Consider the following 576,716-nt stretch of genomic DNA (forward strand, 5'->3'; position numbering starts at 1 on the left):
TTAGGTCACACACTTATAAACTCACTTTTTATGGAAGATGCACCTGCCTTTTATTTCACTGCATCCCCCACAACAGCTTGATGTAAAAATTTAAGAACTATTAAATTTCCTGCTTGAAGAAGCAGTGAGTGTATTAATAACTATGTTTAAAATACTTAGGAGTGTAGCAGACAAGGAAAGTATTTGTACTAGTGTGAGAGGTTTGGGGGTTTTGTGTTGTGGTTGTTTTCTTAGGAGAAAACGTAAGGCAAACTAAACTACAACCATTTTGTTTCTAGGCAAGATTAGAAATTTTCAAAATTCACACACGAGACTGGACCCTGAAGCCATCAGACAACTTACTTGAAGACTTGGCTGAGAAATGTATTGGTGAGTTTGGAAGGAGTGTGGGTCCTTTTCCCCTGGGCAGTGTTCAACCACTCTGCCCTCAGCCTGTAGTGCTGCATGGGAAGCCTGTGACTGAAGTTCGGGAGCTGGCACCTCGCTTTCTTGAACCTCATACCCATTGATCCAGCCTGTCCAGATCCAGTCCTGAAGAGCCTTCTTACTCTCCAGCAGATCAACACTCCCAGCCAATGCAGAGTTGTCCACAATCTTACTGAGGATATACTCAATACCCTCATCCACGCCATTGATAAAGATATTACAAAGGATTGAACTCAGTTCTGAGCCTTGGGGAACACCACTAGTGAATCCTCTGCCAACTGGATGTAGCATCGTTCACCAACACTCTTGGCTCGGCCATACAGACAGTTTTTATATATGTTGATGTAACATTTGGTTCTTGTTTTGTTTGTCAGGATTCTGTGGTGCTGATATTAAAGCCTTATGTGCTGATGCTGGGCTCTGTGCTTTGCGCCGCCGCTATCCGCAGATACATGAGAGTGACAAAAGACTGAAGATAGATGCCAGATCAATTAAAGTAACAGCAAAGGATTTTGCCATGGCCATGCAGAAGATTGTTCCAGCATCACAGAGAGCTGGGGCTTCATCTGGGAGAGCACTACCACCTATTTCAAAGCCGCTGTTAGAAAACACCTTGGAAAGAATTTTACAAGCCTTGCAGAGAACATTCCCCCATGCAAAGCTTGCACTGAAGAAGAACGAAGGTATTACAATAACATCTATTTGTTTAAAATCCTGCCAAAGCAAAACCTTCTGATTTCTGCAGCCAACATACACAAACTTCTCAGCTCTAATGACGGTGCTATTTTATACTTTGCACGTGCAGAGTGGGAGCTGTGCATGACTCACAACATGGGAGTGGAGAACTCTGGGTTCTCTACGGGAGCCCCCTGTTATTTTGACAGCAGCTCACATTCTGTTAATCATTTCAGAGATGGATCTAAGATTTCACATATAAGGCACTTCTTTCCAAACTGTAGAATCATAGAATGATTTGCATTGGAAGGGACCTTCAAGGTGATCTAATTCCAACCCCATTGCCTTGGACAGGGACACCTTCCACTAGAGCTCCATCCAGCCTGGCTTTGAACACTTCCAAGAATTGGGAATCTACGACTTCTCTGGGCAACCTGTTTCAATGTTTCACCACTCTCCTAGTAAAGAATTTTTTTCCTGATATACAATCTCAACTTACTCTCTTTCAGTCTGAACCCGTTCCCCCTGTGCTCCTATTACATGCTCTTGTAAGGAGTCCCTCTCCATCTTTCCCGTAGATTTTCTTCAGGTTCTGGAAAGCCAAAAGTAGGTCATGCTGAAGCCTTTTCTTTTCCAGGCTAAACAAACCAAATTTTCCCAGCCTTTCCTCATAGCAGAGGCGCTCCCATCCCTCTCATCATCTTGGTGGCCCTTCTGTGGACTTGCTCCAACAGGTCAATGTCCTTCCAGTGCTGGGACCCCAGAACTGGATTCAGCACTGCAGGTGGGGTCTCACCAGAGCAGAGCAGAGGGGCAGAATCTCCTCCTTTGGCCTGCTACCCACGCTGCTTTGGATGCCGCCCCAGATACAATTGAGGTACTTTCTCAGTTGCAAGAGCACTCAGAAATTGCTGGGTCATGTCCAGCCTCTCATCCACCAGCAACCCTAAGTCATTCTTGTCAGGGCTTCTCTTGATCTTTTCATTCCCAGCTTGTGTTGATACTGGGGGTTGCCCCGACCCAGATGCAGCACCTTGAACTTGGACCTGTTGAACCTCATGAGATTACCATTGTCCCAGTTACTGACCTTGTCCAGGTCCCTCTGGATGGCATCCCATCCTTTAGGTGTGTCAACTGGACTGCTCAGCTTGGTGTCATCAGCAAATTTACTGAGGTTTCACTCAATTCCTTCATATATGTCAGTGATGAAGATATTAAATAACACTTGTCCCAGTAAGGACCCATGAGAGTTAATACCTGATGCAAATCGTAAGACATAGGACAGCTTTGTATAGACTCATGCAATCTCTGACCTGTGGTAGGGTGTACTCTTCAGATAATAGCATTCACATAACAAAATGCAAGAGAAATGGTTTCCAGCACTGATTTCAAAAGCATATTAAAGCAAGAGTGAGAGATGAACTACTCAGTAAAGATAACAAATGTTTCTTCTCTTTAAATCCTATTTTAGGGAATGATGGGATTGACAGTGATGATGACTCACCATCAATCTCTGAAAAGAGGCCTTACAGCAAAAGGGCAGAATTCCACACTTTTAGTAGGTATGTTTGTTCTCTTTATGGTTGCATTTTTGAAATGGCTGCATCTGTAAAATGTTATGTAAATATGTGAAGGCTGCTAGATGAAGAGGTTGAGCATGTGTTACCTGGACACGCAAAGCAATCACACGTAGACGAGAAATTTCGCAGGGCAGAGAGGTTCCTCTGTCCCAGCTCAAGGCTGAGTCAGGGCTGAGAGAGCCTCCTTGTTTATTTCTTACTTCTTATACATTTGTGGGTCTGGCTAAAGATTGGCTTCTGGGGTTAAACACCCCTCAGCTTCAGTGGCTAGACCAACTGTTAGTTACAATTGTTTTCAGGTTAGAAATATGCAAACAAAGGACAGAGAATGAAAAACAAAGGATTTGTTTAGGTTACATCTGTGAGAAAACGGTAGAAACTGCTTCTAATATTGTACAGTAGCTAAAAGGTCTGACTCCATTTTATGAAAATTCAAAAGGCTTTAAAAAACTCAGAAAAACCAGGGTAACAAGCGTGCATATGGGGGTGATCAATATTTGCAAGAATTCAGCTGTGAAGGTCCAACTACATACTAGATCTAACTGTTCTGACTACATTGCCCCCTAACCCGTCAAACTGATTGGCCCAGCCTTCTTTTACTAAGTCAGACGGGTTCACAGACCATTAAAACATGTTGGTTTAATCCACAGTATTCCTTCAAAGACTCAAGACCCAAAAAATGCTCATTGTGTCCTTTTAGCTTAGAAAACCTCTATGGATTTATGTAGCCATCTTTTACCATTCTACATTCCTAGATGGCTGAACCAGTAGCAAGTTATGTATCAGAAACAAAATCAAGAAGTGGTTTGTTAAATCATTGTGAGAAAAATTTAAATGTCTGCATTTTTTTCCTTTACCCTACTGTTTTTTTTGTTATCTTTTGACATTTTAATTATGGAAGTCACGTAGTCCAATAATTTTAAAAATAGATGATTGTCAGATATTTTTCTCCCTTCCTATGGCTGTGCTGCCTAGAATACATGACTCGCTGAGCTTGGTTACGTCTCTAGGATCTTTGACTTCAGCAAGTAAAGGCACAATAGTAAAGTGGTGGGAAAATTCACAAACCTCTTCACAAGTGTATTTCATGTATGTAAATCAAGCTGACTAGGAAATTAATGCACAAGTCAAAAATGAAACCACCAGAATGAATGAATAAAATAAATATAAATCCTATACATAATTAGTATAGTGCTGTAATTTAAGCAGTCTGGTCATGTTCTTCTTCAGATACACTAATGTGTTTCAGTATGTACATTACCTTTTTTCCTAGAAATATGGGCTTGCCCCTTTCTTCCCAACATCTCCAGGAACTGTGTCCAAATTTTAGCTAAATTTGATACGTGTAGAGATCTCACTTAAAACCAAGACAAGCTGAAATTGATTGTTTATGAAGAGACCCAGACTGGTTTGTGCTGTGAGAGTTGTTATTCTGCTCCGTATCAGGTGTATTTGTGTGTATTTGCCTGGACAGTCCCCCTGTGAGATTTAAGAACTGTTACATAACCCAGCCAAAGAAATAGCAGACGTACTGCAGACTGACAGGATATTTAGCAGAGGAGTGATACCAGTTTTTGAGAAAATAAATTTCAATAAATAGACTGGTCTTCTTGATCACAGAATCATAGAACAGCTTATTATTTAGTAGAACATGGAGCATATTTAGGAAAAAAAAAAAAAGTATGGGAAAAAGATTTAACATCTGTGTACCTCTTCATCACTCTTTTTTAAACTTGTTTTCTTCTTATTGTAGAAATCTTTCTTGCCAGCCAACGTCTTTCAGGCCACGGTTCTTACTAGTTGGAGAGCCAGGATGTGGGCCGGCTTTTGATTTGGCACCTGCCATATTACACGCCCTGGAAAAGTTTCCAGCCTATACACTAGATTTAACAAACTTGTTTGTTAGCACCACATCACAGGAAGGAACATGTTCACAGGTATCTATTTTTTTGTTGATCTCACAGGATTCTTGAACTGTATATAAACAAGTGAAATGAGCACAACTCACTGATAATGGAGTTGTCCTGGTTTGAATTTGCTGTTATGTTTACTTTTGTCTGAAATTTCACTTTTCTTGTAGATGGAATGATGCTGAATAAGGACATTTGTACATAGCTATGTTTCATTTCTATTTGAAATGAAAGAGGCAGGATGTTGCTAGCAGCTCGGGATGATGGGAGGTGCTGCTACTAAGCCCCTCTTTGTGTCAAGGAATCCTGCTGGTCTTGATGGGATCCAGGAAGTTGTTTTTGTTTCTTCTTAAATCTCTGTGCTCCCAGTAGCTGGCTCTGCATCAGCCTGATGGCATCAATGCACTTTTTGTAATATTTTTATTGTATTTGTAGGAAGCTAAAATTTTTGTGCAAATAATTTTTATATATAGATATAGATATACAGTTTGTTCTGCTGCAATGAAATGCAATGAAAGAGTTGCAATTCATGGAATGCTGAAATGTGTAAATGGATGCATGTTCCTTAACCAGAAAAATAAATATAAGTAGATTACTGCAGTTTTGATTTTCTACCTTTAGGCAGAAAACAAATTTCATTACTTGGTATTACTGTATTAAAATCTTTTGAACTTTATTAGCAGCATTTTAGAGCTGTACAAGTAAGACACATCATGTGACTGGATACTTGTTTGCCACACAGGAGGAACAATTTTCTTTTTGCTATGTCATGGCTGCTCCTATGACTATATAAATACCCTGTCTACTGCATGGATATACCACACATTTTCTATCTTGTGGCGGGATCTCCCTGCACATTGTAACTCTGAAATGGTGCATGGAGAAATTTGCCACAGGACAGGACTGTTGCCATTTCTCTGATGCAGTAGATTCATGTTCTCTTCTGTGATTGAAGGGCCATCTGTAGGCCGTGGTTTGTGGTCTTTCAAAGCACATAATCTGGTGAGATGGATACTTTGATAATGAAAGGAATGAGAGGCTCTGAGTGATTTAGCTCTTGAGGCAGGCTAAGGACTGGTCACCTCTTATAAAATGTGCTTGAAATTATGATTTGTGACCAGGCTTCTTTTACTCTGGTAGCCCTCATCTTTTCTCATAGGCCTTTGTTCAGTCTGTGCTCCAGTCTAGTGTGGGTATGGGCCCACACTGAAGTGGAAATGGTGCAGTCACAGTTGTGTAGCAATTTCTTCAGGCTAGCATGCTTAGCTGAAGGGTTAGTCGATTTTTCAGGCACATCATCACATCATCTGAGTTTTGAGGCTCTTTAGGAGTTACCTTACCCCTAAGTAGCTTTGAAATCCAATTCAGTTCTGTTTCTGTCTGTATAGCAATGTTTATGTTTGAGTCAAAGTGAAAATGCTACCTTATTTTTGAGGAGTTGTTCATTTATTTGTTTGTCTAGATGTCTTGGCTTTATGCACTCTTATTTCACGAGATAGTCTGACTGATATGTAGTTACTTAGCAGCCTGTTCTACATGATGTAGTTTTCTTATCCAAGCTTTCATTTCACCAGTTGATACAAGAAGCTCAAAGAACAGCACCAAGTATCATTTATATCCCACAAATCCCTTCGTGGTGGGAAGCTGCTGGACCTACACTGAAAGCTGGTTTTACAGGACTACTGAATAGCATTCCATATTTTGCTCCAGTTTTGCTCCTTGCAACATCTGATGTGCCACATGAAGATCTCCCTGAAGAGGTATTTCTGTCAATACTTTTCTTTGTTACTCAGTTTCTTGTTGATTTACAACTCCTTGAAACGTTGGAGTACATGCTGCTCTTAAGAGATTTATGTTGTTATTACTCAGGCACCAGAACCCTGTCTCTTAAAATTTGTTTAGACAAAACAATGCTGAAAGCACTTGTCGAAAGTGTTTTCTGAGTAAAGAGATTGACTTTGACCCAGCTTTTTCTCCCTTCTCTCACACTTGTGCTTACTAGACAGACACATAGATACACTTCAGACAACTAGTTCCATAGCTTCAAGATGGTTTGTGATGTGTGCTTAGTGAAGAATACACAGTGCTTGGAAGGTAGCTGGGAAAAAGACTGCTTTTCTGAAAACATTTTTACTGAAAAAGTACTGTGGTCACACTTGGTGATAAAGTGTAATTTCTACATTAAACTATTTCACAAAAAAATCAATTTCTTTCTTCATCCAGGTGGAAACTTGACAAATTAAAAAGCTAGGGACTAACTTCTGTTTAAGCAACTTGGAAATCAATTTTTAGTTGTATTTCTTAACAAAATTAATTAAGAACACTTCTTGAATCTGAGGACATTCATTAAAGGAAGGTGTTTAAAATATTAATATGCTGCTCTGATTATTTCGTCTAAGTAACAGAAGTTTTTATAAAATTAGTAAGTGCCTTCTAAAATTAAAAACAAAAAAACCCAAACCAAACCAAACAAAAAAAAACACACACAAAAAAAAACCAAAAACAAAACAAAACAAAAAAAAAAAAAAAAAAAAAAACCAAAACCCAAAAAAACCCACAAAAAACCAGCAACTCACATTATCAAAAAGTTGGCACTTGTCTGCTGAGCCCTGCCTCTTCCCTCTATAGCTGTCATAAATATTCAAGCTAAAGGACATCAAGCTGGATAAATGTACAATAAGCAGTATTTGGGGTGGTGAATGTCAGCCCATTCTGATTGCTTTATCATACTTTTTTTCATGGATTAAACCCTAGAAGGTTAATTAGAGAAAATATTTCAGTCTGCAGTGCTATGAAAATCTGAGGCCAAGAAGTTAACTTTTAATAGTTTATCTAGATGACTATTCAGTGCAATTTAGAAATGCATTCATCTGTTTGGAATAGAAAATAAAAATTTTTGTGGCCTTATATCTGAAATTGCTTTTCTTCTCATGGTCTAGATAAAAGCATTGTTTAATACCAATCATGGAGAAGTTTTCAATATCCCGCGGCCTACCTGTGCTGAAAGAAAAGCGTTTTATGAGAACTTGATTATGAAGCAAGCTGCTGAACCTCCTGCATCAAAAAACAATATTGGTAAGGATATTCTGCATATACAACTTTGTTACTGTAAGTTAACAGCTAATACAGTGCTTGCTTTGGTGATAATTTTCTGTCAATCATTTTTCATGTACTTGCATTTGAGCACCATGAATTGACTCAATTTTTTCTCTGTTATTGTACAGAAATATTAAAAAATTATTATCCTATTTTAGGTACAGGATACTTTGCAGACACTCTATTCCACATTACGAGAAATCCTGACTTAAATTTGTGTCATTCCAGGTTCACAGGTACACCTTCCTGCAAGATGTTCTCAGGTGGATGTGCAACCACAAGTATGGGACAAGAAAGCAATCAAAATTCAAAAACGAGGAGTATTTGTGGATTACTCTGAGCTCAGAGTAAGTTTTAACTTCAATTTTGGTAATACTGAAGTAGGACATTTTCTTTACGATTGTAAATTAAGTCGATTGTTAACCAATGCCAATTCAAACCATTTATGAGAGGGATATATGGCTTGTGAAATAATTCAGCATGTAAGGGACTTTGACAGTTGTTTCTGCAGCTGGTGTTGCTGTATTTTAGAAGACAGAGTTCTCTTCCTAATTTTTAATGTAAAAAGCCTTGTTAAATTTTAAAGTAGCCCAATGAAAACCTTCTAGTAGTGTTAGTTGTTAATGCAGTTTTTATGATGGATTGGGGTAGGGTTGTTTTGTTTTTCCATTTGCATATTTTCATTTATTAGGAACCAGAAAAGGACCTAGATTTTTAGCAGTTATGGCCTTAAGCCTGAAATTAGCAGGTTGACCTAAAACACATCCTGGATAAAATGCTAATACCTGCTTTTCCAAAATTATTTCAAAATCCAGTCTTAGAATTTTACATTCATACAGTTACAGTGTTACAAGGTTTTCCTAGTCCCCTGTAGGAGAGAAGCTGTTATCCTAGGCTATAGCTGGGGAAAGGGTCAAAAGAGGGCCTAGCTGCAGGGGGTAAAAGAGGTTCCTTTGCTTGAACTGGAGAGGGCATAAAAGAAGGACCTGACTTTCAGGGAATATTGCTTGGACGAAAATTCGGGAAATTGCTAGTTGAGGTCCTGGAGTTTGGTCAAAGCAGAAGAGGCCGCTGTTTATCTGTATGAGAAAGGGAGTATTATTTGGTGTTTCTTCTGCATGGGGAGAGTATGACCAGACTGGAATCCCCTCTGATGAAAGGGCTTGTCCACCCAATTTCTATCACATTTTTAAGCTATGACATAATTTGTAGAAGTGAAGCTAGCTTTCTAAGGCTGGTGTCCTAAGGAAGCAAATTTTAGGGGGTTTTGTTGTTCACATCTGCCTGCATATGGAGAGAAACCACACAGGTTTTTCTAGAGTCAGAGTACTAATAGCATGTCCTCCAAAGTTATTTCCAGCTGGAGAAGTGGTATGGTGGAATCCTTATAGATGTTTTCGCTCATATGTATTTTTCCAGCTATGAGGAGAAAGTTACAGTCATGAAACATGTCTTTTTAGAAAACTTGTTTCCTTAACATGAGTGTCTCTGGAACCTGACACTTCTATCAGAGAACCTATTTGGAACTTTCCTGAAGTCAATAAGATGGGTGAGCCTCCGAAATATATCTGTTTGGTTTTGGATGGGATAGGTTTTTTAAATTATTTGTTTGGGTTTGTTAAGTTGGTTTGATTAGTGGCAGTTTCTCTTTGTTTATTTGCTTGGTAAGAGGCACAGAACTTGATGAACAGATAGAAAAGTGTGCAGACACTTATGTGGTAACAATTAGAAGTAGTTTCACTGGGGATGTTGGCCATGTACCTCTGTCATGTCCTATGTGTTGTGTTTGCAGCAGCTCTAAGAACTCTGTAGTTGCACGTTGGGTAGAAGGAAGTTCAGGAGAATACTCCAACCTTGTACTAACTGACCTGAGCAAGGCTGAGTTAATGGCAAGCAGCTGTGAAGAAGTAATATTTTCATTTGGTGTAGCTGCTTTTGTAAGCTATATCTTCACGACCTCACACAACACAGTTACTGAACAGCAGTGGTGCCACTAGATTGTCAGTGTTGCATTTCCACAGATTATCACATCTCCACAACAGAAGGGACTGTGTGACATATTGGTAGTTTGCTACAGGTGGTCATTCTGCTAATTCATCCACTCCTGTGTTGAAAGGTAGGAGCTAACTGGCACATCCAGCTAATGGGTAAAGGTGAGCACCTAAGGAGCTTCTGTTTCCAGCTGGCACAGCTGTATCTGGGAGATCTGTAGACTGGCTTCCAAAGACATATTTTTCAGGCCCCTGTATTGCATTTTTAATGAAACACAACTGTGGCTTTTCGTGGCAGCTACTCTATAATGAAATGGATTGTGTCATTCCCTGCTGTTCTGGAGATAGTTGATTGGCAGTTATGATCACTGGTGTCATAGATTGATGAGTAAGAAAATATTGTATGAACTTTAAACCTTCCTTTTTTCTGAAGTGTGAGAAATTAAATTGTTTTCTCCAGTTAAATCTTGTGAGATATTTAATCAGATCTCCAAAGTGCCACTTTTATTTAAAAATATATGAAAGTAGGACATGCCTTGTCCTATTCTGAATTGCAGTTTCTACTTGTTTTTTTCTTCAGAAAGTGCTGGATGATGTTGTTAGAGCCACTGAGAACGTCAGTATATCGAGCATGGCAAAACTATATTCTGTTCTTAGCATGTGCATTTACCAACAGCGGGAAAATCCAGACAAAACCATATTAGTGGAGGTAAATTTTTTTGTCTTATAACACTTTTTGTCACCTGGTATTATTATTATGTGTGTATGTGTGTGTGTGTGTGTACATTATGCATATGTATATGCTCACAAATATTTATCATTCTTTACTGCCTAGTTGTCTGTGTTACAAGACATTCATTTCAGGCTAGAAGACATCTAGCATCATATTGCAAACCCATTGTTGAATTTGACATAATTGTTGGCAATTTCAGCAGAAAAAGACAATGGGTCCACCTACACAGGCCTCTCAAACCAGTTAATCTATCTGTCACTAGTCCTTCTCCAGAACTTTTCCAGGGTGGAGGGCTGTGAAAGGAGAGCACTTTTCTCAGTCTGCCACTTCCTCTTTCGCCCCTTGAAGGCAGGCACACATAATAACACTTGGATAGCACTCATTCCATTCTTGAAAAGAAAATAAATATGAAATATTACAAGAATTTCAGGCTTTTCTGTAGGTTCACTAGATTTTTTTTTAACTTGGCATGGCACAAGCATCTTTAATATGACATGTGGGGAGCTTTCTGCCTACGATGGTTTGACACTACTGAGTCCAACTCTCTAATCTCTTGCTCTGAGAGAGGATTTCTGAGTTGTTAGAACTCAGGAGAAATCTTCCACAGGCACCCATGGTCCCAGGAAGGCATTCCCAGTATAGAGTTGTTTTAGATATTTTACATATTCAGTCTTCAGCTTCAAGATCCTTGAATCCATTTGTCTTTCAGATGTTTATGCATGAAAACTACATAAAATTCTTTATGCTTCTAAGTCTGCCTTCAAAAAAAGAGGAAGCCTCTTCTCTTTAGCCAAGGAGGCCATTCCTGAAAAATGCACCTTTCTCTCATCTAGCAAAATGATCTATTTTAGCATGAGGAGGGATTTGTTTGTGTTACATCAGGGCTTGAGGGCTCTTGTGACTGGACTTGATTTTTTTGTTCATTTTCTAGGTCTACTTTTAGCTTTAGTTCCAGCTTTCAGTAGTGGCTCTTCAGGAACTGTCTTTTTTTTACTGTTGAAAGCACCTTGATAGAGATCCATTGTTCCTAGAGATAGATCTCTGCAGTTTCTTGGCCTACTCTCTATTTTGGGTGCCTAAGGATGCATTTGAAGCTAGTGGGGCTAGAAAGATGTTGTGATGGTGGTAGCACATATATTGGCTAAATATTACTAACACTGGTATGTATGTACAGATTCTTGATTCTTTTGATGAAGAAGTTATCAGGATTCTCAGGTTTATATTCACATTGACTCCTAATTTGTCTCTTTTTTTTTTATTATTATTTTTCTTATTATTAGGAAATGAAGAAAGAAATTGCAGCCCTCAGCTGGCTGTGATATTTGACTTCAGTATACTTGACATACTCTAATGTTCGTGTATGGCTCCCAAATAGATAAATTACATTTAACTAATTGTAGCAGCTATAGAAAAAAATACTAGAAGAAAGAAGCTAAGTATATAACTGAAACCAAACATAACACTTGGTGAAATGACTAATATAATGCCAGATTATGAGGAACAAAACAAGGCAAATTTATTAAACTAGGCAGTTCCAGTAGTAGATCATGCCCGCTGGGTCAAGAAAGGATCTGTCTGAAGAAGGGAAAGCATCAGCTGAAGAAAAGTGGGCACCAGCTTGAAAGAAGATTAAGCTTGTGGGCTAATTAGCATATGAAGCAAGAGAATCATTCAACCAAGAGAAGATTGAATATTAATTAATAGGAAGACTATGTAATTGGGAGCCAATCAACATTAGTGTCTGCAAAGTTTTGATAGTCAGTATGCTGGCTTTGTGGATTTACCACCTACCACCCTTTTCTACACAGAACTGCAAATAAATCAAATACCTCTACTTTGTGTGGATTGGCCTTTTGCAAACTGGGTGAAAGAACACGTTTCGGGACAACAGTGTTTTCTTTTCAAGAGAAAAGCGTGGAATTCTTCTAAAGTGTATTGATTTGATTCCTGCTGTTGTCTCAAACCTTCCAAACATTTTTTTAATATATAACTGCATCACCTCATGGTTTGCTGGTTTGTTTTATTCTTCCCCTTCCCTGTTTATTTTTCCTGAAATTTATCTTATGAAGATTAATTTAGACACTGCTTTGGTTTTATTTTAATAATAGTCACACAGAGGGTGCTCATATTTTGATGATGAAAAGGCATCAGGACCAACACTCAACACAAAATATACATAACCTCTGAGTGCATTTCAGCTGGCCTGAAGTGCCTGTGGAATACTCTTTAGGGAAATGATTATATGTTCTACTTTAGATACTTTAAAAACAAAACTCTGTTTAGAAATTGGGATACATTTGTGGTTAATTAGAAGTTATAATCTAAACTGGTGAAAATGTTACTTAAACTTTTTATAATCTTGGTCTACCCCAGTAAAGGAGAGACAACTTACATAACTGTAAAAGATGTCAAGTTCCTGTGCTTTCTGCAACTCATTCAACTTGCAGGAGTTCAGTGTTTTTAACACAGCTTTCAAAAGCTGAAATTCTTCTCTACTTTCCAAGTCAGACTCTTCTTCCCAGACTGTCTTGCATTTCCGTGGGAAACACTGACCAAATCCAACTCAGAAATGGTCTGCTCTGCTTTGGAGTGAGACTTGTCATGGACTCTGTTTCCTTCCCGTGGAACACTTTCAGGAGTTTCCGTTGCATGGGTTGGTGGTGTGGTTGTTGGGGTTTGTTGTTGTTGTTGTTGTTGTTTGTGTGGTTTTTTTGTTTTGTTGTTTTGTTTTGTTTTGTTTTTTGGTTTTGATTTGTTGTTTTTTTTTTTTTTTTTAAATCCATCAGTTTCAAAACTAGTGAACTAAGAAAGAAGAAATCCTCGGGGTGGTGGATTGGTGTTTTTTGTTTTCTTTTTTCCTTGCAAAGGATTGTGGAATCTGTTTTAAAATTCCTACTTTGCTTTTGCAGTTTAAGCCATGAGCAGGCAGTGACAGTTTCTTTTGGAGAATGCCATGACACACAGTATCAAAGATTTTACTAACATCCAAGTAGAAAACATCCACAGCCTTCCCCTCATCCACCAAGCAGGAGCACCATGTTGTAAAAGGAGATCAAGTTGATCAAGCAGCACCTGCCTTACATAAACCCATGCTGGCTGAGCCTGAGCCCATGGTTGTCTTGTGTGTTCTGTGTGATGGCACTCAAGATGATCTGGACCATGACCCTCCCTAGCACCGAGGTCAGACTGACAGGCCTGTAGCTTCTGGGATGCTCCTTCCAACCCTTCTTGTAGATGGATGTTACACTTGTCAACTTCCAGTAAACTGAGACCTCTCCAGTTAATGTGGACTGCTGGGAAATAATTGAAAGTGGCTTGGCAAGTTCTTCTGCCAGCTCCCTCAGTACCCTTTGGTGGATCCCATTAGAGCCCATAGATTTATGGGTGTTTTAATGGTGTAGCAGATCACTAACCACTTCCTCCTGGATTATATGAGCTGTATTCTACTTACAGACCCTGTCTTCCAGGTTAGGGGTGAGTACCCTGAGGTCTGCTGTCTCTATGTTTCCTTTTGTGTCAAGATGGAGATTCTCCATAGTTCTCCTTTTGTTGCTGATACATTTGTAAAAACATTTTATCTTACCTTTTATGGCCCTAGTGAGAATAAGTTGTACTTGAACTCTGGCCTTTTAATTATCTCCCTCCTCACATTTTTTTAGTCCTTGTGTACATCTTCACACTTCTGTCATCTCCACCATTGACTTATGTCTTGGTAGCATTACCATGGAGAAGTAGAAGAATCTAGTCTGGTTTCTGCTGCTTTCAGCTTGAGATTTATTTTGGTGTACTTGTTGTGAAACTTTGGATTCTAAACTGAACAAGCCCCATCCCATGGCCATCAGAGCTTTCCTCACATAGTAAATGTGAATAATATCATCCTCCTCGCAGAAACACTGATATGAACGAGATCAACAGCCATGAAAAAGTCTAACTTTTTGGGTTTCTGTGAGTAAATACCATCCTTCTGAAAGAAATCTTTTAATGTCCCTCTCAATGCTGCTATAAATGGAAGAGAGACAGGAGGAAACCCCTCCTAATTAGACTTCATTCCCAGGACAGGGTGTTTTTCTGCTGCATTAAGGGTATAGACGTTTGGCAGAACACAAACACCCTTGCATCCCAGCTGGTCCTCAGAGGGGCTGGGTACAGTTGGACATATATTCTGATTAGAGTCAATACACATTGTTCACATAAATATGTTCTTGCTCATTTTCCTAGGAATTTTTTCTGACAACATTGAATGTTTCAGTGAACACTGGCTAAGATCAATGACAAAACATGGCATCCGATTTAGACTCTAGCTTTGACAAAAGCATGGAAATCCTAGGGGAATTCAGTTGATGTTTTATGCAGTATTCTGTTTCTAGGTGTTCAGTTTCTGTTCAATTTATGCAATGAAAAGAGAAAGCATGCACAATAAGTCATGTCCTGTCAAATCTGTAGCTAAAAGTCCACAGGGGAATATAAGTATATTAATGTCAGTACCAGTGTCTTAAAACCAAAATTACTCTTCTTAATAAAAGACTTTTTGGATAAACCCCATTGTGGTGGTGCGAGAGTTGTTTTATCAAGTTCTTAAGTATTTTATGTAAGCAGTTTGTATTTTTATAAGAAGTTCTATGTAATGGTTTGTTCCGTGTACCCCCTGTTTTCCCCAATGCTGGTTATATAAGTATTCTGTTATCTGTCAATCACCCTACCCTCCACCTGTTTCTATCAATCCTCTCTCTCTCCCCTTGGGCGCCCTGTCTGTCATCCCAGGGCCCTTCCCTGGATTCTGGAAAGCTCCAGGGAGGGCATCGAGTGATAGGCTGGTGCCTGGGAAATCCCCTATTCCTCATCTGTGACTGGTTCTCCTGTTTCATGGTTACACCTCCGGTTCCACCCCATGTTATTCTGATTGGCTGTTGTAAAGTTAACACCCCTTGGTCCTCCCCCACTTATAAGCTCATATTCAAGCTTTGTTTGGGGCTCTCCTGAGCAGCAGCCATCAGGCGCGGAGCTCCCGTCAGGTCTCACCTATAATAAAAGCCGTTTACCCTGCTCAGAGAGTCCTCCTTCTTACCGTCGCCGTGGTTGCCAAGAACATCTCATCCTACGCTGGGTGTGGGGAGCCAAGTACCCACGGGGAGGAGGTGGCTAGTGAGACTAGCTGCCCCGACCCAGAGCACGTGAGCCCTGGTGTAGACACTGAGCTAGCCTGTGGGCCAATGCTCCAAGCACACGCAGGACACCGCGACACCCCATGTATTTCTGCACAGGTCCTTTGAGATCTCCTCTCCTCTTTGGTTACTTGAGATACTAGTTGCCCCATGGAGCATCAAGATTATGGTTAGGAAATGTCTGTCTTTGAGAACTGTGTGTATGGTGCACAGCTGACTCAGAGTCTGGGTGTTCCTTGGGGCCCACAGGCTTTTCTTTGCATGATGTCTAGCACCAGATTATAAACCTGATGAACTTTCCCAGTCTTGGGGTAGTGTGCAATGCAATGCAATATAAGATTTGCGTACTTCTAATTCAGAAATCCTTTTTTCCTTTCCTCTGTCCTCTTTCTTAATGTAGCCAGTTGACAAAACCAGAATTGTGTCCAAGAAAGGAAAACTATAAAGAAGGTAAGTATTAGTAATCCCTTAGGTGTCCTTTTTAGCCTGGTTTCTGAGGATTGCATTTGGTTGCTTTGTCTATTTAACTTGGCCCCAAAAACTTCTGAGCTCATCAGTCAAATTCAGCTGAAGTTGTGAGAATAGATACCACAAACATAATGAGTTTCCTTGCAGTTTTATGAAAAGATGTTTGTGCAAATAGGAGGAGATGCTATTGATTCCTTTAATGGTTGGGAATAATGCAGTGTGAATTCCTGCCTGCTCTTAGGCGCTAGAGAATCTGTTCTTTAGCTCAGGTTTCTTTGTGACATGGATTTTTTGGTCTGCAGGACAAAGATTAATTGTAAATCATTCTTGAAGAAGGAGGAAATACTCCAGAATTGTAACACATGTAAAAATTAATTTGGTGATAAGATGCACAAACTCACTGATGTGGAGAGGTTGAACATACTACCCTGGAACCAAATTGCTGTGCTGAGTACACAAGCAGGCTTGGTGCCTTGAGTCTGCTTGCTGGAAGCTCGGAAAATCCAGTAGCTCCAGGCAGCATCCTGCCGATCATGGGCTGAATGTGCAAAGGGGCCTGAAATGCCCTTTGTGTGTGGAAACTCAAGTTCTATTTGTGCAATATAAATTGCTATCTACTGAGCTCACTGTAGTGGTTCTTCAGAGAGAACAGGCATCCGTTGATGGCAAAAGGAAAGAGTCTACTGAGCTCACTGTAGTGGTTCTTCAGAGAGAACAGGCATCCGTTGATGGCAAAAGGAAAGAGTCTGCTCTTTTTCCGGGGCTGGATCAGGGCTTTATTTGTGTCCTGCATCTCCAGCTCTGTCCCCATTACCCAGTCCTCGTCCTGCTGCAAAAGAGACCTCCTCCGCCTCCTCCCAGGGCTTTTATCCAGGGGGAAGGGGCTAGAGGCAGGGACAAGCCATACCCAATTAGGGACAAGGTGGGAGTGGAACAGAGTTGGGTTACATTCCAGTGTGGGAGGATGGGTGGGGAGAAAGAGCAGGGACAAACCACGTGATACAGTTTCCAGGGAAACAGGTGATACAGAAGAAACATTACAAAACCCAATATAAAAATGAAATACAATATAAACCAAATTAACGCACTACAACAGGTGGGATGATGAGGTAAAGCCTAGCTGCTCTTAAACTAACAGCGTGATGTATCTATTACTTCGTTGTTTCCACTTTTCCAAGAGAGAAGGAACTGTAATAAATTTGATCCTACATGGAAGTTTGGTGTTGTCATCAGATCAGCTTTCCAGCCTATTAAAAATTTGCTGGACAAATCAGGCTTTTAAATAGGTACTTTACGCTTAAATACTTTAAGTTGAATGCTATGGTTATGACAATGACTTTCAATTCAGTATTTAAAGAAAAAACTCCATCCACTGTAGATATTTTTACATTTTGCTAGGGCAACAGTCAAATAAAGGGAATAACATACTTTCTGTCTCAAAGACTTTATAGAGCATTATACTTTAGCCACCCAAACACTGAAGACCAGAGCTATCAAAAAAGCTACAGGAAAAAATGTATTCAAGAAACAGGAGAATAACTTATTTCTCCCATTTCTCTTTAGTCTCTTTTTGCAACAAGTAAGTTGCAGACTTTGACATACTTTCCAACAGAAATTTCTGTTGAAGACATTTCTGTTATGTTTAGACCTTTCCGTTACACAGCACACTTTGACAGCTCTATTTTTTTTCCTCTGAATTGTCTAATAATTTTAATTTGTGGTCTTGAGCTCATCCTAAGAGGGGAAAAAAAAATATGGCTTTTTTTTTTTTTTTGAATTGTCTTTCAGAAACTGCTGAGGGAAAAACACAAATCTGCCAAAACATGAGTTTTGGCATTTCAGTCTTTCCTCATCTGCAGTTTATCCTTGTTGCAGTCAGTGGTTGGACTAGTTCCGCAGAATTGCTGCAGCAAGTACAAGCAAAATATCAAAAAGTCACCCAAATGTGAAAACATTCAGGATATTGAACTATTGTCTTCAGCTTTGTCTCCAGCATAAGAACTTTTCAAATTTGCTGTCAGAAATGGCATCCTCTGTGTGTTCATTGACATGCCTGCTATCTTATACTTGCTGCTTGATGAAGTTTGTTTTTCCACTAGTAGAACAGCCTTGGTATGTGTTCTGATGTCTAAAAATGCATTTCTAAAAGTATTTTCTCTCTGAATTTGTCTCCCTTACCTTTCTGGATTGATTCTGCTTTTTTCTCTATATTCTGTTACTGAATTTCTGTTCACCATATATATTTTATTAGACTGACCAAGATATTTCAAAACCTGCCCTGGTCACAGGGGGAAGTTTTCACTAAAATTGAGGGATTTTAAAGTGTGCTTAATGTGATCTTTTCTTCATTTTCTCTTAAATGACACCTGTCAGCATTCTCTGAGGACACTAAAACTGGACTTAATATCTGAAATGCAATTATACAAAATAAGTAATGCAGATTTCTTGTATGGTGAAATGGGAAATTTTTATTTGGACCACATAAATTCTATTCCAAGTTAGGTCACAGTGTCACTCTAATGAGTTATTTTCAGCCACTTGTTTGCCAAGGCTTCTAGCACCTGTTCCAAAGCAGTAATTCCCAGGAGACTTCTATGTCTTGGAGACATGACTTGCATTTCTTGTTTTGGATGGGTAATAAAATAGTTCGTATTTCATTGTTTGAATCCAGATTATTCAATGTGCCTCATTGCTGCTGGTATCAGGTTCATAACCCTCACTGGGACCTCACTGAAGTGCATCCAGCCATTGATCATATCACAGTATTACTTCTAAAATATTGATCATATAGTGCAGACATGAGAGACAGTTTTTGGAAAGGTATTTCAGCGTTGTATGGAGATGCCTGAAAAAGTTTTAAACTACCTGCCCCCATGATTTCTGAATGGCCAATGTGCCATTTAGCCATCTTCCCCTGAAAGCCACACGAACCAGCACTTCAGGTGGTGTCAGCAGCAGCCCTTGAAGGCAAGGGTGTATCAGATCACAGTTCCTTTTGTGTCTGGTCTAGTGGATGCATCTCCCTTCACCCATGGTTAACAAAACAGTCTTTGATTAAATGCTGAAAGTTTGTCATCAGAAAAGTCCTTTAACGACTAGGTGAGGGTAGAAAAGACAGTCACTTTGAAGGTGTACTGGGAGCAGGGAAGCCTCCCTTCCTCTCTGGTATCTCTCTTTACTAGTAGGAAAGACCACTGATTTATGTATTTTTCTTGCAGCATTTAGCTGTGCTTTAGTCTAAGTGCTCTAGACAGTGATCTAGAAAAATGTATATATATCCTTAAAGCTAATGAATTTACTTAATATACAGGCAAAAGACAGCATTACTACTTCTCCAACTTCCCCATACCTTCCAGCCACTTCAGCTGAAATCTGGGTGGGTACTGGTACTTGCATCTTCTGTATCAGTGACTTTAAGGGCCAGGCAGCATTCATCTGCACCAAGATGGTAGTGGGGTTCTCTGAGAGGGGTTTTCCTGGCATCAGTGAAAGGGTCAGGTAAACCACTACCATCACCGTGGCTGATCCCATCCCCTGTGCATTTATTATAAGAAATGTAATTTTCCTGTTTGTGCTATAACATCAGCTGAGGTGCTCTAACAAGCTGACAAATGAAAGGTTAATTCTTTCAGAGCCAGAAGCCAGATTCAAGATGGAGTAAGGTGAACTGTATACTGTATATGGTGAATTATATACTGTATTATGAACTTTATACTACCAGTACAAAACAGAGATCAGTGATCTGGCAGAGGAACAGGCAGAAATAAACCTGCAGGTAGCTGCAGAGTGCTGCTGATCAGTGAATAGCTGTGTGAGATGATCTGAAGCACATGAAAATTGAGAAACTGGGAGATGGGCAGGAAAGCAGCATTCATCTTGGTCTGCTGAATTTCAATACAGCTTAAGAAATCTTCCTCAAATAAAAAGTACTAATTTCAGTTTGCAAATCCAACTTTAAATTAAAGTAGTACTTTAAAGAGGCTTGCTGCAATCCCAGTGAAACCAATGGCTCCCATTAATATAGCAGGGTTTCATTTCTCTGATGGCTTGAATCATATGTAAGATTGTTTGAACTTTCATTTCACATAAATGTTAATGCATTTAAGAACACCCTGCCTACATTTTAACTCCTTGAAAATCTTTGAGGATATTTTTCTTAAGTTTCCCAAACAGTCTTATTAAATTTATTAAAACGCATCTGTTAGAGCATTTTCACATGTTAAAAAGAAGCACTTGTCCCTTTACATTCCATTGATCCAAATGACATTGTTTAAAATTAATCTATTAGCTGTACTTTTTAACACCAAAACTGATCCCTTGAAAATTTTCCTTAATGTAATTTTTTGAGACTTTTCAACTTTTTTCCTCTTACTGTACTTGCATGTAACATGTTTCCAGTTAGTTTCTCTTTCTTTGTGCACTGTAACCCCTCAGTAACTGGTGCAGTATTTAGTAGTCTGCCACTGTTCTTGGACACTCTCATGCTATGAGTAGCTGCAGTAGCTGCAGTAGCTGCAGTAGCTGCAGCTGCTCTTCTGGGTAAATAATGGGAGTTTTCAAGCATCCTGCATGTGTTCCCAGAACAAAGTGCCTGTGTGACAACGTAGGAGTCTCAGGACAAACTGAAAGTCTGTATTAAAAGACACCAATCAATACAACTAGGAAGTGGGAATAAGTCCTTTTTTTTTTCTCCCATGGCCTCCTTACTGTGTCAACAGCCTGAGTTGGAATTGGAGGAGCAGCTTTATCTGAGTTTTCCTTTTTCCCAGAATTTGGTGTTCTTTCAGTCCCTTGAGTGTCCATTGCAGGTGCATCACACTGCTAAAGGAGCTGACACTTCTGCCATACAGGGCGCAACCTCTGGTAAAAATAGATGAATGCACTAGTTTTGCATCATCCACTCCCTGTGTCTGCATACAGGGTATTTTGGAGAAGAGAGTGGAACAGGAAGCTTTGGCATGGCTCTGATGACCCTATACATGCTTGTAGGTCAGTCCTAAGGCATCTGCCCTGGGTGTCTCTGACACAGGAGATCTCCTTTTACAGTGGCTGAGCCTGCAGACTGTACCTGCTTTCATCCAGAAACACTTGGAAAGGCTGGTTCCTAGCCTTTGTTCTAGTCTCCATCACTGTCACCCTTGAAAATGTGATGCTGTCCTGTAAAAGGGGCCAGGCTTGGCTTCGTATTGCTGGTAACCGACGCCTCCAACAGGAATCAATTTTTCTAGGGAGTGGAGGAAATGGAGAAAGGACCTCTCCAAGACATTGGGTGAGATGGCTGGTGAGATGGTAAAATATATGCAATTTTGGCCTTTCCACTTGACAAGAGTTTAGTTTTTTAGTTAAGGAGAAATGTGTTTTTCCCTTCTAGGACCTTGGAGTTGCTGAGGGGGGGGGGGCGTGGGGGGGGGGAGGACAGGGATTTATCAGAAAGCTAGCCAAGATATTGGCAGCTTGTTTAGCCACTGAAGATGACGAATGCAAATTTGGGAAGTACCCATTTAAAACCCTCATCCCTGGCAGGTTAGCCTATTCCATCTAGAATAGCCTTCAGGTGACATCGTGGGCAGCAGGGAGTGCCCGGCTCAGGCCCCGCTGCCCTCTGGGTGCCTGGGCCAGGCCCGGCCAGGCCTCCAACAGCCACTGCCCACACGGGGAGCGGCCCGGGCCGGCAGAGCCCCTTTTCCCCCGGCTGCAGCGGGAGAGAAAAGAGAACAGCTCAGCAATGTGGCGTGCCCGAGGCCGCATCAGAGGGAGCCAAGCTATGGCCTAGCTCAAGAACGGCTGGCGGCAGAGAAAGAAAGCCTGCAGCTTTGTAACCACTGCAAGCTAAGCCACCCTCAAGAAAACCGAGAGGTCATCTACCAGCCTCCCCCATCAGCACGGCTTTGCCTTTCTACAGCCCTGTAGCATGGGGCAGGGATCACATGGCCGCTGCAGACCTGGGCAGATTTAACACTTCCTCGGCAACATGGAGCTTCTAAATCACAACCCTTCCCTGAGAGAGAGAAAAAAAGAAAACAGAGGGTATGTAAAAAAAGGCACCTCATGAAGTCAGTGGATTAGAAATGAACGAACTGATAATATTATTGGAATGGGATTGAAGGAGTGTACATATTTAACTGGACTTTTGTAGAGTAAACTATGGAGAAATAGACAGTTCTTTGTAGCATCTTAATGTTGTCGGGGGAATGCTGATTCTAATCAAAATTAGGGACTGATGTGATTGAGATTTAATTGAGAACTTTAAAGTCCTTGCTCCTGGGTTAAAAGGAGGTCTCAGCCTTTGAGACAAAGATGATTTTAGACTAAAGGAAACATTCCTAAATGGCACCCCAGATATACTGAGAGGCCCATAAGTAGCTAAAGGAAAGGCTGCTAATGGATGGAACAGCACAATCTGCAAAAACTCCAGGTGGTTGCAGATTTGTGACATTAAGAGCCACTGGACTATTTTGTCCTGTAGTGAGTGTCTCCATGAGACTCTAGAGAGACTCTTCTCCCAAAGTAATGAAAGATTAAGTTTAAATAGTGAAACTGACTGAAAATCACAAGTTGTGTCTTTCTATGTTGTTTTGTAAGAAAGTTAACTGTTTATAGAGGGAAGGAAGAATGCTTTAAAGTTTCATTCTGTTTTGGTTTAGGTTTTCTTTTTCCCATTTTTCTCTCTTTTTTTTCCATTATTTTAATGTGTATTAATAAATCTATTTGCTTATTTTTAAGTTTAAGCCTGCTTTGCTTTTTTCTCCTAATCTTTCTCCCAAAAAAGAGAATAAACACTGAGATAGTGCAGCTGGAGTAAAGGTTAAACAGTGAAAATTGTGTTGAGGGCCTGTCACAACCCAAAAGCAGCAGGGTTGTTCATGATAAATTCTTGTCAGCTGAACAAAGACACCAACGTCCGTATCAGGGAACTCGTATGCCTTATAACTGTCTTAATTCTGGCATATAGCCCACTATTTAGTCTCAGAAGTGTTGATTTACCTGTGGCTCAGCTACAGGCTTCTGCTTGGATTAGTCCAGACTCAACTTCCACTGCTACTAAAATATATTTTTTACCTTCAGATTTGTTAAAAGGACTAGTATAATGTACCATATTTCCCAAAACCCTCTCTTGTTCTTCAGGTCAAATCGTGGATCATGCAAGCGATAGTGGTCCAGGCACAAGTGACTCTGATGGCACTCTGAAATGGTTGTGGTACAGAGTTCTGGGCTCACTGGCCAACCCCTGCTTTGTGCTTCCCTGAACAAATCTACAAATCTTTTGTTCCAGGGTGCCTTGCTTCATATGGAACTACTCCAGTAGTGTCTCCCACTTATCTCCTGGTTCTGTTAACAAGGGGAGACTATTCTCTCTGTCCTTGTCTGGGGTAATTGCCACTGCAAGAAAAGTAAGAGAATCAACTTGATTATTGAGGATTAGACTGGGTTATGCCCATTTTGATATGCAGCCACCCACCCCACATATTTGGTCTTTTTTCAAGCAGTCTGCAAGATTTCCTCTAACTTATCTTTGCCATGTTAGAAGTCAATTCACTTCCCATTCCATTGTGCTCCTAGAAAGGGAGCCATTCATTGCATCCCTTAAACGCTACATGTAAATCAATATAGAGATACTGGGGGGTGTGTGTGTGTGTGTGTGTGTGTCAATGTTTTTGGTTTCATTCCTTATAGAGCTCCACGCTGCTATAGATTGGCCTAGCTATGTAGTCCCTTCCCACTCTGTGGTTATCCTATCTCTGTAGACAACATGCAGAGCAACTGCTCAATATTTCCATATTTTCTCTTTTGGAGGAGCCATCAGTAAACCATATGTTTTTCATCTGGGAGCTAAGTAGGGGAGCTGTTTCTATGGGGGAACTTTTACTGAGCCCATCAGGGTCAGTTTAGTACTCCCTGTATTGAAAGGTCACTTTCTGACAGTTTCACATTAGGCCACCCCTGAAGTGGATGGAGTAGCTGCTGTCACTGCTTTTAACATCTGAAAAGGGGCTTCTTAACACCATGGGCTGGCATTCAATTATTTTGCTTGCCTCCTGTAAAGCTGTGCTTACTACAGATAGTGAATATAGGTGAATATAGTTTTTCTCCACCTTTGAAGCTTTTGGAATAGAATTCAATATATTGTCCAGGCCTTTGGGGTCCTTGAAAGCCCACGGATGCCGAAATCCTGATCAATATGCAAGGGGTCTGTGGGATGTTTGGGCCTTAGACCTTGGTATATCCCAGCTTCAAATACAAGCAGTTTAAAAGCCTCCTCACGGACATGTCCAATCTCAAACAGCCCTTCTCTTTGTCAGATCATATAGAGAAAAATTCTATGAATTATGGAAAAGTCAGAAATATGTCTTCTCCAAAATAGTAATAGCTATATGGCATATTGCAACTCCTTCTTATTTCCATCCCAATCTGATCCAGAGTGGTTAATGTCTCAGGGGGAATGCCTGTTGTCTGGCCTTTATACCAGATGCCTAAGAATTTTACCTCACAGGAAGGGAGGTGAACCTTCTCTGTCAGGATATGGAGTCCCAAAATGTCCAAATGAGCAATTATCTTTGTCTCAGTCTGGTCCACTGCCTCCACCTCTGGGCAACCAATTAGTACATCATCAATATGTTGGTAAATCTTGACCTGCTCATCCAGGCCAATTTGGGCCAGTTCTTGAGCTGGAGCATAAAGGGCAAGAGTGGCTGAATGACGGTATCCCTGGGGAAACTGAGTAAAGGTATTCTTTTTCTTGGAAAATATTTACCTGTCCTGGTCAATACAATGCATTGTGTTGTATTGTGCACTAGTACAATAATATTTTTTCGTGAAGAGTTTTATACTTATAAAACATTTTTCATTGCATATTAAATGTGTCTCACAAACTTAAATGTAATTATTTTCTGTCGCTAGTGGACACGAGTAAATACTCACAGATTTGACTCCACAAAATGAAGGCTGAAGAAGAAAGACTTTATTTTTACAAAGACATTGCTTTTATAGGTTTTGAAGAATGACCAGGAATTGGAGAACAAGGCTACCACCTCTCCATCCCACTGGCCAGGCTAGAAGTCCATCAGTTGACTATCATCAGAAAGGAATGTGGGAAACAAGATGTTTACATCAGGAAGCTGTGGGAAAATTCAATCAGAGCTCTAAACATCTTACAGAAGCTCACATAATATAGCAACAATTTTCAATCATATGCTTTGCACTATTTTTTGTAAAATTTTATTTATTCATACCAATATTTAGACCTGTTGTTTTTCACTAATATAAATCAGAACTAAGATTGTTTGCATTCATACTTGAATTTATGCTAGAAATACTTTTCTAGTAATTTCTTTACTGCACTGTGAATTGGAATAAAACCAGTAAGGACAAGGCAGAAAAATAAATTTTATACTGTGAGTAAGACAAAAGAAAACCAATTGTAAAGTCTGATTACTGGAAATAAACCTGATACATTACTCTCTCTTTTCTTTAGTTCTGAATGGAAACATTTCTTTTTAAATCATGAGTTCATGGACCTTATTAAATGCGATATAAACTCTTGGGAAAGAGTTGATGGAAAAATATTTGAACACTTAAAAATGTGAGACCTGCTTACTCCTGTTTAATCTCTAAAGGTTTTCAGCATCTCCTGTGCATGTAGCACACTGAATCAGCCAATGCAGGGGATCAGGATCCCCTGATCTGTCCAGCTGCTTGCAGGACTCACAATGTATGAGCTAACCTGATCAATCCCAGTGGTTAACTGCTAGCGATACACTTTCTTTTAAGGGTTCTCCTTTTTGAAGATGCAAATAAGCAAATGATGTTAGATGAATATTTTTAAAATATGTAAAATGTTAGGGATAAGTCATTGTCAATTGGAACAAATTTTTACTGCAACTGTGCAAGCTCTATGTCCATTAATCAGGGATTTTTTTTAAAACCAGTATCAAAAATATAGACATCTAATAAAGCTGAATACTCATTAAGGTAGTCAGCTTTTCTGCACCGTTGACTCAAGAAACAGATCAGCAAGTATTGTACATCAGAGTAGAAATGAAGTAATTCATTCAGACTCACAGCCTTGTTGGCTGGGAGAGCCTTAGGCAATCATTGAGTCCTATCTGCTGTTCAGTGTGGGACCAACACTAGACCAAAGTCAGCTGTGTCAATGTCTAGGCATAAATCTCAAAAGCTTTCAAGTATGCAGATTTCACAGGAATTTTTTTTTTGAAAGATGCACTATATCCCCAGTAAAATTTTTTTTCTAATGTCCAACCTCAGTCCCACTTGCTAGTGTTTGGCCTCTTGTATCATTTGCCAGTGCTGAGGACCTGTGGGCTTTGTCACCTTTGCAACTGCCCTTCAAAAAGCTGCTGGTTGCTCTTACAGTCTCCTCTTCACCCAGCTCCCGCAGACCCTTCTTGTGGTGCTCTTGGCCCCTCGGCAGCTCTCCCGTGCCCCACTGCTTTCTTGGCACTCTTAAGCTGGAGAGTCCCAAAGTAAACCCCAAAATAGAGCACAGCAAGTTTCTTGGGTGCACTGGCCACAGACTAGTCCAGAATGCAATTTGCTTTACATATGAGAGGAATAATAAAATGGAAAAAAAAAACCAAAAAAACACCCACCTTATTTTAAAGTGTTGGAAAATTATGGGATATGAGCAGGCTTCAGAAAGTGATCTTGGGGTTAAAGCAAGTCCTGTTTATGAAATACCATCTCTGAGACTAGTAGCAGTAATGTAGTGAAGCAAATACCATGCCAGAGGAATGATCAGAAAAGGAACAGAAAACAGAGCACAGCACCATGCCCTTTTGCAAGTTAAAACTAGTTTGTACAGTTTCAGTCCTCTTTCAGAAAGACTTAGTAAAAGCAGAAAAGATGAAAGGATTGCAAAGGTAAACAAAGACTGACTCTTTGCTCTCATAGGTACAATAAGTAATTCAGAATTCATCAGCCTGATGATCAATCAACTGAGTGAAAGCAAAAAGAGGTTTGTGAAATTGTGAATAGCAAGGATGAAAGAGGATTTTTCAAGACAACTGCTAGTAGACATCACATTAAAAATTGGCAGCAAAAGCAACAATGAAAGTATTTTTAAGAAAATGTTAATCTGGAATTTCTTTCTTACCACTGGATGTTTTGAATGCTGGAATTCTACCATGAATCAAACCCAAAACCTGGACAAATAAAGAAAAATCCATTGTGGATTATTAGAAGTTGTACCTCTAGCTTGGTAAGTGCTACTACTATAGATTGCTGGAGTTGAGAAAGTACCCTGAAAACATATTCACCCCACACTTACTGTCCTATCTATCTTTTTATTAAGCATTTTCCATTGGCCAGTGTTGGAGGTAAGACACTGGGAGCTGGAAAATTTCTTGTTAATCCCATGCAGCTGCTTGATATGTATGTTTTTCTATTGTTCTGAAAATAATACATTTTTTTTTCTCCTGAATTTAAATAAAAAAGACCATGATACATAGATTTTTAAATCCTCCACAGAAAGAGCATTTCTGTCCTGTTAATGCCAGTCCAGGTTTCCATTCCAGGTGTGAATGGAAAGATGTGAGCTGACTTTATTATAAAGTCCAGTGGGAATATGATAACTGAGAAGCAGGCAATTTGGAAAGTGAATTCACTACCCTGTGAAATACTTGTTATATCTTAATCCCTCTGACAGCTCTCCTGCAGGGAAGTAAAATAATAAAAAACCTCTCTAGCCTTTTTGTTATTTTATGTGTATTGTTCTCAATTAGCAAGAGTTTCCCCTTCCTTGTATAGATATCTAGCTTATGAGCTTTAAAGGCTTCAAAATATCTGGTGACAGCTTTTTCTAGGGCTGGAAAAGATTTTTTTGGGGACACTGTTTCTAATACTGAAAATGAAAACGTTCTTCCTAAGGTTCGTACATACTTTGGTTTTTCATACCTGCTATTGTCCTCTTCAAAACTATAAGAGTGATTTCTTTTGTGCTATCAATACAATAGTGAGGCATTTCCCCCCCTTGCTTTTCAGTGAAACCTAAATAAAAGTAGCAGAGACAATTTAAAAAAGCCACTTGAAGACATTTTGTAAACACTGTGCTTCAAATTAACTTCGGTGTATGTACCCGTACTCTTAAAACATATTAAACAAAAGCTGAATCAGTATCTAGGGACTCCCAGTGCTTTTTCCTCTCTGCAGCCAGGATCAAAAGCCATTGAAGTTCTTGAGGAACTTTCTATTTGACATCAAAGGGTTTTGTATCCAAACTAATTGTGAGATGTGGTTAATCCCTGTAGCAGCTCTGATACGGACTTTTAGCCAATTTTCCAGTTTCAGTTAGTGTGTGGCAGTGTTTAGGGCTCTTGTACTTCTACAGGCATAGTTGTCTTGCAGACGGTTTAACCTTTTAGGTATTGTGAACATCTTAATTTCGTATACTTGGCTTCCAGTGCAGGCAGGAACTACCATGAGCTTCTGCCTTCCCTGGCTGGCCAGACCCATCCAAATGCAGCAGTGGATATGACTGGGACAACCTGCACTGAGAATCATGGCTGAGATCCTGGGCTGCCAGGTCCATGGTGAAATCCAGGCTGCCACCACTCTGGTGCTGGCATGGAGCATCACATCACAGCTGATGGTGCTGTTGCATGGGGAGGGTCTGTCCAGAGAGAGTGGCATGGCCCTGCTTTTGCTTCTGTCCCTACCCTGACAGGCTGTAGTTACAGCCATCTCTTAGGTGTTCAGGGTGTTTGTGCAGATGGGCCAGTTATCCCTGTATGGCCTTTGGTCTACCATCCACAAGCAGTGCAGGCTATTCCCTCCCCACTGACCATGCCAGGACCTGTGCCTGCTCAGTGCTGCTACCACGCAATACAGGCTTTGGAACAGGGATGGAATTTAAAGAAAATAAGAGGTAACAGCCTATCCATAACTACTTCAGGAACAGAAAACTTTTTTTAAAAGTGTAACCCCAGGCTCTTATAACTATCACTTAAAAATAAATAAAATAAAAAACAACAACAAAAAACCCACAAACAAACAACAAACAAACAAAACAATGAAAAGCAAAGCTGAACCTATCATATAGAAGGTCTGTAGTGTGGTAATAGTACTATATATTATTAGTATAGTATATATTGCTCTGTGTGCTTAAATATTGTTCATGTCTGCACAATCAACATCACTTTTTAAAGCTTTCCTTTAACACTTTGGATTGGAAGGAAGAAAGAAAATAAATTCCAGCTTTTTACACCTCTCTGGCAAAGGCTATAAAACACTTTTTCTTTGGGGACAAATAGGTAATCTCCTATATAATCTCTGACCTTAATAAGGAGACAGAACAACCAAAAGCAATTTCTCCCATTATAAAACTGTGCATACATAAACATTTTAGAGAACCTGGTGACTCCTGATAGGAGTATCTGAAGAAAAGCAGAATTCTCAGAGAGACAATGAATTTCTATTACTAGGCACAAGAGAAAACTGCTTTGAGTGTTTTCAGAGATAAATTAGTAGAAATGTGGGATTTGTATATTTGGAGTCCTGTGCATTTCCCTACCAATTACTGATTTCCTAAGAAGAAAAAAAAATTCTATATCATACAGATGGCAAATTTATGGTAGCCCATACCTTATTTCTGTCTAGGATGCCTCCTTCAAATAAGAAATGGAAGAAGAGAATGTTTCTAAAGCTGGCCATGAATTAAAGGACCTGAGGAATGGTAAATACAGAGCCCTGAGTTCAAAATAAGCACAAAAACTCTTTGTATGTCAGCTCCACCCTGCTCCTGTGAAATGTGCATTAATAAACTGTGTGGCACAGTGCCGGTGATGACAAAGAAGGAAATAATAATTGTATAATTGATAATGCCTTTTTTTTCCCCATGGAAATGGTAACTTTGAGCTTTGGTATATTTTGGAGTTTAATTCCATATTGCTGTGGTCCATGTTCAAAATGCAGAGCTTCAGTAATTCAGAGTAGATAATGGACACATGCCTTGAATTTTTTAATAATTTTACTCTTAAAATTTCCTCCTTGGCTTTCTCTACTGGTAGTGAATTCCCAAGTCTGAGGCTTGAATAGAATACCTTTTGGTATTCTTTACTTAACACAAAGACTCCATCAGTAAAACAGATTTGCCACATGATGACAGAATATTCTGAATGGGAAGGAACCCAGAAGGATCATCAAATTCAGCTCTTAAGTGAATGACCCATACAAGGATCAAACCCACCACCTTGGTGTTACTAGCACTGTGCTCTACGTAATCATGCCCTGTGAAACCTCTTCAGAAACATCTTCAAATAGGGATTCATTAAATTTGTTTAATCACTCATGTCAGTACAATTGAAACAGGATTCATCTAAATTTAAGCAAGAGGAAAAGCTGGCCAACATTGGCCGTTAAAAAACCATGGATCACGGTGCTCAGCAGGCTTTCAACTTCAAAGCAGGCTTTCTCCCCAAAGCCAGCCTGCAGTTTTGTTGTGACACAGACAAAATTAAAGTCCTGCACCAACATGATGGTGTTGGTGGCTGTGCTGGCTTGAAGGCAAAACCAGCAAGAGACTCCAAGTCAGAAAAAAATAATTTAATAGGAGAGAAAAAAAAAAGTAAGATAAAATAAAATAAACACATGCAATAGTACAAAAGATCACTGACAGAGTCAGACTACAACCTCACACTGTGGTGATAGCAGTCCAGATGAAGTGGTCTTGTTCAAGCAATGTTCCCACAGAAAGGTCTGGTAGCTCTTGTCCTCTGGGAATCCAGTGGGTAAGGCTGCCTGTGCTGTCCCAAATGCCAGATTATATCCAGGTGGGAATGCTTGGCTCCTCCCCCTGGGTAGAGCATCTCACAATGGGCTGATATCATTCTATGAGTCTTGCAATGGGTCCTTGATTGCCCATTAAACAGAGATAGCTCCTGGAGGGAGTTATATATGAGTCATGCAGCAGGGCATTGATGTGCCATTAACAGAAGATAGTCCAGAGGGAGCGGGCAAGGGAAACACTGCCCAACCTAGTTTCAGCAGGTCATGTAGATGGTGATAGAATGCATACTTTTGGCACATCTTACATTGTAACCTAGGACAGTGGCCTTGTCCTTCACCTCTACAGACTGCACCATTCAGGATGGGGAGCAGATGGTGTGTCCCAGGAGGGATTACATGAAAGAAGACAGGGTGGTAAGGGGAGGTTTTAAGGGGCAGTATGTTACAGCCAGAGAGTGGCAGACCATGGGGATGTGCTGGGGTCACAGAGCTCTGGGGAGGAGGGAGGTAGGGAGGTCTGTGTGTCTCCACTCACTCATATGTGCTACCTTCTCTGCAGGTGTGCTCTTCCAGCCCAGCATGCAGGTCATTCTCCCTGCTGGAGGTGAGGATAGGGCTGGAAGCTTCCCTCCTTCTTTTCCCAAACCATGCACTGCCCCCAGGGTGAGGAGTAGCAGAGGTTTTTCAAGCAGCAGTGACCCTTCTGTCCTCAGGTTTTTGAATGTCCTCAGGTTTTTTGAATGTCCTTAACAGCCACCTACTCTGTCTACTTCTTTTGCAATTATAAAGATTTTCTGCTCCCAAATTGTCTATTTCATACCTGAGTGGTTCTAATCTTTTTTACAAGAATAACTGTAATTGCAATGCTTTTCTTGGTTTCATCTACAGTATCACTATACAGAGCAAAATATTGGATTCAGCAACCATAAGTGTTAAAAAGACTGAGGGTTTGGGATGGAATTCTGTGAAAATGTGAATATGATGTAAGCAAGGGATTATTTGATTTTATTTTCATGGGTTTGGTTAGATTCTTATTTCATTTTTAATTACGCCAACTCCTGGACTCCAGATATTTCACGTTTGTAAGTCAAGGAAGGTTTTCTCCATAGGATGACATGTTGGAATGCATTAATTTGGTTTATACTGTGTTGTATTGGATTTGTAATGTTTCCCCTCTTCCCCTTGGAAACTGCATCATGTGGTTTGTCCCTGCTCAGCAGTGCCCATCCCCCACATTGGAATGTAACTCAACTCTGTTCCACTCCCACCTTATCCCTGATTGTGTAGTGGCTTGTCCCTGCCTCTGGGCCCGGACCCCCTGGGAAAAAGCCCCGGGTCAGGTGGGGCCGGAGTGACTCTGGCACTGGCGAGGATGGGAAAAGGGCTAAAGCTAGCTCTGGACCAAATAAAGCCCTGATTCCCCCCGGACAAAGAGCAGGCTCTTTTGCCATCGGCAGTCATCTGGTCTCTCTAAAGAGCTACAACAATGACACCTAGAAAAAATGCATCTGGAAAAAATAGATACATTTGGTCTGTTAGAATTCTAATAGAAAGAATAAAAGATTTGGTAAATCCAGCCTCAAACTTCAGACTAAATGAAAGGCGATTATATTAATTGTTTTACATGGCAAGAAATCAAAGATACTGTGTTTATAACAATACATTAATCTAATCCCAAAAATTTGCTTAATAATACTTAAACCTGTTAAAGTAAGGCCTCCAAGGTTTCAGCTAAAGATGATAAAGCTAAAGATGGTGGCCATAATTTAAATATCCAACATATGTTTACATTTCGTTATTCATAACAGATAAATGCAGTTTTGTATCATGTATTTGAATTATTCTTCTGGATAACTCATATTATCAGATGGTGATATCTGAACGTGACAGGTGTTTTAAAGCACTCAGTGTAGGAAGAATATATTTATTATACATATTGCAGTCTGAAAGATCATGGGAGTGATCAAAGCAACAATGAGAAGGGAAGGAGAGGTTATTTTAATTTTTTCTTTTGACTGTGGTAGTCTCTCTTTTAACAGCTCTCAGCATGAAATTCATGTGAAACATAGTATAGGCAAACATCACTCAGATCCTCCAGATGAAGCTCCTGGCTGGTATCTTAGACAAACCCCCAGCTTTGGTCTTTCAAGTCTTATGCTGCATTGAAAAAATATCCTGTATCTTTTCCAAAGCTTTTTGCCAGGGTTTTGCAGATGCCAGTCTGTCATGCCAAGAAAGCTCTTGGCTTGTTCTTATCTGAGTTGGCTCTCCAAGGGAATAGTGATTGTGTCAGACACAAAAACTGGTCCTTGGTTTGTGCAATGGTGTGGCTTGCCTTCAGTGTTTACAGACATTGCTATCATATTTTTTGACATTTCACAAAGGCTCACATCATCCAGATCAATGCTGAGCTGCCACAACAGCCAGAAATATCTGTAATTAGAAACATGGTCAGGTATTGAAATTGATCGTACTCTTCTCAACATGTCAGCTTTAATATTAGCAACTTTGTTTGCATGCTTGGCAAGACTGAAAGGGTTCTTTTGGCCAGTAGCCACTTTGTCAATACGTGGCTTAATTTTAAATCTTTTACTTACATTTGATGTAAATCCAGAATACTTCAGTTCCCATTCTCTACTGCTGTTGTCACTGTGGTCTGAGATTGATGCTACATTCCAACCAAACTGTGGATGTATTTCACTAGAAAATAATGTGACTTAAAATGAGTAAACAGAGTTTATTAAAGTGGTTCGGGATCATTCATGATAAAAGTGCTGTGCTTCAAGTGTATATTTGCTGGCCTGGATAAACACTATTCCAGATAGATAAGCTAAATTGACTAGAGCTTATATGGAACAGACTAGATCTCTGGAGATTTCCCAAACAGATATGAGACCAGATACTTAATTTTAAATTTTTCATCACCTTAAATTAAAAAAGGAAGGAGAATAATTAAAATTCCTATCTGGACACAAGTGTAGAAGCTCATATTCATCCTACTCTTCAGTTTATTCAACAGTTCTTCAGACTAATGTGGCCTTTTCAGTATTCTTAAAAGACAGAAAGTTCATATTTTATTGCTTCAGCTTGAATTCTCATGTTTGAAGAGATTGATAACATAAGGCAAACAGTCAGTGCTACTCTGCAATTTAGAATGGCCTTTTCCATTTGCCAAAATGCTGATTAAGAGAGTTCTGACCTATATTTTTTTTACAACAGTGACCTTTCACATACACAAAAAAAAAGGAAGTGCTGGTAATTAACCTCAATGAAATGTGACTTAAGGAGATTTTTATAAGTTTCTAAGTGAAATATTCTTTTCTGCTTAAAATACCTGTGGCTGATTCTGTGTGTGGCATTGTAATTCCAAAGGCTCAGGCTACAGGCTAAACTTAAAGATGCAATTTTCAGAGACAAAGCAGGCAACTGTAAATATTTTACTGAGGAGCTCCAGATTTGTGTTTAAAAAACAAGTGCTTCAAGACACTTCCAACAAAACAATTCTATGATACTATGATTCTAAGTCCATGAGTTTCACCTTTCTTGCATCATTAGTATGTAAGTGCTACAGAAGTGGTCAAATTAAGTCAATACAACTAATTACTTACAGGCTTGGGTGAGCCTGGAGTTTAACCCTAGAACCCGATTTGCAAATCATCTTTTGTTATTTAAAAAAAAAAAAAAAAAAAAAAAAATCTGCACCTGAATCCTATGAAATTTGAAAATTCATTTATGTAGTATGGGTCAAACAGCCAATATTTATGCTGGCTGGTGAAATCACCAGCTGTGAACAATCAAAACCAAATAATAAATACCTGTTTTCTCTATTTTGTTTTTTTTTCCTGGGGGAAAAAAACCTAGCTTTTGCAGCTGGCTTTTTGTGAGTTTACATGAAATTGTTGTGGGGAATGAATTAATCAGTTTGTAGAGTTGGCTCTTGCCGAAAAAAGATACTCACCGAAAAGTATGTTATTATAAAAAAACTTGTCAATTTTTTTTGTCTGTTGGATAGAAAAAAAATATTCTAAAATTGACTTGGAGTTGAACTGATGATTTTGGATGTGTCAAAGTGACAGAAGAGATTAAGACCATTAATATTATGACCATTATCACAGTTATGACTGTGCTGAAGTCTGCAATTCAAAAAAGATCAACATTTGTAGCTAGATATGAATTCATATCCAACATCTGTGAAAAAACAGCCTAATCCAGGAAGAAATATTTTTTTTCTGTCTAGTTGATATGTCAAGTGTAAACTGTTAACTACATTTATGCAAAAGTCAAGGTATTTCTTTGTATATTGAAAATAGAAATTTGAAATACTGTTAGGAGGTTCTGAGTGAAGTTTATAAAAAATATAGAGAGGATGGCTACCTTTTGGGGTGTTCTCCTTCCATATTTAATTTTTTTTTTTTTTTTTAATCTTTCCAGCAGCAGTCCTTTTCCACTTGAAAAACAGACTGAAAAGTTTTATTGCATTACATGGAGACCCCACGAACAATTTCAGTGAAGCAAAATAACTGAGCTACCAGAGATCAATGAGAAGCAAGTGTAGCATGACAGGTACAGGTTAATCATTATCTTTTGGGGTTTTTTTTTATTTTATTTCTGTTCAGTGTCAGAGCCAGGTTTTTTCCTGGGTCTCCATAGTGAACACATTTTACTGAAACTAAATTCAGATTGTGATGATTTTAGAATCTCTGCAGAGTATTAATTTTTAACTATTTTTGTATGTTTATTACTTGCATCAGATGCTGTTTCTTGGTAAGTCCTAAGAAAATTATTTCATAACGCATAATGTTATTGTCTATGAAGTTTTGTATAGTAGTACCTACAGTTTCTTGTAGCTGAGGGATTGTTTCACTTGAAGCCAGCAGTTCTTTACTCTTTGTGATTGTAGCTGCTGCCATCCAATTTCATTGAAGTTGAATAAGATTTAATTATGGTGAATTGTCTGTCTATATCTGTTGGCCCCTGTGCATAGCAATCTACATAAATATGACAGTTTTGCATGTGAGAGAAATGCCTCATACACATCATTTCCCTTTGTAGAAGGACATCTGCTACCCTCCAGTGCATGGTTTCAAAACCCAGATGGGCCAAAGAGGTTTCAGCTCTGATGCATGTCAGCACAATTCGCACTGCTCGGTACATCATTACTCTGTTGTTATAGGTGATTTTTCTGAGGTTTACTTCTTTGGGTACTACTGCAGTATCAAAAACTAAGTCAAACAAATATGTTCCATTTGCTCTCATAGTTTTTTTTTTTATTAATATTATTTCAAAGAGGAGGTGATGGTACTACTTCTACAAATCTGAGGACTTCTGAACAACTTTCAGAAGGAGATACATATCTTAAACAAGGAAAATACCTTGATTCTCCTTTCCTTACTTCCCTGGAAAAGGTCTGAGTTGTGCTGGATATTTCTGCACATAAAAAATAAGAATAGGAACAGAATGTGGATTCACATCTTCCAAGAAAGGTAGCCCTCTGCTCCACTTATTACTGACAATGAGCTCTGAGCTCACCAAGCAGAATCTACCTTAAACAGATTTGGGAAAGAGAATCTGATTCATATCCAACAACATTTCATAATCCCATTATTAAGACATGTTGTTTGATCACTATCTACTACTGCTGATGCTGAAAGCAGAATGTTGTTATTTTTGCCTGTGAGTTTTGTTTGACTGGTCTTTAATCCAACACTTGATTTTATCCATTCCCAGACACAGTGATGTGTTGCATAGCTTCATCTTCCAAATCAGTCTTACTATGCAGTAAAGTTTGAAAGTCAAGCAACTTCTCTAAATAGTGACATTAACAACCAATAGAACTTTCTTTAAGCAGCCTCTTGACAATGTACTAGCATGTTTCACATGGTCACAAATAGTCACAAGCTGTTGTCAGAAAAACACAGCTGTGTTCATCTAATCTTACTTGGATAACATGAATTACAATATGGACAATTATCTGGAATAATTCATACAAAGTACAAATCCATCCAGAGTATGAATTATTGCTGAAATTAGGGAAATTATTACATTGTTATTATAAAAACTACACCTCAGTAATCAGTTTGGCACTGTATTTTCCAGTTATGTAGCCAGAAATTCTTTCATGCCTCATCCCAATGTGATGAGCAAAGTTTGCTGACAGAAACAGCATAGGACAATTAACAAGCCTGTTAGACACTTTCTGAACTAATCTGAACTATGGAACAGGACAAAATTAGCAGAGTCTGAACAGTGAAGACAGGAGAATTGAGGCATCCAGCTCAGAGGTGAGCAAGCTTTTATGAGGGTTTGTCTTTTGGTTTTCTTATACAAGGCCCAATGAAACACCTAAGTGAAAAGGAAATTATAAAGAAAAAAAAAAGAAAACATTTCAAAAAAATGATCCAGGTGGAACAGGAGGAGACTGGAAGGGGATGAACTTCTATCATAGGTAAGAGAAGGAAATGCTTGAAATTCTGTGAACAAAACTTTTTCTGCATTGAGAGAAGATGTGTTGACAGATAAAGATCTTTTAGGGCTAAGAGGACACCAGTACATGGATGAAGTAATGTTATATCCACCTCATTGACTTTTTGAGCCAAACTTGAAAGGTCATTAAACTTCGAAGATTAGTTCTACCAGATTAGTTGCACCAACAAAAATAGATGACACAGAAATAAAGCTGAGGAATTAAAATAAACTTTTATCAGGTTTCCTCATTTCCCTAAGTCGAAATCAATATGTTCTTAAATAAATGCACTTTGAGTTAACCACTTAGTTTTAAATTAGACAAAGAACTGTGCTCTCATGATCCACAGAATTCATTAAACTCCAAAACGCAGAATTCGTTTACTTGCTACCCAGTTAAAATACCAATTAAACACTTCACCTTGTTAATCTTTAATCAAGAAAATGAATGCTACTTTTAAACTCTTATTCAAGTGTTGTATCATAGCATAACAGCAATTCCTCTCATTTATGAGGACTTTGATGTTGCACCCAGCTGTGCTGATAATGTAACAGCCATGCAGTAGTTCCTGGTTATTTGCATTCTTGTTTATGGAATTTATATGGTAGTAGAGATGACTGAAATATTGTGCCTAAATTATTAAAATAATTTAGTACATTTTGTCACCTATTTGAGATAAGCACCTAGCATTTTCCACCACTTTTCTGCGTAAGATTTTTTTTTTGCTACATGTGCGTCAAGCTTCTCTTGCTAATGGATCCTGAGAGGGTTTTTGTTTTTTTCTTAGTTTGTCTTGTTTTGTATTATTTTGTCCTTTTCTGAGCAGTGACTGACTCAACCAGATAAACTACTGCCACATGTGCCTATCATACCCCTTCGTCTATGGTGGTATTTTCTTCACCCATAACTTTTACATGGCACATGTCCCTGGGCCAGTGTGAGGTATGTGCTGGGAGGCCTTATTTGTAAAGGTGGTAAGTGATAAGCACCTCCAGAGAGCCAGAGCCAAGGACCTGCAGGATTAAATCAAGGTCTCTCCCAAACACAGACCAGATATTTGGCTAAGTCTAAATATGTGCCTTGAAGATGCTTGTTGGTGTTTGATGTGGAGGTGGAGTCACATGGTGACAACCATTTAGGGATTGGCTCTTAAGAATTTTCCAAAGCTTTGTCTCAGTTTTAAGACTTTAAACAGTAAGTTTCCACCTAAGTTGTACCCATACCACATGTGTGACATGAGCTTTAAGTCTTCTCTTGATCTCATTACTCACACCCTGCCACAGGAAGTTTTAGCTTTGAGGCCAGGACTTAAAGGACCTGGGAATGGTTTGCATGAACAGAGTAGTAACACACTAGTGGCTATGGGCAAAATAGACTAAATAATAATTGGATTTTCTCTGGTGGAAATAATTTACAAATAGAAAAATTCATTTAAGCTATGCTCTACACTAAAAAGCTAATGTATCCAGGGATATAGTTTTCTTCATCTAGATGTCACAGCTGTGAATATAATTTTACACTGAAAAAGTGGTCTGCAAGAAGTGTGATATATTCTTAGTGATCAAGGTTTTGTTACCATGCTATTCTGAGCCTGTAAATTAGGAAGGATCTGAAATGAGGAGTAATTTCTTTTACCAAGCTGATAAAATGGCTTAGTTAAGCTTTTGGAAATAGGAGCCGTCTTTCAGGTATACATTTTGCCTTCACCTTTTAGAATGAGAATGGCTTTCCTGTGAAAGTACAAAATGATATCTTTCTGCTGAAAGTCGTTTTCACTGAGAGTCGAATTTACTTTGGTAGGATAAAATGAATGTTCTTTTCTAAAATTTGCTTCTGATATAATAGTTTCTTTGTTTTTATTATTTTCAGATTTCTCAGTGGGGGAGCAAAGATGAAACAGCTGGCAGAAAATCATATCGGGAACAGCCTTAATAAGTTGGAGTTGCGAGGTTTTTTTGAAGTGTTACTTTTTTAAATGATTTTTTTTTTTTCATTTTAGCACTTTATATTAGAGTTCTTCACTCATATCCAGTCTTCTGAAAACTTCATTAAGGATGCTGTGTTTTATGACGCCCTCTTGCTCTTTTAAATTGAAAGTGCATTATTCTCATTTGTTGCTATAAACTACAAAAAGTGTCTGTCAAAAAAATTTACCAGCTACATCATTACTTCTTGTTTTGCATTATCTAAATAGCTCTGTAGAATATTTGCCATTAATTAATGAAACATTCACTGAACTGCATGAAGTTGACTAACAAACATACAATGAAAATATGCTATGGCATTTGTTCTAGGAGTTTTCTTCTGATACCATAGGTGATCTGGAATCTGGCAAGAGATCTTGCATTTTAAAGTAGTTTGCTTCCTCTCATTTATATTTCCATCTCTGACAAAGCTAGCACTATTCTCATTCCCATGTTATTAATAAACACTGAAGAAAATTTCTATTCATTATCTCTGACTAATGCTATTTTACAGCTTTCAAAGATCCTCTACAACCTGTCAAATTGGTGCATGAGAGAATGGTGGTTTTATATTATCAGACTTCACTCCTAGCTAGCCAGGCATTCATGGCTGAGAAGTTTACCATATCAATTGATAGAGAAAAGATAACGAAGTGTAATCAGCTTTTGCAATAAATGCAAACTTCCCAATCACTGACAGGGTCTGTGTTTAGTACTGTTATACTTTTCATGAACTCAGTTTGCAAAAATTTCATGCAGCCTTTGCTTCTAATCCTGCCCTGTGTGCAATATTCTTGCAGGCCAAGTTCAGCCCTCTGGGCTTGCATGCTCTCAGCCTTAGCTGACCTCTTCAGAATTTTAACTTCATTTACTCCTTGGTAAAAAAAAAAAACTTCATATGCACTTTAGGGCACTCCTGTTTGTCTCCTCTTCTTCTGAAACTTGATTTTATCTTTGCCATTTAAGGACTCATTGTGCCAAAATTGACTTTTTGTTTCAAGAATATTCAAAAAACTCAGAAAAACATTTGGCTTTATAAGGGAAACAGGATTCCTCATAAGAAAAATAATGGGATTTTTCAGACTGTCTGGAAGAAATTTCAGATTTTCCTCTCCCATATTTTAACTCTAGTGAAGTCCCTTTTTTGGTTTAGATAAGATTCTTGTATTTGCAGTCAGAGCTGTCAGAAAAAGCTGATCCCAGTGGCAGTGGACCAGGAAACAGTGTGCCAGACATGAATCCTATTTGTGTGCAGCTCATCAATGTGTCCAGTAAGAGCTTTGTCACAAGTACACCAAGTCCCTGGAGTCTCCCTGGCTCTTCTGACAATAATAAATGGCAAACTTCCCAATATTACAATAAGGTCGTTTGGATGGCCTATATGCAAGGGAACATACTGGCCCAATCCTGATTCGGAATCAAGGCCAGACCCTGGCTGAGCATCAGACCCTGTTCTTGTGCTGTCCTGTGCCAGAGACAGAAGCCTCATTGCCAAGAACACGGAGAACATGTGCATTAGCTGATGCTGTATGGTTTCACAAACGGGAAAGGCATCGGAATGAATGTACTGCTCTGGTTTAGGATAGATGATAAGAGTAGGAGACAAGACTTATAAAATTACCTAATTACAAGAACACTTTTGGCACCCAAATTTTGATTAGGCATTCATTGGGATTCAGCTCTAACTTTAGGTACATTTTCTACTTTATTTTCTTGGATGCAGGAGGATTCTTTGGACAAATATCCTTTCATGAATGGAAAAAATATATCCAGTACATAATTTACTGCGGTAGAGATGATTTTATTAACTCAGGGTTTCCTTTGAGCCTACAAACCACTGAATAACTTCTCAACTGTATTAACTGTAAACATGTAAATATGCCTCTAAAGCAAAAATATAATCTTTCATTCTCTTAATTTCCCACATATTTTTACTGAAATTTACTGTTAAATTTTTAAAAGCATTGATAATCTGATATTAGCTAAGCATATTGTAAACCATGTGATAATGACTAGTGTCTGTTTATTATAAATCAGAGTATAGATATTTAATAATTAATAAAAGTTTCACACTTTTAACAAAACCTTGTAGTTTTGTAAACGCCAGTAATTAATGAGGCAACACTGACTTCTCTTTGTCCAGGATTTTGCCCCACATGTCTGTTTTACTCTGTTTCTCAAGTAAACATAGATTAAATATTTTTGTGAATAAACCAGATTAGAATCTAGGCCTGAGGCATTATGCTACTAATTTTCAACAAAATAAGACTTCTCCAGAAAGCTTTAGCTACTGCTGAGTGAGAGGAATACTGAAGTATCAGTGTTTCTTTACAAAGAGGTCATCTTGGGGCAAAATGTTTGTCTCACTAGCTTGTATTCCATGAATTTATTTTATTATATTCTGTTATAAATAACACAAGTTTGTGTTTAAATTAAACAGAAGAATTAAACAACTGATAGACACTTTTGACACTAATTACTAAAATTAAGTTCTGTTGAAAAGAAAGGCTTATAAATACTCAAAAGCAAACTTCACTATGACTTTCACAATGAAAACTAGTCCATTCTTTCAGAGATAATTCTTCTTGGTCTCCTTCCAACAAGATTTTAATTGTCATGGCTCCAACTGAATGCTTCAGTATCTGTAATATGAAATACTGAAACAAGACTTTTTTTGGTTTAATACAGCAGTTTTTATGTTATTGTTTTCACTCAAAGTTTCATGGAAGCTATTTAATTATTCACAACAGTATCCCCCAAGTCTTTTGGCTTAGTTCCTCTCATGTCATCCCATGCAACATGAACAGCTAAGCAGGACTTTCCATGCTTGGTGCCTATGTGAAGGCCATAATTAAATCCAAACAAAAGCATCCCATTTTCTACTCTGTGGTGCACTTTTCAACCAAGGAGATGACTGCAGAGCAGGTGTATAAAAGGTGAAAAACAGATTACCCAGTTTTCTGCTTAGAGTTGCTCATGTCATAGGAATTAGTGTGGTTAGGAGAAGCTTTATAAAGAAAGAAAAATATATTTCTAATTTTCATGCTGAGTTCTCTGTACTATTCCTCACACAGGGTTGCACAGTGTGCATGAGGCTGACCACTGATGAGGCTGCACAGACCCTGAGGGGAGCAGAGCTCACCCAGTGTATGGCTGTGAGTTTGAGCTAGTGTCTCTAGAAATGTGCTACTCCTGGCACAGGAGAGGGAAGGTCTCTCTCTCTTTCATCCTTGTTCAGAGCCAACAACTGATAAGAGCTTCTACAGAACAAGACTTACCTACAGAAAAATAGATCTGCACACTCTGACGTCAACACAGGAGAATACTTCACTGCCTGCTAGTCACTGGCCATGTCTTCAGCTTGGAGATCTCATAAAGTCACAGAATCACAGAATGGTTTGGGTTGGAAAGGGACTTTAAAAGATCATTTGCTTCCAAACCGATTGCCAAGGGCAGCAACAGCTTTCACTAGACCAGGTTGCTCAAAGCCCCATTCAGCCTGGCCTTAAACACTTTCTGGGATGGGGCACCCACAACTTCTCTGGGCTGCCAGTTCCAAGTGCTTGGACTTTCCTGTTATAGAGTAAGCATTTTGATGTATTTTAAGAATTTTATCTGGGGATCACTTTTGTATTCAGTACAAAGAAGAACTTTGTCCTTGCTAGGTGCAGACTGTTCATGTGTGTTTGTGTGATTTGAGTTGTCCATTTCTTTATCACTTTATGGATCATTAAGATGTGGTGATAAAATTGAAAATAGTAAGAGCTGATCTTTTAAAATAGATATCAGTGGCCTCAGATTTCTTACTGACCCTTTGTGCTAACACTGAGGTGATAACTTAGAGAACAAAGCAATAAGCTAAGAACTGTGACAATTTAGCTGTATTTAATCTCAATGATGCAGCACACTCATCTTGAGAGGAAAATGAATCTCTCAATTTACAAGTTCTTCATATTCTTCAGAACTTGAAAACATTTTACAACCTGTTTTAAAGTGTATTTCAAAATAATGCTTTCACTATCCTTAAAGAGTAAATAGCCTTGGCAAAAATGTTCAGGAAACCTCAAGCACTGACATTTTGAAATGACAGATTAAATTATTTCAATGAAGGCTGAGGACACTACAGTTTTGGGTCAGTTTTATAGTGAAACTATTCTGCATCATTGCCAACTGCCATCCAGTTAGTTGGCCTAAACCAGTTGTGTAATATCTTGAAATTGGACATGGGTTATTTATCAAAATATCATACGAAAATATTTCCAAAGCACCACAAGATTTTTTGTGGTATTTTTTAAACATTTCTATAAGGCATATTATATTTGTTGTCATAGTGATATGTAAAGCTAGTGCTTTTTGCCCAGTGTGCCTTGAAACAGTCAAACCAGAAATGTTCCTTGTAGTTAAGAGACATATTGAGGATATTTGTAACTGGCAGTTGTTTTAATGAAGAGCTCTATATAGAGTTCTAGTTTGCTTTTTAGAAAGCAAATCATTATACTTGGCAACTTTGACAAACAGAAGCTTGCTATTTGAAATACAAGAGATATTAATAAATTCTGTCATATTTACCACCTCATTGAACTCAATTTATTGTTATTTAAAATTTTACTGGTAGGATTCTGCACTGACTAAGATGATGTGAGAAGTGCTATGTGAAATTGTCACAGAAATAATCTTCCAAAGGGAATAATTTTTAGTGCACAATATATTCTCCATTTGGAAACATACTACATGCTAAAGAACAAGAATGAGCACTGGGTTTTGTTTGTGTGTTAAAACATTTCTCAAATTTGGAAACAGAAGTTATATAGCCTGGCTTAGATGATAGACATGTCTTTCATAGACGTGCAGAACAAATAGATGCTAACAAAACAGTATGTCATTTGTAGAAGCTATTTGACAAATACTCATGATTGTATAATATGTACAATCAAGGCTTGTTTATGACTGATGTGTACAGAAAGGAAAGTCTGCCAGTGTATTAATAGTGTATTAATAGCACCTGTTGTGCTCTATAATTCTTGTTTTACAATTTCTTGTAAACTGCAGTCAAGTGTGGCACACAGTTTGCTGAAAATACTGCTGACCACTGGATCTTGGAAGAATATGTCACCCAGCCTAATAAAGCATAAAATAACTTTTTCATCTATTGTTGTGTACAGAAAAACATTATGTAGAAAGATAAAAAAAAGAAATATGTAAATCCAAACCCCAAGCAAAAAATTTTTGTTCTCTTGTTGTATGTGGAAAAGAATTTATAAGAAATGTAAGAACCCAAACCTTAACAAACTTTTTAACAGTTATTATAAACTATTGCAAAACTAAAAGACAAGTTTCAGAGAAAGTTAGAAAAACTTCTGACAATCTGTAAAGTACAAAAGAACAAAGACATCTGCATAAGCACATACTTCCATCAATATTAAGTATACATATAGTTCTAAATTAATAAATACATTTTTAACTTTTTTGTGGGAATCATGGCATGACTGTGTTCCTTCAGAATATCCAAATCTCCTTCAGCTTTTTTCTAATGAGCACAGAAAATGTTCAGTACATTATAGATGCAGATCTTCAAAGTTTAGATTGCACCAAATTATTGAATAAAGCAGGAACCTCTGTGACATTTTCCCAGAGAAATTGCAGCGTGTCTTTGAATGCTTGTAAATTTAAGAGCTACATTCCCTAACTGAGTTATGCAACACTCCATTAGTTTCCTTTTATCAATTATATCAGACCATATACGTAGTTTTATCTAGTGCAGAACAGAATTTTTTGGTACGCACAGTGTGACATGGTGTTGTGCAAAGTAGCAGACAACCTCACAGTATCAGTGAACTTGGCAAATAGAATTAGGCAGTATTTAGTTAAAATTTCAAACAATTTGACTCTATCTGTCTCTTCCTCTCATCTTCTCTTTCCTAATGGTCCCTGTTTCATTTTGCAATATTGACAACATTCTACAGAAAGTGTCAACTCCATGTTCATAAATTCAAGAAGAAATGTTTTCTGCAGTCCTGTTCCTATAAACATGTGCCTTGTGAACATACTTAGGGGAACAAAGCTTGTTTTAATAAATATGTTGCAACATTTGTGAGTAGTGTGGCATCACAGGTTTGACATCAAAGGTGAAAACTGACATACTCATTTGAAGGAAGAATATTGTCTCTATAAATAAGAATGTGTCCTGGTAAATATCTAAATATCTTGGGTGAGTCATCACCAGTAATATTTATTTATTTATTTATTTATTTATTTATTTATTTATTTATTTATTTCCCCTGTGTGTTAAATGCTTTGACAAAGTGCTGAAATTCAGGTCCCTTTTTCTTGCCAGGGTAGAAGAACAAATTAGCAGCTGTGTCAAACCTTATGTCCAGTTAGCCCAGGTAATTGCTACTCTGAATGCTATAAAGATTTGCTTATTCTCAAGGAAAGTAGAGATGAAGTCCCTGCCACTCAGAGTCTTCTGAAAGAGCTTTTCTTGATTGCATTAGAATGTGGAACAAAAATGCTTTTTACCCCCACAATACTTCTGTTTTTTTACATGACTAATATTCATGAAACTTGAAATGCAGCTTAAAGGGAAGGGCAAGGCACATCATTTACTGTCTGGATTGTTTGCACAACGCAAAATGCTGTAGACAGAGGGCTGTGAGCTCAAATTTTAGAGTTTAGCCAGAAGATTCTGTTCACTTCTAATATAATTTCCTAAATGTTACTTTTAATAGTCTGATCAAATTTACGGAATTTTCTCTATATTATATGTGTTCCATATGTGACACAATTCAGTATTGAGTCACCACAACATCCTTAAGAGAGTACAAAGTGTAAGTGAATCTGTGTAACTATCCACTTAAAAGTTTCTCCAATAATTCATTATCTTCCTCAGAAATAAATACTGTGGTCTATAGCTGGCTGAATAATGCAAGAAGTTATTAATGGGCAATTATTCTATAAGAAATGGTCAAATTTACAACATGTTTTATTCACAATAGATAATTTGACCAGTTTCACTGTTGTGAATCAAATTTTCTAGCCAGACAGGCTATCTCCTGTGTGAAATACACAACCCAATGCTATTAAACAAAATTAAGTATTTCTGCAATATTATTCATGGTTCACTGTAGCCAAAGAAATACCTTATACTCTGCAGAGGTTTTTATGGTGATATAAAATACTTCAAATACCTTTAAAACTATCAGAGTATTGTCTTGGGGTTGTCTGCAGTTAAATACCTTGTTTTCTACATCACCATTTCTGTGTCATTTCATTATTTGTAGTTTACAATGCCTGCATGCTGGCAGTCAATACATTGGGCTTCATGAATAAATCATTTATTTGCAGACTGCTCTCTGCAGTCTACAGATTAAATACCTGTGAAATCCAAGGGTTTCATTTGACTTCAGTAGTGTATAGTATATTTTATTATTATTTACTTATATCTTCTAACATACAGTAGGAAAAATACTGTGATGATCAGAAAGAGAGATTGTAGCTGATAAAACATGTGGTTTTTGGTTGTGTTTTTTTTTTTTTTTAAAGGGCAGGTAAGCAACCTGAAAAGTGTCAGGGCTTGCCTGAACTGCAAAAAAGCTGCCCTGTGCCCCCAGTGAGCTCATTGAGAAGTCTGAGGAAGGGTGTGGTAACTTTTGTAAACAAAGGCAGAAACTGCATATTTTAAAGAAAATTAAATTGATTCTATCTTCTGACGTGGAATGATTCCTTGAACTGCAGCTTAGGATGAAAGACGAAAGACTACTCTCCAAACTTTCTTATCCTTAACTCCTTACTTATCATTACAACTTTAAAGCCAATGAAAGTCATTACATAATTTTTCCCAGCTTGAAGGAAAATATATGATGCTATGGCTGAATAGGTTTTTACCTGATATCTATAGGGAAAAAACATGCATTCAAAATACTAATTGCAAAAAACACCTATGTATCAACCAAGAGGAAAGTTAGTGTTACTCTAAGTTGGAAAGAGTTTATATCAAATAAAAACAAACCCCTGAAAATCCAAGAAACCCAAATCTCTGTTCCTTCTTTTAAATTGTCTTTGATTTCCAGTTTCATAATCATAGTTTTTGTGTAAATGAGAACATTGGCTTCATTTCTCTCATTGACTATATTTTGATTTTCAGTCTTGGACTTCATCACAGAGCAATCTTTAGTTAGTCCTTATTGGTGCTCTATTGTACTTAGGAATTACTATGTTTCCAATGTTTAAAATAAAATTCCTTCTTTTAGTTTCTGTCTTTGTAAAGGCCAAGGTAGTAAATTTCCCAGATCACTGGTGATTCCTTACTTGTCCTTTACTTTCCATAACTGGCATAATTTCCTGAAGCATCAGAACTTTGAAGGTATAAACCAGAAAATATTACGTATGCACTTTTCCCTTTCAACAACAAAAGACATGCCTTATCTGTTTAATATGGATATAAGACAGACAATTTCTATGTGCAATATCTTAAAATAGATGCATGGCAATATTTTGGTATTTGGTTTTAGGTGGTGGTTTTTTTTTTTTTTTTTTTTTTTTTTTTTTTTTTTTTTTTTTTTTTTTTTTTTTGTGTGTGAAATGTCTTTGCTGGCTCACTGCACTTATCAGGACTGTGGTTTAGCAGAAGTTTCAGAACACTATGGTGAAACCCTCACACCTTATAGCTGAATAATTAACACCATTCTTGTGGGCTGCAGGAAAAAATGGGCCAAGAGCCTCCAGCTGGTGCCTTACTGAATTTGTTGTCTGTCCTCTGCACTCAAGCCAACCTGAGTTTTAAACCCCATCTCCTAAAATTGTAGAGCTCATGAATTCAGGCACTTTCCTGAGTGTCAAGGGCCTTGGTCTGTGTCCTCAAGGAGAAGAACAGGTCTTCTGTGAAACAATTAGGTGGGAAATCAACCACAGTATGTTTAGAGCAAAAACATGGGTTTGTTTTTCTGTGTGCTGACTGGGACCCACTTGCCCCTGAAATCTCTTTTTTTTTTCTGCCTCTACATTGCTTTCTTAAATTCCTGAAATGGAAACTGCAGAGACTGTCAATGACTACTAAAATATCAGTTCAGAATTACTGTGATTACAGGCAGAAATATTGTCCTTCCTCCAAATCCTGCTTCATGTTTACCGTAGTTTTGAAATGTTTTCTTTTGGATCTTCTGGAAAGTAAAAAAGGAAACTACCTCAATAATTTCACAAATTCTAATTTTGTCTAAAGGTAAAAATAAGCAGGTTGAAGTGTAGCACCTTATTTCTTTCATCTTGTGAAGGAAAGCTTACTCCTTACACATGCAGCAGTGATTTTTATGGATGTCCACTAATGATAAAAACAGATGTGAAAATGTAGCTTGATGAAGTCAAATTTTTTAGCTATTCTCAGAGAAGGTTTTCAGTCCAGTTTCAGGAAAGAAGGAAAAACCCCTGCTTGTTATTGTAGGAAATTAAGCGCCATTGTTATATGGGCTGTTATTTTCTTGTTTTAGACATTTATGTATGTTTAGTTCTTTTGACTGAATTACTCAGTGCTGGTTAAAAATATTTGAAAGTGAAAAGGAGAAAATTACCTGGAGTATAATAGGAAACTAAATACTTATTGCTGCTGTTTTCCAAAACTCATTGGGATGTAAAAATATAAGAAGCAGAAATGGAGTCAGATGCATCTGGAAGTGGATTTTTACTGTCCCAAAAGTTGTCTTATGATTATGAAGGTACCAAGTGAGAAAAAAAGTAGAACAAATGGGTGTCTTCATTTCATTGATGATCAGCACAGGTCAATTCATAGTGGAGGGTGACTTATTTGTCCTATATCTCGTTCTCAATGCAATCTACTTCATTCCAGGGAAAATACAATATAAAAGATCTGGGAGAACACGAGAGTGAAGCATGTGGATGTGCTTCATAGGGAGATCTGCCATTTTAAACTTTTTTTATGGGACCATTCGGTGAAAGTAACAAGTATCACTGTGAGTGGAGTCATACACAGACAGTCACTACAGTTCTCTTCTGTAAACCTGGTCCTTCCTCTTATCTGTGTAATTTATGAACAAAATGAGAAACTCAGAAACCTCAAAAACCCCTCCAGGCCATGGAAATGATGTTTTATGATTGTATTATATGGCTTTTAATGACTGAACAGCCACTCAGGCACAACAGCTAATCCACAGAACAGAATTTATGTTTGATATTTTAGACCATTCACTGAAGAACTGTGTTAAGCAGCATCTTAAAAACTCCTCAAATGATCCAGAAGCCCATTTGTGGATATTTGACTGAAGAGTGTAAGTTGTAGCTAAGTTTCATTTGCACCCTCCCTGAAGCATTGCTGAAAAAAATACTCCATTAATGTTACTGTGTCTCGTAATGCCTCTGGATGCAGCTGGACAACTTTTTTCTGGCATGTTGATCATGCTTCCAAATAAATGGCTATTTAAACCATGCTCTGAAAGGCTAAAGGAGGTAACTGAGAAAAATAATGTTTTCTCTGATTTATGACAAGCTGGAGGGAGAAAGCTCAAAGGATGTGGGAGAGGCATGAGGGTTTCAGACAACGGCTGTGATTTGCAATGGAACAAGCAAGCACAAAGAGAACCATTTTCCTCTTCACCAGATTGCATTACTGAAAGTTGTATTTTGGCCTGTAGTATCTGACTTCACTAACTCTTCTGTTCATGCTGGCAAGAGAGATGGGTCTTGGATTTCCTGTATGTTTTACAGTTTCTTGCAGGGTGGGAAATGTAGGTAAACTGAAGTGTGTGTGTTGTAGCCTGGCTTAATTCTCTCCCTTTTAGGGCATTTTCTAGAGAAATTATGATTCTCTGAGTAAAACTACTTGTAGATGAGCTAAATTACGCACAGACTTTCTGCAGTAGTATCACACTGACTCATTCCTGGAAGCCACCTGGTCTTCTTAATATGTAGTAAAGCACTTTATGAAAATGGTAACACACTCAGTATTCACATACAAAGCATGTTTTAAAATTAAACTCTCAGATCTTTAATGTAGAAATGTGTGCAGTCCTGGTAAATTATGGGACAGATCTCAGGGAATAAATTCTTCTGAATTAGACAAGCATACACTGTATTGAAAATGTCATTATAATATATATAATTTCAACAAAATTATAGCTATTCATAGTGAAGTGTTGGGGAGGGTTGTTCACTTTCTTCAGTTATTGGAATAATTGTCAGGGATTTCAATTGTCATCTTTGTGTCTGCTGTGTTTCATATTATTCATGCCATGATCTGTGAGTTGGAAGTGAAATTTCTTTACAAATGTGGTGACAACTCCTGCTGAGATAAAAGATAAAGGTAGCAATATTGACACTAAAGGGATCAGGTTTGCTGTCAAAACAATACCACAGAGAAAGAGATAAAGACACTTAAATATGACTGTTTTGAATGTGAGTTGGGAAAAGAAGTTATATGGTTTTGATCTTCTAAAGACCAAAAAAGCAGAATTTGGAAAGGTTAAATCAGCATTTGAAATCTAGTTTTTTTAAGTAGCTGTTTTGCTCTGATTTGCTCATGAATTTTGAATGTTCATGAACCTTATCAGAAAGTGTCTCACAAAGTTTCTTAGTGAAAGATGTAAAAACTGGAAGAGGATTTACTAAGCAGGACCTTAGTTTTTCAAAATTCTCGCATACATATGCAAGCATATGTATACATATTCAGCCTGACATCCCTGATGTCAAAGTGACTACTCAGGATAATGGTGTTCACCTTAGAGTTTAGCTCTGGAGAAATGTGTTTTGGGGTTGTGGGCCATTGGTCTGGGGCACAGGAGCATTTTATATTGAATACATATAATTAATATTTATATACTAAGCAGAACAATGTATAATTATGAATATTTTGCTGACTAATGAGTGTTCTTAATCTACTTCAAATAAACCAAGCAAGTGTAATATTTTCTGTCAAAACTGATGTTAAGATTTCTATCTTCATATTATGCTGAAGAAAATGGGATTACTTTAAGTTAGCAGACATTTTCAAAACATGTGTTTTTATACTTTTTCATAAAAAGTAATAGTAGTTTTCAAGTAAACCCCAAGGTAAGAGAACACAGGTAATACAACACTGATTTATTTCTTATCTCTCCTGTAACAATCCTTCTCTTCAAGCCATGTTAGAGATTTAGCACTGGAAAAAGAAAAAATTATTAAAAAGAACCAGTTTTCAGAATTATGGAGGTGGTGACATATAGCATAAACCTAGAACATAAAAATATGAGAAAAATAGATGCATTCATGTCTTGTCTAAAGTAACTCTGGCTACTTTCCTCTCAGCTTTACTGGCTTAATGATCCATAAATTTTGCTGCTTCTCCTAGCATAGTAGAAATATGAGTATTGCCTTAAAAACTAATTGGAAGTCTTGCTAGGTAAAGTCTGATATAATCCTATTTTAAATCTCTCAGCCACCATTAAGATTGTGGAGGGTTTATAGAAAGAAGAATTATAATAGAAAGTTTTGGGTTTTTTTTTTTTTTTTTTTCTCCTTTAAAGTGTACTATGCAGGGAAGCCTGTATCACCATGTCTCTTTTTAGTTAAATGTGGGAGTCAGTGTCACTTGAAAAGAGTGCTTTATGAATCAGGACCTTTGTTTCTTGATAAAGCAGAAAATTTCATGTCAGGATATGCAAAAACCTAAGCCAGAAGCCTTTCACTTACATACAATCTAAATATTATGATCAGTAATTTCAACTGGTGTAAATCAACATACATCTTGATCCCAGAGATTCCAGGTTGGTCTGTATCTGGTGGGGATGGTCTGGTTGCATTCCCTGCTTTTGGGTCTATATACATGTATTAAAGAACAATAGTAAAATTTACTGACCTACTGTTTGAATCACAGCTAAAATGCCATAAAATTCAAGAGTGTCTATCAACCTGTCATACTGTCCAAGAAGGAAAAGAACATAATTTATTCCTTATGTTTTCAGTGTCACAAGTACCTCTAACATTTAAAACAGACAGGAAGAAGACATCTCTCTGAATGGGCATATGCTACTGATCTTTATTTTATCCTAGAAGAAAACTTAAAATGCTTGAGGTATTTAGTCTTCATAGGAGAAAATAATGGACTGCAGTTACTTCACTTCAATAGTTTAAGTTATTGTGTAATAATTGTTAATTCCAGTAACTTATATTATTGCAGATCTTAGCAGGAACTCACCAAAAGAATGAGAATTGCAGCAGAGAAGTTATGTTTCAAAGCATGAACCAGCCACTGGCAGGTGAGACTTCAGGTAGACTGTCTCCATGAGGAATTTATTCCAGCAGGAACTACCCTGAAGCAGTCTGAGGTTGTCTTGGAACACTGAAGTGACCACTCTAAGGGTGCCTTTCTTCCTAAAAATACATCTCTTTTGCTGCCTTTGCGGAAGAAGCATCAGTTTGTCACAAGATGTATTTCTGCTACAGGTGAAAAGATATTTCACAGTGGCAAATACACACAGTTTAGTTTCTCCACCAGAATCTAAAAATTAGAAACATGGACTGTGAGGTGTGATTCACCCCAAAACAGAGAAAAAAATACTTTCTACCATGCTAGATTTCAGAGATGCCCAGCACAGACTCCCACAGTAGGGCATCAGCTCATTAGCTTTTCCTCTCTCTGCAGGCACAGCTGGGTGGCATTCCAGCTCCAAAAAGCAGGTTCTACACAACTGATGCTCTCTCTTTCTCTGCGAAGTTAGACTTACGCTGCAGAATTTCAACTGCATTTCTTTCTACTCATCTTCTGTGTCCTTCACAGCTGGAAGAGCATTCTGTTTCATAGATTATTAAAGAGAAGGAGAAATTATTGTAGACCACAGATTTTAGGTGCACAGATAAGTCAGCTAGTCTGACTTCCCATCTGCACAAGCCAGGTGTTCTATTCACATTGCACGTATATGTTCCTAGGGGCTGCAGTCCAGACTGAAAAATAAAATGACAACATAAAAAGAACTCTGTCACTTCATGCCTTCCTTCTCTTAATTGCAACAAGCAGAACAGTTCTAGCCAAGAAATGAGCAGCCCTTCTCTGAAGAATGACAGTTGAGGCATTGATAGAGCCTTCAACAGGCTCTGCTGGAGCAGGAGACACCCTGAGGGTGGGAAGGCAATGGTGGAGCAGCAGGAGGGCACCCATCCAGCAGGGTGTAAGTCTGTGACTACTGGTGGTGAGGACTCTGTTTCAACCTGCAGCTATTTAATCTTAAATATACTCCAGTGCCCTGGCAGCAGAGGAGAATCAAGTCCTGTTGGGGAAGGATCAGATATCTCAGATATCAGATATTCTGTTGAGTCAGATATCTCAGCTTTTACAATTAGGATCAGTGCTACAAAGAGATAAGTTCAAGTGGAAGAGGTGGCATGAAAAAGGAGCACTGGCATGGATGAAACAGGCCATTCAGTATTGACACAAGGGCAGAAAAGGGAGGAATAATTGCAACTTCTGTTGAGGAGACCTTTGAATGTTGAAAAATTACAGAAAGAAACAAGAGTCCAGAGTGAGATGGGACATATTTTGATGTGGTGTGGTGGAGGTCAGTAACAGATTGCGTGGGCAGCGAAGGAGGTGTACGGCCCATAAATAGCTATATCGTCCTCATGGATGATCTTTCATACATCTGGAGGGAGGTCACCATAGCACTGAGCAAACCAGGAAGCTGAAATATTCAAAGTGCTCTTTTGTGTCAGTTCTTACAGACGAAGCCCTTTTCTGGGACCACTGCTTCTATCAATGTGATTGGGAAAGAGAGAAGTGAATAACTTTTGAGGAGCAAAAGCTTCAGGGGACTAATTAGAGCAGCTGGGTGTCCAGATCTGTGGGACTGAATGGGATACATTGTGGAGGTACACTGAAGAAGTTTGCTGAAATGATGGTGAGACTAATCTAAGAAAATTCACTTTGATCAGAGGAGATTCCTGCTGACTGGAAAAAAGGGAACATTGCATTCTTCTTTGAGACAGGCGAGGAGGAGCTAGAGAATTGCAACATTCGCACTGTAAAATCAGTGGAGTCCAGGCTGGATAAATGACAAATTTTCAACTCAGATTACTTTTTTGCCAAAATGGGATGTTGAGAAACATGTAGAATCACCCATTTCTGGTTGCTTGGAAGACTCAGCTGTGGCTATAGTTCATCTGATGTAATTGTGGGAATAGCCTTGCTTGGAGCAGAATGATGTACTAGACAACTTTCAGAAGCCCCTCCCTCCAACATTTCTAAGGGTATATGACCACCACCATAGAAAGAAAAAAATTGGTAATGCAATTTTGCATGGACTAGAAGAACAGCTTACACTCATGTTTTCTAAAACCTTCTGCCATGTAGGTTTGCTATCTGACTTAATGTATGGATTCCATTGTCTTTTTTGCATAGAGACTATTTCCACCAAGGACATCCACGCCTAATAAATAGCACTTGAAACTATCTTACTGCTAATGCCTTGGAGTCTGTTGGATGAAACCAACATTGTGGTTTGCTGGAGTCCAGGGCATTCCTTTGGTTGCCCTGGAGGGTCAGGGACCTGGGCAGGGGGGTCTGGGACCCCAGCCCAGAGCTCAGAGAGACACTGGCTTTGATTTCTGTCCATGGGAAAAACTTCCTACACTGAGAGAAGATTTACAGGCCATGAGAATGTGAAAAAATAGTAGTTTAGCTTATCACAGGGTGAGAAAATAGTAGTTTTAGGTTCTTAGCATTGAAGTGAATGGGGACAAGATGGAGAATCTGGGGCGTTGTCTCCTTCTTCTTCTCCTTCTTCTTCCCTCACTCCATTGCTGCATTGATGTGGCACAAAGTAGTTAGTGAGGATTGGATTCAAGTAAAGATGACCTCTTTAGTAATAGTGATAGACATTGGTAAGAAATAGTAAGCAAGAAATACGTAGTAATTAGTATAAAAGATAAGGACAGCCCAGCTCGGGGGGAGACGTGAGGAATCCCTGCAGCTGCGAACATCTTGTCGGACTCCGAGAAAATTGTAAGATAAGAAAAAATAAACAAAGTATGCAACATTGAAAAATCTAAACCTGAGAACTCCGTCTCTTCCTTCGGCTTGGCTCAGAGCTGTGCAGGGGAGCCAAGGACCCTGAAACCACCTGAATGTTGGGGAAAGCCCCCGACAGTGGTTAACTCTAATATAACAGAAGATAGTGGGTTCTAAGAAATGTCCATTGATATAACCAGCTACACTGGAGATCATTAGCTAATATTAATTGTAAGATAAGTTGTCTGGCTATGATCGTTCTGTTTGGTTTATGCAGTCTTATACACCTGGAAGACTGGCTTTAAATTTATCTTTCAGACTGAGAAAAATATTTTACCTTTTAATATTCCTGGGGAACAAAATAACTTTACTTCATAAAAGACCATATTTGGTGTTATAACAATAACTTTTTTATTCTTCCAGATCTGAATTATGGGTATGTCTGTAGCCTATGACAGTAAATTCAGTCAGTCCTTCAGATAACAACGTTGACTACAGAGGAAAACTATAAATATCCCAAATATTCCCTTTATAAAAGCAGGCTCTGCAGTATAATTAGGTCAGCAACAGCAAAATGTTGATTATACTTACTAGAAGAGGAGCAATAGGCTTTTAAAATTATTTGTTGTAAAGTTCCTGGAGTCATATGTATAGTTAAAGAAATAGACTTTAGGGAAATTGAAACGTTTCTCTAACTCAGAGAACTTCTGTAATTTTAGTATGTAACCACATGTTTAAATCAAATTTTAGGCAACAAATCATGAATCAAATAACTGCTTTTGCAAGATCAACCATTATGGTTGAATTGTAGTTCTAATTTTACCCTCTTTATTTTATATTTAATTTAGAAAAAGATAGGTATAATGTTATACAGCACCAAATGATATTTTTATAGGAAAAGAATTTGGAGTAGGGTCAACACTGTCCTTCAAATATACCTTTCCAGGAATGGGCATGTTGCCATGCAGCAACTTTTGCTATGTTCTTTCCTTTCTCAGGTGGGTAATAAGAAATGAAATTTAGATTCTACAAACGTGTGTAGATAGAAATTTGGTGGTGGTGGAGGATGAACACATATGATTAACCTTGCCAAGGTCAGAACAATCCCTTCCCTTCACTGTCTCTGGGACCCAGAATCTATCCCCAAAAGATCATGAGTCAAAGAAAAGCAACTCCTTTATTTCAGATTGATTTAAACATTTTTACTTTTTTCAAAGTGTATCTGCAGTGTGATTTGGCACTCCACTCAAATCCCTCAAAGACAAAGTAAAATATCAGTGTTATAGTGGAGGTTTATCTTCAACCACTGTCTCTTTCTTCCTGTGAGATCTGTAGGGATAGTGTAAAGCAATAAAAGAACTAATATATCTAAGGGTCTGGCTCAACACCAAGACTGAAAATAAGTGCAACAAAAATCTCCCTGAAGCAACGTCATGGATCAAAATGAATTTCTAGAGAAAATGTCTCCCTATTAGAGGGCCAGCTGTGTTCCAGGATGCATCAGGCACAGCACCACCAGCCAGTCCAAGGAGGGAGTTGTCCAGTTCTGCTCTGCACTGATGTGGCCTCATCTTGAGCCCTGCGTGCAGTTTTGGGTACCACAATATGAGAAAGACATTAAATTATTAAACAGTGTCCATGGGGGACTGTGAGGATGAAAGGACAGGAGCTGAAGCCATATGAGGAGCAGCTGAGGTCACTTGGTCCATTCAGCTTGGAGGAGACTGAGGGGAGATCTCACTGCAGTCTGCACCTGAGGGAAAGAAGAGGGGTAGACACTGATCTCTTCACACTTGTGACCAGTGGCGGTTCTCAAGGAAATGGCATGAAGCTGAGTTGGGAAGTTTCAAGTTTTTTCACCCAGAGTGTGGTTGGGCACTGGAACAAGCTCCCCAGGGAAGAGCTTACAGCACCAAGCCTGACAGAGTTCAAGTGTTTGGACAATGCTCTCAGGCACATAGTACATTTGATTTTGGGGGTGATTTGATTTTTGGGGTATCCTGTGCAGGGCCAGGAGTTGGACTTGGTGATCCTAAGGAATCCCTTCCTACTCAGCAATATTCTGTGATTCTATGATTCTTGTTGTTTAAAATACGTGTCAGGGCCACCAACATGCCAGCCAAATTTGGAAGCATTTTTCTGCAGTGCACTGCACAGTGCAAATCTGATGCGGATGCAAGCGATTTCTGAAATGGCATGAGATCTTGGTATGAGATCTGCACACACATTTTGCAGACTGAAGACTGTATTGCAAAACACAGTAGAGTGCAAACTGCCCAAGGTGGCACCACTGTTGTATTTCACTAACTGTGTCAGTGCTGCAACATCTCTGCCAACCCAGCCCTTGGCTCTTCTATCAAAGGAAAGATGAACTCTGAAATTCTCTGGGTGTATAATGAGACAAAAGAATAGGATGAAAATCAATCAGACTTTACTTCCAAAATCTATCAAACCCCAGTAATCTTACCCACCACCCACATTAACCTATTTTTTTTTCCCTTTTATTTTTTTTTCCTCTCATTCAAGTCATAAATTGCAGCAAAGTTACATAATTTTCACTCTATGCTGTATCCCTCATACAAAGAAATTTGGGGTACATAGGTCTTAAGACAAGATTATTTTTTAAGGATGTGGAATTTATCTCAGAGAAAATCAACTGCTATGAGCAAATATTTTAAAATAAGTAAACTAATATCTGTACTTTATCCTGTCCTGTATATTCCTCTATCTGGCAAGAATACACTCCTGATAAGCCAAAGATTTTAGTAAGAAAGCTTCATTGTTTCAAAAGAAGCAAAACTGAAGGAAGCAAAATGCAGTACAAGCAAAATTTTTTTTAGATGAAGGTGAGTGTCTTGTGAAGGTCAAGAGGTACTAATTTGTCAACAAGATAGCTAGTTTTAAAATACAACTAAATACCTATATTTCTATTACTATTCACACTTCGTGTTTTGTCTTCATCATGATGTAATTTTTCAAAATCTTATACATAGTAGGAGACTATTGAAAAGATCTGATTGCTTTATACTGTGATATGGCATGGTTTTGCAAGAGAAAGATACTTTCTGTAGCTCTTCATAGCTTAAAATGCTTCACTGTTTACAACTTCTTAAAGCAAACTGAAAATATTCCTAGGTGTATTTCTCAGCAGGGTGTGGCACTGTCAGAAACTGGCTGATTTCAGGTACATCACTGAATATCACTTACTGTCCACTTTTTACCTATAGTCACTATAGAACCTTTGCAAAGTCTAACAGTTGATCCTCAGATGTAATGTGCTCACCAACTTCCCCAGCCCCAGATTTTCTACAGACCCTCAAGAATAGTCTTCTGTGTGAAGGGCTATTCAAAGATCTTGTTAAACCTGCACAGGTAGCTTGCTCAGTCTCAGCAGAGATACCTCTGCCTGGGCAAAAGAAGAAGTTGAAGCCACAAGCAGCTTTTCTGGAATATCCAGCACTGACCACTCTTAGAAACTAGATGCTAAATGAGAAGGCTGCTGGTGAGCCTTAGTACAGTAACCTGAATTTGCAGATCCATCTTTGCAACCACCAGTGAAGATTCAGCATTGCCTCGTTTTGAACCCTTTGCTCCACCTGCATAGAGCATGCCAGCTGATGTAACACACTCGGAAAAATTAACTTTAAATGGACTGATAAATAATGAAAGAAAAAAAATTGCTTTCTCCAGCATAAAACCAGATTCACACATTTAATTTAATCAGCTAAGCTCTAGGAGTATTTTTCTGTCTTTTCAAGGCTGGTCAAAATCCTGGTAGCAGAGATAACAGTCAGGTATAAGTACACTATGTGCCAGTCAGTCCCAATCTTTTGATTTTTGTGGTTGAAGTTCAACTTCTGTACCCTCTGAAGGAATAACACAGCAATGGACCCTGAAGTTTATGTCTGACTGGAAGCTCAAGATTAGTTGGTTCATGCAGCCAACTGACTGAGAAACTCCTTTATTTATAATCTGAGAAGCAACCTCTCCTGTGGCCTCTGGGGAATGCCTAAGAAGTAAAAAAAACCTGGTAATTGAAGCAAGGCCACTGAACCTTAAAGATCTGTACTAATGTATACGAGCAGAGGACTTTACACTGGTACAATTACAACTGATCTACATGTCTGAGGATTGGCTCGCAGGTGAGCTGTGTAACTCAATAAAAAGCAGTCAGTACCTAACTTTTTAGGTACCGAAGCTGCTAAACTGATTTTGGGAAACTGCAACATTTTACAGTGTATTAATTGGTCAAAATATTACAGTGAAACTTCATTAAAACGTCAAAATAAAGTCTCAAACTCTAAAGATTAAAGGAGCTGCAGATGTCTCTCCCCTGAGAAAACTGTCTCCACTTAGCAGATGTTCTCATGCACAGACTGATAAGAAACAATTCAAGTTTGTGCCACCTCCAAGACAACCCTTAGGAAATAAAGACTATTCTGTATTTTCAGATACTATTTCAGATGGTGCAGTTGTAAAGCTGCTTAAATTTGATTTAGATCCAGAGAGAAAACCAGTGAACATCTCTTCCTATTATTTGGCATAATTGGCATAGCCTAATTCAGTTTTCTTACTCCTGAAAGCACACAAGCCCTCTGAATCTCATTTGCAGTTCTTGTCTTAGACATATTTTCCCATTTCACAAAAGCTGAAAAATTAAAAGTTTAAAAATATCACTATGGCATGATTTTCCTTCCTTTTACTGTGGTGTGAATTTTGTCTATCACTTATATTTGATTTTTTTCTTTCTCCTTTTTTTTCCTTTAAATGAATTGGGAAAGGTACTTTTGTAACTTTTCACACTTTCTCAGGTCTGAAGAACAAGAACACATTCACATATACAGAGAAAAATGCATGAAAAAACATCATGGTTATCAGGTTAGATATCTATCTTTTGTAGAATTGGAATTTACTACTAAATGCTACAGGGAAAGAAGGAACAGCAGCAAAGTACCACAGAAGAGCAGAAATTATGTTATAAATATAAATCCAACATAGTTATAATATTATGTGTGTAACAATAACATTTTCTTCTCTTATAGTTCAGAAGGCAATGTAACCACATTTTTGGTGCTGGATAGTGTGTGGGTCACAAAGAGTTCTGCAAAAAATATGCAGCAAATGCAAATATCAATTTACTGACTTCAGAGAATATTGAAATATTTCTAGGTTTAATTCAGATGCATGTGCTGAAAGAGAAGAATAAAGAATAAAGAATAATAAAGGAGCACTTCAATGTATTATTTTGCCTGGAACCATAGCTTTGACTTTATGCTACTTTCTCCTTGGGAAACTCATTTCACCCTTCTTTGTGGAATTAGTAATTAAAAACCCCTGGAAAGAGCAGTGATCTATTATTCTGATAACAACAAGAAGAAACACACAAGAAGGGAAGAAGAAAAACCTACCTACATTGTCTTTGCTTCCTTGTGTTATTACAAGCTGAAGAGACAATGTCTTCAGTTCCACCAATTCACACGTGCATGTATTATACTGGCTAGGGAATAAAATCTGATGTTTTTACTTGCAATCTGTGTTCATATCAATGCATAAAATAATGATACATTCACAGCTCCAGTGTCTCTTCAAATCCTGTGTCCATTTCTAAGCCTCTCTATTCAGGAGGGACGTTGAGGTGCTAAAGCATGTCTAAAGATAAAGAGGCTGATGAAGGGTCTGGAGCACAAGTCCTGTGAGGGGCAGCTGAAGGAACTGGGGCTGTTTAACCTTAGAAAAGGAGGCTCAAGGGAGATCTTACTGCTCTGTACAACTCCCTGAAAAGAAGGTGTTGCTAGATGGGGGTTGGTCTCTTCTCTCAGGCAATCAGCAAAAGGACAAGAGGACATAGTCTTATGGGCAGATACACCAGGGCAGATTTAGGTTAGACATTAGGAGGAAATACTTCACAGAAAGGGTGATTAGATATTGGAATGGACTGCCCAGGGTGGTGGTGGCATCAGCATCCCTGGAGGTGTTTAAGGAAAGACTGACTGTGGCACTCAGTAATATGGTCTAGTTGACATGATGGTGTTTGGTCATGGGTTGTACTCAATGATCTCAGAGGTCTTTTACAACCTGACTGATTCTGTGACTACGTGAGTACAGTGGAATGATCCCTGCCCTAGCACATCTGCCACACTATTGCTGCCACAGGCCAGGATGCTATTGGCTTTCTGGTTACTTTTCTGGCTTATGGTCACCTGCCTTTGACTAGAACTCCGAGGTCCTTTTCCATTGAGGAGCTTTCCAGTTGCTCTGCCCCAGCCTGTGGTGCTGCCTGGGGTTTTTGTGACCTGAGTGCAGGACCTGGCATTTGGCTTTATTGAACCTCACGCAACCGGCCTTGGCCCATTGATCCAGCCTGTCCAGAACCCTCTGCAGAGCCCTCCTGCTCTCTAGCAGATCAACACTCCTACCCAAACTGGTGTCATCTGCAAAATGCCTGAGGGGGACTCAATTCCCTCATCCAGATCATTGGTAAAGACATTAAACAGGAGTTGCCCCAATACTCAGCCCTGGGAAACACCAGTTGTGACTTACATGTAATCTATATGTATAAATTCTTAGAAAACCCAGTAATTCTGCTGCTCTCTCTAAATATAATTTTAATAATTTAGAAATTCTCCTCTGGGATTATCAGGCTTGTTTATGGAAGCTGTCAGATCCTTGAAAGCAGCAGAAGCTAACAATGCAGAAAACCTACCTGGGGGTAAAACATGACCTCTGAGTTTTCAAGTATATGCAATGTTATGTTGAGGACAGAGGGGAAAGGAATATATTTTACTTTATAGCACCTTTGAGAAGCAGACTTTGCTGCCTGCTTTTTCCAAGTGAAGTCAACACTTCCCAGCAAAACAGCTATCATAAAGTAGATAAGATTTGTTAAGATATATATTGACATGATATTATTAAGATAAATTAGCTGTATCTTGAGGACTGCATATCAGCAGTAAAAGCAGAATAGTTGTAAATATGACTCTCCCTATGACTGAATAAATATTCTTAGCACTACTTCAGTGCGGGGATTTAGGCAATGCTTTTTCCATATAGGTCTAAGTGCACAATCAGGGGTCTCAATGTGTTTTTCCCTTCAGTGCACCAGGGGAAAAAGAGAAGTAGTATTGTGTCTGTGCTTTATGCTACAAATTACATATTTCAAAGACAGCTTCAGACTTTAAATTGCAAACTGAATATGAAGTTGAAAGGATACTGCACATAGAAAAGTGACTGAAAGGAGAAATGCAAATATTTTAGAAAATTATTGCACATAACTACTTCTCAGTATTTCATGCTTCCATTCAAATAGTTTCACTTTGGTCTAAACAGACTGTAATTTTCAAAGGCATGATATTGAACTTCTATTCGCTATAAGTCTTTGCTTAGATAAAAAAGATTTTTTATATGGGAAAGAAATAATTGTTCTGCTTTCCCAGTTATAAACACAACAGATATTTTGGTGATTTCTTTCCAAAGAAAGTGATGCTTATAAATGCCATTTAATAGTGTGTTTATATCTGGTGTATTGAAAGACTGTCAATTTTACCATAATGGAAAATATGCAAAATCAAAAAGAATTAAAAAGAGTGAGAGAAAATGAAAAATCAAGCTGTTGATAAACAACATTCAGTCCCCAGAAATGCCTCGCAAATAAATACCAGAGTCAATATTAAGGCAATTGTGATGATTGCATCAGTTTTTTTTGTTTGTTTATTAAATCGAGAAGACATTGAACTCATTTTAGCAAGTAAATAGGTGTCTGAGAGGAAAGTTTGATTGTTTTTTTAAGAGTAGCCCAAATATGCCTCAGACCTGATAGTTTTCTAAAGGGAGCTAAAAGAATTGATGCTCATCTGATCCAATATGTCAGGAAGACTCAAACTTTTCTGGTCTTCTCCGAAAATCTGAGCTTGAAGAGTTGCAGTCAGAGGTGAAAGACATGTGATTTCCTTCAAGTGATATTTTGTTTATGGAAGTATTAGATTTTAGTATACTGAATTATAAATAGCAAGAAAGGACAGGACCTGGGAAGATTCAGGTTTAAAAATCAGGTGTATCTCCCTAACTGGAGGCATGGTCTTATAATCAGAATTCATCCAAAAGGCCTCAAATCCACTTTTATATACATTTTTTGAATATTAAAATTTTGTAAACAGTCAGTACTCTGGCAAAACTGCTTTCACACTCAAGTATGAAAATGCAAGCCTATCAACACTAAACAGAAGGGGTGTATATGCAAAGCACGTAATTGAAATTGCAGATAAAGAATATGAACACAGTTTATAAAAAAATCACTTGGCTGTTGGGTCCTTGGTGGCATCATCTTCATAGTAAGCCCAGGAAAACCTTAACCTCTGGTCTATGCAGTTTTGCACTGTTAATTATTGAATAATTGTTTGCATCTAATTGAGGTAACCTATTTGAATTAAATTTGAAAGGAAATAAAAATCTCTGGCGGATCATCTTCACCTGATGCCAGATCAGAAAAATTCCAAAGGACCTTTTCTGCTCTTCTTCCCTTTCCTGGCCTCACATTCCTGCCTTCATTTGTGTCATCTGTTGTGACTGTGCACCTGATCTGGGAGCAAGCTGGAAGTCTGACCTTGCAAAAACCCCAAACAATGTCATGCTCATGCTCTCCCAAATTTAGAAGACTTTTTCCATTAACTCAGTTAAGATCAAATGTGGTGGATGCAAAGCACTGAACAACGCTGCTGCTGCCTGGGATAGTCCTCAGCTGGGGAACTTCCTCTCACTTGCAGGTATCAAATTGATCTAGTTTGAGTTAATGGGTTTTATTTTACTCTGAAAAAAACCCCTAGAGGACTGAAACTTGACACTAACAGTCCTAGATGTAAGTCTTATCCCTTCCTATACTCCTCACTAGGTGATGGTCACCAGATTAAGTCAACTGCCTTAAACAAATATATCATGTAGCCTCAGTGTTGTGGTTCAACAGGGTTCTCTTAAGTATAATATGTTTGAAGACTTCCTTTGGACAGAAACCTTCACTTGTATTGAATTGGTGACATACAGTCCTCAAACCCAAACACGAAACAACACAGAGAAGAAATCTAGCTGGAATGTCTCAGGTTCCCTTCCTTTGACAGGGCTTGTGAATGCAGGGCTTGCCAATGGACAGATAATTTGGAACAGAGCAAAGGTCTGATACATTGCCTCTCCTTTAAAGTTTCATCACTAAATAAATGCAACACATGAAGTGATTAACACCTTCTCTTGAAACTTCTCAGAAAAGTAACTTTTAGTTCAGAATAAGCACAGTAATTCCGCTTACGATTTAGTGCATTCTTTATACATAACAATAGGATGAATCATTGCAAAACTGAGTGCAAAAGTATGCAGTTTCAACCAGGAAACTCATTTTCATGCTGATAATAAGAGCTATATCATATTATTCCTAATCACAGCAGGCCAGAAGCCTCCAGTGTGCCTAGTCTAATAACAATATACAGAACAGCTAGGAATTATCACCAGATTAATTGTAAGTATAAGAAACCAGACTGTAGTGCTGTGGTATGAGTAACAGTCTTTTAGCTAAGTATTTTGAGATACTCTTGTGCCTTTTTTGTCTTCCAAAGAAGCAGGAAATGCTGGTGTAGTTTCACCTCCTGACTTACCAGCAGTGTACTTGTATTTCTCGGAAGCATGGGAAGTTCAATGTAAGATGAAACACAATAGCATTCTCTCACTTATGCTGGGAAGGAGTCATTACAGAAAAATTTTGCTCAATAACACTAAAAATATACAGTTGTAATATGTCTAGGTCTCCTTCGTGTCTTTTAAGTTTCAACTTGCCTCTGTTAAGTCCTATTATAGTCTCTGATCATTTTGCACTTCAAGGGTGAAGAGAGGTGTTCAAAATCCCCAGGTTAATATTAATTGAATAACCAGTTTCCACATTCCCTTTGTGCTGTCACTGTTTAGTTTATGCAATGGAGGAAAAAAAAAAAAAAGTGTATGCCTTTCTTAAAAAGAGAACTCTTGCTGTTCAAATACTCTTGAAGTTTTCATTATCCACAGAATGGCTAATACCTTTCTGAATGTTATTCCAGCTCTTGGTTTTTTGTTACCTAACTCACAGAGAAACAACCAACTTTATAATTCAGGGAAGGTAGTTTGGATACTGTAGTTCTAACCCTCAGTTTTAGACAAGAAGGACTCAGTGAAATCGAGAGCTGAGGAATAGCTTTTAAGGAAATGTAAAGCTTCTGCATTTCTGCATTTGTATTTTTGTTTTTTACTCAAATTATATAGCTGGATGTGGTTCAAAATCTGTTATATCCTTCTCAAAACTGGTTTCCCTAATGATGTTTTAGCTGATGGTGGTCTCAACAGAAACTTTTTGCAGTAGATATATGAGTATATAAGCGCGAATATACACCGCAACAAAAAGTTTGACATGGCAATATACAAACCAAGAATGCTACCAGCTGTTAATTACCAATGTAGCACTCATATAAGGGTAGGTAGGTCTTACGAAAACAAAAGGCCAGTATCTTAGAGAAAACCTTGTACCTCTCTCCTACCTGCTCCTTTTCATACTCTTCCACATGGATGTCCCTGTGACAACCAGAGAAAGATCCAGAGTACTACTTCACAACAGAAAGAATGCACAAGATCTCTATATATTAAAAAAAGAAACTCATTAGATTTCATGCACAACAAGTTTGTATGAAACCATAGTTATTTCCTTTGCTTTATTTTGCTGCTATTAAAACAGAAGGACTAATGTGTTTGTAAAGATGCCATGGCCCTCGTGGTAGGAATTGCCCCTGGGACTCAGCCCCCTCCTCCCTGAAAATGACTGTGTTGACCAGGGCTGAGTGCTTTTCAGCCAGGTTTGCAGCTGGGTTGCAGGGCTGCTTCGGTGTAACTACCGAGAAAATGTCTCTAACTCTGAACCAGAGGTGAACCTGTAATTCAAAGGGATTAAAAAAAAAAAAAAAAAAAAAAAAGTCTACAGCACTTTTATGTTCATTTCACAGTTCATGGTGAGAAATTATTCTTATTTTTCAAGTTCCTACAGTGCTAAGCTGAGAAAATGGGCTTTCAGTAGTTTTCTTTTAATTGGAAGCCCAGCAGTACAAAGTCGGCACAGGCTGGGGTATATTTTGAAATCACCTGCTGCACCTTGCACTGTGGCAATAATTGAGACTTGGTGTGACTAAAGTATAGTTCATCTAATGGTAGTAATAGATGCCACAGTCTGCTGATAAAAAGATAATTTAGCACATGCTACATCTAATTCTTTTTTTCAGTCGGTAACATGAGATCAGGTATTCAGTTCCGACTTAACTATTATAACACTTACCAATAACTTTGATGTATTTTTGGTGCCAACTTACTTTTTCATAAGCTTTGTCCAACCTAGTTTCCAGTTTTCCATGAGTTTTGGAAACTGTTGTTGACATGAATCCGAATTACGCAGCACAGATTCTAGTTTGAAAATTAATTTAAGACTTTCCTTTGCCTACCTTGGCCCTTTTTTGCTGGCATCTCCCCAGTGTTATCCTATCAAAACACCACAGTTAAAATTGGAAGTCTCATTCAGTGAAATAAACATCTATAAATATTGAAATCGTTCAAAAAACTTACATCCTTCTCAAAACTGAAGTTTTGAGTGTCTGAGTAAGTCCTGAGTAACTGAAACATCCTCCTGAAACTGGCGGGTATGGTCAGGATTATATGAGCCTTATTTCTTTGTGGAGAATCTAAAGGAGGATCTAAAATGGCACTAGGCATCTGTGTTTAGTAACCTAAATTGCTTCCTTGGTGTCTCTGTTTTGGGATCATAAGGAAGGCTTCCTGAGGGTTTGAGTGTGTGGTATTGTCATTGACTCCAGTCAGTAGGACTTGTGATCTCTCAGTATTTCTCTAAGCCATGAAGACCACAACCACTGGAAAACTGTATACAGATGTCAGTTCAATCTCGCAGTCCTTGGAGCCTGCCCTCAGCTGTTGTCCTGCTCATATTGCTTTGATTTAGGAAGCAAGAAGATGCTCAGTGTGGGCTAAGTTGCCCTAGAGTTAATAACTCTGTGTGCCCTGGTCACACAGCTCATGCCAGCACTCCACCCCTATGCACGCAGGTACTGTCCCCACCTCATACTTGGTATGATTATCTCATTTATGTATTTAGGTAGTCTACTTTGGAACCTGCACAAAACCTATATTTTTGTCCAGTGGCATTTTGGCAACAAGATGCCAAACAACTCACTCTGCCTTTCAAAAGCTCTACTGTCCTTCCTGAGACACTTCTTTATTGTGTTCCTTGGGCCAAACACTGGTTCCTTGGCAATGTCTTGTCGGTCTCTCCCTCTGGGTCTTCCCTTTGATCCTCTTTCTGCAGTGCCCTTCAGTCACTACCATTTGCTGTTTTCTTCCCTGAAGCAATGTATGGCCTGTCCTCTTGGGATTCATCTGACAATGGGTCTAAGGAATATGTATCTTCTGTGGGAAGACCTGGGATCAGTGCTTACCCAATCCCACCCTTCTTGTAGCTCTTTATCCAGAAGCTCCTTACATAGCACAAGTAGTTCAGAGATGGAATAGACCAGACCAGCTCCCCTTACTGCCTCAGAGACTTTGAGTCTACAACTACAGACTCCCTGATGCAGGGCTGCAGAATTTTCTGAGATAGCCCTTGATTATCCTTTCCAGCTGAAACTGTTTGTCTTTGTGTGAACTAAGTGCTCAGTGGCTATGAATGAATGTTCATCCTGAATAGGATGAGAGAAGGCAAGCTGAGCATGACCTCAGAAACTGTAAGACTCTACTGGGATAAAAGGTTCCTGCTTCAAAAAGTGATCACAATGAGAATATTTTAAATGTAGACAAGATATTCTTGTGATGGAGAATATACCTAAGATGGGTATTATGGGCTGATACTGGTATGCTCCTTATGCACCTTCAGCATTTTTTTAGTGTTGACTTCATGTAAGTCACTTTACAATCACATGGAAACACAGCATCACAGAATTTCTGAGGTAGAAAGGGACCTTTGGAGAGCCTCCTGTCCAGCCGTGTCATGAGCAACTGGGGTACATCTGCACCAGTAGATGCAGAGAAAGTCTTGGCCCTACTTGGAATTGTGGATACTGAAAAACCTGGGCTGGCAGCATATGTGCTTGTGTAGGCCAACACTAAGTTTGGTGGGAGTGTTGATCTGCTGGAGGGCAGGAAGGTGCTACAGAGATTTTTAGAGACTGGATCAATGTTCAGAGGACACTTGCATGCGGTTCAATAAAGAAAAGTGTTGGGCCACAACAGCTCCCTGCACTCTTACAGGAAGGGGGAAAAGTAGCTGGGAAGCTGCTCAGTAGAAAGGGACCTGGGCCTGCTGGTCAACAGCAGCTGAACACGAGCCAGCATGTACCCAGGTGACCGAGAAGGCTGATGGCATTCTGGCCTGTGTCAAAAATAGTGGCCAGCAGGACCAGGCCAGTGATTGTCCTGCTACACTTGGCACTGGTGAGATCCCATCTCAAGTGCTGTGTCCAGTTCTGAGCCCATCACTTCCAAAAGGACATTGAAGTGCTGGAGCATGCCCAGAGAAGGGCAACAGAGTTGGTGAAAAGTTCTGTAAGGATTAATGGAGGGAACTGGTGTTGTTTAGTTTAAAGAAGAGGAGACTCAGGGTGGCACCTCATTGCTCCCTACAACCACCTGAAGGGAGATTGTAGTGGGGTAGGGGTTGGACTGTTCTGCCATATCACAAGTGAAAGGACAAGAGGAGAGGGCCTTGAAGTGCACCAGGGGAGGTTCAGATTAGATATCAGGAGGAAAAAAAAAAAAGAAAAAAACACTGGAAGAGTGGTCTGGCTTTGCTATAATTTGCCCAGGGAGACGGTGTGGTCTCAACTTAAAGTGTTCAAGAGGCACCTGGATGTGGCACGTGGGAATACGGGGCTAAATATGATGGTGCTGTGTTGACACTGGACAGATGGTCTTTCTAACCTTGTTGATTCTCTAATTCCATCGGTTTCAGTTTTAGATTAATTGACCCAGATCTTTACTAGCTCATGTGTCACCCTCATACTCTCTGGTATTTTGTGTAAATGTGCTTAATCATTCAGCCAGCTGATTTGGAGATTTTTATGCATTAAAGCATAATGTTTCCTAAATTAAAAGAGAAAGTATACTAAAATTAATAGTTCAGTAATTTTTATATTTTTTAAATGAAAAATACCTGCAAAGAATATGGAAGTTGAAATATTTTTCCTGAGAGTCAATATGCTACAGTAGCATGATTCTTGCTTTATTATAGTGATTCGTGGTAAGTAAACCCTATATTTTTCAATCGCTAATGTGAGCATAACTTTCTCAGCATCCCTGAAAACCAATCCTCAGTGGGGCACATTCTTAATTTTATGAATTTCTGTATTTGCTGCTGAATGTTTTTCTAAATTTTCCCCTGCATTGCTTTGGAGACCACTCAAATCTGATTATCATTGCTGAAGGCACCACCTTAGCTTGAAGAGATTAAATAATTTTGCTTTTGCACAATATTTGCTCCAAAACCTGGTTAACACTGTCAACTTAGAACCACCCCTTCTGGGGAATTTGCTGGAAAGGAAACTGTGATTTATGATTTAAACTCCATTAATATGCTGATTATTCACAGCAGTGAAAATTTATACCCAACTTGAGGTGAAATATTTAGTTTAAGAATTTTGTCCATAAGGAAATACAAAGATATGATAGACTGTAACACCAGTGTCTTTCAATTTGTAATGCTTTTATTAGGCCAGGGTCCTATGTCATCCTCTGAGCCTCTTACTGTTACCAACAGGAGAAATCTGTGAGACAGCTAAATGACCTCTCCATGTCCTACATCACTTCTCTGTAGCTAGGAAATGATTCAAACTTCTTCTTCTGTGACTACTTGAGGTTTGCAGACGAGAACAGTCTCTAAAACCATATTTAAAGAGGAGCTGGTAAAGTCTCAGAGTTTTAGTCCTCTGAACTCAGCCTCTCGCAACTTCAGCCCTCAAGGAGTTTGCCCTGAACGTGGAGATGGGATCTCCTCCATTTGCGGGTCCATGGGTTGTGTGTCTGTAGGTGTGCACATGGCCATTCCGTCACGCTCTTCATCCCTGGGAGGAGACCACTTAACTGCTTCTGTCCTCTCTGAAAAAACTCGTCATTTAACATATGAACAAAACACCCACAAAAGGGGGGTTAAAGTGTTGGGAAAAGTGTTTGAACTTGTCCCCTGTAAAGACACCTTTGAAAAATGCTATCTGAGGAAGCTGCTGGAAATCTGACATTTTGCTTGGATTATTCACTCCCTTGAGTAAGCAGGAGCAGCAGATGTGTTCCCTTTGTAGGTCTGCATGAAGTTTCACAGACTTGAACCTAAATTTTACATCTGGTAGAAAATTCAGCAATGTCATTTGTCTACATTGATGCCCATATGCAATTCCTTGGGCACTGATTTTTGCTATTTTTCTTGTTACTAATTGCTTCTATTATGTTATCTTGTGACATGACTTGACTCATCCAAATCCAGTGTGGAACAAATTGATCAGAATGAGACCCAAGTAAGCTGGTAGCACTCCTGGATTACTTTTCTGCCATTTAGTTAACTTACAAAAGAAACAACTCAGAACTTACAATTTGTTTACAAATGATCCTCATGTAATTGCAGAAGTGTCCAAATTTCAAAGGTCGCTCATCCTTGAAATCAGTACAATTGATTTTTTTTTATAGCTTGGTGTCAAAAAATATATTTATGTTTCTGAGGCAGGACCTGATAAATGTTCTCTCTGAAGCTGGCTGCCTTAAATAATAGTGCTCAATGAATAGATTTGCAAAACACAATTTCATACACTGATATTTTGATTACAGGTAATGCAATGTGACATCACAAACACTGTAAAACTCCTGACGTGTCACTGAAAGTTGTCTTGTGTAAAACTAAGAAGTGTTTCGATGTTGATTCATTTGATGCCACATATTACACAAAAATATATCCTCTTTTTAACGTAGATTACTGATGGAGACCAGAATGTAAAATACTGTCTGGTAAAAAAAAAAAAAAAAAAAAAAAAAATCGAGGTATTAGGAAGAAGTTCTCTAATATGAGAATGGTGAATCACACTGGGACAGGTTTCACAGAGAACTTATGGATGTCTCATCTCTGAAAGTTTTCGAGGTCAGCTTGGATGGGCTCATGAAAAGTGTCTCCAGGACAGGGAGCTTGGACCTGGGTGATGATTATAGTCTCTTCCAACCAAAACCATTCTATGGTTCTATGATCTATAGTTTTTCTATCAATGGAAGCATACATTTACACTTAATGTGACCACTCAAGTAAACAGATTTTTATGAAACCCCTCCCTTGCCTTGTGGATTGAACACCAAGGCCAAAATCATGAAGAACGGGTAAATGTTTAATGTAATTAGCTGCTTACTGTTAAATGTTGAATTCTCACTAAGTTTGCCCCCTTGAAAGAATCATCAAAATCACAGCATGCTGACAGACATGGAAATAAATAAGTATACAGAGGAAGTTTCTTCTAAGGTAAAATGAGTACAAGTAAAAACATTCCCTTTCAATAATTTCGTGTCATTCTGAGGTAAATTCCTTTTGATGTTCATTCAGATCTCAGCACCAAATTCAAGCTGCAGCCCAGCCATGCTGTATATCCTCTGTTCCTCCACCATGTTCCACTGTCCTGCTGCAGCAGCAATATTTTCAGCAGCAATATAATTTCTTCTTACTTTAAATATTTTTTTAAATGCTGCTGTAACTACTCATACAATGAACACTGACCACAGTTTCTGCTTAAGAATCCAGTTGGAGTAGACACTGAAGGTTCATTTAATGACTATCAACAGGGAAGAGTTTGATTCTTATTTTACACAACTTTAGTTGTCTTTAGTTATAATTATTTAAAGCACAAACAATGGAAGGTTATTTTTTCCACACATGCATAGTTACATACCATAGATATATTCTCATATAGTAATACACCAGTAGGGTAGTTATGCACAATTTTCTCTCCATTACCTTAGGCTGCTAAATCATGTAGCCAGGACAGTATCAAAAAGATTTAAATGTAACCTTTAGAAATATTTTTGCTTGGTTAGTGGGATTTATGTGGGAGGGATGCTCTGCAAACTAGTTTTCTGTTAAAATAAAGTGTGATACTTGCAGATTAATTCTGTTTGCACAAATGTAGAACAGCAATCTTTCTTTGAGGAGTTAATCAGAAAAAAAGTACTTATTATAGCAGCCACAAAACTCCAAGTACTTTTTGTCTCAAATGATTTATTATGCCACCATCCAAAACCCAACAACTATGTATTCCCTGTAGCATTCTGTGTTTTTTCCTAAGCAGTCTCTCAGAGGATTTTCTTACCAGTTTTACAGAGCTGTTTCTTGTAAGGGCATGGATTATAAACACAGGGCTGTAACAGCTGTACACAAGCGCCTTTATTTTCTCTTTCTCTTTCATTCTCATGGCCAGAACATATCATTGCTGAGAAATGCTCAGAGTAACAGCACTAACTTGTCAAGTTGTCTGGCCTTACCATAGATTTCAAAATAGTCGTGCTTCCCAACAATACCAGTATAATTTTAAATTATTCTCATAGATTTTGTGGACTAATTTTCTTTAGGTTGCCTGCATAGCAAGGCCTTGTGAATGGAATAGGGAACTATGAATGAAAAATGAATTTGGATACTGAGCAGAAAATGATAACTGTGGTGGGGCAAGAATTGTTTTATTGAGTTATTAAGTTACTTTTGTATGTTTCATAAGTTTTTTATAATGGTTCATTCCACTGTGCCCTCCCCCCCCCACCCCCCCGCCCCATTTTCTGTAATGGTTTCCCCCCTATGAGTTGGTTATATAACCAGACGTTTTAAGCCAATCATTCCTCCCCTGCCCCTATCCCTGTCAATCGCCCGTCTCTTCCTCTTGGTCGCCCTGTCTGTCACTTTGGAACCCTTCCCTGGATTCTGGAAAGATCCAGGAGAGGCGTCGAGTGATAGGCTGGTGCCTGGGGAATCCCCTCCTCCCTTCTCGTGATTCGTTCTTTGTTCAGAAGTTGACACCCCTGTTACCACCCCTGTGTTCCCTGGTTGGCTGACCCGTTGTCACCACCCCTGGATCCTCCCCCGTTTATAAGTGTCTGTCAAGCTTTGATCTCTGCTCTCTCTGGGCAGCAGCGGTCTGAGGCGGAGCTCTTTGCCGGACTCCCCTTAATAAACTACCTTCTACCCTGCTCAAGAGAGTCGACCCTTTTTCCGTCGCCACAGTCGTTACGCCATCAGATCCACTCGCTGGTGTGGGGAACCAAGAACCCACTGGGAGGAGGTTACTCGCCCTGCCTGTAACCCCGACTGATCCTCGCTGTGGCAGTGCAGAACTGAGCTAGCTTGTGGTCAGCCCCTGCTAGGCATGAGGGACCCTGCGACAGATAACTATTTTTGGAATGGTTCCATAAATTATGTACATAATGCTTTTGTGATGCATGAAACTTAGAAGCTTCCAAGATTAAGAAAATGCATTTCTTAAATTCAATTAAATATCCCTACTGTACCTCCCTCTTTCTCTTTCTCATTCCACTGAAGAATTCCCTCTTTTCAGGAAACTGGTCACATTTCTTGTAGGTAATTTTTTATTACAGTACTGGTGCTTAAATTTCTCAAACTATTAAAATTATAACATTTCTGTCCATTTTACTAAAATTAGGCGCTTAATATTATGAATTCTTGCTTCTGTTTGTTATGCTTTGAAAAGTTATGAAGGATGGTTGTATTGCAGATCTTTATATGCCATTTTTCCATGACAGAAATACTTTTTTCCTGGAAAGTGTCTTAGAATAACATTTTAAGAGAAGAAATTGAAAAACTGAAATAGTGCATAAATCAGAGAAAATATTTATTTACAGACATGTAAAAATTATGTTACAACATTTTAAAGAAAACTGTAATGAGCCATCAATCTGCTCTAATGGGCAAATTCTGAATGCTTCAATTTTAAATTGCAGTGGCACCAATTTAAAATAGGACCGCCAACAAGATTATAGTTACCTACATAGTTTAAGTACAGTGATTTTTCAGAACTAAAAATGGATCTACAGAGAAAACCTATAGGATCTGCAACAATATGTAATACAAGAGTTTACAAAAGTAAAAATATTTTTTCTTGATTCAAACTTTAAAGCTTTTTAGTAAATATTTTCCATTCATGCAGCTGCCCATGTTTGAAACAAATATCTGAAATACACAGAGTATATAGATCTGTGTAGAAAATGAATTGATTTGATTCTAGACTGTCTGTAAAAGATTTTATGACTGTTGACTATCCAAACTGATTGACAAGACCTTTTATGTTTCCTATTTTTCTATATTACAAGGGATAAGCAATGTTGAAGAATCTCACAATTGACAAAACTTAGGTCAAACAAGTAACAGGTGATGGCAAACAACACTGAGCATACTGCATACATGGACAGCAGAGAACTATTGAGCTCTGTTGACGCTACCAGCATCCTCTGGAGTGATTTTAAGCAAACATGCCATTGAGAAACTTTACCAGTAATAGACTGCATAGGGTAACAATCTTCTGGCTTACAAATGAAATAGTGCCTTACGGTATTATTAGAAGTGACTTTTGTGTTCAAAATATATTCAGGAATTAAACTGTGGTATGAAACGGTGTTGACATTATGAATGGGCAATCATCCCCGTGAGTGTATAATCTAAGGTTAAGGATTTTAAAGAATGTATAAAAATCTCAGAGTGCTTTCTGTGAGTGTTAGCTCATTTGGAATGGTGGTGGTGAAGAGACAATGTACCTAGATGTTTCTCATATCTAGTTTATTAACACCAGTATCAGATCTTCTTGGATAATATTCTGCATCATTTAAGTCAGCCAACAGTTTATGTGATTCAATTGGGACAAATGCCCCTTGAGCTGCTGAGGTTTGGAGTTCTTTTTTTTTAACTGTCAGCTAATGATGGAAATCCCAAAATGGCAATTCTTTTTGCATTTTTACAGTTAAAAATGTTCATAACCTATATTAAGAGATAGAAAGTGGAGAAGTATTTCACCCTCTGACTTGACCTAACATTTCACTTACACAGCAGTAATATTTTTTCGCTGCGCTTTTCTCAGAGTCAGCCCTGATAAATTCTGAAACTGCAATTCCTTATGCTCAGGTGTAACCACTTATACTAGTCCTTCCTTATTTAAGGATCTAGGTACTACTCAGCACTTGTGTAAACCATGTAACTCCACACACAATAGACAAGCTAAATATAAAGTACATAAACGTAACTGAGAATAGAGTGTCACATAGCTGCCTAGTGAAAAAAATTCTCACTCAGTAGTAGATAATTGAATTCAAATGTATGTTTTTCTTCCAAATTTTTGAAGAATATCAGTCCTTCTTTGATGATGGTCCCCATGCCAGAAACCTGACCAGAGACCTTGAGCTCCCACCCACTTACACCTGCACTACTTGAGGTGAACCTGGCATCTCAGAAACTGCTTTTTCAAACAGAAATTTAAAGTTAGATATTTTAAAAATTCTCTCTGGTACGTTTTGTTTTCTCTTGTTTTCAGCCTACAGAGAATGTTTGAAAGGGCAGGGCAAGAGTTCGTCTTTGTAGTGCTGGGTGATCCGAAATAGCAAGTACCCTGGTCATGGAGCTCAGTGGTCAGGGCTCAATGCTGCAGACTGACACACAGCTGGGTCTGTGCTCCATTTGACTGTGTAAGATACTTCCTAAATTAATGCCTCTCTCTCTTGGGAGGCTGTAGCTAATAAATAATTTATTTACCCTGCAATCACTTTAAAGACATGTCTCTTTCTATGTGAGTAACACTAGCACAAAGATGTAGATGAATGAATACATATTCCTTGTTTCATGTCATCTGCAATGCTAAAGAAGTCTGACTTTGGGATGGTGAACAAGTTGGTACTTTTATAGGGGAAGAAGTCCTTGCGCCCTTATGCTTTGATACCTTTAATGTCTCAGTAACACAAGAGAAATGATGCATCCATTCTGTTTGAAAGGAAATATGATTTATTAAGAAATTCTATACTGAGAATCCCCCTATGACATCTGTAATAATTAATTATTCCAACTTCAAGCTTTTAGGAGGGCCCTAGGAGTTTGTACGTGGAAAGACTACTGCCAGAAAATAATCCAAAGAGTAATAAGTAGGCTAACTCAGGCTGTCGGATATTGGCAGGCTATAAGTAATTTTCCTGGGTAGACAGGAGGCTGACTGACTTTCCATATGGTAGCAACAAACTGCCTTTAGAGATTTGCAAGAGCAGCTGTAACAACTGTCTGGTGAATGACATCACAGAGAGGGCTTATCTGAAGAAAGAGATTTACAAGAGGATCCAATTTACAGTTTATCAAGGATTACTCTCATATTTTGACATTTTCACTTTTAGAAGCTATTCTATTACCAAATGTAATTATTTCCAATGACAAATAAGTTGAATAAAATAATGGGAAATACCATACAATGTATTTAATTGTGGCACTGATCAAAATAGTCTTGTTTGAATTAAGCAGTAAACAAAGAAGTGCAATATCACCTGACTCTAAATATGGTAAAACAGTAAAATGTGCTAATCATAAAAATAGCTTTTAGAAATATACATTTGTATACAGTGTTTTCCACACCTGTTAAATATGTCCTTCATATTATTATGATACAGTACATTGGCCTTTAAGACATCAAAATTAAAAAAATAATACGAATAATTAGCCAGAGAAAACCACATTTACAATTTAAACCATAAAAATCTGACAATTATACAGCTTAGAACATATAAGAAATGGAGTTCCTAATATTTGAACAATAATGTCCATTTTAATAAGTAAATTGAGTTTCATACAAATTGAATCAAAGGTGTTGTCAGCCAGTAAGAAACTGCAGTTCACAATTTTCTGTGGGGAAGTCAGAGATTCTCTTCTCAGCCTTCAGGGGATTCAAACATGGCATCTCATCACTTGATCTGTAGAAACTGAGAAATGAAATGTTTGCTTTAGTATAAAAGCATAGAATTTCTTCCAGGAGAACCTCAAAAAGAGGCCAAGACAGCTGGGGAAAAGAGCCAAGAGGATTATGACTTGACTTTTTCACAAATCAACCAAATGTCTATTATGCTTTCCCACCTTAAACCATCGGAGGTGAAAAGAATAGTGATTTTGCAGCAGTGGACAATCAGGACTGTGCAACAGTCTTGAGTTGACTGTGTGGCCTGAAATAACAACAGTAAATCAAGCAAGAGCTGTTGAAGCTGAAGTATACCTCCCCCCAGTAATGCTATGCAAACAACTGCTGAATAATTTCTATTTTGGCAGCAGGAAATAGAATAATGTGTCTTGGTTGCTTTGCAATGAAATGCTTTATTTGCATAACAGCATTCAATCTAAATAAATTGCATGTAGAATTCTTTGCTTCAGTCCCATCACACTATTTATATCTTACACCATTTCCATTGGCTCTGTGCTTTCAGCAATGCCTATGGTTACCAGATTGATGGATTTTTCCTCAGTTGCTTCCCTTTTGCTGTTGGCTATTTTGCTATTGTTTGTGTGTACCTGCGTTAGGTTATAACTGTATATCCTTTGATTTCTTTTGTTGCTTTATCAGCGACACGGTGGAAACACAAATATCCAGTGTTAGTCAACACTTTTGAGGTTCCTTCTTCCAGCAGAGGCTGGAGGCAGCTTGCATCTAAATATCTGAATCCTGCTATGTGACCCATTAATGCTACCAACTTCAAGTAGGCACGGAGGGATGCTGCAGGGGAGCATAAGGCATACCAGCTCCACCTGCTGCAGAGAAACTGACAACACTTTCATAATCACATCTGTTTGGAAAACTAACAGTAGAAAATGTTAACAGAAGTAGATGGTTTCTTTTTTTAAAGTGAAATGTTCATCCTATAATTTTTTAAAAAATTTGGACTGGAAAAATATCTTTCAGCCAGTATTTTCTGCACACTTTTTTTTTTTTTTGGGTGGGGGGTGGTGGGGTGGGGGGTGTGAGTGGAGTCTACCTTCCTGTATAACTGGAAAAGGAAACATCTGACAAAACCTAGTGCACTTCTGATCAAAGGCTGAAAATTTTTGAGATGTTCTTTTCAGCCAATTTAAACGTCCTTCAATGAAAATAAAGAAAAAAGAAGAAGAAAGAAAAAAAGTCTGTTAAAATTTCCATTTACTGAAAACCTGGTTTTCCAGAAACATCCAAGTCACTTCAGAACTGGGGTTCTGACCTTTGAAGAAGTCAGGCATCAGATTGCCCCCTCATTGCAAAGGGAGCATAAGGTCTCTGTTTGTGGTCTTCACAGGTAACCAGGATTAGGGAGAAAAGCTCATGTGAGAAATCCAAGAACTTTCTTCTTTCAGTTAAATCATCCTGAAACTATTATTCTCTACTTGCACCGAGAAAAACCTTCATCTCTCCTGTTTTAGGTCTGATCCCTACAGATACTAACTGTAATAAAAAAGACCTGTAAATTCTCCCCTAAAGTCAGAGAAAAAGGGGCTTAATGGTTTTTAACTAGCTATTCATTTTAGAAGAAGTAAAAAAAAAACCAACAAAAAACACCAAAAAACCCCAAAACCCTCTGTACATCCCAGCTCCAGAGAGAGCTCCTCTTTTCTAGCCTTTTTTTCAACTATGCTTTGCTGTTCCATTATGCCATTATAAAAAGCAATAATTATGAAAGCAATAGGAGGCAGATTTTCAAATCATTTATTGAAACTTTTTTCCCTTGCCATAAACCTTTCAAGCATTTACCTGTCACCAGCACTAAAGAGCTTCATTAGGTTACTATTGTGAAACATTAACATTGCTAACCATCCGACTCATCAATGCAGCTTTGATGCTGGTTGGAAACAGCGATAAACATTTAGCAACCCCACCAGTCCAAAATATTCCTGTGTTCTTCCTTCAGTACATGGACTTCTTACTTCCCTCTACAATAATGGTAAAATCTGAGAGGGAGCATTAAAATCTGAAAGAACCAAGCTTTTATTTTCCCTAGAATGACAGGAATCCAGGGCTATGATTAATCTAGAGTAATTCAATGCTAATTTCTGTCTATTTCTTTCTTCTGAATAGTGTGCGGTTTATCATCTGCCTTTATGGCAGTGCTGATGATATTAAAAAACCCTCATGATGACTAGTGGGTTTTTTAAAATTTTTTCATTTCTTTCCCCTTATATATAAAAAACATCTCCTGACAAAACAAGGATGAACTGAATTACATTTAAGCCAGCAATAAGGCTTTCATTTGATGTAGTTCTAACAGAAAACCACTTTAGGAACTGTGATTTGAACATAATGCATTTTAAGAATTGAATAACTCAACTGAGCATATAGACTTGGCATCCGTAGACAATATCAAAGAAACTCTATATACTGTCCTAATTGCCATCATAATCTCTGAAAACAAGATGGAGAGAGTTTATGGAATATTTATTGGTTCATTTTCTACCTGAAATTATTTCTGTTGCTTTTTTCACTATCTGGATGGCTTTTTGAGCATGAGGTATTGGAAATACTCTTAGGCATAACACTGTATTTCAGTCTTCCAAAAATTCTATTGCTACTGTTATTGTAGTTCTAGTATAATCCTTCTGGCATTTTTGCCAAATTCAAATACTACTAGATTTAATTGAATAAATAAATAAATAAATAAATGTAATCTACTAGATTAAATTAATTTTACTAGATTGAATTAATTTATACACTATTATATTGTATATAACATTAGAAAGCCAACATTAAATATTAAAAAACCTCCTAATTGATAGTGCAGTTATGGACCCTACACTATAATAATTACAAATGATGGAGTAAATCAGATACAAGTCAGTAAAAATGTGGAGTTTTCCATCTTGCTTTGTAGAAGTTTAATTATTTTATAACTAACCTGCCCTCAAAGCCTAGCTAATTTCTGTCTTTATATCTGTAGACCATTCAGAATACTCTGCAATGAAAAGAACATTTTCTTGTGGGAGAGCCTAGCCACCTAGAGCTCATCTGCCAGGGGGCCTCTTCTTCCAAGCTCTGTGTTTTGTAATCACGAGGCATGACCGAGTATGAATAGCTTGTGCTCTGTATTGCTCCTAAGATCCTTTTATGAGAAGACAAATCCAATATATGGTAGAGAGCTGCAGTTACCGTCCTTCTAGAATGGGATTTGCCATCCCTGTTTCCCAGGCCTCCCTAAGGACCTGGAAGCTGTAATGGTGACCCTTCTGTGGTGGGACAGCTACTGATTTTTCTAAACTCATTAAGATGGGCTTTGTTTGTCTGCAGGAGATGGGTTTTGTTCTCTGCTAGCTGGATCCAAAGAGAACAGCCTCTTTCCTGCTCTGAATTGTTTGTATTTCCTTACAGTTCTAAAAAAGGGAAAAGAACAGAGATATGCTCCTTCATCCCAATAAATACCTTGTCTGCCTCTCACAGGGTTTATGGGAAGAGCATTCTGGACTTTACCATGCTTATCTTCCAGACCTAAATGTATAGAAATAAATCTTACTACAGGAGAGTGTAAATTCAGCTTATGTTTTTGGGAAGGTGTATTAGGAACCTGCTATGACTAAATCACGCAAAGGCTGCACATGATTAACATCTTACCTTGTAGTATATTTAGAAAATGTTTAAAGGAAAGTCCCACAGAATATAGTTACACACTTTATCATATGGTTTACCCCCCAGTTTACCCCACAATAATTATAAGCAATAAGAGCATCCAAAGTATATGAAAGACATTCATCTGACAAAATGCATCTGTGTTTAAAAAAGCCTTTGTTCTGAATTACTTTTATGGTAGTATTAATCTTAAAAACTCTCAGAAAATGCAGGTAAAAAGAGGATGGATAGATGATGTTTCACATATACTCATGAACTTGAAACCCAAAGCCTCGAGTATCCTTCCTCATACTCTCCATACTGTCTCTTTTTCCTTGCCAGACAAACCCATTCTCAGGACTGGAATTCTCAGTTTAATAACTGTAATGGAGGCATCTGAAGCTACTGACCGCTGCTTGGTAAAATTGCACATTTACATCTATTGCAGGCTCCTCTTGAGTAGGAGACGATGCTTGACACCTTTCTAGGTTTCTGCTGGTGTCTGACTATGCTTCGAAAGTAGGTTGTGTGACTGCCCTACATCACTTTCAGTAAGCCTCATTAAAGTAAAGCAGGTACACTGTCCTTTCACTCCCAACACTGGCCCTCATACTTGTGCTACCTCAAACTGCAATTGTACCACAACTGTTTTCATTGAATCTGATTTTCACTCTTAATGCTGTTATCTGTACAAGTGAGAATTCTGAATCCAGGTCTAAAGATGCTGCTCTTATGTCCTCAAGGATAGTGTACTCTATTTCATCTCTAATAATTTCTTTTGATTATGAAATGCACTTTCTGGACAGCCAAAGAGATGAAAAATGGAATCTGTGTGCAGAGCAGGCATTTAAAAAAAAGCAAAACAAACACAACAAAAAAGCCAAAACTTAGCAATTATTGATCTAGATATTTATGTAAAATGAGAAAAATCACAATGCATTACCACAGAAAGTAGTAATGCAAATTGCCATTCTGTTTATTTGCTATGTCTTACTCAACATTTGCTATGTCTGACTCAATCTTCCTTTTCTCTTAAGCAGGCAGTCATACTGAGTGCAAAAAACCATCATTCATATTTGCAAGGTACCATGGTGACATGCACTTTTGTTGGCTTTTACACAGCATTCTTCATCATCAGTGGAAAACCACAAGGAACAAGCAGAGCTTACCAAGGAGCACTGAATTTGTATTAGCTATCACACTGATTTCACAGCTGCCTTCATTTGAGGTACACCTTGCACTTTGTCCCTTGATTAAAAGCATCAAATCTCTAATTCAGTAACAGTCATACTGGTGGTTTAGTTTAATGTCCGCATATGAAATGTAAATGCACAGTTCAGGAGGTGTGAGCAGGGGAATGTGAATGTGTATCACACTTTTGCTGCTGTCAGTTGTAACCCTTGTAAAACATGAAAAACAAAATTATGGCACTAATGCAAAATTTTAAATAATGAACTAGTGATAAAATATTCACTGCATTTAACAAAGAGAAGGATTATACAGTTAGATAAATATTAATAAAAGATAATTAAAAGAACAAGTTGCCACTTCTTTAAGCCTTTCTTCAAATGATGAAACCTAATCATCATGTTTTGAACTCTGCCAATCATACTTTAATTGCTAAAAACATTACAGAATTGTTTTTTCTGTTCAGTGAACAGCTTAATTGCTTTGAAGTGCTAGTACTTATGTGAGTACATGTGAGAATGATTGTTTTAGTCACCAGTGAAAACAAACTTCTATCTTTGTATTAAAATGCTCAGTTTCACTTGTTTGTCCAATAAAAATCAGCAGGAAGAATAAGATAGCCCTATCAGATACTGATTTTTCTCCATATCTTTTCTTTCTCCGAGTCCAGGCAGAATTGTGATAAATGCTTTTGGGTGTAGTGGTAGAGACAGGATCCAATATGCGGAGAGTGCTAGCAAGGACACACTTGCAGTTGAGATGATGGAGTGACTTTGGGAATAGAGTCACCATGGTGACTCATTTGAGAGCTTGAGTGGGGCCATGGAGCAAAGAAGCGGATCTATCCACTTTAATTTAGACTGTGTTTTTCTCCTGCTAAACTGCTTTTGTAGCAAAATCTTCCTCTGCAGGGTCAATAGGAGAAGACTTAGGGACAGTGGGAGGTATCTATAGCTGGAGGCACTGGGCCTTCTGCAGAGTGTGGGGTAGGCCAGGATCTCCAAGCAGATGTGGAAGAGGTCTGGGGAGGCAGTGCTTTTGCAGAACTCACTGCCCTGAAGCATTTATCAGAATGCACCCACATTGCTACCCCATGGTGAAACTGTGTTCCTAACAGACTCCCTTTCCTGTTCTCTCGTGGCTGATAAAGCCAATCCAAATGCTGTCCACAGAGTTTCCTCAGCCCATACCAACGTACCTGGAGAGATGCTCAACACCTACCTTCTTGGGATCCAGTGCCAAATAAACCAGAGAAAAAAATGTTCCACCTTCGTTTATCTCCACATATGAGTGGATAGTCATAGCAAATTCTCAGGGGTATGGGTCTCATTGGAGATCCCTGGGTATTATCTGCTTCTTGGGATGGCGCCTGCTCCATGAGAAAGAAGTCCAACTAAGTCCTATCATGCTTCACAGTAAGTACGGTACTTTACCATCCTGAATACTACAGAGGAGATGCTTATAAGTTACAAGGTGGTGTAAAGAAGTGGTAGGCTAAAATTCCTACTGGATTAATCTCTGCTTAATGTGAGGAGTAGGAATTCTCTAGTGTGTGGTGGTGGTCCAAGTAGTATTAATGCTCAAGGCAAAAGTTCCTGTCCTACTAGTGCTCAGGGTGCAGATTTGAACACACAGTTTAATGCATAAAGGAACTATGTAAACTTGTACCCTGAGGCCATTTAATATATCTACATTTTAAAAGTGTATTTTTAAAATAAAAGTAGGAGCTTACAAGAATTGCCTTAAAGTAATTATGCAGAAATCACCTAATAAACTTTCTCCCTATTGCCAAATTAGAGTTTTGATAGGTATCAAAAACCAAAGGGCTCCCATTCCAGGCAAAATAATTGTAGGCAATGATGTATTGAGATGAGGAGTGTGTCTGTCTAATCAATTGAAGATTTTTCAGGTACTTGGAGGTAGAAGTTTTACTCAACTGAACAACCAGCTGGAGTCATGTAAAAAAAAAAAAAGAGAAGGAGAGAGTGCTGGAAGAAGATGTTGGAAGCATATAGCATGAGACAGAGATACTGGAAAAGCCCAGAGTAAACCATAGGAAGCAGCAGTGGAATGAGACAAACAATGCAAAATTAACATTTAAATGGTAACGGTATAATAAATTAAAACACTCAGTTGAACTCTACATACAGGATGTAGCGTTATCTGCTTGAAACTGTCATCTGTGAAAGGCTTGCTGTGGGAATGGGATCCAGGTGGAAATGGTAATAAAAGATGGTTCTATTAAAAGCAGCTTTTTATTTGTATTTTCCTGCCTAATACTTATTTGAATGAGCAGTGCACAGTAGTGCATAAAATTTTGGTTTTATGAGAATTTCAAGAGACATTAATTTTAAAATAAAAGTTACAAACCAAAATGTTGGTCTTGGGGTCAAATTGTAGTCTGCAAATGGTGCAGAATCTCATAATAGCTGAGAAAGGATTATTATGACCCTGCAAAGAGGAAGCAGAGAAGAATTTAGCCTTTTCATTCTTTATTTGCTTGGTCTGGAAAACAGTTTGCTGATTTTGAAAGACTACAGAACTGTAGTGTAATTTTAGAAATCAATTTGGAGACTTCAGACACACATAGCAGCATGACAAGCTGGGTAAGCTGGTATTTGATTAACTTCCAAATCTTCATTTTGGCAGACTGAGCTTGTTTTATTCTCACTGATTGCTTTTTTTTTTGTTGAAATGGCAATTACAGTTCTATCACCTTCTAAATAACTTCCCTTTTCTGAGGTGTGTTAATGCCTATGTATGAATAAATTCAATCTGCCTTTCATGTTTTGATATTAATCATGCAGAAAATCTTCTTAGTAACACATATATATTTTCTAAAAATATTGAGACCTTTTGGAATAATTGTGTCACTAGCTGTAGTGGCTCTGAAATTTGTATTGAAAAGAATAAAAACGTTTACAATTTCTGCCTTTTAGTATGGAAAAATAACAATCTTTTGGCTTTTCAATGTTTGAACCTCTTTACTTGAGAGAAGAATTTCAACAGAATACTGTTTTCTTTGAGGGTTTCCATTCAGCATTTTTTATGCTCAAGGTTACTGATAAAGCCTGTGAAATGAGTGTTTTCTAGGGGAGCTAAAGCTATTTATTTTCAAAGACTGACCCACAAGGGAAAATGTGTGATGCATGACAATTGCTCAGTTTCAGTCAAATCTTAGAATTTGATGATTAAGCCGATAGACTCAAATCCATAGCACAGACCCAATGGCTGGCCTGAGTTTTTCCAGAGGATTTCTGTTTCCCAGTGAATGCCTAGAAAACACAAGTGTCCCCTTCCCACCCACCATTTTCCCAACATATCTCATACTTTGTATCTATACTAGGTTACTGTGCCAGTGCTTATTTCCCCTATGCACAGATGGGGACTGTTGGTTGTAAATGGTGGGTGAACAAAACCCAGTGTAGCACCTTCCAACAAGTCACCCAAATTGTAGTGGAGTCAGCTGAAGTACAGAGAAGTAAAAGAAGGGCTGCTCCACCAGAATTAGTTAAAATTACATTGGCAAAAAAATCCATGGGTGGAAACTAAAATCAGTCTTCTTATTTAAAGTGTTGAGTTACTTCAATTAATTTCTGATGTTTCTTTTTCAGCCATAAGGTACAGCAAAAAAGCTAGTGATATCTTTTAGAAGTCACCATTGTCCTCACTTGAAATGGGATTCAGGTTTGCTTCTAAGTGGCAGGTATTTGGCTGTCCTTGTTTCAGCACTTCAGTCAGAGGTTGACTTTATGCTCATAAATTTTGGCCCCGCAAAATCTGTGTAGCTGATTTTGATCTACTTAAATGAAATAAAAATATTGATGCTACTAATACTGAATATTAAGGTCAACTATGTTATATCAGAGAAAAGTTAATCTCATTTAGGCAAGTACTTTGTTTACGTGTCTAAGAGAATTTTTGGCCTGATCTGGCAGCATTGTTTACCTCTGATTAAATTCACTGATGTGTGGGTTTGTGTTGGTGTTTTTGTTTTGTTTTGGTTTGGTTGGTTTGTTTGTTTGTTTTTTAATTGGAGGCCAAACAGTTGTTTTTGCTAGAACCTGAGTAATTAAAATTAAATATTTGCTGCCTCAAAATTATCAAACACCATGACAATCTTATTAAATGATGACCAAGACTTCAGGCATGTCAAGACAGATGGCAGGGTGCAATGAAAAATTAAATCAGATTTATGGAAGAATATATTGGCTGCTGTTCCACAAACTTTTTTCTTTACTGGAAAGTATATAATTTTTTTATAAGTTTAAATAATTGGGAATGCTCCTTTCTTACATGTAAAAAAAGGGCACCTGTTGGTCTGACCTCAGAAAGAGATGCTAGTTCTGCCTGCACATTCAGTCTTCTGAGACACATTGCCTACTACATGGGCTTAGTGTCAAAGCAGAGAACAGGACCCAAAATTCCTGATCCCACATACTTTGCTTAAAAATGAGATAAACAGAAGAGAAAACCCATTATTTTCAAGCTCTTTTTCATAAAATCTGTAATATCTTAATGTCTGTAAATTAATTATGGTATTTACATTAAAATGTTTTAAAAGTTTTATGATTTTAATTTTTGAGAAATTTTTAACTGGGAATTAAATAATATAGAGCAGATTCAGAGGAATAGATCTGAATTCAGTAAAATGAGTTTGCTTACTTGTTTTACGAATAAACAATTACAGGCAGGAAAATCTAGTACACAAAATGCATGATAGCATTGCCTGCATTTTTTGCAGGTTCCCGTGTGCTATGTATGGGACAGGATTTAAATAATAACTAGAAAAAGCATTATGTAGTCAGTTGTAAACCAGTAACCTGGTTAAAACACTGAATACCACTTAGGAAACCTTCCTCTGATAAATTGACTGCCAGGAAAAATGGGGAGGAGGGGCAGGTGGCAAGGTCCTTCCAATGACTCATGTAACAGTGGGTGAACAGCAAACACATCTACTGTGCTACTGCATATATTAAATATAACAAAAGGGCATGTCAGGAGGTTCCTTACAATTTTTGATTTCATGGCATGCTTTTATTACTTTCTCCATTTTTTCAGTCACAGGTTATTAGATTTACTGCAGCTTTGGAAGGTACAAGGAATTAGTATCTGTCGGGTATGGTGCCCCTAATGACTTTCTTAGGTTGCTCAAGTACAAACATCTAGCACTGATATCTATCAAATGATCACAATATTTTACCCATTTGTTTGCCTTAGGAATGAAGAACATCATGTTCCCCAGACACTGAATGCAAGATTTCAATGAATGGTAAGCGCAGTAGAGAAGAAAATTTGCGTGATCTTGGTGATTTTTATAGTAAGCTGAACAAGATTTCTGGCACAACATTACTTCAGCCATTGCCATTAATCAGAAGTTTTGTCCTTTATTTTCTAAGTAGTATCCTCTACAAGTAACACTCAGAAAGCTGCAAGTTGTCAGAATAGCTACTGATCTTTTTGAGAAGCCTAATCAGCCTAATTTGGCTGATAATAGAAGAGTCAGTCTTGCCTGCCTCACTGTTATGGACTGAAAAAACCATGCATCTAAATGGACAATGAAAAATCTAGTTTAATTACAATGATAAATGAAGTACTATCAACACTATAACACAGTCACCATTGGATTAATCTTGCTATTTGAAATATGCAAAAATGGGTTTAAACTAGATGAAATTCATCAGACAAATTTTAGTCCTTTTTCTGCTGAGTATTTTCATTGTTGAATTTGGTGCAAAATAATTAAAGCAAAGAAAGTTTCAAAGTTTCATACAGATTGGCTATTAAATTAATTTCTCTTTAGGAATTTATAGGAGGGGTGTGATGCATACAATCAACCCCTTGACCAAACTAGTGGTAATTTGGTTCAGACTCTGAAGGAGGTAAAGGCCTGAGCCATAACTCAGACAGCCAAGAAATCTGTTGCAATCTGTTCTCTGAAGACCCACAAGGACAAGGAGTGGCACAGGGAGCATTGATGTGAGTGATGTTGGAACACTCATCACACAATTAACACATGAACAGCAAGTAGCTTTTCGAAGTGTCATTTATCAAGGAACAAAGAAAGTTGTGGGTACAAGGAGTCTCGTGCATACCTTTCCCATTGCATGTAATGTGGCTACAATCCAGCCACTTAATTCCACAGATCTGACCTAAGTGAGCTTTCTTTGAGCTCTCCCAGCCGAGCAGCCTGGATGCTTGGTACCTTAATCTGGGACGCCTCTCAAGGTTACTTCCTGAAACAGAGAGACCGCTTACCAGTGGCAGATGTTTGGGAAGTGACTGATATTACTCAAAACCTTTTAGTATGATTTGTGCCTTGGTAACTGTTTTTTGCCTTCGTGGTTTTGAATCATTGTTCAAATGATTGTGCCATACAGTACTACAGTGAACCTTGCCACTGAACTTTGGCTAAGTTACTCTTCTACAACATCATATTAAACCCACTTTTGCTAATACCTTTGATTATGTACCTGTCAGCAATCTAAATCACCCATTTGTGGGAAGAGGGAAATGTTTTTGATGAGCTTTGGCCACAGTGCTAGTTGGTTCCATTGATTTAAATGGTAATTGCACCATTTCCTACAAAAAATATAGCTATTATTATATCATAATGGTTTTACTTTTGCATAATGAAAATCAGTGCAGCAAGAGGATTATCCTGAGTTTTATGTCTGTGGCAGTTTCTGGTATTAATATTTGAAACATTATTCTCTATCGGATGTTAAAAACTAATTTGATAGACTGAAAACATGCAATGTAGAGGTGGAGAAAAATACAAGAGTAAAAAATCAAATACCCTTGAGAGGCAAATACAAATGAAATATACTTAATAGAAAGGGAACTATAATTGTTGAAATAACTGCTGTAAATCTTGTTACATTGTAGCCAGAACTGGGCCTTTTATAGTCTCTGTGTGTTTAGTTCTAAAATAATTTAATAAAAATGCCTCTTAAGACATCCCATTAAAGTTGACTCATTATTGTGGAACTCCCATCTAATAATGCTTGTCTGGCTTCATTACTTTTAGTACAGCTACACCAGCATAAAAACAATGCTGTGATTGTGAATATATCCTTCAAATTCCAACCAAGCACTAACCAGTGTCTGATCTGAGTTATGACACCATAAATCTACTGTATTTGCATCACATACTCTACCAGAAAACAGTTTGCTCTACTGCTGAACCACTACCATGCTATTACTCTTATAGTTATTTACTATGAAAGGTTGACAGTTTGATGGGAACTATTATTCTCAGGCAATGTAATGCAGATATGAGTGCTTGTGTATAATTCATTACAGTTAATTATTTTGTTGGTATTTTATTAACCATGGGCTATTTTTTTTCCCCCACCAAATCTATAATACTTCAGGCTTTCAGTGAAGTTAACTTGTAGCTACCTGTTTTATTTACAAGGGGATTGCAATGACTTGATCAGTGCTTCCTCAATGATCTATTAACACCCTTTAAAACAAGTTCAGAGAAGATATATGAAGTGTCCTGGGTCTGCACTGGGTTGTCCATATCCTAAATCAGCAGAATTAGGGAACCACCAGGCACGTAATTCAGAAATGTTCTTCCTTCAATCTTTCAGCCAGGCTGAAAGATTAATGCTATTTCTAGTAAGAAGGAACTTGTTATAGAGGGACTGAGGACAAGTTGCTTCTCAAATATCATAACGTGTTGGACTGTGTTCAAAGGTCACTTTTCTGTTCTCCCCTGTGCAGCCACAGGAGTAAGAAAAGGTTGTTTTCCTTCCCGCTACTTACAATTTAAAGCCATTGCAGGAACACAAAACCTGCTTGATATCACTGGAGATTTGTGTTTGGGTAATTTGTGGCCTGTTTGTGAATTTGGTGTGAACTTAATTTAGTAAAAATTAAGATCTTTCTTCATGGGAGCCCATTTTCCATAAGATGGGATGAATGCTGCAAGGGTATGTTGCTTTCTTCACGACACTGTTGAGGAACAGTTTAAATTAAAAAGAATGCACTAGGAAGGAACAGAAATTTCAAGTTCACTGCTACAAGAAACAGCTCAGTGTTACGAGTGGAATGAAAACTCGGATGAATGGTCCAGTAAAATCTGGGATAACCAACTACTTGTTTTTTTTCCCCTAAAAGGAGCAAAGGAAATAGACCTAAAGTTTTCAACCCCTCTCACAATCTCTGATTGGTCAGTTAACGGACATGATTTGTAAAGTAAGCTCAGGAGTTACATGATAAACCGGTGCCTATTATAGGTATATAAAACTACAATATGTGTATGCCCTTGTACAAGCAGGAGTGAGAGGCCGTGTGAGAGCGTGTGGATGAAATCTTATGGCACACTTCACTGAGAAAGTTGAAGCCAGCTCCTTAACATATTCATACATAGATAGATCATGTTTCTGAGATCACTTTTTAAAGAATTCTTTAGTATAAGAATGCAGCAAAATTCTTTAGGAATTTTTCTGAGGTCCTTTAAGCTGGAGTGTCTGGAACACTGGAGATACTTGCTGAGAGACACTTTTGGGCAAATAGTACAAAAGAGACTCTCAAGAGGTGATGTTTGATGACTGCAGAAGTAGCTTCAAATGCATCATGTCTGAAATTGGAGTTCAGATGGGCAATCAACTTATTGCTGCGTAAAACCTTTTCACACTTTAGCTCAGCCATAATGACTGTTTGTGGGCATGACTTTAGTCATAGAAAATTACAGTGCAAGGTTGGACAACATCCTGATCTTGATGGTGGATGAAGAAGGTGTACAGCTGTTAAGTATGTTGTTTTCTGTGTGCTGCCAGTCAGACAACTGAAGAGGCTGAAGGGTTCTTAAATCCGTGTCTGACTTAACTCAGGCTGTGTCTTTCTTTACAGCTGATCTAGGCTGAAAGCAAGCATGAAGACAGCTGTCATCACTCATTTAATGTGCAGTAACCTGTTCCTCCAAGAAGACAGTGCATGAATTTAAAAAACTAATCCTACCACCTAAACCCACAACATACATCCTGCATAGTTGCTTCCTCTGCAAGCTAAAACTAGAAATAAAGAAAGAAATGTATTTTTGGGACTTATACTGCAAAGGTGGAGTGTGGTGGCTTCCAAGGTGATCCACAGAGATTATTTCTCTTCCCTAAAAACTGCATAGCCTTTAAGCAGGTTCGTGTTATAGTCTTTACCCCCTGGGAAGTCTCCCTAAGGCTTATCTTCAAGTCATGGTGAGCAAAGTGTGTTAAATCCATGAGCCTTTGCAACCTTATGTTAATTTGTTACTTCTCATAGGTTAGTTCCTCAGTTTCTCATTTTTGCCCCCATTGATTGGTTATTTTTGGATCCTCTCCCTGATTGGCTCTTTTCCCAATTCCTTTCCCTATTGGCCAAGTTGTAAAACCCCACTCCCTAGCTGTCCTATATAACACCTGTCCCGCAGAACCACTTGGCTCTTGTGATTCTTCCCCCTTGGACTTCACCAAACAGAGGAGACTGAAGAACACCGTAGTGCCTCTTTACTCCTGCTTCACCCAGGATGGCAACGGCAGCCCTGCTGCCAAGGCAGCATTCACAAGAGAGCTGATCACTCTGAGCGCCTGTGTCTGCGCCATACAGAGTGTCTTTTTAAAGATGCTTCTGGTGAGAAAGGTCACAGCACCTTTCCACCACCCACATATATGGATTCAGAGGCTCCATTGTGGCAGCACCTGGACTCTGGCAGTGTGTATGACCTTGTTGAACACCTCCCTTTATTGACAACCTTAGGAAAACAGAATTCTGTTGAGCAAAACTGCAGCAGGTTTTAGCAAATGACCTGGAAGATGATTTACAGATAAATCTTTAGGAAGAACTTCCTAAAGTTCAAGATCTAAATTTAAGTAACCTTCCTCTTTTGCTCTATTAATATTTTTCATACTAGTGGACTCACAATTAAATTTTCCTGCTGAAATTACTTCAGGGCATTAGCTTTGCCCATTTAAATATTTTTCCCTTTCCTCTGCTGGTGGTGAAAGAAAATATTTTCTTAATCATTGTCTTAAATTTCTTTAGCTCTATATTTGAAAAACATTATAGATTTCATTTTAAAAGCCTTTTAAAGGTTTGTTTTGATTCCAAGTCTAATGCTACTATGTCACACAAAATAGTAACATTTTTCTTAGGTGGAAAGTTTTTGTTACTGTTGTCACATTTAACATGTTTAATTCTTAACCTTTCTCTTTTTTTTTTCCTCAAAAGGTTTGTAACTGGCTCCATTCAAAAATTACGTATTTGCTCTTAGTCAGCTTTCTTTCCTAAATAATTTAGCTTTTATGAAACAGAATAACAACATCTGTTAGGTCATGCTTTATAATAAACGTATATTTACTTTACTTTTCAAAAGACAGAGGGCAATTTCAGATAAGAGGACATAGAATAGGTAGAAGCAGACTGAATTCCCAAGTATTTCTACAGGGTTATTCACTATATATTTGGTAGTATTGTTACTGTCCTTCCCTTTACAGAGCTATCAATGATTGGAGTAGAAACTAAAGCTTATAGGAATTGGCCATTATAGCTACATAAATATATGTCAGTATAAAACCGTCTAAATCAGAATATGCATCGAAAACTACCATCTTATCATAAGTACAGGCCGCTACTGCTGACTGTTTGGGTAAAAACTATAGAGGAAAGACACATAATTCAATTTATAATTGCCTTTCTGTGGAAAACACCCATACCCTGAGATTTCTTTGAAGCAATCCTTTGCTGAGCATTCCTTTATCCAATTGCAGTTTTGCATTTAGTAATCTCCCTAGGCTTTGCAAAAGGAAGAAAGTGTTATTATCACATCACAGCTGGCAGGAAAGCTAAAGTTAAGTAGCCTCTTCCAAAACTTGATGGAATTGGCAAGGGAGAATAAAAAGGACAGGGATTTTACATCAGTGACAATCTTAGTTGTAAGCTTTAAAGTCCACAATATTGCCAGCTTCTGAGCTAGAGGGTCCCAGCCTTTGGGAAGGTGGAAGGCATGAGTCTGACTGGCCCCATTACCCAGGCGTTGCACCAGGCTGCACCTGACTGAGATGATGCACAGAAGTCCTCTTCCTTGGCCTTTCCTTGCAGCCATCATGTTGGGATGGGAGGGATGCCACCCATGCCAGGATGCAATGCAGAGGACACCACTCTCCACATGCGGTGAGCCACCTCCTCCCAGCACTTATGCACTTACTGATGACATGCAGAGAAACTGGAGCTGGTTCCCCACCATGCCTTAGATGTTTATGTCAGACCTCTGAGCTGTCTTTGGAGCTGTGTCTGCAATGCACTGCACTTCAACTAATTCCATAACATGAACCTTGGAAAGGCCTTTTAACTTGGGAGCAGTGGTGTGCAAATGTGGCTGCACCAATTCCAGACTTTCAGTGATAATGAATTCTTCCTGTGCTGCCTGCTTTATAGAGCCTCTCCTGCTGAGGCCTTTGATAGATGAAAAAATACTTTCTACCTTTTGTGTCATATAGTGTGGATATATTCTTAGTATGTCAAATCCACAGGGTAAAATGACAGCATTGAGTGATCAGAGTCTGATGCACTGTATGTTAACATCCCCACTTAGTTGTCTGTAATGTGGAATATGGTGCCTAATTAGTGCAAACCCTTCTGTTCTTGTTAAACTGTGGTCACCCCTATTGCTAAAATCACTTCAGCTGGTCAGGTATTAGCCATGGTGAGAGATTATATTTACAACTATTAATTAATTACAAAATTTCAACTCCCTACAAATTCAGTGACAACTTCTTACGGAAATCCTGCATATCTGAAGAGGAGAACCTGTCTTTTGGGAAAAAAGGATAATGTCATCTGTTCTACATTGCATGTAAAAGGATGAGGGAATTCAGGTTTTAGTAGCCTCTTCTGGGAATAATGCTATTCAGGATATAGAAATTCAAGAGAGTTTTGGGCTGGCTAATGGGACAACAACCTGAAAATTACAAATAGATTTAAACTGCATTTGCAGTAAGCAATACAACCCACTGGTTATTCACATGCCCCATTGCTCCAGTTGATTCTGCTGGCTTCCTTGCTAACTGACTCCTGCTGCTTCGCTAAGAGATTTTTTACTGTACGTACATGATTAAGTATTTTTAAAATGCAGGCTCTGACAATGCGCAACAAAAGTTATTTCACCTCAAAGCAGAATAAGAAAACCAGGAAGGGAGGGAGAATATTATAGAGGCTAAACCACTGTGACTGTTCCATTCTTGTTAGGAATGCATAGAAAGGTATAAATCTGATTTTTTAAATATTTTTTAATGTTGCCCTAGAAGAACTTAGGAGTTTAGCACCATAATGGGTGTTTCATGAAAGATGCAACCTCAGGCTGAAAACCCAAACATTTCTTGTCCAAACATTTCTTAAGGAAAAATATTCCCTTCAAAACAGTCTGTAACTGCCAATATAGCCTGCAGAGTATACACATGGAAGATAGACTGTGGAAAGCATGTATTTAATAATGAAAACGTTACCATTTTAGAGTCTTATTTAATTTTGAAAAGCAGCAGTGTAAAATGGAAAAGAAAAAAATAGCACACTGCATTTTTACATATGTAAAATAATAAATGTAAGCCAACTTAATCTACATTTTATTTCCTTTCTAAAATTACCAAATGTAGTAAAATATATTTTTCTTATTTCTCCTCAGAGGTTCCTATGCTTAATTGATATTACAGTGTATGAAGAATATAGGTCTAGGCACTAGTTACAGAACATCACAGTGCTGCTGTGAGTTTATCTTGTTAATCCAGACTGTTGGTTCTCTGTGGTTAATTGTGGGAACCATATAGACAGACGTCATGATTATTCCTTACCAGCTCATTGCTGCCATCCTCATCAAAATCCTCCTCTATCCCATCAGTCATATCTTCTCCATCCCCATCTGCATCTGGCCCTCCTTCAATTGGCTCTTCCGTAGAGTTATCTGCATTCTCTGATATGCATTCCTCTTGAATCAAATCAGCATTATCTTCCATTTGTTTCTTTTGGGCTTCTGTAAGGAAAACATACTCTATAGAGATTCAGTAACCTTTCCTATTGGTGGCAAAGGAAAGTGCTCTGTAGAAGAAACCTAAGCTTCTATCTCCAGATGTGCTAGCTTTGTAAAATTTTTTGTAAAATTCTGTGTGATAATGTCTGGTAGGCAAATATGATTGAAAACTTTTCTTCCAAAAATTAGTGCATAAATAAATCACAATATCTATATGGCCATCTACCCCATCTATGCCATGCAGTAGATGAAGGTTTGATTTACCAATAGATGCAGCTTTTTGGTTTTCTGTACTTGACTTTGCCTTGGAATCTAATTGGCATAGTGACCAGGTGTTTATTCATGTGCAGCCAATGAGAAGTATGTAAATATCTATGCTCTGAGAAGCAGAAGGCTGTTAATTGCCAATACATGAACAAGAATTTGTGTGAATATACTGTGAATATATCTTAACAACTATACGGGTAACCAACAAACCCTTTTAGACAGGTAAGCATGTTTTTATGGAGTAAAGTATCCATTACTCCTCATTGGTATAACATGCTGAAGTAACTGGAGAATGCCCCCCTCCAATCAACCAAATATTGGCTTATATTTTCTGAAAAGTGGTGAAAAGAAAGACCATTTCCATGGAGGCCTGAAGAATCTGTTTTGGTTGACTCCATGAGGGTAGCTGCATTGTTATGACTAGGTATTGTGCAACTCCTGGATGTGCTGAGGAACTTCATCCAAACAGCAGAAATCCAGAGGAAGACTGATGGAAGAATGACAGAGAGACTGACTAGAAGAATGTTTGGAGGGATCGCAGTCTTATTCCTATGCATGACAGGAACTTACATAAAATCTTTATGTACTCAAAGTGAATCAGGCCAGAGAATTTGTTGCATGCAGCTAGAAAAATAATGTCTTTTCAGTCTGAGGGTGATCAATGACAGAATTTCTGGAACAAAATATTTCCTCCTTTGTAAGGAACTAGTAGTTCATTACCTATCTTGTTGGACAACCAATGAATCAAGTATTACCTTGAAGCTCTATATTTTTGAAGATCTATGAGCACATTTTTTTTTACCATAAATTATTTCCAGCTATACATACTATTCAAATCTGATTGTGTGTTTCTGTTCCATAGTCTTAAACCAAGAAATTTGTTTTACCTTTTGACTTTGCACATTTATTTTGCCACTTATATTCATCTCTTTAGTCTTCATTAGTCTTTAGTCCCTCATTTTCAATTTTGCTAACTGAAGAAACACAAAAATTAAGCTTTCCTCCCTCAGTCACCTAGCGTCTTTGGAAAGATTCTTAGATTTAAAGAATACAAAGTCATCTTAGACAACTGCTTCAACAGTACTGTAGTCTTTTATGTTTGGCCCTACCACCACTTCCTGTCTCAAGCCACTTCTGAGATCACTCAGCTCTGGCAATGACAACTGACTCAGTTTTGGTTTAGGCTTTTGAAAATAAGGTTGCTGAATTGACAGACAATACATTTAAATGGGAAATCTTCTAAGATACAGCTGCTAAAAATTAGGTCACTTAATTGTTTTAATGAGAACATAGACTGGATTCTTCAGAGGAGGCTAAAATTCCATCTCAGTAGACATCTCTTTTGGGCTCTTCTGAGAAGCTAAACTAAGTTCCTAACCTTCAGCCTAGTTAGAGCCTAATCTCTAATATTACCGGAAGAATATTCTCTAACAATTTTTTTTTTTTTTTTTTTTTTTTTTTTTTTTTTTTTTTTTTTTTTTTTTTTTTTTACATCAGAACATCTTATTCCTGGCTTCCCAGTTCAGATTTTTGAAAACACAGGAGCTATTTCTGCAGTTTTCCTATGTACAGTAAATCCTATTTCTGATAATCCCCACTATTGGAAAGGTTAGGGGTTGATAATAGAAAAAGCCAGAACACCAACTGTTACTGTAAGGAGAGTTTTCATGCAGCAGTAGAGCAGTTACCATTGATACTGAGCTTGTCCAGCCTGTAACATCACATTTCTCCAAATGTAAAAACTTGTAGGATTAAAAACTAAATATTCTTCAGGAGAACAAGTCAAACTTAGAAAACCAAAAGAGCAAGATGATGGCTTGATTTTTGTTCTATGTAAATGTGACACAGATCCTCTATCTGATCCCAGTCTTGGTGAGGCCATACCTTCTGACTAAGGAAATTAAGAAAGAACATTGCCAAACCATAGAGAAAGAAGAAAATCATCTCACATCATCTCCCATCTGACACTCTAAATGAAATAGTTCAGCTACTGATGTAGCTTACGCAAATCTTTTTGGATCTACAGACTAATCACCCAGGCTGCATAACCTTCCTCATCAGCTCAGGAAACTTAAAGAGGGTTCCATGCTTACTGGACTATTTGAGGTGTCTTCTCCTCACACCTTCCAATAGGAGGCAAAGAATATGAGGGATGGGTTCTGCATCTGATGTTTTAAAATATCAATATTTTGAAAAAGTTTTTTAATATCTGAGGATATTCATTGCTTGTCTTCAGAAGGCATAAGAATATGATGCAATACAAATCAACACTTCCTCTTTGACCTCTCATTTCTATTTAAATGAGATCACTATGGTTTTTTAGCAATACTGAAAATTGGATATCAAAGTACAATGATCTGTAGATTGTTTTGCATAGTAATGGACAGTAAAGGTAGGGATGCACAGAGTATTTCAGTGCACAAGTGATTCAATGGAGTACGTTGCAATTGCATCTTCACCAATTATACCAACTTTTATCTAACTTGCATAAAGAACTAAATAGACTCTAATGAATACATATTGTACACAATTCTCTTGAAAGAGATAATCACACTCTCTGCTAATGGTTTACCTTAGACTTGAAAAAAACCTCTCAACTTTGTGAGATAAACTGCAACAGCTGCAGAACTTTCAACTTAGAAAATACTTGTAAAGAAAAGACGGGTTACTTTTCAAAGTTTTTTTTTTTTTTTTTAAGTTACATGGAAACAGGAGGGATCCAGATCTAAATTTCTGTTTTGACTGTGTCAGGTTTGTAACCCTCAACAACTTATTCCCAGTAATGTTTTAGACACTCCTAACAGAATTTTCTTTATGTGTCCTGGTGGGTTTTTGGTTTCATGTAACTGAAGACACACAGGTCGTTGTGGATTCCGAGGCAGAATTTCTTTCACACATTTCACACAAAATTCATAAAAATGTTTTATCACAGAATGGAGGGGTGGAAATAATAATTGAGTTTTTCATGAGATAAGGCTTTCATTTTCTTGCTGACTCTCAGAAAAATCAACTCACTAGTATAAAACTCCTGTAAAAATATATATGTGATCTCTAAGGAGATAGCAAAGAAAATACCATAGACAGGCATAAAAACTGAGATTGTTTTTATATATATATCATAGACAAAATACAACCTTATAACTCTCAGGATGACTTTAGAGTGCTGCCAGGTAATGGTCATTCATCTAACAAAAAATGACCACTGCAATGACTTGATTAAATTATAGTGTTGGATTTTTTTTCATTCCCAAGGTGTGCCTAAAACCAAAGCTTTATAACCCAGAAAAAAGCTAAACTGGAAGTGTAACCACTTTTGCAAAGAAGCCAGAGCTTCACTCAATAACTGAGATTGGAAAGTATCTCTAGACTCTCCAAGTCAAATTCCCCTTCAAATCAGGGATAAACTCTAATTTTGGCCCAGGTTCATGGGTCCTGACCCCAAAGAGTTTTGAATGTTTCCAAGGAGCCACTATGGTCTCTCTGATCAACTCACTATACTGCTTAGTTGCATCTCTTTTCCTTATATCAAATAGAATTGTTTTCCTTGCTTCAACTTATGACTATTGCCTATTGTCCAGGTAAAAATTCTTGATATACACCATCTATTAATTCTTATATGTGCCTAGCACAAGCATCCCAATGGTCAAAAACTACTAGATTAATTCTGTTCAGTCAGTTTTTTAGTGTTTTTTTGTTTCCAGAACCACTAGAAAGATTATTTTTCCTACTACACCACAAAAACCCAATTCTTAAATGATGATGCATGTTCTATGAAGAATATTAACCTATAGTCCCACTAGTTCTAACTGAGAGTTAATTTGCTTTGCTTCAGGCCTCCATTATTCAGAATTTCAAAATTTCAGAAAACTTGTGTTCTCTTTGGTCTGCTTGACTGGTAACGAGGTTCTAATTTAATTAATTTCACTGAAATTGGCTTTTACCTACCTGCTTCAGCTTTTTGCTGCTTTTCAATCTTTTCCAGTCTCCCTAGCAAGGAGTCAACTTTTGTTTTGATTTGAGTTAATTCTTTCTTGATTGTTTGCAACTCATCTGATTTCACTGTGGAAAGAGACCAAAATGCAAAACATGAGATAAATTATATTTGTGGTAACATTCTCCTCCCAAGAAAAACATGTTCTTTCTTCTTTTCTGTCTAGAAGAAATTCTATTCCCTCATTTTTTCAATATTTTCAGAGATTTAGCTTTTAAAATTAACATTATTAAAATTAAAATTATTTTAAAATGCTGCATCCTAGAAAATCACAGGATTCTAAGCCTTAATGCCAAGAGTCCATGTAAGGTGTGTTGCTCAGTGATAATAATTTCAGGAAAAATAGCTCAAAAGCATCTTCATAGATCCAAGTAACTATAATTAAAAACAGCCTATAGTGAAAGAATAATTCAGATATGATAGACACATAGTAGTCATGCACCCCCCACTCCCGAGTGAACATTTTTGTATAAGGAAAAGGTTTCAGTTTACCTGAAACATAGAAGGAAACCAAACCAGAAAGGTCTGTGTCTTTCTCTTTGGCATTGGCTCAATGCCAAGAGAGGAGCACCTGTTGGACTTTGTCACTGTCCTTGAAAGTCTGTGCCTTTCCTTATTGGCAATTTGCCAGTTGAACCCACCTAAACTATTAAGTACTAAAGGGAATGCACAAAAGAACCAAAGAGCTTTTCAGGACTGCTGTCACAGTGTCAGAATGGTCTCTGCACTGTGTTCGACCTACATTTTCTTTATCTGTTTATGTTAATTATTTTTCTTTTTATTAAACCTTTTATTTTACAAAGCATGTCCAGGGAAGTTGTCTTGCTACATGATTTAGGCCATTTACCTGAACAGGGCTGGAACCCTGGGAAGTACTGAGAATATCAGAAAACTATAATACATCACAGTCTTGCAATGTTATTTTGCTGGATTGTTTTGTAATAATACTGACAACAATAAAAAGATCCCTTTAAAAAAGATCCCAGTAACACTATATATTCCTCAGCAAGAGTGAATGGTAATATAAGTGCTACGGCAACCAGGAATGCAAGATTATGTTCCAGTCAAAAATTCATTGCAAGAGGTGTCACATTTTGTTTCTTCAAAAGCTTTCAGTTTCAGTTGGCAATTTCTTGTACTATTTCCAGCTGTGGATAATACATGAAAATATTTAAATTTATGACCACATCCAAGGACATGGAGGCGTCACCTATAAATTATTAGCTGAAGTTTCCAAATCTTTTTTGCACTGCTTTACTCTTCATTTTTGTTTATTATTGCACTCCCATTGTCTAACCCAAGAAGGAGGAAGAAGCCAACACTAGTAAGAAGGTGTTTTTGAAGCCAAAACTCTACCTGCTTTGGAGCTGTTCTGCCTTCAAAAGAACCAGTGCTGCAGCTCTCATAAATTGCCTTATTATTTTGGCATTATCAGAACATGTATTTTATGCTCAGAAGGTAGTCTCATCAAATTTACTTGACCTGTTTGTGCTAGGATATCGTGTGGAAAAAGTCAAGAGGAGAAAATGGCAACACCATGCTAGCATGGGAGAATAAAGCCATCTATAAAGAGCCAGAGTAGGCAACAGAGCTGTCACTCTTAGTGCTCTTATAGGGAGAAATGGACTATTACCACGAAGGATTGGCAGTGGAAGAGCACTGAGCTCTTCTGAGCTGTGTTACTCCTACACCACTGCTGTAGAAGGATGTTTATTGACTTTGGTGTGGGTATTGAGAGCATGGATGCACACAACAGGATGGTCCTTATTGAGCTTGGGAAAAGGGATGTTCTGCTGTGAAGAAGAACACGTGGCCTTTCTGTCAAAAGGGTCTTCTGGTTGCATCTTGCTATGTCAATCCTGTTCATTGATCCTTGGCCATGTCTGTTATCATGGTGTCTCGGGTAATTTGTACTAGGCAGTGAATCTGATGATGAGGTGTGAAGACAAACTATTGCCTACTTCAGAGATAGTTGATGAGTATGTGTTTGCTTCAAATTAGCCTTATTCCAAACTTGTAGCTTATTCACTGAAGTTGAAACCAAAGATTTTTATCTTAGGGTTCTGGCTATGTGCATTATAGTATAACATGCCAGCTAAAGGTTAGCTATAGTAGGTTGCTGTATGTGGTAATGCACTGGTTTAATCGTGCTCATATTGAGAAATTGCATTACCTCACAGTACAGGCTGAAACCTCACACTGAATGAACAGAAGGACTTAAAGAAAAAAGCATTAAACTAACCTTTGTGCTATGCTCTACAGTATTTGTTGGAATTATTTTGTGAATTTATAGACTGAGGATTTAAAATGTTCCTAGGGAAATAATGGGTCATTCTCCAATCCCACAGATCTGAAACAAAATGTTAAGATTCTGACAACTATATATTTAGAAAGTTATGGATTCTCCAGGCGGAGTGGCTGGTCCATGTTGGAGTAGCAAGGTACCTCAGAATCCAGAGGGAAATGGTGTGAACTGCTCCGATGGGGAGTGCTAAGTGCTGGCAGAAATCCACTATGAAGCCTGTTGGCAACACATTCTGTGCAGCCAAGCTGTTGTGCCAGGGACGCTCCCTTGACTGGCAAACTGCAGGCTGGCCAAGCCCAAAAACGTCAGACTCAGAAGTGACACTGCAAGGACCTAATGACATTTGTTTCTAGTCTACTAAGCAAAGTAGAAAACTTTTCCACATCTGAGTTTGACAAGGAAATAGGAGCATGCAGCGCACTGCTGTTCAGCTTAGGTGTGCTGCACAGGGGGCCTCCATGTAGTGTCTCTGGAACAACTAGGCTGGGAAGAACATGGCACCAGAAGGAAGACAACAATGAGGATTCAAGGACCAGTGGAAAAGGACAAGGGAGTGCTGGGCAACAGATGACTGAACATGAGCCAGTGTGTGCCTAGGTGACCAGGAAGACCGATGACATCCTGGCCTGTATCAGCAATAATGTGGCCAGCAGGACCAGGGCAGGGGTTGTCCCTCTGTACTTGGCACTGGTGAAAACACCTTGAGTGATGTGTCCAGTTCTAAGCTGAACTGAAGAAAGACTGAGGGCGTGGAGAGTGTCCAGAGAAGGGCAATGAAGGCAATGAGGCTGGTGAAAGGTCTAGGAGGTAATTCAAATGAGAAGTGTTTGAGAGAGTCAGAGTTATTCAGCGTTGAGAAAAGGAGGCTCAGGAGAGACGTTATCACTCTCTACAACAAACTGAAAGGAGGTTTTAGATAGATGGGAGGTGACTCCTTCTCCCAGATAACTAGGGCAAGAGGACAGAGCCTCAAGTTGCACCTGAGGAGGTTCAGGTTGAATGTTAGAAGTAATTTCTTTATTAAGGTTATTAAAGATTGGAAATGACTGCCTAGGGAGCCACCATCCATCCCTGGAGGTATTAAAGAAACCACTGTCTGATATTTAGTGCTATGGCCTAGTTGACAAGGTGGTGACCAGTTAAAGACTGAACTGGATGATATGGAGTCTTTTCCAATTGAAATGATTCTATGATTCCATGATCATAGAGTAATTTTCTTGAAGATAGCACTAAAAAGTACTAAAAACAAACAAACAAAACAAAACAAAACAAAAACAAAACAACAACAAAAAAAACCCACAACAAAACAAAACAAATCAACAACAAAAAAACCCAAACAAAAAAACCCACTCAACCAGTCTGCGCAAGTTCCAAACTTTCACTTTTTCCAACATTGTGATGGTGCAACTATTTGATTTGCTTATTTTTTTACCTTGCAGAGGATTGTACAAGTCTTCAAAATTATTCTAGAGAAATTCCACTCTCACTTATAGTGTAGTGAGTATTTCTGTAGTAAGCAGCAACTACCTAATACAAATTATGAAGAACCCTGATGGAAAATAAGTTGAGCATGAGCCAGATCTTTTCCTTGTCGCAGGTTAACTGCATCCAGCACCTAATTACCACACAGTTGCTCATTTCCCTCCAACACCCAGAAGGATGGGGGAAGAAAATAAGGAGGGTAAAAGTGAGAAAACCCATAGGTTGAGATAAGAACAGTTTATTAATTGAAATACAATGTCATAATGATGATGACGATGATGATGATGATGATAATAATGAAAAAGAAAACAAAAGAGAAAGAAATGAAGTCCAAGAAATAAAAGCAATGCAAATGAAAACACCAACTGACAGGTGCCCTGAACAAGCCCTTGCCAACCTTCCCCTTAATTTATTTTTGAAGATGATACTATGGTTTGGAACATCTCTTTGGCCATCTGGGGTCACCTGTCCTAGATGTGTCCCCTCCCAGTTCCTTGTGCACCCCCATCCTGCTCATTGGTGGTGTGGGGTGAAGCAGAGAAGGACTTAGTGTAAGCTCAGCAGTAACTGAAACATCCCAGTGTCATCATCACAATTTCCAGCAGAAATTCACAACACAGACCCACAGTAGCTACTGAGAAGGCAACTGACTCTCCCCCAGGCAAACCCAGCACACCACTCTATGTAGGGCTTGTGAGACCACATCTGGAGCACTGTGTCCACCTCTGGGCTCCCCAGTACAACAGGGAATGAAGAAGACAAAGCCTCTTCTCAGCAGACCCTACTGACACACCAAAGGCCTTTGGAATAAATTAAAGCATGTGAAATTTCATCTAAACACAAGATTTTTATTTTTTCTTCCCATGGGTGTGGTCAGACTCAGTCCTGGGAAATTTGTTTTGCAGGGCACTTGCACCAGAGGAGCTCTAGAGGTCCAAACTCAGCCATTCTGTGAGTCTGTGATAGCATTTGGGAAGAACTTTGGGTTTTTAAAGCAGTGTTATGACAAAGATAAATTGTAAAGATTATAAATTCTGTGCTCCAGGTGTCCGGCTTTGAGTAGATAAATTCTCCTTTAAATTTTTTTTTTTTATTATTATTATTATTATTTTTTTTTTTTTTTTTTTTTTTTTTTTAATTCATCTCAGGCAAGAAATAAAACCATGAGATGCATGTATCCAAAATATCTGTTCATCGCTTTTAGAGTAGGAAAGTAAAGTAACTTACTTTTTGGGATTTTTTTCCCAATTAACAGATAAATAAAGGACATCAGGTAACAGAAATGCACATATTGAAAGGGAGAATAATTACTAATGAAATTAGTAATGGCTAAATATCTTAAACAACTTTGATGCAAAAATAAATAAATAAAATAAATAAAGAGGTGAAATTTGCTAATGACATAGAATTGAAAGCTATCACCTATTAAAAGTAAACTGGAATGGAAGAAGAGGTCAGGTGATTTTAAGGAATAATATGTTGGAAAAAATGATGAGATTTCACTGAAAAACCCCCTACACTTAACAGCAGTCCTACTCTTAGCATCAAGGCCCATCGGCAGAAGACGACAGTGACAGAATTATCCTTGATAATAGACTATCAGTATAAGCAACCATGAGAAGGAAAATGCAGTGCTAGGGTGTGTCAAATGATGTGTTGCTAAAGATGGAGAAGTGTATTGTCTTTGTATGAGGACCTGGTGAGTACAAGTTGAACCCCTGAATTCTAGCAGGCACATGAGGAGAACAGCTGTGAAGATGACCATAAAAATGGAAAGCTTTCAGTGTGACAGAAGTGTTTTCCTTCTTTGCTGAAGACAAAAAAATGTAAAAATAAATAACACTTTTATGCTAAGACAGTGTTGGAACAAAAAAAGAATATGAACAAATAAGAAACAAACAAAGCTGGAAATTACAAGAAACAGAAGAAAACCAAACCCTAATTACTTTTAAGATGTATCTTAAAGGATTAGATGATGCCGCTACTTGCAAGTGTAATGAATTTGATTCGGTGACCATTTCTAGCCCTTTCTGGCCTTCTAGAATGCATCTTCCATCGAAGCATCTAACACCAAAGGAGACAACCACATCCAGCGCATAATAAGAGTATAAAATTAAGGTCAATCGCATTTTTAAAAATGAAAGTGCTACTCTTTTATTTTACAGCTATATGTGTGAAATTGCAGCTGTATTTGTGAAAAATTTGTTGCTGTAACTGCAAATTGATTCATCCACGAAGCATGATTCAGATTTCTTTGGGAGGAAATGCCATTTATTTTTATCTAAGCCCTTCATGTTTAATATAAAATATTTTATCATATTTTATTACTTTAGATATCACTGAAAAATGGATCAGCTGATGAAGCTAAATATACTCTATGAGTCAGAATTAATTCATTTTAAAGACATAATTCAATACATATTTTAGTATCTTAAGTGTCTATGCCTGAATTTCAAACACACTGAGTATAAAACATTTGATTAATTTTTTCCTCCTGATTTCAGATGTGTAAAATGAAAGTGCATACTATGAGAGCTTCAGTTTCTACATTGCAATAAAAAGTGAGCTCTTCCTAGTTCTAAATAGCAATTTGAATGTACTGCTTTATACCATTAACATGAAGAACTACTATGTGTGATTTACCCACTAACATGTTTAATTTGGTGAGTTACTTCTGGTAATTTGGAAATGCTGATTTATGTTTTTCTGGTCTTTGGAGTTGAAAAGAAAAAAAAAAAATTGATAACTGTTCCTGGAAAAATTATGGATTTAAGAAAGAAATAAAATCTTACTAATGTATTTTATGGGTGTTTTTATTTTTATTTGATTTTGTATTATTTTATTTTATATTATTTTATATCATTTATTTTATTTTAAATATGAAATTTATGTTTTGGAAGCAAATTTAAAACACAAATTTAAAAACAAAAAAAAATTTGTTGAAACAAGAGTTTACTGTGCTGGCAGATATTTTTGCAGATGTGCCCATAATGAGCAAAGCATTTTTGATGCTACATTTCTTGTAATATCTTTGCACAAAAATAAGCACCTGCCTTTGGATTTCTGTTTTTCAGAAGTGAGTCCCTTTTGATTCCGGTGATTTCACTTAGGGGTCTCCTGTGTTCTGACCATTAATATGACATGTATGGGTTCATTTTCTGGATCCAGTCTGGGTGTGAACAGTTATATATATAATTATATATATATACTATAATTATAGTGTGTGTGTGTGTATATATATATATTTTATATATATAGTATATATTATATATACACAATATATAGAGAGTATATATATATAAAATATATATTATATATATAGTATAATTATAGAATTCTACTTACAGCTGAAAGGTCTCTTAGGGAAAGTGATCTCATGAGAGTTTTGATAGGGGGGTGAAATCTTCCAAGCATAGTCAGTACCATTTTGACATTGTTAATTCTAAACTTGCAATTAAGGTGTTTTATGGTCTCACATTTCATTAAGACTCAAAATAAATTCCTTCCCATGATCTCTGTTTCTCCTTATTGAAGAAATCCTTTATTTACCTAACAATAAATTAACATTAGAATCGACAGTGTATTAATTCAAAGATTAGCAGTGTAGAGTAGGGGGCTACAAAATATAAAATTGCATCCTCCCACAATTCAATATAATCAACTTTTCCAAGAAAATGGCAAAGGAAGTCGCAAAACATACCTTCTCTACTTTCCAAATTGAAGTTCTAAGGGAAATAGCTCAGCTATTTCTCCGATAAAGGTCTTACCATAAGCTGATTACATACCTGTCCAAGTCAACAAAATCATGCTTCTACATTTATGATGGGTTGACTGGAACGGATTAAAACTGAAGTAATTCTATGGGAAAACTGGGTATAAAAATCTGTATCCTGTGTGTCTGACTCCTTTTAAAGATGTGCAGCATGCAGAAAAAAATATTTTGTGCAATTTATTTAATCACAATAAAAAGTCTTTGCATTGTTTTCCAATTGTCATTACAATGAATTGAGGATAGAAACCTAACAAAGGTCCAAATGTCAGCCCATGTTTTCAGTGATGCATCTTGCAGCTCTCCCTTCAGTTAAAGAGTTGGATCCAAGGATGATCTTGTCACCTACGGTTCTAAGACTGACACTTCTAGAATTCAGATCATACCTGAATTAATTGAAGGATACCTCCACTAGGGCATAACACTGTCTCTGTGGATCTGGACACCCTTGATTGCACTTCCATGAAATAATTTACAGCTTCTGCAATACTTGCCATAATTTGGAGTCAGTGTTTTAGAAATCTTATAGCAAGTGCCTATGGATGCTCAGACTAGGGTTGAATCCAATAATCTATGCTGCACATTATTTAAATTCCTGACACGGTCTAAAAAGCATTTTTTTAAATGCAGAAGAAATAAAGCAAATTTTGCAGTAGTTCTAAGGAACAAATATCTGTATGTTAATGTAATATTCTCAGTCTCATTCATTACAATAGAAAATCAGATTTCTGGGCGAGAGATTTTCTTGGTATCTGTTGGGATACAAACACTAAGATCCTAATCTCTCTAGAAGAAATTTATAGATATTCTTGTTCTGGACAATGAGAAAAATATATAAAAAACTTATCTGAATATAAACTCTCTTTTCATGGCAAAGTGAGTGAAAAAAGCCAATTCTTATTAATACATACTTTAGGACAATTAGTCATTTGAATGCACTGACACTACTAAGTATTCATTAGATAAGAAAGAGTAACTGATGAAATGAGATCTAACTAAAGCTTTGATTCACTGTATGAAAAACCAAAGATCCAAGGACTGAAAAGGACTAACAAAGGAATTTAATTTGTAAGTTTCCTAAGTGAAGATCTTGAGCTCCATCCTTTTTTTTTTTTTTTTTTTTTTTTTTTTTTTTTTAAGATAACAGAAGAAAACATAATTTATCACTTAAAGTATTGAGGAAAGGGTTACTTCAAGGTGAGTATGAAAATATCTAGACTCGTGTTCATCCTCCAGAAAACAAAGGAAATGTTGCTACTCCCAGACATCCTCTTAGGGTCTGAATGAGCTTCATAATATGACACCTAAATTTACATGTCTTCCTGTGTGTAAGGCACCAAAGCTCTTGTTAGTGGTAGTGGGCATCCAGTCCTTTCATTCCCTGGAGACTTGGAAGTGATTTAACTATACATGCAACAGAGCCTCTCTGTCTGAACATCACCCTTTCCAAGGAACGTCTTGAGCTCCTTGTTCCTGAGTGTCCAACCTTATCTTTAGCTGTGTTTACCACATGTCCATTTTTTTCAGCTACATGCATTTACTTGTTTATTACATATTTTCCTTCAAGGTCTCTGATGTCATCAGATTGTACAATAGGATCAAGAATGGATCCTAATGGGCTCATGAGGTCCATCTTCTTTGTCTGATACTAGCATGTAAGATTTGAATATGTTATTCACACAGAATATAGGACTGGGTCCTGTTGATGTTGTTAACTCTTCTGGAAGGAAGATGTATTGTTGATGGGTTCACTTATTTCATGGTAAGACAGCGTGATATTTTTCTGGCCACTCTAGTACTGCAAAAGACTTATGGAAGTTCCTTCATTCTTTCTAATGTCTGATCCCTACCTGATCTTTCTCTTCCTCTTCCAGTGACGCTTCCAAGGACAGTATCACTCCACATAAGGGGCAGGGGAAGACGGGTGGGTGCTGAAAGATGCACGAAGAGGAAGATGAAGTTCCCAGGACATATAAGGGAGTGGGGAGCTTGGTGAGTTTGGAGGAAGGGATGCCTACTGTTCATCAGTTCTTCTAGGGCAAACTCACTAAAGAAGGGTTAAATAAGCCCAATGCTGTTTTGAACTTCCTTTAAAACAGACACTTTGCCTCTTTCTACACTCAAAAGGATCCAGTTAAAAAAAGTACACACAATCCAACCTCCCCTGCCCCTCCCCAGTCCACCCCCGCCAGCTTACATACAACCCTTGAGTCTCCACAGAAATCAGTGTGCCTCTGTCTGTCTATCACAAGATTATTGCATTTTTTTTTTATTACCAGCAGTTCACGAGATGTCATGATGCATGAGCTGTCAGGTTGAGAGGAGATTTTAAAAAGGCTTTTTCTGAGGTCAAGGGAGCAGGTCAAATGTTGAAAGAATTTCCATCAAAAATGTCATCAATGTGCTCCTTGACTTGCAGGAAAGGCCTGGAAGCTTTGGTGATCAAACCAGATCTTCAAGCTAGAGATTTATGTAGGAAATGAATGCGATAGGGCGATACAGTGGAAGCTGTCTGTTTGCAGAAATTTCTAGGATCATTGTTTCAATAATATTCAACCAATATGAGCAACTCACATTTGGATCCTGAGGAAGAAGCCCCACTCGAAGTGGATCTTGATGTTCCCTTCATGGAGAAAACCCCTTTGCCTCTACGAGTTGTTGTCACAGCAACACGAGGGCGTTTGAGTGGAATCACTGCACGGGGCGGTGGGGGGACACGGCCATGGTAATCAAACAACCTAGAAAAGATTAAGTCAACTGGACTCCATAAAACTCTCTGTGATTTCATGTCATTGGAGCTCTGTCAACTAAATTTACATGTTATCTTTGAGAAAATTACTCTTTGAAACTGTAATCACTTTATATCAAGTCAAATGAGATTTCAAGGGCCTATGCACATTAACTGCCTTATTCAGATTTCAGTCACACACTGGTGCACAGACCAGCTCAGATATTTTGTGTGTCATTTAAATGAAGGATGTATTATGGGACTCTGCTATTTGCTGTATAGAAAATCCATAACTTGCTTTCCACAGGTCCACATAATTTCATTGTTCACAGCCAACAGCCGTACATTTTGTTGTGACATTTCAGCTCCTTTATTACATGCATGACTTAAATTCTAGTTTTCTATCTGCTATTCTTAAAGATGTAAAAGTAAAGTACAAAAGAGAACTTTCCTGAAGATAGCCATCACTATAAAGAAATATCCTGCAGTTTGTGAAATAACAAGTCTTTGCATATGTTCTCTTTATTGAAGAATGAATTGGTGTAGAAATATTAAAATATCCAAGCATGCTTAATTTTAAAAAAAAAATAAAAAAAATTGTTCAAACCAAAACCACTTTAGCAGGCAAATACTGAAACTTTTAGCACTACAGTCAATAAAAGATACTTTATGACAAAAACAAACTTTTGTTCCCTAACGGAGTAGCTTAATCCCAAAAATACAGTTATCAATAGCAGGTAACTAACCTGTGTAGAGGGAAATTAAGGCAGTAAGAAAAGGTAACCAAAGATACAGATATATTTGGAACCTAAAAAAATATGTGTCCTGGATATGATAGGTGAGGAGAAGAAAGTTCAGAAAATGGAGATTTGCAGTTCAGAGTCTGAAGCAGAGGGATAAGCAACATCCTCACAAAATATTCCCAAATTTACTTGCAACTAGTAATTGTGGAAATTTATAACTGCATGTTTAATTTTCACAGTTGTGAGTACTGTCACCCATCTCGAAAGAGAGATGGACATTTGAAAACAGACACACAAGAAACAGTAATTCACTCACCACAGCATCTAACAGCTGAACAGGAAGCAGAGTAAAACTTAAATCTTCTAACCCATTTTCTGGCAAGTACATACCTAGTGCTTAAATCAAACCACACTTCTGTCTGTACTGTAAACCTACAGACAGTGTAACCAGCTCCCTCCTTTTCCATAGTTGTCTACAAAATGTGACACAGATCCTGTCAAACTCACTGCCTGAAATCCATGACTTCAAATATTCCCACAAATGAACAGCTTCTAGCCAATGTTAGCATAGCTAAAGAATTGTGTGTGAAGATGAACACTAAACTATTTTTTTACATTTTAACAAAAATATTAGTGTTTATTATCACTCATCATTTATCATATTAAATGATCTACAGGTTTGTCCCAAACTCATTTTTTATGTTATTGGGAAAAATTATTTCTGAAGCGCAATAAGCTGTCATGCAAAAGTTCATAATGTGATTATTAGTCCAAAGGTGATTTTTTTATTTAGCTTCCAATAGTTTGTGTTAAGATAATTGAGTGAAATGGAAAGCTATGCTTCCTTATCCTGAAATAGACAAAAGAATGGTTATCCAAGTAGCTGTCATCTATTCCTACTTTTGTTTGTGAAATTATGCAAAACTTTTTGGCTTGGTATTTTGTTTTTTCTCATTCTATATATTCCAAAAATATACTTTCTTTTAAAAACAATGCTTCCATTTATGGTTTGTGTGTTTTTCTTGTTCTTGTAATATGAAAAATGATAAAGAGAAAAGCTCAGTTCAGAAGAAATTCTTTGCCCCATGTCTTGGAGTGGCTTTATGGTGCTTTTATCCTGAATCGCCTGTTCTGCTTATGCTGGAGATTAAGTTCTGCACCCTTAAGACTGGTTCTGAGAGCAAAGAGGGAGAAAAAGAGATACACAATTTGTTTTCAGAAACTGCACTTGACCCCCCTCATCCTTCACGCAGACTCTGTTGTCTGCAGCATGGACAGTGGGAGAGGGTTCTCTGCTTTTAGTTAGATTTTTTTTTTGCTAGCTGAGACAGAGAAGTTCCCCAGACTGTGTCTTTACTGTTTCTTGTGACTGTTCAAACCTGCTCTGGACTGCAAAATCCAGAAAAACACTGGGAGCTCACACCTGTGGCCCACCAGGGCCTGGACCTTGGCATTTTCAGGTGCTGGAGGAGCTGATAAGAGACTGAGCCAGCCGAGCTACACCACACAACAAGGACTTTCTGAATTTGCCATCTCTCTTCAGAACAGCGAGAGGTTTTATTGTTTAATATCATTCATTTTTTTTAATGCTTGTGAATGTCTTGCTTGTTGAATAAACAGTTTTCCCCACTTTTCTAGAAGGAAATATTTTCCTGGACTAGGTGGGGGAGGGGCCACTTAAATATTTCTTTTTAGAGGGACACTGTTTGGAGGTTTCTTCCAAAATTTGCCCTAAACCAGGACACCCTGGTAATCACTGCTGTGCACACCACGATGCCTTTTCTTTCAGTCACCCTTCTAAATTTACAGTTCTGATCTTGCCAATCTGTCTTCGTAGAGGTTTTACTTTAAAGAACTATCCATCCTTTTTTGACTCCATCCCTGCTTTAATCAAGGTAAGAAAGACATATTCTCCCTTCAGGGAGGAAAGGTAATAATATTAATTTGTTGAAATAATAGAAAACAGGATCTGTGGTTTGGGATAAAACATAGAAATTCAGAAAGTTCAGAAGTTCAAAAATTCAGAGAATCATTACTATATTTCTTAATTGATATTTCCTATAAATAGTTTATGTGAAAAATTCTCAATGAGATTTTCTTTTCCATGACTATTATATTGAAATTTTCATCTTTCACTTCCATCAGTTTTTATCTAAAAGAGACCCTTCACCTAGTACAATTTTTATTTTCAGAAAATCAGCATGTCCAGCCTTATCAGACCAACCTCATATTCAGGTTTTCTACCATAAAAATTCTGCTGCCTTAATTCTGAAAGACTTCTAAATTAAAAAAAATTGAATATTGTTGAACAGATCTATGGGTACGTTTCACTCTCAGTGGTTTTCCATAACAACACAATTATCAAGTGAGACACCAAGTTCCACAGAAACAACCCTTGATGTCCAATAATTGTGGGTTGGGGTTTTTTTTTGCAAAAATGTAACCGTTACATTTAATAATTTCTGCTACCCCTAACATACAAAATCAAGGAAAAAAATAGACATATAACTTTAATATTCGTGTGGCATAGATGAAAAACACTGTTCTGTTTAAAAACATACAGTTCTACAGATGAAATTCAGAGCCGTAACCTTGGAAAAAAAGAAATAAAAGCCTATGGATCTTACATTTTTCACAGGACATATGCTACTCTTTCTACAATGGCTGGACTGAGCAGGATTAAAGTGTTTTGATAGTTTTTCCTTCATATGTTTATATCTCACAATTTTTAACTTAGTCGAAAGGGGGCAGGGTGATTTACATGCAAAACCAAAACTAGTGTCCCAAATTGCACCCACATCAGGGGAAAACAAACATGAAAATATTGTTTCCACATTTTTCCTACTGTGCTCCTAAGCAGAAAGGTATATAGCACTTGATAACTTCTGTGTGTAAACTTTTTTTCCCTGCTTTACATAAAAGAGATATCAGATCAGAACAGGTTGGTGGAGCAATGTTATGTTCCTCTCTGACTCACTTGTCCTGTGCCAAACCAAGCTGCTGTAGTGCAAAGACGCAGCACTGCTGGATAACAAGTTGGTTATCTGTGATCATTCATGCTACTCCTGTGTTGTGGGGATTCTGCTGCATCTGAATAAATACATTTTCACAGTGCAGAGAGAGGCTGTGTGTAACTGCTCAAGGCAGAATCTCCAAATGCTCAGACATCCAAATTCTTTTTGTCCTGTAGGAACACACTGCTCAGCTTGCGCTTCTGCCTCTCTCAAGGTTCTTCCAGACTTCTAAATGTTCTCAGAACATTCTTGAGGAATCATTGTATCTTTTCGTACACATGGATGAAAAGACAAAGCCAGGAATATCATACTGAAGAATTTCACAGCCACTACACATCGCAGTGAAAGTAAGCCTGGAGGAACTCTATTTAACTACCATTAACTGTTCAGCACAGGAAATACCCCAAAAAGCTCTTAGGCTAAAATCAAGGCTAAAAGCACAAGACGGCTAAAATCAAAAGAACTGTTTAGTAAGCATGCATTTGGTGGTGGTAATCTTCTCTGCGAGATATTAAAAATAGTCATCTGATACATGACAGAAATAGTGCCATGAATAATAGATAAAACCAGAACTGGCCTGTTTAACCAAATGTTGGGATTATATTATTAACAAACATTAGAAATTAGGTAGGATGTACAAGAGTATAGGCACACATACCGATTGTAGAAATCATCTCTGTAGTAATCATAATCAAAGACATAACCACTGTGGAAAAACACAGAAAAAAGAGAATGAACTGGTTTATAGGAAAATACACACTGATTAAAGTTTCTGTGGTAATGGCTTACTCTCAAATTTCTGTCCCTTCTTCAAAGTCCTTCCACTTTTTTTTGTACAATGTACATTACCTTTGTCAATGCTGTTGTCAGCTATCACCATATATTTGGAAATATGAAGTCTTGGGCATGCAGAACTGTGTAAACAGTTGAGAGCACATACAGAAAGGATTTAACACAGTGAGACAGCTCTGTAATCAGAGGATCATTAGAGTGTAATTCTCTGAGTGATCAAATTAAGTTAGCATTCCAAAACTGACACCCTCTTCTTTTTGGTCTAACATAGCATCATCAGTGAAGTAGGAAAACAGTTAAATACATGAAAGAGTGAGAAATGAGTGAGACGTTAAGCTAAGAAAGTTACTTTGATTTAGAGAAACATGAAAAGGATTGGACATTTTGCTGGTCCTTGAGTCCGCCAAATTATTTTCATCAAAAAGAGAAAAAAAAAAAGTTAAAAAAAAGGAATGCTAAATAAGTGTTACAGGGATGCATTTCCTCTCAGGTTCAGGAAGGAATATACATACCAATCTGGGAAAAGACAGGCACCATCAAGGGAAACAAATACATGTGAAATTGCACAACTCCACGAAAAAACTATTTTTGAGCTGTCAATAACAAAGTCAATCCCAGATTGATCTTCCTGGTTTTACATTCCATTAGCAACTTTCTACTTTTGTGGTGAAGAAATAGCAAAGAAGTATTATCTATCTCATACACCCAAACCCCGCCCCCCCCCCCACCAACCAACAAACCATTGAGCAAATAAAGGCTCTGCATGAAAAAAACACAAGGGTTTATTACTCTGCCTAGTACATGCTCTAAGTTTTTCACTGTCCTGAGAACGACAGTTATGAATAGTGGGGGTAAGAAACATGAAGAAAGTATCACAAAAGAAGGTGAAGCTTTAAGTGAGAAAGCAAAAAAGTAGAGAAAAAAGAGGTAGAAAGGACAAAGCACAGAAGAAAACTTTCCCTGAAAATAAAGGGACATTATAGAATGGTAGCGTGATATAAGTTGGAAAAGACCTTAAAGATCAGCTACGTATTTAAGAAGCTTTTCTTTGCAGGGAATGAACTTGTGGATAATTTCTGCTGTTGAGCATTGAGCAAAGTGGGGATTTTAGCGCATAATTTGAAGAAAATGTCAAGAATTCCACCAAAGCAGGTCAGGGCACAATTTCCATCTCTGCCACATCTCCTTCACATGCAAGTGTCCAATTGCAAATAACAGAATAAGTTGTACTCTCTGCCTGCACAATATTGCAGTTAAAGATCATGGGAGCTGCAGATGGCCATGGCCCTTTTTGGAAACTATTTGAGAAAAGAAATCCTAAGATGCATGTCATGTGAAACACTCACTAAATTAAACAGCTCTGAGAGACTAGAACCCAGCAGCAGGTAAGTTGTGTGTAGCAGAGGATGGAAAATATAATTAAATAAAAGTAGGCTGCGTATAGTGATCATGTTTCTGTATCTTAATGCAAAACTAGAAATTTTTTTTCTAAACTATATGACAGCTCTTATTTTGTCTTTCACTCCAGTCTGAATGGAACCAAGAAGCAGCAGGTATCAAAGCTATTATTTTATTTACAGCTATTCACAGCTTCCTAGTGGTTTTATTTGGCTGAATGATTAATAGCTTCAGTAAGCCCATACTTAATATTCAATGTGTGTGGGTTTTTTAAGCAGAAGATAACAGACAATTTGAAGGGAAAATATTAAATTTAAAACCCCTGCCTTGTGAAACCTTTTGCCTGGAGTTGACATTTATTTAATTTGCATAAAGATGGGACAAATTCACTTTTTCAAGGTTAAAGACCATGAAGCTGGTGAAGAATAATTCACTGGTACCAGTTAGAGTAAGGCTGAAGGACAACTATGTTTTTTCTGTAGTAACTCAGCTCTGGCTCACAGGACAGAATAAGGACAGCTGACTCCTCAATGGGTATGAAAATTTTAAGCTGAATGATGATGTTTCATCTGTAATAATATGTTGAAGATATACATTATAGCGAAAGCAACCAGCACATGTCTCCGTCTACAGCCATAATTGTTCCTACTTCTGCACGTCAAGGGACAGGCATAAGATTTGGTCAGTGCTGCAGTATAACACCAAAGAGAAAATTAGCACAGATAATCACTGGCACTGAGATCAAGGTGACTGCAAGACTCTTAACCTCTTGAGAGTTATTCCTTAGCAACCCAACAGCCTGTGTAATGGAGGTGGTAGGTAATCACTCGTATGGTGTCGAATACCAAATACTCAGCAGGTCAGAAGCAGAGAAAGGTTTAAAGGAGCCTGTGAACTGGTGGAGTCAGCAGTTATCTAATGGCATTGTAAACAGGCAGATTACTTACCCACAAACATATGCCGTCTCTAGAATATTAACAGTGAACTGTGTGCATGATGCTGATATTAATGCAGTAGACAGTAAAAGACACTGCTTTATGTGTCTCACAATGAGACAAAGAAAACACACAAAAAAAGGTGCTTCTACTAAACAAAAGTCATGGTTCCTTTTCCTAACTTAGTATCACCAAGACAATCTTGTACAAGCTGTCTTTTTTGGTTCACGCTTTGCATATCTTTAAAACTGAGTATGCCTGAAGAATAAATGGTTCCCCCATGACCATATTTTGGAACGATGATGCTGTATGTATTCAAAGTTCCTGTGCACGTCAGCAGTTGCACATGTGCCAAGTGGGCAAAAAGTGTTATGCTTCTGCATCCTTGAAATAAACTTGTGGATGTTATTATGTCTTTATATACCTGATGTTGAAAACATATTACTATATTACTACAAAAGTATAATATTTTTTTCCATTCTCTATGCTATGCCCTCAAAAAATGTTTATAAATTAATGATCACATAAGGTTTTAACTTAGCTTCAAACATTAGTGATATAACTGACTTTTCAGGAATTGTTCTAACTTTAGGAGAGCTACTGCAGAATATAGCAGAAATACCTTTTGTTCTTTTCCTGTCAACAAGATTTTTGTGTTCCACGTAGATCAGCCTTAGCTAATGTTGCTTTTTCTTTCCACAGGTATGGATATATATTTAAATCATAAATGTTGACAAACTAGGCATAATGTATCTTAATTTAATTGACAGTACTATTGCCATTTATACTGTCAGTTGCTTCTCTGTTGTCAGGCCTGAATAAAAATATTTAATATAAAAGCAATAATCCTTCAATCAAACTCCTTTTGGGAAGCACATATCAACCTAATGGTTGAAACCAGTATTCCAGTTATTTGTGAAATCATTTCTCCTGTCGAGTGAGAAGAGTCTTGGAAATTGTTCCTGTTGAGTGCAAAAGAGAATCCATCTAGACTGATATGATGTTAAAAAGGAGGTCAGTGAGGGTAAATAGATGATTTAGAGAAGAAGTATTGAGAGATGGAAACTTTCCCTGCTAGAAAATCAATCAGATGAAAGTTACTTTCATAAGCTGTTGAAAAAGCAGTGGAGATTTCAGGCCACTTTTCAGTGGATGGTTACCTACACTCTCAGAATGAATCAAATTGGTGGGCTGAATCCCACCTTTACTTTAAATAAAATTCAATTTTAGGTAAGGATGAGAATGCTGATAGAAGTGGACGGACACTGTTGTTTTGCAGTTCAGGCTGTATATTCTGCAGAGAAAGAGAACATTCTCCAGAGCCTGCCTTTTTACTGTCAAAAGACAATTTTTTTTTCAGTGATTCCTTCAACTAATATATTAGACATTTACAGGAAAAAAGAAGGGGATGGAAGATGAAAAGTAATTACAAAGAAGTATTTTACATTCATTTTCATAATGAAGTTATGAGGGGAAATAGGTATAGTTAAAAAGATCAGCTTAACACCAAAATCCCCAATCACTTGTCCCAAAATGCCAAACGATTGAACATAACCTACTATTTCTATATTTCAATTAAGGATTAAATTACATTGTTATTTTGTAAGCATAAGTTAATAAAGATATTTTTTTCCTAATTCTGCACATTTATTCAATTAATAAGAGCAAGATATAGTTTTTCCTGAGTGGGGAAAATGTAAGGAGTTATGTTTCAAATAATCCAGCATGGAATGTAATACTGTAAATGGATATTTCTGTCTGCAAAACTGAATTTTTTTTACAATTCTAATCTGAAGAGGTGCATTTTGTCCAAGGAGGACATGTATACATAGATAAGCTGACATACAGTACTCCAGTTTCCATTAAATTATCTTTCTGTGGGCACTAGGCAGAATTTATTTTCAATATGATTAGGCTGTATCTTTTCTGTCTCTAGATATTTTCCTTCTCTCCTCTCATCCTCTCTTCCAAGAACTCTTATCCCAGTGAAATGTATTTTGGGAAAGCTGTTGAACTTACAGTGCAACCTGAATTTTGGGCAAGCCTTGGGCAAATATTCAAAGTTGCATATACACATTCAGGTAATTAAAACACTAAGACATTTTCCTGTAAAGGATTAGGCAAAACTTGTGAAGCAGACAAGAACAAAGACATTGAGATCAATATTCAGCTGGATCAGCTAGTTTCAGACCTGTTTATGCAAGCAAGACAGGCAATAGTGATGCAAGCAAAACTTAACGCAAACAATTTTCTGTGTAGCTAAGCGTTAGAAGTCCTCCTTATTTAAACTACTTACTGTGGCTGCAGGCACAGCCCATGCTTAAAAATGTTATCCTGATGCTCTTTAGAAATAAAATAGTAGCTTTTTAATATAAAGATACCTGTGTAAATCTACTTAATATCTCCCTGACCTCCTCCTTCTGTTGCAAAACTATTTTCTGTCATCTAAAGTAATGTCCAATTATTTATGTTTCCCATGGGGACATTTCATAGTAAGGGAAATAAAAAGATTTTCAGTGGCCTAACCATTTCCCAAGGTGTCCTTTAATTGTACAGTCTGACTGGGGAGTTTGTAATATCTATATGGTATTTTTTCTTCCCTGATGCAAGAGAGATGGGTCCTGCCTCTTAAAAATCCATTTTAAATTGTGTGTTTAAGGAACTACTGTCAAACCATACACATGTGATTGATTATCCAATTTGTTAATAATATTGTATACATTGAAGGAGTGTCATTTACTTGGTTTGAAAACTACAGGAGACTCTTATTGACAGTTTTAGGATTAAGTGTTGGGTTTAGTGTTTCCACAGCATTTCATTGAACAGCAGATTAAATTAAAATCATAGTAGTAGCACTGGAGTTGAAAGACTAACTATTTAAGATTCCAAAAACAGAACTCTGAAACTTGATTTACTTTCCAGAGAAGCTGTCTTAGAAGCACTGAATGAAACACAAAAGCACGGTTCACAAAAAATCAATCAAGTGAAATGTGACAATGTCAGAGTTCCTGTAAATGAAAAAAAAAAAAAAAAAAAACCACCCAGAAAATTTCATCACATGCTTTCCTGTTGCTGTGTTATTTGGTTTCATATTGTATTTCATTTTTATATTGGGTTCTATTGGGTTTGTTCTGTACTCCCCTGGTCTCCTGGAAAATGTTATATCCTGAGGTTTGTCCCTGCACTTTTCCCTGCCCATCCTCCCGCATTCCTCCCAATCCCCTCCTGCGAGCCCTGTCTGTCATTCAGCTGGTCCACCCAGGTTCTGGAGGGTTCGAGTAAAAGACATGGAATTGAGAGGAATTAAAATTCCAAGGTGCAACATTTATAAGTTATCAATTATTTAAGTTACCTGTTGTTAGTTATCAGTTGCTTGTATCCTTTGTTCTATGTATCAATATTATCTGTTTTCTGTACCCCGAGCCCCAGTTCTTTACAAAGTGTTGTACTTCCCCAGTTCCTTCCCAGTTCTCTAGGCCCCAAACCCCTTACCTTATCCCAAGTTAAGCCTCCGCTGCTCCCCTGATAGTCTAAGCCACCAGCGCCTCGTCTGCCGCTCTCCATATGTCCATCATAACATCGATGCCGCCTGCTTTTCATCAGCTCCTCCCTGCCTGCCCATCAACCCGGAGGCCCTGCCCACTCCTCGTCTGCTCCTGGCCCAACACCGCCCATTATGGAAATCAGGCAACTCCCAGGATGCCTTGCTCAGGCGGAAGTGTGGTAGACATCAACAGCCCCTAAGAACAGTGAGCCAACATGAATTTTGAGAGAATGAAAGGCAGTGCCGGGTGAGGAGAGCCCAGGCATCTACCAACAACTTCCAGCCATTTTCTAGGATCTCGCCCTGACCTAAGAGATCCTCACTGAGAGACACCCCCTAGACCTAAGGAGCCTAGAATGAGACCTAGGGGACTCCCGCGAGGCAAGGCTCCCAACTCTGCGGCGCACGCGGCAAAGTCATCGTGGACCTCCTCCTCAGCGGTGCCCATTGGGAGCAGCAGCGGCGTAGGCACCCCCGAGCCTTCCCTCCAAAAAGAGCTGAGAAATAAAGGCATTAAAAAGAGTTAAACAGATCTCCTGCTCTTTCATTTCTAACAGAATGATAGGGCGAGGGTCATGAAGATCCCTCCCTTTATGTTCCCCATTGGTTTCCTTGAATGTCCCTCCAATCCTGTTCCACTCCCACCTTACCCCTCATTGGGTATTGTCTTGTCCCCTCGTTTAGCCCCTTCCCTGGATATAAGCCCAGGTGATACGAGGTCAGATCTCTTTACTCAGGCAGTTGGACTGGGTCGAGGTCTGGGCAGGACTTAACAAAGACTGAATAAAGCCTTGGTTTTGCCCCCAGATCAAGCCCCAACTCCTTCCTTTGCTGCCGATGGGGTCTTGCTATCTTGTGCCAAGGGAAAGGTTCTCGGCCGCCTCCTGGGTTTTTAGGACCCTGAGAAGCTCGTTTTGTCTGCTGCTTTTCTCAGGCTAGCCTGGGCAAAAACGGAGCTGGGGAGCTCTCGGAGAGACAAGTGATGCTTTCCTTTCCATTTTTCAAACTGTCAGAAGGCTTAAGTTAAATTTGTGTTCTCATTTACATTAAGTTTACTGGTGTAATTTAATTATTTTGGGTTGAGCAACTCAAGATTTAGAGCAGCAAAATGGAGACATGAAGGAGACAGAACCTTCACTGTCCTGAGTACAGCTTATGAAGTGAAGCCATACTGATTGTTTTTCCGAGACTATGCTTTGCAAGTGCAGTTACAATTTAAATTAAGATAGTAGATTCTGTGAATCTGCAAAAGCATTCTTTTACTCCTGACCCACTGTGTAATAGTTTCCATGGCAAGTGCATCTGATAAGGAGACTCTTCTATAACTGAGCACAGATCTGGATTCAATCTGGTCAGAGATGAGTGGAAAGGGCAGTTGTGCATCACACAGTCAGCTGTGTATCCTCTAGACCGGAGCAAGGCTGACTACACTTTCCTTGATCTCTGGAAAATATTCCTTTGCTTTGGGAGACCTTGTGTTCATTCACTTTCTGCATACACTGTGAAGAAAACAAGATTTGTGTAAGGGAACGAAAAGACACAAACCAAGGGAACTCCGAGAATTTTGATTTACAGAAGGATATTCAAGTGTCATCACTCCAAATTACCTCAATATAAATCCAGAATAAATCTGTTGAAATCAAGGGATCATATTTTTTTTGTCTTATACATGTCTGGATATTTTTTATTATATTTATTCTCATAAGCAAAAATATTTTTGTCCCAGATGACTCACCTCAGTGTAGCATGTGGCAAAAGGGTCTGGTGGCTTGTCATGACACTGGTATTGGCAGTTTCCTTATACACTGCTGGACTGTATGGAAGAGCTGCTGATTTCTTGTCATGCAGGTATGAGACAATTATGAATCATCTAGCTGAAAATTTTCTATACATCTTTTCTAATTTACAAGAAGCATTGTTTCACACAGACTAAGAGGCTTTTTTCCCCCTTAGGAATGCTCATACTGGTTTCTTTTACCTACTTTTCTTATGTCTCAAACAACTTAAGAACTGAAGTTCTGTCTCTTTTGAGTAATGTCATTTGATTAGTATGGGATCTTTCTCATGTTTCCTCATTAATTTGTGCTCCTAACTTCCATAGCATGGAAGACTGCATCTTGATACTCTCCTGCTTTATTCTGTCTGGCATATTTCTTTATGGTTGCCTCCAAATTCTAAGGGCATCCAACAATATGGGGTATTAATCATTAAACTCTCTTCCACATTGATGATTTTTGAGGAGCATATTCAATGTAGAGTTAATCAGGTTACATTCTTGGCTTCAGGTTTTACCTGATTTTTCCATGTCTAAGTTCTTTAAAAATACAAAAGTCACATTTTTTAAATCACATGATATGACAAATACATGATTTGACTCTGTCAAATATTTTGGTAATAGAATAGATTGTAAACTGATGTTCCACTCTGGCTGCTATACCTTAAACAAAAACAAAAACAAAAACAACCAAATAAACAAGAGCCAACTCACAATAAATTTGGGGAATTCAGTTTGTATTTTATGTGATCTTCCCTTCACCTTCTCCCTTACACTTGCTGAATGTTACAGTACTTCTCCTGGAGACTCCTTCATATTTCTGTTTTAATATCTAAGGAACAGTTGTACAGTTTGAAATTTTGACAACTTGTTTGCAGCAGATGGGCAAATTTCATTGGCTGATTGTCATTGTCTGTTAAGAACATAATACTTGAGCAACCTGGTCTAGTGGAAGTTGCCCCTGTCTGTGGCAGCGGGGATTGGAACTAGATGGATCTTTAAGGCCCCTATCAAGCCAAACCAATCTGTGATTCTATGATTTGCACAAAAGAGGGCTCGTGGAACTTTATGCTTCCATTATTGCCATTTTCTGTAACATTTTTCCCTGGATTATGTGGTCACAGTCCCTGACAGATGAGGGCTCTGCTTGCACTTTTATGAACCATGTCTAGTAAACATTTAAAGAAAGTTTCATTTCAAGTGGTTTACCAGTGTGGGAACTGCATATTAGAATTTAACAATACAGGCACACCTTAAACTAAATTTCATTTTATATAGTCTATTTAATTAATCTACTAAAACAATTTAGTACTGAGAATTGCTTCCAGCATCTCTTCCCAAAGCACAAGATTCTGCGAAGGAATGAACGCTGCTGAGTTCTCTCTTTCTGACTCCTCCTTCCCACTCTGTTACCTTCTTGCTGAACTCCTCTTGCAAGATTTTTGCCTTCTCCCAAAAAAACCACATTACCATTACTCATCCTTATACAGTTACATGGCTGGAATTTTACTTTTCTGTGAATGCTCTACACAGCAAGACAGTTTTAGCTTTATAGCCTATAAAAAGTCACCCAGAACATGAAATACACTTAACTACTGGCACCTAGACAGGGTCGGCTTGAAACCAAATCATACTTGATTCCAGATTTAATGTATAATCATGATTAATATGTGTGTGTGTGTATAAGTGAAGAGATTCATTTTGCCAGGAAACAAAGCCTTATTCAATACCTCTCAGGGCTCTCCATCTCTTCTAAAGAAGTGGGAACACTTTGACACAATACTGCTATATAAACCACAAAAACAAGCTCCAGTTTTGTTTCAATAACTTCACTGTCTCAGAAGATGTAGCTTCCATTTCCATCCCATATCCATTTATATAACAAAAAAGGATAGATCTGCAGTATGAATTAGATTATTTGAGAAATGCTTCAGTTTTCCTCCTTCGTATACTGATCCTAATTTCTGTGAAAGTGTTAGCTACTTTTAAATAGTTCAGAACAAACAGTTCATGTGAAAAATGCAGTCTGAAAGTTGGTAACTTTTCATTTTGACTATTTATTGTTCATAGTTTGCCTGGAAAACTCTCTTTACTTTCTGTCCCTTGATTTAGATGGCAAGAAAATAAGCAAGGCCATATCTTGTAGTTACTTTCTGCTGAATAACTGCTTCTGGCAAAAGGCACTGAGAGTGTTGGTTGAAAAGAAACTGTGTACTCAGAGACCACAACACAAATTTTATTCTGGGCTTCATCAAAAGGAACATGGACCAGCAGGTGTGGGAGTTGATTCTCTCCTCTATTCTGCTCTCATGAGACCTCATGTGGAGCACTGCATCCAGCTCTGTTGTTCCAAACATAAGAAGCATGTGGACCTGTTGGAGCAGGTCCAGAGGAGTGCCATGAAATGATTACAGGGCTGGAACACCTCTCCCATGAAGACAGGATGAGAGTGTTGGGGCTGTTGAACCTGAAGAAAAAAAGACTCTGGGGAGACTTTATAGCAGATTTCCAGGGCCTAAAGGTGCCAACAAGAAGGCTGGAGAAGGACTTTTTACCAAGGCATGTTACTATATGATAGGACAAGAGGAAATGGCTTTAAACTGAAAGAGGGTAGAGTCAAATTATTATTAAATAATTCAAACTTAAATATTCCTAAATTATTACGAATAAATTTGCTGTGAGGATGGTGAGACACTGGAATTGGTTGCTCAGAGAAGTTGTGGGCACTTCATCTCTGCAGGTGTTCAAGGCCAGATTGGATGGGGCTTTGAGCAACCTGGTCTAGCGGGTACTAGTTGTATATAGATGATCTTTAAGGTCCATTCCAATCCAAACCTTTCTGTCACCCTATGAAAATTTATAATTGTTGGGACTTACAAGTATTTTCTGATGCCTATCTCTGTAGTTATCAAGATGTTTGATAAAAGTAGATGGCTACAGGATGGCAGCTGATTCAACCTTCCATCCTTATTCTTGAGAATAAAACCTACAGGATTCAAGTGTGAAGAGCTCAGAATGTTTGTTCCATTTTGGATTTTTTTTTTTTTTTAAATAGAGGATTAGAGGCAACTGAAAAGAAAAAAAAAACCCAACAAAATCTCTATATCTGCTGGAAAACAGTTTATACCTTTCAAATTAAACAAATGCTTTGGCATTGCCAACAGAGTCACTACCACAGCAATGTCAACATAGTTCCTGGTCATGCATGACAGATTCACTCTGTTATTTCTGCTTCACATTTAAGGTTTGTACTTTTAATTATCCTTTAATATGTATGTATTTAATTTTTATTGAACAAAACTGATCCTTAAATTATTTCAGAACCAAAGCTGAAGACTTTAGAAATGAAAGAATTCTAAGGACAGTAATTAAACTGCTAGCAATAAAACTCTTATCCTACTATTAATAAAGCAGAATATGACCTAATTCCCTTTTCTTTGAGCTACATTGGCATTGAAGTTGTTATAACCTGTTACACCTGTGCTTACACATAGAGTGGAAAAAGTTGAACTTTGGCTTGAAAAATGGTGAGAATTATAAGAATATGGTCTGAACTTGAGATTAAAAAAAATCCCTGAACTCAGTGGATAACTACATAGTGCTTTTGAACTGCAGTTCATAATTAAAACTAAGCAAAAATTTACCCCAAAGAAACTGAAATTAAAACAGCCAAAATCAAAGCTCTTGAAATCCACAGCAATTTGGGCCAAACAGAGATTATTGAATACAATCATAAATACCCCTGAAACAATCATGCTTCTTTTCAAATTATGGTGTGTAAGGCATTATACCAAGGTAGTCGGAAAGTAGTTTATAAACAAGGTCAAATCTCAGACCAAGATAAATTTATAGAAAAAATCTACGATCTAATTCATTTTATTAATTGAAAGTTTGCCTAATATCAAGACATATTGCGATTTTATTTCAAATTAGAGTTATACCACAGTACGCGAATGCACAGCTGAATGATCAAGTAAAACGAGATGTGAATAGTTTTTCCTTGGTCTCACAAAAAAGACAGAGAAACACTAAAGACAACAACTCGTAGCCTGAAGCTCTTTATCTTTTAAAAAATCTTTAACAAACATGAGAGAGGCACAGGAAAGTTCCAATTTGCCCTGCATAAGCAATATTTCTCTCTGATATGCCTCTTTCTGCACTGTCACCTCTCTTGCTCCTGACTTTCCTGTTTAGAAACCCAATGAATACACAGAGTGGTGTGGAGCAATAACTTTTGAAGCAAGTCCACTGACTGATTGCTATGATCACAGGTGGTTGACCTCCGAAGAAGAAATCTCTTTATCAAAGAGCTGCCAGTTATATTACAACAGAAGGGTGGGAAGTGGACTGTAAATAAAAGTTCACATAGCAGCACCAGCTGCCTTTCTGGTGTTTACTCTTTTGAGCATATCTTTCTCTTGTAGTTAAAGTGAAGTATGATGTTAGGTTAGATGGATCAAATTTCAGTTCCTGGTGAAAAAGATCAAACTGACTTCAAGCATAGAATCAGAGGGACCAGCCATCAGATCCCCTCCAAATATTTTTTTAAGGCCTAGCATGCTAAGACCTTAATATTATGAAGTGTTTCAATTCAATTGTTATTATTGTACAAAAGTAATTAGAGAAACACAGGCAGAAGAGCAAGGGGTAGACACAGGCTGATTGATTTTTACAGCATTATAAGGAATTCAAAACTCAAAATATAAAACTTCAGAATTCTTAATTAGAGAAACACAGGCAGAAGAGCAAGGGGTAGACACAGGCTGATTGATTTTTACAGCATTATAAGGAATTCAAAACTCAAAATACAAAACTTCAGAATTCTATCTTTTGATATATCTATCAAGGGGAAGAAATTGAAACAAAACTTCTTTGTAACAATCTAGAAATTTGTGAGAATAAATGAAGTCTTTCATATGCAACAACCATAAGAAGGATGAAAAACTGCCTCAATTTTCAGATGTGTTTTGAGTAGGGAGCCAGGTCTCATGATATTTCTGCACATGACTGCCACAGTAAGCTTATTCATAATGAATACTCACAGAAGCCCATATAGATTACTGTGGCAAGATGCTATGTTGATACCTCCTAAACATGAAATAGGAATACTGCTAACACAGACCTTTTCAAACACTACTTTCTATTAGTCATGTGTCAGTCACTGCTGTTTGGGGGGAAAAAAAATAAATTAGATGTAAATTGTTTTGTTCCAAAGTGAGGGTGCATGCCCAGCAAATATTGTTCTTCCTCCTCCCTCCATCTTCCATTGTAAGACATCTCCCTTTTTTTTCTTTGTGTTGTCCTTCTCTCTTGACTTTCGTCTCTATTATGTACCCAGATTTCATTCCTATACTCCCTGAATATTTCAGCCTCCTGAACTTCCTTCAAAAGCATTCATTTGTGCATAATTTTCCCTCCTCTAGAAAACCTCCTGACTATCTGTTTACAGAGGTGAGAGTATAAATATTCAGTGTTTAGGAATTGTTTATCGTTAAACTAACATATAAATTATATGGATGTGTATAATTTTTCTAGAATTGCTAGGGAAAGGGAAGTCTTGGAAGACAGAAATAGTAGATAGTAAAAAAGAGAGAAAGGGAAATAAAATAACCAGAAGAGGAGCGATCTCATGCTCTTGTCTTTCCCAATTATGAAGAACATTGCAACTGATATTATTAAGGTCAGAGAAGGTAAAAAGAATTTATTAAGATGAATATCTCTTGAGTTTATTGCAAAAGAAAGTTAATTTAGGAATTATGAATTAGGAAAATAACATTATTTTGGCTAAATTAATTAGTCTTTTTTTAATGTAATATATATATTGGTCTATGTGTAAAAGTGGAAATGATGTAGAAAGAAAAAATCAGGCAAATAGGGAAACTATAAAATAATTAGAGTTAGATTGCAGATCAGTAGAAAAAGTGCTTAATCTAGGATCTTTAAACATTGAGTAATGCCACCAAACCATGAAAAATTCAGTCACAGCAATGGACCAACATTATTATTACTGTAGCTTTGTAACTGCTTATTGTGAGAGAGCTTAAAGCAAACAAATAAACACCAACCAAAACCCCACAAACAAACAAACAAAAAACCCCATAAAAACAAAAACAAAACAAACCCCCCAAAAAACCCCCAACCCCCCTCCCCCCGCAAATTTATAAAATAGCTGTATTTATACCTGTCTCAGAGTCTTAAAATAATGGTAAGTAGGAAGTTACAGAAAAGCTTAAGCCTTGTGAGTTTTGGAAAGTTGGAAGAGAAGAGTGTCAGTACTACTACCTGAAATTAAATGATAAATATTCTCAGTGTCTTCCACAGGTATCCATATGTGCTGTCAAATCCCAGATCCCTGCTGCCTCTCTGTGATAGCCCTGAAAGCCCCACCCAGTAAAGAGCCTTTGCAAAACCCTGACATGTGCCTCTGGCCTCCAAGCTAAACCTCACACATAATCAAAGAGTTGGTTGTTTTAAAGGGTATTCTCTGCAAAAGCAGAAGGTCTGCTACTGCCTGCCTAAGTCAGAAAGCCCAAGTGGTTTCAAGCACAAGAAATTACTGCCTGGGTCTAAACAATGAGTTTAAATAATAGTCAAGTGTGTTCAGTCCTCCTGTGATTTTCATGAAAACAGCTCCTGAATACCTGTCCTGATTATGAATGAGAGTTACAAGATTATATTCTGGTTGGTAGCTTTGTTGGTGTCATAATAACAGAACAAAATGAGTCTAATATCTCCTATTTTTGTGTATTTCCTCTGCTGAAGGAAAATAATTTTCTTAGCTCTTTCTCTTCAGAAGTTGGGTAGGAACAGTTGGAGCAGTGTTTGCTTGTTCCACTGGTGCTACCTGATAACCAGGATGAGGAACAAGAGTCACGGAATTTGTTACAGAGGATGCTCCATGGCTGCATTCTATTTTGTGCCTTACAACCTACTGTCCACTAAAAAATCCACAACAAGCCAACCCCCCCAAAAAACTGACTGTGAAATGAAAAAAAAAAACTTGTATATTTTGGAGATGGACTGAGTATTATCCTAACAGACCCTGCAAAGGCTAGGCTTTTATTTAAACTATCTCACTTCTGCAGAATGGGATCCCTCAAACCAATGTGTAGGAGGAGAATTTCCTACAGACCTACAAAATGGCCTTGCAAGAAAGAAAATGCTACTACTGAGCAAGAGGAAGAAATGTGAGTGACAAATTCAAGTTATTTGATGCATCTTAGAACTATTCTTCTGGAAGAAAATTAATTAAATTTACTTTTTGTGGTTTTGAAGCTTTTCCAAGTTCTTAGAATCTGAGCCCACCAAAACTACTCTGTCTCTTATAGAAGTAAGTATCTATTTTTGAAAGTTGCTGTGATTAAGACATTAGTTGGAAAAAGCATGGCTTTTCAGTATTCTCATTGTCAAATACTTTCTAGAAAGAGGACCTTGGTGAGGAAAGTAGTAGTTTATACAGACCTCTAGTGTTTTCATTAATGTAAAAAAATGCATTAACTAATGCTAATTTTACTTGTATGTCTCTTTCTTCCATGAGAGACAACTATTCATCATTAAATAAACACATACATACAATGCATTAATTTTCACTTATGTTTCTCTCTGGGTTTTCCAAGTAAAATTATACTGTCTATAGAAAAAAAAAAAAAAAAAAAAAAAAAGAAGAAGAGAGGATACATCTCAACGGAGAGCTATTGCATGCTTATTCAGAAATAATCCCATTCTCTGCAGCTGGCAGTAATTGAATCTCTTTTCACAAGACTCATGAAAAGTCAGTTGTTTCTCTTCTTCTCTCTCTGTCTCTTCTGAATTCAACAGTATGGGACATATTATTAAATGACATCTAACTAAGAAGACAAATATTTTTACATGTTTGACAAAATTATTAGTTGCTCTGATGGAATTTTCTGCCTCTACATGTGTTGAAGTTATATTGATCACATGTTATTATGGAAGTTACATACAGTTCTAGTTAGAAACCAATAGTAATTAATTCAAAAAATTTACTGTGCAGCACAGTTACAAACTAATTATGGCCTCTATTGACCATATAATACTATCACAGGCCTTAAATGATGCTGCATTGGCTGTGTCTTAAAACATAAGATTTAATTTTAAGGCTCAGACCAGTGACCAGTTACAAATCTGCTTGCAGTATTAGCTGAAATTTATCAAGTGCTAAACTCTTACATGCAGATAGCTATGATAAATCAGCTGCCAAGAAATAGCTAGTGATTAATAACTGGATAATCAATCTAATTATCTAGAAAGAATGATAACAGTTTTGTTGAGGTGATAATTATGCATCATTACTATAGAGAAATTTCCAAAAATGGAGAGCTGATGTGGATGATTAAAAGATGTTGTCATTTTAAATATATATTGCTTTTAAAATACAATACATCCTTTGCAAAAAGCAGGATGAACTTAATATGAGCTGGCACTTAGTAGTTTTTTTTGCAGTGTCCATGTCTTTTTTATCAAGAGTCTTGACTTGCCTTGTCTTTTTAAGACTGAAATTTTCAAACTTTTCTGCATGAAGTTAATTTGATGAATTTTCAGTGGTGGATTATTACCAAAACTTTTACTTCTGATATTAAAGTCTTCCAGGCACTCTGAGCATTTGCATGACTTCTTTTTTTATACTAAACCTACATGAATATGAATGCTATATAACCTGAAAAGAAAAGGAAGTCCAGACACCTCTTGGTCTTGCTTATGTTGAATATGAACACAAACCCCCAAAAGTGTGGAAATAACATTCTGGAAAGAAGTATCCTGTGCCCTTATAGGCTGTCACTCAGCATTCTGCACTAACATATATCTCAGCCTTCCCTAAGGATTATATCGACACCTCTAAGAGGCAAAGGAAGACAACACAAATATCAAATTCAACTGTGAATTTTAGCACCAAATAATAATATTGCATTCAGATACTCTTATCTGAATAGACTGTATACTTGATGAATTTTTACTCCTGAATGCTACCTTTAAGGACTTTCATTAAAAGTGATACTATGGGTTTAGCAAGGGCCGAATTACACCCTTGCCTTGCCCGTGGAGTAAAGGAGAGTGGGTTTTTCTTCTTTGCTTTGCATAGAAAGAATGATAAATTGAATTGTCTTTACTGAGGGAGTACAGGAGATGTTTTCTCTCTGCATTTGAGACACAAATTACAACAGCAAGAGCTGGAGTCTGTTTCTCTCTGGCTGCTTTCTGAGGGTGGGGAAAAATTGCAACATTTTATCAACAAATTTTCTTTGTGGGATTTCTTATGGGGAAATTACAGCCCTGCACACACAGCTCAAAAACCTTGAGACAGTCTCGAGGTCTTAGGTTTCCACACTTCATGTTCCTTTCCCCTGCCAAAACAATTAGCCATGGAAAAGCACCAAGAAGTCATATGCTTAGACGCAGCAAAATGAAAAAGCTTAATTAGGTCCTGCAGGCAGCGTAATGAAAATGTGGAAACAAATCTCTGTTACAGAAGATAGATGAATGGGAGGCTGGTGTGCAGAATCAAGCCATCTGTAGGCAGCCAAAAGTAATTTAGATTGGTGTTTTTGACTAAGTCTGGCTGCAAGAGCCATTAAGGGCACCCATGTGCTTGTTTAATTGTGGTTAAGTCAGCATTTCTTCTGCAAACATTACTGTATTTTAAAAGCCTGGTGGTTGCAGTTGTTTGGACTAAAACTTTGAGTACAGATCCGGCACAAGAATTCATTCTCCATAAAAAAGAACTTCCCAGTTTCTGTGGGACTAGAAGGAGCATCTCTTTTATGTAGTACCAAGGAGGTGGATGTGTGCTTGGGCCCCTCCTTAGAACTTGACGTCTAACCCTCTGATGGCCTCCTTGGAGGTGGAGGAAATACAGAAGTAAAAGGCAAAAGTAGCACATGGGAAATAATTTTGGGAGGTTTAATCTATCTTCATTATTATGAACTTGCATAAAATAATTCATGCACATTACAGGCAAACTTTTGAAAGGTTCTGGAAAAAAGCTAAGTCTATTTGCACAGATTAAAATTCCCAAGAGGAATCAATTTTAGAGACAAAGTCACATGCAATAACTATATGGATATAATGTAGATTTACATAGTGGCCACCAATCTGCTCATATGGAAACAAGTCCAAAGCCAAAACACAATACTTTCTTCTAGGAAAATAAGCTAAGATTGCCAGTATGGTTCTTAAGATAATGATAAGAAATAGGATTTACTGTTTTGTGGCAAATAATATAACTGTTAACATTGTATTTTTATTTGTTTCCTGGATTTTTGTACTTAGAACTTTGCTCCTCAACCACAATGGCATGCAACTTATTTTTTTAATCTTACAGTTGATATGTCAGATGATCGCTTCATTATGAGAGTGGAGGCCCCAAAAAGCCAACTCAATAGGATAAGTAACAAAGTTATTAAGAGAAAGGGGTGAATTTGATAATAAATTTGGACATTTCAAAGCATGCAAAATAAGAGCAGTGTAACCTCTAGACCCCCTCCACATATTTTCCAAAAATTTTCAGTTGGTAGAAAGTAGAAACAGTAAGCAATTAATCCAAATGTAGTCAAACAAACCAGAGTTACTTCATGCTACAGAAACCAAGACGTATCTCAGTCCTGTTTATGCTAAAATTTGTTGAGTTCTTTTGATCATAATTTACACACTTTCTTGCTTGTTAACTTTATTTCGCACTTCAGAATTTGAAGTTGACTTCTAGTTCTGCAGTTAGTACAACAATCTGCAAGTTACTGATAATTGCATGGTGAATAGATATTTTGTATGGGATCTTTTGTCTGCAGTTTATATTCTTGATAGCACAAATTATGTTGTGAACAAGGGAAAATGAGAGTAAAGACAGATAAGAAAAGATACAGTTCTGCAGGAAAACAGGGAGGGAGAATGTGAGGACACTGAAAAGTTTTAAAGAAAGAAGGGAGGGAAATGTGTGAAAAGTAAAATTTAGACTGGGAGGTAAAATACAGATAATTACTGCTAATACATATATTAGCCCACCACATTTTATAAAAGAACAGTACTTTTTTAGAACATGACACATTTAAAAATTTTTTAGCATGATGATTTACCATTTTAATATAGAGAATGTATAACTGTTTAAGTGGCTGACACTATGAAGGCTATGGCTGAAATATGCAAATTAGTCCAGTGATTTATAATTAGGCTAAAATGTAGAATTTTTTTCTAGTCCATAAATTTGATTTTATTTCTGTTATTGATGTATCACAATTTTTGGTGATTAAAAAATTTATCAGGACATTATCAATTATTTTTTTGTGGTTTAGACAAGTGGTATCGATAATATTTAGAATAGTTTCTAAAATTGTCAGTGAACATAAATTAATAAACCAGCTACTTTTTAATGACACATTTAACTCCTACATGTATTTTAGTGTAAATTTTGTTTAGTCAATAAAGGCAAAATACACTTAGTTTCTTTTTGAGAAGGAAAATATCCCAGACTGCTGACTTTATTGACGAAAACTTGCATTTTATAAGCTTAAGTATAGTAAATAACCATAACATTGAAACAGTATATTTATCCTCAACATTATCTCATAAATTATACTCTATGGTTGTTGAATATATAAATATCCATGAAAATATACATATTCTTACTTACCCAACGGACAGGAAAGGCTCCTTTGATTCAAGTCTGTCAAGTAAATAACAAAAATTTTAAATATAAGTATTTATTGTGTTTAAGAACAATAATACAATGAATTTAAAACAGCTGTTCTCAATGTCAAGTTTATTTAGAAGACCCTGATTCATTTTAGTAGGTGCTTAACTCTGAAAAAAATCCCATTTACCTAATAGAACTTTGGTCTAGAAACCAAATATTTACAAAGTAGCACATCTAAGCCCTTTGAATTTCCCAGATTCAGATGATTTGTATAGATATTTGTATGGAATGGATAGAGAGAACAAGAAATACTTTGTTCTTTATGTCACTATTTTGTTGGTGGTGGTGGTGGTGGTGGTGGTGTCCAGCATCCTAAGCTCATATGACATGACCACTCACTTCATCATTATGAGCATTTCTGTTCCATTTGCTAGAATTGGCCTTGTGCTGGACCTGTTTGTCACTGTTTTGGTAGATCCAGAATCATGCCCTGTTCTAAACCCAGTGTTTAAAAGTGCTCTCCCCCTCCCTGCTGTGGCTGCTGTTGCTGTGAGGAGATGTGCCACCTGCACAAAGGCAGGTGTTGCATTCATTCAGCAAAGGTTTTGTGCAAAAAAGCTCACAATCCAATAGATCAGTTTAGTTATTATCATCATCTAAAATCCAAAACCTACTGAAAACACAGTTCCTTTTCTGTTGTCCTAATGACTACAGCTCACTGTTCCATTTCTTCTGGGGTTGAAATCCACATGGAACTAGAAGAACAGAAGAGGAAACACTGGTAACTTTGCATATACCTGGAAGCACAGTAGAAGCCCAAAGCTGCACATCCTTGTGTCAGGGCAGTCCCAAGAGAATCTGAGCTTGGCATTCTCTGTGCTCAGGCAGAGCTGCCAGAGAGTGATAAAATGACAGGACCCTTCATGGAGGGGTTTCATCCTTCTCCTGCAGGTTCTGTGCACTAGTGTCATGTTTTTGTTTCCTCTTTTTCTGCTTAATGAAATGAGTCAGTCAGTGGAAGTACTCAGTGTTTAACTCTAAGCAAGATGATCAAAGAATGAAAGCCCTAGAACAGTTGCATACTTCATAATACAGAAATCTTGTAACGAAGAGACAGCTAGCACTATCCTGATGAAGGACATTCTGGTAGAATTTACTTGAAAACAGAGAGTACGTGATAGAATGCCCTGTGGACAAAATATGCGATTAAAAATCTATTTGAAGTCCATTCTCAAGCTGGAATTCAATTTAATTTAAATAGTGCTGCTCTAGGTTTGATCTCTCTCTACATTTGACTAAATGGTTTTAGATAATTTGCTGCACTGCTTTTAATTAGTTCAAGTGTTCCTCATAGTAAAGAAATCTGTTGGCCTTTTATTTGGTAATTATGGCAAATTAATATAAAGGTTTAAAACTGCAACACAATATGAAATAACATTCTATATCATCTTTACTGGTGACATTTTTCAATACAAAATGATTTTTACCTTTCTTTTCAACCTAATGTACACTGAATTTTCCAGAGTTTTGAGGAATTATTGAAAAATTAAATATGATATTGCAAAAAGACTAATCCTGATAAGTTCAGAGATGGACTGCCATGGACCTCCAGGAAAAAATCTTAAAGCAGAAACTGTCTTCTTTGCAAAAGTATATTTTTGTGTCCAAGAAATACTAAGCTAGACAGTAAACAAAGGGAATCATGTTTAAATTATGTGGGAATGGTAGTGAAGCAGGAGAGATTGAGATTTTTCCTTTATTCAGATGGTTTTCCCATCAGAAAGCGATCAGTTTGTCAATATGCAGAGGCAATTTATCAGTTTGACTAGGAGGGAGGGAGGCTAATCAGTAGCATGACTGGAATCAGTAGCATGACAGTGGCAGACTGAGGTAGTGTTTGGCTTTGATTCTCAGCTAAGACTTTTTTGAACTAAGATTTTTCTTATCTACATATAATAGATAGGTTTTGCAGGAGGAAAAAGAATTTTTACACTATGTAAGTTACTCATTTAAACCAGTCACTGTAAACTGAACAGGCATAGGCAATTAATTACTACCCATTGATATGCTGCAGTACTGTCACACTGTGTTTAAAATAAGGACCCTACAAATTACCCATTTAGTGTTGTTCCCCTTACAACCTGACTTGGAGAGATTTTTACAAGGTCTGATAAACGCAGTTGTGCATTTTATTATTTTCTTTGCTGCTAAGATTTCTTATATAAATGGCAATTACCTAAATTCCATCTTTGACATGGACTGAACATCCTGATGGACAAATTTTCAAGGTTTGCAGACTAACATACAGGGAAATGGCTTAGTGACTAGACTAAGGGTATGTGAAATTCTTCTTTGACTTGTAAGCAAATCATGGAATGACAACAAGATTCCAAAGTAAATTCCACTTTTTTTTTTTTTGCATAATTGTCCTATTAAGATTACGGGCAAGACTTTTTCTGCATTTGAGGCCTGACCCAAGACACATAAATCTATAGAATTGCTTATTAAAGAATCCTCTCCTCTTCTTCCCAAAATTGTGTGCAGGACAAAGTGAATAACATTTCTAACAATATCAATGCTGTACACAAGCAAATGGATTTTGGCCAAGGATTCTCCAAGGTAATTAATTATGAATCAATATGTTCTTCCTCATGGTGGTCACATAATTTCATTTTTAAGCACTTAGTAGGCAAAACCATGTGGAATTTAATGAATTTGATAGGATTCTTATTCTGAAGTGTTGAGAAAACAAAACCATCTGCCCCGAATCAGAGAAAGGGGTCAGGAACCAACAGTTTTTTAGATGAGTCATCATTTTAGGTTACAACCTTCATATCAGAATTCCTGAAGAGGATTAGCTGAGTGTGTTGCTGACATCACACATTTTCTGTTTGACTATAAAATGCATGAATAGTAACCGGAGTTTTCAAGGGGATTGGAAACATTTTTATTCAAGCAGGATAGGAAAGTGAAAACTGGAAAGCACTTTGGACTTCAGTATAATGCAAATGCATATTTAGAGTGACTGATGTGGCTGACTTATTTACCTGTCAAGCATGTCTATTTTGCACTGTGCAGCTTTAGGAGCCAAAGAATTAGCAAGAACAAAGTTTTAGCGGAAATATGTGTAGTGAAAGAATACTAAGATTTATGGCTTACCCTATTTATCAATGCATTAAATTTTAAAACGACAAGAACTACTGAAAGGGACCTTCCTAAAGAAACTTATGTTTCCATTCACAGTAATCAAACATGGATGCATTTTTCTCTTAATGCTGAGTTTGTGGTTTGAAGTGATAAAAAAAAAATCTTTCTTCAGAACTTTTCAAGCAGTGTTGTACATTGTAATCTAATTTATTTTTAAAGCATGAACATTGTATCTTTTGCTACCTCCCAATATTTCTGTTCAGTGCAAGCAAACCTAATGTCTTAATTTACAGAAGAAATATAATTTATATAACTAACGCTGTCTATTGATTATGAAAGAACTGTTGCTGCTGTATGCTAGATAATCATTTCTTTCTGATTTCTGTGACTTTATTTCAATCCAAGAACATTTTCCTGGACTTTGCCAGTAACCATGGTCAAATAGAATAGGCTAAGAAGTTCATTTTGTCTTCTGAAGCTTCCATAAATATCTCTATAAATGTTGACAAGTTTTATCAAGAAACTCTGTCATATTCTGGAACAAATAAATGGTAGAATGACTGTATAGAAGATCTAATCTATCAGAAGTGTTTCAGAAGCAGAGGAAATGGAAGAATAATTCACAGGTTTATGTCAACTTTTACAATTGTCCCTAACAAATTTAATAACTTCTGCTCCCGTCTGCTGTTTGACATTGCAATTGATAGCTGTTTAGAAAAACAACAGCAACCAACTGTTGTTTTCATGAATATTGCATAATGTCAAACACTATGTATTGGTTTTCACAGTGAGAAGTTGTCCTCCACAGACCTAAGTGCTTCTGTTATTTATTGAAAAATAAATATTCTAGCCCCCAATAAAATACATCACTCAAGCCTTGCATGGAAACTAACTTACTGCGAGCTCAAAGTGTCATTTCCCAGTGCAAACTTAGTTCTTTGATGTGATAACTGACTTGGTGGATAAATGATAAAACAGATAATAGGTAAGACTTAGTCTTATTTTTAAAGATCTTGATATTGCATGATATAAGAGTCTCATAATCAAGCTGAGAAAAAAAAAAATCTAACCCCAACATGACCATAAACAAAGAATTATGTCAATGGGAAAGAGAGCTACATTAAATAACAGGAACACTCAGTGGTATGCTTTATTTAACTTTTGCATAAAATATTTTAACAAAAGTGTAACTGCATGTGATGTAGATACCAAAAAGCTGTGTTTTAATCATCCAGTGAAGAGAGTTTTTATATATATATATATATATATATATATATATATATATATAAAATTGAAGAACTAGTCTGAATTCAGTGTAATTGATTTTAAAATAAAAGAAAAGCACAGTGAGAATTTGAGAAGAAGAACTATTTTATACATGTATGAAATGAAGAACAACTGGCTGGGTATTACAAAAAAAAAAACTTTTCAAGAGAGGAAGAACTGAGTAACTGAGACTGCTAGTTATGGGGGCATATTAAACATCCTTCCTCAGAGCTGATTGAGAAGTGTCCTTTAATCAGCACATGCTTACTCTCTTCTAGTCTTAGATCATAGCGAATCAAAGTTCCCAACTGAAATATTCAAGTGTTTTAAAACTAAATTTTACTAATTACTGAAGGATTTATTCAATAAGAAAGCTACTACACTAGTAAGTACTCTAGGGATAAACAGATTATTAAACAAGATTATCCCTTTGGCTACCAGATATCTATGCAGATCTCTACAAAATCCTTGATAGATGTATAATACATATTTAGTCCCTTATGAAAGTATCACAACACATTACACATTCTGACTGATTAAAAAAGATACATTTTTTTCTAATTTTTTTTACTTTTGACTAGGTTAATTATTTAAGATTGAGAATAACTTAGATCACTTCTTGAAGCATCAGCTTTTCCCCAAGTCCATGTGGAAAAAGTTATACCCAGAAGAAGTTAACTTCCCAAGAGAACTGTAGGTGATATGGATCTTACACAACATAATTTCTTGTGATAGAGACAACTGAAATTATTGTTGGTCTGCATGAGACAGCTTGATTATCTGTCTAGGAATGCTTCTGCTCAGCCTTGAGTTTGGTTTGCATTTATGCACTTACTCAGCATTTAATATACTGGAAGATGGAGGTGACTTTAGTCTTTTCAGTGTTTTGAAGTGAAAGAAATGGAATATTTGAAATATGTATATGTGCATATTCCATATGTGTATGGAATGGCATACGTATGTGTGTGTGTGTATATATACATAACATTATTTTTAAGCATTTTATATATCTGGACAACAGAAGATAAATGCAAGGTTTTCTTAATTAATTAAATTAAATTGAATTCTATTTTATTCCATTTTTAAAAAACCCTGCAAAAAATCACTGACTATTAATACAGTGCATTCTATGTAGCTTGTTGTACTTAGCACCTAGCCCCATTACAAGGTAGTGCCACAGCACTATCTGCGGGAAAAGATCTTGGGGGAACACTTAACACAGGATGCTGTCAACAATACCTGATGTCAGTCTGTACTGATGTGCAGCATATGTACCAGATGTATCAGATGTACAAAGCATGTGACCAAATTTAGCTAGTTTCCTAGAAAAATCTGAATCTTACATCATTTATAAACACGAAATTCTTGTCATAATACAAATTTCAGGAGCCTCTAGGATTTTTTTATCCCATGGGTAGTTAGGATAGATAACCTCCTCACCATTAACTAGTAGAATGTAATTATTAATATGTTTGGAGTTATCTTTGAAGTTTGGCAGTTGTAAAACTGAATAAAAGGTATCTTTACATACAGGGAGGAAGTGCTTTAAAGAGAATGCCTCTTCCCTGTACTAACTTTCACAGCAGCAAGAGGCTAGGATGAGACATAAACCACTATGTGAAGAAGCTGGTTTTGATATGGCAATAAAATATATACTGTCATATTGGATACTGAATGCATTACTCTTATAACATGGGATGAAGGGCAGGGAAGGGTGGCATGCAGAACTAATGGGAACTAAAGGAAAAAAGGAAGTAGTTTCCAATAGTACTCAAATGGGTGACCTAAATTTTAGGCAGCAAGAAGAGAAGGAAACCTAAAAGTTCTAAGTCATTTAAAAGCTGTATCCTATCGGATTTTACAGGTTAGATTTTGCTGCATCTTCTTTTCTGAATCCAAAACTTGCAAAAGATAACATAAAGAGTGGCATGGATTCTCATAGGTGGATAAATCCTTGTAGTATGTCTGAGGAAAACTAAACTGTGACTTGAGTGAAATTGATTCTTAGAAATCCTTGAAAACCTTCTTAGATTGCAATGGGTTCCAGTTTCCTCCCATGGCACCTAAGAGAAATCTTCTGCTGCAAAACAGAGTGATAAATTAAACTGTGTTTAACCCACACATCACATCTATATGATATTTCCACTCATGAAGCAATTCACTCAGATTCATAGTGAGATTCTTGCAAATTTCCCAAACTCAAAATATGCTCAGTTTGGTACCTTTGTTCAAGAAAGCAGAGGAACAAAACTTGAAGAATAACTCCATGCCACTGTCAGTCTTTATTTATTTTTTCCTGTGATTTTTACTAGTTGCTGAATATTTCAAAAAAATATGCTCCAACAAAAGATGGAATTTTGAGAAAAATATAGTGATCTAAGTAGTACGTGTGCCTTAGAGTTCTCTTCCTCACAGGTTTAATCATTCTTTGCATGAAGTTGATTTCACCTGACCCTCTTCCGCTCTTAAGCAGAGTAAGAACACTCAGGTCAACATGTACTGATCTAAATACATCTAGAATGGGCTCTTCAGGGCGGGTTGAACAAAACAGTGTTGACTGATCTAATGCACACAATCAATACTACTTTTCTGCATGGCTATTTGCAGTCACAAACAGATGAAGGTTAATGCAGGTATTGTCTTTGAGGATCCCAAGGCCAGAGGCTTAATATCCTTTTGCCCTCAATGACACTATTAACACTTTAAAGCAGTTAAAGGAGGGTCACTTCTCTAACAATGTAAGAATCATGTTTGTCATGCTGTTTCCTAGAATAATCTCACTCATCAAAACTGAAAAATGCAACATACATTTTTATTACAATAAATATTAGAAAATGCTCATTTCTTAGGACTCAAATCGCATATGATTACAACACATTTTTTTACTCTTCTTTAAAATAGCGAATGCTTTTTCCAGAAGTTTTGGGAAACATTGGCATGAAATACCGAAAAAGCATGCAATTTGTAACCTATGCTTTAAAAAATAAAATTACATTTGACATTATGCATCAACAGCACTAAGTATCAGTTCTGGCAGGGTGGATAACATATTTTCAGACAGTATGCTCCAAGACTAACAGAATTCAACATGAAATAAAGCTGCATAATAATTTTATTTCTATAATTCACTGCATAATATTATGTTCCCATTGTCCCTCTGTGTTGTACATAGCCTTCCATGCTATTTGTAATCTTACTTAACAATCCATTTTCTTTCAAATTAAGTATACTTTAAATTTCTTCTTCTAGTGTCATTAATAAGACTTTAAAATATGTTAAAGTCTCTCATTTATCCAACCTTTCTTATTTATTCACAGAGCACTAAATTTATAACCCAGCATCATATTTCTGTTGCTCTCTGTAAACCACTTAAAAATGGTGCCCTTGCAGTACATCAGCAGCTCCCAGACAAAATTACAGCCTTCTATATAATTAGAGGTGTTACATTATGTGAGAACCAATGCCTAATTGCAAGTCCACTAAGTGGTTCTCTGAAGCACAGAGTTCTGCATCTCTGATTGCTACAGCAATTAAGGGTTTACTAAATTCCTGAAAATGAAGAATTCCTCTGTTCGTTTGCAATGCTGGCAGCAGCCCTTCTCTACTCTTTGTCATGAACCCTATGTCCTTACTTTTAAGTCTTAATCAAACAGTTTTTGAACAGCAGTGTATGCAAATCTTAATACTGTTTCCATGGTGCCTTCTTCACTACAACTCAAATGCAGAAGGAATACCATGCGGTCAGTTTCTGATTTTTTTTAACGTGTTGGAGGCATTAGTCTTTTTAGCCTAAATGAAACACAGCAGAATACCTACAGAAGACATAATCTTCATATGGAAGACAACATCTCAAGTCCAAACTGTTTTGTTTCTTAAATTAAATGCAAGAATCCATAAATAAATAATAAAGGCAACAAAGGGTAGAAATCTCACATGTAATAAGGGATAGGAATAGGGCTCAGGCTGGTAAGATTTAAAGCAAATGCATGACTAAAACTACTATTCCTGTTTGCCTGCAGGCAAACCCATCAATATGCTGGATCTTTTAGGAATTTACTCTTTGATTTATAACCTGAAGTTTTTCATGTGTATTACCAGTCAAAATTTTTAGATAAGAAAGGAGTTGTAATAATTTCAATTGGATAAGAAAGGAGTCATAATACTTTCATTGTGATCAGAAATTGTGGATATACTTTCTGTTCTACTGTGGTATATATAGTAATTAAAAACCATAAAAAATGTTTATAGTTAGATACTTTATCTGTAGTATATTGCTTCAGGTTTCATAGCAGAAGGAAAAAGTAAGAAAGAAAATTAAACACTGGAAAAAAACCCAACAATAATAACTGAACAGACTATTCTCCAATTTCGCTACTCTCTGAGCATGAATGTGGTTATGATGTCTGGGCTGCTGTGGAACAAGAAAACATAATTTGTGTGATACCATATATCACCTTATTCAAGAGGAAGAGTACTGAGATAGGAAGAGGGATGCAGTTCCTGTGCAGATGCATATAAGTTGGAGTCACTCCTCTTAACAAAGGGGAAAAAAAAAAACCCTGAGGAAATTCTGTATATGTCTAAGGAATAAAAAGTGTTAGTCTTCACATAGGACCTACTTCTGAATAGATCTGTGTCAAAGCCATAGTTTAAAAACCGATGGTGACTAAAAGCAAACAAACTCAAGAAAAATGTAAGATTTACCATATAGTGATGATCTGAGAGGCAAAGCCTGCCCTTGTTCCCTTTTTTTAAGGGGAGTTAGCAGTATTTTTAAAATAATGAATAGGAAGATTAAAAAAAAAAAAAAAAAGAGTTTTGTTGTCCTAGTTGACACATGGATCAGGAATAGCATGACTGAATGAAGAAATCAAGATGCCAGTTCCATTTTGTCTTTTGATATATTTCTTTATCTGTGATTTATTTCAAAATAAAGAGAAAATATTTTCCCGGATTGGTTGCGAAGGACCTGAGATATCTTTCTCTTCCCTGTTTTGCCCCTCTCTAAAGCTATCAAGTGTTGCACATTCATACCCTGGATCATGTGAAAGAACAAACTTGAATTTTTGTCTGCCTGTCCCAGCCCCTCTGAGCACAAGTATTGTTTTAAAAATCTATGGGACTAAATTGATTGCAATTACACCACCATAATTCAGAAATTAAGACCTGGATGTGGTGCCTTGCCTCAGCAGATTTTTTTATTATTATTCCTATGACATTGGTTATTTGACATGGGGGTTTTTCTTAAAGGAAAATAAGTAAACAAACAAACAAACAAACAAAAGGTGATTCAAATCGAATTGAACCACTGGATCTGCTGTAGCTTTTTATTTGTAGTTTTAAAGATTGGTAATGTAATTGAGAATACTGTTTAAATTCTCAACAAAAGCAAAATTTATACTGTTGAAATAAGAATTTGAAATTAATTCTATTTTTCTGCACAGTAACGACTGTTTCAAATGTGACCACTGGCAACATTCTTTGATGAAATGAATGGAAATAGTATCCTACTGGACTTAAACTTATCTCTATTTACGCATACCTAGAAATGTGAGGATTTTTTAATGGAAGCTAAATGTTTTTCAGGAGAAGAGCTGCAGAGCAACATTTATCTTAGATCCATTCCAATGCACCAAAATACAATAGCTTTTTTTCATGAAGAAAGGTGATCAAAACCATCAGGGGGATATATTACTGTAGAAAAAAAATCACTTTGATTCAAAAGAAATATCACACTATATAATTTTAATATGATAAAGTCATAAGAAATTATGTTTCATAAGCTTTTTTTTTTTGCCTTTTTTTTTTTTTTCATTCAGTGTATTGAATAAAGTAGGAGTTGTAACCACAATTTGGTGCAAAAGTAAATTTCAGAAAATACTTGATAAGGTTTGTTTTCTGTTTTCTGGACTGTGTCTTGATTGCCTTGTAGGTCAGTAGTAATGATGGACACACAAGTTCATTAAGAAAAAGAAAGTATAAAGAAAAAAGTTTTTGGAAATCTGGGATGGTATTCAATTAAGAATGATACTTATAACTGCAGTTATTTTTATTATATGCCAGGTTTAAAAAGATTGTTAATACAATAACAGTGACACACTATTACAGTAATTATGCAAAAAAATGCAGTATTCTAATAGAATAGTAATGCTTGTTTGGCACAGAACTTGCTGAGTTTATGTTAACTCTTTCAAGTGAAAACAATCTCAAGAATATTCCTATACTAGAAGACAAAATCAAGTTTCCCATCAGTGTCCTTTTCATACTTTCTCCTGAAATGAAGGGTGCTCAGGAGTGCTCAGAAAAGCAACTCAAATAATGGCCAGCTCTGAGGCAAACCAAACCACACCAAGCTCTATAAATGATATTTACAATAAATGTAAGAAACAGACAACAAATAGAGAACGACTGCAAGCAATTCTTTCAGCCTCTGCTATAAGACTGAAAAACCAAAGGAAATGCAAGATGTGCAATATAATTCGATCAGTTTTGTGACAGAGATTATAAAAATAAAATGTACTGAAGAAATTGATAAAATACTTGTGTAAAAAACCCCAAAACATTGACATAAAAAATAGTCATACCATGTAAATAAAGAAATATCCCTTTCCAGTATACTAATATTAGACATTTAAATAAAATAATTTGTTCCAGAGGCCATGAGAGTTATGAAATCGTAAAGTAAAGGTTGTTTAATGTAGATAATTAGTAGCATGTTAAATCAAGCATGTTGAATACGCATTTTAATTGCATTATGTGGAGAAGTGATTGGTAATGGGAGATCACTGTGCTATCTACTATCACTAAGAGAGTGCTCAACTGTACACCTGAAAGTTCAGAGAACAGCTGGGAAAAAACTTGTCCTGGAGGGAAGCCTTTGCAGGGTCACCCTACACTACATCTGGCCACTGCTGTGGGAACTCAACACCTGTGGGTGGTTCTGGTTCCAGCCAAGCCAACACAGTGAGAGGCTATTTCACAGTTTTTCCTGGCTTTCTTAATCTATTAATTAAATCCATCCTGTTAATTGTCTCACTCCAGAAGGTACCTCAATAAGATGGCCAGGAAGCTTCATGCCCAGGCAGCAACAGGAATACTGGAGAACTGGGGATTTAATAACTCCTCACTGAGTCTTCAAGATGTGACACTGAGGTCAGCCAGTTTTACTTGTGGCCCTCCAAAGAAGCTTGGAGTTTGGCAAGGGTGAAAATAATCCACCTGGGTATTATTTTTCTTAGATAAAACAGTCTTGAAAAGGTTTATGGGTCAACTACAACATGAAACTGTATGGGGCAAAGAGATTGCGTAGATACCCTGGCAGTATGCAGTAAGTTGCCTTCCCATCTTTCTTCCAAGTCCTAGTTTCCTGCTTTCCCACATTCTACGAATATAACTTTGACCCTGGGGTATTTTCTTTGGTCAGGTAGCTAGTATTCTCAGAAAGCAGACTTAGTTGTGATCTGGGAGGCTGTTCTCTCAGTTATACCAGTACCTGTACACTGCTTTTGATGCCCCGTGCCCCATGTGGTCTCCAGCAGCCAGCTCCCCACCACCACCTCATGCAGTAGAGCCTGCAGTAATTGTGCTCATTTTCATGGCAATACAAATGGCATCACTATGCCAGTCTGTAGCACACTGATCTTGTTTTTTCAAAAGACTCAAAGAAGGTAGCCTTGTCACCCCTCCCAAACCATCTCAGCCTTGTTGCTACCAGGGGGTTGCCAGAGAATACTTTTAGCCAGCTCCCAAGCTGACAGCCATAGAGAAAGGACATGCTTCACGTCCTGGGGGAAGACCAGCCACAGGCAGCCTGTGCATGGTGGCTCTGCTCCAGCTGTCCAGGGGCTTGGGTTCCCTCCTTGAGCAACAGGGAATGGCTGCAAACCATCAACAGCCTCCAGAGTCAGCAATTCCTAGAGCCTCATCATTTTAATAACTGAAACAAAGTCGTCTGAAACGGAGTAAAAGCTTTCAGGCATGCATTTAATATACCATATAACATGGTAGTGGGGTGAAATGAACAACAAATAATTAAAACATTTTATGATGTAGAAAAGCAGAATAACAGTCCATCAGAGTACTTATGGTTGATTTTTCTTTGGTATGTTGGAGAATAAACACGGGAAAAAAAACCAGTAAATGGGCTTTCATATGGTGACACAGAGCTGCTTCAGTAAAATACTGATCAAAACACCACTAAATTAAAAAGGCAAAGTGTGATGCTTTATTTTACCAAAACATTGCTTCCAAAGAGTGCTTTAACAGATTTGTGTTAGCACATTTATTCTTCAACTTGTGTTTCAAGGATACTAAGATGTGCCAGTACAACTAATATCTGCAGGAGGCTAGACCAATACAAGATGCAAAACAATTTTAAGATGTAGGTTTTTTAAATGTAATTTTCTGCAGAAATGGTGTACTAAAAAGAAAATTCAGAACAATTTTGAATCTTCTGGGATTTAGGTCCCCCACTCACATACTGAACAGCATTATAAATTAGGATGATCCTGATGGAGTTTATAGCTATATTAGAATTTAACTGATTCCTGAGCACTGCTCTACAATTTAATATATTCAATGAACATGCTTAAAATTAATGTGTTCAACAGCTTTCTGAAACAAAGACTAAATGTTCTCAAAATGTTTTTAAGGCCTAAAGAAAAAATGGAAGTCCTTTTATTATTTACTTCTCTGTCTTGCACCTAAAAGAAGTTATGTGTCTCACATTTTGGCTCATGCTAAATTTCACCTAAGTTAGATTAAATTAAAATCTTATTTTCACACAGATAATAAAACTAGAAAAGCTGAAATAAAGAAATGTAGATCCTGAACTGAGATATTAAAGAGTATTATACTATTACCATTATACAATTAGGAAAAAATGAATCGAATTACTTGGACACACAAGCAAATTATGAGGATATAACACATCATAAACATCAGTTGCTCTGTATTAACGACTTATGTGTATATCCACCTATAAATGTGATACAAACTTATTTCCAGAGATACAAAGTTCTTTGAACACTTTTGAAGCCTCAAGTATTTCACAGTAAATAAAATCCTGCAAGCCTGTGCAACAGTCCTGCTTGCTTACCTTAAAATTGTTCTTTATGTTGTCTCATATATGAAAAATACCATTTAAAAATCTGTAACAAAGGAAACTGAACAATTAACAGTTGTTATCCTTACTCCTTTGCTGTACACAGTCACTGTTTTTCCATTGGATGTCTACCTTAAGACAGTTTCTTCTAGACAACTTTCCGGATCATGCTTATGAAAACTGAAAATAAGTGTCAAAGATTTTATAAATGACTGTCCTAGTTTTGTGCAGAACAGAGTTATTTTTTTACAGCAGCCAGGTGTGATGGTCTGTGCCTGTGGTCCCAGCTACCAAGACACTGAGCCCACTGGATTGGATTGCTTGAGCCCAGGAGTTGTGGGCTGCTGTGTACTTTGCTGAACAGGCCTGGCCATGACCCTGGTATTGTTGAATATCATTTTACATCATTGCCAGGGGCAGGGGAAAGGACTTTTTCTCTGGTTTCTGGAAGGAAAGGCATTCCTTTTCCATTTGGAAAGTGTGGTGTGGTGTGGAAACGCTGGTTGGTATTGGTCATGGGCTTTCCATGTAAATAGTCTTTTTGTCTTATACCTTTTGTTATTAATATTTTCGTTGTTACTGTTTCCCCCTTTTTTAAATCTCATTGCTGTTTCCAGCAAATTGTTCTTGTCTTAAATTGCAATTTTCATCCGTTTGTGTCTCCAATTCTCAACTCTATTCCTGGAAGGGGTAGGAAAGGGATGGGAGTGAGCAAGCGAAATCTCCTTTGGGAGAGTCTCAGAGGGCACTAAATTAAGGGTGTCATTGCTAAACCATGGCAATGACCATATACAATATTTCTTTCTATGCTAAATTTGCTGTCTTGTCAAAGAAGGAAATTATATTGTTTCAGCATAATATACTCCTGATTTTTTAACCAATTTAATAACTTCTTGGTCTTGATAAATTGATGTCTAATAATGTGTTCTAGTACATTTCTTAGAATCAAAGCTAGTCTGACCCAATAATTTTTTTGATTTCTTCTTCTTAAAAATAGGTATAACACCTTCCCATACCCACTGTTTCTTTACCTTAAAAGACCTCCGTAAGTTTTTGGAAAGAAACACTAATAGTCCACACACAGATTCACCTAGTCCTTTGAACACACTATAGTGAATGTTATTAGATAATTTCCATCAAATTCACTTAGTCAAACTCAGCTTAGCCAATTTTTAATTGCAAACCCTCTAGCAAAAAATTGATTTTCTTTAATAGCAGGTCAGCTAACCACTTTTGATAAAATAAAAGAAGCCTTTTCTGTATGATCTATCTGCTCTTTTTCCCTCCTAACTAAAAATCAGAGGATGTTACTCTAATGGCAATCTTTTTTGTTACCTTTTATACTGTTATGTGCTTTTAGCCTTTCTGACATCCTGTAGGATGACTCTGCTCTTCTATTCTACTTCCAGTCATGGGGTTTTGATTCCACATTTCGTACAATTCCTTTTCAATTTTTAGAATGTTAGAGAAAGTTGATTCTGTCATATTATTCCTTTGTTTGATTTTTCTGCTTCAGGAGAATTTTATGTTCCACCTTAAGCACAGTCAGTGCAAGATTTTCTGCACTTCTTTTGTCCCTCAAATTTCTTTCCAAGAATCTTTCTACTTGCCAGATCTCTGAGCTCATTTAATTCTGTCCTTTCTGAAATCTATTATCCCCTTTCTACTTACAGTCCTTCTTTTTAACAGTGAGTATTTTGTGACAACTAAAATTTTAGCCAATGACTCTTAGTGCAAATCAAATCTAATGCAATCACTTCCCTCTTAAGTGTCTCAGTCTTGTGGTTGGATCCTGTCCAGCAGCTAAGCACCCACACAGTCACTGTCTCACTCCCCTACCATTGTCCCCTAGCAGAATGAAGGAGAGATCAAAAGCTAAAAAGCCTCGTGGATTGAGATATTTACAATGTAATAGGGGGAGGGAGAAGGGCAAAGATTCCAGGTGATGCAAAGGCAATTACTTTCCACCTCTGTAGTGATTTCACATTCACCAAATTCTGGTTGCCAAGTTTAGTGTAGTGCTCTTAGAGTTTATTCTTTTTCTGTGGAAGAGAGATAGGAGAAGAGCAAAGCAGGCTCAAGCTTAAAAATAAACAAATAGTTTTACTAACACACACTAAAAGAATGGAAAAAGAAAGTTGGGGAAAAACTGAACCAAAACAGAATGAAACTCTAAAAATGCTCCTCCCTCCTCCTACAAACTGTTAATTTCCTACAAAACAACATAAAGAGACAAAAAATGTTATTTTCAGTCAGTTTTACCACTTGAAAAAAGCCTTTCACTAGTCTTTAGGAGAGGAGTCTGTCTTAGAGTCATGGATCCCACTGACAACTGAGAACAGTTCTCTTGTGGGTTTTTTACCTGTCACAAAACCAGCTGCCCAGGGAAACCTGCTTTTGTGACCCCTCCCATTAGCAGATTCCCAAGCTGCTTATGAGTCATGGGTCCCAGACCTTTGCATATTGGGATGTCAGCTTTTAAAGATTAGTAATTCCAAAGGCAAAGGATTCTTCATCTCAAGGCACAGAGATATCTTCTCACTTCTTCATTGGTGCAGAGGACTTCTCATGTCTATCTCTGTTCAAGCATCTTATGGGATTAATATCACTTAGTCCATCACAAACACCTTTACTCAAATCCACACACAAATCTTAACAATCATCTCCCCAAATGCATATCTTTCCCATGATTTAAAGGGATAATCTCCATATAAAGTTCATTTCCATGGCTCAATAAGGATGGAATGGCAAACTCCCTAACCCCCTTGTGATATATGTCCTAAAGTTAATTCGTGTTAAATGTTATAATATGTAATTCATTCTCTGTAAGATGTAAGTTCATTTCTAATCGTGTATACCATGTGTATACCAACTGAGACTGAGACAGCACGGAGGGGGACACGAGGAATTCCTTTGCTAGAGATTGCAAGGGAGGGACATGAAAAAAGTATGCCAAGAATTACATGAAAAGGGACACGAGAAAACCTCTGCCGGGAATCGTTAAAAAGAGAACAAAGATGAAGGAAAAGAGAGATGGAGAACCCGGAGAACTGAATGATTACATCAGGTCGATATCTCATCCGTCCCCTCCTGACATTAACATCTCTACACAGCACCTGGACACAGCCATCAAGGACATTGTTTTCCAGAGCAAACCCATTCAACCACACCAGAACCCGAACGTGAATATCTAATGAGGCTGCCTCGGAAGAGGGAATCTCGGGGTCCCGATTTTCTCTCAGTGATCCAGTGTATAAAAAGAGACAGCTTCAGACCAGAAATGTGAACTTGGGGGGTGACATACTGACAGAGTGTGTTACCGTGTTCACCCAGTGCCGAAACCCCGGGGTTCGATGCTGACCTTTTAATTGTGGCTATCGGAGACTGTTATTTTGTCTCAAAATAAATTCTAAAATTTGATTTATTGAATTTGGTCTATCATATTTATTACAATTCTGGTGACCCCGATGTGATGGTGTGATACTGGGACCTTTGGACCCCCTGTCTCTGACCAGGAGGCACCCTGCTGGTTTCAGCGGCCTGGCAGAGCTGGGAGACCATGTGGAACCGATCAGCCACACGACGAACTGAAGCAAAAACCCACACTTAAAAGGGGTTTAGGCAAGGTCAGAGCTCTTGGGGAACTCAGGGAGGTCTAGGGTACAGGACCTCTGGAGCCGCGGCGAAGACAACTCGTAAAAATCTACGTGCATGAAGAATCGACACTGGAAAAGGATCGTAAGTATTGCGTGGTTGAGTAGGAGTGACTGAGCGTGTGAGTGAGACGTGATTTTATCACAAAGCAAGCGGGGACCCCAAAACCGCAGTTCCACTTCCCCGCGAGGGGTGTGGTCGGTTGCGGGGGAAGCAAAAGTTTCGGGGATACCACACACCTTACACGTCAAGCCCAGAAACTTGGGGAGTTTCAGAAGGGGGATCGGTCACAGGAAGGCTGAAAGGGAAGGGTACGTCCTTAAAAAGAGTTCTGGGACTGGTAAACCTTTCAGCCTAGGACCAATAGCGGTCCAGGGGAGAGAGTAAACAGGAGAAAAAGAGCTCACAATCACTAGGAAAACCCCAAGAGGGATCGATCACCCTTAAAGGGCCAGTAACTGGTGGAACTACACTATGGGACACCCTGTTCCAACAGTCTTTTCACTCTCGCTCCACTGACTTTGTGATGTTTCTTCTCTATGTTCACTCTGTCCCTTTTCTTTTCTCTCCCAGGGAAGGGTTAGGCCTTGGAAGTTTCATGTTGCCAGGAAAGGGTTAAATCTGCCCAGTCTTTTTCTCTCTTGCTGCAGCTCATGGTGTTAGATGTTCAAGGCTGTGCTGGTGAGGGAGGGAAGAACTCACACAGAAAGATCCGAGGTCAGAGGACCTGGGCAGTCTGGAACGAAAACAAACCCAGGCAGGATCATAAATGCCTTTTTTGACCACCGGTCAGTTTAAATCGGGGCAGGCCCCGGCCCAGCCAGGCCCGTAGCTGGTATCAGGGGTCCTGCCGGGCCGCCCTCGCCAGCAGCAGCTGGGCCCGGAGGCACAGCCCGGCCAGGGCCGCTCCTCTGGGCCCGGCCCAGCCCAGCCCCGGCCCCCGGACAGGGCAGCGGGGCCCGGCCGGCCCCCGGCTGCCACACAGTGTTACCTTTCTCTCGCTGGCCAAAGGGGAAAGGGTGACCTGCAGGAAATCAAGAAGGTTTATATGTATACTTCCCAAAGTCACAACTGACATTTTTAGTGGTCAAAATAGACGGCAATATTCTAACTAACCCTCTGATAGGTCCCTGTCTTTTCTAAAGCAATTCCCAGGTCCTGACCCAGAAAATCCTTCCACATTCCTCTATGACTGAAAATCTAAACTGTGCTAACCCATGACAACCTCCCATAAGCAGCCCTGGAAATATCCAAGCAGCAGCTTCTTTGGAAGAAAAACCTTCCCAATTTTTACTTCTGATTATATGTGAGAATATTTCTCTGGCCAGGTTGGGTCAGCTGTCTCAGATATATTTCTTCATAATGTCTTGCCCACACCAAGCCTATTAATTACAAAGGCAGAAGAGGAAAATTAGAAAAACCATGAGGCTGTGGAAACACTGTTCAGCAACAGCCAAAACATTGGTGTGTTTTAGTAATAAATCCAAAACACATACAGGATCCTATGAAGAAAATTAACTCCATTCCAGTCAGATCCAGTTACAGTGTTCTGAAATAAGTAAATGTTCTCAGTGTTGCCAAAACTTTAAGCCATTGATCTTACATATTAGGTTAAATGATACTGAGATAATAAAATTTCCTTTTTATCATACAATCATGGAATGGTTTGGGTTGGAAGGGACCATACCATAGAATGATAGAGTGGGTTGGAAGGAACCTTAAAGGTCATCTAGTTACAACCACTGCACCATGGGCAGGGATGCCATCCACCAGATAAGATTGTCCAGGACCCTACCCAACCTGGCCCTGAATATTTACAATGGGACACCCACAACTACCCTAGGCAATCTGTTCCAGTGCCTCACTATCCTCTGAGTATAGGATTTCTTCCTAAGATCTAATCTAAATCCCTCTTTTTTCCATTGAAAATTGTTCCCCTTTATCCTATCACTATCTGCCCATGTAAAAAGGTGCTCTATTTTATAAGCCCCCTGTAAGTCCTTTCTTGTGCTTAGCACTCCAGAGCAGGACACAGTACTCCAGGTGGGGTCTTACAAGGTCAGAGCAGAGAGGGAGAATTAAGGGGGAAACAGAAGGATTCTCTTAGTTGCTCAAAAAAGCCTCATGATCTTCTAGAGAAATAGTTTCCACTACATCTATGAAAGAACACAATCTAAGATATTTTTCCTCTTTAAAATTCCTTTAGAAATTTCTACAGGTCCCTCTTATCCCTATCTTTTCTATAGAACAAGTATTTATGAGAAAGCCTTCAAAAGCTCAGAAGCAGAAATGTATATAAATGCTAGAAATCACAGAACATCTTTCAAAATCTTTTGAAATCCTGGCACAGGGACAGAGTAGACCAAGGTTACCACGAACACCTACAGAGCTTACTTGCTTGCAGTTGAGAGTAATAATGAAACAGGGATTCTCTTCTCCAAAAATAACTTTTCTAACACTTCAGCTAAGGACAGCTACATGATTAAACTTTGAATGTCTTCTTTGTAGCATGGAGGCTCAGACCTGAAATGCTTCTGGTTGTCTTATTCTGAGATCCCACCCTCGAATTTCCATCTGAAGCTTTCAGACCAGACAAGGCATGAAAAAGTACTGCTCAAGTGTGTCTGATTTCCCTCCTGAGGTGTTGCTTTCAGAGCCAGTCTACCTGCATTTAAGCTACGGTAGAAATCAGTCCTAATCCCTTCCATAGTTCTGGAGCATAAATTCTGTAGTACTTTTATGAGAAGTGAGGTTTATTGAGCAGAAATACATGTGGGTAGCCTTAACAATCTGTAATGTTTCACTAAACATAATTGATTTTGAAAAAAATCTGGATGTTTTCTCAAGTTTGTAAAAGCTCTGTGACAAAAGGCACCTGGGAATAGGAGAAAGACACTATCAATGCCCTCCTGAACAGCTGAGGAAATCCAGTTTCCTCAGAACTTGGTTCTCACCCCTGACAGAAAAATTCATGAGAAACTAATTTTGTTGCTCTGAAATTGTTAGTTATTTCAATTATCACTGCAAATTAAAAAGTCACAAAAAAATGAGGCCATAGCCAAGCACTGAATCATAAGGATTAAATGTTGAAATAGCGCTCAATTAAGAAAAAAAAAATATTGATAGTATTACAAGGAGTGGGAGCATTAATAAGTACTTAGATTTCATTATAATTTTGGTAAACATTACGCAGTGCCATTGGTAGATACATTTTAGGTTCTCATAATTTTTTCAGATAAAAATTGTATTGGGGTAAGTTAAAGTGAAAACTCACTTACCTGTAAAGTGCTGAAAGTGGCCGCTTGTTCCCAGGTTTTGGTCTGTATGGTTTTGGTTCTCCTGCCATGTTGATATCTGAAAGCAAATATTTGATTACAGTATGTCAAACATCTGGAAATTTGCAAAGGCACCTTCAAGTAACTGAAAATGAGTAACAGACAGTGAAAATGGACAGCATACCTAAACCACCTGTTTAGTTTTTACTTCTTCTGAATTGATGAGGCAAAATTTTCCAGAAATTTTGTACTGTAATGCATGAGGATTTTAGGCAAAATATCAGTTACTGTTAACAGAGAGAAATGATATTTTTTAAACACACAAGTTCCTACTTGGTGAAGCCAATAATGTATTTCTGATACAGAAGATTTGGATGGTAACTTATATAGTGAAATAAACTGTGATCTCAAGTCAAATTCTGTTCAGGAAGACTGAAATTGTTCTGAAGAGTTCCCCTTTAGGATCTAAAGAAATGCACACCGATCTTTAACTGCGACTTCATCACCCACTCAGAAAGTAGCTCTTAAAATCAAACAAGAATCTATTTCCCATCCCAAATGCATCACTTCTTGGAGAATGAGAAAATCTGGGTTTGTAAATATTTTCTTTCAAATAGATACTTATGCTTCTCAACAAGATCAGAAATCTTTGGAACACTTTGAAGCTTCACTTATATTCTACCTGTAAATTTATGCTTGAAATATAAAAGGTCAAGCTTATATAGGTATAAGCTTGATATAGATTTATCAATATAGATATATAGCTATATAGCTTCTATAGACATTATTCTTTTTCTCAAATTTGTCTCTTCATTTGAATCATACTCAAAGACATACCAGGAGATAGATAACTCTCATTATGATTACTAGAACAGTTATACATGGACAAAGAGGCACAGACCTTTCTGCGAAGAATACTGTCTAGATCTTAGGAAGCTGTCTGTATACAAAAAAATCTATATTAAAAAGCTCCTCCATTCTGATTCAATGTTGCAAAGTCAACATTACAATGAACCACATGGATAAAGTGTGTTTAAGAAACAAATTTCATGCAATTTGAGAGATGCTGCAGCTAATTCTCTTCTCCACTTCAATACTATATTAAAAAGAAAAAAAAAAAAGAGTTACAGTCAGCAAAATAGTCAGAATTATTTCAGTGTAATTCTGCTGTGACAGAATATCATATGCCATTAAAGTAGAATCACGTGGTGGCTGAGATTTTCAAGGAAACACATGTTCTCAGTAAAGTCTAATTTAACCTGAAATTGAGTGTAGTGGAGGGAGAAGCAGAAAGATAAGGTGTAGGAGTAGGAATAAACACTGCCCAGTGCAGTGATGCTAAAAGGTCAAACATTTTTATTGGTTATTCTTGACCTCAAAATATGCAGTAAAAGCCCGAGACTTATTGACTAGTTACTTTCATTTCACAAAAAATTAATAAAAAACTCCAAATCTGACCTTTTTTAACAATCAGAATTATTGAAAATGTTTGTCCCTTAGACTTATTTTTGACAGAAAATATTTTGGCAATTGAAATTTCATACTTCAACTATTTAAAGAATTTAAAAGAATGTTACTCTTATTTTTGATATTTTGAGCTCAGTCAATGTTTATTTAAAATTATACAAGAACCTGATATAAAAAACTTTTATGCAGAACTGTATAACATAAAATACCTAAGTAACATTTTCCTTATATAAAGTATTTTGGTATTAAATCTGACTGCAGTTTCTTCTGTAGGATTTTTATTTATTTATTTATTTATTTATTTATTTATTTATTTATTTATTTATCAAATCATAATTTTTCATAAAATAATAATTTTCTTGTTTCATCTAACACCTGAAATTGGAGGAACGTTTGTAGAGTTTGTCACTGAAATGCTTTCCTTCCCTTTATTTTAGCAAGTGATTTATTAAATATATATATTATTTTTGCCTTCCATTTTTGTTGTAAGTTCAGCTATGATGCCCTTATTTAAAGATATATAAATTCTACAATGTTGAATCAACAAAGTAAACACCAAATATTTCTGAAAGCCACTGAAGAATCTTGATAGCTCTGTTGCATTTCCATTGGCTCCTGGAAACAATAGAATTGGAACAAAATTTTAGTCCTGTGACCTTTGTGATAATTAGACTTTTTCATACTATTTTTATATGTCAATTTAAGGTTTTTGACTGTGTTGGCTTTCACCATCTCCTACCAAAGTTGGACAGATTTAAAGGAAGAAAAAAAATAGAATTATAATCTGCTCTTGGGAAACACCTGAGGCTTTGGTATCCTCCTCACAATACCATAATCTTCACATATATTTTGTCTCTCACCTGCTACTATTTCAGAGTTGCATCTTAAACGTTCTTCTCCTTAAACCCTTAGTTACAGGCTTCAAAACTTTTTCATATCCTCCTGGGACAGATCAATACTATCTTGATGATTGTTCTTATAGACATACATTTGCAGCTCTACAAGACTCACTTCTAAAAAAGGTGAATAATGTAGAAAGCTAAGGGCTGTTAGCTATGTGTTCTTTTTATTTCAATAAAAAATGTCAGAAAAGTGGCACTGTAAGAGGCACAGTGGCAAAGCTGTTCAGATTCAGTTAAGATTCTCTCCCATTTAAATAAATCTCTAAACAGTGAACTATTTTATATGAATAGTAATAGCCCCAAATTCTCTTTAGCACAGGAAATAGTTCATAGAAAACCAGTGCACATGGGGATTTTCTGTTAATATGAAAGTGATTGAATAGCTCTGCAACTCCCTAAGCACTTTGTAGGAAGTTAAGAATGGATGTAAGAAATGCTTTGAAAAGTTAGAACAGATTTTCACCCCATTATTTTTTCAGCACTATCTCTTCCAGCCTCAATTTTCTAACTAAGATTAGAAGAGAACTTGTCAACATTTTGCAAGATAGATTATTTCTATCCCAACTGGAAATCTTGTGAGATAAGCTGTTCTCTTCCTTCATCCATCATTGGTTTCACAGCAGACATTTACGTCTACTAGATCATAAAGTCTGTGTCAAATAAATTTCCTGTCAGCAGCACAGAAATTTACCTGTGCTAATGATTCCACCCCAAGGAATGCAGAAACATATCACTCCTTATGCTGTCAAATTAGCTACTGCACTTGTACATGAATATGTACCAGACAACTTCACAAGGGACACAGACATTCACGTTGCTTCTGGGAAGGCAAGGATTTGATGAATTGGCACATGATGGATAAAGAAATGGCTCATGGTCACACTCAGAAATGTGTTAAATGGGTAGATTTTCTAGTGAAGACTAGTGAGGAGTGGTATTCCTTGGGGATCAGTACTGGGACTGGTGCAGTTTAACATCTTTCTCGGCAACACAGTGGCATTGAGTGCACCTTCAGCAGGTTTGCCAATGAGACCAAGCTGTGTGGACACTGTAGGCAAGGGATGCCATCTAAAGAGCCCTTAATAGACATGAGAAGTGGACCCATGGAAATATTATGGAGTTCAGCAAGATCAAGTTCAAGGTCCTGGACCTGGGTCTGGGCAATCCCAAGCACTAACACAGGCTGAGCAGAAAATAGATTGAGAACAGGATTTGAGGGTGAAGATGAGAAGCTTGATGTGACCTGGTAATATGTGTTTGCAGCCCAGAAAGCTGACTGTAACCTGGGCTGCATCAAAAGCAGTGTGTCCACCAGGGCAAGGGAGGGGATTTTGCCTCTGCGCTCTGCTCTCAGAGTACTGTGTCCAGCTCTGGGGTTCCCAGCATAAGGATGTGGGCCTTTTAAAGCAAGTCTTTTGGGGAGGGCTACCAAAATAATCAGAGGGATGGAGCACGTCCCCTATGAGGACAGGGGAGAGTTGGGGTTGTTCAGCCTGGAGAAGTCTTCAGGAGAGACCTTTCAGAAGCCTGCAGGGAGCCTACAGGAGAACTGAAGAGAGACTTTTTACAAGGGCCTGAATGATGGGACAAGCTATAGTGGCTTAAAACTGAGAGAAAGTTTAGATTAGTCATTAGAAAATTCTTTGCTGTGAGGATGGTGAAACACTGCAACAGGTAGCCCAGGGAATATATGGATGACTCATCTCTTCAAGTGTTCAAGGTCAGGTAGGAAGGGGCTCTGAGGAACCTGGTCTGGTGCAAGGTGTCCCTGACCATGACAGGGAGGTTTGAACTAGATGGTTTTTAAGGTCCATTCCAACCCAAACCATTCTATGATCCTATGATTCTATGATCCTATGTGGGAATGGAGCAGCCCAGGGACTCACATTATTTTCTCTGTTCGTATACTAGAAATGTTCACTTAGATATCAATACCAAGATCAATTCATCACTGAAATTCAAAATAATATGGGGAGATTATGAATATAAGCTGGCAGCCCGTGGCTTGGACAGGAGCACTCTGTGCTGGGCTAGGAACTGGCTGGATGGCCAGGCCCAGAGAGTGGTGGTGATTGGTGCTGCACCCAGCTGATAGCCAGGCACCAGTGGTGTCCCTCAGGGGTCTGTGCTGGGGCCAGTTCTGTTCAATGTTTTTATTGATTACATGGATTAGGGTATTGAATCTTTGATTATATATGCGGATGACACTAAGCTGGGAGTGTGTGTTGATGTGTTGGAAGGTAAGAGGGCTCTGCAGAGAGATCTGGAACAGTTGGATGGATGGACAGAGTCCAATAGGATGAAGTTTAATAAGTCCAAGTGCTGAGTCCTGCACTTTGGCCACAATAATCCCCTGCAGCGTTATAGGCTGGGGAAGGTGTGGCTGGACAGTGCCCAGGAGGAAAGGGACTTTGGGGTACTGGTGACAGCAGCTGAACATGAGCCAGCAGTGTGCCCAGGTGGCCAAGAGGGCCAATGGCATCCTGGCCTGTATCAGGAATGGTGTGGCCAGCAGGAGCAGGGAGGTCAATCTTCCCCTGTACTCGGCACTGGTGAGGCCACACCTCGAGTGCTGTGTCCAGTTCTGGGCCCCTCAGTTTAGGAAGGACGTTGAGATGCTTGAGTGCATCCAGAGGAGGCAACGAGGCTGGTGAGGAGCTTGGAACACAAACCCTGCGAGGAATGAATGAGGGAACTGGGGGTGTTTAGCCTGGAGAAAAGGAGACTCAGAGGTGACCTTATCACTCTCTACAACTTCCTGAAGGGTGGCTGGGGACAGCTGGGGGTTGGTCTCTTTCTCCAGGCAGCAACTGACAGAACGAGAGGACACAGTCTCAGGCTGCGACAAGGGAAATATAGGTTGGACATTAGGAAAAAGTTTTTCACGGAAAGAGTGATAAGGTACTGGCATAATCTGCCTGGGGAAGTGATGGAGTCACCATCCCTGGACATGTTTAAAAGAAGACTGGATGCGGCATTCGATGCCATGATCTAGTTGAGATGTCAGGGCATGGGTTGGACTCGATGATCTTGAAGGTCTCTTCCAACCTACACATTTTGTGATTCTGTGATAAAAGTGAATATGCAGTAAGCAACACATTGTAATGCAGCATCCTGGTCTTATGTGCTTTAAGAATCAAATGAATTACTTTCTTTATTAAAAGAAATCCATTTTTAATTCTATACTTTCCTGTTATCATGGCAAAGCTTAGTCAAAGAATGAGATTTAGATTTCATTCAAGGTTTGTGTCATCAGCAGAATAGATTTGATTTTGAGCACGGTATTTTTATTTGTAATTATACTGAAAACGCTTAGTGATTAATGACAAAACATGAAAATAATTAAAGAAAGAGAGTTATTACCATTTTAGAAGGGCACTCATTGTATTTAGTGACTACATAAAATTGGCTGAAAAGGCAACTCAACACAGCATGATCCACAGTTCTCCTATCACCATTTCCTACCATTGACTGCCTACCTCCAGACGTGAACACCTCATTTTTGGAGAGGCAGTACCTGCTAGTCCTTGTGCTTTGCTCACAAATTTCCCTGGTAATCTGAGAATCTGGTCCTGAAGACAGGACAGAACAACAGACTTTAAACAGGCTTTGTAAGTGCAAGCAACGATACCTAAAGAGTGTTCATTCCCTAGAAGTATTTCAGTATTTCTTAGTATCCCTGTCCATCAGATTCTTTAAAAAGTGTTATTTAAAAGAAAAAAACAAAATCAAAATCATTTTGGTTCAAGAAAACAAATGCCATAAACAAGAAGCTTCAACAGGCACTAACTCAATTCATGAAAAGTGGGATTTTGAGTCTTTCTGTAGCCAACCCAGAGCCTATGTCTCAGGCTACATCTAACCTATAAAATTAAATGGAGCCTTTTCAAGGCACTGGTACTCTTTTATCTGTTGTATTAAATTGTTAAATTGTTTCTTTGAACGACTTTTAGCCACAGTTTACAAGTACTGTCCCATGCAGTTTCTAGATATAAGTAGAGAATGGACATGACCTAGAGACCGCTGCAGGCATTTTGCCCAGTGAAAGAGAACAGATCCACATACCCATGATTAGTATCTATAATTTAATATTAAGGATGTGACCTCTGAGTGTGGGCTCCATGTCAGAAAGAACAGAAAGCAAAACCTGGAGCTAGATATTACCACGTACCTTTAAAACTCAAAAGCTGATTTTCTAAGACATGTTTCATCAACCATTCTTGTGAATGGTTACAGAAATGGAGGCATTCCTTGAAAAAATTTTCACTTACTTGACTTAAATTTTGGATAAAAAAAGTGTATTATTGTGTCATTCCAGACCAGCTATGCTTTAGACCAACATTTAATGGAAGTGATAGTAATTTAAATTAGGATATAGGAAGGAATTCACATAGTGAATGTACAATCGATATACAGAGGGAGATACTGATAGAGAGAGATTAGGATGCATTTTCTCCTCTTTCAGATGACAAAAGGTATATGGGATAGAAGAGAAAGACCAAGAGGTAGGTGCAATTTAGAGAAAGCCTGTGGCTATATGGTTTATAGCATGACTGTACACCAGTAAAGCTAAAGCAAATCTATCTTTCTTTCATATTCTTCCATCTACTAGTCTTATAAATTTCCCTGGTGCCTGCCAAAGAAATTTTAACAGTCATATTACATTTTTTTTATTTCATAAACTTACCTTTTTCTTTATATATTCCATTGATTATATGTCATCTCCTCCCTTTCCCCCATCTCTAGCATGTGAAAAAAGCAGAGAGGAAAGGACATATCACTGTTCTCTTCCATTATGTGCCCAAATTGCACAGCTGTAAGGACAAACCTTTCTAGAAAATTAAACACAAGCTCAAATTAATTCTCAAGGCTAGTAAAATATTAAATGGAGTTCTGGGTCACACCTTTTCCTTTTCCATAATAGTATTAAAAATTCTTGTGGGGCTCTCAGTATTTGGATTTTCTTTTAGCATTGAAGTAATTGGAAGCCTTTTTTTGTATAAAGATGACAGCTATTGTTAATGCTTTGTACAGAAAAAGCTGCTTGTTGAATAGTATATGAAATTGCTTTGTTCAACCATTTCTTCTTTCATTAAATACTGCTAAAATGAAATGAGGCTATAGGATTATATAAACTATCATTCTTAAAACCATTCAGTAGCAAAAGTGTCAGGAGTTGTCTTGCAGGAATTTTTTTCTGTTCCCCAGGGAACTGGGTTGGTGTGAGGACAGGCAACAGCTAAAAGGGGAAATCCTGTCCTGTCTGTATGCCCATAACACATCATTCCTTCAGAGCCCTGGAGACAGCAGTCTCTCAGCTCCAGAAAGTATGCCAATGTACTTCACAGCTGAGGTGGAGTATTGGTCTGCCTTGGTTTTTGTCTGTTTGCTGCCATCCCTGCACTTCCCACCCCAAGTAACACCACAATCTGGGCCAAACTTCCTGGCCCTATTGGTTGTGCCATCAGAAGCAATCCACGTCCATGCCCAAGGAGAGGGGGAGAATGCTTATTTGTGACCTTGAACTGACTGTCCCTGGACTCCACTGTGATTGAAGAATCTGTGGCCAAGACCCTACAAACTGCTTCTCTTCTGGTGCTCGAATCTCTGCAGAGGAATTACTGTGATGTGGCAGGGGTCACCCTGGGGGTACTGGGATGCAGGGGAAGGAACACCACATGGAATATGACATGCCTTGTGAAGGGATTCCTATGAGAAGGAGAGCAGCCCTGTTGCTGTCAATCCTGTCCACTCCTCCCCCTCAGCAAAGGGCTTGTGCATTCCTCTGCAGGAAGTTCCATGCTTGCAGATGCAAGAGAATCAGATTCAGCTTTAAAAGGACTACGTGGCTGTGGCCATAGCCACTTACCTGCAGACCAGCTCTCTGGGAGAGGAGCTGTGGGGTTTTGGGTGTTCACTGTGGAAACACAGCCTGGTTTGTGCCATGGCAGCCATGAAGCTGACTGTCACATGTGTGTTTCACTCATCACAGCCAAACTAGATGCAGGCAAGTATAGTCTTCTTGTAAGAAGATCCTTTTAATTTAATCGGGCTTGCAGCTCCTGTTTCTCACCCAGAGAACAAGATTTCTACTTAGGTACTTGTTTAACACATGGACTGGTAAATTATGGAAACTGGAAGATTAATGTTGCCATGAGGGTAAAAGAAAGAAACGGAAAAGTACATCAGGAACTTTCTGCTATCTTCAGGAAAAAAGAAACAGTTTTAATGTAAGCTTAGCCAGCAAGAAAACAAACCAACAAAAAGAGTTCAGGCAGGGACTCTCAATATGATTGCAATCCCTGCTTGCACTTCTACCTTCTCACTGATATTGTTAATGGGAAACAGAACTGGTCCTTGATTTACAGTTTTTTTTTTCCAGACAGTGAGGAGGGCAAAGATTACCTTTGCTTTCTCTTGATCACAGTAAAGACGCTGTTTACAAATAAAAAAAATGGAGCATCTGTCTTCTTTCAGATCAAGCACAATCATTACAAGGCAACAGCCAACAAATTCTCTGCTGCTTTTCTCTGATAACAAAAGATAGTTATTACCATGAGACTCAGACAAAACTTCGTGTTGACTAGATGTCTGAGTTCCTCAGCACTGCAACTAGCCCCAAGCAGAAACATTAAACAGTGTAGTGGGGATAGAGTATGAAAGTCCCCCATCTACTTTCAGATTTCAATATGATTTATTCTAGGGAACATGCCCTGAATCTTGGTAATTTTCAGCTTGTCCTCAGACTACATTTTTTCTCTCTCTCTCTCCTAATACTTGGCTACCTTCTCTGCCCCATGGCCTTTCATCTGATTCTCTTACTGATGTTAACTTCAGGCTCCTAGCAATAGTTTGTCATGACAATTGAAATCTGTAGTGTACAAAAGAGTTCAAAATCCCCGTTGCCCCAGTCCTTTTGTCTTACTCACTATTTCTCCTGCAGATGGTCAGCTTTATTAACTCAAACATGAAGTTTTTTTCCTAAAATAGCCATCACAATAACAACATTTTGCAAAAAAATTAACATTACCTGTACTTGTTAATCATATTTCTTGAACATTAAACCAAAATTTGCTTACATGTAGAGTGCATTTTCTCATAATCTTGCAAAGTGAATGTAGCCAAGGCTCTCTGGGAGTCACACGCAGAGTGGCTCCCAGAGAAATATTTTGCAATGAACGTGTCATTCTGCTTGTTGCAGCCTGGAGCCTTTCCTGGTTTGGGCAGGAGGTTTCAGCAACCCCAGAGAGCAGAGGCAGTAGGTGATGGTTTGGGGCAGAAAACATTGATGGGCATCTTCAAAGTGATGCTAGGTGTGAGGGCAGTGTGTCTGAAAGGCTGGCTGGGATTGGCATTACAGCCATCACTGAGGGGTAGGTATATTTGACACCTTGGACTTTGCTGTCAAAATCTTCAAGTTGAGGTCTGACCTTGAGGGTATTCCCACAGGCTAGAGGCTTTCATCCAAGCTCACCACAGATCAGAGAGGAATCATGCTGTGGATTTCACTGAGCATTGAACAATGGTGTTCACTGATTAGGGAAGCTGGTGGGAGAGACAGAAATGGACTTCTGCAGCCCCAAATGCACTTCCACCACTTTCCAATAATATTCCTCTTCAAAACTTGTCTGTTTTTACCCTCATTCTCTAACCTGAAATCTTTCCTCTAATTTTCAGCCTCTTGGCTTCTCAGATGATCTAAGATCCAGGCTTTCTTGTTGATCCCACATCACTTGGAAAAACTCATCGCCCCAAAACAATTTCAGCTGTTCAATTCTCCTTTCCATAGACTCTCTTTCTGCTCATGACTCTTACGTTCCAGATTTTGTGGATTGAGAGGTCTATGGAGGAGGATATTTTCAAGCTCCAAGTTTACTTCAGAATTGCATAGCATATCTTCTAGCATTTTCTTTGAGACACTATTTTTTTCAGGGTCAGCTTTATGAAAACTTGTGCCCCATATTATAGACTCATAGAATTATAGAATAATGTGTGTTAGAAGGGAGCTTTAAGCATCAAATAGTCCAGCTCTTCTGCCATGGGAAAGGACATCTTTCACTAGATCCAGTTGCTCAAAATATTGTCCAAGCTGGCCTTGAACACTTCCAGTAGTGGGACATCCACAGCCTTGCTGGGCTACCTGTGCAGTGCTTTACCATCATCACTGAGAAAAAAAAACATTCCTCATATTCAATGTATCACATAATACAGTCCTGAAAAGTTTTGTCTTTGTAACACAAACATTGTAAATCATATGATGGACAGCTACAGAAATAGCTCATACTTTGTCATGAAAAATCTATAGATATTACCTTAATGCTATTATAGTTTTAGTATTATAAAATAATATAGCCGTGACATGAAGAAAAATGGTCTCACTAACTCACTAATGTAAAGCCTACCATTTTTATTAAAAGGCCATGGCTGTGTTGAATGAAATAACATCAGAAGTGGAGATAAATCCATTGAAATTTGGCATATGGAATGAAATTTTATAGTGAAGGTGATATACAAAAAAAGCCATGCCAAATCGAATATTTCCTTTCATCAATGCTTAGATTCTAACCATATTCTAACTCTCATTGGCAGCTTTTGAAGTTGCCCTGTGGATTCCATTTGGCAACCAGACTCCAAACCCATAAAAATTTATTGCAAAAGCAAGGCATTTAAAAATTGGAAATACCAAAATCTTTTGAAATTAATTACATACACTGTTGTTTTATTTGTATCTCTGTGCCATTCCTGCAAGAAAAATAGAAGAGTTGATAGGAATAGAGAAAATGCTATATTTTGTCAGCTTGATAGTTGATATACTGCCATTTTCTTCCATCAGCAGCTCCAGATGATTTGGAAGGAGACACAAGAACCACGACCTAGATAGAAATAAGTTTATTTTCCCTCCATTCTCTTATCATCTCAGCATGATTCTCCTCCTAAAATTCTTAGCAGTTTAGGATTACTTAAAATCCTAAAGCATGATGTTTTGTCTTTCTTCCCGTACTGATTTTGTCAGTGCCTGTTAGGAGCTGAAACTGGAAAACACTACAATTTCAAATAGCCTTGCTGACTACATAAATGTCCTATTACTCTGTTCTTGCTGATATAACATATTGGTACATTTTTTAATGAAAAACTGTTTCTCAACAAAGAGTGAGTTTTGTTTTGGCCTTATAATTTCCCTACACTTCACTGCCTCAAACCCTTTTTCAAACCCTATTTCAAACACTATTTCCTTCATCATAAAAGTCATGTCAGAAACCCTTTCTTGAAACATAATACATCATCTCTCTCCATGCATTTTATTGGACTTCTGATGGTTACTTTTGTATTTCTACATTTGTGTTTGCATGCATATATACTTTACCTGCTGCTTCAGAGGTTCTCTCAGAAATGGTTTAAGGTACTACATATTATCAATGACATAAATTTACATATATAAAGAATCAATAACAGGAAAAATGTAAAAGGTTATTAAAAATCCCATTATGAAATAAAATAATTATTTTGAACATCATTAAATGTCTCAGTATCAAAAGTACTGCCAAAAGGACTGCATGGCACATTTCAGTTGAATTTGGAAGAAGAAAAGATATAATTACCATGCATATTAGTACACAATGCTAGTGAAGTTCTCATTGAACATTTATTACCTTTTATGTTAATTGGGCTCATGTTCTTCTGTGCTTCCTAGTAAGATTTTCTATCTAAGCCAGCTTTGCCATAAAAGTGTCTATTTTTATTACCCACAAAGCAAATATATAATTTGGCTCAGAAATCGTAAGAACCAAGAACTCTTTCACCCTGAGTTAATATTTCTCCCCAGAAATCTGTGGGATCATGAAACTTCCAATTTTTTTTTTTTTCTCAGAATGTGATCATTTTGAGCAAGCTGCACAAAAATACACATCACAAATGTTTGTAAAAGGGCTTTGGAAACTAATCTTTACTGCAGTTAGGATAAGAAATACATAAAGCTAGACAAGACAGTGAACACCAGTTGGACATTCACTTCCTCAAAGGTATTTTGGACTTATATCATATTCCTGTAAGGAGTTCAGAATCCTTATTTTTGCATTGGGTCTCATTGGCACCCATAGCATTTCTTCTGCCACTTCATTATGAAGTAAAAACATGCACAAGCCTCACCTCCAATCAAATTTTCACCCACGTTGCAAACCCCTGCCCAAAGTTTCTGCATTTTCCTTTTCCTTTATATATTTGTATGTATATACTTGTATGTGAAAACATTTGAAATAGAAGCATGTATTTTTTCACCTGGAAAAATTTTTGTCAAGTTTTGCATATCACCTTTATCACAGAGTTTCTGAAAATTGACGATTACAAAGGAACACTAAGGAATATTGAGTTCCTGAATATAGCGTTAAATTATTGTGTTGAAGTGGATGCTGGAACCAATTGCTTTTATATAGAAAAGAAAACACTCCTCAGTCTCAGAAATACCAAATCTAAAATTCTTATCTAGCATTATTGTTAAAGGAAGGTACCAAGGATCTATCTTAAATCTCAGTACCTGCAGCTTTTAGATGGTTCGATTGTTTCTTTTTTGTTGGTGTTTTGTTTTTTCTTCTGTATGCAATAAGAAATTCTGGTGGCTGTTCAAATGAAACAGCTCTCTAAGATCACCTGGAAACATTAATCTCCTGGACATACTGCATAAACCACTAATCTCATGCTTGTCATTTAAAACGAGGAAGGGACTACAAGGAGACATGAAAGATGCAGGCATATTTTTAAAGCTTTAGCATTGCTATTTTAATGCATTTTAAGAGCAAATAAGATCCCTAAATCTTTCATTGCAATGAACAGAATGGCCAGATGAAAACAATGGGCTGAATTATCCCTCTGAATAAAAATCAACATGATTCAACATAACACTTCAGCATACTGTCTACTAATCTCTTGCTTCCTTATGTTCAACTCCTTATCAGATACTGCTATTAACATCATGGGGTTTTTTTGTTTGTTTGTTTGTTTTTGTTTTGTTTTTTGTTTTTTGTTTTTTTGTTTTTTGGTTTTTGGTTTGTTTTTTTTTTTTTTAATATTATTTGCAAACAGAGCCGAAGATACAACTAAACCTTTAAAAATATTTATGCTGGTCTGATATATATTGCATAGAACTGCCTACAACCAGCTGTGCTAACCCATGCTCTGCTGTAATCTCAACCTTACAAGTGTTGCTGTTGTAACAACAAAAGTTGCCAGATGCTACTTATGAATCTTAAATGAATTTAGAATTCCATACTTAAAAATATTTTTACCTATTTTCCAAGTAATTATGTCAGAATGGAAAAGCAGTGCTGATGTAAGAGGCTATAACTTTGGATGAAAGCTTAAGCTGTTGGTGTTAATATAATTTTCCCCTCGAGTCTGCAATAAAATTATGTTTAGATCAGTGTTCTTGTTTTTCACTATTCAATCACATATTTTATAATAATCTGACCATTAAGTCTTTTTCATTTTTTGTTTGTTTTTGTTTTTAACTTACTGACCTGGAGTTGGTAAACTTCAGTAAGAAGGAAGAAGGTTTTCACCTTTTACATTTGTGTCTTGCTCATTTATGTGATGGCTGTCAACCCAAGGTGCTTTATTTTAGAGAAAAGGAAAATGTGCATCCAGGAATTCAGGATACTATGGCCTGTAACAGACATGTTCCAAAAGTGGCAATGGGAAATTCTATTTGATTGTGTGATATTTGCACCTGTATCTATGGCAAATGTGTTATACAAAGCATATATGGGCTGTGCTTGAGCACATGTGTAGTGCATGATGTAACCTAGAAATGTGTATTCTATTTCATCTGTTGAAGGCTGGTTTTTTGGGAGGTGTTTTGTCCTCCTCTTCATCCTCCAGGGGGGAAAGAGGAGGATGCTTCCTGATAATGACCCAGCCATTAAATCCACGTGGGGCAGTGTTTCTTATCTCTTTCACCACCCCTCCATCCTCCAGGGGGACATCTTCTGATAATGGGCCATTAGGGCCCACCAATGACATGACACGTTCCATCATCCCATTGTGAGATGCTCCACACAGTGGGGGAGGAGCCAGTTGCTCCAAGCTAGATAAAACCCTGGACTGAAGGACACAAGGTATCCTGTTTTTCCACTGGATTCCCAGAGGAAGACCAGACCCATCTCGACACCACTGGACTTTCTACAGGACCATCTCTACTCCACAGAACCACACTTGTTACTCCAGGAGAACTTATTTGGACTGCTTCCAACACCCTGACCAACAGAGTGCCAGGTTGTGTCCCTGACTCTGTCAGGGCTTTTTCCAGGATCCTTGTTTGCTTCCTTGCTTGTATTTTTTGTACTACTACATTTGTATTTTCCTTTTTAATATTCCTAGTAAAGAAGTGTTACTCTTATTTCCCATATCTTTGCCTGAAAGCGCCTAATTGCAAAATTATAATAATTGGAGGGAAGGGGGTTTACATTCTCCATTCCAAGGGAGGCTCTAGTTTCCTCTGGCAGACAACTGTCTTTCAAAACCAAGACAACATGGCATTGTGTTTTCTGTACAGTGCAGTCAGCCTGGTCCATGCAGGACTGCATTGCTGTCCTAGCAACAGCTGCCTCCCATCCTCAACTCGTCTTATACAGTGATCCACAAAGACATAAAATAACATTGGGAAACAATAAATTAGAGGACATTTCTTCATTAATTTCTTCAGTTTATGCCATTCACTAGAGTACTGAATCACTACCATAAAGGCTCCAGGATCAATGGAAAATTAACCCTTTAATGACAACTAACAATTTTTTGATGCAAATTATGCTCTTTATTTTGGTTTTATTCCTCAAGAGCATTTTTATTTTTTTTTTTCCCCACACTTTAAAGAGTTGAAAAGGCTGAGCTTATTAGAAAAAAAAAAAAGTCACAAACCAAAACATGGAAATGCTTCTTAGCTTCAGCTCATACAAGAGGATTGGACCAAGATCAAGTATCAGTAACCCACCAGAAACCTAGTGCTCATTTCAAGGTATCCCCAAGTTCTGATGTGTGCAGGATGCAATACAGTTTGGAGTCCATTCATGTTTTCTTACAGTTTTTCATTTAAGTTGGTCTGGAAATAGAGTCTGTTCTAACTCTTGTTCTGTTTGCAGTAAGTAACAGACAAAGGTCCGTATTTGCTTTACTTACATTCAAATAATTAGTTCAATATTTGACACCTCTCCTAAAGTAAAACAGTGCCCAAACCTACTTCATTTAAGAGATAACAGGTCCTCAAATCCTGTTCAGATATTGAAAGTTTGTAAATCCCTCAGTCCAAGATGTGCAAAATAAACATAGCAACAGAATAATTACGATCCGGCTGCACTTTCTAAATTAAAATCTCTGGTTTTGTTTCTCTGATATGAAGAGAATGCAAAGTATCTCTGATACTCTGATGCAAAGTTTGGGAGGGCGAGTGACACAGCTGCGTTATGAAGGTCTATCCCCAAAGGAAGGCAAAACCCATTTGAAGATAACAGTGGTTCAGTTTTAGGTTCAGCAGGTTTTTTCAGGATATGCTACCCCTGGTGACACATGCTCACAAAGACGGTAATGACGGATGGTGCACAGCACATTTCTGTCTGCTAGGATGCCAGCCAGAAGTGAAATGGTATTGCTGCCATGTCAGAACAATGAGTGAGGGCAGGCATGGCAGGGATTAGTAGTCACTGACACAGGCTTCAGCTGTCAGACAGGGATACAGCCTGTTGCTGAGTAGATGAGGAACAGGAGGGCAAGTGAAATAAGAGCATCCCATTAGGAATATGAATATTGCACTCAGGTCTGATAATGTTCATAAACAGGGTATTTCTGCCTCTCTGATACCTCTGGGTGCTTCTCAGGCAGCTCACATACTAGCCTGTGAAAAAAATTCTGGCATGTGTGACAGAGTATCACAGCAGCGTGGATGCAGAAATTATCTAGCCTGGCACAGGCATCCCCTAGGACTCTGAGGACAAAACTGAGGTCTTGATTTTCACAGAGCAGTATAACAAAGTTTTATGGTGCGTGCATGCAATCTTGCATTTGCAAATACCTGAAAGTATTTTTCATGTATTATCAAGAGAGCTCACTGCTAGAGCATTTGCATATGGAAAGCCTCCCACTTATGCAGACTGCCAGGTTCCAAGTTTTTCTAATCAAGGAAAGGTTCTAGCTATCACAAAGAATTAAATTCAATTATTTTTAAAACTAAAGAAATAGTAAAAAAGGAATTGGGATACAAAAAGCAGAAGGCACTGGAAAAGCTACCATGTTAGAGGTGTAAATATGCTTAATGTACCAATATAGCTTAAACATTGTTATTTTAAATGTTATATCTGCATTTGGCAAAATTTTGCAGTTTTACAGAATGCAGTTTCTGCAGAATAGTGTGGGAAATTTTACTAGTGTTTGCATTTGCTGGTCTACTAAAAGCATGAACCTCTATTCTGATACAGGATGGTATTGGGGAGGGAGGTGAATCACAGATTTTTTGCTCATGAAGTCACTTCAATCACTGACATCACAGCAATGAAAATAATCTGTTCAGAGGTCAGATACAATTTCCATTTACATATCTTAAGTATTTTTCAGACTTAAGATATGTAAGTCTTAAGCACCTCCTCAGCACCAATTTTTAAATCTTAATATTAGTCAAGTATACAGTTTCTTAATAAAAATAATATTTTCTACTTTTTACCAGGTATATTTATATTTGCTTCGATAAATTACCAATAAATTATTTCAGTGTTTCACACACACACATACAAAAAAACCCCAACAATCCACACAAGGAACTTTCAGTGTTAAATTCCTGTACTGTCAACAGAGGTAGGGAGTTAAAGATCCATGTCATCTTTGTCAAACATGCAATGGGGAAGACATAGCCCTGCTAACTAGTGGGTAGCATAGCCCAAAGACAGAGTTTTTAGAAAAAAATTCTTTCAGTCATTAATCTGGGCATCAATTTATATGCCAGAATTAAGCAAACAAACAAACAAACAAAACAAAACCAAACCAAAAACAAAAACAAAAACAAACCCACAGGAAAAACCATAACTACAGAATTACTTGCATTTTCAGAAGAGCTCAGTTTTTATTTACCTTCAAAATTCATCTCTTTCTCCCCTTCTCTCTCCTACAGACATACCTTCAATCATCAGCACCCTTGACTTCCTTTTTTATTCCCAAGTACAGGATTCATGTATGCAATCACTCCTGAAAAATTGGTCTTTTCACTTAGTGAGCCACACAAAAACTAAGCTTTTATGGAGGCAATCCATGTTGTGAAGACCGAACTTTTTTGACAGGCTGCCCTGGAAATAGCTACATCCACAACTATCAGAAATAAGGTCATACTGGGCCATGAGATTACATATTTATTGTGCTACTTTGAAGCACATGGTGCCTCCTTGTCATGCTGGAGACTACACCTTTCATGCCCCACACCCCTTTGGCATGCAGACACTGGAATCACATGGACCCCTGGCAGCCCCATCCAGGAGTCATCCATCCCTTGGGCTCCCAGGCACTGCCTTGGCTGGTGTCTGTTTCATCCAGCAGGAACACGTGTTGGCACAGTGGCAGTGGCACACTGGGGAAGCGTCAGTGTGTCCACAAAGCCAAGAACATTTCATACAGGTGTCTCCAATGTTAATTGAAATATTGATTTATTCACATTGTCACTGCATGGCAGGGTTCAGTTTAAAACGCAGCAAATAGACAACAGCAGCAGTTTCCTTTTACTGACATGGCCATACCTGAGTTACAATCCAAAACCAAGAGATGAAGCAATAAGCTGTTTTAAAATATAATGCCAGAGCTATCTCTCTAAAACTAGGTTGTAGCTTTGTCAAAACTACAAATACTTTTACCAGTGCAATAGTTTCTATTTGCCCCAGTGGCTTCACCTGCTGAGCAATGAAAAACAGATATATGGCTTAGTTTATCAGGTATGCATGTTTCTATGCTGACTACTCCAAAAGACAAATTGCTAACCCATTAAAAAGCAATCAGGTCCCCTATAAAGCTCCCCACCCCATTCCATATTTTTCTTTACTCTATCACTCCACATGAAACTGAAAAAGAATAATTGACAAAAATTTGAATATTACAAATAAAATTGATTTTTGTACCCATTGCTATATGATAGCACAGATATAGTCAACAGCAGTTTGTGAAAGATTCAAGGTGACTTTCGTCCCTAGGTGTATCTGCAGTGAACTTGCACTGTCATGTGGGGGTTGGATGATCAAATTCTGGGTAAGGAAAGAGATGACTAACCAAAGATGCAGTATTAGTACAACTTGCAATCTGCAGCTGGAGTAAGAAGGAAATACATGGAGTTGCTCCTGCTGTCCATTTTGGAACCTCACGGCACTACCCTTCCGATTTCTGGGATATGTGAAAGGTATCATATGGCTTCATTCCTAAAAAAAAATGTCCAAGCACTTGACTGTATTCATATATTTAGTACTTTTGGATTTAGGTTCTCTCACAGTAATTGAGAGAAAGAGACCAGCTTTTCTTTCTTTCAGCTTTAACTAACTCCAGTGAGATGAAATGGATTATTGCTGCTATTTGAATTTGATTTTTTTAAAAATTATGGTTCAACCAAGAATATATTTTAGGAAAAAGTCAAATCTGTAAACACTTTGGAAGGAAAATGGCCATTGGGATAATGGCTTTAATAATTAACATTAAGGTGTTTCTCTTTTTACACAGTCTTTTAAAATTTTCCATATAGATATAATTTCTTGAAACTGCATTTTGCACTCTCTGACATTTTAACTAGGACATAAAGTAAGGGTTTTAAAACTTTTTTTCTGTGAAAGTACCGAAAAAATGCTCACTGCCATTCAGGAATCTTAACCTACAACATACATATAAGTCTTCCTGACATTTTGAAAGAGATCAGAAAGAAGATAATAAAATAAAGGCCTTGTGAACAGGAGATTAAAAAGGAGAAGTAGGGAACCACGAGCTTACTATTTCCTTTCTAATCATGAGCCTGTTGCTGACAGAGGTTTTTTCCTCATCTTAACACCACTAAATTCCCTACTGAACATACCTTTACTTCATCTGTAACCTTAGATAATATTTGTTAGCATGGTGACCAAAGAAAAGGACAGGGTCTTCTGAAATGGCACCCTGAAAGCAATAAAAATACCAAATTATAGGTGAGCATTTGAGAAATCACAGATATAAAAACTGTAAAAGGTGAAGAGAAAATCCATTTGGCATAGGAAGCGTGGGCAGTGGAGTATGTCATTTAGTTATACTAAAAACAGAATTAGTTCAAAAGAAGAGAACTGGTTCTTCATTTATTCCTGATATCTAAAATGCTTGTACCTGTGAAATTGAAATTTAGCTAAGAGAGTTTTGCTTTTCCTTGCTTTTATCAAGTTTAGCGTTTAAGTCTTGTGTTAATACTTCTGCTTAAAGAAACAGTAATCAACTAAAGGATGACTATGTGTAAGGTTGTAAAACTGGCATAGAATTTAGAATATTATTACTTTAACTAGCAAGAAACAGGGAAAACACCCAGAATTTTGTCAGCAGTTTAAAGGCTGTGATGGTGTGGGAAGAGATGGAGACACTCAAGAGAATGGCATTTCAAATGCAAACTGATCCACCCTATTGTATATGAAAGTTAATAAATTTGACAAAAATTTCCTTATCTTGCCTGATCTAAAATATCATGTTTCATGAACACAAAAATATCCCTTATGTACTTTGTATATCTGTGGTCTTACCAAAAAAACAAATTTGTGAGTACTGTGCTAAAGCAAGAGTAATTACACTCGTACACTCCAGTGATTACCTCTTTCTGCCATCTCAGCAGCGAAGTAGTGCATCAAGAAGAAAGAAAAATAGAATGAGTTATCATATATGCTCTAAATGAACTCCATAAAGGCAAACAAGAAGGTGCTGTTAGTGATCACAGATAATGAGAAGTTCCACAGGAACAAAGACAGGAATAAAAAATATATATTTTTATTATTGAACTATATCCAACTGCTCTAGTAAAGGAGCTGTGAATAGTCAACACAACATCATGCTGTGATAAATTGCCTCAGCAATATAGATACACAAAAAAAGTTTTAATTTGTCATGTGTTAAAGCATGGATTTTGCAGCTTAGTGATCTATAATACACTGCATTTGACTTGTGTCACTTTTTTTCTAAATGTTGCCTTTTCACACTCTGACTCTGCACCCAGTCCTGTCAGTCCCACTCACATCATGCTTAGGCTGAGCTCTGGGCATGTTCCTCCTGACTGCATGGGTGCCCCTTGTGCTATGACTTAGCATGTTTACCAGTTGATCTTCTTTTAGCATCCTGCAAGATAAAGCCACTGACATGAAAAAACAAACATGACTTATAAATTCTCATAAGACAAATGTCAGGGATTATGAATTTCCCTGTAAATTTCTGACAACAAATTAATAATTATAGCAATCCTTAACATGTTTCTGCTGAAAGTACTAGGATTTCCAAATAGTTGCATACATACATTCAAAAATTACCCATTTTACTTTGCGCATAACAACAATGGTGTTTAAGTCATTATCTAGACCTTGTTTATATTTTTCTAATTTTGTTCTAAAAATGTTTACATGTGAATTAATTTTCTCATGCCTAGCAGCTGCTATTGTGCATATGAGTGCAGCAGCATTATATCCATCTCTGATTCTTATTCAATATAAATAAAATTGATGTAGGAAGAGAATGTCTCTTGTCTCTCTAAAAGCAGTTGTATCAGGGTGAACACCTACCTTCATCTATCACAAATAAAATCATCAACAAATTACCTAAATTTGGAATAACTTAGTGCTCTGATGATTTTTGCGGGAAATTATTATGAATAATTTTGAGCATATTGCTCAAAAAAGCATTTCTTGGGAAAGAAGAAGCCAACAGACTTGGACTGTTGAGACTATCTGTATAAAAGTCACCAGTGAGTTCTCTTTTGTAATTATTGCTTGCATATTTAAGTGCTCCCCATTAACAGCATCAATTAATGACAGAGTATAAATATAATATTTGAAGGATCCAATCTGTCATTTGTTGCTATAACATTAAAAAACGTAATAACTATGTATCCAGGGTAATCCAAAACTAGCTATAGAAATGGCAGAAGTTGTAACATATAGTATTCATAAGGCAGAATTCAGCCTTTTAGCCATTGTATTGAACAAAGCTCTTGTTGCTACTGTAGTTCAATTGCATCAGTTCACAAAAGGTAAAAATTGAAAGAATTTTTAATAAATAATATAAACTTGTTATGTTTATATATTAAAAATATACTGCAAACCTTTAAGAGTCACAGCATACTTCTGGTCCAGTACCCTTCTTCAATAATTCCATTTGCAAAGAATATCTTAAAAGTAAATTTCAGTAATTTTTATTGTTCTGATACAATGTTAAAACAGGAAATAACACATGGTAAGAATTCATCATAGTTGCAAAATAATCTTCCTGAGAAAAAGAAGAATCAATCTACTGGATGAAATGTTGACTGGGAGAAATTTCTCCCAGCATGTGAAAGTATTCTATTGATAGATTCTGCCCTCAGGAAAACTTGATTTTGTAATGTTATTGTAACCGGAAAGTATGGCAAAAAAATGACAGTACAGCAGCACTCTCTTTTAAAGAAAATAACTTGAAGAAATCCACATCACAGTTAATTTTTTAGTCAAGCCTGTTTATATCTGATTTCAAATTTCTAGCATGGTAATTAATTAAAAATGTTGCACTTTTTATCTCTCAACACCAGTTGTTATGATAAATGAGATATGTGCTTTCTGATCACAGAAATAACAATTGTACAGCACAGACAGGAAAAAGCCTTTGCATAGTTCAATTCCCATGCTGGTGTCAACTCGTATGACTAATGTAATTATGGTGTTATTTCTAAGCAATTTGGATCTGTTGGTAGGATTAAGTAAGCCAGAGGGACCTTCTGAGGCCATCAACACTGCATTGACTAAAGACAGAGCTCCCTGGAAAAGAAAAGCTGTGATGTGTGGGATACATGTGAGCGTCTGCCAGCTCCCACCTGGGAACTGAGAGCAACACTTCCCTCTCTCCCACCTGAGTTATGGAGTGATGCATAGGTCTTACTTTCTCATCTTCTTCCTCTTGCACATTTCTAATACTTACTTCCTAATAGTGCAATGAGATTCCCAAAGGAGGAATCAAAGTCTTCCAAACCCAAGGGCAGATGCATAGAAAATTCCTTGCCTCTGCTGCTACACCATCTCTGATTAAATTCACAGCTGACCCAGATCACCTGTCAGTAAACACTGGAGAACTAGTAAACACTTTTCTCCTGACATGGAGGCTCCTTTACCTCAAGTGAACTCCCCATAGAAGCTGTCAGCTTGCCCCAGAAAAACTTCTGTTCTCAGAGTTACAGTAGAACTCCAGACGAGGAGAATATTTGTTCAGAAGGAGCAACTGAGCTTATCTGCTTGGAGCTCCGATAGAGGAGTTTTTTTCCTTCTCTATGGGGTGTGTTTATCACAGGTCGCTATGGGAAAAATTGCATTAGCCTGGAAGCACATGGCCCACAAGAAACACCTTCTGTGGGGATTCTGGTGATAAATAGTGGCAGCACATATCTGCTACAATGGGACTATCTTCTTAAGCCTCAGCTAGCAATCAGCTTAGTTCTGATACAGAGGGATTAATACATTCACAGGATTTTGTACCAGCCAATGTGATGAGAAATGGCACAAACTAGAAAAGAAATCAGACATGAAGCATGGAGATATATAGCTATATGCAGCTTTACTCATTTAAAGATGTATAAAACAAAAAGAACATTTCTGATCTTATTTTGAATTACTAAACCTCATGCATTTTGCTTTCAAAATGGTCTAAAATTGAATGCAAGTCTCTGGAAGTATGGGGAAAAAATAGTAATCTACTGTGGTTTTTCTCAAACTTCATTTGCATATAACCTCTGAGGTGCCAGTTTGTTGAGCAGCCTTGGTGCTGACCAATTTAGCACTCTTGCATCCCAAGAATATTGGGATTCTTCAGCTGAAAAAATAGATGGCTTAGGGGTGATCTAATTGTGGCCTTCTGGTATCTGAAGGGATCTGCAAGAAAGCTAGAGAGAGATTTTTTAAAAGGGCCTGCAGTGATGGGACAAGGTATAATGGCTTCAAATTGAAAGAGAGTAGATTTAGATTAGTAGGTTTAGATATTATAAAGAAATTCTTTACTGTGAGGATGGTGAGGCACTGGAAAAATGTGTCCAGAAAAGTTGTGGATGCCTCATCTCTGCGGGTGTTCAAGGCCAGGTAGGATGGAGCTCTAAGCAACCTGGTCTAGTGGAAGCTGTCCCTGCCCATGGCAGGGGTTGGGAAGTAGACCATCTTTAATGTCTCCTCTAACCCAAACCATTCTATGATTCTGAGATTTCAGGGTACACCCACAATAAGCTGTGGAGATTTCATGCTTAATAATTTTAAAAGGAATGTAAAAAATTTGAACAAACATATTTCTTCAGTGCACATGAGCATAAGTGGGATTTATATACATTGATCTAGAACATTGCATTTAGTTTTGAGTAAAACATGTACAAGCTAATTTTCACAGAGGAACATCTCAAGATTATTGTCTTCTACTCTTTGTTTTCCTCACTAGAATGAATCAATGATCAAATTAACCATATCAGTGACAAATTTCTATAGCTGTGGAAATTAAACAATTGTGAATGGCATATATTCTTGGCTGGTCTTTTTTCATGGAACTACAGTCTTATTTTTTATTTAAGGACTTTGCCAGTAGTTCTACATTACAAGATAAGGCAAGAATTCGTGTGTCAAAGAAAAATAAAAAAAAACTTGTTATGTACCAAACCTGAACAATATTGTTGCACTCATAAAGAAAGAAATGTGCCAGAAGGAGTAGCCCATGTATGTTGGTGAAATCAAGGAGCATTAATTAGACACACATTATTTAAAACTATGTAGCAGCTTAACATGCCATAAAATTAAGGGCATGACAAATAGCAGGTTGATTGCACATCAGGAAAAAAACTGATGAAGCTATGGTCCATAATTAACAAATACCTTCAGAGTACAGCTTTCCTAGGCCTTACAAGTATCACCTGGATTACTGATGTAGCTTTCAAACTGTCCCACTGGGGAAATTAATTAAATTTTATGAAAGACATATAGGAGATATAACTATCTTTAGTATTTCTGGGTTCATTGGAACCTGCTGAGTTTCCAGCTGCTTGAGCTATGTCGATTTATAATCTTTCATTAAGTCAGTTTGTGCTGTTCCAATTTTGTGATTTTCTTTTTCTTTTTTTTTTTTTTTTTTTCCTACAAGAAGAGAAAAAGAGCACTCTGTGTAGATTAATCTCAAATCCTCTCAGGGAGGGCATTGATAGAGCTTCAAGTGTGTGATCTTCTTCCAAGGAAAAACGGGATGCTGATTCTTTTTCCAGGACTGAATTCAGCTTCTTTTTTACAGAGTCAAGAAGGGAACTGTTACTTCTCCAGAATGCAATCTTCTGGCCACAATATCACAATGCTTTCTGTACACTGTGGAACTGAGCTTCATTTTCTCACTTTTTCACCACTCTCTCCTTTTCCTCACACACGCTTGCTTATTTCAAGAGACAGATTATGAAATGTAAATTAATGCGAAAAAGTTCAAATGACATTTAATTATGCAGGAGAGTTTTAAAGAAATAAGTGACAAACTGTTGCTTTCAAGTGACAAATGGTTAGTCTCTAGTATAAATAGGAACAGGTCATTACTAAGAGAGTAAAATAAAAGCATATTTGGAATATGTGCTCTATACCTTACTAGTGTTATAGAAAACTTGTGAATGATTTAATTAAAAGGGCGGGATCTGAGATTCTGAGTTTGGTCTTTAATCAACTCATTCTACCATGAACTTTTATCATTAAGAATTTATATTCAAACTCAGAGATCACAGCATCAGACAATATTTTATTTATATAGCCTACAACCGTGTGCCTCTCTATAGACCCTTTAAGTGAGCTTTATTATTACTGTTAGTGTTATTTTTAACTCGTTAGTAAGGACAGCACAAAAATTTCTCTAGCTTCTACAACTTCTGTTCCTCATAGGTCAAATCTTTCAATCACACACTCTGTCATGACAGCATTAAATGGAAAGATCACTCTCCAGTGATCCAAAGATTTAGCTCTCCATCAAAAGGCCACTAAATGTTATTTCTTAATTTTTTTACCTTGATTGGATGGTATTAAGTCCTTTGAACTTCAGTTACAGACACAAACTCTGTCATAAACCATTTTTTTCTTATCTTTCTCTAGAGCCCAGAGCATCATGTTAATGACTGTCATTAACAAGTGTTAAATTACATTAATGTCCTAATATTTCTGAGTAATTTATGTTTAGAAAATTTATAATATAACAGTGAGCAATGTGAGTGTATTCCAATGCATTATAGCTTCTCTTAAAAAACCCTGCTTATGGCAGGGTTTATAAATTGGCTGCTTAGTTTGCATTTGCTTCAAACAGAGACAAATATGTCATTATTAAAAGCAAACCCCAAAATTTCTTTATGTTTTACTAAATGTATTTTTAAACTGCTTCAGCTGGTGGTTATTCAGAAATGAGAGACTGAAAATACATAGACAAGTTTTTTCTGCTGTTTTTCAATGCCTGTGTGACACAAGACATACAAAGCTGTCTGCAATTTCTTTTGCTTCTACTTGGTGAAGAGAGACCAAACTGGCAGACAAACCTCTGAAGATACAGTTAGTTAATGCCCAATAACAACCTATGCCTGTTAAAAAGCATCAATCTCACGTAGAGTCCATTCTTAAGGCCTGACTAAATAATTTTCAACGGATTGCCTAATATATTGTGTCTCAATATACTAATTCAATAATTCTCTTTTGTAATTAATGTTGATGGCAAACTTTGTAAGTGCGACTTGTCTTTTGCTGCTGTGGATGACAAGTTACATGGCCTAAATTAAAGGATCCAGGTGTGCTTTTGAGCACAAGACATATTTACTTTCTTGCCAATATCCCAAACCCTTGATTGAAAGAACTCCAGTGACATCCTCACTTGCATTAGTAAACGCCGCTCTCCACAGAGGAGGACTTGAGTATGGAGTTGGGTGAGATGATGATGTACTTAGCTAACCTAGAGTCTGTGGAGAAATTCCTTCAGAAATGAGTTTAAATTCTGGCTCAATGTGTATTTATACGTACATATATATGAACAATAAGAAGCTGGAAGATTGTTTACATACAATCTTTTGTATGTGTTTACCTGCACTTAAAAAAGTCACGGGTAGGAAAATGTGATTCTTTGCAAGACCAAAGTACATTTTGATGGTGCAACATTTATTTTTCTAATAACTCCAAACTTTAATGGCTTTGTGTTTGTATTATCTTTTCTCACCCAAAAACTACAGAAAATTGTGGTAGATTGGACACTAATGGCAGTGTCCACAGATGCTCCAACAAAGTAGCAGAAGAAACAGAATAAAAAGACATTCACTTGTAAGTCATTCTTCAAATCCAAGTTAAATCCCAGAGGAAATGCTCCTAGGGCGCTTTTTATGGCTGTTTTCTGTGACTGCAGTATGAAGGACAACATAATTGTCACTCTTTTCTAAGCAATAAAGCCTTGATTCAATGCTATGTCAGTCAATGTGAAGGCTGCCATTGATTTCAGTATTGCATGACAAAACTTTCTTAATCAATAAAACTAAAAGAATGCTCGGAGAAGATGCTCAGAGGCAAAAAATGTTGCTAAAAGCCCAATTGCTAAATAGACTCCTAACAGGGGTTAGTTGGAAAATATTCATTGAACATTTCTCTCTTCTAGTCCCTGACAAATGTCCCAAGTTATGCACACAGCCAAGTATTTTAATGCATATCACTTACATGTAACCTGACTAGTCATAGAATAACTTTTTTTTTTTTTCATTAAATAAGGGTAAATCATATGTATGCTTTTTTCTCCCCCCTCCCCCAGCCATAGGTCTGCATTTCTGTTTGCATACATACAACTTCTTTAGCAAGCAAATTTTTTTTTTACTAGATGCTTTACATGCTTCAGGATGCCTGTTTGAGCTAATGGGATCTGTGGAGAGTTAGCAAAATATAGATAAATCTGTATCAGATCTCTTTTGTTTGAAGATGTACAGTACATTCTGTGGAAGCAGGTTTTAAGTTTAAATTTAAACATGTTCTCCAGCATAATTATTAGCACATTTTACGTAGTGCATTCAAATATTTTGAAACAGAATTATAATAAGCAGTCTTAGTAAATGTAAAAATGTGTATATATATTCAGGAAAAGGTAAAAAATAAAATGTAAATGTACATGCGCATGTATTTTTAGGAAGAGGAAGAATGAAATCAGATTTCACAGTGACTGCACAAACATTTGCAGTAGGGAAATTCAAGTAGCATTTATGGTCAAATCCATTTAATGATCCTGCATTTCATGAGATATTGTCCTTCTAATGTTTCTTGATATATCCTACTTAAAACACATCTAATAAAAAGGAATTTCAAAAGATTTGGTGTTTACTTTCAAAATGTTCCTAGCATTGCTACAGCAATACCAATCTGTACAAAATGAGTTTTCAATTAATCACAGAAGGAATTGTTGTCACATATAGGACGTACTTCATAAACACATATATATTAATACTTTGAAAACTAGAAATAATTAATTTTCCACTTGTTTGAGGTTGTTTCATAAGCATAAGCAAAATATGTGTGAATAGCAGCAAAATATTTTATTTTTGACAGGCATAAAAAGAACCCTAAGAGGTACATTTTGAACAGGAGTGTTAAGACCAGCTTTTGTGTGACCCTCAAGATTTGCTAAATGTTCACTCTAAATATCTCTGACATATACAATAATTCCTGCAAAGATGCTCAGAAATGTTTTTATCTGAGATTATTAAAAAAAAATTAAATCATTGCATGATTGCTCTCAAACTGTTAGAAAAGGCACTGGTAGCTGTATGTTACCTACTCATTGCCTGCCTCTGGCTACTCACTAATGAACCTAGTTCAGAAAAATGCTTTATTTCCTGCTTGTGGAAAACCTATTGGCTTTTCACTTCCAAGTGCAATGCAGCATGTGCGGCACATCCCAAACTACTTATATATATTACAATATACATTACTGGGGACTGGTACTGTAGAAGCTTCCTTCTAAAATGCTGATCTTGGAGTACCGAGGACAATGCTAACGTTGGACAGATTTTCTGCTCTCATGAAAGTGATTTGTAGGCAAACATATCTTAATGATTGAAAAAATTTAGTTTTATCAAGTATTGGAGTTAGGAAAAATGTGCTAAAACTAGATCCCTACCAGCATGATTCCATCTTTATAAGGCTTAATCCTTAACAAATATCTTAAATTCAAAATATAAAATTATACCCAATGAATACTCAAATCAAGTATCTGAAATTAAATCATAACATATATTTCTATTTCTCAGGACAGACACCCTATTTTACAAGTGACCAGTACTAAGCCACTGACATTTTCCTTGGCTTTTAGTTCAGCCACGGAGGGCAAGCAGGATGGTACCCTCCTTACCCTACCACTCTCTATCCAATTTTTTTTTTTTTTTTTTTTTTTTTTTTTTTTTTTTTTTTTTTTAAGTTATAGGCTGCATGTTTAAAAGGAACATTTTCCCATCAAGAAAGATGATTCAAGGCCAGGTTGGATGGGGTTCTGAGCAGCCTGGTCTAGTGGAAGGTGTCCCTGCCTGTGGGGTAGGGCAGGCCTGGAACCAGATGATCTTAAAGGTACTGTCCACCCAAATCTTTCTATGACTCCATGAAAATTGAAAATTGAAAATTTTTTATTAGTGCTGATTTTTGAGACTCTCTGGCATGAGTTTTCAGCTCTGTGCTGATAGCACATGTTGCCCTGCAGTTGCACAACGGAAATATAGCAAAATCAAAGTGTCGTAAATAGCTGTGCTAAACCTTCAGTAAATCCTAAGTAAATAATACCTAAATGCCCACAGTAAAACAGGGCTAGAGGGTCACTCTTAGATCCAGCTTTATGACAGACCTGGAGGTAAACCATAATCAGCAATAGAATTGTCTTCAGACACTATTAATAAAACAGATACCAGCAATTTGGAGAACAATGGGCTGTTGTATTTGAAGAATTACACTTGGATGAATTTCTAAGGCAGTTTCTAACTCACCAGGGTCAAAAGAAGGCTTAAAATACAATATGTATTCCTTATTTCTTTATTTATTTAGTATGAGAAGTACCTCTTGGCAAATTTTATTTTGTGGGAAATTAAAACAGACTCTAGAGATAGCTGCTGTCTTCTGGAAAAGACAACATGGAAGAGATGCTATCTTAGTTACAGACAGGGACAGAAAAATCTATAACCATAATCTATGATACAAACTGACAACGCAGCCTATTTTTCAGTAAGCTTATTAATTGAAAAATTAAAAAGAAGAAATTTGCTGGAACAGAGAAAAATAGAAATTTTTGGCCAAAAATATAACCTTTTCAAAAGTAAAAATGCAACACAGAATGCTTAGATAGGAGCTAGAGGCTAAATATTGGTATTTTGTGCTCATAGTCTTCATTGTAATATCATCAATTAATGTATCTGAGATCTCTGTCCCTTTGGGGAAGTGCATGGAGGAAGGAGAAGGAATGTTTCAAAAGCAACCTCCAGAAATGTATTTGGATTTTACTGTCAAAGGATCTCAAAGTTATAACTGCTAAAAAATGAAAGACTTTATCATCATTTAGGTCTTGGCTGATACTTCACATCCAGTAAACATACCTTTAATGAATTACCACATTTTGGGTAATATTTTGAGGTACTTGAAAGACGTTTATTAAAACTTTATGTCTTTTTTTTCCTTCTGCAGGTGTCACCAGACACGTACTGTGCTTGGTCTTATGACTGGTAAAACTGGAGATATGTGTCTGAAATACAAAGTTCTGTCTTTCTCATTTTTCATATTTAATTTGTACTAAAACTTTCAGTCTTTTACGGAAAAAAGGTTGAATCTCTAAGAAAGATTGGGATTTTCATCCTGCCAATAGTTTTGATTATGAAAAGAGGCAGAGACACAGGTTTTGTCTGATATTAAGACCTGTACTGGAGGAGAGGTGGAGGTTTTCTTTCCTATGCTCCTCCTACAGATGAAGTAAATTAAATGCAATATGAAAAAATTGGGTCAGCTATGAGAACAACAACAAAAAAGATTTGTTCTTAAAATCAGGATTTCTACTGCTTGCTCACAGAAGCAGTCATGAAAGTATTTTTTGTAAAAAAAATTCAGAGCTTTATATGAAAATAAACAACAGCAGATTTTCCCTTACAAGAACAGATTCTCTATGTTCTGAACCTCTCAAGGATTCTTCCCCTTTTTCTGAGTAGACAGGTAGGTGAAATGCTACAGCAGTCTATGGAGTTCTTAACAGAGGAAGGCTGTAGTTCCTTCGAGATTTCCAGAGTTTTATAGGATTTAGATGTTTTATGACAATAATACTCTTTTCAACTTGCATACAAACTCTAGAATTTGAATAAGTACTTTGCAATCAACTTGATAGTACTTCTTTAAAAAAGACTTTAGAAAATAGATGAGCAATCTATATTCAAAATGTAAGGGATGAAGAGGAGAAATTGCAAATTCGTTTAGTATTTTATGACGGATTACACTCAGAAAAGTTTTATCATAAATCAGCCTGCAGTAATATAAATTTTGGGTTCTAACAACCAGTCTTCTGTTTGCTCAAGTTAACAACCAGAACTGTCTTTCAATATAGATTACTTCAGACTATGATTATCTTCAACCTAATGACTCTTATTTTAATACAACTCAATTTTAAAAACTTTTTATTGGTTTTCAAAGATGTCTGGTCTTTACTCAAGTGCAGTCATAGAGATTTTAAAATTTGATTCCCTATAGACACACAGTAATTTCAGTAATGAGAAATTGTGTCACTTATGAACATAGCAGCATTTGGTTCCAGCCTGTGCAGGCTGGAATTTTATGTGTGCTTGAAAACCAGTAGTACACTTGTATTTCTGATGACTTCTTAGTTTTCAATAACCTTTCAAATATAAACATTCAATGGTGTGGGTCATTCATTGCTAATTCCCCGAATGCACTTCAAATCACACAATTCAAATCATATTACATTATTTGCATATGTTCATACTTTCTAATAATCATATTTTTATGACCTTTAATAATAACAGATACATTTCTGTGAGATGTCCCTAGCTTTTCAATTTTTACTTTTTGTTGAATTGTTATACATTGTCCACTATTCTACTAAATTACACAAATGAAAGAAACCCCTCCAAACATTTAAAGCACAATATTTTAATGAAGTCAAAACTATTATTAAGCTCTTTTGCTGCCCCAGATTCCTCCTCCATAAAACTGAAGTGTCTGACCGATTTCCTTTGTTATCTGCTCCACTTGCATTTCAGGCAAGTCAGAAGTTCTGACTTCTGCTCTCAGACAATTATTTTAAAGTCACTTCTGAATCTGTACCTACACTGTTTATTCCTTTCCCCTTTTCAAGACAGATTGTAAGCTTTTGATTTGCCAAGGTTTTCTCCACACTTTCACCATTTCCTCTACAGGTTCAAAAATTCTACTCTTCTTCCTGAGGCAGACTCCTGCCAAGCAGTTGGAAGCATCATGTAAGTTTGTGTGTGTTGAGTTCAGTCAGACTACTAATCTCTCAAAAGATGCATTCTGAAACAGTTCTCTTTCAATATTTTTGTTTTATTTGTACTGTCTAGAACCAAAAAACCACATATCTGCTTTAGAAGTCTACACAGATACTTGAAAAAGTGTCAAAAAGAAAATTGTAGCTCATTTACACAACATGCTTCACTCAGGGACATATGTCTTCAGTTTTATTGCTTAGTAACATTGAAATAATGAGCATGAATAATTTGAAATAAGCCAACCCTCTCAGCCCACCATGAGCTTCCTTCAAAGCTGCAAGAAGAATTATTCTAACCCTGAAGCCCCTGGCTTATTGAGTCACAATTGTATTTTCTATTTGTATAAAGATTTTTATACATGTGATGTTAATATTCAAAGATATTTGCATTCCCACAGATCGTGTGTTTCTTCTTGCTCAGCCATATTACAGATACACTTAATTGCATTGAACTCTACTTCCTCAAAAGGTATGCAGCAGCAGGAATATCCTGGGGCTATTCCAGGATAGCTTTACATGAAGAAAGCTGTCTCTATACCATGCTGGAGAGATATTCCCTTGTTGTCTAGGTCTCTGATGTTTTAAGGAAAGAGGCAGAGTTTTCTTATATGTATCTGGGTCAGTAACTACATTTGTTTTCCCCAATGAGATTTGGTTTTTCCAGTCACTTTACCTCTTAGTACACACTACATTAAAGGCTGCTGTTTTCTTTGAGCAGCAACAGCCTCAGTCCTGAGGCCTCTTTATTGCCTTAAGGGGCAAAAAGGAGATGGAAGTAATCATGGGCTGATCAAACTGTAATATGAAATGACTCAACAGATGCCAACTCAGTTCTTTAAGCCTGAAAATGATTATTCTATCTGTAAGGGGGGACAATGAAGATAAAACCTGTCCATTATAAAAAGATTTGAAAGAGGGACCTTATCAATAAAAGAAAATATATCAAGCAATGCAATAGACCAAAGATTTCAGATAGGACAAAATACTCCTTAAAACTGGAATTTCACAGAATTTCTCATCTTTATTAGTATACACAAAATTCTTTCTTCAGCAAGAAAAGGATTCTTCAAAAACATATATCAGGTAGCACAGCAAGAAAAGGATTCTTCAAAAACATATATCAGGTAGCACCTGTGGGCATTACATGGTCATCAAGCCATGGCAAAAGTCATTAATACATTCAGAGTGCAATTTCAGGGACATTTGATGTTGACAGGATTCTTCATATTGTCATGGACAATTTTGGGAATTCAGCTTGGAAAGTTAACACCTTGCAAAGGGACAGTATATGCGGCTGCATTTACAATAGCTGTTGACTTTATCAATGGTTCCCAATATTCAAAAGTATCTGATCTTTGTCTCGGCTGCCATTGTGCTCTGACTGTCATTGCTGACATGTGAGAGGGCTCATGATACACCAAAAACAAGAAGCTGAAGAAATCAAGAGCTAAGTTCTATTTTTTCTCCTTAATTTTTCCATCCTTGCTTTACCTTTCCAATCCCCAGTTCAGCACTCTGGCAGCACTGGCATCACTCTGCCACCTCCCTCTGGGTGCTGCTGTACACCTTCCCCAAAACACATCTGCCTGCCACACTAGCCACTACTCTTTTTTCACCTGTTTTCTTCTGAATCAAATTTACAGTGTTAGACCAAAGAAATATTAAGGATCGTCTTTTCATACAGAGCCTTTCACAAGGTTGTGGCGATTTATCTTGTGAAGCTACACAAGCCTCCAATAAATAAGAATAATGAGAATTTCTTAAAGTTGCTTTAGAGGTATGTAAGTTTTTTCCAATATTATTTTCTTCAAGGATACTAGCCTTCCTTGATTCCTGTAATAGCTTTCCTGGGAAAGCTACAAGAAAGATTGTAGTGAAAAATGGAACATCTGCTCCTCATTTTGTGAGAGGAAGCCTGGAGGCATGGCATCTCCAGGTGTGACTGTGGATGGCTGCATCTCTGCGCAGAAAGCCCACACGTGCACTTCAGCCTACTGCAATACTTTTCTTGACCATCCTCCACAGCAGCCCCAAAGCAGGATGGTGCAAGATTCCAACGTTTTATTTCGGAAAAGCCGTACCACCACACATTTACCAGTGCCCAGTACCAAGACTGCGTTGGTTACGATGGACTACCCTCACTTAGTCATTATGTCTGTGCAATGAAATGAGAAACCAGCCTGTGACCTAGATAACATCCTGAATAAAGCATCCTATCATCTGGTTGTTCAGGGAATGTATGCATAAAGACTGTGTATGTGTCTGTAGGTAGGTGCACACAATCATACAGAAATAGCCATAATCTGAATTTTGTTTATTTAGTGAGGCGAGTTTTAAAATTAGATGTGATAGTTAATTTTAATTTTCATAAGTAACAATGTTTATGGAATAAATAAAAAATGCTAAGTATTTAATATAGGGGCCATTTTACTACAATCTAAATCAAAGTAACAATGAAAGAAAACCACTAAGATTAGCTTAGAACTTAGAAGATTTAGGTATGGGGTTGTAGATGAAAATATGTATAGGAAACCTTCACCCCATTCTTACAGACAGGCAAGTAAACACATATTTTTTGCATGTATTCCTCTAGCAACAGTTTTGTACCTGAGACAGAAATTGGATATGGAGATTATTTCTATTTTGCATTAGAAAAATGTCATCCTGTTTTCTATTCGCCTCTCTAATCTGCCATGCTTTTGAATTAAGTACGGAATGCATTTATACCTTTTTTAAAACGTTAAAAACAAAGGAGGTTGGGAAGCAATGGTTATAATGCTCTGAGGAGTGTTTGAAATCCAGAAGCAGAATTTCAGTGAATGGGAAAAAGCCACAAAGTTCACTTTCGTTTTATGCCACAAGTTCAAATGTGGTAGTGAGAGGCAGTGAGGAGATATAGATCCCAAGGTTTACCCCACATATATTGGAAATTATATACTCAACATATTTTCTTATTAAGGGGAACCAGAAATGCACAGAAAATATAGTACCTGCCTACTGTTTAAAGCAGCTGCTAAAATAATCCCTTATATTTCAGAATGAAAATGGCTTAGATGAAATCTATCCTTCAAAAAGCCTTTGAATGATACAAACAGGAGCATTCTCAAAATTATTCATATTTTTTTGTTTGTTAGGGTTTTAGTAGTTACTAATTAGTTAAGGTATTAATGAAGCATCCATGTATAGAGTACTGGTACCTATATATGTATAATATATATGCCTATATATGTAATTTATATCATATGTATGTAATATTGGGATGTTTTCTGGATTTGGATCTTAAAATCAAAGACAGTTTTAGACCAGAAAACATGGCAACATCCACCCTTATAATTACAGTGTGAATTCTGATCATGTTTCATTTTCTGGGGTTTTTTGCCTCTGGAAAAATCACATATTTTCCTTGGGGTCATCAGGGGTGAAAACCAGATTCTCTTCAAAAAAGCCTTCTTAGAAGCATTCAGTGTCATTTTAATGAATTACTGTATCCTTGCAACAAAAAAAACCCTCGTAACTCATCTACCCCAGCATATTTTTTTTATTGTACACTATAACCAGGCTTGGACAGGAGAGATTACAAGAATGCAGCTGGTTGTAGAAAGAGCTCCTGGTTTACATAATAATGGTGACAGTAATTAATACATTTAAAAGAGCTAGATTAATCATAATTTTCCTGTATATAAATAATTTTCTTTCATTGCTGCTATGGGAACAAAATTTATGATAATTTATTTTGTTGAATATGATGCAGATGATTGATTTCTGTTGCAGAGATTTTAGAGAGATGTGTCCTGCCAAACTTTCTACATTCAGCACATCCATTTCTTTTGAGCAAGACAAACTGTAAGGGCATTTATACTGATTTATCTACAAGGACCAGAAACTGAGGTCAGTGATATAGCTGTATATATCCCTCTGAACCCTAACAATCCTCCTGTCCAAATGAAGTCCAAACTTATCCGGTTTTGAATTGATATTCCTCCTCTCCTGCTCTCTCCCCCAAAAACACAGCGTGTATATGGCATTTTTCTTAGAGAAATGTCTTTTTTTCACAGCTTCTCCATTCATAACTTGACCTTTTACTGGATTTTCTTAGAGAAACAAATACTTCATGACCTGACTCACAGCACATTTTCACTTGCCTCAGTCACCTGTTCTTTCCAGAGGAGGCAATATTGATACTGAAACTCCCCCATCTGATACCATAGCAATTTAAAAAGTCCAAGAGATGTTTGACAGGAAAGTCATGCATTTAGAAGCAGTGGATTTTCAGGGCTGGAGTGTTGTAAATGCACAGCAGAGACACATGCAAGCTTCTCTCCCCCTCCTGCTAGCAAACTAGTTAATTCTGAAAGTTGTGATGTAGGAAAATAAAATAAATGCCCTTAAAGTTCTGCTATCACTTGCTTCTTAACACAAACCACACAAAAAAGTCCGCCAGGGAAAATCATGTCAGCCTCATCAAATCAGGGGTTACACCTAGCCACTCATTAAGCCCTGAATAAAGGATGCTCTTCTGAACTAAACTTATATTTGATCTTTGTTTCTTTGTTGATACCATCAAGCAATCACTTTCTGAGGGTTTCCATAGTAACAAGTGAGCTTTTTTTTTTTTTTTTTTTTTTTTTTTTTTTTTTCCCTTCCCATTTTAAAGCTCTTTCATGCACCTAATACAGAGAAACAGTGGGATGATTGGCATGGAATACTGTTCCTGGTTTCCTGGTATAATTCAAGCAAAGCAGGGTAAAGTAAAACATGGTTTTCTATGAAACTGGGGACTTATTTTCCCTCCTCTGTAAGAATATTAAAAAAACTATAATTTACTTACATCTGTGGTTTCTGCGTTTGCTCTTGTACATAGTCATTGTGAAGAAAATCCACTTTCTAAGAAATAATTGCCTTGATCACAGACAAAAGAGATTGTGCTCCTGCTTTGCAGTGAGACAGTTGCTCACTGGCAGAAGGTAACCAGCAATCTCTCGGAGAAAGGCAGGGTAATACCATTCTCCTAAAATCCAGGGGAGATGCTGCTGGCTCTAACTATTTTCTCTATTACAAAGCTCAGAGACAAAACATATTTATTTTCATACTTTTTTTGAAGTGTGTTTGATACCAGCTAATAAAATCCAGATCACAGATAGAATCATGTAATCAGACAAAGTGGGGTAATATGCCAAGCAATGGTCTGAAATCAGGATTCCTTAAAAAGCCCTGACATAACCAAAATTGTAGAAATGAGCTCATAAACGAACAAAAACTAACTTTCCATTAGAAAAGCCTTAGAATTATGCATATGAGTATGTTAAAATATTTTGGGTTACATTTTCAAATTTCAGTTACATTTTTTAATTGCTATTAAAAGAAAATCAACAGATGTTGATCAATTAAATCCTGACCAGATGTCTGAGGTCATGAATAGATTGTTCAGGAAATGTATAAAATGAAATTAATTTTTTTCATGCCTATGTTTACTTCTGCATCACCTTTCAATGATTTAATTTGGGGAAAGCTATTTAAATAACATCTTGCTGATGGCTCATTTTTATAGCTACTTCACCGCTCTCTAGTCTTTTGAATCCCAAGGTCATGGGGATAAAGTGACAGCATTTTATGATCATCAAAATACCACCATTTCAAAGAAGCCAAATATCTTCCTAAAGGGAACAGGGGGAGGGGGAGGAAATTTTTGCCATGTTGGGGAGATGGGAGTTAGTATTTGCCATATTGGGTAGATGACAATCAAGAAGATGCTGGTGGCAATAACAAGGTTGAAAAGAAGTAGAAATTCCAGTTCATTCAGCAATAAATATGTATTTAATAAAATTACATGATTTTTAAAAAAAAGTTTTAAGAAATTCATATTTTGAGCTGTCTGCCGTCTTGATCCCAGATTCCACAAACATAGAAGTGCCAAAGGAAAAAAATAAGTATATTGACTGAAACGTCTTGAAAACTGGTAGTAGTACCTTTGTTCCTGCTTAAAATTCATATTTAAACAGCAACTCTCTAAACTACTCCAAGAAAAAAATAGTATCTTTGGCTTATACAAAAAACAACACCACCTGGTGTTCATGGATCATTCATGTTTCAGTCAAAGAGGAACAATTTGGTAGCACTCATGCAAAACATTGACTTACAGTTACTTTCCTAATGAAAAACAATTTAAAGAAATAAAAAAAAAAAAGAAATGAAAATAAATTAATTAAATTATATTAAAAGAAATTAAAAGAAATGTCCCTCTTAGTCTGCCTACCCTAAATTTATATTTTTCCCATCATTTATTCACCTCTCAGATATATGTGATACATTTTTCGTATGTCCAGTATAACCATGTTTAGCTTTGTAACCATTTAATTCTCTCAGTTGTTCAGTAGTCACAAATCCTCATATTGACACCTCTAATTACTGAAGTGAAATCTTTACTTTATACTACTCTATTATTCTAATTTCCTCATTCTGTCAAAAACTGACCACATACCTTTTAATTTGTTTTGGATTTGTATCAGCAAAGCTGAGGATAAAGTGTAGCCTGAAGAAGGTGAAAGCGATGGATAATTTTTTTTCAGATTTCTTTAGTACTTCATTTACAATTGTCTCAAAATACCACACTTGAGATTACACCATATCTATTGCTGAGGTCAGCAGGAAGGTGGGAGATTACAAAACAAATCAAAAGTGACAAGAAGGAAAAAGTAGGATAATTGCTAAGCATAGCAGCAGACAAAATATCTGTACCATGTAGAAAGACCCTGGAGACCTTATATTCAAATAGCATTGTGTAGTTAATATCCATTGGAGTCAATATTTTTGCACCAATTTATATGAACTGAGGATAATTCCACAGTTGCCCTGCTCTGTTTTCCCTCTGAGTTAATTTGCAGCCGAATCAGGCCTGTGATCACTTAAACTACAGAGACCTATGTTCTCCCCATAAATTTACTACTTCATGTAGCAAACTTTTCTTTTCCTGCTCTCGTCCTTCTACCTGAAGGCTCTCAATGATATTATTTAGTTCAAATTTTCCTTATTTCATTGATTTGGCAAGATGCCTTCAATTTTTTTCCTCAGCCCACATCATATTGTAACTAAAAAGCTCAGTTCTCTTCCATGTCATTATTGTCTATTTTTTCCCCCCATTTTTTATCCTGTATTTAGCCTAGTCACATACTACTAGTTCTCCATGTTGTATTATGTACAGCACCTACAACAAGATTTATATTTTTTCCATTGGTCTTCAGTGCATTATTCTATTACAACATGTATTTATATGGAAATATCTTGGCAATGATATAATATAAAAAAATTTAAATAAATGGAAATTTCATGGGCTAGGGATTAATTTATTTTAAATAAACGATCCCTGAAAGCACAGCCTTTATTGTTTTTTCTTTGTGTTAATTGGAGCTCTGATTCTTTAGTACAGTGAAAGGCATTTGCTAAAAATAACATAAATATAATTTGTCTGGCAAATCACTGTCTCTTCATTAAAAAAAAAAAAAAATCCCACACCTTGAAAGTGCTGGCTAGCTTTGAGTAGGCACAACGTCCTCTTGTTTTTCTGTATTACTGTTTTCTTTGAGGAGAGGTTAAAATTCACTTTCACAGTGTTACAGCTTGAAAAAAGTCAGAATCTGGCGTATGGCCGGTTAAACGTAACCAGCGAAGTGAGGTGGGAAGAAATGACTGGAACATATGAGCAATAAAAAATCACCTGATCACATTAAGCTTATTGCTTTTCTACAAGGATGCATCTGACACAACTGAAATAGTTTAAAATGCTATTTAAACAGTATGTTGGAATGATTTTTTTCAGTCATTGTTGCTTGTGGTAAAAGATTTAATAATGTCCACATCTGCACGTCCCATAACCCCTCTTGCCTTTCTCTCCTTCCCACCCTAGAGTTCCCAATAAGGAGCTTTTCTTTGAATACTACAATAAATTTCTCAAACTCTCTTAAGAAGAAACAAAATGCAGATATTTTAAAAATATAACTGCTGACATGAATTTCACATATTACTCATCAATAAAAACTTTGCCTGGGTGGTATGCTCAATTTTATTTTTAATGAGCAGATCTTAGGCAGAAAAGGAAGGTAGAGGAAGCTTAAAGTCTGTTGCACCCAAAGAGTCTTCTCAGATAATAATCTTTTATAGCTTCCACTGCAGTTCTTTTTATGATGTCATCTAAGAAAATATTACATCTATGAATATGATTAATTTTTTCTTTGAATAAAGGATATATGTAAGCATCAATGTTTAACCTCCTCCAAGTAATAACCCCTCCTTGATAAAATTATTGATGCATTAAAATCATGTATGTGCACCTTTTACTGGTAAATATTTATACAGATATCCTACAATATTGCTTTTTAACATGTTGGAATATTAGATAAATAAAATTCACTTTAGCAAGAAATGTCACTTAGCTAATAAGGCAGATTTATGATAAGATATTCTTTTTATGACATAATGAGGACAGAGTTTAAAATATTGGCCAAACCAACCCTGCCTAAAACTGATAAAATACTGCCCAAAATGTGGCAAGTTGAATGAGAAAGAGTAAAATTCGTACATCTCATGCCTACAATCGTAAGTTAGAATCAAGAAGTTACAAAAAATGTTTTTCAGGACACAACAAACCTATCTAACATTCCTGAAACATATCAAAAATAAAGACCATTGACAGTATCAAAGAAGGGAAAGGTTTATTAATAGGTTATCTGTAGATTAAAGGGCTCAATTCCACTGCCTAAACATTCATGTCTAGCACTGCTTTGATGATTTATGGCATTTGAGACATTCACACAGTGCCAGAAAATATGGCACAGCACCTGTTAGAAACTTACAACCTTCTGGAGCACCCTGCTGAAGCCAAGACTGTCTTATGTGGCTCTAGGCAAATATCTAGGTGAGTCAACCCTGCCCAAAGAGTTTATGTTCAAACCTCTCTCTGATGACTGACATTATTCTCTAGCATTTTTATATTTAAGGTCTTTGTTTCTAAGTGTTCCAAACTTTAACTCTTGGGTCTTGACCCTGCAAGACTGTGATTGGAATTATATGGAGAGAGAAAAAGATGTATGACTGAGTTTGTAAATATGCTCAAAGAGGCCACTATTTGTTAGTACATAATCACAGCTGTGTGTATTAAGAAATTGTCAGGATAAAATAGAAATAATGTATCATAATACTTTAAAATCAGCAATCCTTCTCTTTACTAAAGACAAAATGCAGTTAAAGTGTTTTATAAGTCTTCCTTATTTCTGTTGGATTTTACTCTGCTCAAGTGTTTCTATCCAGAAGAATATACAGCTTGCAAGATTTAATGAAGACCTCATGTATTTACCAAATGCTGCATTAGGATAAAATTTGCTGCATTCACAGAATTTGCTTCATCCAATAATCCAGAAATTTTTTTTTTTTTTTTCCTGGAGCTGTTTGATTTTAAGAAAATTATTTGGCTGCTTCCTTTCTCTATTATTTTCTATGTTTTTGCTGACCTGTTTTACTTTTCTTCAGCAGTATCAGACAGTAATGACACTCCACCACAAAAGATTCTTTTTTATATAGCAGGAGAAAGCCCCTATGGTACTGGTCCTACTTTCACCATGGGTAATTTTTTCTTATTCAATGAAGCTTTTTCACTAGAATTTCATTTGTCTCATTGTTATAGCAGCATTTATCTTTAGTTTTTAAGGAATTCACTGTCAAGCTTCCCTCATTAGATTGTGCTCTTTTTATCAGATGTCACTGTAAGAATTTAACAATATGATCAGAGGTATTAAACAAAGCCTGACACCTTCTTTCTCAGGTATGAGCCCAAACTGGCTGTTTCTCATGGCCCTTGCCCAGTTCCCAGCATGTTCTCATTCCTCCAACAAGAACACTAGAAATACATTTGGATATTTTTATGTGACTAATAACTTCCCAAGGTTTAATGTGTCACTTCCTATAAATATAACATTCCAGTGAAAATGTGCTTGTCTAAAAGTAAAATTGTTATCTATTATTAAAGAGAGGTGTTTCAAAATATGAAAAATGTTTAAAGGAAAAACACTTAAACCAACCAGCAGAGTTACTTTATCACTGTCCTTGAACATGTGAAAATCTGTTGGAAAAAAAAAAAAAAAGCCACGAATAAGCCATTTTCTCTGTCTCAATGTTAATAGAGTCATGGACATACAGTGTAATAACAGCGATTTAAATCAGTCTCTTGGAAACCAAGTTTCTTAGTGGTAAGCATGAGAAGGCTTGTTAAAGGACTTACAACAGGTTAGGTATCTCAGAGGAGCCTTCCTAGGAGATGGATAAGATGACAACTTGTAGTTTTTTTCCAAGCCTTATTTGTGATCACATATGTCCAGATTAACTATCAATTGTCATAAGATTCAGCACAGGCCAAGATTTGGGCCATGTTAGTCCTTCAGCCTCCCTAAGATTAACAGAATATTTCAGGCAGGTGGAGACTAGTCATGGGGTACTTAACACCAGCAAGTGTGAAGCATGTAGTGTCCTGTACCTACTTCTAAGGAATCCTGAAAAATGAACCTCTACTCTTAACACTGGAGCAGCTTTTTCAACAGGGAATGAATTAAATCCCCAGTGCTCTGTACCTTTTGAGCTACAGACTCTGGTCCAATAACTCAGGCACCCACAGATGCACATTAGGAACATCTTTCAGAATTACACTGTGTCCTCAATTACGTTTGAGTAACTTCCACAAATTCAGAGCATCTACAATACATGTATATGCTGTAAGCCTGAACCTTCACTTTACAATTCAGAATTATGGTTTTGTACCAAGAGTTTCACAGCATTCTCACCAGTTCTAAAGACTGACAGGGGCTCTAGAACTTGATACATTCACAGCTTTAACTCCTTCCTTATTGTCTTCACTGTCTTATATAACCTTTAAGTGAAACTTGGCCAATTCTTTTATTTCCTCTATTCCAAAAACAAGTAATGCAGTTATGAACTCCTGATAGTTCTTCCTTTTTTTTTTCTAAAAAGTACTGTACACAGTAAGTTCAAGTCCCTTTAGACTGGCAGAGCTAACATGAAGCTTTCTGATCCTTCATCTGAGGAATATTTAGCTGTTATTTTAAACCAGGTACAATAAGATATTCCTCTTCGAAATGCCTGAAAAAAATAATTTAAACTTTAGGTTCAGAGTTAGATATTCTATAAGGTAGTTTCTACAGTGGAAAAACATTTTCCCTTCTGCTTTGGCAAGTGGAAAAGATAGTAAATCAATCTCAGATGAATTATATTCTTACCCGTTTCACGTACTTTATGCATTCCTTAGATCCAAGTGTGTTCCTCCCGTCTCAGATTAGTTTTTTTCCCAATCCATCTCAGTTCTTGACAGGTTTGTTCTTGGTCACTTTCCTTTGGTGTTGAGAAATTTCAATGTCTTGTTTTTCCAAAGTCCAAGCTTCTTTCCATCTTAGCTCTAATTTTATTTTATCCAGGTTATTTTTATTTTATCCATCTTAACTAGCCCTGACGAGTTTTAATTTGTTCTTCTAAACGCTTTCCTTGCTTGTTTGGCTGGGACTTTCATCATCTTGCATTTGCTCTTGATGAGGTTTTCACTGTCCAGTAACAACACTTAGTTACCTCCATGGTATTTCTAAACCTCTGTTTAACAATTGAGACAGTCTTAGGAGGCGGTCTGCTTCAAATTTCACAGATTATGGACTAAGCACACCTCCTTTCCATTAAAAAGAGTTAGGTGTGTGTTCCAAATATAAACCAATTCACACAAACCCTTATTTTCTTTAGAATGTAGTACGTTATTATAGTAAAGAATGCAAATGATATATAAAAAGGTGATGTCAATTTTTATGATCATTAAACTATTTTGGCAATTGAATTTATGAGCATAATACTATTGAACATTCCTTATATTTTACCTCACAGTAATCCTTTAAATGATCATTATCTTTAATATATTGCACAACATGCTAAAGTTAGAGTACACAGAACTTCCTTAGTAGAAGACAAACACAGCCCTGTAGTTGGAACCATATTCATTAAACATCAAATTTTAGAAAAATGTCTATATGAAAAATGGATATACAAAAATGGATTATTTTTTTTTAGAAAAATGGATATAAGAGACCATTTTTTTATCAATTATCAATTGACAATTAAAAATTTTATCAATTTAATTACAAGCACACTAAGAATTTAAGTAGGTCTTTGAAACAGTCCTAATGTTTCTAGAATTTACATTTAAAAATATAATACTTTTTATTCACTTGGTAGTTTTTTAATTATTGTGGAGAACTGTCAGAAAGGCACAAAGCATTAGCAGTTTTTCTTCCTTGTTGTTAAATCTGAAACAAGTCATGGTGCCTCTAACAGGCACTGGTTTCTATCATCTCATGGCTGATAAATCGTCAGGGTACTGCAACTATAGAACAGTAGACAAATACCAGATGAGGGACCAAAGCAGCTGTACTGAATTAAAATAAAATAAAATAAAATAAAATAAAATAAAATAAAATAAAATAAAATAAAATAAAATAAAATAAAATATATTAAAAAATAGGCTTCTACCAAGTGCGTACCTCTGTATCAAGTGCTTAATTGTGGATTTAATACAAAACTTTCATACACATAATTTCCAGAGAAATAAAGTGCTGAATATTATTGAGTTTTCATGAGAAATTTAAGAAAGTTCTGACTGTCAATCCATCTTGATTCTGTTTAAATTACAAAATCATTTCACCTCAATATAGAAAGCAGTTTTTAATGGGAATTACACCTACAATGTCATGTTTTCCAAATAGATGATGTCTGTTTCAATTTGATTGGAGTGCCATGCAATGAAATGCTGCCCTGTTTTCCTTTTCACACTTCTTTTATCACACTGATGAAACCCTTGACCATGCTGAATTCAATGGGACAGATGATCAGAACAGAATCCACTCTTGCACAACCCATGAATATTTCAAACATACATCTCAAATTCATGTACCTTGATTCTGTTCAAGCACTAAGTACTTGAATACTTCAAACAAATTTCTCAGGCATAACCATTTGAAGAATGGTGAATTTGCTGTCATCATCATTGCACTATGACTTCCTGTTTTTAAAGTTTTTGTATGTTTATTGAAACAGATTTAACTCACATTCAAAATGCGTTTTCAGTTCCTCAGTGTGGTGAATGTTGTCTCTCTCTGTGTCCAAAACAGAACAGGGAGAGCTTGAGAAAGAGCCTCTTGTGAATAAACTAGGCCCTTAAAATGTCAATTTAGGGCTCACAGCAATGCAAGCTGATGATGTCTTATGGCATAGCCAATGAACGGTTGCTGCTTCAACCTTTCATTTCAGACTAATGAGTTTTTTACAGCAATCAAGACAAAGATGAAAATGTTCTGCTTTCTTTTCTCATTGTATGGCATCTTTCTCAGTGTGGGAGACTCAGGACAATTTTAGTTGTAATCAATCAGTACAGTCGCTGGCTTGAGAGGGTGAAAAGACTTTTAAAAGAGAAGAAAAGCAGAAGAATATTGATTATTGGAGTGATGGAAAAAGCTGTGTTGTAGCAATTCACCGCCAGACCATGCTAAAGGATGGACTATTGGCACACATATGACAACATCCTTTGAATTACAGGGGATTGCAAAATACTAGAATGACTACAACTTCCCAACTACTCAAACATTTTGTTATGTGTTTTTTAAGGGTTCATGTGCATGCTTCTGTGTAGGGTAGCAATGTGGGGAAAAGGCTAACAGGGAGTTGCTAAATTAAAATTATCAATGCATCTGATTTAATGTCTTTATTAGATTGCTGGATGGCAAGGGAGGAGACATTTTCCATAGTCGATATTAGACTGCATGTCTTCGGTGAGATTATCTATGTATTTTGAGAGTGCTGAATTAATAGATTCAGATTTTAGAATATTCCAGCTATATGGCAACTTCTCTAAAAATTATAACTAATTGAAAGACAATTGAGACAATTGAATCCTATATGGAAACATGATTTTCCCACTATGCTTATAACAAGCAAAATTTCTGGGTTTTGTTTTAAGCTCAGATCAAGCTTGGCATAATAATACAATAGTGCTATATAGCATTTAACATTTTTTGCTGAAATGCTTTAAACATGTTCACCTGTTTTTGGTAAGGATATCAAACATTTGAAACATTTTGCATTATGGCTAAATACCTACTAAATACCTGGCTAACACTACAATACCTACTAAATTTTACAGATTTTTTTTTTTTTTTTAATCATGATTAGTCATTGGTTAGCATCAGAATATGCCTTTGCACATAACGATAAGGTACTGCCAGCTGAAACACATTGTCTAATAAGGAGTGTTTTCAAATCAAAATAAGAGGAAATTGGAGAGGCTACTACTTCTCACCTTGAGGTTTTACTACTAAATATCACATAATATTTTGAATTAACTGCAAATGCACATAGCACTCTGTTCAACATTCAAACCCACAAAACGGAATTGTGTTCCCAGTGACCTGAAAACTAATTAAAAAGAGATGTCTGTACAGTAGAGGAGATAAAGAATGCTTTTATACCCTTGTGGATTTAGTGGGAAAAATGCATTCTCATCCAGGTAAAGAGCTAAGAAGCCAAGTGAAAATGTGAAGCTAAGGTATCCAGGATGTTTTATTAAACTGTACTCTAAAATCATAGGCAATGGAAAATTAAAGGACAAGTTTTCTATTCCCTGTTCTACAGCACCTTGGACAGGTAAAACCATTTCTGAGAGTATTAGAATAGCAGCTTCTGTAGATAGTCTGTTCAGAGAAAGTACCGAAACTATAGGGATATCTAGAGTAATTTTTTGAGAAATCTGTACCCAGATCACTATCATTCTTGAATTTTTTCTTCTTGGTTCAGCTATACCAGATGAATATGCTGATATTTTTAAATGAAGTTTAACTTTTACAGAGAAGAAAAAAATCTCTTTGTGATGCTGCAGCAAAATAAGAGAGGGATTTAAGAAAGGCAACTTTCTTACTGTTAATCTCTAAACTACTTACTGTTACTGTTACTGTTACTACTTACTGTTAATCTCTAAACTGAAATTCCTGCTCACATTTTAGCATATGAAAGGTGTAGTGGATTATTTTGAAACTAGTATTCACAGGACTCAGTTTAACTGATGCTGCACTGAGCATGCAGGTCCCTCCTGCCATTACTGAAAGAGTAACGTGGCTTTAGAAGCTTGCACAATGTTGGTCATGAGTGTTATCTATACTGACATCTAAACAATAAAGGTAGGAAATATTCCAAGTCCTTATGAAAAATGTTTCCTACCTCCTGCAGCACAATAGCTTATAGAAAGGAGAATTACAATTAGAATACCTTAAAATGAGAACCTTTGCTCTGAAGTATGAACATTAAACTTTGTGGGAGGCTAGCTAATATCAGACAAAACATTAATCCACCAGGGGTTTTTGCACACCATAAAAAATTGCTATGACTTGTCCAAATTTTTGCTCACCAAAGAAAATGCTATGACTAGTCCACACCTCTCATTCAAGGCCACTTAAATATTACTGTTTGGAAGCAACCCCAACCAGTCCAGATCCAATTTACTTTACCAGTACTACGCAATTTTGAAATATTTTAAATCCAACATCTGGACTATTCTTCTAAGGAAATTAAAGAGATGAGTCCAGATTATTATTTATTATGGAAGGACTATACTTATGGCCCAAATATTTTAAAATACAAGGTTTGGATTGTAAACATCCTGATGTATTTGGAATCATATGCTAGTAAAAATAGAAAATGAGAATATTTTGATTTGATTTGCTGATGACATTGAACTTTGACCCAGTTGCAGTTGGTGGTGGTTTGATATTTTTGTTATGTTTTTACTGGCTTCATCTGAGTGAAGGACTTGGCAGTGTTCTATTTACAGTTGAAATTGATGGTATTAGAGGTCTTTTTCAAACTAATTACTCTGTGATTCTATGGTTCTTTGACTAAATGAAAAATAGTGATGTTTTCATATTTTCCCAGGAAGCAAGCAAAGATTCATAGGTGCTTGCAGAAGGCAAAACAGAAAAAACAAGATCATGTTAAGCATATGATGAAATCAACTTGTTCTAACTTTAATGTAAAACACACATAATGAAAATTATGATTGACATTTTCAGCAACTTCCAATAAATATAAAAATAAAACGGTGTGAAAAACTGAGGCAGGTTTAACTGATATAGTTATAGCAGAAAGCATTGCACTTTCTCTGAGCTGTACTGTGAAGAGAGTTTTCCCTTCTGAGAGTTTCATATGGCTTCTGCCAACACTACAGCTGAATATTTTGAACAGCAATCAAAATACACCAGATTTGAATAAATGAGAAGAGAAAGTGTTGGAAATCAGTACACTGGGTGGAAGGGTCCAGTGTAGAAATACAGTCCTGCCAAGAGGATTTTTGACAAATTTTCTAAGCTGTACACCCCTCCACTGTAGAACAGTGCCACAAACCTTGCACTGTTCTGACAGCAGCAGAACATGTGATGATTGTTATTAAAGAGACTAAGATTTTTAAGGAGTCCAGCAAGGCACAGATCTATTCAGTAACCCTCATTCAGGATAATAAATGTTAATGAAATACTTTTTCAAATGTTAATGGAAGCATTGCTTCTGAGTAATACCAAATTAATAAGGTTTAAAACACCTGACCTCGGGGAAATAGGATTATAGTTCTTATAATTTATCATGCAGAAAACATACAGTGTGGTTCAAGAATCCAGTATTTTTTAACACTGAATTCAATATGAAGAAAATAATAAAATTTTTAGTTGTTGTAAATTAGAAGTTATTATACAGCTTAGTTGCTTGGATTCATGGATGACTGAGTTTCATGATATGGGAGATTCTATGTTATGCAAAAATAAATCCAGGGAAATCATCAAGATTATTTTAATGTAAATTAGCTGAACATTTGGCTCACAATTCTTAATTTTCCAATTCAGTGAACTTAATAACATAATCTTTCCAACAGAAGTAGGAATTTGATCTGTAAATGGTATCTCAGGCTGAACATATGACTAATCAGGCCATTTCACTGCCCAATTTTATCTTTTTTGGTAAGATCATCATACTGGAAGTAGACTTGAAATTTTCAATGGCCTCAATATTTCTAAGGATGACTGAACTAGAATATATTAGTGTGTTTGCCATCAGAAAAATGCTGAAAATTGATGTCTAAATTTAAATAAAGAAAATTTTAGGAGTTTACTTAACAATTGCACCTAAAAAGTGATCTACCCTTAAACTGCCATCTCGGATGTGTCCTGAAATACCAGCGATTATAGAGCATCATGTGTTAAGCAAAAGATAATACTGTAAAGGAAATCAGAATTTACTTGTCCTAATGATAAATGCATTTTAAAAAGTTCAATTCAGGCAATTTTCTTGCAATCTGAAGTTATAGATAATGAATATAATGGCTTTAGCATTTGAAAAAACCCACACGTATTGAAATGTCATTATCACAGCTTATTATACACTGAGATTGCTCCATTCTACCAGAACAAAGTTGTCATCACATTTTAAAGGCTCACCTCACTAGAAGCCTTGGCAGCATTTCATAACAATCCAATTTAAAAATATAGCAATTTAAAACAAATAAATGAAGGCACCATTAAAAACAACAAAAAAATTTCCATCAGGCTGAACAAATAAAGTTCATCTCTTCTAGTAAATGTTAAGTAATTTAAACAAATGGATAGTTTATTATTTAAAAATTATCTTTTTTTTTTAATAACAAAGTTTCTTGTAACAGACAAGTATCAGAACCAGATGCTTCATAAAAAAATTAAATGTTTCTTCCAATCTCCAAGCTTCTCTTTCACACTTAATTCTACATATCAGTAGGACCTATTCTGTAAAAAACTGGAAGAGATGCAGCCTATGCTAAACTATCCTGTGTGTAACTGATCTGTATAATTTAGACAAAGAAATTTGAACATAAATGGGGTAGGCTTATTTGTTATATATAACCTGATCTTTGTGAATAAACGAACAAATTCCTTTACACGATTAGATGTAAGATTAAAAAGGTAATTCAACTTTTATATGAAAAATGGGACTGTATCTGAAATAGTGAGTTGCAAATTAAAACATAGTCATGACCAAGACAATAATGTTCTTCCCTTAAATTCTAAGTTCTGTACATTGACATATTGCAGATCATTACAGACACTTATCACCAACATATTCATAATTTCCCACCCAAATTAGCAATTCATTGCACTCCAGTGACCTCAAAATCTGGAATATAAGAAATTTTGCTCTGATCATTCTAACAGCAACCTGACACAAATCAACCAAGAGGAAAATAAGGAAGAAAGGTGATTTTCCTTCAAATAATAGGCTGTTGACCATTGGCTGTTTTGTTTCGACTTGATTTATAATGTCTTTTTTTAAGCTGTGGCTCATGGCCTGTTGTACAAAACTACTCAGGCATTTTCAACAACTAGTGCTCTGCAGCAGATTCTTTTCCACTGCATTTGGCCCCTCTTCCCAGAGATAATATATTGTGCTCATTCTTCTACAAGTTGAGTCTGCTCCAACACCAAAGAAATTTCTTGCTTGTTCACATTAAGTTGTCATTTCTACCCATTACACCAATTTGCTAGAATTGTCAAGATAGATGGGCCCATTTGTGTTCAGTAAGTGGGTTTATTTTCCCCAGTTTTTACGTGGAACTTTCATTCATATCTGTACCTGTTTTCTCAGTGATTAGATTTCACTTTTTACCCCTATAATTTTCAAAATTCTCTTTTTTGCCCTCCACTTATTTCTATTATGAAAGTAAAATTTGATACAAAAGGCGATTTTGTCAGTTTGCACATCATAGAAAATTTGTCTTACATAACTCAAAGTATTTGTCTGGCAACTTCACAGCAAATTTGGCTTTTTCTTTTTTATTTTCCTCTCAGTAATGTTGTGAATCTATATCTTTTTGTATTAAAGTCATGTTTTGATCATTATAGTTTTCAATAATGAATTCCTAGCTCATCCTTTACTTCTAATGTTACTTATCACTAGTTGCCTATTGCTCTCTCTCTCTCTCTCTCTCTTTTTTTTTTTTTTTTTGGTAAGAATTTTGACTGGGAAACATTTTCATGTAGCCAAACATGAAACTTGAATTCCTTATTTCTCTTGCCTCCCACCTCATCAAAGAACCTCTCTTTTTAAAAAGGAAATGTCTCTATTTCCCCAATGAGCACACTTTATCAGATCATAATGTGACAAAACTGTTTTTGCAACCTCCCTGAACTACATGTATGGAAAAGAGATCATAGGGCTGCATCAGTGACTTTTACACAAGTGAGGGCACAGACTTAGTACAAAGATTTATAGCACAAGGCAGAGGGGGTTCAGTTGAGCCCATGAGTTGTGGTACTTTTATCGGAGGAAAAAAAAATGATAAAATTCGGACCTTGTTCCGAGGACCAGTTGTCTCACAGCTTTGTCTCCAGTGCCATCTGCAGACACGAGCTTCCATTGCAACTCCCGAGGAAAAAGGTTCCTCCAGAAGCGAATTCTGTTTAGTTTCGTGCCTGCAGTTGATGTCACCAGAAATTTCTTTTCGGAGTGATTAATTTCACTTACTTTTCAGATGTTATGTTCTTTGCGGGCACGTGGAGGTTTTCAGTAGAGCTACTTGTCTGTATTGCCATCACACATTACAAGTGATGATGTTTAGAAGATTCTGAATCTTAGTGCATAAGAGGAGCCATGTCAAAATCTTAAAACTACTCCAGACACAGAACAATCAGGTTTCTTAAATTCAAATGAATATGACCAAATTATGCCCTGAAGTTGTAAATTGACTTTGTAATTTTTTTATCTGCTGGTTTTTGGTTAAAATACTTCCTGTCTCTCTAAAAACCTTCTACACCCGAGAAAGATCTTGGTTTTTCATCCTAATGCAGTTGAAGTGGTTTGTTTTCTTAAGGTGACACCTCGAAGGGGAAGAACATAAAATGCAAATACTGAATTTTTCAGTATGGAAAAATGGACAACACTTACTGGATAAATAAAAGTATCCGGCAAGCATCAGGGGGAAAGCTAACAAATATATCATTTTTGTTCAAAATCTAAGACATTTCACCAGAATTTTAACACCGATCTGCTTTTTTAATGTGCTTATTTGTAAAACTGGAAATACTGTTGTAAGAGAAATATGAGTCCTGATGTATTTCCTCCTTTGATTCGCTTTCCACATGGTTGCATCCCTTCCTTCCCTTTTGCCTTTTGCTGTCGTCTCGTCACAGAAAAGTGCAGAAACCTTGCCATCTAGTGGTCAATGATAGTTAATAGTCTAACAAAAGCACGGACTGCAAATACTGTAATGGGCACCATGTGGAGAGCTGCAAATTCAGTGAATTTAAGGGGAAAAAATTAACAAAACAGTTAAGTTTAAGGAAAGTGTATTACAACTTTGCCATTTTTTAGAAACTACAAGAATAGAAATGGCTCAGAGCAAGAAATAACACAATAGGGTGTGATGTACATTTTTTTTTCCTATTCAGCTGAAAACTCTCTTAACCAATGGAGACACAACAAATATTTTATTTTGACAAATAACTTACGTTTACTAAGCAATCTTATGATGAAATTCACAAGCTTTCATCAAATTTTTAAACTTAGATGAGCTACTAAAACTGTTTTGTCTGCTATAGATCAGCAAAATATCTGGGTGTGGGTTTTTTTGTTTTGGTTTGGTTTGTTTGTTTGTTTTTGTTTTTGTTTTGTTTTGTTTTGTTTTCTTGTTGCCTGAAACCCCAAACATGAAATGTTTAAAAGTTGCAGTTTCCAAAGGGAACACAGAAGATAGAGGCAGCAGATTTTGCTTCAAGGTGCTTCTCACAAGATCTGGTCAAGTTGTAGTGGCCACCTCCCTGGTGGGCCTTAAGAGTGGTCCCCAAGGAGAGAAAATGTCCAGATGGTATACTCTTGATGAAGCAGATCCTCTCTCTGCCTTTCCACTTATCACAGTGAACAGATAAAAAGGTCATATTTGTGGTGTGGTGATTTGTGTCTGCTAAAAAAGTTAGTCAAAATTATATGTCTAATTTATGCAAACAGCCAGTCTTATATTCGCCTGGCCATCCACAATAAAGACAGAGATATAAATTCACAGTCATCTACCTTATACATAGTTATTTTTTGTTTGAAGAAGTTAAAGTGTTCTCCACTGCTATGATCTTGTAATTTTTTTCTCCAAGGCTTGCAACAAAATCAGTGGGGTTTTGCATACATACCCATACAGTTATTGACACTGTTCTGTTAAGAGAAAAAAAAGTCTCAAAATTTTTTTGCTTCTTTTTTTTTTTTTTTTTTTTTTTTTTTTTTTTTTTTTTTTTTTTTTTTTTTTTTTTTTTGTGCTCTTCAAATGACAAGCTCTCATCCAAACCCCTGGAATACTGAGGTTTATTTGCAGTGATATGTAATTGAGAATTTCTGGATACTGAAGACCCCTTAATAACCCATAGAGGGTACCTGAAAATGAAACCCATTTAGGAATTTTCTGTTGCATCAAAGACTATAATGGAATAGCTCATGTCAATACAATTAAACACTTTTAAACCAACAAAAGGTAGCTGCAACCACAGCACCTATAAAAATGTCCTCAACTCAAGATTTTTTCCAATATATGCCTTTGCGTTGCCAGATAAGTGGTAAGCCTAAACCATCCCAAGATGATTCCAAAAACTTGTTCTCTGGATGTTTGAGGTCCTGAGCATAGGAACATTCCCTGGTTCAGCTTAATTACCATTAGGCGTGGCCAAACATTTTTATCTCCATTTTACAGCAGTGGTTTTGGCTCTGAAGGCAAACACTGAGTTATGAATTATTCTCTTATTAATAAAAAGTACATTATGCCCATTAATTGTAATGAAGTTTCTGTCTCAAACAACAACAAAAAGATTCTGCTTGCTTTTTGTTACCTACTTGAAGTAAAGAAAAATGGCTGAAGACAATTTTTTGAAGAGAATTCAAGTGAATTCAAGTTCTATTGAATTAGGAAAAGAAACATGTATGTGACATGGCTCAAAGGGTTCTGGGAAGGTTTTTTGTATTTCCATTATTTCTATTTTTATTATTTCTGTTATTTCTGTTTCTATTTACATGTCTATTTATCTTTCTATTTCTATTTCTCTTTCTATTGCTCTTGCTTTGATGTTTATCATAGCACTGTATATAAAATTAGGACATGAAAGCATAAACATGATATGCAACATTTGAATTCTGCTCAGGTGAGATAGAAAAAAAGATTAAAACTCCATGTTTGTTAACAATAGAGTACTTTTATATCATTAAAAAAAGAAAAGACATGTTGTCAGTAAAATAATATAACCAGGATCCATTCTCCCCTACCTGGACACAATGGCATGAAGGGCAAGACAGTAGGTTTATTTCTAGGAAATTTACCTGAGTCACGAAACTTCTTACCAAATTAAAAGCTCAATGTTGAAAATGAAGTATAGGCAATTCGTTTGCAATCGAAAACAATCATAGCAAAGGAAGTCATAACTACAGATGACAAGGTTATCTTTGAATTGAATGTTCAATTTAATATCCATCCTGAAAATTAGGTTTTGAAGCTTGAATATTACCGCCTAGGTCTGCTTAATATTCATACAAAGAAGCTGTCTTCGCTGCTTCACCAGTGACATATCTGAAAAGTTATTTTGAAAGGTGTAAAGATGTGATGGTTTGTTGTTGTGTATTATCTGGGTTTATATTGTATTTCATTTTTATATTGGGTTTTGTTATGTTTCTTCTGTACCCCCTGTTCCCCTGGAAAATGTATCATCCCGAGGTTTGTCCATGCTCTTTTTCCCCACTCATTCTCCCACATAGGAATGTAATCCAACTCTGTTATGCTCCCACCTTATCCATGATTGGGTAGTGGCTTGTCACCGCCTCTAGCCCCTTTTCCCTGGATAAAAGCCAGGAAAAGGAGTGAGTTTCTTCTTGGCTTGGGGACAGGGGCAGAGACTGAGCTCCTGACCCTGCAGGAGCAAGACCACAGCAGAAAGACTGAATAAAGTCCTGATTCCCCCCAAATCAAGTGCAGACCCTTCTTTTTGCCATCGACGGGGACCTGCTCTCTCTAACGGAAAAGGTTCACAGCCGCTCTGGGATCTTTGGGGCCTTGAGAAAAAATCCTCCCAACTGTGGTTTGTTTCTCAAGCTAGCCAAGACAAAAACAGTGCTGGGGCTCCAAGAGAGAGAGATGCCATAGCAGGTGACGCCCAAGGGTGGTGCCCGAAGCCACAAGCATCTCACAGGAGAAGGCTCGAAGAACCATGCCTGGGGCATGTGGCCGAGGAACCTCACTCAGGCACGTGAGTCAAAAAACGTGGCCCATCCACACAGAGCAACAGATCCGTCAGGCTTGGCATTCACTGTGGAGTCCCCAAAACACTGGACTCCACAGAGAGAAGCTGTGGTTTTCCTTTGGACCTTAAAACCCATAGGATTTCTGCGAAGCAGCCCCCTTGAATGGCAGGCTGCTCCCAGAGAAGGTGACCATGTGTTCATGGACAGCTGACCCTGGGAACTGAAACTGGAAGCTCTTTTGCCCCAAAAAGGGTCAGTTTCAGGCAGAGGAGCGACTGGGAAGTTTTTTCGTCTCCATGCTGGAGTTTGGTAAGTAAAAAATCTTTCAGAGGTTTTAAATCTCAGGGAAGGTTTTTTTCCTTTGGGGAAGGTTCTCGCCTTCAAGGCAAACCTTCAGGGTGCTTTTAAAAGCAATTCAGTTCAGGCTGCCCAGCCCTGGGTGGAAGTGGTAACAGTTTCTCCTCCCAGGTGTTTTGTTGTTGTTGTTGTTGTTGTTGTTTTTCCCCTCTTCTTTTGGTTTCCCAGTTGCAGTCAAAAGGGACACAAAATCTTAAAGTCTGAGCCAAAAAATGGGTGCAAGGATGTCTGTGTGCCAGAACAGGGTCTTTTACAAAATCTTAAGTGCCTTGGATGATGGTGGGACCCATTGTTCAAAGAAACAGTCGAAAAAAATTATTCCCTGGTTGTTTTCTCACTTTCCACATGTGTCCTCAGAACAGATAAGCTTCCCAGAATTTTGGGAGGCTGTTGCAAATAAATTGGATGAATCAGGCACTCCTAAGGATGCAGAAACTGCAAATTTTACTTTTTGGAGCTTGCAAGTTCGGTTTGCATTGCAAAAGCAAAATTAAGTGAAAAAACAGCCAGTTCCTAGTGATTTTTCCCCAGTTTCCTCAGTTTCTCCCTCTCCTGATCCCAAAATCCCTTCCCCAAGCTCGGGTATTCAGAGAAAAGCAACCCACCACCCAGTGCAGGGAAGCTGCAGCTCCCTTTCCTCGAATTCCTGAGTCCTCCTGCTCAAGTAATCCTGGCCAGATTGCTGGAGAAACCCCTAAATTTACCCCAAACCTCCCCTCTTCCCCAGATTGTAAATCCCGTGTTCAGTTTACTTTTGCAGATGTTTCGGGTGCCCAGAATCGCCATCTTAGTGATCCCCAAGCTAGTTTCAGTTTTGTGGGGAGGTCATAAGATGGATGCGACCATGCTGCATTTTTTCCTTTGTTCCCCAAAATGGCAGAAGCCATGTGCTCCTGAAATGTGAGGAGTCTCTTTCTTTGTCTCTCCCTTCTTCCCACCAATCCCTTTCATAACCTGAGCAACCCTTTCTTCTCCCCAGACCCCTCCTTCCCTTTGGTGCTGACCCTGGCACTGCCCTCTCCTCCGACTCTGCCCCCGACCCTCAAACCTCTGCCCTCCAAGTCAGCCCTGTGTGAGTCAAGCCTCCAGCCCCTCCTTGCCCCTGGTTCCCCCAGTTTTCCCCCCCATAATCCCAGTACCCACGCCCTGGAGGCGGGGGGAGGGGGCGGGGGAGATGGGAGCCCAGAAGCAGAAACCGATCCTGGCTTTTCTGCTACCCCTGTCATGTATCGACGGTCAAAAAGGGGAGGGTGTTGTCCATGTGATTGGGACCCCTTTCTCCAACAAGCGATTTGGGATATATGCAAAGCTCATATTGAATTTGGACATGAAAGTGAATACTTTCTCAACCTTTAAATAGCAAATTTAGCAAGAAATCCTATAGTTCCCTTTGACATCCAGCAGCATTTATCGTCCCTCCTTTCATCCACAGAGTTTAGACTCTGGGAAGGTACATGGAAAAAAAAGGGTAAGGGATTTACTTCCTGAGCTTTGGCAAAATCCTGGAATGGCTGTTGATAATAACAATTTGCCAATTTGATTAGAACCTCTATATGGTGATGGTGAATGGGTCTCAGCACTCAAACAGGCACAAGAAATTCCTTTAGCTGTTTTGGAGTGCACTAAAGATGCTGCTTCCAAAGCATTCTTTTCAATCCAGCCCAATGGGCCTTTCCAACCTTACAGTAAAATAAAGCAGCTTCCATCAGAACCTTTCATAAAATTTGTGGAACAACTAACCAGAGCTATTGAGTTACAGGTTAAGAATGAAGGAGCCAAGGAACAGGCCCTGGAGGACCAATGCAAACGAACAGTGCAAGGCAGCCATCCTCAGCCTGCCCATGGAACTGGCTCCAACCTTAGATGACATACTCCAGGTCTATGCCAGGAAGGTTCCCTTCTTGACAACTCACCAAAGCCTTGTTCACTTTAAATTTTTTAAATTGTACATGTGAAAATCTTAATCCACCGATTGTGCTCCATTTGAGAGAGAACTGCCAATTGCAGCTGAAAGCAAAGCCACCGGTAATGGTAAAGGATCCAGCAATCAGGGAAACAGAGGGTCCTCATGTTCTGGTCACCTGGGTCGTGGATATGCCTGTGTGTCCACTCCCTCAGGTCTCAAGTAGGTGCCAGCCAAGTGGGTGAAACCTTTCATCCCTAAAATTGCAAAGCCACCTGCAGGGGCCCCACAAGTGGCCAACGCTGCCTGAGAGTAAGAAAGCACCGGACCTTCTCCTTCTAATTATCATTTTTTCCTTAACAGTGTTTTTCTGGACAGTTTGTTCGCACTAGATGTCATTTTATATTTTTCAGCTTTAAAGGTACTCAAGATCCGGACTCTGAGCATCTCCCACGGACTGAGCCTTCCTCCTCAATTTGATAAGAAAGGGGGAGATGTTATGGTGTATTATTTGGGTTTATATTGAATTTCATTTTTATATTGGGTTTTGTAATGGTTTCTTCTGTACCACCATGCATCACAAGGTTTGTCCCTGCTCTTTCTCCCCACCCGTCCTCCCACACTGGAATGTAACCCAAATCTGTTCCACTCCCACCTTATCCCTGATTGGGTAGTGTCTTGTCCCTGCCTCTAGCCCCTTCCCCCCAGGATAAAAGCAAGGAGAGCACGTGGCTGCTGCTCTCTAAGGTCTTGGGATGGGGACTGGACTGGGCTCTGGTCCCTGCGGGGACAGGACCCCAGACTGCATAAAGCCGTGATTTCCCCCCGGACCAAGGGCAGACTCTTATCTTTTGCCATCGATGGGGACCTACTCTCTTTAAAGGAAAAGGTTTGCAGCCTATGGGATCTTTAAGACCCTGAGGGAAAAAATCCTTCCAGCTGTGGTTTCTCTCTCAAGCTAGCTGAGGCAAAAATGGAGCCAGGGCTCCGGGAGAGAGAGAGAGCTATGTCACCCCTGGATAAAAGCCAGGAAAAGCACGTGGATTTCCTCTTGGGTTGTGGACCCTGCGGGGACAGGACCACAGGAGAAAGACTGAATAAAGCCCTGATTCCCCCCAGATCAAGTGCAGAGACCCTTCCTTTTGCCATTGATGGGTGCCTGCTCTCTCTAAAGGAAAAAGCTCACAGCCAGGATCTATGGGGCCCTGAGAAAAAATCCTTCCAACTGTGGTTTGTCTCTCAAGCTAGCTGAGGCAAAAACAGAGCCAGGGGGCTCCTAGAGGGAGAGAGACACCACAATGGTGTAAGTTTGAAACTGGGTGGAAACACTAACTTCCTAAGAAATTGCCTAATTTCTTAAAGAAAAAAAATAAATAGTAACAACCATGAACAGAAATATAAATAGAAGTATATTTGTTTATGAATCCTTTATAGCCATTGTTTGCTGTGTAGAAAAAGCAGCTTGACAGGTTCAGACAGTATCTCCCAGCAATGTCCCTGTGGTCTTGGCTACTGAAAAATAATTTTGTCATGGGAAGTATTGAACAAGAAGATGGCCCGTTCTGCCAGGCTTCTGCTTGCCTGGAACAGAGCAGGATAGATGGACTAGAAGAGTGTGGTGGTGTGAGAATTGTTTTTCTTAAGTTATTAAGTTATTTTTGTAAGATTTTTAAGTTATTTTTATAATGGTCCACTGTATACCCCTGTGTTCTGCATTGGTTTTCCCTTATGAGTTAGGTTGTTTTGTCTACTGTAAAACCAGACGTTTTCTGTCATTCATTCCTTCCCTGCACCTGTCGCTGTCAATCCCCCCTCTCTCCTCGTGGTCGCCCTGTCTGTCACTCGGAGACCCTTCCCTGGCTTCTAGAAAACTCCGGGAGGGGTGTCGAGTGATAGGCTGGGGCCCGGGAGACCCCCTCCCATCATTTTGTGGTTGGTCCCCAGTTCTATGGTTCACACCCCCGGTTAACCCCCCGATTCCTGTGACTGGCTGACCGGTTGTCGCCACCCCCGTTTCCACCCCCCCTTAAAAACTGCCGCGCGACTGCCCTCAGGGTCTCTCCTGGGCAGCAGGTGCAGAGTGCAGAGCTCCGCGCTCCCTCTGTTTCAATAAACCTACGTTACATCCTGCTCGGGAGAGTCCGCCTTTCATTCAGCTGCCACGGTTGCTTACGTCATCTACGTGCCCGTCGCTGGTGGTGGGATCCAAGTTCCCACAGGGAGGAAGCGGCGCGCTCTGCCTGCCACCCCGACCTTACCACGCTGCTGCAGTGAGACACTGAGCTAGCCTGTGGCTGCGTTGGTCAGTGCGAACCGGACACTGCGACAGCGGTCAGGTGCCCACTGCGGGGCCATGAGGCGGACCCCGCAGCATGGATTTGGCGGTGTCGAACAGCCGAAGAAATCCTTAGACTCCCCGCTACCCCTGGTTGCAGCGGCTACCACGCTCCCGGGGGAGAAGTGGTCAACCCGGAGCACCCACTGGGTCCACTTCAGGCAGCTGAGACCAACAACCCCAGGTTTCATCTTGTTCCAGGAGGGGGTAAGTTGCTCTTCGTGAGGGCACTTACTTTTTGGGAAAGGTGCTTCAGGAAGAAGACCCTGTTTCGGAAACGGATTCCCCAGAAGTGGGTGATCCCAAGCCGCGCGGCTCGGGGGGGTGGTGGTTTGCCCCATTCCCCTGCGGAAACCCTCTTCGGAACTCTTTTTAGTTTCTCTTTCGTTTTTTAAATTTTAAGTTAAAAGCAGTAGTCGGGCGGGCGGCGATCCTGAGAGTTTTAGGACACTGCATTTTAATTTCATCGCGACTCCCCGGGTCTGGTTTTGGGAAGGGTTGGTGTACCCTGTTTAAAAATCAGCCGGTTTTAGGAGGTTTATTCCGCTTTTGTCTTTTGTTAAATTTTGATTTTGCCTGGGTGTTAGTGGGTGAGCAGCAGAAACAGAATTGTTGGAGAGATGGGTGGTAACCTCTCAGCCACTCAGAAAGGATTGTATTATAGTTTTAATTCTGTTGTTGAACTTGCCCAGTTAAAAATTTCAAAGGGCGAGCTCAAAAGGTTCGTCAGGTGGGTGTTCCTGCACTTCCCTCAGACGTCCCCGGAGCAAATTTACAGCACCAAATTTTGGCAAGCTGTGATTAATAAAATTAATAATTTGGCTCTCTCAGGGGACAAACAAGCCTCCAAATTTCTTAATTTGGCTTTGCAGCTTTCAGCTGCTGTTACAAAAATGAATAAGAAAGTGCAGAAACAGCCGGACCCAAGACGAACTGCCCCCTGTTCTCCTTGTCCCCCTGCCCTTTCTCCTCGTCCCCAAAAGGGAGTCCTTAAGGGAGCAGCAGGAGTTCAGCCTGCTGGCTCAGGCCCCCTTAGGACCCCCCGATCCCCCCGCCCGGGCAGTCCTAGCCAGACTGCTCGGGGCTTCTCGGGCAGCCCTGGCCGGGCTGCTCGAGAATTCCACCCTTCCCCATTTTCCCCAGTTAACAGACCCTGAGTTCGATTTAGTTTATCTGAGGATTCCACACCACAAAATGGCTCCCCTACCCCATATCCCCAAGATGGAGGAGACCGCATGGCACAGTCCTCCCCATCCCCCTATCCTCCTTCCTTCAATCCCTTTCTTCCCACCCTTGATCAGCCCAACCCCTTCCTTTCCTCAACCCCACCCCTTCCGAAAAAGACTCTGCCCATGTCTCCTCCCTCTTCAAGAACTCCACCCTCAGCTCCTCCTGGTTACTCCTCCCACGGGAACACCCACATGACATCATCGTGTTCCCAAACCACACCCCCTGCCGGAAGACCTGCCTCCTGGGCTTCCGGTTCCCACGCTCCCCCTGCTGGTTCCCACGCTCCCCCTTCCGGTTCCCACGGTCTGGGCCCGGAGGGGGCGGGGCCAATGCCTGAGCCTGCAGAGATGCATCAGCCTTCCCCTGTTCCCTCAGTGTCCCCAGTTGTCTACAAGGGCTCCCAAGGAGGGCACAATGTTCGAGCAGTCCACCACCCATTTTCTCAGGCAACCATCAGAGACCTCTGCAAGGCACATAGGGATTATGGGCAGGACAGCCCCTATTTTAGGGGCCTGCTCTGCCATAATCTCGAAGCTGCTGTTGTCATCCCAGCAGACCTTAGGCAGCTGTTCTCCTGCCTCCTGGACTCCACTGAGCTCAAGTTATGGGAGGCAGCATGGAGACAGCTGCTTAGGGAGGCCTTGCCGAGTCTCCTCACAGATCCAGAGACTGCGATTGATGAAAATGGGAATGCCCTCACCCTGGAACACCTCATGGGTGAGGGAAGGTGGACGGACCTGACAGACCAGGTGTCGGGCATCCCAATCAAAGCCCTCCAGACCATCAGGGAGCATGCGGTCACAGCCTTTTTCAGTATGGTGCCAGATGGCCCGGTCATTCCATATTATAAGATCGTGCAGGTGACCAAAGAGGCTTTTACTAAGTTTGTGGAGCGGCTCACCCGAGCAATTGAAGTACAGATTGCTGAAGTGGCGGTAAGAGAGGGGATCCTTAGGGAGATGGTTTTCGCCAACGCTAATGGCTTGTGCAGGAATGCAATTCTTAGTCTCCCCTTGGACCCTCCTCCGACCCTTCAAGACATGCTTCGGGTGTGCCAACTCAAGGTCCCCTACATGCAGGGTAGTGACCGGGACGCAAAATCAACAACACCAAGAGTAGCTGCAATATCTGGCAACCAGCAAGAACACATTCGCAGGCTGTATGCTCCCCAAAGAAACAAGTGTATCATCTGTTGGGAGCCGGGACACTGGGCCAATAATTGCCCACTGAGGGACGACATCGAACTGTTGAAAAAGAAAAAAGGGGGAAGCGGGGGAAGTGGGAGAGTGGGAGGGACAGGAGATAACTCCCGCCAGTTAAACTGAGGGAAGAGCGCAGGTCCGCCCAGCGCGGTGACACAAATAGGGCGGACCAGGCAGTGGGGGAGGGGAAAGGAGGAAAGAGCGCCGATGACACGCTGCCAAATACAGATATTTCCACTGGACGTGACTTACCAGTTGAGACAATTTTAACTGACCATGACGTGTCAAAACATATTCTAATAACATCTTCGAATGAGGAACCTTTCAGGTTGGAGCTCACCAAAGCCTTGCACCTGAAAAGCGTGGATTGGACCTTCCTGTCAGTAAACCTAAAGGAGCAAAGCACCTGGCCAGTCCAAGGGAAGGAACTTGTCATCATCAGGGATTGTAAGTACACCCCGCAAGAGATAGAGATTCTCCCAGGGATTTTAGTCAACAACCCTGAGAATCTTGTTCTCTGGCTGCGATGCACCCATCCACCGACCTTTCTTCCAAAAGGTCAAGTAATCGCACAGATCATCACTACCCGGGGACCAAGGAACACATCAACGGTCCTGGTGGCTTGCCCTGTGCAAGCCATCACTGAAGAAAGTCCCTGGGTAAAATGCGAATTCACGGTGGGCGGGGAGACAATGAATATCACAGCTCTTTTGGACACCGGGGCAGATGTGACAATCGTGCCAGCCCAGGATTGGCCGTCACATTGGGCTTTGCAGGATGTGGCTGGACACGTCCAGGGTGTTGGAGGGCTTCAATTGGCAAGACAGTCAAAGAGCGTGGTACAAATTAAGGGGCCAAAAGGGCAATTGGCAAATATCCGCCTTTTTGTTTTAAATTATAAGGAACCCTTGCTTGGAAGGGATGTCATGGCTCAATGGGGGGTCAAGATTGACATACCCGACCCCTCAGTGGATATTTCCACAGTGACCATTGAAGAGCGTCCCACCAAAAAACTAAATTGGCTCACTGATAATCCAGTTTGGGTGGAGCAATGGCTGCTTTCTAAACAAAAATTAAAAGCGCTCGAGGAGCTCGTGGAGGAGCAGTTACGAAAAGTATACATAGTAGAAACTGATAGCCCTTGGAATTCTCCGGTTTTTGTGATTCAGAAACCGGGGAAAGACAAGTGGCGCCTCCTCCAGGACCTCCGTCAAATTAACAATGTGATTGAGAACATGGGATCTCTCCAACCGGGAATGCCTTCCCCAACTATGCTCCCCGAAAATTGGAAATTGGCTATCATTGACATCAAGGACTGCTTTTTCCAAATTCCTCTTCACCCAGATGATGCCCCACGTTTTGCACTCTCGGTTCCCACCATCAACCGAGAAGCCCCAAGGAAGCGCTATCACTGGTGGGTACTCCCTCAGGGGATGAAAAACAGCCCAGTCATCTGCCAGTGGTATGTTACCTCCTTGTTGTCCCCTGTCCGCGCAGCCGCGGGACAGGCCATCATCCATTCATTATATGGATGATGTCCTGGTGTGCGCCCCGACTGACGATGTGCTCACACATGCACTTGACCTGACAATCGATGCATTGATTGCTGCAGGTTTCGAGCTGCAAGAGGAGAAGGTTCAACGGATGCCACCCTGGAAGTACCTCGGGCTGGAAATCGGCAAGAGGACCATTGTTCCGCAGAAATTGGCCATCAAAACAAAGGTAAATTCCCTCGCAGATGTCCACCAGCTGTGTGGGGCTTTGAATTGGGTAAGGCCCTGGCTAGGTTTGACCACCGAAGACCTAGCCCCCCTTTTCAATTTATTGAAAGGGGGAAAGGAGCTTAGTTCTCCTAGGGCTCTTACTCCAGAAGCGAAAAAGGCTCTGGAAAGGATACAGGACGCTATGTCCTCAAGGCAAGCTCATCGATTTGACCCTGAGCTGCCTTTCAAACTTATCATACTGGGAAAGTTGCCGCATCTCCACGAGATGATCTTTCAGTGGAAAGACATCCCGAAAAAGGACCGAGACGGGAAAGATCCACTCTCCATCATAGAGTGGATCTTCCTGAGCCATCAGAGTTCCAAAAGGATGACCCAGCCGCAGGAGTTGGTGGCTGAGCTGATCCGGAAAGCAAGGTTCCGGATCAGAGAATTGGCTGGTTGTGACCTTGTGTGTATTCACGTCCCAATCGGGTTGAGATCGGGCCAAATTTCAAAGTCAATGTTGGAACACCTGCTTCAAGAGAATGAAGCTTTACAGTTCGCTCTGGATTCCTTTACTGGGCAAATTTCAATTCATCCGCCTGCCCACAAAATCTTTAATCAGGACGTCAAATTTGTATTATCATTAAAAGAGGTTCGCAGCAGAAGGCCACTCAAAGCCTTAACCATTTTCACCGACGTGTCCGGAAGGTGCCACAAGTCAGTTTTGACTTGGAAGGACCCTCAAACTCAGCAGTGGGAGGCTGATGTAGCTGAGGTGGAAGGATCACCTCAGGTTGCTGAGTTGGCCACAGTCGTTAGGGCCTTTGAGAGGTTTCCCGAACCTTTCAATTTGGTTACAGACTCCGCATATGTAGCAGGGGTGATGTCCAGAGTGGAACAGGCCATCCTTCAAGAGGTGTCCAACATTGCATTGTATGATTTGCTCTCGAAATTAGTTAAGTTAGTCTCCCACCGAGAACAACCTTTCTTTGTGATGCACACTAGGTCACACACCAAATTGCCGGGGTTCATCATGGAGGGAAACAGGAAGGCAGATGCCCTCGCTGCCCCTGCCGAGATGGCCCCCCTGCCGAACATCTTTGAGCAGGCAAAACTCAGTCATCAACTCTTCCATCAGAATGCACCTGGCCTTGTTCGCCGCTTCCACCTAACACGGGAACAGGCCAAGGCAATTGTGGCCGCGTGTTCGTCCGGCTCCCAGCATGCAGTGCCAACCTTGCATGCGGGGGTTAATCCCCGGGGGCTGAGGAGCTGTGAGGTGTGGCAAACCGATGTCACTCATTTCCCACAATTCGGCCGCCAAAAGTACATACATGTTTCCATAGACACATTTTCCGGGGCTGTATTCGCTTCTGCCCACACAGGGGAGTAGGCAGGGGATGCCATCAAACACCTTATCCACGCCTTCTCCTTCTTGGGCGTCCCGAAGGAACTCAAAACAGACAACGGCCCGGCGTACAAGTCCAGAGAGCTCTGCAGCTTCCTGCAGCAATGGGGGGTGGAGCACAAGACCAGCATCCCCCACTCCCCCACAGGTCAAGCCATGGTTGAGAGGACCCATGGTACCATCAAAAGAGTTCTACATCAACAGCAGAGGGTCCTCAAAGCAGAAACACCAGCGGTCAGACTGGCCAGGGCACTTTTTACCATCAACTTTCTTAATTGTTCCTTTGAAGGTCTCAATCCACCAATTATAAGGCACTTCGGGGCGAGCTCCTCGTTCTCCATCCGAGAAAGGCCCCCGGTCATGGTCAGGGATCCTGAGTCCGGAAGGACGGAAGGGCCACATGACCTGGTCACGTGGGGACGTGGATACGCATGCGTGTCCACCCCCACAGGACCAAGGTGGATTCCATCCAAGTGGGTAAGGCCCTACGTCTCTAAGGGCTCAGGATCCAAAACAGTCATCAGTCCGCACGTGGCAGACGCAGCGTGGAGGCGGAAGAGGAAACAGGGGCAACATCCTTGGGAGGAGTTTCCTTTCCCCTACTGTTCATACCCTGAATAACTTTGTGTTTAGTATTTTTTAGTTTTAACATGGCAACTACCCAGACCGGATTCCCCGCTCCGAGGAAATTCCACCTAACCCTCGGAGCCCTGATATCGCTCAGCCTGTGTCTCTCAGTCATTGGATGGCTGGTCCCGCAACAAAAAGTAAACCTGTGGGCCACCCTGGCGAACTTATCATCGAAAGCTAAAGATGTCCACACTGCCACCCGACAGATGCGAGAGATGGTGACAGACGACTGGCTGAGTGGACTCTTTACTAACTGGGGAATCTCTGGCTGGGCTTCATCCATCATAAAGACTGTGTTGCTGTGTTTGTTTGTTTTGTTATTAATTATGCTTGCGTTCGGTTTACTTAAAAGGATATTGTATAATTTAATTTCTGCCACCACACACTCCCCCTCAGTCAACCATATCATCGTGCCGACTGAGGAGAGCCCTGAGGAGGAAGGACTGGAGTTGGAGAAGGTGCTGGAAGGGGCCCCGGAAGATGACGGCGAAGATCCAGATGAAGAAGAGCATGGACTGGGGTACCCAACGCAGCATCACTGACCTCCCTCCTCCGTTCCAGTCCCACTCCTCTTGAAAAAACAAAAAAGGGGGAGATGTGGTGGTGTGAGAATTGTTTTTATTAAGTTATTAAGTTATTTTTGTAAGATTTTTAAGTTATTTTTATAATGGTCCACTGTATACCCCTGTGTTCTGCATTGGTTTTCCCTTATGAGTTAGGGTGTTTTGTCTACTGTAAAACCAGAAGTTTTCTGTCATTCATTTCTTCCCTGCACCTGTCGCTGTCAATCCCCCCCTCTCTCTTCATGGTCGCCCTGTCTGTCACTCGGAGACCCTTCCCTGGCTTCTAGAAAACTCCGGGAGGGGTGTCGAGTGATAGGCTGGGGCCCAGGAGACCCCCTCCCATCATTTTGTGGTTGGTCCCCAGTTCTATGGTTCACACCCCCGGTTAACCCCCCGATTCCTGTGACTGGCTGACCGGTTGTCGCCACCCCCGTTTCCACCCCCCCTTAAAAACTGCCGCGCGACTGCCCTCAGGGTCTCTCCTGGGCAGCAGGTGCAGAGTGCAGAGCTCCGCACTCCCTCTGTTTCAATAAACCTACGTTACATCCTGCTCGGGAGAGTCCGCTTTTCTCTTAGCTGCCGCAGTTGCTTACGTCATCTACGTGCCCGTCGCTGGCGGTGGGATCCAAGTTCCCACAGGGAGGAAGCGGCGCGCTTTGGCCGCCGCTCCGACCTTACTACGTTGCTGCAGTGAGACTCTGAGCTAGCCTGTGGCTGCGCTGGTCAGCGCGAACTGGACACTGTGACAGAAGAGAACTGAGTATGGTTCTGGACCCCTTCTCTGCCTTACCTTACCAGCTCCCCAGGGACTCTATAGACCAACAGACAAGAACTAATTTTAATTTATTCTGTCCTTAGGGAACAGCTTAGTGGCCATTTATTGTGGAAGCTAGAGGATTTACAGTGTGTGCCAGAAGTATGGTTACAAAATCTCTGTTCAAGGCACGTGTTGTAACAGGTCCTTAACCATAGGGAAAGATTAGGTTCCCAAGTTTTCATCTAAAAAATCTAATTGTAGTACAGAAATGTTTCCTGACACATTCCATCAGATTTGCTATTTCAATGATTAGGATCATTGTGAAATGACAAGCAAGCCATGGAACATGCCAAGGCCATTGTCATGGGTTGGCACAGTTTGGTTTATTAATTATGGAGGAATGTCAAGTATTTTTTCCTTCTCAGGACCTGGGAATTGCTTTAGAAAGGACAGGGACCTATCAGAAGGTTAGTTTGGGATATTTACATCTGTTTTGACCACTGAGAATATCAAATGCGACTTTGGGAAGTACCCATATATAAACCTGTGGGAGATTAGGGACAGGCGGTCGGAAGATATCGCGTTGTACGGGCAGACAGAATCCCTCCCTCAATACTTAGTTGGTTAGTGTCCTTGATAAGGTAAGCAACACCTAACTTGTAACGTAAGCAGATGGAAGTGATGTAGCAAACAGAGGTTTTATAACTCCATGTAACCAGTTAATAAACGCCATTAGCCGTCCACTACACTGGTGTCTGTGAGCTGGTGGTCCGAGCAGCCTGGGTGTGGCTGCCGTGTCGTTCCTGGAGCCAGGTCGCTACGCCTCAGCGGAGGTAACATAAACCCCTGACTTCCTGCAGGTCAGCCTCTTGCCAGCTGGTCGGCTCAGCAGGTTAACATAGAGTTGAGCCCGCTGCTCCTCCCCCTTTGGCAGCGGGGGAAGCTGCCCTGAGGCCTAGCTGGATTCCGTCGGCTCCAGGCAGGGGGAGGAGAGGTAACATCGTACGGCAGCCAGGGGTCTGCCGGGCCCTGTCATCCTGGCCGGGCGGCCGGGGCTGGGCTTACCCTGGAGCAGAGGACTGGTCCTGGCCGGGCTGTGCCTCCAGGCCTCATCTGCTACTGGCAAGGGAAGGGGGGCTGGGCAGGCCCACCGGCCGGGCCCCTGATACCAGTTATGGACCTGGCTCGTTTTGGCCTCAGTATAAATCGGGACAGGCCAAAAAAGGCATTTATGATCCTGCCTGTTTTTTTTGATTCTGGACTGCCCAGGTCCTCTGCTCTCTGATGTTTCTGCATGAGTTCTTCCCTCCTTCACCAGCATGGCCTTGAAAATCTAACACCATGAGCTGCAGCGAGAGAGAAAAAGACTCTGGGCAGATTTAACCCTTTCCTCACAACATAAAGCTTCCAAGGCCTAACCCTTCCCTGGGAAAGAAAAAGGGACAGAGTGAACATAGAGAAGAAACAGCGTGAAGTCAGTGGAGCAAGAGTGAAAGGATTATTGGGACAAGGGATTTAGGAGATGGTCATTCCATTTTAGGCTGGACTTCTTATTGAGTCATGAAAATGAACTCTATATTTAGATTTTCCCTTCAAATCATGGGGAAAGATATGCATTTGGGGAGACGATTATTTAGATTTGTGTGTGTGGATTTGAGCAAAGGTGTTTGTGGTGGACTAAGTAATATTAATCCCATAAGATGCTTGAACAGAGATAGAGATGAGAACCTCTCTGTGTCAGTGAAGAAGTGAGAAGATATCTCTGTTCCTTGAGATGAAGAATCCTTTGCCTTTGGAGTTACTAATCTTTAAAGGGTGACACCCCAGTGTGCAAGCGTCTAAGACCCATGACCCATAAGCAGCTTGGGAAGCTGATCCTGGAAGGGGTCACAAAAGCAGGGTTCCCTGGGCAGCTGTTTTTGTGACAGTTAAAAAAACCACAAGAGAACTGTTCTAGGTTGTCAGTGGGATTCATGACTCTAAGAGAGACTCTTCTCCTAAAGAATTGATGAAAGATTATTTTCAAATGGTGAAACTGACTGAAAATCACAGGTTTTGTCTCTTTATGTTGTTTTACAGGAAAGTTAAGAGTTTGTAGGGCGAGGGAAGAGTGTTTTTGAGTTTCATTCTGTTTTGTTTTAGTTTTTCTCAACTTTTTTTTCATTCTTTTAGTGTGTGTTAATAAAACTATTTGTTTCTTTTTAGGCTTGGGGCTGCTTTGCTTTCCTCATAATCTTTCTCCCACAAAAAGAGAATAAGCATTAGGACCACTACACTAAATTTGGCAACCAGAATTTGGTGAACGTGAAACCATTACAACCATATACAAACTCATAGCCTAGCCCGAATATACCTTTTGATTATATACCTATACACAATTACTTTTGCCAAGAAATTGAGCAAAATTTTCTATTTCCACTAGTCTGAAAATATTTTAAGAAGTTTTTATTCAAAGACCATTTTCACTAAATAAAATCTATACTGACACATTAATAACTTACAGTTCTTTAAACAGGATCATTATGTTTGTCTGTTGGGCTAGAAAGAGTTTTGTTTGCTGCTAAGATGGAAAGTGTCCTAAAAGACATTTTATGAAAGCTCAGAAAATTTTCCTGAATATTATTTAGGACAAAGTTGCTTGAGCACAAGAAAAGTAAAATCTGAATTCTGATGGACTAAAAATTGCCATGTTACTATTAAACATGAGCGGTAAAATTATTTACTCCCTGTTTTATAGTATATACTGCAGAATACTAGCAGTATCTTAAGAAAATCACTATCTTGTAGCAGCACATGGAATTTGAGCAAAACACTACTAATAGAAACTTTTGATTAAGTCTCTGTGCTTTCTGTAAAGCAGCCTCACAATACAGTTAAGATATTTGAGCACCAGGAGGAAGTCACTTTGGCAATATACAGTGAAGCAATCTAAAATACAATCACCAGAATGAACAACAGGCTTATTCCTCACTCAAGAGTTTCTTCATAGCAACCTAAGTATTTTGCCTTAAGTATATTTTTGTACATATATGTACACTTCATAATTCTTCTGTACCTATATTTCCAAAACACTTGTCCAGTCCCTTGCTGCAATGATGCAGGGTGAACATCTGTAGAGCTTAATTTTATGTATGCGAGTGCACAAAGGTACACCAAACACAGACAGCTGCAAGCCTCTGTACAAAATAATTAAGTTTGTGTCTGACAGGAGAGTAAAACTGAATGACTGAAAGAGATTCAGCCATCAGACAGATCTTCATGCTTCTGCCCATTCCATTCTCTGTAAATTTTGCCTCTACATGGCAACACACAACAAAAAGAGCTGAAAGATTTCAGTTCTAGGGCACCATCCGCTGGGTTTTTATGGCAGTTGAACTGTGATGCTGAGACTATTCTCAATTAAATGTCCATTTAATGTCCTCTGAAAGAGGTAAAGCTTCAGAACAGAGGGAAAGGAGGGGCTGTTTTATTAAGCTTTGAAGGATGGAATCAGTGGATTACATAGATTCGTAGGATGGTTTTGGTAGGTGACCTTAAAGATCATGTAGTTCCAGCTTCCCTGCTGTGGGCAGACACTTTCCACTAAACCAGGTTGCTCAAAGCCTCATCCAACCTGGTGCGGAACACTTCCAGAGATGGGGAATTGACAACATTTCTGAACAACCAGTTCCAGTGCCTCATCACGTTCATAGTATAAAATTTCCTCCTAACATCTAATTTAAATCTACCCTCTTTCAGTTTAAAGCCATTGCATGTGGGCAGACAGTGTCAAAATTATAAATTCTGCTGACCTGACAGAAATTAAGTCATCTGTTCTTCCTTTTAGGCGATATCCTACATACATTTTGAGTATCATTGTTAAAGAACCTGTGAAAAGAATGCAAAAGATCCTTAGTACAGTTAATGGGTGTCACTGTGTGTCACCAATTCTACCACATCGAGAGCAGTGGGAAAAAGATGGTAAAAAAAGGAGAATCCCAAATAGCAATTACTAGAGAGGATGGTCAGCAATGCAAAAAATTAATCCAATAAATAACAGACCAAAGAAAAAAGTACTTTTCCTCCTCTCCCAGCTTTGTAAATATCATAATTATGAGCTTACACATGCCATGACTGGAATTTGCTACTGAATTCACTGTGTCACAGACAAGTGCTCTGGAATGTCAACTTTATTTTTGAAAAGAAGTTGTCTGACTCATCTAACTGCAGAGGGCTAGCTAATAATACTCAGTTGACTTTTCAGAGAGCCTGAAACAATGGTTCTGATAGGGGCTAATTGCCTCGATCACCACATTCACGGCTCTCTGAACCTGCTGCTCTACAAGTTAATTATTTTTCAGTGCAAGACAAATACAGAATTCAGTGTGGAGAGAGTTCATTCCAGTATGGCCAGGTGCCAAACATCTGCTTCATTGCTCTTTTTCATCCTGTTATTTTCTCTATTACTTTTCTTTTTTTTCTCCCCTCATGAATTTTATTTCCTCTTTTACTTTTCCCCATTACAACTGAAAAACAGGGTTCAAAAAAGAGTGGGGACAAATATCCCTTTTTTAAGCAAAATGGAAGTAGAACCAGAACTTCAGATTTGGCCTCTACACAGCCCAGGGAATAGAGGAGATGCAAGAATTGGTCTGGTTGAGATGCTGGGATACCAAAGATCAATATAAATGTCTGCTTTCATGTCACACAGAATATAAGAAAAGGACACATGACTTATGGGTAAAGTCATCCGTCCTGTAATAGTAAGATTGTGTTGACATTTTAAAGTGACAAACGATTCTTATTTGGAATTAAAAAAGCAAAATCTACTGTGGAATGCATGACCATCTTTGGCTGTTTTACTTGAGTGCTGAAGACTTAACTCAGAGGATAATTGTTTCCTACTGTGCAACTTCTCAGGTGTCCAATATGCCTGAAAAATTCTTTGCATAACTAGACAATAATTTAAGACCCTATTGCTAACCCTGACTTGTAAAGATCACAGGCCATATTAAAAGATGTGACTCGAAGAGGTAGTGGAATACCTGAAGCTTGCCCCTGAAGATTTAACACAAATTATGTCAATTCCTTCAATGACTGCAATAAAGTTCTTGCAGCAATTTGCCTCATGAATGCCTCATTCTCTCCTGAAAACTTCAGGACAAAAATGTCCCTTTCTAAATGTTGTCTCAGGATGGCATCTAACTTGGGAATTAATTTATTAAAAATTTAATTTTTACGTGTGTAGTTACGAATCATCCATAGTTTCCTTCACAAGTCCGGGATTTCTTTACCCCCGAAGTGGTCGATACAAGTACGTGAGCAAATGCAGCTGAAGGTTGTATCAGATGGTGGCAGCAAAGCACCTTGCAAGGTTTGGGCTTCAGTGATGTGTATGTGTGTGCATCCCGCAGTCTCACTGCTCACCCTGTGTTTTGCTTTCATGTACCACCTATGCTTGGGAGTAAATATTGCGCTGTATTTGTTATAGCAGGAGGAAAAATAGCAAGCACATGGTTTATTGCTTGTTTCTCAGACAAAAAACACCCTGTTGGTATCGGGTGTAACTCATAACGCAGTAAAGTAAAACAGAAGCATAAAAAAGGGTAAATAAAAGCAAACAAAACACACAAGTAAATTTACAAGTGGTAAAATAAGTCTGTAATCCCTCAGAGAGTGAGAAATTTCTTAGGTACTTTTGTCTAGGTGTTAGAATGAATTCCAGCATAGACTGGATGTAATAAGTATTATTTTTACAACTAACACTATCATTGACATAAAAATGATGGTGCTGACAAAGTAGGCAGGTCACTTTCTGTGCACTTGCTAGGGCTCAGCTGCAAGTCAAGAATCAAATCTGAATCTAGAACCTGTAGGGCATAGAAGATTTTCATTATTTGTAGATGAGATTTTATAGTTTAAGAGGTTGAAGATGGATGGCCCTGTTCAGTACTGTTGCTCTGCATTATGCTACAGCTCCACAACTGTGGGCAAATAATTAACAGGAAGGTCAGATATTGCCTAGGAGAGACTTGAAAATGGATTCAGGAGAAAAGCAAAACAAAGGAAAAGTAGTATTAAATTATAGTAAAAAATAAATAGAGAAAAGAAGAAAAAAATAATAATAAAAAGGAAACAACAACAACCAAAAAAAACCTGACAGTGAAAAAAAGGAAAACATCACTGAAAGCAGCTAGATGGCCTGAAAACTGAATAGAGTTCATAACATATTGCACTAACATGGACCAAACTAGATTTTAGTGTTTCTTCCCAGTTACTATAAAGATAACTGGCTTACCAGTAGCTGAGATTATTTGAATTTCTTTTGGGTATGAGAGTGAAATTTAGACTTGAACTTCAGAAGAAATCTCTGATTCTGGAAACAAATTTCCTATGACTGCACATATGTGTTGGCACAAAGTTTTAAAGAGTTCAGGGAGACTGTGTGAGATCCCCATTGGTCACACAGAAGAAACTGGATGCCTAAGACAGCCTATACCAATTAATCAAGAAAGTGTGTATATATACTTTCCCAATTACACTGTCCACCTGCACTCAGCAAATGTCACTGTGTTGTCAAAAAAGGATCAAAAGGCCTTTTCATCTCCATGGAGTGAAGGCTTGCCTGTATCCCTGTCTCCTAATTTTTCATACCAAGCACACACACTCTCTCTTTCCTCTCATCCTCTGCATTTTAAGGATGCACTGACAATCTTCACATACACTTTTGATGAAGGGTCTGTGCCATCTCCTTCCCAAGACATCTGATACTCTAGTACTACCAGTACTGGTACTACCAGTACCCATTTCTAGGATCACTGTTTATCTTGCTTTCCCTTCTCTACCTCATGAATATTTTTGCTGATCTGTTCCTATCATAATATTGTCCCTACCTCCTCCAGCATACTGTATCCCAGACAGGATTTTAGTGTGTTTCTGCTTTTTTTTTTTTTTTTTTTTTTTTAAATCAAGTGCAAAATGTCAAATAAAGTATCATTACAGACAACTTCTCTAAGACCACTGAGATGATGGGAAGTGCAAATTATCTTGGATATGCAGAACTGCATCAGTTCATTCCTTGATCTATGGGCAATGACATCAAACCAGCTACTTAGAAGAGTCAAAAGGTCTGGTGGGCCAGTTCAAGACAAAAGAAAAAAAGGTTTCTTGTGGTCTTCTGCTCCATGCTTCAGATTTCTTTTCCAGATGAGCAAGGTCCTTCTGACTGCAGCTCAGGTCACTTGCGTGTGCCTTGGGCTTGATGAGGCATACAAGTATGCATAAATGGCATACAAACAGTGATGCATTCAAAATCACAAAAACTGACTTTGGTTGTCTAGTGATGAAACTCTCCTATATCTGAATGTCTGCTAGAGGTGTTTGAACAGATCCATTCAATTAAATAGAACAATTAAAAAGAAAAGTGTTATCTCTCTGTAGGTGGCCCACTTTAAACTGTCACCATGCAGTTCTCTTCATGAAAAAGGCTGCCTTGAGCTGTGACTCAGACATTGTGTTTTCTTTGAGCTCTAAGCAATCTATCCAAAGAAATTTGTTCTTCCCTTTAAGCTACTGTGGCTTTGATAGCCTCTGCAACATGACTTTAAATATCCAATATGTCAAGAGATAATATCCCCATCCTCTATTTCCCCACTGCTTCTGCACCTGCACAGGTAGCAGCCACGACCCCTGCACAGCCACTTCTGATAGGCAAGGGCATCTGGGGTAGCTGTCACGTAAGCTTAGTATAAGTCAGTTCTGCTGAAAAATCAATAAACTAGTGAAGAAGAAAGCTATTCTGAGCACAAATAGTAAGTTTAAAAGCAGAGGAGTAAAATATGTCAATCTTTCATAACTCTTATGCCTAACTGCAAAACAAGCATTTGAAAATCAAGCTAAAAGCATACTCTTCTTCCTGACTGATTTACCAAAGACCTCAGGAAAACCAAGAAATCTTCCAAAATGATAGTAGCACAGGGCATTTCATGGGATTTTATTAAGAATGTATACATGTACAATTTTATCTAGGATGATAATACATCCAGACTCAGTGAAAATACATAAACACCAAAGACAATGTGCTTTAAACCTTAGTGTTCCTTATCTCACTAGCTTATATAATTCCATTTTATATATATATTTATAGATTAGTCTGTTCACGAGATTAAAACTTTTCTTAAATTATAAATGTAGGATATGCATATATAGTTCATATAATTAAAAAAAGGTTAAAATAAATTGTAAAGTAGCTATGAAGAAATTATAACGACACTAAAACAAAATATGCATCTATTTTTAAATAGAGTTGGCAGAAAATAATTCTAAAGTATAACAAAAAGAAACCAGAATTGGACATTGGTAATGCACTCAGTCAGTACCTGGAACAATTCAGACAGAAAAGAACCAAAGTGTTTTGGATAGCCACAGTTAAAACACTCCAGATACCCTGGAGAAATCCCAGAACACAGCCACAGCTAATGAAGCTCAATGATGCAATTTTACATGGTTCAAAAAAATGTCACATTTGGGGATCTCTGAAGTCTTGCACCTGGATGATGCAGTGTAACCTATTACCGTATTGACTCTTCCATGTGCTGTGGGGAGGAAGCTTAAAATCTGATAGATACCTAAAAAATAGAAGTAATCTAGAGCTCCTAAATTAGGCCATATAGCTTTAGAAATAATTAGGCTAATTATTGTCGAAAACACCATGCAAAACATACAAGTCTTCATGTCACTTAGAGCTGTCAACAAAAATTGGTAAAGATTTACAAGGTAACAATTAAATTCCAAACTGAGAATGACTTGAGTGTCATTAAACTCTCCACAGCAATAGGCACTGCTGAGAACATTTGCAGATAGTGACTAATAGGGATAAAAAACATTTGCAAGAATCTAGGGCGAATTCAAGCTGCCCTCAACAGAAAAGAAAGGAAGGAAGAGAACAGCATTCCTTTTTTTCTCTTTGAAAGCTGTCATGCTCTCAGTAAACATAGCTGCTTGCTTTTTTTTTTTTTTTTCCCCTTGGTACTGCATGTTCCATCTTTCTCAATCTTAGCATCATTGTGGAGAAAATTCATGCACAGAAAGCATTTGCTACCCGAGAAAGAAAAGGCTTGTTTTCTATGGGCAAAGACAGACAACTGAGTGGTGTGGCATAATTATAAGCAGCCTATTTTTGAAGATTTTAAGGAAATGACAGATTTTTTTCTTATTTGAGAAGCAGAGTCTGCTATAGGACTGTGACAAATTTCTCACAGCTGCAATGAGGAAAATATGCATAGCTCTGAAGTATTACAGACCAAGTGTTGTGAATGCTTTCAAGGTCGTACGTTCTGAGTGATACTTAGCCTTTGACACAGTGTATGCGTATGGATAGGAACAGAGCAAGGGAATTCTAAGCTGAATTACTGTGGCGACAAATTGATATAAAATATTTCTGATCTGTAAACTTTAAAATTTTTAGAGGAAGTATTATTAAAATTATTAAAATTATTATAGTAGTGAGAAAATTACAGGGTGCCTTCTATCAGGAGATTGAAACACTTGGTACTTTTTTCAAATTCTGCTATTAGCTCTTACAAAAAACATCACCTTAAGGCCTCCTTATTTTGTTAACAAACTTTTAACACTGGTTGCTTGAATTTCAGAGGGGAAATTATTTATGTATATAATTAGCTATTTTTTAAACTTCAGCTTCAGGAGCCCTGCGGTTATAGGAAAGGTAAACTTAAAATGATGCCAAGGAAGATTTGACCTTCAGTGGAGGTCCTGAAGGCCCTGAAACAGAACACACTACTGGGTGTTGTTTTCAGATCAAAGCAGTACCTTATGATTCCCAGAGTTGTATTAGTGATATTTATTCCTTTGAGACCAGAGGACTCTGCTTTTCTCCCTACTCCCTAAGAGACTAACAAATACAGACTTAGTGGTCATGAGTGGGACATATGTGAGACATTATTATCAGCAATGATTGTAAATAACACTTCATATAATAGCAGCATTCCAAGGTACACAGAAAATAATTTCTGTTATTCTACAAAATACACTCCTAATTAAATTATACCTTTATAAATCTGGAAAGGTTTCTGTAGAGGTGTTCATGATTTTTAACCTTATTCAGTTCTGCACAGACAAATAATGTGTTCTCTGTTCTCATCAAAAATAGCAAAAAGCCCAGGGTGGAACCAGAAATTATTATCTCTACATAGCATGGGTGTTGCAACTTTAATATGGTAGATAAGGTGTGAAGAAAGGACATTCCTTCTTCTAACAATACTCCAAGAAGGACCCTGATCCTTATTTGGTTGAGACATGTGATGGTGTGTTTTTCTTTAAACATTTATGTAAACCCTTTTGAATGGTTTGTTCTTATTTCTCCCCTCAAGTGGATGGTTTCACCCAAAAGTTTACCTCTCACCTGGTTGTCATTCACTCCCTAGACCTGCCTTTTACTTTATCTACATAAGTGTCAATCCTCCCTAATCCCAGCCCTTTGTTCTAGAAAGTTCCCTGTCAGTCCTTGTTGTCCCAGCCCCCTGTCTAAACTCCTCCCAGGAATTACCCTATTCCATGAGGTGCCATTGGTTCATATGACCCTTTCCACTCCAACTGTCTTTCCTATAGGTTGTCATATCGTGAGCCCCTCCCTAATCTACTCCCTGTTGTATCCCTGATTGGTTGAGGAATTGTATCCTCCCCGTGTACCTTCCCTGTTTAAAAGACTGTGCAGAAGGCTGATTTTTGGTTTTTGATCTCTGCTCCCCTTGGGGCACAAACTCTTTTCAGAAGCACATGAAAGGCTCCTCCTTGTTCTTTGGCCTGATCCTGGACGTTGTCCCACTGGCTGCTGCTGAGAGCAGAGACAACCCTGTTCTGCGCCACCACTCGGGTCAAAGCTGGCCCCAGGAGGCGGCCACTCCTGGAATGGACCGGGGAGTGAGGGATAACTCGGGAGATTTCTCTGGCAAGCTGCATCAGAGACAGAAACAACCAGGGTGCAGAAAGAGAGTTCTTTCTGGAAGAAATGCTTTTGGTTACTCTGAACAAAGTATCAAATCTTCCATGAAGGGCAGCTTTAAGACCTGTACTTCCTCTTGGTATTAGCAGTGGGTTAACTTAGACATTTCCCAGCACAGGATACCAGCTGCTGTTAAATCCCTTTGCAATGCAATCTAAGTTGCAGAAGAATGTTAGGTGACAGAATTATGGGATCCCATGGGAGCTGAAATACAGGTATTGCAAACATTCCTTGTGACCCTTCTGGCTCCTACACTATCTATGTCTGATTCATCCATTTTTGAAGGTATTTGCATTCCCGTTTCCCCAAATAAGAAACGAAATGCATTAAAGATTGCAGAATTTTTGAATGCTGGAGTAATGCAGGGTCATATAAGTGGTTTGTCTAGGAAAAAAAAAAAAAAAAAAGTAGGGAAAAGCTATCAGTTCCTGATGCAAAGAGTACCCATTCAAATGTGGTAAGATATAAAGTGTTTTATGCTAAACAATCCAGCAGGAGAATGTGTGGGGCAAGAAAGCATTCAACTAATTAGTGAGTAATTAATTCAGAGTGTAATTTTCTCCCACTGAGAACAATGTGCTTTTCTCAGTAGGACCTTTAGAAAAATAGGAAATAATAGACTGTCATAATTGCAATAGGTAGGTATCCACTTTGGTGCTCAAATGCTTAATTACTTTCTTGCTTTCCTGGAGTTAAATCTATACTTAGGCAGCTCCAAAATTTCTCCATTCTGAAACCATTACTGCAAGTGTCAGTATTCAAGAGTCAGTTCTGGCGTGGGGAGATCTGCCTTGCATCATGAGAGAGGCTATCTTTCAAGCCAAAATTTGTCTTAATGTAAAGAGAGCAGCTTATAAAGGTTTTGTCATTGAGAGAGAGAGAGAATAACCAACAGCTGTGGTAGGAATCAATGCTGAGCTCCCTGCTTTTTCTTTCAGAGAGGAGCAGGAATTGTAGGCAAGGATGACTGTTCACAACTGGAAGGAAAGTGAAGTCTGGGAAATATGCACATATATTCTGGGCATCTTTGGACAAAAAATATTTGGAAACAAGAGTTTACTACTGTGAGGCAACTCTAGCAACTGACTCAGACATAAACACATTGAAATCATGTTGTCAGTAAGTCTTAGCCAGCTGTTCTGCATCTTTCTGGTGCCGTCATATTGATATATATGTAGGTCCCAGGCTTATAAGTTTGTTTCCTTCCAGAACTTAATATTCCCAGGAAGTTCTTACAAGTTTGGAGGGATGTTGGTATAACCATGAACTGTAATATAATTTTTTTTCCTGTAAAAATTGCTGATAATTTACATTGATCAAAGATGATGAACCCATACATTTGGAGGTCATGTATTACATGATATGATAGAACTACACAAGCTGTCTGTGAGCTGTCCCACCTTACACTTCAGTTCTCCCCAGGAATATATTGTAGTGATAGCTCTGCAATATTTTCTTAAGAACAAAAATTCCATCTAGAATTATTACACATACATTAAAAATATTTGAGCCTATATTTAGTAGGGTCATGTAGTGAGCTTCCCAATTCATGGGAGGCTTTGCATACAGCTGCTATACAGGAACTCCCAGAATATTAATATGAAGAAAAAGTATTTCCTTGGAAACACAAGTGTACATATTAATATGATACTGAGCAAAACAAATTGTCTGATAATAAGGATATAAATGACTGGGAAAGGCCATGGAGTTTTTCTGAGGGAAAAACAGTTGGTTGAATGATAGCCTAGTTTGATAGCTCCTCTGAAGTAGTCTACAATTTCTCCAGTTGTATCCATACACCTCACAGAGCTGTTTGAGGAGCATTTAACTGGACTCCTGCTGAGTTGTGGCTTTGAAATGCCCTAAATGTGAAAGCTCTTTATGAGTCACAAAAAGCACCTTCATGAGAAAGGAGGTCAGGCTGAGGCAACTGAGCAATGGGTTTTGTCAGACTTAGCTGAAATATGTTATTGTACATTTAACAGGCTGTGTTTTATTTCTGCCCTTCTGGTTTAGGTTAAGTGTAAATGCTTCTCTAATAAAGTCAGCAAAGGTCATCTTGAAGCTATTATTGTCACAGGAAAAGTACAAGAAGCAACAATGTGCCTGAGCTTGCTAAAGCTAAAATCTGCTTTTGGTGAATCTTGGCATTTGGGCCTATCCAGTATTTCCAAGTACTAATCCCTAGGTGTTTTAGACCACTGAGAATTTTTGTTTTCCTTGTTATTGTGGTACTTGTGAGAGTTAAACTAATTTGTAATATATTATTCTATGTATGGCAGTATGTTTATAAAGAAACTACCAGCTCTCAAAACATGGTACCGTGCTTGTGTATTCAGTTTTCTCCTAAGGCAAGATTGAAAAAAGGGGACCACAAGGAACAGAATAGCCAAAGTACTTTTTGCTGTACTTTGAAGGTGCTTTAACAGTATATTGTTGGGCTCTTAAATGTAAGAGCTGAAATTTAATTTTTTTTAATGCGCCCAAACTTTGTTGTGACAGGAACTGACAGTTGTTCAGATTGACAGATTGTTCAGACAGATTCAGCTGCAATTATTGGACTAACTGCTTACTAGAAAAGGTTGACTTCTGTGAAGCAGAAAATTATAGATTAAAATAAGATACTCATTTTAAAAGAAATTACCTTTTCTACTAAGAACTACAACCTCATAGCCAAATCAGTGGGGAAATAATGGCATCCTTGGTACACTGAAATGTACAGAAATGTAGAGAAAAAAGTAGTGGAAGGTCATGAGGTCTCTTTCACATACTCGTTAACACAGCGTCATCATCAGGATGTTATTGGCTTGATGTTATGGCACACAAGAACTGAATTGGCCTGGTTTTGACCCTGCAAGTAAATGCAAAGGTTTTATTATTACAGTATCCTTCAACTCTGTGGAGTTCTAAGTGAACATTATTATTGTTCGTCACGAACAGGCTTTTTTTTTTTTTTTTTTTTTTTTTTTTTTTTTTTTTTTTTTTTTTTTTTTTTTTTTTTCCTCTGAAATAATTAAATTGTTTTCAAACACAGGGAGACTGATAAAATTTCCACTGTCTCTCTCTTACTGTAATGAATGTTAACATACAGGAGCCAGATATATAATGATTATTACTTATTATTTCAGCTGTGTCATCTACTTATAAATTTTAGGGTTAATAAAAACTCCTGCATGTAAGGTCATGTTCCAAACAAAGACACTTAATCCTATTTGGAAAGCTAGTTTCAATGATTTACTTCTGTGTGAATTCAATACATTGGTAAGTGTCTGTAGTTTTGGATCTGGAGTCTAGAGTTTTATTTCCCAAATAGACTGGAAACTTAGATAAAAAAGTTGTAGGAGTAACTAAAAGACAAAATTCTTAATGCTGCAGGGTTACCTGCAGTGAAGCCCTATCAGTGTCACATTCTCTTGATTAAATTGGTATCTGTGACAGGTCCTGAGATATGTGGTTTTGGTCAATGTAATTTTATTGTCTTCACTTTCAAACTCTGTTCCATTTTGCCAATTGATTTCTGCTGCTAATGTACATTGCCATGCAACAAACAGGCATAAAAAATAGATCTTGAAGGCACTAAGTAATTCAATATTAAATAAAAATTAGCGCTCTGAAAAGCCAAGGTTTCATATACAGATTAAGTTTAATGCAAACCCTCAGCAATTTGATTACGATATGGCTAAAAAAATTGTTAATCTGTTGTCTGCATTCAAATCCATGAGCACATTATGCAAGGCTGTATTTATGAAGTATATATTAGAGTATTATATTATACATTTATTTTGGTTAACCTTGGATAGATGTACACTAAAGGTAATACAGTTCCAGATTTGAGGACTGCATCAGAAAAATAAATGTTAGTAAATGTTGCACATTTTTTCATAATGACAATGTAAATAGGTTTAAGTGTTCATTGCATTGTAATAGTACAGTGCTATAGCTGAGCTCTTTGTTACTCTTTCAAAAGAAAAAAATATCCTATTTTATAAAAAAATGTTATTTATTCGTGGTCAAACTGCTGAAATGAGATGGTTTCTTGCCTTTTTTTTATTATTGTTTTTTTGTCCTTTTTGAGCGAAACATCTCTTTGAGATATACTGACCAATTCAGCAGAGATCATTCAAGTCTTAAATAACACACATTTTTTGCAAGCAGTATTGGAAACTCACAACTTAACTGAAAAAGTTTCAGATCTTGTTCTAAATTCCCAGTTGTTGTTTATATCAAAACTCTTCTAATGCTCCAGATTTGTTGTCATTTACAGATTTGTGTTTCATACCTAGAAACTCTTCTGTATGCACTTTGAGAGACCTGTCCAAGGAAAAGGTCCCTTCCTGCACTGTGTGGTGGCATCACCACTAAACTCTTTTGTAAATTAATCCAAGTACTGACGATCAGTGTAAGTAAGTGACCAGGGGTCATAAAAATGTGGGCTAAATCCAAAATAAAGAAACCTCAGGACTGAGGCTTATGCTTGAGTTGAGAGTAATAGATTTACAGAATGTCATTTTTTGGCAATTTTTATTGTTCAGGGTTTTTTAATTTCAGTTTAAATTTCATGCTCTTCCTATGAGAAGTCACATAGGAAATCCTATGCAGATCCTCTGGAAGCAAAAAGGTATTTTAAGGCCAAGGCTAATTTATTTAATTTCTTTTTGCTGACAGGATGTATTTATTATCCATGCATTATTGTCTTCCTGGCCTCCTTACTAGGTTTAAGTCAACCAAAAAAGTGCTCTGCTTTTAAATCTGATGAGAAGTAGTACAAATTCACTTTTTAACAATAGGAAGCTATGCCTTTTTTTTTTTTTTAAGGATCTTTTGTTGAATTAGAAAGATTAATCACAAATGCAGATTTGTTTCTCTAATGAAAAAGCAAATGAGTGCGTATTTTTTTATTTCATGGGATAGAAGCTCTTCTCTTGTAGTTCATGCTTGTACAAACTTCCATATCAGAAAATGCATATTGTCTTAGAATAGACTCTATAGTGTAGGCATTCACTAGTTATAATTTTCTATATGTCTTTATTTTGAAGTGTCATGTAATACTTGAAAAATAACTACACACTTTATTAAAGACTCTGAACCACAAAACCCTCGAAAGTGTGTCAGGTAAAACCATATTTGGGACTACAAAAACCGGAAGTGCGTGCTTTCGCAAAAACTCTGAATTGAATATTGCTGAGCTTTGCGGTTGAAAGAGAAATAGTGTAGATACACTGCAACATCTTATAGTTCCAAAGTAACACATCAGCAAAGCATCAGTATATTAATGAGTGTTTCACAGCTGCAGTATTATAACTGAAGAGGCAAAAAATACATTAGAAAGACACAAGGGACACCTAGCTGAATAAAGATATCTTCTGTAAGGAGACATTCAGCTATGTGAGGATTCAGTTCTCCTATACTGCATATGTGTAGTTTTTGAGGAAGTTGTTACAGAAATTAGGGGATATTCAAATTCCGTTTTATTACTTAGAATCTAGATAGCTTTTGAAGCATGCCTACATGAAAAAAAAAACCTAAAAAATATTTTCCCCAAATTTAAAGGCAAATCTGTATTAGTGGTCAGATAGCATCTGCTCATTTGATATGAGCGTGTTTTAATTTCCTCTCTCCTGAAATTTTTTTCTTTTTTTTGCAGGTCAGGATCTAAGACAGCAGATGGCTTCACCCATATTGAATGACAGCTGTTTACTTTTTTTTTTTTTTTTTTTTTTTTTTTTAAATTTAAAATTTAACACAGCTTTAAATACATTGAAGAAACAATGCAAAGTCACAAACTAATTCTGAAAATTAGATATAGAAATACAATTTTTTTTAAAATACCCTTTTGGTTTTTTTTTTCTTGATTACTCAGTTGTGCTGCTGTTCAGTGTCCAGACATCTCTGTAACTCTGTCTTCTTTCCTCTCCATTCCCACACAAGTGTCCCTGCCCATTGCATCCTATTATAAAATTGTTCCTTTTCTTTTTCGCTGGGTGATCCTTTTCTTTTTGTACTGTTCCTTTTCTTTTTGTATTGGGTGATCTTACTTCCTTCCAATTGGATCATAAGAGAATTCTAAACATAATACTTGGCATTACTTTTAATGGCTATAGTTATCTAATTATAACTACTGCTGTATGAAAGAGTTTATAATTTGTAACATTTTTAGGAGCATCTCATTTTCTCATCTAGCAGGCAAATACTGTAGTGCATAGGCATTTGCTGTAGATCTGTGTTAGATGTGCTGGCGCATTATCAGGGATGGAAAATAAATGGTCTGTCCTAGGCAATTTAGAGAAATTCACATAAGCTGATTCCAGGTTGCCTAATATTTTTAAACTTTTTCTGCTTTTTCATGGTCATTTTATTAAGAATAATAACAAAAAAAATCTGACCTTCTCTCAAAATCATGACTGTAAAAAGGCATGTGTACAAATGAAGTGCAGAAGCTTCCAAATCAGAGACAAATGTATAATATTAATAATAATCTATAGCTTTTGAATCCAAAGTATTTATGCTGTGTGCCCTCTTAATTTCTCCATGTGATTAAATTCTCTCATTAGAATAAAAGCCATTTATCATCCTCAATGTACAGATAATGTGATGATTGATGGCTTTGCAACCAGCTGTATAATATGCAAATATGTGACTTTTTAATATTTTACAAAACACAGCGTGCACGCATGGTTTTTTTAATCTCTCTAACACTCACATTATGAGCATGCTGTGTAACATTATCGCAGCAGGGCCACTGGACCCTCTCTTACCTAAACAGACATGTTTCTAATAACAGTGCAGCATAAAGCTTTGGTTTTTGTTTTTTTTTTCTATTGGAAATTTTGTAGTACACTTCAGTAGATGTTCTCTAAATGGAATGTGTCTCCAGCACAGATGCAAAAACATCAACATTACCATGAGTAGGTTCATTAAAATGTTCCATGTTATTAAGACCCTACATACTTGCATTTACTAAAGACTTGAAAAATCCTGCTACCAGATAGGGGAGATGTGGTATTTCCTTCTCACCTTACTTTTGGCACTGATTTTTACCTCCTAGAGCAATGTGAGGAACAGATTCAAGGACTGTATAGATCCAGTGAAGTGAAGTCTGAGGGTAGTGGGAGGCAGCCACTGCCCCCAGCACAGGGAAAGGCTATAGATAAAGCTTTACTCTGAAAAAGGAAAGAAGAGGAAAATGACTTTATGGACCCCAGCCCTTAAGAAACTTGAAATTTGCATTTGGATTGGTAACTGGTAAGAAACCAAGAAGGTAGAAAAGCTGGAGAGTTCTCGTTTGTCACATCTCTGAGGTCCAGGAGAGAAGCCACAGAGGCAATGATCTTAGTCATGAGGAAATGCCTCCTATGACAGACAAAAACATGTGCCATAACACAGCAGCCCTTCATCTTTGGAACGAGAATTCTGGATATTCATCCTAGTTTCCTCCCATTTTATCTTTCATGGTTAATTCCAGTAATTTCAAGACAGAATCAAGAAACAAATTAGCACAATAGACTAAAGGGAATCATGGCTACCAATGAATTATTCCCTTTCCCTCTTTAATATCCTGTTTTTTTTTTATTTTTTATTCAAACTCAGAAGCCCTCAACACACACATGTGGTTTTCTTGTATGGAAATAACAAGAGTTTTATGACTTCATTTTACTGAGCTTTACTACAGAGCTCCCTCTGAGATTTCAAGACTCTCTATGTATTTTTAAGTATTTTTGACTCTGCTTTTCTACAAGGAATTCTTTCTGTCAAAGAGGGAAATATTAGTCTCTTACTAGATGATGAAACCTGCTTTTTATAGATCTAGACATTTTGCCTTTAACTGATCTGGCAAACTTCACTGTGACATTATTTGAACATCCATTTCTTGTGATGGATACAGACCTTCAGTAACAAGAGAATGGGGGACTGGTGGGACTCCCATGTGATTGAGCACTCTCAAAAGCCTGTTCTCTCACTGCAGCAAGAACTACTTGAAATGATATTTTGACACAACCATATCCCCAAATGTGTGTGTTGTACAAGAACACCTTGAAATTCCTTCTACTCAGTATGAATATGACTTTCAAAGCTGTCAGTTATGTTCTCAAAGAAGAATCTGCCTCACATCCCCTGTTGTTCCTGTCAGAGCACATACAGGGCAGACACTAAGATAATGTGCTTAAGACCATTTCACTCCTCAAGGCGGTGTCACCTTGTTTTCCTATTCATTGGTGATAGAGCTTCATTCAACCAAAGCTTTGAAAAGTTTTTGCCCAGATTCCTCCAGATAAGGTCTGGTCAGAGCCTTCTCTTAAGAGAAGACTAAGCAGGGATCTGCCTGTCACCAGAGGTTGGGTTGAGATGGCTCTTGCCACCTCTGTCCACCAAGAAAGCCTTAGTCCTTGCTTGTGTGCAATGAATAGCTAGCTTTGATATCAAAGGACTATTCAGTGGCACTGGATATTTGTGGTGAAGCTTGTGGTGGATGGTTATCACATCTGTAGCTTTACCAGCTGTGCTGCATCATGCAGTTTTGTGGAGGGTCTGCACACCTGAGCCACACTTACCCCGATGTCATATCACTTCTTACCTCTCACCAACAGCATCTTTATCTGCTGCTTTCTGAAGAGGCTGAAAAAAGTGAAGAGTGAAGAAAACAGAAATGCAAGAATCTAGCATTCTCACATTTTTCCAAGTAAAATGTCTATATTCACCATAAGGACAGTGACATTGCAGGGCTGTCAATCTTTCATGATTTGCAGAGTCCCTTGCTTATGTGTGGTTTTACCTCCAGGTGGACAATATGTCTCAACACTATGTCTTTTTTTCTTAAAAGGGTAATCTGACCTTCTTGAAGGGAAAAAAAAAAAAAGTTAACAGAAGGATGCATTTTCCCATCTAAGTCATTAATGTTATAGAACCTTTTCACCCTCCTGTATCGTTTCCACATGCTCCATCTTCTTGATCATTAACTAAAAACGACTACTTCCTTTAAACTAAAAAGAGAAGGTAAAACTCAGAAATGTGTGTAAAATCAGATTCTTTTTAAGATAATTTTATTCTGTGAACTTCAGGTCATGAAATTGGAAAATATTTAGATATTATGGCTCAAAGCCAATTTTGTTTACTAATATAATTTTGATAAATGTGCCTTTCGTAGTTGTTCCAAGATAAGTGGCAGTTACAATAAATGCATTTATTTATGACCATCATTCATTTAGCTACATACATTGCCCACTTTTGGCTGAGATTAGAATATAAAGTCAACTATTGTTCTAGTACATGTAAACATTTAAATTTCCTTCAGAATTCCTTTGTTTAGTAACTACCAACACAAGATTTTGCCTCTTGCTTTAGCTTCAGAATACCCAGTTTCTTAATTCAGCATTATTTCTAATTGGAACTGTCAGGTTAATAACAGCCGAGTCTTAAATTCTCCCAAGATCTTCTGAACAATTTTTATATAGGTGGTCTAGAATGCTGTGACTTTCTTAGTTTATCCATCAGTTTATATTGTAAAACACCAGATGCTAAAGAGAACTCAAGGCAACTCAGAAACGTGTGTAACTTTAGGTTAAAATAAAATTCTGAACTTAGGATAAGCCATGCTCCTTTTAAACAGCTCAGCTCCCACTCTTCTTAAAGTGGATAAATTCACTTTCAGCACCAACTGATCTGATGTGATCTATTATTAGTCAAAATATCTACATGTTTATAGGAGTGATTTTCAGGAGACACATTCAACATCTTGGTGTTTGGAGCTCATTGAACATATATTTTAAATTCTTATCTATTATTCCTTTAGATTTGACTCTATATCTCTATTAGTCCATCACTCTGCATTAATGATGAGAAACCAGTATAACAATATGAAAACTGGCCTGCAAGGTACCTTGTTCAGATTGGATTAGGCAATCTGTAATCTAAAAATTTGATACAAACCAATAATTCAGTAATTCAGACCACTTCTATCTTTAGTAGGGTGCAGCCTTGATAGTATTTAGCATTATAATAAATCTTCACTACCTGCATATAAAATTTAAACTCTGTGTGATTTTAAAGAGATTTAGTTTACCCATAATTAAGTAATGAAAGAGATAAAAACATTTTTTTTTTTTTTAAATACATCTTACAAAATCGAATTGATAAGTAAGGCTATGTCTTCTCAGAAATTTTAAATTCTAACTCCAAAGTTATTTGGGGAAGAATGATAACCAGTGGAATTCGTCATTCTTGTCTCAAAGTTCAAAAGTGAGGTAAGTGTTGGGTATTCACACTGTGTTAGGTGAAGTATTTTTGTTCTGCATCCTAGAAAACAGACTACCAATTTGAAATTCTTCAAGTTTTGTCTCATTTCAAATTATAGCATTATACCATCTTTTCATCTATTCTTCTTAATACTACCATCTTCCACTCCTAGTGAAAGTCACTGAAGTTCATGGGATTATTATATTGAGTAAGGTTTATTCTTTTAGGGAAAAAAAAAATCTCTAAATTATTAGTCTTCCAAGTGTTAATTACTTATTGTATTTTTTACTTCTTCTCTTATTCTGATGTTTCTGATGCTCTTTTAACTTAAAGGACAGGTCTACGAATTATATGAAAATGTGTGAAGATAATACTACAGCAAAAGCTGTAGGAGTTTAGATAGAAATTACAATCTGAAAACAAAATAAGAAAGTAAGCGTGCTTGTGTTCCTATCACTAGAGCTGTTTGTATGGGTACTGACAAGTCTGCTTAAGGCTTCTGAAAACCAGCCCAACTATTTATGTTGTAACATAAAGGCATTTACACTGCTTGGTGCCTTGTTCAGTGATGGGGCTTCTGCCAGGACATTGCTCCATGGTGTGCATGCCCATCAGAGTATCAGCCCTGGCCTGCAGTGAATCATCCACCCTCGATCAGCAGTTTTGTGCCATCTGCAAGCTGCTGAGAGGACACTCCACTCCATCTGTGTCAAAACTAAGAGCACGAACCCTGTGGATTCCTGAGATACATCAACTGTAACCAAGCACCAGTTGAACTTTGTACCACTGTTCACCATCCTGTGAGCCTGGCAGTTTCGGCAATTTTCCACCCACTTTTTACCCCGTTTATGCAGATGTCACCAATTTGGATATATATAAGTATGCTGTGGGAGATTGTGCTGTAAGACTTGTGAATATATCACATCTCCTGTGCATTTTCCTGCATGTTACTATAAAATGTGGCCCACTCATGCACTCAGATTTCTCCTAACATTGAACTGCTATTGAAATCACCTTCCTTCCATTTAAAAAGGCTGAAAATCTTCTGTAGAGAGAACCAAATGTACAGGTCCTATTCTGTAAAAATTGCAGAAGTTCTTAATGCTTTTAATAAAAATTCAACAATGTTAATAATAGCAATTAGTTTAATGGCTGATTTTAAAAGTAGAACTGATTCAAACTAGTATAAACTTCTTAAAAATAACCCTTTGCAGCACTACCACCATCCTGCTTCCTGGCTTCCATCACTCTCTTGTCATTGTGCATTCTCAGACTTCATCTGCCAGGATCTTACAGAGCTCCCAAAAAGAGCTTGACATTAAGCCTTTTCTGCTCAGCTTTTGCCGGTCAACCCTATTCCTTGTCTGAACACTCTGAATGCACTTTGCAAATAGTTGGGTAGTGTCATGCAGAGTGCAATCATGAGATTGACTGTTTCTTCCCCTCCAGAAAAGCCTGCAATTGTGCCGAGTGTAACTGTTTGCCTACTTGTCTTACAGCCCATCTATCACTCGCTTGGTGTGGGACAGCCTGAAAACTGTCAGATAATGACTGAGCCAGGGCTTTTTTATCACCCCTGGGAAAACACCTGTCAGCTGTTATGTACAACCCGAAGTTCAGTAAGCAAGACGACAAGGAAGGCAAGAGAATCACGAGAGGAAAGCTAGTTTGTGGATGTCAGAAAGCAGGTTGGACAGAAATCATTGCTAGCTGTGCCAATCAGTGTCTCAATTGGCAGTTGTTTAGTGTTTGGACTGTTCAGATGCAGCTTGCTGGTAGACTCGGATATGTTCATTGAGTCGAGTGACTTCAATCATACTTTTTTTCTGCTGTACTGTCATTTGGAGGCTCACCATTTCCAAGAACTGACGGGTGGGAAATGACAAAGTATTATTGGGGAGTTTGGAAATCCTAACAAGCAGATGGGTATTTTGCTAGTTGCATAAGTGAACATTCCATCTTTATTAAAAAGAGCAGAAAAGCTTTAAATGAAAACAAAACCCAGGTTAAATTGTAGGAAATAGAAATAAGAAAGACTACATATTAAAAAAAATCAGAAAATTAAGATGCCCTTTTCCTGGAAAGACAAAGAAATTGTTCAAAATTTAAACAATGTTTTTATCTCTTTTCCTTTATTTCCTTTATTTCTTTTTTTATTATATATATACAATCAATTATGTAGAATTGATATTCAGTCATTCTGGAAAAGTTTTTTCCTAGAATTAAACTTTGAACATAGTCCTATTTCTGCAGAATATTTTCTCCATGAGAAAGTTATTTGCCAGCCTTGGCATGCATGAAGAACACACATTGAATAAACCCTTTCCAGTTCATTACAAGATCATCTAAGGCACTACATAACTACTTATGCACACACAATAGGACAACTATATTGCTTGGCAGTTCTCACCAAAAAATAATTTTCATCTGAGGTTGACTACCCACTTAGCTAGGACACGGGAACAAATAAAATGATGGTCCTTACTCAGAGCAGTTCAGCATCGATTAAGGGCATGCAAAAGGTAGAAGTGAGACAGCCTCTTCCCCAGAATCACCCCACAGATAAGAGACAGAGGGAGGATTATAAGCATGCCTTAAACAGCCTTTTAAGTCGCTAAAACTACTTCCCAGAACAGCCACAATCTGGAGTACAACACTTAGCCAGATGTTGGGGAAGCATGCATAATGACCGTAAAAATGGTCTGCTAATAAGCTGAGCATGAGCTTTTCCTGACAAATGAGCTGTTAGGAAGCAGTAAGCTTGCAGCAGGTGAAGTTTTTTTGAACTGAAAGCTGAAGTAGCCAAAGTGCTCTGTGTCAGTACAGGATGCTGCCTGGGGAGATGCACAGACCTCTCTCTTCCTGACAGCGTCTTCAAAACAAAAAAAAAATCAGATGACCAAACATTAGGGTGGTGAAACAAACATTTGTTTCTGTTTAAATTTTAGGCTTTCTTATATGATCTTCAATGCAGAGTATTCCTGGCTGCAACTATGTTTGGTACAGGGATACATTTCAGAGTGATTGTCCCCACTTGCTGTGTGGTGGCTCAGTCCACAGACTGTTTTTTTGTTGGAAGAAAGCTGAAATGTGAGCTCTGCTCCAAGCATGCACCAAATGTTTTCCCATACCTAATGAGGAGAGAGGCTCAAAAAAAGAATACTTCAGATGGCTTCAATCAGTGGGAAACTAAATTTTTGCTGGAGTAAATCCCCAAATTTCAGACACGGAAAATACAAGATTGATAGTGCCAACTCCTTTGATTAGTTGTCCATTTCTCTTTTGCCAAATGCTTTCTAATATAGATGACACTTTAATGTCTATTAAAAAAAAAAAAAATCTATTTTCTAAAGTCGGCTAAATTTTGAGCAATGGATAAGAGAGAGTAGGATACAGAAGTATAATGTGGAGAGATCTTTTGAAATTTGGGAAATATTTTTCCTCCTGACTACCAAATAAGTTGTCCTTACAAATGCAGTTAGCAAAACTATAACAACTGGCATTTCCTTAAGTATTACATTAAAGAGTAAAAAATGGGCTTTATGTTTGAAGTTCATGTGTATTAATAGGCCCTCCTGTTATCTTACGTGTGCCTGCAAAAAACCTTCTGTACTTGGCTTAGATTCATTTTAACACTTGTCCAGGAGCAATATACAAACCCCAGCTTGTTCACGGGGTAAAAAGAATGCAGCTTCCATGCATAAGGTTATTTTGGCGAGAGGAACTTCCTGTGTTTGCCAACAGGGAGCCTATTATGATGAAAAGTGAGTACGTGATTAAATTCTTGGTAGACTCCTTTGGAGCAGCAGCAAACAGAAAGGTTACTTAAGTAGCACTTCTTTGAGATTTGTTTTCCATGCACATATTTATGTTGTGGTTTGTGCAGAGCCAGGCTCTGAAAAAGTTTTGTTTTAGGCATGGATATATCCCTGCCTCCATTTCAAATGCAGATTTTGTAAAAGAGTGATTAAAATTCATCCCTGGAACCTTCTGTTCTGATGTTTAGCTAGTAGCATTCAACTCCAGACAGGAACATAGGACAGTGTGAGCTACAATGCTCTTGACAGAGAAGCACAAGAAAGGTAATGTGTCTGTACATTCCTAAATGCTATGTGATGTGTAATAAAAACTTAAAGCTGAAGGTAGTGAGTTTAATGGGTATCCCTGAGTTTAATGTCAGGTTAACTCTCTGCAGTTGTCTCAACCTGTCTGCACTTCGTTTCCATCTGGCTGAGCTCTAACATAAGTTATTATTTTATTTTTTTTAGGGTTTCTTTTACTTTTCTTTTTGACCCTTTTTTTGTTTTACTTCTATTCATTTCTGTAGGGCTCAACCACTGGTTTTTGCGGTTATAAGAATGAAGTAGTTACTGTGTGTAGAACAAGATACCTAGGACTAGTGAAATGAAGCAGTATTGGTTAATGTAGGCTGCATAAGATAGGAAAGGCTTGAAGTGGTGGTTTAGGAAGCTATGCAGAATATGCAGAAGACTGTAGGCATAGGATTAACGAGATGGGGCACAGGCTCACCAATGGCCAGATAAAGAAATGCACACCTGGAGCTGAACAAGTCTGATTCTAGTGGGAACAAAGAGAACAAAGAAATGGTGTTTAACATATTTGAAAGATTGCCGTGTGGTACATTTGTTCATAACACAGTGTTGCAACCCAACAAAGAAATAACAAAGGTGTGAAAATGTTTTATCAAACATAAAAATGGTCTACAATGAGAACAAACAAATGATACTACAATTAGACTGTTGAGATTTCTGTTCAGTTCTATTAATAGTAAGTTCTTGTCTTCATAAACAAGATGTGTAGGGATTTTTGCTCATAAAAAATGTGGAGCAAACAGTTGCACAGTGGGAGCCCTAAGTATCCCTAAGGTCTCAGGCTTTCAGTCAAACACCATTTCCTTTAATATGCTTCCTGAAAAAATAACAGCGCTTAAGACTGTGTCCTGGCATCAACCAAGTTCAGAAACAGCATTCCATCTAGCCCTGGTGGGAATGTGGCCATAAATAGGAGAAGCCTCACAAGTTGGTCAGGACACTAAATTTAGCTGGCTTCACTGGGATGCCATTATGAACTAGTCTATCACCAAACCCCAATGTATCCTAAGACAAACTAGAAAATTTGAAATTAAATGCCACCACTCCGACATCTAACAGTGAATAAAAAGCAGTAATTTATACAGCACTTCCCTTTTATTATACTTTTTGCAGAACTGGAGAAAAAAAATAGTATCCTTTCTCTAGAAACCACTTCAGGTGCACAGATTCCACCCGAAGATGACATGAATGTTTATAACCCTTTGTGTGTTCAAATAAGCCTATGGACAATCCCTAGAAGGAAATTCATAGCCATCATTTCTTTGCTGTCTGAGGGCTCCTAAGAGCTGATACTTTATCGTACTCCCCTTCAAATTATGCCAAATTCACATGCCACAATATACTATTAAGAAAATAATTTTGAGAAACTTCAGCAAGTAAAGAAAGTTAGCAGGATGTGACTGAGGAACTGTGCATTATAAGCTGGTGGGAGGAGCTTCAAAACTATGTACCCTAGACAACACTGGTGTTTGCCTTCAGAGCTATATCCAAACAGAGCTATTAGAAGCTGCTGAATAACCTTGAAACGGTTAATACTTGAACATATTCCTGTATTTTATTTTTCCTCAGTGATCAAATATTTTGGTGTATTTCTCTCTCTGAAACAGCATATTTCAAGCTGTAGAACTCACTTTCACCTCCCTCAATCATCAACTTGCACTGGCCTGTCACAAACTTCCCTATCAGCCCCCATGACTGATTAATGGGAAGGAGCAGATGTCCAAGTCTGTACCTATCACAGAAGACAGCTCTCTCTGTTATTTACCTATGTGATAAGCATGACCCTTCCTCCTGCTGGAGAACCCAGTGTTGGAAGGGAAAACCTGGTCCTGATTGAGCCATCTCCCTACATCCGAGTGCGGAAACTGCGCATACATCCATTGCTGCAGCTGCAAGGAAATAACTAATTATGGACTGGTGCTACTGCCTGGAACAGCACAGAAAATCTGCCACTGTGATAAAGGATGCTGGGTTCTTGTGGAAGGAAATGCAAGTTTCCCTTTCTTTTCAGAAATATACTGTATCTTGTATAGATATTTACATGTGCTTCAAACTAAAATGAGCAGGAAGTCCCTTGTAGATGTAGATAGTTTCCACAGACCTTTAAGCATTCCAAACCTGAAAATGTACTGTAAATTGGTGAGAGATGATAATCAGAAAAAGGGGCAGTAGGAATCACTTACAGATTGGGAAAGAAAGCAAAACCAAGAAAATGATATGCTGGAAACAAATATGTTTGATTATCTTTCTATAAATTTAAATGGATAACTTGCTATGACAACTATCTTGGCAGAAACCAGTTTTTGTCCTTCTCTTTTCTGCCTGTTCAGGACCAACAGAGCTCAGAAGTTTCACATCTAGTTGTCACTGGCATGGCATTAATTTAGTTCTAATAGGGATAAATCCTCTTGTTCAACAATGCCTGGAACATATCTACTTAACAATAAAAATATCTGCAGGGCTAATTTTTAAGATTTATTAAGTGAGTAAAGGCAATTCTTGCTAATATAAAAACAAATGACCCAAGTAACTGCTGCACCCCAATAAGAAAAATACTGATGTTTAAATTTTCCTTCAAATCAAATACAGTTTTGGTTGCAAATATATATATATTTATTTATTTGGATGGAGATTTTATTCACCTGCTTTCAGAAAAGGTGCAGTGTAGAGCTGAAAGGTTCAAGAACTAGTTTACAGTTTTCTCTGAGACTCATTTAAACTGATTAAGGATCAAGATTTAAGAGCCTGTCTTTTGACCCAGCAGATACAGAGATTTGAGCTAGGATCTTCTGGTATCTTTTATAAACTTTTTTGCACTAGACAGGCTCTTGTGATGTTTTCCCCCCTTATTATATCTTTCAGCTCTTTAAAACTGTCTCCTCTTCAGATTCTCTGTTTTGCTAATAACTATAGGCATATAGCTATTAATATAATATATGCCCATAGTGAAGATGGAGCCTGCTATGTGACTTAAAAAGAAACAGTTTGGCATTTGGAACTAAACTTGAAAGTTCACTAATTAAATATTTTCTCAATTCTGACCCAGTATAGTTTAAGATATTGTGTTACATAAAGCATACCTTTAAACTCATGAATCCTTCTGAAAGTAAAAAGGATGCTGTTTTGTATATTGGGGGTTTTTTCAAAGGCAGGAAATTTTACCCTAATCATTGTTTAGTGTGTTTAGGGAGGAATCTCAGTTAACAAGAGGAGCTAGATAAGGCAAAGACTCAGCTTTGCTTGCTCTTAAAACCTTGACCCAAAATACAGCATATCAACTTGTGTAGGAGCCTCTTCTATCAGTACTCTAAGTTTGACCCAGACAGTGTCCTTTGCTGTACTTTCCCTGTTACTTCTCAGTGCTAAGTCACACTGTTCTGTAGCGCCTGCTGCACATCTCTGTGCAGACAGCTCAGTGCTGGTACAAGATCTTCAAGCAGAATCAGTGATGGTAGAATCAGTAAGTTTCCTGGCCACATCAGGAGCAGTGAAATGAGCTGAACAGCAGACCTTCTCATCAGGAAAGGAAAGCATTCATCCAACTCTAATAAAGGAATAACCTGCATGTAAACTATTTAATAAAACAGCTCAGCAGGACACCTATGATGTATAAGCTGTTGATGAGGTCTGAAAGCAGTAACTGAGTTTTTAAAGTGACCTTTCTCAATAAATTGACTTGCTGCTCATTTGGCCAGACACTTAATATCTAATTCATTTGGCTTTCAGTAATTTGTTAATGACCCTACCCTTCTTTAGAACCTGAAGTCTAATTCAGAATTAGTCAATAGGCACAATGATATTGCCTTAGTTTAGAAACATTCTAAAGTGGGTGGTCAGTCATTAATTCCTGTGGTTTTCATTGTCATTAATCATGATAAATTAATCCACTTTACAGTTATATGTGATATGTAACTTAATTTGCAAGAGTTGTTTGGCAACTTTGCAAATGATCTTAAAACATTACCTAGTTTCTAATATCTATTTTTTTTGACTTCGTTGCAAATTTTTTTTTTGCATAAGCATAAAGAGATCAGCAAAATTCTTAGTTAAAAATGCCTTATAAGCAAAAGCATTTGTGCTAGGGAATGTTAATCAAATTCTAAGAGCAGCAGCCATGGAAACTCTTTTGCAAAGGCAAGTCAATATTCAAGCAAACACAACATTTAAGGAAAATATTCCTTAATGCTCACCCAATGCACCATTAGCCTATATTTTTCACCATACAGTTCCCCTATTCTGGGGTACAGGAGGAAAGTGGGAAAAACATACAATTGAAGATGTAGCAAAACATTTATTTAAAAATATTTCAGTTAAGATGAAGGTAAATATGAAGCTTTCAATTAACCTCCATGGCTGCTGGAGTTCTATCTGTATTCACTTTTTACTGACCTAACGTTTAATACTTAATAAAAATAAGTTATGAACACCACTTAAAACATGATCTAAATTAATATCCTATATACTACTAAAGACTGTCTGGGTGATTTTTCTTATTTCCTGCCATAAATTTATATTTCATGAGTCTTACCTCTAGTCACCCAGGTTTACAGTCTTAAGTAATGAAATTTCAAGTAATAGAATTATAAAAGTAATATATAAGCATACAGAAAATGCATATACTGATTCTCCATTGTATGTCTGTGTAAATTGGTAATCTTCATATCTAAACACAACTTTTAAGAAACACAGAGCAAAAATTTGACGAGAAGGAATTTTTAGCACAACCAATTTCATGACAAAGTATGGTTTCGTGTTTGGTTTGTTTTTTCTTCTGTTTTCTTTTTATTTTTAAGTGATGTCGGACTGCATCTGGCAAGAAAGGAAACATGAAGAGTAACATATTCGCTGGTGAAAAGAGTAAGAGGATAGGATGAGACAGTTAAGAAGACCTGTATTGCTTAATTTCCTGGTTAAAGCTGTTGCTATCAGTGCCACAAGAGAACTTTCTCATCTCTTAAGGCTGCAGTTACCCTTTATAAAAAATGTAGAATGGTTGACTTGTACATGCCTACACATGAATGTCAGAAAGAAATGCAGTCCATCCTCATCTGTCCAAGAAATGCTAACAAATCTTGAGCTGATATTATCCTGAGCATTAAACTTCCTCATAAAAAAAAAAAAATTCCTCCATGTTCGAAAGAACTCTTGAACTAAAGACTAAGGAAATCTCACTTAAAATTCACTTTGAACTTAAAGTTCACTTTGAGCTGCAATTTTGTATCGTTCTATACCAATAGTACAGACTATGTGCTAATGAGTTTTTAGAAGGTTAATAGCAAAGACAATGTGTTGGGGTAAAAACAATGGTGGGGAAAGGAGACAGAGCAAACACCCTTGCAAGCCCTAAACATCAAATTCATTTTCTGATTGTTTCTTTTCATTAAAATACCCCAAAGCAAAACCAAATCAACCAACAAATCAACACCCCCCAACCCCCCACTCCTGAGTCCCTAAAACTAGAAAACAGAGTAAAAACATTAATAAAAGATGAAACAGGGAGAAAGATTTTTCCCATGGAAGGAGATGTATGCAGTTCCTGACTAGAAAAGCAAGTAGCAAGATGGACTCACCAAAGTCAACTACATGGCTATGTTCTAAATGGCAAAATATTTCTGCCCCAAGCCTTTATAATCACGTTTTCAGAAAGCTAAATGAACACAGTATCCTCCCAATAAAGGGCACAGGTCTTTTTTTTTTTTTTTTTTTTTTTTTTTTTTTTTCCCTGTCCTCTCCCATGATAAGTGTGAAGTTTTTTTGCAGTCTTTTCCTCCTTTCCCATTTATCAGCTGACTATTTCTGTTTCTGATACCCTACATCTTCAGGATGCTGGCAATCTTTTGTATGAAATGGAAGTTCAAAACAGGATAGTATTTTAATGGTGTTTGAACCAAGACAAATACATAATAAAGCAAACCAAAAAGAACTCAAAACCTTCCAATGAACGATACTGAATTTTTATGATAGTAAAGATAACAAGGTAGGTTTTTTTCTCTACCTTTCTGTCATATTAGAAGTTGTGGCATTTTGCTGTTGTCATTTTATTTTATTTTTTTTTCTATTGACTGAAAAATGTTATTACTTTTCAATATTGGGGGAAAAAAAAAAAAAAAAGTTTGCATTTCAAAATCCATAGTGGAGATCTATCACTCATTTTCACTCCAAAGAGGAACAATACTGACTGCAGAAAATCTTACAGCCTTGTAATTAGGGCATTCACTTAAAAATTGAAAAAGCCAGATTCAGATCCTTGTATCAGCCTGATCCGGGACTTAATCCAAGTCAGTGCTGTAAATAGAAGGCTCTGGTACTTTGTAGTGAATGTCTTTTTCCAAAAATGTGTCTTTGCTGTTTTAGAGAAAATGGGGAAAGTGGGGTGGTAGAAGAAACCCTATCTAGATCCATGATGACCATTGTGGGGAAGTTATCATTGCAGTACTTACAATTCTGCAGAAAAGCCTCATCTTAAATGAGTGGTTTACAATTGAAAACAAACAAATGAACAAACAAAAAACCCCAAACAAACAAACAAACAAACCCACAAACAAACACCTTCAAATATTTCTTGTGCTAACTTGTCAGAGGAAATTTTCTGCAGTGTCTTCTGGGTTAATGACTGTGGGGAGGTACAACCTAAGAACGTGATATTTGAACTACAGAGTTTAGTATAAAGCACACTGAGCCTATACATACTCTTTTAGTCAAGCGTGTTTCTCATAAAGGTAAAAAGCACATTTCTGTAAACATGTAATAATATTTAAAGGATCCTTATTTTCTTAAGTTGTAAATCCACGTTTAAATATCTAGAGAAGAAAAGTTCTATGTCTAAATTGTACCACTCCGCAAATATGCAAGCAAGCTGTCTACTAAAATATTTGGCAATTTCCAAATCAACTACTATACTGAAAACAGTCAGTATGTAGCTTGATTGGCAACCCTTCTTCCTGCTTCCCAGGATATAGCTCTTTAGCATATTTAAATATGAGCCCTGTGGAGTTATAGCTCTCAGTACAGAAAAAAATATGTTGATCAGTAGTCAATTTTCATAACAAATTACATATAAAGGTCATAAAGAATGAAAAAAAAGTTTAAAGCTGCTTCTATCTAAGTAAAGATCTGAATCAAATGCAGTCAAATGAAACAGTTGGCAGCACAGGTGCATTAAGATGTTCCGCCCAGAATTTGGCAAATATGCATTTTAACTCCTATGGATGATCTAATTACACTTATTTTTGTCTAATTACATCAAAATACCTCTCAAAAGTTAAATATCTCTATTTAACTGCAAAAGCATCCTGCAAGATTACCTCAACCCAATGGTGGTATAATTTGGTTTACGATCAGGGACAGTGCTGTGCACAGAGGCCGAGCTCCATGCTCAGGGAGGTTTCAAGGTGTACAGAGGTTTGTGTGTGGCTGTCCTTACTGCTGGCATAAAGAGCTAGGTCGTATAGCTATTCCAAAGAAAAGCCATGAAGATGTGCAAAAGACATTACAGCTTTTGTGTGATTTCAACCATTTCTCGTTTTTTCCTTTGTATGGTAAAGTGGCGCAATACCTGAGAGTGTTTGGTGTAATAAGGTTTATTCTTGAACTGCCTGAAATCAAATGTGATGTTGCTGATGAGAATGACTTGTTAAATCTAAAACACATTCTGAGGGCATTAAAGGAATATTGATCCTCATCTGAATGAGTTTTGTAACCCAGAGATGCCTTCTATTAAAAAAACCCAACTTATTTAAAGAAAGCACATGTACCAAGATGTAGAAAATAAACATTAGCAAGCATCAGGTCTAGATGTAATTTGAAAGAGAAAATTAATTTTCTAGAACAAGTAGCAGATTTTGTGGGTCTTTTTGAGTTGAAATAATTTACCAGTCAAATAATGTTACAAACTTTTGCTTTAATTCCTGTAGTTGATATTTCTAATAACAACCAGAACGGATTAATTTTGATAGAAAATTTGAACTATACTTTACTCAGCAGCATTAGTTGAGACCTTCCAAATATCCAGAAAATTTATTTAATTTTCTACATTTTTTGCCACCTTTAAAAGAACAGCTGAATTGACTACAATAGTGTGATGTTGTAGAGAGGTAACTGGTAAGACTTTCTAAATCTCAGGCAACACTCTTATGTGGGCTCCTGAAAAAATTTAAGCATCAGAAAAATAAGCTTGTGATCTGCCTGACACTATTTTTTTCATGATTCAGGGAAAAAAAACAACTTGCTTGCTGATAATAAATCCCACTCGTTATTCCTAAAACACATCTCCTTAATTAAGGAATAGAGGCAATTATAATTTTGCAGTAGATTTATAAACATAATTGCATGCAAATAATAAATATCAGCAATAAACCATACTTGTTGCACCTGCTTCAAAAGCAAATAAATGAAAAAAATAATTAATAAGTAAAAAATTATGTTAAGCTTAAGGAAAAAAAAATACAGCACTGAGTACTTAGAGGGAAAAAAAAAAAATCAAACCTGTCCAATCTTATGCTTATTTAATGTGAAGTCTTGTAATCAAATTAAAAGTTCCATGAGATCCATACTTGTTCTGCAAGTTCAACTGGGCCACATTTATTCCTAGGAGAGAGCATATGTAATGAGTCTGATGCATGTGGGATGTATCAGCCCACCTTTACTTGTGTTTCATAGAAGGTCCTACAGTAAACCCAAATGGGTCAGTAGTTTTGCCTTTCAAGCAGAATATACCTTGCAGGATTTATGTGTAAATCTGAATGTTCCCAGATGTGTTGGACTTTTTGCACTCATGCTGGAAAATTCTGTCTTGACAATGCTTTGAGCAGGTAGGGAAAACTAATGCAACAGCAACCTTCACATGAGCAAATACCACCAAGGCAATAATCTGAAGCAAAGCTAGCAAGTAAAGCAAGTAACATCTATTGTAAAAAGAGAAACCAGGATAAAATATGAGCAGATTAGAGCATTTGGCCTGAACATCATGGTAACACACTGGGTAACTGGTCAAATTTGACAGGCTAAGTAGATGGTCTTGCTTTAACTTACTTACTTTATCTTTTTTTTTTTTTTTTTTTTTTTTTTCCCAAGTAACTCCAAATTCCTAAAAATAAATTATATTTAAGGCATTCTTGACCAGGGAAATTGGAGTAAATGATGTTACAGCAATCTTGTGACCTGTGATTCCATGGAATACTCTGACCGAGATAGGATATTTGAATTCTGCTCTGTAGGAGAATCACTGCTAACCAGATCTGCTCTCCAGTAAGTCTCATGAGACAGTCTTTGAAACACACACTTACTAAATATATATATGCCTCTTGAATAAAGAGCCTTGTTGCTTCAGTGAACTTTAATATTCTCAGAAGGATGCAGTCACTTAAAAATGAGGAAATGGTGCTAAAGAAGGCTCTGATGAGGACAAATTTTCCTCTCTTTGTGAGGAACATGCAAAGAGAGCACAGCCCCACTGTGATGTACTCTTTGTGAACTCTGAACCAGCTAGAACACTTATTTTTGCATAGTGATTTCATTCACAGGTGCTGCATGTAATCATACCTGCAGGTCACAGTGGTGTGCATCTCTGTGGACAAGTTTAAATCTTATGTGACAGTGTAGAGCACCCTTCCAAGCTTAGTAGGTATAAGTTCTTTTTGGATCCTTGCCTACTTTGGTGTCCAAAACCAGCAGTAACTCTTAAAGCAGCAGAAGTTCAGTATAATAGCAAGTCTGCCAAATGTCCCTATCATCTAAGCACAGATGTGGTCAGTAGAGAATGAAATCTCAAGGTTATGAATTTTTAAAAGTTTTCCTTTTTGCCCGTATCAACCTTCTCTTCAACCGTTAAAAAGTTCATCTTCGCTCACTCCCTGGTCTTTCACAAGACCTTGAACTGAGGAGAATGATTATTTAGTGCAATTTGAGAGAAGTATTGGGTGCAGGAACAACAGATATTTGACATATATCTTTAGTAGTACTCTCATTCAGCAATATTTCTGGCCTTTTGTAAAGAATGAAGAAGAGAGACAGGTCCAGCTCTGAAAGCAGAGTTTTGGAAGAAGTTACTGTGTTTTAATATGACAAAACTTGTTTGGATGAGTTATAGGAATCTTGTGAAACCTTAAAACCTCTTTGAGACCAAAGTATTCCTCGACTTAAAAGTTTTAGGTGTTACCTATCATCATTCAGCTTTATGTCTCTTGTCTTGGATCCTCTCAATTGCCTGAAACCCAGCAAGGAAGGGCAGATAACGACACTATTGAGATGTAGTTAGTGCCTACAAGCTGTTCAGTTATCTTTTCTAAAGAGCATCATTCTGAACTTATATGCCCCTCAGTTTTATCACAGATTAAATATTTGCTCTTTCATGCCATGTTTTTAGAAATATCCTCTGGTTCCTTCTGCAGCTACCTTCCAGTGATCCATGCAATCCCACAGCTTCCTTGAGGATCACCTTGTTTTATTCAAATCCCCATTCCAGAAAAGAAACCAAGGCTTGAGATCTGTGAACATTTGCCTCAGATGCATCTGCATCTCTTTCTTGGTGTTCAGGTTCCCAATTTGCCCAATTTTTCTTTGCTCCACTCTTCTCCAAGCATGACGGCTCATCCACCCCAGCTCACACACCTCACTCCTCTGCTCCAGCCTCTCACCTGTTCTTCACCTCCCAGGATGTCTGAGATGCTGCTTTCCTACTGACTTCACTCCAGCTTTGCCACCACAGGAGGGAAAGGACCAATTTTCAGTTATAAACTTCCAGCAGCTCCCCAACATTTTATCTTATCTCTTTCCTTGGAAGCCATGTTTCAAAGCACTAGTTTTAGGACAGCCTCCAGAAGTCAGCATGACCTCCTCTGCTCTCAGCTTATATGACAAAAATAGGCGTCTTCACCTAACAATGCTATTCTATATTTTCCTACACTGTCAAAAATAATTTATGTCAGCTTCGTGGACTAGAGTTAATCCAAAAGCCACATTCAGAATGAGCCAGGGTTTAAATACTGTTCATGGGGAATCTACAGAGATCTAGCATGCTTAAGTGAAATAAGCTTTCTGGAAGGATACCTACGGGAAATAAAAGATCTGTTTATGTTTTTGGGAGTCAAGGATAGTTATGACTTGTGTTATTTTTTCCTCTTAAAGGAAGGACCATCACTGATGCTGGAGTGGACTACAAAGAGGAGAAAAGGGGAAACATAATCTTAATACAGCTTTCAAGAATTCTATCTAGTAGCAGCTCCTGAAACATAATAATACCTCCTTATTGATAAAAAAGGAAAAAAAAATCTGAAAAAGAAAATAAGCAATAAATTTCCTGTGAGGACTGCAGTATCGATGGAGCCGAACATATATACATTTCAGGTCTCGGTTTTTTTGAGAGTGTGTAAAGATCAAAGAGATAAAAAAGAAGCAGATTATCCAGCTAAGGCAAAAAATGTCTGTTCTCTCCCATTCCCACCAAATTGTCTTGTGTATAGCAGCTTTCATTATATATTTTCATTACTCTTTGAAAATAACTCCATGACCTCTCCTGTCTGCAAAAGTCATGGCCAAATACTGCCCTGTTCCTGCTGTGTTTCTTTGGGGCCCATCTCTCAGTGAGGGGCAGAGGAATGCTTTGAAGGTGCTGATTCAGCCCTGGGGACATAAGGACTGAAGAAAATTGACAGGCAGCAGCTAATATAAAAACTTAGCTAAGCTACTTTTTTAAAGCTTGGGTTTATAGTCACAATGGGACTTTTGGCAGGACTATACTTATGTCAGAAAAAACACAAATGGGTATAAATATTCAAATATAAAGAGTATTGCAAGGAAGAAGAAAGAATATTCCCCTTGCAAACTTAAAATCCATAGTTATTTTATGGCATAGACATTTTAAATTTAATGAAGAGAACTGAAGGATGATGTACAGTGCAACTAATGGGGCCTAGAAATGCCATACAAGTAACAGATACCATGGAGAAGGATTTAAAGTTATTCTAGAAGCTAGAGTAAAAAGGAAGGAGAGAAGAAAGGTTTAATTTTTTCAGTCAGGTCAGAGTGCTCCTTCCTTGGTGTATTGACCCGAGGGAAGGCTTGGGAAAGAAGGCAGAGTTTTAATTCCCTCCTACCCCTTTCCTGCAACCATAAATTTCACCTTTGTACTGAAAGTAAAGGAAAAATAAAAATCTTTGGAAACCTCACCTTTCCACACCTCTACCCTTGAATAAGATTGTTAGTTAATAATCTAAGTTAGTTTGTAATCTAATCCAAGAACACTCAGATAAACATGGGACATTAATTTATCTTTTCATCCCCAAAACAAAGGATGCAGTTTCACACAGACCATGAATAATAAGTAAATGATAAACAAATATACAAGTAAGTTTTGTAAAGAGGTTGATACAAAATAGTTCCTCATCCACCATTTTTCTCAAGCTACTACTTACGTTCTGCATTTTCTCCAGCTGCTACTTATGTTCCTCTTTAAAATTTTCATTCCCTACACTTATTCAGTGTCTGGATAGTGGTTTATATAGTTGGATCATTTCAGGCTGACTGCAGTTCATGCTCCCAAGTGTGGCTGCAGCAATAGATATGCACTTCTATTCAGTTCACAAAAAGGGATGGGGAAAAGAGGAAAGGGCACAAAAAATGAGTTGCACTCCTCTTCCAGCCCTTAGATATACAGCGCTATGGCTGCTGAGGTTTTACTCTAGCAGTCCTAAAACTTCAGACCTTGACAGACAAGAAGAAGGACAGGGAGCTCCTAGAGCTCGCTGCTGACTGGCAAAATTGCACAAGGCCTCTTCATCTATCGAAAAAAAGGAGGGTGTGTTTCCAGCCAGATGTGGGGCTAGGAGAGGTGTAAAGCTGTCTGGAGGGCACATAATGATTGATGTGGGGCTAGGAAGCATATAATTAATTGCTGTTTCTATACTAAGAATGCATAATAAATTGTTTTAAGTCTGGAGGGACGCAGATTAATTAATTGGGGCTTAGGGAGAAACTGGTGCTCTTAGTACCACTGGGCAATATTTTATGCAAATATGTGTAATGTTATGCAAATTAAAAATCTACTGGGTTTTTTGTGCCATAAGATATTGCTAGAGATGTGCCTGCATTGTAAAACAAATTCCCTCTGCATCTGTAACTTGACTAGAATTGGGTGAAAGAAGGTAAAAATTATACATTTTCAAATATTATACTGTTTGTAAAATTTCATATTAAATATACATTTTATTTAGGTACATACAAAAGCACCTCATTTTCCGTGTACACTTTTATAAACATGTATTGGGCTACATAGGTAACTGTAAAAAGTACAGTGATGAAACTTTTCAAAATATTTTAAGACCTCTGTGTGGCTGAGCTCATATCTGGAAAGATGAGTTACTTGGGGAGAGAAATTGCGGAATGCTCATGAGGGGAACAGCATTTCAGGGTAATTTGAGAGGATGGTAATTGCTACACCCTGATACAAGAAAAAGAGAAAGAATCCTGGCTGAAACTACTGAAGTAAGTATCTGAAATATGAGTGCAGTAAAATCTTAAGCTTTTCTGAACTGGTGTCAGCCCAGACACAAAATAAAGAACCATCAGGGATTAATCATTTGAGGAGGGAATTTGAGAAGTGTTAACATATTCTCTGCTAAATTTTGCAAGGTTTCTCTGGAGAGAAAACTTTCAGGAAAGTGGTGGATGTGTGATCACCATTTGACATAGTGCTGCAAAGTAGAAGATAACAGCTATAGAAGAGGAATGAGATCACTAATCGAAGCTTCGAGAAGCAGTGATTCCAGCAAGAACAGTGCGCTTTCTCTAAACAAATTTGATTGCAGCCCTTTGCACCAATGTTAATTTAATTCTAAGAAAAAAAAAAACACAAAACAAAACAAAACAAAACAAAACAAAAAAAAAAAAAAAAAAAAAAAAAAACCACAAACCACTTTAGACATTAGGATGGTATTTAGCTAATAGCATTATTATGTTGTCTGTCTGTTTTATTCTTAAGGACAAATAACATTATGCCTGTGATGGTCAGAAAGGTGGGTGCAAATACATCTCTGCTTGTCTGGAATCAAAAAGTAGGTTGCAATATAAAAGAAGTTATGGACCTGATAGGGAAATCTTTTGCTTCTGTAGCACAAAAGTTAAAATAATATTGATTCACAGGTTCATTTTATTCTTACAGATTATTATGAGTTTTGTTAGTATCTAGATAAATGTAAAAAAGACCTTGTAAGAATTCTATATATCTAAAAAAATTCCTTCTCCTTTATTTAATTGGAAATGTCATTGAAAAAAACCCACTTTTTTCTGTTGGCTAAATTTAGTCATGCTTGTCATTAGGTGGGTATTGCTAATCTAATTTCCAAAGGTGCTGAAAAAACCAGACCATTTGTGCAATTTCTATAGATTTATTACTAATATCAGACATAATTCTTTAGGGACCTTAATAAAATTAAAAGGCTTTATTTTTTTCTTGCTTTATTGAATTTATCCAAGTATCTGCAAATCTCTGTCTTTGGAAGTTTTCGCAGCTGGTCTAGAAAAAAATTCCAGTCTGGTTTGTTGTAACAGACCACAGAATCTACTTGAATGAAGTCTGGGCAGAGCTAGAACATATTCTTTATGACAGCGTCCAAGGCTTACTTTAGAAATTTTGACTTTTAGAAACTTTTGGTACACTGTTCCTAATGGCCTCACTATAGGAAATATTCTCTATTTTGAGGTCTGTTTTTTCTCACTTAAGCTTCCAGCCTTCAGATTTTGTTACACCTTTCTGTCCCATGCTGAAGAGCTGATTATCCATGTGTTAGATGTTGTAACTAGAGGAGTCACATTTTGACTCCTATTTTGGTATTTGTTTTCTATTTTGATATTAGTGTCTTGTTTTATTCTGCATTCATGAGTTCTGGCATCTTTGTGCCATCTACAGAATTTATCAGTGTTTTTTGCTGTCTTTTAAACATTGTAAAAGTATGATTAAAAAACTTATTCTACCAGGGGCTGAACAAAAGTCACACACCTGCTGCATGATTACTTCCCATTTACCAGTCTTTTGAGACTAGTTTTTAATCCATTTGGCATGTTCCATAACTATGTAATAAGACAGTTTCTTAATCGAATTTTCACTTGGAATGAATCAAGTGCCTTGTGAAACTATGTTCCATCAGTTCAGCCTTATTATATGGTGTTAAATTATAAAAGACAACACATATTTAATTTCTCAAACCCTATTTTCTGTAAAGTCATGCCAACATTAGTAACATTATCCCCATGTTAATTCTTGATTATTCAAGTCCCGCACCAGCAATTTCATTATTTTTTCCTGCAATTTAAGATAATGACAACAGGGCTCTTGTCACACAGCTTGGCCCTTTTACCATTTTGAACTATTCATATTATGCTCTTTTTTTTTCCCTAGCAGGTGTGTTCAAGGGTCCAGTCTTGGCAAGTAGGCCAGGATAGCTGCAGCCAACTTGACAAGAGTGATATAAGAACGTGGTTGAGTGGGATGTCCGAACTGCCTGAGATGGCACTTGCCCAAAGCTGATGGAGGTAAAGAGGAAAATAACCATTTACCAAATTAAAGAGTAATTACCAGAATTACCAGAAGACACTTGGGGAAAAAAAAAAAAAAAAAGTCAGCTAAATAGAAATGCAGATGAAACATGGATTTGTAGTGAGCAGGAGAGCAGAGGAGCAGGGCAGCAGGGTGGTGACCCTTCTAGATATTGTTGCAAGGCCTGGGGGCTCTGCTTGTCCCAGCTGCTGCATCCAGTTTGTGCAATGCCAACATGGGGACATCCCGGATCCTCCACCTCAGGGGGTTTCAATCACCTCCCCTGGCTGTCACCTACCCTTTGAGAATGGAGGTGGGGGAAACCTGGGCATGCATCTCCTGCAGCAGGGATGTGTTCTATTGAGAGGGATTTAAAATTTTTGGAATAATTTCATAAAAATTTGCAAGTATATAGAATTTGAGTATGATCTCTTGTTATAGAAATGGGTCATGAGTTTCAGTTATTTTTGCATTGTTAATAAATCAATAAACCACTTTGATATTTGTTTGGTTTAAACTATACAAACTGAACAATTTCTCCCTGTAAAAACTCTACCCTTTTGAAACTCTTACTTCAGTTCAAGACTTACTGAAGATAACTCTCCAAATGTTAGCAGGTGAGAATCTCCCTGGAGACCAACCCTGCTAGTTCTTCAGAAATTCTGGGATTAAAGTTAATTTTAAATATTTAAAGATAGCTTATTTTGTAGCCCTGTAAGGAATTCTGGAATGAATACCATGTCATCATTGTTCAGTCATCTGGGCGTGTCTGTCAACTTCCAAGTACAGGAGGAAAAATCCTCACAGACTTATCTATATTGAAACTAAAACAACAAACATCCCATGTTTCTTACCAGAAATGCATTGAAACCTTTTTCAAAAATCTCTTTGCTCTTTATACTTAAGGTACTTATAAATCTAATCTAATCCAATTTTTTTTAAATATTTTCTATTTTTCAGTTACCTTCATCCTCTTTTTTTTTTTTTTTTTTTTTAAAGTAAAATATTTTAATCTTTCCTGATCATATTTCTACTTGCCTACTTCAACTTTCAACTTTCTTCAAATTGAGCTTGCGTATATCTACTTTCAAGGTTTATCCAGTTGGGCATTATAACAGCATGCATATTAAGCAAGAGCAGCTTGTGACCATTTTTACCTAAGCAACCAGAGCATATTTGTTCCATAATTGGTTCTTCTTTATCTATCAATACTGATTTCTTCTGCAACAGGTTTTTAAATTAGAAAATTACATTTTTGTAATAGACAGACATTTGGTTTGAGTCCAAATTAGGCACAAGACACCTCAGTGAAGGATCTATTTTCTGTATTTTTACACAGATTGGTACAGATTTTGCTTTCTCATGAACATATCTACTTTATTAAAAAACCCCAAAATCCAAGTTAAATTTCCAGGTTATTGAAGAACACTGAGACATTCTCTTTTTATCAAGATTCAAGAGCATATTGGCATATAGACTGAAGGAATCTTTATTGAAGGATAAACTGGAATTGGGATGTCATACTGTAGAACTTGCTGTAATTTTTTGTTGTTGTTGTTCTCATTCTAGATATATTAGGATGGGTGCCAAGCAATCATTAGTAAGCACTTTTCATGTCTTTGTATTTCAGGAAATGCTGACTTGATGAAAGGTTAGGTGACTAGCCTTCATTTCTGTAGACATAAAAAAATCATATGCCAAAATGAGTACAATATATGGTAGCCATCAATTCTTTGAGATTTTCATTGTCTCACCTCATGAATTTTATACCTTCTTATAAATTCAAAGAACAATTTGACATTTTCTGGTAGTATCACAGAGCTAGAGGATTCCTGTGAATACTAATGAACTTCTACTGGGACAAATATATGGCGTACAGTGATGATGCAGTTCTCTGTCAGGGTATCTCACTATAGATACGCTGCACACTATCAGAATTTAAAACAGATGGCTTGGAAGTCTACTGGTAATTTTACATAACCACTAAAAATAAAAGATTACATTTCCTGTGAATTACTATCCCTGGATTGCCCTTTCACAGAATTCATGGAACACATGGACCAGGACAGGGAGAATGCTTAACCATTGCAGGATTAATGTCATGCTCTTGAGACTGGGGTTAAATCTGTGAGTGACTGGGACAGAGGGCCAGACCCTGAACCTTTTTCTCTTTCAGACACTGCTATCAAGGCAGCACACAATTTCAGAGACAAAAGACACAAAATTACATGAAATTATAATATTTAATCTTCCTGTTCTGTGCTCTGTTCCAGTTAACTGAATATGAATCAACAGTGAGATAAACCTCTGTGGTTCAGCGTTTAACAAAACATTTCTGTCCAGTAGTTTATGCACTTTAGTCATGCTGTCTGAACACAACTGAACAAATCAAATTTTTGTTTTCATAAAATGATAGTACTTGTGACAATGTTACTCCAAGAAAATTGGATTTAATGGGGGGTTTTGCCATGCTTCAAGTAAAGAAGTCAAAAAATGAACTCCCAGTCTTTTTGCTCTCTTGCCTAAATGTGCCAAGGCTTTCTGTATGAGACCTTTTGCTACACTCAGTGTGACCATGCAGTTCTGCGCCTCCATCCTCACCAGGATGCTGGTTTCTCACTGGGAACTGAAAGTGCATAGAATTACTAAAGCTTCCCATTAGATCCTGAAGGGAGCAGCTCTGAGGAACAAGGCAAGTAGCAAAGCAGCAAGAGCTGTTGGTTAAACAGGTACTTGCTATAAGAAAAAGAAGAAAGTAGATTCTTCTGGGAGAAGTAAATAGAAACTAGAAAGAGAGGAATTTTATTGAAAGGGGCAAAATATGACTGACTGTATGACAATGAACAGATATCAGTGTAAGGAAAAAAGAAGTTATTTTTTCTAAGTGTGGTAAATGTTAGTAATATTCAAGAGTTTCAGGATGAAGCCCAAAGGATAAAAAGTGTTGTAATAGGAATAATAGAATCTTTGCTTCTATTGATGTACTTCTGTTCCACTATTGGTAGAAAAAGGAAGCAGAATTTTGTGCTAAAGTTGTTATGATACTACTGTCCACTATGTTCTGGCCAATATGCTCCTAATGGAGTTAGTATCTTCCTTTTTTTTTTTTTTTTTTTTTTTTTTTTTGAATTTTTCTCTTATACACAAAGAATTTGTCTAGGACCAATATATTTTTAAAGTTACATCAGATTAGATTGAAATTGGTATCTCATTTTGCACACTAGACCAAAGAAATACCAATATCACCACTTTTATTATTCACATTTTTAAAAATACAGGTTTTTTCTGCCTTTTCTTCCTTGTCTTCCTGTGGATTTAAATACATCAAAACCAAAATTTAAGACAAGGAAACAAATAAAGCAGCCATAAGTGCCAATTAACAGAAAATAAAGACCGCTAAAGTCAGGCTGTAAAAATTCACAACTGCTTTTCCAGATGCTGCAATGCTAGTATGAGTGTTGATTTTATCTTGTAATTTGATCATTTGCATGTAAATTTTCTCTAAAAGTTTTCAACAAAGTCTGGCCAAGAAACAAAATAAACCCCAGAAAGAAAAAAAAAACCTAGGAAAACAGCCACCTTCTTACCCACAAAACTAGCCTGTGTTTCACAAGAGTGTTAGTATTTCCACAAACTCAGTTTTCACTGAACTCACTGTTCTTGAGAACATTATTAGAATTTACTTTTAACTAAGCTCAGAATGGCTGAAGCCTCGTCACAGTTCACTTTGAGGTATTCATATATGTACATGGATTAGATAGAAAAACTATATTAAATTGCACTTTCTGGATTTTGCTAATACAATTTTAAAAATAATATTATGTAAAATAATGGCTCCTTTAAGTTTGAGATAAAGATAAAATAGTGGTTTTTTGTTTCCTCCCCAAGGTAAAAATACCCCAAAACAAATCAACATAATTTTATGAGATCTGTAACTTTAAGAATTTGCCTAAAACATGGATCTGGTCTTATTTACACAGTTATCGAACATCATTCCATGTAAGTCAAGTAATAACTAGAACTTTTCAAACTTTGGCAATTCGAATTTCTAGAACTGCAGCAAGATCATTTAGCACCAAACTTGATTTTCAACTTTGGACAATGGCAAATAGCAATTTTCACTCTAGATATATCAATTAGGAGTGACTCTGTAACTCTAGGATGTAAATTTGTCCTACTTGTCACTTGCACTGAAGTTTGTTAGGAAAAACTAAACAAAACAAAGCTCCAAGAAATAAACAAAAAACCAAAACAGAAAAAAGAAGCCAAAACCCCTATTCCTGTAGTTCTGAATTTCTAAAACTGCATCTGTTAAGGTATTCTCTTAATTGTTCAAATCAGCATAGTAATTTGGCCTTATAAGAGAAAAGAGTTCCAATTAAAAAGAAATCTTTTACCTTCCCTAAATATTAATTTCTTTCCAAATCCATCTAGTTCTCTAACCAATGATTCTTGCTGCTATATGATGTTGTTTAATTTTTTTTAGCCCAAATGTTTTACTAGTGCAGAAAATTAACATCCTACCTATTACACTACAGCCCAATTCCATAAGGTTTCAAAATACCAGCCTGAAATTTGCACAGATTTTTCAGAGCACCACTGCATTACTCCTTTCATACATGTTCTGCCATCATTTGCAGGAGAATTTCCACCTCTATGGATGCCATCTGGATCAGGTGCTGCAGAAACTATAACCTGCATTTACAAAACAAGAACCTTTTGAAATCAGATCAAAATTCACAATCCTTTACTAATCTTGAGTAGAAAAAAAAAAAAAAAGAAAGAAAGAAAAAATAAAGTAATAGTCTTATTGTGGAAAAGAGAGACTGCCAAGAAATTAACTGATTTTTTTTAGGAATTAACGTGGTGTTTGCTTTTCTTTGACTGTTAAGCTTTCATAATGATATACTGAAATATAAATTCTTAGTGTTAAAATAAAGATGAGACTTGACAAAACGCATCCAGGGACAGTAAAAGAGCTGGTTAATATTACTGTGAGGCTGCTCTCTATCACCTCTGCACGGCTAGAGAAATCAGGAGGGCTCCCTGATGACTGGAAAAAGGCAAATGTCACACCCATCTTCAAAGACAAGAAGTAAGCTCTGGGGAGTTACAGGCATTATCAGTGTTATCTCACTCGATTGGAAACATTAAGGTTTGCATGCAGATGATTAATCCCAGCCTTTGACATCACCAAAATGTAGCAGCTTGAGTCTGGCAAAATACTACACATTTAAAAAGTAAGGGCAGTGTGGCATGACAGAAGTCATGAGTAAGAGAGACATTTCTGGGACAAGCTCTTATAAATATCAAATAAATTTGTAAAGTTAACAGAAACTGGGAAAATAGTCTAGGGGAAGACAGCAGTAGAATACTTTAAGAGGAAATAATGTGTTAAAGGGACAGAACTTGGAAGAGGTTGAGGAGGGGAAAAAAAAAAACAATCTAAGAAAAAGCAAATCATGTCCTCAAGATTTTGAGAACTGTCTGCATATGATCTGTGCAGCTTGGAGCAGTATAGTGAATCTGTTGCTGACCAACACATATATAAGGCCTGCTTCTGTGGTCAGGATGAACTTCAGTATTGAAGGTGGACAACCCCCACAAAACAAACTGGACACCTAGAAGCAAATCATCCCAAGAGCTGTGTCCAGATTCATGAAAGACAAGATAATGAGGAGCAGTCAGCGCATTTAGTGAGACAAACTGTGACCAGCCCAGTGAGCTTTTTATGATGGGATGAATAACTTAGTGGATAGGGGAAGCAGGAGTTTAAGTGCATTTCATCTTTAGCAAGGTCTTTGACACAATGTCCTATGGCACACTTGCAGCCAAAATTGGAAGTACAGGTTGCATGGGTGAATTGGAAAATGACTGACAAACCTTTTGGACTGTTTACTGCTTTGAGTCAGCCACGCTTTGAGTAGGTGGTTGGACTAGATGAGGTCTCTCCCAACACAAATTATTCTACAATTTAACAAAAACTGTGAAAGTATAAAATCAAAGTATAAAGTTTACCTTAAGAAATCTTTAAAAGGAATTATTTTTAAGTGTCTCTTTAAAATTTAGGATGTTGAATTATCATACAGCTGAGAAGTGAATCACAGCTTGAAATGGCTTCAGATTTTGCCAGATACAGGTTTTCGTGACATCTAGTGTCTGTTTGTTTATTATCTACTCTTTGTTTTACACTTGCTGTTTTCAGTAAAATATTGTGTTCCTCACATGAAACACTAAAGACAGATTTCATGAAGTGAGTCCAGAAACCTTACAATTGTAGAAGAACTGGAAGATATACACTTCCCCTATTTATTTAAAGATCTCGAAGTCAATTCCACCCTTCAAACCCATTACACTCTGTTCCTCTTTTTCATGATTGTGTGAAGCATTAGGAGCAAAATGAGCCAAAGCACAGGAGGATTAGAATTTGACATTTAACTGCAAACAGTAGGATAGGTGGGACAGGTGTCGACAACAAATTACCACAGCAGTCAGTTGGATATGTTGTTTTTTCCTAAGGTTTTAACAATGTGTACGAATAAGTGTGCTTGTAATAAAAGCATTTGGATAACATCAAGTCACTGCACACTTATGTTGAGAAGATTAGGTAAGCAAGCTACGGAGCTGACTAAAAGAAAAAGGTATTAAAATGTGAGACTGCCGCAAAGGAAAACAGTTGTTCTTTAAGCACACCATTTCCCACCTAAAAAAAAATTCAAAAAGAAATAACAATAGCATTGATAAAATCCTAATCATGGCATCAAAGACATTCAAGCAACTCCTTTCCACCTTTAGTTTTCAGTTGTGGAAATGACTGTACTTCTTTTGAGGGCAAGCTAATGTTTATCCACAGCTTTTAGTTACCTGACTGTTCTATCATTTTGTGGGAGAAAGCTGAGGAACTCACATATCTGAACTTCCATGTATGTCAAATTAGAAATTTTATGCTGGGTTTGAACAGAGACAATGTCTTCTTTTAGATGTATTATCATTTTGTAAGTAACATGAGATATTCTCCAAGGTAAACTAAAACTCAACCTAATTCTTTTTCAGTGAGCCTTTTGAAAATTGCAACTCTTGCAATGAAAAATGACTGATTCTGTATCCATTATTTTTTTAGGAGATATTGAAGTCACTAAAAGGGTTATAACAATGAAGGATATGAATAGTGTTCAGTTCTGAGTCATTAAGATAACTAGAAAATTACTTTTACTTGAAACTTCATAAACTTTTGGTGGAGCTCATTAATACTAACATTTCTTTTAGATAAGGGAGAAGTAGTACAGAATAAGAGCATCTAATTTTTCAAATTTCTCTGGGGTTTTTTTTGCCTGTGAATTTTACTTTGCCAGTATGATGTGCTGAAAACTAACTGAATTATTAATAAGTTACAAACAACTAAGTTTGGAGGTTTTCTTCCCAATATACATGACTTACACAGTTTTGCTGATGAGGCTGTCTACTGTTGAAAGAATTGTAGGATTAAGTGTGAAACCTGAGAATGAAACAGGTTTCCTCTGCTGTATTTTCGTTAGGTGTGAAATGCAAGTAGGCTTAAGACATGAAATCAAACCTGAGACAGCAAATGTGCCCTCAAAGCATTTCTTGCCTCAGTTAAGCTAAATAGAGAAAAGAACACATGCATTTTAGCTGAGCTTGCCATTAAGAAGGGAAAAAACCAGGAAGAGTGATCCTAAAAGTTCATCATGCTAAAAACCAGCTTCCGTGAATTTAGCCTCTCATTAGGAGATGATTTTTTTATGCTACATTACTGTTCCTGCAGGAGAAATATTTGCTATACTTTCTCCTCCAAATAGCTGAGTTATATCTTGGGAGGCAAATCTATTTCATGGCTGTAGCAATCATAGTCCAAAGACAAATAACAGGGCTGGGACTTAGTCAGATTCTGCAGTACACTAAAATAGCATTATTCTGTCCTGTCACCATTCAGTGCTGAATACCTGTTAAAAACCCCCATACCTCAAATTGCAGATTAGAAAGACAAATGTTGTCCTGTCAGATTTAGATGAGAAATCTTCTGATTCTCTGCCCTTTCCATGCAACCTGTACCAAAAGTGAATTTCTCCATATACCTTTTGGAACAAGGTCACCAATGAAATGTTTTAACAAAAGAATGAGAAAATAAGTATATATGACAGGCACACAAAAAACCAACCAACCAACTAAACAAAAAAAAACCCACAACAAGTGACAAGACATTAGCAACTGTAACACGGTTACACTGTAACAGCATCAGTATAAGTGAAATAGTGAAGCATTGTCAAATGATCAAGAAGAAAATGTCAGACTCATTCTTGATGAGATTCTATTTGAAGTGAAAGAAGCCAAATGCATGGAAAATAGTCTATCAAATTAAATCAAGCTTGAGCGAACAAAAAAGGGAAGCTGTAGACTTAAAGACATCCCAGCATACTAAACACAAAAATTGCAGAGTATCCCAGATTTAGTTCTTCTTTTTGTAGAGTGCATTCCACATGAGATACGGAGACAAATATTATGATAGAACCTATCATAACAACATTTTTATCACTGATGACGTTATGACAGTTCGGAATTTAACATTATGGAATAGCTTTACGATTTTATTCATCCCAGCAGTCACTAATCAAAACAAGTATATTTAAGAAAAGGTACAGAATTCTTTCTGACACAAAGGAAAACACTTTTGTAACTTCTTACAGACCTGCAACAGAAATAAAACAGCATTAAGTTCAAATCCAGAAGGACCTACTGGATACGGTTCACTAAAAAACTTGCAAACAAAAATCTCAAGATATGCACATAATAAAGGCTTAGTACTGAGATCTTTGAGATAACATAATCTAAATGTTTTGAAAAGCTCTTACAAAATTACTAAGGATATATCAGACCCATCTTGCAAGAAGATTTAGAGTGTTTATGGAACACAAGGATGAATTGATGAAAAAAGTAGCATTTCATGCAGATGGACCCTGTGCTATATACAGACATGTCGAACAGCAGAGAAGGACATAGAAAGATCCCATAATAGCGCCTTGTCTATGATTTTAAAGATAAGCTGGCCATGCAGAAGACTAAATGTATCTTTATATGCATCTATGTAAAGCCTTGAAGGAAAGGTTTTCTTTCAAGAACATCTGTTGATGGCAAGGTCATCATTTTTGGCATTATGATGGAGGGCATGCTTAACATTTGCGTGAGATGATGTCAGGCTGCTCAAAGTACAAAGCCTTATTCCAGGAAGAAATTTTCAAAGTTTCGCTTTATGATAATATAAAGAATTTCACAGAAAGAGACCCCAAGCAATCAATAAGGATAAGTTCACCTCATAACTAAACTATTTTCTTGATATGTGCTTTTCTGAATATGAAAAATAGATTTAAATTGTAATTTCACTTGGAATTGACAGAGTCCTGCTAAGAGAGAAATAGAAACTTTTGTGAAATATGGGGAGAGAAACTCACTCATTCTTATTCCAGGTATTCTCATTCTAAGGAAAAGGGTCATTCTACTAAAATATGGATTTTTCTTTCATGATGAAGCATTCAGCTTGCTCTTCTGGAACAAGCATACATCAATTGTGCAATGGTGCCCTGCCCTGAACTGCTGAGGGATGATTGTTAAAAATCACCCTTCCTTCCTACCTTTATGTGAGTTGCTTTACATGCATGGATAATACATGGAATAGTACTGGTTCGTGTCAATGTGACTATACGAAGAGGAAATATTGATTACAGAAGTGCCCAAAAACCAGGGCTGTGGAGTGACAACAAGATTTAATCATGTTTTTGCATTCAAGAGCATGAAACAACTGGTTTATAATCTGCTGCTATGGCTTCAGGATCTTACTGCAGCAATAGAAGGTATAAAGTATTGGGAGACAATAAAATGAGTAGCAGTAAGAGGCATATGAAAATTATCCACTATTAGAAGACCCTGTGAACAATGATTGTTGTATCCAAGGTCCTCTACAGTGAGACTTGACACTTGTCTGCTGTTGCACAGGCTTTACCAAGATCACAAGGGCATGGGTAGGCAGAAAAAACTGAGTCCTATGCGTTAGCTTTGGACAGGATCCCTGTGCCTGCACAGAGTAGGCTGAAACAGGATTACAATGGTTCCCAAATATAGAAACAGGTTGTAATGGAATGAAAGAGCCAGTTCTAGTGGGTAAAATTTAGCTCCTCTGAACTAAGCTATGGAAGTATAATTAATGATTTTCAGATGTTCTGTGACAAGCTGTGCGTGCCTGAGGGTTTGATGATGAAGACGTCGGCTAAGATGGGATTTAGTGGGAAGGACTCGGTAAAGACAGCACAAACCTGGGTTGATATCCCTAGTTTCACTCTAGGTTCCTGTGACATTAGGCACCATGTTCATCTTGGCTATGAATGCACTATCCTTTTGGGGTTTGTTTCTGTTTGTTTGATTTTGGAAGAAGACCACATGGTCTTTTTGCTTTATCATTAGGTTTAGTTCAGCATAAAAAAATATTGGATCAAATAAACTTCCTCAAACCTGGCCTGGATGCTGACAGCTATTTTACAAAAAGAAATTGGTACCACTTTTTGAAGTAATCAACAAATAATTATATGAGTTCAGGAAATGCAAAATCCTCCCCCCAACAAGCCAACACTCACCGCAACCCACAAGTTTTATAGGTTTATGGATATTTTTTTTCTATGGATTGGGTATGGAATATTTGCTTATTAAACTTTTTTATTCTCAAACTTACATGATAATGCTAATTCCTTATACAGCATTTCACAAGTAAGATTTTGCTTTTGCTTAAGCACTATTCATTAAAAAGTAGATTATTTTGCCAGAAGAATACAATGTTCTTTGAAGGACAACGTTCAAGTGTTGAAAACCACATGCTATAAAGTTATTGTGGTTTATCAGAACTTAAATACTTTGCTTTCTAAATCTCACTTGGTTATAAAATTACCTGTGTGTTACGAGTTACAGTTCACAGATGGTGTATTGCTCCATGGGGTAAAAGTACAATATATCAGAACTCGAGCCTGCAGAAGTTACAATGGACCAAAGGATTTTCTATGAAGTGCATTGCCCTTTCTGGTCCAGTAGTGTGAAAATGCAATATGCAATCTCTTAATGCTATATGACTTAAAATACAATCTGAATATATGATTAATTACTATGTGTACATGATTTTTCTGTTTTTAATATTTCATCAAAATATACATCAAAATATACATCAAAATATCAAAACATCCCCACTTTTTAATTATATCAGTAGAGTCTCTGGGGTTTCTCTAAGATAGTCATTGTCCTTGCCTGGAATGTTTTGACCCACATTAAAATGTAAGTCTTTAGATATTTGTCAGGAGCAAAATAAGAAACCTTTTTGTTTGCTGATCCACTGTAGTCTTTAAAACAAGATGACATTTCTTTCCTGTTAAATCTTGCCATTACATTATTCGGAGGTAGGTGGGTGAGAGTACCAAGATTTCTCTAATAAAACATGAGTTATGTTTGTACAAATAAGAGTGGTATACTTCCATGCTACTCACTGAAAACAGATGACAAATCTGAAATGGAATAACCACTAATTCAGAGTCGACTTCCTTATCTTAGCTTACCATTGGATTGGGTAAAGATTAGTCAGACAGAAAATTTGGGTAAATCTGTCATTTTTTTAAGCCAAAGAGGTTTTTTCATAAATTAGTTCACTGAAACAGCATAACTATTTATTCCTTTTGAGACAGAAACTTTCATGACACAATGAATGTTTTCTGTAGCTCAGATTGAGGTGAAAAAGTGATTCAGTCTGGAGAGTCCTTGTTCTGCAAATACACATGTAAGTCTCTCAGTGTTGTTAGGCATTACAAACACAAAATAGAAAAGCTATGTTTTGAGTAGAGGCAAGGGAAACAAAAGATAAAACAGCCTTATTATCACATCAGTTCAATTTGCAGCAAAGGTATATGTTGAGTCTCTCTAAAGTCTCCCTTTATTACCTGCTATTCTCCTTGGATATTTTCTGCTGGGTAGTTATAATTTGGAAAGATCCTTGAGGGCTCTTCTGCTTCTCAAAAGGATGTGCAAGAGTATGTCTCCCAAAATAAATATCTGCAACCAGCATCTTACCTTAGACTACATGTCAATGTGCACTCACTTGGTACTCAGAGACTGCATCTAATCTGGACCTGAAGGTAGACACAGGTGAATAATATTTGCAGCAACAAAAAAGGATTCAAGCTTCAGAGGAACTAATTTATTAAATAAAAAGGGCATCAACTGGAAAACTACAGCATCTCTTGTAGTCTGGGTACTGCAATCTTTCCTTTTCCTGAGGATACAAAAATGAAATTCCATGTGTCTTCCATGAGAAAGAACAAAAGTATGAGCCTTATACCATTTAGCTTTTTTTGACAAGATACCTGTGAGATGGCCTAGCTTACACTCATGGCCTGGCACAAATGAAGAAAAACTCTCAAGTTAAAGGAATTATCCTGGTATAAAAATGTGCATGAAAACAGAAAAAAATTTGGCATCATAATTAAAGTATTATAAAGTAAAAAGCTAAGAATTATAAACCAAGAATAATCAAAGGAACATTATGATTTAGAAGTTGTTATGATAGTTATACCACAATTTTAGACAAAAGGTGCTACATATATCTTTACTTTAAAATCTTTATTTTAAAATCTTTATTTATGATTTGGGTGAGGGGATGGAGTGCAGCCTCAGCAAGTTTGTAGACAACACCAAGTTGGGTGGGAGGCACTACAGAGGGATCTGGACAGACTGGACCAGTGAGCTAAGGCCATTGATGAGGTTCAATAAGATTGCATGTTGGGTGCTTCACAAGAAGCTCATGCAGAGCTACAGAGTGGGGAAAGAAAGGCTGAAAATCTCCCTGGAGGAAAAGAACCTGGCGGTGTTGGTTAACAGCAGTTGAACATGAGCTGGAGTGTGCCCGGGTAGGCAAAAATGGCCAATGGCATCCTTGCCAGCAGGACCAGGGCAGTGATCATCCTGTTGCACTTTGCATTGGTGAGGCTGCACCTTGAACCCTGTGTTCAGGCTTGGGCTCCTCACTATGAGAAAGGTTACAGCTCATTTCCTCAGCCCACAGCTGCAATGAGGCACTTGCACCATTCATTTTTTGAGCAAGCAGGTGTCTAATTATTCTTTCACCAGAGGACGAAATCACCCTTGGTAAAGTTCACAGACAGACTCGCTATTTCCTCAGAAATTCCTGTTTCCTGTTCCTATTCCTATAGAAATTCCTATTCCTATTTCTTTGTCCTATTGGAAAGGAAGTGGATGTGCACAAATATTCCATAACTCACAGGTGTGCTGAAATGGGAGAAAAACTTTTGAGAAGGGTTGATAATATGGATGTGTTCCCGCAACGAAGAACATAACTGGCAGTTTTGTTCTAGAACAACATCAATATTTTCTCAGCTCCAGCCTGAAGTAATTTACAAAATAATCATTGTGAAGCAGGCTCCTGTTCCCCATACTGACCTGTCTCTGTCCTGCAGGCAGGAAAACATGGTATTCCCATGAAGACATAATATTACTTCAAGAAACTACACTGAACTTCACAATAACAGCAATAAATTTCTCAAGCATATTTTTTGTGTTCCTTTATGATGTCTACCCCACAGCTTTTTAGTGTGTTGCACTTTATGAAACAGAGAGCTTAGAAATAATTGCACAGCTCATGAAATCTGCTTCTGTCAAGTGGCAGTATCAATGGCACCACCATTACATATCACTGACCACTAAACACATCAGTAGGAACTCCAGAAGTGATGGATGAGACAGGCCAATAATAATGACCTACAGGAAGCTAGCAAGACTGAGGGAAGTACCGTTGTCTTAAATTTGTACATCTAATTTGAGGAATTTGCTGAAATACTTGGTTATACACCTACTGAGTCTAATATTTTGTGCCTCCATCTCAGAGAAAACATTTAGACATAGCCAGCAAATTGTGTGGCACTCTAAAAATCTATTTACATGTTCAGTTTTCAATTTCAGATACATACATGTGAATGGTTTCTGATTCATGGATAAAGCTGCATAATTTTGAATGGCATTAGTCCATAAAAGGCAGGAGATAATGTAAACGGTTCAGTTGACTATACCATGAAAGATCTAATGTACATTATTAATGCAATCAAAATGAAGTTATGCTCTCTTTTGTGAGATTCTGAGTACTAGAGTGTATAGTGGTATCAGGCATATACTGAGATAAGCTTTTTCAAATATTCCTTTGTTCAAAAAGCTTTCCATAACTGACTATCATCCAGCCCTCATATTACTAATATATTCTAATACAATTTAAAAGAAAATTAATCTGTGTTAATCAAGTTTATAACAGGATTTTCTTGTCCCTTTTCATAACTTGACTGTTGATATAAATTTGTTAGTTCTATTTTTTTCAGAATGCAAATCTCCCAGGACAGAGAAAAAAGTAATTTTCATCAAGAAATTTCACAATAATGCACTATTTGTGCACAAGATGTTCTGGGTCATAATCCCAAGTAAATTTTCTCAGTCATCTACTCATTAATGTGTGGTGACTGTTAATGTCTACTGCCAATTAAAAGAATTCATAGAAACAATTTCTTTAATGAGAAGTACCACTTCTACAAATTCATTCTTTTTTCGTCAAACCATACTGATAACAACTGTATTTCACATATAAAAAAGAGCAAATTGGGAACAGCTAAAAGAAAATTTTACCTTGTTTATTCTTCATATTCCTTGATATATTAGGAACTAAGGCATGAATATGCCATCAGGAGAATGTGCATAAAAATCAAAGCATTTTAAGATTAAATAGTTGAAACACTATTGAGTAAAGCATTTCTGTTATTATTGAAAGATTCAAACAATTCAAGTAAGTACTGGTCACTTAATTTCCATTACAACTAATTCTCTTCTCTGCTACAGAAAGAGAAAACACAAAAGTACAGAGAACAGAGCAAAGGCATTTCCTTGCACAAAGTGCTTGGCATATTATAGATGCCACAAGAAATACTTAAGGAGTCTAGCAACAGTAATCGTAGTAATAACAGATCCATTGCCTTAGGAAAACACAGTTTAAAAAAATCTGGTCAGACCAGTGTGCAAGAAGCTGTAAATAATGCACTGATGGCATTACATGGCCTATTGCTTGGAGAACACCGCTCCAGGAAACGTCTTCTAATAATGCCATCCCACGGACTGACTTTGCTGCCTTGCTTTTATCACTTGAGTTCTTTTATTTCGCTCATCTATATGACTTTTTCTAATGAAGTTTGAAAGCAATCTCCCCTTGAATACAATTGAAATTATTTAGTCTCTTTTTCTCTTGAACCCAAAAGGTAGGAGTTGTAAAACTTAAAATTACTGTTCAACAACTGTGATGAAAGAACAACGCATCTAACAAAAATGCTTCGGTTTCTACAGACAATCAGAAAAATAGATTTCCACAGCCTACAACACTGAAAATGAACAAGCCATATCCACTCTTTATGGCTTGTTACAGCCAAAACACTGGCTACAGCTTACCTTTTCCTGACACAGCCATTACACACTTGGGGTGGTATGAGTAATACAGTTCAGAGCTCTAGTGAAAGTCTTCTGAATCCTACCAAACATCTTGCTGTACTATTCATTGCTGCTGTATATATATGACAGATAAGGCTAGTAGTGGACTCCAGAGCTTATCATTCACAACCTACATATGTAATTAAAAATAGCTTTCAGAGGTAATAGTTGCATTAAGAAACAACTAGATTTTACTTATGCTTACATGACAAAGGACAAAAATATGACTTTTTTTTCTTTTATTTGGAATTCAGATGAACAATGGTTACAGTATTATGTGGGAAAGCTGTAACCTTAGTTTTTAATAATAGATTTCTCTAAATTAATAACACCATTATAGTTGATTTGATATGATTTCAAGGACAAATAAAAACTTTTGCTTCTATATAATATCTGAGACATCATTGGGCTGGGTATCATTTTAGATTCATTACATGAAAGATAACCTCATCTATTAGATGAGCCCTGTTATATTACACCAAAATTATTAACTAGAATCTAAAATTTTTTTTTTCCTCACAAGAGTAATCATGTTCACTACAGTGGAGTTACAAAGAGAAATATGAAGTTGTCAGAAGTGGTCTGTTTAATAAATAAGCAGTTTATAGGGCTAAGTATTTTGTAATACCTAGGTAACATACAATATGTTAAAAATTCTGTCAGTTCCAACATCCCGGAAAGATGTTGAGATGGAACATCAGCAAAACAAACTCACTAGTACCACAGGCACCAGCAGCAGATGATATTTCAAGCAGAAAGGAAAGAGAAAGCAGTATTTTAATGATATTAAGAAATCCTTACCTAGTGGCTGCCCTGCAATGATCCTGGCATTCTCTCCTGCCACCGCAGCCCTCGCGTGCCTCTCGCTCATGTACTGTACGAAGGCATAACCTTTGTGCACTGAGCAGCCCACTATTTTCCCATACTTTGCAAAGATTGCTTCTATGTCACCTTTTTTGACAATAGCTGTGTTCAGATTACCAATGAAGACTCTGGAGTTGATGGACTTTGGGTCATTCTTATTGGTGACATTGCTGGTCTGTGTTTTGCCAGTCATGGTTGGATCACTTGGCTTTAAACCTTAAACAAAGAACAAAGAGAATTACTTTCTAAGCATACAGTTACCCTGACTTTGGATGATTTTTCAAGCAATAATTCATTTTTCACTTTGGGTGAATCTCAACTCAGAAGAATCAAACAATCTAAAACCTATTATTAATAAAATCAAGACATTTTAAAATACTGCTCAAAAGTAAAATTTAAACTTCTTATTTTTATAGATGTGAAATATACCAATACATCACTTTATATAATACTGTGATAGTGGAGCTTTACTGTAATTATATGTGGATTTCTGCTTAGAAATTCAATATTGACTTTTTAAGTACTTAGCCATCTAGAAACTGCAAAGCAAGAGAATGAATCATTATCTACTGTCAAAGAAATGAACATTCAAGGCCATGTAGAGAGCAAACTCTTAAAATGAAAAACAACTCTGCTTTTGTTTGGTGTCAGTTAGAGCACATTTCTCACCAGTTAAATATCGCTGTGAGGTGTTCAAGGCAGGTAACATACAATTCTTTACTGCAATCAATATGTTTCTATCAGAACAATTTTCCCTGTAAATCCAGTACAAAAGAGAAGAGAGAAAAGACAGTGGCTTATGTTCTGAGAATTAAAAAGTAGGAAAAGAAACCACTTTAACTCTAGGAATACAAGTGTTTTTGCTTCTTTGCTCTTTTATCTGAGGTCACAAGTCGAAATGCATCCTGGTAAATCTCTGATGGGAAAAAGTACATTATTTCTGGGAAAGATTTGGTAAAAGAAGGAAAAGAACCCCAACACTATTGTGTTCATCTACCCTCACCCCTCTGAAGTGTATGTGATTTTCATAATTTGTATGCAAATTCCACCTGCCAGCAGGACCCTTTATTTACATCAATTTACTTACACAGAAATGAAAGAAATTGTCCCAACATTGCACTTGGTTTTCTTCAGCTTTAGTAGACCACAGAAATGTCAAAAATATGCATAACTTTGGGTAGAGAAAACTTATTTTGTAAGAAGGTCATTTAGGCAGCAGTCAAATATAGGCCATGTCTTACAGACAAATAAAATGTTACTATTTTTTAATCTGTTCATACTTTTGACTAGATCCAAGTAACAACTCAGGCAAGAAGAGAATCCAGTTAAATACTTTTCGCAGTTAAAACTCAGTTCATTCCTCAGAATGAAAAGGTATAATAACCTCTATTCTAAACATCTAAATCTGAAGTTTCATATTTTAATTCAGTAGCTACCATACATGAACCTAGAAAAAGAAACCATTGTGACTGAACTCCATAGAATACCTGGTGAACAGAACAGCCACAGTCGCAGCTGTCAGCTCTTTGACTGCCTCCATTCCAGAGGATCCAAGCCCCACCTTCCAGACAAGAACACACAGTGGAGATGTGTGGACAGTCCTCCTTGAGTCTCAGCAAGCAGCCTACTTTATTAAATGAATGTATGCCATAGAGCTGCCAGTCAAATAGCTCTCACTTGATTAACAACTCAGCATGGCAACTTCCTTTATATTACAGCATTTAGAGAAAACACTTTAAATATTTTAAAGAAAATAAGAAAAAGGATGTTTTCCTCTAGGTTTATTGATTTTTAAATACATTGTGGAAACACAACATACTGTATAAATGCACAAATTTCACAATGGAAACCAGGAAAACTGTCTTGAGTACAAGCCTCTGACCTTTATCATATGACAAATTCCAGGGTGTATATTTCTAGGTTGCTGTACACATTATGAATGTTTGAAGTTATGTCTGTACATAGCTGAGTATTGTGAACATTCAAAGAAGTTTGCTTGGTACTGTAATATTGTGAAGGTGAACCTTTTACAAAGCATAAATATAATGCACACTAAGATCCATACTGGCATAAAGTAGACTGCTGATATTTTCTGAGACCCAGGAAGTTTAACCCTATCTTTGTGTTACACAGGAGTCAAAATAGGAATAAAAACGTTATATTTGTTTAAAGAGCCCTATGAACCAAACTGAAGAGCTAACATGGCAGAGGAGTAACCAGCTATGAGTAACAAGGTACAAGAGTAACAAAGTTAGTGCTGATGAACAGGGAACAACTGAGATCCCCAGTGGTGCTGAGTTGCACAACACTTCAAATATCACACTACTGGGAAAACTTACCATGGAGAGTATTGTGTTTATCTCCATGAAGATCCAGGGGAAAAAAATCTGTACCTGTTCTTAAACAATTCTTAGCATCTTGTTGATATTATGTACATTTATTGAGTGTGTAGCTGAACTTATTTTACTAAATTCATAGAGGTGGTTTATCACAAGTATGATCACTGGTCTAGAAAGCAGTAGCCTGGACTGGTAGACCCATCTCTTCCACTAAACTGCTGTATGAATCTCAGTAAGATGCTTTTAGTGTGTCCGTTTCCACTTTTTAATCTTCAGACTGGCATTTTTTTGACTAAGGGTTATGTCTCAATGTATTTTTATATAACTTCTAACAGAACGATGTGACATCAGCTGGAATGTTTAAAAATTACCAACAGACCATTAACAACAACGAAAAAATCCAATTAGAAAAAAGCTACAGAAAATCTGCCAGAAGTCAAGATTTGCATGAAAATTATATGCAACAAAACTCTTTATTACCACCAAAATTGTTTTCTAAACACCAGAGTACTGCATTCTGTATTTCCTCTATTGTTGAGCCATTTAACATGGGATTTGGTGAACTATTCTTATTTCATAAAAATCCTTCTTTTATTTTTGCCCAGTTTTTCTATGTAGCAATTTAAATAGACTTTGAATAGGACATTGAATATTTTTCTCTTGTAGTTGTTCTTTGCAATGCAAATTTACAATATTTTTATAACACAAAGTAGTTGTCTGGTGGGTTTTCTCATATTCAAATGAGCAGTCAGGAAAATGTGCTGCAGAAATTCAAAGGGTAAGAATAATACTAACATGAATGATTGAGATTTGATTGCCTTGCTGGTCACAATACTACTGTGAATATTCCATAAAAATCAAAGATCTATGGGATCTTCATTACAATGTGAAAGAATTTATGGCAACTTCTACACCTCACTTCTAATATACATCTGTGAATACTGAATTATACCCATATTCTCTGAGCTATGAGTAAAATCACTAAAATTGTACCTCATACAAATGCAGAAAGAAATGAAATAGTGGGAGAAAAATATCTGAAATAATCTCATTTCCTTGCAGCCTTTAATAAGATATCTAGTTAATTTCCTACTATTGAAGTGATCCTTTCTGGTAATAAATACCTCCTATATGCCAAGCATATTTTAGAAAATGCTTTACAAATAAAATTTAGCTGTCAGTGCACTTCGTCATATTTATTTATTCAATGCACTTCATTATCTATGACATTGTTCTATGCAGTAGCTGATTTAATTATTCTACTAAGAAGTGACCAGTTTGATTTCATTATTCTGCCAAGAATTTGTTTTGGTATACTTAAAAAAAAAGTTATAAATTAGACCATTTCTTTTACTACATAGATCTCTAAAATTCTTTCTTAAACATCAACATTTCTAAATGTCAAAATGAATGAAAATGCAAATTAAAAAAATGTGATTCCTATCATCCAGGACATACAAGTGACAAGTTTAAACCAGTCAATTTGAAGTGCAAAAGAGGGGAGTAGAATTTAAGTCTTGGCTTCCCTCACTTTTCCAGCCTGACAAGGTTTGGCTAAGCACCAGCATGACAATGCATTGCTTTGTAGCCCTGAAACTCATGTTCTCTCCATAAGATGCACATGTGAACCCACAGCTCCATTTCATAGATGTTTCTCCTCCGATGCTGTGCCTAACACCAGAGAAGTGAAAACAACAATCCCTTTGTGCCATGGCCAAGTGCAGGGAAAACACAGAACTTGAAGCAAAGAGAAAGGCAACAGCTTGTCAAATTCTAGATTCCAGTAACTCTCGTGCGTTTCTTTTAGGGAGTAGGGTCAAGGCACAACCGTAGAAGTCCTGTTGGACTTCTGCTCCCTGTGCTGCTTTATGTGCTTTCACAATGATTCTTCACACAGTAAAATGTAAAAGTTATCTTTGAACAGACAGCGATTTGGTCAAACTGCAAGAAAAGCTTAGGATGTATAAAAGTTTGAGGATCTAAGATAAAGGGATTTTGAAAGCAATTAATTTCAGCATTTTCCCAATTGTACAACTGTTTTTTATTTTAAAATACTGAGAGGAATTCATAACCTCTAAGTAAAATTTCTACTAAATACTGAAATATTGTCTCTGGAGTTGTCCTTATGCATTTTTCCTATGCTGAATTAACCAATAAGGCTAAACTGTAATAACTCTGTTAGAATTATAAAAATCATATAAATCTCTTTAGAAGACTAGGAAATGTTTATATTGATTACATGTGTTTTCTCTCCTATTTTTTTCTCTCTTTTAATTTTTTTTTCATAAGATCTATACTTAATTTGGCTTTAACAATTTGTCTTCATTAAGTTTTATAATACTTTCATGAGTTTCTATTTATTTATGTGCTTTATTTTGGAGCTGTTTCTTTCCTTTCAACAATAACATCTTTTAACCAAATTTGAAAAAGTCTTCAGAACAGAGTGAACGAAGTATTATTTGCAGTGTCTTTATGAAAAAATAGGGTCGGTTGAGGAAAAACTGAAATAACAAAATTTAAAATCTTTAAGGAATACAAATCCTTTCTGAAAATTAAATGAAACTGTGTTACTTTTATAGAGATTTAATATCCAATTTTTATGTATTTAAGCTTTTTTACAAAGGACACATGAAAAAATCAAACCCACTTTCATTTCCCTTCTCCCAGCCCCACCAAAAAATAAATTCATTTTGAGATCATGTTTAGAGGTGACCCAGTAAGTAATCAACAGTCTGTATTAGATTTGTGTGATAGCAAAAGAGTAATTCTGTGGAGGCAGATTTTTAAATATGAAAATTTCCATCACCAACAGGTTACTCTAAGCACTATTAAATTCCAAACTTAATTTTTTGCTATTTAATACAAGATGCTTGCACACTGATATTCACAGTGCACGTTTGATCATTGTAAATCCTTCTAGAAAAGATGAAGCCCTTAACAGACACATAGCTGAACAGTCATGTTTGTTTCCACAATGAAATCCACAGTAGTAAGTACAGACTGTGAGAAATTAATTGTTAGGATATTTGGAAGTGAAACTGAACATAGTCATTCTGGCAAAAAATCAAACATCATAGTATTGGTCCTTAGATAGACAAAATGCAGCACTATAACACATGATCATACTCCAGCGCAAAACACATGGGATTTTGCTTTTTTCAGAATTTCCAATCAATCTCTGCTCTTCAGCTATCCAGCCTCAGTTAAGAGCTGAACTTTTGTCAATATCAAGGTTCAATTGTTGATTTAATAGCTGAGCTTTTCTGTGATGTGCTTTCTTTGAGTTTAAATAATCAATAATTATTAAAATATTTATAAAGAAAAAAAGATTAGGCCATAAGATATATTCTCTACTTTTCAATTGCTTTTTAGCAACAGTGATAACATTATTATTTTTATTGTGTTGCAGAAAAATATAAGATATTTAAGCAGTTGAAATGTCCTTCTGTGCATGAAATGTCACACAACAGAGATTTATCTTGCATTGGTACTAATATTTTATGGAGAAAATTCAATATTCATATTAATTGCTTTAATAAGCAGTCATTAAAAGTATTTTATCTCAGATAAATCAGTACGTGAAAAAAGCCCTATAAAATTTTTCATATCTTTTGGAAGCATGACTATTGGATTTTTCATGACGGCAGGGAAAAATGGAAGGAGGAAAGAGAGAGAAGAGAAAAGAAAACTATCAGATAAAATATATTTTTTCTTGGAGAAATTATTTCTTCTTTATTTTTAAAATTAATTTTTAATGAATTACTAGAACTGGGTCACACAAGTAAAGGAAAAAGTTATGAATAAGATGCTTAGTTAAATTCACATCAAAATATTCTGAGCTTTTCCAGTCATCATTAAAGTCAAGGAATATGCTTCCTCTCTTTCTCTCTCTCTCTCTTTTTTACTCTCTTAGTGGAAGGTGAATAAAGCTTATCTACTTGTTAAAAAAAGTTAAAATAACTAGAGATTAATAGTAACATACCAACAAAAATTGCCACTTCTAAGGGTATACTATTTTACATTAGTAGTTTAAGACTCTGGGACAGTAAGGGGAAGATGCGCACTCTGTCCCAGGAGTAGCACCACCCCCAAGGAGTGGAAGAAAAAAGGAAAAGGTCTAAGGTCTGTACAGGTGCATAGAACTGCAGTTCTTATTGCCCTGCACTAGCTCATGGTGCTGGAACCTTCTCCCACCCAAATGGGCATGAGGAAATGGAACCTGTCAGTATGGAAAAACGGGGATTTTTCCCTCCTATTCACATGGTCTTTGTTCTCAGGATGTAGAAAATAACCCTGTCAAGGGTTATTAAAAATAACCCTGTAGAGAAATACATTTCTGTAGTAAAATATTTGATGGGCACTCAGATATGGGTCCCTTTCCTCCATCATATTTAAATGCTATAAAATACAAGGATTTCTTCATTTACAGGTTGCCAAGATGCAATTCTGGTGGTTGGGATAAAAAGTAATTGTGATAGGACATACTGGTATAGTTGTGCAAACAGTACAGAGAAATCAGGAGAAAAATAAATAAAAACATAAGACTTATTTAGAATTTGAAGTGGAGTTTGAAATGGAGTAAATCTAATTTCTTAAAGAGATACACACTTTAAGGGAATACTCAAGAGATCTGGACAATGAGGTCATTTAGCAGATTCCAGAATGGGAGCTTTGTTATTTTCCTGCAGGTAATAATTCACTTTTCAAAATGTCTCTAGAACACAGAGCAGAATTTGGACATTTTTGATACTAAATAGTAAATTAATTACTAATTTTAATTAGTAATTAAAATAATGGGTTAAATTTGATACTTTTCTTTAATGTTTTCTTTGTGATCTATATGCCGGATATGTCTGTCCAGGAACTAAGAATGGAGACTTTTTGTATTGAGATACATTGCTTTTATGTGCTGTCAGTCAGGTTCTTAGAGAAGGAAATTAACAAGTTTAGGGTCCTTTGTTTAGTTTTTTAAGCAAAAGGTAAACTTCTCTTCCCTTCACTTGACTTCCAATATTTTGAACAGATCTATTTGTAGCCAGCTATCTCATCTAAGTCATCATTTATCATTTATACAGCAAGCTATTTTAATCTTCTCTACTCACTCATTCCTGCTGAATTTTTAATAAATTTTAAAGAATTTCTAACTTTCTATGATGGTCTAAATCTGTTTTCGGTCTTCAGTTTTGAGTGCAGTTACAGTAAAATCTGCAGGACTGCTGTTTTCTCTTTACTAGGTGACTTCGTGATACTATGGATCACTCAAAAAAAATCTTAGCTATATTTGCTGTCATATGACATTTCCAGCTAATCTTGTGTTCAGTAGAAATTCTTGGTGTCATTTGGCACTGTTCCTCCCTCTGTGTTTGTGCTTTCTCTTCAGTTTCATATCACTGTGAGGATTAAATGAGCCTTGGCAAGTAAGACAGTCTCCTACTATTATTTCTTATATTTCTAACCTTCCTAATAAACACCATCAATTTTCTCTGCCCTCAAGGGAGTTTACAATCCCAATGTATAGCATCTTCTGAAATTTTAATTAATGAATTGTTTTAATGATTTAGAATCTGAAGCTATTATTTGTAATAGGAGTACCAATGTCATGGCTAGTTTCCCCAACATCACAGTTCTTATTTCAATCCTTCTCTGTCAGGTACTAAGCTGGTTTTGGGACACATGACATTAAACATAGTAGGGCTCATATGAAGAAATTTTTTAGATTATTCTTATAAGAAGAAGATTATTTTGGAAAAAATTGTCATGCATTTTTAAAGTAAAATCTGATATTTATTACTCATGGAAATGCTATAATCAGCCCATAGATAGACTAATTTTGTGCTATCAAAGTCTCTAACATAACTTTTGGTAGCATTATTTTGACTAACATTTTGCTCCCTTGTGTTTCCTCTATTATGATATAAGAGTTTGAAGTTGGATTTGAAGAATGTTATAGTCTAGGCTGTTGAATACCAAACAAGAAGTCAAGAGCTTCCAAATTGTAATCCTAGCTCTGGTACAGACTTGATAAGAGACCTTGTGCAAGTCACTTAATATCTCCACCTTGTCCTCTTTCTTTGGAAGCTGGCAATAATACTGACGATATTCCAGCTCAGTGGGCTGTTGCATGAATGAAATTTAAAAATGCAAAACACCAGTAAAATGCTGCAGCACTAGTAAGTGTAACAGAAAATACACCATTTAATTGAAAACATTGAGGATAGGTGGTATTCTTGGTTTTCTGTATTATCTCTATATTTTTGTATATTTCTAAGTATTTTCTATTAATGGGTATTTTTATGTTTTGTCCCCCATATTAATTGATCAAAAATAATTTTTTGATCTTTCATAATGGTGAGAGGTATTTAGGAATACTTGAATTTCCTAATCAGAGTCAAATTCGAATCTCATTTTCTGTTGTATTCACTCCATAATGTCCCTCTCACGATCATGTCTTGTGGATTTATGCCAGATGACCACACTGTGCATCTGACTTACAGGAAGACAAGCTATTCCTGAGAACAAAGTAATTCTGATATCTGACTCTGCCAGTAACTTTCCTAACATTATGCAGTAAGTCACTGATGTATTGTGCTTTTGCCTTTTTCATTTAATTCTTTTACCCCATTTATTCAGCCTGGCTAGATTTTTGTAGTGGTCAGGTGTCTAGTGCATCTTTAAAATAAAAAGACATCTGCAGACAACATCTGGTAGACTGCCACATCCCTGCATAGCCTTGCTTTTATTCTTTAGCCTGTACAGCACATCCTCAGTCAGGAACTCAAGGTGTTATGATATCATTCACCACAAAACAAAAGCTCTTTTAGTTTATCTACAAAGTCTGTAGACTCTTTTCACACCCTAAATCTCATGTGCATATATCAAAGTATAAAAAATTATGTTTAAAGTTTAAAATTACAAAGGTATTCAAGAACCAAGAAATCTCTAACCACTGAGGATATACAACAAGACATCTGGTATTTCTTTTGATAAACTTTAGAGTTCATTATGTGAAATGAATGGGAAAATGTGATTTTTGAAATGCAAAATGTGAAAATGGGATTTTCCATGTGGGATAATGAGAATTTCCATCTTCCATACATACAATATACAGAAAAAAAAAACAACCGCATAGAAAATATGAATATGTATCTAATGATGATTTTGTTAGAGTCTTAAATCTTGTATTTGGATCTGATTCAGCTCTTTTTTCCATCACAATCATGCAACCATGTGAAAGTTTCTTATAAACTATATCCATAGACTCTCCAGGGCATTTCATAAAAACAAATTCAAAGCAACTGGTGAAACAATTTTTCTTCTATCATCTGAATATAAAGGCATCTGAAGTTTAATTGCACTTTGGTTTCTGAAACTTAGAAGCACCCTAATGTTCTGCAGAAGTGTTTTCAAGATTTAGTGGCTTGTCGTATATAGAATGTTTAAGCCTGCCCCAAGGGATGCATTAACATGTCTTCCCTACAGACTATTTCAGTAATTTTCCTCTGTTGTGAATATTAAGGACACAATATCCAATTGCAGTACCTTTCTCAGTGTTTCAACTGATAGTTCAATATTTCGGACTTTCTCTGGGACAATGGAAAGCTTCCTTCAATTTTCTGTTGCTGAAAATTAGAATTTGCAGTCTTGGTCTCCTGAGTTTATGCCTTGGCTTTTTTAGCAATCACTGTAGCATGGCTGCTTCAGGCTTTTAGCTCTCTATCTCCCTTCCCAGACCACCTTCAAGAACATTTGACATTTACTTTGTAATTAAATCTATGTGAATATTCATGTCAAAGCCTTAGTAGGTACTTTTAATTAAAAAAAGTAATAATATTTGTCTGTTTGTTTTTCAGTTTCATACTAAGACATAGAAATTAAATGAAAGCTAGTATACTAATATTTTCATTGCTACTGGGAGACCACAAAGCCTGCAGTTCCTACACTGTGCCCCACAGCATATAAAATTTCTGCTAGATAGCTTAAGAAATGTGTTAAAAGCAATGTGTTCCAATACCATGTATCATCAAGAACCCCTGAAATGCTATTTTAGCTTTTATTTCTAAAATAAATGGTATATACACACAAAAAGTCTCACCTGCTCCCTCTTTAACTTTTCACAAGATGCTGCATAAAAATTGGATGAGAAACTTTTTTTCCAATATTTCTACAGTTTTGCAGTCTCAGCAGAAACTTTCTGCTGCAAGTAAGATTTTAATTTAGTTTGGGGTTATAGAAATTCTTAGTGGAGTTATGATTTTACTCTAGCAGATATCTGATACCTAAACACAATGATCATTGTCCCTCCTCAGCTTTTTTTTTTTTTTTTTTTTTTTTTCTTTAATGCTCTTTTAGAGACTTGTTTAAACAAACATCAGAGAATAAGAATATGCCAGAGATGGTCCCCTAAAAAGATTACCTAAACATCAATCAGCCAAATTAAGGTGGACTTTTTCCTGCAAACCATACAAACCCAGCTGTTGGTATAGCTTTCCAGTAAAGTATTTGAGCAAATTGTGATTTTCCAGGACAGTGTCTAATTATTTTATTTCAGCAGGTAACTTGGCCTCTGGGATCCAAATCTGTGCACATTTAAATGTTCTATAGTTTAGTGCTGGTTGCATATTCCTGGGCTTGGTTAATACTTGGGAAAGAGATAACTCAGAAAATAAATCAATTTCTATTCAGATATAAGTCTAAAGCATCATGCTCTTTTCTTGTACTGAATTCTTGTATTATAAATGTCATCACCATACCTCTAAAACACCTGTCTCATACCTTCTCTGCTTCTCTCCATGCTTCAGTCTATTCACACTATTTCTTACTGGAGTCCACTTTATTTTTTCCATGCCAACCAGCCCTTCCTGCCGATTTTCTTCCTCCTTGAACTGAAGGAGGAACACTGGTATGTAGGTTGTCACACAGACTTTATATCTGTTTTTCCTCTCCTAATGTGCTTCATAAAAAAAGAATCCTGAGTCTTTCAGCTGCATAGCATTTCTAAAGACTGCAAAAGAACTATTCTAGTAACACTGAGCATGCAGGACGTTATTTTTTCTTTGTTTTCATACTATATGTGCATATGGGAAGGACCATAAACAAGGAAAATATTTCCACTAAATTTTCAAATTGCAAAGTGGGTTATGATCTATTCTTAAGGCAAAAAAATTCAAGCCTGGAAAGCAAATTCTTAGAAACCTCAGTAGCAATCATAAAAATCCCAAATGTTTAACACAAATAGAATTCATTTTATCTCTCCAGTATCACAAAAGATAGGAAAATTTTGAGTGTAAAGAAACCTCCCTCTGAATCTTACATTGAAATAATTTATATTATTGATCATACTTGATTTCTAACATCTGTAGAGCTGTAAAGTGTCTGATAGGAGTGCAGTAAAAGGTGGTTAGAGCAAATAACTTAGAATGAATAATTTATCTCTCAAATTTTCTACCCTGTAAAGATTTTTCTATAGCTCATGCTGTCATAATACCTAATCTCTGGTCTGATGGATTATATTATTAGAAGGATTCATTATTAAAGTAAATCTGCTTTAAACTACAGTATAGCTTTCATTTATTTAATTGGGACAGAAAAATGTATCAATTGAAACAAGATGTGTGTTGCTACTGCTTTTATATTATCCCCTTGAAGCAAATCTGAACAGATGCACAATAAGTTTTGATATTCAACAGCTTGAAACGAATTAGGATTTTTTTTTTTCTTGTAAATATGGATCAGTTGTGAACAGCTATTTTTTAGCACTTGCATTTCAACATTAAATATTTTAAATATTCTTTAATTTTATCTAGTTTACCTAGATTTAATTTTATCTAGTATGCTGTTATAATTTCTTTCCAATTGACTCTTAATGTGTTTCTTCCAACAAATTTGCTCAGGGAGCTTGCAAATAAACATTCAAAAACACTCACACCAATGAAACTTGGCTACTCAGAGCCAAAATATAAAAAGACCAAAGAAGCAGGCAAAGTTAATTATGAGTGTGCGTTAAATCTATGGAAGAATGTTGCTTGTATTTTTTCACTTGGCTTAAGTGATCAGCTTTGGCAACTCAAATTGATTATTTACAGTCTGTATTATCTTATCATCCCAACTAATTACAAGACATGTGATGCTACATGCACTTAACTTGGTCTTGTCAACAAATATTAATTATTTGACAGTTAATTGTTTTGGAACTAAAACATACTCAGCAGGAACTACACTTGTCTTTTTACATGCAAGTCTCAGTTCCACAATCACTTTACATACAAAAGTCCCAGATTTCCGTTAGTTTTGTTAGTTATTCTCCTAATGTGATTATGCATTCTTATAGTAAATTCAGGAAAAAAAGCAAAACAACCTCAACAACAACACAAAAAGTGTTACTAAAAAGCACCTTTTTGCTTTTCAAAACTGTATAACTGCTCTGATAGCAACACAAAATAATTTCTTAGATCTCATTTGTGCTTGTGATGAGAACTGTCAAATAAGAAAGAGTGAGCGGTCGTCGAGTAACATAAGTGTCATCAACATCTTTGTGTCATTTAAAATAGACTTTTCTTATTTTTACCCGTGTCAATTTATGTAAGAATTGCTTCTAAAATTATCTGAATTATCTGTATATTTACAGCAAAATGGTACTGATTAAATCCATTTTACTGTCCTATTATTATATTTTTCACTGTAGAAAGGAGCTAGAATTCTTAAGAGAAAGATGTTTGAGGAAGAGGTTACTAGTCCCTTATTTCTTTCACTTTAATCAGTATGTGACTTTCACCCTTATCTTTGATATTTATATAAGGAAACTAAGTGCTATCATCTTCTATAAAAGAAAAAGTACCTTCATAATTGAAAAGTTTGTCATGATTAGGAGAAAGATCAGGATGAAATTTTACCACAGAAGTATTTCTTTCTCAAAAGTGATTTCCTTAGATGTTTCTGGTAGTTTTTATTGAGCTATTTCTTTTCTGTCAACTCCTCTAAAGTGTATAATAAAAAAGAGTGTAAAGAAATGCATTTAAGAAAGAGTGGAAAATTGCAGTTATCTCTGTTTTTTATATATTGGTAATCTGAAGATAGCAAATTGCTATTTGGGGCACTTTCCCTCTTTCTGAATATTTGGAAAGTCCTCCAAAAAATCCACCCATTCTGAAAGGCTAAAGTTCTTTTGGAAATTGAGATTTTTACTACATGTCCAAGATGATTTAGGAGTTCTGTGTGCATACATCTTCAGAAAAATGTAGACCTGCACTAATTCTTGTTTTCCTTGCTGCAGCAGTATACTAGAGATCTGTGAAATGCTTGACTAATTTCGAAGGTAAGTGTAGACTGTAGCCTCTAAGGACAGTAAAGGTGTCTGATGGAATAAAAGCCTTGTTTTCCTGTTGTTTGTTGCAATATGATCTATAAATCATCAGTCAGGTAACTTACACATTAGGACTGCTTGACATGAGTATGAAGGAGTACATTAATCTGCACGAATGTATAATACAGGCAGTCTAGTTGCAAAAGCAGATATTTGAAACAACCTTGTCATGGGTAACATTTGCTTTGCAAATCATAAAAAAAATCAGACAGGTTTCTTCACAGTTCTGTCTACCAAGACAATCCCTTCAAGGAGTTCCTTCAAAAAATGGGAAAATACCTAACATAAAGTTGTCAATCTATTCAAACATTTGGTGGTGGAATTTGTTATGAAATAGAGAGCGAACTTTTTCATAAAGCAGCATTGACAAAAGCACGCCATGTAATATGTAATAAAACTCATCTCCTGGTTCATGGTGGTAGTGCCGCCATAAATACTTTCACAGCTTTTGCCTTCATCCTACGCTTAAGTAAATAAAGAATGAAGAAAGATATCCACATAGAGTCACAATTTTGTGTAATCAAAGCTTTGTCAAAAATAGAAAAGCATATTTCCATACCATCTATCTAAACAACTATCTAGCTAAATTTTCAGAAAGATCTTGAGACTCTTTCTTTCCTTCTCTGTGCTAGAAATTCACTAAATGTTTAAGGTGAGTAGCAGAACAATTCTGCTGAGAATCTGAACGTATTAGCACTCTCTCAGGCAACGCAGTTGTAAGGATTAAATTCAAATATACAACCTTCTCTCTTTATGTTTATGAAGTGTGTACACTTTAAAGAGTATACTATAAAAATATTGAATGCTGAAGTCTTGTTTTACAATTTTTTTCTAGCTAGTAACACCTAAAGAATCTTCATACAGTAACAATTTGCAAATAGAAGTATATTTTTAATAATCTGAAATTACAGAATCAACTAAATGACATAAAGGATGTCATAGAATGAATGCCTGTTCTGCCTCCTAACAGAATCTGCTCCAGGAAAATGCTGTGGAGGGGAGATTGTTGATTGAATTAAAAAGAAGAAAATTTCCAGATCAATTTAAAACAAAAATATTTTCCTACCCTAAAGCCACAGCAACAACCAGAAGGAAATATACTCTTTTGGATAAAAGCTAGAAGACACAATAAGACAGGGAGACAGATATTTTAAAATATCAGTATATGTTAAAATTCAGTGCTACTTTGGAAATACCCATTTAAAGTACTTTGATTTTTATTCTCTCTCCATTTTTTATGCTGAAAGGACATGATAAATTTGACATAAAATTAAGTGCATCTGCTTGAAAATATTTGCAGTTTTTCAATAATTATTCCTCATGTGCCAAGTGGCATCTCCTCAAAAATATTAACAAATTTGCTTTCACAGTATCTACTGATGGGAAGGAAGTTTTCTATCTCAGCATAACAACATATTAACATATTTATTGTCTCAAAATATAAACAACCTTAAGTTCCAATCAACTACTCATAAATACATATAATTCCATTTGAAATATAGCCAAAGTGGTTGATAGAAAGATTTTAATGAGAATGGAGAACACCAATGACAGTATTCCATTATATCTTTCCACAAACCCTCTCAAGAATATTTTGTTATATTCTGTTGCAATATCTGCTAATGTTATCAAGATTTTATATTATTATATCTCTAGGAACAAGAATGTCCCCAATGACAGGGCAATTTTAAAACTATGCACACGATGTTACCTACACTTGGATGAACTTTATTGCTTTCTGGCCTTGTTTCTGCAAATAAAAAAAAAAAAAAAAAAAAAAAAAAAAGAGGACGAATGTGTTGAATCTTCCCTAACATTTATGTAGTTTGTGGTTGCACAGTATATATTGAGGGTATTCCCAGATACTGTGGGTTATAATACTGCAGGCACCATACCAATTAGAGGCTTACAGATGGCTGATTGTGAAAAGCCATTAAAAACTCTGAGTCCATGTGGCAACAATTTCTGACTGGAAAAGTGCAGTGAATTGTATTGACTGCTTATTTCCTTTTGGCTTCCCCCCCCCCCCCCACCCCGCTTTTGAACTGCACTCAGTACTGCAAAGCCCCTTTCTGTCCCTGTCACAAACTTTCATAACAAACAACAGGGGAAAAACCCTAAAATGTAAAAAAATTATCTACATGACTTTCCTCTTTATCCAGCTTCTCCTGAGTTCCAAGTGAATTATTTTCCTGCCAATGTTTCCATAATGTTTTCACAGAATTGTTGTGATTGCATGAGATAAAATCCTGAAAATGAGTCCACTAGAGCTTGTACCTACAGTGCAGAAGAAAACTCTAGCAAAATTGCTGCATCTTTTCTCACCACTGACATTTTGAGCTCTCATTCCCTCTTTTCTTTTTTCTCAAGCGGAGCTTGAAGTCTTTGTTACTCCAAAACTACAGTGTCGTCCATGGCTACCAAGAGGAAAAAGGTTGGTTTTTAAAATTATGCAGGGCACTCTTCCTATGCCCAAAGCTTGTACAGCTTTCTGTGAGCACTTAGGATGCTGCCTGACAAGTATGAAAGAATTAAACACAGACAGACATAACACATTAAAAAAAAAAAAAAAAAAAAAAAAAAAAAAAAAAAAAAAAAAAAATTGGTTTAGCAGAATTCCTGGAAGTGACATAAGATTAAGATTTTGATCTCTTGTGTTTGTTGTCCCACTGGAATCAGGGAGAAGCTCTTTATCTAGAGATGTTTTTCCCCTTAGACTGCCACCCTCACACCCAAGCAAATGAGACAGTTAAGAAGCAAGGCAAGGGAATTTGCTGCAGCCCCGCAATGCTTCTTACTAAACTATGGAAAGATGTCATTGTGTCATCCATGAAACTACAAATGCAGTCTCAGTAGAACTCATCAGGAACTACTCCGGTTTATTTTGTATAAGGTCACCAGAAAGAGCTCTGGACTGAGAACAAGCAACTGCAAAACCACGATATACTGAATCTAAGTTTTAAAACAGCAGGGGTCTAATTTTGAATGTAAACAGAGTGCTCAATGCAGGGAAGATCAAAATGGCTAAAAGTACTGTGGAAAAACAAGCTGGAAAAAACCACCAAACATTTATGGACAGAGTAATTTTTCTCTCAAGTGTGTGAAAACAAGAAATTACTATCACCATTTTCTTGGGTGCTCTTTCCCTGGCCAAGAAAAAATTATTTTAATAGACTCAAAAGCTTCACTTTATATTTATGGTGAGAAATAGCACTCACTCGTAAATGTTCATTACAAAATGTACAAACAAAATCCTAAATTAGAAAAGTAGCAAAGAAACACTGCTTCATTTACATAAAGAGCATTGTAGGCATCTGTGGTTAAGTGAACCAACTTTTACAATAAAAATCACTGCTTCCATGATTTTTATCTTCCTTGCTGGAGACAGCAATGGAAATAAGAGGCTTCAGAATGAGTGCAGACACTAAGATGAAAAGTAACACCAATCCAGAAATCTATTTTTTTCTTTCCTCTTTCAGTTCCATTCTGATGCAAGATCATAGAATTACAGAGTCATGGAATATCTTGGGTTGGAAGATACCAAAACTGCCCCCAGGCCTCAAGATGCAGAGTCCAAAAGTACAGAGCAGAGGGGGACAATCCCCACCCTTGCCCAGCTGACGATGCTGTGCCTGACACCCCCAGGACACTGTTAGCCCTCCTGGCTGCCAGGACATTGCTGACTCATGGTCAACTTGCCTTGGACCAGGACTCCCAGGTCTCTTTCCCTGGTACTTCTTTCTAGAATCTCATTCCCTACTCTGTCTGTACACCCAGGGTTGCCCCATCCCAGGTGCAGAATCCGGCACTTTCCCTTGTTCAACTTTGTATGGTTGGTGATGCCCAGTCCTCTGATTTTTCAAGGTCTCTGCAGGGCCTCCCTGCCTCTGAGGAAGCCAACAGCTGCTCTCAGTTTTATATCTACAGACTTGCTCAGTGTCCCTTCCAGTCCTGCACCCAAGTCATTCATGAAGATGTCAAAGAGCACGGAGCCTAAGATGGATCGCTGTGGAGCCCCACTGGTGACAGGTCCCTGGCCTGATGTCACCCCATTCCCTGTAACTCTTAGTGCCTGACTCATGAGCCATTGCTCATCCATCACATGATGTGTTTATCCAGCTGTGAGCTGGATATTTTATCCAGAAGAATTCTCTGAGACAGCATTGAAAGATTTACTGAAATCCAGAAAGATCAACTGGCTTCCCTTGATCAACCAGGTGGGTTACCTTGTCGTAAAAGGAAAAAAGGTTTGACAAACAGGATTTTACTCTCATGATGACTTGCTGACTGTGATCAATGGCTGCATTGACTTTCAGGTACATTTCAATACCTCCTGAATAATCTTCTCCATAACTTTACCAGGCACTGAAAGTGAGACTGACAAACTTGTAGTCTCTGGGGTCCTCCTTCTTGCTCTTCTTGAAAACTGGGACAATGTTTGCCAGTTTACAGTCAGTTGGCACTTCTCCAGATTCCCAAGACCACACAAAAATCATCAAGAGAGGTTTTGCAATGACATCAGCCAACTCTTTAAGGATTCTTGGATGAATTCCTTGAGGACCCATAGATGGAGCAGCAGATCTTGCACAATTTCATTGTCGACTGAGAGATTATTCTTGCAGTCTTGGTCCTCTAGCTCAGGTCACTGAGACACCCTTGGTCCATCATTCATGTTGAAGGGAGAGGCAAAAAAAAAGAGTTAAACACCTCTGCCTTGTCTCTGTCCTTGTTGGTGAGGTGACCGTCCTCACCCCATACTGAGCCAATATGATTTTTATACTGTCTTTTGCCAATAGCATAAGATTATATAATTTGTGGTACTTAGGACAAATTTTTGTCTGAACAAAATCTCCATTCATCTTCTCATTTCAAATACAGTAAAACTAAGGCTCATCCCAATTTGCTCTTGAGTTGGCAGATTTTTGTTCTGAAGAGTTTTTCCTCCTTGTCTAGGTCAAACACAATGACACCACTTTTTTGAATGCACAAAACTCTGGATAATATTATGTACCTTGAAAAATCTAGTCCTAAAGTGCCTCAAATTTTGCTACAAAATCCGCATATGATTCTGTTCTCTTGTATTTCTGCAACTCTGTTTGCTTAGGAAAACAGCGTACCATCTCCCCCAGCAATATGGCAAAAGAATTCAATTAATATAGTGGCCATTGCCAGGAAAATTTATGAAGAATTCTGTATGAAAAACATGCTTAAAATGCAAATGAACACTTTTAGAATAAATTAGTAAAAGCTATTGATTACTGATACTTAAATGAATGCTGTCATCTATCCTGGGCAGTAATGAAGAGTGATCCTGTGGAAAAAAATAACTATATGTTATAGTTTAACCCAAACTCTACCTGACAAGACACAGCCCAAAGCAGAACAAATTAGAAACCAAAAGTACAGTGAAAAGTTATAATTTCCCTGATGTTGACCTTACATCATAACAAAAAAACCCCAACCCCCTAAAAAAATACCCCCCCCCCAAAAAAAAGTAAACTTTTGTTTGAAAACACACAGTAATGAAACAAATCAATCCATGTCCCTGTGCCCTGCAGTCTCAAAAAAACCCAAAAACCAAACCTTTTTTTTTTTCACTTTTATGAATACCCAACAAGTATAAATCCATCACACATGCCAGGAGAACATTTTATGTCATGGTCCTCTTCTGTGATAGATCTCTGAAGGCACAATTACTTCAAACAATATCACTGAAGCTCTGATAGCAATTCCTTTTGAAATTGCCGTGTTCTCAGAACTTCTCAATGATGACTGTAATTAATTTATTCTAGGTGTTTTCTATAGTCATATATGATTTGTAAGGATGAAGACTTTTGTCAGCATAAAAGAGTGCTTTGAATTTTTTCCTGAGACTGAAGTTGGGTAAGTTTTGTCAGAAGTGATCCTGTTTAAATATTTACCTAGATACCACCATCTCTGGCAGCCAAAGATGAGTAATATGAGCATGTCTGCAGATACTGAGATTAGCTCATTTGGTTAGAACACAGTGCGAACATGACCCAAGGTTGTGGTTTCATCTTCACATTAGAGTTGGACTTGATGGTCCTTATGGGTTTCTTCCAGCTTTGAATATACAGATACTGATGAATATTTGCCACATATCATCCCTCCAAGAAAATTCTGTACTTCTGAAAAGAAATTATTTTTTCCTATTTGTATTAATGATTTTGGATAGACTTTTTTTTTTTTTTTTTTTTTTTTTTCACAATTAAGAGCTATGAAAACGGAAAGGATCCAAGTTTTCTGAGTGGTTTGCTAAAAGGAAATTATTTCAATATGGAAGGGTCTTTAAATGTTTTCAAATATTTTGGAAGTGTCCCCCAAAGTTTGAAACTTTATAATTTGGAATTTAAGTGTGAGATGGTTTTGTGGTGGGGTTTTGTTTGTTTATTTGTTTGTTTTCTCCATAATATGTAGGACTGGGAACCTATTAAGTTGAAAAATATTAAAAAGAAGAAATTATATTTTCACATAGTCATACTATAAGTTGGAATACAAAGGAAGAAAAGTCTTTAAGACAATATTATTAAAATCTAGATGAGCTATATTTCTCAGCAAAAAAAGACAAACATAGAAGGATCTAGAGCAATTAAATCTTTCATATCTTGGACTGTGTATATTAATAAGTGACAAAATGAACCTGACTTGTTTGAAAAAGCTATCTAGTGGACTTAGAAATGTCCCTGGTAACTAATAAAAGCTAAGTAAATTCTGAGTTCATAATAGATGCAAAAAAAAATTCTACAAATTTTATGGTACTTTCACAGAAGACAGAAAACCTGCACTGAGGATAGTTGCAGATTTGGGGAACCAACTCACACAGTAAAAGAATTTATTTTAATCTTCATTTATCTGCCTAAACCTCCCTGAGGTTCTTTTCAGATGCTCAGTCTATAACTCCTTCCATCTTCCTCTTCCACCTCGTGTTCCACAGAGGAATAATGGAACATCTGTCAGCATTTGAAAAACAGTGTTCATGAAATATTTTCAGTTAATAATTTTTTTGTAGTTTATATCTCTGGAAAATTAACCAGATCTGGAAAGATACTCTTCAGAGACTGAATGCCATTATATTGGGGAGAAGAATGTATTTGTGAAATGTCAGTGTTTTGGGGAGAAGGATAAGTTCAAGCAAGTATCAGACAATGTTTCGCCATATATGTAGAAATTTTACAAACACTTGATTATAGGTCTCAGATAAATTCCATCAAATCTTGATAGTACTCAGAATTCTTTTCTCCTGAAAAAAAAAAAAGGCCTTGATTTTTTTCCAGATTCCAACTTCTTTTTCTAGATTCACATCATTGAAAAAGTAGCAAAATACAGAAATAATTATTAAAAGCTGTTCAAAAAAACCTAATCTACTTCTAGAATTTACTCTTCTAAAATGGCCAACAAAAGCAAAGCACAGTCAGCGAATACTCTGCAATATGCCTTCTACATATGTGGCCTTCATAAATCATCAGACAGCTTCTGACACAAATAAATTCAAAATACTGAATAAAGTTGAATTCAGAGGACATTCAAGGCTGAAATGGGTGAATACATTTAAATGTACATAGCAGAATGAAATATCTCTTGCTGATCTGCACCTCTTTGAAAAGGAGAGTGGAAAAATGAAAGTTCCCACCTTCATAATTAATACTATTGAGAAGTTTACCCTGCAAGCAAGGGAAAGTGGAATTAGAAAATAATAGAATGCATACACTTTCTAAAGGGTTTGTAAGAACTCATTAGAGCTACTAATCTGCAATTGGAAGAAAGTCCAGTTCTTAATGCAGTTTCATCTCTGAAGTTAGGCTACGTTTACTTATAAATATCTTGATGGTGCAAACAAGACTGAGTAGGTATTCCCCAAAATTACAGAAGTCATAATGGAAAGAACCTTGCATTTCATCTGTTCTAGTTCTATACTCCAAAAAGAAGAAAACTAATTCCCCTCTCCCAGTCTCATTGTTTATGTCAGAAAAGTAGGAATAATTTGGTTTTTACAGTGTCAAAAAAATTAAATGAACACACACATATATTTGTGGTAAGCAGTATGGTGCCTGCAAAGCTGTAGAAGAGCTATTAAAATATTTTTATAAAAAATGAGTGGAGCAAAAGCACAAAAACATAGGTGTGCTATTGCAAATAAATTATCATCTAGACCTCCCAGTAGTGCCTGCTGTGGAGCAATGGGTGCCTGCCTCAGGATGTGGTCACAGGGAGCCAGATGATGTGATATTGCTGATGCCTCCATTTCTTTGAGCAACAGGGTGTGGGTTATGGACTTCTTCCAAGAGATCCAGTTTATAGTCTCTCCTCATTCTGTAGACCGGAAAAGTTGCACAGTGCCCTAATCACTTGGGTGATGGCCATGCTACACTCCCCTGCTTTAAACATAGTCCCAAGTTAAGTGTTGCAAAGGGATATTGCAAGCACCAAATTCATCCTGCAAGTAGCAAGGGGTAATAAAGTCTTCCATAGACAACCACTAAATCCAGTGCATCCATAGATGAATCTATCTTGGATAGAAAAAGTAGGAGATCTGTTCTGCTAACTTCAGCTGAGCTGAATGAAAGCTCACTGCACCAATAATCCCTGTAATTTCCATGGGGCCATGGGGTATGACACTACAGGCTGTGGGATCTAGTCAAATCGCTTAAGCCTGAGAATAATATCTGGGTAGTGGAGAATGAAAGGAAGATGAAATAATTTTTTTATTAAAACATACAAGTTCCTATGCTGCTATGCAGAGGTATGATAACAGAAAATACAGAATAGCCATAATGTAATGACAATTAATCCAATTGTTCTTTCTTAAAAAAAGTATTTGCATTATTATGCTTTTTTCAAAACTGGATTAAAACCAATTTTCTTTTTGTGATCACTGTCCACAAAAAAGTTTTCATTAATATGTGTATGAATGTTCACTGGTCTGAGGATCTGTGCTGGTGCTCTGCTCAGATATTTCTCAGGGAACTAGAAGATACCATCAAACATAACATTATGTGACTTCAGTAGCCAAGTGAAAAAGCAAAGTTGACCACAAACAGCAAACTTGAAGTTACATTCACGAACTGCAATAAAAAATTTGGACAGTTCTGTATCATACATAAACATTGAGATCAAAGGAAAAAGCGAACATTCAGTAATTTTGACATGTATAACTTTAGAGATAAAGACAGAGGTAGAATCATCACAATGGTATCTATAAATATAAAAATAAAAACTTCAAAGCCAAAGCAATATGTTATTTGTAGCAAATGGGATACCTAGTCAGGACATGTAGTTTAGACATGGATCTGAAAAGAACTGGCAAATTGGTATAACATTCTGTTCTGTGCTGCTTTTATTAGAAGAAGCCTTCTGTTGCTTACTTTTTAACAGACATTTAAATCACATTTAATCATAATCATACAACTAGTAGTGCTAATTATTCTGGGTAATGTGTTTTAACTCATATTGCATAAGCCGCTCAAATTTTTGGTTCCTGGCTCTTGCAAAGAATGGAGAAAATTAGTTCACATGCTCCCATTTTGAGCAGAAAAGCCAATGTGTTTGAGCAGAAGAAAGACTAACTTGTTTAAGCTATGTCTACCTGTAAATATATAAATATGTTGACACTATAACAGGAATAATTTAAAATATCATCTCAAAATCTAGGATCTGGCTAATATACTGAATTAGCATGTTTAAATTTCCCATCGTGTCAATTAAATTTTTATTGGATAACTGCATTAAAGAAAACTAAAATATGGCTACATAAAATCTGAGACAGTTTATCAATTATCATCTGCTGCACAGTAAGATGATACCAGATAAAAGGGCATTTCAGTCCCAAAGTTAAGCATTGTACTGGCTACAGTTTCTGGTTTCGGATTTTATTTTTCTGTAAGCAGTAATGACTGTAAGCAAGTTGGCACAGCCACACAAACAAAAAAATATGACACATGGTGTGGTCTGTACAAGTGTCTTATGTCTATTTTCTGGCTGGCCAAATTTTTAACAACCAGTGTGGAAGATATTTCACATATTATTCCTGTTTTCTGATTTGTTCTGTCCATCACATTCTAATGCTTATTTATAAGTCTTATTCAAAAAATAGTTTGCTTTCAGCTTAATTTTTACAATCCAGACATGGGGTCTTTCTGTTCATAAACATAATCCTCAGAAAACCTCATCCACTCTTTAATATACTATACTGTACTACACTATACTATACTACACTATACCTTCATTGTTTTCCTGCTATTAAAATACTTTAATAAAGATTATAGTTCTAATGCTAGAGCTTTCGGTGCAGCTTGCTGCACTGCTCTCCAACCTACATTTCAGATATCATCTTAAGATAAAAATATTCTTGAAAAATCAACATCCAAAAATTTTTATGACTTCCAAAACTGCAACAAATTAAGTATCCCCCAAAAATATGCGTAATAACTTTTATCACTCTGACGCTTCCTCTAGCACCATACAGTTCATCTTTCCATGCTTCATCAATGGAATATATGCACAATCAAACCAAAGAGCCCATGGACCATGGCTGCAGGCAGTCCTCTCACAGAGATCTATTTCTGCTTCCTAATTATGTCATCATTAAAATATAACCAGTAGCATGTTTTCCAGAGGAGCAACCATTCATTAATGCAGACAGATCAGACTGTGGTCCATTGAAAGTAATGAAGTGGAAACATCCACATTAGTTCTAAAGCCCTTGAGACCATTCCTATGATATCCTCTGTAGTCCACAAAGCACTGTCAGGCACCCTCTATTGTAACAGTGTAAGTGAAACGATCATCCACACATTTTATGTTTCTGTAGTTTTCTGGGTCAGAAGAAAATCTCAGCATCTCATCTAGTGTCTTTGTACTGCCTAGACCTAAGTTTAACTCAGGTTTTGGTTCTGTGGTTTTTTTTATAGTAACATGGGGTTTTTGTTTGTTATCTTCACTTAATCCATAGTCAAGGGAAAATCACGAAGTGGAAGATGGCCAGACTTCAAATACATAAAAGGTTTCTGCTGTAAAAGGAAATAATCCATACAACTCGTGGAAACAGAAAAAATGCTAAGTTAAACTACAGAAAGTAATGCAGATGAAAACAGTAGCAAAATATGTATAGTAAATAAAGTAAATGTTCACTTGAACCCCTGAATATAGATGTCTTATGATATTGTGGGACCTCTGTTTCTGGAGCTCTTTAAGGCTGGAAATATATCAATATCATTCTTGACAGATGTATTTAAACATTTTTTCAGGGAAGGGAACAGATTATATAGTCTGAAAATGCCTTCTGGATCTGGTTTTCATACTTCAGTGATTATTTGCTATGCTAGGGCAGGATCAGAAAACACCATTAAAGTTCAGCAAGCCAAAATGCTAATTGCTGTACAGGTCCTGTTTTAAGAGACAAATCCTTCCTTCCTAACAAGGAGATGTTACAAACAAATGAATGGTGGATGGCAGAACAGTGACAGACAGTAACTTCAGAGTTTGTTATTTTCAAAATGCAATTTTTGCTTTCAATCACGTAAGAGATGTTAAAAAAAGAATGCTTCATGAAATAGACAGACGGCCATTGTTCTGCCAACCATGTGCCTTTGAGCTACGGGCTTCTCTGGAAGCAGCATCTATTTGGACAAATGGACATGTTAGCTTGAGGAGTATGGTGAACCAGGAGGGGACAATTTCCATTGCTGTCATATCACAACAGTCAGAAATGTACCTGCTCTTCCCACACATCTGTACCTTTCCTATCTCATTGGTCTCCCTAAGCTCCTTACCAAGTCCTGAGGGCAGCTTGGATCACAAGCTCAATTTTAATGTTCTGAATTGCTCTCTGAAGGGGTCCCTCCCTCTCCACAGAATCCTAAAACTGTTTAGGTTGGAAAAGACCCTTAAGACTATCAAATCCAACTAGTATCATAAAACCTAAGTGTTATCCAATGGATAAACTAAGAGAATGACAATAGGACTTTCAACATTTGTTAAAGTTCAACTTCTAGAATATTGCTCCTTTCTGTGTTATAATTAAAATCAAATGAACTTTGCATTTTGTTAAAAAGTATACTTTTACTTATTAAAGGCCTGTTCCTTTGAAAAATTGCAAAGTTATATAAGACTTGCCTCTGTGACTCACAAAGCTCATGTAGAAAGGATTCTGCAGCAAGTACTGTATCAAAAGGTGCCCAGTTCCAGAAAGCTTGGTCAAAACATTTTCCACTACCTAAACACCCACATCAGAACATAGAATCTGGGAGTAGTTTGCTTTCTTTTGATAAGCTTTGAATTTTGTTGAATTTGAATTTTGTTTTTATGAAGTTAAAGCTAATAATTTTATCCAGTTGGAAAAACCTTTTCCCCAGATGTTCCTAAATCAAGAATGAAAAGTGCCTTTTGCATGTTTATAGACTGTGGTTTCCAACAAGTTGGTATAATCTACCTTTTCTGCCTTCAATATCTTCACTTTCTTGACTCTAAAGATACAAGTAGTGTTAGCTTTCTTTTCCCAGCTGATTTAACCTTTCCTGCTGAAATTATCTTTGGCTAGAACCCACTTCATTGTGAAATCTCCATTTTCTTAAAGCTCCAATTCTTTTAATCATCATAATGGCAGCACTGGTAGAACGGGCAGTAATTCAGTTAGCCATGAAGTAAAATAGAACATTCCTTCATTTCTAAGAACACCCACAATAAAAAATTTTGATGATATAAGGCATAATATTACAACCTTTAATTTCCCAAAATAGGTTAGTCCCCTGAGATGACAATAACCGGAATTTCTTGTGACAAAATCCAATTCTTTTCTCATGCTATCCAACAACAAACCTTTGCACGAATTTTTTCTTAATATAAAAAGCCTGAAAACTTTCCTGAGAAACAGACTGGTTTGCATAATATGCAGATTATTTCAGTTGCTTGATCACTGTAATAAATGCCAGAGAAGATAAACAAGCACTCCTTGCAAATGAAGTGTTGCATACAAATTTAGTTTTTATTGGAATGACACTTGGTGACCTATTCTGGAACCTTAAATTGATGAGATTTTCCTAACCAGGCATGGTTTCTAATATTAAGTTAATGAATATAAAAAGGAAAAACCTCTGTAATTTTTATTTTAAAAATACATACATAAGAAACCTCATTAAAAACTTGGGATGGAGAATATCACATTTAAAATGCTTGAACAGTCAGAGATTATTACAAAGCACAGAAGAGTAACATTTCATGAATAAATCAAAAGGTATTAAGATTAAACAAACATGTAAAGTTTGAAAATTAAAGGAGGTCAATTAACGAAAGCAACAAATTAATTCAATTTTCATTCAAGCACTTGACATTAAACTTGCTGCTGTAAAAATAAATTCAGTTTCAAGGTGCTTGATGCAGAAAAGTGCTAGGAGGTCAGAATTTGTCTCAAAGCTTCATTTCCCTGATTGCTGAGGTTAAGACCAGCTATACATTTGTCCTGAGTGCTATAAGTATGCTGGATTAAAGTCATATTATATTCAAATCACACCTCATTTCAAATCAAAGAAATCAAGTTTAACATCAAGCACAACAGAGAAATGATGTGTTTGTTTGCAAGTGGATAAGCTGCAATATATGACATTTAGTATAGTCTCTTTCGACATCAATCTGGGTACTACACCTTATTTGAACTGCAATGAAGGCGCACCTCTGATGAATGTTATAAAGAAAGATCTGAAAGCATATCAGCCCTGGGAAAGAAGAGAAGGATATTTATATGAATAGACCTGTGCCACAGTATTGAGACAAAAATCCTGAGTCACATATATAAAATAGCTGGATGTGCCTTTCATCGGGCGCATAGTTTTTAACATTTTCTGCTGCCACTGAAGAATTATATGATACTCGACCAGGAACCACAGCTCCACACAGTAGATGTGGAGTGGAGTAAGTGATTTTTCCTGCACATATAATTCTCCAGAACAAAAAGACAATAGGTTTTTGTGTCCATGTAACAAACCCTAATAATTACACAATCAGATTTGGCAAGTATTTCTTCCAGTGCTTGTCCATACAAACTTCCTTATGGACAATTCACATTTAAATCTTAAAGATGAAAGACAAGTGAAAGATGGCATCTGAACTTGAAATCTTTGCAAAGAAATTACTTAGGTATTTACAAAATACTTTACTTAAAACTTGAGGAGGAATTTAATTGATATTAATATCAATTCCATTGGTATTTTGAAGAACGGTTAATAACAGAGAAAAACTGCTTTGGAAGTACAATTTACCTTAGTCTTCACTGCTTTTCGTGCTAAGTCAATTATGCCTCTGACATTTTAAGTGCTAAAGGAGCTAATAATGAGAATTAAATTTTGTCCCATTCTTGCAGCAGAGATGCCACCTACTAGAACACGTGTCTGGTCAAAGACAAAAGGATACGCCTAGCTCTAGATACTGGTTCAAATCTTCTCTGCCTACTCAAACTAAGCAGTATTCTTTAGAGAAACATACGCAAAAGATTCAGGTGGTAGAAGGAAAGGAAATTGAGCATGAGAAGAGATTAATTACCTCTTATGTGTCTAAAGGAACAGAGGAATCATCCCCCCCCCCCTTTTTTTTTTTTTTTTTTTTTTTTTTTTTTTTTTTTTTTTTTTTTTCCCCCTGATATTATTAGCCAGTATTTCATCATGGAATGGAATTTATGTAGAAAAAAACCAACAGGGTACAAGGGAAGGAGAAAAGCCTTATTCATTTCACGAACAAAACATCTAATATGTGCCTGAGCCTTCAGGTAGGATTGTCTTCCTTGGTGAAGCCCACCCTCCTCACAGCATCCTGTGAGGTATAAAGTGAAAGTTCTCCTGTACTCTGGCAGCACTGGGGCATGCACTTTCAGATGTCTGAGCTTTTACTCTTGGTGCATACTAATGAAAAGTCATGCATGGTTAGTTCCAGTTAAATAATACGTCCCTCCACTGAGAACAGGGGGGTTTTTTGCTATTCCCCAGAGTTTATCTAAAACAATAGTTGTTTTTTTTTTTCCAAAACAGCAAATCAATTTCCAAAGGCATCTACTGCACAAGGCATTTTAAATCTATATTTTACTAGTAGCTTTTTAAAGGTGACAGGATGACAGAGAATCACACACTGAATCTGCAGTAACAACTTAAGTCAGTCTTCTGTCTTTTTCTCACAACACTGTACCCTGGCCTTTCAGAGAATCCTTTTCTACAAAGTAAGAATTAAACTTTTCTAGGTATAGTTATTTTAAACCTTTTCAAAACACATGTTTTTGAAGAAATACAGTATTTTATGAAGTGGATTGTCATATTGCATCAGGCATTTAATAATTCTTATTAAAAATCCTTGCTTGAGGCCTTGGAACTGATGATATGATTTGTTCTCCTCCTAGATATACAGTATTTGAGCTTTTGTGTCAGAAGCATTGGAAAAATTAGTTACCTATTTATTCCATGTCTTGCTGAAAATCACCAGTTCTTAAAAGTCTCACGGGAACATGGGAACTTTTCAATTACCATCACTGATCAAGCTTTCCAATGTTTTTTTAAGTCAAATATGTACATACTTTAAATTATTTTCTAGTTTTAATCAATTTTCCTGCTTATTTATACTGAGGGGTTTAATTCATAGAGCTTCTTTTTGTATTCATTCTGTGTTGTATGGTTGAATTTTACATTTTGAGTAAAAAAAAAAAAAATTATGCATTCTTATTTGCATGAGATGCTACAGCTGTACAGTGTTTCTGTGCTCCTCCTTAGCATTTGTGAGAGTATCAAATCCAGCAGATACTGTTCAGCATCACGGAAGAGAAGCAGGACTTAAAAGCATAACAAAGTCCTCTCTGGGACTGTGAGTTGAGTAGCTTGAAATGCTAACAATGTGCCATCTGTGTTTCAGTGAAGGTTAGCTACTGTTTAAATGATTGTGATTAACAGTCAGAGCTTTATACACTAACAAGCCAAGTTTGATTGTAATTCTTTGGAGAGTAATCATCGCTCTACCCTGCAATTATACACAATGAGTGTTGAATTAGAAGCAAAGAAAAAGAACATGAAATAACTTTCAGACTTGGAAAAGCAGGCTATTGAACACAAATCAGAGGTGAAATGATTGGTGAGAACTGTGATTCAATGTAATATTGGTGGTATAAAATAAAAAGATCTAAAGAAATTAAGATTTCAAGAGTTACTGGGAAAAAAATAAGGAACATGTCAAGAACGTAACATATAAAATGGGCAGAAAAAAATCATATAAAGGAAAAAATAAAATCCCAAGCACATGAACACTGGATTTTGCAATAAAATTGTGAACTGTAGAAAAAAATTTACGTTCCTTCATGCTCGCTTTTTTTGCTGACAGCTAAGTGCTGAATCAACACATTCACTTGTGCCCACTCACAAGATATGTACTCCTGCCTTTACTTTCAACTTGACCTGAAACTCTAAAAAGCAGGGTTTACAAACTATATAAATTTCCATCAAGGTTTTTGAGTCAAATTTTGATTTTTAATTGTGTTGAGAAAGGAGGAAGACTACTAATGTCTAAGAGCAGGGTTACAGCAGGAAACAAGTCTTATTTACAATGAAGACACAAAGGGGAGGTTTTTAAAATGTGAGAGGTAACAAAAATATTATTTATTAAATTAACACATGATTCATCTGTTTAAAGCATGTTTAAGAAACAGATGTCAGTGTCTTAAAATTGTTAATAATTTATATTCCTTTGTGACAAGCAGTCTTTTAGATGAAGTTACACCACACAGAAACTAGAAACCATACATGAACTCCTGGAGGTGATACAGAATCATGAAAGGATTAGTAAAATAGTTTATCAATTCCCTTCCAAAACTCTGAAAGCAAACAGTAGAGTCAAAATTGCATTTTAAGGATTTAGGGAAAGTGGAACATTTAGCTTAGGAGAAGGGAAATGTTCCCCAGAAGGGATTGCTTGTTCTCAGTCCCAAAGCAGGGCTATTGGGCATTTGACAATGATTCCACCTTGAGTCTTACAGCTCCCTTTTCAACCTATTTTTCAACCCTTTTCCTATTCTGTATGTTGCACCAAGTCTGGTTCTCACCCTCATCTTTTGATTCTAAATTTTGCGGCCTTAGGGACAGACCTTGCTGCCACTGGACTGAGAAAGTCTATAAATATGCAGCAAGACAGAAAAGAAGGGTGCGAGACATGGAGTCTGGTTTGCTACACCCACTGTTAGCAGAGTAGGTGGGACAGGGGAGAATCTCCCTCCCAGATTTGCAACCTCCTCCATATTTCCTGCCTCTAAGAGAGAGAAACTGCCTCAGATGGCTCTGCTTCAGGCAAGCCAGGCAGCTTGGACAGAGTGGCTGCTTTTTGGAGCATGCTACTCAAAGCAGCTCCCTGCTCCTCGTAGGTCTGGAACGTCCCACACCTTTGTTCCTTCCAGCACCACACACCTCCCTTCCCTCCCCCAGCTCTTCTGCATTCACACCATTGTCAGTTGCTCACCTACAGTTTGGCTGCTTTTTGACATATAGGAGTGTTAAAGGACTTGCCATTTATAGGCCACATCTGCTCTCCAGCCCCCTTCTCCAGCAACAAAACCAGCTTTTGTCTACTCCCCAATCATCTATAATCTTCTCCTTGCCTGATTAGCTTCTATTTTTCCAATTTGATGCTTTTCTTGAGTACCCACTCCATCACTCCCTGTTTCTCTAAAATCCTGTGGAAAAAGAAATCTCCATATGTTTCTTATTTTATTTTTTTCCCCACTTTTTTTCTCCTGCTAGCTCAACACTCTCTGTTTCACAGTCCTCACCCAAAAATACATATTCTTATTTAGGTGTTTATTCACTTCAGGAAAGGGAGTTAAACCTCTGAGGTGTCTTGGGTTTGCTTTAAAAAAAAAAAAAAAAAAAAAAAAAAAAAAAAAAAAAAAAAAAAAAAAAAAATTGCAAAAAATTGACTCTAAAAGAGTAGAGTTGCCCAGAACCACTTCATATAGAGATATATATACACACATCAAAAAGAAACAAGTATTCCAGAGTCATCTGTGACAACTGTATCAGATCATCAAGTGTCCCTTATCTTGGAATAACTACCTATGCAGTTCTGCTGATATATATCTCCAGGGATAGGACAGAGATTTTTCAACACTTGTGTCTTAAGGACACAGAGTATTAACTAGAATTTAAATGTGGATACTGCAATGAAAGCTGATTTTGAAATGCAAAGCAAAAGAAATCAACAAATTATACATATCTGTCAGTGAACAAATTTTTCAAGTCCAAATCTTTGTTCAATTGATAAGTCTAATTTTTTTTAATATAATGAACACAGTGGTTATCTTTAGAAGGTCATCTTTATTTCATTGCATCTGTTGGTATGAATATGAGATTTTTCTTACCATATGAAGGATATTTCCTTTTTCATGGCCTTTTTCACAACCTCTCTGGTATCTCAGCATCTCTGATCTCTAGAGAGGCTCTGAGGTGTTTGAGATTCATTGTTCAGGTTCAGCAGGCTTTACTATGCATTCTCCTTTCTATTTAGCATTATTCTCTGCAAGAATCATATGGGATACTCCAGAACTACCAGGACACTTCAAAATTTAAGAGTACAAGCACATAAAAAAATGAGAAGTTTATCCACTCTCATAAACAGGGCTGAAGACTTACTGTTGAATGTTTTCTCTACTAATGCTCATATTTATTGCATGTTCTGACTCTCAACTATGGACTAGGCTCCCATTAATTTCTGCACATTTGGCAGAGGATCTAGGGAACACTGGTGAGCCATGAAACATTCCTCAGTACCCTAGACAGTCCTGTCAAGGGACTTATGTTGGAGAGGTATTACCCTTGTCACTAGACTGGACATAGAAATGTGTTCCAAAGTGGCCAGATGCACACAATCAAAAAAATGCCTGGATAGTAAAAAAAAATCAATAGACAGTTACTCAGATTTTCCCAGCATACAGGAAGGCTCTGAAGAAAAGTACCTTTCTTTGAGCATAAGAATAATGATGATCCCATAGCATTCCAGTTAATTCACTTGTTTTGCTTAGAGAAACTACAGAGAAGCTGCCAAGAGAAGAGAACAGTGAACTTGTTGCAAAGGAAAAGTATTTTGCCTGTTAACATCTTAGTCTCCCTTAAGTACAGCTGTATAGTGGAGCTTCACCTGGGTAACCAGACCAGGTGGGTAGACACAGACATTCCATCTGATTTCCATAAAAGTATGAGAAATATTTGATTTGTGCTTAATTGTGGAGCCTGGGTTATGAGGTTTTTAGAGCTGCCATGCTGAAATATTAGCCTTTTGCAAAGATGTCTTCCAAAGTAAAAAAGCTTTCCTGAATTACTGCAAATGAAAACTACAACAAATTAAATTATATATATGTGTGTGTGTGTAATATATATAATACATATATATATGAAGTATATACATTTGGCTGTGCATATGTATATACGCATTAAAATACCATAACCATCAAGGATTTTGTAACTGGTCTTTGCCAGATACCTTGACTGTTAGTTTCTCTTCTGAATAAAATGTATTTCCTATAGACTGGTACAATTTCAAACACAGATACATTAGCTTTACTGTTTTGATCAAATTATCTAATTATTCTCAAATTCCATGAAAGAAGACCACACCACCCGGCAGCTAAGAACAAAATTATTTTCAAGCCTAGGAGGTATAAACTGTAGGATGGATCTATGTCTCTGATAGATGTAATTTATAAATGTGGACTATTAAAATTTCCATTCTAAGATACATGTGTTTTGGTGTTGTTTTTTTTTTTTTTTTTTTTTTTTTTTTTTGGTCCAGAACAGAAAAGATAGATTCATCAGTAAGTGTATAAATATGTGAATAAACTGTGAAATTAATTTTAGAATAAAAAAATTAACAATTGGTATTAAAAGCTTTACTTTCAAAGAGAGTTTTTCATAATCTATTTAGACCAAAGACAATCCATGTTCATTTTCCAGCTAAGGGTACAGGGTTGAGTGTACCACACATAATTTTCCTGTAATTCGTTCAGAACAATGCCTACACATGCAGTCAGCAGAATAAAATCTTTTTCCATTGTAGGAAAGGGAGAAAACATTAAATATCTGTATCTCTGAAGCATAAAGCAATTCATCAGAAGTTGTATCATAAAATTAGAAAATCTTACCATTTTGGATGTATAAACTGAAAGTATTTGTTTGACTCTTATAAAGTCTGAAATACTTTAGATTTAGTGTCCAAAGAATTATATCCAAAAGAAATAAGAAATAAAAATTCTGCCTGGAGTTCTGCATTAAGACAAAATCAGAGTTAGAGGAGCTATGACTTAAAGCTCTCTTATGGGGAGAGGTGATGTAGGTTAAGAACTCTCAAATACCAGCTATAACTCTACTAGAAATTATTAATTGACATTTTATTTCATGTACCTATTTTTGTACTGTGTTTATCTTAAAGACATCATTTAGATCCCAAACAGGCTTAAGTTTACATTGTAAGCATCCCGTTGTTACTGGCTAAAAAAGGCAGCTGAAGTGCAGCAATCAATGTTTGAAATAGACCCTTGCTACAAATAATATTGCATCTATATTTTTCAGATATATTTGTATCAATATTTTGAGATTAATAAAAGTGTGCAGATTTTTCCAATAAGAAAGCTGTATTCGTATCTTTGCTCTAGGTATATATTTGCAGAAATTGAACTCTACTCTTTCGTGAGCTTCAGAAATAAAATATGCAGAAAATTAAATGGACCTAAACAGGCAAAATTTTGCATTCTTACACAAAGACTTTTGATAAGTGAATCCATTTTTCTGCATGTCACTTTGGACAAGAACAGCATATTTTAAAATTGTGTGAATGGAAGAATAAAGCATGTAAAAATTTTTCCAGTCAGATTCCACCACTGTACTTTGCATCATTAATTGGATGCTAGTGGAAAGAAGTAGCCATTCAAACTCCTTGCCCTGAAGCTATTAGAAAGATATTACCATTTAAAATGCAATTATGGTCTCAGAGCAATCCTCAGTCCTGTTTCAGAACTTTATGCCAATGGAAATTGGATGGGACCGACCATCAATCAGATAAGATGAAAAAAACTCCATTCAAATGAGTCTTCAGACATTAAATTAATTTGCTGATGATTAGATACAAAGTCTCTAACAACAATCTCCTAACATATTTCACAGTGGAATCCACTAGACTTGAAGTTGCAGAAAATGCCATGCTTTGACCTGCTTATCTTTGTAAGGGTTCAAGTGAAGTCTTCGCTGGTACCCATAGTTCAGTCTGTTGGTTTTCTCTTTATGGAACAGTAAATCACAGAGAAAGAACCTTTTAATGCATAACATATATTTTAAGTGGTTCCACACAGGGTCACTAAATCCCCCCAAAATGACAGAATGGGCATTGTCACTATTGTATAAAGAGAAAATTAAAGCTAAGGTGGTACAGAACTCGCTTTTGAGAATCACCACATTTAGATTTGCAGCCATTGACACTAAGGTGAGCGTCCAGGATCCCACTCACAGCAACGCTATGAAACCTGTACCCAGTCCTCAACAGAAGGCTGTACCCAGTCCTCAACAGAAGGACTCACATTACTGCAGCTGGGAGCACACCCTCCCCTTGGTCTCTAAAGGACAGGAATATTAAATGCAGTGTAAGCTCCCTAGTTTTGTCTAGGTTTTCTCCATGTGACTGGCAACCAGACTAGATAATCTTCTGGTTTAAGTTTCTGTGCATTAGTGTTTGCTTACAGAACCTTTGCAATGAAATCAAACAAATAGTGTCGTCTTTTTTTTTTTTTTTTTTGTCTTTTTTTAAATGACTCTCTGTTTCTTTCCAGATGTCTCCTTTTGCTTCCATCACTGAAGTAGATGAAGAGGGAACAAACAGTTCTAATTCCAAAAATCAAATGTCAGAGCAAAATATGCTTCCAGATGAATTCACCCTAATTCTTAGTAATTTAAAATAATTCCAGTTTAGTTAAATTCCAAACAATTTCCTCCTTTTTATAATGCACTAAACAAAATGTCATTGCACAGTAGTATCTCTCTCTCTCTCATACACATGCAGACCCACATGAATACTGCTGGCTATAAACCGTGTACAATAGAGATACAATAAATATAAATATAGATTATTTTTTGATGATACCTTTTCTTTTGCTAAAAGATTGGTCTGCTGACAGACTGACTTACTAAGAGATTTTATCTGAAATCATAAAAATTTCTATCCACTGATCTAAATTAAATTAACACTGTAGAGATAGTACTACAAGTAAGTGTATAATGAGGAATAGCGCAGGCTGAGCAAAAGCAAGTTTGCAATATTCATCATATAAGGGAATCATCATTCTATTTTACATTCTAAGAGTAATTCACATTATAATACAAATACAAATGTCTTTAAGAGTTGTGCTTAGAAAATAAATCTTTGAAACAATGATAAACTATCTTTGTTACCACTCAGAGATTATATGATATGCAGAAAGTGTCTTTTGTTATGGATGTAACAATATCAACTAATTTCAGGTGTTTATTTTCATTCCTTTAATGAGATGCTGATACACTCACAAAACCTGTCTGATTCCCAGGACGATCTGAGACAGCATGAAAGGCTAGATTATACCAATACCCACTGGTGATACCAAAAAGCCTCAATAGTCCTGACCTCAGAAGCTTTCCATATTGTCAGCTCTTTCCAATTTTTTTCAGCATACTGTGGAACAAAGATACTGCAACTGCAAACAGTCTTTAGAGATCATGAAGAGAGAAGTTTAGGTCAAAAAAGAGAACATATATATTAATTTAATTTTTGAAGAGATGTATGTGGGCATGTTCGATTCACCTTGAGGCTGAAGCCTCCCTGTTCTGCAGGTTACGCAGAAAACTGACATTTTTTCTTACATCTCTCTTTTATATTTATCTCTGCCATCATCAGGCCCTGATCCTTCAGCCTAATTGGTTTTCCCAATTCTCGATTAGCCACAAGGATGAGAAATTCCCCATGTGCAGAGTAGAACTACAGGAGCAGCTTTGTTGCCGGTGGGCACTCGGCACTGAGAGGGAAGCAGCACAAGGCTCCAAGCTGCAACTCTTCAAGAGCACCCTCCTGGGGGCTTGTATATTATCCACAAAGCAACAGCAAGTCAACCACAAAACACATGGCAATGGTCCCCAGAGGCTCTCCAAGGTCCAGTCATGCAGGACAGAAGGTCACTTTCTCCCCTTGGATTGCAATCCTGTTTTCCCCTCTTGCTCCAGCAGTTATATGGCCAGCCAGGGTGGCTCAAATGCCTTTGTGGCTGTGTTTACTTCTCACTACAATGTTCGCATCCAAACTAAACAGGCAGAAATTGAAATTCAGTGGAAGTTTTGATTGTGGAAAGAAAAAAATAATGAGCCCCAAATGTTCATGGCAAATATCTTAATAGTCATAAAATTAGGCCTTTTTTTCCCTACAGCTGAAAGACAATAGAATATAAATAATAAGGTTTTTCCCAAAGCAATAACCAAAAACATTTTCAATCCAGGTATTCTGTATGTCGACTGATTTATTAGGGTACTTTTCTCAACCCCCAGCAATATTTATCTGATTGGGCCACTGCCAAAAAATGAAACAGTTTGGAATTCAGAGCTCAGAACCAACTGTTTTTCTATCTGTTACTATGAAACCTTCTACTAAGAGAAGAAATAACAACAAATTTTAAAGCCTGTCAGCCTCACAGTACTTTTTTCCACCGCTCTAATTTGCATTTTTCTTTAAAAGCAGTAAAAAATTGAGGACCACCCTTTGGATCTGGCCTAGACTCAGATGACTAAGGATGACTAAATGACTTAGAAAACAGGATGTAAAACTGATATATGAGTTTTGGTACAAAGCTGCAGTGGAAAAATCCCATCCTGCATTCTAAAAGCATTCACTCTTTGGCTTGGAAGGCTATTGCTCATATTAGCCCAGAAACAGTCTTGAGAAAGCTTTATTACTTATGACTTCTCTAGAGTAATGTAAGGAGACAAATTACAAAACAAGCAATTTTGGTGCTGCAGTGCCCCTGTGGTACCCCATCAGAAGGCATTGGGAGCACACAGGAAAGTGAGTGCCTAGCTGAAGAGACAGAGTAGGTGGTGCTTATTTCTACACCAGCCTAGCTGTGATCCAGAATTCATACAAATCTGGCACCATGAGACAAGCCCACGCTGAGGGGTGTATGCAAGGCAAGTGTAACAGTGAAGACATAGTCAATCTCACATCCAGATTATAGATAGATAACCTCAAGGACAGCATACTAAACCATACAATCATGTAACCTCTAGGCTGCAGAAATATCTCGCAGATAATAATATTTCTTGCAACTCCACAAGGCAAATCAAAGACATTTTATTAGCCCAGTTACAGAGACTTCTAATCTAATTATTGCAGTTTATTCCTCATAATGACTGAACTGAAGCTGATATGCACAGTTATCCATTTCTCTGGTGTTTAACTCTGACTTTCTGTGTGTTGCTTTGGTGACTCAACATCTCCTAAATCACTTTATAACTCAAAGTATAGTGGTTGCCAATGAAGTTTTGCCTTTGGTGAATGTCCAGAACTGCCCCTGCCTGTGTTGCTAAGTCACTCATCTCCAGCAGATCAGGAGCAGAGCTATCAAATCAGCTGGAGGACCAGTAGGACCAATAATCTAACATCCTAAAATCCAGATTAGAGCTTTTAATTAATTCCATTACAGCATTGCTGAAATGAAGCTTAACCACTTGCCTCTATAAGCCACCATTATAGTGCAGGAAATGTCCAAGTTCATGAGTCATTGTAGGAATTATTATTCTAATATGAAATACCAAGAATGTTTTTAAATTATATACCAGCAAACACTTTATCATCATAATAGCATTACCAAGTGTATAGACATGACCAAAAATGAAGACTGTAGTCCTAGAAATTAAGGTTCGCTATTTTCTCTGCTTTCATTGGTAGGAAAAAACATTATATTTTTGCAGTAATGAGTCAACAAAGTATGAGACAGGAACATGGAAGAATCTTTTAATGTTTTGGCATTTTACTACTTTATATTTGTTCTGACCACCTTGACTTTATTTTTATGGCTGTTCTAAATTTCATTGCTCCTCAAAGATACTACATTACTGGGAAGGAGTATCCATATATAATCATGGGATCACACAATGCTTTATATTGGAAGGGACCTTGAAAGAACACCTAGTCCAACCATTCCTGCCACACGCCGGCTCATCTACCCCTATATCAGGTTTCTCAAAGCCCCATCCAACTTGGTCTTGAACACTTCCGGTGATGTGGCATTCACGACTTCTCTGGGCATCCTGTTCTGATGCCTCACCACACACAGAGTAAAAAATGTCTTCCGTATGTTCAGTCCAATCTGTATCGTGTTTCCCAGGCTGCTTTTGCCCACGGCATCCTCAGAACACAGAACTGTCCCTAACTGCTTGCTCTTCTCCCTCCACTTTGCAGAAACTAAGCAGCGGATGTAGTCTTGCCACCACCTATTTGTGTGCTTTTCTTTTCTGGTAACGTGGTACACAGCAAGGAAAATTCTGATTGGAATACTGCTGTATACATTTATGCTCATGCAATATTCATGTCTAGCAGCAGACAGCTAAGAGAAAGAGCAGTAGGATAGGCTGTTCTGACTGGAAGTGGAAATCTCTGTCAGGTAGAAAAAACTAAAAGCATTGCTCTAAACAAAGTTGGAAAGGTCAGGCTAACGCTGAGACAGCTTGCCTTGCAGGGAACAACCACTTCTTTGTGTAACTGGTAATGGAGAAGAGTAACTAAATTCAGTCTGTGGGAAACCACTTATCAAATAGGTCAGAGAATACATATTTCAGAAGTTAGACTATTGTCTATAATGGGAGCAGTTTCATTTTATAATAAACAGGAGCTTGATGCTCACAGAAATGCTGTCAGAATTGCCCTTTAGAACATTGATCCAGTGCTGGTAAACTTCAGAAAGAGGACAGAAAGCTTGCTGCAAGTACAAGCCATGGATATTATGTAATCGAATTGCAGTGAAAACAAAATAGCAGGAATAAAACAAGTTTGATGAACTCATATTGCCAAATATTTTTCTCAGTAATACAGCACCTGCAAACAATATGCATTACTGCTCATAAGGAAAAACTCATTTTGATAATCTAAATATTTGCCTGCTAGTCCCAACTGATTTGTCAGTAACAGTGCTAATGTGCTAGGAATGGTAATGCAATGATTTTGAACACAGTTTTATGCTTCCTTTGATATTCCAAATGTCTCAGTTGCTGTCCCCGAACAAGAAAATCACATAATTACTTTTGCAAAGAGACTTGTCATAATCGAATATAATAATAATAATAACAACAACAATGATGATGATAATAATAATAATAATAATAATAATCTAATGTTTAATATGGACCTCTTGTTTCTTTAGAATTTGAATCCTGAAATGTTAAACTCAATATGAAACAGCCAACAAATGCACGGATTTTCAATAAAACTGGTCTTGTGCTGATAAAATCATGGCCTGGTAGTGGTTCTCTGAGGTAGATAAATGTGAATGGGAAATCTGAACAGTGCAATTTTCTGACAGAGCTTTTCATTTGTGTAGGTTACCTCAAGTTCTCCAATCGGGCAGTACATGTTTGTTGATTTCGTATAAGAAACCATTATTTGGTTTCTTATACGAAATCAACAAACATGTACTGCCCGATTTCTCAGCACCAGTTTTCAGTTGTTTTTCTACTTTCTCCTTCCAAACTATTCTCGTCCCATAAACTACTGAGCCTCAGAGACCAAAACGTGATACAGCAAGTGAACTTTCCTGTTATAAAGAAAGGGATTCACATAACAGATAAAAATCCAGACAATAAAGATCTTGAGATAAGTTTCATTTCTTTATAACACCAAATTTTGGCTGTGATTCAGCAGTTAGCAATGAGATAAAACCAGACACAAACCACGCACAGTTTCATGGAACACATGGGATGTGGTAAAGCAGGCGTGAGAAACCCAAACTGAAAGGGAACAAGAATCACGAAATATCAAAGATTACATTGTGTTCACAAAAAAATGGGGAAAAAAAAAAAAATCATCAACAAATCCTGCACAGGGAGAGTTTTTTTGATGGCTTTATCTAATGTTTGAAGAATTGCGGGTTAGAGCTATATTAAAATTACAGTTTGCCATGGCTCACGTCCATACCTTGAAGGTGAGGGACACTGCACAGCTCTCATTCCTCTAGTTTAGCTCCTTCATTCCTTCCTTTCCTCTTTGGTGCAAGTCATCCCTGCCTTGTGCTGCCTGCAGGCTGCACTCAGTGATGAGGTACAGGTGGACATGAGATGCAGCACAGCAGGGCAGCTGCCACTGACTAAGGATTCCTGACTCTTTTGTGTCTGTGCTTGAGACTTCTTGGGTGTTGTGGGGGGAAAAAAAAAAAAAATCAAAAAGCAATGCTGTCTTTCAGAAGTGGGATCTTGTAAGTCAAGTTCAAGGATGTCTTTCCCAAACTGCCTCTGAAGCAGAGTGCTCTGTAGAGAAAGCTATTCTTCTAAAGAACAGAGATGGCACTGACATCTGCCTTTGAAGGATGACAAAATGGCATTGACATGTAATACTACTGGAGACAAGAAAAGCTCTGCTGATTTCTTCCAAGGCCAGGAGAAGCCTAGAAATTGTTGTGCTTTTTGAAAAGAGAAGAGGTGTATCCTACATAGCCATCTTTCATTTCTCTATCCACTCACCCCTTAGCTAGCACCAAGATTAATAGGGAATTTACAAACAAAAGTGCTTGGTTCAATCTAGTTCTCCTTGTAGAGACAGAAAAATGGTCGCTGTGGAAAGAAAAGTGAAGCAGCAGCAATTTACTTAAAACTGAGGTGACTGCAATAGAAGAGGGAGCAATAGCAATCAAAAATTGCTGACATCTCTGAAAAAAGGAAGATATTTCAGCCATGAAAATTACTATGTGGTTTGGATAGACTTTCTTTGCTCTCCTGGTTGGATGTTTACTCTCTCCCTCCTTTTAGTCTGCATTCCCTGTTGCACACACTGCTGCTTTGTAGCACACAGCCAGACAGGTTAAACAGGTTACTGTGACTCATTTGCTGCCCCTTTTACACAGGAAAATAAATCCCATACTTATCTAGTGCCTTTAGATCAAAAGTCTCTTGTGCAAACTGACTGTTACTTTATGCAGTACTCCAGCACAAGCAGCCTCATTTAGTTCATCCTAGGCAGACTGCCAGAGTATGACTCCCCAAAGTTCAGAGGCAAAAAAATATAAAGAAATTTTTAAAAATTACCCTATTGAAATTAAGTGATGGTGTGAATCAAACATAGATAAGTCTGTTCATAAGAAGGGAGGAAACAGTCACATGAATCACACACAAAATTACTTAATGACAAAATAAAAGTATTTTGCTTAAACCAGAAAAGTGAGATTGAGGTTAAAAGCATTTTACAAATAATTAAAATACTACCTTGATCTTCAGTGGTACTCAGATATTTGCCTTCCATTGGCAGTCTAAATTACCATGTGGCAGCTTTATTAGAAAAACAACACAGCTCACAAATTGCCAAACATATATTTCTGAATACCTTTTAGAATTAGCTTTCATGCTTGAGTGAACTAAGTAGTAGTTGATTTTTTGAGAAATATAAATATTCATGAAAACTGGTGATTCTTTAAAGTCCCACCAACCAATACAAGCAGCACTTTAAATGTCACCAGTTGCAGTTTGCACTTCTTTGTGTAGAAGAATCAGTGCCTGTAAGCAGAATAATCAGGGAGTGCAGAAATATCTGTGTAATTACAAAACAACAACAACAAACTTACTTCATCCCAAGGGTCTAATCCTAGCAAGAGTCAGACATAGGAGTAGTTTTACTTTATTCTGAATAGAGACAAAGGATAAATTTACTACAGCAAATATTGCCAAACAAGTTTTTCAAGGATTAATTCCCAAATCTATAAAGGCACCATGTTAAAAGTGCAGGTAGAGTTGTTTTCTACATTTATATAATTTACATTTGAATACAATTACAAAAAGAATAAGAAGTTTACTGTTAAAGCTATGCTGGGAAATTGAAATAATTGCTAGGGTTTTTTTTTCCTCCATCAGTTATCGAAAAAAGCAATTTGAAATTGAGTAAAAAGGGAGATATAATCTGAACTGTAGGTGTTGTGAAAACTGCTCAGTGAAAATTAAAATACTAGTTTGTGCTGCAGCCATAAATTACTAAACTAATTATCTAGTAGCAGGCATAACCGAATCATTCAAAGGGGTAATTAGCAATCAGACATAATGAGTACTGCTACTATTTCTTGTCATACTGTATTTAGCTTCTGTGCAGCCTAGAGGAACTGAATTATTTCCTACCCTTCTCGGAGGGCATTACTGCTATATTGAGTGCATCAGCCCATATTATTAGTCCCAGTAGTTTAATTCTTCACTGGACTGCACAATTCTGGTTTCTCCTGTCAAAGTTTTGCCTAATCCCCTGGGTCCTTTTAAGCAGGTATCATCTTCACAGTTTCTTTCTTGGCCTTAGAATACATGTAAAATGCAATGTAATCAAATTACATGGCTCTTTTGTAATCTTTATTGTATTGCTGTCCATGAACATATGCTGCATCTTTTTAGGTCATGTTTTCTATAGTTCTTGGACTTTATACAAACAGTATATATAGAGTTTTTCATAAAACTGTATTTCTAGGTACTGTTGAGGGAAGTTAGACTGATAATGACTTTTAAGATAAGAAGGCGTAAACCCACGTACTCTGTTAACCTAAGGTACTTTTGGAGAACACCCCTTTTTATTTTTCTAGTGAGTTCAACAGAGAACTCACAACAAGGAATAAAAACTTCAAAAAACAAGTTAGTGTTGCTTTTATCTGGAAAAAATATAGCACAGACAATCAATATTCCTTAGAATATTAATTCTTAGAATTATTACATTCTGTTTGGGGTCTGTTTTAACTTTGTCTTGGAATGTGAAAGTTTATTTTCAGCCAGAGAATCACAGAATTAGAGAATATGCTGAGCTGGAGGGAACCCATCAGGATCACCAAGTCCAAATCCTGGCTCTGCACAGAAAACCCCAAGAATCACACCACGGGCCTGAGAGTGTTGTGCAAACACTTCTAGAACTCTCTCAGGTTTGGTGCTGTGACCACTTCCCTGGGGAGCCTGTTCCAGTGCTCAACCACCCTTCTGGCTGAAAAGCTTTCTCCTAATATCCAACTTAAACCTCCCCTGACAGCTTCCTGCCAGTTTCTTGAGCCCTACCACTGGTCGAGAGAGTGAAGAGATCTGTACTTTCTCCTCCTCTTCCTTTTGTGAGGATGTTGAAGACCACAATGAGGTCTCCTCTCAATCTCTTCTCTTAGCTGAACAAATCAAATTATCTCATATCTTTTTTGTCACAAGCTTCACATTACTGTTGGCCTCTAATTTTGCTCGGTTTTTATACATGCACATATGCAAGAATATATCACAGAATATATCAATAGGACATCTCTTTATGAAAGTCAGATTGTGCAGATGTCCACACCTCTTTGCAGCATGAGACAAGGACCACTGGAGGTGCTAATCACTTATGAAAAACAGTGGAAGCAGAATTCTGTAGTGAAGGAAGTGTTACTCTGATATGAAAATTCCAGAGCTTCAAATATTATAATTTATTATGTTAATATAAAATCCAATGATAAATAATATTGATAAATAATAAGTGATTAATTATCAATGATAAAGTTTTCTGTCATTATCTGAAGCTACTGGCAAAATTTTATGAAGCCTTGCAACAATTATCAAGGGTTCTACCTGGTTTTAAAGTTTTACAGGGTGACCAAGTCCTTGTCGTGATCTGGTCTAATGCTAAGCTGCCAAGGTTGAATTCCTTGCTATGAGCTGAAAAGATGGCAACAATGCAGAAATCATTGGAACTATTTTCAATAAGATATTTCCACACTAAATATAATACAACTCCTCTAAATACAGTATATCTCACATATCAGCATCTGTAGACCCCAATTCCTTACAAAATGTATTTTTTTTCTGTTTTTTTTTGTTTGTTTGTTTGTTTGTTTTGTTTTGTTTTGTTTTGTTTTGTTTTGAAATTTGTTTGCTGCTGTGTTGGAAGGAAATGGAGAATTGCAAGGCAGGGTTATTGACCAGCCTGCCTGTGGATGGGCTCTTCATCACATCAGATATTGCTTGTTTAATTTTGTGCTTCTACAGAGGCCTGTATTTGGCACATAATCATTTCGTCCACATTCACACAAACAAATTAACAAAATTTAGTGCAAAATTAGCATTCCTGGCTGAACAAACACTGACTGCAACACTAGGGCTGCTCCATTTAAAAAAAGCAGACCAGATATTTTATGAGTTGCATCCAGTTTTTAATCAGTATCCACATGGCAGTTTTACTGTGCTCTGAAGAAAATGTTTACTTGAACCAAATCTTAGTTTGTTCCATTAGTTTCCAGAATATGTTACTTTTGTTTAAAAAGAATCCCACCTTTGAGAAACTGCTCGCCCTGAAACATCTACATATGCATATTAGCTAGTAAGTTGAAAAGAGTTTTTATATTTTCTTTTTGGTCAAGAACTGCAAATCCATTGTGTTCAAAGTAAAGTCCTCAGGAGTTTTGACAGCAGCTTCCTTGAACTGTAACCATGGGTTACATGGCTTTTGACTGTAGATTTACATTTAAATAGCATCTAAAATGTTAAGATAGCCCAGTCCTGAAAACATTCTTTGAGGCTATGAAGATGCATAGATGGAGTTCAAAATAAACCAAATTATTAGTTATCTGTATGAAACAAATACATTACATTTCAGAAAACCCATAATTTTAACTAGACTTTTATTAGTCATAGGAAAGAATGGACTTTGAATTTGCATAATTTTCCTTCAATCATTTAAAAAATACCTGTATTTTTTAGCTGGTTGCTGAAATTTCACCTTAGCAAGATGTTGCAATAAATAAACAAACCAGCTTTAGAATTGCGAACTAATAAATTTTTATTTGGCATAATTATGAGTTCTATATTGCCGTGCACATCTTAAAGGAACATTATGAATCAAACCTCCCTTGTATATTTTTGTTGCATTTCCCAAGTACCCACATTTACTTGCTGTTTAAAAGATACAGCAATAAGGTAGAATTTGTAAATGATTGGATTAAGGCTGATGCCCAGAAAGAAGTTTTAAATGGATCAGAGTTGAAATTAGTGAAATTATATCTTACTAGCTCTCCTTATGGGACAATTTTTGGAGTTTGTACAGCCATGAAAGTCAAGCCTTTATTCTCACCACAATTTCACTTTATGTAATTTGTCTGTAGAATAATTTAGCATTCTTATTTGAAGTCAAACAGTCACTATAAAAACTAATATTCTTTCAAGAATAGTGAAGCTCTCTGTTTGCTATTTTATTCATCTGCTCACTTCATCCTGCCTTCTCTTTTTGTTATCAAAAGAGGAATTAGGGCATTTTTATTCAAAATGCACATCACACAGACGGGTTAAACCTTTTCCACTTTGATCTTATAAAAACCTCTGCAACTTCTTGATCAAAGAACTCCTTCCTAAGATCTGAGTTGTGTACCCGTGGGCTGTTTCACTGAAACTGGTGAGAATAGGACTGTTCTCAGGAGCATATCAAGCAAGGCTGGCCTTGAACAAATGGAGGTAGGATACTAATGTTCACTAACTGCATTCATATTTCGCCTTTCCTGGCAGTGGTTTTCTCATTATCAAGCTTTTCATATCTTGAATAACTGATGTTTCTAGTATATAATACCTACATGTCTTCACATTCCGCAAGTATGGAGATTTAATCAGTCTTTATCCTTATTTTTTTTCCACATTTGCTATTAAAATTAGTTTCATTTCATTCAAGTGACAGTAGATTTCATACCTGACAGCCATGTCACAACATATTTCTAATCAATAAATATTTTTATCCATTTTCATTTATTTATTTACAAAAGTTGGTCGTAGATGCATTAAGAAACATTATTTGTAATATAAATTTGGACAAATAGTACTCTGAAAAAAAGTTTAAAAAGTATTGAAAGTATACTTTTTTACAAAATGTGCATACACAAAAATCCACAAAAGCTGATTTTTTTTTTTTTTCCCCCCCCCCCCAAGTTTTAGCTATCTTAGCAGAAGCAAGTTAAATATAGAAACAATCTAGAATGTGAAAATGCATGAGTTTTAGTTCTGGTTCTCCCTTTGTGATTTCAACTGCACTGTGTTAGGCTTGACCTATACCTCTGCATCCATTCTGGTCCTGCCAGCAAGATACTCTCCCTTAATTGTTCTGTTGCCTGTGGCATCTCTTAATCCTGGAAATCATCAAATTACTGCGGTTTATTGCACTCTGGATACATCTTTGTATAAAGCTACCAGAGAGGGCATAAATGGAAGTAAATGTTTCTTCTTAAATATTGTTCCTAAGTGTGAACTTCATTTTATACACTATCATTTCAAGCATAGCCATAACCTTTATTCAAATATCAAATTGAACTTTGAGATTCATTTCATTAAGGCTGAACAAGATAAATGTTTCTTCTTTCCATAATGCCAGTCATGCAATTGTTAGTTCTAACCTGACATGAATTCAGGTTAAATGTGATGTTAAAACCACAGGATCTCTTTCCACATTCAACATCACCACAATTATAGCAAAATATTACTGTGATAAAACCATCTGTCTCCACTTCCAAGGTTATTGTCTAATGGATCTTTAAATGTTATTCCAACCATTGACCACACAGGTGAGTTGTTTCCAGGAATTTAACCGTGTTTTACATGAATATGTAAAACTCAGGTGGCAAGGTGCTCAGCCTTTCTTTGTGAACAAATTGACCTTCTTGGGTGTTTCAACACCGAAGGGGTTTGGGTACATGAAACCTGTGATTACATCTCTCTAAGAGCAGCATACCAAAACTTATGGGAGCAATCTTGAAAGTGTAATTCCTTCTAAGTGAAGTTCCCACTGGACATTTTTGTGTGGAAAAAAAAAAAAAAAAAGCATATTTGGTGTCTTTTGAAATGCAACTAGTCCTGTCCCATTGTTTCTGATAGCAGGAAGTGCAGTGGAAGAAAACCACACTCTGAAGGGGATGGAAATGTTTTGGAGACATTGTGCTATCCTATACTGAGTCTTGAAATCATATATTATCTACAGTTATAAAAGAAAGGTTTTATAGAACAGAAGTCAGATAAAAGAACCACAAATTAACTTTTGGAGATTTAAATAACTGACATATGATAATGTTGTTTTGGAAAAGTAAATTGACTGCTTTGATGGCAGATTTTAAGATGCATTTTCAAAGTTTCTATAGAAATCTTTTCTAAATGTCACCAGGTTTTATTCTTTGTTTAAATCTAGGGGTCACATCTAATGTATCTTCCAGCAAAGCAAGATAATGAAAGGAACAACAGAAGGTACTCTAAGAAACAAACTTTTAAAATGCATCTATATTCCTAAAGTCCCCCCATGGACTAAACTTAGCCATTGGATTGCAACTGAAAGCAGAATTGCTCTCAGGTTTTAAATGTGTGGCTCTACTGACAAATACTGAAGCCAGGAAATATGACCTCAGATACACTTCAGCAGCTAGAGTCCAGTACATGTTTAAGGACGGAATTTGCCTTCAAGAGTGAAATAAAGAACAGTCTCATAATATTCAAGGGGGGATACACACTTAAACATTACTTAAACCAAGAATGCACAGTACCAGAACTGTATCTAGTAAATTAGAATGCAGATTGTTAAAGTGATTTTTTTTTTTTTTTTTGTAAAATATATATTGCATATTGTGTAAAATCCAACAAAAGCTTTTCTTCAGATGTCTAGATAAAGCTGATGAATTTTCTTTCCTATTTTGGACCTAAAGAATACTTTTGCTCTTCTGCAGTGCTTTTATTTTTGAGTTAGTTAAGACAGACTATGGATGAACTTTTTAGCTATGAATCATAGTAGCTTTTGAATATATAGTTAACCATTGCTTTGTGGGTTTTTTTACTATGTAAAAGTATGAACAGCTTGAAATATAATTCTTTTTTCAAAATTTATTTTTTGGAAAAAATCTCACAAAGAGGTATAAAAATTACCCCCACAACATCAAGTTTTTATGCTGTCAGCATCAGAATAGTAAGCTTGTTATGCAAAAACTCTGTAGTTTCTATCTTTGCATCTCCTCAAGCACTGTAAGTATATTATCTTCTAGGCTGCTTTTAAATTCTTCATAAATTGAAATCTATTGTATTTAGAAATGAAGATTCACATTCCATATAAAACCCTATTTCATTTTATTTCAACTGCTGCAAAAATAAAAACACATATCTGCTATTTATATTCAATTTGCTAGAACAAACAGAAAAACTCACATGAAGAGTCTAGCTACTGTCATTTTTTGATTTTATGAGACTGCATTTGCTTTAGAACGCAGCAAAATAAAACTCCTAATGCAGCTACTGCTATTATCTAAAACATCATGATGGCAGCATGGCATCAAAGATTGACATCTGCTTTTTCAAGTTCAGCATTTGACTGCACTTTCATTTGGCTGAAAATGAAATGCATCCAGTGTCTCCTAACAACATGCAGATACATCAGACACTGCGGGAAAGCTCAGTACACTTCATTAAACTATTGTCTTTCAGCTCCATTTCCAACTTTAACATACTTCAGATAAAACATCTCTGTGTAACTTTTCCATTTCAAAATGGATGATCATAACATAAAATAAACAAAAAATCTTTAATCTCTTAACTCTGATTATAGCCTGATTTCACAGCACTCTTCTGGCCTTAAAAAGTAAATATTCAGTTCATATGTATTTGTGATAAATACAGAGCAAGCACAGGAATTAGTAAGGCTTCTAAATATAAATATTGTAGCCTTACTAATTAAAAAAACCTCAAATCCCACTGTGCCAGTAGAAAAATTATAAGGAAAACAATATGATAAAAAGTTGAAAAAAGTGTGTTTTTTTCTTGTTGGACTTTTTTTGCTTATTTCATAAAAGAGAAGGTGGAATTCCAGTTAAGTCTTAGCATGTAAAAAAGCATATGTCCCTAAAGAGGGAACTGTTCTCTCTTAACTTTACTAGATGTTTTCACTCACAAGTGGGACCAGAAATATCCAGATTCCTGTGCCAGGAAGTTTTGATAAAAATCCTTTTTTTAAAGAATTAGACAAAATCAGAGCAATATTCACAGAAAGAGCATTGAATAGCTTTGAGCTGCTGACATGTACATCAATTTAGTGGTTCAGCTTCTTGCTGTAGCTTTGCATTACAGCATCCACCAGCCTCCATGGGATCAATGGCTTCCCTGCATAGGTTTAGCAAAAACTTATCAGAAATTTGCTGCACAAACATTACCATTATAGAGCTTCTTACCATATCTCTGCCTTCTTGTTATACTGAGAGCATTCCACAGGGGATGAAAGCTTGCACAAGTAGGCTATTTTCAGGGAAGCCAGTTCGGCATAAACCAAGGGAGCAGTCTCCAAGACAGTAAGGCTTGCTGGCAGAGACAGCACCATTGTATATAACATGTCTAGCATGAGCAAATATCATGGTGTGAAAGCTTCTGGAGACAAGTGTTATAATAGCTGTCTGCAGCACTGAGTGCTGACAGAAAAAAAGAACAATACAAAAGAAAGAAAAATCCAAATATTTTCCTAACTAAATAATCAAAGATGAACAGAGGGCAATTATGATTTCATTAATGGAGTTAAATTATCCTAAAAACATCAGACAACTTCTCTCTTGGAAAGCTATACTGCTAGCTCAATTTTTATAAGGGTAAAAATGTTCAGTTTTCGTCCCCAAGGGAAAGAAAAAAACATTTGTATACAATTTGACCTACCAGACGTTTTGAAAATCCTGGATTGCCTACTTGTCCTTGACCAGAACTTCAGAATCCTGTCTCCAGTGGACAATTCAAAGCTCGTTATAATAGCTCTTAGAATAGTTTTAGAAGAGAATAGCTAAAAATTTGCTATTATTAGCACATGAGTTTAATTTTGCAGAAAGTTCAAGTATTGGATACATTAACCTGAAACATTAACCTGAAAAAGACGTTGCATTAAAAAGCCCAGATCATTGCCCCTGGCAGTTCTAAAATTAAAAAATCTTTATTAGAAAAATGATGTATCAATGTGATTTTGGTTTGCAAGAACTGAGAAATTAGTGAAAACTTCATATATCTGTGAACTTTGCTTAAAGAACTGGGAATTGATATGCATAAAACATAGACACACTTGCAAGACTTTTTTTCTGAGAAAAATTCATCTGCATTCCATTCCCACATACACAAATAAACAAACAAACCTACATCTATAGGAACTTAATACTGCAGCCTTCTACAAGGCTTCAGTTTGAGTGATTTGTTTGGGTATTATTTTTTTTTAAATTTACCTTTTATTTGCTTCTTATAACTAACTCTAATATTTGTGAGAAATTTCAAGGGAATCAATTACATTATTAGGGCTGAGAAACTACTGAAAATATCACCTCAAAATTGCTACTTTAATTTTACATCTCTGAACAAACCGCTGTAGTTTAATTGAAATAGACAGAAAGAGAGAAGTAAGAGTAATACCTATAGAAAATTAATGCACTAACCACAATTGTCAGAAGTTTGTTAGTCAAAAATATTCAAATCACAGAACATTAGATATGCACTACATTAGATATGTTTATTATAAAAATATTAAATTTGAATATTAAAATTATTACATTTGAATTATTGATATCTTTCTCCTCTCATGAACCATTAAGAATCACAAATTTTTACTGAAAATCTCACTGAATTTTTCAGGTCTCATTGCTGAAAGGAAATATTTGAAAATTGAAACTGGAAAAATAACAGCTGAAAGTTTCACATTTTGAAAATACATAGTATTTTGAGTGTTGAAATCAGGCAAAGTTGCAGTTTTCCCTCATACTGATTGATTTTTTTAGTCCTATATGCAATAAAGCACACACATCATTCATGAATGTGGGGGATATTCAAGGTCTGAATCCTGTTTGGGGTGATCTACAGGGATTTTCTTACCCCTTCATCTGTTTTATTCATCACTTTACACAAAACATAGACGGTTCACCTCTCGTCACCTAAAATTTCCAACCGTATGCTGAAACAAGCAGATAACATTACAGCCCTAGATAATATTCAATGTACAATCTGTTGCTGCTTTTAACTACTGGGGGCGGGGTGTGTGTGCGTATCTGTTAATTTGAAAAGAAAAACCCACCAAGTTATATTTCTGATGCAGGCTCATGTGACCTCTGTTCCTTACAGAGGCAAAACCAGCAGAATGGCAATGGATGCTGCGTGAAGAACTTCAGCAATCTGAATTCCAAGGGATTGCTTATAGCAGAACCAAAAGTATACCTGTACTTTCAAGCACAGAGTAAGATAATTAGAAAACAGGGTGGTTAAGAAACACTGTGTGCCAGCTACAAAGCACAGTTTTGAAGAGTACTCATCCTTACTAAAATTATTGATACTAATATTAGCATTAGTATGTATTAGTATTAGTATTATTAATATTGAATTAATGCAATAGAAAAGCATGTAGGTCATCATCAAAGAGCAGAAACTACCAAAAGCTTTGGAGAAGTTACAAAGGGCTCACACGCCTGAAATCCTGAAATCACTCACCACAGGCATCACTGAAGGCACACAAGGACTTCTCCAATCCGAGTATGCACAATATTTTGAGAAATGCAAAATGGGCATTTTGAGAAGGGTCAAGTGTCACTCATTTAATACTTAAAGAATCACAAAGTGAATTATAAATATTGCAGGATATGTTTCAAGTTTGTTACCTTTTTAACTGTTCTGACAATGATCATTACTCCCAGGTTACTTAAAGAATTGAAATAGCTGCAATCTCTCAGAAGCAATTCAGTGAGTTAAATTTACCATTAAATGATAGACCAGGAATGAACAAATAGTTCATTGCATTATTTCAACTGATTCCCTTCTGCTCCCTTTTATATAAAGGTAGCACCCCTACCCCAGCAGAATAAATAAAAAATTGTCAGAACAGTAAAAATTCGGTCTCCTGGCCTCAGTCCACACACATATTGGTTTACACAGCTAATAATTAATTTAGAATCCAATAGCTCATTTGTAATTTATACAGTAGCTCGCTCTTCTAGAAAATTTGTGCAACCGTGATACATACTGTCAGCTCAGCTACTCATGAACCAGACATGTAACACTGAGGATTGCAGAAAAGTTGTTACAATTATTAGGGGATTAATATCAGCCACAATTCCCAATGCTTGTAGGTATATGGACTGACCCCCTCTTTTTTTCTCCTCAGCTCCAGATAACATAAGCTACTACTTACTATTAAGCGTAGAATGTCAGACTAATATTTGTTACTTGAATATGTTAATATTTATTTCTTAGTTTAAACAGTTTTTAATCATTATACAGATTGATTTTTTTAGGGATTAATTAGAGAGTGGGAGGGACAAGCTGAGTAAAGCACACTAATGAGGATCCACAGAGCATTATTTTGGCATTATGCCCTAAATCTCTATACTGAAACAAAAACAATGGAGTAATGGACTAAAAGCTTTGCTCCCTTGAGAGCAGAACAAAAACCTCAGCTGAGACAGAAATGAATATTCAATAAAGAAGCAAGTACTTAAATCTTAACTGCTGAAAATAATTATTAGGAAGTTTTTGCTATAGTTTATGACAGTTGGAACCCATTATAGAACACTAAAATACTCAATATTAATAAATTAAGCAATATTTTTTCCAAGTTATAACCTTAGAAATTAGATTCTGATTATCTCACGTCCTCTTCATGTCAGAAATAAGATGATGTAAAACATATAAAGACCAGAATAAGACCCACTAAAAATGAAATAAATCTGTGAACATAAAGTGACACAGAGGAATGCGTGTGGCCTCCTTTAATCAGGGTTTGAAAAAAAATCTGAAAATGTGCAGAAGTATCAAGTATTTAAAAGTTTCAATGGTTTTCTGTTTGGGTTCTAATTTTAAAAAATTGAAACTTCTTATAAATATAAAAATTAATTTATGAATGTATAAAACAGCTGTAGGAATGTTTCAGTACTGAATAAATTGCATAGAATAGGATTTCTGGATGTATTTTCTAATTTTGTATTAAAATTTTATTTCAAATATATTTTTTACATAATCAGAAATTTAAGGTATTTTTATATTTATAGATTTCAAGGCACGTGAAACAGTTTAATAACTCTAATGGTTTTCACAGTTCATTGGGCTGAACTGAACAAAGTTTTCAGAAGTGCAGTCTTTGAAACCCATTAATTTCAAAGTATCCAAAGTTTTCTAAATCCTTGATAAAACACTACACATTGAATCATATTTGCATAGTTCCCTATGTAAGTAAATAAAATCAAAACAAGAAATATCTGTGGAATTATGCTCATCAAGCAACTAAGTGACAAACTCATACAAAAACAATACCTGGAAATTATTAACAATCTTTTGTTTAACAATTAACAATTGTCCTGGCTTATGAAATCAGGAGCCAAGTCCAAGTTCAATGGGCATCATATGGGCTGGGGTAAAAATTCTTTCTTCCTCAGACATTCCCTTACTTCCCAGTAAAAAAAACCCACAAAACTCGAGTATTTACAATCAAAATATTTTTCAGTGAACTTTAGCAGCTTTTAATAACAGTTTGATGAAGGTATTGCTAATTTCTAATAATTCCATTTCATGAAAGAAACACTGCCTATAAATTATAGACGAGGCTGTTCCTCAAGTTCTCCACCTTTCTGTACTCCTTGATGTCATCTCAATGAACATAATTTTTAAGTCTGAGAAACTATTTCAGTAGTATTAGTTTCCCTACTGTACTTTAAATACTCCAAAACTACTTAAAATAGTGACCTTCTATACACCAGCCCTTGTTCTTGCACACGTGTTTCGTCCTTTCACAAAACATGCAACAGAAAGAGTTTAAACACTGGGCTGAATCACTCTTGTTTGGACTTAAAATATATTTTCCCATCCCCAGTCCATGAGCTGCAGGCACAGATTTTGATCCCTTGCTCACAAGAGCATAGAGCACTTTGAAAGAAGACTTTATCAGGTTGTGATGGAGATAGATTTACTTTCCCTTAATTGGGAAATATTGAGTGGATACACTAAACATTCCAACTGAACAAAACAAACCCTGGCCAATCAAGAAATTTCCATAGGGAGATTACTTTCTAATTATCAATATCTTTTTAATCTAAGTAACTGAAATATTCTCAGAAATAATGTATTTAATTATCATAGTTATGGCTTGTAGAAAAAAACATGCAGAGGCACCACTGAGTTGATATTTCAAAAAAAATTATTAGCATCAACATAATCAGCAACTAAACAATGAAAACCAACATTGAAACCAGCAGGACTACCTAGGTGCATGATTTCCCCAAATTCTAAAACATGAGTCATAAACACCAAAAATTTATAGGCACTTGAATTTTTGAGAGTTGGTTGCTCCCAAAACCCATCAGGAGGACTTGCCGCTTCGTGTTTTCTATTTCCTCATGCAGGGAAACAAGTGTCAGGTTCCAAAAACCAACAAAATAATGGAGTTCTGCTTAAAACAGAGCAAATGCATGTTAAGGTATAAGTCTACTCTTTTTTAAGTATTACAATTTGAGAGGAAAAAACCCCCAAACTGAGTAGAAGCTAGTATAGCATCCTAAGAATATTGCAAATGTTCCAATTCCTGTTGTATCTGAGATATGAACATATTATCCTCTGGTGCTGTATTCCTGATCTTAAATACCCTACATGCTAACCCTCTTTAAAACTTAGTTGCTCATTAATTGGTGTTATTTTTCACTTATTCAAGTCAACGTAAGATGCTACACTGCAGCTAAAGCACAGCTGACCTTCAGACCTCCTCTCCAAATGCTAAACTCAACCACCACGCTGTTCATAATTGCAGCAGATGGTTACAGGCTTAATATGCACATATGAACTTAATAAGATCTGTTCTCTGCTCCAAAGAAAAGGAAATGGAAATGTATCAAGGTCATTAAAGCCTTTATCTTGCTCTCCAATGTCAGGGCGTGGGGGGGGGTGGGGTGGGGGGTGAAGGCAGCAGCACTGGAGGGGACAAGGATGAGAGAAAAGCTGGAGGCAGAATAAGAAAAGATATCCTTGCCATAATGGCCCAATCCTGTAGTGCTGATTCTGCATTGATAGCTGATGGAAACTTAGACATGCTGCTGATTCCAGTATTATGTCTCTAATTTATTTATTTTTTAAAGCTACTCCACTTCTATGATAACTAATTTCTTAATTTCATCATAATAATTTAATAGTTAATAGTGATTAATAGTGGTGTAGATAATTGGTGTAGTTTAACCCCAGACAGCAAGTAAGTATAACAGAGATGCTCACTCACTGATCCTCTGCTGCTGTGATATGGGGAGGAGAATCAGGAAAAAAGGAAAGGCTCGTGTGTTGAGATAAAAGCAGTTTAAGAATTGAAACAATGTAGAATATACTAATAATACTACAAATATTAATGATAATGATACAATAATGATGATGATAATGATGATGATAATGACAATAGTGATGATGATAATAATAGTGGTAGTAGTAACGAATAAGAGAGAGACATGATTGATGCCAAGAAAATCCCCACGCAATGATTGGCCCTTCCTTGACAACTCCCCCCAATGTATTTACTGAACATTCTATGATATGGAATCCTTGGTTAGTTCAGCTCAGCTGTCCTGGCTGTGATCCCTCCCAGCTTCTTGTGCCCCTGCTCACTGCTAGAGCACTGGAAAGTGAAAAGCCCTTGGTTTAGAGTGAGCACTTCTCAGCAAAACCTAAAACATTGGTGTGTTGTCAACCTAATTTCATACTAAAATCAAAATACAGAATTGCACCAGATATTAAGAAAATTAACTCTATCCCAGCTAACCAGGATAATAGTCATCATCAATAACTGTCTCCATTTCTAATAAATGAAAATTTAGCACATGGCAGCAGCTGTCTCAAGCAGCTAAAAAAAAGAGTAGTTTTTATTTCTCACCTAACCCCTTCTAAGTGTGTTTTTTTATTGTTTCCTTTGTACATTAACTTTACCAGCTCATGGAGTTATTGGAATAGGAACCAGCAATTATAATAATGAATATAAATCACTCTCTACGTGGGATAATGAGCATAATACTGAATACTGCAGTATGTCTCATCATTATAACAACTAATTAAATATCCATTTACTGTCAGTGTAAATGTTGCTTGATTTTCTTCTCTATTTCAGACTTGTGTCAAGAGAAGCCTAGTTTGTGCTTACTAGCATTTGGCAAATTTGAGAAATCAGAAGACAAATTTAAAGCAGGTGGTTTTCTTAAATATCCATAAAACACTTGTGCAAATGAAGAGCTGTACAACTGTGAAGTACAATGGCATAAGCACAAGCAGAGTCTTTGGAAGAGGGTATTAGTGATGTTGATTAAATTACTGCTAAATGAAATTTGGTTATTATCTTTCCAACATTAGCTAATTTAAGATACTTCCAGGCAAGATGTGAACTATTGTATCAGAGTTTTATGGATAAAAGCCCCTTTTAAGAGAAGTGTATTCCTAATCCTGCAGAGCCACCAAATGCCTGGAAGGATGAAAGCTTTTCTCTCTCTCTCATTCACTCACTCTCTCTTCCTTCCTTCCTTCCTTCCTTCCTTCCTTCCTTCCTTCCTTCCTTCCTTCCTTCCTTCCTTCCTTCCTTCCTTCCTTCCTTCCTTCCTTCCTTCCTTCCTTCCTTCCTTCCTTCCTTCCTTCCGTATTTAAGTAGTACATAAGTATTTAAGAGATTACTGAAGAATCTAGAACAAAATTTCTGGAAATAGTTGCATTAGAGAATGAAGGGAAGTATGGAGAAACATGTTTAGCTGGTTGATAAATTTGGGATTGGCCATATTCTAGAGTATAAATATCCCTACAGGGAGGTAAGGGAAGAATTAGACTCTTATGCACACTGGACTTGAAGCAAAAATGCTTTCAGTGAAAAAAAAAAAAAAAAAATTAACAAACAAAAAACCCAAACAAAACCCAAAACAAACAAACAAAAAAGCCAAACCAAAACAAACAGAACCCACATAGATTTTTACTTTTTTATGTGTATGTTCCTGAAGAGGTGAACTCTAGACGAACTTTCAAAAGTTGGAATTCTGGCACTGGTTATATATTGGAAACATGTATCTGGGGGGCTGGAGGGGGTAGAAATCAGTGCTGGATGACTTGGACTGATGGGACCTGGGTTTATAAGACCATGAAATAGCAACAAAGATATTACTAGTGAGGTTTTACAGTGCTTAAAGTAAGATATACTGGAAGAATCACAGTACTGCCTCTCTGAATATGCTTTCTTATCCCTTCCCTTGTGAAAGTCTTGATACTCCTGCAATTGCATACAAGGAAATTTCAGAAGATAATTCAAGATTTCACCCTTTGAAGATTTGAGCTTTTGATCTCATCTTCCCGAAACACCTCATTGCTTGGTGCTCCAAAGCTGCTATCTGTAGAGGAAAAGCCAAGTCTGAGACCAGTCCTAAGCATAGGACTATAGCAGCTCCTGCTTTGGTGAATTTGTGCTGATGGATAACCACACCTCATACCCTGCATTTCACAGAGAGAGAACAAGGCATTGAAAAAGTCTTTGTCACTACTTTTTTTGTCTTACAAAGTATGTTTAGATGACTTAACCAGTCTGGGCCTAGATATCATAATTTGGTGTCTGGGTGAAAATTGTCCATCATTAGTGACACTGTGTGCTGGGTATTTTATAATAGAACTATGTTATAACAGGGTAAGATTTCTCCACAGTGTTGTCACTAATAGCTGTGACTCTCCGTGATATTTTTTAACCTCGTGGAGTGATATAGCTCCAATCCATTTAGAGACTTCATTTTTCATGAAGTCTAGCATCTTAGCACTTCAACAGGCCATAAAATATCTTTATGAAGTTTGGCAACAGTGTTATGCACAAACTGAAAGCTAGAGAGTTTCACTTTGTCAGATTCAGTGATGTGTCAGATTTATGGATAGAAGCAAAAAAAGGACAGCTGCTAGCTTCCTCTGCATACAATATTGGTTATTAAACATTATAAACCTGTGCATAAAGTCCCCTCAGTAACCAGATTTCACTGTCCTTTGACTCAGAGGAAAAATAAAATCTGTGTATATGCATTTCTTATCCCCAAAGAATATCTTGATTAATTTCATATCTTCTTGCTCCTTTGTCATACATGAGAAAAGCTGGTAATTTAGGCAGGATATACCTTTATGAGTTCTACCCTCTCCCAGTGTACTTGGTTTATTCCATTGTCATCTTTAAAACCTTTAAATAAAACATCTCTGTGCTATAACTTAGCACAGTCAGGAGATAGGTAAAACAATAAATATATGCAAAAAGTAACCTAATCTGAAGCACATCAAGTTTCACCTTGGTCCTATGTTGCAAGGTCCAAATAAATTTGCTTTACTGATTTATACCAATGGCTTGTCTGTTCCAGTAGCCGAGAATAGCTAATAGCAGATGTTTCTGAAAAAAAAAATTGTCTATCATTATATTAGGCTACTCATATTTCCATCTAATTGATTAATTTCAGAAAATACTCTAGTTATACATACTTTTAGTGGGTCCAAATGTGTGCCATGTCTTTAATCTGAAATACTTCTCGATCAGACCCTTATATTGTGAAGAAAAATTCTTTTTAAAAGAAATGATTGTATAAATTAAAATTATGGATCTCATTTTCTGCCTCTCACTTCTAAACAGAAAGTCAGAGAATGGTCGAATGTGGAAGGAACATTTGGAGGTCATATTGTCCAAGACCCTAATACCAGTGAAATAGGAGGATTTTTTTCTTCCTTATATGACTTTTCTTCTTTTCCCTCTATATTTTCTTAATTAACCCCCTTCCCTCCTCTGAAGAGAGGAAACACTCAAAAAATAATAGGAACTTTTCTTACCCTATCTTAGATAAACTGAAATACTTCCTCTAATAAATAACATGATATCATGATATTTTAAGACCAAGGACCTCTCTTGTTCCTCCACTTGTGCAAGTAATATTCATATTTCTTATGACCGTTTCAGTAATCTCCATGCTGACTATGAATTATTAGTGAAAATGTGAGATTTGTCCAAGAATGCCTTTCTAAATCCCTTGATTATTTCTGCTTAATAGAATTCACTCTCCAAGTATACTAAGCTTATTTAGGATCAATAAAATGAAGATAAAAATGTAAAAACTGGATTTGATATTAATTTCCATCTTCCTGCTCTAGCTGCTTAATCCTAGGAATGGGGAATAAACAAAAAATGCCTAAGGCCTTAGTTATACTCTGTCTGTGAAATCAAGTCATTTGTTAATACCATTTATTGCATTGGTTTGTCTCTACTCTGTACTGCAGAGCAATGCTGAGAGTAGTCAAGTTTCTTGTATTCCTTTAGATGAATAATTAGAGAACATATATATTTATGTGATTAAATTGTTGCATGGATAAGACTACACAATTTTATGAAAATATTATAAGATCAGACTTTTATTCCACAGTAATTTCTTGTTTAATTTAAGAGCAGAATATAGAAGTGCAAAAGGCCTGAGAAAAACAATTAATTCCTTACATCTATGATCCAGACATTATGCAGAAGTCATGCAAGACAGATTTTTGCTGAAATTTTTCCTCTCTCTCATCACACACAGACATTTGACTGTTCACTTCTTAGATTTTTTTGTTTGTTTTTTTCTCCCAAAAGACATGAATTCATGAATTAGGAAACTATTTCCTAGAAATATTTTCTAGTAATAGATTTTCTAGGTTATGTTTGATGAAGAGGAAGATTTTTTTTTAAAGACAAAACATTAAATTATCAGGAAATTAGTAATTTCAATGGAATAATTTATTTTCTTTATTCTAGATGAATAGTCTTCTAATTTTCTTTTCCATTGAGGGTCTATGACAATATATAAACTTTCTTTTAAGTTATGGGAAACTATATCTCTCCATCTTCTCATAGTACTGATTATAACAGTAAAAAAAGAGTAGATATTTTATTTGAAAATTTGCCACAGGCAAATGTTGCTCTACCAGTGATTTTATCTCCTCACTATTTGCAGGTTCCAGTCTTCTGTAGTTTACACACAACCTTATTATGCTGGTTTAGTTTAATAGAATTTAACATTTTAAGGTTGCTTTTCCCTAGTGTCTGAATATGAGTTCAGGAAGGTCCAGTCAAAGACCCAAAAGAGGTCAATTAGGGCATTTGTGTGTTTCTCAGCACTTTTCATGGAAAAGGTAGGGTTTTTAAAATTATTCTAAAGAAATAAAAATGCACCAATAACTACAGGTATTTAGAATTGCTTTATTAGCACACTTGGAAATCAAATCCCTAATTCAAATGCTCACCATTGTCCATTCATTTGAAGGGAGAAATGACTGCGTTGACCTCTTTGTAAGTTATGCAATATGTTAAGACTCTTGAGCCAACAGGCAGAACAGCAGATGTTTTTTGTTCTTCAACCTATATTGAATTCTATGATAATCATAATGATTATTGGTTCTGCACTGCATTATAGTTCTAAGAAAATATTTTGAGAACTGATTATAAAGGTAAAAGCTTCCTAAAATGTCTGTTCTTGAGATACACATTCACATAGAAGATAACTTGATTGTAAAGGTACTAAAGTCTAGAGGAAAAAGCTTGAACATCAGAAAAATCAATCATTTCTAGTTGAACAGTATCTTATGATCTAAAAATGTGCAAACATGAGTTGTCACAAGGACAAATAAAGAAATCAATAGAGGCTACCAGTCAATACACAACAAAATATCAGTCATGGTTTACTTCCTGACCCACTTTGAAAGGTAAACTTATCAAAACATGGATAATGCCCTTCACAAGGATATTTAAACAAGTATTGCATTTTCAGCTGTATAGGAATTGCGCCATGCCCTGGGCTAACTTTCCTACACCTGCTCTGAAGTCCTGCTTTGTCCCTGCAGACACTGATCCAGGCAGGCAGCAAGGCTGAGCATCCCCTCCCTGGGAAAAGGCTCTGCCCTCATGCCTGCAGAGCCTTGCACCACACTGCATTTGTGCCACTGACATCCAAACAACACTATGAGCAATTCTGTACTGCCCACAGCCTCCTGGACGCTCACTGCCTAAAAAATCTGTGACTAATAGGTGAGTAATGAGGTTCTGTTTTCTGATTATGTGTTCTGGATATGGCTTGATAGATCATGGTAGGGCAGCCTGGGAGGTCTCATCCAAAACAATGGCCACCAGTATAGCATTGGTAAAAATATCATTAACTAGCAATATCTTCTACAAAGGTCTAAGAATGATATCTAATTTCATCTATCCTTTGTGTCTCCCAAAGGATCCAGGATTTATGGAGCAATACTCCTGTCATACTTGATCAATTACTTCATTACAAGCCATGAAGGTGTGTGACATTTCCTAGAATAACTCAAATATTGCTATTATAAAAACCACCTAATCTATTATTCAGGTGTATTTTCTCATTGAATTGGACAGTCTCACTTTAAAATCACATCCCAGCTTCTCTAGATCAGCTTAAAGATTTATTCATTGAAACATTGAACAGTCAGGGCGAAGAAATTTTGTGTGCAGAGCAGGCTGCTTCCTGAAGTTCATGTTGTGACACAGGGAAAATTTGCACACAGGGAACCAAAAAAAGTCTGTTTCTGTATGAGGAAGACTCTATAACAGATCAGGTATGCCCTCATGGAGAAGCACTTCTGCTGAAAAACCATGCCTTCAGGCCTAGAGGTTTTCCCTGTAGCTGCAGCACTTCAATCAGCTTCTACAGCAGACAGAGCGTCTCCAATTCCCCTGCCAGAGAGCTCTCAGAAGTGATGAAGTCCAAGTTGCTTCCAGGGAGCAGAAAGAGTTTTCTGCTAACAAATTCAGCTCAATGGGTGTATGGTTGTTATAAAAGCGTAACAAGAACCTTATAGAGCCAGAAAAGCCTCAGGTACATGTGACAGTATTCCCCAGTTATCATTTTACCTCCAAAAGATGCTTGGATGAGTTGCTCTGAGATAGCCAGATGTAAGGAATATCTGGGATCATTTATCATCACCAAATTAATAGTTTGTATGAATCCTGGATATTTCAATTTGTGGAGAGTTCTCTAATAAAACATAGTGTGTGTGGAGAAGAAAAAATCAGAGGCAGTTTGTGTATGTGGACTTTTATACCTTGGATTGAAAAAAACCTGTGATTAATTGTTGAACTCATATCTGCAGAACTGAAATATGCAGTCAAAGAAAGTTAGACACACTGAGCAAAGTGGAATATTATCAATGCTGAAAGTTCTGAGAAAGTCACTGTACCAGTCAAAGGACTATTCATTTCAACAGCTTACAGTTTGATAGTCCAAGGTTATCTGACCTAAAATGAGAAATAGATAAAGGTAGCTTTAAAAACAAGCGGGAAAATTATGACATATTGGAAGAAATAGCCTGCAGCTACAAGACCTTGGACTGTCACCTCATTAGATTTCAAAGTGTCAGAGGCAGCCAGGATCAATACCTGAGTGACTGACCAACATGGGAAATTATTTGGATGTTTCAGAAGTGTGCTGGAGTTTCAACAAGCAGTTTAGAGTCTTCAGATTACATTTTAAAGCAACAGATTCTAAAGCAGAACATACCATAATTTAATTTTTTTTTTCATATTTAGCCCTCCTCAATAAGGGACTCTACCACCTTCTTCCATTCCAAAGTTCATTAGCATAAATTACTGTCTTTAGATAGATTGAAAATGCTATTTTATACTTAAACCTCAAACACTAACAGAATTCAGATACAATGCTTCAATAAGACTGAAATAAATTAATACCTTTGGTGTGAGAAGGTTGAGATTTCCAGTAGAAGTATCTTCTGTTTAAACTTTCCCAAGAACAATCAGTATTTTAAAAATCACATAATAAATTATTCTTGAATTAAGGATAGTAATTTAGAAAATTTGTTGAGACTTAAGGTCATGTTTTAATTTCCAGAAGCTTGTGTTGATACAGTACAGTGTTGATTGCTCTAGCAAGCCCATAGGGACAGAAAATATGCTATTTATTCCACTTCTTAAATTTTGGCATCTAAATATAGGATAACAAAGGAAGAAGGGATTAGTAATTAAGAACTTGCAGTCTCAAACAACAGCTTATGCTAAAGCAGATTCAGCTGCCACATAAGAGGGGCACTATTGCTTGACTACAGCAGCTTAGGATTCACAAAGGTTTAGCAAGAATCATAATGCAGAAAATTTATTTTTTGCCTTACCAATTAAAATTATAGGCTTAAATCCATAAATGTAAGACGAAGAAGTGCATCTCACTATCAATACATATGTAGGTTATTACACACAAAATTTAAGATGCGAGTTTAGTATGCTTTTTCAAGAATGAATAACTTTTAGATTAATGAGGTGTGAGATAGAGACAGCTCTTATCTAGGGTACAGTGTTTTCAATAGTGAGTTAAAACTTAATAAAAACTGTTAAAATTCTTTCTAAAAGATGATGAAGAATGGCCATTACCTTGAAAGGACCTTGTAATGTTCTCCTACTTGTCTCCAGGAGCAACTGTGAAATGCAAGTGTCACAACATACCACAAATCTTTGAATTTCTGTATAAACCCAAGCAGTAGCCTTCTGTGCTGATTTCACTGTCTATATCCAAGACTGCAGAAACAAGCATTTGGCAATCAAGAGTAGCTCACAAAGAAATTTATAGGAGAAGGTTACAAGGTATGGAACATTTTTCAGCTTTACTTGTGTATGGCACTTGGTTTTAGGTTTAGCTTTGTAATGCATAACATATGCTTTGCCTTTTTTTTGTACTGCATTGATCTGTTAAACCTCCATTGCATTACACATATTTGCATATTCACATCTACCATAAAATTTTGTTGATATATCTGCCAGCTAAAAAGCATCAAAGCTGCCACTGGCTTGAACACAATTCATTAATTTCATTGTTCTGGCAAACAACAATAAGGAAGTAAATCAGATGCTTTGAGGTAACATAGAAATGCCACTTAACATGACTACTGCAGTTTCTTATGAACAACATGATATAGTGTAATACAAGAAGACAGAAAACACAAATGATGAAAACCCAATTACTTGCTGATAAAAATATGTAAATATTCTCTTCATGCTGGCAGTCCAAAAAACTGCCTTACAGCTAACAGCAAGATGAGGCTTAGGCCTCAGACATTTGATATATGACAAGATTTCTTGGATTCTTCTGATCTGAGCCCCATAATGATCCCCTCAAGGTTGCAGGCTTTATACCTGACAGATCATTGTTTTATAGTTTAATACATTTTCTTCCAACAAAGCAGTGCATAAACAAGTGCTTTAGTAATTAAACAAATGTTGCAGGGGCACGTAATGGTACCCATACCTCATTTCTATGAGCTTGGTTATCTATATAATAGAGTTAATTGCTCCCACAGTGAGGGACAGCATGGACTTCTGCCAGCCCAGTTTAAAGGAGCCTTCTACTGAGTGCGAGCAGCACGAAAAATAAACAAATTCACTGTGCTGCTACAGAAACTCGTGGAAGTGCTCTGTCCCCTAGAAAGGCTGAAATAACAGCAGTGGCACATCTGGACCCTCACAACAGGTGGAGAGAATAATTAAGTTTATGAATGGCAGAGCCCTCTGAGTAAAATCTATGGGGTTTGTGGCAAATTTATTGGACTAAGATGCCCTCTTAAGCTTCTGCAGATATTTTTCTCTTTTTCTGTGAAGCAGAAACTAGCTGTAAATGGGAACAACTCCAAAAGACAGTATACATGGATAAGGGAGGCCTAATCTGGAATCCTGAATAAATGAAAATCTCTTTGAGCAACCAACATATGGATTTTAACAGCTTTATTAAATGGCTAAGAGAGTTATAGAAGCAATAAGGAACTAGACTTGGTTTCTCTGGAAATTCTTCCATTTTGGTGTTTCTAAGGTGTCAAATATGGAAAATATTTTTATAATAATCTAGGAAAATAAAAAAGAATAACCAAATAATCTAAGGTAAATTTCAAGCAAAAAACGAACTGAGACCAGTATCAGATACCCCTGCCCTACAGCATCAAGCAAGGGATGTAGATTTATATGGGGTTTTCTGAGGGATTTCATCAAGTTGATAAAGAAAATGAGAGGGATGTTGGTTTATATAGGAAGAGGGTTATTTGAAACAGAAACACAATGAGAATTTTCTATTGTTCCAGTGAAAATATATTATTATTTCTAAGATATTAAATCCTTTTAAACATATACTTCAGGAAATTGGGAAAATTAACATTTAAACTCAATTACAGCATACTGGAATACAAGTTCTTAGATTTAAATGCTTCAGTAACGGAAGATAAAGAATGCTGTAGAAAAAAGAAAGAGGGGTGTCTAAATAAATGAATGGTGATATTAAACTGCTTCAGTAGAAGTCATTAGTGAACAAGCAGTTATCAAGGCATCTTTCTTTAGCTTAAGTTTATATTAGATGCTACAAAGCTGGCAATATAAAGCATCAGTGATTTTTTGATTTTCAGTAAGAAAACAGCAATAGATTATGCAACCACAAACTTCTCTTCTGCTTTACTCTGGGAAGTTCAACAGTGAATTTTGCTTCTCAGAAAACTTGTTCAGAAACTTCAATTCACTAACCACCTACCACTTAACAGTGAGAAAGCAGCTACAGGCTTCCAGTTAAACAGAAATTAGACTGCTGAACATAAATTAAAAGGTACAAATAATATCCAAATGTCTGTTTATATTTGAATATATGCATTTCTTTATGCAAATATATACATACATATACATTTCAGAGAGCATGTTAACATGCTGTTCCCTAATCTGGGTATATAATCAAAGAAATAATTTGAGGCTGACATTTTCTGTTCTGAGCTTGTACCATGTGGATAAGCCTGTTGATTCAAATGAGTGTGGCCTGAGCGTCTCAGAGAAGGTTGAAAGGCTGCGCTGGTGCAGTAGCGTGGTGCTTACATAAAACATTTTTTTCATTATCCCAATCAACTTTTATTACCGAAGAAAATCAGTTCAGTTGCGAAAAGCATTTAGTGTGTCAGCAAAATAATTTTCTGTTCAGCCTTTAAGTTTTTCAAAGAAAGGGCAGTCAACATGTTTCTTGCCAGCAAATCAAAATGAAAAGTCATTACAATTTTGTAGCAGTTTCAAAGGCAAACTGCCATAAAAGATTTTAAGCAAAGTTCTTGAAATTTGTTTTTGTGTTGTTAAAACAGGCTAATATAATTTGAGAGTTATGAGCTTAGTAAACAGCAATATTCTTGTAGACTATAGAACACTGATGACTCCAAAGGCATTGGTGTGTAAAGTCTACCAGTAACTTTTACATACATATGTGGTAAATTCTAAAGATTTTTATGTGACGACAAAATTAAAATTTTTGATCTCAATTTCCAGTGACAATATACCATCAAGAATAAAAAGTCACCTCTTTTAACTGGTAGCAGTCTAAAAGTTTTAGGAAGGAGAACAATAGAGATAAGGTTTGTGAACCTCTTCATTAGTGTCAGTCTGCTGTGGACTGGAAAAAGGTACAACAGGGCTTTGCAAACTGCTGAGAAGCAGCATAGGCAGCGCACATGCTGTCAAAAGGCAACTCAGCACAGGGTCAGTCCATAATGTGTGCCTAGGGATTGTACAGAGCAGCCCAGTGACGATGGGTGAGGTAGAATCTCTGGGGAGCTATCCCCTCTTGTACTCACAACCAGAACAGCACAGCAGCCTCAGGACCATCCACAGCCAAATTAAGGGGTGGTTTCTATTGGTAGAAATTATCTATAGAACTTGGGCATCATGTTGTGCTGAGTAAACAAACACTCCTTAACCTGGGAGGTCTATCAACTGATGTTGGTCAACCCTGCAGTCCACTGCAGAAGTTCACTTTCTGATGATTTTTTAAAATTGTATATATTTGAGCTTTCCTCTTTTGAGCACAAACTGTCAATAGAAAGCTACTACAACAATGTTTAATGCAATTCCTCAATATAGAAAAAAAGAAGTTTTCAAGCAGGATGGCTCCATGTACACCACTGAGACAACAGTCTTTATAGCATCCAGCTTTTACGCTTCAAAAATGGAAAAAAATTAAATAGATTAGCATTGGCTTGACATGCTTGCTTTTGACCTAACAAAAATCCAGTTGATATAAATATATTACACAGTAGTACATAGAAAAACACTTTGTGAAACTAGAAAATGGGATTTTTTCTTATGTCTAAGAAACAGCTGTGAAAGTCATGAGTAGGAATTGGACTCCCAGCTGAATAATTGATAAACATTTAATCAATGATGGTTAAAGGATATGGAAAACTCTCCATTGCTAGATGTATTGTTTCCCATAAATAGATCTAGGATAGCTTTTAGTCAGAGCTTATTCAGCTGTATATAGGGATGACTGAGGAAGAAATTCTGTGAACTGTTATATAGGGCTGTACCAGAAACATTAATAGTCCCTCTGACATTCAGGTCCATGAATTTCTGGAATAGATCTTAAAATGTGAGGGTGGCATGGTCATTTTTTTCTTTTCCATAGAGGAAGGTTGTCCTGGCCATGAAATCCATATAGTTTTGCTGTACTAGGAGCAGAGTTTATAATCCTCGCAGGGGAGGTAATGTTGGTAACAAGAATTGAAAGCATTGCCTGGGATGAGATATGGCTGAAGAGACAACACTCAGAAGAACGTAGGCTGACAGAAAGGAGCCAAGAGGAAAAACAGAATTTGATGAAGCTGATGTGGCACAAGGGAAACATAAGCAGCCAGGAAAGCCTTGTGGACCAAATGAAATGAATGCCACCAAGCTAGCCTAGGTACATAGCTCACAGTGTGCTTTTTGGGGCTCAAGTAAAATCACTTGCAAAAAAAAAAAAAAAAAAAAAAAAAAGGGGAAAAAAAAAAAAGCGCAAAGCAAAGCAAAGCTGCCTGTTTTTAGGCAATTCACATGATCTACAATACAGATGAGTAAATTTCTGTCTCTGGACCACTGTAGTTATTCTCCAAGGCAGCAAAAGGTTCAGTATCACTTGTGTGTTTCTCCAAAGAGATAGTCTGTGCACAGGCAGGGATTTGAATAATTTACAGTAGAATGTCATTAATCCTAGCACTCCAGGACCTTATCAAAGTACAGATTAATGAGAGGTCATATAACTTGAATGTGCTGCTGCTAGCACAAGCAATCCCTCTGCCACTGAACTACTATACTTCCTTACTGAGCATGAACATTTGAATGAAAATAACAACTTTGTGTGGCTGTACAAGAAAACAAGCTTTTTAACAGAGATCACTTTAGAGACTTAACTTTTGGGCTAAGTTAATGTAGATTAATTAGATCTGGAATATTTACATTGCACCATATGAAAGTTAAGAGAGTTAAATAAATAGACAAATAAATTAATCTGACAGCACTGTCCTCAATTACATCCTGCCTTTTAAGGATTCTCTGTTCCAAAGACTAAAGAATCAAAATATGGCCTGCATTTCTGTAAAGTTAATGGTAACACCTTAATCTGAGAGAATCTTTTCCCTTCACTCCAGCTGTCTTGCACAGAGCACCAGGGCAGCAGAGGGGAGTTTTGTGCCTAGCACAGCACCAGCACACGTGGCTGAGCCGGGGTTGCTGTCGGTTCACCAGGAGCGAGCGCCCGCTCCATAACCCTGGCTCATCACGGCAAGTGACGCATCGGCCAGCGCCTCCAGACTGTGCTGCCTGGCAGGAGAATAACGTGATTTTAATGGACTTCATTAACGCTAACAACTCCACCTGCAAAAGCACTGTAAATTCAACTGACTGTACAAATGGTGCTCCAGACTGAAATCTATATAATACTATATATAGCAATATTCAATCAGCAAAATGGTTGCTGATGGCTAAAATGTTTACTCAGCCACTGGAAGAACAGAAACTGAGATTCAATGAACTGACAACCCACAGTATATATAGATTCTGAACTGACCCTCTGCCTGTACACTAGCTTCCCAGATGAAAGAAGATAATCAGCATTTGAAAGGGTTTGCTTTGCTGTGACATGCTAGTATTTACTGGACTGCAGGCGAACAGTGAAAATACCCACAGGGAAAAAACTACTCCTTAATTTCAGCTCTGTCCATGAGTTAACACTAATATGATACTACACAAAAGTGGGTGAAGGATTCAAGGTACAGACATCATACTTCAGTGCACCATACAAATAATGATGACCTGCTAGTAGGACAAGGCATTACTCCTCTTTATGTGAGCGGAATTAATAATATTAATTTTTTTGGAACTTCATCTCTACTAGATGATTAAAACTAAAGTTCATCTCAGTGACATCACCACAACTTTGAAGAAAAACATTAAGAACTGAATCTGAGGAGGTATATAAAATTCTAGAAAATAATGATGATTAATAACAAGATGACAGGGTTAACTAAAAAAGGAAACTTTAAAGCTTGTAAAACCAAAAATGTTCTGTTAACTCAGAAGTGGATTAGAGTGTTCAAAGTGCTTCAGGACTTGACACCAGGTAAAGGCTGATTTATACTCCAAGCATCATAATGCCTACCTACTTCAGAATGACAAATAGCATCGTGCTGAGATCTCAATGGCAGCCCCAGAGCACCAGCAGCAAATGTCTTCCATCTTAATAGCTGAGCCTCTGCAATTCTCCTCACTTAAAATTCTAGGCATTTAACTCTTCTTGTTGCATCTAAATCCAGATACAAAAAACTTCAAATCAAACTATTTACCTCAAGTGAAGTCTACCCTGAATAATTCATAAGTATCAAGGAGTCAGAAAACGAACAAGCTGAAGAATGTGCTAATGAAGTCTTGAGTTTAAAATATAATAGTATAGAAGGTATTATGTATCTTTTCTAACCTTATAAGAAAGAATATTAGTCTCTGTAACAGTGAAAAATCCCAATGAACAAGGAAAGAAACACAGTTCAGGTGTCTTGTTGTCAGTGACTGATGCTGCTAACAGAATCACACAGATTACTGCATAGAAAGGGCTGCTGTTTGAAGCAATTCCTGATGAAGGAGCTGAAGTGTTCAGATTGATTCTTATTCATCCTGCCCCTTATGAAGAAGTATTGATCTTTAAAATAGCTATAAGAAGTTGCAGTTCAATTAGAATAAAGTATGAAAGTCAAGAAAACACACAGAAATGCAGGACATGCTATGATGAAAAGAATTTTAGCTAACAAGAATTTTTGACTCTTTAGAACCAGGCAAAAAAAAAAAAAAAAAAAAAATCACTTATTATGTCATTTCACTGTGAGGATCAAGGATTTATATTTTCCTGTTTCAGCAAATACTCTTTATAAGATAAATGCTACTAAAATGCATGGTTGATTTGTCTGGGATATCAGTGACAAGCCAGCAGTCATCAAATAGAATGTGCCTTCTAAGCTGGTGTTCTGACTTATTTTGAATTTAGTTCATCCTAACCACTTATCCACAAATGTGAATAGGAGACAGAGAGAAAGGTTCTGAACTAAAAAAGCCAGCAACAGCCTTACCTGTCACAAATTCAGGGAAATTGGTGACTTCAACCAAGTTTTTCTGCATTGCTGGTAAATAATGAGTTCATTCTTCTGTGTCACTGATTAGCAATGTAGGTGCATAGACAGTCTGATCACTTTGAACTAACGGGAGTAATTAATTTGAGAGATTTTAGTGTCAGATCACATCATATGCTTCAGATGGTATTTACAGCAATTTTATTTTTTTACACAATGGAAAAATAACGTTCTTCCATAATCTTGGCCGCTGAATAAAAGTACATTTCTACCTCAATAATGAGAGTATAAATCTTAATTTTGGAGACTAGTACGCTTGTGATAAAAGTCTCTCGGATATAGGCATTTTCCTAAATAACACTAGTGAAGGTGTAGATATATAGTACTTTTTACTAAAGGAGAATTTTTTGAGTTTTGAAATACTTATTATCTCAGTCTGACTCAGCTGTAGTAAAGCAAAGTAGTTAACAGTTTTGTATGCATTTAAAGTATTGATCTGTGCAAACGGTTTGCTGATTAGTGGATTTTGAAGATGAAGTACATGCAGAAGTCTGCTTAATTATGGAGAAAGAGGATGGGTTTCTTCATGAAACATCTGTCTTGGGATACATAAATTAGGTTTTTAGATCAAAGACTTTCAAAAGGCAAGTCACAGAATTTTTTTTTAGGTTTCATTTCCCCAGCATAGTATATATTTCTTGGAATGCTGAAAGATAAGGAACCTTCCCATGCATTTGTTAACAGGGACTACAGATACATATAAGCAAAATTTAAATAGCATTCATTGTAAATAATGCTGTTCAGTGACAAACATTTTAAATGCAGAAAGGCTATTAAATTATTCAGGATCAGATATAAATCACAAACATGACAAAACAGTCCTTTCTAGCATCAAGAAAGATCTTTCATGATAAATCTTACTAGAACTATCTATGGATTAATATGTTTATTTAAAATGAACTTTTAGCCCCTACTTTTGAGACATTTGGGTAGAATTATCATTACAGACATAATATTGAAATGTGCCTCTTCTCCCTCTGCCTAGATAGTAGGAATTAGTTGGCAGTGCTAGGGGCAAGGGCAAAGAGGGGAAACCTTTCTCAAGACTTCAGCACAGAAAACATAGTTGAAATAGTCTTGACTGAGGAATAACTACATGATAGGGACTCACTGAAAATGCATCCAACCCCACACCTGTCAAAATCTTCAAGTCTCATGCCTTTATATGCCAATGTAGACAAATCACACATTGAAAGAGTAAGGACCAAAACTCCCCTCATTTATTTACAGCAAAGGTTTTATCTACGTTGTTACAGGTCAAGAAAAAATAACATCAGTGCTGATGGCAAGAAGTTTCACTTAAGAATCTGGTCTGTGCTTTGAAGTCTATGAAATGGAGAACTAAGTGTAATTGTATGAGGCAGAAATAAGTTGGACAGCTGAGGAAGGACTGCTTCTCACGTTTGTTTAGTCTGCTATCCTGGAGTCACCATCTCTACCTTCCATGATTAACTCATGAAATAAAGGGATTCCTAGCAGCCAGCAAACCCAATGCAGAAAATTATCCAAGGAACAAGAAAAGTACAAAGGAGGAATGACATCATCATCCTTGGACTTTGTATGGGAGAAAGGGGAGGGAAAAAAACTGATCGAGTTCCACCAATTCTGACTTCTAGTTTGACAAGCTTACCTCTTATCAAACACACACTACTTTTCTCCTTTAAAATAAAAATGCAGTCCTTCAAATTATCCATCCTGTGTTGGCAATTTCTGTCTCACACCATAGGCTGGCAAAGGGATGCATTTGTGAATCTACCTTGCATGCTACTAGGACATGCTCACTAATGCACCCTTTATAGGTCGGTTCAGAGAATGGTCTCCTTACTGCTACTTTGCACTCCTTCCTGTCCAATTTGTGACACGGAAAGTCTCACGCATACTGGACTGTACTCTTGCCAAGAGAGACTCTTGCCACGTCTGGGCAGAGGGGCAAGTACAAGTCACCAAGTAGCTGTGCTTTAAGGGACATGTGGCCCGAGTTGTCTAAAAAGATGGTGTTTGAAACTCTGCTTAACTACATAACATGACTTCAGAGAACAACTAAAACAAGCCTAGGTGAACAGAAGCAGTAAAATGGTGCTATCCACTCTCCATTCATTGCTCTTTTTCTTCAGGGGAACTGCAGCATTAAAAAAAAAAAAAAAATTCCCGTCACCATCTGTGTTTATCTTGCAGTTTTGCTTTTGAAGTAACCCCTGCTAAAGAAAGTTTCAAAACTTTTCTTAGCCTTGTTTTATCAAAGTAGGAGCCTTTCCCCATACTTTTATTTAAAAGGTAAATAATCTCTCTGTTAGCTTTCCAGTTTACTGTTTTTTTATCATCCTTCTTTTGCTGGACATACCAGCATTAAAGATTACTTGGTGGTCATATCTCACTGGTAATGTTCTAAGTGATTTTTGAAATGTATTTCAAGATTTGGCTTCTGCATCTCCAGTCCATGTTATTAAACAAATGAACAAAATGGGTGAGAAACAACTTCAGAAAATTTCAATTAAGTAACCATCATAAAAGAACGGATAGTCTAAGTTAATCTATGCAATAGGTACAAAATCCACTCTCCCTCTGAATAACTGCACACCTTTCACACCAGCAGCATAAATAACAATCACGCTTTTATGGATATCTAGTTTACCAGCCTTTTGTGTCTGGAATCAGTGTGAATAAGCCAAGATAATTTTACCAACTTTACACCCTTTGTTTATGGAAACTTGTTCTCAAATTGCTCTTCCACATGGTGACACTTTTGTAACTGCAGCCACAATTTAAGCAAACTACAGAAGGCATCTGCTGAGCCTCGCAGGAATACGCAAGGAACAGTATGGCAGGATAACACTAGCTTTATGCCAAGTCACTGGCACAGACTGTTTTAATGGCTAGAAAAATCAAGAAAGCATGCAAAAATCCTATTCTAGGTTCAATAAGGCAAAGCAAACATCACCACCTGAAAAGATTAGAATACCAAATGAAATTACCTTAGAAACAAAGACCACTTTCAAGCGGATAACAGTATAATCCCCTTATGAATGTACTTTCTCCTTCTGAAACATCCCTTCTTCTCCCACCAAAGCTTCACACGAGTGACTCGTGTTATAAAACCCTTCAGGGCAGAAAACTTACATCTATACATATAGGTAAGTAATTCAAAGCAAGAGATGTTAATTTATTTGCTCTGATTTCCTGCAAGTCTCTGAGGATTTAAAATAGATCAAGGCCTGAACTCTCACTCTCTTGATCTCAGGGCTGCCATTTTGAAACAAATTCCAGTAGGGACAGTGATATATCTCTGCATTCAAGTTGGATACCACTTTTACTAAAACGTATTTCTAGGGTTTCTAAAAATCATTTCATATTTTATTGATCCACAGTAAAACATAGTGTTTAAATATTACAGTTTCTGCATATTTAATGTTTTAGAAGATTTAAACCCATATATGTAAAAAACAGTTAAGTTTCACCAGCTGTCATTTCAGAAGATCTTTTTTTTTCAATCATGTATTGTGAAAACAGTGATTCACTGGGAAACCACTGATTTTGTGACGCAAACTGGTGATTCTGTGAATGGGTAATTTTTCTAATATAAATCTTTATGTATGTTTTATCTTAGATTTTATCATTCACTAAGGAATCAGATAAATTATGTATGATTCATGCAATAACTCTTAAATTCAGTATCACTGAAAATCTGAGCTTACAGGTGTTACCAATTATATAATTTTCAGGGTGATCTGCCTCATTAATGCATTCTACTTGTTCATCTGTATGCACAATGTTTGGGATTTGGCAAATGAAAAACTTTAGACATTATAAATTGTGAAATAGGAGACTATTGTAATCATGGAAATAGAGTTTTCAAAAGATGTGAACATTCCTGCTGTTTCAAAATTTACTCAACAAATGTCTTCCATAACAGCTTAATAGGTAATTTGTGTAAAAAAAAAACCAAAAAACAACACTTTTTTAAAAAAGCATCATTCAATGCTATTTAAAATCAGAATCTAACCTATCAGACTCAAAAGAAAGAATTCAAGTATTTGGAAATTCTACATTTCATTGATCCTGCTGCTTAGTTATACTTTGGATCAGAACAACAACAAAAAAATCCCATCTGTTCTTCAATCCACTGACTAAAAAATCCTTAAAGATTTTTTTTTTATCCCCTGTAATGATTTTTTTCCTTTTAAGTTCCAAGTGCACCCTAATTTTTTAAAAGGTACTCCTTAGTGCTGATAGTCTGTTCAATCAACCTTAGTGACATGGACATGTACAAGTTTCCTACTTGATGATTAGTAGCCATCATTTTTTGAGAAAATAGTGTTCAGTGGATGTGGAGGAGTAAGAGTAAATGCTGGACAGACAAGAAATACAAAAATTCTTCTTCATTTTTCTGCAGAATACTTTATTATTCCCAATTAAAATATGAGTATTGTAATCACAATTATAGTGTAATGGTTGTGTAAAGGAGTCTTGTATATCCATTTTTATTTTTGCTATCTTGTGTTTGCGTGTTAATTGGTCTTTCCAATCTTTTATATCATAATTCAAATTATGAGTTAAACAGGTTGTGTCTAGAACTGCCAATACCACTGATTCAATAACCTCTATTGAATTCTTTAAATCACTATTAGGGACTTCTTTCTTAATTCTGAAATTTAAATAATTTTTGTAGTTTTAATATTAAATTACAGTTATTAATGTATTACATATTATACAAATAAACTCCTATGTTTAATAGTTTAAAACAAACAAACAAACAAACAACAAAAACCCCTGCTAGTTTAATTAGATATAATCTTTCCCTATTGACGACAAAAGATGTACATATTTTGTAAGCCTGTCTTGGCATGCCAAATAGCTTCAGAATTTGTTTTCTCTTTTTAAACACACTGAATTTGCAACATTATTAAATGAGGCAGTTTATAACACTAGTCAGAATTTTTTGCCTAGTAAATATCAGTAAATTTATTAAAACCCTATCCATGACATTTCATATGGAAGAGGGAACATTTTCATGGCTACCATATTCCTCAGTTTCCCTAGCTTCAGAATTACTTGTAGAGTGCTTCAGCCATTGGTGTTTTTTTGGTTTTATTCTTTGATTTTTTTTAAAAATTCATTTTTATTTCCTGTATCTCTTCTCATAGGTTTTATTTTTGATTGTCTGAAAGTAGCTGTTCTCACACCAGTTACCTAAATATATTGCAGATCTTTCTATGCCTCCAGCAAGAACACCAGCCAGTTAAGAGGATAACACCCTCTCCCCTTTCTGCCATGAGGAAGCTCAGAGCCAATCAATGAAAAGTCATTGTTTGCAGTTAGATCCTATCTGCTTTTCTGGAGAGGAAACCTGGGGATGCAAATAACATTTGCAGAGCAAGATTTTGCTTTCAGGAGAAGAATGAGAGAACAGTTGTTGAAAACTGTAAAACCAACATTGGAGGAAAAGAGAAGCCAGTGGATGGTTAGAAATTACAGTTCCCGGTAAATAATTGAATCCTTTTTCACCTGAGCATAGAGGGTGACTAATGTGCACACTGAAGGTAAAAGGTATTTGTCTTAACACCAAAATCTCAGCTACTTTTTGTTTCACCAGTGCTGCAGCCATGAATTTTGTGTTCTTTTAGGAAGATCTCATACTCTAAAAGGGCAAAGCTTGACCTTAGGAGACTCATTTTAAAAGAGAGTAAAAAACTTGTCCAAAAAAGCATGTTAATATACTGCTTGGAGTTCCGAAGATGAAAATGTCAAAGAATTTGTTTCACTGGCTTCTTCTTTTTTTTTTTTTTTTTTCCCTCCCCCGGTATGGACTAGAGAAATTAAAATCTTTACCTTCTGAATCAGTGGGATACTACCCATCAATTGCAATATTATTAGATTTTTTCCAATATTTCTTCATATTTCTTCTAATATTTCTTCTTTATTAATATATAAAGAGATGCACAGCACTGAAACATGTCTCACTTCTGATATGGCAGGAAAAATTGCATACAAAAAATAGTTTACAAGCCATAGGAATCTTATAAGATATTCCTTCAACTGTAAAACTCAGCACCTATAGAAGATCCTTGATTTAAAGTATGGATCTATGAGAATTTCTCTTTTATATAACTTAAAAATCCTCTTAGCCCTTTGTGACTGCCAGGTCTTAAAAACTGAGATCCAGCAAGAAAGATTGATTGATTACACAGCTCTCCATGTGGCTCATTCTGTGTGTTTTGTGGAGCTTGAGAAAAGCATTTAACTATATAACTGTTAAGTCCACTGAGCTTTAGTTGGAATAGCTTTCCTAAATGTAGTGTCCACTGAAAGTACTGCTGCATTTTTAAAAAGCCACCAATTTACAGCTAATATGAAAACTTTTAAATCTTGTTCTTATAGTGGATTTTAATAACAGCTTCCAGAAAACAATTAGTCAGTTTATCCCTAACATCAAAATAATGATGGAGGTTATGGCTCAGTTGCATTCCTAGTTACTCTAGGTCCTGGTCAATTCCTTAAACCTATGTTATCACTCATATCCTTCTACCCTCTGCATATCCATGAGGCAACTGCTACAGAAATGACAAGTATTAAAGAAAAAAAAAAAATATATATATACCTATACTCAGGTATGTGCATCTTTCCAAGCTGTTGAAAGAACACTCTTCCCTATGTAGACTTGCCCAAACAAAGGTTTCCTTCTTCTGACTGGGAATATGAGAAGGAATGGAGGATAATGTGTGGGGAAGTAAACTAGCATGGAGAATTTTGCAATGTAATGAGGTATATCACAGCAAGAAAGGCTAAAAGCATGAGAAAAAAAAAAAAAAAAAATCTACAGCATTTGAAGGTTGCTATCCAAAGCTCAAAATAAGCTACATGTTCTTTCTCACAGTTCCTTACTGTATGAGCCATACTGCTACCCAACCCGCATGATGCTGGCCTCACTCCATTCTGGCTGTGTAGCTCCCAGAGTTTCTTTTCAGCCATCTTATTCAGGCTGAATATACAAAAAAACCAAACCAAAACCCAAAACACACCAAAATAACCCCCCCAAAAAACAAACCAAACCCATCAAAAAAGACCCCCCCAAAAATCCAAACAAAAAAAACAAAAAACAAAAAACCCCAAAGAACGAACCAACCAAGACCCAAACCAAACCAAACCCAAAATATGAACAAAAAAAACCCCCCAAAATACAACTGACCAAACAAAAAAAAAAACCCACACAAAAAACCAAACAAAAACAAACAACAAAAAAACCCTGCAACCAACCAAAAAGACTCCCCCTAAAAAACACACCCCTCAAAAAACCCCAAAAAACAAAACAAAAAACCCCCAAGCCAACAAAATTTTGTTTTTTTTTTTTCCCCTTTATTATATATCATCTTACAGCAAAACCCAAAACCCCTTGAATTCTTCAGACTGCTGGTGTCCTACTGGGGTTACTGTAACCATTATATTCCACCAAACACTTCTCCCTCTTTAAAGAATTAGAGACTAGAACTAATAAATGGAGATAACTCTCTCATGTTTCTATGTACTTTATATTTTCTCCTAATACAGTAATTATTATTATCAGAGGAGACCAACATTTAATGCTGGATAATTTAAGATCGATTTAAATTCAAGAAGCCATATGCCAACTGATGGAAAAAGATGTGTATTTACAAGTGGAGAAAATTTATGCTGTTTGCACAGTACACATGTAATTTTTGACATGAACCACCTAACTAGATCTGTATAATATAACATATAAGTGGCAATCAACAAGGGATGTTATGAACAGGGTACTGGAATCCAGCCACCAAGTATGAATTAAATTCAAAAAGGCTGCCTATGACATTGATACCTAGATTTTGTTGTATTTTGTATTGGTTAAACGATATATGCCTAAGAACAAATCTAACTAATAATTAGAGATACAGAAAGTGTTAAGGAATTAGTACCTAGCACCCCAGAGTTTAAAAATTTCCAACGCAGGTTTATCCTATAAATTAAATGTTAATCGTATATCCTGAGCCTAATTTTGTTAAGATTAACAATAAAAACCCCAAAACAAAAAAACAACTAAAAGAAAAACCAATTCACTTAATGAAAATTACATAAACTGAAAGTTTTTTAAAATAAGTTCCATGACTTTTAAAACATCCAAAAGCCATTTGAGTGAATAAAAATTAGAAGTTTTTATAATGTTGTGAGACTGAAAGACATAGGAAAATTAAAAAGCTCATCATTTTTACCCTTTCATTGTCTGGCATTACTGCTGTTGAATTTTCAAGAAAGAGATTCACAATACTGTGTTCTTTCACATATACACACATATGTATATAAATGGTAAAATTTAGAAACCAATCCTTTGATTCCTGTGGCTCAACTGCCTTCAAAGTGTAGCTTTGGTTCTGTTGTCTTTCTCTTTGGAAAGAAAACCATGCACTAAACACACTATTTTGTGTAAGCTTTTTAAAAATACCTGTACAGAGAAATTCTCTACTAAACATTATAATTCTAGTGTATTTATTCAACATATTTATGATTCAATTTAATTATGAGCTATTTATTTGCTTTATGTGTATATACACATTGCTACTCATGAAGGTACAATCCAACATCTCTTTCCTTGCTATTTCTTCTTTTCTGAATATCTGCGCTATTTTCATTAATGTCAATTTTCTCTGTGATGCACACCACAGGAAAATACATCAACAAATGAAAGGGTACTGATAATCTACAGTTATCAAAAATACCTGGCCTATTTTTGAGACAGGTAAAGTGTTTGATCCTCTCTATAGTCCTATATTCAGCAAGAGACTGAATCTGTATGTACTTAGCATAATGATTTGTGTTATTCAAGTGTTTCAAAAAGATGAAATAGTTTTCTCTATGAATGACTTTGATTCAGCAGCAGAATGATACGTTAATATTCAGCAAGAATATGGCTAGGTGGAATTGATTAGAATATATTTCCATCTCTGCTTTAAATAAATATTTTTAGAATAGATTTTACATTATGAAACTATATAATATTAAAAATGTCTTCAGGAATTCCACCTAAATTAGTATAGGTCAAGTGCTTCTGCCCTAGTTATACATGCAAAAACATTAATATTTAAGTAACTAAAACATTGGAAATGCCAACATAGTATATTTTATATGCACCTAGACCATTGATATTGAAATAGGCATAGTGTTCTGGGAAAATATCAGTGTTCTCTAACAGGATTTAGGTACTGGCCTTGATCCCCAAGATAACTGAAATACTTAAAACATTCCATTTCTAGTGGTGTGAGTGATGATATTTTACATCTGATAAAAAGAATGCATGTATCCAGTGTATGTATATGCATGTTTTTGCACCAGGTGTATATATGTGTGGCGGCACATAAAAGCTTCAGCTTACGTACTCTTAGTTGGAATTTAGCTGGCACTTGAAGGAAAAACAGATTCTTCAGGTAGAAGCATTTTTTCAACTACATCATGTTATTGTTTCATGGTCATTTGAAAGCGCTGGTGTACCCAGTTCCAACACTGTACTGGGCTGTGATATACTGTGTTTTAAAAGAGCTTTTTAAAAATATTATTGCTGCTAGAGAAAAATAATCAAGACTATTTAAAAAAAAAAAAAAAAAACAAAAAACACCTTTAAGATAAGGTATATTGCATTCTGATTTAAATTATTGATTAACACTGGGAATTTAAATTCACCCTCTAAAATATAGCCCTTAAGACCATGAAGACACCTAACAAGTTAATCCTCAGGCACAGAATGGTCCTGTGTCCCACTTTAGCAGCTGGATAGGAAAGAAGCAGCTGAACTCCAAAGACAACTCCACTCAGAACACCCTACAGACACAGGAGGGTACAGCTCTGAGCCTATGGACCCACTTGACAGTGCTTACTAGAGACATCAGGGCAACATTTGTACATCCAGCACCACACAGAACTACCAGAAATATAGCAGGAAGTCAGAGAAACTCAGCATTAAAGTGCTGTCCCTGAAGCTGAAGCAACCAGAGGAGGGACCCATCAGAAACATTAATGTCATAAACGTCGAGATATCAGGCATTGGAATTCGCAGGTTTTAGACATTGGAACATGCTGCTCAGGGAAGCAAGGGATTCATCCCTGGGAACATCCAAAAGACATGGATGTGGCACTTGGGGATATCGTTCAGTGGAGAAAAGAGTGGTGTTGGATTACTGTTGAACTCGATAGCAGAGGCTTTTTCCAACTCAAATGATTCAAGGATTGTATGACTGCAGAAAGGTCGAACCGGTTTAGAAATGAGTAGTGCATCTTGTACATGTTTGGCTCAAAGCTTAATGTGAAAATCTTGTAAGTTCTGTTGTATTACATAAAAGCTATCTGAAGAGATCTGAAATTATAATAAGTCAAATGAATACTAAGTTGAAAACTGGGATATCTATATTTCCTTGAATTTGGAGACAAAAAGTATTTTAAGGTAAAATGGGACATGAAATAACACTCATCATATTTCTCAATTTATCATAAGACTAGTTTATTGTGTTGATTAGATTTTGTGTTCTTGAACAATTTATGAATCAGAGCAGAAGGCTAGGCACAAAAGCTTCAGTAAATTATGAATAAATTGTTAGAACAGAATGGAATTTCTCTATCCTTCAGTCTGAAGTTCTGCTATTAGAATTTTACTGTAATTTATTGAATAATGTATCACTGAGGAAGGAAAAAAAGAATTTGTAAGAACTGGAGAGAGGACCAGGGATTTCTTTTAGACAACAACTTAAGGCAACAGAATATATGAGCCCTTACCTGTTAATGTTTAAGACAGAGATTTATTAAAATGAAATTTCATTTTCTCAATGGCAACATGCAGAACTTAATTCTTCCCAAATGAATGACACAGGCACTTCTGTGTAAGTAACTAATTGGAACACAATTATTCATGTGGTACTGAAAGTGATACAGAAACTGTCACTTCAAGTTTGTAAACTGCCAATCTACCTCAAGTCTTTTAAAAATTGCAATTAAAAAATTAACACTTTTTATAATTAAGATTTTTGAATCATCAATGATCAGATCCTTGAAGAACGTGACTGCAGTAACAGTCCATTAAGAAAGACAAGCTATAGGAAGTAGTTCTTTTCCAAAGGTACTACATGAACAGTTTTTGCTGTTTTATAGCAATGCAAAAACCCCTAAAATAATCCTTTTAGGTTTTTTCTGGAGGTAAAAAAAAAAAAAAAAAGTCTTACAAATAATTCTTTTTTATGAATAATTTAAAAAATATATCTCCCCAGATTTCAGAGACATTTACCAGACATGTAAATTTTACTAGTGAAAAATATTTTGTCAGCTTCATGCAGAGTATTCCTATGAGCTACCTTGGTGTGCATGCAGTTAATTGTTGCTTGCTTTATTTTTTTTTTTAAGATTGAGTTAAAGCCTTTTAAATTAGGCAGAGTTATAGTAAGTGCTTCAGCCCCAAAGGTTTAAACTTTGATAATCTGTATAAAATAGCAGGTAGTGTATTGAGGATAAACAAAGAGAATCATTCAAGGATGAATATAACACCCAAAAGCACAATTTGTTCTTCAATCTACCATGGTACAGCAAGATCAGACCTTCCAAATCATTGTGGAATTAGGATTAGGATAGTTTTTCCTATGTGTCCAGACACTTTGTGTTTCCAGATATTAGTACAGATCCATGTTTGTGATTTGGACCTTGGAGTAAGGAAGGAGGAGAAGGAAAATTTCCTTTCCTCTGTCAGTCACTGGTTTATTATGATGTCTTTTGCAAGAAATCTTGTGGCAAGTGAACTTCCTGTGTTCCCTCCTTGACTCCCCAAATCCAGACCAGGACTGTCCACACCTCAACTTTTGAACACTTATGCACCTTCTCCTTAGTTATAATGTTGGCAAAGTTGTGTGGGAAGTCAGACCAAGTATTACACATACTGAACAGTCATTCTTCCTTCAAGTGCATCAAACCCTTTTTGTGTCTCCTTTAATCTACTCTTCACTAGAAAATAAAATTGGTGTATGATCAAGTTCTACTTTTAACATATAAATGTTCTGCAGAAAAGTATTGCAAGCTGATACTGATTTGTAGCTACAGTTTTTAAGATTTCCTAAACACTTAATAACAAAACCATGGCAATATGAGAGGCAAAACCACAACATTTTTTTCCCTAAATAAAAGTTTTTTCATGATTACTGAATTGCTTTAGTATTCACACTGCTGAATATATTCTGAATACGTAATTATCTTGTACAACAAATAGTTACCCAACTAAAATCAATACAGGCCAGAAGCAGCAGAATGTATACTGTTAGAAACTCCAAAGCTAAAAGGTTCCTAGGTATGTGGTCCAAGTGAAAAAACAAAACAAAACAAAACAAAACAGTTTTGGTAAGGCTACTTAATTATCTGTTAATATAATCTGTGAAGGGTTCTTTATGCACAAGAAGTGCATAAGCCCAAACTTTAAAGAGTTTAAGCTATTTGCTTAAAGTAAAGCAGCATTTAAGGTACCAACAAAAGCAGAAAGAGACAGAGGCATTAACAAAATATCCATGAGAATGAAAAATGTCAATAGAGAGCAAATATTGGTAATGTGGGTGTTTGGCACATCAGGAATTCTAGAGGCAAATCTTTAGCCATGACACTATGACAAATCCTGCATCAGCTGAAGACCAGTTCAGATGCAGAGCTTTAGTGGAGCTTGTCAGTCCTAAGAGATTGTAATGTTTTAGAGCTGTCCTGATCTCTCAGAACCTCCTGGGACTGCAGCAGCAGGCCAGTTCTCCCCAACACTTTTACTCAGATGAGTCCCTTCCAAAACTGACCATGTCCCTTGTTTTAAGGTGAACTTTTCCACTCACAAGGAGTGTGAGTGGAAACTTTTCCACTCACAAGAATGCCTTCATGTTGTTGTGCATTATCTGGGTATATATTATATTACATTTTTATACTGGGTTTTGTAATGGTTTCTTCTGCACTCCCCTGTTCCCCTGGAAAATGTATCATCCCTGAGTTTGTCCCTGCTCCTTTTCCCCACCCATTCTCCCACACTGGAATGTAACCCAACTCTGTTCCACTCCCACCTTATCCATTATTGGGTAGTGGCTTGTCCCTGCCTCTGGGCCCTTCCCCCTGGATAAAAGCCAGGAAAGGGAGTGGATTTCTACTTGGCTTGGGGACTGGGACTGGGGCTCCTGACTGTGTTGGGGCAGGATCACAGGAGAAAGACTGAATAAAGCCCTGATTCCCCCCGCATCAAGTGCAGACCTTCCTTTTGCCATCGGCGGGAGCCTGCTCTCTCTAAAGGAAAATGTTCACAGCCGCTCTGGGATCTTTGGGGCCCTGAGGAAAAATCCTTCCAACTGTGGTTTGTCTCTCAAGCTAGCTGAGGCAAAAACGGAGCCAGAGAGAGAGAGGCGCCACGCCTTCAGGAAGCCACAGTGGCCATTTGAGGGTGGGCATTTATTTTCTGCCATGATCACCTTGATATGTTTCTCAAGTTCCCATAAAATCCTGCTTTTATAGGCATGTGTTTCCTCAGAAAATGCATTGTAACAAAGCATAACTGAATATAGACATTCAGAAATGTGCAGGCTGCTTTTTCATTCAGACATTGTAGATGATGTTTTTCAGTTTTAGAATAATACCATTTGCATTATATTATGCAAATAAGTATTGTATTTAAAATCATATTAATAGTATATGCTTATGTCCTCAGCGTGACTAAGTTACAAAAAAATGTAACTTCTCATATTAATTAAATATGCAAAACCATCTGAAATTTGACAGAACCCAACAGCAAAACTCAAATAGGTCCTGGTGGCCCTTTAAGTCTCGTAAGATGTTACATCTTCTTGCAAGGAAAAAAAAGAAAATAATAAATGTAAATGTGTGTTTAACATTTGAATTTTATAATGTCTCATTATAAACCACTTCTGGAGATTATTGGTAAGTAACAGGAAAGAAGTGAAGAGTTTATAAGATTATCTGACCTCAGACAAGTACTGATTCATTTTCTGATGTTTATGTAGAGTTACTTATCTCAAAAATTCCTTTTGTTTAAAAGAAAACCAATTGCATGAACAGATTTTTAAAATTTTGCTCTTAATTTCATGTTTCTATATTAACATGTGTCCAATACCCCAAAAATTCACTTTGAAATCACCACATAATATATAATAATATCTGGAGTTGTTACTGATTTCTAGGCATTACTGAGATACAGAGTCTTTGTAGACAACTTTATGCAAGTTTTTTGTGTACTTGCTAGAGGAAAATAATTTAAAAATTGAGGAAGACTAAGTAATAAAATAGGTGTTAAAGGCTACTATTATGGACTGTTGAGATTTATGTTTGCTAATTAAAGTGCAGAAGAGATAAAATGAGAAGTGTAAGTAAGTATTCCCAGTGTGACAGTGAAATTGGCTAAGCACCAGGATGTATTATCCCTTGAAAAATAACCTCTTGGTTATACTTGTTGAGACAAGGACTGAGGAATGGGCAAACAGGGACCATCTGAACAGAATCCTTTTACAAGTCACAACATTTGCTTCTGACATTGCTTCTACTGGTGTTCTGATCTTCTTCCTAATACGTTATTTTTCCCCAAAAGCCTGCAACTAATAAAACAAACCTCCACATCCCACTGAAAAAAGGGATTGGAGAAGTCATTCAAAATTTGCTTTTATTTAAAGAGCTTGAAGTTTTGCAGTAGCACCTATCATCACTTTTCTAAAACTTTATTTTAAAAAGCAGCTGTGGACACTGATACATCAGTATTGGCAATATTGCTGCCAGATTAAGGCAAAGGGCAATAACCCTACACATCAGTGGGCTTTATTTTCCTAGGCAGAATGCTCAGCTCTGTTAGGTACATTTTCATGGCCCAGCTGAGTCGGAGGTTAACACTGCAGAACAAGTATTTTATAAGAGCCTTAACTATTATTATCTCTAATGATGCTACCACCATATGCCACAAGCTAATTGATAATAACACCAGAAGCAGTAACATTCAGATTTCAGACTAATGGTCTTAAAATAGATTCCTCTTATAATTCATGCTAAGAAGGTTTACATATTGAATTTAAGTAACACTTCAGTTGTCCAGATATTTTGTAATCTTTCTAGAGAACTTTTTTCTATTGTCTTGCTTTGCTCTCATTTGAAACTACTTGACTACAACTTCATTCCTACTTGAGATAGTCATTGCACAAGCATCAGAGGACCTCAGAATTATGCAGAAGGGAAAAATTGTTCTTATTCTCACCAGAGAATACCAAGGATATTTAATTACACCCAAGTAATAAATTTGGGGAAGGGGCTATTTTGGGGAATTTTGGTTAGTTTTGCTTATAAGCTTTGTTTAATCAAGGAATGAACTATAATTTACTTTTTCCTGAAAATCCCAAAACTATCTGTCTACAGAACTAGAAATTACTTGTTGTCCCCTATAAATCAAAAAAAATCCATAAAAACTAGAAATTACCTGTTGTCTCCTATAAATAATAATAATAATAATAAAATCTATAAAAATAATTTGGCTAATATTAGGTGAAATTACTCTGAAGTTCAAACACAATTTTCAAATAGAAATCTTATTTTTCTAGAAACTAAGTTAAATAAAAATGTTTCAATATTTTCAAAACCTTATGAACAAAATATAATCCAACTGAATCTTTAGAAAGCCTTGAATCCAGCTCTCTGAAATTGAAATTCTCTAAACTCTGTCTATCCAAAATTAACTGCTTATGTGATTAAGGAGAGTCATATAAATTCTGTGGCTTTAAAATATCTAGTTCTAAAATCTTTAAAATAAAGGCACATTATACAGATATTAAATACATGCTTAGGGTTCCTATTCATGGGTAAAAACACCTGAACACCTAACTACCGAGAACACACAGGATTACTTTGTTTAGTCTAAAATTACAAGACAATAAACATGAATAACAAATGCTCACAGAGCAGACTCAATTATGCTGAAGTCACAGACAAGACATCCTACCCAGAACAGTGCATATTAAAATATCTCAGGTGATGTAGAACCTTGCTGTTGTATCACCTATTTAATAGTTTCTCTGTTTATATTTGTGCACAACTTTTTAAAAATATCAACAATTTTGTTATGTTTCTGATTTAGTGAAATTATCTTTAGTCATCTACTGAGATACTATTTTTTAACACCGACAAATTGTGTTGGTCTTTTCAATATTTAATTGACATTGCTAGCATGGATTTGAAAACGTCTGACTCCATTGTAATATATACTGAAGTTGCATGTCCTTTTCACTTTGTGTATCTCTATGTTATTTATCAGAAGTTTAGGAGTAATTTAACAATAAGAAAAAGTATATTCCCTCTTGTTTTCTCCACCACTTACTGTATTTCAGATGACTGTCTCATAAAAGTTAGGTTTTTAAAGCTGTGTGAGAGTTACCGGAAGAGGCTGAGGTTCAGGATGGGACCATGACCGGGGGCAGGATCTCCACATACCTGCGTAGGAAGGACAACTATGTAGGAGTGTCTGCTCCTACAGCCAGTGCTAGAACTCTGCTGCACCCCAGGGCCCAGAGAGGTGTCCCATGCTGACCTCCTGGCTCCCTGAGTCCTCATTAGCTAATGCCAAGTTACTTCAGTTCTCCTGCCATTCCCCCATAGCAGCAGCAGGCACATAAGAACGTCCTGAACACAAGAGGAGGGAGAACAGATGGATGCAGAGAGGGAAGCTGTGGGACCATATTGGCTCGAGTCACAGCACGTCACCAGCCTGACTGCCGGCACGATCTCTGCAGGCATCCGAGCAAAGGGGAGGGAAGGAGGCATTTGAAGGCATTCATAAAGTAGCCCAAGAGGCACCTGCAAAAATCTCTTCTCAAGCACAAGGGACAGTGCAAAACAAAGGAGGGCTTGCTGAAATACATAGTGGGATGCTGACACTGGGAGTCACCTAGGAGCAAGAGTGAGGCATTTGACACCAAATGGGAAATAAGCAGGGATGAATGATATTATGAAGGACCTTGAAATTTAGCAATTTAACATCTAATGCAGCACAGGGAAAGCAATATTGTCAAAATGACTGGCTAGCAAAATGCTGTTTGAAGCTACAGTGTTTATGCATGTCAACATAGAAATGACAGTTGGGCAACACTATTAAAACAGAAAGTTTTGATTTTTTTTCTTTATTCAAATTAATTTCAACCCCCCTGGATTTTTAATAAAACAGAAACATTGAAATATAAACAAAAATAAGGTCATCTAATGAAAGAAACAATTGGCATAATTTGACTGGTTACATTTCACTGCATAATATGACCATTAATTCTAGCAACATTACCAGTGGAACAGGCTGAAATTACCATTTTCAACAGAAAAAATATTTTGGAAGACAACCAAACTTATGATGGATGTAGGTAGGCACAAATCCATTTAAATCAGTGGTGCAGCACTTTTGTCTGTCAACTGTAATAGTCTCCCTTGATATTTCGTGAAGTTTATGACAAACAAATTACAACATAAGAAGAAAGCAAAACTTGCAATGTACCACACTGAGATACAGATACGGCACAAAGGTTACTTATCAAAACATGCCTGTTCCACTTCATACAACTTCAGTCAGAAAAGAGCTCACAGAAAATACAAAGGTTTTGAAAAATTTAAATGCTAAAGAACACTCTAAACAGATTATTTCACCCTATACTTAAAGTGCCACTTATAGCGCTCATTTTAACCCTCAATTATCTCAGACTAGGTATTTGAAATTCTGATACCTACAAGAAAGGTTAGATTAGTCTCTTGAAGGCTATTAAGTGATAATTAAGTAGCTTTACAAATTATATTTGTTCTCATTAGAACCTAAAATGGTCTTATATTTTTTTTTTTTTCATCTACCCTCAGTAACTTACCTTCTATTTAATGTAACATTGCTAAATAAGAAAGAAATTATTCTTTCTGTATAAGAAAGAATTCTGTATATTGAGTAAGCTGTTCTGAAACATCATGTAATACAAAGAAGATAAATTAGGTAGCCACTTTTCCTTGAATAAAGTTCTGCTTGAATACAGGAGAAAATTAACTAATTGTCATATTTTTTTTAATCTCCTATAGAGTATAATTATCAGTAAGACTGGCTTGGCTTCCCAAACACTTTCATAGATGACCTCAACTTCTCATTTTCAGAACTTTTCCCAGATAGATACATTCAACTTTCAGGTTGTTTTTCTTCTTACTTTTCTTCTTGTTTTTCAGAAGTCAAAGCAAGCAAAGTTTAATTTTAGAGAATAAAAAGATCCACTGAGTACTTCCTAATGGAAATATAGTTTGTGCCCCAAATAAATTTTCCCCATCACACCATAGAAGATGGCAATTTTTACCCCTCTGGAAGATTTTCATCCTATTTTCTATAGCATAACACTAAAACAGTGTATGAAAGCCTCATGAGACACATGGTGTCATTTTTTGTTGATAATTAACCTGGGATGCAAAATGGTTTATAACCTCTTCCTTGACTAAAGGGGAGGAGTCACAGCTCTGTAGAAAAAGATATCAGGAGCTGCCTCCTGTAGAAAGTTGTCATAGGATTTCCTTTGAAAATCCAAAGAGCTTCCATCTCACATTAAAAGTCATTCTATACCTATTCCAAAAAACAGATTTTGGTTTACACAGTGCTGACAAAGAAAAAGCCCAAGCCAGTAAATTATTTTATTTTTGTTTTCACACTGAACTATTTGCAACACAGAAACTGCAACTTTATGATTAATACCAATAGAAAAAGATAGAAAAGAGGAAGACCACAAAAATTTGTCCATTACAGTAATATGCTACTGAATATGTTCAAAGAAATACACATAAGGTTGGAATGTTATACTTTAGAAGGTTAAAATCTGAATGATTCCATACAATATTTCACTGAAGAATAACTTTTTATTAAAGATGTTCCTTTAAGGTGCCTGAAGAGCACAGAGAATCCCAATCAGCTGAGGAGCTCAATTCCACTTGCAAGGGACAGTTTACTCACCTTGCTCAGTACATACTAAGGTTTCATTCATCCTCAAACCCCAGCCCTTGCTATAAAATCTTCTATGATGCATATATTTTTAAATAAATACATTAAAACTTAATGTAAGTTGTATTTAGTAACAAGAATGAGGACAAAGATCATATAGCATCAACTTATGTCAAATATTTATCCTAATATCCAGCTTTTAGGACTTAAAGGCTGTCAGGTAGTTTAATACTCTTCAGCTCTGGTACAGCATCATAGGGACTGTAAAGCACCAGTAGAGCTAAAGAGACAGATAATCTACTGCTTTCTTACACTTCCACAGGCATGGAGGTCGATGTACAAATATATTAAGTTCCACAGATCTATCAGATCAGGTGATGAGGCAAAATTCTGAAGCAGGCAGAAGTACTATTACAATTAGAAACAAACAAATATTAAAATTTGAGACCAAGAGAAATTAGAAGCCCCTGGCAGAGATAATTGCAGCAAGAATTTATAAGCTTTGGATGCACCTTTCTGATATACATTATATTTCACTATAATCACAGTAAGTGTAATTTCACACTATCCTTAATGTAGTGTTATTTATGTATTGAAGCATGCCTTTGCAAGAGAATAGCTAATACTTGAGTCCAGTACAGAGTGCAGAAGAGAATAAGTTCGATGCCTAGTTTTCATGTTAATACAGTAGACACTGGCAAGAAAGTGGTAAAAATTATTATTATTTCAAATCAATATTTTCAGTGGTTTAGCACAATACAAAAAAATCTCCCCTGATATTTATCACAAATAAAAATTATTATCTGGAAGTTCACAAAATAAAAATCTGGTTATGAAAACAGCTAGGAAAAAACCACCACCTTACCTTTTAAAATAAACACAAAATTATATTGTGAGAGCATGCATTGGAAAACTGGTGTAAAAGTAATATCATAAGAATGGAAAAAGCAGAGCATGCATTAACCTTAGGATATCATCAGCCCACTCTGTTTTGTGATTGAGGCAGCATGCCTCTAGTCATCCTTCAAAAACAGTAGACCCTCAAGGGTCTACCTCAATGAATGTATTAGGCACTCAATATTTATGCTTTCATATTACCTAATGCATGCAAGGAAATGGATCCCTACCTTGTTTCAACCAAACCATCTAACCAGAAACAAACAAACAAAAAAACCCTACTTGTGTTTGTATGTTTCTACTGTTCTCTTCAGCTTGAAAATACCAAAACTCTTTCTCCAGTTAAGGGAACTTCTGAGCCATATGACCAGTGCTGTGGCATCTGGGCACCTCAGCCCGTCTGTTCATGCATATGGGTGTAGTACAGTGACAGCTTTACTGCACATTAGTCAAGCACCATGTAGCACATTTCTTGATAGAGGCAAAAGCAGTTTATGACTTGAAGCAAATAATTTTATCCCAGGGGCTTCTAAGAGCCAGGCAAAAGGCCATGGCTTATGTCACAGCTTGGGAGTTTGGCAAATATTTCCTCGAAAAGATCTGTCACCTGATTGAGTTGAAGAATGTGACCTTTTGTTATGAGAGAGAAGGCACTTCGAGACAACAGGTGTGTGGCCATGAGCATGGGTTATTCAAGGACAGAATCACAGAGTTTTAAGGCTGGGAGTGACCTTTGATTGCTGTGTCCACACCACTCTCTGCTCATTCAGGGACAACTACAGTGGGTGGCCAGGTTGGTGTCCAGATGGTTTATGTGTATCTCCAGGGATGGAGACTCCACAAAGTTTCTGGGCAACCAACCTGTGCAGTCCACCACTTGCCGCTGAAGTCCCTGTGGAAACAGGGCTACCAGCAACAGGAGACTTTACCTCAATATAAGTTCATGTCTACAAACTGACACAGGCAGCAGGTTAAGCAGTCTATGAAGTCAGCAAACTACAAAACTCCCACCAACTAAAGCTAAGCAGTGCCATGCAGTAACATAGACATTTTACCTGCCCTGAAATTATGTGTACAAAGCAGGGTGCAATGACCCCCAAGCTAACACTAAGCAAGTTATCCTGCAGGACTGCATCACCCTGCTGTTTTCCTGCAGGGAAAACATGCACACATATTCAATACAACTAGATAATGCTCTTTGAAGCTGCCTATAGAGAGAATTGCTTTAGTACCACAGAAATATCTCAAAACATCAGTATTCATGATTTTGATTTTTCCAGACATTTTAAAGGGTGGCAAATTTAAAAAAAAATAAGCACCTTAGAGATTGACTGATAAAGGCCAATCTGCAATAGATTCCACAGTGTTTTGGAAGACTGTATCATTAATACAAGAGAGAAAAAAACAACTATGGAAAAACAGATTCCTGCACATAGACAAGTAACTCAGATTTTGCAGTTAGAAACTCCATACCTATTCAACTGCCTCTTTGCTCACAGGAATATTTTATATTCCACTACAATTAACCATATTTTACAAATACCTTATTTTTCCAAGTCAAGCATTTCTTAGAGAAATAAAAAATACAGCTAGTTGCACTCTAAAGGTCATGCCAGCTATAAAGTCTAATAAAAATTTTCCAGATGGCAGCAGCCAATTTCCAATAAGATTTAATTTGGTTAATTGACTGTCTTATTTACTAATTTATAGCAGTATGCAGTTAATTTAAATTAACCTCATTTGCTGTCATGATTTAAGCAAGGTTAAACAACCTGGGAATTTTTTTTAAAAAATTATATGTAGAAACGACCGAGTCTACTATATAGTGACATAGTCTACTATATAGTGACATACTAATATAGCCAAGAGAGATATCCCAAGCAACAAACATCTGGGTGAGAAGGGAAAACAAATGAGACAACTAACGGGAATAAAGAACTGACCTCAGCTAAGAGGGGTTGTACAGAAGAAAAAACTTTGATCAACATGGTGATCAGTACTTCAACTGTAGCCCCAAGCCCTCCCACCTTGATTCTGCAAAAAGTTAATCCACAAAATCAGTTTTTAAAACCAAATTTTTCTACCATTTTTCCACACTCACTGGAAGGATAAAAGAAATCCTTTTCAGCCCAAACCCTGGTGACAATTACCTAGTTCTCAAAGGAAGTAAAAGAAAACCAAAAATGCTATACTAGGTTGCAATAAGATAGTTGTGGACTTCTGGTTGCTTCTCAGATTCATCTGGGACAGTGCTTTGTTTAATCCTGGATTACTTTAGTAAGGGAAAAAAGTGCCCTTCAGAGAAAGAAGCTGGCCCTTGAAGGTATATAGAACTTTTGGACTCCTACAGACTCTTTTGATTGAACATTTTGTATGAAAACTGAAACTTCCTTCTTAGGAAAAAAATGCAGACTTTAGTGAGATGCCTTCTCTTCCTTTCTTGGAAAAGTGAGTGACAGCCTGAGAAGCCTGAAGAGATGGAGCTGGATGCATGTCAGCGCCTGCACCCTGGGTACTGTCCTACTCAGACCACTCCTGGTTGTGGTGCTGCTCAAGAATCATGGAGTGCATGGGAGAGAAGTGGCTGGAGCTTTTTCTAATTCTTGAATGGCATAAAGTTAGATGAATTATCTTTTGTCTGTGCTCACAGTGTATTCATTGGATTTCAGTGACAATGTCCTTTGCTTACAAAGTATTTCAATTTCAGAAAGGATTTTGGGGTTTAGGTCAGTTTTACCACTGATTTTTATGTTTCTCCTTTGCCTGTTCCAATTCTCCAGAGGAAGAAGTTGGTTTTTTTGGTTCTAGTAGTGAAACGCACAAGTATGAAATATAAGTGTAAGAATTTCAAGCTTGAAGAAAAAAGCTCTACAAACTGCAAACCCTTTGCTTTGAAGTCCCTGACAAGGACAATTCTCAGAAATATCTATTTTATAAAAGACCACCTTCTCCCATCTATCACATAAAGCTTCATTAAAAAAAAAATTAAAAAATCTAATACACCTATAAACAGCACAGCTGGCTTAATTTTTAATGGAGCTTGATACATCTCCGCACTAGGGAGCTGTTTCAGACATAAGTGTTTTTGTGAAATGTTGGCAAAAAACACACACAACAGTGAAAATGTTGTGCAAGATCAGTTATTGGAAGGTCAAGGATTGCTGTGACCATGCTCACTGCTCACTGGAGTTGTCAAGTTTTCCTGACATTTATCACAATTTCTACCCTTAAAAGGCAACCTTCCCCAAAAATCAAATCTAAAATCCCCTCAATATATTTGCAAAGCAGACTGTGCACCAACATAAAGGGGCTATGTTCATATAGCCTCTGTAAAGCCAGAGGACTATAAGTGCAGGTATGACAAGATTGCTAAATAGCTCATTTGTACCTGACACTGCAGAGGAACCTGGTGTTCACAAAGCCAGCGAAGAGCTGGCTTGAATGTTGAATGTTCTTTGCCTTCACCACCTGATAAGTTTCTTAAATGCATTGATGGTTTCAGAAGGTAATCATTTACTTATTCTGTGCAGCAGGAAATCTTTCATAGGTGCCTGAGCTAGGATGTCTCATTTAGAAATGTTTATAATGGGCAATTAGCAGAGCAATTTCCTGCACGGAATTTGGTAGACTATTGTTCCTCCAACATTTTCTTGTTCTCAACTAATATCCTATTACTGAGAAATAAGTTCTAATTTCAAAACTACCACTCAGAAATGCCTCCCCAGTGTGTTAATATGCAACTGGAGAGGAAAAAGTGGCTCCTGCCAAAGAGGGCCCCTTCACATCCATCCTATCTGAAGTGAACATTCCCCAGCTTTTGAATGAAACTTGACGAAGTAGTGAAAACACCAAGGAAATATATTAAGAAAAAGTAGCACTTTTAGAGTAAATGTCATGCAGTTCTGCCTAAAACACATGCTTAGTACCATCTGTTGTATACAACCTGTGTGTCTCAGCTGCTCTCTGAGCACATTACTGTTCCTTGGGGCATCACTTGGTGTCTTCTCAGTCAGAAAATGTTGGATGTATAATTGGCTTGGTGGTATATTGAGATAATTCAGGGTCTAACACATTCATCTGATGAATTTGAAAAGAATACCCACTTTAGAAACAAAAGAAAATTGATTCAGCACCCCATTAGATGTATTTTGAAGATATAGGTAGTTTTAGCCAGGCTCAGATTTCAGCCTGTGAGAAACTGGCACAGTAAGGCAGACACGGCAGTGGTTTTCTGTTCTCATTTTGCTTCCATTATTGCCAAAAACAAGAGAGTAGAAGAAGCACAGCAGTTCAGCAGATTATATAACTGCATCTATCTTTACTAAAATTGTGCAGTAAGGAGAAGAGTATTTCTTGACTGATAACTTGCATTCCTAAAAGACCCCATTAATTCAACTGCTAAAATATATGCTCTGAAAAAGGTATTGTCAGAATGCAGGATTAAGAAGTCCTTTTATGCAAAGATTCTCCCTCTATTTCCTCCTTGTTGATGCTTATCTGTCTTTTAAACTTTTAGGCTGGAAATTTTCCTCTTGTCTTAAACTGAGCAAATATACAGATTCCAGTATTTCAGCTTCTGTTTCTTTGAATTCCAGAGGTAATTTTTCTGCTAAGAAATACCAGATTTGGAAAATACAGTGCTCAATTTTGAACAGGTAATCAGAAAGAATGTTTAAAGTTCGTGATAATTCCATGCACATATATAGTGCCTACTATTATTAAGAAACTGTGAATGGGTATTCCCTTTGACACCTGAAAATGGAACATCCACAACAATTTTAGCAGTAGTCTGTTGTATTTTCTTCATTGCTTTTTAACCTATAAATATAAATCCTACAATATGTTTTTTTGCAATTATATGTTTGGATTTTTTTCCTAATATTTGCCATGGTAAATTTTCCCATTTTTTAATTTTTACTCCATCTGACTCTGTCAGTCATGGTTTTTTTTATATTTTGGATCAGTATGAGCTGAAATCATCATAGTCTTATATATGTAATATGGAAAAGCATATCTATAAAAATTCAAAACTATGTCAATAAGCAACTAGTTCTCTGAAAGTTTAAAAAAAAAAACCTCAAAAATCTCATATTGTTAATAGTATTTCTCTGTTGGTTTGCTTAGTTTTTATCTATTCTATTTCTATGTGCACAGTCTCTTCCTACTGTCAGTACCTTCTTCACCTCATTTTTTTTCACATCCTACCTCACCTGTGCACAGACTTCCTCAGGTCCCAACTTTTTGACAAATGTTTCTGCTTCTCTTCAGTCATAACACCTTACTTTTCTTTTAAGCCATTATATGGAAGTATAGGTTCTCCCCAAGTACCCACCAATCCTCATTTGCTTATATCCTCTAATTCATTTTCTAGACTCATACAAATTCTGTGAATGGAACACTTAGAACAAAGTCTTTATATTCAGCATCTACTGCTGTCTCAGAAAAGCTTGCCAATAACAATGACTCCATGAATTATCTTTAAGTTCCTTTTCAGTTTTTTTTTCTTCTTCTTCTTTTGTCATTTTTACCTGTGCCAAATCATAAAGTTAAGAGAAACTGTCCCATAGAGTAATACCCGTAAGTGAATTATTTGTCATGGTATTAGCCTACCATCTTTTTATATAACTGTGGAAAACTGCAAAAATTTCTAACTTTGTTTGGATCAGAAATTAATGCCTTAAGCCAAAAATCATCTTAAACATTGAGGTTTTTTGTCTTTCTCTCTAACTCTCTCTAATTTTATTGATTGCCCTGCATCAGTTCTTGAGAGTTGTTGACCTGGTCAGCTGGGGTAAAGGACCTGTTACACCTCTTCGGTCCATGCACTACTTGATTTTTATAAGAACAATTAAATCTGGAATAGTTTTTATTTGCTGTCTTAACTCAGACTCCTCATTTATTTTTACAGTAAAAACCTTTGACATTATCTTGACCATAAACTTCCTTCTCAAACCTTTAGTATATTAGTCAAAATCTTTTTGACAGACCTTCCTACTACAGGGATTTGTCTCCACTCTACAAAATAGTGATTTCGTGTCTATTTTTGGTATGCTGTAATTTTTTTGGCATTCTGAGCCATCAGTCCTGCCTGTCCATTCAGTTACATTAATATTGTCCTGACCCCCTATTATGATTCTGTTACGAATCATGATGACAAAGGTTCATTGCAAGTCATCTTGTAGTTCATTTAATTCTTAGACAAATTTTGCCTGTTTCCACATTTCTGCTACGTTCGGTCTTCTGCAACATAATGCAAAGAATATAAATTCCGATAGTAATTTTACACCAACTTGCATTATTTTCGGATTCAGTGTCAGTCTTTTTCATCATTATAAAATAATTATTCATAAAGAAGGAGGCAAAAACAATGATGGGAATCAAATTACAATCTGGATCTTTTTGCATCTTCAGAATGAGAATATGCTAAATGCTCTGAATATATAACGTAACTGAAATGCATATGTTACATGTGAGTGGGAATGTAACTTTGAAATGTCAGTGCGCATCCAGGATGTTTATTTCTACATAAACAGAATCAGAACATATGGCCAGCCAATAACAGTGTATCAGCAAGCACATTTTACTCCTGAGACCACTCCATGCAGAGAATGTGCAATCATATGCTCCTTCTAGATATTGATTCTTGTCCCTATTCAGCGGTCTAGGTACAAAAAGAATATAATGTTTCTTAGAGAAACAGCAATAATGTAGATTTGAGTGTCAAACTACTAAGCCTTGAAATATGTACATTCTACTGTGATTGTGCTCAAAATAGGTAAGATGCTATGTGCTAAGAAAAAAAGTTTACTCTTCTCCACAGCTCCTCTAATTTGACTTCCATCCCTTAAGCTACTTAAGAATAGAGTTATGCCTTCTTAAACTTCTTAGTAAGAGAAAAAATATGAGTACTGCACATCACCAGTATAGCTTTTTCAGTTAAAGGCAAAACTCTAAAAGTTATAAGGACATTATTCCCATCCTCTGAAAGACAAAGGTTTATTAGTTAGATCAGTAAATTTTGTCTGAAACATTTAAAATATTAATTTTTTGGAAGGAGTTAGAAAAAAACCAAAAAAACAGCTAACCATCTCCCTAGCTGATAATTCTAGAAAAATAATTGTTCACACACATTCAAAATTAGGCCGGTAGTCTTAAAAATGGGTAATTCGGGTGCATAAAAGATGGTAATGAGCAGAATATGATGCAGATTCAATTAGTATGTTAAGAATGCAAAAGCAAGTAAAATATTTCCTAATTTTCAGATTCTATTGGAGAAAAAAAAGTTTGTAAGCAGTCAGAGAAATAACCACATTTTCAGTAGATGACTGAAATACCACAAGAATGAGGTTTATTTTTCTTTATATATTTTATTTATGAGTCTCCCAAGCAAAATAAAGAAGAATGGACTCCTAGTTTTTACGGCAATGTGTGGGAAAAACAGCAACGTTAAAAAGACCGTTTAGTGTCTCCATCTGAAAATTCCTTTTCCAACTCTTATTTGTGCCTGTCAGAAATGAGCTCTCTTGGCTAGCAATTTGATGCATTAGTAGTCCATCTGGTTGGAAAACCTGACGAGGAGCTATGTTTTTGCAGATAAAACAGGCAGGACTGCAGTGAAGTTAATAGACGCAGGCAAAATGACATAATGAATTTTCATTTCTAAAGAATGGGTTATGACATAAAGATGTGGAAAGTAGAACACAGGAAAAAAAAAAAGTCTGGATTAAATTCTATTCGAGGATGTCCAGTTCAACCTACAAATAAATTAGAATACAAAGAAAACCTTTGTTATATCATTTTAAGAGAGCATATCTGTGAAATAATAAAATGGCCATAAGTAGTAACCCAAACACTACTACCTGGCTGTTTCTATGCCCCTATTCTGTCTGTCATACAGAATTACTCACTAGGTTTTGGTGTTATATAGCATGTCATCATCAGTTTCACTGAATAATGTATCCAGAGGAAAAATGTCGTGGGAGTACAATACAGGCATATCAAATGACTTAAATATTCTGTAAATCATCTCTCATTGCTACACTTACAAAGTTTTAGATTGTGTATGTGCCTTCCTAACAGGATTCATTATTCTAGGAGTGATTTTTTTTTTCCTCTCTTTGTATTGCTGTAACACTTCTGTTTAAAACCATAAGAAATAGAGCAAGAGATTGTATTATATAGAGCAGGGATTGTTTTATATAGACCAGGGAATGTTTTATATTTTTCAGGGTAATATATATATTATGTGTATATTTTTCCTGTAGGGAAAAATGTTGAGTTTTACAGTTCTTACTAACTTCAAACAAAATATCAAGATCACAGCATGATGCAGGGTTGGGATCACACATTTATTCTGAATTGAGAGAAAAAATTTCAGCTAAATGATTTAAATTTATAAGATCTTAGCAGCATAGCAGTAGGAAATTTGAAATTTTCAGAATTGAAATTTCAATACTTCTTTTTTCCTAGTTTTTGTCTTTGCTTCATAAAGCACGAAATGCAAGTAGTACTAAAGCCAGTATTTACTTATTTGTGCTACCACAGGGTATTTTCCTACAGCGTAGTTGCAAAGCAGCAGAACTGTGCCTCATCTGGAACCTGCTAAACTCCTAAAGTGAAAAAGTTCTCAAACAGTTCAGTGCTGCCATGAGACTTAATTTTATGATGTCTTATGATGAAGTAGTTCTCTTAAAATTTGCAGCATAGAGACAAGAAAATTACTGGGATATTTTGTTCTCAGTTTGAATGGATTAATGTCTGAAGTTTATGGTTAAAGTTTGTGGCTGAGCCATAAGAAAAATACGTGTTACAAAGCCACATCAGGTGATGAATCAAAACATTTATTATGTACCCATTTAAAAAAAAAAAAAAATCATGACTTTGGAAGGATATTTTTTTGCTTTATTTTAAAAAACAGAGGTTCAGGAATTTTATTATAATTAGAAGAATGCTACAGCAGATTCTTGTGATTAATTAAAACTCATATATTTCACCTTTCCGTCTGCAACTGTGCTCTTTAATCTGCTGAGGCCCTTGAAATCACTGTTCAGAAACAGAATACTTATTGCTACTGCTTACTTAACTGCATTCATATGAAGAGTAGAATCAAATATTTATGCTCCTTAAACCTTGTTAAAATAGAGTTATTTATATAGAAATTAAAATTGCACTTATAATTTTTGTCTCTCCTATGGTTATAGCAGAAACTGTAAAATCTTCACAGCATTGCTATTTGCCTATAAAATGAATCTGGGTTCAACAAGCAGTGCTTGAAGAGATGTTAGACTAGAAAATAATTACCGGCACTCATCGACTCCTTTAGAGGTTTTCTGAAACCTGTGCCCAAAGATTTAAGTCAGGTCTTCATGGGGTGGAACTCTGACCATTAATCAGAATGTATTTAAAAATGCAATGAGCTTTGGAATTGTGTCTCTGTTCCTTGTAAGGAGGCGCTCAGCCTTAGGAATTATATTCAGTGTTGTGGTATTAAAAAATCATTTTCAATGTTGCCATCAAAAATAACAAAATGTCTCCGGTGCCTTTTTTTTGTCCTTAACACCCTTGTGGAGATGTAAAAGGCAGAGGGAAATTTCACTTAAAGTAAACTGAGACTAAGGGTATCAAACCAAATTGGGGGTTTCCCCCATTTCAGATGACAATGAATACTTGTAAATGTGTTAAGATTTCAGATTTGTAGCAGAGTAGACTGGTATCTAGCAAGTTTAAAACAGATATGCTTTCCATTTAGTGGGTCCTAAATTACAAATGAGCTCCTGAGACCTTACATTCACCTAGCTATCATGTTATTATATTACTGTGGTTTGATTCACAGACCTGATGGCTGCTGAGGTATTATTCTGTTTTCAGCACTATTCAATTGTCTCCCATGGTCTTTCAAGCTTCAGAATTTTTTCCTGCCACTTATCTTAGAGATTCCTATTGTGGTATTATTGTAAATAAGGCAATTGCCTAAAATAACAAGGAAGACCTCTCAGACAAATTTTATTGTATAGCATTGGATTTTTCTAGAAAGAAAAAAAGAATAAAGTTGTGTTCCTCTGAGGAATGGTTTTTCCCCTCAGAGTCCCCCTGAAGCCTGTGCTATGTAGTTTAACCCTTTTTCCCTATCATACCTACTCCTGGCCCTATTGGCTCAGGGCCAATATCTTTCCTTGGCCCAAAACTAGATAAACCCCTGTCTCTTCCTGGTTCACTCTCTCTCTCTCCTCTGCCTCCTGGAACATCACATTGAGAATAAAGCTTGGACGGAAGCTGGGGGTGAGAGCCACTCTTTTGAAATCTCTATTCTGTCTCTCTGGAAGTATATTTCCCTAAAACCCCTGAATAACTGAGCTAGCGAGAGCTGGGGGGTGGCAAGAGGGAAGTATAGTTTCATAAAGTTGTATGAGTGAGAAGAAATTTTGTTAATTATTTTTCAAACAGATATATATTTGGTTTTTTTTTCCCAAGATATTTTATTTTCCTTTTCCAGAGCTTATTGATAAAAAATAAATAGATATTTTTGAATTACCAGGACTGTGCTTGATGAGCTGCACTACAGAATACACAAAATTCAGAAAACACAGTTGGAACGTCTATGCCTTGAACTTAAATCAGTCAATAGATTAAGTCCATCAATGCCAAGTAAATTATTTTCTCCATATTCTGTAACACATTGTTTACTTTTTTTTTTTTTTTTTTTTTTTTTTTTTTTTTTCTGTGCAAGCATCCTTTAACGAAGAATATTTAAACCAAAGGGATTTTCTGGATGATAGGATACTGTATGCTGTGCTGTCACCAGCAGCCAAGGATCCATTCTGTAACAGGTTCAGACTCCTCATAACTCGTTTAAGGAAACGAATCCAAAACATGATGGCAATAATTTCCAGTAAACTCCTTCCAATGCCTCCCTGAAAAGAATATATTTTTATATGTGCCAGCATTGCTCTTAGATCTTCTTAATTCCTTCATGTGTATGTGGACAACAGGATTAGATTTCTCTTAGGCTAAAATTCCCGAGATAGCTCTGCTGTATATTTGCACTGTTTTGAATATCTACACTATAAACTTGAGTTTCTGGAACTGTCAACATTACAGCACTTTTTTCTTACATTACAGCACTACAAATTCTTTATCTACATCTGAAATAATGTCCTTATAGAGGTTAACATAATGCTTTCTCTTTTTCATATTTGGATAGCTGTAGTCAAATATTTACCTTTTCAGTCTCTGTCTGCAATGCTGATTAATCAATTTATAAATCCCTACTCTATTGTCCCATTTCTTCTATTGGGATTTTCCTTACCATTTTCCAGGTTCACCACCAGAAGAAATTCAAAGTTTTATCCCCCTGATGCAGGTAAGGGTGGCAAGATTAATTTTACATGCTAGTGTGTGCACATTCAACCACTACTCACAATTAAAGAAACACTAAAACCCCCCAAGAATTATAACGCTGAGACATGAAAGCTCACCCACTGACCTTATGCAGATCTATTCCAAATCATATATGCATCTGACTGGGGCAGTTGGGGATGTCTTTGTAATTATCTCCCTAGACTTGAGTATGAACAGTACTCTTTTCACGGTGAAATCAAAGGCAATAATACTGCCTATGGGTGAATAACGTTAAATATTTGAATAATCCCTTTGACTTCCCTCTGAAACTTCTAACAAGGCAACAGCTACTTTCATGTATCATACCAGCTTGTTTTTTCAATAACAATAGAGACTCAATAAAAAAATAAAGCAGCAAAAAGTCTTACAGAAGAGGAAATCCTAGTCATTCAGTAAAAGGTGTTCCTGAATTCTTTGATAGATACTAGGTCTACCCACCCTTTTTAAAATATAAAATTTATTTCTGTTCCTTTAAATAAAAATGCTTACATTTTCCTTATTATTTTGAATTTTTTTTCTACTTCTTTTTACCCAAAATTTTTCTATCTATTCTGTTTATATGTACCCATAAATTTGTTTGCACAGCTCTGTAATGCATGGCCAAAGTAGGTCACTAGAAGGTACTGAAACTAAGAATTTCTTCTCTTCACAGGTAAATGTATCCATTATGCGCTGTTCTGAGTAATGTATCGTGTGTTCATCAAAAAATCCTGAGAACTGTCAATTTGATGAAGTACAATTCACATCTCATTAATGTTGAGCACAGAAGCAATACTCCACATCAAAAATGACTTCTAAAATATTTGCAATTACCAGCTGTTCAGAATCCATTTTATATAGATAAAAAATATGTCAAATTTAATTTATCACGTGTTCTTCTATCATATTTCTTTTTCTTGCAATGTACTGAAAAGTTATCAAAACCCTCTCACTCTGATCCCAGACTGGTTTCATACAGACAAAAGGGAATGACATAAATTATATGTATCCAGTTATAATAGCTACACAGACAGATAATCTTCAGCAAGGTTCTTCACTTTAAAAGTTATATGGACTATTTTATCTTAAAGCATTCATCATTCCTGAAAGGATAGTCAATTTTTTTGTTGTTCTGTTTGGGTACTGTTGCCAGGGGTCAAATGACTAAATGGTATCTCAATACATATTAATTGCTAGCTTTTCTGGAAAAAAAAATAAAAAATTCAAGATTACAGATTTCAAGTAAGGAGATGACATAAAAAGCACACTTATTTGAGAATGTGGGTCAGTATGGGACCTGCTTAGATCTTCAGTTAGGCTGTGGAGAGGACTTGACTGCTTAGTCTTGAACAGGTCACAGAGGAAGTGAGAGCCTGAAGCATTTTAAAGGCAAAAAACAACTAGTATAAATACCCAACTATTGAAATTTGGTAGTTTTTTTACATGTGGAAGACTTCTAGGGGTCTGGTAATGACTTAAGTTGCACATCAGAGGCCAAGTGTCAGAAGACAACAATAAATTTATACCAGCACAGATGAGGTCCCCCTTTACACTGATGTTTGAGGAAGGTAAATGGAGCAGATTATTATCCTTTATTCTGTGCTTATGAAACTGCAACTGGAGTCCTGTGCCCAAGCTGCAGTTCTCCAGTACAAACTAGAGCAATCAAACTGGAACAAACCCAATGGACAGCTACAAGGATGGTTTGAGATAAGAGGCTGAAGAACCTGATTTTTTTCAGCCTGAAGAGATGTCTGTAATCTTGTGTCTCTGGCAGAGATCCTGCCAAGGGTCCTCAGATCCACTGCACCTATGCATCTGAAGGCATCTATGCCACAGTTGTATGGCTGACAGATAAGATGACACAGCATCTGTAAAGGATGAAGAAAACTCACCTGATTTTGGAAATGTGTGTTCCAATAATTTTAAGCAGAAAACAAAATTTAGCACAACTGTTGTTTTTTGGTTGGTTGGTGGTTGGTGGGTTTTTTTGTTTGGTTGGGTTTTTTTTTTTGGTTTTTTTTTTTTTGGTTTGGTTTTTTTTTTGTTGTTTGTTTGTTTGTTTTTTCTCTTGAGAGGTGTGGGTCAATGCCATTTGAATTGACTAAATTAACAAAAATTCTAAATCAAAACCTAATTTTTTTCCACTCAGTGAAAAGTCTTTTATTATTTTGCCCTTTCTGACAAATGGGAATACAAAGAAAAAACCTACTGCCCAAGAAACTGCAAGGCTGTTAATAAATCTTTTTTATTTGTTGGTATCCTTGGCTATTATTTCCAAAATCCATTTTCTTTTCTTCTTCCATCAATAAGGCTTTTTGTTCCAGACTGAGAGCTCACAAGAGGAGAAAACATCAGCTTTCATGACTGCCCAGTTGAGATATTCCGTTTTTCCAGGTTTCCAAGTAAAGGCTGAAGCACATTTATTGATTAAATTTAAAGGGGTTCCTCTAGCTACTCTCAGCATAGCCTTCTTTGTTACTGATTTTTAGCAGAAAGGTTATAGCTTATTTTTTATTTCATAAAACAAGACATGCATAAAACAGGATTCCCCACCATCCTGTTATTTTAAAGCAATTCTGGTGGGATTGGGAAGTTCAGTACATTGCTAGTTATTTTTTTAAATATCAGGAAGGAAACTGTAGCAACTATTTTTTGCAAAATAATTTGATAGAGGTCTGCTTGAAATGAATAAAAAAAAAAAAGAAAAAAAAAGTTCTCTTATTTTTAAATTGTTTCCACTTGGCTAGAAGCTAGACTTCAAATTTTTAGAATTTTCTCTTTGTCTTAGGTGTGAATTCAGTGTACAACTGCTGTATATCTACAAATATCTCAATACTATGACTTGTGACTTCAGATCCTCTCTTGTGGTTGAGCATTCATGTTTCCCCATGAGGACTTCATGTGGTTAAGCATTCATGTTTCTCCTTCTGTAGCTAGACACAATGTTGTAATAAGATGATTCTCTACAACTCTACAGTTGACTTTGTCTCTCTTTGAACTTTGATTATTGTTATTATTTCTTTAGTATTAACAGTGGCTGTATGTTTTAATGTGAGGGAAACTTTTTGACCTAGAAAGGTCAATTTAAGTATTAAAGCATTAAATTTAAATATAAAAAAACAAACACAAAATCCTCAAATCCCAAAAGAAAGCAACCTGCCAAAATTTTGGTAAAATCCTTTCTTTATGTCAATAAACCATTAAAAATATGTTGTTTGGTCATAGGAAATATTCAGTGAATAAAAGAAAATATTCAATTCTATGTGGAGTTTGAATATCACTCAATTCAGCTTTTTGTTGGTCCCTTATGTTATTGGTTCCCTCAGACACATAGCAATCCTGGTGCCTTCACCAGGTGATTAAAACTTTTTAAAACTGAAGAATGACAAATGATGAACAATAGATAGCAAATATGTTTGTTTCCTCTGATGCATGTGTTTGCATGTTCATGAAGTTACTAATTCAAACCAACCTTCCCAAGAAGCATCTGCAAGGCAAGTCACACTCACATGGATTCTCATAACTACTGAGCACACTGGTGGGTATTGATTCAGCTGGCATTTTCAATTGTAGCAATGCTTACAAACACATTTTGTAAAGCAATGTGCTAGCAATATCTCATACAATATGAGTCTGAAAGATGTATTCTTTGGCTCAAATGTATATATAAAATTACTTTCTTGTTATTTTCATTCTCGTAAGAACCCTTACCTAGTCACAGTTTACCTTGAATGGAAAAGGAAACACTTAAATATTCTCTTCTCTGCTCCTGATAATGGATTGTCTTGTCCTTTTTTTTTTTTTTTTTTAAAGTATTTGAAGAAAATCTCCAGTATTCCACATAACATAATTTATTTCCTAACCAGAGTGAATTATTGTTCCCTTTACCTGTTCCTTAATCAACAGACACATCTAGCAGTCGGAGCAGATGTGGTTCATAAGCCATATTAGTTTCTGATTGCTTATTTTTCTGGATGGGATGTGAGCATACTGTAAACTCCTGCAATTGAGTTTCCTTCCCTGCACTGTATCTGGATTTCCTTCCTCTGAAATTCAAGGATATGAGCTCAGTACGGGTCCAACAGCCTATGCAAACTAGATGCCCACATAATTGCATGTGTTCAAATATCATTACATGGACAGATATCCATGTTATTAAAGAATGAAGATTCTTTGAAAAAATTTCCACAGTCTTGACATTCCTTTAGTTTAGATGCCTATTAGTTGCTTTAGATGTCAGGATGTGCCTCTCTTTTTTTCTCCGTGTGCTTCTAAACATAACCCCTCTGCATCACACTTGAACTAGATGATCCCAGAAGTATGGAGCATGATCTTATGCACTGGATCTCCCATTTCCAGAAAGATGACAGTGGTGGATCACAATTATAATATTTAACTACACATATCGGCAATTTTTTAATCAAAGTAAAACCTGTTTAGAATTTGGCAGGTTTTAGTGTGCTCTGCACAGGTATTCCTCACATGAAAGATTATCTAACTCAATTCCTCAAGTTTGATAGAATAAATATACTAGAAAAAATAATGCATTCTTTCTAGCCAGGAGGTCTGGTTTCATTGGTTTTGTTGAAGGTAGATTTCTGCATATGTGAAATATACTTTACAGCCCCCACTACTCTCCCCCCTCTTTATGACTAATAAACACAATATGCTAAAATTCTTCCATCCCTTAGTATAATCTGCATATTGAAAATAACATTGAGAAAAATAGAGCCTCCAGGAAAAGATAATTCAAGGTCTCCAAATCAGAAAAATCACACTGCATTTTCAGTAGCTCTCAGTCTCTAAAGTGAAAATAAGCAAGAAAAACTATGCTTCAAGAAGAATCCTGGGTCATGGAGATTCTTAGTAAATATTTTATAAAAGTTGTTACTGTCTAGACAGAAATCTGATGTAAGGGTTGCATACCATTAGCCAAATATAATAAAAATTATGACAATTTTGGCATGGACACATAAAGTTGACTGCAACAATATCAATAACAGCATGAATCATCATGTCCTACTATGCTAATTATTCTTCTAACTTTAGCCATTAGTACCTGCATAAAATATAAATTAAGAATATATCCTTTACAGCTGTCATTAGCAGCTAAGTGCCAAAAACTAATTATCAGCCTTTCCTGAAAGTACTAGACGTTTTATTAATGCACTGCATTGGAAGATTACATGGGTAGATAAAAAATCATTCTTTTTAAAATAATCCTTTCATAATTTTAAATCAGATAAGGTCTTAATAATGAGCTGCCATATATTTATATGTTCTAAGCATCTTACACAAGGAGGTTGCTATACATTTGAGCTCAACGTTTGCTATCCATTTTATCTTACTGTGTTATTCAGTTCATTGTCAGCTTCAGGTATTTCAATACAAGTTATCCTAGGAGAAACTTTTCAAGCAGCCTTTTCCAGGTACTCCAAATACACCACTGATAGGGTGGAGATACAGGCAGAGAGAAAACTATTTATAGCAATATATGTTCCTCTGTACACTAATGTAAAATGTTCTAGGAAAAAAAAAAGGCTTTGGAAATTCTATGTAGTATAAAACTTGTACTGGTGATGTATAATGTATTCGCTTAGCTGCTGAAAGAGGTCTCATAATCTTACCATTTTTTACATTGAATATGTTACAGTTCAAAAGTTCAAGAAGTTTTCCCTATCGTTTTTCTTGGAATTTAGCCTGAATTCAATGTATGGTAGAAAGTATAATTAGGATTTGAGGCTGTTCTGGTACTCTGAAGCAAACTTCGTTTCACAGACTTTTTTTTTTTTTTTTTTTTTTTTTTTTTTTTTTTATATTTTATTTAACCATTAACAGTTACCTGTTTTCTTCTGTTTGAAGAGCACTATGCTTGCCATATAACTATTCATGCTCTCCTTTCCCGAGAGCTACCATGTGGATGAGCTGAAAAAGAACAAAAATTCTGGTCTAAGAAGCAGATGATTAAATATTTGAAGAAATGGAAGTATGCAGCAGTGCAGCAAAAAAATGACTTAGAAGTTATACTGGCCCACAAACTGCATATCAGCACCACCCCCCCCATCCCCCCCCAAAAAAAAAAAAAAAAAAAAAAAGGCAAAATGTTATTGTTTCAAGATGAATCACTGACAGATTTAAAGAAATGTTTTATGAGGAAAGGGAACATTCTCCTAGATGTTGGTGAAGCTTCATCCAGGAGATGGATCTTGGATTTGTCCAAGACCAAAGAGAAACTGGAAGGATTTACAAGGTTAATACTAACCACAGGGATGTGAAATTGTCACAAGATTATAAAATATGATCTAAGAAAAACTGAAGAAAATGGAAAAGTCCACTGTAAAGGAGTTGAAGTGGTGACAGGAAAGCAGCCTCTCTTCCAGCCTCTAAAACTGTATAATCATTTCAAAATGCTGATCAGCTCTCCATTACGTCTGTTAGGAATAGCTCAAGAAGATTTCTAATTTGCAAATGTATAAGATATTTGGAGAAGCCTTCTGTCCATAAAAATAATGTAATGTTGCATCAAAATAACATTTCTCATTTTTAACAATATTTATATAAACCTGTCTTGGATGACAAAGACACAATTGTTTTGACTTTATAAGTAAGAGAGATTAAACCAAGAAGTATTTAAAAAAACAAGCCATGCAGAATTTGTGGATGCAGGCCCTGGACATGCTTCTGGACCCTGAAAAATACACTGGATCCACAGCTAACGGAACGACGAGCATTTACATGATGAAATACATGAGCAATAATAGTACTGGCACTAGAATTTTTTATCAAAATTATTGTAATTGAGACAGCCTGACAAAACATGTTAGATGTATCTGCAAACAGGCATACTACTGAGTAGTAATATATTTAATAATTTTATTTAATTAGTAATTTAATATATTGGAGTGGAATAAATAACTATATTTTTATGTCTATAAATATCCAAATATCTATATCTATAACTTTGTCCCAAATCACCAAAAAATATCTGTATGTCTTGTTTGCTATGAAATAATTCCCAAAAAAATCTGTTAGTTATTATGATAAGCATATAAACAAAAAAGTTATAATGGAAAGTCCTTTTTGTATCTGTAGTTAAACTCAGGGATGTTGAACACATTCTTGAAGCTCTTGAAGTAAATAAAATCCTAATACCACAAAGATGTTATTTTTCAAGTACTTATTTGCAAAGAGTAACCTTTTTCCATACCTGCAATTATCTTACTCTAAAGTGATTGTTGTTGACAGATGTAATTAATGTTTAAAAAAGGAGAAACCAGGAACTAAGGCAGGCAGCCATTATTTGAAGTGTAATGTCTGCGAGATTAATGTTGCTGTAATGAATGTTCATTGTGTATTTAAACTGCATGACAACTAGAATAAGAGCCCATGAAAAGCTAGTTCAGTGGACAAAATTTATTTATTTCTATTAAAAATCAGACTGAAGAGGCTAAAATCCACTATATTTAGTTCACTTCTAAGGATTAATTGGACCCTGTTTCTTTTTACAGCACATTTTTCCCTATTTGTTTGCATTGTGCTGTAACAAGTCATGACCTATGTCTACTAAAGTTGATATTAAACCCCTCAAGATTTGAACCCCTCAATATTTTAAGCAAACTTTGCAATTTGTTTTTAGCTGTTCATTAGTAGCTCTAGCTAGACAGTTATGATTAAGCAATTGCATCATTAATGTTGTATGCTTGGCTAATCTTTCGTTTCAAGGAAAAGCGAAGACAATCCCAAGATGAATGGGCTGTCTGGACGAGAGCCACCAGGAGTGAGGTCTGCAGAACTGAGCAGAAACCAAGGGAAACGCAATTCCAGCAGCAGCAGGGTGGGACTCATTGACCACCTACTCAAAACAGACCCCAGACTCAAATAAAGGAAAGAACTGTGCATTTACACTAATTGGAATGCAGAGCAGGAGACACAACCAGCAAATGGGGGTTGAATACTAATTAATAAAAAAGTTACGTAATCTGTAATGAAGGCTGATGTCTTTTTTTGTTATAATGCACAAATAGAAGTGGTGTAACAGTGTGATGATCAGGGAGCCAGTCTTTTGTGAGTTACCATTGAGCACCCTATTTCACGCAAAGTAAAATAAAGACTAGAAATACTTCACCTTGGTGTGTGAATTGGCCCTGTGCACTGTTTGTGGGAACAAAATCAGTGAAAAGTCTTTTTTTTACTGAACAGGATTTGGACTCACATTCCTAGTACACTCTTGATAGGTGCATAGAAAATTATGGTGTGGTTCATTATCTGATTTTTGCTTATTTTCATATACTACTTCTTATTTGCAAGGTTGTTTGTTTGTTTGTTCTTGCTTTTTTAAATGGGATTCTGAAAAGTTCAAAGATTCTTTAAACAGAAAAGCAGTTAATTCCTAGCTCCTTTCTTTTGTGCTTAATAATAATAATAATAATAATAATAATAGTAAACAAAGAAATACATGGATTTCTCTTTAAAACTGTACATGCAATAGAACTGCCAGCTACTAAGAAAAAAAGTAAAATCACTTTATACTTTTAAAGGAGGAAAGAAAACTAATGAAAAGGATAAATGTGTCATATTAATGTTTGATAAATACTTTTGACTATTGTCATCAAACACAATTACAAAAATAATCGGTTTACTGAAAATTGCTTCAGATCCTTGGTACAGTACAAACAGTAAAAAAAAGTAGCATCTACTGCTAGCATTAATCCCCCCTGCCCATGGGCACAGGGGTTTCGTTCAAGCTCACGCCTCCAGATGAAGATCTCCCTTGAGTTAAGTTGTAGATGTCCCTGAGCTCAGACCTGCCTCCTGATCTCCTGGTTTGTGGGTTTCCTAGACAGACCTTGCACCTACATTGTAAGTAGTCTTTTCTCCCTTCCTGAGGGTTTCCTTGGGCTTACTATGGACTTGACTTGTCACTCCATCTTGTCCAAGACTGCCCAGGGATCCTGTCTCTCACCACTCTGCCCAGGTTCACCGTGAGGGATGGTGCTGCCCTGCCCATGCCATACCTACTCTCAACTCCCAGCTCATCCTGCCCCATGGATCAACTGGCCTCTTGGGGCTCCCTGGAACATACGCTGTAGGTAACTTTCAAAAACTGTAAAGATCAAATTAATATTGCTTGCCATCACCTTGCACTCATGTTTGTATTTCAGCAAAAATACTGTTTTGTATCTCAGCTGCTCATAAAATCCACAGAACAATGCGGCTTCACAAGAGAACAGATTCTCACATGTGAGTAGAATGGAAGGAAGATGAAATAGCTGCTGCATGATAGTTGTAGTGCAGCAATTCCGAGCAATTACTCACTAAACTACTTCAATGCCTAGGAGCTGCACAGCTCATAGCTGGTTTATCACAACATGGAGCTAGAGTTCCAACCACAGAATTTTTGGGATTGGAAAGGACCTCTTGATATTACCTAGTACACCCCTCCTGCTCACAAAAGTTTGCTAGATAATTTGCCCAGGTCCATGTCCGATGGCTTTTGAATATCTCCAAGGAAACTCCATAACCTCTCTGGACACACTGACAGTGTTTAAACACATTCACAATAAAAAACCTTTTTCCTTGTGTTCAGATGAAATCCCACATTTCTCAGCTTGTGCCCGTTGCTCTTGTCTTGCCTCTCACAAGAGTCTGGCATGACTGGAGCATGCCCCCTGTCATACAGGTAGGATGAATGGGAGGATTTCATTGAAAGAATCTCAGACAGAAGTGCCTGCAGCATGAGAGGTATACATCTTCATAAGCAGAGACTAAGAAAGAAACATTTTTGACCTTGAAATTATTTGTTCCTATGTTGCTGCTTGCACAAAACAAAACATCCCCCCCCAAAACCTAAACCATCTAACGCAATTGAAATCAAATCAAGCCAAACTAAACCAAACCAACCCAACCAACGAACCAACAAACCTCCCCCCCAAAAAAAAACCACACAAAAACCAAAAAACAACAGACCACCAAAACCACCAAAACAAACAAACAAAAACAACTCTAAACCAAACCCCAAACTCCCCAAACTCCAACATACTCTGGAGAAGCTTGGATGTTAGTTAGATTCCACAGAAACCAACAACCTTTTCAAAAGTAAGTGAGCATATCACATAGAAAAATAGTTCTCTGACAAGTAAAAAAGACCAGACGTGGCATATTTATACTTCTGAATATCATTATCAATGCTGGAACTTGATTTATCAAACAACTCTCTATGAGTCAACACTAAATTACAATACCCAATAAAAGTATTTCTTTAAGCTACTTACTTACTGTGAAACTAAAATTCTCCAAATGAAAACTATTAAAGTGGAAACATTAATTATATCAGCCTTTCTTATTCACACTGTTTTTTCCTCACCATTTAAGACTGTGGTAATTTGTTATGTAGCACTGATCTGATACAGTATCTTTGATGAGACTGCAAGCTCCATGCTGTTTCTTCTTAATAGACATCAGAAGCATCTCCGTGGGTATTCAGCTGAGCTTTCTCAGCATAAAGGAGGACAGGGCTTTAACAGACAAAAATCAGTTTTTCTCTGCAGTATCATATTTTTAGCACAGCTCAATGCAGGGTAACTGGGCTAAAGTTAATACAGTTTAAGCAGCATCAGCAGTATGCTGCAGAATCCTCTGAGCAACAGCTTCTGAGCAGTCCTCAGATTGGACTGGAACAGCCTCAGGACCACCTGTACACAGGTGCTAATTCTGCTGACCCTGCACTTCTTGTTAAGGAGTCTGAAGAAAGGAATGAGACTTCTCTTTTCATGTTGACACATCAGTGTCTTGCTTCTCACCTGGCAAGTAAGGAATTGCATTAAATTCTGATCGCTAAAACCTTTTAGAATCTACAGTTTTCATTTTTCTCATTCCACATGAACAGAAACCAACATTTATGTTCATGACTCTGGAAACATTTATGTTTTCAGACATGGCATTGGATAGTTTATTTTCAAGGAATTCCATTTTGAAAACGATGTGTTCCAGATATATCTGCTTCAGTAACAAAAAGTACAAGGCACAGTTCTCTGTAAACTTTGGTTTTGTTGTTTTGATTTTTTTCCTGAGATTATTTCTTAACTAAGAAAACGCATTTTTGGTGCATGCCCATAAAAGAATAAACAGCTAACACACTCCAGTAAAAACCAGAATTTAAAATTTTATTAAGAAAAGGTAAAATTAACATGAGAACTATATCTGCTTGATGAGAATCAAGGTGGATTTCTAATTATTTGCATCACTGTGGAAAAGCAAGGGAAAAAAGGCTTTGGGATTTTTAAAAAAACCCCACATATTATCTGATTTTTTTTCTTTTTCATTCTGTTATTCCTCAGTATTAAATCTTTACAAAACATGACCAAATCTCAAATAGATATTTGTCTTTTAGCTTTCTAAAAATTAAATTGAGCAAAGAAATTTATCTGAATATTTAAAATTCAATAATTTGAGGAGTTAGAAGGGTAGTATATAGTTGCTCAGGCATAGACTGAAGATTTTTAATTTATCAAGTCTAAAAAATATTCAAGACATCTGTTGTTAGTGGTTGTTTTTTTACCTTAAATAAAAGATAGTATGATTTTCCAGGAGCTGTGGAGTTGATAGGTACCATACTGAGAAAAGCTGCTCACCAACAAAACCAGTTTTGCAATAAAAACGAGATGTACATGAAGTTCATCTTGGAGAACAATGTAATCTATGTATGCATCCACTAGCAGGGACAGGATACCTAGGGCAGACCTGAAATTAAATTATGCTACACTAGAAGACTTTTTCTAAACCATGGGCTGGCCATGTTGGCAATCCACAATCCTGACATTTCCAAGAATATAGAGTATTTTCTTTGAAATGCTCTTGGCTAATAGAGGGAGACAACGTTACCCTGCTACTGCTTGTGCTGCTGAAGACTCCAGCAGCTGTTCCTGGCTGTTCCAGAAGTTTTCTGAAGCAATCCTGCTATTGTCACCTCTGTGTGATTCCTGAGTGACACTAGGGAGAACAGAAAGTAATTCCCTTCTGAAGTATCTATCCATGCACAAGGAATATAGCTCTTTTAAAGCTGGGGAAATAAAAATAAAATAAAGAAAGAAAGAAAAAAAAAAAAAAAAAGGTTGATTATTAGGTATTAGAAGATTTGAGACTTGAGAATGGCTGCAATTGACTACTGAGTCTTAATTTTTTTGGTCCATTTTAAACTTGTAGATTTGAAGAACTTCAATGAAATTAAGGGAACTACTGACATGTTCCTTTCAATAACACTGAGCATCTTAGACTGGCATTTAAACAAACAACTATTTTTCAACTTTTCAGAGCATCCCTTTAATGTGTGATATTGCATCAAGAAATGAAGTGTGTAGCACATTATTTTTAGAAATCAATGTTTTGTCTAGATGTCTTTCTGGAAAATAGCTATTGAGCCATAGCAATAAAATGATGAAATATTCATCTGCATCCCAGTTACTAGTTTGAATTTTTTTAAACTCCCATTGTCTCTAGGTTTTCTTTATTCAGAGCTGGAACCTGAGTTTACTACAAGTAGACTTACCAAATTCATCCTTTAGATCCAATGGCTTTTGGACAGCCTTGTGGTAATATGAAGTTTCTTACTGTGTTGTAAAATCTCTTGGTGTTGACAGTAAATGATGCTTCACATGCACTGTATACTTGGGAGAACAAATGGTTTCCACAAGTTGCTTTAGTCTTTTGGTCTATAGTTAGGGTTTGCAAGGGGATTATAATGGCCCTGCACTGACTATTGTATTATATGCCCTCAAATTACTGCAAGATATGTCCATGCAAGTCACATAAATACGAACCAACAAATCTTGTACTCTTACAGTTTTCTGATTCTATTAGTAGCTATTCTTAATCTTCCACATTACTTCTTTTTCTTTGTCAGACTTCAATGCCATCATGTTTCTGTGTTCTCTGTGTTTTATCAACAAATATTTTTTAGCAGATTACTGTGCTGAAAAATCAACACATATTTTGGGTTTTTTTAGGAGATGCTTTGTTTTCAGTTTCTTCAGCGATATGATTTTAAGAATATTTTCCTCTTCAGGTAGTTATAGGATAATGATTTTTTTGAAGTTAAAAGAAACCAGGTAATAAAAGCAGTGTAATGGTAGTATTTAACTGAATTGCTTTTGCTCCACATCCCACATTCAGTTATGTTTACTTGAATTTAAGTTCAGTATTTATGAAATTATTATGCCTGCTCATTTTAAAGAAGGAGTGGATGAAGAAATCTAGTCACTAGAGATATTCGCTGGAAGCACCTTGATTTCACTTTTGTTGCTGTTGTTAAATAAAAATGGCCAAACATTTTTATTCTAAGACCTGCTAAATTCAGTCTAACAAATTTTTCAAATGAAATTTGATTTCAAATAATAAAAAAAACCCCAGATTTGTTAAATTATAAAATTACCCATATATAGGAGTTATCTATCCTGGTTACGTATTTAAAGAGGAATACTATAAAAAATGTTGAATTTTTTTCAAGCAGACCAAAGTCTGAATTAAATCTGCCTCCTTACTGCTTTCAGTAGCAAAAATAGTCCAGAAAAAGTCAGATTCATAAAAAAAAAAAGTCATTACTCAAAGAATTTCAAAATCATGAATTCTATCGATATTATATTCTGGCTGATTTCAGAATATTAGGAAAAATACTGGTGAGTGGTAATTAGAAGTCAGAGTCTCTTTCATTTGCTAGATTCAGACATGCTTTCTTCTGGGTTTGTTATATTTTGGAATAGTGATTAACAGATGAATCAATATTTTAGTAGTAATCCACTATTGCTAAATAACATACAGATGAGCTTTAATGTTGCAATAGAAAAAAAAGATATCGTATATCTGTGTAAGTTAAACATAGGCTGTTATATTTGTTGTGAATGAATGTGATATATAGATTTTATGGCAAGAGTTAAAATATTCCTTATTTCAAAGTCTCACTTGTGCCAAATTATTTTTTATAAAGATTTTCAGAAAATCTTTTTTCTTCTACTTTCCCCCACTTTTTCTCTCCGCTGACTTCTATTAAAGTTCTGTCTTGGTTTAGTGTCCTTTGAGTTTAAATCTGAGATTGATTGTCAAGCGAATCTTATCATCTCTCTTGCCTACAAGATACAATAGGAGCCTTGAGCACTGTTGCTCTGTTCTCATATTAAACAGCTGTGGGTATCATAGCAGAGCAGTTTCTCAGATAATAAAGACGTAATCTTGAGTACCGGACTCTTCAGTTTGTATTGAGAAAAGGGCTAAAAAACATGTCTGTCTTGGATTATGTAACCGAAAAATGTGTATTCTATTTCATCTGTTGAAAGCTGTGTTTTGGAAGATGTTTTATCCTTCTAACTCCAGGGGGGAGGGGGCAGATGCCTTCTGATAATGGCTCAGCCATTAAATCCAGGTGGGGCAGTGTTTCTTATCTCTTTCACCACCCCTCCATCCTCCAAGGGGACATCTTCTGATAATGGGCCATTAGGGCCCACCAATGACATGACACATTCCATCATCCCATTGTGAGATGCTCCACCCAGTGGGGGAGGAGCCAGCTGTTCCTAGCTAGATAAAAACTGGGACTGAAGGACACAAGGGATCAATTTTTTTTTCCACTGGATTCCTGGAGGAAGACTGGACCCATCTCATCACCACTGGACTCTCTACAGGACCATCTCTACTCCACAGAATTACATCTGTTACTCCAGGGGGACTTATTTGGACTGCTTCCAACACCCTGACCAACAAGGTGGCACGTCATATCCCTGACTCTGTCAGGATTTTCCAGGATTTTTGTTTGCTACCTTGCTTGGTTTTTTGGTACTACTACATTTATATTTTCCTCTTTTTTTAATATTCCTAGTAAAGAACTGTTACTCCTATTCCCATATCTTTTCCGGAAAGCCCCTAATAGCAAAATTATAATAATTTGGAGGGAAGGGGGTTTACATTCTCCATTCCAAGGGAGGCTCTAGCTTTCCTTAGCAGACAAGCGTCTTTCAAAACCAAGGTCGTGTGTTAAGCTTGGACAGGTCTATTTTTCTGTGTTTTTCTGATCATATTTCAGAAAGAATTGTAAAAAGTACATTGAATGCCTGGTAAAACTGTCAGAGGCCAAAGGAAGACATGAATTCAAGACCAGACTGGATGGGCCTCTGAGCAACCTGGTCTAGTGGCAGCTGTCCCTGTCTGTGGCAGTGAGGCTGGAACTGGATGATCTTCAAGATCCTCTTCAAACTCAAACCTTGCTGTGATTCCTTGATTCTGTGATGAATTCTGTGTAAAAATTATGTAGCAATAGAAGTCCTTTCTTGTTTTAACACAAAATACTTCATTGAAACCTAAAATACTTGTTTTTTACATCAAGCCCTTTTCTTTATAAAGCAGATTCAATAAGCCCAAATAATGTAAATCTTCATCAAGGGTGCCAAACAACTAATTAAGGATCACAGTCTCTCAGAAAACCTATACATTTACTATCAAGTTTTTAAGTAAATTCTAGTTTGAAACTGTTTTTCTTCTCAATATTTTCTGAAATTTTATTCAAGATAGACACTCCATACCACTTTAAAAGAGTAAATTATAGACAAATAATTTTGAGTTTATCAAAACAAAACACTATGTGAGCTTACACTCAGGGTTTTAATTTTTGAGACAGATACCACCCTCCATAGTCAATTATAGACACAGTTACAACTGTGATGCACAGTGTTCGCTAAGAATGTTGACATTTGCTTGATTTTATTTCTGTGACAGAGAAATCCCTGGAGGTTGCTGTTGTGAACAAAAACCTTCTTATCCTGACTGTTAAAGGCTACATTTAGTAAACAACAGTGTGGAAGGAAAAGGAAAAAAATATCTTTGCATTATCATTTGGGAAGCAGATAAAACCTTCTTTCCTGTAAGTTTTTGGAAGATGAGACAGCATACCAGCTTCCCCCAAATTACTTTCACGTTGTTATACCAACTTTGTACCCTATATCATGATTTAAACTAGTTCAGTTCAGTGGGGTTAATTTATTTCTCCAAGTAACACAGATGCTCCTCCATTTTGTGCTCAAAGTGAGACACAGCAAGAGATGCTTAAACACTTGAATTTGTCCCTGATTAGGTATCTGGGAAACTAATTAAGTAATCAATAAACAGAACAAGTACAAGTCAATGGCATCTCTGATAAGCGTGCATGATCTTAAACGTAGAGCAACATAGTTGTCAGCAATTACAAGGCGAGTTATACCATTCTAAGGTTCATTAAGATACACTTGTACAGCTATTAAATGTCCATCTATTACCAGACTTTGTACAATACGTGAGATGAGGGGGGGTTGTCTTTAGCTTCACTGGTGTATAGAGTAAGTTTCAGTTAATCATCAATGAGAAATACCAGATGTACTTGCATATTTACACACACACATACATATATTCAAAGCAATCTTTTCTCATACAAACTGTTGAGAATTCATGTCAGACTAATGTCAGTAGCTCTCAAGGCATGGACTTGATGTATTTAATGTGTTGCTATGGAAGCATTATGTCTATTACCATTGCAAAAATGATATGCCTGAACATGAAACAGAATCTGACTGATTTCAACCTTTGAATAAGTCCTGACACATGAGCTTGATGATGAGATTTTAAATTATCTGGTTATCTAAAAACACAGTTCCTATTTTCAGCTAAGCAAAAATGCAGAATTTATCACAGCACTTAATCTTATCAAGGCTGTTATATGTAATTACAGGGCAAAACAAGGAAAAAGCAATCCTGTCCTAATTGCAGCCCTATTACTAAAATGGCAATGATCTTGCTGTACTTTGCCATTTCTCCTGCAGGCTCCCACAGTGCTTTCATGAGCCACTGTAGCTGCTGCTTCTTGAGCTCTGGGATTGCTGATTACAGTATCGTCTCGCACATACACATTATCTTTTCCACTGACATTCACCTTATTACTTGATAAGACTTAGGCTCTGTTTCAACATGACTGTCTTAAGGATGCTCTAATCACTTGCCTTTGCAATTAAGCATTTGTGAAAGGATTCCACATTATTTTAAATCTTCTCCAGCTTCAGTGTTGGCAGAAGACCAATCAAGAAATTTGAGCTTCCTTCCCCTTTATAAATAAAAAATGCAATTCGTATATTTGCAGCTCAGAGCTGATTAGGTTTTGCACGCGCCTAAAACAATGCATGTACTCAACTGTTCAATGGAAAAGCATCCTATGATTTTGTTTAAAAGTGTTTCAGAGCATACAAGAAATGTGCATTGAGACAGAGAACTAATTAACACAAGAATCCTAGACTGTAGTTTTCCTGAATGATTAGCTTTTGAAATTCTGGTCTGGATCTTATGTGTAATACTTTCTCGTCTTTTGTACAGAAGTCAAATTGCCATCACACTGATTAAAACTGGGACACTTCTTTAACAGAGTTAATAAATGATCAGGGTGACAATTCAGCAAGGTAGATAAGCATGTGATGGATTTAGCAACATGTTAAAAACAGGTGCTGATGTTTGAAATAGAAGAGGCAATTGTCAGTAAGCAGATGTAATTTTCCATATTGGAATTTAGCCAGCCCGATGGATGCTTTACAATGCAACTCTTCCAAAAACTGACCTCTTCTCTTCAATGACTACAAGCAGTTAGAAAGTTGGGTTTGTGTCTTATCGAAAATCTGGCAGTAAGGTCATATGAATGCTCATCAATTTTCCTGAAAACTTCCATTTTCCCATATGTCCTTTAACGGAATAATTTTTAATTAAAATATAATTACATAAATTATCAATAGCAATAATAGCAATAGATGCCATATTGTCAAGTATTCAGCCTTAAAAATAGTACTTTGTCTGAAGAAAGGTCATGATTGATTTTCTTTTATGTACAACTGTGACTTATAAAAATTCCTCCTTTTCTTTTTGCTAGAGTATTACCTTCCAACATTGTCAAGGCATATTGAAATGCAAGATTATAATTTCATAATTTGACTTTCAGCACATCAGCTGAAACTGTGAACACTGTCAGCCAGTATTAATTTTTTAAAAATATTTCATTTACTTCTTATTTTTTATTTTAATCTTGTGAAATATAAAAAATCCATTGAAAAGCCATAATCCATAAAAAAATCCATAAAACCAAAACCAAAGCAGAGGCATTCAATCTACAACAATGTGAAAGGTGGTTTCTATTGATGTTATCTTTCTACATATGTTCCTTCCTGGTTTTATGTTCCGCTCTTTCCTATTAATCTCTTATGCTTCTTGATTTTCTTAATATTTTTCTTTTTCTTCACTCCTGCTGTTTCTTCCCTGTATCTCTGCTCCCATATTTTTTCTCTTTCCCTTCTCCTTCCTCAATTAATTTCTATGACCTTTTCAACTTGCTCATTTACAATTACTAAGAATATTTTGCTACTTCAAAAAGCAAAGTGAAATTAGCTCCACCAGTGACGTGAATGGAATAACCCTGGTGTAAATTTAGAATGAAACTTAGTTTCATGATTGCTGTACCAAGTGCCAAGACCTTACAATCTCACATGAGCTCTCAGAAAAGCTTGCAAATAAAGCAACTACTCATGTGGGCAGACAAATTTGCTTAATTATGTCTGGTGGCATTTGTAAAGCTGTTCACCTGTTTGACTGATCAGGATTTAATACAAGGCAAGAAAAAATGGCATATTGACAGGTACTGAAAAAAATAAAAAAGGACTGTGTAAAGTATGACAATTATTGCAAAACCAAGACTATTTCAACACTGAAATCCCATCTGTTCCCACCTTGGTGAACTGATTCTTTTGCTATTGACATTTAAACCACTCACTGTTGGTTTTTACATAGAAAAAAAAAAAAAAAAAAAAAAAAAAAAAAAACACCAAACAAAGAACAACAACAAAAAAACCCAACAAAAACCCAAAGAACAACAACAAAAAAAACCAACAAAAATAAACACCCCCAAAAGCAAAACAAAACAAACAACAACAAAACCCCCCACCAAAAATGTATAAAATTTTATTCCTTAGATTCTCTTTAATTTTGTAACAATCAGATTTTCTATACAGCTGTAACATTAGAATTCGGACATGGGCTCAAACACCATGCTCCGTTTGCCTGTGCTATATGATAATTCACACTCTTTCGGACATGGCAAATTAACACCTCCTCAACAATGTCAAACACAGTATGGGATACTACATATTGAAGGAACTAGTCAGTATGGGAAAAACCTGTTTGAACACAAAACTTAGACCTGTCCTGGGAGAAAATGTAGCCCCAAAGAAGGGAAGAAATCTGCACTGAGCACCTCTCAGGCCAGAAGTACAATGGCAGAGTTTGGTTCCAAGCAAGAAGTCAAGTGAATGCCAGGATATTGACATGACCCAATAGGAAAGGAAGTGAAAACAAGCATCTCGGTTCGTTCAGAAAAATATTAGGGTGCAAAATGTTGATGGGTTTGGATCTCCTTCCAGGGCTGTAACTCTCCTTAAGTTAAAGAACTGCTCTTCCTCCTGTAAAGACTGAACCTTACAGAGCAGCTTCATTTATAGCAATCTAGGGAAGAAAGGCCAGGATTACATTTTCTTTGCAAACAGGGAGAGACTGCAAGTCACATCTCTGTTTTCATGGGAGTGCCTTAGTAATGATCTATAGGTTGTTCCAGAAGTGGAAAAGTGATGGAAAAGATTTCTTTCCCATTATGGATTCACTCTCCATGCTATAATTCAAGATTTCTTGTGCTAGGAACAACAAAGGAGAATAATTGCAAAATGCTGGTTAGGACTTTCACCTGCAGTGGGAAAACCAGCAACCATAAATTATAATCCAAATCCATGCTCTGTCTAAAACAGTCCTTAAATCAATAATTTATATTTCCTCTCCTGCAAATGCCTAGAGCTCTGAGCTAGGAAGTGTCATAGTCAAAGGGAAAGATATTCCTTCTCTATTTGGGTGCCTGCTTTTTGAACCGTAAGCACATTTTAGCATGTGTATTCACCGTACAATCTGATATTAATTTTAATTATTTTCAGCATTAAAGGCCCATGACACTATTAGCTGACCATTAAAAGTCATCTATAGCTCATTATCAGTGATTAATCACCTGCTGTCTTATAATTAATGTTTATTAGGGGAACAGCAGTTTAATAGCTGTTCCATATTTTCTGTGCTAATCAAGGAAACTTAAAAGACAGTTATAATGGACTCTCAAAAATTTCAAATGGCATTTTTTGACATTGACTTTTATGTCTGAGGAAGTAAACTGTTACAGAGAAGTAAATTTACCAGCTAAAAATATGTAGAAAGGAACAACTTTAGAGACTTGCTTTTCTATAATAGTCTCTGAAGCCTTAATGGACTCTTTCTTTTGTAGAGACTGCCCTAAATTTACAGACATTTCCAGACGTTTCCGGATATTAGTCTGACCATGCCAGGATCGTCTTGCTATATTTGGCTACCAGGCCTGTGACCATCTTTCACTTTTGCTGAAGTGCAGTACCTCCAGCTTGCAAAACTTAATGAAAATATCCCATGTGTGATAGGAGGAGGAAAGCAAATAGGAAGCCTAAGTCTCACCTGATTGATCACCACAGAAATTTCTTTTCAATCCCTATTCAAGCATACAAGAAACTAACACAAGTGATACATATTATAATTAATTTTTTCACCTGTTGATAAAGTCTTTACCTACTTGTTCTCATGTCAAGATGAAAATGTCTGTCCTCCAAACTACGCTCAACTTCTTGCTTGTCACAAGAGAAAACAAGAGCCATCCCTTGCAGGTGTCAGCTGTAGCACTGTGGGAGCAGTTAGGCTTGGTTTTTCTTCCATCTCCTCTGTATTTTCTGAACCCCAATACTTTAATGAGCCAGTATCCAAATTCCCATCAGAAATTATTCTGTGCCATTTTAAATGTATTTGTTGTACTGCCCAGACAGTATATATGGTTTTGTTTTCCTTTTTTTTTTTTTTTTTTCCCCTTTCCCTAGAATTTACATATAGCCTTCTAACTATACCGAGCACTTCTCTGCCTTTACAGCCTCCAGTTAGTTTGGCTGAATAAAACAATGCCTTTCACACTCACTAGGTATCATAACTTCTGTCTCCCTATCATCAGTTTTGCAGCCCTTCTCTGCCTTTATTCCCATTTGAAATCACATTTCCTAAGCAAAGCTATTGTCGATAAAGGGAGGCTTTGCTGGTCTGCGTAGTCATATCCTCACTCTGTTGAAAACATATCTAATAAATTCTGGTTCTATACTTCTCTTTTCCATAGCTGCAAACTATTCGTGTCTGATATCATTTCTGGGATTGCCCCAAGGTCCCTCTCTTGCTTAGTGATCTATTATCTACTTTATGATTAGAGGTTACACTAAGTAACCATACATTCCTGGCCTTACCTTTTTACATTATGATACTTAGGGCCATTTCTATTACTCCAGCCTTCTATGTCATTCGTTTCATTCATGATGTATTCCTTTGAGTTAAAATGATAAAGGATAGCATTATGCTATTAGCAATCTCTATCAGATCTCAGCTTTTGTACAAGGGCTGTGGACTGGAACATTAATTAAAGCTGATTCTGGAGAACTCCCTGTGGGCCACTTCCTGGCACAGCAGTTTCCTTTCCTTCTCTGTCTTACCACTGTGCTGTTCATTTTACCTTGGAAGTCCTAGTCCCCTTCTTCTCTCACTAATCATCTCTCACTTTTCATGTGCCACTGCTAACTTTGAACAAAAGACTTTAAGCAAGCACCTAAATTACTTAAAACATAATCAACTTAATACAATTGCAGTATGCACACTTTGAAAAGAATTCTCTCATTTGGAGCAGAGCCCAAAGTGCTACATAATTTCCATTGTTTCAGCAGTTTTGTGGATAAATCTGTAGGGATCTGTGTTGCAGATTCTCCTAACCATCATGTGCACAATTTTAGCTGCCAAAAGTATACTTAACTACAGTCTGCTCTAATCAACATTTTTCAGTTAAAAGCTCTTTAAGTTAAAGCATTCACTGAGAGAATTCCTTCAGGCCAAAGAAAGGAGGAATAGTACTTAACAAATATTAGCTGCTGATTAGTTATTACCTGTATTTCAACAGATACACAATTTAAGTAGCAATAGTATCACCTTGCATACCAAAAAACCCCAGATTGTGTCCTACAAATATGTGCAGAAATAAAATTGAACATTTTTGGTTTGGATACACAGTTTTTGAAATGACTGAGTAAGAATCAAATTGTAATGAATTTGTGAAGAATCTATATCACTGCTCTTCTACTTTGAATATGAAATCCTAAACCAATCTGATGAAGTGAATAATCTGAGACTTGTGATTTCTGCTGACTAATATGTATATAGAGAACCATATGAATATTTACCTGGAATATTAGTGATACTCCTTAATACATCTAATAACAGTCTTCATATTGGTGTGAAGGTTTGTCTCTTTCTACACACCTTGTTAGTAAGATTATTGTCTCTGGTCACTGCCCTCCTGATCTCCCTTCCTTTCACTAGTTATCTGCAAGGTGTGAAGATAACTGAAGGTCTTTCCTGAGTCAGGGGAGGGATTTCAGCTAGCGTAGCACAAGAGCATGGCATGCCAATACCTTTTGGGGCTTCCCTGGCTGCTATCAGAGGTTTTTACCTTTCACAGGGAGAAGGCAAACTTAAAGCCCTATCCTCCCACAAAGCAAAGAAACCTGAAAATAAAAGGTGAAAAAATCTTGCAGATTTATTGTGATGTTTTTCACTTTTTTTCCCCTTCTGTTTTCTCTTTGCTTGCACAGAAAATAGTCAGCTGAATTCAGAAACCTTTCTAGGTATCTTAAGTCTTGAGTTAGGAATAAAATTGGGAGACATCTGAGAGTTCCAAGTTTTGCCAGCTGACTTTTTTCTTTGAAGAAACCTCAAGGCAAGCTAAGAAAGGTCAGGTGATTGATGCTGTTTTTGTTATGAAATGCTAAACATTGATTTCTTTTTTAAAAAAGTGTTTTTGCTTATATAAGGAGGTTTAATAACAGAAGTAATTAAAAACGGAGCAGACCTATCCATTTGTATATGGCTATAAACACAGAAATAAGCCAGCATTGCATTGTTTTGCCTGTGGTATTTATCGTGTTTGAGTTCCATTTACCTTCAGATAAAAAGAAATTATTAGCCCCAGTAGAAAGGAGATTCTGCTTAATCTCAAGCATAGAGGGAGGTCTAGGTGTTTAATACTGAAAATGGTCTTACTTGGGAGCTAATGCTGCTCCCAAGTCAGTGTTAAGAAAAACTTTATGAATTAACCCCATGAAAGCTCTGTGCTGACAAATAACCAGAAAGCTTAAGGGAAACTATGGCCGTCTTCACTTTAATTAGATAAAGAGTTTGAATTTAGCTACCCAGATATATTTATCAAGCCAGTAAGGTACACTATTATGGCTTCTAAAGTTATAATATCATGGATTAAGGCCATAATACATTTATTGTACAAACTGCATTTGGTGGCAGTTTAATGGCAGGGAGGATGGGAGAACAATGCATTAGACAGCACAGCAAGAAAAAAAAGTTTGTATTTACATAATCCTTTAGCTCTTCATAGTCATCTGTGTTTACTAGCCAAGTCATCATTGTAACAGTTTTGAGGAGGAATAAAAAAAAAGACACATCCTTCACTGCAAAATGGAGGCAGAGGAATATTATGATCTCTGACCTTTATCAACACAAGTCCCATGTGACTTGAGTATCCCAGTTAGGACCCCTGTGAATATCTAAGTATAATTTTCTTTACTCATTTCTATATTAAAATAATGGTTAATGTATTTTGCCTGGCTGTCATACTAAAAGCAATGTCAAGATGAGGAGCAGAATAAATCCTTCTGCTGCGCTCCGCAGCTCTTGAGGGCTGGTGGGCTGCCTGCAATTCACACAATTCTGTTAGAATTCTGGGGAGATTCTAGGAGTAAAAAACCAGAGTTGGCTAAAATTTTCCATGGGATTTCTCCTGCTCTAATGCAACCTTTTTGTCCACTTTGACCTGTTCTTAGAAATGGTTATTAAGTTAGTGTCTACACCTTTTTAAGGTGATAGTTTCAGAACGATTTTCATTTCATAATGGAATTACAGCCAATTCCCAGTGGTTCAAATAACCTGGTGGTAATTCTCCATGGTAAAATATGGCTCTTTTTGTTCTTAGAAGACATCTCCTGTTTCAGGAATGAAATTTCAAAAAAAATTCCCATCAGGTTCATAAAAAATTGAAAACCCGTCATTTGTTCAAAAAAGCAGATATTCTTTATCCATGTAATTACATTCAGAACTAACCCTGTGTAGAATAAAAAGTCAACTATTAAATTTCTACCCTTCTCATTAATCTATCAATCCATCCTTTATTTTGAATTGGATTGAACACATTCTCTATCATGAATTCACATATTTTGCAAATAGAAAGAATTCATATATGTAGAATTACTTTTTCATCTTCAACATGTAGCTGCCAGTCATATCTTGTCATGCAGGTTTCTGCTATTTCTTTTCCAGACAACACAAAAATTCAACACTGAAATGTAATAAACATAAGCTATCACAAGTTCAGTAGCAGCATAATCTTCTATATAAATTAGTCTGTTTTAAAGGATTTTGAGGTTTTTTTTGTTGTTTTTTTTTTTTTGTGAGTTATGAAAATCAATATTAACAATGTTAGGCAGGAAACTGGTGCCACTTAAAGAGCTGCAACATACCAGGAAGAAAAGTTACTGCATAAATCTATAAATGTTGGCAAACATGGTGTCACTATTCCAGTCAGGGAATTTATCAGAAAGTGATTGCTTATCTTTTTTACAAATATTTTTTGAACTTTCTATTTTATCTTTCTAAATTTAAAATTTTTAAAATTTTTATAGTATTTAAATTCTTTTGCTCTGTTTTTTTTTTTTTTTTTTTTTTTTTTTTTTTTTTTTTTTTTTTTTTTTTTTTAAATAAGAACGAGAGAAAGAATGGGACAGGTTTTTAATGGTAGTAATAAAACCAGCCTGTTAAATTCAATAATAAAAGTTATTTCAAAGCAAAATACCTAATCAGAATGAATTATCAAGTGGAAAATCTTGGTCATTTTTTTACACATTTTTATACTGAGAGGCACTGTAGTATTCAAAGCAAAAGCAGTCATTTAATAATTGGTAGCCCTGGTACATCCATAGGCAAAAATGCCTTACCCTGCTTTTCCATGTCCGTGTTGTCCTGCAAATTTATTAATTTTTTAACTCACATGAGAAATTATGACTGCTGTATATTTTATATATATATGTAATGCATAATTGGGAACCAAAATCCCATATATTATCTAGTTCTTATTTTTTGAATGAAATAATCTTCTGGAAATTTATGACTCAATATGCAAAATGATCCATTCAAATGACAGCATTAAAAAGGAATCTGTAAAAGAGACTTGCTCAGGTTTCTGTGAGTTGCCCTTGAGATTCTACCTCTTGTACTTAATAAATCTACCACAGGGTGAGCGCGTAAGTCCTGTACCCAGCCTGAAGCCACATTACCTAAGATTCACTGGGCCCGCACAGCGTGAGAAATGATAATTGTTACTAAAGATAAGGCAAATGAGCAATGATTCAGCTGGGGGAACAAAGCAGCTCTGCTGCTGAAAATCGTCCCTTTGGGGATGATTTAGAGGTTTGCCAGAGCAGTGGAAACAGGAAGAGTCCAGAAATTTTTTTACTACTTTGTCACTTCGAACATCCGTTCCCATTTCAGTGGAACCTTGCTTTCAGTTCTTATTTTCCAGCACTAAAGCCTGGAAACTGGGAAATAGGATGAGCTGAAGAAGCCTCAGAACAGTCACTCTCCTGTTGCACAGCCCAAATCTGTCTGTTTCCACCCCAGCATTTTATAGTAGCCACAAGCAAAAATATTGATTGGTGATACTGAAAGCTACTACTCCATTTACCTTGTGGCTAATGTCAGCCCCTCTCCCTTTCATCCAGTGAAAATTAAAGTACTGTCATGAAGTATAACAGCTTCCATTGGGAGAATGAAAAAGTATAGCCACAATGAAGATATTTTATTAATGCAAAATTATGTTATGATGGCAAATTTCTCTTATTGACTCCATTTTTAATAAATACTATTTTGCCTTTCAATAAAAAAAGTAAAAATTTTTATGCAATTCAGCTGCTTTTTTTCTTGTACAGGTGTATTCATGCTGGATTATGCTTTATCCTTCATACTGACTAAAGCAAAAAATACGTAGTATAGTTGAGACCTAAGTAAAACACATTCATTTCAGCCTGGATGGGGTGACCCAGAACTGTGACCATTTTCAAGGTATCTGGAATGGAAAATGAGAGTCTGAAATGAGCAGCTCTGAAACATTCACTAAATTCTTCTGCATTTCTTGTGAAACTAAATTTCCCAATCAATTGTTTGCGGTCTCGTAAATTTCCTGAAGACCATAAATTTCCCGACAAATTTTTTTATTAACATCATTACATTCTCCCAACTTTTTTTTAACTTGCAAGAAGCTTTTTTTTAAATGGATCATTCATAAAAATCTACCACTGTAAATAAGAACTGTTGCACACCTATTTTCCTCACATAAAAATCAGAGGTCACTTTATATTAGATTTGAGCTCACACTATATTTGAAATGCTATGTTGAACTTGAATAATTATTTGCTATTTGATTTTTTATAATCCAAATGAAGTCCTCAAATGTCTGTTTAACATTCAATTAAAAGACTTAAGATCAAGTTATTAGGCCTCTATTAAGTTGAAGATATCTCTTTTAGATGTGGAGATTTCTTAATTCAGGTCTATCTTAAGTCTTTTTTTATCTGCGGCACTGAAATCTTGAATTTTGCGTTCTAATACAAGCAGTACTTTAAATAAATCTCAGTAGATGAAGGGTAGGATTTAGCTCAAGAGTGAAGACACTTAAATTAGGTGCCTACATGTAGGTTCTTGTTTATGTCCTATGTGTCTTAGTACCCATTAGACACAGACAGCAAAGCTGACACATATACTCACATAAACGTACAGCAGAAATACATTTTTTCAATGACTGACCATCATTAGGTATAATGATGGTTTAGACAAGTGCTTTTTTATGTTGAAAACTTCTAGAAGATTAATTTGGTTAAACATAGGTATATAGTACCACCAGAGACATCCTGAAGCATCCCTCTGGTTTACCAGTCCAGTTTCAGAAAGGTGCAGCTCCCTCATAGCTCCAAAGCTGTTGGCAGCATGATATCTATGTTCAGGGAAATACATTAAATCCTATACACAGATATTATTACTTGAGTATTTTAATCTATGTAGTGAAACTCACCTTTATTTAGGCAAATTTTCTACTGCTTGAATTGCTCTCCATATGCTGCTTTCCTGCAGGTTTTTCTTCCTTGAAATATTTCTCTGCTTTAATGGGCTGGTTAAGTGCTGAAGGCTGACATAAAACATATGAAATATATAGCTGCTAATAATTTTCTCAGCTAGACTGGTGGTGAAATAAGGTTCTTGCCCTCAGCCTGAAAATGTGATCATAAAAAAGCACTAACCTTCTGATGTCCATCAGACTTAAACATTTGTTTCCCATTGGTGTTTTCACCTCTGCAATTTTTCCTGGGGACAGAGGGAGATGCTATATCCTTCTGCATTCTCACACTTGTTGTTTTTTTTTCTTTTTGACCTCAGTCCTCTTGAGTTGTTTGAGATGAACCCATGACATTAGCACAACTGACCACATGGGACTATATCCAGGCCTTTCGAAGAGTTAAAAGGAGTAGGAAAACACAGTGCACTTCCTTGGAAGATGAGTTTCAGTTTTGGGCATATTTTGCTGTGCAATGTTGTACTTAGGATACTGGAAGCATATATTTTTATATCTTTAATTCTTTTCTATTTTTCTTGTCTTACATATTGATATGGCTCATAACGGTTTGTGTGCTTAATAGGGGAGTTTGTGTTTTTAACATTTTTGCTGTAATATCACCAACATTTATTTCTAGTGCCTGAAAAAAGATAGAGAGTTCTATGGGTCTGGAATTCCCAGTGGCTGCCTATGGTGTTATACTTCAAAATTCCATTTAGAGGACAGAAAAACACAGGAAATTAGAGTCCTTTTTACTAGTCCCTAAGTATCTCTTAAGAATTTGTTTCCTAATTTGAACAGTGTATTCACTTTCTTCATTTTTCTCTTATTTTAAATGGGGGGCTATTTTACAAAATGCCAAGGTCCGTATTACAGCAGTAATAAGAAATGAGTTTTACTGCTTCTAATACCATTTACTTCCTCCTGTACTGCAGAGCATGTGACATTATATGACAGAAAGAAAAAAAATCTCATTCAAACAGGCATTTTCTGCCTTAATGCTTGACTTTGTGTGAATAAGTAACCTTTTACATTGTGAAAAATTTTGTGGCAAACTATCTCTCTAAATAGAGTTTTTACATACTACATGACATGCTACAAAAGCAAAAATGAATAAGAGGCAGTGAGAGATTGCAACCTTTCTTGTAAAGGTTTATCAGTAGAGGGAAAAAATTATATATTTGTTATTGCAGTTCATTATCACTGCTGTATTACCAGTGGAGAATGTTGTTATGCATTAAATATTAAAGTATGGAGATTTTATTTCTGTTAATTTAAGATACTGTTGAATTTCTTTCTAAGTGTTAATCTTGCCTTCTGTATCTGGAACATATTATCATATTACTTGAGAGATCACCAGCCTTTTTTTTTTTCATATGCTGAGCTGTATCTGCAGGCCTGAGTCTCCCAAGCTTAAGGAGATGCATTGTAGCACACATACTTTCGAGTCAGAGATTACTAGGCTAACAAATAATGCACTCGTGGGACATTATCAAAAGACAATATTGACAATAAATACCTAGCATAGTTATAAGGAAAACTAGAATTTCACAATTCAAAATGAAACTGAACTTCCAGCTTGGGTAAGGTTTTGAAAGCAGCTCTCCTTATTGCAGCCTGGCTTTTCAAAGTTTCTTGACCCCCACATCAGAACAATTTCTTAATTTACCTATTAATTAAGAGATAAAACTTTTAAGAAAAACAAGGCAGATGTACAGTCAGACTACAGTTATCTAAGCACCCACGGACACTTAAGGGGCATAAGGGGCAACTGAAATGGATTGAACACAAGTGGGAATTACAAATGTAGTATAATCAGATAGTTTTAACCATTTACCTACTGGTCTCACTTTTGTCTAAGTACTTTTAAAAATTAAGTCCTCGAATACCTGTAATCTAAATATGAGTATGACGGTATATAGGAATCTGTACTCAGAGCAGTCATCAAAACCTGTGTGCTGCTTGTCAGTTACACAAGAACTGTAATTAGAACTGGTTTCAATGTGAAAACCACCATAAATGCCTACAGCTTTCACATACTTCACATACATGTTGCAAAAAAGCACATTTCGCCTGGCTACCAGAAACTCCATCAAAAGCAAATTGTTTGTTTTAAAAGACAGAGGAATGAAATTCCTCAACATCAAAAAAATCCCAGCAGTAGCAATATGGGCATAATAATTACTTTTTCCAAGCACATATGGCCAGTATCCTTAGATAGAATGAGGTCAGTATGAAACCCCTGCCAGTACTGGGCCAATATTTAGGCCACTTTTCCTGTGAAAGTTGGGATCAGAAGGTCCTTCAATGTCTTTCCAACTTGAGCTATGCTATTTCATTTAATTTCATTTTATTCTATTCTTTAATCATAGTTCATTACTTCTTGACAAAAGTTATTTAATAAAATGCAATATCTGTACTTTTTCTCAGCTGCAGTTCCTGAATTCAGAGAGTGCCTACCCAAATTTCTGAATGAGGCCTAGGAGAGAAATGAATTGTAAGACATATTCTTCTATCTTGGTGTCTGTCCCAGTGGAAGCCTCACGAAACAGGGAGCATTTCTCTTGGATGATTTCTCTCTTGCCTTTCTATGAGACACCTAACCAGGGGAAGCTGTGAAACCTGCAGCTCTCCATCATGAACATCCAGTGTCCCATACTGGCTAGAGTCTGCTGCTCATAATGACCTCTCTGGCTGTATTCAGCCCTGTTTAACTCTTCCCAAACACTGCCTAGGGAACATTTACTCAGCACATTACAGTTTTGTGCAACAGACCTCACCTCAATCACTTAGTCCACGTCTGCTTGGTAAGCTGTGCACCTTCAGCACTTGGCTGAGTTGCAAATGTTCCGCTGGCAGAGCTGACAGCTGTTCAATGGCTCAGTGCGCGTAGCCCAGTGTGCAGTTTCCTTTTGACACACGGCTGCACCAGAGGGTGCCTGGACAGAGCCAAGCCCCACAGGGGCCCTGAGCTGTTCTCGCATTTCATACGTAGACCCAGCCTCAGGGATTTAGAAACCAATGGCCAGCAGGATACACTTCATGTCCTTTCCTTTGTTTTACTACCATTCATTTCCTCCAAGAATAAGCCAAAGCTATGACTTATTGTTGGATAAAAATGCCTTGTGTCTTATGCTAACTTTCTTAGCAAAATATTTCTGAAAGTTATGGCAGCACAGCCTGGAGCCTGAGGAATTGGAACCATAAACAACCAATAATAAAAAATGACAAGACTGCTGTTTCTAAAATATAAGAACAGAACCTTAAGTATCCTAAACCTTAGAAAGTTATTTCAGGTATTATTCTTTTTATATTTTACAGCATCAGTTAAATGGGAAGAAACTTATTTCCAGAAAAGGTGGGGTTTTTTTCCCTGAAGAGTGCATTTCAGTATCCAAGAAATCTCAAACAGCTTCAAGTTTTGAATTCCTGTTCATTGAATCCAATATTTTTCAGCCATGACCCTGATGAGATTATAATGGAGGCTATAGTATGCTGTGATACTGGGAACATAATTATAAAGGACAAGTACACTCCTTCTCTGGGTCTGAATTTTAATAAATAATTTCAACAAAAACATATTAATTTCCATGATAGATATTTTCTTTTCTCTAACTTAAACTCCAGAAATTATTATTAAATAATCAGTTTATCAAAACACTGAACTTATCCTACATAAAACTAAAAAAAATATTAATTGCTACCAAACGAAATGAAGTGTCTTATAAAGTCTTGTTTCCTTATAAACAGATTTCCAATAAATTTAACAGACTACTTAATTCGCAACACAAGGTCACACTAGAGAAGGAAAAGAGTGACACAATAAAGGTGACTTTTACTGGGTTTTTAGCTATGAAATAGCTGTGAAATAATAATGTTATGTCTCTACACAGGGCACTAAGCAACTTCCACTAGTGCTCTAAGGAGAGCAAATGTTTTATACTACAGCCATTACCAACACAATGTAGAAGAACAGAGTAATACTATAGAACTTACAGGGATTTCTTCTTAACTAAAATGTTAATGTCATGCATAGAAATATTAAGTCATAAAGATTGAAAACCTGCACTAATTTAAAAGTATAGGCTATGGTTGTGTAATTTTTCAGCTGAATTCTGAACATATTTATTCATGTGTCTGAATTCTAAAAAGCTGCTAGAGTGCTCTTGAAAATTAAGCACAAAACCAATCCTATTGATCTGTAAATATGTTCGAAGTCCAGTACCTGAATACAGTTTTGTGCATAAAATTCTTGCAAAATATAAAACTTTTTGTGTAGGTTTGGAATCAAACTTTCTCACAGATTCATAACTCCATTAATATAGTATAATATAGTGTAACTCTATGCAAATTCACAGGAACTATTAGTTGTCTTTCAGGTAAGCATTCTTATTTTGATCCTTTATTGCATACTTATTTTCATTAATTAGATTCTGTTGAAGTAAATGGTCTTCATTGCTGTGTTATTTTAAAATTGTATTTTTATGTATCATCACTACCTATGAAAATTATCGATAAGCAAATACCTGTTAGTTGGTGACCAGTCATATTTTAAAATAATGTTGTAAAGATGTCATAATGGTGAAGTTGTATTACCTAATTGTGCAAATTTCTTTACACAAAAATAATAATTATAGATTTAGACACATGTTCAGTAGATATAAGGAGTCACTTTGACGGTATTCAACCATTGCAAATAAGTCTGTGCTATTAATTAAAACTTAATGACCTGAATCTATCAGTTATTGACAAAATGTGGTTTATAATTGCACAGGAATTTAAGTAGCATGACTAAAATAATGCTAAAAGGGTAAAACCTAAAGAGTTTGCTTGCCAGAAAAAAATAAGATTTCATAACTGTGATTGTCCTTTTGATTAATAACAAATTTGCTAAATTTTTTCTTTGCTTCCTAAAGTTGATCACTTTAGATATTTTTGTAAATTAATTCACTACAAATATTCTATGGAATTTTGGTCTATACATTGCAGCTACAATGGAAAGTGCTTTATAAGTCAGTGATGAAATGGTCACTAGGTCATAAATTTCATCTTGATTGCCTTTTTCAATATAGCATATTAAGTCTTGCAGGATCAGTCTTAACGTTTGGAACATAAATATATTGTTTCTATTAGAGAGAACCAGGAGACACTGACCTTGAAAACAGTTATCTGCCACTACAATAGGTGGTAGTATAATGCTTAAGCCAACCTTTTCTTCTGAGACAAAATTGTTTCTATTGGTTCCTGCATTTTCACTGTGCATCGCTTTCAGGATCTGTACCCAGGATGTGTGAGGAGCCAAACTGAGACGGCACTCAGAGTTCCTACCTGTGGCCTTCAACACACCTTGGTTCTGTAAAAAGTATTGTCATTCCTCTCTTCCAGCTGCTCCCCTCTCACAGCAGGGACAGGGGAGCTGCTGGTAAGGCTTTCTCACAGCAGGGCTGCAGCTTCCCAGGGAGCCTCTGCCAGCTCCATCCCCTGAGGTTTCCAAGCTGCAACCTGGAACAGCCCTGAGCAGCCTAAGCCAAGCTCTGAAAAACACCTTTGGATTAAGTGATTAACTGAGCTCTTTTCTTGGTCTCTACAAATAGAAACCAAACAGGTGCAAATTGGTTCCATTTTCTCCCACCACGGTTTATTTGGGGGTTTTAGATTTTTGTTTGTTTATTTGTTGCAATTGTTACTTGTCTTAAAAAGTATACATCATAATATTCCTCAAACCTTCCTGTATTTTTTCCCTCTATTTTTCCTTCAGTTTCAAATGAATAAGTGTAAATGAAAAACATTTTATCTTATTTACTAGAAAAATGCAAATCTGTGAAAAAATAGGAAAAATTCACCAAATAAATACATTATAATTATGAGAAAAAAAAAAAAATGTGAGTTCTAGGGGGTTTGCTGTTGTAAGCTATGAAAATAAAGATACTGAACATCTTGGTTTTTATGCAATTGCGTTAATAATAGCTGATTTTAATAAATATTAAAGCTAAATAAAAGGGGGTTTGGCCACAAATGTAGCTATCAAGGCCAAATTTTGTTATAAACAGAATAATTTTAGATTGTATATCCAAATAGATAGATAGATAGAAAAATAGATAGATAGATGATGCTGGTTATAAAAAAATGACAAACACAATGATCTTTTAAAACCTATGTTTCTGTAAAGTAGATTTACTAGCACTAGGAGCAACACGATTAACTTTTAACAAGACTGTCAATACTAATGGAATAAATATTGCTTAATTGGTTGCCAAGCTTTTACCATTTTAAACCAGGTTTTCATGTGTAAATTGCAGTCCTGGTGTTAGTACTTGGCCTGCAGTGACTTTTGCTGCAATTTCAGCTTGACATTGGACTTTTTATTCCTGTTGCAGACTTTTTTTTGTTAAGAGTTACCTCAAACAGTTTACTTGGAGATAATTGAGATCTAGGTGTGCATCTATGACTGGTGAAATCATTATTGATTGTGGTACGTGCCTTCTAAAATATTTCTGGTGAAAGTAATGTGGCAACACCCAACAGTATTTTAGGGATAGATTCCTGTGACAGCCCTACTCTTGAGGGAAAACTGGCTGACAGTGGTAGGTGATTCCAGCTGGCTCTTGACATATTTCCTCACCTTCTACACTTCCAGGTTTCACAAATTTAGAGAAGAGATTAGCCTGATTCGTAATTTATTTTGATTAAGAATAAAATCCATACAGCTTCACAGGTCCTATAGAACACAAAAACCCAAGAAAGTTTGTAAAAAATTCCAGGAATTCTTGTGAATTTCAGCACAAGAAACAGTGAAAAGAAAACTTCTAACAGTAACTGGAACAATGATCAAAAGACACACATTAGAAGATAAAATTTTTAGGCAGTCAACAGAAAAAGCTGTAAAATTGTTACAAATTCATTTTTGATCTATTAAATATGTCCAAGAAATTCCATTATATAGGTACATTAATTTGTGGTGATTTATATGCTGGTCTTCTAGAAAATAATCACTTGAAGATTTGTACCACCAATCCACTTTTATAAAATAAGGATTTTTTTCTATTCACTTCTATAGTGAAATTAAGATGATGAAAAACATACTCACATTAAACTGTTCCTGCATCTTTATTAGAAACATGAAATTCTGTCCTTGTTCATTGCTCTAAGAAGTCAATAGACAATTCTATTAATTGGTGCCTTACACCATCATAATACAAATTAGTATAGAATAATTTTAAAGAGACAATGCATATCTAAAGGTACGTGGGAAAAATATTACTAACATGTTAATAAATAATCACTCTTAATAAAATTATACACAGTGGGAGTAAAAATAAAGCTACTGTAAATATCAAATTATTTGATTTCCAATGTCAGCATTTTCCAGTTATCCTGTTAGAAGGTATTCTCTCAAGACATTCAACAAATGCAAAAGTATCTGTACAATAGCACCACTGTAAACCTGCCAGTTTTAATTCTATAATGTTTTTGTTATAAGCCATACAGTGTAATTTCTTGTTAAGTAAATATAAAAGAACATTTTCCATTGTATAATCTAGTCAGTCATATTTAAGCTTGAAAAGTTACTCAGCTTCTTATTACAGTTTAGAAAAATATTGATCCCTTGATTCGAGCTCCTTTCCTTAAAACATGTTATAAATTTAAGTATGGAGGAATGGCGGAGCATTTCTAATACTTTAGAAGTACTAAATATTTCCAAGTCATTAAATGAAAGTAATGAATCAATACATGTTCTGGCAATGCTCATTAACACATCACTGAAGCTGAGATTTATCCTATGTTGTATGACCTAGAATAGAAATATCCTTCATAAATAATTAATCAAAAGACACATGATACTGGATTGCTAATCTGCAAGTAACAGTTATTCTCAGAAAAGTGTTTTTTAATTAGGTCAGAAATTAAAACTGAACCTGCTGGCAAAAGTGACCTATTTTTCCCTGTAACCACAATGGAGTTACTTTCTTTTTCTGGCATGTAGTCTCAATTAATTGTTTTAATGACACAGTTAATTTTACTCCTATCTGCATGCATATTCATGTGCTGAAAAAATGAGATGCTGGAACAGGAGGGAGGCAGCTGTAGGTCTGGACATTTGAAATCACTTCTATAACAGGTAGCTCCAGGAACATTTAGCACAGAACGAGGGTCATCCTTGGGTCTTTTTAAAATATTTCAGCATTTATTAAGTATTTTAAATTAAAAATCGAGACTGCTGATAGGAAGCTCAAAATGTGCAAAAATCTAGGTAAGGTTTTCAGCGTAATGGTGATGATGATTTCCTCGCTCCCAGAAGCTCAGAGGAAGAAATTGCCACTGTTTGGCACAACTACTAGCTGTGGAAGGTGGGTTCCACTGTTTTTAAAGATTTTATATTATTTCTATGCCAAGCATTTAACTGACTTTGACTACTTATAAAAGTTCCATTGGGACAAATCTCTGCTACAAAGAGAAATATTTCAAGTATTTATGACATTTCCCAGTTAATTCTGTAGTTCAGATGTGATGGCATTAACACCACGAAGAAGTCTACTCAGAGTGCAAGTGCAAACAAGAAACAGCCAAAGATCTTGCATAAAGATGTGGGGTCCTTTTAAAATAGTTTAAACTGTGGCCATGGAACAGGCCAAAAAATAATCTTGGGGAACTTATCATAATTCTGTCACAGTTCACTTTGCCAAAACTCTGGTCTACATCTCAGAAAGCTGGCAAGGCTCAGAGAGACCACTGCTCCACTACAGAAAACCATACAGAAAATTTGGTTTGGGTATACAATCATTGAGCATCTGGATGATTATATATGCTTATTACCACGTCACCAAAGGAAGGAAAATTGTGTTCTGCAGTTACCAGTTTAAGATTGGACAGAATGCATGAGATGGAGAAGAATTAATTGAAAAATTTCAAAGTTGGAGATGCCCTGTATAATGACAACAAACAGTTCCGTAATGTCAGACTTACTCTACTGAAATAATTCTGTTTTTTCACCCCCCTTTACCACTTTTTCTGCTGAATAAAACCAGTAAACCAGTAAAATACCATTTGTTGTTGTATATTATTTGGGTTTATATTGTATTTCATTTTTATATTGGGTTTTATAATTGTTTCTTCTGTACTCCCCTGTTCCCCTGGAAAATGTATCATCCCGAGGTTTGTCCCTCCTCCTTCTCCTCGCCTATTCTCCCACACTGGAATGTAACCCAACTCTGTCCCACTCCCACCTTATCCATGATTGGGTAGTGGTTTGTCCCTGCCTCTAGCCCCTTCCCCCTGGACAAAAGCCAGGAAACGGATCCACGTGGATTGGTCTCTTGGCAGGGGGGACGGGAACTGGGCTCCTGACCCAGGTGGTGGCAGGACCACAGGAGAAAGACTGAATAAAGCTCTGATTTCCCCCTGGATCAAGTGCAGACCCTTTCCTTTGCCATCAATGGGTGCCTGCTCTCTCTAAAGGAAAAGGTTCACAGCCACTCTTGGATCTTTGGGGCCCTGAGGAAAAATCCTTCCAACTGTGGTTTGTCTCTAAAGCTAGCCGAGGCAAAAACAGAGCCAGGGCTCTGAGAGAGAGAGAGAGAACCACAATCATTAAAATTTATTATCCAATTCTTAAGAAGAAATGTCAACTATAGAAAGTAAAAAAGTATTGAAATTTGCTGAAAACAGAATGAGTTACCCATTTATGACTGTCCTATGCACAGCACATCTCTGTTAGTGGGTGTATATGAATTTGAAGAGTTCAATGCCCACAATATCAACTGTTTCTTCCTTTCTTGCAACAAAGGACATTTCATTCACTCTCTGCTCTGTATCAGAGAGGATGTTAGAATTATGGTCTTGAGTCTCTTCTTTACTTCTACATCTTATTCAAATTTGTGATTTCCATACTGTCTCCCTTGGAAAATGGATAGTGACTTCCAAGAAACACAGACAGCATTCTTTACATGCAGCAATTTTCATGTTATTTTTTGAGAGACATTTAGGGAAATCAGAGATATAACATATTTTTTTATCACCAACTTTGTTGCTAAATCTTTAGATAAATCCCACTCCAGCTGATTTTTCCTAAAGTGGTAGCAGTATCTCTTGAATATTTATTTCAAAACAATCAGGTTTCACTCATCCAGAATATTTTTCTCATTTTATGCACAATTCTTACAAATTGAATATAAATTATTGGATAAAAATTATCCAATTACTTTGGGAAATATAGTTTTGAGACATATAATTGTCCAAGTGATGACAATTATGTTAGTTAATTATCATTCTGCTCCTCCTGATTATTCCTGCCCATTTCCGAGCTCATTCTTTCTCCCCTCCTACATGAGCCACTGTGACTTTCCTTCTTAGTCCTGATAGACGGTGGAAAAGGAATCCTAAGGCAGCACAAGCAATTTGTTGTTGAGCTTGAGTGGGTGAATTGTTTTCAGATACTCTACCTATGTGTCTGTCTAAGAACCACAGGGAAACAGCATCTGACATAATCACACAATTCCTTCATGAATTACAGATCACTTCATGAAAGATGGCATGATACTTCCACCCAAAAATATGCTATAGAATATTTGTTATGTTCTATAATCCATGAATCTTTTGGAACTGATAGTTCTCTTCTTCCAGAGAAATAACATGGGGGGACCTTATTTAACATTGACAAGTTTTTCCTGTTCATTTTGTCATTTCTTTATCACTTCAATGAGTCACTGTTCACCTCACCAGCAGCTTTGCAAACTCTTTATCTAATATTTTGTTAAATGGATCTCACTTGTCAAAACAGATTTTTCTTTCTCTTGAAGTGTGAGCACCTTAACATCTGTTAAGGCTCACAAGCAATAGGAAGTTTTTGGGGCCAAAAGCTGGTGAAGTCTTTCAGTATAAATACCATTTAGGTCTTGTGCATGTCATTGTGCATTAGCAACCTCAGGATAAGCTTCAGGGTTCCCCTAGTTCTACACCTTCTGTATTAAAGTCTTGTGATTTCCCTTTATATTGGGCCAAACGAGATTAAATGTATCAGTATGCCCAGGAGCCTGCTGTCTCTGAGCAGGTGTGACCTGAGCTTCATCCTCACATGGAGAAATAAATCTGTCTTATCATCCAGTGGGTGCAAGAAGACTTCAAACACAGCCTCTGTTTGGAGAGGGTCACTACAGATTTCGCTGTGGAGAGATCTGTAGTGCCCTTTTTGAGGTGAGTCAACACCCAGCACTTGTCCTGTGTGATCATCTCTAAGGGGGAAAGACATCTGCAAATCACCTGCACTTGAAATCATATTGATACCAAAGATTTTAAAAAATAAAATATACATAATAAATGTTTAGTATTTCAGCGCTATTCAAGAATTCAATGAACTCTCTTGTCTCTCTCCAGACACTCCATATCCTTATTCTTTATACAATATGCATCTCGCATGATCAAAAAGCAAATTCAAATGAATTAAATATTGCAACAGAAAGAATTTGGAAACTACTACTATTCAAAAATTCCGCCTTTCCATAAAAAGTTTAAAAATCTCAGTTACTAATATGACAAATAGAAATTAGTTCTGATCTGGCTCCAGATTGAAGGTATTTAACATGATTTTTTGTTGTTTTAGCATATGCTCAGGCATAAGAGATGTATTAAATTCACATATATTTGTTCTTCATCTTAATTTACCTCTTCAAAAATAATATCAGTGTCACTTTAATTTTCAGAGTTTTAGACAGTTGTGCTTGTGAGGTATGCTATTTTTGCATGCATATTAAAACCAGGAATGACACAAGATGATATCAAGAAGACAGAATGCAACTATTTAAAGATGCTTGTAGGAAGAGGTGTTGTCACTTTTGTATTCTTTCACTGTCACAGCCACAACAATTCGACTATATAACAAGTTCTCAGAAGGGTTACTTTACTATAAACTCATATAACCTTAATTTTGTTAATGTGGATGACTGTAATATATATGCTGATTTTGCTAAAATGTTGATTGCTTGACTTCTGGCAAGGACACTGATTTCTGCAGGGTTTCATTGTACAATGATGGTTTTATCATCATATAGCAAATGATTTTCAATTAAATACTTGCCACAAGTGGGAACAGGCAGCATTACAATCCCTGCTGAAGCTGTAATGGTTTAACTTATTGGGAGAAGACATTTTTACAAAATAACTTTTCCACCAAAGTGCAGTGGAGCACTCAAGGACATATTCCTGTGCCTGTGTGTTGATGCCTTCTAGAAAAGGGCTTGATTCAGCTACAAGCAACCTAACACACAAGATCTCAGCATGATTTTCACAAAGATTTCCTGTGCAGAAACACAACTGTCTGGGGAAGCATTTTCATAGCAACACATAGCACAATGTGTGTACATTATGCTTTCCACTATATGTTCTTCCTTCTCTTCTTACCAGCAGAAATGGACCAGCAGGTGCAGTTAAATAATCAACAACCGCCATCTCCCATTGTGGATGACCTGGGTTTCTAACAGAGCTCAAAAAATGTGCTTTCAGTGCTTTGGTAATTTTAATGTCTGATGAAAGTCAGAGAAATGGTCATCATTTGGGTAGTGTTCCATTTACAGTATTTATACAGATGAATATAATCCTTTTCTGTAGTATCTTAGTAGTACAGTAATAGAGATACAGAATTTTTTATCACTAAATTTCTCTGCTACTGCCTTATAAAGTAATATTTAAAAAAATATCAAACTGAGGCAGAAAATAAAGCATAGTTCTGTACTTGATCAATGACATTTATCAAAACTCATTAAGCAACAAGGTAGGCATATAATTGTATTTTCACCCACAAATCTTCAAATGCAAGCAAGAAAAAGGCTCACCGTGAGAACCAGCTACTGCAAACCAGTTGCAAGTCTTTATCCCCCCCACCACAAAGCAGACCTGAGCTTCCAGTCCCAACAGAGAATGTAACAAGGGCACAGGAGAAGGCCTTCTGCCCTATAAGGATCCAGGGGTGAATGGAGATGAGGGATAGAAAATAGCATGTGGTGGTGTTGGTTGTGGGAAAGACTGGATCAAAATAAATACATGCCTGGAGTGATAATTCAGATTGCCTGAGTAACCTTAATTTTCAGGTGTCACATAATTTCTGGGTCCTTTGGTTGCAGCCTTAGGGTTCTTTTGGCACAGGTCAGAGGCAGTGAAATAATAAGGTTTTACAAAAAACAATTACCATATAGCACTGCTGAAAGAAGATGATCCCTTTTCATACTCAGCAAGGATATTCATGCTAAAACAGTGACAACACTGGAAACACTGTTAGTTTCCAGCTGATCCTATCCTTCAGGGAATGAAAGCATACTTAAATTTTTCTGCTATTTTATAAATAAGGAAAAATGCATACACATGAGTAATGTAATTAATTTTTATATCTTAAGAAAAAATCATTTATGTGTTTTTTAAACATTCTGCACCGAGTTCCCTGTCAGTCTTTCCTTCAGCCTGGCCTCCTATGTTATTCCTTTCCCATTGTAGCTCCTAAATTCCTGTTGTCTCTGTGGACTCCTGTCTGCCTTTTCCTGCCCATACCTTTACCTCTCAGTCTTATCCCACACAAGCTCATATTCATCCCACTAACATAACTGCCTTTATTCCTCCCCTGCTGGTATTCAATCTCTTATATCTTCATTTGGAATAATTATTTCATTTCTATCTATTTTCTTCCCCTCTATGTTTTTATTTATCACAGTTCTTCTTGTTACTTTTCTGTCCAGCCATTTCTTTTTTAATCTTTCTCCACTTCATGGCAGGAAGATGCAATGTAGGGGGCAGAGGGGAGAGGCGGGTGCTGGGGGAATGGTGGGGAGAACAGAATTTGTATTTTTAAGCTTTCTTGAGGAAGAGTTTATTTTAATCAACATTTTAACAAAATATCTGAGGGATATATTCAGCATAGAGTATTAGAGCCACAATAGTTTATATCTGGCAGTGCTATCAGCAACTGAAAACAGAGACTTATGATTGAAAGCTTCTGGCAACCTCACTCATCAGAACTCTGCCACCTAATACAACATGCTGTTTATTTAACAGTTTCTGTTAAATTACTTGTCTTTAATCAAGGCAGATCTATTTATATCTATTTTAAATAGCCTTCCAAATGTTTCTTTTAATTCTTGCAAATAAATTCTAGTATAAGGAGGCAATGCTGCTTCATTTTCATGAGCGTAATAAACCTCTAACAGCTTGGCCTGAGTGTAATCTATCATGGAAGAGAAAAAGGCGAGGAGAATTGGCAAAACCAGAAATCAACCACATTTAATACGTGTACTAGATATACTAGAACACAATAATATGTGTACTAGATATACTAGAATACAACACTGGCATGTACTGAGGAACTCCACAGTGTATGGAGAATGATAATGACAAGGAAGAGAATAGTATATTTATTTGTATAAATATAAAAGTGTAGGTTTTAACTTAGTCTGATTCTACTGTTATTTATCATATTTAAATCTTTTTATACCCTCCATGTAGAAGAAATAGCAATCTCAATTAAATAAGTGGAGATAAACAGAAGTAAAACTAAAATCAGACCCCCAGAAATGTAAATGAACAGCATAGAAAAAGAAAGATGATCTATGAGACAATTCCATGGTTCTTATATAGGAAATAACCCACCATGAATGGTTAAAAATCTTTAAGGATTTTAAAATTAGAAGTGTAAAATACCTAATGTAATAACTGAGATTTCAATGATAGTTGAAAATGGCATGTTTATGTACAGCAGTATTTTAATATTTTATACATGATTCTACTGAAAAAACCATTTGGCTGGAACAGCATTACAATTGACTTGTACTGAGAACACCATCCACATTTTATCAAACTTTTTTTCTGATTTCAAATGCAAAGTAACTACCTTCCCCACTGTTGCCACAAAGTTAATGATTCACAGAAACATAAGTAGGATGAAGGGAGACTAAAAGCAAAAAAGGTTAATTATACAAGCTTGCAATGAACTTCCAAATATTTGTAGGGGTTATTTCTTAGGTGCATAATATGGCACAGTATAAAATGCTTTTTTCTTTACTCTCTCACCAATGCTGTTTGTGTAAATGTGAAAGTTTCACAGGCTTCAGCTCCTACTGAAAATAAGTTTAATAGTTCACTGTATAGCTTCTTTTTCCCAAAATGATTTTCACCTCAAATTTATGAGTTTTTCAATACGTAAAGACTCTCATGTTTATTGTTCTTTAAAAAAAAGATTGCAAATCATATTAAATGCTGGAAAGTGAAAAGGAGGAAAAATGAGAGCAATCATTTTCCAAAGCGTGTTTTTAGTAAATTTTCTTCCACTCACCAAAAGGTCGTGATGCTTGGAATTGAATTATTCAGTAACTTGAGGGTGAAAAACACAAGGCTGCAGGTCACTGTGTGTTTAAAATTGTTTCCTAACAGTGCAATATCTTCTTATCTTCTACTTTTCTTCCTTCTCCCCACCGAGATGACCAATACGAGCCTTATGGAAATCAGTGATTTACTTCCATCTGCATCCAAGCAGAAAGTTTCAGGCTAAGAGCAACATCAGCCCAGCACCAGCCACAAGATCCAAACTAAGCAAAGCCCCTGTGCCCTGCCATGGGCTCTGCTCATTTTTCCAGGGGAAGCTACAGTGTTTTCTTTGCAAGTCTGCATGTAGGCCAGAGAAGAGGCATTACTGTGGTTGATACACAGGGGACATTGATTTAGAGTCTGCTCCATCACATGATAAACCCTTGACTCCTGCTCTATAGGAAAGACTAGGTTTATTTGAAGTGTAAAATGGTTCTACATGGGCTTTTCAGGAAGACGCAACAGAGAATCTGTATCCAGATTAGAGTAATAATTAGTGGTAATATGTCTAATACATTAGAGAAAAAGTTCTTTAAGTACATAAAAAAAAAGAAAGTTTTTTATTTTTAAGTAAGACATTACCAGGAAAATGAAAGCAACTTGCCACAGTCATTTTATGCTCATTTTAAATCTTTCTTGCAATTATCCTGCTTGATAGTTCCATTGCCCTACAAGCGATTTTCTTAAAAAAAAAAAAAAAAAAAAAAATCCAGCCTTTTCTCTTTCAAAAGGAATTATTTATCATGCTAGAGCTGCATTGAATATATATCTAGGCTGATAATGAACATGGCAGTGCTGCTGCAAGCTTTCTGTCCAGCATACCTAACATCAGCAATTATTTCTAGAGATGGGCTAACTCAGTGATGCTGAGATGCTATTTCCTTATATTTTTACCCTCATCCTATTCCTGTATTGTTCCAAAAGTAGTTCTCTGCCAAAGACATTAAGCTAATTAAAATAATAAAATCCCATTCAGCTGAACCAAAGACAGTACTGAAAATTCTCAAGAACAAAGGCAAATGTTCTTAAAGATGTTCTGCCTTACCTATCACTTTCCTTGTGTATTTCTACTTGGAATATCAGTCTCTCATGTTGTCCACTGAAATTTTTGATTTATAGTGTATTTCACCATGTCCACTCACATTGCCAAATACAGTCTTTTTTAACATTCTGGATTTTTTTTCTCCACCATGCTAAACAAAATATTAAAAAAAAAAAGGAAAAAAAAGAAGAAAAAAGGAAGGCATTTCCTCTAAATATATGATCAACCACTTGATTAAAATCAAGTATCCTTTAACTGAAATCCTAGTAGCTGAATGAAACCTTAAATGAAGCTCACTTCATTTGATGGCACCATTTGACGGCATGCTAAGTGACATGCATCTGTATCACAGGCACCCTACACAGCTTGCTCTTCTGAGACACTCATCCAACAGTCAAGAGCTGACTGCAGATTAGGCCAAATCTATCCTCTGTGTGCTGTTTCCCAAACAGCAGATGTGTTGGGAGACACTTGTAAACCACAGACATTCTGCAAATAAATTGGAAACTTAAGTATTTTTAGCATATGTCAGACTTTAAATAACACATCAGTTGAAAGTACTTAAAGGAAAATAAAAACCCAATAAACTCGTAGTCAAATTTAATTTTAAGGAAATTTTTCTAGTTGAAGAAAATGAAACAAAGCTCTATTCGAATACATATACTTATTACAAAAAGAAGGCTTTAGACATGAAACAATTTCCATTTTTGTAAAATAGCGAATAAGTGACAATAAAGTATCCAATACCAGTCAAATATGCAACAGAGTCTAGGGAAATGGGATTTGCAAAAATCAAGGGAACAAAATCCAAATAAATTCTTTCTCATTTGTTTGTACAGCCATTTTTCTCAATATCTGGATATTCTTTTTTTATTTTTTCAGTAGCACAAAGGAAATGGTTGGGACACATGGAAATATCACACCCCACTTTGTTTTGTCATCCACAAATTACTAAAGATATGGCGCTAATCTGCATTAATAAAGAGGTAACCCCTCAGTTTTAATGGATAGGCTTTGGGCCATCTTAACAACAGCCAGTGAGGCAAAATCTCTCAAAATAATCACCTCAGCTAACAGTCTTTTCATTATATAAGCCTTGTGACCTTAGCAGATAGTGAGACTGGATGCTCAGAGAGCATAAATGCAGTTTATTGACAAAACAGCTATGAAACTTGATAATCAGAGTATAAAAATGAAGGATGGAAAGTAGACTAAGTCCTATAGGTATATCAACAGAGGATGGAAATGCTATTTTCTGAAGAACCAAACCAAAGCAATAAATTAATTGTTAAAAGGTCTATTTTAAGAAGAGATGAGGATAGAAGATAAAACACAATAATTGGGGGAATGATTGTTACAATACAACATATATATAATTATATAAATAATTATCATTTCTGTCCGATAATATCTCTCTTGAAGACCTGAACTGTGCCATGCTAAATTCTGCTTGGACAGGTGCACTTTTACCTGGGTAAGAAACTGTCTGGATGGACAGTGCTGGGGAGTAGTGGGGAAGGGAATTACACCCAGCTGGCACCAGTTACAAGTGGCGTTCCCAAGGCTCAGTCTTGGCACCAATTTTATTTAATATCTTTATTGATGACCTGGATGAAGGAGTTGAGATCACCTGCAGTCATCTTGCAGGTTGAGTGGAAATCTTGCGCTGCTGAGGGATCATAAAGCTCAGCAAAGGGATCTGGATAGGATCAATGAGCCGAGGCAATTCAATCACACGAGGTTCAACAGGCCAAAGTTCCAGGTCCTACACTTGGAACACAATGACTCCATGCAACACTACAGGCTTAAGGAAGACCTGTAGTGGTCTTCCACTATAGAAGTAAAGGACCTGGGGGTGCTGGTCAACAGCAGCTGAAAATGAGCTTATGTATGCCCAGGTGGCCAAGAAGGCCAATGGCATCCTGGCCTGTGTCAGCAATGGTGTGGCCAGCAGGAACAGGGCAGGGATTTTCTCTGGTACTTGGCACTGGTGGGATCATACCTTGATTATTTTGTCCAGTTTTAGACCCTACACTACAAAAAGACATTAAGGTGCTGGAGGGTGTCTAGGGAAGGGTAATGAAGCTGACAAGTTTCCCTTTAGCTGCTTAGCTGAAATAGCTGATACCTAAACTTAATTTATTTCCTTCTGTCATGATTTAAGCCCAGCTGGCAACTAAGTACCATGTAGCTGCTTGCTCACTTCCCCTATCCCTGGTGGGATGGGGAGGAGTATCTCCAAATAAATGTAAAACTCATGGGTTACGATAAGAATAGCTTAATAATTAGAAGAAAGTAATAATAGTAATAATAATAATAGTAATTATTATTAGTAGTAGTTATAATAATAATAATGGTAATTAAAAGGAGAGGGAATGAGATAAGAGAAAAACGAGTGTTGCACGATACAGTTGCTCACCAGTTGCTGACTGATACCCAGTCAGTCTCCAAGCAGACAATAATCTCCTTCCACCCAACCCATGGTTTATATACCAAGCTTGATGTTTTATGGTATGAAATATCCCTTTGGCCATTTAGGTCATCTGTCTTGGTTGTGCCCCCTTCCAACTTTGGGTACTCTCTCCACTAACAGAGCATGAGACACTGGAAAGTCCTTAACTTGGGGTACGCTCTCCTCAGCAGCAACCAAAACATCAGTGTATTATTATCAACATTATTCTCAAACTAAATCCAAAGTACAGCACTGTACTGGCTACTAAGACAATTAACTATCCCAGCCTATGACTTTCCATGGAACTGCTGGCATGAGTTTTGTTTGTTTGTTTTTTTTTCCTGTAGTGACTTCCAAAAATATAGCAGATAAACCCAAAAGCAAACAAAAATGTAATCACCAGTATTACTTTTAGTATTTGACATGCAGATTTTTATATCAGTGGCATATTAACTCTCTGCCAGTGGATTTAGTGTGTTTCTACAGGAGCAAACATAGGTGATAGTAAATATTCCATCAGCACTTTTCCATGCCTGAAAACGAGTGGATGAGCATTTGGTTAATAATGCCAGCTCCCAGGGAAGCCATGGATATGGACTGCATATGAAGTACTAATTTTTTTCAGAGCCAATGATAAAGCTGGCTTTTAACTGGACTAAATTAGCTCTTTCATGGGAGAGCAACAAACCAGAGCAAATGGATCAACAGTACCCCTCTTAAAATGTCAAAAGTATTTTGTCAAGCAGAATCATTATTTATATCATACAGACTTCCTGCATCTGCTTTTACTTTTATCATGGCCCAAATCAGAAGTATTCACAGAGAGCATCACCTACAAAGAAATAAAGGTAATGGTGCAGTTCACCAAACAGACATCATGCCATTAGAAACATATTTTGCAGAGCTCTTGGTTTTACTTTTTTCAGATTTCTTGCTATTTATTAAAAATTAAAGTCTAAAGAGCTACTGAATTTTTCTGTAGAGGTAGAAGTTTTCTTCTGTTTTATATAAGACAGTGCAATAGTCAGGAGAAATCATTATTAGAAATCCTTGGAGTATTCTATTTTTTCAGATATTCATCTATTCTTAAATCTCCTTTCATTTTGCATGAGGACCCTTTCACATTTCAAAGAATAAATGTTGGTGGAGAGGGGAGAAAGTGGGGGGTTTTTTTCTGTTTTTCTAATTCGGTCTGATTTTTTGCTTGTGTAAGTCAACATAAAAGTCTCATTTGAACAGAGCCTCAATAATTATCCTGTTTGAAAACATAAACCTTTTTGAAAACAAACAAAAAAATTCCATAGTTAACCCCATTATCTAGGAAATCTGGATGCTTTAATTTTGTGTTTACTGTACAATTTGTCCATGTGGATATAACACCTTGATTTTCAATTACTTCGCTCCTATCTCTTGATCTTCCATGATGCTGGCAAATGTAGTGTATGTTGCAGTAAACGTCTGATAAAATGCTCCATAATCCTTGATCGCAATCAGCTCCTCAGCTGTCTAATTAGCATTCTGTTTCCACCGAGGCTGGGCAGTGCAGTGGAGGTGGCAGGAGGAGGCATTAGTAGAGGTCTCATTAGTCCCCGTTTCCCCATTCGTCCCCAGATGTAATGCTGGCTGGCAATCCTGTGTACAACTGTGCTGTACTCAGGCCTTCCTTATGGCGCTCCTGTCAGGCATAATTAATCAGTCCTTTTATTGATTGCATCTTGTACATTGGCTTTTAGACAAGGAAAAATGAATAAACATCTCTCCTCAATTTTGCCCTGCACCAGGACTTCATGGCCTGATCCAACACAAAGACCATTCCCACTGCATTACAAAGGCAAGATATTCTAGATGTTAAGCACATCATGCTTCCAGAGCTGTTCTCCCACCCCCACCTTGCTACTGCAGGGTTGTACATGCCCTACTCAGAGAGAGCTCTTTGTCCTGTGACAAACTCTACAAATGGAAATATGAACAGGACTGATATCAAAACTTACCACTAATTGCCTTCTGAAGAAAGGAGACCACTTGCAAGAACTTACTTCATCCAAATTCAAGGTTTATTTTAAAACCAGCTCTTGGATAGTAAAATAATAATTTAAAAACAAACAAAAAAAAAGTAAGTATGAGTTTTCTTCTGGTCTTAAAGCTAGCTACTTTTATACTCTGAAATCCATGTTTACACATCTTGTCCTACAATTTCGAGTGCTTTGAAAAGTACTCCACACAGCTGAGGTTCTCTGCCTGTAGTCATCTTAATCTGATAGTATCTGCTAGTACAGTAAGTAATCTTACTATTGACACATTCACCTATGTTTTCCACAGGCATGAATTTCCAGCCATAATTCTGACTATACTATGATATTTCTTAGCGGTCTCTGCCTCCTATAACTACTCCACAGCATGTCCTTTTACTGAGAATTGGAGGGCAGGGAGGGGAGTGTTGTGGTTGCTTGTTGCTTTGCTTTGAGGTGGTTGGGGGCAGTGCAGTGGAAGAGCAAAATTTAAAAGGGAAGTGTTTTGTGCTGGATCTGTTGCATGTGGTGCAAGACAAGGCAAAGAGGAATCAGAGGACAAGGAGCAGACTTTTTACTTGCAGCTCAGCTTTTAAGGCACAATGGTTTAATTGGATGAAGATGAGAGAAGATGAAGGGGATAAAGTGACAGAATGGTCAAAGGATGCCATGAAGAAGCAGAAAAAGAAGAATCACACAATCTCAGCCTTATAGTAGAGACCATGTCTAAACACTTAAGATATTCTGCTCTTTTTCTTTTTGGTCTGTCATAAATTGCTTGTTCAAACAGATTTCTGGAGTATGATTTAAGAAAGGGGAAAAAAACATTTAAAAATCACATAACATCTCTGCCTTTAACTAATTACAGGCATGCATCAACTGCAATCTTAACTGATAAATATACTCTCACAAATCCTTGCTCATGAATGTAATGTTACACTGACTGGTTGAAAATTGTACACATTTTAAAGCATCAGCCAAATCAAACTTTTTTAAAACACAGTGGATGGAGCAGATGATCAACCTTTACTCTGCTCATCGTGCCTCATGCCACATGCCCTTGTGGCACGTGTCTCCTTACTTCATACTAAAATTGGTATCCTCTGGCTGCCTGGTACCCACCATAGGAATGAAGCATTGTACCTTTGTGTGCACCCAAACTCCACTTTCCTCATTTTTCAGGTTTCTGTTTTCATAAACTGCATGATCAGAAAGATACAATGTAATGCTATTATCTTCTGTAGGAGGACAAAAAATGCCTTTACCAGTCATGTGGTGTGGTTCAAAAATTGTTTCGGCCTCTCAGCCCAGATTCCCAGTGCTGCTGCTCATGTTCATGGAATGCAGCAGGAGGAGACATAACTGCCCCCAGCGTTTCCATGCATCAGTGCCACCAATGTGATGGGAAAGGCCAGGTGTCACATGGTGGGTGTCACTCCTGGGTCCTTCCCAGTGCTCCCACGCTTAACCCTGGGAGAATGGTCACATGAGTGACAATTTCTGCTAGCTGTGTTAAAGGACTGGTCCAAGGCAGATGTAAAAAGAACAAGGCAGGCAAACAGGCTCACAGGCAAAATGGAACACATTCCTTATCCCCGCTGCATGTGTAGAGCCCACCTAAAAGGATATGCAGACAGTAATGACGTTCCCAGTTATCATAACTGGTCACTGAGCAGTTCTCAAAGAAAAAGCTTCTTTTCCCTTAAAATTCCCAAATTAAATTAAGCTGACTTGTACCTTGTTTTAAAGATTTAAATACTTTTACATGGAATTCTATATTATGGAATGTTATAGGGGGGAGTTACAGGTAGCAACCAAATTTTTAATTTGATTAGTCACTCAATATTATAACAGGAGAATGATAACAAGCTACTGTAGAGTCCATCATAACAAGCTACTATAGAGTCCATCACAGGTGAGGATATGAACCTCTAAGGCAATAGCTTTGCTTTTTAAAAGAGTATTCTTTTGTTCAGATGTAAAAATTTCTACAGGTAAAAATAAGACAAAACATTTTTATTTCTTATTGGCTAGAAATCCTAATAAACAGGTTCACTAAAGTCTAACTATATGCTATAATTAAACTGTCAAATTTTTTCTATTAAATAATTAAAGAATGTAACAAACCCAGCATTAATACGTTGGGTGTATCGTGTCTCTTTCTGGACAATTTGACTGTGGAGGCTTTGAACCATGTTTCCAGTTTCTCATACTCAATGAACTGGGTTTGCTTCTCATCCAGTTATCAGATGAATTAATATTGATAGTCGGTGCAGATAATAAACAACTTACACGTCATTATGACTCCACAGCTATTGTGAGTCATTATGATAATCTGGCAACACTTCTGACCTGCTCCACATATTATCATTAAGGGTTCAATATAAATCACATTTATCAGTAGATCCAGTGTTTTTTCAGTTCAACATATCACCATATTACGGTAACTGAAAATATATGAGCAGTCTGGGTCAAAAAATTATAACTACTTTTGCATAGAGTAAAACAGAAATTATGGAAATATGATCACAAAGTCAATGCTTTGAGCGCAATTTTCGATTTTTAAAGTAGTTATTACCATTTTTCTGTAGTACATCTTGCAGAGCCTAGCTGCTTTTCATGAACCAACAGGTCTAAGAGGAAACAATGACACTGGAAACAAACAATTAAAAAAACCCAAAAACAAAACAAAAAACAACAAACCCCAAAGATAAGTCCCATGTTTAAATCCACAGACTAAAACCTGTATTTTGTCTATTAAAAAAATTAAGATGGTAATTTCATCTACAAGCATTAAACAGGTCCTGATGGATATGTTTCTACTCTACATGCTGCTTTCCTGGAGTTAATTATGCCAGCCACGAGAGGAAGGCAGCTAGTGAGAGGACAAGAGGATATAGTCTTAAACTGCACCTGGGAAGGCTTAGGTTGAACATCAGGAAGAATTTTTTTTCACAGAAAGGGTGATTAGGCATGGGAATGGGCTGCCCAGGGAGGAGGTGGAGTCACCAACCCTGGAGGTGTTTAAGCAAAGACTGGATGTGGCACAGGGTGCCATGGTCTAGTTGATATTGTGGTGTTCAGTCATAGGTTGGGCTCAAGGATCTCAGAGATCTTTTACAACCTAATTGATTCTGTGAAGGAGTGGAACCATGGATGTGCTTTTGGGAACAACCTCATCCCCTGGATCTCCTGCTAAGCAAGCACATTCAGCCTGGGTGGTGACTGCTGTAGTATCAGTCCCTGAGCTGACTTGAGTGGCAGCTCTTGCTGCCTGGTTTGCATTTAAACAGCCTGTCCTGGCAGCACTCTGTCCCTGCTGCTGGCTGCTCAGCCACACACATGCCTTCCCAGGGCTACTTTCACTAGAACAGGATTTTGCTGCCATAGTGCAACACTGTTCATGACATAACCACATCAGTTACACACGGAGTGCAAAGGAGAGTCTGGGTAGCTGGTGTGAGTCTGCTTTTATGCCAGACCTGAGAGATGATTTAAGCCTCTAGGCCATACAGTGTTACGTGAGCTTCTATGGGACACTGAGCAGTTGCAATTTCTATTGTCATCCACCAAAAATTCTCAAAGCGACACATTTAATAAAATTTCAGCAAACATAGAACTCTGCTTCTGTCCTTGAACTACTTGATTGAAACACCGGATCTACAATGCCAAAAGTAAACTTATATATTGGAATTCTACCACAAATTACTAATTAGTTAATCACAGCAATGGCTATCTATTAAGATGCAAAACAGCTCATCATCTCTGATTTGTATAACCAAAAAGTTAAAATTAGTATAGAAGACTCCTCCATTTTAAACTCTGCATTTCTTTGCCAGATCAATGAAATATTAGGATTTACATCCATTCCACAAAGAGGTTTCGCAGTATCTTACAGTGTTCAGGGGTTCAATAAAGCTATTTCTCCAGATTGTCTGGAGGATTCTAATTAATTAATTAACTTAAATAATAATGCTAAATGAAGACTTTTAGAGAGAATGGTTAACTTCTTAGGATAAAGTTGCCAATCTGCAAGACATCCTACTGAAAGCAGTTCTTAAGAAAAGTGCAGCATTGATAATGATACCTTATTTTGCCAGCTTGAACTGATCTGAAATTTTGAGACCTGCCCATCTCCTGACTTCAGCCTCTGCGAGTGTAAATGAGCCATTTTACTTCCCAACTTCTGCTACCTCCATTAAAATTTAGGTATGCCTGAAATCTTAACACTTAACAGGATCAAAAAAAGTAAATTTTCCAGCATTGTCCTGGAAGTCAAATACACTGTGTCAACACCGACGCTATCGGCACACACAATAATTTTGAACCAAAGCAACAGCTAAGCTCAGCTTAGTGTCATGCTAGAGAAAACACCCCACTTAACCAGTCTTCTAACATAACCAGTCCTGTTGCAGAAAAGGTGCCCATGCCAAGCATTTTCAGCTTCCTCACATCAAAACATTATGAAATACTTTAGGCAGTATTTCATGCTTTCCCTCACAGACTCATAATATTAAAATGCTCACATATAAAAATATGCATTATCATAACAGTTTAAGCTGCAATAGTAGCAGTATCTAGATGTAAGATGTAATTTCATAATTTTTAAGACAGCTATCTATGTAGGAGTTGAGAAAACATATTTTTATTTTCTGATGAATTCTGAAATAGATGCAAAAGGGTTTGAATATATAAAAATGTATTATGCTAATCACTAATATTATTATACTAATATAACACTAATTAATGCACTTGGGAGACACACATATATATATATCTCCTTTTCCTGCACAGGATTTCTAGTATTATCACTTGCATTTTAATATAAATGTTATAATAGATTGCATTACACTTACCCAACAAGATTAATTTATGAAATCATATTGTAGTTGGTGATGGCATCTGGACCCCTCAATGGAATTAATTAAAGGATAATCTCCATTCTGCTTTGCAGAATACAAACCAATAAATGGCTGCTGAGATTAATAGCTGAAGCGGAGCTAAAATGTTTAAGGAATTTCAAACCCCATTTATTACACAAACCCTACAAAGCAGGAGATATTATAACTGTACAGCAAACCAGAACATCAAAAAATCCAAAAACAAAACCAAAAAAGAAGCCCACACAAGGAAAACAACATTTCCTTCCCTTGTGAATATTTGAAAATGATGCCTCTTTGTTCAAGGGTTTTGTGTCATGGAGATGAACTTGGCTAGAATGAAAAAGAATAAAGCTTAAACTGTGTGCCAGGTCTTTTGATTGTTCGTCTAAAACAAGGAGCACACAGGGAACACATTTCAAGCAAATTAGATCAGGACTTTGTTTACAAAAACATAAGTGGATTTTTAAAAGAGGATTTGTTTGAGAAAGTTTAAATTTTAATATTCAAGTCAACATTTCCCAAATAGAAACTGGAAAATTATAGGGCTTGAAAGGCTTTTGGCAAATGTTTTCTTTAGAGCAGGAACTGTGGTGTCCTTTGGATGAAATTGCTTCTGTATCCTCACATCATACCTTGAGCTGACAGAAATAAGATTCATGTGATGTTCAGGTCTCCTTCTGGCTTCGGGAGGAACAAATGGGGTACAGGTGTGTGTGGCAACAGAAAGGATGTTGTGCTTTGAAACTGTCAAAGTGACAATTTTTCTATGACATTTTCAAAAGATTTGTATAAACCTTCCTTGGAACCAACAATTTTATTCTGATTTTTATTCTCTTTAAGTACCAAAGCCTGATACTTCGTTGCATTCCTTTTGCATCAAATAATATCCTTAGCTTTGATTTCTTCCTGAATATATACCCTATATAAACACTTCCTATAAGCATTTTAATTCTTCTTTTCATTTTATTCCACCACAAAAATGACTGACAAATCAAGAAATTTCTGTTTTAAAAGAGGATTTCACTCTTTCTTCCCTGTCTATAGAAAATTAATTAAGATTGAAATTAAAAATGTATGAAGTGTGGGTTAAACTCAACCTACCCACTGCACACCTTTAAAGATGATGAGGGCTCAGCTTGCTAGATAAAAGATATTAGTTGTCACCTGAAGTCAAAGAAGCTCATTTCACGATAAAAAATGTATTTAAAGGAAAGGAATAATAACAATAAAAAAAATTATATGCATCACCGTCTGGTCTGCTAAGACCTGTCTGAGAAGCCTTCCTCAAAAGCAGCTCTCTCTCAATGATCTATGGGAGACAGAAAGGGAAAGAAAGAGAAATCTTCCGGGATGCGTGGTCACTTCATCATTCCTTCTGAGCTTGATCCTTAAGAGAGGAATAGGAGAAATAGAAGTCTGGAATGGAAGAAGTAAGGTACAGAGAACCTCACTTCTGTTAGCAAGGTTTTGAAGGTAATATGTTCACCCTAATCTGCTGAGTCAGAATCATAATCAATATTGCTAAGTCCTTAGGTTTATTTGTAATAATGAACTGGAAAGGTAATTTATTGCATTCTCTTGAATATTGCTTTCTTCATTAACTTGAGAAGTAAATTTACTTCACCCTCTTTTTTTTAAACTTGAGTTACACATTGAAAATTTTACTGCATTAGTGAAAATTATTCCTAGACCTTCAAAGAAATGTTCTTGCTGGTTTCCCTTCAGATTTCCTTAAATTTGCATTGCCCTAACCTGATTTTATAAGCCTTTTTTTTTGTATGAAAGACTACTATAATGAAAATATTTTGACAAATAGGAACACAGGACTAAATCAGGAATGATTTAGATCAAAAATTATTAAATGTTCCAAACTGTTCAAAATGCCACAAAAAGTTTAGATTTGGGGAGACTTTTTCTCAGAAACTAATTTTTAAAATTAATAAAATCCTATATTAAAATGAATATTTTTAAAATAGTACCTTGCCAGTCTGGAGGCTTAAGTTGTTTATTATGGAGAGTTGAAACTGGTGGGACATGGAGTTTCTACCTCTTTGAGAGCAGCAGAGGCATCATTTCAATTTTACCTAAAAAGGTATTTCTCCTTCTAGTCATCACATTTAGTCAATAATTCTCACATAAAGTTCAATGTATCCACTAAAATTGACACTGTCTCATGAAATGTTTGTGTTTCATCTCCAGTGATAAAATAAGAGGTGCAAAGCATTTTTAGACAGCTCAGTTGAAGTATATCAGTATATGTGAATATGTTTGCTTCCAGCATGACTTTTCCCAGTCCCAATACTCAACATGGGTTGTGCACTGTTTCTGAGATGGGTGAGATTCATGCTAGTTTTATCTTTTGTTGGATGAGAAATTTATCTTGGCTTAACTGAAACACAAACATGAGAAAGCCTTGTTTTCTCAGAAAAGCTTTTGAACATACCTGAGAAACGCTTTGAAATGAAGGTAGAGACCTGAGTATTTAAAATAAGGCTTGATGAACTAGAACTTTCTGATTCCCACTCAGCTTTGTCTTCTGGTGAGCACAGCAGGAAAATGGCTCTGTAAATAGGCTACACAGAATTAACCTGCAAGCAAGACAGTGAGATGGGAGAAATAAATCTCTTCCACAACAGGGACTTGTGCAACCAGAAGTGGGAGGAACCCCCAGGGTAGCACACACTGCTCTGGACATGCTCCCCCAGGCCAGTGTATTACAGCTACCAAGGACCTGACATCTACCTGGCTGCCACTGAAGAGCACAGACTGATTTCTTCACACTTATGTGTTGCTTAACAACAAAACTTCCACAAATTTCTGTTCATTTTTATGCCCTAAATCAAAATCATAGTGATGCTAAACTTCCTCTTTCTTGATTATTTGGGCTTATTTCTTCTCTTTAACCTACTACTCGTCTCCGTCTCAAACAATTTTATAGTTTGGCACCTGTAATATACTTCTGTTAATTGTCTTTAGCAAACAAGGTTGCTGGTCCCACCTCTGAGTGCTGAGCTAGAATCAGGGTGACTCCCTAAAGCTAAAACATTTTTCTACTGTTACCTTTTACTGAGAAGCACCATCCCTGGGAGAATGAGACTTTTCTCAGAAGAGCTTCAATAGTGCTGCCCATCCAATCAGATCAAATAATAAGAAAATTGTAGGGAAAAGGTTTAAATACTTTAATGCATTATTTATGTTTGGTGCTTTTATTTCATGATAGTAACATAAATATGTAGGGCAAATTTCTTGATTCTTGATAATTTCTGCAAACCCCTGCAGTTCAAAATGCTTATATACTCCATGCAAAATTCCCTTTGGTGGCCAATAAGAAAATCATGAAAATATGGTTTACAGTTGTACAGGACCTTTCATCCGAGAGTCTCCAAAGGGCTGCAGAGATATGAGCATAGTAACGTTTTCATCTTAGAGCTAAGGAAATCAAAGGCTAGGAAGATTAAAGCCCAAACCTTTAAAGATGCCTTTGGAATTAATTGGAGCCTTTGAAAAGTTTTCAGGGTCTACATCTATGTGACTTGTCCAAGGATTTCCCCTGAAAATAGCTGGAAAATAAAATACAGGTGTATTGAATTCCTTTTTCATTATTTCAAGGCCACTGAAGAGGAATTTCATAGATGGAACAAGAGTAGCTAAATCACTTCATACATTTCATAGAAGGGATGTTACACCATTGAATATATACAGTGTAATGTACAGTTTTGTTTTTTGTTGCACTTGGAGAGCCCTCTAAAAATGCAGGAATTGTCATCACAGGTCCTGATCATGGGTCTGTGTGCAGATCAGTGTGTATGTGCACATGCATTCAGCCCCAGGGACTTATTTGCATAGTGGAAGGGCATCAGATTATGAAGATTGACCAGTAAAACCTAGAAAACTAATTTTTCCTATCTGGAGAGCAGAAAAAGGGCTGCTTATTTAGAAGGCAGAGTCCTGAAAGGAGTTGTCTGAAGGTGGATGATATGAATATATCCCTCAAAAGATCCACATCCTGAACCAAGTCCAGCTGTTTAGATGCTTCATTTATGTTCCATGCTGACACAGGGAATTGTATCAGGAAAAAAAGGAAGGCAAACAAAGAGAAATTGGGTTTGAATCTCAGAAGTTTACAGATATTTAGAAGTCTATACTTCATAACCTGCTAACGTGGTTTATGTCAGTGACATTGACTAAGTGGGATCCCACTTCTGTTGAAAACTATCATTTTTAATAGTCTGAGATCGAATCTTAAAGGCATTTTTATATTTTATTCAACATTTGGTACTAAATATTCTGCTAATCAAGTCAAATACCAGATGAACGAAATTTGTATTCAACATCTCTACTCCTCTTTGAATTTTTTGTATGGATTTTAGATATGTACAAGCCTGCATCGCGAAAGAAGATTTTACCCTATAGGTTTGAGCAAAAATATTTTTATTATTCAATATCTGTATTTGCTTCACTTTTTTTTTTTTTTCTTTTAATTTCTGAAATGCTAACATGTCTCATCTTGATGCTTTGAAGAAAACATTGACCTAAAAGAGTACAGCATACTTTAAAAATTACAGGTATGAAGAAAATTGGAATGCAAAAGAAATCTCCTGAGTGAAATTATTCACCAGAAAACACAGAAACTCTAAATAGATCATAGTTTTTGAAAGAGGAAGAGCCCTGGAGCAGGTGAAATTTGCATACTAATTAGAGACAAAGTTTATTCAGGCTCACAGGCCAATCTATCTTCCATCACAAGGCAGCATTTGTTTTTGATGATTCCACTCCTTTTAGGTTGCCTGCTGGTGTTATAAAAGCTGAAATATTTTTCAGCTTTTACTATAAATTTTTGCATTTGGGGGTTTACAATTCAATGAGTAACACTTTTCTCTTGTTTAAGGTAATTCTGTTTTGAAGTTATTTTTAATGAAAAAAAAAATTAACCATTTTCCAGTTGTGTTAAAAAAAACAGTTTGTCTAATGGATGTGATATGAAAAATAGTTAAAAATTAACCACTGGCAAAACAAAATATAGACTATCCAACTTTAATAAAAGCAAAAATATACAGGAATGGAAGAGCTCTTATAGCAGAAAACTGATGTTAATAAGTGACCATCACCTAATATTTAACTGCCTTTCAACGACCACATCCATTATTCACCGCCTCCTATATGAAGCCCCACTTCTTCTCTGTCTTATTGATGATGTTCTGCCCATATAAGCAAATTTCACAAGCACACTCACAATATTTACCAATATCAATAGTGATATTATTATACAAAAAAAGTCTCAGGACCATTTCCACAAAAGCTTCAGATGTAAAGCCCCTGCAGTGCAAAACAGCTTAATTTGACACACCTATTATGTTCATCTGCAAATTCCTTGTCCTCTTTATTATTCTTTTTACTATACCCCATGGTTTTTTCCAGTGTTGTAGTTGATGTACATATTAACTTCCACAGCAATTTTAATATTTAAAAATATGCATTATTTTTGGTCAATGTGCATGTCTGGATATTATCCTGCAATGAAATGAAAATATTAAGATGAGAATATGGGTTCAAATATTTCAAAGTGAGTATGTACGAAGCCTGAGGTACCTAATTACTTGAGAACTCAATTCAAACCTTAAGTGCAGTCTCACAGGAAGAAAATGTGCCAAAAAATCCAAAACAATTAAAGAAATTATGGTGTCAGTTACTTTAATTTATCATTTTAATTCCATTAAAATGAAATATGATGTACAGGAATATTCTACTGCTGTCATGGATTCTTTTCCCAGATCACAGCTTAGTCACTTACGAAAAAATACTGGCAAATTTTCTTAGTCAAAATTCTTGTACTGTGAAAATTACCTTTCATCAGTAACATACGCATGTACAAGACCTATCTGAAATAGCTGTCTGATCAGTCTTCCAATTTTAAACAAACATGAGGCCTAGGGCTATCATTGTGCTTCTTTTCCTAGATGGGCTTTCTGTTTCTAGCTGGTTTTTTTTTGTTTTGTTTTGTCTTGTGTTTTTTCCCAATGACGTTTGAAGGCTATGGTCTTCATTCGTATTTCCATCTGTTCAGTCAAAGACAAATGACAGCTCTAATTTGAGCATATTTGGCAAATTTACTTGACTTCTGCCTGTTTTCTCAGAGATGACATTCACTCTTTTGCACCTAGCCTTAGCAGACATGGCCTTCTTACCTCCTGGGGAGAAGGAAAATCACTTCCCCTTACCTCTTAAAAAAGGGATTATGGCAGAACTACTCTAATCTGATATTCAGTTAAAGCATTTTTTTGTCATTACTAGGCTTGTATTCTGAACCAGAAAAGCAATAGGAAGAATGGATTTGGTTGTGCCATTCAATCTGTCACTTTACCTTGCCTTCATCAACCTGACTTTATGGCCAAAAAATCCACTGTGCAGTTTGTCCCACTCCCTCTTGAAGAGCAGTTTCATCAAATACAGGTTATTCCATGCATCAGTCAAATCTCTATGTAAAAGTAAAGGGAATTTCACTCTAGTAAGGCTTGAGACTTGTCTTTCTTAACTACTGAAATGCAATGCTAAATTACTGCACCAGTTCTTAGAAGATCATAAGAGTGCTTTGCTGCAGAAAACACAGATGTGAGCAGGACAGTGCAAATCTTTATAGCTGTAAAGACAGTGGCGATCAGCTCAGTACGGCTAATGTGAAAAATGTTCCTTTTTACAAAACTACATATTTTGAGACAGCTGTAGCAATTCATCTTGAGACATGATGCCGTTCCCGAAATCCTACTTTGTAAAAATTATGGCCATTCTTGTTTACTTTATTTGGCATGGGTAAAATGAATTTGGCCACTGGATCTCTTGCTGCATATAGTGATCCCGGTATAACTGTCTAGAAAAGAAGCAGCTTCAGGCAGGATTACCATTGCAATGTAGCCAAGACAAAACCATGGGCTCTCAAATGTTAACAAAAAGCTTTACTTTAACTAACCCAGAATGAGTATTTACTCTTTCTCTCTCTCTCTCTCTCTCTCTCTGTCATGCCTAACACTTGTCTCTACAAGGCTTATTTTACATCTGTGAATGAATGTTCACCTACATCCAACAGACAGGTTTTGGAGCACTGCGGTTGCTTCACAGCACGCCAACAGCAGAAAGCAGGATGCAGGGGTGATGAGCACAGCATGCAGAGATCCCGCAGTGATGCTGAGCTGGTGCAGTGGGGGACACAATTTCCCTTTCTCACAAGTAGTACAAAGAATGGCCAGGGGAAATAGGACAGGACCCAGCTTTCCTGGCAGTTTCCAAATGTGGTAATAACTCCTTTGCTACTGGCAGCAAAAGGAATTTTTGAACAGCCCTTTGGCACAGAGAAACACTTCAAGGAGTGTGAAGATAACCATACGCCATTTTACACAAATGTCACACACAACTGTTGTGAATGAATGCCAGGTAAAAAGATTTTTTTTTTTTTTTTTTTTATGACTGGTCTTACATTTCTTCCTCAGTTTTCAAAATGGTCCCTATATATTCTTCATTTTTAAGCATATTTTCCAGTCACAATAATCTCCATTAGATAATCATAAAGAAACTATTTCCCCTGCAATGAATCCAAGTATAACATTAATGAATGAAGTTCCATTACTTCAAATGGAACAAAAAACCCTATAACTATACTCCAAGTTTTAAATATAAATAAGAACAAAATGTCTATCCATGATATATATTTATTTATTTGTTTTGTAACATGGTTATTCTGTTAAAAGGAATACCAGAATTAGACATTACCATGAATGCTAAACTTCTGAATAACAGATTTTCAGCACTTATTAATCACAAATTAATTATTTCTTGCTGAAAAATACTAATCTTTTTGATGGCAGAATTTAATTAATGTTGTCTTAAATTCCTGAATGAGATATTGGCTGGTATTGTTGCTGTTATGAAGTGAAACAACTAACATTGATTACATTCTGTATTTCCAATGTTTTACAAAAGTGTGTGATCCCAAGAGGACAGAAAGCAGTAATAAATAGCATAGATAAATATATAAGAGATAAAATATAATCTAGTCATATAATGTGTAATTTTAAAGGGGCTGCCTATAATATTTCACAAACGTGAAAGTGCATTGTATTATTCATTGCCTCAATTTAATTACAGAATTATGAAAGTAAATCAGAAGAGACCTCAAAAAGACTGTGCCTTAACATGTGAGGTCTGATCCTGGAATTAGTCTCATTACATAAACAATGAACTTTGAAAATGGAAGAATAGACACAATTTTCCTTATATTAATAACAACATTTTTCCTCAAAAATATGACAAAAACTACCATAAGACAACTTCATATTTTAAGTGTAGAAATTCGCATTAACTACTTGTGCACAAACAACAGCTGGCCATGATTCATGACTCCTTTTTATGCAGGATAAATTACCTTGCTTCAGCTTTCTCACCCAATGGTATTAACTGCTGTATGATCTAATTAATATATTCTGTACAATAATAGATCTAGTTATTAAATACAGGTTATAGCAATGTATAAAAAATGAGGTGTCACAGATAGAAAGCAAATTAAAGGAAGTATTCATTATTAACCAGAGGAAACACTGTAACAATTAAAGATATGGCAAAAATCAGGTTACTTACCTTAAAAATGTACAGTCCTCCAAAAAGGAAAAAAGGCATACACAGTGCAGTCTGCTTTTTTTCAGTTGGCTGAAAATTACTACCTAGCTAAATGGATATTTTTCATGAGGATTGGGCTGACATATTAAATGAGAGGAATTACCTTGATAAAGTATTAAGTAAAGATTTTCAAATGCATGATGTCAGGAACTGAGAAAGTGCAATAATAGTAACAAAATAATACTAACATGATTGGTTTTATAACATATTTTAACTTCCACTTGAGTTATTTTCTGATTTTTTTAGAGATGAGGAGCACAATCAGCAGCAAGTCAAGTCAATAGCATCACAGTTATAATTTCTGAAAGTCCTACTCTTCACCTACACCAGAAAATTTACACTGTGGTTCATTCCACACCCAGCACTGCAATGCACAGCATTTGCACCACCTAAGAATCCCAGTACTGCAGTAGTATGGATGGGTAATCACAAGACATACCAAATTAAGTTTAAGAAACTGTTTATTAACAGTCTACCCTATTTATTGTCTGTATTTCAATGGCAGAGAGACCTAGTAATGTCTACTAGGAGTTCTGTACTTTCCTAATATAGCATTACAAAATATTTAAACCATGATACTGAGTGGGTTTTGCTACTTTGATAAATCTAAACAATCTGTACCAAATCAACACAGAAAGAAAATTTCTGAAAGCTCATACTTGCTGTAAATTTCATTAAGAATCCCTAATTCACAAAGGTATCCTAATCATTCATGCAAATTACTAGTTACAATCATCAGTGTAAGTTGAGCAATGAACTTCTTTTATAAATTACACAAAATGAAATGGAAAACTCAATCCTGAGCTTATAAATGTCAAGGGCAATTTTGTTCCATGTCAGACACAACTACAGATTCTGTGTATGTAAAGAATTTGCCACAAACATAATCCACTTTTGTGGTGGTGTAAAATGCAATGATGTTCAGCAGTAATAAATAAATACATTAAAAGATACAGTTATATTAAATTTAGCTACCACAGTGGGCCTGATCTAGCATAGGAGTAAATCAATAGAACTCTATGGGAGCTAAGTTATTTCTGAAAATTTGCTCTGGATCTGGTTCTTGAAATATTTTTTTTTAAATTATTAAGTAAAGTATTGCACCTATAAGACATTGATTTTTGTCATTGATTTTGTGCTGGCATTTGAGCCAAGCCTCAAAAAGCGTGAGCATTTTATGTATTTACAGCTGTGTGCTGGCAAGGAATAATTCATTCATTCTAAATGAAACATGTTCCTGAAGCTTATAAAAACAACATTTTTCTAGACTAGATTTACAAACAGATTTTTCAAATAAAAAGTTAGAAAATGTGCTTTAAAAAATTGAAAAAAAAAGCTGATGTCTGTTGCTTGATTTTTTTTTTTTTTTTTTTTTTTTTTTTTTTTTTTGGCTGTTCAAAGAGATGATAGATATTGATTATATTTGCCTCCCAAGAGAGTTGCTCCATCAGCAGAGAGTGAAGATCAATGATGAACCATCATCTCATAACAAAATATTTCCAGTGACAAAAAAAAGCTTATTTTTTATTATTATTATTGGTTAAATATGGATCCAGGAAAATTTTGGTGTTTTTTCCTAAGTAGACCAACCCAACCATCCTTACACGGTAAGAGCAGTCTCCCTTTTGGCTGATCTGAGGCAGCTTCAGACACAGACCCAGCATGAGCAGAACCTACCTTTGATTAATTTCCAAGCCTCTCTTTCGTCACGTTCTACCAACAAAAAGCTCTTATCTGTATACACAAGAGAATATCATCCTTACAGAGACCTCTACTTATTTATTTAAACCACTCAGCTCCCCCAAGTCTCAACCAGTTAATATGTTATTCCAGAAAAGCTTCTTTACCCTCTCTTCCTGAACATGTGTTCAACAACGTAAAAGTAGGCAATATTTCTACCTCCAAGTGCTTTGCCAAAAATCAAACACAAAGTGGAGGAATTAGTTATTCCACAGGTTCCAGCCCTTTATTTTCTCTTCCTACCAGTTTGACTGACCTTTGGCTGAGCACAACATCCAGAACAGATTGCAGGTTTACTAATATTGGAGGTTACCTTTTCAACATGTCTGTAGGCAAGTTTGTGGCAGTGGTTGAAAGCACAGACAGTAAAACATTTGCTTTTAAATCTATGAATCAGGAGCAAGAATTTTGATAATGGAGGTCTTTACTGGAGGTTTATTTCCATTTCAACCATGGAAAAAAACCCCAAAAAACAAGGCAGAGAAAGGCACAGTTCAAAAGCATCAGAAAAACCAAGAGTCAATAGATGTAGACTGATCCAGCTCTGTCCCCAGTGAAAACTAAGAGTATTTAGTAAACACGGAATGGAGTTTTCATTCAAGCTTTAGATTGATTGAAAATCCCAGTAAGTCATCTTTAAAGGCACTGTTTACAAAAACACTCATGATAAAATCAGTGAATCCAAATTTTGGATCCTCTGCTACGTATCTCTTCATTGGTGAGGCAACTAAGGAGTAGTCATTGGAAGCACACGACAAGGACCTCTTGTGCACCTTTTTATAAAGACTTAAAAGAACAACAGGGAATGTTTATACCATGCTACTGTCACCCACAGGTTTTATTAATTCCATGCTAACATTTTTATTCTGTAGCCTCACAGTACACCACTTATTTTGAATCACCACACAGAGGCAGATTCTTTCAGTATAACATTTTGATATTAAAAGCTCAAAGATTTTCAAAGACTGACTAACAGCCACATTCTGCCAACAAACATGCCTTTTTCTAGCATTGAAGGGAGCTGAGGAAAAGCTGCCTTTTAAGACATTTAAGGATCCTGCCAATATAGGAGAATTAACAACAGCTACCAGCAAGTATCTTAATCCTCTATCTAATGGTACTTGCCAGGACACTGAAAAATTACGATCAGAATATCCTGTACTTTGAGAATTCCTGCCTAAAAAATTCTTTTTAGGAGCCACTAGCACAAATCAAAACAGCTGATAATCTGAGGAATCACATGAGTGAGGAGCAAGTTGACAGATCCCTCTGATTCAGCTTTCCAAGGTCTTAGGTCCTTCATTAAGGGCAGCTTCCTCAGGCCTCAGAAATGCAATCAAATGAAGCTGAATAAAACTTGGTATTAAAATATTTATCCATTATATTTTCCTATTCACGTTCACAAAGCTTCTGCACTGTAGCTATTCAAATTCAAATTTTCCTTTGTATTATTGTTTTCAGAGATATTACAATATCATCTCAAAGATCCATACTTATCAGTCTTGAAAGAGCTGCCAGCAGTGTAGGCACTCCCTAACAAGGAAACTCTCTTATTCCAATTTCCTGCTGCACAGCTCCTTTTTTATAATTGCAATTTCATTATGATACCTTATGTCAAAAAGTGTGTTTGTATTTCCAGCTAGCCAAATAAATAGAATTACTTGAACAAAGAGGCAGAAACACTCTGGGGTACCACACCACAAGGTCAAAAGCAAAACAATATCTGCCTATTTTATCATCTTATACCCCATCCATGATATGATAGCTGAGGCTCAGGTACCTTAAATATATATGTACGGGGGGGGGAAATCTGGAAATATATGTTAATTCTCTACCTGTCCCCTTTCTTTTATGCTGAAAAGCTGAGTTTCAGAGATATGAACTTCAGTACCATATATTAGCTATGGCTCCTTACACCTACCAAAGGAAAAAAATAATATTGGTTCTAACACACACACACACACACACACACACACACACACACACACACACACACACTTTTAAAAAAAAAAAAAAAAAAAAAAGTGTTACAATAATAACTTTTTAACCCATGGATATTTTTCTCCTTATCAACAGAGAAAGACCCCCTATTTTTTTCTCAAAAGATCTGATCCTAGAGTTAAAGCTGTCTCTCACATGGCATGATCCTTTAACCCCTTTCAGACATGAGGTCTCCAAAGTGTACTTCCCAGAATGAATAGCAATTCTTGATCCAAAGCAAAACAATCAGAAAAATGGTGTTTTGAGAGCTGAACGTCTAATGACTGTATCACTTAAATCTTTGTCATTTAACCCTTCTCAAGATTTAACTTAATAACATACTTCATTTATCTGTAATAATCTGTCTAAAAATTGGATTATTGAATGATACCACATTTATCCTTTACATTTAAGACCTCAGCAGGCCTAATTATTGCCAAAATTTCTAGGAGTCATTAATACACTCTCTTTGTCAATACAGTTTTTGCTAAGTAGGGCATACTTTAGTCTATTTAAAATGTCTGATTGATTGTAATCAATACAGTATTCAAGGCACAAGACCGATTTTTCTGCAGTAGTAACATGAAAGGAGAATAAACATGCAAGCTCATGTCCACTACCTTCCATCAGAAACAACTGACTTTCTAACTGTTGTTTCGCTATGAATAATGCATTCTTCTAAATCCTCTCAAAATGCAAAGGAGAGGCTCTAGAGCTAAATAGCTTTCACTGAGAAGATAGTTTCAAGTTCATAATTTCTGTGCTTGGGTTTCATGTGCATAGCATTTTCTCCCACTATCTGCATATGCCACACACATGCATTACTTTAACATTTTCAAAGCTCCATTAATTATTCTGAAATAAGACTGAAATGACCTTCCCAGTACAGAACCAACCATCCTATTTTGCACAATTTTCCACTGAAAGGGAGTAAATCCCATCACATTTGCAGTGAAAAAGTTATGAGAGTACAACCAGGTAAAAAAATTGCCACTGATTTAGTGGTGACATCCTTCCAATTTCTATCATCTGCAAATATTGGTTATCACATCCAGAAATGTCCAGGCCACATTTTTTTTTTTTTTTTTTTTTTTTAATTTTACCTTAACTTCACATAAACATTAGCTTTGGATAGACTTCTTGCCTTTGATTATTTGCTTATGGAATTATTTTTATTTTATTTAAGTGTTAAAAAAATGTCTATGAGGCACTTGGTGATACAGTTTAGTAGTGAACACAGTTGTGTTGGGTTAACAGCTGGACTTGAAGATCTTAAAGGTTTTTTCCAACCTGAACAATTACATAATTATAAAGGATCAGTGAAATTTTTTTCAGATATGTTAGTAGCTATGTAGAGGGACACATAAAACTGACAGAAGGAGATTTGCATGTGAAACTGAAATCTTAAATAAAGAAAAAAAAGGAGAGCAGAAGGGAATTTTAGAGAAGGTCTAGGCATCAACTGTTTCTATTGGAAATACTCATCCTGCCACTAGATACTATGCTCCTTTCACTGCCCAGTACCTTTGCAGTTTCTGCAAGAGTCTTTTCTATCTCACAATGTTCTACATGTTTGCAGGAGGGAAGACTCTTCAATGTGTTCAATAAGATGTGACTATACTCTCATCTGCAGTCAAAGGTTGAAGTCCATGAGTACAATTAACTAGATTTTTTTCATTTAACTCAAAGGAGGTTAGAAGGTTGACTATATTGCACATATGTAGAAGAAATAACTCATAATAAATGGGCAATTTACATCAACAGGAATTTTTTTTCATATTCTCAGTTTTCTCTGAAGGAAATATGACAACCCTTATCTACACCCTTCAATGTTAGTTGTTTTTTGGTGGTTTTTTTTTTGTTTGTTTGGTTTGGTTTTGGGTTTTTTTTGTTTGTTTGTTTGTTTGTGGTTTTTTGTTTGGTTTTTAAATTTTCACTTAAAAAAAAAAATGAAAGTAGGTAATGCTAATACTTATTTCCAAAGTGCAATCAGTATCCCATTCTCTAATGGTCATGGGAAAGATACTCATAGAAAAAGTGTGGGAAGAGAGATAGAGATAGTACTAAAGGCAATCTTGCCCCCCATACATTGCAGCTGTGCTAATTATCAAAGAGTGGGAACAGCTGTGCCATCGCAGTTATGGGTGTGATAAAAGGGTGAATTAGGTGGTAGAGGAGTCAGATTGAATTTGCTGGTTGTGCTGTGAGGAGGAAGGGACAGGAGAGTGTACAAGGGACAGACAGGGTTAGGTGGCAGTGCTATGGACAGGAAGGCATGAGCTGGAAATGTAGAAGAAGGAGCGAAAGAGCCAGAGCTGTGTGGAGCTACTTGTGGGACTGCAACATAGAAAAGGTATGAAAGACTTTTAGATAACAAAGTACTGATGCTTGAGGTCCCCTGAAGTTTTTAAGAAAGGACCCTTGCGTGCTGTGGCCATCTTGATGATGATAGGCAATTCCCCAGCATGTGAATTAGTTAATGTATGTTCAGTAAGAAATACAGGTGTTGCTGGACCAGTCTCCTATTTTCTAACAAATGCTCCTCATTCCAGTTCAAGGCAACAGGATATTCTTTCTTTATGCTGCAACTTCCCACTGAAGAAACTGTGTCCACAGCCCAAAAGATTGATCATCTGAAAGGAGTTTAGGGAACACTTGTTTAAACAGAAGATTTTACAGAGGACTGCACAGGAAAGAGAAGTTTCAGTCTTTGAGACCACACTAGCCCAGCACTGAGTTTGATGTAATTAAGCACACCCAGAGGCTTCTGAAAGTCATATAAACTCTTTGGGATACTGGCGACATTGAAGCTGGAGGAGGCAGAGGGGTTGCACATGTTGACATTGTTGATGTGTACTCAAAAAAACCCCAAACCTCCTTTAAAAAAAAAAAGAGGCCGAGGAAAAGACTTTGGGGGAAAAATGTTGCCTAAATAGAGCCTAGAACTTGAATGACAAAGTCCTCTCCCATTTTCTGCTTTTTGTTGTGTACATAGAGACTTCTCATCATTAATCTTTCTAAATAAATATGGAGATAAAAATCTTTAAACGTTCCATTACAATTATTATCTAAAATTAAAAAAGATCCAATGTATCCCCAAATATTGGGGTTTTTTTTTGTTTTGTTTTGGGGTTTTTTTGTAATTTTTTGAAAATTACTGGTTTTGATTAGGACCCTTTTTATCACACTGGATGTAGAATATCGCCACAATCCATAATACTCTAATTTATAAGCAGTTTTAGCAGTAAGAGGTGGAAAATGCCTCCTTCTGTTGGGATTTGGCAAAGCACAAGTAGGCAAATTAATAAAAATGTAGATGATGGCAAGATTCCTCTAAGTGTTTATAGAAAAAAAAGTTTACAGACTTATGGCTTAATTTATGTTGCAAAAAATTGGTTTTCTTAACTAAATGTGAAAAAATTTTGGCTATATTTGTCATATATTTATGGATGCCATAAAATGACAATTTTAGATGTCCTTCTCTAGCAGCCAGTTGAATTGAGACTCTCAAAATATATTGCTAGCTAGTTAAGTTTCACTTTAGTAATTGGTTGGGAATCTGACTACAGAAAACATCACTACTGATTTTCAAGAAATCATACTTTATCTTATCTGGTACTATAGCATTTTTCAATATAATACTGCAGAATACAGTAAGAAGGGTATTTTCCACCAAGATGAAACACTTGCATTTCAACTCCATGGTAATTTTTTGTCCACAAAATATCAATTTTTCAGAGGCAAACAAGTGAATTGTAGGACTTGACTGAATTTATTTATGTGATTATATAAAGTATAAATTTATGATTAGAGATCTTGAAAAGATGTGCGTTTTGGAAGTCAGCAGGTCCTTACCTGCACAGCCATGGGGGGATCATAACCAAAGCCAAAAGCCATATCACCCCACACCACAGACCTTGCAAGCTTTTGTGTCTGCTAGGTTGAAACTGAATATGCAAATGTAACTGTGTACTTAAGCCACGCTAGCCCAAGCAATATTTTTCCATTAATTTATATCAACTAACATTTGGTTTCACTGAAAGAAAAATATTTTTTTTACTCTGGCTTGTGAAAACAACTATATTAATTTTTAATAATTCAGTTGTGGTCTAATGTGAGACTTGCAAAAAAAAAAAACAACAAACTTTCTCTGTCTTAGGCAGAAATGTCTATCTTATTTGACACCATATATTATAAAAGATATGGTTATGTTATATATAGGATTTCATACATATATATATAAATGTAGTATATGAAGTAATGACTTCATCAGCTTCTTATAGATGCTCTCTAACTCTTGGAATGTAACTACTTCCATGAAAGTCAGCTAATTTAAAAATCGAAATTAGCTACACGTTTTTTAAATTTTTGCCTACAAAATGGAGTTTCCTGAAGACTTCATGACAACAAGTTAACTCTTTGTTAACTTGGCTTTGATGTCTTGTTCTACTCTACCTGCTCTGAAACATACTCTTATTATTCTATTAATAATGAACTTTTTTCCCTTTTTTTTTTTTTTTCTCCTTCTTTTTAGGTTGAGATTTGTTAAAAGATTTTGAAGATAGATACATTAAAAAACCCTCCAAGATAAAGGACCTCCTGGGGCCTTACAAAAAGAATACAAGAACAATGATATCATACCTCAAGTATAAGAAAAGTCTTGTATACTGCATTATGAGAGTGAAACAAAAAATATTAATAGAAAGAATATTTTAAAAGGCATAAGGATCTTTTCACTGATTATATTTTCAATATACTGCTGGTGATAGGATCTGACTGAATGAGTTCATGGGGTAATGCACGCAAACACTTCAGATGATTTCATATTGAAAAGAATTTAAATATTTACATTGTGTGTATTGTTAAGAAAAAAAAATGGTATTAATGAATGCATACTCTACTGCAGAATCTTGAACACTAATAGTGGGTTGAAATCTGCATATAAATCATGTAGCTTTGAGGTTGGCGCTCATCCTTTATGGCTTTAATAAGCTGTTAATCTCACTTCCATTGCTGGTGTCCTCTGCACTTTGGCTACACAAACCAATAAGGTTTTCCTTTCCTATGATTACTTAAATGATAAGCATTTGTAAGGTTTTAAATGTCTTGGATGAAATTTGCCTATCTTACTTAGTCCTTATAGAAAAGTTACTGTTCTAAGTGAAATATGTGATCGTATATGGGAAGCTGAATGTCACAAAAACCAGAGGACTTCCTTCCAGAGCTTCTGCTGGCATACAGATAAGACCAAGCTTTAGTGGTGTATTTTGTTCATTAGAGAATGCTTCTAATTTAAAATCTTATCCTGATACATCCTCATGCATTGGTGCAAATACAAAATATTGTTCAAATTTATAGCTTCAATAAGAAGTTACAAGGCAATTCTCTAAAAGCAATTTTCATAAATAGTTGTGTTTTTATGCTGCCATTATTGCATATTTCATAATGAAACTTCAAATATATTTGTCTAGACATGCAATATCCTTCAATAGAGTAAATATAGACTGTACACATACACATTCTAAAAACACTATATTGGAAAAAGATAAGCAAGTTAGCAAAGTCAAAGAATGCAAAGTTAGGAAATGTCAGAATATAGGAACTTATTAACTCCTATCATTTGAAATCATTTCAGGAGTTTGGTATGAGCTGTGATATTGATCTAATAATGTATTCCTACTTTACCTTCTTGCAAGTATATTGCAATTTTTTATTTTCATTTTAAAAAAGTGCTCCTGCTTTAAGCATATTTTCTACAGTATATATTAAGGTTTTGCTTTTCTGCAGAATATAAAGTTGCTGTTAGTTGATATGATCATTAATTGGTATGACAATAAGATCTCTCCTTATATCTGTCTAATTGCATAAGGCATCAATTCCTGTATCAACTTATTGACATTGATAAACTATAAAATAAACTATAAACAGTTCAGTCTAATTTATTCTTGCATTATTATTCTAGTATTCTATGTATACTGCTGCCAACTAGCTTCTTCTAGAAATAACCTTTTCTTATTCTTTACTACCAGCAGAAACAGAATGAGCGATTTTGCTTTTGAACCACTATATCAGCTGTTTTTCAATTTTAGTGTACTAGAAAAACTACATACCAACTCATTTCATAGGAAAAACAGCACTGAACATTTAATATTAAATCCAGTTTTTCTAATGTCATCAAAATGCCTGATTCAACAGGTACCTGCTCTGTTGCACTAATACATTGTTCCACATTTAAGAAACAAAGCCTACTGCATCCTTACTGTATTGAAAGAAGAAAGAAGGGTGATCATGCTTCCAATGAATTCAATAACAAAGTTGTTATAGGCTTAGTTAAAAGACCAGGAGTATCCATGGATATAGCTACACACGAGCACCTTCCACATATCATGGTAAGTGCTGTATGACTCAAAATACATGGGAAAAAAGGAAAGACACTTTCAAGAGAAAATATTGTGCACAATATCTCATCTTTAAGAAATTATGTCCTCAGATAAAAAAAAAAAACAAAACTCTCCTGTTACAACCCAAGTGGACTAATATTCAAAGTGTTGCACAACTGCCAGTGAGAGCAATACCTGACTCCCAGTTTATCTAAGTTGCTACACGTAGAAAGCTACACCTTATATGTTCAAAGAGTACCTGCTATGCCTTGTCCTTAGTATATTTATTTAAAGTATCTTTTGTATGTGAAATATCTTCTTGATGATGATGGCAACCTTCATTCAGCCTTGTTTTAAATGCAATTCTTTTTTCCAGGCCAGAGATTGCTGACATATAAATTAACTGCCATATATACATAGATGACTGTCTAAGCCATCATGTGCAGTAATTTGCATTCCACACCCAGTAAAACTGTCACAAAGGTGCTGTACTCAGGCCTTTAACTCTGTGTTTACTAGAGATGGACAAAAATCTCTTGATTTTCAAAATTTTCACGATTTTCTCAGTTTTCAGAAGCTGACAGAACTGTTTGTTGTTCCATGTGAGCAGCAGCTGAGAGGCAAGTGTCATAATTTGGAAATCTTTCTTTGAATTTCAGTGGTGAAGTCCAATGTTAGGAGAATAAAGCAATTTATTTCAAAATATACATACTACCTGAAGCAACCAATACCAATAGATACATTTTGTATCACTTTCCAGAGGTCACAAAATAGTTAATTTGAAAGAAACAGTTTATAAACATATGTAAGTAGCATTACCCTTTCAGACCAGGATCAAAGCTTTTGAAGTTTTCATTAGGAAGTTTCCAGAATTAAAGATGCCAACTCTACTACTGTACTTCTATAAAGATACTTTATTGATGCACTGAAAGGCTGTAAAATATAATAGTAAAGAGCTGGTCATAAAAGAAATTGATGATTATGGATTATACAGTAGTTATATTTTGCAGGGAAATGTTAATTGCAATAAGAAATTATTTTGTTGCACACTGAAGAAGACAACCCTTGCAAAGCAAACTACAATGTAAAAATATCTAATATTTGTGGCAGAGATGACAGAATGGTAGGACTGAGAATAGGCAAAAGATTTGTCAGTAAGAAAGACATCAGTTCACCTGTGTTTTGCAAAACATTTCCTTAAGATCTATTTGCACATCTCCTTCATGTTGCTTGTGTGGGCAGTCTCACAGAGCTCAGCAGCACCAGTGTTTTCAGAATATCTACTCAAAGGAGCAAGAAAGTCAGGTTTCTCCCTTTGGCAAATGACTCCAACTTCTGAAGCATGAGATACACTTCATCGCATTTCAACAGCAGTCAAGGACAAGTCTCAAACTGCATAATCTCTCTTGTACTGTCAGTGAAGTTACCTAAAGTTAAGGCAGGCTTCCCTTAAATGACCTGAAATAACACTTAAGGCTGAAAAGCATGGCCTGAAGCTCCAAGAGGTGTGCAGATTGCCTGCACCAGTGCTACCTGCCTTTAAACAAGTAAGCTGCACTTCACACTACAATTTTCTGAAGGCCCAGGAAAGTCTTCTGTAAACCATCTCACTTTAAAAAATTCCAGGAAACAAAAGTGCTGAAAGCAGTTCCCTGGCTCTAGCAGGGAGATGGACATGGTCTCTGCCAAGCATGTCCTGGTGCACGGAGGAACTCCTGTTTGTCCTGTGTGACAGTCACAGCTCTCAGTACAGCTCTCTGGGGGATCTGGTTATCTCACCAAGTTGTTCCAGAGGGCTCTCACTTTTCACAGAATCTGCCCTGAGACCAGAAATACCAAGTTCAGAGGCTCTGACTACACCATTGACATGAGAAACTTGCTGTTCTACTGTGTGACTCAAATAAATTGAGCACAAATAATCAAATTTTAAACACATAAAAACAATACATCAGGAAGACTTTGACAGCAACAAAATTTAACATTCCCTGTCAAGTAATGATACAATAGTCAGTTGAATCAATTTGTTGTGCATCTTTTAAGAAAAATTAAAATTAAGTTCTCCTAAATGATAATAAAATCGAACATATCCTTAAATATTAAATCCCTGAAAGAAGTAATTGTTTTCTTGCAGACTTATGTAATTTTTATTTAATCATTTATTAGATAGTATGTTTGCATTTGACCTATAGTATTTTTTTTTTTCTAAAATTCTTTTTAGGATATAAAATTTATTTCAGCGTTTTGGACTTGATTTTTCTGCTCTGGACTCATTCCACCAGCATCTGTAATAAATACTATTCCATCCAGAATATTTTGAAATCCAACAGCTTTCTCCACTCAGTTTCTGGAACTGATTATGGTATCTAAAAAACACTTGAGAATTATTAGTATTTTCTATTTAAAGAATTAAATCTTCAAATTTACAACTGGTTGTTGTTTTGTATTGACTCAATAGCTAACCTTTGCCTTTTTTATATCAGGCAGACTGGTATAGGGGAGCAAGCCACAGGACCAATTTAAGCACTAGATTTAGGAAATACTTTCTTAGGAAGACCAGTTACTGAACCTACTCTTTGTATTAACACTCCCAAGGCCACCTTGTGAGATGTAAGAGATTCCTGTGGGAACAGCTGAGAGGAAGCAAGTTCCTGTGAGGATTGAAAAGAGGGCTTAACCAAAGTGTCCTTTTAGTCCTCCACATTCACAGTTGCCTACCTTCCATCTGGGAAGAAAGACACAACACTGGGAGCAAGCCAAGAGCCAGGCCAGCACTGAGTCGTGGGGTCCCTGTGCCTTTTCTGACAGTCACGCTGCACAGGAAAATCTCACATAGCATTCTTCAGTCTGGTGCGAGCATTTGAACTACAAAGCTGAATAATATACCTCAGAATTCAAACCAAATGAAAGAATGGGAATAGTTTTTAATTTATACTCTTTATAAGAGGATAAGGAGTTAGAAGGACCCCTGGAAGTAAAGCTTTGAAGGAAGAGGAGGTAAAAAAATCAGTAAATAAAGACCAGTAGAAAGTCTGGGTTTGGATCCCGATGAATAAAACTGAAACACAGTCATGTGCAAACTGATTTAAAGGGTTCATCTTGGGTATAAAAGCAACAAGAAATCTAAGCCTTGTCTTGCTTCTGAACTATGAAACCATTTCATTCTTTCATAGTCAAAGATGTAAGATTACTAGCAAGAAAATAATCTACTTCAAGAACCACTTACATGAATTGTGTCATGTTATATTTTGTGAGAAGATGAGTATATTTTCTTGTTTGCAGCACTTTAATTGTTGTGGTTCCATTCTTTAATTAAAAAAAAAAAAAAGAAAGAAAAAAGAAATTACTGAAGTATCTGTAGTGGTGATGAAAGCTAAAGTAGAGAGGGAGAGAGGCCTAAGCTAGAGGGCAAGGTAAAGAAGAATGGGGTATGAAAACGTCCCCATTGTCTGGAGCCTTAGCTGAATCACCGGGGATTTTTTCTCCATTTTTATTTCTGCCCCTCCTCCTCTTTCTACTCCTCTCCCCTCTTCTATCCCTCTCCTATTGCTCCCTTTTTATTCATCCTTCTGAGCTGTGCTGATGGCAGGAGAAAGGTTCAGAGCAGGAGGGAAGGTCTAACAAGTCCAAAATTAAAAAAAGAAAAAAAGAAAGAAAAAAAAAAAATTCCAGAAATTCAAATAAATACACACAACATTTGAAAATATGCTTTCCTCTGTCAATGCAGATCAGTGGTCTCTATAGCTGGGTTGACTTTGATCATAAAAGATCTTAAGAGTGTAAAGCAGCCAGCCCTATTCTGATTATGATGAGTATTTACAACATTCATTAATATTTGTGACCAAGTACCATAAATTTCTGAACCCATTTTTAAATTTCTGAGATTAAATGTCACACTATATATGAGGTTAACTCATACATCAAATTAAAAATAAATAAATGTGGCATCCCTGAAATAGTTTATTTCCTTAAACTGAACTGCAATTATTTTTCTTGTAAGCTTGCCTTTCACAAGCCTGTCTCCAAATGTGTGATCCTCAGTCAAGGTGCCTAGACTACCTACTCACCCAGAGCAGCATGCAGAGAGAGACCAGAGACACTGAATTTGTGTGTGCCTCATGTGCCCTACTCTCACCGAGAAATTCAGCTGAGCCCATCTGTGTTCTGACAATCTATGGTCATGAGACCTTTACATTCCCGTGACAACACTGTGCTTCTAACTCTGAGCAGAGATGCAGGAGTGAAAAAGGAAATGTTATGGTGCATAAATGAAAGCAGGAAAAGAGACGAAAACTTCATGAAGTCAGCAAAGGGTTTTATCCTTGTAAATCTGTTTTATGTGAACACTGCTCAGACAATGCATTTTTGAGGGACAGTACAAAAACCTATGTTTGAAATATAAATAGAATGTGAAGAACAAAGACCAAGAGGTGGTGAAGTGTGTAACGTGACACAGTAGCTGCAACCAACAGTTTATAGTCCCCAGAGAATATTACTGTGCTTATTTGAAGCAGTTATTTCAAAGTGCTGAGAACTCCAACTTTTTAACTTCCCTTCTCAATTCTGACAAGTCCTTAAGATTTCTGAGTCTGTATAAACCATTATATTAGAGCTGTTAGAGCTTACAGCTGCAGCTTACTTTATCATCATGGTAGTAATACTTCGGTATTTGGGCAATTAACTCTCACTTAGACTGAATTTTGTGCTTACTCCTATAATACCAAATGGTTCATTTCTAATTTGGATTCAGCTTTTGTTTGGTTTCATACTATGCTGTCAATGAAAAACATGGCCTGTGTGAGCAGTTAATGATGTCTGCACAGGCACTCAGCTAGTGCCAGACCAAGAATAAGACATAAATCCATGGTGAAAACATGTACATTATTTTCACATATTTCAGTACCTGTAGAAAATCTTACAGAAAGCCCAAACATCTATTAAATGAAATAGCACAATTCATAATTTGTGGAAGGAGAGGATGATATCACAACATATCTGATAGTGTGTAGTGTCACGAATCGGCTGTTGCTTGGTGTCCCAATGACTTGGGACAGATCTGAAGCAAGGCATTAAAGTAAACTTTATTGAAGAGCTGATTTTACAGATATTAAGAGTCTTATAAAATTCCAGTCTTCTCTTAAAAAATTACCTGAGACAGGGAAAACTGAAATCTATCTGGTATTCAAAAGTACAGGTATTACTGGAGCATTTAAAAACAAACACGTACATTAAGATAGCAGCAGCATGCTACCAATAGCAAAATATTTCCCCTACATTGCCTGGATGACCTCAGCTCACAAACTAAAAAGCTTTTTATAGTTTCAAAATCCAACTTTAGAGACATCTAGAACTTTCAAATTCAGATCTTCTGCTGTTGATGTTCTAATGATTTTTTTTTTAACTGCAGCTATATACAAATATATCATACAATGATTCATATATACAGTACAGTTAGCTGATTCCATTGGCACCCACGTAATTCTTCTGTTTCAATAATTTTCAACAATTTTCAAATTATGTCCGTGATCACACCAAACAGCTTAAGTCCCTGGGTTTTAGAATATGACTCTTTGAGGAGAACTCATTGAAGGAACAACTGTTGTTGTTATAAAAAGACAGAAAACTGGGTGAAGTGGTATGAAAAAAGATGTGAAATCTTGGCCCCATCAGACATCTCTAGGAATTTTGTCATGACCTGGAATTGATTAAAAATATTTAGAAACACATTTGTATTCCAGTGAAAAGAATTGCTGGAGAGGTTGAAAATAAATTCAAGTAAAAACTTAAGGCCATGAAGATTCTAGTGGCAAAAAATTATTTTTTAACCAAATATTTCAGTGCAAAATTAGGATTTGAAGAAGTGGAGGGTTAGGGAGTGTGCAATTCATCTCCTTTAGCTTCATCCATCAAAAAGCTACGAATCAATTTTAAATGGGCCATCTAGGTTCTCTCTCATCGGTGCAAAGAGAGAGGTGTTTTAGGAAGGCTGTTCATCTCAGCTGCCCATAGATGCCTCTGTTGGGGTGTAATCTGTAATTCTCTGCAGGAAGAGAATATTTATCTCTGTTGACTACAAAGCCTTGAGCAACTGTGTTAGACTTCAATGACTAACTTTTAGATGGCTAAAATGATGACTAGCTTCATTCTAAACCCCCATTTTTTAAACAGCAAGGTTAAGTGAGATGAATAGATCCTTTTGTGTGAACCACTTTATCAAAAATCTACAGGAAAAAAAAATGTTTTGACATGAAATTTTGACCAGCATATGTATCACTGATTTTAATAGCACCAAGACCTAATTCTGCACCTTTTTATTTCTACAACACCTACTGGAGCAGGGCACATGCTGACAAATGGTAATCCAGTATGCTTTTCTCATAAAATAATAAACAATAGAAATAGCAACAATGTCCTGATAAACTACCCCCGTAAAGCAGAAGTGGCATAAATGCAGTTTCTCTTTTCATTATTCATAATGTACAATAATTGTCTACAACCTAAAAATGCCCAAGTAGAAGATGGTAACCTGTCCAGAACGACTCTTGTAACTGTGTCATTTAAAGAACTCCCATTTAACGGAAAGTTCCATAGGCAGGAGGAAAACTTAATTGCATCCTTCTGCAGTTTGGGAAAAAGAAAACAAAGTGGATGTGAATTTATGCAGTAGAGAGCACATTAGAAAACCGACCTACTGTGCAATACCTCAAGTGTTGGGTTTTATCCTGTGAAATCCGTGGCAAATACAAGATGAGAAACGGATAGCACTGATTTTGTGTGTGTGTGTGTGTCCTACTTAGAAAACAGTAAGTTGCATTAATCCCTTTTAAATGTACCCAAAGAGAAAGTTTTGTTTTAATTATACCTTCAGGGGGCCTGTTTCATAGACCCTGCATGACAGTTCACACAGCACATTTTTAAATCTTATATTATTTCTATCCTAATATTTATGGTGTGAAGGATCATTTGATAAAATATTGTAACTAGTTAGAATGACTTTTCTTTTATAAACAGTAACTTGCATTGTGGAACAAGCTCAGAAGCATGTTGCTGCAAATACTAAAAGCACAGTGTTTCATCGTAAAAAGTCAGTGAGTTATTACTGTAACTCCCTGTACCCACAAGAAGAGCTATTAGCATGCAGTAAGCCTGGAGTGCAGGCCTGGTGTGCAAAAATTCACAAGTGTATTTTTGTTACTTTCATTTGTATTGTTCTAAAAAAGAACATGTCTAGGATAGTGCAAACATTTTACTGCTTTCACACTCCATTATAACACAAACCAGAAAGGAAAATTAGCGTTGTCAACACCATGCAAATATAATTCTTTGAGCCAGAAACTCCAGTTCTTCAGTCAGTCTAAAAATACTACACGCAAGGTATGCCTGTGCTGTGCCTCCTACAAATCGTAAAGTTACCTTGATTTAACAAGATGTGTCGTATCTCTGACAATAGGTCCTGTTCACCTTCTACACAACTCTGAGCAGAAACGGAGAACTTTTTACTGAATGAAATGTACTGATGTGATGCTTTCCTAAAGAACAAATTTAGCCTCGTTTCAGTCAAAGACTCTCATTAATGCTTGATTTGTATCAGATATCCCCTTTTTCTTGATCCTGAACACCACAAAGCACACAACTGACTCAAGGGAGGAGCTTGAAGAAGGCAACGAAAGTGACTGAACAGACTGAAATAAAGGCTGTTGATATGAGGCACATTGGGAAGACAGGAACCTGACTTTCACCAGGTTATTCAGTAATCACTGAGGTCCAAGAGTTAACATTGTATCCTTTATGGTCTCTTGTTCTTTAATTAATAATGGCTTGTACTGGATTTTATAAATTACTGCCTGTCCAAAGGACTGCAAGTTGTTTTCAGAGGACCATAAAATTAACCATAGAAAGCATGATCTGTTTCCAGAGTTCCACATTGACTTGATTGCTCAGAGACTGCACATCAGTAGAGGCAATAATCTCTGACATCAGGAGAAGGCCACCTGGGAAGGACCACTGGTGTAAACCAAGTTTAATTAGACCTTTGGGTGTTTTAGGAGAAAGACTTGCGTGTGTGCAAAGGAAAATAGAGAGTCTGGGGAGTGTCACTGATATCCCACCATGTTCATACTCACTGTTGGTCATCACTCATAACAAATCCACCTCTGCTTCTTCAAACCTAAACCAGTCAAGTCAGAATAGAAATTCTTCTGCTTACTACCATAACGATGAAGGAATCTCATCAGAGAACAAACATAACTCTGTTCCTGAAGCGGAAATGCAACTGCATAATGGTTGAGCCCCAGCATCCTGGCAGGCCAGCCAGGATGGAAGGAGCCAGGAGACACACAGCAATGGACAAGAGAGGCAACTTATTAACTCTGTAGCTTCCATCAAGGTCTGTATAAATCCCAAACCAAGAAAGTTATACTCTTAGTTATTAAACAAAAGTATTGGTTAAGCCCCAAAGGATAATCAAAGTAAGATTTTTGTTAATTGTCTATCACATAAAAACATCTTTAAAAATCTCTCTCTATGATTCTATTCATCTGCACATCCATATTTTTATTCCAGAATACCACAATGACAAAAATATGCTAATTTTATTCACACTAATCAACCTGAAATTTACTTAGTAAATTGAAGGTCTCCTTGATTATTTTTTAACTTGTTGGCAGATGATTCATTGAGATGAAAAATCATACTTCATTGTGCAAACATAAACTTTCTCAGAAAATACTGCAAAAGCTGCAGTATAAATGCTTTTGAAAGATTAAGTACATTATAGAGATTAGTGTCATTTTGAAATAGAAAAAAAATAGGGAGAAAAAAGGTACAAATCATTCTAATGTGGGTATGTGCAAAACAATAATCTTCAAGCCATTTTACTCCTGTATTTTTTAAAAGATCATAAAATAAGATTGGTATCTTCACAAAGGTCAAAATGTTGCATTTTAATCTTCATACCACTTAAAAGCAGCATTTGGTTTTCTTCTGTCAGTCTGGGTGTGAGTTTAAGGAATCTACAAACTGGATAATTACGTAGTGTCACAGATTACATAATCTTTCATCGAGAAATACTCAAATTTAGCCTTCTGTTCAGATATTCTGTAAGTATTTAAAAGGTACACGATTTGGCTTCAGAATTTGACAGAACACCACATCCTCTAAGACCAAGGGAAGTTAAAATGTTCATCTGAGGGCAGACCTATTAGTTTTTTTAATCCTACACTTTAAACACTATTAAGCTTTTTATCTTTTTGTCTCTTTATATTTTAAAACCCAAAATGTAGGGAAGAAAGAAAATAGGAAAAATTACACTATAGAAGAGAAACAAGCTGCCATAGAACGATGCTTTAGAAGACTAGAAAGCTAAGATACAAGCAACCTGCAAAGACTCATTTAAAAAGGTAAAAATTTCAGAGAACACTGAGGCCGACTTTCACATTTATTCCTGATAAATAAAAGACAGTCTCTCATACAGCATCACCTCAAACCTGTTCACATTCCTTTCCCTAGTATGAATACAAAATACTAACACAATATGTAGGAAACTCTCGAGAGTTTAAAAACCAGAGTGTGGCAGAAGAAATTCCCAGAGTTCTTTCCTGTTGCACTCTAACCAAAGAAATTCAGGTTGGTTAGGCAGAGCAAAGGGAAGGTCCACATGGCTCAAACCCCATTTCACCAGAAGGCATGTCCACATGTGTGACTTCAGGTGGAAGTATTTGGGTGAATGTGAGAGCCAGAAAGCAGACTGCCATATTTTCAGCTGAAAGCAGAACAGACCAGTTTGGGCAGAAAAAGATTCGAATGCAGCTTCACTGTTTCTGCTGCAGCATAATTTTGGGCAGAGCTAGTCTCAATATCCTCTCCCAATGCCAGGCACACTTTTGGGAACCCCTCCCAGTTAAACCAAGAAATTGTGAGGGAAAAGGAGTTTCAATTGCTCTCTAAAATATATACTATTCTCTGAAGAGCAAAGACAGGAAGAAGAAGCCTTACTGTTTAAGGTCATCAGTGGCACAAAAAATAAAGGAAAATAAAATGTCTGAAAATAAATTCAGGAGAGAAATGGTGTTTCTAAAACCATGAGAAGTGAGGCTCTTCCCCACCGTCAAGAGGTGCAGTGAGAGAGATACCCCAGCTAAATTTAAACCAGAGCTTTTTGACTCTGAACAAAATAAGAAGACCAGCCTAGTATCACAGCAGACATCATTACTCCACAGACCACTCTAGTTCTATATCCCATGTTGAAAAATGTAAGAAGATACCCTTCTTTTGCCAGTTCAGGCCACTACAGCAACTAAAACCTTGTATTCATGAGTCAGCACACTGAACACTAGTTTTTCATTTCTGTTCACCCATTCTTTTTCATTTGCAAGCAAACACTGATAATAATAGTTATGGAGGAAAAAATAAAAACTGCTTTCCAAAGACCTCGGTTTACAACCCTTTATAAAGGTATCTTAAATTCCTATGCTGTCCTGAATACCAAAACAGATGTAAAGAAAAATAGAAGACGTCATTTCAGTCTGGACACTCATCACTTTCAGGAGCTAGGGCAGTATGACTGTATCTCATACTATATAAGGAATATAACGATATCATCACTTGTAGAAACAAAGATGAAATTTGTAGGCAAAATTTTTATTCATCTCAAAGGTACAAAACTTTGACACTAGCTATGGCTTTCTAAAACACGCTTTCAACATTAGTCATAGCATAACTATAGAAGCAACAAGCTGAAACCAATTCTACCAGCTTAAATCCTACTCTGCCTACATATCCTCTTTCAAAATTGGCTCCTTTATTCCTATTTTAAGGTCCCAAGGCTGTTTGATATATATGAACTCCTATGACCTCATACTGCTGCAAGTGAAATGTATGTATATTAATTACCATACTACTCAGATAACAGGTGTTTTGTGGATGAAATCTGGGTGCTAAATAGAAAGTTTTAGGAATGCACTTTCTCAGACTTCAAGATAAGACTAGGTGAGCAGGATTAGCTCTTCAGTCAGCAACTATCTCAAAATTACTCACACAACACAGCTGCAATATTAAAAGAAAGGACAAAAGGATCATTCTGGAAACTGCTAGCCTAGTTACTTGATTTCAGTGCTTTAGCAGTATCAAAATATTTTGCTTACTGGGAGTTGCACATAATTAAAAGAAAAGCATTTAAACATAAGGAGGGATGGAAATAAATAGAGGGGTGGAGTATAAAGTTTCAATCTCTCTTGTTTTTTAATGGCTTTCAAATTAAATCATGAAAAAATAAGCAGGCTGAGTCTTCTTCAAATGCCGAGTAATGACCCAACAGATCGTAACTATTTTAGAAAAGTCATCATAATCTATCATGCAAATATCTCAGCTGGTTTTTATACACATGAATTATCGACCCTGTTACACTGCCAAAAGTATTTTAACATGTCAGAGCAGAAGTCATGCATAAATATGTGGGAAATATTTTTATTGCAGTTAAACTGGAAAAATCCAGTGTAAATACATAATAGTTACATTTCTACAAGGATAAAGAAAATTATTTATTTATTTTTCAACACAACTATTTGCATTATATTTACATTCCTTACACTTTCTACTTCAAAGGAAGATGTTACATTGCAAGAATTTAAACATAAGCATTAGAAGCCTCAAATTTCTGAATGCATTTGTAATTCTATGGATTATATTTCCTGGCATGACAGTGACAAAAGAAATATATTCCATGTAACTTGCTTGGTTTCCACATCTGAATATATGGCATATCTCTACAGTCACTTATAGATCCTTTAATGTTCTTTATATAAAATACAGTAAGCAATCCCATCACAATAAAGTAAACCACAGAGAACACTGAAGAACATTCAGAACTGGAACTTTAGCAAAATATGACACCATATTTCTTTCTGGAGAAAAATAAACAAACAACAAAAAAACCCCACCAACCTGTGAAAAAAACCCAAACCAACCCACCCTGTCATCTGGAAAAATCTTTACAAATCGTGTTTTACAGAACCAATATCCTGTCTGTACATAAGGGGCCAGCCTCTGTTAAGCATTTAAGCGCTCTCAGTGAAAAGTAACAGTTTCTCCTCCAATCCTGAACTGTCAGTAACCATCACGGAAAGTAACAGTTTTCCATTCCCTGTCAGCCAGTGGCACTACTAATCATCAAAACAAAACTAAACACCTTTAAGCAAATATCAGCTTCTGATTAATCTCCATCCCAATGAATTAGAGTCATAAGAGGCAACCTGCTGCCTTGTTTACGCCTTTTTAATATGAGGAGCAGAAGTTGGATATAAGGGTTTTCTGCCCTTAGGGCTACAAAATATGCCTCATGTGGCAGTGAGCCAGCTCTCTGAGGGAGCCTCCTTTGCTGTTTCACAGCGATTTTCTAATGGAAAAATTTAAACAGACACACACAATCACACAAGTCACCACAATACAGGGCCACAGCTATTGTTTTTGTCTAAAGTCCTGTGAGCATCTGTACTCGTAATGAGGATCTCACGGTTCCATCCAGTTTCAGTTTGGGCTTACTTTTGGTTGTTTTGTTTGTTTGCGTTTTTTCTAAACAAAAGGAGGAGAGGAGAGGTGTCTGGATTTTTTTATTTTTTTCCCCAGCTGCCTTCCCCTCTACACAGCACAGCACATAAAACACCTCTCTTCAGCTTTAACCGACCTAGGATCAATCAGTACAACATTTTGCACACATACAAGCAATCACAAGGCAGAGATATTTAGTCCAGTCCTCCTGTGTATTGCACAGACCCCTTTAGAAAGGAGTGGAAGGAGATTTCTTTGGGGAAAAAAAAAAAAAATCTCACAATGTAATTTACACAGTGTGGAAACGCCTACAAGGAGATGAAGTACCTGCACTGGGGAGATGTTCAGTTGTTCACTTCATCTTCCGTTGACAAGGAAACCAAACCGCACTTCATTCTCCAGGAAAACCTTCCACTGCCATCATTTGAAAATGTATTTATTTGTATATATGTATATATCTATCATCATCATCATCATCATGATAACAATAACCATCATAAAACACTGCTGGCAAAAGAATAAAAAGTGAAGGTGCAAAATGTGCAAAAGTAAGGATCATCTCTTTGGCTTTCTGTTTTGCTTTGTTATCTTTAGGGAGGAAAAAAAGTATTTAAAAATGATGACTGCAACATGCTGCAAGAAAAGTTTCACATTATAAACAGGCATCAAAAACTGAAGAAGAGGAAAAACAAAAAACCCTGCTGGTAGCACTGTAAAAAAAAAAAAAAAAAAAAAAAAAAAAAAAAAGAAAAGAAAAAAATGAAAAAAAAGAGAAACAGTAACAAAAATAATAAAATTAACATCTTGCCCTGTGGCTTCCCACCGGTATTGCAAGATTACAAACTGTGTAAATGCTGCTGTAAAATGCATTTGCAATTCCCATCTCTTTATGGAAAAAAAAAAAAAAAAAAAAAAAAAAAAAGCCCTTAAAAAACACCCAAAAAAAAAAAATAAAACAACACCAGAAAAAATCCTCGGTAAAAAGAGTTAGAAACATGCCTTTTCTCTAATCCTTTAAAAAATAAGCATCATATTTCACATCGCTTTTCCGTGCCACAACAAAACCAGTTGCATATATAGATATATAGCTACTAAATGTATATCAGTTGTTGCTGGACTGGCAAGTCTGTGTTATTATTATCGTTTTTCATTCCCAGTGACTCCCGGCCCCAGCAGCACCTTTTGCTCACAGTTTAGTAACCATCGCATGCTAGGAAAAAAACTTGTCATCAGCAAAAGATCAAATCCATTTAAACAATAATCAAAGAGGAAGAAAAAAAAAAAAAAGAAAAAAAAAGAAAACAAAAAAAAAACCAAAAGGAATAAAAAAAAAAAAAAAAAACAGGACAAAAAAAAGGAGGACAAGAATGTCAGCGGAAAGGTACTCACCGAGCGGGAGTAAAAGGGAGGAATAAAAATGAGAGTTACTATAAAATACAGTATGGCGGTGGAAGAAGGAATGAGGCGCTTTTTTTTTCTCTCCTCTCTAGTCTCTGCCTCCGGCAACCGCCACGTGATCCGGAGCCGGGCGGACTCGCAGCCGGGAGGGCGCAGCGGCGGCGCCGGGCGCGGACCCAGCCCGAGCCCAGCCCGCTCCGCTCCGCGCCCGCCGCAGCCGCCCGGCTTCGCCGCCGCCCAGCGCTCCGCTCCGCGCCGCGGCGGCCGCCGCTGCCCTCGGCAGGTGCCGCTCGCCCCCGCGCTCAGACACGCTCCTCTCCGCTCCGCTCCGCTCCGCTCCCTCACTGCCGCCGAGCGCGGGCACGCAGCCGGCCGCGCGGGCGGGGTGCGGAGGCGGGCGCGTCCTGCGCGGCAGCGCAACTCGCTCGCCGGCGCTGCGCGAAGTTATCGCCTGACACCGCCCGCCCGCCTGTTGCCCTCCGGCCGCGGCGCCCCGGCCCCGCCGCTGCGGCTCCGCTCGGCCCCGGGAGCGGGGCCGGCGGCGGGCGGAGCGGAGCGCCGGGGTTTGCCCGGGTGAGGGGTGAGGTGCCCCCGGCGGCGGCCCCGGTGCAGCGCCGTGCTCCGAGGCGTGTGCGCCCGGGTTACCTCTCCCGCCGATCCGGCGGGGGATGGGGGACTGCTGGCGGGGGTACAGCGTGTGCGCGCACGGCAGGGGTAGCCCGGCTCTCCGTTTGCGCGGGATGCCAGCCCTGGTTCCTCCGTGTGTGCGGGGGTGCCCCTCCCGCAGCTTCAGCTCAGCGTGGGTGCGCGAAGTACCCCGGCAGGCAGACGAGGCACGCAGGGGCATCCCCTGTTGTCTCGCCAGCTCCAGGACACCGCTGCTGCCGGTGCAGCGGCGGGGGGGGCGGGGGGGGTCCCCAGTGCCACTCCTGCTCCGGTGTGCGCGCAGCCTGGGGCGCGTCCGTGCCGGGCGCCAGGGTTGCAGTCACTATGCGCCCAGTCATGATTGAGCAGCGCTGCTCCGGCGTCCTCCGGAGAGCGGTTCACATGGGCAGTGGGGGAGAGGACAGGTACCACGGGTCCCATCAGATACTGCTTCTGCTTCTGGCCTCTGCCCAGCTACGCGGCTTCCCCCTCCTCCCGCCCTTCCAGCGGCAGCGCTGATGCTTTCCATCACAAAGTTACTGGCCGAGGTGGGAATTCAGTGTGTTCGGAGGAGGCCATTCGCCGCTGGGTCCGCTCCCGAGAGCAGCCCGCAGGCGCAGGCAGGGTGGCGCAGGGCAGTGGGCTCCGGCCGGGGGACCCCGGGTGTGCAGTCTCCCGGGCACCGCAGTCCGCAGCTGCCCGCAGTGATGGAAGTGTTTAGGGTCGAGCCCCTCCGCGCTCAGGTGCGGCCCTGAAGCAGCTCCGTGGCTGGCCGGGTGGCAGCTCTCTCTTCCTTTTCCTTTAACATACGAAAAATACACTGGAGGAGACTGTGTGCTACTCAGCTACTTGCTGAGAGTTCCCTCAAGACGCTTGCTTTTCCCTTTTTAGCTCTCTTCGCTTGTCTCCTTATTAACAAACTCAGCAGTCGCAGGGAGCGGCGGCTGGGGCTGAGAGCAGCTTTGCTCCGACTCCAGCTGAAGCAAAACCCGCTCAGCATTGCCAGGCCACAAGCCGCCGCCTCGGCTGTGTCCTCACTTCACTGGCCCCCCAAATTCACAGCTAACAATCACCCACAAACTTACTTATTTACTGCTTCAGCAGTGGAAGGAAGAGCCACAAGAGATAAGTTAAGAGAGGAATAGAAGTGTGCATCTGTAAACAAAGCACTGTGATGGAGCAGTCCAGATAGTATTTTCCAATACTACCCTACTCCCTCCTCCCCCTTTCTTCTTTACACACTTTTTTTTTTTTTTTTTTAAGAACCCATCTCTTTTCGTCGATGTCGGGAGGCAGGAGATACAGTCTGGTTATTACTCTACAAAAATTACTCTGACCAGTAAGAGGATGCCTTGCCATATAAAAGACTGGTGAGGGCACCAGTCTGCCTTCTTTGCATCCTCACACAAAGATTTTTCCCTTGCCCTGACCATTTCTTTCTTTCCTGTATTTCTTCCCCAGTGTTTCCAGAAAATGAAAAGAAATGCTCCCTTTCTTCTTTGCTCTCAACTTCTTTTATAAAGTATAAAAAGAACATTGGCCAAAGTTTGAAAATATATATAACAAATTATGGTTTATTGCTTGCTTTTTATTTTGGGCTTGTTTTGTCATTTCATAATTTTCTCCCCTGCTATGTTTGGCTCCCAAGAGTAGAGCTGTACATCTGAGAAGGTTCAAAACAAACAAACAAACAAACAAACAAACTAAAGAAAGTCCTTAAAGATAAAAAAAAATACAAGACATTGAAACTTTCAGTGTGAAAACTAACCAACTTAAGTGTACTAAGTTGCACATGCTAATAAACTCAATCATATTGTCATGATAGTATTGCAAGATATCATGTCTTGAGATTTCAGGTGTGGGAGGTGTATTTCCTTGGACGGTGCACTTCAATTTTGCATAGCTCTAGGTACTGCATGTGTAACTACAGTTGAATGACTAAGGCTTTTTTAAATACTTAACATCAAAACATAACTGCAGAATCAAGGCCTAAATAAAAACCCTATTTTGTTGTTGCTTTTCAGTTTCCATTACTGTTTATGTACTTTTGAGCACATATGTCTTTCTGAAATAACAGAAGTTAAAGGATGGTGTTTTAATAATCCAAAGTTGTACAATAGATCTGACTTGTAAATTATTTGTTGACACATATAGAGGATTGGAACACATACATTTTGGACAATATATTTTATGTATTATTCGTTCAGTAGATTCCAAGAACTAGGAATAAGGTAAACTTGCAAATATATATGTTCTTCTTCTCAATGTGTATGTATTGAGTGGTTATTCTGTAAGTGAATTAAAAAGTCATTATCATACGCTTGGCAAATTTGGATGTAAATATTGAGAGGCGAAGGGCTTAGGGGCAGCTTCCAAACCAGGTCAAGAGCAGTGCTGAGGGGATCAGAAAATGTAAATAAATTACTTCCACCTATAAATTGTAAATATTGTGAAAATTAACTGTTTCATAAGAACTTAACTTTAGCTTTACCTATGTAATCACCAAAGTATACTTCTGTCACTTTTCCCCTTGCAATCCATTAAGATGAAGTAAACATTACAGGGTAAGAAGTGCAAGAAGTTTGGCAGGAGTACATGTTTGGAATAAGTAACAAGCAAGAAAGAGCTTGAAATAACTCTGTTTTCACAGAATCCTAGAAAACGTTTATTCATCGGTGCCTACTTTCTAATTTCTGGCCACTCCTGATGGAATTTTCCTCCAAGAGCAGTGGAACACTCAATGTTAGACTGAAATAAGGGAAAGTTCAGTACACTGCTTGGTTATGAACAGTGCTCAACAAAGTATACAGTAAAAGAATGCAGTTCAAAAAGAAGGAAAAGTAGAATCACTTAGATATTTGAGAGCAATCCAATGCATGCAAATAAAGTGTCTGCGGGCATTTTTTACACTTTTTCTTCTGCAGAACAGCAACTGTTCTGTTGAGTTCCACTGCAACATGATAAAGAGTTATCCTCAAAAGTAGCGAAGAATTCAGGGCAGAAAATGTATGAACCAGCACTTCTACACTTCTGCTTAGCTACCAGCATAGAGTTGCTTCCTGAGGTTCCTGAAAAATTGTACTATGCAGCCAGTGCTCTGTGACTTATCCTGGGCTTGCTGGTCTTTAGTCATACCATGCAATCCCAATATTTTTTGCCCCTTTGCAGTACCACTCTCCTCCTTCCTTCCACCTCCCCAAAGAAGAAGAAATAAATACATTCTGAGATTACCTAATGGCTTATGATCTCTTTTTCTTGATTGCATTAAACTTCCGTGCTCTCAGCATAGTGCTGCTGCTATATATACACATTGCTTAGACAAATTTCTTCCCTTTCTACTGGAGCTGGTATTGGAGAAACACACAGTTGGGTTTTTTTGTAATATCACTTTCAGTGCACTTAAACTTTCCTAAAGTAAAGAAGCTTCTCTTTGCAGGTAGTGACCAAATAGTTGGGGTCCAGCACTAAGGTACTCGCTTTGCAAAGATCCGTCACTATGACTCAGCAGCCTGAAAGCCTGAGCAAAAGTTGCAAACAGGTGCAAACAGCCATTGGTATCTCCTACTGCACTGGCAGAAGTCAGCTAAAACAGTACCAGATGCAAAAATAGCAATAGTAATAATAAAAATGACAAAAATAATTAGTTCCCCTTTTTTGAACATCCAGCTGCCTGAGCCTGATTTAATGGCTAATTTGTATGTAATCCCTTTGAGGCCATTCAGTATAATTGTAGGTTTATAAGGTTGTGGTGGGTGTTTTTGTTTGTTTGTACATGTTGTTTTATGCCTATCATGAAAAGAGTAAAGGGAAAATTAGTTGACTGGCAATAACTACTAAATGAAAGAATTACTTGAAGTTAGCCAACTAAACATTTTTAAACTGTTAAAGAAAGAAAACTGCTTTTCTCAAACTTTTAAATTACTAAAGATTTAACTATCATAATTTAAATCCATTTATGTGTTGGCTTTATTTTGATTAAATTTCTATATCTTAGACAATATCAAGGTAAATTACTTCACATTTTAGTTTTTCACATGTGATAGATATGAGATGTTACTTTAGAAAGAAGTTTCATTCATCTGTTTTTCGCTGCATGCTACCATTGTTTTTCTTGCTTTTTTTCCTACAGATATTGTTAATTAAAAAAAAAAAAATCTGTACTTGTTTTCCTTCTTCCTCTATTACAGTTCTTTTAAGACACAGAGGTAGAAGGTAACTCAATTCTTCTTTTACCACATTTTCGTCTGAAATTTCCAAGTGTCTGAGCAGAATGAGGGTTAAAAAGTTCAGTAATAAATGACAGAAGGAATAATAGCAAGGCATCTCTGTTTAAAGGAGAGCAGATAAAGTACTTGAATGTAACACGCATTATATAGGGAAATGGAATGAAATATAGGGAACACTTTCAAGGAGCCCTTTTTACCTGCTTTTGTCAGATGAGAGAGCTTTCTGAGAGGGAGGAGTTTTTAGCTACTGAATTCTTTGCTCTGTGTAAAGTTCAATCTTTCAGCCCATGTATGCTGTGCTTTTTGAAACAATCCTGATCTGAGGACAGAGCAAAGAACGAGCTCTGTGTCCTTAAGCTACTACTTTCCCATGCTATTTCATATATATAAATGGAAAGTGCTATCTGCATTAAAAATCACAGAGGATCTCATGTCCCCAAACATCTTTCCTAATTTCAAAATGGTTGCCTTTTGCTCTTTTAATGTGTTTTTTTAAGAGTAGAACTTATAATAAGCATGTCTTTATTTGTGAGTTTTGCAATAAGTAAGTTTGGGAACAGTACGAGGTAAGGCAACTTCTGACCAAATTCAGTGGCTTGCACCATCTGTTCTTGTTCATTCATTATCTATATGACAATCTTTCAATCTTTCCATTGAAAGAGAATTCAGAACATACTTTCGGGGGGGGGGGGGGGGGGGGCTGTGGTTTTGTTTTTAGTTTGTTTCTTTCTTTTAACGTGTGTATTTTTGTTTGTTTGTTTTAATTGTTTTGTACCTGCCAGAATTAAATGGTGGCATGGTTGAACATGATGGCACTGAAAGCTGAGAGCACATTTACAGGGTTAATCAGACACAACACTGGACAATTTGCCATTGCCTGAACAAGTAGTGACTCAAGAAGAAAAGAATATATGGTACAGAAGATTGAAAAGTGAAAGAAAAAAATAACGTTGTGAATTTCTGGCAATTTGAGAAATGGAGTTGGAGACATTTTTGAAAATTAATCTAAACTGAGATTAGAAGTTTGGTAGAAGCAATGGGAGAGAGGAGCTTTGTCTTCTGTGAATCAGATCCCATGTGCTGAAACTGGGCACGTAAAATGAACAAACATGTATTAATCTTTTAAAGCTTCGTTTAAGTGATTCAGCAACCATAATGTACTTTCGTGTGAGTCAGAACTCAGTTTGCCACCCAAGCGTTCATCTCCCTAAAGTTACCAACAATCCTTGGCCTTCTTGCCTTCGGCTGCTTCAATTTTCAGAGATGTGGATTAGACATAATCTACACACAATGTCAGTCTTTACTACAGGGCATTGTTTTGCGTTCTGAGTACCATTTGTGTGTGTTGCATATGGCAAGGATAGGTGAAGAAATTAGGGCATGACTATACAGCTGGGTTTTATCATAATAGTTGTTCACTAAGAGGTGAAATAAGGTTGCATACACAATTTTAATCCAGGATTTTCCTCAAGAAGATAAATTTTGGTTGGCATTTAACTGTTCATAAACTTTTTTTTTTTTTTTTTTTCATGCAGGAAGTGCACATATATCCATATTTGCATATAGGTACATATCTCATATCCTATTTCTTTTTTTTGACCCTGCATTCTAGTTATGAACAAGAGCTAATTTAACTAGTTAATGAGATTTTACGTGATTGCAGTCCATAGAAGTATGGCTGGAGGCTAGAGGATTTTTTGTGTATGTTGTTTTATTCATATGTTGTCCTGGAGAGGATTGGAAATATTATGTAAGGCTGTTAAGGATTCAGTGTCAAGCTCTAGGCAAAATGCAGGTAAATAAAACTCCTTCAAAATAAAATTATATACATTTTAACTTTTTTTTTTTTTTTTAATGGAAAGACAATTTGTAATAGAGCATGTCTGACTCTAACCTTTGCCATCCCATCTGCCCTTCATAAATGCAGAGAATTTCTAGACAAGAGAAGACTTACTCTATAATTACATCAGGTAACTTGGGGCCAGTCATTTTGAAAAAAAAAATATATTGGCATTCTGGATAGCATTTATTACTTTATCTTCTCTTATTTTTATCTTTACAGTAACTCTTTTTCATAATCACAGTTTATTTTCTCCACCTCCTACTTGTCAAGTTTTATATTCTAGGACAGCATCCCATTGCTCTCCTTTGAGGTAAATCACCATGAAAGATGAGACCATCTAGACAGATTTCCCTTTTTCCAGCTTTCTTAGTGCAGCTGCACTAAGATTGTTGGGGTTTTGTGCTTGGCTCTCTCAAACAGTAAAATCTATGCACTGGTGCAGCTCTCTGAGCACCTTGCATCTTCTAAATGACTCAGGCAGCACACTCCCTTTCCTCTAGCAAAGAGGGAGAAAGCCTGGAAAACTGTTCTTGGGAAAGATGCTCCTTCTGGTTTACATCGCAAATTACTTCCATTACCGGATAACGCCCAAAGGCACAATCCAGCCTGAAATACAGTCACCATGAAACATAAAAATGCAATTGCTCTTAACAGAAATTATATAACTAGGACCATTTACAATTCTAAAGATAAATGTCTTTGAAGTGCATATTTCCAAATTGTAAGTTTTTAATTTTTTTTTTTTTTTAGTAGTTGACAGTGTACAAGAGACAAGAGGTACAAAGCCATCCAGATAAATTCTATTATTTTCTTTGAGATGGAAACAGCCATTTGAACATGAATAAATCTTAGAAAAAAATCAAGATTCTTCAAATTTAATAGCTGCTTTAGATGTGTAATTTCTGCAAAGACCACGGATACTCAATTCAATCTGTGTTCTGCTTGCCAACTATTGCCCAAATACCTTTTCCCTCAAGTGAATGAAGTCTGCAAATTTTCAGAAAACACATCACAAATTGTCCATGAAAACACTGTTTATGTAAAAATCTGGTCTAGTCTGATCTTCAGAAACCCTAAGTGATCACAAAATTTTCTTATAAGTTCCCAACTCTTCTGACAGTCAAGCCCATGCTGTTCAGGAGCATTAACAATTCAGGTATCAAGAAGGCTTCTGCTTTTCTGTGAAAATACACCTTTCTCTGAAAGAGGGCCAAGTTTGTGCTCACTGTAATGGGTAAATTTTCTATGGTAGCAACAGTCAAAGAAAGAAGCACTTCATTGCTGATTGTATTTGAATATGCTTATTTTGACATATGCAGTGTTTCCATGCCAGACAACAAAATTTCTTATGCAAGCTATAACATAACTGTTAAAAAATCCATCCTCAAGTAGCTCACACTTGCCTTAAAACTTCACTTTTCCCCACCAACCCAGGAACTTTAATATCTGTTTCCTTTTTTCCTACTAGTTAAACCATTTCCCCAGTTTCACATATCAAATGAAAACATTTTGAACATTATAAGCTTAAAGCAAACTACAGAAGTATGTTAAGTAAAATGCCTAATCACACCAAAGAAGTAATAACAGAATAAAAGAATCAAGTATTCAAGTGAATGCTGCCTGCTAGTAAATTTTGAAGGCCTTATTTTCCTAATCTAATGGGGAAAATGCCTTGCAACTTAATTGAAAAAAATTAGGTAATTTTCACTTCTTTTAGAACACAAAATAGAATGTGATTACAAAGGGAGTAACACCACAGATTATTCCTAGAGGAGATACCATTTTTCACTAGTACTTTGTTTAAGAAAGGTTCCTCTTTCTGTGCCTTTTGCAACTCTCAGCATAGGACATTTTTTCTCAGTAGCAGCCTTGCTCAGGCACGGAGGAATGGCTATCAGAAAACTTCAGATTTTGTCACTAGGAGAACTTTTTTTTTTTTTTTTTTTTTTTCATTTCTTAAAGGTAAGCATAAGAAATAAAACTGCAAGCACCAAGGTGACTTTGGAGTAAACAATTATTGGTAGCCATATTTTTAGAGGTTTTTAAGGGGAACAATTATCAGTTTCTCAAGATAGAATTATAGGTATTTACAGGAATACTAGCTCTTAGCCAACACCTAGAAAGTAACCTGCAGTGCAATTGGTAAGAACAATAATTCGGCACTGCCAGGATGAGCTTTGAATCAGTATCAAGAAAATGGTAATTAGGTGATACTAGCTTTATCAAGAGAAGGTAAAAGTAAATAAGTAGCCCACTAATACTTTCTTCTAAACTTTCTCAAACTTGCCTAATATTTTTCCCTTTTGTATTCCACAACATGACTGCAAGTTGAAATGAAGTGCATTTCTATTCATATATTCCTCTCATCTACAGCCTATCTTACTTAACCGTTCAAAAAGGAAGTATATATTCTTGGTTATAGTGATGTTGATAGAGGGTTGCATTACAGCTCAGAAAGAGTAATACAAACCCAGGAGAAACCAGTGGGTTCTGGTGACCATTTTTATGATTTAGAATGAGAGGGAGGAGAGAAGGAGGAAATAATGAAAAAATGAACTAGTCTGCCAAAGCAAATATTACTGATAATGTAAGCAATCTGCTGGAAATACTAATTGTTGAAGGTTTCTAGAATAATAATTAGAATGTAACCATTCATACATATAATTTGTGATAATAAATAAATCTCTTCCCAGTAAATTTGATGTTCAGTTTTCACAACAAAATAATTTTTACCCTCTAAGCATAATCATCTGCATGTAAGAAGCAGATTCTGTGACTGATATCTGATATTAAAATATTTTAATAATAAAAATCCTAAATCAATGTGAAAAGCAGTTTAACTTTTAATATAGGCAGCACATACATTTTTACATGTCCATTTTCTTTTTATAATGTACATGCACATAGTACACACAGAGAAGCGTAACGTACCATTCAAATAATCTAAGTCTGTGGGAAACCACAGCTCTTAAAAATAACAGGAGTCTCTGTATTGCAAGCATTCATTTAAGTGATATTTTTACAAGTGGAACATTGATTTGAAGTGAATGTTTTTGCATGTAAACATTACTTACATTATTAAGAATTTGCAGCAAAGGTTTCCAACTCAGTGAGATCCCTTTTGGCTACCTACTGCTGCAAACTCTGTGAGGAATTCTTACAATGTGGGTTGTCATTAGCCTTTTAAAGCTGAAAACAGTCCTGTAGCTTCCTCAATATGTAAGAGAAGATCCCTGCTTTAAAAAGAGTTTGAAGTTTCAAGAGGAAATAATAATGGAGTATGTATAAATGAGCAAAGGCTTTATCATGTTAAATTTAGCTTATTTGTCCCGTTTAAATTCAGTTTTGTTTCTTTGAGTGTGAGACTGGGAATTAAACAATTAGGCTTCCAGGCACTGCACACTGACTGCAGCCTAGACAGGGTAACTCACCCTACCCTCATGGATATTAATCTCTGCATCCCCATCTTTTTCCAGGTAGAGGTTCCTCATCTTCAGTGACATAGGTGGATATACAGTTGGCCTGGTTTTCTCAAAATGATTAAATGATTCTTTTTTTTTTTTTTTTTTTTTTTTTTTTTTTTTTTAAATCCACAAATGTTTATGCAGTTAAGGATCACTAAATGTGATTTATGCATGGCATTATGCTGGGAAAGCTGAAGTCATGGTATCAGCTGGAAAGGCTTAGTGGTGACAAGTAGTGGTCTTGTAAATGGCAGACTTCTCATTGTGTAGCCAGATTAGAATTTAAGTTCGCATTGTTAAAACAACAACAACAACAACGACAACACCACAACAAACTGTAATGGTAGCTATAGACTCAAGAAATTCTAATGAAATTTGAAGAAGGTTGAGGAAAAGGTTTGAATTTGGATAATAAGACAGCAAATAACATGCAGAGAGGTTTATAAGATAAGTAAAGTGTATTTTATTCACATCTCTTTGAATATTTCTGCAAGAGAGAGAGGAAATAAGCCAAGTAATAGAAGTTAGGGAGAAGCTGCAGGAGATATAGGTGAAATCTGTAAGAATTGGAGGAAAAAGAATAGAGAATTAAAGCCAACAGGAAATCATGAATGCAAATATGGAAGAAGCACTTGAGGAAGTAAAAAGAGTAAAAAATTAGTGTTGGATTTGATATTGCTTGAAGTAGGAGAAGAGAAATATTGTAGGTCAGGCCACTGGCATTTCTAGTAGAGTATGGAAAAGAATTTTTGAATTCAAAATTGCAGAAACGTAAAAAGAGTTTGTAATCACAGAAACTAGTTGAAAGTTTTAAGATAAGCAGGGATGTGCAGGATATTGACCTGATAATAAAAATGAAGTGTACCTTACAGCAGTAATATTCCTGTCGATAATTTCCCAGGGATTGCCCACTGGCATTTTTGGAAAGTTAAAGTAGAAATTTATGGATTGTGAGGTATTCATCTGTGTCTGCTGAGATTTTATACGGTCTCAGAGCATGCATGGTGCTTAATAGACTTGGTCAAGAGACAGGACAGGCGGCTACAGGATAGGAGTAAGGAACACAAGTTACCTCAGTAATGTCTGTGTTGTGTAGCTATGTCATTGAAATGGCAAATGGGAGAATAAAAGGAATTTCATTTTATTTATGAAATGGTAACTCCTTACCATGGCAGCTGAATCCCTTAAAATATTTAGATTTGCTTTTGTAATCTGTTCAAAGACTAAAGCTCTCTATTGTCTCCCCTTTTCCAAAGACAAGGAACAATCATAAAGTATGTCTCAGGAGTATCTCTAATTCCCTGAGTCTGAGCCTGCATAAATGAGAGTAAAAAGCTTTCTTCAGTCTCATAGAATCCCCTCTGAATCAATTGGCTGAATAGAAAATAAGCATGCATGGAGAAAGGAACTCTCTTTAAGTGACTTTTCAGCAAGGCTTGGGTTCCGGCTCACGCATCTGTTGACTTCACAAGTAATTTTAGCTATTTATACATAGATGAATACATTTTTACAGAGAAACAGAATTTTACAGTGCATGTGTTTTCAGGGCATGTCCTGTATTTGTGAACAAGTTCAGTAACTTATTTTTGTTATTTTGTAACTCTTTAAGATTGTCTACTGTAATTAGTGCTGTTTAAACCTTAATTGCACAATTAAGCATGCAAGTCATTTCTGTAACCTTTCAATGCATTGTAACAAATGTTAGAGGGACTAGAAGATTATTATATTGTTAGAACAGGATGAAGAACACAGCATGAGCTGATGTTCAGGTGCTTCTCTCTGTTTCCACATACCAAAATTGTTTACTCGAATAAGACATAATATCTTCTGTAAGAGACATACGCTTTGGTTGCAACAAATGTATACAAGACATCTTCAGGGTCTTCTACTTAGACAAGCACAGATTTATCACAATGGAAATACATTCCTGTTTGGGTTATTCCTAAGTGGAGTGGAAAATAGTGGATATATAGCCCAGGAAAATGCTTACTTCCTCGGTGATAATCAAGGGACCTTGGCAATAGTAGTCTCTTTTGTTTGTAAATAGGACTCTTCAATATCTACATATGAGATCTACAGATAATATGGTGATTTTTCTCATGGACAGGAACACAGTGTTTTCTAATTCTGAAATATTGAAAGTATGCTGTTATACACTCTTTATCTGTAAATGGACTCTCTGAAACAGGTAATAATACAATAATACAAAATACCCTAATGTTCCTTGCTTTTTCATGAACACAGCCTGGGGACGTTCAATGATTATAGAAAATATAGCCTCTAGTTAAGATTGTGCATAGATAAATAAACTATGCACAGAACTTGAAGACACTAAATACATACAGAAACTACCAGTATGATGCCTTAAAGCATTTTCTACGATGGCAGTGCACTAGTTCCTCTTTATGGGAAATTGTGTGAGAGTAAGCTGGAGACAAAGGGAGTTTGAGAGAAGATAGGACAAATCCCATGTCTTCCCTCCAGAAAAGAGGATGTGACAAAAAAAGCAGCACTCTACCGTGTAGAAAAGCAGAGGAAATCAAAGGTTATGAACTCTTGGCTGCCTGAGAAACTTCACCATGATGCTGTTTTGGCAAGAAAAAGTAAAACAGTATGTGCAATATAGTCAGTGTCTTTAAAGACAGATGTCCTTGAAATGCCAGTCTTGCTAACGGGAAAGCACACCCTGGTAAACCTTGTACATCTGCAAGGGTGTATAAAGGGAACAGATTCCTCAGCCAGGTTTGTACTTCTTACTGAAATCTTGCTAGGACTTTTTTGTTGTTGTTGGTGTTGGTTAGTTGGTTAGTTGGTTAGTTGGTTGGTTTTTTGTAGACCTGTGTAGCTCATCAATTGTGTATAGAACTACAGTAAAGTTTTTCTTTGATCAGTGGTAGGGGTGCTGTCTGCCTTTGGGAGCCCTGCCTGCATGTACTGACATTACAGGCTTGCTTTTATGCACACTCATTCAGCTGAGCTAACATAATGACAGTTTCTACAGAAGGGAAGACAGGAAGGTGTCACATCTGACTCCTCACTCAACCAAAGCTGCTGTCAGAGATTGGAATTTAATCTTTGAGATTATTGCTGAAACTCAGAGCTCTAGGGTCAGGATTTATGCTTCATTCAAAGTCAAGTTATGTAATGATTTGAAAGCTCAGTGGTCAAAACCAAAAATTTCAGACTTCATCTGAGCACAGCTTTTTATAATGTTAGTCATTTTTATAAATGCACAATAACATACGTAGAATATGGTTACTGTCTGAATGGGTATTTTTTCCTGATGATAAGAACTGGTAAGTTAGTAAAATGCATTAGACTGGTATATAAAACTTTTGAATGATGTTATTCATGAGGCAACTGCCTGGGCTCTATGTGCAGAATGTGCTTGTGACAAGAAGGCATGATCAAAGACAGCTTAGATATGTACAGATCAATGCTTAAATTCCCAACTATGGTGAACATTCTCTGAGAAACTGAGCACTGTTGAGGAAAACAAATGAGTTCAAGATTATTTATGTACATTTAAGTTTCTAAAAGTTTTAATGAGAGATGGTAGTTTTTTGGGGTTTTTTTGTTTGTTTGTTTGTTTGTTTTATTCTTTAAATTTTATTAGGAGTTTTAGTGCACTTTTTTTTTCTTCGTTTTGGAAAAGAAGAAACAGTTTGTGCTCTTTGATTGTCAAACTTTTTAAGATGGAATGTCAAAATTGGATAGTTTCTCTAAATGTGTTTATCAGGTCCTTACAGATTTTTTTTTCAGGCAGCTTGTAGTGTAAAAATAAAGCTGGATGTTTGAAAGTGTCATTAAATCTCTGCTTTTTGTGGGATGGTTTCAGATAGCTGGAAATTTGTTGCTGGAATTTTGTTGTGATATTCTAAATCATTGATGAATGACATATGGACTCAAACAGCTGAAAATGGATGTTCTGAAAAATAAAATTTCGTAAAAATTCTGGACAATGTGAATAAAGAATTTCAATTGTTTTTCAGTACATTTACTTTTTTGAAACTTTGGAACATTTGATCAGGTCTTTTTATTTTGTTTATTTTTATTCCATACAATTGCTTGCTTCTTTATACCAGCTTTTCAATTCCCCTTAGTGTTTTATTCCACATACCTCCTGCCATGGATACAGATGCCTTCCACTAGACCAGGTGTCTCAAAGCCTCATCCAACCTGGCCTTGGTCACTTCCAGGGAGTAGACACCTGCAGTTTCCCTGGACAATCTGTTCCAGGGCCTCACCACCTTCACAGTAAAGTTTTTTTTCCTAATATCTAATTTTCCTAATAGCAAACTCTTTCCGTTTGAACACATTTCCCCTTGTCCTGCCACTATGTGCCCTTTTAAAAGAGTCGCTTTCCAACTTTCTTGTAGGCTCTCTTCACACACTGAGAGGCCTCACTAAAGTCTCCTTGGAGCCTTCTCTTCTCCAGATTCTTCAATCCTAACTCTCAGTCTTTCCTCATATGAGAGGTGCTCCATCCCTCTAATCGTCTCCATAGCTCACCTCTGAACCTGCTCCAGCAGATCAATGTCTTTCCTGTGCTGAGGGCTCCAGAGCTGGACACAATACTCCAGCTGTGGTCTCATGACAATAAAGTCTCTTTACAAAAATGAATTTTGTAAAATGAATATTTCTCTATATTGCATTTTGATAAATAGTATAGAAACATCTTTCAATGATAATTGAAATTGTATTTGGTCTTATGTAAATCAAAGCAGCATCTGTGTAATTTCATTAAAAATTTTGGTTTCTAATGTCATACTGAACTTTTAAATCTATGAAAATTATTTACTGTCTTCTATAACTGAGTTCACTTTCACAAATTATTAGTCTCTAACACAAAACTAATTCTTACATCTTGTCATTGATAGCATCACTTCTGTATTCAAGAGAAGAAATTATTAAGAGGAGATGAACCATGAGTTTTCCATTGTGTGGAAAACATTCCCTTTGTTTTCCATTCCTTTATTTTTTTTTCAGATGTGGGGGTGATGTGTCTCATTAAAACCACACCAAAATATTTTAAAATTTTGTATATTAAGTTTCCTACATGTATGGTTATGTGATTGAATAGGATTTTAGGATTTAGTTCATGCAGTGTTATTTCTTCAAAAACTCATTTCAGTCTTCTACTAAAGATCTGAATCACAACAGAGTAAATCTAACTTGAGTGTGGAAGATTTATTGAATCACCTCATTATCTTCTTATCATGGTACCTCTTGTTTGTTAATGTAAGTTAATGGTAACATTAATGGTACGTTAATGTCTATAAAATCACACAGATGGTGATCAAAAACAGCTAAGGTTTTTGTCTTTAGCTGTTGGAGTCAGATTTAGGTTCTTTGTGACTACTGTGATAGATTGTCTGGTTCATCAATACTCAAACACTAGAGAAGTGAAAGAGAATAGATTAAAACAGAACAAGTTGCTGGAACATTAAAAAAAGAACTTGAAGAGGTTTCTTTAGAAGTGGGGTCTTTTTTTAAGCTGGAAGTTAAAACACAAGTGCTCACATTGCTGAAGGCAAGACAGGATTTAATACAGCCCTCTTAAGTATTTTCCTAGTACAAAGTATCTTAAATAGCTGTCATTATAGATCACTATTTACTGCATATTATTTCTGCATGAAACTGTTCTTAATATAAAGTGATTTAGAAAAACAGTATTTTTCAAATCCTGCAGTTTAAAAGAGACTGCAAAGAATCTGTTTGAGAGGAATGAGTTCTGAATTTTTGAAAGAAAATTATAGATGAGATGATGATGATAACTGATGATGATAGCATAGTCTTTAAAAAAGAGAAACAAATTTACGTGGTGCTCTTAAAAATTTGAATTTTACAGTGTTTTCATAGAGTCAATGATACATTTAGAAAGGAAAGGCCTATCATAAAAATATAATTAACAAGGAAATTCTTTTGGACAGGTATAACCTATGGAATAATACTTGAACCACTTTTTCACTTTTGCACCCACTCATTCCGTTGGGAAAAAGTTCATATGTCTTTCCAGCTATCCAGTCCCTGCCAAATCCCTGTAGAGGAGTGACAGTGTTCATACTTTTCTGAAAGAGACTTGATTGCTTTATTCCTGACAGATCTTGACACATCCCCACTTTGACTTCTACATGTAAATAGATTCCGACAGTTAAAAGTGGGAGAGAAAATAAGATTTTTAAAAGGTAGTTTTTTAAGCAAATGTAGCAGAAATAAAGTTCATTCACATGATGGGTACCACATAAAGATTTAATCCCTCACTTTTGCATTTTACTCCACATTGAATCTTGACCATAACAGAACACACAGCAGTAATGCAACCAGGCAAAAAATTTGTGATGAACACTCATTTTGAAGGGAGAAGATGAAGCTGTTTTGGATTATTGGAGTAGGGAAGAATGATCAAATACAATTCCTCTACTTTTTCTAATTTTTCTACTTTCAGAGTCAGAGTCTCATTTTATTTCATCATGAATACTTTGCATTTATAAAGTTCCTACCATTGTAGTATGTGAAGCCATGAAGATAGCAAGTGGATTAAAACTGTGAAAGACTCAGGCAAATCAAAGAATTTAAGTTACATGATTCATACCAAATCCCTGAGATTGTCTCTCAGAGAGCTACAGTATACAGCTGCTGAAATATTATGGAATTTCTCTTTATTTCTGAACATCACTTGTGTGTCTTGGGGGTGTTTGAAGCCATAAGGGATTAGATAAAGACATCGGGTGACTTTACAATTGCTATGGACACTATCCCGGTCTGCTGGGTTTTGGGAGGTCTCTGTCTTCTGCCTCCCTCACCTCCATTTTCCTCATCTCTTGTGAGAGGCACAGGTCCTCTCACAATCCTCTCCTCTGACAATTCACCTAAGATCAGTGCCCCATGTCAACACAATTTTGCCAACCACACCTCTGCCCACCACACAGAGTCAGACACAGTCAAAATACTGATGGCCTAATTCCTCTCTATGGGGTAAATGGAGGAGGAGGTTCAGTGGGCTGTGTGGGGAACAGAAAATAATTCTGGTTTTGTGCTTCAGTTTTGATGAGGAGGTGAATGTTCTACTGAAAAAAAGTAAAAGGATTCACATGCTCAGTCAGCTCACAAAGCTTCACCAAGCCCTCACCATTCAGAGAAACATGATACAATATGAAAATATTTTATGATATTGTACTCTATGGTGTCAGAGTCTTAAAAGATTCAAACAAGAGCATCTAGAACTGCTGACAATAAAAATGTTTATGAATCCCTGTAGTTCTTCATTTGGCCTTGAAAACAAACTATGTGGGAATGTTTATGGCATTGATTCTCAAAACAAAGTCATCTCAGGTACTGGCAACAGTTTCACCTTGCTCATTGTAGGAGTGGGTACTCAATGACTCTGAACAGCAACTTCTTCAGCGCAGCTACAAGTCAGTGCAATATTATTCTTCTTTTTGTTTGTTTATTCAGTTCCATAAATAAAATACAGAACATAGAAAATAAGGAATTTAAATGAAATTAAGAAATGAAATATATCTTGACCTCCCTAACATTATTTTTTTTTCCAAGCAAACTGTCAGATATCTCTTAAATTCATTTGGTTAAAAAATTGAGTCAGAGGGAATAACTGCATAAAAATTATAGAGAAAAGTGGAACCTTTAGTGCAAGGATGGATTTTACACAAAGAGCAACTGCAAATGTAAAATAAACACTGAAATTAATTTGACATAAAAAGTCCATGTTAAACAGCTGTTTGTATATAATCAAGAAATGTGAGAGAAAAAAATCTGAAAATTAATTTCAACATGCCTAGTGAAGCAAAGAGACTTAGAGGAAATCTCCCCCAACTCACTCACAAAGAACAAAGAAAACAGTTGTTCTTTGCAGGTGTGTCAGCTGGTTTTTGTTCACTTGTTAATTATGTTTTACAAATGCAAGGATTAACAGTCATATTTTTCTAAAGTTCTGACAGATTTCATTATATTTGGTGAGATCTTCCCCTGTGTATAAAGCTGGAATAATCTTTCCAGATACATTCCTTCCTGAAATGCCTTATAAATTTATTTCTTTTTCTGGTTTCCAATTTGAACTCTGGGAAGGGAATTAAGAGTGTAACTGGAAGAGCATCCTTATGTGCTGCAGTTCCTACTGTAGGATTTGTAGTTTATTTATTGCAGGTAGTGAGGGGAACATAGGGAGATACTGGAATAATATAAAATATTACTGGAATTCTACAAAAAGCTCCTGTCCTGAAAAACAAAATTTAACTTGAGGCATTACATTAAAATTAAATTTTAAATTTTTAGCTTAGGGTAAATTGTACTCAGAAATCTCTTGCCTACATTCAGCAGGACTCCAATGGCAGAATACTTTTCTGCTATAATTAATTTAATCTCTCTGGATATTCTGTGACAGGCACACTCAGGCTTCTCTGCCAGAAACATATTTCCTTATATAGAGGGAACATTTCATTAAGAAATTCTTGAATCTAGACATTTCAGAACACTTGATCAGGGTCTTTTAAAGACAGCAGGAATAGACACCATCATGTTAAGAAATCATTCTATAGAAAAAATTAGTAAATTTCGGTTGAATTCATTGTTTGTAATCAAACTAGGAAATGCACATTATCATTCTTAAAATTAGTTTCTGCTAAAACACTAAAGTACAAAACCAGTGCATTCTGGCTGAAATCTTCACATTTAGGAGGCAACTTGTGTGTGTGTGTGTATATATATGTGTATATATATTAAATGTTTACATTTTTTTCTTCAAGCCTACATTAATAGATTTATAGTTTCATCAGTACAATAAAAACACTTCAGACAAAGTGTAGACCAAAATAAAATTCTACTTTCAGCAGGAGCCTTTGCTACTTTTTTGTATCTAAGTTGCATGGTAAAATTGACAAACTTAGAACCGATATTATTCTGAAGAAAATTCCCCAAATCAAAACTTTTTATACCAGTCTGTATGGTTTTGTGGGGAAAAAGTGATGAAGACAATAATAAGTTGAGTACAGAATTCTGAATTAACTTTGATAAAAAATAAACCTAGAACATCAAAGCATTAAATGTTTATTCCAGTATTTTCAGGTTGAAAATACAGCTTCAAAAAGTCTTTGATATCATGATTTTCACATTTCACTCATCTGACAGAATTATTTTTTTTCTTTTTTTTCAATTACAGTTTGTTTTTCTGAAATTTTCTTGTTACCTTTAATACCTACCCTTGACTTTAAGTGTAAAACATTAGAATGACCATGCTGCAGCAGATCAAAAGCCTGTCTAAAGTTGTGTTATTTCTGAAAGTTGTCAAAAGCAAGTATAAAGATGAGAGTGTCAGGACATAAGACCTGGGTAGGAATATATGATACTTTCTCTGATGGCACCCCTCCAAGCACTTTCATCTCAAGAACTACCAGAGTTAAATATACTTTTTGCCCTCATACATGATAAAGTCAGCCTTGAGCTTATGTAATGTTTAACATCCTTTCATAAAGCATTTCATATATCAGCTACCTTTTGCACATAGGACTGTCGCGGTGCTGTTCCTCGCACTGTCGAGCGCGGCCACGGGCTAGCTCAGTCACCACGCACCGCTCCAGTGTGTGTAGGCCGGGGTGGCAAGCCAGGCGAGCCACCTCCTCCCTGTGGGAACTTGGTTCCCCACACAGCGACGGCCAGCTGATGGTGAATACGACCCACAGCAGCTAAATGAAAGGCGACTCCTCTGGGCTGGGTACAACAGGGTTTTATTGGAAGGAGAGGCAGCACAGAGCTCAGCACTCTCTGACCCTCTGCCCAGAAGAGCAGCAGAGTCAGCCGTGCACGAGCTTAAAAGGGTAGGTGGAAACAGGTGTGGCTCTTCCGGTACAACCAATAGGAACATTTTGGGGGTGTAACAGGGGAGTAATCTTTGAACAGGGAACCAATCGCAAAATGCTGGGAGGGGATTTCCAGGCACTCGATGCCCTCCCTGGAGCTTTCCAGAAGCCAGGGAAGGGTCCTGGAGTGATAGACAAGGCACCCAAAGGGAGAGAGAGGGGATTGACAGCTTGGGACAAGGGGGAAGGGATGATTGACAGAAACCGGTAAAAGCTCCACTTAGTGGTAAACAAGTTCAGACCAATACAGAACTAGGGGGGTACAGAGAACCAACTATTACATTAAATATTCATAAAATACATAGAACAACTGAATTCAAACGCGCACCACCACATAGGACCACATCCTAATGTTTGTTTTGAATTTACTTAGCATTCTAATAGTGTCATTTGGACCTCCTTGCAATAGTGTCTTCAGATACCAGATGGTGCCTGGGACTTGGCAAGAATTGCCTCAAAATGTTACATTTCAAATGAAACTTGTGTTGACCAGGATGCCAATAAGTACTGTGGACGTTTGCAGTTTACTTCAACTTGCATTTCACAAAACTACTTACAGGGAGAGGTTTGATAGTTGTTTTTTTTGGCTACAGGAACTACCTGACAACATCCCAAGAATTCCATAAGTAGTTCAATTTGCTCTGCCATTTTTACCTGTAAATTTATTCTTCCTCCTCCCTTCATATAAAGCTATGGGGGTACATTAGAGTGCTCCACTGGTGAAGTCTCTAGATCTTTTCTTGCCTCTTTTGCCAGACTTATATCTATCTTTCTGATGCTTTGTTCCTCTTATCTGTTTCATCTTATAAGGCCTGGAAGATACTTATTTAGTTTAGTCCACATAATTTCTGGCTCTGCTCATAACTGGAGCAGCATAGAGTAATTTTTAATATAAGACTCTGAGTGTCTTTCTAAATTGATAATGTCATCATAAGAAATCATTAAACAGATCTCTCTTAAATTAATAAAATTTAGCAGTATATATGAAGTCCTCCAATTTATTCTGAACCTACTCCTTAACTTGGAAGATGAACCTGTTGTAAATTATTTATTTTTCCTCTATTATCTTTGGTAAGTATGTGAGAAGAAATTGTCTTTGAAGGATGGGACAAATTATATTAATTTCCTTACTTGGTTATCTTTTGTTGTAGGAGTAAAAATTAAATTGTTGGGCTTATAATACTTGATTACTTGTTAACTATATGGCAAGGGTAAAGCCTAAAGCTTGAGATAAGAATTTTTGTGTATTATGTACAAATCAAAAGCAAACAATCAAATCAAATGAAACAAGACCAAGGAAATAAGGCCCTTGCAAAGGGCTGGAAGCAAAACAAGCCTTATTTCCTCCAAAACCAGCTTCTAGGTTATGTGGAAGTTATTTTTTCCTTCTTATAATATGAAACCTGAGGGTTACTAATATGTGAATCAAAATCCAAGAACCAGAGCTAACCTTTTTATTTTAACTTGGGGGTATTTTCAACATTTCTGTCAAGAAGATTAATTCAGAATATCTGAACAGATTTAATTTATTTAGCTGCTTAGTTTTGGTAAGCCACATTGCTCTGATCTGCTGCAGTAGAAAGGCAACGTACAAGCAGAACACAGGTACAGCTCCTAACAGCACCCCAGGAGATTCTCCTGTTTCCCTCAGTCTCCTGGCAAATGGTGACTCCTTCAGGGCAAGCCACATCTCTAGGAATCTCCCCCTATAAGATAGGTCTAGTAATATTGGAGGTGGCAGATCTGTTTAAGAAAAATACTAAATTTACCAGAAATACACAGATTCAGAGTACTCAAACTACTCAAAAACCATGGTAGAAACCAGCAAAGTCAGTTTAAAAAAAAATATAAAAATTAAAATTATAGATTATAACAAAATTATTCCCTACTGTGGGTGAACAGATAGAGATAGTGCTGAAGGCATCTTGCCCCTAATATATTGCAGCTGTGTTAATTACCAAAGAGTGGAAACAGCCTTGCCCTCACAGCTATGGGTGATAAAAAAGTGAGTTAGGTGGTGGTCAGTCGGTTGGAGTCTGCTGGCCATGCTGCAAGGAGGAAGGGACAGGAAGCAGCGAGCTGGAACTGCAGAAGAAAGAGCCAGAGCTGTGTGGGGTTGTTCGTATGACTGCAACATAGCAAAGGTATGGAAGACTTTTAAAATAATATGGGACTGCAATGTATAGAAGGTGTTTTAGGTAACAAGGTACTGATACTTGGAGCCTCCTGAAGTTTTTAAAGAAGCACTCTTGAGTGCTGTGGCCTTCTTGACAATGACAAATTGTGACCCTAATGTGATAAAAAAGTCAGAATGACATGCCTGGTCTGGACCGATGTGGGGTCCTAGTAACTGGCAATATTGACCTGCTGGGAGGAGAGTGGGGGGGGGGTGGCCTTGATGAAGCTGAGAGTGGCATGTGGAAGCCATAGTGAGGTCTGGACCTGATTTTCTCCTTTCAAGACACCTGGAAGCAGGTTAGCCACCAACTAGTAATGAGACATAACTTATCTAGGGAGTGTCATGACCATCTTGACAGCAACATTTGGTGACACCAGACGTGATTTGCAATTGAGGTGCAGCAGAGATGGAGCCCTGTGAAGCTGAGAGCAGCAGGTGAAGCTGCCAGTCTGGACTTGATTTTTATACCTTGAGTACAGGTGAGCCACGGCAAACATAATGATGGGGACTCGAGTATCAGGAAAAGATTATTCAGCTGTGAAGCATAATGGAAGAGCGGAGCGATGATTGGTTATAGATACTGGAAAAGAAAAGAATGCAAAGAAGTGACACCCTCCTTGATTGCAATCTAAACCAAAGAAGACACAAGATACCAGTATTTACTATGGAGTAACTATGGGAGTGTAACTTTCAGTTTGACAGAAAAATTTAACTCCATGTGTTTTGCTTTGTTTTCTGTTTGGGGTCACTCACCAGCTCATCCCTTGATTTTTGGTTCAGCATGAAACAAAAACATCTAATTTTTTAGAATCTGAGTAGAACAAAGCATTCAGGGCTTTTAGGATTCCTAGGATGCTTTGTAGTCAACTCTCTCTTTCCAGACCTATCATAAAGGACACCATGACAGCAAGTTTTCACAAAGTGCTTATTTTTTCAAAAAGTCCGTAACTAAAAGTGGGAAATAATTTTTAATGTATCAGTGAAAGATCTGTACTTAATTTTACAAAATATTTCTTTCTTCAATATGATATCTTTCTATTCCCCTTCTGAATTATGTTATAATTGACATATTAATATATTTGAACAAACCTTTTGAATTTCAGGAAAAAGGAAATCTCCTAATGACAGTAAGCACTGAGACAATAGAACACTTATCCATATTTTCTGCAAAATATCTGAAGATTTAAGGCTTCCTAATTGAGCAAGTTAAGGAGAGACACTACTCAACATTTAAATATACAAATCATCTTTTCTGCAAAGCAGAAAGTTTACCTGTGACAAAATTAATCACATAATTAGTAAAGTTAAGCAATTGTTTGTTTGTTTTTAATTAAAATTCCAATGGTCTGTAATAGGGGGAAATTGAGATTTTCATGGTAATGCATTGCGCTAGTTTTTAAAAACTCAGCAGGGAGACCAAGCCCCCTAAATCTCCCCATTCTTGACAGCAGAGGTAAAAATACTAAGAGATGTTATAAACTGAGTCACAATTTATTGAAGACCTTGCAATAAACACAGTCATAATAGTAAAAAAGATTTGTACGAAAGAGGAACTGGTTCAACCAACGAAGGCATGTTGCCACTGCCCTCACCCCAGAATAACTAAGAAACCAAAAACGCAGCTGCCAATGCCTGGGCTGGACCACAGCTGGGACTTTCTCTCTGCTGTGGCAGTGCTGGCAGTCTGTATGTCCCCAAGGTGGTCCAGGTAGTGGATACCTCTCCTGAGAGCTGGGAAAGAGAAGAGGACCCCTCTGTTTCCACCCATGGTTTTTAGAGGAGACAAAACCGCTCCCTTCTACAACTTAAGCAAAAGTTCTGCTTCTGGTGCCTCGGTTTCTCCTGCCAAGAACTGTTCCCTTCAAGCTTACAGCACTAAAACTCCATCCCTTATTCCTGTATCTAACACATATATCTCTTTCTATATATGTCTACTAGACAGTAGTAAAATTGTCAATGTGTATAAATGCAAATATACCACAATGCCTTAATTTTGAAGTTCTTTAGATTGTATAATGACCTATATTTTAATTCTTTATTATTTATATCAAGTCTCAGACTTGAAATTTCTCTCTCAGTTAAATGGCAGTAATGACTTCATGTGACTTCAGCTGATGGATATTAACAGGAAACAAATGGAAATGTCATGGGCTGTACATTTATAGAGTGAATAGCAATTCATATTTGCTGTAAATATGGAGGTATTTGCACTTGATGTTTAGCAACCTGATGCTAATCAAACTAAGTTTGACTATTTTGTTTAGTCACTGAAAGTTAATATAATTTATAAAAATTGTGAAGACTATGTTGTTCTTTACTGTGTTTTTCCAAATATTTTCTTAATGGTCAGACTTGGTCCCAAATTATCATTCACCAAAATTTTCATCAGCCCTGCCTGGACTTAGTTCTTCCTCTGAAGGCAGTTGTTGCTACTTAAACTGGGATAGGTAATACAAAAGATTATGTAACTTTGCTGTTCAGTTTGAGGTTGGTTTACTATTAGAAGCTGTGCAAGTTCACAACATCTCAAAAGTCAGGTTTGTGGGTTTTTGTGTTTGGTTGTTGTTGTTTTTTAATATCTGAGGCTTAGTATTTATGTTCCCTAAGTGACCATCAGTAGAGTTTGGAGGAAAGCACATAAGGTTACAATAAGGTAGATGGATCCATCTAACTTTTGAGGTGTGTACCCTGAAGTTAAGTTCTTAAGAGCCAAAGTGGTAATAAGCACAATTTGTCAGACTTGTTTTGAAGATCATTCAAAAATTGAATGATCAATGGTGCATTAAGGCTTCAGTGACTCTTCAATTGGATTTTTATTAATTACAGGAGGAGTCTGTTCTGACTGGCTTAGAAAGGAATATCCTTCTATTATCAAGGGAATTCCTGATAGCCTTAGAAATGGGAAAAACAGAATTTTGCTGGGAGGTCAGGTCTTAGGTATTATTCCTCAGCTTACCTATTACCGTTCCTTTCAATATGTGACCACAACCGTGAGTTAACTGTACTGGCTAAAGTGTGTAGCTCTAAAACTGTTCTCTACTATCACAGAAAAATTATTTTGTTGTCTTTTTCAATTTTTTTTCTTACCTGTGTGGGAAAAATGGATGTAACTCATTTCTGTTTCACTCTGAAACTGATGATGATTATAAAATACACGCAGTATAGCTACAGTAAGTGTGTTTTACACTTGTGGTATTGTTTTTGTAGATGTCCAACAACACTATCTTTTATTTGATACCGAAGAGCCCATAAATATACATTGTATTAATTTGTCATTGTAGTTAAAAATTGATATTTAGCTATTTAAAATGAGAACATTCTAAAAGAATTAATGGAACAACCATAGGCTTTTTATTTATTTATCACCCTTCTTTGACAGGTTCACTTCCACCCTTCAAAAACATCCTGTGCAGTGTTATCAATTGATTTGTAACGATTACTCAGAGCTGCTACTACCTTGTAAATATTAAGAAACACAATAAATGAACTTAAGTCCTGAAGAAAATTAGAAAATACCTGCTGCTGTCACATAGAAAAATATTCCTATGATTCCAACTTCAATGATAACATTTAATAGTAAGGAAAGAAGCATACATTAAATTGTGCAAGTAGAAAATCAAAGGAGCAGAAGTCTGTGAGAAATTATGATCCTCCAAGGAAATTAATAGATATTTATAAGAGCATTGTATTTTGTGTAAGAAATACTTTCCATGCTGATAAAAATAAACTGAACATGTTCAAAGGATTTTGAAATTAAGCTATGAGATAAAAAAGCTGTTTAACAGTTCAAAGATTCCTAATGAGTAATACATACTTCTAGAACAATAACAACTCCGTAATGACTAAAAGCTATTATCAACAGATATGGCAAATCTACTGCTGACGAAGTGCTGATATTGTATAAAAATCATGCTGGTGTAGGAGTTCCATCTGCATAAAATGGAATAGGGTTTCTGGGCTTTAATTCATGCAGTATTATTTCTTCCATAATTCATTTTGATCCCTTCAAATGCTACTGTGCTGAAACTAGTAAGTTGTTACAAAGAAAGGAAAAAAAAAAAAACACAAACCCAGGACAAGAAGAAAATACATATCAAGTTGTTAATCAGTGAAGTCCTTCTTACTTGGGCTTCTAGCTGTTTCTTATTATGTGTGTTTAATATTTTTCAGGTAGAGAGGCCCATAATTTTTGACTAAGAATATCATATTATCTCTAAGTTTAGTAACACAACCCTTGAAAACATGGGTTTTTATTTTATTTGTAGAAAAAACTCTCACTAAGCCTACAGAAAAATGCAAAACACAAGAAGAGGAAGGCAACCTTTGGAACACATTTTGTAAACCCTTTCTCTTAAAACTAAGTGCATAAAACTATAACTAAAATCTTAATTATTTCATCGGCTTGGAAGATAATGTTTTTAATTTTGGGCAGAAGATGTTGGTTTACAAAAAGTGAAGCAATCGTCAGGAAGTTTATCTTGTGTGGTTTATAAACACACATTGTAAAGTATATATGAAAAAAAGACCCCAAAACTGGATTCCAACACTTTTATAGTAAAAATTTAGTTATACCCATAATGTGAAAAATTGGAAAGTGGAAAAAAGAAGTGAGTTTATGTAATGCTATAATAAATTGAAAATAGCACCACTGAAAAAATATCACCTTGAACCATACTTCAAATTCTTGATATTTTTCATTTTTTTTGTTTGTTTTTCTTACTGAGTCTGCACTGACTTTACAAGAGTGATGTTTTATTTAAATTTCTAGCTTTGAAAAATCAAAACCAGTTCTGCAATGCTTGTATGAGACTCTGCTGAACATAAGTGAAGTATTTACTACAGGAAATGAAGCTGATAACACCTTCAGACTAAAAGTTGGAAAGTTATTAGAACTGAATATCAGTCAGGAGGTATTTCTTAAGAACTGTAGTTCTGGGAAACAATATTATCAGTTCAAATGCTGAGGAATCATTCTGTCAAATGTTACAGGAGGAGATAAGTCGCTGAGAAAAGGTTTCTTAATGCACAAATGTCTTGAGAACTTCTGTATCATGGTAAAAGGGGATGTATTCAGGTTTTAGAAGAGCAAAAGAATTTTGTGTTTATCTAACACCTCAAGAATCTTTGGAATTCTGGAACATATTATTTTGTTTCATATTATTATTTAGATTTCATATCTAGCATAGTGGTCTGCACAGACATTCAGAAATAAATAAGATAAAATAAAATAGATAAATAAAATGGGGCATGGTGTATGGGTTTTCTTCATTATTTTCTTTGACCTTGGGATAAGGTTGGAATATTGCATTTCTTACAGTACTTTTAAGTAGAGAGAGTCCTATATGAGAATTCTATATATGTTCCCGCAAAACTGTAAAATCTTGGACTGAAATGGGACCGTTGTGGTTGTACCTCCTCTATTAATGTATGTCCAATTAGATTGTTAAATGTTACCTACCATGTAACACAGTCTTAAACAACTTCAGTATTTTATTCCAATGCGTGGCCAGATTGTCATCCTGTTCTGTCTTCCTCCTCTTCTCTGATGGTACTGAACCTCTTTGGGCTTGTTGCTATTTTGGGAAGCCTGTTTGAAGATATATTTGCCTCTTGCTCTGTGCTGCTGCTGCTCACAATCCTGCAGCTCACAGCAGTTCCAGAGACTGCTGAGAGTTGAGCATTTCTATACTGTGCCTTTCTCAAGCAGTCTTTGCCACAGAAACACCTATGGGATGCTGTGGTATGCAAGAAAGGGTAGACACGGAGAATACTTCAGCCAGTCACACTGATCAGAAGAGTGAAATGTTGCAGGTAATTCTTTTCTTTCTCCAAGAAGAGGTTAAAAACTAGAGATAAGTTTTTTGTTGTTGTTTGATTTATATTCTGATTCACCTCTGGCAAACAAATCACCTACATTTTTACAACTTGATTTTTCAATTCTTATGTGCCTGGATGAAATTGTAAGTTTCCAAATGCAAAAAACTCCCCCATAAATATAAGTAATGTGCTGCTCCTTTAGCTAATAGATATTTTAGTATGATCTGTAGTTAAGTAATACCATTTAATAAAATTTTATTGCATTCTAGAAAGAGTTTCCTAAGACATTCATATTCCCTATAAACTTCAATATGCATATTGTTGTTTTTTGTTTTCTTCAGCTCTTACTCTCTAATCACTTCCAAGACTCATATATCCTTCAACATATTAACCTTTTTTATCCTCACAGAGATATGAAACTATTATATTAAAGAATGATTCAACCTTGATTTTTCAGAAGAGACCATAAGTATCTCATATGCCTGGCTTAGGCATCAACTATTCATTTTGATTTCTTTTATTTATCTCAGATAAATATTTGTCAATTATTCTAGATCCCTTTTTTGTTCTTAAAGACATTTAGGCATACTCTTAGACACTAGGATTCTGCTTTCAAATTCAACAGCTTTAATTACAAACTTAAAACAGTGTTGATAGAGTACAGTGTAGAACAAGGATGGGCAGAAATGACTTATTAGCTATACACACTTTTATCCTTGAACAATTGCATTTCTGTAGTGGATCATCACAAAAGCACTGGGTTTTTTGTGGGTTTTTTTGGTTGGGTTTTTTTTTTTTTTTTTCTTTTTTTTTTTTCTTTTAGAAATTGAGAAAATTCTAATATAAAAATATTAAACACTGCGGAGCTCTGAAATTTGGTAATATTAAATATGTTGAGATCCTAAATATCTAGAAAGGCAGATAAGAGAAAATCTGATATTTTTCATTTTAAGTTCCTCTAAATATCAGTTTTTCATTCTTGCTTATTTGTAGAGGATTTTTAAATATCTATAATGATATGCCTGTTTGAAAATACACTTTTACTATTTTGCATTTCAACCTCAAAGCCCATGCACAACTTATCTTGACTATGACCCGAGTGTCTCAGGAGACACTTTGACTGCATTATTGGAATTAAAACTCCCAGTTAGAGAGCAGTGTTTCCAATTGTATAACTGGTTCAGAATTAAGTCTGTTTGAAATGCTTTTACACTCCTCCATTTAGGAGTCACTGCGTTTTTGGTTTTGGCATGAAATGTATCATACAGCAGCAACAGGGCTGATCTATTCAGCACTGTTATGCTCAGATCTGATAGTTTTTCTTTCTCAAACTCTCTTGCAGTTACCTTTCACTTCTTCAATTTTCTGCTGCATTTTTGTAGTAAGTGCTGTTTTCTTTTGTCCTGGTCTAATGCTCTCGACAGTGGTGTTTTGGTCTCTAGGGTGGTAGTTATTAGAGCAAAAAACAGCAATTAAATCTCAAGGACTATTCTGCCATCTTGAGCTTAGAGGTCAATATGATTCCTGCCATATGTGCACTATATCTGTTTGTCAAGTTGGTTATGGCAGTGCAAAGTAACCTGCAGATATTCATGCATGAAAAAGAATGTTTTTCTGCTGCTGCTTGCCTAAATAGAGAAGAATGATACAAAAAGCCTGGCTGTATTATATGGAGTTTCAGGTAGTCTGGGAATGAATTAATAAATTTTGATTGTTCACTTTTTGATCTGTGAAGGTCTACTGGCCATGTTGCTCTCAGTTCAATTAATTCGGGATTTGGTTTTGTCATGTTTTCTTTACTCAATTTGTATAGGAGTATAGTATCTAAACCACTTTTTAAAATCCAAATCTTAAATTATATTAATATTGATGATATTGACACAGGTTTTTTTTGTTTGTTTGTTTTGTGTGTTTTTTTGTTTGTTTGTTTTTTTAATTGTTGTTCTATGTACAATACTTTTTTTTTTCTTGGGAATAAAAGCATATTAACCAAAAATATTTCAGTGAAAAAGAGTAAAATCTCAGTGATATTAAATCCATTAGAACCCCAAGGTTTATCTAATCTTTCTTTACATTTGCATTACATTTCCTTAGAAAATATAAAGAAGTTTGAAAATCAATTTAGTCAGATATACCCAAATTGTGTAATCTATAGAATGTATTTAGAATGAAATTTCTACAAATTAAACCACTTGGTAGACTATTTTTAGCTAATTTCAACTTCTTATTTTATGGAGAACAAATAAATAGACAGGGTGGATGGCATTTAATTACATTAACTGTTTTTCAACTCATTGTTTTGGCCACTAGTCTGAATTAGTAGCCAATTTGGAAGGTATGAAATACCCTCAGATGAAAATCTTTAGCCATTTTTCTCAATCAGAGTGGTAGCCAAAGTACCAAATGTTTTCTACACACATTATCTTCCAGATGGATAATGTTGGGGTTGGAGAATTAGAACAGTTACAAAATAATTTACTCATGTTATTTTTGTAGAATAGCACAAGCAATTTTAAACAACAAGCAACAAATTAAAATCCATAATTCCTAAAAAGGACAATCCAAAATGTAATGTGGTGATATCTTTAAAATGCTTCTGCCAGGATGACAATTCTCTTGTAAAATCATTTGTAGTTTCAAACCAAGATTTTTTACATGTGTGAATATAGAGAAGATTTTTTACAAATCTTCAAATATCAGTGTTTTTATACATAGAAAATATATGTAAGCCTGTTTTTTATGTTCAAGACTCTCACACATCTCAATCCAAAAATTATTTGAATTATTTGTGTAAGACTGGAATATGTCTTTCACACAGAAAATTTATAGTTTTTCAAAAGTATATTAACCATAGAGCAGAAGATTACTTTTGTCCCAGAATTTTTAGTTGGACAAAAAAAAAAAAAGAAAAAGACAGCTCTAGTCATAAAACATTTTATAATTATTTACCCTTCACGAGAATAGGACCTGTGATATCATTATGGATGAGTGTTCTAGTTGATACTTTAGAGGAGCTGCTAATGAAAGATGTGTTACAGATCATCTGTTTAGAAGACAGAAAAGAATTAAGTTTCAGTCCGTATTACATGCAGTGTAATGAATTTGACATTTTAGTCCTGATAATTCAATTTTAAACCTTTATTTTTTTAAACAATATATTGATTTTCTAAAAAATAAACCAACAAAATGGAATAATATTAATTCAGACAAGTAGGTCTTATTGATTGTCACTCTAAAAATGATGGTTTTCTGGGATATTGGTTTATGTTAAGGGAGCAATATAGCATAATTGCAGACAATATTAAATGTTTTTCTACTCTAAAAGGGTCAGTTTCCTGATGCTGAAAATCATCACCTACAAAGCTGGGTAGGAAGAATGTTACTGAAAAAGAAAAAGTGAAGACATTTTATTAGACACCACCCATCCCTCATTAAACACAAAATTCTGCTTTTGCAGAAGATGTAACTTTCTTTTTAAATCTATCTGTTGAGAGACAACCTGGTCATTAAAAACCTAACACAAACAAAAAATGCGAAAATATCTGGGAGTATAAATTAAAAGTGTTCGGGAAAACCCATCTATGGTCAGGATCTATTTCCTTTACTAAGGACATGGATACAGACATGAGAGATTCTAAAAATTTTAAAGCTATTAGCACAGATTTAGCCAAACGTTTACAATGATTCAGAGCACTCTTGAGGGGTCAAAATGAAGTCTGGGAAAGAAGAGCAGATCCAGGAGTAATGAAGAAGTTCAGGGTGGAACAACTGAATAACATGAATGTCAAGGAATAGTGAAATAAAAACTACTGAAATACCTGTCAACAAGTCTGATGAGCCTTCTCAAATCATGAGCACTATTTATTATCATCAAGTAGCTAACTAGTAAGTTGTCTATGGCCCAGTGAAACAACAAAACCTCCCTGTACCACTACTTCATGAGAAGTACAGATTTGGAAAATGTAATTAACTTTATGACAATTACCAGCAACCAAAGAATGCAAAAAGTGGAAGAGTATGCAGTTAGTGACGAAATAAAGTAACATAACTAAATTGTCTCTGAACTATATTTTTATGGCCAATACGTGAATAATAAACCCAATACACTTTTTAAATGAAACTATGGATGTGATTGTTAAGTGCATTTAGCGGAACTTTGTAGAGCATTTTAACTGAAAATAGAAAAAATATTTAAAAATAAAATATTTCCCAAATTAAGTTTAAAAATATTAAATAGATTTTAAAAATGCTTAGAAATGGGAAAATTGTTTTATAGTGATTAAGAATGACACATAGTTTTAGCATTGTCTGAAATATTTTCAATTTATTGATGATTTGTAAAAAAAAAATAAAATTTCTGCTTACAGTATTTTCAGGTCATATTTAAATGTGGTGTTCATGAACATAAGTAGGTTTTTGAATTTTCCTTTATACTGAATAATCAGATTTGAGCCTTTTTCCTTCAGACTAACAAAGGACAGTTTCATGGGCACAAGTCTTAATGTAATCCCGGAGGGCACCTTTGAAATTGAAGCTTATGCACAATGCACAGTATGTTTGCCTGTTGCCAATGCAGACAGCCATGCTTACGCTCTGTCTGCACCATTTTCTCATTATATTCCCATAGTGTTTAAAATGAAAGTATTCTGCTCTAATCAGATTTGAAAACCATGAGGAATTCAGGCCCAATGCATAGCAGCAATTTAACTCAAGGGTAAATAACATACATGTTGAGCTCTAAATAAGGCACTGCATAGTTCACCAAACATTCCAAGTAACATAACAGTAACCAAGTTGTGACTCAAGCAATCACAGCTTGATGTTTAATTTTCAGAGAGAAAGGAAGTCCTAAAAGTTTTGTTTCCATGCTAATTTAATTGAGACAACCACAGCCTGTGATATGAGAATTATTCTCTGCATTTACAGGTTATGGTAGGAAAGGAGAAGCAACTTAGTAGCATCAGTATTCAACATCTAAAGCAGCAGACTATGAAATATCATCTTTCCATCACTAAATTTCCATTTACCTGACAGATTGATTTGAGAGGAGAAAACATGTTCCACAATGAAAAAAATTGCACTTGTTAGAGTATAAGCCTTGTCATAAAAGAGAATTGAGCATATACAAACACTACTTCAGTTCCTATGTTCAGTCTAGCCCATTCCATTGATTTAGCTGCACAAATTTTAAGCATTGGAAATCAAAATGTCTGATATGTCATACCTTCTCTTGAGAGTCATAAATTCAAGCCCTAATAGCTCTTATCCATTCATGCTAATTTTGATTTCATACTAGTTGTTTATTTCACTAGTTTGATAAACCAGGTCATTTCCCCATCTCACTTATTTACCTACCATGTCTCTCTTACCTCTGGGATTGTAAAAATGTGTTTCTGCACAAAGTTTGTGAATAAGTTCCAGTTGTTCAAATGCAATACATATGCTAAAATTTCAGAGGCTTAGACAAGATGGGATTTTATATTTTTATTTCATTTTAATTTGTTTCTTTGTGCCTGAGTAATGTTAAATTTATCTATCAGTTACTAGTTACCAGTTTTCAGATCTTTGGAAGGCTTTAACGCTACTGAAGTACAGTTCTTAATGTGTTTTTGTAGAATTGTCTTCAAATTTATGCCTTATAAACAGGCAGAACCATTTCAATTTAACAATTGCTTTAATCAGTATTTCAGAATGACAACTTGAAATTATCCTATTAACTCTGTTATTGCAGCATTTATAGCCTTGGCAATAGATAGCCATTTGGATGATATCACTGTATAACTTCATTTGAAGAAAAGAGTGGAAGGAGATAAATGCACAGCTTCAGTTTGTGGCACAAGAATGTCCTTTTATATCTTACAAATGTCAATATCTGTAGGTCATTACTTAATAATGCTGCTAGTTGAAAAATAGCATATCATCTACTTGTGTTCTTGAGCATATTACTTTACCAACATTAACCATAAAAAGATGATATTTTTTCCCATATTAAAATTTTAAATCTTTATTTTCCAAATAAATAAAACTGTTCTATACATCCAGAAGAAGAGCCAGGAAGATATTTTCCCATTATGTCCTCCTGATGACCTTTATACAGCTATCTTATCAGTCTCACTTGGATATAAAAGCCAGTGTCATAAGGAAACGAGAATATATTGGACTTGTGATACAGCTTATCAAAACGTAAGATAAGAATGTAAAGAGATGACAACTTCTAGACAGATCCTTTAAGTAAATACATTTCATAGCATCTTTAAGTACTGCTTTTCAGTAGCTTGTGCCTGAGAAAAGGAATAGTACTCTAGTTTAAGAATCTATACACATGGATGCACTTTGAAAATCCAGCCAAGAGAGAAAAATCCCTTTTCAGCTGAAGTGAAATCTAGTTGAACCGCTGCAGACAATTAACTTTTAAGACTTGTATCCTTTTCCTCTGATACCTATGTCACTGGTCTTCCTTTTCAGGTGATATATTTAATAAGCATGTTTTTCATAAATTTGTGATTTCTTAAAAAACAGTCTATTTGTCCTATATCTATACTCCTACTTGCACATTAGACAAAGGATAGTAAAGAACTGCTGGGGCAATGAAGACAAAGCTATTTCCAATACAGAGAGGAAAAAAGTGTATTTCATAGTCAGAGTGGTCTTACACCTCTGTTACTCTGCTTTCAGGACTGCAGTACCTGAGCTGATGTTAACTTGGATGTGCTTTAGTTCAGTTCCACCATGCATGTGGACCTCACCTTGCATAACTTGACTTTTGGAACTCAAGTTGCCTATTCTCCTTTAATTTGGTCCCTTTTTTCAAGTCCATGATGATTCTGTGTAGCCACATCATTGTCCATTTATTAATATTTATGCTGTTTCTGATCTCCTTTTGCCAAGGGGTCAAGCTCAAACCTTTCAATTCCATTCTTCATGTAGAATCTGTAACTTGCAATTCTTTTTTGCTTTCTTCCCTGTTATCCCACCTGGTTCCATTTTTTGCCTCTAATATTCTCTTCCCCTCTCTTTTTTTTACCAAATCAGCTGGTCTTTCATCATTCAGAGTAATTGGAAAGTGAGAGAATTGTAAAGTTCTTCTTTCTGATTATTGTGCCAGTGTAAATTTGTGTAGGACTCGTAAAGGGGAACCTATCAGCCTGAGACCAAAATGTTGTGGAATAGCCTCACTAAAGCAAAAATCTTCAAAAGCGTTAGCATCAGAATTTTAAAATGTATTAGCATATATATATATATATATATTTTTTTTTTTTCCTCCAATGGAACTGAATTAATCAAGTTAAAGTGTGTTTTCCTGGACAAGCAAATGACAAAATGTTGGTACATGACTACCTTGACTGATCATCATGATCCAGTAGTTATGCAAATAAAAGCACAAAGGTACATAAAGAGGATAAGCACAAGAATGTGTCATTGAAATTACTTCAGCACTCATGAAAAATTGCTGACTTGACGAACCTTTTGGAGAATTGAACCTATTGTTATTAAAATATGTCAACAGGCAAATTCTGTTCTTTTTACATTGTAAATCTGTACGAGTCACCCCAGTTTTCATGTTGCTGCTCTACTGTTTTGTAAATGAAAGCAGAGCCTTCTCCTTTCTTATAAATTAAGATGAATGTGAACGTAGAGAAATACTGGGTTGCCTAGAAGAAAAATATGTTGGCTGTGCCAACATATAATATGCCAACCTGTGTTATGTTTGGTTTCAAATCCCAGAAGACGATCACAATTATTTGGCATGAAACTTGTCTACAGATTTTTCATAGCATATTGCATGAAAGAAAACTAGTCAGATCATTAAAATTTTTAATAAGAAAATTATCAAATATTCAATCCCCATAATTATAATAATCTCCATAATCTCCACAAAAGAGGAAGACCTTGTAAAATTCTGTCTCTTAATTGAATCACTAAACAGTGAAAAATCACAGTAAGAATAGGCAAAAAATTTTGGAACTTTAAACAGCATGAAGAAAAGGAAGGTCTTTCTAGGTAACATATTCAAGGATTAGGATCACAAATCTCAATGCCAGACTAACCCATTCACTGGCTGAACATTGGATGCAAGAGATTGTCTAAATTGTAGCCAATTGAATTGTATCTGTGTCTCTCAAAAAAAGGACTTCAAAATCTGTAGTGACAGTTACAATTAGATAATCTAACTTGTTTAATTTAAAATAAGCAATGGTCTGTGTGATCAACATGGAGAATCTCTAGTCTTTCTGCATCACATAAGAGAAGTCATCATGAAAATTCTGACAAGTTGGGAATAAAGACAAAAGGAAAACTGTAATATTTATGCTTTTTTTTCTGACAGATATGACTCAGTTTTTTACAGCAATGCATCTCAGGGTATAAGTGAAGAATATGGCACATATAGTAAGGGCACCAAAATGCTGGCCCGGATTCTGATCCAAAATTTGCTTTAAAAAACTGACTGTTTAATGTATTAGAAGCCTGGAAAATGCTGTGCTCATCAGATTTTGGAAATATCTCAATTACTGATATAATAGAGATGTTGCTCTTAAATTCAATTCTTGTTTTCCATTTTATTTTACTAAAAATGTGAAAAATGTCTTCTGAATTTTGAATCCTTAGAGTTAATTTTCCACATCAATTTAAAATAGTCTTTATAATACCCCTGACAAATTTCCTGACAGACAGTATCTCAAAAAACATTTTTATTATTTATACAAATAATAATGATTGAAGGCTTACAGTTAGACTTCTTTCTAGCTCTTGCTCTGACCTTAAATGATATAAGCTAATAATTTAGAACAATGTAGAATGACTAAATGATTGAAACACCTGGGGGTTCAATTCCACACTGTCACACCACACAAATTAAGAGTGGTACATACTTAGGTAGGTATGTCCTATACAGTCCAGAAAAAGAGACAGGAGCTTCTATGACCTCATTTAACTACTGCCCACATTTAATAGTCAAATGCCTACATTTAGCTTCTTTATTATATCTAATCAAGATGAAGTACTGAATACAAGCAATATTATTTCCTTTTCAATGATAACTTGGAAAAAACCGATTAAGTCTAATGTGCAAGGACACCTATGGATACAGTTTCTATATCAGATTCTAAAACAATGTAGGTATTATTTCATTTTGAAATCCAGTTCCCCACAGTCAGTAGCACAACACAACTAGTATAGCATTAATGTAAATAAAAGTAGGTGGCTCCTAGGTATCCTTGTTACAGAGAAAGGTGGTAAAGTTTTTAGTCTGTGTGTGTGACCACATTGTTTATTCCATACCACCCATGCTGTTGCTCGGGGAATGGCTTTGCCCAAAAAAACTGAGGAGCAGAGCGGAACGTGCACCATCTTTCCTCACTTGGCGAAGCGAAGTGGACTGTTCTCCTAACATCCCACCAAACTCAGCCCCTTCTGCTGCCTGCTGCCTCCCTGCTCCATTTTTCCTCTGGAGCAGGAACACTCCCACGCTGTGCTGAAGCGGACATCCCAAGGCACCGCCTGGGCCATGGGCACCGCGCAGTGCGGGGTTGTCACCTGGCAGAGACCTTGTCTGTCCGCCCACTCCTCTGCACCGTGCCCAGCGCACGGGAGAGTTGGGGCGGCAGAGAAGCAGTGGGTCTGAGCTGAGCCAGTGGCTACACAGCCCCTGTCTGGATTAAATAGCTTCTGGGGTGGCTTTGTCTTTGTTTTCCAGTGGTTTTCAGCTGAGGGAGCAAATGTTAAACCTCAGGAGCTTTCCTCACCCAATTACTGTTCTTGTGCTTTTAGTACAGTGCTATAATCTCTTATTTATTGTTCCTTCCTTACTGAAAGGAACAGGGGAAGGGGAGTGACTTATTTGGTGTTTAATTTCCCTGCTGGTATTAAAATCAGCACACTGGGTTAGTGAGACACTTATTTCTTTGGGATATATTTTGTCCGTGGCTGATAAACCTATATCTCTTCACCAGCTGAACTACTTTGCTAGAGCCCTTTTGCAGCTAGTGGAGATGCAGTTATTCACCTATTTATTTCAGATATCTCTTTTAATCTGAACTGAACTGCACTGTAGAAGTACTCGGCTGTAAACCATAAATCCTATTTTGGATATAATACTGAAATACTTCAGGTACTTTGTTTGGGGTTTTTTTTAAACAGTGAAGAGGAAGCTACAAAACATCTTTATCATGGATAGTTTGAAACACAATGAAATGTGACTGATGGTTACCAATTAAGGTCTATGATTTGGTTTCTAGAATGCTTTCTTTTGAATCAAAACCAAACTTTATTATCCATTTACCAAGACAATTTATCAGATGGACAGTAGTGGGTTTTACCATCATAAGCAGGGGAAAAATATTACTCTTACTCTTTAATCAGTCTTTTTGGTTTCACCTCTCTTACTGTGTTCAATTACCTGCTGCTAACATATTATTTTTTTTTTTTTTAATGTCCTGTGAAGTAAATCACAGGTCATTTCCAGTTTATGTGGAGGGGATAAAGTCCACCTTTGTTCTCATTTCCATATTGAGTGACTGTCCTATATAATCTTTAAAGTAGGACATTCTTTTGAAAAGTAGGAAATTACTTAATATATTCTCAGAGGAATGAAAATTTGATTTCAAGTTGTCCATATTCTTTGTTTATAGAAGGAATTCTAAACATTATTGCATAAAAGTACATTTTCTCTCTAAATCCACTTTGTTTCATCCTAATTTATCTCCTTCTCTCTCCTCTTTCTTAGTCTCCAAATGAAATCTAGTTAAAGAAATTTCACTACTTTGGGTCAAATTCTGTTTGGGGATGGAGAAGATAATACGTCTTCTTAAATTTATTTACTGTTTGTTGGGTTTGGGTTTGGTTTTGGTGTGGTTTTTTTGTTGTTTTGTTTTTTGTTTGTTTTGTTTTTTTTCCTTTTCTTTTTTTTTTTTTTTTTCTTCTTTTAATCTTGAATGTGATAGCATAATTTGGCTTCTTATTTATTTGTAAGTAAGGATTGAAACAATTAACAATTCCATTTTTAATTTGATGACATGTAATTTTGCCTCTAATTCTTGACAGTGTAAATTTATTCAGGCACATCATCACACTAAAGTGCCTACACTCATTCTGATACCTAAACTATAATTTTCAAAGAAAGCTTGGATTATCTTTGCTGGGCACTCCTTTGTTCTGTGTAAAAGAAACCATTTCTCTCAAACCTACTTGACATTAAAGAAATAAAGCTGTTGAATGTCACAAACCAAAATAAAATTATTGAATCTCTTCTGAAGAGTAGCTAAATAGAATATAAAGTAGGTTTTTAATAGTCATTAATAGTATATTTATTTTTGCATTGAATAAATTGTTGTAACGTATGCTATTAGCATGATTTTCAGCAATTGAGTTGGTGTGAATTGTTAGTAAATCAGGCCTGTAATCTTCAAACATACTCCCTAGGCCCTGGATCTAAAACCATCTGGACTGTGTGACAGTGTTCTATTTATTACATACAACTGCTTGGATACTGCCAATGCATAAACAGTAATTAAGCACACAAGCCAACCATGCATGCCAGATTTGCTAGAACTATCCTCTGAGTATCTTAGAGTTTCCATGCCAGTGAGCTTAGCGAGGCATTGGCTGGTGATTAAACATTAATGATTTATGGTGCAAGCAGGGTTCATTTACTGCTTACTGAAATATGTTTGACAGTAATTGTGTGATTTTTAGAAACAATGTTTTCAAAGATCTGTTTCCTGACTCATTTTCTATACTGTTTTCAATACAAATGTGATATAAAATCTTGTAGGATAATTGCTGTAAGTGTGGTTCTCTTGCTGTTCTATACTTTGAGGCAAGAAAATAGGTTAAATGTAGCAAGAACTGGCAGCTGTAATAAAATGTTTTTTCCTCACTTTGAGGGAGCTTTCAAAAAATAGATTCCAAAGTCTAATACTGCAGATTCGTAAATGAATATTGAACCGTGCATCCTAATATAACTGTGAATCTTAATATTAAATTGTGCAGTTTAACACTAAACTGTGTATCTCTACAGATGGAATTTTCCATGGTGCTCTTTGCTCATCCTAGTTTCAGGTGACTTTCCTAGGATCTTCATTGGGGATCCAACAAATATTTCACAGGAACACAAAAAAATTATATATATTGGAAGTTTGTAGAAAGATCATGGGAAAATTGACACAAACCAGGGACCAAATTTTCAGCCAAGCAGGAGAAAATACTCTGTACTGCAAGTAGGAGATAATGAAAAATCATCATTAAAGAGCTTTCATTATTCATTATCAAGGACTATCATCTAATGTATCACATTTCTGTGCACAGAAGAATTCTGGTGATCTCAGCCATAGGCTTGTCCTAGTGATGTTTGTCTGGAAATTATATGTGGCTTGAAACTTGTTCAGTTTCAGAATTTTTACCATTAGGTAACTGTTAATATGTGCCCATGTCAGAATTTCTGCCTTCACCATATCAATCTTGATTTAATAGTATTTCAAGCTTTCCTAGTGAGCTAGAAAAGCTAATTTCAAATTTGCACTCCTAGTCATGGAATGAGAGGTATGATTCACTGCAATCAAAGAGATCCTGGACATTAAATAAATCCCAAAATCTTCCACTGAACTGAAAATCTCCAGTCTTGTAGACAAACCTTTAATGCATGTCTTGGTAACCTCTGTGGATGTATTAATTAAGGTACAGTTTAATATTGGTTCCTGATGTATTAGTCTAATATTTCAGAATCATCAGTACAGAGAAGCAAGTACTATAAAAACACAAAATACAGATTTTTACAGTTTTTACCTTCTACTAACACCCTACAGTCTGGGTCTAGGAATGGCAACTTCCTTTTTGGATTACCTCCAAATTTCGTTATCCATGCAGAAAGATTAAAGAAAAAGTAAATCCATAATAGAAGGCATTATGGCATTTTTTTAATAGTTTGGACAGCTTAAGATAGTTAAGAAACTAAGGACCAAACTTGTCAAATAAAGAATAGGCTGTATTGCCTTTCTTAGACATAAGATCCCAGATGCAAACTGTTAAAAGATTCCTGAAACAGATCAGCAGCATTTAGCTTAGAAATTGGAAACAATACAACAATGCTAGTGTCATGTCCTAGATAATTATCTCTACTGAGAGACACAAGTAAATTAACCTGGAAACAGAATCAAATTAATGTCATTAATACCACTCCAAGGATGCAAGCAAATATTTTCTTTCAGTGCTGCACTTTGCCACATGAGTATACAAACACTTTCAGGACTATCTAAGGTAAATTTTATGTGAAAATCTGTTCCCCTACTAGCAATACAGGGCTAACCTACTGCCCCAAAGGGAGAGTTCTGCCTACATTCTTAGTAACTATGTACCACTACTTTACCTATGGGTTGCCATACTGAAAAATGATTTTTTTTTTACTGAAACCATTGCCAGAGGTAGAGCCTGAAAAAATTTCCCCAGTCTTTTCTCTCTGTAACCACACAGCAACAGAAATTCTGACCTCCCCACCATGGTCTTCTGCCAGCTTAATTTCAGGTCTTGGAAGGAACTTAACTTTAAAGGTAGGATATAAATGCTTTGCTGCAGTTTATATCCTAGTGAATTCAGGTGTATTCCAAGTCTTAAATGCTGACACCACACCAGAGGGCTATGGCTGAAGAGCCTGCCTGTGAAGCACATATTTCGCCACAAAAATGTTATGGGGAATTGTCAGCTTATTTTGCCCTGTAGACTTGCAGATAGCCTCTGGCTACCTACCCATTAGCTGTTAGCCATAGGCACAACCTTGGGTTACTATCTGCTGGGATTTACTTTGCCTCCTGTTTGAACTAATTTGAGGTATTGTCCTTCTGTATTTATTCTATTTAAAAGTAATTTTAAACACTGACAAGTTTTCTTTCAGCTTTTCTATGGTTAATATTTTTAAAGAAAAATATCTGCACATAGCAGAGAGGTGCAGGATCACTGAGCAAATGGAATTCAATTATGCTGATCTCTATTTAACATGATTCTTTCCTTTCTGCCTACCTCATCTTCTGCTGGCAGACTGTTTGGTAAATATTTTCTCTGCAGGTCCATGAGTCATCTGTGTAGTAAGTCGCAGCCAGAGACACAGGGATAATTGGGAAGTGGGTCACTGCATGAGTCTTCTCTCTGGGAATCAGAGTTAAAAATTTCACCCAGAGTACAAGTCTAGTGGTCCTGTTCTGTTATCATGTGTTTACACTGCTGAGCTGCCTTATCCAAATTTGGAGTTTGATGAGTGTCTCCCTGCACAGTGGTTTTAGCTAACTGACACACTAATGTTCTTGGACAGACTGTTTTAGTTCTTAACATGGAAGCCTCAGTGCTTGTATAAATACCATACGTGTAAATTAAGTCTCCTCTGGAGATCAGCTGGCTCAACACCCTGATGAAAATGGTAGAATTACTGACTAACATGAGTTATTTCAGTTGGCTCAGGACCCTGTCTGGAAACTCTTTGAACCTAGAACGATAGAATCATGGAATTGTTTGGGTTGAAAAAGACCTTTAAATTGCTGAGTTCAACTTTTATCCTAGCACTATCAAGTCCACTACTACTAAACAATGTCCCTAAGTGCCATATCCCCACATCTTTTACAGATTGTGACCGAACCTCTTTCCTGGGCAGTCTGACCAATGCTTGAGCACCCTTTCAGTGAATAAATTGTTCCTAACAAGCCTGTTGCTTGTTACCTGGGAGAAATCAATCCACACTTGGCTACAACATCATTTCAGGTAGTTATATTGAGTCTCCTTTTCTCCAGGCTAAACAACCCCAGCTCCCTCAGCCATTCCTCATTAGACTTGTGCTCCAGACCCTTCACCAGCTTTTTTTCCCTTCTTTGAACTCAACATGAGACCTCGCCTGCACTGTGTACAGGAGGAAAATTACTATTGCAGTTCTGCTGATCCCACTATTTCTGATCAAAGTCATTGGCCTTCTTGGCCACCTGAGAACATGCTGGCTCACGTTCAGTCATTTGTTGACCAGCACTTCCAAGTTTTTTTCTGTTGTGCAGTTTTCCTGTCACTTTCCCCCCATCACTGCATGGGCTTATTGCAGTCCAAGTGCATGCCAAGATGGAACAACCATATACTCTCTGAGCAACCTGTTCCATGCTTTGGTGATTTGCATTACAGAGAATTTGTTAATTTAATCTAATTGGAACATCCCTTGCTCCAACTTGTGCCCAGTCTTTTCAATGCGCACCTCTGAAAAATTGAGTCCTGTCTTCTTTATCCATGATATAGCTTAAGAAAGGAATTAGACTCTAGTCCTTCTTCCTTTTCTTCTTCATGCTGTATTCCTATTTTCACTCCCTTTCAGGCTTGCTTTGTTAAATACACAGTAATTCATAATTAATGAACAAGATATAGACTATTTTTACAAGCTGAAGTACTAACAGCTGCTCCCCTGCATGAAAGGTGGCTGACAGTCTATTCCCTCTAGTATAAGGAATTATTACTGCTTCTTGTTCAGTACACAGTTGTGTTAACATTACTGATGTCTGGTAGGAAACTAGCTAGTGTCTCTGGCCATTGTGACACATTATTGTCAATGTCTCCCCTCCTATAGTCCCTCTAATGTATGGTCTCCTGAGAATGTTCACAATAGCAGCTGGAGTCCTTAACCTCGCCAAGCTGCAGAATTTTTACTCACTGCATCATTTCACTGGATTATGTATCTCTTTCAGACATAACCTTTGCAAAAATCTGTCTGTGAAGGCCTTTATCACATATTTCTCTAACAAGGGTGATTCATCATCCCAATGTAATCTGCTTTCTTTTTAATTCAGTATGGTCTGAGGCTAATATAGATATATTTCAACTCCTCCATGATATTTTGTCCGACTCCTACACTATATTTCTGTGTCACAGCATAAACCACCACAGACTTAATGTAAATATGTGAACATTGGGCTGGTCTGGGCAAGCATCTTCAGTTCCAATATCCTCTTTCCTGTGTGATCATCAACAAAAAAACCTTCTGTAACTATGATAACTCCCCCATTTCCCCCTCTTTTGAAAATGCCACACATTTTTTTATGCTTCAGTTTATCTACAATCTTGTCTACTCCAAAGTTGAACGGATATAGTTACCCTTCCTTAAGCAACATTATGCAATTCAATGCTTGATTAAACCTTCTATTCAGTGCAGAATTCAGCCTAAATAAATGCAACCTTTTAGACAGTTTACCAAAGAGATCAGAAGAGAAGAAAAGAAACAAACAAAAAAGATGTTTCTGTTTTATATTATCTTATTCCTGCACTGAGTTCCACAGTTGAGATAAAATTAATGGATAGGTCTGTTTTGGACTGCATACTAAAGTACCCAATTTCTAAAGACATTCTTAACTTTCACTTCAAATAAATATATATATATATAAATAATAAAATTAACTTGATTTTTTTTATGGCAATATAAGAAAGACATGCTTTCTCCTGTAGAGGGACTGTACACGAATGCAAAATTTAAGTGAATATTGAGTATGTGGTTCAGCTTTGAAAGGGTAGAACAATCAGGTGACAGCTAGAGGCTTTGCAAGGCCTTCAGGAGATATTTGCCCATAAAAACAGGAAGATTTTAATTTTCAAAGAGTTTTATTTCATAACACCATAATAGGATTGAGGTACAGCTTCACAGCTATGTAAGAGAACCAGACAAGTCCTTGTTGAATACTGTAGGAGATGGGAAGTGGGAAATGGCTGTGACACTCATATTACCACATGCTACTGTTGTAATAACTGAGGAACAAGACCAAAGAGAAGTGGAAGACCTGTAACAACCAAAGGAAGGTCACTACTAAAGATAAAATCTCAAGGGTTAGATGGGTGACTGAGCTGCCTCTGCTGGTATTTTCTTTATATCCGTTCAGAACCTTGTCATCTGGAATCAAGATTTCCGTGTCTGATCCTAAAATACAATTAGCTAAAAGTTGATAGTGCCTTTAAAAGTAAAATATTTTTTTTTTTTTTATCTATTACTAATATAATAAAAGACACGTTTGAAATGCAATTCAGAATATCCAGCACACACCAAAAATCTGCAGTGAGTGCTACAGTCTGTGCTCAGGCTTTTTAATATCTAAATGGTATTTTATAATGTGTATTTCTCAAAGTTTACATATTTATTTCATAGAGAATAGAACCTGGAACTGGTTGACCTCAGATATAGAAGTTTCAAAGCTGGCAAAATTATTTTGTTAATTTATATTTTTTTGCTATTATCTGTATTGTTACAAATACTATTGTTGTAAGCATAATGGTAACAATATAAAAGCTTTAGCAAAGTACTCTAGGCCAGCAATTACTGAGATCCTGAGTCTGAGAAATGCTAAGAACTGGGGGAGATTCTGAATTGGGCATGGAAGATCACTCATAAGAACAGAGCAATCAAAAGATGGATGTCATGCAGTACAAGTGGTCATTTTAATATATCTTTCTCTAGAAGAGATTGATTGTGAATGGTTGAAGCTTAACCTTATTTATTCCTTTTCTTTAACTGTTTTTCCTATTTCTTTTCTGTTTATTTCTGTTCAACTTTCTTCTCCCTTGTTAATTTCTTTATTTGTCAATATTTTCAATTTTCTGTATAAAGAGCATGAAATATGAAGAGGTCCTCCATTACTTTTAATGTAATCTTTTTGCCAAGTGATAGTCTGACAGATTAGACTCTGCGTGATTTTGTAGAAAGCATACTCAGTAAGGACTCTATACTTCCACTCTTTCTCAAGGTTAGGGTAACCTTTTGATATGCAAGAAGTTCATTCATGTCAGTGAAGATGCCAATGGAATTTTGCTTAGTTGCATAAAGAACTATTTCTTCTGAATCTATTTTTAAAACGTTAAAAAAAAAAAAAAATCATTAGACCCAATAAAATCAGCATAATGGGAGGCATGCATGCACACACAGAGAAAAAATAGTAGAAACCCCTCTTAAAAATAGACAGTTCCAAAAACTACAAATTCTCTAAGTAAAGATCATCAATTATCTTTACTTGGCAAATGAAAGGCAATAACAGTAAAATGCATATGAGCACCAACTGTGATGTGAAATTTAGGGCTCTAAAACTTCATTAAAATCAGCCGGGTAATGATGTACCATATGCACTGGGCTGCATTTGCCCGAGGATCTCCAACCTGTGGCTCATTTCTTCTGTCACAGCACCTCTTTATAAGAATGACTCAGAGTGCTTTGTTGAAGTGCTTAGGGGCTGACAAGCGGGGTAGGTGTTTCAGAAATAATCATTCGCTTCATTATACCCTGGCGGATTATAGACATTTTCTGTTTATAAGAGAATCTTCAGCTTTCATTTCTAAAGTGAACTGAAGACATGAAACAAAGCTGTTAACAAGTATTCTGACAATTTATGCTTTCTGGATAGGAAACTGATTTTTTTTTTTTTTTTTTTAAGCAAGCAAAAGGGTTTTTTTAATAACCTTTTACAGAAATATCAGATAATGAATTTGGATAGTAAATTTCAGAGAGATTACAAAAAGTATATTAACCAGGTAAGATAGATGGTAGACATCATAGGTGCAGAGCTGCATATTTCATTACCAGCTCTTGAGTTATTTAGTCCCCATGTGCTTATTTTATTATTTTGGTACTTTAGTCTCTTATTTGTTGCTCACCTTTATAAATTATTCAGAACCTTTTCCTTTTTTAATGCTTTAATATATAAGCCCCCTTAATGCTACAGCTTGATATGCCTATATGTAGAAAGTAAAAAAGTGCTTTTAGATGAACCTTCATCTTATTATGATTAAAGATGAAAGAAAGCCCATGTCAAAGCAACATTAAGCTAAATTCTTTATAAGTTAAGCAAAACGAAAACCTGTTGGTACCTGAGAGATATTAATTACCCTGAAATCCATTTGATTCCTGGTCATACCCTAGATATTAAAAATTAAACATCTGAACACAGGTGGAAGCACCTTTAAACACCAACATATAGCAGAGGTGTCTGAGTTCTCACAAGAGACAGTCTGGTGGGCAAGTGTAAATTGTCTTCAGCATGTCTGGATGTCACAGACACCCAGAAATCGAGAGAAACAAAAGCAGTAGCAATTCCTGGCTTGACTGGTTGGTTCATTTGCTTTCAACATAGGCAACCTGCTGACCAGGCTATTTATCCACAGTAGGAAAGCCTGTGTTTAATCCCATTTTCTGAATAAGGAAGGGTCTTAGCCACTTAGAGAAAAACATGGGAAGAGTGCATGCTACCAGCCTTGTAGCACAGTAAGGGGAAAATAATGTGACCTTAACAGTTGACATACTCGCTTAGGGAAGAACAGAGCCATATTGGCCTTAGCACCTTCTGTAATATTTTTCCTTTCCTTTATTATATAACAAAATAATTAGTGAATATATTTTATCTTTGCACAATTATATTCCATGTTTCAAGTAATTTGAGTATTATAAAAAGAATTTAAACATGCTTTCCACAGGATTTTTTTTCAGATTGCCTGTAGTATCATTGCAACACATGGAATCTAGACTTTTACTGAAAAATAAATTTCAGATCAAGTTTTGAAGCTCTGTTGATCCCTTGGTATTAAAGGGGCATCACAGGTGAATAATTGCTCAATGCATGGTATGGTGTTACTGATGTTTTACCTTGTGCTTTAAACTGAATAACCACTGGTAAGAAAACCACAAAATAAAACAAAACAAACAAAACAAACATAACAAACAAAACCAACAAAAAAAAACCACCCCAAAACTGTAGAATGATAGCAAAAAAGCATTGTACTACATATTTTCCAGTTCTGACTTTGCAGACTTCTAGAAAGGGTTACCAAAAGGTAAATATATTTTAAAGGTAAATATCTTTTTTAAGTCTGAGATATTATAACTAAACTTTTTAATAGCTTCATGCTTTGTTATATCTTTCTACATCAAATTACAGTTTAAAGAAAATGTTAAAGGGGCACATAACATTCATATGATATGAAGTGGTGTACACAAGCAATGGTGAAACGCCTTTTGCATTTGACTCTACCGGCTAGTTAAAAGTGAACAAGCTGGTAAAAGAAAAAGCAATGACTATTTATATTTCATCTACATTCACAATAACTCTAAACAATTACAAAAATAAACAAATTCTATTCATGAAAATCAAATTTTCTTCAGGGCCATACTTGTTTTGTTGTTGCTGCCATGGTGTCTTGTGGCTGTGCCCCTCCATGCCGGGCAGGCGCTGGCCACCGGCTGGCTCAGATCTGCACAGCGGCCAAAGCGTTTTCGGTCTCGGTTGCAAGCTGGCAACCTTTTCTTGCGGGACTCGGCTTCTCACCGGCGGCTGGCCCAAATTGCTTCGTGACTGCAGCGGTAGATAAAAGGTGGGCTCTCAGCTAAGCAGGTTTAAAGATAGTTTATTCAGAGTGGCAGGAGCTCTGCCACCCTTCCAACTGCCCAGCCAGAGAGCCCCTTTGAATTTCCCTCCCCGAACTTATAAGCAGGGGAGGATTCAGGGGTGGCAACAACAGGTCAGCAAATCAGGGAATTCGGGGGGATAACAGGGGGTGTCCACTTCTAAACCTTGGACCACTCACCAAAGGGGAAAAGGGGATTTCCCAGGCACCAGTCTATCACTCGATGCCTCTCCTGGGACTTTCTCAAGCCCAGGGAGGGGTCCCGAAGTGACAGACAGGATGCCTCAGAGCAGGGGTGAGAGGGGATTGACAAGGATAGGTGGGGGGGCGGGATGATTGACATGAAACAACTTGTTATACAGAAAACTCAAAGGGGAGGAACCCTTACAGAACTGGGGGCACAGTGGAATGAACCATAACTTAAAACTTCTTATAAAACTTGATAAAACAATTCTTGCACCACCACAGTGTCTATCATTGTACAGCTGTCTATAAACTCAGCCAGATAGAAATCTGGAGATGAGACTGAGGATCCTCTGTTCCTCCTACAGTTAGGCTGGATACTGAGGGAGTACATTAAGGTATTTGCTATGTAAACACGGAGTTACCCCAAATGGCACTCAGTTAAAACAGGGGGAGAAGCTGTTCCTAAAAGCGGAAGTTATATGGTGAAAAATAATAAACATCATACAATTTTTGATAGTTTATAATATAGTGAAAATGTAGAAAGTGCACTCATGATTGAAGTCTTGAATCTATGTTTGGAATATCCAAGACATTAGTTTAAATAGTTGATAAATTAATCACTTTCCTAATTCAGTTTTAGATCCTTTGATTGGAAAAATGTTAAATATGCTAAAGTTCTAGTTCCACTGCCATTTACAATCTGAGCTCTAGTTATAGGAAAAAAACTCAATGAAATCGTAAACGAACTATGGATTAATATTTGCATAGCACAAAATTAAGTGTTCATGTAGTTGACTTAAACGAGGCCATTATCCTCACTGCTGCCACTTGAGATCCCTGGATTAAGCAAATGTAAATTTATAAATATTTGTTTTCAATATGCAACAATGTTTATAGGTTGTTTTTTTATCCTTTAGGAAGCAAAGTAGGTGGCATCCATTTCCCAGTATAGTGAAGGTTGAAAAAGAGAATATTCATAATTTGCTTTAAGTCCCATTTTTCATTTTTTATTCAGCACTGTGGCTTTTTAAACTGGTGTGTTCTTTCTATGAAATGTAGAATTTCATATTAATTCATATAAAATCAAGAATAATGCTTCTCTTTTTATTTGGTAGTCTTATCTGACTACAGCATTAACTTTGCTCTGTTCATTATTTCCAAAATAAACAAACTAAGAACTAATAACCCCAGACTTTTAGACATTTTTTTCCCTCCTATTTTGATTCCACAGTCCTAGTAAGCATTTGAAACTTTCTGTTGGATACACAAAGTCATAATTGTTGGAAATGAACCTGTTCTAGAGTAATAAAAATTTTGTTTTCAGGGCTCCATGACAAATAACAAGAGTAAATGCAAGTCAGCATCATATGAAGCTGCACCTCTGGGAATATTAGTGAAAATCTTGTATAACACATTGTTTCCTTAAAAAAAAAAAAAAAAAGAAAAAAAGGCAAGCTGTAAGATAGGTAAAATCAGCTTGAATGTACAATTTTTACATAAATAAATTTCTTTATTTGAGCTTCTTTTCCTTGATAATTTTAGTAGAATTGCTCAGTTATATCAAAACATATTCCTAAAAATGATATTTTCTTAAGGACTTAATAACATTGTTCAATTGATAATAGACAGCTTCTATACATATTCAAGGACCTGGTAACGTACATTTTTATAATATACAGGACACCTTAAGTGGAAAATTACTGGAGACATCTCATGGCAGGGTTTCTACTGGTCATATTATAGCCATCATTTAACAAGTGCATAGGAAGTATTAATTAATTTTTCAATAATTTGATTGTTTAGATTTCAAACTGGAGATCAATTTCTGAGCAACTACATGCTAAAAAAGTACTGATTCCATTACTAAAGAAATTCTGCTTGAAGCAAATAATTTTTAAAAATAATTTTTTTTCCTCTGACAATAATATATGATCACAGGGAGAAATACATTAACTTGCATATCTGCTGTACCCAGATATTTTGGTATTTGTCATGCATTTCAAATTTGAAAGGAGTTTAATTACTGACTGGGTAATCAAAGGACATCACTTTGGGACTGCTAAATGTGCTATAAAACATTAAGTATTATGAAAAAAAAATTAGGTTAACTCTTGATAGATATATCACTAAATGCCGGGGTAGTATTTAAATTGTAAATAGTTAAAATTCAATAAATAGATTGATATGCAATTTCTGGGGAAGCTGATCCATCTGGGTTACTACCCAGCAGCATCTTTGGAGAAACCTTGCCTAGAAAAGAAAAGTGTGGTTTTCAACTCTTCTTATAAATCATTTTGACAATGAACACTAGAGATTATCTCAAATTGCAAAACTCACATCCAGATCTGGAATTGTATCTCAACAGTTTTAAAAAACTCTTTTCCCCCCCCTTTTTACTATACATAGAAGAACAAGCTCTATGTAAAACACAGTTTTTATTAAGGGACAAAGTGCGCAGCTGCATAGTTTGATACTTTTTGTGCATTTTCAAATATAAAATCAAGAACTGCTATCACTGTGAACTGATGTCACTCCAGAATGTAGTACAAATCACTGATGCTTCTCTGTTGCCTCATGTGGCATATTTTTATGTCTTGAGGGCAGCACAAATCAGAGCTTCTTTTCTCTAGGATTGACTTATACTGTATGTCAACAATCCAGAATAAAATATAGCTTGTTGAGCTCTGGGAAAATATATTTACCTGGTAAATATAACTTCATAATCAAATAATCAGTCTTATCTGCTTTAAAATGAGCCCCCAAAGAATATCTGTCCCCAAAACCTCAGATGTAAGGAGGAAAATAAATTTGATTTCACCTCTTGTAGATAATTGGTATCCAGTTTCACACAGTTATACCTGCAGAGTCTAATAACTTTTCTAGGATAAAAATTCCTTGTTCAGTCTGTTTCTCAGTCTGAATGGAACATGTCGTGGTACAGGGGATCCTCTGCATCCCACTGCTGTGTTTTGGCAAGTGTTAATTATTCTCATTTTTTCCCTCTAAATACTAAAATAGCGAATAAGGTTATAAAATTCTGGTTTATTTCTAGCTAGATTTTTAAAAATAGTTTTCTCTAGTTTTATAAAATGTATTTTCTATGCTAGACCAAAAAAAAAAAAAAAAAAAAAAAAAAAAAAAAATTAAACCCCTTCAGTTTACTTCCTCAACTGTTCTTGCTCAGGATAGTCAATTTATCTGTCATTGTTTAGGATTCAGTTTAGTAGGCTGGGCTCTTTCAAGCTTATTTTGCCATGGTAGGATGATCATTAACCCCTGAAATGTTCTGTCTACTTTTTTTCACAGACTCTAAGATGTCAATATCTGTTATTTAACATAAATATCAAGATTGAATGTTCTCTCAATAACAATTCTGATGCCAAAAATGGGGGAAAAATTGATCTTCTAATTCTACGTAATCTATTGTGCCTCATTCCATCCACTCTTGTCCAGACTGGAAGTTGATAATCAATTGTTTATTTTCTATGATTTTCAAATGAAATGAAAAACCCATGAAATTAAACTGTGTCTTGAAACCACTTCAGCAGCTGTTCTTTATATAGTGGTCTACCTAGCATAAAATCATTCCTGTTGTGCCAGCCATGATGACATATATTTGCAGTTCTTGCTTGCATCAAAGGTTGAATGAGTCATCGATAGTTTTGGAATGGCACAAACAAGACAAGAAATGTGACAGCTGTCTTCACCTAGGCAAAGGTCAGCTCAGCTTTGCTAAATCTTTGAATGACGTCAATGCCATACATAACTAAAATAGAAATCATCAGGATGATATTTTTTCCAGGCATTCATTGTTCTTCCTAGCTTCTTACACAAATTTAACACAGTGAAAGGAAGGAGACATAGGAAGCAATTTCTTAGGAAAGCCCAAAATGTTTATACTGGAGGAATAAACCCCAGAAAGATAGATTTTAACAACTGGGATGGTTTTTTACTTATTTTGGCATCAATTCAGCACAGAACTTCCTGATTATTCCTTCTCTCTGAAGCAGATTTGAGCACACCTACTATTTCTCTCAGGATCCACTACACACTTGATGGGAAAATATAAGTGCATCCAACTTGCTGCATCATATTGCAAGAAATCTGCCACCATTTTATAGAAGAACCCATATTTTTATTGCATGACTTTCCCACCCTATGTTTTCCCATTAATTTCTCCTAAAATTAATTTCTCCCCAAATCATGACAGTACGTAGAGAAGTAGAAGATCTACAGGAAACAAAAAAGGAAAAATAAAACTCCTTAGGTTTCATGTCTTATAATTTTTTTTTTCGAAAACAGGCAAATGGAAAGAACTTATGTAGACTAACTTTAATTTTCCAGTCCAAGCTGGACATGGCACAAATGGCATAAATGACACATTTATGTTAAAAGGTCCATTATTTATCTGTGTTCAGGGTGTGTCTAAATGATACTAAAATGTACTTCATAGCAATGATAAGATTTATTTGGCTGATCATTTCCATATGGATAGATACTAGAGATAGTACAGAGAATAAAAGCATCATGGATAATCAAAATTGTTCATTTATCATTAAGACAGATTTCATCATATACTATTTCATCTTTTGGATGAATTCTCATATTGGATTTTGTTGTATTTTATTATCTAAACATTTTACAGTAAATCAGTTAAACAGCCCACATAAACACACACAAGCAAGATTTATAATATCTCCCCTAATCTTCCTGTCTTGTCTTTCAAGAAGAATCTTAAAAAAAAAAAAAAGACTCCTAGATATTCTTCACTGCTGTTTTGAGCACCTCACAAAAATAACTCAGTCTGAGGGGGGACAAGAAGTTGACTATTGACTTGGTACATTCTCAGATGTCAGTGTTTTTTGAAGAGCAGTATTATAGTCTGAAGTATTTTTTAATGTGCATAGATATCTTGGTGTCAAGTCTTACTACCTCCCATTGCCAGCTCCAGCCTTCTGCTTCATGCACAGTCCTTACACTAAAGACTATTGCTCTGAGTGCAATAATGTGGGTCTGGGGACACCAGAAATATACTTTCCAAACCTGTAAGATTTTCTCCTATGGTTCAGCTGTAAGAGTTGATGCATAGGCAAAGAGCTTAGCAAGCTTCTGATTCTGAACCCATCAGTTTCTTATTGTATTTGTAAAATCCATGTGATTTGTCAAAAAAAAAAAGTGGCACTACTCGATGAACATATAGATATGGGCTTTCATATGGGCATTACTAAGTATATGCTGATGGAGGAGACATCATTACTGAACTAACTGGATTATACAACAAGATTAGAAGTCAAACTAAAGATCAGAATATAATTTCTGTATCACTCCTGTTTTCATTAATCTCATTTTATATGTTTCTGAGCATTAGTTATATTTTAAGCAGTTCTAAGTAGTCATAATATGTATATTTTGATCTAATTTCTATGTACACCCCTAGGCTGATTTAATTATTTCCTTAAAAAAAACCCCAGATTTTACAGATGATGCCCTAAGTTAAAATGTAAGATTGAACTCCATATAGCACTACAGAACACTGGTTCAATGTTTCCCCTGATTAAAGAGGAGAGTAGCAGTTTTAGAGGGGAAGTAGCAGTTTCGAGAACTCTTACATGCCAGAGATACTGGGTTAATTGTCACCATGGCATGTCAGAGGCAATTAAGAGACAGGTGAAGGAAGGAGCTGCAAACTGGAGATAAGAATGAGCCCAATTCCACAGTAATGTCTCAGTTGGCAAAAGTTAGTTTGCCCTAAGATACGACAACTCATGCTGACCCCAGTACTTTTTGTTATCTTGGAAATAAATATACTGTACATTTAATGGGAACATGATACTACTCCCGAAGATACTTAGTCAGATGTGTGGATATGTGAGAAATCTACAATGCTAGACCACCATATAAGATGAGAATTTAAAATCACCTCTTCCTTCATATTTAAAAGGATTTATTAATTACAGCTAGAATAAAAGAAAAGGAAAAGTGGGTCCTCTGGGAAAATGATAGCTGACCTCCTTTTTCATGAATGCACAATAATAACAACCCTATCCTTCACAGATCTTCACAATTCTTTCTCTGATCTGTTCTAATTTTACTGCTTTTGTCTTTCCATGGCAACAGCAGTCAGACTTTTGATCTTTATCCAAGGGAAGGTAATTTTTTTCCTTTTGGTTAAGAAGTCTCCGGCCAGCCTTAATGAAAGTTGCATGTTCTATTACATTTCAACATCAAAACATAAAAGCACCATGGCTATTATGTTGTTATATTCTGTTATTGCATTTTTACTTCTGAGCCTAAGGAAATATTTTCTTGAAATCCCATGAAAAAAGTGCAAACAAAATTGGCACAGAATCTGATCATACTGTGAAGTGGCCAAGTGTAATTTGCTTTTATATCATTGATTTATAACATAATTTTTCTTTATAACAGATAATAGCTTGCTGAGTTTTTCCGGAGCAAGTACTAAGATTAAAAAGAGAATAAAAGAGCATCCCTGCTTACAGTAAGCTAGGTAAAATTTGAGGATTATCCAACTTGTTTCTAGCTGTACAGTGATAATCAGCTAACATCAAACACAGATGCTGAAACAAAGAATTATGCATTGACATATCTGAAATATTTTGTTTACATGGTGAAAACAGTAGAGAGAAATGTAGAGTGAAACCATGTTAGCTAATATACATACAAAATACACTTAGTTGTGAACCATTTTGCCCAGGCTTCTCTAAAGCAGACTGAGTCAGTTTATAAGGGGCACACTGACACATACTGTGCTTCCATATTTCAGGAGTTAAGTTACCTTTATAATGCAGTCATATCTCACTCTCCTCTTTTTATCCAGAAATCATGGCTAAATGTTGCTGCAGGCATAAGATTTAACAGGTTGCTCATAATGGCTGACAAGTTCCAGCTGGAACCCAGAAAAAGGTAAAAAAGCACAAACTTGATAAGCCTTCAGTAAATAAATAACTTTCCTTTATTGAGATTAGAGTGGCTGAGGCGGTTAGTTCTTTGGAAGTTAAAAAATACAACTAATATAAAACAGAATCTTATGATGTTTTTATTTTGGTGGTTTTGGGGGTTTTTTGGTTGTTTGTTTGTTTTTGTTTTTTAATTATCACTAGAAAGATAGAGCAATAAATAGATCCATGTGAATCTGTTATCTGGTCACTAGCAACTAAATGCAAATTTTGAACTATAAAGGAAAAGGAACATATATTTCTATCAAGGGTAATTTTCAGTGAAATTAGTTCTTTCAGACTTAAGTCTAGATGTCTTCCTTAGTAAATGTAACACCATATTTACTTCTGAGGTATTTTTTTATGAAAAGACACTTCTTATATTTACAGTCCTTTGCAAACAAAAGAGCTTTCAGCTCTTATAAATCTGATGACTGCTTTTATCCTCTTCATCCAGATTTTTCTGAAGGAAGTTAATAGAGGTCATCTAGATAAATGATTACCCTGCAGAACTGGAGGACCTTTTGATCAGTAAATAAAGCATCAGAAGAAAGATGTTATGGTAACTTCTAGCTGGACTGTGGAACTGTTTCATCAGGGAACAACATCCTGTGGGACTCAGGCTTGAACTACAGCTTCGCTAGAAACTGCGTAAAAACAGTGTGTAGATGAACTAATACAGGAGCCCATCATGGCATATAATTCCTGTAATAAAGCTAAAAATCACATAACATGTAATTTATTTCTAGCTTTTTGTTGTATTAATTATGGCAGTAACTAAAATTTAAAACCCCATTTTACTAAGTCCTGTAAAAATTGATGACTGAAGAATATATCTGTATTATTCTGACTAATTTCAAAGGAAGATATGGGCATTAATGGGAATTATTTTTAGAAAAAGATTAAAAAATAATGATGTGCTTTGTGGCAAATAATATAGTTTTCTTTCCATGCAAATTAAGTCCAGATTTTAGTAATGTCACATAAAATCCCTTTCTTAATTACCACATTGCTATATTTTTCTAATTCTTTTGCTTCAAGTGACATTTTTTTCTTTATGAGACCAAACATAGGCTACTTAACTGCATAAGACATCCACTGAATAGCTGGTATATCCTGATAAATAGCAAAGAGCTATCATCACCATAAAGTTGTGCTATGGTGATCTGTATTTACTAATGAGGTTTAAAGGCCTGAGTTTCACACATGCTTCATCAGCACTCAAATGGTCCCCTTCTGGATCTTTTTGGCTAACACTATGTTACCTCTTACTATATTGACTTTTTGTCATTTAGTAGCTGCACTTGCATCTGAGGTTGAGTTCACAGTGGCTCCAGGTAGTAATCTACTACCTGAATTATTTCAGACTATCAACTCTTTTATGACGAGACTGTTTATGTTCTGCATTTGCACAGTATTATGATACTAACATAGAAAACAAGAAACTTACTGGAGTTCATCAGGACAACTGAGCTTTCAGAAACCTTTCAGCAGACATAAATGGAAGAACATCTTAAATGTGTTAAGGGTTGTGGAATTAGAAATTCCAACTGGAAAAGAAATACAACCATTAGCATAAGAAGGGAAACGAGGTAACTGAGGTTACTGGGATATCAATAAGGGGAAAAATAGGGAAACAGGAAATTTAAATATAAAGACAAATTTCACTGGGAAATACTGATCCTGTTGCAATGTTATCATCTTGGAGAAAATACTGCAATCTACAATTAACTAAGATTGAAAGAAAAAATATCCACAAAATTACAAAAAATGTTGCCCTTTAAAAACAGAGCAAAATAGAAAACAGAAAGTTGGATGTTAATTTTCCTTAGTTTTCTTCAAAACCAGTTATTTATTATTGTAATTTTGGAATGTGGTAAAGAGAAAAGTGTTTTATTATATAAATGCTCAGACTTTTAATCACCAAAATTTGCACAGTTTCAAGAAACAGACCGTAGAATTTGTAGTCCAATTTTGATGCTGATCTGGCAATAAACACAGGATAACTTCAGTGGTGTTCTCATGCCTATGGAGAACCTGAAACTAGAAAACAATGAAGAAGAGAAGGCCATGGTGAAAAAGGCCAAATGGAGGTTCACTTGCAACTTCACTTCATGAAAAATTTGGACTGTAAAATGAAATGAAAAAATATGTTATCAAGATGATCAAAATTTTGTGAAATATGTAAAGTGCAGTTTTGATACTGCTCATTCTCTAGAATTTTGGAATGCAAAATAAAAAATAGTTACACAAAAAATTACTTGTCTCTTTTTAGGAATACTAAAATTGGATGGTCTGGATTGGAATACAGATAAAATAATGTTACGGTTATTAAGACAGAGGTTGCTGTGTGTGGACAAATACACAGATTATTTTAAAAAAGGTGTGTTATTCAAAGTAGTTTTGTTCCCTGTTTCTCCATTTGAGAAATGACTGAAGATTGAAATCTTGACTTGTGGAAACTTTGTCCTTTGCAAGTATAGCTTTGGTTGCCCTTCCAGAGCAGAGATTTAGGTTAAAGCTGTAGGAGAACATGCAGTACTGCAAAAAATATATATATCCCACAGAATGCTCTGTAGGTATTGTTTTAGGAATGGTGTTCATTTACTTGCTTTAATTACAGGCTAAAAAATGTGGTAAAAGATATCTTTAAAGACTGGGTTTGGCATAATAAAACACATCTAAAATAGGTACCAAGGTTCAACTTATTCTAGTAGTTTGGAAACATAAATAAGACAATTAAAATTTTCCATATAATTACCTTCTATGTGAAAAAAAAATCTAAAAATTTTAACATAGAATAACAGAAAAAAAATTTTTGTCATTCATTTTAATAATAATTACATTTCTGTTTCTGTATTCCAATTAGTCTAAAGTTTCTATAAATCTATGAAATTCTGTAAGAGTGTATGGATTTCTTAAAATTGAGTTCTATACACTCTAACACTATTCAGTATTTTTTTCAGAATAAATAGCATGTATGTTTCTAGCAACAAGAAATTATTTTTGTTAAATTTACATCTTTAATAAAACACACAATTTCTTAATTCTATATCTTTTAAATTATTCTTGAGGTTTCTGAGAGAAAAACTCATGTAAGTTTTAGTGTGATTCTTGAACAGGCACTTTAAATATCTTCTATTTATATTAAATTTGCAGGAAATAAATATATTGAAAAATAGTATGAAGATATTTTTCTTATTAGATCTGCCTACAAGAAATATTTGAAAACTAGTACATTTAAAGAACTGACTTTCAACAGCCTATAAAGATTATTAAACTGGAAAAAGCTAAATTGGTGTACAGGAAAAGCTACTTCTTTCTTGACTTACTAAATGGCATTTTGTCCCTCTGGTGTGTTAACATTATATAAAATTTACTCCATTTGCCAAAGTTCTGCAGCTGATGTCCTGAAATACATCTGAAAAATCATTCTACTACTGATTTCTTTTTCTTTAGACAAATTTGCCATAGCACTGAATTAAACATTATAGGCTTTATAGCATATTTGCTGTTTGTTTCCTCATATAAACAGAAGGCTGGCCAGCTTGGGGCTAGTCTGCATAGAGATGATATGAAACATTAATGTGAAGCAGTAGGAGGAATGATGATACAGTTTGTAATGTAGTTAGGTTAATGCTATCACTTCCAACCAAGAGTGCTTTTAGTTTGAAATAGTTATGTAAGAATACTCTATCTTAATTATTCTCTATTTTTAGCAGAGGGAGATATACAGAGAGGTTTAACTTAATTTCCAAGAACATTTTGTTCTATTTAATTTCCATGCAAAGTGAAATCTTAAATTCCTTAAGAAAACCAAGGCAGGTCTATTTTGTCACATTTGAAATTTTCTATTTGGGAAAGCAGCCTCCACTGGCAAAGAAGATATTAAAATTCTATCCTTTGCAGCTGGTTTATAGCTGGAATATAAATGTGTTGCTTATGCGAGTTTCTTGCAGTCCACTTAAGAGTAATGTAAAACCTCATATCTCTCTTACGACAGGCTGAGGGAGTTGGGGAGGTTCAGCCTGGAAAAGAGAAAGCTCTGGTGGGCATTTCAGCACCTAAAGCAACCTAAAAGAAAACTGGAGAGGAAATTTTTAGATGGACATGTAGTGATAAGACAAGGAGGAATAGTTTCAAACTGAAAGAGAGTGGGTTTAAGTATAAGGGTGATATTTACTGTAATAAATAAACAAGCCCAATTCCATAAATCAAAATTTTAGAATTTTATTTTGAGACTTAAATTCAGTCTCTAACAGCCACAATTAAAAGGGACAGCATCGAACCCCAGGGTTTCGGCACTGGGTGAACGCAGAAACGGACTCTATCGCTCCGTATCCATTCTGTTCACAAAGTGTGCCCAGAGCCGCTGATTTTTATACAGTCTTTCGCTGAGAGTGGACGGCGACCATAGCACTCTTGCTTCTCGGTAGCTTCATTAGGTATTCATGTTCAGGTCCCTGGTCGGTTGAATGGGTTCTCGGAGCAGAACAATGCCATGATTGCCGGGTCCGGAGAAGGCTTGGAAATGTTAAATCGGGCCGGAACAATAAGATATCAATCTTCTCTTAATCACTCGGTCATTAGCAGGCCCATCTCTGAGGGAGACACAGCCTATCTCCCCATTTTTCCCATTCTTGTAGTTTTGTTGGTTGTCCTGAGGCTTTTCCTGGCAGGGACTCTCCCTGTCTCTCAACCCTCTTGTCCCCCTCTCTCTGTTTAGTTTTTAATCCTAAATACACTTTATATTTTACAGAGCTTAATTTAGACCAAACATGAATTAACTTTATATTACATATCACAGTACTTAACACGAATTAACTTTAGGTCACATATCACATTTACTCTCACTACCTTTATTCAGAGATGTGATATATGTCCTAAAGTTAATTCGTGTTAATAGATAAAAGTGTAATATTATCCCTATAAATATAAGTTTTGTTTTAATCTAATAAACTATGAGTTAACTCAGAAGAAAGCAGCTCAGTAAAAGTGCAGAAATTTCTCTCGCTTGGAAAGACAAGGGAGGGGGAGGCACGAGACATAACATGATTAAGAATTACCAGGAGGGAGACACAAACATGCATTGGCTACCAGGAGAGGGACACAAACATGCCTTGGCTACAAATCGTTAAAAAGGAATGTAACATCTGCTCTGAAGTTACTTCATGTTAATAGAATATAAAATGTAATACCGAATGTATATGTCCTGTATAAACTAGCATGTTAGAAGTTAAGTTTTGTTTTAGCATTTTGTGGGTTAACTTGGGAAGAAGGGGATTTAATAGAATACAAAAATGTCCCTAGCCTGAAAAGGTTTGGGAGGGACATGAGGAAAGCTTGATTGGAATTACCAGAAAGGAGGACAGAAGACTGTCACTGCCAGGAATCACTGAAAGGAAACAAAGGGCAACGGAAAACAGAGATGATAGCCCGGAGAACCCGATGATGGTTTCAGATCCGTATCTAGATTGTCTCCGCCAAAATTAACATGTCTACACCACACCTGGAACTGACCATCGACAGCATTGTCCTCCTCCACCGATCCATTCAGACTCTTAGAACTGAAACCTGCATGTTTAATGAAGCTGCCTTGGAGGGAGGACTTTCGACATCTCAGGCCTCTCTCCGCGATCCAGTGTATAAAAAGAGACTGCTGCAAACCACAGATGTGAACTTGGGGATAACAGACTGGCAGAGTGTGTTATCATTGTTCACCCGGTGCCGACCCCGGGCTCGACGCTGTCCTTTTAATTGTGGCTGTCCGAGACTGTTATTTTGTTAATTCAAATCCCCTCCCTCCAAATTATAAATTAGAAAATTAAAGGGGCTCTCAGGCAGAGGTACGGGAATAGGAATAACTGTTCTTTACTAGTAAATATAACAAGGCAAACAAACAACAACAACTACAGCATTAATAATGAAAAGAACCAGGAACCTCAAGGGGGTTTGTCTCACAAGGCCCGGGGCAGTCTGATCTCTTGGGACTCCGAGACCACCAAGCTAGAACGGTGGAAACTCCCAGGCTGGTGGATGAGATCTATCAGAGGCTCTGCGGTGGTAGCTGGAATGGCAGGGATGTCCTGGCAGGGCAGGGCAGGGTCACAGAGCAGCAAAAATCCTCAAAGCAGCAAAGAAGAAACGGCGGCAGCAGAGCAGGGCTGGCTCAGCAGGCAGGAGGAGGCGAGCTCAGAATTCCAGGGCACACGAGCAGATGATGGTAGATTTTCTCAGGACCGGACTCAGTGGTGACAGCGAAATCCTCCCTCAGCAAGCAGCAGAGAGGCTGCCTCCAGCCCGGTCCTTTACCTGCCCCAAACACTCGAGTGATCTTCCCCCTCCCGACTTTTGGCCACCTCTTTGTTTTGGTCTAGCACCCATAAGTACCCAGTAGTTAGTCTCCTAGCAACTTATGGAGAAGAATTCCGTAAGTAAAAAAGAAACAAATCTAACCCCGAACATTATGCAAGCATTTGCATAGAAATTGATAACAAAAGACAACATATTCTGACACTTAAATAATAAATTCCTCATTTCGTTTTACATGTTACTTTTTTGTCTTCAAGGAAAACACTTTACCTTATTATGTGCATATATTCATATTTCAACTTCAGTTGTCGTGGTCATACACTTTTTAAATTCAATGTTTATTTTCAATTTACCAGAAAAAACAAGACTATTAGAAAGTAACTGACAGACAATTCTCTCTAAATCACAAACTGATAGGTCATTGTCAGTTTTCCAAATTCAATACAGTCTTAATCTGCTACATTTCACATTCCATTTTAACTACAGGAAACTTGGAACAGACAAATTAATTTATTGAGGAGATGAAAGCAAATATTTTTTAATTATACTCCATTTACAGTTAGTTCTTTGTTTAATTTTGGGTACAAGTTTGTTGGAAAAATTATTTCATAGAGGGCCCTGCCTCATTTTTCTCTGTGAAGCTTGTTTTAAATACAGGTCACACTTAGAATCATAGTTGGAAAAGAACTTAGAGATCATCTAGTTCCAAAGCTCTGCCATGTGCATGGACACCTTCCACTTTGAGCGGCTTGCTCAAAGCCCCATCCAATATGACCTTGAATACTTCCAGAGATGGGTCATCCACATCTTCTCTGCCCGACCTGTTCCAGTTTCTCACAACTCTCTTGTTATAAATGAGAGGACCAAATTCGATAAATCAAAATTTGGAATTTTATTGAGAGACAAAATAACAGTCTCGGACAGCCACAATTAAAAGGACAGCGTCGAGCCTGGGGTCGGCGCCGGGTGAACAATGATAACACACTCTGCCAGTCTGTTATCCCCAAGTTCACACCTGTGGTTTGCAGCAGTCTCTTTTTATACACTGGATCGCGGAGAGAGGCCTGAGATGTCGAAAGTCCTCCCTCCGAGGCAGCTTCATTAAACATGCAGGTTTCAGTTCTAAGAGTCTGAATGGATCAGCGGAGCAGGACAATGCTGTCGATGGTCGGTTCCAGGTGTGGTGTAGACATGTTAATTTTAGCCGGAGACAATCTAGATACGGATCTGAAACTATCATCAGGTTCTCCGGGCTATCATCTCTGTTTTCAGTTGCCTTTTGTCTCCTTTCAGCGATTCCTGGCAGTGACAGTCTTCTGTCCTCCTTTCTGGTAATTCCAATCAAGCTCTTTCCGTGTCCCTCCCAAGCCTTTTCAGGCTAGTGACATTTTTGTATTCTATTAAATCCCCTTCTTCCCGAGTTAACCCACAAAATGCTAAAACAAAACTTAACTTCTAACATGCTAGTTTATACAGGACTTATAGTTATACATTCGGTATTACATTTTATATTCTATTAACATGAAGTAACTTCAGAGCAGATGTTACATTCCTTTTTAACGATTTGTAGCCAAGGCATGTTTGTGTCTCCCTCCTGGTAATTCTTAATCATGTTAAGTCTCGTGCCTCCCCCTCCCTTGTCTTTTCAAGCGAAAGAAATTTCTGCGCTTTTACTGAGCTGCTTTCTTCTGAGTTAACTCATAGTTTATTGGATTAAAACAAAACTTATATTATAGGGATAATATTACACTTTTATCTATAAACATGAATTAACTTTAGGACGTATATCACACCTACCTTTCAAACTAAGATACACAGAAACAAGAATAAGTAAGGTATTTGGGGATCAGTCTTATGTTTACTGGATTTCATAACAAAACTTGCATTAATTTCAAGTGAATGCTAGATCAGACTCTGGAAAAATACCAGTAAAACATCTAGCATCATGACTAGCCAGAGGAAGGTTATTGAGATGAAATGGAATCTAAAGCTTCTAAGAAGCCTGGTTATGATGGTGTATATCCTACAGGTTCCAGTACTTGTAGTCTGTCTCATCTTGTATCTAAACATCTTCCTAGCATTTTTAATGTCACATAAGCCCTTCACAGATACAGGAATGACAAAGGAGGGATACCATTATCAGGAAGTGGTAGACAGGGTTCATGAGGAGAGTGATGTGAACAAAAAAAAAAAAACAAACAAACAAACAAAAAAAAAAAAAAAAAAAAAAAAAAAAAAAAAAAAAACACCAACCAAACAAAAAAACCCAGCTTAAGCAGAGTCACCTCAAGCACTAGTGTGCAAGAAAGAAAGTGCCAGTAGGCACATTATGAAAAAAGCTTCTAGACAATTTCAAGGAAACAAGCATGCTGGGGGTCCTCTCTGAAGTGTTTGCCAACAAGTTTTCACAGGAAAAGGAGAGATTTTCTCTACCCTTATTGTGGGGAGATTTCTTTGACTCTTAGTGTTTGATTTGTCTTTCAGCACTTTAGGAAAGCCAAACCCTCATTCCCAACCAGACTATCTGTATCCCTTTATGTGAACCCTTCACTGCACAGTCACTGGACCGGAGGGAAGTTCCACTGACTTATTCAGGGAAATATAACAACAGGATAAGGGAGATCCCTCAGCAGGTATTCCCTCTTTATGACCCTTTAAGGGTCTTCCACTTTGAGTGAGTGCGTTCCTTTGAAACATGATTTTAAAGAGTTAAGATTTTAGTTAAGGGTTAGAAGAAATTTACATTGATCAAGATGTAAGTTAGATTAGTAAATGGTAGGTTAATGATTATTAGATGCCCAAACTAGAGCTAATTGTTATATTATGAGCTTGTTTATAGAAAAAGTGGAGTAAGTGAACCATCATAAGAACAGAGTGAAACCACTAAGAACAATGGCCAGCACCTGGACTTCATATCAATCAATCACGAAGCAGGGGACCTTGGATGGTGCCAGAGGATCACAGAGACCTGATGAAGACACTCCTGACTTCATCCTTTGAGACCACTGACCCAATTCGAGACCACCGACCCAATTCAAGAGAAGAATTGCGCACGCGTGAAGGACTGATAGCTTCATTTTAATACAGAGCAGGGATGGGAGGTGCTGGAGTTAAGCATATGTATTGTAGGTAAGATATTGGAAAATAAATAGAGAGGAAAGAGCCTTGTTCGGCACAGCCACGCCTTTTGGAGATGACTCCCGTGCCACCCGCCAGTGAATAAACATACCACTTTGTAACTTTAACTGGTTAGAGGGTCTTTGTCCGTGACTATGTTGGCTTTCAATGACTCACGTTACTGCTGGCAACTTCCAAAGCCCTTGAAGTGCTCACACTCACAGTTTACAGAGTAACAGTCTTTATTAGTATAAAATTATGATAGGTTAAGCTTCAAGGATTGCCGGTGATTGCAAAAACATACTGAAAGCAATACAGAGACAAGCTCTAATCCCCAATAAAAGTATTCAGCATGCACAGAGTAAGGTTCTTACCCAACAGGCATGTCTATGGGGACAAGACAGATTCAGCACATTGACTGATCCCAGCAGCTATGATGGAGTCTTCCCTAACTTTTCACCAGTCTCAGCTTAATTTTAAATTATTTCTTTATGCTGAGGTGGAGCTTGAGTGATTGTAGTCATACCTTTGTAGCTGATTGGTATAAGTGTCCTGCTTCACTCTTAAGGATAGTCAATAAAATATAAATTGCACATCCAGTGAGGGCTGGTTGCACCTTGGAGGCAGGTAAATTTGGGATGGACGTATGATTAAATATTACAATTAAGCTATAATGAACCAAGTTCATCTGAGAAGAGTGATTTCAGCACAGTTGTTGGCTCAGCAGCAGGACATCTCCTATGTCCCTTGCATGACTGGTGATATGTGGTTTATTGGCTGCAAACTACAATCGAGTTCCCCTACCTGAAGATATTTCAACAGAGCGTGGCAATGATGTTTCCAACTCTCCTCTGCCCTCCACTCCATCCATCTTATCAAGAGCTTTAGGTTGCAGATTGTGTATATTAGGAATCATGATGGAATAGGTTTTGCACATGCTGACCTCACTTCATCCAGGGAGTAGAAGCTGTACTTTGCCCTATAATTTCTGTGGTGTTATAACTCTGATAGGATGTAAATGTAACTTCTCAGTTTCCTCTGCTTTCACCCCCAGCCATCCTTTCACATAACTGCACACTGTGTGGGGAATAAACACAAAGAATTAGAGATCTGTAAGCATTTCTGACATTGAAAAAGGTGAGATAGTGAAGGCTTTCATGACTTCTGTCTTTACTAGTAAGACCAGCCTTCAGAAGGATTCTATGGATCCAGAGGCCAGGGAGAAAATCTGGAACAAGGGAGACGTACTGATGCAAGAGAATCAGTTCTAAGAATATTTAAGCAAACTTGTCATACTTAAGTCCATGAGCCTTCATGGGATGCACCCAAGTGCTGAGGGAGCTGACAGATTTACCAAAAGATTTGTAAATAAAAGATAAAGCCAAGCTTTCCCTCATCACTGAAACATGATATGAAGATTAAAAAAACCAAAAACAAAACCAAAACTTCAACACAGGGCTTGAAGACATTTGAGCAAAATAATTGGTTGGCAGAATGAAATTGTACAGAAAATAGAAGAGAAGGGAGATTGAAAGAAGGTAAGAGGTAGTTACCAAGATGTGCATGCATATAAAGTAACACATGCTATAAAGAAGGATTAGTGTATGCCAGTTAATGAAAACAAAGGAAGTAAGAAATCTATACTATACTTAGTATATTATCTATATTCTATACTTAGAAGAAAAAGAGCTTTGTGAAGAGGCAGAAACTCTCATGAAATACAGTAGAGAAGAATTAAAAAAAAAAACAAACCTCAAAAGACTGATTTTTTTAAATAGCTATTTTCACTTTTTTCTCTTTATTCTGAAGAGAAAAATTATTCATAAAATTATGAAAGAGTACAATATGAGAAATAACAATATGAAAGCATATTATGCAAGAAGCAGAAACAGTGATTAATGATAATAGCTGGAGAGACTGAGACCAAAGAGTAAACAGGATATCTGCCCACATGCTGTTTGAACAGTGAATAATTCATAGAGAACAATCAGGATCCCACTGCTGTGAAAATTATTTTAGGATCCACCTTTTGCAGCAGGAAATTGCCCTAGTAGCTAATCTTTAAAATTATGTTTACAGTTCTCTTGGACAGAAGGAATGTCAGAAACAGTGTAAAAGAAATACAGTGAGTGGTAAATTACAGGACCAGTAGGACTGAGAGATGGAAATTACCCTGTTCCTCATGCTTTTCAGACTGAGAACTCTGAAAACTAAGACAGGTTTTTAAGTGCCAACTCTTAACTAGTCAGATGCTGAAGTTTTTGAAGTTTCCTTTACTTGTGACATCCAATTAGTGTGAAGACACAGTTCTGAAACACTTGTCCATAGAACATCTACTGCTGAGAAATCTTCAGCAACTATAATTCTTACAGCTGATCTATGAAAACAGTTCTCTATAGCAGATACAAAGAAAGAATGTGGAACTGAAGCTAAATCTATGTGACAAATTTCTGTGGCATAGTTTTTTTGAAGAATGGCATAAGAATATTTTATTGACATCTTTCAAAAAGTCTGTGTGTAGCTTTTCTTATACACACAGACGTATATGTATGAATGCATTCATATTTCTGCATGCACACTGCTTTTTCTTTCACACTAGCGCAACCCATGAAATTTTACTAACAAAGTTGTGCAGCTATAAATCTTTTTTGGCTACTACATCCCTATAAAACATAGAATAGTTTTTCTTACAGTAGAACAGAGTGATGGTTTGAAAATTATGGAAATCTCTAAATAAAACAATTCTACTCTGCCTTTTAGCAAGATAATTAAAGGAAAAAACAATCCCAAGGTCAAGTCTATTGATTTCACTAGTGTCTTCATATCTTATTAGAGAAATATACTTCTTTTTGTTTATTCTTTCATTTATGGTAGCCTTTTTATAGGGGATCCTTTATTTCAAAACCTAATCCATAAGGAGAGGAAAGGTATGGGCATCTAGATACACGTTTCTCGTGGAAAAATGTGAAATGATTCTTTTCAATTCAGCTGTACCTATTTATTAGTGAATAAAAGCAGTGACTATGAAATGTTTCAATAGCACCGTGGATGATTAACATTTGATCTAATCTCATTTTAAATCATTCATATAGATTAGTTTATATGAGATTCATTTACCTGTCCTTATGCTAGTCATTTTAAAAATAACTTGCTGCTTGTCAGTCTGCTAAATAATGAATTCTCATCAGTTCTGTATTCCCTTGAGAGCTATTTTGAAATGCAATCTGTTATGTGAAATACACATTCCTGATTAAAAAGAAAAAAGACATGAGAATATGAGCTCTAAAATCATGATTTCAGTTTTTAGAATCAAGCCTTGCAAAAATGTTTCTGCTGCCAGTGAGCAGATATCTGACTGTCTCTGTTTCTTGTGATCCTGCCCAATCCCTTTCCCTCTTCCCCTTCCCCTTCCTAACCCTCATCCTGCCTTTTGCCAGGTAGCTGCCAACAGCTGACTCAATATATTTCTTCTCTGGTGCCCTCTTTCCCCAGATAATTTAGCCCTTGCTACATGCAGCCTTGAACATATTTTGGTTTGGAACAATGTTTTATATCTTGAAGCTCTAGGTTTTAAAACCCTGGGAGAGTGCTGCTTCAGAAGACAACTGTCCTGAGTTTGTCAGAGTCCTCATCAATTCTGGTTTTCTTTGACAACAGACTCATTGAGACTTTTTATCAGCTAATTGCTTATGCTGAATTGCTGAAATAAAAAGAATTTGATGTGCTAGCTAAAGTAGAGAAGGACACAAACAGTCCCATGCCAACAGTTTGGCCATGACCAGTTAATAGGAGAGAGTCATGATCATTTTTAAGATTTCACCTGTATTGGCTGTTGGTTGTAAATTCTACAAGCAGTGAAGAACTGCTTGATAAACTGCCTGAAATAATAAAGAGGCTGCTGAACGCATCAAACATTGGTGCATTCTCAAAGCAGCAAAAAACTAACTCAGAGTTTAGTGGCTTGCATTTTACCATTACCATTTTTAGAAACAGGAAAGCACATGTGAAACAGCCATGTCTATATTATACATTGTCAGGCTCAAATTTAGGTCAGGCATCATTAAATTTGCTTCCCAGATGTTCAAAGAAAACAAAGAAAAGTTTTGGTGCCACAGGTCTTCAAAAATTTTAAATCTTGATTTAATACTAAGAGATCAAAGGATTTTTCTAATAAAAACTGTAGTAAATTTAGGATGCTGAAGTTATAAACACTTCATTTTCATATCATAATCCAGAATCACAGATGCTTTAGCCAGAAAGCTTACCTGCTGGTTTTTGGTAAACCTTTGCTTTTAGTAATTTAATTAATTCTTGGTTTTGTTTGGATCAGTCCTAGCCTAATTGTTTTCATTGTTTAGTTCACTCCAATTTCAATCTACCAAGTCAGCATCCTTGTATTAATCACACAGAGAAAGGCTGCTGCTGATCTCTAGGTAATATGCATTTATTGAAGGCAACGCAGGCATGCTACTTTGCATCAATTACAGGTCAGATCCTGTGTCCAGATGACAGTGCACATGAACTCATTCATGGCATGAACTTATATGTATTAATATAAATGCAAACAACTGGGATGTAAATTCTGTTCTGAGCATTCAGTGTAACCTTCCTTACCCACTCTGATTTCCCAAGCCTGCACAGTCTGGATTTCACATTAGTTTAAGCTGAGACTACTGTGATAATTAGTTATCTTTCTGTTCTTATAGCTTCAACTCTAATTATGTGGTCTTAAATCTTTTCTATATGTAACCTGAGTGGCTTATTTGACTTCTTTGTGAAGCTCATCATAAGCAAGGAGGAAATTAATCCAGCAACAAAACAAGCAAGTGTCTTGTGTTCTGGTGTTGACACAAGAAAGAAGGTATTTAGGGAAGGAGCATGGCAGATTCATAGTCTGAGCTCATAATGCACCAATACACATATTTTTTTCTCTATTACACTGTATAAATATTAGCTCAACATAACCAGGATGACATTTATGCAAATGCATTTCATGTGATCATTCCACATTCTCAGTGATTAGATTTGTTTCTTCATCCATTTAATGTTTTGTATTTTCTGCATCCAAATAGTAATCATCCTAATTTCATTGCATATTTTACCTGTGTGGTGTGCATATCCAGTGAGCAGGCATTTTGGTAGAGACAGAAATAGAGTAACATGGGAATACTTGCTTTCTGTAGGTTTATCTTATGTCATTTTTCTGGGTTGTATGTTTCAAAAATCCTGATATCTTCAGAAGTAAGGGAAGCAGAGAAGTACTCTTACATGATTAAAAGACCTGAACATGTGCCCTTGATACAGATTCTGATATCTTTCTATTGAAGTTAGCTCTTGAGCTTTTGTAATTTTTTTTTTTTTTTTATTTCACTCATCTTCACACCTTCATAAAGAAGTATTTTTCTTCCATCTTTAATCAGGCTTCCTTTCCTTTAATTGCCCAGCAAAATACACCAAAATATGATGCAAAAAAGACCGTTAGATAAAAGAAATGCATTCTGAATTTGGTATCATGAGGGCAGTCGCAGTCAAGACTGAAGATAAATTTCTGCTGCACTTTATGCTTCTCACACCAAATTCTGCCATGTTCTAGGCAACAGGGAGTTTTGACCTACAGTCATGTCCAGATGCAGTGAGGAAGACATCTTTCAGTCAGCGTAAAGAACTGACAAGCTTAGAAATACAGAGACAGAGATGCAACATCTTGAGACAAAAAAGTCTCAGAAAAAAATTTTATGACAAAAATTTACAATGCTGCCAACATCAATATCTGAGTAGCTTATCTTCCTGCTATGCACACAATAGTCAAAACCAGGTTTAGAAAGGTTTTAGCTTGCATTGATAAAACAGTACTTAGATTCTGAGTCTTGTGTTTGATAAATGTTGTTTTCATGTCAATTTTCACGGGCGAGTTAAACGACATGATTTTTTACTTTACAGAAGCCAACACCAAAAATGTCAAGACAAGAAAATAAGTGATAAACCTATTAGACATCTTGGAATCAATGTTTCATGAAATGCTTTTACAGACAGAAAAAAAAAAAAATCTTTAGACAATTTAATCCTTTTGGGTGTTTTTTGCCTTTTTTGTTTTCCTTTGCTTTTTGCTTTTTTCCTCTGAGGGTGATGTTTCTGGTGGTTAATTTTTTTTCCAATTAGATTTTTATCTTTATATTTATTCTGCATTCAGCAGTTATAACTTGAAACATCAAAGACAAAGATGATATGCCGAAGTTCTTAATTTCTCAATGTCTTGACGTCTTAAATGGAGGAGATGTATGGATGCAATCACAACACGTTAACCAGAGTCTACTGGATCCATACCCCACACATTATACTTCATGGACTAGGATATATGGCTTTTGTTTCTTGACCAAATGTCTGAAATATTATTTGAATAAAACTTCCTACAAATACATCTTAATAAAACAAAAGGAAGTTGTTACAATTCATCAGAATTAAAAGTAGAAATAGAAAAAAAATCAATAAATTATTTAATAATTTGTAACATTTATTTCAGTATTAAGAAAGGTCGCTTTGACATAAAAGATAAAGAGCACACTTGGAACAAAATTTACTTCCTTCAGAGAAATGTCTATAACTGGCTTTACGTTATGGATCATTGATTGAATATGGGCTACTGGCCACAATAAAACTTATCTGGATGAAAACTCTCATTGAATCAAGATAACTATTTTTGTATTTCAGAAGAAAAATTTGTTTCAGCTTTCTCAATACACAGTAGAAGGAGTCCATGTGGTTACCCTCAGTAAAAAGAGACCCAAAAGGAATATAAAGTTATATCTGCCTGTCTCAAATACGATTGTATGAGCAAGCAGCTAAAAGAGACAACCCTCAGACCTGTTTTATTATCTGAAAAAAAAAAAAAAAATCTAATTCAGTTCTTGATGCATTCTCATCAGACAGCAAGGAATGGTTAATACTGGTAAAGATATGCAAAGAACAGAGAGAGCAAGCATACAGGTTCAGATATCAGAGGAGGCATATGGCATCATCCTGAACCTGTAAGCAGCTTCTACTTCTGACCTCACTGATGTTTGTCCAATGGTTATACAAAATGATGTAGAAATATTTTGCTTCTTAACACTACTAGAGAGGAGATAAGAATAATAAGATTCTAAACTCATCAATGTATCTGAAAAATGTAACCCTGGTATCTGAAAACAAAAATGTTAGTTTAGAATTTGCCAGTCAAGCAGTTACAATGTTCAGAAAATTGTCAGTATAAAATAAAACAAGAATAACATAACTGATAGGCTATGTTACCAGTCCCATCACATTCCACCACCCTCTGCTGTCCCTAGATAGGGGTCTTCCTGAAGTACACTCCATCCTTAAATTGAATGAGACTGCTATGAAAAATTATTTTAAATGGGTCGATGAAAATTGAATAGGTATTAAAGAATGTTATCAATAATGGATTATCACAAAGCCAGAGCACAGCCTGCCAAATAAGTCAAGTATATTTAAATTTGAATTTTAACCATGAGATTAGCATTGCAGATAGAAGAAAATTTTGATGAAGAATCCATTAGCTGAACACATTGGATTTTTGTAAAAGAGAGCTGGAAGGAGTGGCCAATACCACAGGGGGCCATGGGGTCCTTCAGAAGGACCTGACAGGTTGGAGAGATGGGCAGAAAAAGCCAGATTCAACAAAGCCAAGTACAGGGTCCTGCACCTGGAGAGGAACAACCACATGGACCAGTACAGGCTGGGGGCTGACCTGCTGGAAAACAGCTCTGCATAGAAGGACCTGGGGGTCCTGGTGAACAACAAGCAGTCCATGAGCCAGGACTGTGTCCTTGTAGCCAAGAAGACCAGTGCTGTCCTGGGGTGCATTAGGAAAAGCATTTCCAGCAGGTCAAAGGAGGTGATCCTGCCCCTTTACTCCACTCTGACATGGCCACACCTGGAGTGCTGTGTCCAGTTCTGGGCTCCCCAGTACAAGAGAGACATGGAGCTTCTGGAGGCAATTTGGTGGACTACAAAGATGACTGGGGGACTGGAGCATTTCTCTTATGAGTAAAGGCCAAAGGAACTTGTCCCATTCAGCCTGAGAGAAGATGACTGAAAGGGAGCACATCAATATCTATGAGTATCTGATGGGAGAGTATCAAGAAGATAGATCCAGGCTCTTCCCAGCAGTGCCAGCAATAGGGCAAAGAGGCAACAGGCAGAAACACAGGAAGTTCTATCAGAATATGAGAAAGTACTTCTTTACTCTGCAGGTAACCATGTGTTGGAAAAGGTTGCTCAGAAAGGATGTGGAGTCTCCTTCACTGGAGATATTCAAGAACCTTCTGGAAGCAATCCTGTGCCATGTGCTCTAGGATGACCCTGCTTGATCAGGGAGGTTGGACCAGATGACCCACTGCAGTCCTTTCCAACCTGCCCCATTCTGTCATTCTGTGATTCTGTGCTTTCCATTGCCTGAGAGTGAGGTCAGAAAAAAAGATGCATACAGATAAACTGAAACTTTGGTAGCTTTATGTTTTATAGGGAGAAGGTAGATTGAAACATGTTAATTCAAGCACTTAAATATACATTTTTGGGTGTTTGGCTGCTTTTTTTTTTTTTTTTTTTTTTTTTTTTTTCTTTTCTTTTGTGGCCACCTCTCTAGAGGATCTGTGTAATCCATACTGTCCTAAAATTTTCCTGTTATACACAACAAAGAAACAAAAGGTAAACATTGTCTTCATTTGAGAAACCATAATTAAGAATTCCTCAAATGTACAGTTAGAAACAGACAACAAAGAAATAGAGCTGAAGTCTCCTAGTGCTAACTTCTCATATTTTTCTTACTAAATTTAATTCAAATGTTTATATCAACAGTCCTCCAAAAGCGAAATATGTGGAATAAACCACTTGTCAATAAACCACAAAGTCAATACAAAGCAAAACTGGGATTTTCTGAGAACAACCAATTTCATACAGAATTACATAAGATAATTACATAAGATAATTAATATAGTTCTTCATTAACTCTCTCTGACTTGAGGGATCATAAAAATCACAATGCCAGGAAAATGGTTTAGCATCTAAATCCAAGAGATCCCTAAACTGACTTCTGCATTTATGACGTTGCACCCAGAAATGGAAACATTTTGTAATTCGTATTTATCTGCTTTACACTTTGTAGAAAAGTGAACAAGTGATTAAGAAATTAAGATAAAAGAGAACTTGAGAGCCTTTCCTATCGCTGTTGGAGAAACTGGAGGATTGGCTAAGAGATGAAGGAACAGAATTGGGAATAATCCCATACCAGTGTCTCAAACTCTCTCTGCTGAATCATAAGTTTTTTGGGACTCTGCTAAACCCACAATCTGCAAGACAAATTCTGTTTTGTTTCTCCATCAGTCTGTTCTTCCAGACATTATTTCACAACAATTACAGTGTTCATATGCCTTTAACTCAGCTTGCTCTCCCCCAGCTTTCCCCTCCATTCCTGTGTTTTTCTATCTTCTCCAGATCTGCTGGTGATGCAAGTATGAGGTGAACTAATCAGGGACTTGTACTGGAAACTTGATCAAAAATCTCACAAGACCTTCTCTTAACATTTCCTTGGAGCCACTGGCTCATGCAAATATGATTTTTTGCCCACTCCAACATTTTAAACTGTTGTTTCAAACAGACAGATCTTGCTCAAGGATTTTGTTTTTCATCCATTTTGCAAATAATACCGAAATCATTAGATGCAAAATGCCTGTAGCTTTGGCTGAGGAGAGAGAAGTGACTCAACTCAGATTGCCATAGGCTGCCTCCTCAGCTTTCCTCTGAGCTGGGATAGGACATGGTGAAAGGGAACAGCTGTAGGAAAATCACAGTTATGTGTTAGTCAGTCAAGAGGCAAGCTCACTTAAAATACCTAACTGTCCTTTTTGAAATTTATGCAATTTCTTTGCTATTAAAGTAACCTTTTTCCTTGACCACTGACAAAAACTAGACTTTTTGTAAGATGGAATGTTCCTTCCAATAGCCGGGAAAAAAGAAAAGGTACTGTATTTTGTATGAGTTGTTACGATCTGAAAATTAGACATTCTGATATTGTCTGATAGTTCTACCTTCCTTTAACAGGAGTGGCTTCTATGCTCATCCTACCATTCCTCTTCTCTTAGTGGCAGCATGACCTTTCTGCCGAGGAGCCTGGCTTCCCACACATGAGTTTCTGTGACCTTTATGGGAGCCTCAGTAGAATGGCTTACAGACACAATCAGCATATTTCCCTCTTATACTTAGCTATGACTATATATGACCTATTTATAAAATACTTCTAAGGAGAGTATTATTTTTAATTAAAGAAGCTAGTAATAAAAATTTTAAACTTCCAAGTCTTCTTAAAACAATTCATGAAAAGTCTTAATTTCAATTTCTCTTGCTCATGAATGTCTTTCAAAATATGCCAAAATGAATGACATTGCAGAAATCTAAATAGTTAAATTAAATTTACAGTTTAAGTTCAAATGAAAAGAACAAGTAGTTTAATAAAAGTAGAAAAAACTCTTGAGCCCACAGCACAAGAGAATATGAAAAGACATTAGTGAATCACAGAATAAAGAGGCATATAAACCAAAAATAAAATAAGAACGAATATAAATAGCATTTGCTATTAGGTGGAACTTTCAAAAGCAGACTGCATGTAGACTTTATTGTGCTTACATTGAAGCCAGTAATAAAACTCCCACTGAATTAACAGAACGGATCTAAGCCTATACTAAGCACTTTCAACATCACACCACTAACCATACACTAAACCATCAGATGATGAAAGGGAGCTTCAGATAGCAAATAAGAATCTTACTACTTTATTCCCTGAGAAACTAGTAAGGTCAGAGATTACTTCAAGTATATTCAATATGAATATACTTGAATAAAGCACCAACGTTCCATATGATCTATAGCATATTTCCTGTATATTGTTAGAAACAATGCCCTACAGGGTAATTGCAAAAATATTTTTCACACTGAAGCTAAGCAATATGGGTAGAATGAACATTAATATCTGGTGTATCCAAAACCTTCCTGGGCACTGTTCCAGTCCCTCACCAACCTCATAGTAAAGAATTTCTTCCTAACATCTAATCTAAATTTCCTCTTTTTCAGCTTATTCCCATTACTTCTTGTCCCGTCACTACAGTTCCTAATGAGGAGTCCCTCTCCAGTTTCTATTTAGGGCATCTTCAGGTACTGGAAGGTTTTTATGAGGTTTCCATGCAACCTTGTCATGTCCAGGTTGAACAGCCCCAGCTTTCTCAGCCTGATCTCATTATAAGAGATTACATTTTCTTGTGCTAAGTGGTACCTTGCAAAGATCTAAGGAGAGATCTACTGGGGGTTATTGGATGCATATTGGCAAGCAAGAAAGCAAGACAGTGAGTTTGAAGGACCCACATGTTGCATCGCCAGCCTGGGACCTTGACAAGCTGGGAAAGAAGGCTGCCCAAATCCCCATGAATTTCAGCAAAGGGAAGGACAAAGTTCTGAAACTGGACAGGATCAACACTTTGCAAAAGTATATTCTGAGAGTCAGCTGGGAAGCAGCTCTGGGTCCTGAAGGACGCCAAACTGAACATAAGTAAGCCATGAGAAAAGAAGGTCATCAGCATACCTAGCTTCATTCAGCAGAACACTGCCAGCAGATTTTTGTCCTCTGCTCAGCCCTGGGGAGGCGCATCTGGAGCACTGTGCTCAGTCCTGGAATCCCAACAAAATACTGGAGGGAGTCTAGAAAGTACCTCCAACATTATTGGCTTGGAACATCTTTCCTGAGAGATAGGTTGAGCTATGTGGGAATGCTTAGCCTGGAGAAAAGAAGGGTCAGTAGGGATCTTACCAATATAAAACTTAAAGGGAAGATATGAAAATAATAGATTTAGGTGCTTTTCCTTGTTGTCCATTGACAGGACAAGAGGCAATGGGGACAAGCTGAAACACAGTAAATTCCATTTAAGTATAAGAGTTGTTCTATTTTTGACACTGGCACAGGTTGCCCATAGGAGCCCTCCATTCATGCAGATATTTGAAACCAGCTGGACATGGTACCATATAAACTGCTCTAGCTAACCCTGTTTTGAGCAGTGCACTGGACTAGATAGTCTCCAGAACTGCCATCCAACCTCTGCAGTATTAGAATATCAGGAGAAGAACATCTGATAAAACCTTAAAAACATGTAGTCTGATCTTCTGGTTAAAAAGTACACCTGAAAATTCATTAGTGTGGTTACTCTTGTGTTAAAAAACCCAGCACAATGTCAAAATTCCTGAGAGTACTATTTCTTACTGTGGCTTCTGAATCAGATCCTGAAGGATTAGACATGTAAAGGAATTTTAGTGTAAGGAGGTACTTTAAGGATTAAGAATATTCAAAGATAAGAAAAATATATATCTACAAATAAAAAGATGGAACTTTTTTTTTTTTTTTTTTTTTTTTTTTTTTTTTTTTTAAAAAAAGGTAGTCCAATCAATTTAATTATGAAGCAATTTTAAACCTGGAGAGCCAATTTACAGAACACATAATAGCATATGTAAGTAATTGGTATGAGATACTATCTAATTCTGAGATTAATGGGATTAATAAGAATGAGAAACATTAATATGCACAGCTAGCTTAGAGGATAAAGTACAATAATAAATGTCCCTTGTGTTAAGAGTAAAAATTAAGAAAGAAAATCAATCAGGTTCCAGTAAAATACATTACAATTACTATACCAGAAGTCTCATGTAATAATACAGTTTTTCCTGTAGTTGAAGCATCTGATACTGACCTTTCAATCACTTGCCTGGAATTTTTGTCAGAATAATCACAGGGCTCAAAAAATTCCCCCAGAAGTAGTCTACCCTAAAGAAGGAATCTTGTTCAGTTCCTTTGGGCACTTGTATCTGATTGCTTCAATCCTCCTTGGATAGTTATCTGGATTCATACACCAAAGATTTAAATATCTGACACCCTGATCTGGAAAATTGCCTGTAGTTTTGGCACTTTTTGATGCATTTTATGTCATCACTGTAAAAATGAATAGATGAAAGTTATTCCAATATAATAATTAAATTGTATGTCAGTCCACATTATTGGGAAATTTGCCATTCAAAATAAGGATAACATATTAACCATCTCTGAGGCCATAATGTCTTCTGTAACTTCAATTTAATAATATGTCAAAATAAATTTTTCATCCCAAATAGTCAATGCACTGTAAATTATGAAATAATTCTGAAAAAGTATCTCATAACATGCACTTGAACCAGTCTATGTGGTTTGTCAGAAATTGTGGTATGTAAACATCAAGACAGGAATAAGAAACCACCCAGACACATTCCTGTATAACCTGCTCAAGGTGACACTACCTTGGCAGAGGATTGGACAAGATGATCTCCAGTGGTCCCTTCCAACCCTAATTATTCTGTGATTCTGTGATTCCGTGACAAGAATTACATTTAAGATAATAGAAAATATTATACATAAAGAAAGATGCTACTTATTTCTTTAACATGAAAGGGCAGAATATTTTTTCAATTAATAAATAATAGGGGGAGGAAAGACAGGAGTAGAAACTGAAGAAGAATGAGAAAAGATAATAGTCTACAGGATACTGTCCATATGACACTATATCAGTAAATAAGTATTTACAAAATCTACAACTAATGGGGTTTCAAACAGTCCAGAAAGGATGAGGTAATTTTAGATACCATACCTGGTATTAAATTCCAGCCCTGACCTCCCAGAGTATATTTTCTGATCAGTTTGGTAGTGTTGTAGGTAGAGGACAAAATAAATATTCCAACTACACATTTAGTGCAATTTAAATACATTCACTTACAGAGGTTTGCCAAGTTATTTAGTCTATTAAATATATTTCCAATTGGTAGAAACCTCAACCTTATATTTTATTTAAGGAACATATCAAAAGACTCACCTAAATCTCTCAGAAAAGAGAAGTATTTTCTTACATCTCTTTCACAATTCACTGAACAACTTTTGGTCTGGCTTAGAATCATACCATAAATTACAAATGTTGATTATGATCAGCCTCTGGCTAAAAAAGACCTGTTGAAGTTAAGGCATGCACTAGTTTGTAGACCTCAAAATACAGTGGAGTGATTTCACTACTATTTTCAGTTACTTCTGAGTCTTTGGTAGAAACAGCCAAGGGTGATTAACGTGCTTGAACTTTCAAGCCAATGAATGGGATTAGACATGCTGGATATATGACAAAACCAATCAGAGGTATTTTTATTACATGATAGGCCACAAACTGAAAGGCAAAACATCCTTAACTCATAGAAGACCACGTCTCTGTACCAAATCAAATTTATCATGTTCTCCACAATCAGGAAATCGATGAGAGAAGAGTACAATGCAGAGGCAAAGAAGAGAGCATGAGCTAAGAGGTTCTTATGAAGGACCCATTGTGACGGTAAAAAACAAAAACAGAAAAAACCCAAGAAGTTCTACATAATTAAAGAGAAATAAATGAGCAGTGAAATGCAAGTAAACAAACAAACAAGCAAACAAAATGGAACCCTAAACCCACTCCCCCCCAAACAGCTGAAAAAAGTGGTATTTTCAGCCCTCTAACCTATCCCAGACTGCTCAACTGAGAGGAGCAGAACTGCCAGCAAAATACTTTTCACTTCACATGAGTTCAATTAAAATCAGATAGCAGCTGTCAGAGTGGCAAGCAAAGTGGTGGGTGCAGCTAGATAAGCTTTCATGTTTCCAAGCTGCTTAATTGCAGTTTAGGCATTCATTAGTAAATCAAGCCCCTGTACTATGGAAAACCTGTTCAGGTCATGTAGTCTAAATCAAATCAGGATTCAAGTGTTTTTACTGATTTATTAATGAGGTGTAATTAATTGAGAATCAGCAAACTATATATTCAGAATCAATATTAGCAATAGGACATCTAAACCACAATATTCTAAGTGTTAATATGCATCAAAGTGCTTTCTAAATACCTTACATAATCCTGATAAAACTTAGTCTTTTGATACCCAACACAATAATACATGCACATGTACTTTCTCAGAAGCTATGGGTGATGCAGGCCCCTGGGTGCTTGCACCCAGGACAGAGCCCTCCATCCTGCTCATGCCTCCTCCTCGGGGAGATTGTGAGTGTGCAGGCTGCTCCCATATTCTCACAGAGGAGATACTCTAAACCCCTAGGATGCAAGTCACCAAGTGCCCCCTTGGTGGCTGTGAGTGACATGGAGGCTGCTACTGGGGGCACAGGCAACGCCTCCTGTGTCATGGGGCCACATCTGAAAGAGTGACCTATCACTGTTTTTCACTTGTGCATCTGCTTAGATTACCTTTTTTCCTCACACAGACCTCTTAATTTTCCAGCAGCTGGGATAGGTTATATTCCTATTTACCAAGATCAGTTTTGGAACCGCTCACTCAGATGATTTGGGCATCCCACTCAGACACACTTTTACAGGCTTGTTTCTGTCTTGATAGCTGCTGTAATTCTGAACACTTTGTCAAGGCCGGGCCAACCAAGTACTTTTAACACAGCAAGTTATTAGCCAGCAAAACATACCATGAAGATCAAAAGTGGCAGTGGGACAGAGCTGTTATGCATCTCTAATTTCTATGTTTCTGTCATATTTGCACAAATAAATTCCATGTCTGAAGTTACAGAAAAGAAGTGGTGAATCTTGTTACCAAAATATAGCATCTATTTCTTTCTCTCTTGATATGGCTCAGGATTCATGAACAAGAATCCATAGCGATGGCTGACCTTAATGTTCTGAAAGCAAGTGAACAGCAAGATTAAGGGTTTTTTCTTGGTGGATGGTTTTCTGTCATTTTATAAATATTTTAACAGTTCTGAGGGAGAATTGCGATATTATTTTTTGAACAGAAAAGAGTATGACTGCTTGAATTCAGAAAATATTTACAGCTGTACTGAAATCCTAACAGGAAGAGAAGACTACAGAATACAAGTCACAACTTTGAAATTGCAGAATAAATGATGCAGTTATGATACCCCTACAGGGAAAGGAAAAGCAAAAAAACTTTAGTTATTATCAATGTGGAATTGACAATTCCTTCCCTTTGTATAAAATCTAGTGGACAATCAGTAAACACATTGTGTAGACGCTCTACACTTCGTTAACAGCTGTATATATTTGCTCTGCTTCTGCAAAATCCTTAAACGACCCAAATTAAAGGGAACTTGATGCATGTGGACACCTGTATAAAGGACAAAATCCATTAAAACAAATCATTATTTTTCAGGATGGTTTGACAAAAAGCAATTTTTGCTTCACTGCACAGAATGTCTACGTTCTTGCCCTCTTAACCCAGAAACCATTGGACTTTGAAAGTAACAATGGAAGAATATGTCAGCCTAAACAAACCTAGTGACACTGTTGATTCACTTCTTGCTTGATAAACTGAATAATCACAATTACATATGTGCATGAGGATAGAAAATACCTTTACCTTTTAGTATACGCATGGGTACGTAAAATAGCCTTATAAATTTAAACTGTAGTTACATGTGCATAGAGAGTAAGCAACCTAATAAATTTTACAATTCAAATAATCAAATGAATAAAGAGTTATTACTGGATAATTCTACATTTACACTATTTTATAGCTCAAAATATACTGTATTTTCCTCTAATTTTAATATTTTTTTCTTGAAGTTCATATATATTTCATTAATTTAATGTGTATTCCCACATAACAAATAAACAAAGAGAAAACCTGCCTTATAGTTCCAGAAGCCTTATTCTAAAAAAAAAAAAATAAAGCCTTTAATTTTAAATGTCGTATCTAAATTTTTGCTATTATATTTGAAACTGTGTTTCCAGTTCCCTTATGTCTTATGAACCTGTGGAAGTTCACTCTAATTTTTTTTCCTCACAAAAGCTAAAATGAAACATTAATATGTTTATGAATTGTAAACCAAAATTTTGTATACAGCATTTCTTTTTTTTTTTTTTTTTTTTTTTTTTTTTCTTCTGGAAAATGTCAGAGAAAATTGCAGAGAAAGTTGATAGATTGATCCAAATATCCATCCTATGGAATTTCTAACAGCAGAAATTTCATAGATTACTGATTATTGCCAAGTGCCTCTCCAGTGTTTCTGCCAAGCAATCAGAGAAACATAAGAAAGCATCCACAGTGCTGTTCTTCGATACCAACTCTTAGATAATAGCAGGGGTATGTGGGGAGCCTTCTTGTCACGTCTCTAATGAATACAACAAGCATTGGGGGAAGTTAAATACTGTAATTTTCCTTTCTGTTTTACTGAAAACTCGCATCTCTCTGATTTGCTTCTGATCTTCCAGGTATCTGCCTGTGGTCAGTGCAGCTCTGTAGCTCCAGAGTATATGCCTACCTGCAGATGAGGACCAGAATCCCATGGCCTATGGCAAAGTAACACTATGGGAAGCATTTAAGCATGAGCTATATGTAGAAGATAATAACAATTCCAGGTTAATTGAGTGGTGCTAAACTGGCTAGAAGACATACAAGGATAAACATAAAGGAATTACAAAGAATTAAGTTTAACATCAGCTTAAAAAAATTTTAAAACTCTAAGATCAAAGTGGAAGAGACTCATGAGAAAAAAAGTCTGAGTGTGGGCTGCCAGTGTAGTTCAGGAAAGGATCAAGATCATGCATGACTAGTTTGTTGAAATTCTTTGAAATTATTGTCACCACATTAGACAAAGTGACACAGTGGGAGCTCTCATTCAGGGCTCCTCAGTAAAAGCTCTGCAACCACTTCAGGGGAGTCTTGCTAAACAAGGTAATTGTTTTAAAATTGAAGACAGATATATAAACAAGGCCAGAGGAGAGGCAGAAATTTTTTTTTTTCTAGGGGGGGGAAAAAAAAAAAAAAGAAAAAAAAGTGCTTGTAGCTATTGTGTTAGTAGCTCACACTGTGTTTTGTCCTGAGATTTACCAGACACTTTTTGCTGCCAGCGATTAAGCCCATGGTCTGAACTGGCTGCTTCCCGAGTGGACGATGAGCACCACACACCACCTCAGAGCATCAAAGACACCACTAAAGGAAGTGCTGCCGGCCCTTTTACCATCTGAAGGGTGGCATACTGCAGATTTACCTCTGCAGACTGATGATAAGTTGTTGTAGAGGAGACGCCTCTCTCTGCACTGCATATAAAGGGCAGGGTGGAGGTAGTGCGAGTTTTTGGGCAGCCTTTGTAAGGAGATGGGAGCCATTCTGTGCCAGACACAGCCCATTCCAGATGGTGCCAGCCCACCCCTGGCAGGGCACAGCTGAACTCCCCTGCCTAGCTGGAGGTGCATCTGGATCAACATATTTAAGAAAGAACAGTAAAACACTGAGAGAAAAGGATCAATGACATGAGAATATATGAGGTTCTTCACAGCAGAGCTGGCCATTCCTACCGAGGGGCTGTAAGCCATGGAGGACTTGCACTAGAGAGGAAGAAATGAGCATTAAGGAAGGAAAAGAAGCAAAGTAATGAACAAGGATCATCAGGAGACTGTTCTATACCCTGACCCCAATCTCCTGCTCCATGTGTCACCTCACTAACATAGAAAGAGCATAATCTGTGGCAACAATCAGGTGAGGAGAGCCCTGCAGTGAAGGTGATCTGGGGAAAGGGGGAGAAAAGATGTCTTCTTTAAGGGCTATATATTTGTCTTCTTAGATTAAAAGACCTAAAACTGTTATTAAATGCTTTAAATAGAATTAATTTTCCCCAAGTTGAGTCTGCTTTGCTTGTGACAGTAATTGATGTATGATTTCCCTGCTTTTATTTTGCTCCAAGGATCTTCTCTTCTTGTTCTTCCTTGTCCTGCTTGTGGTGGAGCAGCAGTGGCAGCAGCCCCATTGACTGCCAGAGAGGACAACGCATCGGTCACTCAGCCTCAGACAACTACAGCTTTAGTTATCTAATCACCTAGGCTGCTTCCATAAGAACAGCTACATGGAGAGAGATTCATCTCATTTAAGACAATGATCAGGGAAATGCCGACACATTTTAAGAAGGTTCTAATTTATAGTTCTTTCCTTTCCAAGACAGTGGCTGGATGCAGTATGATTTGTGAAAGCATAGGTTTAATAATCTGTTGCCCAATAAGGAGAACTATCCTCTTGTAGAAGGCAGACCAGTCCCTCAAAAATTTATATATTTATTTTAATATTTAATAAATCAAGCTTAGCCCTGAAATGTGTCCAGGTCTGTGGCAGTCTGGAGTAAGCAGAAAAACAAACCTGCAGGTGCATGTTAAAATTAAATGCATAGGTAAAATCTTCTTACCAAAGTATGCATGGATTTGTAGATTATCCTCTTCAATGGGCGTGAATCCCATTTTAGATACCTGCATACTTTATACATGAAGACACAGAATTCCACCTCACAGCAAGAGCGCATGTCCTTGCTTATGGAAATTGAGGCATTGTGGGTAATCTTAGGAAATAGAACCCTTAAATTTTGTATTTCGTTGTCAGTATCTTCAAGTAAGCCACTGTCTAAATTTGCATTATATTGGATATAAACAATGGAGTGTCTAAAGAAGATCAGCTGAACAATAAACACATGTCTACTGAGGGTGAAGTGAATAGTTTTCCATACTCTTTATTGTATTGACCAGAAAGTCATTGATTGTAAGGGAGATTAAGCTTGATTCAGGTGTTCAAACATAGGCAGCACATGCCATTTTAGCTATCCTGAGGTGTTCCCTCCTCCATAGTGATGGCAGATGCAGTATTTTTGGCACTCACACCCATGTCTGTGCTCTTTAAGAGCAGCAACTGAACACCAGCAGTGACAGGAAGCTATTATACTATACCAAATTACAGTAGATACATATGTTTGGGGGTCTTAACTGAACTCTTGACTGACGTGGAAAGAATTGTATCTTACCGGATCCTATGTTGCACACTATCTCTGAATCAAATGGATGTGGGGGAAAAGGCTCCATACAATCTGTAGAAATGTGATTTGCCAGCTGAGCAATTTGGGAGGTTAATTTTCAATTGAGTCTGTCCTGGCAAATCTGCTTTAGGTCATAATATATTCGGAAATATGGAGTTACTTGCTTTCAAAAATTTGGCCAGTATCTTTTAGATGATTTAAGAATTTATTGATTGTTCAGCTATTTTTTAACTTAACTATTATTTTAACTTTGAATATATGCAATAAAAAGTAAGAAGCAGGTATATAGCATATTAAGCAAAGGCTGAAAATGTTTGTACTGCATTTTGAGGGAGAGCTGAAATGGAGATAACAACTGAATATTCCATCAATATTTGAAAAGCTATTGTGCTGTGCATACAGTTTCCGAGATAGCAACGAGATAAATATGCAAGAAAAGCTGTTTGCACTTGTGATATGAAGCAGTGTTACTATAGATCCCAACCTGAGAACATCTGAAGAGCAGCCCTAGGGAAATGCTTCAGGCAGCTAGCTGATGCAAGACTCAAAATTCAAGGACTTTCAGGACACTTTCTTAAATGAAAAAGAGACTCAAAATTGCAAATTTACTTCTTTGAAGCACTTCTGTTTCATCTGTGGTGATTACCAGGATGTTTTGCTTTGCCTAAAGATTTCTCTGAACTTAAAATAGCACAGACTAAATTCTTCTCTCCTGTTTAGACTTGAAATTCTTAGCTGTTCCTACAGTAAAGAGACAACTATTTGGGAGGATATGAAGAAAATAAACCCTTTTTCATAAATTAGTTTTAAAGGCTATGCTGGTTCAAAATTTAAAATAATTACTATTTTTTCTGGTGGCAATTTGTCTACAATAAATTAAAGAAAATGTTTTTTGAATATTTTGAAATATATGTTTTTAAAATATATTTTTGAGTCACTGTAAGTCGGTCTTTTGAAACAGCTTAGATTGCTCACTGTGCAACAAGGAAAACAAAATTCATAGCACAGAAAAGTGTGAATCTGGGTCACGTTTGTTCAGCTATGCCTATCATGTCTGAAATCAAAACTCTATCTCCACACTGAATATAAAGAAGGTAGTTGTTATCCTGAGACTGTTTTTCTCTTAGGCTTTAATACAGACTGAATGGTCAGATTCATTCTCACTACTGAAATCCCATCACATGATTTTCACTAGCAGGTTCTTGCTGTAAAGTTATAGCAGGAAGCTGCCCAGGATGCAGAGACAGAACACCAAGAGCAGCACAAGAAATGTGGAAACCCTGTTTGTATAGTTTTGTTTTTTTTTTCCCTTAGAATAACTTTCTTTTGGATGGGATGTGTAGGATATCTGGTAAGTCTCTCTGCCGCCTCTGCTCGTTAGAATTTTTTTTTCCCTCTTGATCTCTCCTTGTCAACTGTCAGAACATGAGCTTTTAATTGATTTTTTTTTTCCCATCTTACCTGCTAATAGGCATTTTTCTGACTTACCTCAATAGCAGTCATCCTTACCAAAGAAACAATGGGGGAAAAAATATTTCCTAGTTTTGTACAGTTATAACTGTTCATTTGCAGTAGCAGGCAGACCAATGGAAACAAGACAGAAGACCTCAGCTCATCCCAGTAAATATTATTTCTTTTGAAAATAACTGTTATCTCAGTTCAGGAAAATTTTCTATTTCTTTTCACCATTTTACTTTCTTAAAGATTTCTGACTCTTTTCTTTATATCTTGATTGAACTGGCATTTAAAAAGTCTGATTTTTAAACACAGTAATTTATGTAAACAAATACAAAATTTATGCTCTCTAATGACAGTTTATTGTCTTCTTTGAATAAGTTTACCAAATGCATTCAAAATCTTCAGAATTCAGGCAAGAAACATTACCCTGTTATTATGTGAGCAATCTTGTATTAATCCATATTTTACCACTTTTAAGCATATGCACTTACTCAGACATAAAATATTCAATATTCTGATAAGCTGGTACTCGTTGTAAAAAAATATAGTGGGTTTAACATCTTGTCCTAGATTTTAAGAAATGGTGGTTTTGTGTATTCAACTTTGCATATACAAATAATTGAGCTGAATTTCTGCATGCATAATTCATAACAGGTGCAAATACTCTTTGGGTGATTAGATAAGAGCTAATATTTGTGCTTGCAATCACTTTAGGCACATGAATTCAGGTCAGTGATTTGTGAGCACAAAATTACTCAAACTGCAAAGGCAGGTAGACGCATGTAAATCAGGCCTTGATTTTGCTGACCAATAGAGGGTAGATTTGTTCCTGCAAGGTGTTGAAAGCTTGTAATAAATTTTGAGAATTCATTACTTGTCTTTTGATCATAAGAAGAGCAATGATCAGCACCTTGCAGAACTATGATATCCCCAAAACAGCCTTTATGAGTGAAGAGACTCACTTTTAGGCTACAATTCAGAAAGTGTATGTTTAACTTAAAGGGCAAGTGAAGTATCAATGGATGTGTTTATGTGCTTCAAATTAACTACATATTCAACTATTTTGGTAAATAATGAAAATTTTTAAGAGGTTTGTAAAGGGGGAACAAGCAGCTAACATTAAAAATGCACAGGACATTCAGGAGAAGGAAAAGAAATTAACCATCACACACTTGCTAGAGAGCATTAAAGTTTTGCATGGATGCTTTAATTCAAATGTAAAGTGGTACTGGGTAACTGTATCTTAATCCCTCTTTAGCTAGTAAAGAGAGGTCATTTTACTTTAGCTCACGGAAGGTTTTAATATGCTTTAATTTTGTTTTATCTTTTCTGAATAAAAGCAATAGGATATATTTAGGATTAAATGGCTATTTGTAAGTAAATGGCCGTTCACTGACTGCAAAATATTTCTTATGAAATCTCTCAGGCTCAGCTGAACATGCCAGCCCTATCACACAGAGGTGCTGAACTGAGGGTTGAAGGTTCCAGGATTTGCAGTTCAAACTGAAGATCAGCTCCCAAGCTCTGCAAAAATGAGAAGCAGAAACCCTGGTTGAAGTCAGCATTGTCAGAGTTTTATAAACCCTGCTGCAGAGCTCCTACTGGGCTGCACTCCAAGAGCATTTATTTGGATAATAACCAAAATAAAATAAAAATTAAACTCTCCCCGTAACCTGCTCTATTCCTCGCTATTCTTGCAAACTTCTTTTAAAACACCTTCTAGAGAAGGGGTATTTGTTCAAAAAACAAAAGCTGGAGACTGGTAGCAATAAAATAATTTTTGAAATTGTCTGTTTCTTTTCTGGACCGAGTTCTATATATCTCAGTTATATCTATAATAACCAATTACATATAATTATATATGCATTAAATATATATAATACTCCATTGTCTATACACATTAGTTGTATCTATAATTAAGGGAAAACAAGGATTGATAACAAGAGGAATTTTAAGTGTGATCAGCACAGCATTAATTTCTATTCACCAACTTGACACAGAAGATGAAAAGAAAATTTCTTGATGAATAATCACCTTTATTATGCACAGTATACCATAAAACCAAACTGGGATAAAATGTGTGGATCAAGATAAATTAAAATTAATTTAAAATACTGTATATTATTATTTTGGAAGGATGTTTAATTAGAAGGCAGCAGTAATGTCCCTCACAGTAATGCTGTGTTCCACACATGAACCCAATGTTTTCCAGAGAATGTAAATGAAGGTTCTACCAAGTGGGAGAGGACTAACAGTTGTGCTCTGACCTACACAGATGTCAAGTACTCAGCGTGCTGCTTTGGACCAGAGCACAGACTTTGCCGCCCTGTAAGACTGGATTCCTTCTTAACAGGAACCTGTTCACATATACCCAATGTTAGTATGTGATTGTGCAATATAATTGAATTTGCATTCATGCTACTAGTCTGGATTCTTCATAATTAGTGAGTATATAACAGTTTGTCTGGTACTGCTAACTTTTTTTTTTTTTTTTTTTTCCTCCCCCTGGTGTTATTCTCAGGCATAAGTCTAAGAAAAGAAGGAATCTACTACTGATGCAAATAAAAAAGTAAAACAGTAAAACTCATTTTACCAAATTGCACAGAGCTCCATCCTGAACCTCAGTGATTATGAAAGAATATAGACAGGCCTTCTAGGTGGTAGAGAAACAAGAAAAGCTCTGAACCACGTACAGGGAGTTGTATGGACATTTGTCTCTCCCTGAATAACCTCAGAAAATCTGGTCTTCTGTCCAAAGATGAAGCTACTACAGAACCTCTTTAAAATATATAGTAGAAGGAAGCTAAACCATTCATTTTTAATACAGACCAGCTAGAAAGTCTCAGTGTTACAATATTGTGTTCAACATACTAAACCACATTTTTTCTTAAATGGAGATCTGTGGAGGTCTTCTGTTCTAATTAATATCTTTTCATCTACTTATACATCATGACCAGCTGCAAGAAACACTTTTGCAATGAAACTGGAGCCATTTTCGTTCTAAAACAGCTATTTGTAAAGCAGCATTTAGCTGTCTCTAAAAATTGTAAATTTGAAGATGTCTTGTCTTTTCAATTAACTGACAATTACAGATGAGATATACTACCTCAAAGAAATTAACTGGACTGCTTTACTAAATTTAAATTATGCTTTGTAAACTGCATAAAATAGAAAGAAATAATGTGATTTTTGTATAGCTCTATAAGGCAAAGGGTTCCTATAAATTCTGTATGAGTGCCTTGACTTCATCAAGATCAAGATTAAAATGTAATCTCATGTTATCTCATCTCAAAATATCCTGTCTCAGAATATCCTTTTTGGGCATTCTTACACAGCTTGAGTTGAACAAAGCAAATTCTAATTACTTAATTCTGCTGCTGAGGAGCTCACCATAACAGAGGAAAATTCTCAGCTGGTGCATATAGGGAAGATTTGCCATATACAAGCCACACAATAATTCAAAGACAGAGGAAGGTCAAAAGAAAGAAAACTGAAGTCAACGTTTTGTGGTAACCCTGGTATAGTAAGTATTCACTGCTTTCAAAAATTAATTAGGGAAGTCCTGGAACTTTGGGATTTAATTCCTCTGGAATGCAATGGAGAGATCTTGTACATGAAGGAGGAAAACTTCCCTCAAACCACAAAATCACACAATGTGATTAATAACCATACAATGTAGGTTACAAAAATTAATTTGATGGGTCTTAATAATGAAATAGATGATGAGGAACCCATGATTACTGCTGAGTTTTTTTAATGGTCTTTTGTCATTCTGAACTTTATTATCGTTCATTGTAGTCATTTAACCTATATATTATTACTATCCATGGTAGGGAAATGTAACATAGTGATTCATCTATAAAGACTAAAGTAAAGCAGGTGAAAAAAAATCCATTCCTAACAGACACTGACAGATAATACAAACTACAGAGGGAAACATGCTTGGTCCAAACCATATACTTTTTATTATATTACAGTGTTTATTGTGTGCCCATGCAAATCTTTCTGAAAGAAAATTCAATGAGATGAATATATTCTCCCTTGAAAATACGTTTTCCCTTCAAAGTTTTACTTCTGTTGTATCTGGACTTTCTAATGACAAAAAATGATTGATGGTTACCAAAACATGAATTTCATCTTAGTGTAATTTCTTATGTAACTTAGATACATATATTGGTGTATCTCTTGGTTGTGTGTGTAATGGGAAGGAAACGGTTCAGAGGAGTTGGAAGGAGCATCTTTCAGTCTCTCTTTAAGAATGCTGGAATACCATAGATTTTGACTTCTCAAACAACTGGCAAATACTTTTTTTTTTACCTTCAGAATGGCAAAGGCTTGGCTTTTGAAGCTGCTGACCTGATATTTTACTAGTATGAGTTCCTCTCTTCGCTTTTTTTTCTGTGAGCTGCCTGAATAATTTGGAACCAGACACTTCAGGGTTTTGTGCCTTGGTCTCCCTACTTTTCTTTGTATGGATTTGATATTGACCTAGTTTTATATAAAGTTCTATTTCTTTTTTTGCTCTATTCACCAATTGAATTTTCTATTATCACCAAAGCAGTAAGAAAATCTACGGGTGAAGTTAGACACTTATTTTTCCTTACTTGTGTTTCCTTCTGGTGAATTCAGTGGTAAAACACCAACTGACAAATAAGTGCAGAACATTTTAGCCAGCATGTGGTGTGTCAGATGCTGAAATGTGATGCTATGTGGCAGTATTTTATCACTAAAGAGTGTTGTCACGCAGCATACACAGATGCCTGAATTAAAGTGGGCCCAGAGAGCCTAACAAGAGCAATACATTCAACTTGCTTTATACAGCTCATTAGAAAGGCAAATAATTTTAATCATGAATATTTCTGTTGTCTTTTTTAGGTGAAATATTGCATTTTCATTTGTTTATTCAGCTTTTCTTTTATTGAAGCCTCTGGGAACTTTATCACAACTTTGATAGATTTTTAATTAATCTTAAAATCACTTATATGTTGGAAATTAAAGTCTTGTTTTAACAGCTCTTAATTTTATGACTAATTCATATCTGTAAAAGGAAGCCTGTTAATGCCAATGTTGTTCCTTGTATACCATCTCCTAACAATATTAAAGTGTCTAAAACAAGTAAAAATTAATACTTACTCTTTTCTGTCAAGGTTCAATATATCAATAGAAGGTCCTTTAGGGTTTAATCACCTTGTTTTCATATTTAAATAAATTCTAAAATCTGTCCCTGTCTGCAACAGTAAGACTTACAACAGTAGAACTCAATATCACAGCCCTGCTATTTATTTTCTGAGTCTCATATAAATACTTGATCTTTTTCTTTGTATAGCCACTTTCAGAAACCAAAGATGTTATTTTATTTGTGCCTATGGATTAGCCTTGGAATTCAGTCTGATGACCCTTTACAAAAGCCTGGAGAATGCTCCTGCCTGCACTTTCCTCTGTAAGGATGTCAGAGTGTGAACTAAATGTTGCAATTATTTAATAGCTGTAGAAGGCTGAATGGAAGTAGACTTTGCACTGGTTTTATGAGTGATGTGGGAAACTAGCCAAAGAGAGTTCTGAAAGGTTAGGATGACTTTGATAGTGTTGGTGCCTAATCATTGCATAGAATATTAATGTGACAGACAGGTGTTTTGTAAAGTCCTGTTTTAAATGAGGTAGTGACTTACCAGAGGGAAAAGATATTTCAGAGTCAAAGTCTAAATAATTTCACTGTTTATAATTCCTTGCCATTGGTTTCTGAAGGCAATGATTATTTTTGTTGCAATATTTTGCATGAAGTAACTTTATAGTGATTTTACAATATATGTTACCAGTGTGCATAAACATTAGACTGTGACTGAACAAATTTTGATTTAATTTGACATGTCAGGAGCCTTGACTCAACATGTGTTAGTCTGTAATCATTTAACCAGTGTCAGTAGAATCCAAAAGCCAATTTTATACCTGCACTAAAACCTTGACTATGAAACAGAACTCAGACACTGACACAATTATTTCATTCTGGTTTTAGTGACAAATTAGAACTGACAAAGAGGAAAGAAAATTAACAAACTTTGAAAGGGAAGCATGTACAGTCTAATGGATTAATCTCTAAATTCACTTGCCATCTTTCTGCTTCTCTAATAATCCCGGAAAAAAGAACTAATGAAGTACAATGAACACAGAAAATTTCCACAGGTCTCAAGCCCAATGGCATATTTAAAAAATCTACCTGTTTTCCCAATAGCTCGTTAGTTCATTTGTGGCTCAGTTTAGCCACAAATATTTACTTCATGTGAAATACAGTCTACAAAGACTCACATCAGTCACAGCTTTTTAAAGGTTAATTATTTGAGGGATTATGGATCTTATTAAATAAAGCCATGGATCTTTATCACAAGTTAGAATTTTCATTTGCTAATGTGAGAAAAAATAATTTGTTGAGATATCATTGATGCCAGATTTAGATTTGGTAGACTTATACAAAAAATAGGCATGCTGTGGCTGTTAACTACAATGAATTTCATTATTTGCACAAACATCCTTATAAATAAAATCATGTGCTCACAATTTCACTGTACCTCCCTGCTTCTTTGGGGCAGTTTCCAACTCCAGATCAAATTCTTGTCTCAGTGGTCACAGACTACATTTTGCTGTCACGTGTTTGTCTTGTTTGCTTCTTTAATTTATAGAAAGTGTTCCATACTTTAGTAAAACACTTGGGTTTGACTCCCTATTCATTTTGGTATTTTGCTCCTCTGTCTTTTATCTCAGTTCCTTCACTTTAATCATACTCTAGTGGTTTCTGCTTTAGAGACAAGTACCTTTACTTCAGAATCCTTTGAATAAAAATCTACTTTTTTTTTTTCTTGAGAAAATGAACAGTGATTAGAAAGGTGAATGCCAGGGTTCCATATTTTCTAATTTGCATCTGGAAGTGGAGTGTATCATTCCATCAAAATTCCAGTTCTCTAGACTCAAAAGCAGCATCATGAAATAGTCCTTGGCTGTACAGTGCTCAGGGACTCCACGTTTTTTTCCCTGACATTCTTGTAATACTGCTTTTAAAAATTGCTTCATTACTTTCTGCAAAATATGGCACACCTCTAGCTAGACACACCTATGTAGATTACAGTTATATGATTGTCTTTGCGAAAAGATTCAGGAAAAATAACTTCAGGAGCAATGTCAGAGAAGCAGAGGATAAATTATAAAACAGAAAGGGAAACCTAGGGTAAAGTAAGAAGCTGTGACGAGTCCAACAATTTTCAGCTGTCTGATAGGTGTTGAATGCTGCCAAAGTTTCACAAAATGAGCAGTGCAGATCTGCACATAGCTCAGTCAAATGATAATTTTGCACATAGACCTAAGTGTATTTGTCAGGATGAAACTACATTATATTTGGATTTCGCAGAATTACTGTATAGTGGCATTTCAGCCTGTTTATTTATTTGCCATCAATGTAACATATTTTAACATAATTTTATTAGTATCCCTGAGGTAAGATAACTTGAACTTGTCCCTATTTTCTGGTTTGCTAATTTTCTTTAAAATTTTTGAAAAATAGTTTATTCATTGATTAAAATACCACACACCCCCTGCCCCCCATGCCATTTTATAATTCTAAAGGCAGTTACTTGGTTGGTTTGGTTTTGTGATTTTTTTCATTTGCTTTTTGTTTGTTCATTTGGTTAGTTGTTTTGATTTGGCTTGTTTGGGTTTTGCTTGTGGTTGTGGGGTTTTTTTGGTTTTGTTGTTGTTGCTGCTGTTTGCTTTGTTTATTTTAATTCTTGATTAACCCAAGATTTTGATACCAATTTCATTGTCTGGTAATGGTAACAACTGATAGTTTTTCATGTAGAATGACAGTGCTTTGCTTTACAGCAAGCTGCATGTTTTAATTACATATCAGTCTGCCAATGCAAGCCATGAAAAACAAAAATAAATCACACTGCTACTTAGGAAAGACATTGTCATTTTGATAACAAATATACATTTGTTATCATGGTACGGGAAATAAGAAAGCAATAATTACATCAAGAGTAATGAGCAGTCGAGGTTATCTGAGCTTGTTAGCACCCAAGGCGTGTGTGGCTGGATCAGAAGGAACAGAAGCACAGTAGGTTCTAAGTTGCTGGTACTCTACACTGGTCATGGTCCTGTGAGAAGGCTTGTTGATATCCCAGACTTGAGGGTTCCCTTGATGTTCCCTTTGCTGGTTCAGGTGGCACATTAGCAACATGCTTAACACACAAGAACAGATCTAGATTTCTTTCAGAAATCTCCTGGAGGATAAAAATAAATTGTCTATTAGTTTCTCTATTGAAATTTTTTGTCCAGGAAATGAGACTCCTATGTTCTGCTTGGCCTAGAAGACCTCTGTCTTAAAACCTATGTCTTTTGCATCTCAGGAGAACATCTGATTGGGATGGAAGCTAGATTCTCCTCCACAGATTAGGATCCTAAAACACAGGAGTCCAACGTGTATGAATTTAGATTTTTTCTAGACATGCTGTACATATTGCATACATATTCTGTATAGACTTTTTTACCTACCTAAATATCACAAGTGCCTATTTTTCTTCATTTTATGAGAAAAAGACTTTGTTCCTGATAAAACTTTACACCAAAACAAAGAAAACCATTACAATATTACGGAAGGCCTTAATTGTATCTTCTTTGACTAATTGTTCATAATGTTCTTTTCAGGCATGCAAGGCTTGAATGACTAAACCAGGCATTCATGGCAATAAAAAACATGGCTCATTTTATAAGAAAAATAAACCCATTTTTATTTTTTTTTTTTTTTCCCTTAAGTAAACTATCATCCCCGTTAGATTGGTATTGACAACAGGGTCAACTCTTGCCCTGTACTACTCCTGGGCAATTAGAAAATGAAAAGCAAGTAAGGAGATGAATGGTAGACATTGGAGTAAGTTAGATGACCTTTGCTCTACAACCAGGTTTTGTAACCTGGTCTCATGACAAATGAAGAAACAGTAAAAAATAACGTTAAAAAATAAACCCAAATGTAGCAGAAGGTCTGCCCATATAAGTGTTAAAACAGTTTCCTAGTGAGAAGGATTAAGGAAAGAGTTTGGGGAAAAATACAGAAAAATCGACGTCTTCCATTGTACTCTCTCAGCTTCCAGGATCAGAGGTATAAAATCCACATGCCAGCAGCCTATACTCAAAAAAGGAAGCACTGTTGTTTTCTATTGGAAGGAATCTAAAAACAAAATTAATTTCAGGTCTTTGAAAAGAGACGATCATTCTAATAATTTGATTTCTTGAATAATATAGATCATAAAATGTCATCAAATGATTTCTCTGTCATGTCTTTTAAGTTTTGATCTTGATTTCAACTATAAATCCAACACATGTTCCACTGATCATCATGTGTGTATATATATGTAGGAGTGACTAATTACTTATATATTATAATTGCCCATTTCTATTTTATGTCCTTGTTTAGGTAAATATCACACTCACACTGACACCTCATTTTATTCTTCCAGAACTTTAGTATTCACCCCTGACTTTTGAGTCACAATTTTCATCTTCTTTATGTTTCTCTCTCTCCAAATATTCTTCCCAGAATTTTACTATTTTAAAATCTTTGCTTATCATCTTGTGTTTCATATTCTTTTCCCCATCTGTCTCCTGATCTTTACTCCCTATTGGTTTTCCAAGCTTAGGCACTTTTCTGCCTGGCTTTCTTAGTAGAAACACTGTGAACATAGCTAGGTGAGATGGGTTATTACTTCAGCTTCTAATGGAATAGTGGCTTGCAGCAACTACCGAAAGGAAAATTCGTTCAGGTTTGAAATTCTAAACTAAAGAAAGCTCAGAATGTTTGGAAACATACGAGTCAAAGTTGTTCATCTTTCTCCTGAGCAAAAAGTGTGACATTTTAAACAACTGGATTGATTTACTGGACCTTATAGTTCTGGAACCTGCAGATCTTAGTGCAAGAAACTATCCTTTGAACTAAAGGAAGTACCATTGCTTGGAAATCATCCAGTGAAAACCATTCCAAAAGAATTATGTTAAGGAAGTGGGTACCTTCATTAAGAAGTGAAGGCATTGGTGAAACACATCTTTCTTTCTTAATAGTAGAAAGGAATTTGGGCGTTACTGTGGAAGTGCACAGACTGAAGTAAATTTCCAGAACTCTTGCAGAATGACACTGGAATGATCAGAATTGGGGGTTTTGTTGTTAATCTTCTGGCTCAGATCCATACCCCAAATGCTATCCCTTTTCAAATTACAAGACTTTCTTGTCAGAACACTCAGCCTACTTAAAACCTAAGGCAGACTGCATCTGTGACTCAGAGGTGCAGGAACAGAAAAGATTAATGACAGGGAGTGTTGAGAATCTTTATGATGTCTTTTTTTCTGCAGCTTCAGTAGAAATCAGTGCTCATCCCTAATTCTATGTATATAGAGTGTAATAATTTTTTCACTAAACTGATGTTTACCTTGGTTGTAAACAGATAATAGAAATAATAAAAAACTACAAGTGAGTCAGGCAGGACAGTTGTATGACATTTTCTCTAAGTTAAGTGTCGCACCGTCCCAAGCACGCCAGGAAGGCGCAGTCCGCAGGCTAGCTCAGACTCCTCACTGCGGCTGACGTGTCTGAGGTCGGGGTTGCAGGGCTGAGCAAGCAACCTCCTCCCTGAGGGGCCTTGCTTCCCCACACCAGCAACTGGACCTGATGGTACTCGCGGCAACGACGGCAACAGAAAGAGTCGACTCTCTGGGGGGGTTATAACTGAAGATTTATTAAGGGGGAGTCCAGCAAGGAGCTCCACACCTTTCCACAACCACTCAGGAGAGCCTTGATCAGGGCTCGCACGCAAGCTTTTAACCGCGGGAGGACCAAGGGGTGGCGACAACGGGTCAGCCAATCGGAGCATCAGAGGGGCGTAACGGGGGAGTCGGCTTCTCAACTGGGGGCGAATCACAAGAGGTGGGCGGGGGGTTTCCCAGGCCCCAGCCTATCACTTGAACCCCTCCCTGAAACTTTCCAGAACTCAGGGAAAGGACCCAGAGTGACAGACATGGTGCCCAAGAGGGGAAAGAGGGGATTGACAGGGAAAGGTGAGGGAAGGGATGATTGACACAAAACGGCAAGTTATATAACATAACAGGTGGGGAGGAAACCATTAGGGAAAACCAGAGGATGCATTAGAACAGTTCATTGTAAAATTCATATAAAAGACATTAATCAGAACAAAACAAAACGTGCACCACCACAGTTAAAGAAAAGCTATCTGCAGTATTGTTGTATTATAAAATAAGGGCATTGTTACACTATGTAATGGAGTTTTATTCTGGAAATATCTGAGTTTTTGTGAATGAGAAGGTAGGTGGAACAGTTTTTCCAGTTTATGAACCTCCTGTTCAGTCAGCTGCTATTTGTGGAACCTATTCTGAGGCTGATCAGCCTCACCCACTGCTGTGGTTTAACCCCAGCCAGCAGCCAAACCACATGCAACCACCTGCTCACTTCCCCACCAGTGGGATCAAGGAGTAAAAGCTAGAGAAGTAAAAGTGAGAAGTGTAAGAGCTAATAAACTTGTAGGTTGAGATAATGACAGTTTAATAGGGAAAGCAAAAGCCACATACACAAACAAAGCAAAACAAGGATTTACACTGCTATTCATAGGCAGGCATTTCCAGGAGATCAGAGCCCCATCCAGTGTTACTTCAGAAGTCAAATTTCATCACTCCAAAAATCTTCCTTCTAACTTCTTCTCCTCGTTTTTATATACTGAACATGATGGTGTATGGTCTGTAATATCCGTTTTGTCAGTCTGAGCCACCAATCCTGGCTATCTCCTCCTGACCTACCAAGCACTCTCAGTTCCCTCACCAGCATGGCAGTATGAAAAGCAGAAAAGGCCTTGGCTCTCTGTAAACCCTGCTCAGCAACAACAGAGACATCTCTATATTAACAGCCTTGTGTTCAGCACAGATCCAAAACACAGCCCCATACCAGCCACTGTCAAGAAAATTAACTCTACCCTAGCTGAAATCAGCACACCTGCCCATAAAAGAAAGAATTTAAATGCTTAGCACAGTCCTCTGATTTAAGCAGGCTCCCAAGAATTAGCTATTATAGTGTACAGCATTTCAGTTTTGAACTACCTTTGTGAACTTTGCTTACTGAGTTTTTCTGAGAGGCTGTGTAAGAGCAGCACCACTAGCAAGCAGATATTCATTCTGGCTCCAGTTTTGAATTTGTCAGATCCTAGTAGTAGAACAGCTGGAACAGTGGGTCAAAGTATTTGGCATTATTGAATAGCTATGCTTAATGAAAACATGACACCTGTAATGAAAACTGACTGAAGCTGAAAACACAAACCTGTTCTTGTCAAAAGAAATTCTTATATGAGCTAGGTCATTCAAAGCTACCCAGGTTTTGGACAATGCAGCTTCTCTGAAGCTATCAGAAGATCAAATCTAATTGCACATTAGCAACAGTCACTTGAGCTTATGTTGGTCACTGCATATGAGAGACAATAATATCTTCCACCAGAACAGGAATGGTGCCTTAACCTGTCCTTTGTTTTGGCCTGTTTTCAAAAGGTTAACGTAAGTTTGCATATAAGAGTTTCAAGAGTCAGCTGCTTACAAAAGAGAAAAAGAAGTCTTTTGTGAATAGTTCCAATTTGTAAATATTAAAATTATGTAGATTCATGGAAAGTGCATTAAGTTTAATTTATTTCCCCCATTTGAAAGTTTTATTACTTAATCTGAATTTTAGGCATGACTCTCTGTGATTGTAATCTGTGGCCATTAATTCCTATTCTGTCTAACACGAAGAAGGATCTGTCTTGGTTTTGAAAAGACAGGTGTCTGCTATGGAGAGGCAGGCCTCTCTAGGAAATGAGGAAGTTGAATCCTTCCCTCCGTGTTATTATAATTTGGAAGATTAAAAAACAAAACTTTTCAGTCAGAGCTATGGGGAAAAGGAATAAGAGTCCTTTACTAGTAAATATAACAGGACAGACAAAAAAACCAACAGCAATTATAACAATAGTGGAACAGAACCAAGAACCCCGAGGGCAAACGGTGGAGGCTCCGGCGCTGATGGCTGGAAGCCGGGCGCGGTGGACTGTCCTCTGCAGGCACGGGGTGTCCTCGGCAGGCAGAGGTGGCAGTGCCAGAGAAGCCGCAGCGGCGGGACCCGGGCTCACCCAAAATCCAGCAGGACAGCGAAGAAACTCCGAATTCCTGGGCACTCCAACAGATGATAGAATTCCCAGGACCAGACTCCTTCGTTAACCGTGGACTCCAGCAGCCAGCCGTGGCCCGATCGGTGCTCCCCCCCGGAAAAAGAAAAGAGCCGCGAGATCTCCCCACCCTCAGCTCTCTCCGGGAGCTTTTTTCCCTCCCCCAAAACTAAGTTATCAGTTCTTTTGTCCAGGTTAAGCACTCAGCACTTAGTCTCCTAGCAACTTGGGAGGGGGGAAAAAATTCTACAGGAGACTTAACCTCAACAGGAACTAAACTCTTATTGTTCGTAATGGGCTTGTTGACTGCAATAATTTCCATATTTTATTTTCACCTCTGCACTTTCTACTTTTTTAGGATTTTTTTTTTTTTTTTAGGTCCTTGCAGATCATGTTTTCTAAACCTCTGACCATTAACATTGTTATTTCTAAACTCTTCCTAAATGGTGATTTTTACTTGATAATTTGCCCCTTTGAGAAGTATTTTTGCTTTATTAAAGCATTAACATTGTTATTTCTAAACTCTTCCTAAATGGTGATTTTTACTTGATAATTTGCCCCTTTGAGAAGTATTTTTGCTTTATTAAAGCATTAACATTGTTATTTCTAAACTCTTCCTAAATGGTGATTTTTACTTGATAATTTTCCCCTTTGAGAAGTATTTTTGCTTTATTAAACTTTATGGGCCTGATTATGATACTTGGTAGCTGCAGTGCCAGACCATTGTGATGCTGGATAGATAGACAACTCTCTACATCTTCTTAGGCACAAGTCACATGGATGATGTTCAGAATATGATTTTTTAACATGTGTGTTCTTGAGTGCCTTTGCCTTATCACCGAACCAGTGAATCCCCAGTTGTATTCTCCAACAAATGTCAATCTATGTTAAAATCATCAATTCTATTTTTCCACATGGGATTATATTTTTAAACTGCTTATAACCACATACTGTATCTAAAATAATGCAAAAAGAGGAAATAAATCAGTAATATTTGTCCTCCATATTTTAGTTTGGGGAGTTTCTAATTTAAGCATAAGAGGAACAAGTAAGAAATGAGAATTTAGGCTCATATAGGATCACTTTTCTTAAAGAAATTGTGAGAGCTCATGGTGTAACACAATTAGATAAGGAAAACTACATTTTATATCAATGCAGTGAAACGCTCACAGCCAAAATGAAAGACATGACATCACTGGTCTGACTGCATATCTTAATATATACTGACAGCTTCTCCTAGCACAAGCTGTGCTCTAAAAAGATCATTGAATGATCCATTTCTGACCAGTATAGCTATGTCAGTGAAAGTCCTCAAAATAGTCCTGACATAAGATATTCAGGAATATGTTCTATTTCCAAAGTGGTGACAACTGCATGTTGAACTCCCTCCTCCACCAATACACTTTTTTGGCTTTTTTTCTGCTATAATTGGTTGACACAAAACATCTCTGACAACAGTTGCAATCAGGTTTGAGGTTTTAAAAGGTTCACAGGGATTTTTCTGGCCTTCTGAGTTGGAGTGAGCTTTAACGCATTCTGAGGAACTATTAATACTCTTCTTTATCATATGAATGAGAATAATTTGTGTCTTGTTGATTGAAAATTAAGCATAAATACCATACCCATCATAATAAATGTAAAATTAGTTGTTTGATATATCTTATGGCCAGGGATATTAAGGTGTCAGGGTTCCTGGCTCTTTCCTGCTCCAAGGTCAGGGTGAATAAAACTCAGGAGATGTTGTTTTTGAATTCTCATGCTGAAGTTTATTATCCTTATTTATTAAAAACACACGAGATGTGAGTTCTCTCTAACACATTAAGAAAGTGAGCTAAAATGGTGTCTATTCAAGGCTATTTAAGTCTCATTTATCCAATAAACAGTTGACATCAGTAAACAACAGTTATTTATGTTTCTAATCCAATTATGATCACCCAAACCCCACAATGCGGACTTCTTTCACCCAGTTACAGAAAACCACCCAAATTCATGTAGAAGAAGGAAGAAGAAGGTGCAAAAAGACAACTAATCCACATCCAAATATCTCAATCTTGGCTCCCATATATCACCGTGCAGTAAAATCCCAAATCTAAGTTTTTCACCCTGTGAGATCACACAATAGTATCCAATCTACATCCCCATGATCCCAGTACTATCACTCATTTTTGGAAGCCTGTTTTAAAGCCTCAGGTCAAATGTAGTGCTTCCCTGAAGTTCTGTGTCTGTCAGCACAGAGTCCAAAATTCTCAGCATCTAGATTTCCCATATCAAGGTAAAGAATTTAATAAATTTTCACTGATTCACATTTTTATTTAACATTCAGGACATAATAGCAAAGAAGTTTTGTGGTGGTTCTTTAGAGAGACCCAGATGACCCTCAATGGCAAAAGGCAAAGAGTCTGCTCTTTCCGGGGCAGGGATCACAGCTTCATTTGGGTTCCAGCCGCTTGAGCTCCTTTAGCTCCTTCCCTGTCCCTATTCCAAGGCGAAAGAGCTTGCTCCCCCCTCTCTCAGGGGGAAGGGGCTAGAGGTGAGGACAAGCCATACCCAATCAGGGACAAGGTGGGAGTGGAACAGAGTTGGGTTACATTCCAGTGTGGGAGGATGGGCGGGGAAAAGAAGCAGGGACAAACCACGTGATACAGTTTCCAAGAGGAACAGGGGATACAGAAGAAAACATTACAAAACCCAGTATAAAAATGAAATACAATATAAACCCAAATAATGCAAAACAACACCTCCTAGTAGTTAATGAATCTTTGGATAATTAAATAAAGTTGTAGCTAGGGTTTTGTGATGGGTTTAGGGACAGGGTTATTTTTGGTGTTTGGGAATTTATCACAAATCTTATACTTTTATTTAAAAAGAATACAGTAGGAATGAGGCTTTCTTTTTTTAATGTTATTGTACGTTAGCTATGTCAGATGGGCAAATGTAGAAAGAGAAATGTTTATTGATTTAGATTTTCGATTATTACCAACTAAAAATTATTGATACTTCAACTTCATTAGTTAATTAAATATTTGACTAAGTCAGTGTGACACATCATATATTTTTACCATTCGAAGTGGTTGGTAGAGATCAGCCTCTGATACTTCTAAATATAAGAAAATGCATTTTACAACAGAATGTGAAAAACAGGCGAAAGCTGGTTTTTGAAATTACAGTCTCCTATATAAATGTGTGGAAATCACTTTATGACATTAAGTGCTTTGTAATTTTTTTTTCCTGACTTAACTCTGATATTGTGCTTTTTTTTTTAAAGTCACATCATTGAGCTGCCCAAGTCTCCTTTGAAACACATCTTTTTATAGCTAACTGTTCCAATTGTTTTGTTACCTATTTTAACAATATGTCAAGGAATGTGAGAATTGACAAGTCACTTTTTTGTAGGACAGAGAGGTCATCAAATGTCTAGATAATGTCTAACAATCACTCCATCTTTGTCAATGAACATGTAGGAAGGAAATATTTGAGGCAGACCTTCTGTCATAGATTGAGTTCATACATTTTCAAAGCAGAAGTCTTTAAAGGAATAATGGACAATCTTAATGGGGTTTAGGGCCTCATCATTTTTAACAGTGCTCTGCAGTTTTCCAGACACCTGAATTACATTTTTCATCTGTGATGTACTAAATTCTCATAGTAAGGTAGAAGTTAACATAAGAACTTCGGAAAGCCATTTAATTTCACTTTATGTCAAGGTATTTCTGTCCTGAAAGAATCCATTTTTCTTTTCCTTTTCATTTTCAAAATATATTTTTCTCTTTCTCAAAAGCATCTGAGATAGGTTTTAATGGGTAGTATTGGTAGTAGTTAAAACTTCTATCTGCAAAATGGGTACTTTATCAATTATATTATTTTTGAAAAGCAAGTAATGTCTCTACTAAAAATAACTGTTATTATTATTAAAACAAAACAAAAAAAAAAATCAATACATATTTGAAAAGGCTAAGGGTTTGTATTTTTCCTCAGCTTCTATTCATTAATTTAAATAGTTTTGAAATTATCCCAGGAAATAAAAAGTAAAGGGAAGTGACATTTTAAGCCATAGTGTCCAATTTATATTTTCACTCAGAAATACTCCTGTTTGCTATAAACACTGAAAATGTCAAATGAGCCATAGATCCTTTTGATTGACTGCTTACTGTGATGTTGATTTATCACTTTAGAGTGCAACAGAATTTAGATATTACTTATATGCATTGAAAAGGCCTCCATTTTTACTAACACACAGGCTGAGTTACAAGAATGTCCCACCAAGCCTCATGCTGCATGTATTTTCAGAGGACATGAGAGTTTTCTAAAAAGAAGAATTAGGGAAATCTTAAAAAAAAAAAAAAAAAGGCACAATAACACAGTTCCAGAAAGTTAAGATCTCTGGAGAACATATTATTGTGATTTTTATTTCACCCAATCTGATCTCCATCCTAAGAAATCCATTAACAAATGCTTTTCATAGCAGTGGTGAAATGCATAAATTATCAAGGGTCAATTAGTGATGTGAGCTTATCTGGAAAGGAAAGGGTAGTAGGCAAAGAGGTGGCTCCAATACAGATGAATGATGTTATACAATGTTCTTTTTATCTTCTGGCTTTCTCACATGGAAGAGACTTCTGATGAAAGCATGAGCACAATTTATCTGTATTTCCTTTTCTTTTCTGACAAATATGAGTACATGGAATAAAGTCATGGAGTCATAGACTATCCTGAGTTGGAAGGGACCCATAAGGAACATCAAGTCCAACTCCTAAAATGTACATTTTGAAATAATTAGATTTGCAAATTGGTAGATCTCTTAGTCATTACTAAGTCATTTCCATGTGGTACTAAGATTTATAAGACTATTTGAGGACTAAGGATTTTTATATGCACAGGATTTTATGAGTATCTAAATACAAGGGCCTAATAAACCTCTAGTAGAAAACTGGATCACTGTCCTACATTTTTAGTGTGTATATAAAACAGCAAAACTGCATTGCTCTACTTAGGAAGCAAGAAATTATTTGTCTTAATAATAAATGGTCCCCAAATCAAAAGTTCTTCAGAGTTTTATTTTTAAGATACATATATGTACCTATCTCATCTACATTAACTTAGTATAACTCTCTTTTTTTTGCCATACTTTTCATACCTACAAGATATCAGGAAGACGGTATCTCAAATCTACCTCACACATAAATTACAAAGTACAGAGATTATTATACTAATAAAGAGCACCAGGGTTCTTTCAGACTCCATTCTACAACTGGATGGTTTCTTTTTAGTAAGAGAAATAGAGTTCTGCTAAATCCCTCTGAACATTTATTTTAGGTATGGATATTTCATTTTGAAAAAATGAAGAAAATACCTATTAACATGGCTGTCCTAGGTTACAATGTAAAATGTGCCCAAAGTATGTATTCTATCACCATCTACATGAAATGTTGTTGTGCACCACTGTTTCCCGTGCCCCCTCCCTCCAGACTATCTTCTGTTAATGACCCATCAATACCGTCCTGCATGACTCATAGATAATTCTCCCCAGGAGCTATCTCTGTTTAATAGGCAATCAAGGACCCATTGCAAAACTGATAAAATGATATCAGTCCATTGTGAGATGCTCCACCCAGGGGGAGGAGCCAAGCATTCCCACCTGGATATAATCGGGGCCTTGGGACAGCACAGGCAGCCTTACCCACTGGATTCCCAGAGGACAAGAGCTACCAGACCTTTCTGCAAGAACACTGCTTCAACAAGACTACTTCATCTGGACTGCCACCACCACGGTTTCAGGTTGTATTCTGACTCTGTCAGTGATCTTTTGTACCATTGCATGTGTTTTATTTTATTTTACTTTTTTTTCCCTCTCCTATTAAATTGTTTTTTCTGACTTGGAGTCTCTCGCTGGTTTTGCCTTCAAGCCAGCACATATATTTTGGTGCCCAACGTGGGGCAGGAGGTACTGAGAAAAGTCAGAATTACAATTTTGTAGTGAGGAAAAAAGAAACAGCTGTCCGCTATGATGCTCAACATGCTTTCATATATCTTATACCTAGCTCTCTACATTTTCCCACACATGGGGCAGTATTTGCCGGTCTTAATGCTCATGTGTAGACCAGGGTATGGTACCAGAATTGCTGTATTGGTCTATTATGTTTATTGTATGATAACCTCTGAGGCAATGAGCATCATTCGGAATATATACTCTATTTTGTGTTCTTGTCCTGGTCCAGAATGCTACATCTGGGCTCTCAATAATCGCACCCAGCCCCTGTGGGGAGGGGTAAAGAATGATTTTTTCCAGTCTTTTAGGTATGGCACAGCAGTTTTCAAAAGTATTGAGTTCTCTCTAGGTGCCAAGGACAGCATAATATTGTTGTTAGTTCTGCTTTGCCTTCTCTGCACGGCCTGCACCATGCTCACCATGTTTAGAAATCAAACACTACATGGGGTGGTGCAGCGTCTCCTTGAGGAGGAGGGAAAAAGAAACAAATGCAAAACAACGGCATCCGTGTCTACACAAACTGTCGTAGAGGAAACAGGAACCGCATCTATGCAGACTGTCACAGAAGAGAAAAGAACCAAAAACAAGGCAACAGTTTCTGCATCTACTCAGACCATCACAGAAGAGAAAGGAACCAAAAACAAAGCAACAGTTTCTGCATCTACTCAGACCATCACAGAGGAGAAAGGAACCAAAAACAAAGCAACAGTGTCAGTGTCTACACAAGCTGTCACAGAGGAGAAAGAAACCAAAAGTGCCATCAGCATCTCCACACAAACTGTCACCGAAGCAGAACAACCTAAACCAGTGGCAGTTGCCCCTGTTCAGAAGAAGAAATCAAAGAGCAAATCAGTCCGCATAATGACTGATGAGGATGTGGCAGGACCTTCGCACCCAGCAGAAGAGACAGAGCCAGAGATCATCACCCGCTCTCTATCCCTGGGTGAACTGCGTGACCTGCGGAGGGAATTCACCCGCCAGACAAACGAGTCCATCCTAACCTGGCTGCTCCACATCTGGGACGCTGCAGCCAATGACACCATTCTGGATGGAAGTGAGGCCAGGCAACTGGGATCGCTGTCTCGGGATGTGGTCATTGACCAGGGGATCGGGAGAACCCAACAAACTCTCAGCATCTGGCAGCAACTGCTAACAAGTGTGAGGGACAGATACCTTTGTAAAGAAGACCTCCAGGTGCACCAAGGAAAATGGAGCACAATGGAACAAGGTACCCGATGCCTGAGGGAATTGGCTGTGCTGGAGATCATTTTCTCAGAAGACGAGAGATTTCCTAAAAGCCCAGATGATGTCCAGTGCACATCGCAGATGTGGTTGAGATTTGCACGGCTTGGACCAGAGATGTACTCCCGTTACCTGGCAACGCTGCAATGGAGGGAAGGTGAGGACAAGGTGGGCGTCTTGGTCAATAAACTAAGAATTTACGAGGATACTGTCACCGCCCCATTTCGTACCCATGTCTCATCCGTGGAAACAAGGCTGGCTGAGCAAGTCCGGAGCTTGATTGAAGAGGGCCATCAGAAACTAAAAAAGGAACTTAAGGAAGAAATTTACCACATCTCGCCAGAACCAACAAGAGTCTCTGCCATTAGGAGCAGGTAGAGAGGGAGAGAGGATACACTCCACGGGGTAACCTCTGGTCTTTTCTTCGGGAACATGGAGAAGACATGAGGAATTGGGATGGAAAACCCACCTCCTCCTTAGCAGCCCGGGTACGTGAACTGAAGAGAGAGACACCTACCACGAAGAGCTCATCTAGAGCCAACACTGCTCCAGTCTCAAAGGCACAGAACCCCAGACAGTATAAGAAGAATGATATGACTGATCCACTTGAAGGGACCTCAGGAACATATTTACAGGAAGAAAGCAACGTGTACCATGACCAGGAATAGGGGGGCCCTGCCTCTAGCCAGGTAGAGGAAAGGGACAATCGGATCTATTGGACTGTGTGGATCCGATGGCCTGGCACATCTGACCCACAAAAATATACGGCTTTGGTTGACACTGGTGCCCAATGTACCCTGATGCCATCAAGGTATGTAGGAACAGAATCCATTTCTATTTCTGGAGTGACAGGAGGGTCCCAGCAGCTGACTGTATTGGAGGCCGAAGTGAGTTTAACCGGGAATGGGTGGCAAAAACACCCCATCGTGACTGGCCCAGAGGCCCCATGCATCCTTGGCATAGACTACCTCAGAAATGGATACTTCAAAGATCCAAAAGGATATCGCTGGGCTTTTGGGATAGCTGCTGTAGAGACAGAAGACATCAGACAACTGAGTACCTTGCCTGGTCTCTCAGATGACTCCTGTGCTGTGGGACTACTAAGAGTTGAAGAACAACAGGTACCAATCGCCACAACAACAGTACACCGACGGCAATACCGCACCGACAGAGACTCTGTGACTCCTATCCATGAGATGATTCGGAAACTGGAGAGCCAAGGGGTGGTCAGCAAGGCTCGTTCACCTTTCAACAGCCCTATATGGCCAGTGCGTAAGTCCAGTGGAGAATGGAGACTGACTGTGGATTACTGTGCTCTGAATGAAGTCACCCCACCACTAAGTGCTGCTGTGCCAGACATGTTGGAGCTTCAGTACGAGCTAGAGTCCAAGGCAGCAAAGTGGTATGCGACCATTGATATTGCCAATGCCTTCTTCTCCATTCCTTTGGCAGCAGAGTGCAGGGCCCAGTTTGCCTTCACCTGGAAGGGCGTACAGTACACCTGGAACCGACTGCCCCAGGGGTGGAAACACAGCCCCACCATCTGCCATGGACTGATCCAGACTGCACTGGAAAAAGGTGAAGCTCCTGAACATTTACAGTACATTGATGACATCATTGTATGGGGGAACACAGCAGGGGAAGTCTTTGAGAAAGGAGAAAAGATCATCCAGATTCTGCTGAAAGCTGGTTTTGCCATTAAGCGAAGTAAAGTGAAGGGACCGGCCCAAGAAATCCAGTTCCTGGGAGTAAAGTGGCAAGATGGACGGCGGCAGATTCCCACTGAGGTCATCAATAAGATCATCGCCATGTCCCCACCGACCAGCAAGAAGGAGACACAAGCTTTCCTAGGCGCCATAGGTTTCTGGAGGATGCACATTCCTGAGTACAGCCAGATTGTGAGCCCTCTCTACCTGGTCACCCGCAAGAAGAACGATTTCCACTGGGGCCCTGAACAGCAGCAAGCCTTTGCCCAGATCAAGCAGGAGATCGCTCATGCGGTAGCCCTTGGCCCAGTGAGGACAGGACCAGAGGTGAAGAACGTGCTCTACTCAGCAGCCGGGAACAATGGCCTGTCTTGGAGTCTTTGGCAGAAGGTGCCTGGGGAGACTCGGGGCCGACCACTGGGATTCTGGAGCCAAAGCTACAGAGGATCTGAAGCCAACTACACTCCCACAGAGAAGGAAATCTTAGCCGCCTATGAAGGACTTCAAGCTGCCTCATAAGTAATTGGCACTGAAACGCAGCTGCTTTTGGCACCCCGACTACCAGTGCTGGGATGGATGTTCAAGGGAAAGGTTCCTTCCACGCATCATGCCACTGACACCACATGGAGCAAATGGATTGCCCTCATCACACAGCGCGCCCGTATTGGAAACCCGAATCGCCCTGGGATTCTAGAAATTATAACTAACTGGCCTGAAGGTGAGACTTTTGGATTATCTTTTGAAGAAGAGGAAGAACAAGTGACACGTGCCGAGGAAGCCCCACCGTATAACGAGCTACCGGAGACTGAAAGACAATATGCCCTTTTCACTGACAGTTCCTGCCGAATTGTAGGCGCTAACCGGAAATGGAAGGCTGCAGTATGGAGCCCCACACGACGAGTTGCACAAGCTACTGAAGGACAAGGTGGATCAAGTCAAATTGCAGAACTTAAAGCCATCCAGCTAGCTTTAGACATTGCCGAACAAGAGAAGTGGCCAAGACTCTATC

At 36.8% G+C, this 576,716-nt stretch overlaps 2 protein-coding genes and 3 long non-coding RNA genes across 13 annotated transcripts in view; 3 read left to right on the top strand and 2 right to left on the bottom strand.

The window, feature by feature from the left end:
• The window catches only part of LOC120762095 (ATPase family AAA domain-containing protein 2-like), a 16,263-nt gene extending 7,858 nt beyond the window's left edge, over positions 1 to 8,405 (top strand). The window contains exons 10-17 of the mRNA XM_040084134.1: positions 279 to 369; positions 801 to 1,109; positions 2,573 to 2,663; positions 4,435 to 4,618; positions 6,166 to 6,351; positions 7,531 to 7,666; positions 7,916 to 8,034; positions 8,379 to 8,405. Of these exons, the coding sequence (XP_039940068.1) occupies positions 279 to 369; positions 801 to 1,109; positions 2,573 to 2,663; positions 4,435 to 4,618; positions 6,166 to 6,351; positions 7,531 to 7,666; positions 7,916 to 8,034; positions 8,379 to 8,405 (1,143 nt within the window). The remainder of the gene's footprint in view (positions 1 to 278; positions 370 to 800; positions 1,110 to 2,572; positions 2,664 to 4,434; positions 4,619 to 6,165; positions 6,352 to 7,530; positions 7,667 to 7,915; positions 8,035 to 8,378) is intronic.
• An 18,754-nt stretch (positions 8,406 to 27,159) lies between these two features.
• On the bottom strand, positions 27,160 to 30,770 carry LOC120757610 (uncharacterized). The gene is made up of 3 exons (XR_005702600.1): positions 30,685 to 30,770; positions 29,638 to 29,718; positions 27,160 to 27,200 (listed from the first exon to the last, which is right to left on the bottom strand). It is a non-coding gene; the product is annotated as an uncharacterized LOC120757610 (long non-coding RNA).
• A 3,860-nt stretch (positions 30,771 to 34,630) lies between these two features.
• Positions 34,631 to 39,841, top strand: LOC120758636 (uncharacterized). 2 transcript variants are annotated; one of them, XR_005702961.1, is made up of 5 exons: positions 34,631 to 34,744; positions 35,212 to 35,343; positions 35,833 to 35,928; positions 37,109 to 37,225; positions 39,113 to 39,841. It is a non-coding gene; the product is annotated as an uncharacterized LOC120758636 (long non-coding RNA). The 2 variants fall into 2 exon arrangements; XR_005702959.1 differs by having other exon boundaries at positions 35,215 to 35,343.
• A 36,392-nt stretch (positions 39,842 to 76,233) lies between these two features.
• RALYL (RALY RNA binding protein like) lies at positions 76,234 to 467,303 on the bottom strand. Of its 8 annotated transcripts, XM_058422911.1 has the most exons (12): positions 467,173 to 467,231; positions 466,111 to 466,197; positions 387,242 to 387,324; positions 278,656 to 278,934; positions 153,867 to 153,942; positions 133,416 to 133,448; positions 113,990 to 114,037; positions 109,421 to 109,584; positions 108,697 to 108,777; positions 99,245 to 99,358; positions 94,857 to 95,035; positions 76,234 to 77,212 (listed from the first exon to the last, which is right to left on the bottom strand). In XM_058422911.1, the coding sequence occupies exons 3-12, from the start codon at positions 387,288 to 387,290 to the stop codon at positions 77,195 to 77,197; spliced, it is 1,041 nt and encodes a 346-aa protein (XP_058278894.1). In that variant the 5' UTR covers positions 387,291 to 387,324; positions 466,111 to 466,197; positions 467,173 to 467,231; the 3' UTR covers positions 76,234 to 77,194. The 8 variants fall into 8 exon arrangements, with proteins under 8 accessions (XP_058278894.1, XP_039939720.1, XP_058278898.1 ...); XM_040083786.2 differs by lacking the exon at positions 387,242 to 387,324; XM_058422915.1 differs by lacking the exon at positions 108,697 to 108,777.
• Positions 467,304 to 489,250: 21,947 nt separating this feature from the next.
• LOC120755498 (uncharacterized) lies at positions 489,251 to 491,713 on the top strand. Its single transcript, XR_005701797.2, has 2 exons — positions 489,251 to 489,378; positions 489,748 to 491,713. It is a non-coding gene; the product is annotated as an uncharacterized LOC120755498 (long non-coding RNA).
• Positions 491,714 to 576,716: the final 85,003 nt, after the last annotated feature.

The sequence above is a fragment of the Hirundo rustica genome, chromosome 1 (assembly GCF_015227805.2).
Source record: "Hirundo rustica isolate bHirRus1 chromosome 1, bHirRus1.pri.v3, whole genome shotgun sequence".
Classification (NCBI taxonomy): domain Eukaryota; kingdom Metazoa; phylum Chordata; class Aves; order Passeriformes; family Hirundinidae; genus Hirundo; species Hirundo rustica.

Bases quoted from the DNA above. Each gene is read 5' to 3' on its own strand.
- RALYL (XM_058422911.1), bottom strand. From the start codon at position 387,290: ATGAATAGTTATATGGCAAGCATAGTGCTCTTCAAACAGAAGAAAACA. The intron at 109,585-113,989 runs GTATGTGTGCCT...AATCTTTTCTAG, and splicing joins AGAGATGATTTCTACAATCG to GTTGTTTGATTACCATGGCC. The intron at 99,359-108,696 runs GTAGGGATCAGA...CTCTTTCCACAG, and splicing joins AAGAGGAAGAGAAAGATCAG to TGAAATCAGATGAGTTGCAA.